At 44.2% G+C, this 506,547-nt stretch overlaps 3 protein-coding genes, 4 long non-coding RNA genes and 1 pseudogene across 12 annotated transcripts; 3 read left to right on the plus strand and 5 right to left on the minus strand.

The window, feature by feature from the left end:
* Positions 1–7,326: 7,326 nt before the first annotated feature.
* On the minus strand, positions 7,327–19,928 carry LOC144372111 (uncharacterized). Of its 3 annotated transcripts, XR_013432161.1 has the most exons (5): positions 19,835–19,928; positions 14,143–14,309; positions 11,138–11,351; positions 9,046–9,214; positions 7,327–8,401 (listed from the first exon to the last, which is right to left on the minus strand). It is a non-coding gene; the product is annotated as an uncharacterized LOC144372111 (long non-coding RNA). The 3 variants fall into 3 exon arrangements; XR_013432160.1 differs by lacking the exon at positions 14,143–14,309 and having other exon boundaries at positions 9,046–9,171; XR_013432159.1 differs by lacking the exon at positions 14,143–14,309.
* A 14,174-nt stretch (positions 19,929–34,102) lies between these two features.
* On the minus strand, positions 34,103–105,641 carry LOC144372113 (uncharacterized). 4 transcript variants are annotated; one of them, XR_013432164.1, is made up of 7 exons: positions 105,538–105,641; positions 99,082–99,157; positions 95,219–95,283; positions 81,304–81,393; positions 37,248–37,374; positions 35,704–35,828; positions 34,104–34,278 (listed from the first exon to the last, which is right to left on the minus strand). It is a non-coding gene; the product is annotated as an uncharacterized LOC144372113 (long non-coding RNA). The 4 variants fall into 4 exon arrangements; XR_013432163.1 differs by having other exon boundaries at positions 105,295–105,553; XR_013432165.1 differs by lacking the exons at positions 99,082–99,157; positions 105,538–105,641 and adding an exon at positions 36,789–36,920 and having other exon boundaries at positions 34,103–34,278; positions 95,219–95,423.
* On the plus strand, positions 93,993–95,505 carry LOC144372114 (uncharacterized). The gene is made up of 3 exons (XR_013432166.1): positions 93,993–94,163; positions 94,654–94,797; positions 95,238–95,505. It is a non-coding gene; the product is annotated as an uncharacterized LOC144372114 (long non-coding RNA).
* LOC144372112 (isoamyl acetate-hydrolyzing esterase 1 homolog pseudogene) lies at positions 103,693–104,326 on the minus strand (annotated as a pseudogene).
* Positions 105,642–112,980: 7,339 nt separating the features above from the next.
* Positions 112,981–137,231, minus strand: LOC144371893 (interleukin-20 receptor subunit beta-like). Its single transcript, XM_078035197.1, has 7 exons — positions 137,176–137,231; positions 129,821–129,970; positions 128,093–128,283; positions 124,083–124,207; positions 121,892–122,033; positions 118,164–118,303; positions 112,981–113,778 (listed from the first exon to the last, which is right to left on the minus strand). Exons 1-7 carry the CDS (start codon positions 137,229–137,231, stop codon positions 113,671–113,673), a joined length of 912 nt encoding a protein of 303 aa, XP_077891323.1. The 3' UTR covers positions 112,981–113,670.
* A 38,763-nt stretch (positions 137,232–175,994) lies between these two features.
* LOC144372115 (mitotic checkpoint serine/threonine-protein kinase BUB1-like) lies at positions 175,995–220,098 on the minus strand. The gene is made up of 24 exons (XM_078035532.1): positions 220,024–220,098; positions 219,782–219,920; positions 218,348–218,544; positions 217,406–217,449; positions 216,707–216,807; positions 215,999–216,051; positions 215,724–215,911; positions 214,381–214,532; positions 207,354–207,586; positions 205,882–205,940; positions 204,508–204,636; positions 204,304–204,414; positions 203,452–203,548; positions 202,467–202,548; positions 198,660–198,834; positions 197,488–197,575; positions 194,616–194,854; positions 193,530–193,673; positions 184,333–184,448; positions 183,931–184,092; positions 183,598–183,755; positions 183,328–183,502; positions 177,578–177,684; positions 175,995–176,238 (listed from the first exon to the last, which is right to left on the minus strand). Exons 1-24 carry the CDS (start codon positions 220,080–220,082, stop codon positions 176,043–176,045), a joined length of 3,204 nt encoding a protein of 1,067 aa, XP_077891658.1. The 5' UTR covers positions 220,083–220,098; the 3' UTR covers positions 175,995–176,042.
* Positions 220,099–225,291: 5,193 nt separating this feature from the next.
* On the plus strand, positions 225,292–230,427 carry LOC144372116 (uncharacterized). Its single transcript, XR_013432167.1, has 2 exons — positions 225,292–225,383; positions 230,226–230,427. It is a non-coding gene; the product is annotated as an uncharacterized LOC144372116 (long non-coding RNA).
* An 18,655-nt stretch (positions 230,428–249,082) lies between these two features.
* On the plus strand, positions 249,083–484,276 carry LOC144371894 (acyl-coenzyme A oxidase-like protein). The gene is made up of 18 exons (XM_078035198.1): positions 249,083–249,322; positions 276,831–276,927; positions 292,104–292,187; positions 299,049–299,135; positions 299,571–299,669; positions 304,164–304,278; positions 304,579–304,665; positions 306,380–306,452; positions 310,050–310,182; positions 311,077–311,199; positions 311,349–311,450; positions 311,492–311,613; positions 403,914–404,030; positions 419,427–419,580; positions 451,116–451,205; positions 474,390–474,499; positions 484,096–484,207; positions 484,265–484,276. The coding sequence occupies exons 1-18, from the start codon at positions 249,198–249,200 to the stop codon at positions 484,274–484,276; spliced, it is 1,842 nt and encodes a 613-aa protein (XP_077891324.1). The 5' UTR covers positions 249,083–249,197.
* Positions 484,277–506,547: the final 22,271 nt, after the last annotated feature.

A 506,547-nucleotide genomic window follows, 5' to 3' on the forward strand; every position in this document is an offset into this window, starting at 1 on the left:
GACAAGGGAATAAGGACCAAAAGGCACACTCTAGTCCCCACAGATGGGAGGAATGGTCCAGTGGACTTCCATATCCCTGCTCTGGTCTGGGATGCAGCTGCATTTTTGTGTGGACAAGGCACAAACCCTAGGTGCTTTGGTCTTGACACCCAGGCACAACACACACACGGACTCTTTAATGATAGGCATGGAAGCTGCTGGGCTCAAGAGTGTCAGTGCTTGCTGGGGTGTCAGGAGTTTTGGACCCAGCAGGTGCAGTGGTTCAACATGGCTCCCCTGGAGGTGGTCACCAGAGTCTCATGATGGATACTCCACACCCAGGAAGATCCTGCAGAGAGACCTGCTAAATCTCTATTCACATACATGCAAACTAGGACACTAATGGGCCCCTCCAAGGCCCCCAGTTGTCTGTGACCCACACCTACCCACCCTAATCATTCTACAATGGCTCCCTTCCCTTCAACCAGCAACATATCCCCTCCCACACACAAGAAAATGACTGCCAACTCCTCTGCTTCAATATACTCCTCCTCAATACCACGGTTCAATATACTCCTCCTCAATACCAAGGTCAGTAGAGGATGGTCTGTACCCTCGATATTTCTCTGACCTCCTCTGAACCCAGCACTCACTCCTGCACTTCTGACCTGCACACCCCAAAACACGCAGGCCCACTCGCACCCAGACCTGGCATGCTGTTGCTCTCCCGCCTCTCTCTTCCTCACTTTCTGCTCTCCTTCCTGACCTTCCAGAAGCTCCAGTTCAAGAAGACAGGCCTAGTCCAAAGTGTTTGCTGTGGACTCGGTCTTCCCCACTGTGGGCTCCCAGGAGACTCCCCTGCTCGAAGACTCACCAGGATGCTCCTATACTGTGTTGTCCTTTCATTTTCCAGGTAGATGCGAATGACGCACCTGCCTCTCATCGGATTGGTATATTTGGGCCGTGGGGAGTATTGAGTGGAGACCCCTGATGTCCTGGACTCCGGCTCTGCCCCTTCCCTGGGAGAAGGCTCTGGCTCTGGGGTTGGCTGAGGAGCCGTGACAGGAACTGAGCTTGTAGCTAGAGGAGAAAAGATGCCAACATGACTGCCTTGCCCTGACCTTCGCACAGACAGACAATACCCCTTCTGCCAGGAAGAACTCAGGCCCTTAGCCCACACAGGACCTCTTTGCAAACTAGGGTCACTTCCTGAATGGACAAAGGCTTATCCTAATTTCCAACCCAACACCAGGCATACAGACTCCCTGCAGTGGAACAACAGTCAGACCTTTCCTCATATACCCTTAGGTACTCACCACAGTCCACCTGGCTCTCAGGCTCTGCCTGGCTTGATATGCCATCTTCAGTTGGGGCCAGCAGGTGGTGTGCTTGGTGCTCCAGGTTAAAGCCACTCAGGAGGAGCCACACGTATGGCAGCAGCTGCTGCAGACTCAGAGAGCCTGGAGGCTGATGGGAAGCCTCGGTGTGGAAGTTCACCCAGGTCCCCAGGAAAGAAGATGAGGCACTGTGGGGAGGCAGGTGTGGAGTCAGCAAAACCCTGGCCTTGCCTTCGCCATGGCCTCCAGAGCAAACCTCTGACCCTACCCTCCTGAACCGTCCCTGGTTCTGAACACACCAGTCCACCTCAGGAAAGACACAGTGGCTGTACAGGCAGGGACAGGACAGGTCGCTAGGCAAAGAACCTTCAACGAAGGAGCGTTAGATTCATGGTATGACCAGCTCTCCCCTCCTCTGGGCAGGCCTGACACTCTTCTTCCTCTTGGCTACCTGCTCTCCAACCTGGAATGCACCTTCCAGGAGTGTCTGTCCTCCTGCCCACTCTTCTCAGGGCTCAAGAGACACCTCCTCCCCTGGCGAGGGCTGCAATGCTACCTCATTCTCTGTGAGCTCTCACTGAGTCCCCCTGAGTAGCGGTGGACCTCTCTTTTCCCATGAGTGCAGACCACATCTCTGTGGCCCTGACGGAGGACAGGGAGGTGTAGAGTAGGGGATCCATTATCCCAGGGCCTTCCCCAGAGGACCATGACTACCTACAACTCCCTGCCTTACCCCTCCTACTGTTGAAGCCCCACACCTTACACTGCAGGCAGAAAACTGAATTGGGGAGAGCAGTCTTTCCTCAGCCTTCCCAAGTCAAATCACCTTGCAGGTCCCTACTCTAGAAACAGGAGCCCACCCTCTTGACCCCAAGCCCATTCCATGTTGAAGTTGATCCAAGTGTCTACCATAGTCACTGAAGAGGACAACGTGCAGTTATGCCCCATGGAGTCAGGGATGCAGTCACATGTAGGATATGTACTCATGGCACCTGCGGTTTGAGGCTGACCCCCATGAAAAGGGACACAATGGCAGTCATTTGCACCCCATTTTTCACTGAATTATGAAACGTGACTGGAAACGTGTCTTCACACAGTGGGTGCTTTCTCCATGTTCATCAGTGAATGAGCCCAAACTGCTGATTCCCACATATCTCTGGGTGTGGGAGCTGCCATGTCCAAAGCCCCTGTCCAGCTATGTCCCAGCTAGGATGCTCTGTCCCACTATGGAAACTAACATGTCTTTATTAACCCAAAAGTGCTTTTCCAAGGCCCGAGTTTTGAGACGCCTCTGGCACAGATCTACGTTCTTCACAAAGCCAACATCACACCAGAAAGACCACCTGGCCTTGCTGAGTCCACCTGGGAATGAGCTCAGTGCACAACATTGAGCTGTGGTGCCCAGTGTGTGGGGACTGCTCCACGGACCTCTGTGGATCAGCTGGAGTCAGAATGGTTTCTCTGCCTGAGAGGGGAAGTTCACTCCCCTTGCAAGGCTGTGGCAGGCACCTCCAGGACTCGTCCCATTCGGGGCTGACATTCCACTATGAGTGTGGTCCTCTATCTCACTAGGTATCACAAACCTTTGGGTCCCTGAGAGGTACATGGCAGCCCCAAGACCCAGGCATGAGGGGGCTACACACTTGGGCTTGGTGGTCTGGTGCTTACCTTGGGAACAAGAGATCCAGCGCCTGCTGGGTGGGGATGAAATCCCAGGAGATTAACCCCATGTTGCTGCTGAAATGTAGGTTTCTCCCACAAATGACAGGCAGGAGCTCATTCCTAAGCTGGTCCTGCCTGTAAGGTTCAAGGCTCTGTACCCTGAAGGGCTCCTCCGTGTTCTCATCATTTTCACCCTGGGTTGGGACCAAGAATGGTGGGTTCAAAATGGAAATGGTGACAAACAGAAAAATGACTTGTGCCAATACACTAGAGTCAAAGCACAATGGGACAGTTCCCAAGAGTACAAACACACACACACACACACACACACACACACACACACACATACAGAGTCAGAATAGGAGTCCTGGGCCATTCATCAGGGATTAGACTAGAGGGCCTGCTGGGCTCACCTGCCCTGTGCTACTTACAGTTACTCTTGAGCTCCTCTGCGACAATCTCCAGAGGCTCTGGCGTCTAAGATGAAGCCTCACCCAGTGCATCCACAAAAGTGCTAGTTGGCCCCCCTGAGATTCCTGGGAGCCTGAGGCTCGGCATTGTTTGCAACCACAGGAGAACATCTTTCTCACTCCAGTTTCTCCAACCAAATGAGCTCGGATGGCTTGGTCAGTGAAGTGGGTGCCTGGATACCAGGGTTCCATGTTATGTTTGATCCATTGTCAAGGCAATGATGTCATTTCCTGTGTCTATACCTGAGCCTCTTTTCACATAAGACCACTTTCAAAAGCCCTATGGGCTGCTGATTTCTTCTCCATGCCTACCCATCTCAGGTACGCAGGTGTTCACCAACAACTACCCAAACATCCCCACCAAAATCTGCCATGCTTGGTGCCACTAGAGTTCCAGCTTGGAGCCTTCAAAAATGCATTCACAACTAGTCCTTCCCTCTCAGCAGCTTTTGGACCCTGGTCCCATTAATGTGCAACTCATGCTGTGCCCAGTCTTTTCTGGAAAGTAGGGTAGCATCTAATCTCTAGGGTTTATTGTGTCTATTGGCCCATAACACCCTCTATTCTCTCTGAAACCAGAGATGGGACTCACAGGTGGCTAAAGCACAAATGTAGAGATGGGACAATCACAAGAAGGGCAGAGACAAAGAATGCACCCCAACTCAATCAGGCCTGTGTCCCACACAGGAATGTGGCTAATGTCCGTCCCATCGTGGCTGCAGTTCCCTCTCTACACCATGGCAAGTTGGAGGGGACTGAGATGCAGAGGCTGCTCCCCTCTGCCATTCAACTTCCCAAGGCTTCTCCTAAGATTTCAAAAGGGCCAAGTGTGTCTAGTGTTGGGGTCTCACAGAGACTCCGAGGTACCACAGCATCCTGCTGCCCAGAACCGGTTCACCCCTCACCTCAAGGGGGCTCAGCCTCTGGATTCATGGGAATTGAAGTGGGTACAGGTGATGGGATATCACCTCCAAGACTGAGTTATGCCAAGTCCATGACCCCTGTCTGCATCCCTGTCTCCAGCACCACTCCCCTCTCTCTCTTTCCTCCTCAGAGCAAACAAATCCATTTAGCAAGTGTGTCCTGTGATAAAGACATGACGGTCACCCATCCTCTCATTACAAAACACTGAGGCTCAGCCAACATGGATCCTACCAGGAACACAGGCATAAACTCAGAGTCCGATCCTCCCAGCCGAGCCTCAGTGGAGCCTGGACTCCCAGCCTCCTGAGTCAAGGAAACAGAGGTGCCTAGCCAAGCCACCTTGGATGCAGCCACACAAAAACTGAACTCATCAATGCTCCTTGCTCTCAGTTTTGAGTAAGAGGGGAGGTGGTGTTTCACAACCCTGGACATCAAGTGCAGTCTCCAGGCTTTGGGGTGTACCCTGACCTCTCTATCTGCCCAAGCCCTCCAACTCACACTGGCCTTTTACCCAACCTCCTCCTAGGGCCAAACTCAATCCTGCCTCTCAATTTCTGCTGCCTTCGCCAACACACTGCTCCCCAAAATGAGCAGGGCTGGCTCTCTGTTATCATGCTGGTGCGAGCAGCAATGCCACCCCACTGACATAATTCTGAGTCCCAACCTAGGCACTCCAGCTGTCTTTGCCACACCTGGCCTGTTTGGGCTCTGGCTCTTGCTCTTTTCTTTCATGTGCATGTGTTTTGAGGTTTTGAGTTTCTCCCACTGCAGAACTGCAGCTGTAGCAGGGTAGAGCTCATGAGGGTGACATTCTGAGACACATCCAATTCCATCAGGACTGTTAACTGGGGTTATGCTGGAACAGAGTGATGAGTGAACACATGGGAGGTGGTTGGACCCACCTTGCCTCTGAGTGGCTTCCTTTCAGGACAGGAATGTAGGGATGGGAGCCCCTGGCGTGGGATGCTTTGCACAAGGCGTGACCATGGGCTCTCTTTCCTGGCAAAAATGGCTCCAATCAGCATGGAGAGCACTGTCATTCCTGGTGGCTAACAACAGCCCTGGACCCCAGAAAGGAACCCACACTCAAGATTAACGTCCGAGTGTGCGTGTCCTCGAAAAAATGAGGTCTCCTGATCCCATGTGCAAAGGGGTAAGTCCTCTAACTCCAGGGGCCATGAAGGGACATCTGAGTTTCCCTTGTCCTTCTTTCCCTCTCTGAACCCATGGTGTCCTCACACTAACCACAGTTAGGACCCTGGCCTCATTCCCCAGTTGGGATCATTAGACTCCATAAAGGACAGTCTCTAAGATGCTCAGTAAACCACCACCCTCTGCACAACCCATAACCCTATTCACCCAAGAGGCAAGAAGATTTCTATTCAGGAAAACCAGGAAAGGGAGAGCCTTTCTCAAGGACACAAGGACATTAGTGAGTGAGGGAGTGATTAATGGATGGAGAACTATTTCCAACACCAACTTCCAGGAGCATATATGGCCCTTTGGGCACAGGTACGGACCCTTTTTTTCCAATCAAGTTTTTCAGAGAAGTGAGGCTGCCTTCTAGATGGCACCTCCACACTAAGGGGGTCTCCTACTTCTTCCACATGTATATATTGCAACGGGCCTCCCACTGTGCATCTGAGAACACTCTGTGGGCATCTGTAGCCTTTCAAGACCCCAGAAACCATGCGGGCACCCCAGCACCAGCAGAGCATTTGTGCACATCACAACAATCACCCCGGGTGAGAACTCTCCATTCCACTCTGTACTATGCCCTGCCATCTGTACTGATCAGTCCAACCCCTCTCCTTCCTGTTTCTTGATTATACTACCATGGTTCCCACACATGGATGCCAGGGTGCTTGTGGACCCCCAACCATTTGGGTTCCAGGAACAAATGCCACAGTGGAATGTGTTTGCGAACTTCTGGATGACGGGAAGTCCCACCCTCCAGGTTTTCATCTTCAATGTAATGAGTGCAGAGGGAGCCAGGAGGGCTCTGTCAGGTCGAGAGGTGGGAGCTGATGGAGCCTCAACTAAGTGCCCAGGACTCTGGGTTCAGAGCTGGTGTTATGTGGAATTGTTGAGAGATGTGAAGAAAACCCAGCTCACTATATGCAGAGACAGCAGATGCCCTCACGTGGTCAGACTGCTGTGCTTCTCAGAGCCCCAAGATGTTCCACAGGTGTGGAGGTGGGGAACCCACGTGGCAGCCCAGGCTGCTCCTGAGCACCTCTACCTGGATTTGAAGCACGTGACTCTGCATCAGAGTCATCACATCAATGTATCCAGGCCCCCCACCCCAAAAGTTCTCTCAGAGACACTGAAGTTCAACTGGCTCTGGATTTGACCTTTTCTCTGGGATTCTGGGGGCCCATTAATTAGGAGGTCACAACAATTCTCAGCACACAGGCTGAGCCTACTGAGATCCCAGGAGTATCCAGGCATTGCTTCTATTTATAGTCCATCATGACCCACGACACTATGGACACGTATTGCACTCACTAAAGAAACCACCAGGCCCAGGGCCTTCGTGCCACTGGCCTGCAGAGATCTGGAGGAGCAGGCAACCTATAGGCTGCGTGGAACCAAAGACCCTAGATCCTGAGATCTGAGCTGGACACACAGCTCATGTGCACACAGTCACCACTGTCACTGAGAGTGCAATTGAAACACCCGCAGAGTTAGCAGTGGACCTGGTATGCCCACGAGTGAGGGTGATCTGCATTTCTTGAAAATGATCGTGTCCAGAGAAAGGCAAATTTTGTAGGATTTCACTTATCTCAGATTCTCAATTATCAGGTTCATAAAAAGTAAATACCATGTTCTTTTCCTAGGCCTCAAGGGCACTATAATTCAGCATTGATGGCAAGAGTATGTCCACGTGAGTTCTGGAGATGCATGGTGGTGACGCCTATACACCAACATGAACATGCTTAATGCCACTCAACTGTGTACTCCAAAATGGTTTAATTACAAAACGGATGTTTGGTGTCAATTACCACAATGTAAACACTTGGGAGACTGCTGATTGACTTATCTTAGCATAGTTTGTGTTGTATTGGCACTGGGTAATTCATAGCACAGATTTTATTTCTCAAACTTGGGAGGCTGGAAGACCAAGACCGGGGGTCAACTTGTAAGAACGTTCTTGTTGTGTCCTCCTGGGGAAGCAGGTGAAAGAGGGACAAGGGCTGATTTGAGAAGCCCTTTCCCAGGGAAGGAGAATCCATGGCCTAAGCACGTCTTCAAGTTCCCACCCACTAACACTTCATAATGCAGAGACAGAATAGAATGACAGCCCATGCTCCCCAGAACATCCCAACTTTTGGCATGAGTCCATTTCTGCAACATTTCACAAGTCATGATTTTGGATAAGACAAGAGTTAAGCTGAACACATGGGGAGCGGGCTCCCTTCTTGTCTGCTGCTTGCAGTGTTGCAGGTGGCCTTACAAGCCATCACTGAGGTTCTGCACAACAGCTCCGACTGCCCCCCATCACATCCCCATGAGGCTGACTCACACACAAGTCCTGAACACTCCCAAGCCCAGAAACCAGAAATGTTACAAGAAATCCAAGGGAAATTTGTTCAAAGTCAGCCCAAAACACCAGTCCACACAGGCTCAAGTCTCTTACAAAAGTGCCCGAGTATTTGCATTTAAACCCTGCATATCTTCTTCCTGTAGCACTTCCATTATCTACAGATGACTTCTGACACCTAATACAATGAAAGGGCAGTGTGATTCTCTGTAACACTGTAAGATCCAGGAAACAATGAGGAGAGAAGTATCAGTCCAGAGAGACACAACTCCTTTCCTAATAGTTTAGATTTCCAGCTGGTGGGGATCATGGATGCAGAAGAATGGGTGCAGGGCCAACTGCACTTTCTTGCTTTGCATTGAGGGGAGGAAACACTGCAGCCAGGATGAGGGCTTCTAGGAGCTGATATCCTTCAATTCAACATCTGGACACATCTGACCTTCAGGCTGGAAGACTTTCTAGCAGGGGATCCAAGGACTTGCCTACTGTGGAAGGAATCCAAAAGAATAACTTACTTTAAAGGACATCAAAGAGGTTCAGGAGGGAGGGAGCCAACCCAATTGTCTAGACCACTTTTAGAGGTCAGGGGGTAGGTTCCAATGCAAAACACCACAGTCCCATGGAGAATTCTGCAGTGTGTTGGTGATTAAGGAGAATGTGTGAATCCAGGGGTCACTAGGTCCTCTCAGCCATAAGGAGGGAACCTGCCATAAAGGAACTAGGACAAGGGTGCGAGGAATGCTCACTGGGGGGAGATCTGAAGGAAGGAAAGTGTACTCATTAGAAAAGTGTCCCCTGAAAATTCTTAGCCAGCCAAAAGTCGTGCGAACTTGTGTGGAAAAAGAGTCTTTGCACAGTGATGAAGCTAAGAGCTCACATGATGGAACACGGCATCAACTGGGACCAAATCCAATTTCTGATATTCTTGTAGGAAGAGGAGAGTCTGGACCCAGAGACCAGGGAGACTTGGGGATACAGCCTAAGTGAGGATGGAGTCAGGAGGGGATGCCCATATGGGAACCACAGATCGTGGGCAGCAGTAGGAGAGTGGGAAGGGCTGGGAGAGTTGGGGGGACAGTCCCCTTGAAACTTGGGAGGGGTTATGGACCTGGGACAGCCCAACACCTACTGTGATGAGCCTCTGGAGCTCAACGGAAGACACATCCTCTGTTGTCGGCCACCCAGTTGACAGAGTTTGGTTGCAGCAGCCTAGGACCCAGCTGAAGGTCTGAGTTGTTGGCCATGCAGGTTGGATCTGGACCACAGATACACTCATCAGAGACTGTAGGGTCTCAGCCCTGAGGCAAGACAAGCACCAAGTCAGGCCAGGTGGGGAAACGGCTAGGCACACACTCTGGGGGCTGGTGCCTGTGTTACTGGGAGCACTTCTGATCCCAATTCCCTGATCTGCTGCCAACACAGGCTACAGAGGAGGGTACAGGGACACAGACCACGGATCTGCCCCACTCAGTGGGCCCAGGCCAACACCACACCCAGCAGCCTCGTGCCATACCCAGTGAGTCTCGAAGCGGCCCCCTCTTCCCATCCTGAGAGCTCTTCCCTTCCTCATGTGCCACTAGCTCCCTACTGTCTCTGGCAATATCTACTCTGTGAGATGACAACATCCATGGGTACTGCTCTCTCATCCCAGGACAGTGTGGTCCCACACACCCTGGTGAAATGGGCCGCCTGGAAGCTGGACCTGGAGGTTGTTGAGGCTGAATGGCAGGTATGGTCCTCTGGCACTTTATTATTTAAGTTAAAAACACAAAAACAAAAACAAAAAACGGGTCTTGGTGCTCAAAAATGTTTGACTTGCATATTCTCATCCCCTAACCCCAATATTTTCATTATTTCCTCACATATGAAATCTTACTAGGAGAAAGTTAATTTCGTATTATACAAAGTTGATTGAAATAACATTGGTATAAATAATCAATCACCATACTTTCAATTTTTGTTCCGCTTTCCTCTTAGAAACCACATGGATACAAGAGAACAGAGGACAGACTCATGGAAATGCTTGAAATGACAAGAAGCTCCCACTCAAGCTCAGCATTTAGTCCTGGACAGGGTAAGACCAGGCCACTTTGACATCTGTTCCAAAGAGTCTACCAGACAGAATCCTCTGACTGATCCCTGACTGAGCCATAGGAACTGGCTAGAAAAGCCTTGACATTCTCAATACATTCTTCACTTCAGAATACTTGACAACCATTGATATCCATCTCTCGTTACCTTGTTCCCCAGCCACCATTCTTCAACAAATTCAAAAGAGCAACTCATGCAAGCACACAGAGAGAGGTGTTCACTACACACATCCATGTGTGAAAAAGACAACTGGTATTTCTTGTTTGGGCTATTTCAAATGAAATCCCTTATGCATGACCTCCACAAACCAAAAGAAAATATTTGTGAAATTCCCACATAGAAGAGAAGATACACTTGCCAAGGAGGCAGTGCCAAGAATTTTGACACTCCAAATGTAGAGTGTGTGTTTAGGAAGCAGTCACAGTTTCCATGAGAGAGTCCCATGAAATCAATTGGGAAGATCCATGCTCTAGCCCTACCATGCACGTGATGTGACTTGAAAGAGTCATTTAGTCTTAGTAACCATCATCACTAACCACTAAGTCAATGAATAAAGGTCCTCAGGTGTCAAGCGACAAAATGTGGGATGAGCATGGATGAGGATGGGTGGGAGAATCCTCCCCCTCTAACACAATTAGGGAAGGATGTGCTGCCCTCAAGTGGCTGGGGGACCTGGGATCCTGCCACAGAGGGGGATTCCAAACCTCACATCCCCTGACCCAGGCCAGAAGACCAGGTAGAGTCCAAGGACCCTGGGGTGGCCCAATGGCAATAAAGGTCAAAAGGAACTAGGGATCTGCCTGGACCCTCAATCCCCTACTCTGAGCAGGGCTGCATGACGAGGCCAGAGGCCATCCACAGCAATCTGCCTTTATAGGAAAACAGGGACTGCAGGCTGCCTCTGGCTCACTGAATCAGGGTGGTATTTTCATAAAGCAAGACCACTTCCTCACATTTGACCAGCAGCTCATGCGCTGACAGCACAATGGCTGGCTTGACTCAGGCCCTGAGAAATAAAATAGAAAATTCATAGCAAACACATCTGTAGCACTTCCACATCATCAGGGGGTGCAATTCATTTCCGTCAACAAAGGGGTCTGATATGGTGTCTAAACATGCTGGGGACTCACCTCTGTGTGAAACTCTTCAGGAAAAAGGGGATCAAATCTCATGAAGCAACTCTTCTCCCTTCTAGCCCATGGGCAATGCAAGGAACCTGCATGATACCAGAGGCTCACTTCTCTCTTCTGATGTCTTCTGGAAATGAATCATTAATGCTTCCTTCAAGGTGAAGCAGAAGCCTGCATTCCCAGCTGCACAGAAGTGTCTGAGGGCACTGTCTCCCTTAAAACCGAAGAAGAAAAACAGGTCATTAAAGAGGCATATGGATTAGAGTACATGTTCAATGATCCATCCTCCCTGGAGCCTTCCACACGCCCATCTTCCACATTCACAGAGCAATGCTTGGCCATTCTCAAAGACCAGGAGACCATGATGCTCATCACCAGGAAGTCATTAAAGGACTCGAACAGAGCAGCATGGGTTGCAGAAGGTGGCACACCAAGGATCTTCAGCTCTGCTGCTACAACACAAGACCTTAACTTCAGTATTGACTTTCTGCCACCTACCAAGTACGATATTAGTGTCAAGCACAACATGCAGACATGCAAGTAGCAGGTGACACCCCACATCCATTTACAGAAGTGGGCAACATCTGCATTGGAACAAGAAAGTATCTTATCCTTACTGATAAAAATCATAAGAAACAAAGAATAAAATGGATGCAAGATTTCTCATTTCACTATTACGTAGCTGTTGGAATTCCCTATTAAAAAATACCTCCTCCAAAATAAAAAGTATCTCAGACATGTGTCAACTATTCAATGGATGACATTTTAAAACTATGGCCTTTACTTAATATTTATGTATGCTATAGCCCTGCCTAATGCTCTTTGAGAAAGGAGCACATAGAATTGGATCTTTGAAAACCTCACATTTGCTGATAAATATTACTGCTTATGTCAGGCATGGTGAAGTGAAAAGTGGGACTTTGGATACTCAAAGAACACAATGTTGTGGGATTGGTGTCCCTGATTCATAGACAGTATGTGGTTTCCATGAAAGCCAGTGAGGGAGCAGGAGTAAGGAAGCTCATTGAACAGATGACCTCAGGGGATACTGGCAAGTAGGCCAAATTGAAGAACATGTTCCAGCTAACAATGGTATTTGGGCTCCTGAGCCCAGACTGGTTGTTAAAAAAGGTGCAGACAGGCAGTGTTCATGTACAAAATGTCTACCATTTAAAGGTGGGTAATTTAAATGGCATCTAGTTACACATCTGAAAAAATGGTCTGCCAACTTATGAATTTCATTTTAACAACAACAAGAAAAAAAAAAAAAACAGACAATTGTGGGAGGCCATCCTCGCACGTGATTTGACTTACTTCCCTGGCTGGGTGAGAGGCGCTCAGACATAGTTGTGTCAGAGCCATTCCCCACTCTTTTCCAGGTCCGAGGGCTTGTCCATGCAGAGGCGTGCCTGGCCACTGACCTGAAGACCCAATCGTTGCCCTTGACCTTGGGATGCTGCCCCCCTTAACGTTCACTGGATGGGATTTTCCCTTGAATGTTTTATTCCCCAATAAAAGCTTACTCCCTGCATGCTCTCCCTCTCTCCCTAGTCTCTTGTGTAAACCTCGCCACCACATTAGGTGGCTAGAAGTGGGAGCTAGAAGAAGCCATCTCAGAGCTGTGTGAAAGGTAATGAGAGTCTTGTGTCTTTAATTTAAAACTCACTAGCAAATTTCTTATGAACTGAACCTTCTTTCATGAAGCTCGAGCTGGTCGCAAGGCAGAAACAATGAGACATATAAAGATAAAACCTTGTCTTCACCAGGACGCCTAGAAATAGGTTTTATTTGGCTCATGCAAATAGCTTTCAATAGAAATTCTGATTTCTGAATGAACCCATTTAATTTTATAATGCACAGATCACAAGGCTTTCTTTACAGAATATTCTCTTCTTCCTCTTAAAGCCTCACATAGAAAATGTCTCACAGGACATCTGAGGGGAATGACCCAAAGGATGAGAGAATGGCTGGAACCGTTCTCAAATGTGCCCATATAGCCTAAAGTGTAAAGGCATCTAATTGTTATCTAAAACAATTATGAACCTATTTGATCCATTATTAATAAATATCACCACTTTATCACTTGAAGCAAATCACAGAAAATTGGAAACAGATGATCATTGGCTTTGATACCTTTACTTCCATTTCATTACCCAGAGATGATCAACTCTATACTTCAAATGATGCAAATTTATTACAGAATGCCTAAGATCCTGAGGATATATTTTGGCTCAGCTCATGGTATTGCTTCATTATTTTATTATTTTGTAAGTAATAAAATGTAACTTCATGTTGGATAATATATTCAAGTCATGAAAATATCATCCAACATCATTCTTCCCATTAGCCCAATTTCTCTGCATGCTCACTTACTCTTTAGGAATTTTACTAATTATTTGAAGGTTCTAGAGGACCTGTTAGACTCGTAATGGACAAACAATCCAACATACTTCAGGGTATGTAAGGGTGCCATAAGAAAATAAGGTCAGCCTACAGCAATGGGCAGCTGCCTGCCCCAGGGTGGGAGGAGCCCTGGCCATGGCACCAGGGCTGCTGGGCAGCAGAAGCCTCCACAGCCCTGCAGGGAGCCTGGAGCACAGCTCTGCAGAACCATGCCTAGCCCTGGACAGATGCACATGAGTTCCCATCACAGGCTAGAGTGACAGTCCCAGGTGCATGCCTGTCATGCCAGCCACCAGGGAGGCTGAGGAAGAGGAACCTTCGAGGTCAGCCTTGGCAACTTGACCCTGTGGCAGAGGGGAAAAAGTTTACAGGGGTCTCTGAGGGTGTAGCTCACGTAGGTCACTTGCCTAACAGGCTCAAGGACCTGGTTTCAATCCCCAGAACCACACATACACCAAAAAGTGACCTTGGAACATGGTTTAAAATGATGGGTCAGGTACACAGAAGGAACAGGAGAGGGTTTTTAAAGCGAGGACTTAAAACAAAATCCACAGGTGCGACAGGAAGACAAAAGGACACAGAGTCAGTGAGACCTGAAATACCTGGGCGGGTCTGTCTTTTAACCCGCCTCCTGCCCCCAGGTAACACTGGGCTCCTCCATCGGCCCTCCCCTCTCCAGGGGGCCTGTGGATGGATCAGGCCACCTCTTCTCCTCTGAGGTCCAAGGCGCAGGCCACACTGCTGAGGCCACCGCATCCTGAACAGGACCCTGCAAATCAAAACCCACCAGCTGTGACCAGCAGCTCCGCTGAGGAAAGCCCTTAGGTGAGAACCAGGACAGCGGGGTCGGGCGGTGGGCGCTGTGGGGACCGCCCTGGGCTCCAGGGGACAGGCAACCCGGGGCTGAGGTTCCAGGGCGGTGTCAGAGTCCTCCTGGGGTCCCAACCTCCTGTGGGCGTCTAGACCTGGGCCGCTCCAGGCCAGCTCACCTTCTCCGCTCCTGGATCCCGGGAGCTGGACCCACCACACCCGGAGCTACAGCCCCGCCTCCAGGGCACTACTTCCAGGCTCCTCTCACACCGAGCTGTGGGGGACCAGGCTCCAAGTTCCCGCCCTGGCATAGGCCCCGCCCCCATCTCCCTGGGGAAGGTGGGGCCCTTGGAGCCCTGCCAGAGGAGCTGTCACCTCAGCTGGTGAGCTAAGGCGGGACAGCAACTAACTAGAGTCCTCACCTGTCCCCGGCTTCCTAGGAGTGAGGCCTGTGGCTGCAAAAACGAGATCCAACTATATGCTTTCCTATAAGAGACTCACTTTTACACTCAGAAGTTATAAAAGAAATCTTAATTTTATAAATTAATCCTCTATCTTAATTAACTCCAGAGTTTTAGAACAATTATCCTAGGGGCCACATTCAGGCTTCCAGCTGGCTGGAAGGAAACGGTGATCCTGACCCTGGGCTGGCCTGAGCGAGGGGATCCCCGTTCCTGAGCTTCCTGGGAACTGGAGCAGCACCTTGCCCACTGTCCAGAAGCATCAAGGCATGGTGCAGGCCAATTTCCCCCACCTCCAGGGGGGAGCAGCCTCAGCCCTCTTTGAAGCCACTCAGGTTCTCATGTCTACTCCTGACCTAGGAGCCGAAGACTGGCAGCCTCAGTGCCCCATGTGCACCCAGCAGTCATGCTGCGACTCCAGAGGCTGTTCTGCCCCAGGCCCCCATGGCCTGTGTTCCAGCTGCTGCTGAGTAACAGTGGTCGCTGTGCTGCGCAGGGGAAGGCTGAGCCCTCCTTCCTTCTTTCCTTCTCACCCCTCCTTTGCTGTTTGCTGCCCACCTCCCTGTTCATCTGTCTGGCAGGCTGGGCACTCCCACAGTGGGCACGCCTTTCCTTCTGGCACCTTCCCACTCCATGAGGCAATGCTGCTTACCTGTTTTTTTTTTAAATTCCTTTAGAGAAACCTCCTGATTTTTCCAAACCTAAGATGGCCAGAAAGTTCTGTGTCACCAAAGGTTACCTGAGTTGAATAAGTAAGAACATATCCTCTTGACCTCACACGGGGACCAGCAGTATCTGGTGGCAGAGGTGCTGTGATTGGGGTGAATGGGCCTCAGGTAGGCCATATCCTATTTATTTTTAGCAATAATATAACAGCATTAAAAGAGAGGAAAAGAATGCATCAAGGAGAGTAACTAAGAACAGAGTAGGGACAAAGAGCATGAGAAGAAGATTAACATTAAACAGGGATGAGAGGTGGGAGGGAAAGGGAGAGAGAAGGGAAATTGCATGGAAATGGAAGGAGACCCTCAGGGTTATACAAAATTACATACAAGAGGAAGTGAGGGGAAAGGGAAAAATAATACAAGGGGGAGAAATGAATTACAGTAGAGGGGGTAGAGAGAGAAGAGGGGAGGGGAGGGGAGGGGAGGGGGGATAGTAGAGGATAGGAAAGGCAGCAGAATACAACAGACACGAGTATGGCAATATGTAAATCAATGGAAGTGTAACTGATGTGATTCTGCAATCTGTATACGGGGTAAAAATGGGAGTTCATAACCCACTTGAATCAAAGTGTGAAATATGATATATCAAGAACTATGTAATGTTTTGAACAACCAACAATAAAAATAAAAAAAAGAAAAAAGAATGCATCAAAAAGGCAAAGGGAAGTCCATATCTAGCACCGCCACACACACGTGCACGTAGCTTCCTTCTACAGGCCAGCGCTTCTTGGTGCTCAGAACTCAGAGTTAAAATTTGGAGCTTCCCCTCCCCTAAGGGGCTGAGAACCTGATCACTGCAAATTGAACCCTTTGTACAAGAGCTCCAGAACGAGAGAGGTAATTCCTATTTAACCCTGAGAGAAGGCTAAACAATATAGAGCACTAAGTTAGATCTGAAACAGCTCCAGAGTCAGAAAGCCAAGCCTTGGGGAGCCTGAGACACCTGTGTGCTCCCTGCCACGATGACAGCGCCCCCTAGCCTGTCCCAGCCCAGCCAGCTCGCTGAACAGTCTGCTGGGCCCCTGTGCAGGACCCTGGAGCTCTCTCCAGGGAGCAGGGGTCTGCCCAGCTTCATCCGCATTTTCAAGGTCTCTTGACACCCACAGGCTACACTCATGTAAGGCTGTGGGCTGGGGCAGCTAGGGCCCTAGGGGACAAAGGGCTCTGAGACAAATACTGGGCTTCCTGCTCTTGGCGCTGCTGCTCCACTGTTCTGTGCTCGCTGGCATCCTGGAAAGACCCCTCGTGTCTCCTGGAAGCAGAGACATGGCTGAGCCAAGGTGGAGCTGGTAGGCAGGGCAGGTGGGGCTGGAGGTGGATGCTCCTTGGAAAGAGAGGAGAGGGCTGCAGGTGCCACACTCGTTCCCTTCTCTCTGTAGGTAGCAGGATGGGTGGCGAGGATGCCCAGTTGGGTCAGTCCTGCCTTTGCCCCTCCAGGTGCTCAGGCAGGGCAGCAACATCCTAAAGTTCACATCTGGCCCCTGACCTTGACCTATGTACACCATAGCCCATGGTCCACGGCTTTGGAAAGGCCTAGGGCCTCTGGTTTCACTGCCATGGCCTGCTGTCGGTGAGCCAGCCTGTCCCTGGGTCACAACAGCAGGGTGCCCAAACCCACCCTTAGCATCACCAGGGACGCACACGGCAGGATCCCGCCATGTGCAGAGGCAATGCCAGGACAGCCCAAGTCTGGGTAAGGGGCAGGGGCGGCAGCAGCAGGGCGCCTGAGAGGCATGCTCTGATACCAAAGGTCTGGGTGCCCGTGTGCACTACACTCAAGTGAGAGCCTCAGTCCCTGAGGTTGGGGACAAGGATCCAGGGCCCTTCTTAGTAACTCAACACACAGAAGAGTGCTCCTAGTTTCATCCACCCCCTGCACCACAGTCAAACCTGACCTTGAGATGGTGAAGGGACTTAAAAGCTAGTATCTGGAGCCACAGAAACTGCCAGAAGTGCTGTGCTGACAGGGCTGCGGGGGTGCCCTGGGCTCCTGGAGGAGCGGCTGGCAGCAGCAGCAAGAGGGAGAACTAGGCCCCATGGGATCCGGCTGGCCCTGACAAAGACCGCTACTGTGCTGCTTCTCCTCACACTGGGAAAAAAAACCACAATTTTCTGAGAAAAGATTTGCAAAAAAAGGGCCACGAACATCCAGGAAAGAAAAAAGAGGCGGGGCAGGTAAAGAGAGATTACTCCCCAGGAGCACGTTATTAACAGTTACTGAAAGACTCAACACCCGTGTGTGATGACAAGCACCTGTCAGCTCTGGAGAAGGAACAGGGGATATTTAAAGCAAGGCCCTGACCCAGGGGCAGAAGCCACCACTCAGTCAGCTTCCCCTGCTGCTCCCCAACCTGCATCAGGCTCACCGTCTCCTGTCCCCTGTGTGACCTGGAGGAAGGCCCTCTCATCCCTCCAATCGGTTAACATCTGTTTTAAATTCCTCAATCCTCTTCATTTGAACAAATTTCAGGAAATGGCAGCATGTATCTACCTGGTGTGCACTGACATTTATTTGGATATAAAATAATTATGATATAGACAATTATAGCCAACACCATTGTGTTTCCCTATAGCCAGGGACTATAAATATGGACTAAGTGTTTTATATACTTGCTTTCAATTAAACCTCATTACAGCTGGAGGGAATTGACATTGCTATTATCCCCATTTTAAAGAGGCAGCCACTGAAACCCCGAGAGAAGGTTACATGACTACAGGGGATCCAGTGAGAACTGGAAGCTCTGGGATCTCCCCAGGAAAAGGCAAATGAAACCATGGTGAGAAACTGCTGTTCCCTTTTTAAACTGGTCTAAACAAAAAATCATATCATATGGTGCCAAGAACACGAAATCACTGAAACCTGTGCACAGTGAGGGTGAGAGGGTCAATGGCACAGGCGTTCAGGGAAGCAGCCAGACCAACACCAGATTTAACAGCAAACCCTCTGCTAGGCAGTCCTACTTGAGATGTAGGTAGCCTCACATCCACACACGCAGAAACGTGTATGCAAATATTTAGAGCAGGTTTATTTATAGTTACCCAAACCTAGAAAAACCCAAATGACCACCAACTAGAGGATGATAAACACATGGTGGCATGTCCATCAAATGCAGCAGTAACCATTTAGAATGAACAGGAACAAATCACTAACAAAGGCAACAGCGCAGACGAGCCTCGGATGTATGATGGTCCAAGACACCAGACTCAGAGGCTGCAGGCCGCAGGCCACATGAATCCACCTACGGCATCTGGGAAAGGCCAAAGTGCTGGGGAAAAAAACTGAGGAGTGCTTCCCCAAGTCCAGAGCTGGGAGCTGACAACAGAGGGACACAAAAGAACCTTTGAGAGCAAAGGGAATATTCTTTGGATTGTGGTGATTGTCACGTGATCGGTACATTTGTCAAAACTCCAGGAACTGCAACCCCCAAATCATAAATTTTACTGCATGCAAGTAAAACCTAAATAAACCTAACATAAAAAAAAAAGTTCATACTGTAGTAACTTGGCCACATCAGTGTTTATAGCAGCTCAATTCACAGTAGCCAAGCTACGGAACCAACCTAGGTGCCCTTCAACAGATGAATGGATGAAGAAAATGTGGTATCTATACACACAAGAGAGCATTACTTAGCCTAAAGAAGAAGGAAACTAGCATTTGCCAATAAATGGATGAAACTGGAGATTATCATGCTAAGTAAAATATGCTAGTCAGTCCCCAAAAACCAAAGGCCAAATGTTCTCTCTGATATGCAGATGCTAACGCACAATAAGGGAAGAGGAGGGGAGAGAAGAAGAAAAGTTCATTGGATTAGACAAAGAGTGTGAGGGGGAGGGAGAGGGGCTGGAAATAGGAAAGACAGCAGAATGAGTGGGACGTCACTTTCCTGTGTTCATATATGAACCCACGACCAGTGGAACTCCACATTATGTACAACCACAAGAATGGGAAGTCCCACACCATGTATGTAGGATATGTCAAAATACATTCTCCTGTCCTATAAAACCAAAAAGAACAAGTAAAAAAAGATTTCCCTGAAGATAGGCCCAGGCATTGGTAAGTCTCATTTGTTCAAAAGTAGCTGAAAGATTTATTACCAAGTCTGTCACTTGAGCTTAGTGTTAAAGAAGAGTAAATGATGCTAAGCTTTATTATTTTTCTATTTCTCTTCTGCTCTTTGGCAAAAATAATTAATGGGGGGAAAAGTAACTGACAAGAGACAGCCAAGCAAGGGGAACCCAAGGCAGATGCGACCTGGGGCCGAGTGCCCCGCGGTCACTGCCCGGGAAGCGGGACGCACCTGAGCATGCTCCATGACCTTTGGGTGAGAGACCTCAGTTTCACCAGGAGTTGAGGCTGCCTCCGCATGGTCATCATCTGCTAGAAAACACTGCCTTGCGCTATCAAACAGAAACAGACCCATAGCTGTCAGCGCTCGGAACGGGTAAGACTATTTGTTAAGACTATTAAGTGACAGGTCAGCACAACTGGTGGTTATAGCAGGCAGGAGGCGCCCACATCCCTCCGGCTGTCAGAAGAGACCTGGCGGTGACAGCAATCTGGGGCCTCCCTACAGCACCCCTGGCCACTAGGGCAGATGGCCGCAGCAGCACGCAGGGAAAGGGGGAAGGGCACATGCGGCCACAGAAAGAAGCACCTACACCCCAAACCCCAACTCCTTCCTGTTCCAAGGAGGAGAGAGCCTGGCACTGGGGCAGCAGCCAGGGTTGGTGTCCTGGACCACACAAGGACGGGAGGGCTGAGGCGTGCGAGGGGGCTCCAGCCGTCAGCCCACAGCTCCCCGAGGGAGGGCCCATCTGTGCTGCCCTCCACTCCCTTCCCTGGTGTCCCCTGGCCAACAGACATACTGACGGGTGCTCCATCTTCCTGGAGGGTGGCTGGAGGGTGAGGTGGCATGCATGTCACGATTTCAATGCCTACACGCCCTGACCCTGAAATGGGCCATCTCTGAGGAAGCCGGCTTCACTCACTCTGTACCTGCCACAGCATCAGCTCAGCGTTCAGCGACACAACTAACGCAGGGCCCCATTTCTCACGATTTTCAACATTATAGTCTTACATGTGCTACCAAAATAACAATCACTGAGATAAAAATGACTAAGATCACATCACCAAATGGCACATCTTAAAACATGGGAATCCAAGTAGAAACTGTCATGCTTACTGGAATATGGCTGCCTTCTCTGAAGCCTCTGCCATTTGTTTCATCTTTAAGGAAAAGGAGGTGCCACGGTTTGGATCTGAGGTGTTCCCCAAAGGCCCACAAATTAAAGGCCTGGTCACCAGCCTGTGGCACTGAGGGAGAAGGTGTGGGACCTTTAAGAGATGGGGCCTTATGGGAGGAGGCTAGGACACTGGTCAGTTGAAGATACTGGACCCCAACCCTTCCTCTGAGTCCTGGCAACCATGAGATGAACCGGCCTCCTCTGCCATGTGCTCCCACCATGATGTCACAGGCTCAAAGAAATGGCCAAGCAATCATGGACGGAAACCCGTGAAGCAAAATAAACCTCTTTCTTCTGAAGTTGATTATCTCAGGTACGTTGTCACAGTGACGGAAAGCTGACAGAAGGCAGCGCACCACTGCAGTACCTCTTCTGGACACTGAAGGGTCCACTTCAACACCTTTTTCCTAAGGAGTGCCACCATTCAAGAAGAGCTCGTAAGTCCTGTGAAGGAATAACATACTATGATGGCTGCGCATGGCGGGCATTCCGGAGACACCTGAACCAGAAGTGAAACATTTTTAGCACAAATGTATTCATTCTAATTATGTCTCATTGATGGATGAGAATGACAGTGTTGACCCTTCCATGGGGTGTCATCTCAGCAAAGAGACTCTGTCCCAAGCATCAACACAGGAAATGTACTTATATGAAAATGAGAAAGATTTCTGTTATTAAGATGGGCCTGAGGCTGTAGCTCAGTGGTAGAGCACTTGCCTTGCACACGTGAGGCACTGGGTTCGGTCCTCAGCACCAATAAAAATAAACAAATAAAAATAAAGATATTTTGACTTGAATGACTTGTTAATAGCAAGTAATTACTGTTTTTAAATGTGTTGAATCAATATTTAAAATTAAGCCATTATGAATTTATATGATTTTTAAAATAAAACAGTAACATAGATCGTTGTAAAATGTTGGAATGGGGGCTGGGGTTGTGGCTTGGAGGTAGAACACTTTGCGTAGCATGCGTGAGGCACTGGGTTCGATGCTCAGCACCACATAAAATAAAAAATAAAAATATTGTGTCTACCGATAACTAGAAAATAAATATTTAAGAAAAATGTTGGAATGGCATAGACAGGACACGTAAAAAGTGAAAAATTCCTCTGTCCTTCCCCCTACTTCAGTAAGTCTCCTGCCCTGTCTGTCACCCACCCTGTGACTCCCTGTGCCTCACAATACACATCAGAATGCTTCCCTATCGACCGAGCTCCACCTTCTAGGAAATAACTGGGACCTCACTTTGCCAAGGTGGAATTTTGGATGTTTCCTTATTTTTTTCTTCTAAGTATAAGTGAAAACCCTGAACATATTTTTTAAAGAATCATAAGAAACTTGAGTTTCTGTATTCACTCCTGATAATGGGGCGCCCCTCCTGCTCCGGCTAGGATGAAATTAGAAACTAGGGTTCAGTGGTAAGGAGGCTGTGCAGGGCATGTTATCCAAGTTAATCCTCACCAGGAGCTTGTGGGGTAGAAATTATTTCCCCAGATTAAAGGTGGGGGAATTTGGACACTATGGCGCATACCTCCTGTTATACAGGCAGTGTGGGACCCAGCACCCTGAGTTTCCGTAATGACAAATTTAGAATCTTGATCACCATCCTCCCTACTGCTTGTCCATCTGTAGCCCTCTGTGAATGTCCTGTTTATATCCTAGACTTAGATCTTTATTTTCCCCATTTAAAAATTCAGATGAGCTGGGTGAGGAGGCACATGCCTATGATCCCAGTGACTTGGGAGGCTGAGGCAGATGGATCACAAGTCAAAGCCAGCCTCAGTAACTTAGTGAGGTCCTAAGTAACTCAGCGAGACTCTGTCTCAAAATAAAAAATAAAAAGGACTGGAGATGTGGCTCAGTGGTTAAGCACCCCTGGGTTCAATCACTGGAACCAATAAATAAATAAATACAAATTCAGATGATCTTTTACTTATTAGTTTTCAAGGGCTCTTTTTACGTTAGGGCTAACAACATTGCAACTTTGTGGTATGCATGAGGATATTTGCTTCTAGCTTGCACTGTGCTTTTAAAGTTTAAATTTGCTTACAGGAGGGCTGGGGCTGAGGTAGAGCACTTGCCTAGCAAGTGCGGGGCCCTGGGTTCAGTCCTCAGTACCACATAAAAATAAATAAATAAAGGTATTGTGTCCAACTACAACTAAAAAATAAATATTAAAAAAACTGCTATAATTTCAATGTCCTACACAGATTCACAGAGGACCTGGGGACCCTGGACTTAGCTTTTGCACTGTTTTCAGCATGGTGGAATGTGCCAGTACTTCAGGGAACAGTCCCAGCAGGCAGACAGTGCAAGCATATTCTAGAACATGTCCTATGTGTCCTTCTCCCTCTCTGGGTGAGGGTGTGTGTGTTGCTTTCATACACTACTTTATACAACACTAAAATCAACATTAAAAGCCCTCGCCCCAAAAGCTGTTGACATGCCAACAGAACAAACCTGAGTTCCTTGATCCTGAAAAAAGAACTTCTACAAAATCACACAACTTCTAGGAATTCGCAGAGCACTTACTTTGCTGGTATTGGAACGCCACTGGCATCAAAGAGCCTGAGAAACACCCAGCCGCAACTCAACTCTCCTCTCTCACCCACTGACTAGGAAATAAAACAAGTCTGAGAAACAACATCTGAACGAGTCAAATTATAAGCACATGCAAGCCCCTGAAAGGAACAAGGCCAGTATCCCCGCTTAGGGCTAAGCAGTTCTGCCCCAGAAAATCAAATGAAACGTGGTGGGTCCCGGGTACAGCAGAGGTGGCACTTTAAGTGACCCATCATTAACTACCAGTCCAACATATAGCCACACCTGTAGATAGGCCTTTGTACTAGTGGGGGGGGGGGTGAGGTTCTTTGCCTCACCTCTGTTGGCCCCCAAATTTTAGCTAAACGACCATCACAGGGAGGAGGATACACCAGCTCCTTTTGGAAAAATTGTACCACCAATAACACCATCAGCAAAAATACCCCGGCACTGCCACAAGTTGCTGCACCAACAGATAGTTCACAATGCATAAATGTGATACATAGTCGAGGCAAGTTCTGTAAGCAGTTCAGTGATAGCTATTGTAACAATAGCAACAGAGTCTTGGGGTAGTGACAGAGGGGCTGTGGAAGCAAGGGGGACACAGGAGTACCCTGTACTTGCTGGGAACTTAAACTACACTAAAAATCAAAGTCTTAAAATATTCCCGTGTGGAATATGTGGAGAGGCCTGTCTTTGCTGCACGACACCAACTATTGCCATTAGAGTCTAAATTCTGCCCATATCATTGAGGCTGTTATCATGGTCACCTGCTGGAGCTGAGCTGAAGGAAAGAGTCAGGGTGCAGAGGAGCCCCCTGGATCCTTCCACAAACCCTCCCCGTGGCCCTGGGAACCTGGCTGCCTCTGAGGCAACAGGAGGAGCAGCTGGGGCAGCCCAGCCTCACACTTCTGCTCCCTGGGAGGTTTTTGTCATGGCCTGTGTCACTGTGGGAGGATAACTGCTACCTTGTTGACAGTAATAAGTGGCAACATCTTCAGGTTCCAGGCTGCTGATGGTGAGAGTGAAATCTGTCCCAGATCCACTGCCACTGAACCTCGAGGAGACCCCAGATTCCAAACTGGTTGCATAATAGATGAGGAGCTTAGGAGCTCAGACTGGTTTCTGCTGGTACCAGTATAAATAATTGCTAATGCCCTGACTGTCCCTGCAGGTGAGGGTGACGCTGTCTCCAGGAGACACAGGCAAGGAGGATGGAGACTGGGTCATCATGATGTCACATCTAACACCTGCCATTAAAAACATAAAAAGAAATATCTTTGCAAGTAGTGATGTTGCAAGAGGACTTTCCTGAGTAGCCAGGAAGCACTGACCACACTGTGATTAGTAAATCCCCAGTACTGTCCCCCCTTACCTGGGAGGCAGAGCAGCAGGAGCCCCAGGAGCTGAGCAGGGAACCTCATGGCCATGCTGTGTCCTGACTGGGACTGACTCCTGCACAGGGTGTGAGCAGCCTCTTAAGAAGTCCTCAGGGCAGTGGGCTGTGCTGTGGGCACATGCAAATCAGCAGGGCTGGGCAGGCTGGGCACAGCTGCAGGGCGGGCTCCTCCTGGTCAATCAACACAGGCTCAGTGTGTCCAGGTGTCCCAGGTCAGACCAGGGCAGCTCAGATTTGCTTGGGGGGAACATAGTTCCCTGGGGCCACAGGACACAGTCAGCCCCCTGAGCTGTGAGTGGTGATCTGTAGTCACTTTCTGGTTGAGGACAGGCTGTCCTTGTGCCTTAAGCACAGTTCTGTGTTGGTGACCCTTGGAGGAGGAGGGGACATTACAGAAGCAAGGGGATAGTTTATGCTTTGGAGGTAAAAACAGAAATAAAGACAGAAAGAGAGGAAGATGTGTAAACTCACTGAGGTGTTTGGGGTTTCTGGACATTGGCACAGCATGGGTAAGAGGCAGGGAGGAGGGACCCACCCATGGACCCAGCCCTCTCTGCCTCAGAGCCCCACAGAGCACACTCACACCTATCATGGTGCCCATCTTCCCCAGACCAGCAGGTCTAAGGCCAGTCAGGCTCTTCCTCTTAACTATGTCTTAGGAGAAGTAAGAATAATTTTACAAACTAGTGAAAGTACTTTAGAGATTGAAGTTTGGAGAATATAGGTCATGTTTAGCATCTTAGTAAACTCAGTAAAGATCCAGATTCCATATATAATTCTGCTTTACCAGTATTACCACATGTGTTTTTAAGTCTTAGTAATACCTCATGACCTCAAGAGGGCTGCAGTGTTTCTAAACATCATGTCCTCCTTCAGGTCCTCTTGTAAATTTTTCAGAAATAAAGCAGGACAAAGTTCTTCACCCCTGCTCTTCTAAGAGTTATCAAAAAACCTTCTAAATAACTGTCTGTCGCGACCCCCCTTGCCCACAAGGAAGACGCGACTCAGGAATCTTCTTTCAGCAGTTTATTCAGGCCCTTGATATTCTTCTAATAATTCTTCTACTACTACTTCTACTAAACTTCGGATGCCCCTCCCAGCCTTAATAAAGTACCGCAAACCCCAATGCAAAGCTGCCACGTGTACCCTTCTCACAGGGTGCTAGAAAATGACACCCCAACTTTCTCTGATAAGGAGTTGACAATACGCCAACTCTCTCTGATAAGGAGTTGTCCTTCACAGACCACAGCGGAGCCAGCGCCATCATGTAATGGCGACCACAGTCTGCAGGAACGGCTCACCATAACTGTCCACAATCTTTTTTTCTTTTCTTTTCTTTCTATTTTTACTTTTCTCTTTCTTTCTTTCTTTTCCTTTAATTTTCCCCTTCGGTGCTGATGACTGAAACTAAGGCCATGTGCATGCTGCACAGTTCTCCACCTCTGAGTCAGAGGTCTAGGGAGGTGTTTCACCATGCTCAGCTGCCCACACACTCAGAGGCTGCTGCAGAAAGGGACATGGTTCCTGGAGTCTTGGCTGCTTATCAAGATGGTGACAGTCCTTGGGGTCAGCATGTCATGCTGCTTCTACAGGAATGCAGGGTGCTGAAGTTCAGGGTTTGTGGAGGCTTCCACTGATATTTAGAAGGATGTCTGCCCTCCCTGGGGGCTGGTGCTGTGGTGCTGAACCTGCAGAACCTGGAGAGCATCCTGCTCAGGAGAGTGGGTGGCAGCTCCAGGACACCCACAGGGCATATATAGGTGACATCCATACAATCAACACAAAGTGGAAACACCCAGAGTCTGTCCATGGACTGGGAGGTCAGAGGGGAGTCTTATGCCCTTCGTGCAGGTGGAGGAGGTCATGGGGGTCTCTTCATAGGAACATGGTCTTTTGGGGGCAGGTATCTTGTTCTGCATGTGAGATACTGAGCTTGTGACTTCTAAAGTTCCTTGGCCAGGACAGCTGGCATTGTCTTGCATTTTCACTGATGAAAAAACCATAGCAAAGTGTCCTTGAGTGGATTCTGGAGGTTTTACCAGACAACTTCCTCAGTGGTTGGTTATTAAAGAAAGTCATGTCCAGGTGTGTTGAGCTAGAACTGGATTCACACTCTTTCCCATTCAGGGTCAGACACCAGGAGGCAGGAATGTGACAGGATTTTTTTCTTTTGAAAGGTAGGACAGGTCACTCAGATGTCAGCTCCATGGGATAGTCCTGGGAAAGCCACCTTCCACAAATCCCCACCTCCTGGGAACCCTGGGCCCTCCATCTGTGGAGAAGCAGGAATGGCAGAAAGAGCCTCCTTGTGCTGCACACAAAGCAAAAAAGCTGTGGTTGCATCCACATCCCAGGGTCAGAATGTGGGAGATCCTCCCTCTTACCCTGGCTTCAATATGAACAGGACCTGGGAGCAATTTCTGGAACCCTTTGACAGTGTCTGTGCTTGGACAGATCTAACCCCATACTGTTGAGGTCAAAATGAGGAGGATATAAATGTCTGGGAATCAAACTGCACTGAGGGATTCACCTTTAACTGCCTGTGCTTGGGATCTCATGGCTCTTCCAGAGACTCCATCCTCATCTGGTAAATAGGAAAATAACACCAAGTGTCCCCATCCTCTCTAATCACTCACATTTCTTCCAGGGAAGCAAAGAGGGCCCAGGAGACCATGCATCTTTCAGACCTGAATGAACCTTGGTTTCCACTCACACAACGTTTCCAGGAGCAGTGGGAAGAGAAAAATGCAAACGATCTGACTGGCGGCCTCTGGGGGAAGCTGCTGTACCCCAGGGGGAGGGTGGCAGAGGAGGCTGTGAGGTTTCTGACAGGGATGGAACCACTGTGGTAACCTGCATGGCCTTGCAGACAGTCCCACACTGCAGCCTCCCCAGGCTCCTGGCTGTGATGGGAGGGTGAAGGCTGTCCCTGACCCACTGCCACTGAACTGGACTGGGATGCCACTGGCCCTGCTGGATGCACCCTAGATGAGGCATCTGGGAGCCTTCCCAGGCCTCTGATGGTACCAGAAAAAGGAGCTGCCAACAATCTGATTGGCCCTGCAGGTGAGGGTGGCTCTTTCCCCTGGAAACAAAGCCATGAGCGTGTAGTCTGTGTCAGCACAGTTTCTCCTGTGGTCCCTGAGATGTAAAGAGAACAGAAAGGTCACCTGTGCAGTGTAGGTCATACCCCAGTCTCCACAGTAGAGCCAGGACCCTGCAGGAACCAGAGCTTGAATCAGTGGGCTTGCTACACAGAGGTGCCAGGACACAGGACCCAAGCACAATGAAAGAGTTTTCACAGGTGTGTAGAACCATCCCATGATCCCATGATCCCTCACCTGGGAGCCAGAGTAACAGGAGGCAGAGGAGCTGACTGGGGGCTGCCATGGCTCCCTCTGGGTCCCATCGGAGGCAAAACTTCCCAGAGCCCTGGTCACCATGTCCCAGCAACATGAAGTCATCCACGTTCCTGAGATTTACTAAATGAGCAACTTTAGCTACCAGGGAAAACTTGTAAAGGACACTATATGTACATCTATTGAAAGGAAAGGGGAGTGTATCTGTGAAAATGTTTTCCCAATTTGAAAAGTGACAGATGGCCCAGATGACAATGTCATGAAGTGACCTGGTTCAACTCTGCTTGGGTGGGAGAGGCTTCAAGTACCAGCTGTGCCTTCAAAGCTCAGAAACAGAGAATGGTGTAACCAAGTGTCTCTGTCAGGACAGATACAGGGACCAGCTACAGGGCCCAGTCACAGAGCTGACACTACCTGCCACAGATCTCTGGCTGAACTTGTAGTGTTCTGGAGTCCACTGAAGCTCAGGCCTCAGACCTGAGCTCAGGCAAAGATAACTCTCTTGTTCTAGGTCAAATAACTCTCTTGTTCTAGCCTGAAGTAACTGTGGTCATGTGGACACCAGGCAGCACTGCCCCATGTGACTCTGCATGGATGGCCTCATGTTGCTCGGACATGATGAGCAGGAAATGGCAAGAACTCTGGTGTCCAGAGAAAACCATGCTCTTCAGAGGTGGGCTGCAGACCTACAGCAACTGATGGGCCTGTCACATTGAAAAGATGTTGGGGCCCAGATATCTTATGGCTGCTGCTTCCTCTCCTTCAGAAGAAGGACAAGGCATTGCTCCTTGCTCCTCTAATCACTGAGAAGAAAGATCAGTGCTGGCTGGGCTCTGTGCAGAGCTGAGATGGCACCCTCCATGCTAGGTGAGCTGCACCAACCACTCATCAGCTACCTGGGAAGCCTGTCTGTGCTGAGGGGTCCAGAGCAGAACACTCTGTAGCAGGCTTGTGCTGTGACCCAGGAGCCCTGCTGTGTGGCCATGGGGCCCAGCACATTGCTAGGGGTAGGGGTGTTTGTACTAGATGAGGACAGTGTGTGTGTCTCTGACAAGTCCCAAATAAGAGTTACAGCACAGACCTGCAGAGCACTAGAGAAGAGCAGGCCAATCCCAAGAAATAAAACAGAAGCAAAGAAAAAAAGGAAGGAAGGAAGGAAGGAAAAAGGGAGGGAGTAAGAATGACTACTGACTGTTCTAAAAGCAGCTCCAAGGCATCCCTGAGCCCTGGCACCATGCCCTGGGCACTGAGTGACTGAGCTGCTCACCACAGGGGAGTGTGGGACTCAGCACAGGGCAGCACCAACTGGGCCCAGCTCTGCTTACATTAAGATGGAAGTGGTACATTGAGATTGGACTTGAGGAGATGCAGAGGCTCCACTTAACACACACACAGTGTCCCAGGGTCCCAAGAGCCTTCCCTTTCCTTATAGCATAACTTGACCCCTGTGACCTCATTGATGTTACACATATGTTTATGCCAGAGGGAAAGAAGCTAGACTGTATTCAAATGGCACAAAGAAGGTGCACTGCCTTCCCGGTGCAGCCATGGTAATGGGGACAACTGACTTATTACTTGAGGTTAGCAGATGTCTGAGCAGAGCACATGGTCATAACCTTGATGTGGACAGAGGAGTGATCTGAGCCCAAGATGTGAGCATTGTTTTCTGGGGTCTGTGCAAGGCTGGTGAGCATGGCCCCTGTTAAGAGCAACAATACTCCAGAGCTCCAGAGGCTGCAGCTTGTGCTAAACCCACCTGCCTGCAGAAGCCAGGAAACTCCAGTTTCAAAACTATTGCAGTGACGGTCTCCTGCTTCTTACTAAATGGCTCATAGAAGTTCACATGGGAGTGTATCAGGACCCAGGAAACTTGATGGACACGTGTCAAAAGCAGATGATAAGTTGCCACCAGAGAAGGTAAGGTAAGATTGGGAGCCCTCAGAGGATGAGTAGGTAGAACTGTTGTGGGTCCTGCCCAGGCCAAGGTACCACAGAGAAGAGGCACTGGCACCTGCTATGGGATGCCTGGGGAAGAGGAGGGTTCAAGGATAAACCAGCACAGTGAGCTGATATTGCTGTTGCTGTAGGCACCAGAGATTGGTCCCAGGGGCACTTAACCACTGACCCACACCCCAGCCAGCACCTTTTCTGTTTTCTATGCTGCATGTGGGAATCACAACAGTTGTGTGCACATTATTGTCTGTGCTGTAGTTTGGGTGAGTGTCCCTGAGGAGCTCCTGGGCTAGTGCCGAAATCCACAGGCTCCACCTTCCCTCAGAGGAGCTGTGGTTTTTGAAAGTTGTGACTTAGACTGTAATTCCATATATTTCAAATCTGAGGAAGGAATCCAAACTGACACAGAGAGCTGGATCCTCCTGTAAAGTGACAGTCACTCACTAAACCTGGAGGAAATGGTCATGTCTCACCTGTTGGGGCTGAGAAGGAAAGAGGGTGGGGTGCAGAGGACCCTCCCTGGCCCTTCCTACCACAGTCTACTAGAGACCTCCAGAGCCTGGTGCCCCTGAGCAGTGCCCTCAGCAGGTGGAGGCAGCAGGAGGAGCAGCTGGGGCAGCCCAGCCTCACACTTCTGCTCCCTGGGAGGTTTTTGTCATGGCCTGTGTCACTGTGGGAGGGGAACTGTAGCCTTGTACACAGTAATAAGTGGCAGTATCTTCAGGTTCCAGGCTGCTGATGGTGAGAGTGTAATCTGTCCCAGATCCACTGCCACTGAACCTCGAGGGGACCCCAGGTTGCAGATTGGATGCCTTATATATCAGGGGTTTAGGAGCTTGCCCTGGCTTCTGTTGATGCCAAGCTAACCAACTGTTAATATTCTGACTGGCCCTGCAGGTGATGGTGACTCTGTCTCCTGGAGATGCAGACAGGGAAGATGGAGACTGGGTCATCATGATGTCACATCTGGCCCCTGACATTGGAAACATAAAAATAATTATCCTTAATTAATCATGTTTCAGGAGGACTTCCCTGAAGAGCGAGGCAGCACTGACCACTGGGCTGAGCACACCCCCCAGAGTTGTCCCCCCTTACCTGGGAGGCAGAGCAGCAGGAGCCCCAGGAGCTGAGCAGGGGCCCTCATGGCCATGCTGTGTCCTGACTGGGACTGACTCCTTCACAGGGTGTGAGCAGCCTCTTAAGAAGTCCTCAGGGCAGTGGGCTGTGCTGTGGGCACATGCAAATCAGCAGGGCTGGGCAGGGCTGGGCAGGGCTCGGCACAGCTGCAGGGCTGGCTTTTCTCAGTCACTCATCACTGGCCGAGCATCCCCAGTGATCTCAGCTGAGACCAGTACAGCACAAATGGGTATGCAGAGAGCTTGTTTCTCCCTGGGGTCATTTTGTAACAAAAGATATTTTAGAGACTATTTTCAAAATGAGAAATGCACGGAAAGGTTTCTATAAATTAAGCATTTCATGGTGGTTTTTAAATGGTGATGGAGAATTTATTTTTTTGTAGAGAACACACAGTACAGTCTTGGCAGAGAGCTGGTGGGGCTTTAACTTACTCCAAAATGACCCTGATTGGTAAGAACTCTGTGTTGTCTGTGCATATCTGTGACTTTAAAGTGGTTTCTTCTCTTTAAATTAGATAATTTTTCAGAAACATGTTCAGTGCATTAAAAGCTATTTGAAATAGCTGTCATTCATTATGAGGGCCAGTGAAAAGTCCAGCAGATGCTCAAACATGACTCTTGGTGAGTGTGTCACTCGCCGTCCCTGTCACCTGTAGCTGCAGATCTCTTTGGAGCTCAGGGGCTGAATGGCTGCAGCTCATCCTTGACTTGGGCTCTCCCCTATTCTGTCCCTTTCTGACATGTGGCATTGCTTCCCAGATCACCATCACAAAGGGCTGGTTATTGAGGCCAGGCCTGGTAACTAAGTGACAGCCACTGCTACCCAGTGCATTTCCCTGATATGCACCATGGATGCCCCCTTCTGCTCTTCCCTGCAGCAGTGAGGGGCAGCTCATCCTGACTCAGGCTCCACCTCCTGTGGGCCTCTCCAGGAGATTCTCAGCCTCCTGTGCAGCAAGCACAGATGCCCATGGAGGAGAAATTGGACCCAGGTGAACTTGGGCACAGATTCAAACAGCTCCTGTGTCACCTCTGTGCCTTTGCTTTAGACGTCCATCCCAGTTCAGCAGCAGGGGAAGTGGAGCCAGCTGTGTCTTCAGCATCCACACCCTGGCAGCTGGGGACCAGGGGTCTCCCTGCTGAATACAGGCTGAGGGGTCTGGCTGCAGTAACATGGGCTGAGAACACACCTGCTGCCTTTCCAGGGGCCTGAACTACAGGGAGCCTTGCTAGAAAGCAGCCCAGGCAGAGCCAATTCCAACAAGCTCTGTTCAAGTTTGAAAGTCTTTCCCCATTTTTCTGACTTTATTGGCAGTCCTTGCTGGTGCATTGTCCTTTGATGCCACACTGTGTTTGTGCTGATTCCCTAGAGACACCTATGCTCAGTCTGCTCTCTGAGGCTCAGGAGGCAGCTGTGCTGCACACAAGGCAGACACAGGGCCTGGGCTGACCACTCCCAGGACAGTTCCAGAGGGCAATGGCAGGAGAGGCACACATCCCAGCCCCTCAGCTCAGCTGGCGTCACCAGGGGCATTTTCTCTGTTTCCATGTGGGCTTGAGCTGCCACCATCCTCAGCAGTGTGGCTCATAATGGAGTGACTGCATAGTCCTCTCTGTCCTGGGACTCAACCTAGGAGAGAAACAGATCCTATTCCTGCAGGGCATCCCTGGTCTGAGATCTCACCTCTCCTCCTCTATTATTAAAAAAAATTCCAGAAATATTTATTTTCCTTTGCCAATGTCTCCTAGATTGGATTTATGGAGTGATTCCTTTCTGTTTGTCCAAGATCAAGGCAGCCTTTATCAAATATCTGTGCAACATGAGGGCCAATGTAATCAAATCACCAGCTTTTAAATCCTCAAGCCAGAGGACCCCGAGTCACATTTTATTCTAGTCTCTTTATAGATTGGCCTTGTGACAGTCAACTCAGAAGGGGAAGTGACAATGAGGAGGATGGTGCCGTGATGGAGGAAGGGGCAAGGATCAGGGATTGGGAGCATCTTGGAGGAGGAAAAGCAGACTAAGATTCTCTCCTCGGGAAACTCCAGATGGAACACCGTCTGAGAGAGCCTGTGACCTCCAGAACCGTGGGCTCCATGTGTGCTGTGTGGAGCCCGAGAGGTCCTGGGATATGTTGCACCAGCTGCAGGCAACTCAGGAGGAGAGAGAGGGCCTTGCCAACCCTGAGTGGGTGGCTGTCCTCTCTGCTCCCAGTATTCCCATGTTTTTGTCACCTGGTGTTGGTTTTGACAAGAGACAGATACAGTTTCACTGAAGAAGAGCTATCCCCAAAGTTTTTCTTAGGAAGACAATCTTATGGGCAAAGCCCCTTGATTACACTAAAGGGGAACCCACAGCACTTGAGCAAGGAGGAGACTCTTGTCTATGTGCTTGGGTTTCTTGGTATTTTGTATTGAAAGTAGGGTTAAGACTCACAGGACCCCATCTGAGGGCACATCACTCAGTGGCGCCTCCTCTGAATTCACGAGGCAAGTCACCCTCACTGCACACAGGGCTGCACAGTCCTCAGAGCTGTGGCCCTGCCCTCTCACACATCCAGGCCCACTGCTGACCCTTAGTTCTGACCCCATCCATGAGTCCTCAGGGAACTCTCATCATTGCCAGGTTGTGGTCATTGCAGATCACAAAGTGAAATTAAAAATGCTCATAAATTGCTGATGGGGAGACTTGGCCCAGTGAGTACAGAGCCCCAGCAGTCCTGGGCCTGAGCTGGGCACAGCTCCCAAGATTGAGGGTCCCTCCTGGGCAGGACATAGATACTTCATCAGGGCTTCTGAGATCTGGCCTCTGGGCTTTATTTTAAAAGTCAAGTTTGTTGGCATTCTCATGGCAGGTAGATGTCACAACAACGTGTGGGATTTTGGGTCTGTGGACCCAGTGTCTTGACTGTGGATTCATTCTTTCACATTTTTAAAAATACTTTTATTTGTGGCTAGACACGATATCTTTATTTTATCTTTATGTGGTGCTGAGGATCGAACTCAGTGCCTTCCACATTCAAGGTGAGCGTTCTTCTTTTGAGCCACATCCCCAGCTCTCTTTCACATTCCTGAAGATGATCTTCTTCCATCTGTCACTGGGCAGGATTCTGTAGGAAATGCAAATGATTTGTGGAACAAGTTAAGGAGAGAAGACTAACATTTCACAAGAAATTCATACAGATACCCTTACACAATTTTTAAACCTAATGGATATGAACCATTAGGATTTTAAATGGACTTGCCATGATCCAAACTCTTGATATAAAATCATTTCAAATATACTTTCTGTCCCCAATGGGAAGCAGGATCTTAGGTTTCTATCGCTGCATTCTGTGTATCACACTGTGTTCTGACATGTGACTGAAATGACCCATTGTTACATCAGATGTAAATTTGGAGCACTTCTTCAAATAGACCTGTTGAAAGTAAACCATCTGTATCCATTTACAAGTAAAATAAAATCAAATTCAATTCCATATAATGATGATGTCATGAAAATAATCCACTTTTATATTTTCTTTTAGCAAAAGATTAAAATTCTCATCTTGAAAAATGTTGAAGATATTTATAAAATTCCTAAAATTTGAGGTAAAAAATAAAAACCTCTATTTTTCCTGTGCTACATGGTGTATACTTGTTCTTCATTATTCAGTTTCTGCCCTTTATTTTCAAAACTCACAATAAGAATGGGGTGAACTGCCTTTTCAATCAGTGAACAGTAACTGGGGCAAATAAAATATGTTGGATTAGGATCTATATCTGCCTTGATTGTGCTCAAAAGGCAAACATTGCTATAAATAATCCACTTCTTCCTTCTCTAAGGGTTGGTATATCATATGATTTCCTAAACATGTTCATCAAAAGGGTAGATGGTAAAGTTGATGTGAGAAATTAGGTCAGTGAGAAAATGGAATTTCTGAATATTACTAAATATGTGAAAAATAACAGCCCACCATTCATTTCCAGCAGGTACTGGACTCCTGTTCCATTGATGTGCACAAATGACCTGCTTGTCATGTGGAGTAATTTCTCAACAACTGTGGGCAAATGAGGAAGAAGCCTGAATATGTGAATCATGAGCTGTCAGCCTGTTCCCTGAGTTCCTCAGCATCTTCCTCTCACGCAGACTCAAAAAAAACCTGTTGTTAGACAAGCAGCACATATAGCTTTCAACAGATCTGTTTAAAGTAGTGTTCCAAATTTGCATCTGATATAATACGGGGCCATATCAGTCACATGTCAGAACACAGTGTGATAGAAAGAACGCAGTAATAGAAACCTCAGATCTTGCTTCCTGTTGGGGACATAAAGTATATTTGCTGAGTCACCATAGCAAAGAGATTTTTGTTTGGGGCTGCACACTGTGGGAGGAGCTTGTGTACCTTGCCTGCAGTAATACACTCCAGCGTCCTCAGCCTCCTCCCTGCTGATTCTCAGTGCAAAATCTGTCCCTGACCCACTAACGCTGAACTCATCTGGGACCCTAGAGAATTGGTTGGAAACTTTGTAGATGAGAAGCTTTGGAGACTTGCCTGGCTTCTGAAGAAACTAACACAAATAGGTGTTTCCATTACTATGTAGGAGATGGCAGGGGGCTGTCCAGGGGTGACAGGCTTGGAGACAGGAGTCTGGGTCATAACAACATTGCCACTGGATCCTGAAAAGATGACAGAAAAGCAAGGTTACGTACCAATACTGTGATCAATATTCATTATTTTCAGTCTGCTACTTATTTCAATATTTTCTGATGCATGCCATGAAAAAATAAACCTACAAAAATAATTTGCTATTTTATATATAAGTCACAAAGTGCTATTTGTTATTCATGATTTTCATTAGAACACTGGTTATTGTTGAGTGGATGCTAATGCTAAAAATATCAAATAATTTTCTGATTCATACCAAGAAAACATAAACCTGTAAGAAATAATTTGCTATTTTATATATAAGTCACAATGTGTTCTGTGTTATCCAAGATCTCCATTAGGGCATTGGTCATTGTTAAGTGGATCCTAATTCTAAAAGGAAAAGTATGAAATACCATTCCATGGAACACAAAATACTTGCCTCTACTGCAAGGAAAGAATAAATATGACAAGAAATGGGACCCTTCTACCCCATTCTCCTTTCCTAAATCCCTCAGCCTCAGCAGGGACCCAGAGCATCAGCAGCCCCAGGAGCTGAGCAGGGCACAGCAGAAGGTTAAGTTGAGCAGCCCTGGTGAGCCAAGGCCAGATTAGAGCTGAGCGTTTTCTCAGATTTGTAAGAAAGAGCCTTCCCATGGGACAGTATGCAAATCCCATGGTGGGTGCAGTGGGGTGAGACAACCTGCTGGATGAAGTGGGAGGAGACAGCAGGACAGGCCCTCCTCTGTGTACAAGGTGACATAAAACATCTCTTGCTGGTACATAGATACAGATTAAGTCAGTTTGTTTGAGGAAATATGGAAGAACCATGTGATAGCACCTGGTTAGAACATGGTCACATGATTTGGGAGCTGCCACTCTAAGACAGCAAGTCCCAGACAGTGCAGGGTGTCTAGGATTAATCTGAGAGCTGAATGCTGTCCAGCTTGTTTTGCTCCCAGGTAATGTGGAAAAGGACACAGCTCTCATACCCACAAGTCTGATGGGGGAAGCCTCTAGATGCAAAGGTGGTCTTGAGCCAGTTGAAGATTCTTTCATCTGCATCCCAGCTACAGTGCTGGAGAATGTTAGATGCAGGTTTTGGAAGCTGCTTTCCATGGGACCTAAAATCCACAAAAGCATTCTTTTGAAGGTCATGAAAAGGTTAAAAGCATGAGTCTGTCTCTTGCACATCGAAAGCTGAAAGCCCCATTTACGTAAAAGGAAAAGAAGATATAATTCCATGCCTTAGGTAATAGATATGAAATTCCTTGTGGTGAGTTGTTACAATTTGATGTATTTCCCATCATAACTTCCTTAACAAATAACAGATAACCCACAGGTGTTTATTAGTAAAAGAACTTCTCAATTTACTGGTACAGAATAAAAAATCAAAGAAAAAAAGTTTTTTAAATAAGTGGTGTTAAGAAAAACTCTGGTAACAGTCTTACATTCTATCTGGTCCTGCAGAACCAGGTCCTTCAGGATTCTGCTCCTTGTCACTGTGTGAGGTCACTCATCTCTCCTCTGGCCTGTCTGGGGAGCAACAGCCTTAAATCAAGATGCAAGGGAGATTCCCTGTAAGAAAAGAACAACAATTGCATCTTAGGCAGTAGTGTCTTGGGGCACCCTGTGCCAGCACTGACATTTTCCTAGGCCTTCATTTAAAAACGGTGCCTTCTCAGGGATCATTCTACCATGTGGCTAGTCACCTCAATAGGGAAGCAACTTTACCTTTTATCATTTGTTATCGATACACTTAATATTGAATTCAACAGGTCATGGAAAATGGCTTCTACATAAAAAGGGGAGTCACAATCCTGGAAGAAAAAAACAAATCCTGGGAAATGGAAAGATGAGTTAGAACCACAAAGTAATCTTAGATAATTTAACCCAAAGTCATATTCAATCGCTAAAACAAACAAACAAATGAAATTGTACACATGATTTCACAAAAATGAAGATTGTTTTTAATATATTTTGGGAAAATGTACCAAACTAAGACTCTTTAACAAGGCTCGAACAGATAATTGACAAAAAATAATATTTACCTTTAAGGTTAGACATCATGGGAAGAATATGGATTTTCTTCTGTAGATATTAATCTCTCTGCTAAGCCTAGCTCACCCACACCAAACTGCAGTGAAGCAATATTCCATTTACTACCTAATTATTCAGTGTCTTACAAGTTCTCTTCCTGGTCTCCTAAGATTCCATGTCAGTTTACATTTTTGAGGACACAGGCCTCTGTCCTCCAAAGAAGGTTTCTATAAATATGGTTCACTTGTGAGATGAGGAATAGAGAACCCAAAAAGATTTTGAAGACTGTGAATTTCAATGTTTTAAACTGTACTTAAAGCTTCTTTTAAGTTTTCCTCATAAAAATTTATAGAATATGCCAAGAAGATACAAGAAAAAGGTTTTGCTTTTTTATTTTAGATAAGACATTGAGACTGTAACATGAACAGTTTCATACTTATTCCTTCTCCTTTCATACTGAAGTCCAAGAATCTACAAAAGAGTTGTATGAATTTTCAATAAGGGAAATTCAAGATACTCAGAAAACTTAAGATAAAATTCATCCATTTAATATTATTTGTCAATCAAATGTTTCCTTCCTTTTTTTCCATAGTAAGAAAAAAACAAAAATTAAGAGCAAGAAAGATACAAGAAATGAATGAATTATTTAGTGCCTAATTTTTGTCTTATGACAACAATCAATGCAGCACAACTGCTGGAGGGTGGCCCTCCGCCTTAAGGAAGCAGACCTCACAGTAGTGAACTTCACTTTCCCTTGTGTTTTCTGTTCAAGAGCTAAGAATAACCCAGTGTTGAAATGCATTTCAAAGTGTCAACTACCTTCAACCTTCAGAGAATCTAGATATTTGAACACTGGCTCATCAAAACACCTCCAAGCAAAATAATTATGAAGAATCAGCAATACATATAAAATAACATATGCAGGCATGCTCCTAGAGAAAGCATGTGGGAAATCTCTATCATGTTGGTATTAGTAATAATTGTTTTTTATGTCACATCAAAAGCTAAAATAACAAAATCAAAAATAAGCAAATGAGGGGCTGGGGATGTGGCTCAAGTGGTAGTGTGCTCGCCTGGCATGCGTTCGGCCTGGGTTCGATCCTCAGCACCACACACAAACGAGGATGCGTCTGCCGAAAACAAAAAAAAAATAAATATTAAAAAATTCTCTCTCTCTCTCTCTCTGTCTCTCTCTCTCTCCCTCCAAAATATAACCAAATGGGACTGCAGCAACCTAGGATGCTTCATCACAGAAAAGAAGCTATTGACAGAATAAAAGGACAGCCCATAGAATGGTAGAAAATATTTGTAAACCATATAACTAATAATGGGTTAATATCCAAAATATATGAGGAACTAACACAACTACATAGACAACAAAAAAGAAAGCAAAACAAAAATCATTAATCCAACTGAAAATTATGAAAATGACCAAAAAATATACTTGTAAATTATACATCAATCAAACAAATTAAAAATTAAAAGATTCCATCTTCACAGTATTGGCATAAACACAGACACCCAGCTGTGAGCTCCAGAGTTCACAAAGAAAACTTCACATTTAAGGTTTAATGATGCTCAGCCAGGGACACAGTTGAATGGGAGAGAGGACAATCTTTTCAGTAAAGTGTGTAGGGAAAATCAGATACTAAAAATGAATTAAGTTGAATACTTAACTTGATCCATGAATAAACAAATAACTCAAAATCATACAAAGAAATAATTGACCTAAGAGTAAGAGCAAAAACTGAAAAAGAAAATACAGGGAAATGTTTCATGACATTGGATTTGGCAGTTATTTCTTGGATTGACACTAAAACCAGCATCATTAAGAGTAAAAATTAGTTAAAAACATACGTGCATCAGAGAGTCTCAAAAACTCTTATCAACAGAGTGAAAAGGCAACCCACTGAATGGGAGAAAGTATTTGTAAGTCACATGTATGAAATTGCTAATTCTTTTAGTTCCTTTTGACTCACTTCTCCTTAGCATTCTCAATATCCTCTCCATGTGTCAATCTCATACCTTGTAGAATTTTCATAATTCTATCAAGTCTTGAACTTTTTAATGATTTTTTTCATGTTGTATTTCACCTCATTCTGATAGGTCTCCAGCTTTCTGCTCCAGCTAAACAGTCTTCCACTATTTAGAGCAACTGTTGTGTCTTCTTCAACAGATATTTCAAACATTGCATATCTCCTGTTATAGTCTCTTATATTTATACATATAATTTATACATACATCTTATATTTATACTTCTAATTATTTGAAATATAGTTTTACTGAACTATTTCCTCTCCCAGTTTTCAAGGCTTTTAGCATTTTTCTGGGTACATTTTATGCTTCTTTAAAAGTAGTATGTCTGTAAATATGCCACCTTTAGTAGATGTTCATATAACATAAGGGCATAGTTTGGTCTTCAAACACAGAAAAGGCACACTGTATAAATTGAAGAAATATGAATTGTACAAACAAGCATTTTTTGTATATTCATCTTTCAGATCAAGATATAGAGCTCTCCAAACTTCCTTTGTATGTCTTCCAAGTCAACATTTGTCTCTAACCTCTAGCAAGGAAATTGTTACCCTGCAGATTGTCAAATAGTTTTCTTGTTCCTGGATTGGAACATCATGTACACTGAAGTAAGCATACTTTCGTTTCTAGCATCTTTGCCTTATCTTTCTGTTTGAGATACAGTGGATTCCTGCTGCAAAATAGTAAATGTTATAGTTGTTATAAACAGTTGTTCTGTGAATATTCCACAATCCATAATTTGTAGTTAAGTCAGTTAGATTGTATCCAAAAATCGGCCATAAAGTTAGATCTTTTATGCACAGTCATCTACGTATCTCTTTGTGGACATATTCACTTGTATATCTTGGTTATAATCCTTGGAATTTACTGATGCTCTTATAAAACTTGGGCATAGCGAACACTTTTCATGATATTTTTTTTCCAATGTACACAACCACATGCAATTTATGAGCACATCAGATTTAAATCTTCACAGATTTAAATTATCCTGTGCACTGTACATTCATAGTGTCAAACTTCTGTTACATTAAATTGGTAATTACGGATTCACTTACAAGAGATTTCCTTACCTACCTAACATCACATAATGCCTGTTTTCTAAAACTACTAGGTCCTTTAATTCCAATCACATCCCCTTTTTGTTAATTTCTCTCACATTGCTCTTATGTATGCACCTCAAATTACATGATATTGCTCTGGCTCTTACATGCAGCCAAGGCTAATCCTCATTTATACATATGTGTCCTCTTTCCAGCTTCATATTTCTATCCAGGATTACATTCTATTTATTTTAAACCCTTCGGATGATTACTAATTATTTTGGTTTTTCAAACAACATGTGTTTGAATGTTCTTTCTGCCCAATTTTTTCTGCTCTCTCTTTCTGGAACTCCAAATATTCTTTTTATATCATTAGTTGTTCAAGACATTACAATGATCTTGACATATCATACATTTGATTCAAATAAGTTATGAATTCTCAATTTTCCACATATACAAATTGCAGGATCACACCGGTTACACATCTATGTGTATACATACAGCAATCTTAGTGTCAGTTGTATTCTGCTGTCCTCCCTATCCCCCCTCCCCTCCCCTCCCATCACCTTTCTCTACCCATTCTACTATGACACTTATCTCTCTCTTTTTATTTTCTTCCCTTCCCCCTCACACTAGCGTATATGTATTTTGTGTAACCATGAAGGTCTCCTTCCATCTTCCATGCAATTCCCCTTCTCCCTCCCATTCCCTACCACCTCTTTTCCTTATTTCATGGTAATCTTCTTCTCATGGTCTTCCTCCCTACTCTGTTTTGAGCCACCTCCCTCATATCAGAGAAGACATTCGGCATTATTTTTTAGGGATTGGCTAACTTTGTTTAACATAATCTGCTCTAATGCCATCCATTTCCCTGCAAATTCCATGATTTGTTATTTTTTAGTGCTGAGTAATATTCCATTGTGTATAAATGCCACATTTTTTTATCCATTCATCTGTTGAAGGGCATCTAGGTTGGTTCCACAATCTATCTATTGTGAATTGTGCTGCTATGAACATTGATGTACCTATGTCCCTGTAGTATGCTCTTTTTAGGCCTTTTGGGTATAGTCTGAGAAGGGGAATAGCTGGGTCAAATGGTGGTTGCATTCCCAGCTTTCCAGGGAATCTCCATACTGCCCTCCAAATTGGCTGCACCAATTTTCAGTCCAACCGGTAATGTACAATTGTACCCTTTTCCCCACATCCTCACCAGCACTTGTTGTTGTTTAACTTCATAATGGCTGCCATTCTTACTGGAGTGAGATGGTATCTTAGAGTGGTTTTAATTTGCATTTCTCTGACTGCTAGAGATGGTGACCACTTTTTCGTGTATTTGTTGATTGATTGTATATCCTCCTTTGTGAAGTGTCTGTTTAGATCATTGGCCCATTTGTTGATTTGGTTATGTTTTTTGTTTGTTTGTTTGTTTTATAACTTTTTGAGTTCTTTGTATATTCTGGAGATTAGTGCTCTATCTGAAGTGTGAGGGGTAAAAATTTGTTCCCAGGTGTAGGCTCCCTATTTACCTCACTTATTCTCTTGCTGAGAAAAAAGCTTTTTAGTTTGAATACATCCCATTTGTTGATTCTTAATTTTAACTCTTGTGCTATAGGTGTCCTATGAAGGAATTTGGAGCCCGACCCCACGAGATGGAGACTAGGGCCAACTTTTTCTTCTGTTAGATGCAGAGTCTCTTGTTTCATTTCTAGCTCCTTGATCCATTTTGAGTTAATTTTTGTGCATGGTGAGAGAAAGGGATTCAATTTCATTTTGTTGCATATGGATTTCCAGTTTTCCCTGCACCATTTGTTGAAGATGCTATCCTTCCTCCATTGCATGCTTTTAGCCCCTTTATCAAATATAAGAAAGTTGTAATTTTGTCGATTGGTCTCTGTGTCCTCTATTCTGTACCATTGGTCCACCCGCCTGTTTTGGTACCAGTACCATGCTGTTTTTGTTACTATTGCTCTGTAGTACAGTTTGAAATATGGTATCGCTATACCTCCTGATTCACACTTCCTGCTTAGAATTGCTTTAGCTATTCTGGGTCTTTTATTTCTCCATATGAATTTCATGATTGCTTTTTCTATTTCTGTGAGGAATGCCGTGGTCTTTTGATTGGCATTGCATTAAACCTATAGGGTACTTTTGGTAATGTGGCCATTTTAATGATATTAATTCTGTCTATCCATGAAAAGGTATGTCTTTCCATCTTCTAAGGTCTTCTTCTATTTCTCTCTTTAGGGTTCTGTAGTTTTCATTGTAAAGGTCTTTCACCTCTTTTGTTAGGTTGATTCCTAAGTATTTTTTTGGGGGGGGAATATTGTGAAGGGGGTGGTTGTCCTGATTTCCCTTTCAGAGGGTTTGTCACTGATATACAGGAATGCCTTAGACTTATGAGTGTTGATTTTATATCCTGCCACTTTGCTAAATTCATTTACTAGTTCTAGAAGTTTCTTGGTAGAACATTTTGGGTCCATTAGGTATAGGATCATGTCATCCACAAATGGTGCTAATTTCAGTTCTTCTTCTCCTGTTTTTATGCCTTTAATTTCTATCGTCTGTCTTATTGCTCTGGCCAGTGTTTCGAGAACTATGTTGAATAGGAGTGTGAGAGAGGGCATCCCTCTCTTGTTCCAGATTTTAGAGGGAATGTCTTCATTTTTTCTCCATTTAGAATGATGCTAGCCTGAGATTTAGCATAAATAGCTTTTACAATGTTGAGGTAAGTTCTTGTTATCTCTAGTTTTTCTAATGTTTTGAACATAAAGGGATGCTGTATTTTGTCGAATGCTTTTTCAGCATCTCTTGAGATGTTCATATGGTTCTTATCTTTAAGTCTATTGATGTGGTGGATTACATTTTTTGATTTCCGTATATTGAACCAGCCTTGCATCCCAGGTATGAATCCTACTTGATCATGGTGCACAATCTTTTTGATGTTTTTGTATCCGATTTGCCAGAATTTTATTGAGGATTTTTGCATCTATGTTCATTAGAGATATTGGTCTGTAGTTTTCTTTCTTTGAAGTGTGTTTATCTGGTTTAGGAATCAGGGTGATGTTGGCCTAGTAGAATGAATTTGGAAGTACTCCCTCTTTTTCTGTTTTGTGAAATAGCTTTAAAAGTATTGGTATTAGTTCTTCTTTAAAGGTTTTGTAAAACTCTGCTGTATACCCATCCAGTCCTGGGCTTTTCTTGATTGGTAATCTTTTGATGGCTTCTTCTATTTCCTCAATTGATATTATTCTGTTTAACTTGTGTATATCCTCCTGACTCAATCTGGGCAGATCATATGACTTAAGAAATTTATTGATGCCTTCACTATATTCTATTTTATTGGCATATAAGATTTTAAAATAATTTCTAGTTATTATCTGTGTATTGTGATATTGCCTTTTTCATCCTGTATGCTAGTAATTTGAGTTCCCTCTCTTCTTCTCTTTGTTAGCATGGCTAAGGGTCTGTAAATCTTATTTATTTTTGAAAAAATAACTTTTAGTTTTGTCAATTTTTTCAGTTGTTTCTTTTGTTTCAATTGCATTGATTTCAGCTGTGATTTTAATTATTTCTTGCCTTCTACTACATTTGCTGTTACTTTGCTCTTCATTTTCAAGTGCTTTGAGATGAAGTGTGAGATAATTTATTTGTTGGTTTTTCCTTTTTCTGAGGAATGAACTACAAGCAATGAATTTTCCTCTTACAACTGCTTTCATTGTGTCCCATAGATTCTGATATGTTGTGTCTGTGTTTTCATTTGTCTCTATGAATTTTTTAATTTCCTCCTTGATGTCTTCTGTAACCCAGTGATCATTCAGTAACATATTGTTCAATCTCCAAGGGATGAAGGATTTTTCCCTCCTTCTTTTATTGTTGATTTCCAATTTCATTCCATTATGATCAGAAAAGATGCATGGTATTATCTCTACTCCTTTATAATTGCTAAAAGTTACCCTATGGCATAATATATGGTCTATTTTTGAGAAGTATCCATGTGCTGCTGAGAAAAAAAAGTATATCTGCTTGCTGATGGTTGATATATTCTATATAAGTCAGTTAAGTCTAGGTTATTAATTGTGTAATTGAGTTCTATAGTTTCTTTATTCAACTTTTGTTTGGAATATCTGTCCAGTGGTGAGAGAGGTGTGTTGAAGTCACCCATAATTATTGTGTTGTAGTCAATTTGTCTCTTGAACTTGAGGAGAGTTTGTTTTATGAACATAGCAGCACCATTGTTTGGAGCATATAAATTGATAATTGTTATGTCTTATTGGTGAATGGTTCCCTTTAACAATATATAGTGTCCTTCTTTATCCCTTTTGATTAATTTAGACTTGAAGTCAATTTTATTTGATATGAGTATAGCCACACCTGCTTGCTTCCAAGGTCCATGTGTGTGATATGATTTTTCCCAACCCTTCACCTTCAGCCTGTGTATGTCTTTTTCTATCAGATGAGTCTCCTGAAGGCAGCATATTGTTGGATCTGCTTTTTTATTCCAGGTTACTAGCCTATGTTGCTTAATTGGTGAATTTAAGCCATTAACTTTTAGGGTTACTATTGAATATGCTTTGTACTTCCAATCATGTTTGTTTATTTATTTAATTATTTTTTAAAATTTGGCTTGTTTTTTTCTCTTTGATTAGTTTTTTATCCCCCACCTCTTTACTGAGGTACTTCCCACTGTTGGTTTTTGTTGTTGTTTTTCATTTCCTCTTCGTGTAGTGTTTTGCTCAAAATGCTTTGCAGTGCTGGTTTTCTGGCTGTGAATTCTTTTAACTTTTGTTTATCATTGAAGATTTTTATTTCATTGTCAAACCTGAAGCTTAGTTTTGCTGGATACAATATTCTTGGTTGGCACCCATTATCTTTCAGTGTTTGAAAAATGTTGTTACAGGATATTCCAGGTGAAATGATGGGATTATGAAAGTTTTATCCCAGTCAGTGAATGAATCCACCAATGCAGATTAAATGATGGCAACTGTAGGTAGACAAGGTGTAACTGAAGGAGGTAGGTCACTGAGGGTGTCTCTTTGGGTTTACATTTTGTCCCTGGTTGGAGGAACTCTCTCTGCTTGCTTGTTGCCATGTCCTGAGCTGCTTTCCTCCTCTATGTCTTTCCACCATGATGTCCTCAGTGCTATGGAGTCAGCCATCTGTAGTCAGAGACATCTGAATCCATGAGCCAAAAAATACTTTTCCTCCTCTGTGTTTTCTTCTCTGGTATTCTGAAAAAGTTGACTAAAACAAAAATTCATACCAAGAAGTACCGTGGTTGCTGTAACTAACCTAACCACATGTTTCAGATTCTTTTTGGAACTTGTGGGCACAATTTTGAAAAGATTAGGAATGCAAGTTGGAAAATCTTTAGGTTGTTGTGAGCAGAGTTTAATGGGTGATTCTGATGAAAACTCACAGACCAGAATGCCGATGGAACTGTGGACAGTAAAGACTGGGCTCATGAGTTTTCAGAGGAGGAAGTCTCTGTTCCAGGGATTGAATTCAGGGGCACTTAACCACAGAGCCACATCCCCACCCCTATTTTGATTTTATTTAGAGACAGGGTCTCATGAGTTGCTTAGCACCTCACTTTTGCTGAGGCTGTCTTTGAACTCCATCCTCCTGCCTCAACCTCCCTCCTGAACTGCTGGGATTACAGGCATGTGGTATGTGAATTGATACTTTCTATGACAGTGAATTTAAAGCTGATGGACTAATTAGTCTGATGTAGAAAATTTCATCCCTCATATGCTTTAAATCATCTCTTTATGTGGTTTTGTTCTACTATATTATTTAGAGAATAATGTCATGGAAAGAGTCTGTTATATTCAGTACAGATACATTTTTTTCTGAAATATGTTCAATTTATTATTGATTGAATCCAAAGATGCAGAACTCATGAATGCAAATTTTTGATTTGTTTTTCAAAAAATATATTAAAATTCAAAAACAGAAAGCAAATTGGCAAGATATCAACTTAGAGAAGATATTCCAATGCATATTTCTAGCTGTGATAGTCAATTTTGCTGTCACCTGGACTGGACTAAAGAATGTTAATTCTCTTTTATTGCTGAGTAATATTCCATTGTGTATACACACCACATTTTCTTTATCCATTTATCTACTGAAGGGCATCAAGATTGGTTCCACAATTTAGCTATTATGAATTGTGCTTCTATAAACATTGATGTGGCTGTGTCCCTGTGGTATGATGTTTTTAAGTTCTTTGGGTTTTATATATATCTTAGAAAGAATTTTTTATCAGTGTACAAGTTCTCCAGAGAAACAGAACACATACATATATACATGCACACAAGTACATGTCTATATACATATCTCTAATATTTAGGTATAGTAGAAAAATAGATTCAGTCACAAGGTCACATAGGCTGAAATGTTCACCAATGACTATTTTCACTCAGGAGAACCAAGAAAACTGGTAGTTACTCAGTACAAGAAGGTGGGGGTTGTGGGGTAGAAAATGCACCATATGCTCCCTGTTTGTATCCTTAGGTCTGAAAGTCCCTGAAGGTTCACTGGTGCAAGTTCACATTCAAAATCTAAGAAACCTAGTATTTGGCACTCACAGGGAACAGTGGTCAAGTGGGTCAGCGCACTTGGTCAAGTGGGGAAGTGGAGAGAGAAGAGATGGTGGTCTCTCCTACTATTTTGCTCACATTCAGGCTGAGTCTTTGACTCACTTCCTTCAACTTGCCAATAATTTCTTGAAATACCTTCACAGTCACACCCAGAAGTGTGCTGTGTTCCTAAGGGAAAATATAAAAATGGAGGAAAGCATAAAGGTGAGAATGATTTGATTTGATCACTAGCTGTTCCTAAGGGAAAATATCAAAATGCTCAATTTCATTGCTCATCAAATAAATACCATTTTAAGATGTACCAATATGGATACAATTTCACAAAGTTAACAATATCAAATATTATTCGGGAAGTTTTATAGCAACTAGTACCTTTCTGTATGGTACAGGTTGGTAGACTGCAAACATGCTCACTATTTTAGAAAACATCACTCTATTATTTTAGTGTTCACTGAAGCTAAACTGCACAGAAAAACTCTGACTCACCAGTTTCATACCTAGGAATATACTCAAGACAAGTGAATGCACACGTCTATAAAGGATGTTGCAAGAATGTCCCTAAAACATTAACAACAGTCTCAAACCTATGCCAACTTGTTAACATGAAGATTGACTGACATGTTCATATAATAGGAAATTATCCTTAATTAAAGGGAACAAACTTCTACCATACCCACCACACAGGTGAATTTTGAAGAACATGTTTATCAAAAAGAGCAAGATGTCAGATATAAAATTCTTGGATGGCATTAATTTTCTTTCAGAGCTTGAAATATATCATTCCAGGACTGCCTAGCTTTGAGGATCTGGTTTGAGAAATCAGTTGAGATCCAAATTAGTTTCTCCCTATATGAAATTTTAATTTTCCTCTCACAGCCTTTAAGATTTTATCTTTATTCTGTGTTAGTCACTCTCATTGTAATGTGTCTTGGTGTGGGTCTGCTATGATTTTGTATAGTTTGGGTCCTGTAAGCCTCTTGTATTTGATTTTTCATTCTATTATTTAGGTATGGGAAATTTTCTGCTATTATATCTTTGAAAAGATTGTGCATTCCTTTGGTTTGTATCTCTGCTCCTTCATCTATTCTGATACCTCTCTTAAATTTAGTCTTTTCATGTTATCCCATAATTCTTGGATGTTCTGTTCATGGCTTCTTACCAACTTTTCTGCACAGTCAACCCTACTTTCAAGATTATATATTTTGTCTTCATTGTCTGTGGTTCTGTGTTCTAAGTGGTCTAGTCTGTTGGTGATGCTCTCTATTGAATTTATAATTTGGTTTACTGATTCCTTCATTTTGAGGATTTCTGATTTTTTCCCCACAATCTCTAACTCTTTATTCATTTTTCACTTCCTGTATATTTTATTTGATTTCACTCCTTATACTATTCTTTACTTCACATGTCAATTTAACTGTGTACAATCTGAACTCCTTCTTAGACATTATTCTACTGTTTTATCAGTGGCATCTGTTGTTGAAGCATCTTGGTTTGTTTGGGACACTTTATTCCCCCTTTTATTTTTATATGTTGTTAGTGTGTTTTGCCATCTAGAAGTATGGATTTAAGGCAGCATAAATTTCTACCCTGTAGACCTGTAGTGATCCTGAAAGTTTCTAGTGCCTCACTTTTAATGATGAGACCAATATCAACAGCACCCCCAATGTAGATAATATATATCCTTAAACCTAATACTCCCACTAAGGTGTCTATTGCTTTCTAGCATTAAACCAAAATGATGAGTTCAATAACTATCTATAGTATAAATAGGAAATTTGTTAAAATGGTTTACAATTTCAAATGGTGAATGAGAGAACAGAGGTAAGTGTAGTACACAATATTTGAGAGAAAGGAAGAGAGAATCTAGAAGTAAAAATTCACAGGAAGAAAGGAAGAGGAGTTGATAGAGATTGGCTATTGGTTGGAGAAAAGTTAGAAAGAAAATAGACAAGAGAGTAGAAGAATAGGAACAAAGACAAAAAAATTAAAGACATAAGAATACAATGAAAATACAAGACACCTTTCATATATCATTGTCCTCCACACACTGGTGCTTAAAAAATCTGTTCTAAATATGGTAGAGATATTAATGAATCAAAAAATAAAATAAAATAAATTTTGCTGGAAAGTCTACCTGTCTCTGTCAGTGTTCAACAATGTCTCAGCCCTGTCTCTGACATCTCTCAAAATCACCAAACCACATCAGCCATTGAAAACCCAGTCACTATTCCACCAATCTGGGCTTCAGATACCTCAGGCTCAGTCACCTGCTTGCCCAATATCTCAGTGCTGCTCCTTTTTGCAGAGAGGCCACCAGGGATACACTCATGAAAAAGAGAAACCCTGAGATGCAGCAGCAAGGAAGGGCCACCACCACTCTTAGCAGGAAGACCCCAGGCTCCTCCAAACCCACAGGCACCCCCACATTGGACCTGCAGTCCCAACTGGAGTCCCAAGACAGAGGCTCTTGTGCTGGTAACACCTATATCCCAGGCCCTGGCTGGTGTCCCAAAATCACTGTAGCCTTGTGCAACCAAACCTGGAGTCTCCCTATAACAGTCCTCTAGGCCATTGTAGCAGCAGTAGGGTGGTGGTTGTTGTCAGCATCAGTGGTAGCTGCAACTGAAGCTTTGGGGTCAGCATCACCAGGCAATCTCTGGGGTCAGAAGCAGTGTCAGCTTCAGGTGAATCTGGGGCAGCAACAGGGGGTTGCAGCTGTAAGGGCAGCATCACCCAGAAAGAAGATATCCAGGTGACCTCAGGCTAGCAGCAGTAGAATCAAAGGCAGCAACAATGGAATAGTGGTGCAGGTGGAGTTTATTGACAGGATACCTTGGGTTCAGCAACAGTGACCACAGAGTAGCATCTGAGGTAGCCAAGAAGGTGCCCAGAGAAGAGACCTCCAGGTATGGCAGCAGCATTTGTGGCCAGCAAAATTAAGTTTCATATTTGAAGATGAAATGAAAACCTTCCATGATATATATATATATATATATATATATATATATATATATATATATATATATATATATATATATTAAAAGAATTCACAATAAGAAAGCCTACACTAGAGAGCATTCTCAACAAAATATTCAGTGAGGATGAAGTGAAGAAAAAAAGTGAAAACCAACAAAGGGAGGATCTACACTAAAGGGACATCCAAAGAAATGAGAAACTAAGACAAATCAAAAACCAGAAATAAATCAAAATGACAAAGCATACAAACCATATCTCAGTAATAACCTTGAATGTTAACAGCCTAAACTCATCAATCAAAAGACATAGACTAGTAGATTGGATTAGACACCTAGACCCAGCAATATCCTGTCTTCAAGAGACTCACCTCATGGCAAAGACATCCACAGGCTGAAGGTGAAAGGATGTGGAAAACTTATCACTTATATGGATTATGTCAACAAGCAGAGGTTTCCATCCTCATATCAGATAAAGCAGACTTCAAACCAAAGTTAATCAGAAGAGACAAAGGAGGACATTTCATACTTCTTAAGTGAAGTATATAAGCAGAACATAAAAGTTATAAATATTTATGCCCCAAACAATGGAACATCTATGTACATCAAACAAACCCTTCTCAATTTCAAGAACCAAATAAACCACAATACAATAATACTGGGTGACTTTAACACAGTTCTCTCACTACTGGACACATCTCCCAAACAAAAACTAAATAAGGAAGTTATAGAACTAAATGATACAATCAATAATTTAGACTTAACAGACATATATAGAATATTTTATCCATCAACCAGCAAATATACTTTCTTTACAGCAGCAAATGGCTCCTTTTCTAAAATAGGCCATATATTATGCCACAAAATAACTCTTGGTAAATACAAAACAACAGAGATAATACCCTGCATTCTATTAGAACACAATGAAATGAAATTAGAAATAAATAACAAAATAAAAAATACAAGCTATTGTAACAAATGGAGACTAAATAATACACTATTGAATGATAAATGGATGGTAGAAGAAATCAAGGATGAAATAAAAAATTCTTAGAGGTAAAAGAGAACACTGATACAGTATATTAAAATCTCTGAGACACTAAGAGGAAAGTTCATTGCGTGAAGTTCATTCTTTAAAAGAAAAAAGCCCTAGAAAATGAAGAACAAATCAACCCCAAAAGCAGTAGAAGACAGAAAATAATTAAATCAGAGCTGAAATTGAAAAAAAAGAAATAATTGAAAAAAATTGGCAAAAAAGTCGGTTCTTTGAAAAAAATATATTTAAGATAGGTAAACCCCTCACCATTCTAATGAAGAGAAAATTCAAATTATGAAAATACAAAATGAAAAAGAAAAATCACAATGAACATGTCTGAAATACAGAAGATATTTAGAAACTATTTTGAAAATTTATATTCCAATAAAATAAAACATATTGAAGACATTGACAAATTTCTAGAGACCTACCCAAACTGAATGAGGAGGTCATACATGATTTAAACAGATCAATTTTAAGTAATGAAATAGGAAATGCCATGAAAAGCCTACCAACCAAGAAAAACCCAGGACCAGTTGGATTCTCAGCTGAGTTCTACAATACTTTTAAAGTAGAATTAACATCAATACTTCTCAAAGTATTCCATTAAATAGAAAACTCATTCTATGAGGCTAATATGACCCTGATACCAAAACCAGACAAAGACACATCAAGGAAAGAAAACTTGAGATCAATATCCCTCATAAACATAGATGCAAAAATTCTCAACAAAATTCTGGCAAATCACATACAAAAACATTAAAAAGATAGTGCACCATGATCAAATGGGCTTCATCCCAGGGATGCAAGGTTGGTTCAACATATGGAAATGAATAAATGTAATTCATCATATTAATAGACTTAGAAACAAGGATCTTGTGATCATCTCAACAGATTTAGAAAAAGCATTTGACAAAATACAGCACAACTTCATGTTCAAAACACTTGAAAAACTAGGGATAGTAGGAACATAGCTCAACATTGTAAAAGCTATCTATGCTAAACCCAAGGCCAGCATTATTCAAAATGGAGAAAAATTGAAAGCATTCCCTCCTTGAAACTCCAGCCACAGCAATTAGACAAAAGAAAGAAATTAAAGGTGTACAGATAGGTAAAGAAGAACTCAAACTATCACTATTTTCTGGTGACCTGATTCTATATCTGAAGATATAAAAAATTCCACCAAAAAACTTCTAGAACGAAAAAATAAATTCAGCAAACTAGCTGGATATAAAATCAACACCTATTAATCAAATGCATTCCTATACATCAGCAATGAATCCACTGAAAGAGAAATTAGGAAAACTATCTCATTCAAAATAGCCTAAAAAAATTGGGAATCGATCTAACAAAAGAGGTGAAAGACTTCTACAACAAAAACTACAAAACACTAAAGAAAGTAACTGAAGAAAACCTCAGAAGATGGAAAGATCTCCCCTGCTCCTGGATAGGCAGAATTAATATTGTCAAAATGCCCATATTACCAAAAATGTTATACAGATTTCATACAATTCCTATTAAATTTGAATGGCATTCTTCATAGAAATAGAAAAAGCAATCATTAAATTTATTTGGAAAAATAAGAGCCTCAGAATAGCTAAAGCAATCCTTAGCAAAAAAAAAAAAAGTGAAGCAGGAGGTATCACAATACCAGACCTTAAACTATACTACACATTTACAGTAACAAAAATGGCATGTTATTGGCATCAAAATACACTTGTAGTGCAATGGTACAGAATAGAGGACCCAGAGACAAACCCACATAAAACGGTTATGTTATACTAGACAAAGGTGCCAAAAACATTCACTGGAGAAAAATGGCCTATTTACCAAATGGTACTGGCAAAACTGGAAATCCATATGTAGCAATATGAAATTAAACCTCTATCTCTCACCCTGCACAAAAATCAACTCAAAGTGGATCAAATTTACAGAATCTAGAACAGAGACCCTGTGCCTAATGGAAGAGAAATAGGCCCAAATCTTCACTATTTCACTCTAGGGTCTGACTTCCTTAACAAGACTCCTAAAGTGCAAGAAGTAAAATCAAGAATCAATAAATGATATTGATTCAAATTAGAAAACAACTTCTCAGCAAAGGAAATAATTAATAATGTGAGGAGAGAGACTACAGGTTGGGAGAAAATCTTTACCATATGCACCTCTGATAAAGCATTAATCTCTAGGATATATATAGTACTCAAAAAACTTAACCTCAAAAAACAAATAACCCAATAGATAAATGGGCTAAGGAATTGAACAGACACTTCACAGAAGAAGAAATACAATCAATCAACTAATATATGAAAAAGTATTCAACATCTCTAGCAATTACAGAAATGCAAATCAGAACTACTCTAATATTTCATCTCACTCCTGTCAGAATGGCAATCATCAAGAATATAGGCCATAATAAATGTTGGCGAGGATGTGGAGAGAAAGGTTCACTCATAAATTGCTGATGGGACTGCAAACTGGTGCAACCACTATGGAAAGCAGTATGGAGGTTCCTCAGAAAACTTGGAGTGGAACTACCATTTGACCCAGCTATCCCACTCCTCGATTTATATACAAAGGACTTAAAATCAGCATACTGCAGTGATGCAGCCACATCAATGTTTATAGTAGCTCAATTCACAATGGCTAAACTATGGAACCAAACTAGGTGTCCTTCCATAGATAAATGGATAAAGAAAATGTGCTATGTTTATATATATATATAACTGCATCCAATATGATTCTACAAAGTGCACATTCAGAAAAATGAGAAATTATATCCCATCTATATGTAGCAAAGTGCATAAATACATTCTAGTGTCATGTATAACTAATTGAAACAAATAAATGAATTAACTTTTTTAAAAGAGCAAGATGCCAAATGCAGTGTCCAGGAGGTCCACTGACAGAAAGTTCCAGGAGATCTGACCTATGTTGATGGGAAGCGGAGGTGGTGGGTGAGTGGGAGGAGCAGGAGGGCCTGTGAGGGGCTGGAACATCTGTATCCCCCATGGGGCAGTGGCTAAGGGGTGTAGGAAGTTCATGTTCACCCAGATGGTCACTTTACATTCACTTACTGGAACACGTGTGCTTTTCTGGATTTAATTGCATCTGGCTTTAAATGAAGGCATGAGTGGGAGTTATAGAGCCAGAGCCTCAGAGTCTGTTTCCATCTCCTCCTGCAGACACAGGAAGCAAGCTGAGCTCTGAGAACCTCCAAAGCCACATCTGTACAGGATTACTAGAGGCCAGTCACACCAGATACCTGAGCCCTTAGTGGGGTTTCAACACCCAGCAATCTCCAAATCTCAGTCCCTGGCCACTGGCTGTGGAGTGTGCGCTGCTGGTCAGTGTCCCTCGTGGTGGTGGTAATGGGACAGCCTGCTTTCAGAAGTCTGAAGTCCCTTTCAGGCCTTTACCATGAGCCCGGCCAGTGCTTCCCACCAGACCCAGTGCCTCTGAGTATGCCCCGTGGCAGAGAGCAGCTGGTGACACCATGTGACTCCCTGTACCATCCCTGGGAGGAGGGTTTGTGTACGGGGCTGTGACTGTGTGGGAGGGACTGCATAGTCCTGCTGGCAGTAATAGCTGGCAGCATCCTCAGCCTCTACCCTGCTGATTTTGAGAATGAATTCTGTCCCGGACTGTTTCCCAGAAAAACGGTCTGAGACGCCAGACCATAGATTATCAGTATCATAGATGAGAATCTTGGGAGCCTGGCCTGGTTTCTGCTGGTACCAGGTTAGATAGTCACTGATGCTCTCATTGGCAGTACAGGTGATGGAGGCGCTCTCTCCTCCAGACACAGTCAGGGAGTCTTGTGACTGTGTCAGCCCTGGGCTCCCACTCGCACCTGGGAAGAAAGAGACAGCATTCCTGTTTTAACTCCATTTCCCCCAGCAGACCTGGCTGTCCTGGTCCTGTAACCTGAGAGCACTGTGGGCCATTGACGCACAGAGCCCTCATATTAGAAGAGGCTATTCCTCAGGCTGTCCCCTGTGTTCCCTCCTCACCTGGACTCCAGAGCAGCAGAAGGCAGATGAGTGCAGCCAGGTCACCCATGCTCAGTCTGGCCCTGCCTGAGGCTCCTGCTGCCCAGGCTCACCAAGCAGCCTTTTCACGAGGACTCTGAGAAGCAGAAATTGGCTCTGGGGAAACATGCAAATCAGCAAGGGTGGGGCAGGCCTGGTCTGTTAGCTGCAGGGCCGACAGCCTGGGGGTCAGTTCCAGCTGACTTCCACATACAGTCCCAGAGGAGTTTCTTCTTGGCCAGTGAAATGAAAACACCTCTAATTTGTGTGGTCCTTCTTTGTCCTCAGGGTATGAGAGTTTGTAGTTAGAATAGGGCATCTTCCTTCTAAGACAGAGGGTGGGGGAACCTATCTGATCCCATAACTTAATTCTTAATATGAACATGTAATTGTCCTTCTAGAATTCCATGGAATATCCTCTTATATAGGTGGCTATGAAAAAAAAATGGCTCCGTAGTGTAGAGGAGATGCTAGGTGCCCTGGAGAGAGGATGTCCTAAAGCAAGTCCATGGCATACCAATTGGGGGCGCTGTGCACCAGAAGAGACTCAGATTATGGAACATCTTCCCATAGCCAGTGTGATCCTTTACTTTGGATATCATGCATTTTGCTTCTTAACTTTTTCTCATTTTCTATATTATTTCTCTATTTCTCTCACTTTCTCTTACTACACTGTCTTGGGGTAAGACTGTCTTCTTTGCCTGAGAGGGTTCCAGTGTAATTATTAACAGCTCTGCCTTTCTATCCTCACATAAAATTTTGTGACCACTATATATTCTGATTCTCCTTCTTCCAAGTACACTGAGATATTTCTTAACTGAAAGTCTTACATGTAAAATTAACAAATATTTTATATCATCTATTAATATTACTGATTTTCATCTTCTTCTGTTACCTATCATTATATTTGGTGACATTAATAAACATCCTGGACTCACTAGAGTTCCTGGGCATCATCATTACTATGGGTAAAAATGCAATTTCCAGTAGCTCCTTAAAAGAGTATCTCACCCAGGAAGCAGCTGAATTTCAAACCACCCTCCACTGCTAGTACAAGACACAGTAATAATTAATTTGAGTCTTGCTTTTTAAAACCTGGTTTGTGGGTATGTTTGTGAGGAGTGCATTTTTCCTGTTTTGTCTTTGTCTTTTTAAAATCTTTTTGAGTTGTTGATGGACTTTTATTTAATTTACTTTTATGTGGTTCTGAGAATCAAACCCAATGCTTCACACACACTAGGCAAGTGCTCTACCTTTCCTGTTTTTTCTTAACATCTAGACCTTCATGTGTCTCCCCTCCTTTTGGAAATCTCCTGGGATGCTCCTTAGTTCCCGGCAATTTCCAAGCAGGTGGCTGTCAGTCTTCCTGAGGTCCAGCCACAGTCTTCAGAGGAATTTTAATCACACTACACTGCAATAGTATTCTCATAGGACCAGCCTATGAGAAGTTCCTGTAATTACATTTTGCATAAGTGATGAGGACTATGTATGGATCTCAGCCTTCCCAAAGCACCCCCTGCACAGTTCCCAATACTCTATTGTTGCGACCCCTGGCCGGCAAAGGAGACGCAACACAGGATTCTTCTTTCAGCAGTTTATTCAGGCCTTTATTCAAAATGTATCTTCAAGCTTCTCCTCCTCCACCTGTGCCTCCTAGCCTTAATAAAGCATCCTAAGCCCCAATGCAAAGCTGCCACGTGGATCTTTCTCATAGGGTGTTATCTCAAAATGCGCCAACTCTCCCTAATAAGGAGTTGTTTATCACTGACCACAGTGGCAGCCAGCGCCATATTGTAATGGTGGCTATGGTCAGCAGAAACGGCTCACCACACTCTATCTCCAATTTCATGTCATATTGTATCAAACAGAAAGCACTTTTATTTACTATATATAAACTTCTTAGTACTGATGTGTTTTTGCATTCTTGCAAGTTCTTAATATTGCTGCAATTTACTATATTAAAATATATTGTCACATCATACTTTAATATATGGAAGAAATCTTAACATGCACTTTCTGTTTATGCATTTATAGTTCTGAATGAAATGGTTTGCATTTTCCTTTTATGCTATTTTTTCATATCTTAATATTAAAGTTAATGAACTTTTATAAAGATATAGAAAGATGATTCTGGGGCGGGAGGGGAGTGGATCCAAGATGGAGGGGAGTGGATCCAAGAGGGAGGCAGAATTCTGTGTTACTCTGTGACCTGGGTCTCAACTAGTGGGAATACTGCTTTTCTGAGAATGATAGAGGACCCCTCAGCAGCTGCTCCCTCACAGAAGTCATGGGCTGCCATGCCCACACAGGGCCCCAGGCCTCAGCTTTAGGAAAGGACTCCCAACTACTCATCCACACAGGTCTTGCAGGTGCCTTAAGGGACCACTGGCATCAGCACTGGTGCAGAATTTTCAGATGCTGCTCCCACACAGGGTTCTCAGCGGCTACCCATACTCAGAAACCCGGGCCACCACTCTCATGTGAACCTCCATCTACCATCATCTTGGCAGCCACTGCCAGAGTCCCCTACTCACAGTAGCTTGCCTGCACCTGGGTCATCTCAGGCTCTGAACACAGCTGAGAGCTGCAACAATGCATGCTACAGAGCTCATCTCTGAACGCATGGCACAAGGCCATCACCCAGCTCCCCCCACCTGACCTGACACCCCAGTGCTGAAAGCAGCTGCCTCCATCTTGGGTCACATCTATCATCATCTTTAGTCGGGGCAAAGACCAGTTTGGAGCACCAGATAGCCAGGTACCCATAGTTTTCTAATTCCCCCTAATCCCCAGCAGCTGCTAACTCGCCAGAATGACTGCTCAAATCAAAACAGCCCTCTGGGACAGGTGTGCAACCACCAGAGTGCAACACACAAGACCCCCGGAGAGCAAGGTTCCTGATTAGGAAGGAGAAAAGGAGAGAGTGAGGGAGACACACTTTACAGACTAATGCAGAGGCCAGGAACTGTGAGGTCTACAGGCGAGATGAGGAGATAAGATCAGGTGCCCACAACACAGGAGCAGACCCCAAAGGAGATCCTTGAGGTGCGGTCTCCCATCAGGACCAGGGGTGCCATACCACACTTCCAAGTGTCCTGCACCCAAGACCAACCCTCACACCCTGGTAAGCCCCACCATCCTGAGGGCGGAGATACCAACTAAGAACCAACAACCCCACCTATAGGAGAAGAAGAGAAGCGGAAAGACACTGATCTCCAACCAAAACAATTCATGTTTCTTCCTTCAAGATTTTTTTTTCTTTCTTCTCCCTCTTTATTCTCCCACCCTCCCATCGCCAATATATGTAACCAAGTGCTTTGCATAAATTAGGATATTTAGGACTGAGATGAATGAATAGTATATTATAGCTGCATTGTATATTCTTTTTTTCTCTGTTTTTTTATCTCCAATTTTTACTATTTTAACATTTTTATTTTTCTTAATATATATGTGTGTTTGTTTTATGTACTCTACTGTCTTCCCTCTTACTTATCTACCCAAAATTACTACCTCTCTATTCTCCTGCTACTAACTTTCTTCTTTAGGTTTCTCTTTCACACTTCCTAAGATATAATAACATTGTGTCCTCATCTCGTACCTCCTCATCATACCTTCCTACACCTCATTCCCGGTTCTTTGTCCACCATCAGAAACTGTAGATCATTTTACAAACCTACTGATTGTATTGTAGATAATAATTGAATTCACCATTTCTGCACATTGTGACCAAATTGTAAACATCTTAATAGCAACTATTTATTTTTAGATAAATAGATCCCAATATTTTTATATTGGGATCTATTTACATTGTCCTTCCCCTCAAAGGAGAGGTATTGGAATCCTACAGGGGCTCTACAAGTCTATAGGGTAAAATGATAATGCCTTGGATCCACAGAGCTAGAAAGGAAGACACACAAGCAACATGAAAAAACAAAGGAAGAAAGTGCCCAAAACAAATCAAGATATCACATTATTAGAATCCATGGCCAGCACAGCAGATAAAATGATTAAAGGATGACATAAGAGAGCAAATACAGGCAGCTAAAGATCATTTTGACAAAGAGATACATAAGCAAATACAGGAAGCAAAAGATTACTTCAATAGGGAGCTAGAGGTTCTAAAGAAAAACCAAACAGAAATCCTTGAAATGAAAGAAACAATAAACCAAATTGAAAGCATCACTAATAGGTTAGACCACTTGGAATACAGGACCTTGGACAATGAAGACAAAATATATAATCTTGAAAAAAATATAGACCACACAGTGAAAATGATAAGAAACCATAAGCAATCAGAACATTCAAGAAATGTGGGATAGCATAAAAAGACTAATTTTTTTGAGAGAGAGAGAGAATTTTTTAATATTTATTTTTCAGTTTTTTTTCAGCGGACACAACATCTTTGTTTGTATGTGGTGCTGAGGATCGAATCCGAGCCGCACGTATGCCAGGTGAGCGCGCTACCACTTGAGCCACATCCCCAGCCCCAAAAGACCAAATTTAAGATTTATTGGGATAGAAAAAAGCACAGAGTTCCAAACCAAAGGAGTGAACAATCTCTTCAATGAAATAATATCAGAAAATTTTCCAAACATGAAGAACAAATGGAAAACCAAATTCAAGAGGCTTACAGTTTACCAAATGTACAAAATCATAACAGATCCACACCAAAGCACATTATAATGAAAATGCCTAGCCTACAGCATAAGGAGAGAATTTTAAAAGCCACAAGAGAAGATTACATATAGGGGAAAAGAAATTAGATTCTGTGCAGATTTTCAACCCAGACCCTGAAATCTAGAAGATCCTGGAACAATATATATCAAGCTCTGAAAGAAAATGGATGCCAACCAAGAATCTTTTATCCAGCAAAATTAAGCTTTAGATTTGATGATGAAATAAAAGCCTTCCATGATAAACAAAAGTTAAAATAATTTACAGCTAAAAAAAAACCTACACTGTAGAACATCCTCAGCATAATATTCCATGAAGAGAAAATGAAAAATAACAATGAAAATCAACGGAGGGAGGTATTATACTAAAGAAAAAAACTAATCAAAGGAGAAACCAAGTCAAGTTAAACAACAAAAATGGATGGAATACAAATTATGTCTCAATAATAACTCTGAATGTTAATGGCCTAAACTCACCAATTAAAAGACATAAACTTACTGATTGGATCAAAAAAAAAAACAAAACCAACAATATGCTGCCTCCAAGAGACTCATCTCATAGAAAAAGACATCCACAGATTGAAGGTGAAAGGTTAGGGAAAATCATACCATTCACACGGACTGCAGAAGCAAGAAGGGGTTTCCATTCTTGTATCAGATAAAGTAAAATTTAAGATAAAGTTAATCAAAAGGAATAAAAAAGGACATTTCATACTGCTTAAGGGAACCATTCATCAAAAGACAGAACAATTATAAATATATAAGCCCCAAACAATGGTGCATCTATATTCATCAAACAAACTCTTCTCAAGTTCAAGTGTCAAATTGACCATAACACAATAATGCTGGGTGACTTTAACATGGCTCTTTCACCACTGGATAGATCTTCCAAACAAAATTGAACCAAGAAACTATAGAACTCAATACAATCAACAACTTAGACTGAATTGACATAAATAGAATATTTTATTCTTCAACAAGTGAATACACTTTCTTCTCAGCAGCACATGAAACTTTCTCTAAAGTAGACCATATATTATGCCACAAATCAACTCTTAACAAATGCAAAAAAGTAGATATATTACCCTGCATTCTACCAGATCTCTAATTTGAAATTAGAGATCAAGGATAAAATAAAAAATAAAAACTACTACAATACCTGAAGACTAAATAATATTCTACTGAATGAATAATGGAGTTGCAAAAGACATCAAGGAGGTGATTAAAAAATTCTTAGAGGTAAATGAGAACAAAAGCTCTGGGACACTATGAAGCAGTACTAAGAGGAAAGTTCATTGCATGGAGTTTATTCATTAAAAGAATAAAAAGTCAACAAAAAATGACCTAACATTACATCTCACAGCCCTAGAAAAAGAAGAACAAATCAACAATTAAAAGCAGTACGAGAGGAAATAATTAAAATCAGAGCTGAAATCAATGAAATTAAAACAATTGGGAAAATTGACAAAACAAAAAGTTGGCTCTTCAAAAAAATAAATAAAATTGATAAACCCTTAGCCATGCTAACAAGGAGTGATAAAACTTAAATGACTAGCATACATGATGAAAAGGAAATATCAAAATAGACACTACAGAAATACAGAAGATAACCAGAAATTATTTTGAAAACTTGTATTGCAATAAAATAGAGAATACTGAAGATATCAACAAATTTCTAGATTTATATGATTCACACAAATTGAATCAGGATGATATACACAATTTATATAGATTAATTTCAAGCAAGGAAATAAAAGAAGGCGTCAGAATCCTACCAACCAGGAAAAACTCAAGACCAGATGGATACACCGCTGAGTTCTACAAGACCTATAAAGAAGAACTAATGCTCATACTCTTCAAATTATTTCATTAAATAGTAAAAAAAAATGGAGCACTTCCAAACTCATTCTATGAGGCTAATATCACCTTGATTCCAAAACCAGGCAAAGACACATCAGAGAAATACAGCTTCAGACCAATATCGCTAATGAACACAGATGCAAAAGTTCTCAATAAAATTCTGGCAAATCAAATTAAAAAAAATATCAAAAATATAGTGCACCACAATCAAATGGGTTCATGCCAGGAAGGCAAGGTTAATTCAACATATGGAAATCAAAAAATGTAATTCATTGCCGCCCCCGACCTGCGTGGGCAGCTGAACTTAAGGTCGCTTGTGTGAATTTCCAGGGACACCAAATAAAACACAGACACACTTTACCTTTGAGCAAGCTTCAGGAGGGCTCCTCCGCTCTCAGCCTTAGGCTCTCCAAAAGGGAGAGCAAGAGAAAGTCACGAGAGTCTGGAGAGAGCAAGCAAGCACATTCAGAAGTGGGCTTTTATTGGGGAAACTCTTGTTCTTTAGAAAGTTCTATCCAAAAAAGGCCAGAAGGGGCAGGGTTACAAGGGATAGATGAGTGTAATTCAACCTCAGGCTGACACCTACATCTGAAGACACGTCTTATACTTCTAGAGCTGGGACAATGTCCACATCACCACAAAATGTAGTTATTTGGTCACAGCTTCTTGCTTCAGGACTGGAAGGCATGGGTCATTCAGAGTGGCTCCCCACAATTCATCACATCAGTAGACTCTTTTTTATTTTATTTTTTATTTTTTATTTTTTTTAGTTGCAGATGGACACCACATCTTATTTTATTTATTAATTTTTATGTGGTGTGGGGATTAAACCCAGTGCTTCATGTGTGCAAGGCAAGCCCTCTATCACTGAGCCACAACCCCAGCCCACATCAATAGACTTAAAGATAAGAATCATATGATCATCTCAATATATGCAGAAAAAGTATTCAACAAAATACAGCACCCACACATGTTCAAAACACTAGAAAAACTAGGGATAACAGGAACATATCTCAACATCATAAAAGCTATCTATGCTAAGCCCCAGGCCAAAATCATTATAAATGGAGAAAAATTGAAAGCATTCCCTCTAAAAACTGAAACAAGACTTAAATAGTGGCCAGAGCAATTAGACAAACTAAAGAAATTAAAGGGATATGGATAGGAAAAGAAGAACTCAAATTAGCACTATTTGCTGATGATTTGATTCTACACCTAGAAGACCCAAAAAATTTCACCCGAAAACTTCTAGAACTAGTAAATGAATTCAGCAAAGTAGCAGGATACAAAATCAACATCCATAAATCAAAGGCATGTCTGTATATTAGTGACAAATCCTCTAAAAGGGAAATGAGGAAAACTTTCCCTATCTGCAATAACCTTAAAAAAATAAAATAAAATACTTGAGAATCAACCTAACAAGAGATGTAAAAGACCTCTACGATGAAAAGTACAGATTTCTATAAGTCAGCCTCCTTATATCAGAAAAAAAAAACATTTGGTATTTGTTTTTTGGGGGAGGGAATTGGCTAACTTAGCATTATCTTCTCCAATGTCATCCATTCACCTGCAAATGCTATGATTTTGTTCTATTTTATTGCTGAATAAAATTCCATTGTGTATATATGCCACATTTTTTTTATCCATTCATCCACTGAAGTGCACCTAGTTTGGCTCCACAGTTTAGCTATTGTGAATTGTGCTGCTATAAAAATTGATGAGGCTATGTCCCTTCAGAATGCTGTTTTTAAGTCTTTTGGGTATAGAACGAGGAGAGTGATAGTTGGGTCAAATGGCCGTTGCATTCCCAGCTTTCCAAGGAATCTCCATATTGCTTTCCATATTGGCTGCACCAATTTACAGTCCCACTAGCAGTGTATGAGTGTATATTTTCCCCCACATCCTCGCTAACACTTATTGTTGTTTGTCTTCATAATAGCTGCCATTCTGACTGGAGTGAGATGATATTTTAGAGTAGTTTTGATTTGCATTTCTCTAATTGCTAAAGACGATAAACATTTTTTCATATATTTCTTGATTGATTGTATATCCTCTTTTGAGAAGTGACTATTCAGATCCTTGGCCCATTTGTTGATTGTTTTTATGTGTGTGTGTGTGTGTGTGTGTGTGTGTGTGTGTGTGTGTGTGCTTAGCTTTTTGAGTTCTTTATATACCCTAGACATTAGTGCTCTATCTGATGTGTGAGGGGTAAAAATTTCCTCCCAGGATGTAGGCTGTCTGTTCACTTCACAGATTTTTTTTTCATTTGCTGAGAAGAAACTTTTTAGTTTGATTCCATCCCATTTATTGATTCTTGGTTTTAATTCTTGCACTATAAGAATCTTATTAAGGAAGCTGGGGCCTAATCCCACAGGATGAAGATTAGGGCCTACTTTTTCTTCTATTAGACGCAGAGTATCTGGTTTAATTCATAGGCCCTTGATCCACTTCAAGTTGAGTTTTGCTCATGGTGAGAGAGAGGGGTTTAATTTAATTTTGTTGCTTATGGATTTCCAGTTTTCCCAGCACCATTTGTTGAAGAGGCTATCTTTTCTCCAATGCATGTTTTTGGCACTTTTTTCTAATATGAGATAATTGTAATTCTGTAAAATGAGATAATTGTAATTCTGTGTCCTCTATTCTGTAACACTGGTACAGTTTAAGGTCTGGTTTAGTGATGCCACTTGCTTCACTCTTCCTGCTAAGGATTGCTTTCGCTATTCTGGGTCTCTTATTTTTCCAGATGAATTTCATGATTGCTTTTTCTATTTCTATGAGGAATGCCATTGGGATTTTGATTAGAATTGCATTAAATCTGTATAGCACTTTTGGAAGTATGGTCATTTGTATAATATTAATTTTGCCCATCCAAAAGCAAGGTAGATCTTTCCATCTTCTAAGGTCTTCTTTGATTTCTTTCTTTATGGATTTCATTGTATAGATCATGGGAGGAATAGATGAATTCTAGATAGGGCAGAGGGGTGGGAGGGAAAGGGAGGGGGCAGGGGATTAGCAAGGATGATGGAATGTGATAGATATCATTATCCAAAGTACATGTATGAAGACACAACATACTTTATATACAAAAGAGATATGAAAAATTTGAGCTGTATACGTGTAATAAAAACTGCAATGCATTCAACAGTCATTTATTTTTATAAATAAATTTTTTAAAAAAGAAAAGTTCAAAATGCTAAAGAGATAATTTAAAGAAGAACTTAGAAGATAGAATGCTCTCCCTTGTTCTTGGATAGGCAAAATTAATATTGTCAAAATGACCATACTACCAAAAGTACTATACAGATTTAATGTAATTCCAATAAAATGAAATTATGGCATTCCTCATAGTAAAACAAAAAAGAGTCATAAAATTCATCTGGAAGAATAAGAGACCCAGAATAGCTAAAGCAATCCTTAGCATGCAAAGTGAAGCAGGTGGCATCACTATACCAGACTGAACTATACTACAGAGCAATAGTAACAAAAACAGCATGGTATTGGCACCAAAAACAGACTGGGAGACCAATGGTACAAAAACATGCATTGGAGAAAAGATAGCCTCTTCAACAAATGGTGCTGGGAAAACTGGAAATCCATATACAACAAAATGAAGTTATGGGGCTGGGGATGTGGCTCAAGCGGTAGCGCGCTCGCTTGGCATGTGTGTGGCCCGGGTTCGATCCTCAGCACCACATACCAACAAAGATGTTGTGTCTGCTGAAAACTAAAAAATTAATAAAAAAAAAATGAAGTTAAACCCCTATCTCTCACCATGCACAAAACTCAACTCAAAGTGAATCAAGGACCTAGGAATTAAATCAGAGACACTGTGTCTAATAGAAGAAAAAGTAGGCTCTAATCTTCATCATGTGGATTAGCCCCAACTTCCTTAATAAGACTCCTATAGCACAAGAATTAAAACCAAGAATTAATAAATTGAATGGATTCAAACTAAAAAGTTTCTTCTCAGCAAAAGAAACAATCTGTGAGGTGAACAGAGAGCCTACATCCTGGGAGGAAATTTTTACCCCTCACACATCAGATAGAGCACTAATCTCTAGGGTATATAAAGAATCAAAAAGCTAAACACCAAAAAAACAAATAGCCCAATCAATAAATGGGCCAAGACGTGAAAGACACTTCTCAGAAGAGGATATACATTCAAACAAATAATGAAAAACTGTTCAACATCTCTAGCAATTAGAGAAATGCAAATAAAAACTACTCTGATTCATCTCACTCCAGTCAGTTTGTTGTTTGTATTGAGAACACAAACAACAATAAATGTTGGCAAGGATGTAGAGGAAAAGGTATACTCATACATTGCTGGTGGGAATGCAAAATGGAGCAAACAATATGGAAAGTAGTATGGAGATTTCTTGGAAAGCTGGGAATGGATCCACCATTTAACCCAGCTATCCTCTCCTTAGTCTATACCCAAAGGACTTAAAACACTATACAACAGGGACACAGCCATATCGATGTTTATAGCAGTACAATTCACAATAGCTAAACTGTGGAACCAACCTAGATGCCCTTCAGTAGATGAATGGATAAAAAGAAAATGTGGTATATATACACAATGGGATATTACTGAGCTATAAAGAGAATAAAATCAAGGCATTTGCAGGTAAATGGATGGAGTTAGAGAAGATAAGTGAAGTTAGCCAATCCCCCCAAAACAAAATGCTGAATGACTTCTCTGATATAAGGAGGCTGATTCATAGTGGGTTTGATAGAGGGAGCATGGGAGGATTAGATAAACTCTAGATAGGGGAAGGGGTGAGAGGGGACATGAGGGAGCATGGGGGTCAAAAAGATGGTGGAATGAGATGGACATCATTACCTTAAGTACATGTATGAAGACATGAATAGTGTGAATTCACTTTATGTACAACCAGAGATATGAATAATTGTTCTCTATATGTGTAATATGAATGTAATGTATTCTGCAGTCACATATAACAAATTAGAATAAAAAATAAATTTTAAAAAAAAGGAAAGATAATTCTCACTGCATGATCTGGTCTAAAACAAAAAACCCACATGATGATTCAGTTCATGTTTTTAAAACCAACTTATTCAATACAAAATATTCTTATTCTTCTCTAATATACTGTTATAGTAAAAAAACTGTATCAAGGAATATGAAATATATTTTCACTCCCTTTGTGCTATTGCAGTTCTATACATTTTTTGTTAAATATATATATTTTAGAATTGTTAGTCGTCAATGGACCTTTATTTTATTTATTTATATGCTGTGCTAAGAATTGAACCCAGTGCCTCGCACATGGTAGGCAGGCGCTCTACAACTGAGCCACCACCCCAGCCCCTTGTTAGATATTTCTAATTTATTTGTTCATGAAATTTTCATGTAACTTTCAGAGTCAACTTGTTCTTAATAGCTTGCTATGATAATTATCATAATTATCATAACAATTATCAAAATTTTGTCTGAATGACAGATAACTTCTTTCACCTGCCCCCTTCTTCTTCCTGTCTGTTCCTACAGGGCTGCATAGGGTCTTTAGGAGCAAGGAACTGAACCAAGACCCCTTCCTTAAGGGTACAGTTGGGAGTTTCTAGTCTCTAAAGAGGGTCCTGGAATGGTGGCTTTACTAACCTGTTGGTGTTAATAATTAACCATGTCATTACCTGCACACTCTTGACTGGAAAGTACAATCTGTGGTCTAGACATTTAACTGCCAACACCAAGTGGCCACCATTGAGATGCAGAGTTGACCCATACACTAGGGCATGGATGAGTAGCCTGGTTTCTCTTGGCAGCATGTCAGGGGATTGCGGACTCTGTCACCAGTCTCTGTCCCGCAGGTTCTGCTGTAATGATTCTGACTGTTGATATGTATAAGGCAGTGTTCCTCTGGTGAGCAAGTTCCTGGAGGGTAACAGCCACCCTGTTATCCACATTTGGAATATTCTACAGTTAATCTCTGGAACTAGTAAGATGACTAATACATGCTCAATGCCTAGCTGCTATGGTAATGTCCTTCAAGAGGAGGCTCTATGCTAGTATCTTACCAGCCTCGGCCTTAATCTCAGACACTCAGTTCTGGAAATAAAGGAATTCTCTTAGACAACACCAATGTGTCACTGTGCCTAAACCTGCCCACGTAACAGTAACTTTATACAATGAGCAATATGTACCAATGATGTCAATGACCTAATGTAACTTATGGATATAAATAAAGCTGGCAGCTTAGATGAGAAGCCCCTTTTACTTTGCCCCTACATGATGCTCGCTTTTCTGTCTGTCTCTCTTTTTGTTTTTCTTTACATTCTGCTGATGGTGGTAATGGTCTCCCAAGGAGAGAAGCAGAAAGGGGAGAAGGAGACTTAGTCAAAACTTTGTCACCAAGAACATGATATCAATGTTAAAATTAGAGCTCAGGACCTTGGTGGTGTAGAATACTAGGAGCTTCGAGGTCACACTGTACCTCAGCACATGGAGAGATGAGCAGCCTGGGGCTTCAGCAACTCTTCAACCTGTCAGAGAAGCAAGGTCACAGAGCAACTGCCACCTCCAAACTTGGACAGATAGATGGGATTGTACAAACACACAAGTCACAGGGCAGAATCCCTGAGCAGACATGTCTGTGAGGATCAGTACAAGGTGAGAAAAACAAACTGTACCTGGCAACTTGCTGGTGGTTCAGCATGACCCAGTGTGAGAGTCAAACCCAGGAGAACCGAGTCCAGGGGCCCAGTCTGTGGGTTTCACTCTAGGAGTCCCAGCAGATCCTGACAGAATATGCCCATTTTGCTTCTAGCAGGAAACGGGAAAGTTAACCATTCTAACTTGTTCAGAGCATTCTGTTCCTGTTCACAAGGCCTGTCCTCGGGCGACAGGCGATTTCACCATGACCTTACCCTCCAGGATTTCTTCACTCTCCTGTCTGAGGGAAGAAAACACTCATCCCAGGTCTTTCAATAAGAAAGGGAGGTGCTCTCCTCAAGCTCCGTCTCTCCATCTTCTGTACCAACAGGGAAGGGGCTCCTGAGAGGCAGCCAGTAAGCATCACGGTCCACAGGTGCAGACTCAGGGTGGACTGAGAACTAATCATGTGGACAAAGAATGCACCATCTCCACACCCCTCCACTGCATTATCCAAGGCCGGTTTATGGGGTTTCCTTTTAACTAGGACATCATGTCCATTTTCAAGAAAAATATTAAACAATCTTACACCGCCCCTCCCCCCCCACACACACATAGTTTGAAGACACAAAACATGTATAAGAACTGAAGTCAGATAGGGAAAGACCTTTGGAATTATAAGACCAAGAATTTTAGAAAACTAGGATTAGCCTGCAAGTGATGTAATAGGGAAACTGTCACATAGGGGAACATGGTTTGTGTATTCTTTTACTTAAGTGAAATGGATGACCGCAATAATATGAAGAGCAGGAAGAAGAATTTAGAACTAATTTTATTACACATTCCTTATTATCCCTGAAGCAGTATAATTTTATTGAAAATGGACTTAGAAGTAGATGCAAATTTAGGGAAACCACTAAAAGAAGTAAATAAAAATATGTTATGTGCTAATAAGGGAAAGAAAAGACAATCATATAAAAAGTTTAATTAATATTACAAAAGGAAGAAATATGACAGAAAATAAATGAGCAAAAGCTAAGAGCACAAATAGAAAACAATGACAAATATCATAAAAATGCATTCCACTACATCAATAATCACTTTAGGTGTCAAATATCTAAATATATCAATTAAAAAACAGACTGTCAAAATGATTCAAGGAACAAGGCCCAACCGTGTGTTGTCTATTAGAAACCCAACGTAAATGTAAGAAGATATAGACTAAAAGTAAATGGATAGAGAAAGACAGACCTTGCTAGCTAAAAAACAAAGTTGTAAGGATTACATTAATTCCAAACAGAGCACATCTCAGAGAAAGAAAAATGGCCAGGGATAATGAATCATTACATAATTACACAGGAGTCAACTCTCAAAGAAAATATAATTCTCGATGCATGTGTATGCATGTATGTGTATGCACCTAATAGCAGAGAGTCAGAACAAGGCAAAAAACATAGGAAATGCAAGGTCAAGTAAATGAATCTACTATTAGAGCTGTAGACTCCAACAGTCCTCTATGAGAGATGGAGAGATTTAGCAGGTACATAGGAAAATGAGTAGACATAATTGAACTCAATATCACAATCCACCAATTGCATATGATTGGCATCTGTATACTGCTTCATGCAATAATCAGAGATTATAAGTTCTTCTTAAATGCACATGGGACATCCACCAACATATACCATATCCTGGGTCATAAAGCACATCTGAATAACTGATTGCATATATGACAATATCTAAAGTCATTAATATTCCACAATAGAAAAACTGGGGGGAAAAACAACTTATATCTAAAGTAAGCCAGATATAATGAAAATAATTTAAAGAATTAGACATCAGTGAAATTTAAAACAGGTAATCAATAGAAAATATCAACAAGACAAAAAACTGATTAAAATATCAATAAATATTTAAAATATCAATAAAATTGATTAGCCTATAGCCAGGATCACTAAAGAGAGAGAGAGACCAGACACTAACTGCTAATATCAGATGAAGGAGAGGACATCACTACAGATCCTAGGGACACTGATAGGACTGGAGCAGGGACAGGGATATTGCTGATGATGCTGATTGACCAGAGAAGGGTCTGGGGAACCACAGGTCGGCGAGTGACATGCCCAGAGCTCAGCCTGGGGCGATTCCTGTGCTTCCCTTCAGACAGAGAAGCATGAGTTTGAGTGGCTGTGTGATCACAGGACAAGCCACTCCACAGGTGCTGGCAGTCACCCCTCTGATGAAGTGACACAGGTGTCTCTTCTCAGCTTCCAGGTTCAAGTGGCTGCAGGGACTCTGTTAACTGTGGGCCAGACTGCCCCATGTGCGCTCCTGAATGCTGCTTTACTTTGTGGTTTCCAATGACCACAACCTACCATCTCTGAGCTTCCTGCAGTCCTCGTCATCATCATCATCATCATCATGGCCTGGCCTCCAGCTTCTAGTTCCCTTTGGCCACCACACTTCTCTCTCTCCCTCCCTTTGTATTTGGCTTTGGAAGAGCTGCCCACGCCCAGGACTCCCCTTCTTGGTACCCTCTTCCTCCTCAGTCAGTTAAGACCTGACTTCGGTCCTCATCACTCACCGAAGCTGCAAAACCAGCATCAGCAAATCAGCATGGCCAGCCATTGCCAGCGGCGTCCTGACTCTATCTCGGGGCTCTTCCGGGGGTGGACACTGCTGCCCACTTTCTTCTGAGAACGCTGCCCCTCCTGCGTGTCTCCTCTCTTAATTCTCCTCCGACTACCTCCTTTCTCTTCCTCTCTTTTACTGTGTGCGTTGTGTTACTGGCCCTTAAATATTAGAGACCCGGAATCCCTCTTCAGTCCCTCTCAGTTTTCTTTGTCCCTATAGCTGACATGTGTGACTTATGTCACTATGACCGCCAGGGGTGGTCCTGAGCTGGGTATACCTGTACAGGAACCCACCAGGGATCCCGGAATTAACCTCAGCTCTGCCATTCTCCAAGGAAACCGACCTGGGCAAAGGCCCCCGATACGACTTATTGTCATTTAATAGAAGCTCCCTCCTCAGAGGATCATTATTATTAATGTCATCATGATCATAACCCCTCCCGGGCTGACCATACCGGGAGAGGAGGTGCACAGAATACGCCTGACCTGCGGGCACCGCGGCTGAGCCCCACCTGCTCCAGCGCGCTGAGAGCCTTCCTGGTCTGCGCAGTAGGGCACAACCACGACAGGGGACAGTCCATACAGAAGCACTGGATGGCTCGTCTACACGCGAAGGGGAGTTGTATAGACATGATGAGATGAGAAAACGCAATCGCCAAAAAATACTGGCCAGGCAGTTAGGGAGTCTCCCCAGGTGACTCCCTAGCGGGGACCCGCTGATGCTGGCCCTGGAGAGTATCCCGCCGAAGCCTGGGAAAGATCAAAAGTCAAAATTGGAAGCAGATGCATTAAATTCATGTTCGTTCACACCACCACAATGTTTAACCCGTCATTCGAGAGCATTGTCTGTGAGGCAGAATCCATCTCTGTTGAGAATGACTGGGCTGAGCCGCACCTCCCTTGAGGTTTGAGGCTGGCCGGGAAGGAGCAGTGGTGGACCGCTGGCCTAGCCCTGAGAGACCTGGCCGGAGCAGCCCCTCCCAGCCCCGGTAAAGAGAGGCAATACGGATAGCCCCCATCTGCTCGCCCAGGGCGCTCCAGGTCAGCCTCCAGGGACAGACTCCCAGGCTGTGCAACACTCGCTTGCAGGCTAGGTGTGACCGCGCCAGTACAGCGGGAGGGACACTGAGCCAGGCTCATGCTGGGGCGGGTCGAGGAAAGGAAACCTGTGGTGCCATCTGAGGGTAGCAGCTTGTTCGTATGGAGCTCAGACTATCCAAGAGGAAGGACTCCTGGCGCCCACCTTCCTGCACACACATGCCCGCGGTCAGGGGAGGAGGCTCGGAGGGGAAACCAAGAGTTGCAGCATCCAGGCTAGATAGACCTGGCCTGCAGGAAACATCCAGCTTCAGGAAGCCAAGGATCTATTCTAGGCTGTTTGCAAAGCCTGGCTTTGAGCAAGTCACTTCCCTATTCTGAATGTAGGGTTTTTTTCCCCTTTCTTTTGCAAATGAAGAAACTGAACCTCGCCATCTCTGAGGCTCCACCTGTTTCTTCATTTCCTGAGACCTCAAGCGCATAGTGAGCAGCACTAGTCATTGGGACTGGAAACGCTGCATGTATCCACTTCAGCCACTAGAGGGGGACGTGAGATCGTTACATGGCTGCGATTGTAATTTATTTCTCTTGATTTAAATGTGGCAGCTAGAGGGCACTCCTACCCTGCACTTGCATCTGACCATGCCGTGCAAAGGAATCCTAGATTTCCCCTTTCTCCTGTCAGAGAAAGTCAATTAATCAAAAACTAAGGAGTAACGAATGCTGACTGCCTACCTCCTATAGAAAGTACTTAAGAACGAATCCTGTAAGTAGAACTAATCTCTTGAAACTTTGCATTAGCTAATTATGACTGCAACATTTTCTGATAGGGTTACTTATATGATATTTATTCAAAAATGATTAGAAGCTGACAGAATCTTTTCATCTCAGCATTACTTACTGTTTCAGTCAGCTTTTTTTTTTTTTTTTTTTTTTTTTTTTGCAGCTGTGACTAAAGGATTCAACCAGATCTACTTTAGAGGAGGAAAAGTTTGAGTGCTCATATTTTCAGAAGTCCTAGGCCATAGAAGATTGGCTCCATTTCTTGGGGCTCAAGGTGAGGCTGAACATCATGGCAGAGTGTGTGGCAGAGAGGGAAGCAGCTCACATCATGGTGATCAAGAAGCAGAGAAGGATTTCCACTTGCCAGACACACACACACACACACACACACACACACACACACACACCAAGCCCTAATTCCCCCCTCCTCCAGCCACACCCACCACTTCAGTTACCACTCAGTTGATCCCTATCAGGGGATGAATTCACTGATGGGGTTAAGACTCTCACAACCCAATCTTTTCTCCTCTGAACTTTCTTGAATTGTGTCACACGTGAGCCTTCACACTTACATAAAGGAAAAATTAGTAACCAAGGATCCAAAAGCAGGGCATCCTACTTTGGGTTGGCTCTGGTTTGGGCAACATTACTGGTTTGAAGCCACAGTCTTTCTCTTCTATCAATCAGTCAGTTCTGCCTCTGACACAGAGTCCAGGACAGACCTTCACAAGTCTGATCGTCTCTGTCCTGTTGGCTCTCTTCTCCAAGCTGAGTAGCCACAATTCCTTCAGTGGCTATTTATAGGCTATATCTTGCGTGAAGCCCTGAATTTCATCAATGAGCACAGCTGAGGATCTGCTGAAGGAACAAACGTATAGACCAGGCATTTGGAAACCCAGTGTGGTGAGGACACAGTAACCCAGAAATACATTTCAGTGAACTTGAAAGCTGAAGACTGCCCAGAGAAATAGCCCCTAAGCTGAGAATCAAGAGAAGCAAGGTAGGAAAGCAGTACAGGTGGTACTGCACAGGGGGACACTCGGGGGACCAGAGAGGGATGGGAGAGAGCTGGCCTTGAGTGAACGCTTTCCATGGTCTGACCCTCTGTGAACTCTGCCTTGTCAGGTCCCTCCATCCTGTGAGCTGCTTAGGACAGAGACTGTGTTACTAAAGTTTCTATTTCCTCCCTTCATCCGCACTAAACACATCCCCAGTACATGGAGCACAGTTAACCATAATAGATTTTTGCTTATGAGTGAACCCCTGAGCAGGATAACACTTGTGCAATGTGATGAGCACTGGGTAAAGAAGCTCAGCCCACAGTTGAAGTTCGTTTCTAACCAAGAGCCAAGACTGCTGACCTCATCCATCCTCGAGGTGCTTATACATACAGATGTTGTTTTTATGCATTGTGACATCATTGAAGCCCTTGGCTCATGATGCAATTTTTCGTTTTTCTCTTCTTCCATTCCAAGTAATGAGTGCCTTTGCCCCGAGGAAAGGAACACGAGCCGTACATCCTCAAGCCTCCCAGACCCCCAGCTCCTCTCTCACTGGCATTAGCCACAGTTTGTGGTTTCAGGAGCAGCTGCTTTGGTTGAGTGTGTTGTTCATGGTGTGAAGAGGTGGACGACTGGCCATGAGGACTCTGCCTTCGTGAGCGGGATGAAGTGCCCTCACCCAAGGGCCTGACAGGTAGAGCTTCGCCCTCTGCTTCCCACCTTCTGTCATAGGAGGACACAGAACTCTGGAGTCTGCAGAGTTCAAGGCTGTCTTGGAAACGCAGATGGGACTGTCCCCAGACACCAAGCCTGCGGATCTTGGACTTCCCAGGCTCCAAGACCATAAGAAAGGAATCCTTCTTCTTTACAAAGTCATTAGCATGTGGCTGTCCGCCACAGCAGCACACATGTGCTGAGACAGCATCCTCTGGAGAACTGGGAGCCCTCCCCAGTGCAGGCTGCGCTTCCTCCTACACGGCAGCAGGGGTCAGGCGTGCCCCACCAGAGTTCCAACTTCCTGAAGGGACTGCCCAGCTGTGGGTTCTGAGCGCACAGGGTGCCCCCAGCCCTGAGTTCAGCAGAGACAGAGGGCTCAGAAGGGAAGAGACAAGTAGGAGAGAGAGGAGGGTGGTCAGCGCTCACCCTGGTTCCTTTCTCAGGGCTGTAAGAGAGACAGAAAGGGCCTGAGACTTATGGGCCTGAGTGTTCTGCTCCTGAGCTCAGCATGGTCAAGGCCACTCCCCACAGGACCACTCTGTTCAGCTACCCAGGAGAAGGGGTAGGGGGTGGGCGTGGAAACAATAAAGAAAGTGTCTGTAGAGTTATTTCTTATTTGATCACAGGGCTAAGTTCTGCCATGATCATCCAGTACGGATCCTCCCAGAACTTACCACCCAGGGAACTAGGCTAATTAGAAGTATCCGACATTGGATATAAAAAAATTTAAATGTACCAGCATAAATAAGGAGAATCAGGTCCGTATTTTAACTACCACAAGCTTGTGTGAGCCAACAGTTGGCTGGTGGTGAGCAGAATTCCTAAACTCATGCCCCTGACGTCCCTGGTCACTGCAGTTCTAAGTGGCACACTATGGACCACGGGTCTCCACATAGAGTGTTTTTCTTGCTATGGAGAGGCCAGCGAGAGTCGCTGCAAGTGCTTAACCAAGAGAAGCCTAAGCTGAGACAGCCAGCTGGGGGCCGTTGGAGAAGGTGCACAGACATACCTAACATGGTGGTGGAGAACAGTTCAGAGGAGAACTGACTGGTCCTGTGGTTTGAATGTGTCCCCAGATCCACCTGTGGGAAACTTAATCCCTACTGCAGCCACATTGGGAGGCAGGGCCTCTGTGGCATCCAGGTCATGTGTCTTTGTGAATGAATTCATGCCCTGTGCAAAAGGCTTGTGGGAGTGGGTTCACCTGCCCACTGTTCTGTGAAGACACAGCATCAAGATGCCACCTTGGAAGCAAATAGGGGGCCCTTACCTGACTCAGAACCTGTGGCCCCTTGACCTTGAACTCCCAGCCTTCAGAACTGTGAGAACATAAATTTCTCCTTTATAAATCACCCAGCCTGTGGTATTCTGTTATAGCAGCACAAAGCAGACTAAGACACTGGGGAAACAATTTTGTTCAAGACAATGACAAATTCCTTTATAAATAGGGCTGCCCATTCACTGAGCAAAGGTCCCCATTGACATGGGACATTGAGTAGCATGGACATAAACTCTGAGGAATGACCACAGGTCACCACTGCAGTAAGCCCCAACTTACACACTAGGTGAAAGGAAGATGTCTTTGCCATGAATTTCTGGTATTTTTTATTTCCTTTATTCAACCAAGAGCCTGATTCTGTTTTAATACCTGGAAGAAGTATACATTAGCAGGGGGGAAAATGACGTTTGTTGCCAAAATGATCACCTGAAAAGAAAGGAGAGCTTGCAGGATCTCCAGAAAAGGTGGAGAAGAGGATTCCTCACCAAGTGTTTTAAGGGAGGAAGCTGGTGGGGGACGGAGACACCTTCTTTACCAGAAAGCGGCAAGACTGCAGAATTCCCATCCCCAGCGCTGACAAAATTAGAGAGCCAACATTTAAAACCAATAAAAACTTGACTCACAGCAATCAAAAAGGGAAAGGGATATAAATACACAAAAACGTCAAGAAACTGGGGACTCCAAGTGGAACAAACAGAGGGGCAGCGGTGCTGGGCGACTACCGGCTGGCAGAACCCCCTCCATGCCCACCCCAAGTCTGGAGGATTTTCCCTAGGGCACCGGACGTGGGCAGAGCAAATGGGCCCTGCAGGCCTCCCTGGGGTCCTCTCCTGGCTGATGCCTGGTGGAAAGGGACACTAGGGATGAGTGGAACAGATTGGAGAGGCTTTGGGGTGGACCTTCTCTGCCAGAGTCAGAGCCACACCTGGATTTAGGAAGGTGCGCCAAAGCCCCGGTGCCTTGGCTCACACCTGGCAGCCTGGAACCTGCACTCGGACCCCGCCCTGCTCCTTCCCCTGGGACTCACCGGCCCCCTGGGCTACCAGAACAGCGCAGTGCAAGTGGAGTGGGCAGGGGAACCCGGGGTCTCACTAAGAGCCGGAAAGGACAGGAGCCTCAGGACTGGGGGCCTATGAGAGTGTGGGAAGCAGGTGATCCTCGGCCGGGCATCCTCATAACCTGATTGGGGCTGGGGGGGGGCGGGGGGGGCGGGTGGAGCTGCAGTCGGAGGCGGAGCCCGTGTGGTGGTCTCTCCTGAGATCTGAGCTGGGCCTTCTTTCTCGGGGCCCCGCAGCCACCACGGAGTGGTCTTCCTTGGTCTTAGGTTTGGGCACAAAGCGGTCTCCTCCATTGTAGATGTTCTGGGGAATTGTCTGTCCGGCAGGAGGACTCGCAGGCCCCGGGTGGACGCCAGGCAGCCCAAGGCCAGGCCAGCTCAGCCATCAGCTGCCTGTTTCTCTGGGATCACAAAATGCCTGGTCTTCATCAGGTGGCTCAACAGATGCACTGGTGTGTGGGGGCAGGGAATCAAGAAGTCCAAATGTAAACAGAAAAGTCTATTTACTTTTAGCTTTTGGGACTACTAGCAAAAAGCTAAAAGTAAATAGATCAGTGGAGCAGAGGGAAGGGAAGAGGGGGGAGGGGAGGGGAGGGAAAGGGGGAAGAGGAGAGAGGAGGGGGAGGAGGGAGGGGGAGCGGAGGGGGGAGGGGGAGCAGAGGGGGGAGGGGGACATGAGGGGGGAGGGGGACAGGATGGGGGAGCGGGGAGAGGATGGGGGAGCGGGGAGAGGATGGGGGAGAGGAGAGAAGCAGGGACTGAGTTATAGCAAACTACCTTCTGAGCTTTTATAGTTACTCAAAATGAACCTTAATGTTATGTGTAACTAAAAAGAACCAATAAAAAGGGGAAATAGTTTAATTTCATCTTCTTTTTTTTTGGTACCTCGGATTGAACTCAGGGACACCCAACCACTAAGCCACATCCCCAGCCCTTTTTATAGTTTATTTTGAGACAGGGTCTGGCTGAGTAGCTTAGGCCTAAGTTTCTGAGGCTGGCTTTGAACTTGCTGTTCTGCCTCAGCCTCCTGAGGGGCTGGGAATACAGGAGACTGCCACCACACCCAGCTCATATTCCAATCTTTTATATTTACTGTACTCTATGTAAATACAATATTCTATGTATTGAAAAAAAATCCAAGACATCACCCATTTAATGACACAACATCCAGAAGCAATTTTAAAAGACGAATACATTCAATTGCATTAATGAAAAACAAAATAAAAAATTTTTCATGGCAAACAAACAAAAATGACTACAATCAATCAAAAAATGAGAAAGTGGGAAAGTATATTTGCAACCTATATTACAGAAAAGGACTACTGTCCCTAATATACAAATAACTCTTAGAAATTTAGGAGGAAACAGGCCAAGTAGCCATTGAGTAAATTTAAAAGATATATGCACAGAAAGTTCATAGGAAAATAATTGAGAAAAAACTTTGAATTGAGAAAAATTTTTCAATAGGGCTCAAAATGAGACAAGTAAAAATAAAAACTACACCATGATGGTATCACTTTCCTCCAAGTTCACTGGTGTATTCTGTTTGAAAACAGCACCACTTACACAATTCTGGAAGTGATATAGAAGCTTCTGCACCGCTTATACAATTCTGGAAGTGATATAGAAGCTTCTGCAGAGGAAGTTTGGCGACAACTAAAATGTTGCATATGTACTTTTTATTCTCCCTCTACTCTCTCTCTCCCTCCCTCCCTATAGTGAGCACATAGATTTCATATGGTTGGTTTATTTTAATCAATACTTCATTTTGTCTGTAATTCCAGCAAGTCAGGAGGCTGAGGCTGAGGCAAGTGTGAGATCGGCCTCAGCCACTTAGCAAGGCCCTAAGCAACTTAGCAAGACCCTGTCATAAAATAAAAAACAAAAGTTCCGGAGATGTAGCTCAGTGGTTAAGCACCCCTGGGTTCAATCTCTGGTACACAGAAAAACATTTTACATAGGTCTTTTCTGATGTTCCTTCTGTCTGCTGTGGTAAGACCCTATGTCCTTTCAACTCGAGTCCATACTCTGATAACTTCTAGCTTTCTGGCATGAAAGTTGTCTGGGCATTGTCCTGTGTACTTCCTGCCCCAGACCTGAACCGTCCCTTTAAGGAATCTCGGCTCCTCTCCTGGAGATGATTGCTCAGGGTGCCTGGGTTCCGGCACAGGCATGGCTGTTGGGTTATATTGCTTCTGTTTTCAGCAGAAAGAGGAAAACACTCAGGTTCATTGAACAGCAATAAAAGCAACCAGTTCACCAACTGCTTAATATGAAAGTCAGCAGTGTAAAGGAAAAAATAAGCATTTATCCTGATTTTTCTGTATGAAGCATCTGAACAAATCTTCCCAAGTGTTGAGGACACTGCTACAACAAGAATGAACAAAGTAGGAAAATCACGGTTTTCAAGACCAGACAAGAGCATTCTCCAGCAGCAAAGTTGAAGCATTTAATTATCATCCATCACCACCTGAATGTCTTTGCTGATCTTAGCGTCACTATAGTTGGGGCATCAGCCGTTAGGCACCTCTGTAATAACAAGACACAAAGCAATACGACCCTGCCTTTGACGCATCCTTACCCTGAACATTCAACATGCAGATATGAAGCCTGAACAACTAACTGCCCTAACAAGCTACGTAGAAAATGGAGAAAGAAGATAAATGCCACTACAAAGAATCAAACAGGTAGCTATAGACAACCAGAGTGGCTAGGCAACTAACATTTCTGCAAAAGGTCATCAGCGTCAGCGTGGGGCTCAGGGGAAGAAGGGGCACCCTAGAGACTCAACAGTCTTGCCAGCCAAGCACAAGGTGTTAACCCCACAAACCAGCTAGAAACGATAACTCCAACACAGCCAGGGACATTCAGTTAGGATCCAGGTGATAAGTGATACCAAGGAATTCATGTTAATTTGTTAAGTAAAATAATCAGGGTCACATTATGACTTTTGTGGTCACAGGGAATTTTTGTCTTTTTGAACTCCTTCCTACATAAAAATGTCCTTCCTCCATAAAAAATGGTGTTCAAAGTATATTTTATGATCTCATTGGCACAAATATTAATATAACACCAGTGTAGATTCAATGTCATATTTTTGGTATTATTTATTTTTCTGACTTTGAAAGAAATAAAAGCATTTCTTTTCTGGGCTCCTGTTGGTCCTGTGGGTCAAGGCAGAGTGCTCCAGGGGCGAATCATCCCTGATGATAATGCCACAAACAACTGAAGGAATGCCTTCAGAACCAGCTTACATGCTAAGGTAAATGAATAAGAACTTAGTTCATAGAGACAGGAGCTCAAAGATAAGCACATAAAACAGAATATGAAAATATGCCATTCTAAGGGGGAAACTTGAGAGCTCACATAACCAATGTAGAAATTAGAAACAGCAAGGAAGAGAATGGTCATCACTAAAAAAAGTGCTGGCAGCATTAACACATGGGTGACGATCACGTTGAACTCAGAAAACAAGGACTAAGGCTAAGGAATCAGTCTAAATAGCCTCAGTGCTATTGCTGATCCACAATGAAGTGGCGCTCCCATGGGTCAGAGCTGTGCTCTTCTGCATGAGCCATGCATGGCCTATGTCTCCCTAAAAAGAGCAAAGGGCAGACCGGGAGGGATGCTGTTTCCCAGTTACTGTCAGACCACTAGATGGTAGTGTACAGCCCTGGAGAGTCCTCATCTCCAATTAGTATAAGCCAATGGTGATCACTGTATATCTCGGTCCACGAAGGAAACAGACCTCGGGGGAATCTCAAGACAGGAGGCACTGCTATTTGGGAATTATGTATATAGAGTGGGAGCTGGCAATGCAGCACCTGGTGCCTAACTAGTACCGTAGCATTTCCATAGGGCGGACAACCAGGTAGTGCTTGGCCCAGGCACATGCCTTCCCATACAAAATCCCCATCCAAGCCTCTTTCCTAATTTCTATCCCTTACCCAACCTCTGTAGAAAGAGGTAAAAAGGCAGAATTCTCATCCAACAGATAAAATTACCATCTCTATGAGAGCATAACTGTACATGTGTGATAAAGAGACTTGGGAGCAAGTTCTCTGGTTCCTGCTAGAGTGGGGTGAAAGGTGCCAAGCATACCTTACTTCTCTGATCAACGATAAAATTGAACAAGATGCTAAAGCAACTCTTCTTCAGGCACCGGGCAGCAGACAATAGAGGAATGTGATCCTAGAAAGAAAGAAAGAAAAAAAAACACTCAATGTAAGTCTTCCATCCACCCCATGTTCCTGCTTAGGGTCGTTTTCCAAAAAGCAGCTCTAGGAGTTCAGCCCAGGGCATAGTGCTCTGTTTGAAAGGAGGAAGCAGATATGACAGATGGAACTGACCGAGAAATATCCCCAGAAAACTGCATTTTAATTCACCTTGAATCTTGGCCAAATTCTAAAATCCTGGCAGAGAATAGCTACCGGGGATGGGGACAGCATTGTGAGCTGGCCAGAGATCCCAGAGATCACACATTTTGGGAGAGTTTGATATTCTGACCATTTAGAAGGAAGAGATCTTGCTAATCATCCTGGGCATTTAATTTAGATCCCCCCAAAAGGCCATGATTTTAAGAGTAAGGTTTTCTCCAACTAGAGACTAAGAAAAATTCCAGACTTGCCCTGAAGTCTACAGTGAGATCCAGTCTACACACCAGTAAATTAATAAAGCCCACTACTCTCTAAAAGAAGACAACGAAATCTGGACTCCTCTGACGAGTGCTCTGGCTTGGGTAGGTGTCCACTCCAAAGGCCCACGAGTTGAGGCTTGGTCCTCTGGGCCCACTGTTGGAAGCAGCACTCTGTGGGCATGGTCACAACTGGGCCACCCTCTTTCAGAGCATGGGGCCCTAGGCCAGCAGCCACTGGACAGGAAGCCGGAGAGTAGCCAGCAGGAGGGGAGTGGCAGTGGCACCAGGGTCCCAGGCTCTGGTCTCCCTGCTCCCACACCTCGAGGTCTGGAGAGTGTGCCTTTGATGACACAAGGCCAGACTTCCCAACAGTCTGGATTCTCAAGTGGCTTATTTTAATTTGCATAATCATTCTTAGCAGTTACAGCTACACGAACTAGTAGATAACATTAAGAAAAAAATGTTTTTTCTATGTGGTGACTGCCTTTTTAAATGATGATAATTGCCTTTTTAAAACAAGTTAATATTCTCATAATACACTTTCTCTTTTGTTGGTTGGTCAAGCCAGACTATTTCAGTCATGCTTTTAAATAAAGAATCAAATCTTGGTTTCCATTCTTGGGCTCATATTTCTTTCTGTTTCCATTTTTTTACTCTTTTTTTTTTTTTACTGGTACAATTATTATTATTTTTTTGCAAGGGCTGACTGATTTGTTGATTTTCTAACCATTTTAATTACTTGGTTAGGTGTTCCATGTAGGATTGTATTTTTTTTTCTTTATTAATGCTACCTATTTTAGCCTTTCCTGCATGCTCTCTGGTTGCTAGTTTTATTTCTGGTCTATCTATCATCCCCAGAGAGTTTGATGCCTTGTTCCTTTAATTTGTGATGATGAAGTTATTTAACAACGCATTTTCTTTGTTTGCAGGTTCATTTGTGTGTGTGTGGCAGAACTTGATACTGCACTCTGACCACATCTGCAAAAGACCACCAAAAGCAATGCCCAGCTTCCGCCTCCAGGAGCTCTCAGCAGGACTCCCAGTGAGAGGCAGGGAGTCCTCAGCCCATCTGCATGAGACCCTGGAGTGTAACTCAAGAAGGTGTTCTGTGCTTACTGCAGAACTATTCACCACAGCCAGGATGTGGAATCAACCTAGGTGCTCACTGGCAGATGGACAGGTCAGGAAAGCATGTTGTACATACACAATATTAGCCACAAAAAGAAAGTCCTCTCATTTGCAGCAGAGTGGACGAACTGGAGGACATTAGGTGACGTAAGTAAAGTATGCAATACACATACCGCACATCTCTTTCACATATGGAAGCTGAAATGTTGGTCTTGGAGAAAAGAAGAGTGGGAGAGTGGTCACCAGAGTCTGGGTAGGAAGAGGGATGGAGACAGGGGGGCTGATGGCCACGGGGTGCTTCTGGAATATGCATGGGTAGGAGGAATAATTCCAGTGTTTGCAGCACAGTGGGGTAACTATGGTTGGCAACAATATACCGAATATTTCAAAACAGCTAGTGACCCAGGAATCACACTGTTATGTATTTTCCCAAGCGAACAAAAATATACTCTCATAAAACTTTGTGTGTGTGAATATTTTAGTCATAGATTTTTTGCAGTAGAAAAAAAAATGGAAATAACCTAAGTGACCATAAACTAGTAAATGGATAAATTAATATGTTCTATACACTCAGTGGAATACTACTTGCCAATAAGAGAGGACAAACTACAGGTGAATATAACATCAAAAAATCGCAAAAGCATGTTAATTGACAAAAGAGTTTACATTGTAAATTAACATTTGTATGAAAATCTAGCAGTTCAATTAGTGGTTGCCTGAGGTCAAGAACGAGGAAAGGGAACTGAACCTACATTGTAAAAATGTTACGCGATGATGAAGATATTTTATATAATTTTTTCCTACAAATCCTTCCTATGTTTATTTTAAAACATCAAGTCATATACTTTCAATGTATGAATTTTACTACTCCAATTCAAATATACCATCATGAAATTCAGAGTATGTGGTCAAGCTATCATCCAGCATTGTCTTTTGCTTATCTAACAAATGTTGACTGTTATAAATTGAATTCACCCTCTGACACTGTTTTCTTTCCTAGACTCTCAGATGCAAATACATTCTTAAATAGCTAAAACTCAAGAATTGCCAATCATATTAATCCACTCTCTTGGCAATGTGACGAATTTCTCTCTGGCTTTGTTTTGTTCCCTTTTTGTGGTACTGGAGTCCAGTGGCATTCTCCTACCAAGCTGCATCTTTAGGGCTTTTTCAGTTTTTAAATTTTGGGATAGGATCGTGCTAATTTTCTCAGGCTGCCTGTGAGTTTCTAGGATTACAGGTGCGCACCTCCACACCTGCTGCAAATTGACTGAGCTAAATATGTGCACATGTCTGGGGGGAAAAACAGCTAGTAAAGGAGAGTTTGAATGGTCCTAGGAAAAGTAAATGTCTGAGGTAATAGATATGCCAAGTACCCTGATCTGTTCTGTGCATATTTGTATGCATGTATTGAAGTACCCCATAAATATGTACAATGATTATGTATCAAATAAAAATGTCTTTAACTTTTTTTTAAGTACCTCTTCATTCAAAGTCCTGAGGAAACCTCAATATTCTTGAACTCTGGCAACTGTGAATTATAGAATAGGCCCTCTCACAGGGCCAGGAATGTTCTCAGCCCTCAGCGCACATCAGAATGACCTTGTGACTTTTTAAAGTTCACCACCTGGGTGCCCCCAGTGATCACAGGGATCCAGGGCCAGGTTTTCAGATGGCTCTTCCCAGCAGCAAGGCTGGGGGCCAACAAGTCAGGCAAGAAAAATGTTGAGTTAGAAGGTACAGTTGCTGGGGGAAGGGATCCTTCCTGATGCTGAGGGCCATGAGAGAGGCAGGGTCGCACCAGTGGAGAATAAACAGTGGGGAAAGATGTCTGTGGAGGCCCTTCTGAAGGGACAGACAGCGTGAGGAGGGCACTGGGCAAGGGCTAGGGTCCATCAGCCCCTCTGCCAGCTCTACTTGTGTCCTGTACTTCTTTCCCAACCTGAGACAAATTGGCAAGGACAGTAGCTTTACCCATGATTGTTTTGAAAAAGGTACTGCTTTTTATAAACGTAAGATTATATTCTCATTCGTTCTGTTTTTTCTTTCCCTTGGGAGCTCCTGTGCCTTGAGGGTTAGTTCTCCTCCACAAGCCTTCCAGGATGTCAGGGTGGTTGTGAAACTGCCCTGTTGCCTGCATTGTGGAAATGAAGTCACCTGCTTCCAGCTCCCTCTTTCTTCGATTCTGTAGGTCCATTTGCAGTCATCTTCGTTCTGCTGTTAATGACTTTTGCTTTCTATATGAGGTTCTAATTATATCACGTCCAAGAAACCAATTCTGTAAGCTTTTAGGTAGAAGAGGCACAATGTCCTGAGCTCACCGTGTGATCCTGGACAAGGTCCCGGCTGCCCGGGCCTCTTGCTCTTCCTCAGGTAATGAGGTGAGCATGACTTCGAGCCAAGCAGGCAGGTAGGAGGTGAGAAGGAGCCGGCTAAGTTTTTCCTGCTGTGATTGCCTTCTTCATTTTTTTTTTCTTTTGCAGGCCTTGGGGTGGAACCCCAGGGCCCCAAGCATGGTAGGCAAGTGCTCTGCTGCTGAGATCCACCCCAGCATGTCTTCAATTTTAAGCCATCTGGAAAGCCCATAATAGCAAACTTTCCTCATTTCCTGCTTCCCTGCTTGCTTGATTTCCCCTTCTCGCCTTTCTCTTTTTACTCTCTTCCCATCCTTCTTTCTGTCACTGTCTTTCCCCCCTCTCTTCCTTTTATATTTGGCTTGAAACTCAGAACTGAGGAGGCTCAATAAGGCGGCTTGTTCATGATGCTGTCTGATCCAAGTTGAAATCTCTCAATTTTTTCTTGATATTTGATCACAGATCTGGATTCACAAATATTAGCAGAAAAAAAAAGAATTCAGCATTTTTCTTTCCAATCTGAGCCCATTGATTCCAATCAGAGAGATTCCAGCAGTAAGGGCTTTATCAATAATGACAGCTTGAGCCCTTAATGATCAGCCCCGACTGGACATTCTTACAGCCATCCAGACCTGCCCAGCCCACGTCCGTGGTACTGTCACCTCCAGAAGCTGCTCCCTGCTCACGACCTTGAGTGCACTCTCATCTGGTGATTCTAGTTGCTGAGCCTTGCTTCCTCTTCTTGCTAGCTCAATAAAAACCCACCATTAGCCAGTCCAGTGCCGGCGCTCTCCATTGGTGTTCGCACCACATGGCCATCACTCTAGCCCTGGAGACAAAGATTTCTACTGTTTAGGACCAAGAGAAAGGTACTAGCTCAACTGTCTGCTTCAAGAGAATGAAGACAAGCCACAGATTGAGAAAACTTTGCAAAAGACATTTTAATAAAAGATTGCTACTCAGAATATGGAGAGAATTCTTAAAATGAACTTGGTAAGAAAACAAACCTTTTGGTGCAGCCTGTGGGTCAAAGGCCTGATCAGATAACTCACTAAAAATGGCAAACAAGCATATTAAAAGATGCTCCACATCAGATGTCATCAGAGAATTACAAATTAAAACAATAAAGAGACATCACTGGGCACCTATTAGAATGGTCAAAACCCAGAATGCTGACAGTACAAAGTACTGATGGAGCTGTGGAGCAGCCAGAACTCTCTTGTATTAATTCCTGGGGCAAACTGCAAACTAGTAGACAGGCGGTTGGGCAGTTTCTTACAAAACTAAACATATTCTTACTGTACAATCCAGCAATTGCACTCTTTGGTATTGACCTAGAGGGGTTAAAAATGTGTATCTACATAAAAACCTGAAAATGATGTTCGCAACTTTATTCATAATTGCCAAAACTTGAAAGCTAACAAGATGTCCTCAGGATAAGTAAACTGTGGTTCATCTAGACAATAAAATATTCCTTAGTACTAAAAAGAGGCCACAAAAAGAGGTGGATGAAGTTTAAGTGCACATTGTTAAGTGAATGAAGCAAATCTTAAGACTATATACTGCATTTCAACTAAAAGGCAAAACTGTGGAGACAGTTAAAAAAAAAAGTTCCAATGGTTGCCAGAGGGAAAGGGGAGAGCCCTCTGGAGGAACAGACAGGGTAAAGAGGGCACAGAGGATTTTGAGGGCAGTGGAAACCACTCTTTTGTGATACTATAATGGTGATGCCTGCCATCCTGGGTCTACCTAAGCCCTCAGAGTGCCACCGTCATGGGCCGTAATGCGAACCATGAACTTTGGGTGGTAACAATGCATCGCTGTAGGTTCATCAATCCTAACACACGTAACCTCCTGTGGGGGAGTTGGTGGGGCAGGGATCCTGTGGGAAGTCTGTACTCTTTGCTCAAATTTGCTGAATGTAAAACTGCTCTGGAAAAGAAAATCCATGTTGAAGGGGAAAAAAGAAATGTCTACAAATCACCTTTTACTCCTTGTCACTAGGATGGGCCTACCTTGGAGCAAGGACTCACCTGGAGGAGGAGGCTTCGCGGGGGAAGCAAGCGAGACAGCCAGGCATTTTCTAGTATGCGTGTCACTGGAGAAGTTGGGTCACCTTCACCCTACAACAAGCATCGTTGGCCGTCCCTCAACCAACCTGAGGCGGTGGCCACAGTGCTCCTCGAAATCTTCAAGCTCAACCCACAGCTACTCAAATCCACCAACGGGACAAGAAAGATGGTCAGCTCTGCGCTCTTCCTGGGTATGACGAGACCTCGCAGCGCATGTTGGCTGGCTTGGGTCACGCCAGCACCCTTGGCCCTCACTTGGGTGTTACAGTCCGTGATGACTGTCTTCTGGTGAACTGCTACTGTCTCTGGGTTGAGCTCTTCTCTTTGTATGACACCCCCACCACACCAGCCACTGCTCCCATTGGTCCAATGTGACTCTGGTTTGACCAATCAGAGCCCTGTATTCTCCTCCCACAGCGATTGGCTTCAGGAACTAGACCAACAGAAACCACACCCCTAAACTCTTCTGCCATTTGAGCCTATAAATTCCCTCCGACCTGAGCGGTTTGGGGTTGGATTTGCTGTGCAGATTCACCCACAGGAAGCCTGGCACCTGCCAGGGCGTGCCCATGGAAGGCAGCTGGCGAGTCGCAGGAGCCTCTCCCTTGGCCTCAGGGTGTAGGCAGCTGCTTCTCCTGGAAACTTCTGGAAGAGAGGTAGCTAAGAGTCCAGGTAGAGTGGGATGCCTGAAGGCAGGACAGGTCCATGAGGGGCCACCAGAGTGAGCCTCCCAAAGCTCCAGATCCGCCTCCGCAGATCAGGCCTCCACCTTGACTCCCCTCTGACCTTTTCTGTACCTCCTTTTCCTCCAAAGTAATAAAAATAGTTCTGTGTTCCTTCCCGTGTGTCGCTTTTCAAACCCAGCCAGCTCTTTCTCATAATACCCAGCACTTTGCAGTCTGCTTTCTCCTTCTCCCTTCACAGCCCACCAGAGCAAAAGTCAGCCCGCCCACCCCCAAATCAGCGCTCTCGTACTACCCCGGAATTTCTGGAACCCTCGCCCTGAGAGTCAGGCTCTCCCTGACCACCCTCAGCTGAGGCCACGTTTCCCACACGCTTGGCAGTCCTCAGCTCTGGTGGTGCACTAAATCACTCACAAATATTGGACCAAATACGAGTTCTGGACCCCGTCCACAATTAGGATTGAGTTGCTGAGGCACCAGGATTTCATAAATTCCCCAGGTGACCCAAACGTGCAGCTCCGCAGTGTGAGTGTTTAGTTTCTGGGGCTCTATCATCATGACTCCTTGCACCTGCATGAAGAATTTAGTGAAAAGTCCAGACACAAAGTCTCAAAGAACGTTTAAGACTAAAATCTTCCAGTGGATTCCACTGTACATGGAATGTTCTTGAAGGCTCTGCATGTCGTGACCGTCTCTCCTATTGTAGCCTAGGGGCTCCCTCCCATCCCCCCTGCTCCTGGGGACCTCCTATCTGGGGCCTGATTCCCACTCCTCGGTCAGTTCTGGGATTAAACACCCTTCTCAGGAGGCCTTCAGTGACACCTGGCTGAAGTGTTTCCTCAGCAGTTGCTCCAGTGAATTTTTTTGCTTTATTTGTGCTTCATGCTTTATTTTCATAACATTTAGCACTAGGTAAGGAAGTTATCTTGCCTTTTTCTGTGTGTAGGTACTTATTTTTCATATCACTTCCCACCCCCCCCCCCAGAATTTCACTTGTATCCCCAGCATATGGGATCCGGAAGTAGAACCTGTGTTCACTAAGTGAATAGAAAAGACCAGAAGATCTATTTCTCATCTAGAAAAATAAGAGACCCAGAATAGCTAAAGCAATCTTTAGCAAGAAGAGTGAAGTAGGTGCTATCACTATACCAGACCTTAAACTATGCTATAGAGCAATAGTAACAAAAACAAAATGGTATTGGCACCAAAACAGACTGGTAGAACAATGGTACAGAATAGAGAACACAGAAACAAGCTACACATAACTACAGTTATCTTATATTAGACAAAGGGGCCAAAAACATGCATTGGATAAAAGATAGCCTCTTCAACAAATAGTGCTGGGAGAACTGGAAATCCATGTGCAACAAAATGAAATTAAACCCCTATCTCTCACCATGCACAAAACTCAACTCAAAATGGATCAAGGACCTAGGAATTAAACTAGAGACACTGTGCCTTTTAGAATAAAAAGTAGGCCCAAATCTCCATCATGTCTGATTAGGCCCCAGCTTCCTTAATAAAACTTCTATAGCATAAGAATTAAAATCCAGAATCAATAAATGTGATGGATTCAAACTAAAAAGCTTCTTCAAAGAAACAATCAGTGAAGTGAATAGAGAGCCTAGATTTGGGGAGCAAAGTTTTCCCACATGCACATCAGATAAAGCACTAATCTCTAGGATATATTAAGAACTCAAAAATATTAACACCAAAAAAACAAATAACCCAATCAATAAATGGTCCAAGAAATTGAACTGACTCTTCTTAGAATATGATATACAATTAATCAACAAATATATGAAAAAATGTTCAACATCTCTAGCAATTAGAGAAATGCAAATCACAACTACTCTAAGAGTTCATCTCACTCCAGTCAGAATGGCAGCTATTATGAAGATATAACAATAAGTGTTGGTGAGGATGTGAGGAAAAAAGTACACTCATACATTGCTGGTGGGACTTGCAAATTGGTGCAGCCAAAATGGAAAGCAGCGTGGAGATTCTTTGGAAAACCTGGAATGGAACCACTATTTGACCCAGCTATCCCTCTCCTCGGTCCATACCCAAAGGACTTAAAAACAGCATACTACAGGGACGCAGCTATATCAACGTTTATAGCAGCACAATTTACAATAGCTAAACTGTAGGACCAACATAGATGTCCTTCAGTTGATGAACAGTTAAAGAAACTGTGATACATACATACACACACACACACACACACACACACACACACATACTATTCAGCATTAAAAGAGAATAAAATCATGGCATTTGCAGGTAAATGGATGGAGTTGAGAATATAATGGTAAGTGAAGTTAGCCAGTCCCCAAAAAACAAATGCTGAATGTTTTCTCTGACATAAGGATTTCTCTGATATAAGGATGCTGATTTATAATGGGGTTGGGTGAGTAGCTTGGGAGGATTAGACAAACTATAGGTAGGGAAAAGGGAAGGAGGGAGGGACAGGGAAATGAAATAGGAAAGATGGTGGAATGAGATGGACATCATTATCCTAACTACATGTATGAAGTCATGAATGGTGTGACTCTAATTTGTGTGCAACCAGAGGTATGAAAAATTGTGCTGTATATGTGTAATATGAATTGTAATGCATTCTGCTGTCATATATAACAAATTAGAATAAAATAATAATAATAATAATAATATTAAAAAGAACAGAAGATGCCAAGTTTCACCGGAAGGTGGCAGCATGTGCACAGTCAAAAGAGAGTTCCTCTGTCTGGGTCCCCACCAAAGAACAAGCAGAGGAACTGTCAGCCTGGAGGCATTTCCGGCTTCTCATCCTTCCATATCTACCTAAAGAATCTAAATGCAATGAAGTTCCCCTTCACACCACTGGAAAGGAGGGTAAGCTTTTAAATTGTCCCTACTGGGCCCAGGTGTTGCCTCTTTATAACAGACTCATCAGTAATCTCCTTAAATATTGGACATCATTTAAAAAACAGCTGCAAAATATTTTTTTTTAATTCCAAATGTTTGAAAAGTGAAGGGTATAGAAGACTTTTAAAGATGAGCTTAGATATTCTTGTTTTGAGAGGAAGTCAGCTAAGGCTGGGAGTCAAGACCTCATTTACAGATATTTTTTGATTAGCTACAATACTGTATGCCTAACCATGTTGCTAAGCCTAACGGGGTTTTTTAAAACAAATTTCACACAACTTGCCATAAATGGGTACTAATAGTAATAAATTGTAAGTGTAGAGTCCTTTCATAGATTTTTCCTGGGGGATGAGAAAAATGAATATTCATAACCTGCAGAAGTAACGTGCTGAAATTTGGTAGTCTGCATGTTAAAAAAAAATAAGGTGGCAGGGAGCTGGGACATATTTCAGTGGTAGAGTGTTTATCTAGCAGGCACGAGGCCCTGGTTCCATCCCCAGCAATAATAATAATAATAGTAATAATAATAATAATAATAATAATAATAATACAGTGCCTTGTGGATCGGGGAAAGGTACACAACTTGGGGAAGACCTGAGTTTGAGTGCAGCATAGAGACCTAGCCACTTAACCCCTGAGTCCCTTGTTTGGGTGCCCAACTGACCCCAAGCAGACCTTATTTTCACAGTATTTAATACTATCTGCTCCATGTAAGTTTGCAGAACAAGCTTGAATGATAACATTAATGCTATCAGTGTGGTGGGGAGGACTGAATGAGATAATGAACACAGACAGGCATTCTCTTCATAAAATGCTGCGAGATGGTGTATATTGTTATAGGCTAGTTGTGTAGTTAGCCAGAAGGGAGCCTGGAGCAGGAAGGGAGGGTCACTGTCCACTGAGACCCTGGCAAGGCTCCTTAGAGGTGAGAAGGGTTTGAAGCTCTGAAGCATCTTTCTCCATCACTACCAGCCAGGCTGAGTCCGGTGGATGTGTACCAGGCAGCAGGGGCCACTGTGCCCTCCATCATCTGAGGGGGACTTGTGCCCTAATCTGGGCCTGATTCTGTGCTCCAGAGCATGGAAACACATCCCTCTGGGCTAGGTCCTCTCTGCACGGTCAGGAGTGGTTTTCCAGCCAGTTGGGCCTCATCCTGCGTCTGCAGGACCCCTCCCATCCCCACCTCACACATATTAGCATCCTCAGAAAAAAGAGTCTCAATCCATTCAGAATCATGTTATTGCCACTATGATTATTATAGTTATGACTATGACAGTCATTGGGAGGAAGATCACCCAAATGCAGGAAGGCAGAGGAAGTGAGGCCTCTGTGTCTCTGGGCCAAGCTAGACAGCCAGCAAATAGAGGCGTCAGCGTGCCTTCTGCCAGGCTCCCCCAGGTGTGTGGGGAAGCAGCATGTGTCCAGGGCGTGGGGCAGCTGTGCTGCAGTGGGAGGAAGTCCTTTCTGTCTCCTCCACTGGAGACATGTGCAGTGACCTTCCTTATTGTCCCTGGTATGCCCCACATCCTCCTCACGCGCTCTGTGAGTGCCCCAGGCCAGCCCCTCATCACCTGTTGCCTGTATCTTTACCCCCTCATGCCCTCTTCTGGGTTCCCCCAGCCCCTCTGGTCCAGCCCTGTGAGGACCCTGTCTAGCACCAGGTGTCCAGTCATTTCCCTGTTCAAAATCAGCAGGAGCTTCTCCTTGCTCAGAGAAGATATGACGAAGTCTTCCCCGTGGCTTGAAAAACCTTCAAAGACAGGTGCCATCATCTGAATGTGCACCCCAAAATTTACATGTTGACATTCTAACCCCCAAGGCCTTGAAAGATGGTGCCTTTGGGGAGGTGATTAGGTCCAGAGGGTAGAGGCACTGTGATTGGCATGAATGCCCCGTAAAGAGACCCCACAGGACCCTCACCCTTCCATCACTCGAGGACACAGCAAAAAGGTGTTATCCAGAAAGTAGGTCCTCCCAAAGCCTCTAGAACAGTGAGAAATAAACATGTTGTTTATAAGCTGCCCTGTACATTTGGTTAAAGTGTCCCAAGCAGACTAAGACACTGGCCACCCCTCCTCAAATGCAACCCCAGAAAGACAGATGCCCCACCTGAACAGGCCCAACCCCTTCACTTCCCCACTCCTGCTCTGGAACCAGGTTATTCCCACAGTGCAATCTTCTAGAAGTACCTCATCACCCTGCCAATGGCCTCTCAAGGTCTTTCAAAGCCCATCTTCTCCAAATATTTGCCAGTGTTGGATTATTTCCTCCTTGACCTCTCCTGCCTGTCTGTATTCAAGATGCTGCCCTCAGCTCTGGGCCACTAAGCTCACACTTCTGGTTCCCTGAGCCTGCAGTCCCTGGAGTTCTGGGTCTGAGTTGTGATCCCCTTCAGTACTAAGCACCAGCAATGGTTGGAGCTGTACACATTTCTGGTGAGTTGAAAGTGGATTTCTCCACTTGCTTTGATTTGTTCTCACAGTGGCCCTGGCTGGAATGAGCACGGTGCTGTAAGGGGACATAAGAGGCCTAGCGACTTGGCCTGAGTCATGCACCAAGGTGACAGAAGCATGCACAGAGCCTTGTGCAGTCCAGAAGAAGCAAGGTGGGCCCACCAAGATGGCACTCTCTGTGAGCACGGTCCTGTAACATGGTAAGAATCCAGATCTTGAACCTGGATCCCGGTTTCATGATTTCCCTTCCACCTGTACAGTCCTGGGGACATTTCTTCACCTCTCTGAATGTCAGTCCCCTTATTTATAAAATAAATGTCATCATAGCTCCCTCATAAGAGTGCTGGGGCCTATTGTCGTGTGGAACAGCAGCATTGAATCAGGCACACACCGCCACAGAGGTAAAGCTTTGTGAGATGAGATCAGCACCAAAACCACTCAAAAACAACAGGTTCAGGCTTCTCTTTGTGCCTGGGAATAGTGGTGGGGTCCAAAGTACCATCCCAGGAATGGGGAGGAGGAGGAGAGGCTAGAAAAACATCCCCTGGTCGTCTGAGTACATTCCCAAGATACCAGGCCACCATCAGCAATTCCCAGGCCACAGTTGCTGTCCTTGCCTCCCCCAGGCCCTGGGAAAGTGCACAAATTGAGCTCATTCCACAAGCTGCTGTCTCCTGTTCTCAGGCCCAGTCATGACCCTCCGTGCTACTTGATACGCAGAGAGCCAGGTATGGGCCTAAGTTGGACGCGATCCTGTGGCCATTCCCGGGCTTGCCTGGAAAGAGTTGGAGTTGGCAACTGGAAGAGATGTCTCTGTGCTTCTCCAGATACGTTAACTGAAAGGGAATCCAGTTTCCCAGGTAGCAGCAAGGAGGCTGAGGAAGAGTTTCAACCTGGAGTCAGCCTGCAGGGTCCAAATTTCTGCCCATCCCCACCGAATTTCATGGCTCAATGAAGAGTACCGCTCACATGGGCACCATAGAATTCGAGGAGGATTAATAGCTACTTCCAGAAGAGCTTGCCCAGCACCACACACGGCAGATTCCCACTTGGCTGAGGGGGTTGTTGGTGGTGATGGCAGTGTGGACGGTAGTTGATGCTGACACAGGCCCAATGGATATTTCTACCCCCACTTCACAGTTCAAGATGCGAAGTGCCTTGCTCAAGGTCACGGCATGGGTCCATGGCAGACCTAACTCCGGTTACACTCTGTTTCAGGTGCCCTAAGAAGGAGGAGCTGGGCCCAGAATGGCAGTCTTCCCAGAGAATCAGTGACCTAGGAAGATCCAAACCCAAACCAAGCTGAGCTGAACAGCCAGGTGAAACACCCAGGGACTCCAGACCCTTTCTCGGAACCAGGAGGTAATGGCATCAACTGTTAGGAAGGTTGCTCTGCTGCCCAGACACGCCAGCCCAGCAGAGCTCACCACCAGCCCCGCCCCGTGCCTGACATTTAACTGGCTGCAAGCGGCGGGCGGGAGGGGTCTCCTAGAGGAGCCCCACCCACACCAGTGACTCTCAGCAGCAAAGGCAGGAGGCCCAGCCTTGCCTGGGCCACAGAACATGCCACCTGTCTAGGCCCCGTGGGCCATTGTTCTACTCCGGGGGGAGCCCACTCAAAAGCAGCATTTACCACCCACCAACTCAGGCCAGAGGTCAGGAACTGGGTCAGTGTTAGGACTAAAAGGAGGAGTGACCCCAAGAGTAACAAATGGCCTGGGGATTTACAGGCTAGGGCACCAACTGCGCTGTGGTTATTGTCCTCTGGTTGCTGGGAGCTCACCTTTGACTTGTCTTTGCAGAGGTCCAGGCACCTATACCATGGCATGGCAGGTGCTCCATAGACACCTGTTGGAAGAACAAACAGGAGTCATTATCATTGAAGGGAGCTTGTGGTGCCCTCTGGCAGCACTCTGTCTGGTCCTCCCAGCAGCTCTGAGGGTTGACCTCTGCGGGCCTTCCTGTCCACCCATCCACATGAGGCTCCTCCAGACCTCTCCACCGTAAGCATCAGCACTGAGGTTTCTGAGCACAGACCCCACAAAAGACCCCTGATGCTGCCCTGGAAGGTGGGCAGCTGCCTGCATGCTCTGAGATAGGGGCCAACTCCCTGCTTCTTTCTCCCCGTTCTCCTGCACTGGCTTTGGGGAGCCAGCCATTTGGGCTCCTCCTGGGCTGCCCCCCCGGCTGTGACTCTCTGGCTTCTCCGAACACCAAGAACCCGCTGAGGCATTTTCAAGAGTGATGGCTTTTGAACAGGATATCTGGGCTCCCTGCTGGCAATGGGTCCCTGGCAAGTCACAAAACACTTCTGTTCCTCGTTCCCCACACCTGTTCTCCAGGCTGTGGAGACGTAGATTAAATGAAATGGAAATGGGAAAGGTCCTCGGTTATCTGGTGCTAGAAAAATTATGAGAGATAAAGAGAAAATGCATTCCCCGCAGTTATGGTTAGGCCAGACCCACAGATACTGCAGCTGCAGTAACTGGCTCTGGCCAGGGCTAATCCCTGGGGCAGTATCTGTCTGCACCCTCACACCAGAGGCTCTCCCCCTGGCCACTCCTCCCTGGCTACCCCATGACCACCCACTGCCCTTTTACCCTCACCAGGCTCCCTCACCTCCAGGGCCTCCCAGTGCCCAGGGAACTGGACGTGATTCTCATCCAGACTAGATCCTGGCATCTGGCCCCCTCTACCATCCTCCCTGACCTGCTGACCCTTCTGGCCTGAGAAAAGCCCAAATGCCTGATGAGCACTGATACTGAGAGGAAAGAGCACAAGGCACATGTTAGGAAACCGGGACAGGTGGTGAGACTGGCAGGGCCGGCCTCCTAAGCAACAGGAAGCCTCAGTAGAGGCTGGGAGTGTTCTGGCTCATCACTTGCCCCAAGAGAGTGCAGCTGACAGCTTAAATTTCAAACAACAGAAATCCAAGGGAGGAGACTCAGTGCCCCACTCCCTCCCCTGGGCTCTCTCTTTCTCTATGGGTTCTTCTCCTGGCTGCACTAGGCTTTTGCTCTAATGGCCTCCTGTGCTCCACCTCCAGACTTGACCCCCTATAAACAGAGATCAGTTTTTAGAGTCCTAGACAGGAGTGGACACTGGAAGAGAGTCTTAGTCACTTCTCAGAGCTCAATCCAGACCACAGAGTTCTTCTCAGCCCAGAACTCTTTGTGTTCCCAGCTCTCCCCATCCCCCACCCTCTGCTGCTCCCATGCACAGCTGACTCTCCACCCACTGGTGAACCCTTAGTTATGTTGCTATGTTGCCTTCTCCAGAACATGGAGCATAAAATGATTCAGTCAAAAGCTCCTGCATCCCCCCCACACACACACCCACAAATCCCCTTCCTAGCCCTCTGCTGTTGGCAGCATAGTAAATGGTATCATGCAGACTGTGCCAGGGTGCCCATGTTTTGCTCTGGACCCAAATGACAATTCTTCTTCTCAACATAAGTTTAAAGACCTCTTCACTGTTGATTGTAGCAGCAAATAACACTAAGAAATCAGGACAAGGAACCCAACAAAAAGGCCCCCCAAACAGACTGAATGCTCCGGTTTAGAGAGGGCAAAGGATGAGAGGGAGAGATGGTGGGAGAAGGTGAAAGGGATGAACAAGAGCACCATCATCCGCCCACCTAGCCTGTCAAGCTGCCAGCCAGTTCTTCTACAGAGCACAGACAAAACACCCTGCATTTGTGAATTTAAAAACCGACATCAATTGCCTCCTATGTGCCTTTCCATAAAAATCAACAGATAAAGAACCAATGTTTAGAGATTTTTCTTTGAGCGTCTGCAAACACAAAGATAAACAGTTTACTGTAAGTAGGTCCAAAAGTGAGTCCAATAGCTAGTAAATTATATTGGCTGACTCTGTCAATGTGGTAAGGACAGCATGTCATCTTGGGACCCTTGGAGATCCTTATTAGTTATGCCAGTTAAGGCTACACATTTTATGTAAATATGTATATTTATATATTTCAGTAGATGATGCAGAGGCCCTCGGGGACATAGGTGAACAATCCCTTATCATTGATGCCCTGGAGGACTGTCACATGATTTTGTTGTGCTGTGAAGACATGTTCCTGCCCCGAGACTCCTAGAACTGCTGAGCTCAGAAAAGAGGTAGACAGTTTGCAGGGGCAGCTCAAGCCTTGCAGGAGTAACAAGTTTATTAAGATCCAGACTTGAGGATAGGAAAGCTGTCAGGATAGACAGGCCTGGAGGCAGGGAAGCCTAAGGTGGGGTGGGGACTCAGGCTGCAACAGAGTATCTGGGGTCTGAGGATTTGGGAGAATTAAATCTAACAGGGTGCTTGGCTGGGGCTTGTGCTGGGCTCTGAGAGTAATAGCTGCTTACATAACATCGATACTAGCTGACAATTCACTCTGCAGAGTACAAATATTTACCCATCCAAGACCAGACTTTGGCAGGGATCAGGATCAGCCCTTGTGGCAGTGACCACACTGGTGCCCAGGAGAGACCATCTGTGGTTTAGGAAGAGCACGGACAGGGTATGGAGGCCTTAAGAGGTGATTCTCCTGACCCAGTATTAAAAGCCCGTGGGTACTTGCACAGGTAAGGTAAACATCAAAGCAAAAGTTTGGAATTTTTATTCCAAACTTGCGATGTGATTCAAACGTTAGAATGCTGATTCTGAAAAATAAACCAAAAAAGGGGAGGGGGGGTTGTTTGTTTTTGTTTTTCCAGTCTAAATAGAGTGGACAGTTGGAGGACGTTTGGCAAAACTTGGGCGTGGGGGCGTGGGGGGGGGTGGAATGGCTCCTTAGGAGCCTCCTTCCAGCCTGCGGTCCTGGTCCCTGGAGGTCCCCACCTCACTCCTCTCTCCAACCTCGCATCCGCGCCGCCGTGCAGCGACATCTCTGTTGTGCCAGGTGTCGCAACCCACACAGGACTCCATACCCTCAGCAGCATGCCCAGCGAGAGTCACCTGGCCTGCATTGCCTCGCCATAATAATCTCATATATCAAAGCTGGGAGAGACCCGGATCTGCTCCACGCTGAATATCAGAAGTCTCTCGCTCCCTTGGCTTCATATGCAAACTCCTGAGCTCCCTGGAGAACTTCCAGAAGAAAGTGCCCTGCGCCACGGACATTTGTTATTTTGCGCAAGAGGACACCGAGGCTCCACGGGGACGAGCCAAGTCAACAATAGCCCGGAGCCGGCACCAACCCAGATTTCCACTGACACCTAGTGGACGCTCCGAGAACGACAGCTGATTCTGCGCTGGGAATAGTCAAACTCCCACTGGTCCAGAGGTTGCAAATATTCCAAAAGAGGAGAGAAGGGAGATAAATGTTGGGATTCACCAGCTCTTTAGGGCTAGACGAACCAATACTTTATGTTTAAGTATATGAACTTGGCAAGGGGAGAGAGAAATGAAGTCAAAACTCTTCAATTCGTCTCAGGATAAAGCCAGGGCATGAAGAAGAGGTAAGGAAGGAATAGAATCAAAAGCATAAGCTGGATTCAGCTTCCCAGCGCGCATGCCCCTGACCCAGGATTGAGTCCTACACATACTCACAAAGCTCTGAGACAGTCACTGCCGCAGTATTTGAAATAGCAAGAAAGAAAAAGCACTATATATTAATCTAGATAAAACATTGCCAGGTGTGGTGGTGCTCACCTGTAATCCCAAGGACTCTGAAGGCTGAGGCAGAAGATCACAAGTTCAAGGCCAGCCTGGACACCTTAGGGAAACCCTGTCTCAACATAAAAATAAAAAGAGCTGGCGTATAGCTCAGTGGTAGCCGTGCCCCTGGATTCAATCCCTAGTACTGACCCCCCAAAAAAAAGAAACCCACACTTTTCAAGCAATGTAACTCAGTTGTACATAATATAACTTTTTAAAAAATATTATTTAGTTGTAGTTGGACACAATAGCTTTATTTTGTTTATTTATATGTGGTGCTGAGGACTGAACCCAGGGACTCCCACATGCTAGGTGAGTGCTCTACTGCTGAGCCACAACCCCAGCCCCCATAATAAAAATTTTATTGTTCCGTAATTCAATTCTTCATCAGCTTATCCCCTAGGTCCATTTTTAAGTCTTAATACAAAGAGTATGGGGTGGGGGGGAGATCTGTCATTTCTCAGGGTTTGGAGGATATTACAGAGAGGGTTGGGGTGCATGCCCACTCCCCAGTCCTGGTCAGATGTCTTCCATTCATGTCTGAGACACTGCTGCGCTAGACAAGCAAGATGTGTGGCCTGGGCCCAGGTCTTCACAGTCTTCCCACAGAGTGGACAAGCCCATTTCTAAAGCACCAGCATTTCCCCTCCATCAATGGCTCTGGGAGGAATTTGTCAAGAGTGGTTTGGGCAGAAAGGCTCCCTCCCTGGCCTGACCTCCCTCCCCAGGAAAGCTGATACAGGACAAATTGGCTCAGTATCCTGAAAAGCCACAGTGCCAGGGCCCTCTTCAGACCCTCGCTCTCACAGCAAGAAACCTGAGCCAGGACTTTCAGATAAAAACATCAGGTGCAAACGCTGATGTCCCCCAGGCCAAACCCTCCTCCTACAGGCTCAGAAGGCCCTGGGCCTCAAACGTGCTGCTCACCAGCTCTTGTTCCCTCCTTTGGTTGCACCATCAGCCCAGACCCTGAAGCCCCAACAACCAATCAGGGGAGCAGGGGGCAGGAAGAGGAAAAATGGGGCGCCTAGACCCAGAGAGGCAACATGAATGCCTCGGGAAGTGTACTGCTTGACACAGGAGCAGCCCATGTAGCCACACCTCACAGGTCACCCCATGTGAAAGCAGAGCAGCTGGCCAATCAGCAGAAAGTTCCACCCATTGGAATCATCAAGTACAGACCATACACCAGCCACTGCACTAATCACTTTACATATATTATCTCATTTAACCTCTAGCCATTCTGATGTAGGAGGTATTATTATTAGTCCCATCTTCCAGATGAGGAATTAAAGCTCAGAGAGAGGTTAAATAACTTGCCCAAGATCACATAGCTTTTAATGGTAGAGTCAGAACTCAAAACACAGGAGTCTGAGCCCATAAGCAGAACTCTTAGTCCCTCTGCTCTGCTGCCTGTGGCTCTGTGACTCTCCAGGATCTTGAGCTGGTCCACCCTGTATTGGCTCCCATGAGAGGTGTCTGCTGTTCTGGGTGGGAAAGAGCCTGAGCATCTCTGGGCCACACCTCCCAGGCAGTGGGAGGAGTGGAGGAAGACCTGCAGCCCAGGAGAAAGAGACCCCCAACCCCAGAGTCCAAGCAGGAGGACCCTTCCATACACCTGGCCCAAGCTCCTCTGTTCCATGGGGCAAGAACCCGGTGTAAGACAAGGGACATTGAGGTGCCCACGTTCACACTGCAAAAATCCAGCTGCACCAGATGCATCTCTACACAGGAGCAGCCCTTTAGTGTTTTCATGCCCAGACAACACCTACTGTGAAGCTCAGAGCTGCTTCTTATTCCCTTTTTTCTAATGTCAGACTACCACACCTTCTAGCAGAGCCTTCCCCAAGCACTCGAAGTGTTTTTGGAGTGAAGTGTGGGCACCTGTCCTTCTTAACATTCCGAGGTGACTCTGCCATGCCATCTCATCTGCCCTTGACTTTCTCTTTGGTTCTTTCCTCCTGTACCTGTTTTGGAAGGAGTTATCTGTCACCCCCCACACACACACACCCCACTCCTCACTACCCCAGCCCTTCAGAGCTTCCTGCAGTGGACACTCAGCTGCCCTCCATTGGTTGGTACCACTCTCCTGGCAAACCCAGCACCCTGACAACCCCCAGTGTCCTCACACCCCTACTGCTGTCGCCTCTGGACACCCAGTACTGCAAAACCAAAACGCATCCCCAATCACATCCCAAAATGAACTCATCATCTTTGTCCCCACGACCCTGGGCTGCTCCAGCTCCTTCCCTGACATGTCAACCAAAAGCAGGACCAACTAGATAATTTGTGAGCCCCTCCATGCATGAGGTGGAAAAAGTGTCACCACAGGTCTGGAGAATGGTTTTCCCTTCCTTTTGTGGTCTTTTTCTAAGCTAGTCACCATGATTTTTATTTAATATTTTATAGTGTTCTAAGTGAAAAAGAGGAATTTTTTAGTTACTGGTAATAATTTTACTGCTCATCTTTACACTGTGCAGTTTCAATTTTGAAATCAAACATCAGAGCATTTAGCAGGTGTGCAGAACCATGGGAATCACACAATTCTTATTTCATGGCTTGTCCCTGTGGGGTGCTAGGAGCTGGCCAGAGGCAAAAAAAAAGGCAGAATCAGGAAGTATGGAAGGAGGAAGGGAGGATTCCCCCAAGCATGACTAGCAAGGGAGAATTCCCAGCCACAGGTACCTAAGGGCTCTGTCCTAATGCAGTCCAACCTGCCAGCCTGCTAGCCCACTCAACTCACCTGGGTGTGGGGTTAAGGAAAGTCAAACTAGGCATTTCCCCTTCTGGTGGACTAGGCCCCAACCCACAGCAGATGAATGATCTGACCTCTAAACCTCCATGTGGGAGGTCCTTGGTACCTGGATCATGGGTGGTAAGAGGTTCAGACACTTTATGGTAATGCCATTGTCATGCCCCAAGACACAAATGTGTGACCAGCAAACCCTTGCTAGGCCCATACCCAGAGGTCCCTGTGGAGATAACCATGGTGGTTCTGGGGTGAAGGAGGGAAAGGGAGGCCAGTTGGAAGAGGACAAGAGACAGGTTCGGGTGGAGCTGAGAACCTGTGCCAGGGAGGCAGCGCAGGGGGGACCCCACATGAGCTGAGGCTGCAGGCCCAGGCATGAGCATGAGGGACTTCTCTTAGAAAACACAATAAAAAGATAAAAGTGTTAAGAATATCAAAACAGCCACCAAAGAGCATTGAACTGCAGAGGGAAAGAAACCTCCTGACTCAGGTCCACACTGGCACATATCTGTGAAGGTGCCCCTGACCACACTCCTCCGGGACACCTTGCCTGGATGGTGGCAGCCACCGGACACTCTCCCTTCCTCGGGTCACCCCTCCAGTCCATGGCTCTGCTGCCAGCTGCATCTAGGGTAATCCTTGTCCTGGAATCTAAGGCCCTGCCTGATTGGGGCCACCCTGCCCATCCACCATGGGCTGCTGCTCAGCCTCCTGTCTGCTCCAGAGGACCAAGAGAGCACCGACACAGCTGAGAAGGGTCAGGACAAGTGGCTGCATCCTGCCCACTTTGTACTGCCTCCACTGGACCGTGGGGCTTGGGGCTCCCTGGGAGAGATACTTCCAGATTCCTCACCCCCTCTCATGGTGGAGCTGACCCTCATGCCTTGGTTACCCCACATGGTCCTACCTAAGCCAAATCCCCTTGACCCAGGATGGACACCCAACCCATGCACTGGCTCAGGCAGATTCTCTTTCAAAAGAATTTGAACCAAAGGACCCAGATCTGGAATTTGGTCATGGATGGTCCCTGGAACTGAGAAAGTCAGGAGCTAGGCTGGGAGGGGTCCGTGAAGGCCTTGGGAGGTGCTGAGAAAGAACAAAGAATCAGTCCTAGAGAGGGAAGAAGCAACAGAGAGGACAGGCCACAAGGACACAGAGAGAGGTCACAGCTGCTCTGGCTACCCAAGGCAGCAGGCAGGGCTGTCCCATGTCCTGTGAGAAGGGAAGTTGAAAAAGAATGCAGCAGGGTGTGGTGGCACATGTCTATAATCCCAGGGACTTGGGAGGCCAAGGTAGGAGGATAGAAAGTTCAAGGCCAGCCTCAGCAATTTAGCAAGACCTGTCTCAAAATAAAAAACAAAAAAGGCTGGGGATGTAGCTCAGTGGTAAGGCACCCCTGCAGCGGGGAGCGGGATCCAAATTTAGTTTCAAAAGTGAATATTTAGTTAGAAATACAAAAGTAAATCATAATGGTACAGATGCACTATTTGACACACCTCTGTAGTATCAGTTTTCTGATACCAGACAGCACTTTCTGATCTCTTCATATATGGACTCTGTAGTCACTGTTTTTAGATGAAAAGGTAATTTAATCTTCCCTCTAAACCTAGTTGATGAAAATTTGCCATTTGATACTGATAGCTTAGACAAGTTCCTCTTATTTCCACAGTAGACATTGGTTATATCATGTACACTTTTAGAATTGTTATCAAATTTGGAGGAAAAAAAAAACCTTTTTTTTTTCCCCTGAAGAATCTCAAAACTTTTATTATAAACATTAGTGGCAAAAATTGGTGTTTTGGTCCAGCATAGTGAGGAGGAATTTTAAGCTTGAGAAAAAAATATTCTGCACTCAATTGCCTTGGAATCTATGTGTTATAATCACCAACTTCAATCTATAAATTAACAACCAGACTTGCATTTCCTAGAATTGACTAATGGTCTCCATCTCCCAGTAGACTTAGTTCAGGTTGTGCTTCTGCTACATCCTTCCAGTAAGGAAGCAGCAAAGGCAGAGAAGAGACCTTCTTCTCTATCAGAGGCCAGAGGTGTAAAAACAAAAATTCATTTCCCTTTGGTGATAGATGTAGTCCATCAGAGGATAAGTAGGATGAGAAGTCCTCATTGTCTTTCTGCATCATGGTCCATAGGTCAAGAACATCAGTCCCACAGTCTTGGGCCACTTGTAAACACACACTGGCATATTCACCAACAACAGAGTTCAAGCGATTTATTTTCCATCCTTGCATGATGCACTCCTTTTCCCAGGCTGTTTCACAAAGCGGAGGTGGCGTGATGAGTATGACTCGATGCTCAGGGACATCCACTGATTTCAGGTACTGCACCATGCTTTTTAAGTTTGCAACATACTCTTCCAGGGGAATGTGCTGCTTGGGATTCTCATCTTTTAGTGCACTGTCATTGGCGCCAAAGAAAATTGTAACTACTACTGGGTTGTCCAAATTGTTCCCTTTCCTGATTAGTCTTGGAAGAATAATTTTGGCCCATCTGGTGTTGTAACCTGAAAATCCACGATTCAGAACATCACATCTTCTGAGTGATGGAGTCCCCAAAAAGCAACACTCGAGGCCAAGGCAGAGAGCTCCCGCCAGACATCCCCGCACAGGCCACCATACTACTAAAAAAAAAAAACCTTTAAAAAATTTCCTTTACAAGTCTACTGCAAGTATTCAAGGCACTTCGCATTCTGAGCATGTGTGTGTGCTCTGACTGAAGCTAAAGATTTAAACATTCTTTGAACTAATGACATTCATTACCCAGTTTGTCATTTTGTGGGACTTATTATGAGGTTTGTATTCACTTGTTTCTTGGGAGAAAACTTCTGTTTTGATCCATGGTGTGGACATGAGACAGACAAAAAATTGTTTTCAACAGAACTTTTGCTGATACTCATTGTCCTCCATATACAGAAAGAAGGACGGGGACTGATCTCCAGTCAGAAGCCAGGATCCATTGAACCTCAACTCCTAAGCATTAGTTTTATTTTTTTTAATATTTATTTTTTAGTTATAGGTGGACACAATGTCTTTTTTTTATATTTATGTGGTGCTGAGGTTTGAACCAAGTGCCTCAGGTATGCTAGGCAAGTGCTCTACCTCTGAGCCAAAATCCCAGCCCCTAACCATTAATTTTATGGGTTTTCTTAATGTACGAGTCTGATCAAATATATCCCAATTGAATTTTAATGTTTTATGAGGCATTGCTCTATCTTTCCCCACTCCATCCTCAGTGCTGGGGATGGAACCCAGGGCCTCACACATGCATGGCAAGTGTGAGCTCTACCACGGATCTCTATCCCCAACCCCACTGTCTGTCTCCAAGTCACAGCTTACAAAGTTGGTCCACTTATATTTCCCTTGTATTTGTGTTTCCAGTTTCTGTTTTATTCATTTATACAGTGGTTGAGTTTGTAATACCAATATTGATAAGAGACTCACCAAATACACCCCCACCTTCTCTTAGAATACTTGATGTCAACTTGCTCTCTTTCCATGCACCATTTTGGACTCATGACTTTTCAGATTTACCGTATGCTAGTTGACTTCAGCCAGTGCTTGATTTCTGACACTCAAGTTGTCTCGACTCTGGCCAGCAGGACCCCCTTTTAGACTGGCTCCTGTGCCCTGTGCATTTCACTAATTTATTGATTTTTAGCCTTCTTGTTCACTGTTCATGTTCACCTTTCACTTCCAGCTCATTATGTGGAAACTTCCATTTCTCCCAAGGTACTTCCAGTGGGAAAGAATGTCGAAGAAAAGAAGATGGGAGCCACAATGGATTGTGAGTGACACAGCTCCCTGGTCATGTCAATAGACAAAGAGGAAAAAAAAACCAATGTGCTTTTAATGCACTATTTTTGTTCTCTTAAAAGCATGAGTTCATATTGATTTTTCCAGTCCAGTTCTAAAAAAAAAAAAGAAAAAAAAAAAACTCAAACTCTTCATTCTACAATTGTAGTTCCTTTTCTCTTATGTTAAAAAATAATCTAGACTTCTAACCAAGTAATCATAATATTTATTTATCTTTATCATCTGAAAAGAAAATAGTTCTAAGATAGCATGATAACATCACCCAACAATCCAATAAATGTTCCAGTTATCAAATAAAGTTCAACTCTTCTAATTCTTATTTTTGTTGGTTTTCAGACTGCACTCTACTAAAGATTTGGAAAAACTCTCTTTGCCCTAGAGTCACTCATCATCTCTCATCTCTGGCTCTATGAGTCTTTGGTACCAAGATTTGGTTTAACTGTTTTCTGGTGATTGAAGTTTGAGGGCCCTGGCATCAGAATGGTTAGCCAACCAAAGCTCTTAGAAGGTGGACACTCTACCTACTGCAAGATAGTAGAGAAACCTCCAACAGAACAATGGCCAAAATTCTGCCATGGTGATTGAACTTCATTTGTCCATCATCAGGGGCTAATACACAGGGATAAGATCAGGATTGGCTCACACAATATCTAGCTGAATGAACAATTCTGCCCACTCCCCACCTAATCTATCTTTTCCTTTGTTACTTTCACATGTTGAGGGGGATGTCTTTTTTTTTTTAAGGACTGTTCTTATTTTCCAATTTTTTTAAATTTATCTTGCTTCTTTTGTAAACTATAAACTCTCCCACCAGTTGTAATATTCAACTTAATAAACCAGTACATTGTATTGTGCATGGTTACATCAAGGTCCATAGCGAAAAATTGAAAGGTTCTCCCAATTAGTAGCTTTGGGGGAGGGGGATTGCCAAAAATTAAACCCAGGGGCACTCAACTACTGAGCCACATCCCCAGCCCTATTTTGTATTTTATTTGAAGACAGGATCTCACTGAGTTGCTTAGTGCCTCACTTTTGCTGAGGCTGGCTTTGAACTCATGATCCTACTGTTTAGGCTTCCAAGCCACTGGGATTACAGGCATGCACCACTGCACCTAGGAGTAGTATCTTGAACCCAAAACTAGTCAAAGTTTTCAATTTTCTCATAGGGAGATCATATTCTTTATAATTAGCTCAAAAATGTACTTTAAGTGCAATATACTAAGATGTTTTTGTTATAAATCAAAATTCAGACTTAGCTTTATATATGTTTCATTTTGTCCTTATTTTGATCATAGAGATCAACAGTGTGCAGAATGTATATTCTCAGAAGTCTTTGGAAAGCACAATTACCAATCACCTTAATTTTATAGAAAATTCAAAGTTCCCAAAGCCAAATAAGAATGTCATAAAATATAACTAGTTACATTTAAAGTTTAAATGAAAAAATATATAACCAGATATATCAAATTATATCATGATGAATTTTTTCATCAACTGAAAAATGTATCAGATTATTTCACCTTTACATCATTTCAGAAAGTTAAAATGGAAGCTTTTCTATAGAATCCTACAACATCCAGATTATGTGAGTTCTAACAGAACCAGCTCATAAAAGACTCCAGTGTTTAAAATCATAGCACACACCATCAGACCACAGCTGTAGCTATTTAGTATTAGTGGAGAAATCCAAATACTTCCCTGGAATAAATTATGGCAGACCCCAAATTCCTGACTTAGCATTCTGTAGGAGCTGCATCTGTGATTTTAAAGAAAACCATAAAATCATCTTCTTTGAACTAGAAGCAAATTAATGTCATCTGGTTTTAATTATTCATATATCATGCCTTTTTAAAGTTTAAATTAGCATTTAGTTCCCCAAAAATCCCAATTTTGCAATAAATCGTTTAGGTGGGAAATGACTATTTAAATGAGTAATGAGGGGGCTGGGGATGTGGCTCAAGCGGTAGCACACTCGCCTGGCATGCGTGCGGCCTGGGTTCGATCCTCAGCACCACATACAAACAAAGATATTGTGTCCGCTAAAAACTAAAAATAAATAATTAAAATTAAAAATAAATTTAAAAATAAATGAGTCATTAGCCAAGAAAAGAGTGGGCCCCTCTTCCTCATGTCCCTCACCACCACTCCCCCAAAATTCAGCTTTTGATTTTCAGCAGCATGTTTAGAACCACACCTCAGGCCATCAGTTCTTCATTGTGAGGCTTCTTGTCAACTCAAAGTCAAACTCCTCCAGACTTCAAAACTCTTAAAAAAGGAAAAAAACTTGAGAGTAAAAGAAGAGAGGGATGGAGGGAGGTAGACAGGCAGGAGAGGAGGAGAGAAAAAAGAAAAGGCAGAGAATTACTTGTTTCAAAACAGTGCAATTTGTAGCCAGGAGTAGTGGTGCTCACCTGTAATCCCAGCAGCTGAGGAGGCTGAGGCAGAAGGAACACAAGTTCAAAGCCAGCCTCAGCTATTTAGTGAGGTCCTAAACAACTTAGTGAGACTTGTCTCAAAATAAAAAACTAAAAGATGTGGCTCAGTGGTTAAGCAACAATGGACAATCCCAGGTGCAGTTTGTATATGCTGTTTAATCCCACACAGACATGCACAATCAGTCTATAGGGCTAAAGAGCAATAATCCATAATCAATAAGGTAAACAAAAGCAAATTCAACACATTTCAGACTTTTTACACTTACAGCCTCACCGTTTGCTGGGAGGGCATATTTCCAAGCAGATGATTCCCTGATGTCTCTTAATATTACTTTTAATTTAGTAAATTTCAAGTGCTAAGAACCTGAAAATTTTTTGTAAGTAAAAAAATCCTTTTATCTGAAAAAGAGATTACCTCGTAAACTAAAGCTGAACTTAAAGTTATATTTATATTTAAATTTCAGCATTACTTGCTACCATATGCTAAATTAAAACTCTTCACGCATTAAAATACAATAATTGCACCAGGCTCAGTGGCCCAAGCCTATAATCCTAGTGACTTGGGAGGTTGAGGCAGGAAGGTGGCAAATTTGAGACCAGTCTCAGCAATTTAGTGTTGACCCAATCTCAAAATAAAATATATAAAAGACTGGGGATGTAGCTGGGTGGTAGAGCATCCCTGAGTTCATTCTCTGGTACAGCAAAATCTATTTATTTATTTATTTAATACCTTCATTATCCCCCCATAATCCGAAAGCCCTCAGGATGACGTAGTTGGTAGGTTGGAAGTAGGTGTCACCCCACAAGGGACCCCTTTCCGGGATGTGATCTCCTAAGGCTGGAGATCCGAGAGCATGTTTCCTAGGCTTAATCTTTTTTACTGTTGTTTTGGGTTGTTGTTGTTGGTGGTGGTTTGGTTTGGTTTGGTTTTGAGATGCCAGGCTTCTAACCAAGGCCTGCACATTGTTTGTGGGCGTCATCTTACACTGAGGCGATTTGATGAAAGACTCAGCTGGTGTCGCCAGTGGTATTTGGAGGCGCGTGGCCTCTTGGTGGATGAGCAGTCTTCAGTACAAGAGCAAAATGCAGGACCTAATGAGGTCTGCTGGGGCACTCGTTATTCCAAGGTTCCAGGTTTTTCAAAAGTCGTTTTAAAATTGTCCTCCATGGGGTGCAGTGGAGAGACCAGGAACCTCCTCCACAGCCTGGGGGCCTGGACTTCGCTCCTAGATGCGGGAGAGGGCAGCCTGCTCAGTTTTTCCAGCCTCTCACTGAAGGAGGCAGAGAGGAAGCGCTGTCCTCCAGTTGTGAGCCTCATTCTCCACCTCAGGCAGGCATGGGTTTTCCAGGCTCACTTGGTTTGTCCAGGATTTGAGGACCTGAAGGTCCCAGAAGCCAGAAAAAGAAGGCCATAGTTTGGGATCAGCTCTGATGTTTCTGGTCCCAATTTCACAGACTAGGTGTCACAGTGGCGCCCCCTAGTGATCCGTAGCCAGAGGAACACCCCCAAGAAAGTCAGCCTGGCCCAGGATGGTTGGAAATAGGACACATAGCAAGAAAGACATCAAAAGAAGTCTTTTTTTTTTTTCTTCTTCTTCTTCTTTTTTTAAGAAGTTGGGAATGGTCACAGTACAGAGGGTGAGCCAGGCACTCTGTGAAGCCACCAATGTGCCAGGGACAGATAGAACACAGACACAGAGGGAAAAGATAGGCCACTAACGTCTCAATTCCACAACTGACAATGGAAGTTTGTTAAAGGCAGAGCCCGTGGGAGTTTTCCAACTGAGTCCTCATTTGGAAAAATGGTCAGTCTTCCTTTATCCTGGAGGCCCAGGGAGTTTCACTGTGCTTGGGAACAGCAGAAGGAATTTTCTAGGACTCACCACAAAGTGGCACCAGACACCCATGGACGTCATGAGGTCCTCCCGTCCAGGTGGCCCCAGAAGCTGACGCTGGAAACTCAAAGAGATCAGCACTTACATAGTCAAAGGCCAAAGGATGAAATAAGGCATGGAGGAAATAAGAAAAGACACCCTTTTTAAAGAGATGGGGAGGAGTGGCAGAGAGTTTCTACAAAAGGAACTCAAAAGAACTTTGCCATAGAACCTCTTGGCAGGACACGATGTAGGCGTGGGCAGACTAGAGATGGCCTCTGCAGAGGCTGTACAGACCTTCAGGTGGAAGAGGGCAGTGACTGGGGCCAGAGATTGGTGGTGAAGGAGAAAACACGTTCTGAATTGTGCATTTACATTTACTAGTAGTTTTTATTGACACAATAAATGAGTTAATAAGCCCAACCCAACTGAAATACATTCTATTCAATTATTTTTTGAAAATTCATCTTGTCAGTTCTTGTTGGATATCATTAGGGACTGATGAATTCAAATGTATTGTACCAATTGATGCCAGCCAGCCCTCTCCTGATGTTCCCACTGCCAAACCTTTAGCTAGTAGGAGCATTTTGTATAGATGGGTTGTGGATAAGTTTGAATGACTCAATCATTTAAAGCTTTGTTTTATGATCCAACAAATTATAGGGGTTCTAGAATTACCTTGTACCTTTCAGCCCCAAGACTTGTAGAAAAATAGCATCGGAAACCAAAAATCTGGGAATCGGGGTGCATTTTGGCAGTGACATTTCTAACGGGCTGTTTCAGTGGGGAATAAAAAGCCAAAATATATTTGATTTACTGTTTTAAGCAAGCATGACTACATATTAACTTGTTTGATTCAGTCATAACCACATACAGTTCTTATTCAAACTGTGAGATCAACAACTGGCCCTCCTTTTCACTAATCCTGAAAGGTAGGTTCCCAACAAAATAAACAATTATTTCTTGCTCTTAACTGATAATTTAGGAGAATAACATTTTTAAATGAACTATCAATAATATTAACAATGCAAATACTGAACAACATTTTTGCATTAGTCTACATACCTCCAAACATTTGTTGCCAAATTGCTTTGTTATTGAATCACTGGTAATTTGTCACACTGTATGGCTATGAAAAAAACTTACCCAACAGATATCTTAGGTTCCATTGTTTGAGTTCACTTTCATTTTGAGAAAGCTTCAACCGGCTGCCAGGCCCCATTTTCTACTCTACCTTTCATTTTTCCATAAGCCTCATAAACTCCCAATATACTAATTCACTAAATAATATACTTCTTTATTATCGCATTATTAGTATTCTTCCCTTGTCCTGTTGGAACATAAGGCTCATGGAATAGGGTTTCTTCATTGGACACTGGGAGATGTTCCCTGAAGGCAAAATCAGGACAGCTGGGCTTGACTCTGGGGCATCCTAGGGACAGCTCCTAGGAGGGCAGTGGCAAAAGCTGCAAGAGACATCACTGAAACCAAAGAAGCCACCCTGGGCTACTCACAGACACCCAGTGCCCTCCAACTCTTCCCCAGAAGTCGGTAGGTCTCAATGACAGCTGTGAGAGGAAAGCCAGCATTAGTGCTGAGCCTGCTCCTGGACCTGGTAACTGAGCATCTGGAAGGCTAAAGCTTCCAGAAGAGGCATGAGGTCAGAGCTATGCCTTATAACTAGGGCGACCTCACTCCTGGCTCACCAGAGTAATCCCAGTTGATAGCTCTTGTCCTATTATCATTAAATGCACCCCACGTCCACTTATTAGAACGTCCTAACTTAAAGGACCAAGTGACAGGGATAAATTAGTTGAAGGGAGAGGCTCCAGGAGGGAGGAAATCTTCAGCTACAGAGGAGGCAGCCCCTCTATGATCAAGAACTAGTTCACTGCCTGGTGCATGGTTGGGGCTCAATAAACACATGTGTTGGGGACATGGGGAGACAACAAAGAATTGAGAGAAATTTCCATGTACCTATACAGACTAGCAAAATGGATGGAATCCTGTGAGAGATTCAAGCAGAGGAGGTCAGGGGTCATTTCTTGGTTCTGGGCTTGGTAAGGTGATGGAGGGACGATACAGATTAAAGAGACAGGGAAGAGGAAGGATCAAGTATGACCCATGTAGTCATGTGGTCTTTATTTTTTATAAAATGAACATGATTCCAGTTCAGGCACAGTATAAAATTCACACATACTCTCCATAAAGGAGTCGAACCAACAAGAAGAACATAAAGGCAAAGCACTTAGGATATCTCACTCTTGGACACAGCCCTCCCCAATCTACTTGAGACCCTGACAGGTGGAGAGAGGATGGTGGGGTGGTGGTGTTACAAAGGGAAAGACAACTAGTTGAGGCAGTTAGACTGTCCCCACCACAGGTTGGCTGGAAGGGCCAGGAAGTGGGGGTAGAGAGGAACCCACTCAGAGGCTCCAGACCTGGGAGGGAGTGCGGAATAAAAAGGTACAGGTCTTGATCAACAATCAATCCTTCACTCCTCAAGAAACTTCCTCCCTCCACTCCTTCTCTAGTCTTAGGCTCTATCACCTAGTTGGGGAGAGGAGAGAGTAGTGGCTTCCAGAGTTGAGAACAGGAAAAGCAGAGTAGAAGAGGCAGAATCTGGATCTCTGAGTGGAATGCCTAAAGGAAAAGGAAGTCCCCACATAAATCCTATGGAAAGGGGCCTCTGGGAAAAACCAAGAGCGCCCTGGTCAGGTGATCTTGTTGCCACCTGAGTCAGTTGGAGCTCTTGTGCAGCAGAAGCTGTCCCCAAAGCAGGCAGCCTGTGACTATGGGCTGAAGCATGAAGCCAGAATTGTGTGTATTTTACACTTCTCTGGACCCAAGGCTGGTGATGTAAATAAAACCCCAAAGCCTACTTTTTTTGCAGGAACCAAAAAGACCACCCCTTTTGATTTTTACTTCTGCACTTTGACAATGCCACAGGAAAAACAGACGCTGCAAACATTACACTTGGAACCGACCACCTCCTGCCCTTTCATCACACCACACACACATTTTACCCGCCGTCCTCAACATGTGCACTCAGTCCACACTTGATGGTGTTCTGTGGATCCCCAGCACTGGTGCACTGCCTATGTAGGGGGGCTGTGGCCTTCCAGGTCACCCACCATGGCTTGCTGAGCCCTCCACCTCTGCATAAGCATTTGGCTTGAAGTGAGATCAACACTTGCTCCCATCCTTCCTTTCCTCTTCCATTTCCTCTGAGAAAGCGGGGAGCCCAAGCCAACTCACGTATGGCCTTTGGTCCTTCTTACTCCACATTTATATCCTGCTCTCCAGGAGCACTGGCCTTTCCCGGCATGAATGCCACCCACAGACCTGCAAGGGCTGAATGTATTTACATACATAGAAAGAGAGACAGAGAGCAGAGACAGGTGCGTAGTTAATCCCCATTGCAAAAGAGAAACCTGAGAACCAGAGGGATGAAGTCACTTTTCCCAGGGTCACTCAGCTAGCAAATGTCAGCTCCGGGTCTGGAAGTCACATCTCCTGAACTCTCACTAGTGCCATTGGCACGACACTCAGCCTCTGACAGTTGCTCCCGTACATGGACACGGCAGGCTCTTCAGACTTCTCTTGTCCTTCATCCGTGGAGGAAAACAGGAACACAGCCTCACCCCTCAAGAGTCCTGTGTCCTGCAGGCCAGTCTGTGGGCCCTTCCTCAGGTCTAGATCCAGGCCTTGAAGAGTTCCTCAGAAGACAGCACAGTTGTGGCACAGACATCCACCTCTTCCCTTCTGCAGCTGATTAACTTCTCGGGTGAATTGGTTACTTTCTGAAAATTAATTTTCATTGATGATTATTAGATGTCACTAGTAGAAAGTAGTGAGAGTAAAGAGTGTCACAAAAATCCCAATTATTTGATGAAATTTCAAGCTGTTAAAAAAATCCCAAAGACAATTCCAACCCCTAGATCAGTGACTTCCAGCATTTGCTGAGGTCATCTCCCAGTTCACTGCCAAGCTATTCCCTCCAGGCCCTGATGCGTCAATGCTCCAAAATTCCAGAATTCGGGGGGCGGGGGTGGGGGGGAACTAACCATTTTCCAACAAGAGCTGAAGAACAAAGAAATAGTCTAAGATGCTTCATGAACAGCAACTATCACAGTGCCAAGTCCAGAGAAGGTGCTCATAAATGCAGTTTCTTTCTTACTCATGTTTTTTTTTTTTCCTGAGACCCTGGTGCATAATCATTGCTAGTTGCAAACATGCAGATACCCATTTATTCAAAGGGACTTCATTGCTAGTATGCTCACCTCCACAAATTCTCTGTGTTCTTCTATAGTTACCTCCCACTGACCTCCTGGTCATCACTCCTAAAGTACATGCACACAAATGAACAGGCATGATGGTTTCCACCACCTTGGTCTCCTGGACATCAGCATCATCCAGCCAATCACCTTTGATCCTGTTTCTAAAGAGGCAGCTTCAGGGATTTATTCTTGATGTCCAACTGACAATAAGAAAAGATATCACACAAGAAGGGCTCTCTGAGCAGGAGTGTTAGCCTGGAGCGGCCATCAATTCACTGCTGCTGGTCCTAGTCAGATTCTCAGGACCCTGACTGCCAAACCTGTAGTGGTTTGCTTGATTATTTTTAAATCCTAGAGCAGTGCTGTCCAGTGAAAGCAATGAGAGCCACATATGCAATTTTTAAAATCTAGCAGCACATTTTAAAAAGTAAAAAGAAATGGGTGGAGTTATTGTTAGTGATATACTTTATTTAACAGATACACCAAAATATTGTCATTTAACATGCAGTAAAAAATTACTAAAATTTTTCAAATCTTTTGTACTGTCCTCCCAATCTATCACACATGACTTTAAAGGACAGCACAATTCTAAAACATTTAAATTAAATAATCCCAGCAGCTCAGAAGCCTGAAGCAGGAGGATTGCGAGTTCAAGGCCAGCCTCAGCAAAAGCAGTGTGCTAAGCAACTCAGGGAGAATCTGACTCTAAATAAAATTCAAAATAGGGCTGGGGATGTGGCTCAGTGGTCAAGTGCCACTGAGTTCAGTCTCCGGTACCCCTCAAAAAAAAAATTAAACATTGTTGCACAATTAGAACTAACTTTCAAGCAAGGTTCCAATGATATTTTAAAAATATGTGTTATCATTTTTTTTAATTTAGTTGTAGTTTATTTATTTTATTTGTTTTTATTTTTATGTGGTGCCAGATCAAACCCAGTGCCTCATGCATGCTAGGCGAGTGCTCTACCACTGAGCCACAACCCAGGCCCCCCAAAATATGTTTTCAATATTTAAAAATCATGAGATTTCTCATAAGGATCTGGACTTCGAGGTTTCCTATTTACATCTTGGAGATCTCAGGCTGGGGTGTAGCTTGGTGGGAAAATGCATGTCTAGTTGGGTTTGATCGCCAGCACTGCAAAAAATAAATAAATGAATCTTGGAGGTCTGGCAGCACTGGCTCAGACCTTTGTGGCAACCTTCTGGAGCTAAAAAGCAGCTGCTTTCTTTAGATGGAATGATTTTCCCTGGGTCCATCACCTCTTCTTATTGAGTGATGGTCATTGTACTGCATTGACATTTTTTTCCAGTACCTATTTGATCCCCAAAAGCATCTGAACTCACAAATGCCACTTTCTGTGAAGCACACAAGGCCACATTTGGGGTGATCCAATGTTACTAACTTGGGGCCATCTCTATGCTTGCCACCCACCTTAGAGTAGAATAGGACAGCAAGAAAAGAAAGAATGAAGTCAGTCACAGAAAGGAAAGAAAGACCCTTTAGCACCAAAGCCCCATCCCTGGGAAGCAACTATGGATGAAAGACATGGGGAAAAATTATATTTTTAAATAGAAAATATACACTGGACCGAATTAACATGATTGTCCTTGCATGGGTACTTTTGCTTTGACTGTTACATGGTGATATAAACTTTAATGGAAAGGAATTCTTCATGGCACATTTCAGAGTGCAGCCATCCCAATTGTAAAATTGTAGATATAGACATATATCATTTCACCCACACAGATAAAATAAGCACAAACCTGGAAGGACATTTTGGAGAATTGCCAAGGATTTCCGATTGGTAATTTTCTACAGTTTAATTGGCAAGATGAGTGGATTTTGCAAGGCTGGCTGGAAATCGCTTTTTTTTTTTTTAAAGTTTGGAGGATTATGTATAAACAATGCAACTGTCGGAGAAGCTAGGCTCTGCTGAGAGAAGGGGGATGGTGGTAGTGACGCCCGGCTCCAGAATGTGTTTGGGATTTAATGGACACTAATGATCTATCTCTCACACAGCACCGTGGGGAAATGCATTGACTCAGAGAATTTGTCCACTTTAGAAATCCAGGGGAAAAAAAACAGAATAGAAGTTGGAATATCCAGGGAGGCATCTAGAGAGGTGGCCAGATGCACCGTGTGGGAACTGCTGGCTTCTGCTTCTCCCCACCATGGCACGGGCACATCCCCACCATGGCCCCAGGCACACTCACTCCTGTGCTCTGTGTTCCCTGGAGTAGAATAAGAATCCTAGGCTAGTGCAGAGCTAGGAACACCGGCAGAGACCCCTAGTCTTTGGGAGTCACTATGAAGTCCAAATTGCCCCCCATGATCCCACGCCATCCCCACCAAAGACAAAGCATAGTCCAGACTTCCCATGTTCCCACACATGCTCTTTACCCTGATGCCCTTGGCGGATCAGTTGAATATATTGAGTTGGAGTATGTTATTGAATGTAGCCACTGTTGGAACTGTAGAAAGGGACCAAGAAGGTTCAGCAGGACAGTTCAGAAGAGAAAAAATGTGTATGACTCCTGAAATGGCAAGCATCCTGGGCTGGGCAAACACCAGGTTGTGTTCATGCCAGGTCCTGGGAGAAAGCAGAGGTGGCCTCAGGGAGATGCCTATACCCTGGAGAAGGGAGATCTCTCCTAGACCCTCTGATTAGAAACTGCTGTGGTTTGAATATGTTCTCCCAAAAGCATGTATTGCAAACTGAATTCCCAAGGCAACAGCCTTAAGGTGGGACCTTTGAGAGATGATTAGCTGAGGGCTCTACTTTCACCAATGGATTGATGTAGATCGTAAAAGGACTTGAGAATGGGAAGAAAGAACCTACAGAATAGGAGAAAAACTGTGCTGCTTCTTCTGACAGAGGATTAATAGCCAGAATATATAAATAACTCAAAAAAATTCAGCATCAAAAAAACTCAGCCAGGCTCTGTGGTGCACGCCTATAATCCCAGCAGCTGGGAATGCTGAGGCAGAAGGATCCCAAGTTTAAAGCCAGCTCAGCAAAAGCATGGTGCGAAGCAACTCAGTGAGACCCTGTCTCTAAATAAAATGCAAAACAGGGCTGGGGATGTGGCTCAGTGGTTGAGTGTCCCTGTATTCAATCCCTGGTATTCCCCCCCAAAAAAACCCCTCAATTTATTAATGAGCAAATGAATTAAACAGATCTCTCAAAAGAAGAAATGCAAATGGCAAACAAATACATTAAAAAAAGGTTCAACATAATTAGCAATTGGAGAAATGCAAACCAAAACTAAAATGAGATTTCATCTCACTCCAGTTAGAATGGCAACATCAAGCACACAAACAATAATAAATGCTGAAGAGGACATGGAGAGAAAGGAACACTTCTATACTGTTAGTAGGATTGTATATTACTACAGCCACTACGGAAATCAGCATGGAGATTCCTCAAAAGACTAAGAATGAAACCACCATATGACCCAGCTATACCATTCCTCAGTATTTATCCTGAAGAATTAGTTGTTATACTATAGTAATCCATGCACACCCATGTTTATAGCAGCACAATTCACAACAGCCAAACTGTGGAACCAGCCTAGGTGTCCATCGATGGAAGAATGGATAAAGAAAATGTGGTATATATACACAATGGAGTTTCAGCCAGTCATAAAGAATGGAACTTAAGAATATTATGTTAAGCAAAATAAAGTCAAACCCAAAGGTAAAAGGTCATATTTTCCTCAGAACCAAATAAACTTCTATTGTTTATGAATTACCCAATCTGTGATATTCTATTCTAGCAATACAGACTGAGACAGTGCTCTTCTCTAAAAACCAAAAAACCCACAAAAATCATGCCATGCCCACCTAAGGCCTAAGGTACAGCCCTCTGATCAGCATCATGCTGCAAGGAAAGAGGAAGCTTATTTACCAAGGTGTCTGGGAGGACCACCACGGGGCAGCAGGAGTACTGGAGCAGCTGACCCATTTTCCAGATGGAGAACGGCACAATCACAAGGATCAGCATGAAGCCAAGGAAGGCAAACAGGGCCAGGGCCAGCGGGAGAGCCTCTTCTGGAGACAGAAAGACAAGAAGACGCTTAGAAACCACAATGAAGGGGAAGCCTCTAAACCCAGGCCTCCCCTGACCCCTGGAGTTGACGCCGAATGTCAATCAAGACGGCAGAAGCCAGAAACCTGAGATTTGATAATGTGCCCTGGTGACCAAAATTGCCGCCATTTTTCTAAAATCTAAATTTTAGATTTAATCTAGAAAATCTAGATTAAGGTATGCTTTCCAGAAAGCTCCAGAGAAGATTAAAATCTCTTTCTCAGGAAGGGGAAGGGAGGAGCATTGTGTGTGAAGGCAAGAGTGGTGTTAGCACATACCTGGCACAGCTGCCAGAGGAAGGCACCCGGCCAGGCCCCAGAACTGGCTGGTGGTAACCGAAAACAAAGTGTCTCGCAATTTGCTCTTAGCACTGATCCATCTTATGGAGGAGAATATTAAGTCCGGAAAACAGTCACATAATAACTATGATATATCAAGCCCCTGTTATGTGGCTCCTCCTTCCATCTCTATTCTGGGGGCTGGGTGGTAAACCCCTGTTCTTTGCAATGGGCATGAGTTTCTCTGCTTTTATAAGATGATGCTATGCTCAGAATGGTTAGGCAATTTACCCCAGGTCACACAGATAGGGTTAGCTCCAAAGCCCATAATTATTATAATTGTAAATGTAGCAGAAAGGACCAGACCTGGGCATCTGGAGATGCAGAAGGGGAATGCAGTATTTTCCCATCTCCGTTCTGTGTAACCTGGAGTAGCTCATTTAAGCCCCCCCTGGTCGGGTAGTTAGCTCACAATGTGAAGGATAACTTAGCCAGGGAGGTTGTGGAGAAGCTGGTAGTCACACAAGTGGCTGGGGCCATGCATATTATTTCAAAGATTTTGAAAATTATTTTAGCAGAGTACATTGAGAGATACACAAATGTTAATACCCTTTCAATCCACTCCTATGATTTCAATTCCAAAAAAATAATTCCAAGAAAGGAAACAATTATATGCATCGGTCTGTTCATGGAAACTTCTGGAATACAGCAACAGAACCCCCTTCTCTGCCCAGAGTGGTCCCTGCCCCTCCCACCCCTCCAGGCATGTTCTGGTACATTTTCCTCATGGAACCCACTGATACCATCCCATCTTTTGCTTGTTGGGAGTCTGTCTCCACTAGAGGGGAGGTTCTTGAGAGCAGGGATTTCCCTGCTGTATCCAAGTGCACAGGCCAGGATTTGGCACACAGTGAATACTCAGTAAATATTCATTTAATAAAAGAATGAATATCATCTTCAAAAGCAAATGAAAGCTGGGTGTGGTGGCGCCTGCCTGTAATCCCAGCGGATCGGGAGGCTGATGCAGAAGAATCACAAGTTCAAAGCCAGCCTCAGTAAAAGCAAGGTGCTAAGCAACTCAGTAAGACCCTGTCTCTAAGTAAAATGTAAAATAGGACTGGAGACATGACTCAGTGGCTGAGTGACCCTAAGTTCAATCCCTGGTACCTCCCCTCCCCCCAAAAGCAAACAGAAGTGATTCAAATACCCAATAAAGGGGATTCACCAGAATGGTAGGCTAGTCATTCAGCTATTAAAATGAGAATTGGGACAGATACACACTTGGTTACTACAGCATGGTTTATAGTGGCAAAAAACTAGAAAACACAAAATATTCTCATTAATAAGGAGATAGTAAATATACTGGTTTACTATGCAGCATTTAAAAAAACTGAGGTGGACCCAAAGATACCGACATAAAATGATGCTCATGATATATTGCCAAGTGAAGACGAGCCAGGCACAGAACACTAGGTATGGGATAGGCCCCTTTGTGTGTGTGAGCACTGGAATCACACAGACAGTACTGGGAGGATTAAATGCCAGACTCACCAAAGGAAACCTCCTGAGTGGTATATGGGGAAGAGTGGACAATATTTAACTCTGACCCTTTTTAAAATTTCTGTGTTGATTGGATTTTTTAAACAAGACATGATTTTTTATGAAAGTGAATAAAATAATAATCAGAAAATTTACAGGGGAACAGTTATAGATATGTTAGTTATTGGGGAAAAACAGAAAAATAGGCACAGTGTTTATATGCTATAGAACTCCGACGTGTAGGTAATGACTGAGGGCTACGCTCCTTTGGAGGGCAATTTGAAAACAGCAATCAAAATTAAAGGTCTATATCTTCAACCAAGTCAATCTACCTCGAATAATTTATCCTTCAAATAAATGTATATCAGAAAAATTATCTTTTTTTTTCTCACAATGTTGGGAGGGTCAAACTTAAGGTCTTGTGCATGCTAGACAAGCCCTCTACCACTGAGCTACACACTCATCCCTGGCAAAATAATCAATGTATTAGAGGAAATTAATTAGAGCATTGGCTATAATAGCAAAATATTTTGGGAAAAACTAAGTGCCCATTAATAGGGGACTAGTTAAATCAGTTATTTCATATACATATAATGAAATAGTATGTAGCAATAAAGAAGGATAAAGGAACTACTTCATTAATACGGCAAAATCTATAAGATACATAAAAAGAAAAAGACAAGATCCAGAAAAATAGATAGAACATGCCACCATTTTTGCTAGCCTCAGCAACAGAGAGATGCTAAGCAACTCAGACAGACCCCTGTCTCTAAATAAAATACAAAATAGGGCTAGGGATGAGGCTCAGGGGTCAAGTGCCCCTGAGTTAAATCCCTAGTACCCACCCCACAAAGAAAAGGAAAGGCAATATATGCAAACATATTCTCATTTACTTGTATATGCATTAAAAAGTCTTCAGAAGTGTATGCAAGAAGTCTGGATTTATGGTAGAGGGTATAGGAATTTTATGGGTGGGGAAAATGGATATGAAAAATAAAATTTCCATGTGTCTCTTATATTTTTTGCACCATATGAATGTACTATATATTCAAGGCTAAAAGATCACTCACTCACACACACAAGTGGTGATATTTGAATGGTAGGATCATAGGATGTAGAATTTTGTTGGGTTTATTTTTTCCAAAAGAGTTTTCAAGTTATTCAAGTTTTTAGACCATAACATTTCAAGGGGGGTATGGAGGTGTAGCTCAGTGGTAGAAAACTTGCCTTGCACCTGTGAGGCAATGAGTTCAATCCTTAGCACCACATAAAAAAAATTAATTAATTAATTAATTAAAGGTATTGTGTCCATCTACAACTAAAAAAAAAAAATTAATGTCAAGAGGGGAAAAAAAAAGAGGCTTCTGGAGACACTCCATAAAGCCCCTTCCAATACAAGAAACTGTGGCATTGTATGGTGTATGACCTCTTTCCCAGGCTCGCCAAGGAACCTGGTGGCCTCTCCTGCAGCCACCTCTAATCACAGGCAGTATTCATCAGCCTTGACACATCTGGCCCAGGGAGGAGGAAGCTCTCACGGGGAGAGTAACAGCTGCTTAAAGATTCCCACCCAGCACTAGGATGGCCTCCTGCACACATTCACCACCAGAACCCACCCAGGTCTGTGAAATCAAGGGAAGGCTCAGAATCAAAGGCACCTGAGCATGCACCAAGAGGGGCTGTCACCTCTGCGGGGGCCCAAGGGACAGGCAGATCTTCTTTACCTTGCACCTCCACACACTGCCTGGTTGAAGGCACTGTGCCTCCTGATGACCTTCACCAGAGACTGGGCCTTCACACAGTATGTGGCTCCTGGGTCCATGGTTTCCAGGTGCACAGGAACGCCCCTACTCCTCACCACTTTGGTCTGTTCCTTTGGGAGAATAGAAAACACAGTTATTCTCTGAGGGTAGCAGGACTGGAAAGGTTGAGGAGAGCCAGGAAGGGAACACTGCAGAAATTTCCTATCTGGGGTACGTACAGAATGTTTCCTGTTAACTCACGCATGTTTGCACTCACTTGCTCGTTTATCCACTCACGTTTATTAGGCACCTAATAAGTATCAGGCACTGTTCCAGGAACAGGGACAGAGCATATAACAAAGGAGGCAAAGTCTCTGCTGTTGTAGAGCTTTCGTGGGGAAGACCAACAATATATAAATACATGTCAGGTGGCCATAAAAGCTGTGCAGAGAAAAGGCAAGGGGCTAGAGAGTGACAGGGAGGCACTAGTTTAGACAATGTGGTTAGCGGAAACCTTTCTGAAAGGATGATACTTGAGCAGAGACTGGAAATTTGTAAATCTGACTGGGCAAGGATTTGGCATGGTCACTGCTGCCACAGAGATCAGTGCATAAAATCAGAGAGCTGGTGGGCCATGCCTCCCCACTTGCCCATCCATCCCTCTGTCTATGCACTCCGCTGTCCACCTTTCCACATCTACCGCCTGCCCCGGGCCTGTGCTCTGCATCTGAGCCTGCAGAGGCTTGTGTAGGCTGAGCCTAGGTGACTCAGGGCACATACTTCTCTTTGAGCACTGGCCCTGCCAGTTACAAGGGTGGGGAGCCACTCTGTCCCAAAGAATCTGAGGGAGCTGTGTGCTGCCTCCTGCCAGGTGCTGACCCTGTCCCCAGCATCACTCCACCTGTCTGGTTGGCAATGCCATGTCCTATCAGTTGGCTCTGACCTCATGGGGATAAGGGCTGGTATTATTGCCTGCCCTACCTGCCCCCACACACGTTCCAGGGGACACTTCCCAACCTAAAGCCCCTATTGAGTGTGTGGCAGGGCATATGCACTGAACTCAGACACCACTAAGTGATCTGGGATACCTCCGGTCTGAGAAGGGTCCTATCAGAGACCAACTAGCTCCTTGCAACCACTAAGCTTGGCCCGATAAACATGAACAATGGGATTCCTCTCCAAAGACTTTGGTCTTGGGAAACTGAATACCTAGATCTGGAAGTAGGGATAAAGGGTAGAGGATACTGTGAGAGGCCTCAGGCTCAGAGGCCTTGAGTGGCTAGGAAGGCACCATCATAGGCGTACGTTGGAAGGTGTGATGAAGGGCAGGGCCTGGGAGTAAGCTGGGTAGGGAGCCACAGGAAGAGGACTCAGCGGAAGGAAGCAAGGCCACCACAGGTAGGGGTCCCTGGAGAAAGGAGACTCTGCCAGCTCTGCTCAGGTATTCTGTTAGAGCCCATATTAATACTCTGAGAAAGCCCATTACTTCCTGGTGCTCATGGGAGCGGGCCTCTAGGCCCTGTCTCCCTCTCAGCTTGGACAGGGGCTCCAAGGATTTGAGTGTCCCCTCACTTTCCATTGGTGCCCCACCCCTTCTGCTGCTGCTGTTTTGTGAGGGCTGGACTCCACTCACCTGGACTACAGCAGCCTTCCCACGGGGAGGGGCAGCTCCCTCCCGGGCTTTCTGCATGGCCTACCTGCTCCTAATTAAATGGGCTTATTCATAAGCCAGCTCCTGGCTGGCTGCCCCCTTCTCTTCCCTGCCAAGATCCACACCCTCAAGAGGCTTGTACCAGCCTCGTAGGCTCTTGAAATCATCCAGTTGATCTGGAACACCCTGGCCTGCTTCCCTTAACTGGTTGAGATCAGCTGATGAGAGAGGGGAAAAGTCCATTCAAAAGATGTTTCAGGTTAATCTAGCTTAGTTTGGGGCATGAGGCTGTCCCCCAAACTTCAGCAGATCTGCCTGAAAATGTTCCCAGCCAAGACCAAAGTGGACTAAGGCATTTTTATTTTTTAAAGAGGCCCACAGAATGGTGAGCATCTAGTCATCTCTCCCTCCACAGGCTTCACCCATAGCTGCTCATTCTCAGGCTGCCCAGACAGTGAGCACTGCAGGACCTGGCTCTCCTCACCCACCCTCAGAGAGCTATGCCATCTCCCCGCAAAGCCCGACTCACCTTGGCACCAGGCTCCCTCCTCCAGTAGGCCACAAGGAACTCAAACTGTGGCCCCAGGTCTTCCAGTTCAATGACCAGGTGGAAGCCATCTTTGGACACCTCCATCCTGGGTGGGGTGAGGATGGCTGTTGGCAAGACAAGGGCAGAATCAAAGCCAGTCCCAGGCAGGACCACTTTTTTAATGATGAATGAATGAAACCCAAATGGCAAAGATTTACTATGATTCTGTTTTTTTTTTTTTTTGGCCTCTTAACTTTGATAAAGTCTTCTATTCTTTTCCAGAAATATATATACTCAAGAAAAGAGGAAAAGGGATTACATACTCAAGTAGACATTATTACTTTCCCTTCTAAAATTGTGTGCTCCAGGTTCCACTAACCTAATATTTTAGTAGACATTGCTCTTCACCTTGGCTCATCTAATGAGCAGATGCCATTTCTTAATGCTTGCCAAACACCTGCCTGAACTTGGATCTATGTGGAGCATAGCTGGGCCCCATCTTTTCCTCTTAGGAATGAACATACCTAGCAGGGCACGTGCATCCCTATAGTTCTCATAGACAGTGGCATGTACAGGCATCTGAATACTTTCAGACATCTGCAAACCACCAGAGGCCTGTGGATAGGTTAGCTATTCTGTTCTAGGCCTCATCTCACATCCTGACAGAGGGATATTATTGGCAAGTCAAAGGCTTTTTACAAATTTTAACATTGACTCTAGAAATTACAATTTAAATATAAATATCATCTTTTACATTACTTGGATCCCAAAGAGAGAGGAATCCCCACCAGCAGGCCAAGAACAGAAGGGGTCACAGAGGCAGCTCCCACCCCCTCTCTACTGATGATGAATCCATATGTGCCTTGCAGATCCAGGTCCTCTGACCTCCATCTTTATGGAGGATAGATATTATTAGAGAAAATGACCCGAAGTTCAGAGAAGAATTTTTTGACAGTGTTGGGCCAGGAACCTCTGTCCTAAGCATTCTGCATACTTGTCTCATTTAATCCACCCAGGAAACCTAAGAGGGTAAATATTATTCTGTTTGTATGGAAATGTTAAGGGACTTTCCCAGAATCACAGTTAATAACCAGAATTTGAGCCCATGTCTATGTTTCTAACTCCCCCATGAGGGGTGTTTATTCTTTGTACCAGGCAATCCCAAGTCCAGCTATAATTAAAATAACTAGAAAGAATTTTGAACTCCCAATGAACAGGATGCACACAAATCAGTCAAATCAGACCCTCCAGGAATGGACCCCAGGAGTGTGGTTCTCAAGCTCCTCCTCGACTCCAGCATGCAGTTGAGGCTAAGAACCTCTGCTCCCAACAAGGTTAAGGGCAGAAGATCCTCTATAGGGGAGCCTTAAAGAAGGATCTTTCACATTCCTGGGGAAAAGTCAGAGTGGGCCTTTTACATACAGAAAAGGACAGATGGAATGACTTTAAGAGATCACCAAGCTACCCAGCCCAGTTGCTGATTCCACTGTGCAGGGATAGCTCAAGAACACATCTTCAACCTTCTGATGCAATTACAGGCTCCTTTCTTTAGCTCCCCATGCAGCAAGACCTTTTCCTGTTTATTCTGGCCTTCTCAGCCCATGTTTGACAGCACAGCCCTGCCCACATAGTTTGGAAGGCACTCCCTTATCTATTTGACCCCAGTCTTCCTTCCAACAGCTGCCAATCCACAGCAATAGTCTTGGCATCTACCAGGTGCCAGAGGGAGGTGGTGCTGGGTGCTACCTGGGTACTGCAGGCAGAGGCAGAGCTGCAGTGCCCTCCCCCAGTGCCTAGAATCCTGCCATTTCCACTAAGTCCTCCCATTGCCTGGGAAGGAGGCCAGAGGGAGGAATCCATTTTTGGCACCACAATTCCTACTGGTATTTCATTCCAACAATCCTGTTCCTGCCCCAACCCTCCACTCCTCTGTTCTCTGGCTCTCGACTCCAGGCATCCCTAGAGCAAAAAGTGATAACACCTACCCACAGTTGAGTGCTATGGTAGGATAGCACTCCGCTGAGTAATTTACACATTTCTTCTCATGTGGTCCCTACAACTATCCAGTGAAGCAACCTGTTGCCCCTTTTACAGAGAAAAAGGCAGGGACCCAAGCATCAAGTGACTGAACTGAGATTTGAACCACATCCCTCAAGTTCCATGGAGCCAACTTCCCTTTCAAAGCTGTCTTCATCTTCCTCAGCCTCTTGCTTGGGCGCCCCCACCTTCTAAGGCCCCACCTTCTAAGGTCCACCCAATGTCACAAGCTCCTTAACCACCCTGACCTTGTCCCATTACTTCCTCTGCCCTCACTCACAGCAGAGAATCTTCTGCCACCTCTGAATAAAAGGCTACCAAAGGCCCTTGCCCTTGTTCTTCCTGCAGCTCCCAACTGTCTGCATTCTCACCCACACCTGCTTAGGGGAAGAGCTGCCCTATTGCTTCCCACCTCCATCAGTCTTCCATCCCGGCAACCACACTGTCATCCCCTCCATTCCATGAGGTCACTTTCCTGAGGACCCGTGCAGGGGCCTTCTTCAGCCTTTTCTCCCTCCATGACCTCCCAGCCCATCCATCTTCTCTCAAAAGACATGTTAAACCCTGAGGTTCCCCAAGACCCCAGGGTCCCTTTGTCTCCCATATCTTCTCCCTGGATAATCTTATACTCTCCCAAATCTTTAGCTACCAACTCTGGTGTTGTGTGTCTCTGGCTTTGACCTCTCTGAGGCCCAGATCCTGATGTCCAGCTGCCAGTCAGGCATCCATGGCATGCTATTCTGCTGGAATCTCCATCACAAAGGGCACAGAGACACAGATGTCTCTCATTGCTCAAGACCAGTTGCTTCTCCCAGTGTCTCTGCTTTGGATGGCATTCTCTCTGACTCTAATCAGAAGCTGGACACCATCACCATCTCTCCCAGCCCTATCCCCTAATAACTGGTCTCCAAGCCCCATCCTTTGTCCTTTCTAACTCATCATGTCTCTTGAATTCATCCTTTTCTCCTCCTCCTTCTCCTCCACGCTTGGGACTGGGCTCCATCTTGAATCAACTGGAGTGTTACAACCCTCTCCTCGCTCTTCCACTGCTCTGGACAGGCTTGCCCATTCCAGGTCACTTTCCACACAGCAGCCAGAAGGATTGTGCTTTGAGACAGACCTTGCCTAGACACTCTCTCTTCCATGGCTACCTTCTGTTGACTTGACAAGCTTCATATCAAAGCCACATGGATAGCTGTTTCTCTACCCCCTGCCATCCATCAAGTCCTGGCTTCTTCTACTGTTTTCCACCTCTGCACATCCTGTCATGCTCTGGCCATTGCTTGCACTCAGCTATATGTGAACACCTACCCGGATTCTTGTCTTCTTTTTCAATCATTTTCCAGGTACTATAGAAATTAGAAGAGTCATTTCCCAGCAACCACAGAAGGGTACTATTTCTCATGGCCATTAAAGAAACAGATCTTTTTAAACAACAAAGTTGCTGACAGTCAGTAAATATGGAATTCAGGAGGCACCAGAAGGGAGGCAGTATAAGATTTATGGAGGTACGAGTGGTGTAGTCAGAGGCAATCTTAGAGCTATCTCCCTATTTCCAGAATAGCCAGGTTCCCAATGCCAGGGTCTCCACCATCCACAAACCCTAACCAAGACAGTCAGCAATGACATCCAAAGTCAAAGAACCAAAGAGAGAGAAGTGATCAGCAATTTTAAAAATATATCAGCAAGCTGGGGGTTTAGCTCAGTGGTCGCGCGCTTGCCTAGCCCATGTGAGGCAATGGGTTTGATCCTCAGCACCTCATTAAATAAATCAACAAACAAATAAAAACAAAGGTATCATGTCCATCTATAACTAAAAATATTTTTCAAAAATGTATCAGTAAGAGTGGTTTACATCCACCATACTCTGGCTTTGCAAGATTATTTTGATGATAAAAAGGATCCTGAAAGTCTTGGTGAACATGAGAAGGGGAGCATGGTAGAGCAGAGAGTAAGGAAAAAAAGTGCCTTACTTGAGTTTTGATTAAAGGGGTGCTTCAGGGTGCTCCAGGCAGAAGTCTGGGAGCCCAATGTGGCCCTGACGTGGAGTTTGTAAGGGACTGTGGCAGTGATGTCATCCGTGACGTCACACTTGGGTTCTTCAATGACTGTGCACCAGCTGGTGGGGATCCAGATCCAGCTTATGTACAGGCTCTCGTACTCTCTGGCCAAAGAAAAGAAGATGCAGCGTCACACCAACTCCTTGACCCAGGCGCAAAGGTGATGGGAACTGTCTCCATTCTCCCACTCTTCATAGTCAGCATTTGCTCCCCACCCCCAGCTCCTCCACTCTCTTCCCTCACCAACCATCCAGTCTTCACTCCTTTTGTCACCAGCCAAGGGAAACCTAGGCATGAACCCCAATCTGTGTATTTCTCTCCATGTCCACAGTCAGCACACTTATCTCAGCCACCCTCATGTCCTGCCTTGCTGAGGTCTCCCAGCCTCCGCTCTTGCTGTTCTTCAAGCCATTCACCACCCTCAGCATACCATGACATTTCTGTCTTCCATGGCTTTTTACAGCACTTAGAATGGAATCCAAACTCATCCCCATTGCTATAAGATTCTGGTCTTCTCTCTCACCCTGCTCAGAAGAGAGATATTCTTGCCACACTGACCTCCTGGTCATTTCTCCCAGAATGCTGATCTCTTAATTCCAAAGGACCTTTGACCAGCTGTTCACTCTCTCAAATGATCTGTCCCTGCTGTTCACAGGGATGGTTCCTTGCAGATCTGATGTAAGGGTCACCACCTCAGAGAGGCCTTTCCAACCACCTATTATAAAGCAGCTGCAGAGTCAGCCCTTTTGCCTCAGCCTTACAGTTGTTCTAGCACAAATCACTCTCTGAAATTGCCTCAAGCATTGCTACCCAGTAGAACTTTCTTAATTGATGTAAATGTTCAGTACTGGTAGTGCTCAATATGGCAGCCACTAGCCACGTATGACCCTGGAGCATCCAAAATGTGACCGGTGTGACCGGGAAGCAGATATTTGAGTTTAATTTAAATTAATTTAAACTTAAATAACTCCCTGTAGCTAAAGGATACCATATTGAAAAAGAATGGACCTAGTATATTTTCTGCCCATCTCCTCCTTCATATATTAAGTTCCCTATATCCAGAAATGTTGTCAGCTGTGTCTTGAGCCTACAATACTTACACACTTTTAAATAATGTGATCAGTTTGCATTTACTGCCAATGAAATACATTGAGCACTTTCTCTGCTGCTGTCACTACTCAACAGTTGCAAATTCCTGGAGAAGACTAGAGCCTGGTAGGCCCCAGGGCCAGCTGATCTTTAGGGTGAATATTTGTTTTGACTTCTAAGTACAAGACTATATATAGTCAAGAAAACTGAGATCTCTCTCTCCTCCCAAAGGATCTGGGTCTCCAATGATTTGTCCATCTCAAGTCAGGGTCAAACTCTTTGGACAGCTGACTCACTGTTGAAAAGAAGCCACAACAAAATGTATGTCTATACATTCATGTTTCTAGAGAGTTCACTGTCAAAACCAAAGGGCAGTTCCTTGCTTCCTTGACTCTTTCAATGCCCACTCACACAGAGGGGGCAGATCATTGGAGATAATCCATCCCTGGGCTCACAAGGCCTCCTTGAGCCAAGAAGGAAGGGGCTGTGTCTCCAGGAACTAATTGCTGTCTGAGGGAGGAAAAATTATTCAAACAAAAACCAATCACTCACCCCTGATACTCAACAGAATAGTGTACTGTTTCTCCAGGCAGGATCACTGGGCTCCATGTCAAGAGATACTTCATGTTGATTGAGTTCACAGAGAGGTTCTGAGGGGCAGGCAGACTGGCCACTCCATCTGAGTGAAGGCAGAGAGGAAGGCTGAGGGGTGGCTGACATGGGGGAATGCCACAGCTTCAGACTGGTAGCATCCAGTGAAAAGCCACACAGGTTTATGAATGATGACAACTCCAATTTTATCATACTTGTGTTAATGCTAAGTTTTGGCTACCATAATTATAATTCTGCCTTTGTGATAAAAAGGCATATTAACAATAATAATGGGTAATCTTAAGCAAGATCTTATATTCTATTAAGCTATGTGCTAGATTGTTCCTTTAATCCTCATTACCCTACTGGGACTAAGGACCATTTGTTCATCCACTATACAAATAAGAAAACCAAACCCTATTATATAGGCATGATATGTATGTACTTATTTTAACAAACATATAAAAATTGTACATATTTATGGTACACCTACCACATGGTGCTTTGATAAACACACATATTGTGTAATGTTCAAATCACTATCTATCTCCTCAAACATGTATTATTGCTTTGTGGGGAAAAATCATCCAAAGTCCTTTCTTCCAACCTTTTAGAAATATCTAATACATTATCTATACTCACTCTACTGTGCAATATCAGAATTTTTTTTCACACCAATTCATGTCTTTATATAGTACAATTCTTATTACACATATATATACACAATTTTTCATATCTCTGTATATAAAGTATATTGACACCCAATTTGTGTCTTCATACATGTACTTTGGTTAATGATGTCCATCATTTCCACCATCCTTGCTAATCCCCTTCCCCCTCCCTTTTCTTTTCACCCCTCTTTCCTATATAGAATTCATCTATTCCTCCCATGCTCCTCCTCCCTACCCCATTATGAGTCAACCTCCTTATATCAGAGAAAACATTCGGCATTTTTTGGGGGGGAATTGGCTAATTTCACTTAGTATCATCTTCTCCAACACCATCCATTTACCTGCAAATACCATGATTTTATTCTCTCATATTGCTGAGTAAAATTCCATTGAGTATATATGCCACATTTTTTTTATATCCATTCATTCACTGAAGGACATCTAGGTTGGCTCCACAGTTTAGCTATTATGAATTGTGCTGCTATAAACATTGATGTGGCTGTGTCCCTGTAGTATGCTGTTTTTAAGTCCTTTGGGTATAGCCCGAGGAGAGAGATAGCTGGGTCAAATGGTGGTTCCATTCCTAGATTTCCAAGGAATCTCCATACTGCTTTCCATATTGGCTGCACCAATTTGCAGTCCCACCAGCAATGTATGAGTGTGCCTTTTCCCCTACATTCTCCCCTACACTTATGGTTGTTGTCTTCATAATAGCTGCCATTCAGAATATCAGAATTTCTCAAATCTAAATATAATTTAGTACCTTTTGGCCAAACTGTTCCCTCTTCTCTCCCTCTCTCCTACTCCCCCCATGCTCTGGTAATCACCACTCTGTTCTAAATCTCTATGAGATATACGTTTTGGGATCCCACATCTGAATGAGATCATGTAATATCTCTGATTCTGCCTGGTTTAATTTAATGTAATATCCTCCAGTTACATCCACGATGTTGCAAATAAAATAATTTCATTCTTTTTATGGACAAACAGTATTCCACTGTACATGTACCACAGTTTTGTCTTTTTATAAATTAATCATTTAGGTTATTTCCATCTTTGTCTATTGTGAATAGTGCTGCAATGAACACAGGGATGTAGATATCTCTTCAACATACTGATTTCATTTCCTTTGGATATATACCCAGTAGTATGATTGCTGGATCATATGGTAGTCTTATTTTTAAAATTTTTGAGAAAGCTCCAGTTTTCAATAGTCACTATATTAATTTATATTCCTAACAAGAGTGTGAAAATATTCCCATACTTGTCAGTACTTGTTATCTTTAATCTCTTTGATAATAGACATTTGTTTTTGTTCTGTCCTGGAAATTAAACCCAGAGTCTTAAACATGCTAGGCAAGCATTCTGCCATTGAGCTACAACCCAACCCTGATAACTCACTCTTACTGGGGTGAGGTGTTAAATCATTGTGGTTTTGATTTGCATTTACCTTATGATTAATGATATTGAACATTTTTCATATACTTGTTAGCCATTTGTATGTCTTTTTAAAAATAAATGTCTATTTAGATCTATTATCCATTTTTTCAATCAGATTATTTGGGTGTTTTGTTTGTTTTGCTATTTGAATTCCTTATATATGAAGGACATTGCTTATGACAGGCCCTTATTCCAGGCTTTGATGCAGTCCTGTGCTATGTCACCTTAAGCAACTTGAATTAACCCGAGCCTCCCACTGCTTTGTGGCAAACCCATGCAGGCTCTTGCCAGCTTCTTGTCATATTCCTCTCCTGCTCATGCCAACATTTGGTATGGAAGCACATTCCTTCATGACCTCTAACAGTGCAAAATGGGCTATCAGCTTCCAGGTGAGGAGTGCAGACTCAGGTCAGCTATAAGTGAGTCCAGTCATAAGAGGTGCTAAGCCAGCCTAGAGACTCCACCCCAGAGCAATTGCAAGGCCATGAGCCAATCTGGGACATAAGTATCTGCTCACATAGATGTGTGTGGTACACCCAGAATGGTTTGCTCAGAATGAAAGAAGCCTGTGAAGCTGAATCTACTTTCATAAGGACTTTGGGTACCCCAAAGCGTAACCTTGCAGGTAACCCCAGAGTGATCTTGACTCTCTACTGAAATCCTCTCTTCTCCATTTTACATGCTCCTATTTTAATGCCCAACACCTGCTTCTCTTTGCTGTTATAATCACAGTGATAACATCAACAGCACAGTGGAGTCAGGGGACAGCTGGGGCCCTCTGTGCCTATCTCCATATTGGCACCTGCTGTTTGTTATCAAGCCCTCTTACCACAAAGAAATGGGGACAGGGGGTTTCTGGGGACACCCCATCTGATTCCCTCGCCTCTTCTCTAATGTAGGACACTGGTGATACACCTTCATCTCACACGTACTAGCAACAGTCAGCCCTATGAGGAAACACCTGGGGCACCCACAAGGAGGCTTCCTGACCTCCCAATTCCTCACTTTGAAATCATCAAAGAGATGGAAAGGAAAAAGGCCATGTGGGGGTGGGGGTGGAACAGGAGGGTGAAGCATGGTCTCCTCTGACATCCTTCCTCTGGGAAAATTTAAAAAAAAACTATTTTGGAAATATGAAGCTGTATAAATGTAAGGCTACATTTCATATAATAAAAATTAAGTATTAATATAATTTATTCATTAATATACTTCAATTATATACTTTAAAAGCCCTCAAAAATTAAGTCTTCAGACCCAGATGGTTTCACTAGAGAATGCTACCAAACATTTACAGAAGAATTAACACAAACTTTACACACACTATTTCAATACATAGAAGAGAAAAGAAAACTTTCCAACTTATTTTATGAGGCTAGTATTACCCTGATGGCAAAACCAGACAAAGATAATTTATATTTTGTTTGTTTGTTTACAATGCTGGAGATTGAACACAGAGTCTTGTATGTGCTAGGCAAATTCTCTACCACTGAGATACAGCCCCAACCCAAACAAAAATAACTTGCATAAGTGTTTTTACGAACTTAGGTGCAAAAAAATCAATAAAATATTAGTAATCCAAATCTAATAATGTATAAAAATTATGACCAAGTAGGATTTTTTCCAGGTATGCAAGGGTGGTTCAACATTTAAAAATCAACTAGTGCAATACACCATGTCAATAAACTAAAGAAGAAAAACCACATCTTTTCAGTTGACACAGAAAAAGTATTTATAAAACCTAACACTCATACATGATTAAAACAAAACAAAGTCTCTCTTCAATTAAAAACAGCAAAGAGTTTATGTGAACTTGAGAAAGACCATCCACAAAAAGTCTACAGCTATGATTTTAGCAACATAGTAAGAGACTGAATTCTTCCCCACTAAGAACAAGAATAGGCAAGGATTTCCACTCTCACCACACTTATTCAACAGAATACTAGAAATTCTAGTCACTGTATTAAGGAATGCAAAAGAATAAAAAAATACAGATTAGAAAGGAAGGAGTAAAACTCCCTCAATTTACAGATGATATAATAGCGTATGTAGAAAATCCCATGGAATAAAACAAGAACAAAAACAATTCTTGATATTCCAAGTAAGTTCGAAAGACATAAGATAAACAAAAATTAATCATATTTCCATAGATTAGCAATGAAGATTTACACATAGAAATTAAAACTACAATCACTCAAAAAAACAGTGAAATGCATGAATGCAAATCCAACAAAATATATCAGAATTGATATGGAGAAAAGTTTTCAATGTTAATGTGAAAAACTAAAAAAGACTTAAATAAATGGAGAGACATATCATGTTCACGGATTGGAATATTCAAAATAGTTCAGATGGCAATTCTCCTCCAAACTGACACACAGGTTTCACACAATTCTATCAAAGGCCTGTCAAGATTGTGTTTGTAAATTTTATTTTAAAAGGCAAAGGAATTAGAATAACCAAAACTACTTTTTCTTCTCTCTCTCTGTGTGTGTGTGTGTGTGTGTGTATACACACACACTCAGCATGTGCTGAGCAGCTAACTAACCCAAACTAAAATAATTTTGCAAATAAAGCAGAGGAACTAATCTACTCAATTCCAAGAATTATAATAAAAATTGGAAGCACTCCCTCTAAAAACTGGAACAATACAGGGATGCTCTCTTTCACCACTCCTATTCAACATTGTCCTTAAATTCTAGCCAGAGCAATTAGACAGATGAAAGAAATTAAAGGAATATGAAAATAGGAAATAGGAAAAGAAGAACTCAAACTATCATTATTTGCTGACAACATGATTCTATAGAGGATCCAAGAAACTCCACCAGAAAACTTCTAGAATTAATAAATGAATTCAGCAAAGTAGCAGGATATAAAATCAATACCCATAAATCAAATGCATTTCTATACATCAGTGATGAATCTTCTGAAAAAGAAATTAGAAAAACTACTCCATTCACAATAACCTCAAAAAAAAAAAAAAACTTGGGAATCAACAAAAGAGGTGAAAGACCTGTACAATGAAAACTACAGAACACTAAAGAAAGAAATTGAAGAACACCTTAGAAGATGGAACAATCTCCATGCTCTTTGAAAGGCAAAATTAATATTGTCAAAATGGCCATACTACCCAAAGTGCTATTCAGATTCAATGTGATTCCAATTAAAATCCCATCATTCCTTATAGAAATAGAAAAAGCAATCATGACATTCATTTAAAAAAATAAGAGACCCAGAATAGCCAAAGCAATCCTTAGCAAGAAGAGTGAAGTAGGAGACAACACAATACCGGGCCTTAAACTATACTACAAAGCTATAGTAACAAAATATGGCATGGTATTACCACCAAAACAGACATGTAGGGCAATGGTACAGAATAGAAGACACAGAGACAAATCCACATCAAGACAGTTATTTCATACTAGACAAGAAGCCCACTCATTCCATCAGCACACTCTACCTTGTCACCCTGATGATCTCTTCATTGTCATCACCATTTTTTTCTAATTTTGTAGGGAAGTTTTAGGGTCACAGCAAAACTAAATGGAAAGTAAACAGGGTTCCCTGCCATGGACTGAATGAATGTCCTCCTCCTCCATTTTCTCTCTCCTGTGTGAGGACACAGTAAGAAGATATCCATTTGAAAAAGGGCCTTCATCAGGAACTGAATTGGCCAGCACTTTGATCTTAGTCCGACAAGCCTTCAAACCTGGGAAGGATAAGTTTCTGTTGGTTAAGCCGTCCAGTCTGTGGCATTTTGCTATGGCATCCCAAGATGGCTACCACACTGACATAGGCCCTTTCACATACACAAAACCCCCTTGCCATCAATATCGCACACATCAGAGCCTTGCACTTGTTGAAATCAATGAACCAATTGTGACACATCACATTTCTTTTGCAAATATTTTTTCCCAGTCTATGGCTTATCTCGTTCTCATGACAGTGTTTCATCATCTAACATTTTTATGTCTAATTATGTATGCACAAAGATTATCTAGTGCATGCCACAGCTTATGAATACATATTTGCAGGATACTGGAGGGTAAATATCCAGAATCAGAATTGTTGGGTCAGTGTGTTTGCATTAGTAATCAATGTTACCAAACTAACCTTCTTATAGGTTAAATCCATTTAATTCTCTTACCAGCAATGTAACTATACTCCCACTAGACACTCATTAAAACAGTGGACTGTTAAACTTTAGACTCCTAATGGACAAACCATCCAACATACTCCAGAGAATGTACGAGTGCCATAAGAAGAAAATAAGGTCAGCCTACAGCAATGGGCAGCTGATGCCCCAGGCTGGGAGGAGCCCTGGCCATGGCACCAGGGCTGCTGGCAGCAGAAGCCTCCACAGCCCTGCAGGGAGCCTGGAGCACAGCTCTGCAGAACCATGCTCAGCCCTGGACAGAGGCACATGAGTTCCCATCACAGGCTAGAGTGTGACAGTCCCAGGTGCATGCCTGTCATGCTAGCCACCAGGGAGGCTGAGGAAGAGGAACCTTTGAGGTCAGCCTTGGCAATTAGACCTTGTGGCCAAGGGGGAAAAATTACAAGGGTCTCTGAGGGTGGAGCTCAGGTAGGTCACTTGCCTAACAGGCTCAAGGACCTGGGTTCAATCCCCAGAACCACACATACACGAAAAAATGACCTTGGAAGATGGTTTAAAATGATGGGTCAGGTACACAGAAGGAACCAGGAGAGGGTTTTTAAAGCGAGGACTTAAAACAAAATCCACAGGTGCGACAGGAAAACAAAAGGACACAGAGTCAGTGGGACCTGAAATACCTGGGCGGGTCTGTCTTCTAAACCGCCTCCTGCCCCCAGGTCACCTGGGCTCCTCCGTCGCCCTCCCCTCTCCAGGGGGCCTGCGGGTCAGGCCACCTCTTCTCTGAGGTCCACGGCGCAGGCCACACTGCTGAGGCCACCGCATCCTGAACAGGACCCTGCAAATCAAAACCCACCTGCTGTGACCAGCAGCTCCGCCAAGGAGAGCCCTCAGGTGAGAACCGGGACAGCGGGGTCGGGCGGTGGGCGCTGTGGGGACCGCCCCGACGGCTCCAGGGGACAGGCAGCCCGGGACCGAGGCTCCAGTGCGGCGGCAGATTCCTCCCGGGTCCCACCCTCGTGTGGGCGCCTAGATAGGGGCCGCTCCAGGTCAGCTCACCTTCTCCGCTCCTGGATCCCGGGAGCCAAACCCACCACACCCGGAGCTGCAGCCCCGCCTCCAGGGCGCTACTTCCGGGATCCTCCCACATGGAGCCGTGCAAGGTGGTCCTTTAGCCAGGGATAGAAGGTAATATTAGCCCAAAGGCTTATTTGGGCTCATGGTTCTGGGGGATCCATCCCTAGACCTTGTGACTCCTCCACTACTTTAGGGCTTTGGAGTGCACAGTGGAACAAACTGCTGACATTATGAGCTGGGAAGCAAAGAAAAAGAGAGGATGGGCATGAGGTCCCAGAATGTACCTTGGGGTGCTCCCTCAGTGACCTAGCCCTACTTCCTAAAAATCTTTAGGACCTCCCCATAGCATCACCCTGCATGGACCTGTGGGATACACTCTTCCTTACCAAAGCAGTGTTGGAACTTAAGGGAGACTCTCTCTACCAGGTACCAAAGCACTGCAAGTGGAATATCCCTGCCTATTCTGGGCTCCTTGTGCTGCCAAACAACATGCACGGGGAGGGGTGCTATGTTGCCTATGCTAGTAGTCCCAATGGCCAAGGGAAGATCTGCTCTACAGTGTGGCAGGGAGAGCCAGGTCTGGAGTCTTGCAGGTGCATTGGACATCTCTTATTATATTTCCATGTCCCACTGTACAAGTTTATGGAAAAAACTATAGCAACCCAAGTAAGACGGGACTGCCAGTGGAGTTCCCGTAGGAGAAGAAGGTGGGATCACTCTGCCAGCTAAAGATCCCTGTTTAGCAAAGGCTGAGGGGATCATGGAGCAGGTGAAGGGATGTCATTACCCCGTAGGTCCTGGGACCAGCTACAGAAGCAGGGTTTCTGCAGTCATGCTGCTGTTACTTCATTGTTGCCTGCAGTCCCACTACTTTATATAGAGGATGTCGCTGGTGGCTCCCTTTCTGTTTCAGGTGGGAGTGTGACTGTAACAAACTACCATAGGTAGGGTAGCTTATAAACAATGGAAATTTATAAGGACACCAGTTGCATTCCTGAAAGCCCCACCCTCATGTCGCTGAGGCTTCACCTCTTAAGACCATCATATGGGGGGTTAGGGATCCACACATGAATCTGGGGGACACAATCATTCAGACCATACCAATGACCAAGCTGACATTAGCTTCCAGTTATATGGTAGCTCTTTCCCACCCATATTAAAGAGTGAATATTGAGGCGCGAAGGTGCAGACTGGGTGGGATTAGACTCTCCACATCGTTGGTCCTTCCATCGGCCCCAGGAGGCTGACCTCTGTGGATTCTGTTCCACTGGCAATCTTGCCTTCTGGCTGGCATCTGGGTTCTCCCATTGAAGAGACCCACCCAGAAATGGGGAGGAAAGTGAAGGTGGGGTCTTATTCCCTGACTGCCTTTCTAGGGTGTCATCTCCAGCTGGTCTTGTCCCTCTCCTCTCAGGGATGGCTTCATAGGTGTAGGACTGGCACAGCTACACAGGGTCCCACATTCAGAATGGCCCTGGCTCTGCAGTGGCCATCTGGAAATTCTTAATAATTTGCTTTGAGTTTGCATTTTAAAGGAAGTTCAATCGGAATAGCAGAGCATGTGCCAGGACCTGGAGCCTTGCCTCAGGAGAGGCCCATCTCCCAAGGTGGGCTCTCAGCCACCTGCTTTCCCACTGAGTGCCCTGGCTTCACATGGCCTTCCCTTCTCCCCTGGTGCAGCAACTGCTGCCATGCTACCCCCCAGGTAAGGTGTGGGTGCATGGGGGGTTAGGGTAGGGTGCCCACACCTGGGGCATGGCTGTGGCCGTCCTCCACCATCCCACAAGTCGGCAGCACCCTGGCCATTTCCATAGGCACCTCTTGAAGGGTTGAGCCTTTTCCCCAGCTCCTGCGGGTGCCTGGTGCATCCTGGGGTGAAGGTTTTAATTCCTGGGGGGTTGCTTTTCCTGCCATGTTGGCTGGGGTGGCAGCTCTTAGGAATGGAGGATGCCTGGCTTCACTTGCTTGCCTCCTGCTGGGGCGTGACACATCCACCCAGTCCTGTGGCTGGAGGCAGCAGAACCCTGCAGTGGGGAGGAAGGCTCTGCTAAGATCCAGAGCAGATGCCTGCGAGGGTCTGTAACCTCTCTGGAGGGAGTGCGACTCTAAATAGTCAATGAAAAGCAACATGACAGAGAGAGAGAAGGAGAACGGAAAACACGAGAGAGGAAGAGGAGAAAGAGGAGGAACCCCTGAAGACACTGTAATACCTCTCAGTGACCGTGCCTTCTGGACAGAGGGCTTTGCCTTTTTACTCTGCTCTGGCCCCTCTGAAAGCAGACATGTCTCCATCCTCCCTGCTCCTCCTCGAGGAAGCAGCAGCGTCTCCCTCTCCCTTTGACCTGGGGAGGGGGCTGAGGAGGGTGCCAGATCAGCCTGGTAGCCCTAAAGATTATTCTAGAGCCCCTGTCCTTTTATAAGTCATCCTTTAATTAAACCCGCCTCAGATCCTCCTGCCACAGCAGGTCCTTCGCCCCTGGGCCAATTCGCTGTGTCACGTGGACAGCCCAGCGCAACTGGGGCCTTCTGCCAGCCTGCTGGGGGCAGAGTCCCCTGGCGCGGCCCAGACACTGGAGCATCTGGTGCGCCACAGCGGGGATGCCCTGACCGGCCCAGCCGCGGGAGTGACTCGCTTATGTCTGGAGCCCCGCGATTAGCCTCTCGCCCAAAAGGTGAGGGACGCTGTCCCTGGTGCCCGATGGCGCCCGGATCCCAGCGCGTCCAGTCGCCCTCCCCGCGCCAGACGCCTCCCCAGAGAAAAGCCCCGGAAGAAAACGAACCAGCTAAAAGCCAGCACCGGCTGCTGCGAACCAGGGCCTCTGTGGGGACATGAGGCAGGGAGCCCCTCTGCGCCCAGAGAGCCCTGGCTGCTATGGAGAGCTGCGAAGCCAAGAAGCGCACAGTGGGCTGGAGGGTAGCCCTGCGAGTTGGGGGTCACTTGGAGCTGTCAAGCCTGTGCCACAGGAGAGGTCTCCCATCTGCAGGGACTGAGCTGGATTTCCTGGAGACCTGATTCCAGGTCTTGCTGGCCTGGCTCCAGAGCCTCACACTGCGCTGTGTACCACAAGGAAAACAACCAAGGGTCCCAGCGCAAAATGGGGTTTGCAGCCCTGGCTTTTCATGGGCCTATGAGACCCAGCTCCACAGTGGGCTCTGTGTGTTTGCTGTGACAGACAGGCTCCTCTGGATGACTTGGAGCTTCCAAGCAGCTGCTCTTAGGCTGCGTCCTTTGGAGGGATAAGAAACAGAGGGTGGAGAGAGAGGCAAGAACCCCTGTTTTAATGGAGCAGTTTTCAGATCTCGGGCTGGTCTCCTCCTTGAGCCTCTGTAAGGCGGGATTGGTAAATCACAGTCACTTTGTGGGATTACCACGCAGGTTGGGTCCAGCCCAGTGTCTGGCACACAGTGATGCTGGGCATTTCCTTCAGACCATGCAAGTGTGTAGGAGGTCAGAGTGTTTTAGTCCTGCTTCCCATCTTTCCTGGGCTGGCCCTGTCATTCAACTCTGGGCTGAATGGCATCCCCTGCTTCCTTGCTTCCCAGTGGGCTAGTAGCCTGCTGGAGAGAGTCCACAGGGCCCTTATGTGTGGGGTGGAACATTGGGCTTCCCATCTGGCCTGCTTTTCTCCCACAGAAGTCAGGCCCCTTCCATAAGGTGGATTCTACTAAGTCCTCTCTGTGAGTGAGTGGGTGAATGAATGAGTGATCAGGCAAAGGACAGGAGGAGGAGATGGTTTCTTGGTTCCCAGTCTTGCCCTTGGTCCCAGCATCTACAAAATGACAGGCTTTGTTGTGATCATAAGAGTCTTCAGTGGAGAGAAAATCATTTTAGCCAGAGATGCTCGATGCCCTCCCTCTGTGTGTTTCATATTTCTTTGTCTAAATAAGAGACACATGAAAATGACTAATACTTTGAGAGATCAAGAAATACAGCTGGGCATGGTGGCACTGGCCTGAAATCACAGTAGCTAGGGAGGCTGAGGCAGGAGGATCTCAAGTTCAAAGCCAGCCTCAGCAACTTAGCAAATAGAAGAACAGAAAATAAGTCAGAGTCCTGGCTGACTCCAATGTGAGCCGTTTTGTTTAATGCATGTCTACAGAAGCCAGAGATTTTGCGACTCCAGGTCTTTCAGAGACCTCCTCCAGGCAGCAGGCACTACGGGTAATGCACCTGGTACCAACAGACAGTCCTCAGCAGAGTCCCATATTTTCTGAGGCGGCAGAACATCTAGATCTGGGGAGGTGGGTGGCCAGTTGACTGGGTTAATCTTTTGTAAGTTAGCTTTGGGTCACATCAGGAAACTGCATAGTCCCTGAAAAATGCATCAGCATCCCTCACTTTCAGAGTTGAAATAGAAATATCCCAATGCTAGGGTTTCCCAACCTCACTGTTGGTCAGACTCATTGGGAAGTTTTTAGGAAGGTACTTTGTTCAGCTTTGCCCCTGAGATTCTGATTTTACTGGTCAGGATGTGGCTCATGCCACCAGTAACTTCAAGGCTACTGGGGGATTCTGAGGTGCAGCCATGGCTGAGAGCCTGTACCCCATGCTGTTTCTTGTCAACTGTCCTCTGTGGTCACCTCTTGATATTTTGTGTGCTTCTATTTGAATGTTCTCACTCTTCAACTTTTTCATGCAGGTCTGTGATTACTCTGGCTTCAAGCTCTTGGGTCCCTGGTGTTACCTTATAGCCATTTGCAGAAAAGTTTGTGTCAGGGGAAGATGGCAGTTACCAGAAGCCTGCAGAGGGCTGGCCAGGGCTCCCTGGGCTCACCAGAGACCAGTGTGGGTTTAATCTGCAGTGCCCTCCAGAGCACCATAAAACCAGCCAGCTAGGTGGGAATGATTCAGTGACAGAGGGGACAGGGCTTCTGATGATCTGGAAGGCATGTCCCTTGCCCTAAGAAAAGCACAGTCACCCACCTCCAGCTGTGTCATGGGTTTGATCATAGATTGCAAAAATGCTCACCAAGTCTTTTGATCCTTGAATGCAGGCCCCTTTGCAAGGTGACTTTGCCATTCCTTTCCATACAGTTAGGGTCCATTTCTGCAGCCCTTGAACCTGCAGTTGGCCATGGGACTTGCTTTGGCCAATGGGACATTAGCAGATGTCCACAAGCAGAGGTGTGCGAAGCCCATGAGTGTTGGTGCTTGCTCTCTGGATGCTCTGGATGCACACGGCCAAGAGATGTGAGCAAGATCCTCCTAGAACACCCAGTGCTCATGACCTTCAGGATCAGCTAAGTTGACTCCAAAAGGACTGCCCAGCTGACCTGCAGAACCCGGTAAAATATGAAGTTCAGGTGATGAAGTATTGGGGTGAACAGCAATAACTAACCATAACACAGCCCCACTTTGCCAGATGTTATCAATCTTTTAAATAGAAATCATAATTTCAAATTTTTGTGTAAGTTCCAGTTTTTTTTAAAAAAAAATTGAATTAGTAGCCAACATCCTAAACACATTCTACAGGCCAAACAAAACATACCTTTAGACTGCACTTGGCCTGTGGGTTGTTGGTTTGCAAGTGGCTATGCTGAGGGACACGAGGTGTTTGTCCTAATGCCTGTTTGCCGTCACTCACTCACCCTTCTTGCCAGAGTGGCCGGTGCCCTTCACCTGTGGCTGCTGTCTGTACGGGATGCGCACTGTGCGGGTAGTGCCCCAGCTTCTCCGGGTGGTCTTTCCATGTGGAAATGTGGGATCACTCGTCCTCCTGGAGAGACTGCAGTGTGAGATGGAGTCCAAGGAAGGACAGTGCAAGGGTAGCGCCTGAGCATGAGATCAGGCGTGGAGGGGGAGCCCGTAGAGGGCAGTGGACAAGGAATCCCATCTGTTTTTTCCAGAGAATGTTGTTCCTGGAGGGAAAGCCAGGGAGAGAACGTTGGAGAGAGGGGATTGTGGGGCCCCTAAAGGCCAAGCCAAGGATTTCCCACTTGGTTATCTGGGCAAAGGAGAGTAGCTCTAAGGGAAGAGAAGTCACTGGCAGCTTTCACACAGGGGGCCCTGGGAAACAGGCGCCTGCTCTGTTTATCCACGTGCAGGATGAGTTTATGGCAGGACTGGATTCAGGCAAGACAAGGGCAAGACTGTTTGTAGTGACAGAAGGAGTGTTGACATTGGGAGGAAAAACCCGAGTGGAAGAATGTAAGTTAAGACGTGTGGGGACTTCTCTTGACCTTGAGATAGGGCTAGTTTTGCTGATTTTCTTATCTATATCATCAAGACATGTTAGTGTGTTTTCAACTCACTTCCATCAGCAGCTTCAGATTCCCGGCTCCTGTCACCTGCCTGCCTGACGGAATCTGGGTCTCGCGGTGGTCACTCCTAGGGCAGGGGAGACTGAAGAGGGTGTCTTCTGGGCGTTTGGAAGGAACGTCCTTGATCTCCCCTGAGAACCTCTGGAATCATCTGTGCCTCCTTTCTGTGCTCTCCCCTCCCTTCTAAGGATTTCAAAGTTGGATCAGGAGGGGAGGGAGAAAACACAACTGTTTAAAATCCAGTTTTCAATCTCGAGGAGAAGAGGAAACGTCACAGCTATGAGAAGAGGAGACAAGGGAGTCGGGGAGGTGCATCCCTCACGGTGCAGTGAGAACCGACCTCAGGAGGAAAGCTGCAGGGAAAGGCCAGTGTAGACCCTGCTTCCCACTGTCACTGGACCGTCAAGTCACATTTGAATTTTAAAAAGCGGATCCCAGGTCCCGCCTCCTGTGGGGTCTGACATGGCTGGTGTGGGGTGTTCTTGGCACCAGGGTCTTTGAAAGCTCCCCAGGGAGTGGACCCCTGCCGTGGAGACTGAGAACCCCTGTGTCCACCAGGGCCCTCTGTGGGCTGGTGCAGCCTGTAGGAGGTGCCTCCAGGGGAACATCTGTATTTGGTGGTTGCCATTTTCATGGTAGATACTGACAGTGGTTCCCAAAGGCTATCATTTGGATCTAGAATGTTCCCCAAAGTCCCATATATTAAAGGCTCCATCCTCAGCCTGTGACTCTCTTGGGAGGTAGTGGAATGTTTAAGAGGTGGGGTCCAGTGGGGGATCTTAGGTCATTAAGGGTGTGCCTCTGAAGGGCATGTTGGGACCCTGGTCCCTTCCTGGCTTTTACTTTCTGCTTCCCAGTTGCCTTGAGGTGAGTGGGTAGCTCTGCCATGCATTGCCTGCCATACTGTGCTGCCTCACTACAGGTCTAAAGCAACAGGGTCAATCAAATGTGAACTGGATATGGAAACTGTGAGCCAAATAAACTTTTTCTCTTTATGAATGAGCAACCTCAGGTCTTACAGTGGCAGAAAGCCAACTAATACATCATATGAACTTGAAAAGTATAAAGTGTTGGAATGGGGTGTCTAAGATAGGTCACATTTTTGGGTTGGATGAAAAGAATTTGTTTTCTGGGAAGACACAAATGGCTTTAGTACAAGTAAGCATGCTTACTACAGTTCATCTGCTGAGAACAAGTGAAATGGGCAGGAGAAAGAAGTTGCACAGTAACGGGAAGGAGGGAAGTAGGCCCAGAAGGCAGAGTAGAGGAGATTGCAAGTGGAGACAGATGTCAGAAATGTGCCTCCTCTTGAGGCAGGGAAAGCCTCGAGAGCACTTCTGTGGGCTGTCCTGGAGCAGGCTTGGTGTTACAGAGCCTGAGCAGATCTTGACAACCAGGGGTGTCCGCATGGCCAGGGGCACTGGAGGGAAACCTGTGCTGGTCTCATTAAGGTCTGTGTCTGGGTGATGTCTCAGGGAGATAACCCCCTGGCCTGGCTCCCAGGGATGGTGGGAGTGGTTTTCCCATCCTCCCTCTGGAGGGCCTGTGAATGGTCTACCTCAAGCTTGTGAGTGTCAAAGGGCTCCTGTCTCAGGGTCCAGTCATAAGGATGTTAACAGCTTCATTTTTAAATTTTTTTTTCCTGGGTGTCAATCAAATCCAGGCTTTGTACACGCTGAGCACACACTCTACACCAAACCCTGCGTCATCTTCTCAAACCAGGAACAGCAGAACTTTAAAAAGATATTGCTGTAAATACTTTTTTAAAAAGTCAGAATTCTTTGCTGCCCCAGTATGATCTTTCTGAGGTTTAATAGGACTTTATTTTTTTAAACATATATTTATTTTTTTCTTTTTCTTCTTTAAGCATAAAAGACAGTAGAATCTATTTTAACATTTATATAAGGTAAAGAATTTTCTTAAAGTTGATGTGCATGCACTGAAAAATCTAGAAACAAATCAACTCTTATTGATACAAGATGTTTTTACCTAAAACAGAATTCTAAGAGTATACTGGGAAACTACTTATTGCTCAATATTAAAGATGCTTGATGGAAAAATAATTGATATTAATAGTTTTTTTATTAATATTTTATTAGATATGTTAAAGAAAAATGTATAATGTGTCAAAAACATATATAGTGCATCTTAGGTTTTGGTAATGTGCCCTGGTGAAGTGTCCTCCTGCCCTGGAATGCGTGAGACTCCCAAAGCGATCCTTTCTTACAGCAGTGAATCCATCTCTAAGGATATGGTTCTGCATCAACTTTTAATTCAAGCATTTCTTTTCTGTTTGGATAATTTTTAACAGCTTTATAGAACTATGATTGACCATCTGCATACAGTTGGGAATCTTTTGACCCTTTGAATACGTGATGCATTTTTACTGACCAGTAAGAGACACCCATTCAAAACAGGCAGGAAGATGGCTTCTGTTTACAGTGGATAGCTCAGGCAGTCAATTAGCTTATCAGACTATTTTTCTTTCTGAAGTCTATGGAAAGGGCTAAATAGCTGGTCAGTGTGTGTATGTTCTTATCTCATCGATGCAGAATCAGAATGTGAAACATCACACAGGGAGGCAGCAGTCCTGGTCCTAAGGAAAGGCAAACAAAGTCTCTAGAAGCCCCTTTGGCTGGTCGGTGTTAGACACTGTTTAAAATCACATCACCCTTAGTGACAAGCAGGAGAAGTGCACGCACGTGTGTATGTGTTTGGGCGCGTGCGCATGCTTACCTGCACAAGTCTTCTTTCCCATACCATTTGGAAGCCTGTGGGATATCTATGTCTTCTTTCATCAAGAAGTAATGCACTTTTTTAATCCTACAAAAACACTCATAGGGCTCCAAGATATTTATGTGTGCACGTGTGATATTCTTGTGTGTGTGTGTGTATAATATACAAAAGAATGTTGAGCTGAGCACATTGGCACACGCCTGTAATCCCAGCACTTGGAGGCTGGGGTAGGAGGATTGCAAGTTCAAAGCCAGCCTCAGCAACTTAGAAAGCCCCTGTCTCAAGGCGGGGGGTGGGGGGGTGGGGGGGTAGGGGGAAGGGGGACTGAGGATGTTGCTGAGTGGTTAAGCTCCCTGAGTTCTGTCGTACCCACCTCCATAAGAATATGTAATGCAACTATGTTTGAATAGAAAAAAAAATGAGTACTATCAGAATGATAAGTTGCTTGTTAAGAAGAATGCAACTCTGTGTCCTGACAGGGGGATAAAGTCCAGAATATATTGGCTGAAATGTGTCCACCATGAGTTACATGAAAGCCTTGTGACTGGTTTTCAGTTCCATGTATGTATAGAGATCTACCTTAAGTAGATTTGGAAGACATGGATAATTCACTTGTCAGATTTTGCCTCAAAAATCCCTTCAATCACCCACCAAAAAGCATAAATATAATTTGGGGTTTCTATACTTGGGTTTGTGTGCATATACTCATATGTATATTTGGACAGACGGAACCTTTATTTATGTGTAAATATGCCACGTAAGCCATGTACATATTCTGTTCAGTGCTTTCTTATTTTCCTTCCTCAAATGAGAACCTGTATTTGAGTTCTAGAAAATGCAGTGTGCACGTGGCCAGCTCTGCTGCAGGATCCTTGGTCCCAGGGCACCCACCAGGAAAGGCACCTATGGCTCTGCTGATGGTGGCAACCTCTAGGGAGCCGGGCTGGAGGTGGAGGGGCAGGGCTCCCCTCCGTGCCTGATGCATTCCAACAAGGAAAAAGCAGTTTAGTTCCTGTGCTGACATTTTCTCCCTTCCAGAACCTTCTCTTGGAGCTGCCTATGTTTCTGATGCCCAGTACAACAGGAACGTTCCATTCCAAACTTCCCCTCAGGCTATCAGGTAATTTAATCATCTAGCTGTCCACTTGTCCACCTTAAGTTTTAGAGGTTGAGACAAACCTGGAGGCATTCTTTCTACAGAAACTTTTCAGAGGGGTCTAGGTACGGCACATAATTTGGGTAAAACCCAAGAGTGTTTTGTTCTGCGGTGCTGGGAGCCGACCCAGAGACGGGCCTGTGCTAGGCAAGCGCTCCACCATGGAGCTGCAGCCCAGCCCCTGAGCCTGGTGGTTTGGGTTAAGTTCTAAGAGCACAGTGTCCCACGTGCAGGGAGCATCCGGTCAGTTAAGAGCAGATCAGGGGTAATGGACACCACCAGGGCCAGGAGATGGAGTGCCCAAGCTAGACGCACGTGGCCAGCTTTCTTCCTAGCCAGCGTTACCTGGAGTGCAAGGGAGGGCTTCTATTTTCCCTTCTGTCACCTCCTAATGCTACCCACACATTCACTCCTTTCCTGGGAATCCAGCCTTTTCTATCTCCCCCTAAAGTTTCAACTAAGACCAAGCCCTTGGCTAGAGTAAGGAAAAACCCTCTCTTACATCAGCGCTCGGTGTCAGGGTCTCCAAAAGCAACAAACACCTCATGTGCCCAGACTGCCAAGCAGGAGTGGGGGACTGTCCCACCCTGCAGGGATCTGGCGTGTGGCAGCCACATCTGTCCTGAGTATACCGCGTTGAGACGGGCTGTGCACATTTTCACATTGGACTCAGCCACGCCCACATGGCATTAGGTCACTGTAACTGAGGGTTCAACTTGTCAGTCTCTGGTTCAGAGTGTTCTCTTATTACTGTCACAACAACTCCGTGAAGAAGGTGCTAAAGCTGGCTCGAGACTGTCCACCAAGTGTGCTTTGAGATATGATCATCTTCTTGATGTTTTCTGTTAGTGTTCTATAGTTTGAGCTAAAGTGATATCACCCCTGCTCCTGAGAACCTAAAGGGCATGTGACCCATCACGAGTCTTATTTATTTATTTGTTTATTTACCCGTTTATTTGGCAGTGCTGGGGATGGAAACCAGGACCTGGTGCATGCTGGGTACTGCTCTACCACTGAGTTGCCGTGCCAGCCCCGACCCCTGTTCATCTTAGCACAGAAGTTTGAGTGTTATATAACTCCTGCTCAGTGGTTAGAACCACCTTTACTGTTTTTCCTCTCCAGACTTTACCATTTTCATAATCACTGGGCAATGCGGATGGCCACGTACTTCTTCATCTGTGTCAACCTCTCTCTTGCCCTGTTTGAGGAACAGGTGCTGTTTCTGCTACCATTCTTGGTAAGCATTAGATAAAAGATGTTCAACCAGACCTTGTCACCAGTGAGTGGGGCCCCTTGCTTCTCCCTTGTTTTCCTCAAATGTCAACAAATAGGAATTTGACTTTATTTTTTTCTTGCTGGGGCTTCAGAGAATTCTGCTTGTTGGCTAATGTGCCAATCATAAGGGATTTTGAGGGCAATGGAACTTCAGAATAAGCTGCTGAATTTGTAAAATGAATCAATTTTTAAATCCCGTCAATATGATGTCTCAGGGTAAGCTACAACAAATATATGTTTATTCAGTGCAACGTTGTTTGTTTCCTTCAAGAAAATGTTTCCTGATACATATAGGCCAGGAGCCAAAACCTGGAGACTTTCTCAGTTAAGAGAAGCCAGGAACTTTGTGTTTCATTGGAGAGTTTTTGCCTAAATCTCAGAAGCTAAACCTCAATGACACGATCTGATAGTGGGTTTATTGCAGAATGTCCCCCATTTCTAAAATGATAGTATGGACCATATCCCGCTAGGCCAAGGGTACTTTTGGCTTCTGCCTTCTATTTGATGATATTTTCCCCTCTCTGCTCCCTCCAGCTCACTCTTGAAAGGCCTTCTGTTCTGCCAGCCATAGTGACATCTGCTGGCGGACATGGGAAGTCACAAATCTGGGGGACCCTCTCAACCAAACCTTGTTAATGCTGCCATTTATCACAGGGGCAGGGGTGCGGGCTCTGGAGGGCTGGGCGTCCTGTCATTTCTCCCATACCCTCTTCCAAGATAGCAACCATGTCTCAAGCAGCCAGTTCCCACCTTCCACTCACAGAACTGAAAGTCAGGCAGATGCAAACCCCAATGCTAGCGTGGGCCCTGGAGAAGAAGCCACCACTCCAGGTGACAATAGACTTGACTGGATGCTTGGGGACTGAAGCAAGGCAGTTCTCACCCACTTCTGCACCCTCCTCATTTTCAGTAGGCCTCTGCCTGCGGCTAGGAGAGGAGTGGAGCTCTGTCCCCCACCTGGCCCCGCTGTCTCAGCGCTGCTGTAGGGGCAAACTTGCAACTAGGTGAGTTGAAAGGGGATTATTCCAACTCAGAGTTTCTTTTCTTCTGATCTAACACAGAAGATGTCCACTTTGCATTTCTGAGAAGTTCATGGTGTCCTAAGAACTCCACTTCACTTTGGCTACTCAAAGTGGGGTCGCTTGGTCAGCAGCACCAGCATCCCCACTCAGAGCTTGTCAGAAACGCTGCCACTCAGAGGTGCTGGAGTTTTGCACTGATAGAAGCCACCTTTGAAACAAGCCCCAAGGCCATACCTTTACACACCCAAGCTCATGTGCTTGTACTCTACACTGGGTTCCTCACCTGGGCGCCCTTGGCCCATCAGGCCATATCCTTCTTAGTCTGTAGAGGTCTTCCTCGTGCAGTGTAGACATTCAGCAGCACCCATGGCCTCTACCTGAGTTTTGCACCAGCACCCCTGACTTGTGATAACATAAAAGGTCTCCAGGCATTGTCAAATGACCCAAGGGGAGGGGGAAAGTCACCTGTGTTGAGACCCATCATCTTCAGGGTCACCTGAGACCTTGTTACAAACACACATTCTCAGACTCCGCACCAGATTGGCAAAACCAGGAACTCCAGTGGGGCCCAGGAAATTAGTTAACTCTCTTTGAGACACAGGAACTCTGAGGTGGAAGAGGACTCGGGAAAGGCCCTGCAATGAATCACTATTTGGTGACAGACCAGTCACAGGGGCCACAGCATGACCAAGAGGTTGCAGGCCGTGGGGGATAAAGCCAAACAATACAAGGTGTCCTTGCAAAAGTGGCAACTGGGCAAAAGTGAGCTTCTCCATCCGTGTGGATTAGACGGGACGTCAGGTAGATCTGCAGGCTGTTGTAAACAACAGCCAATCAACATACGCTTAGAAAATCATGGAAAGACTAAAGATGGGGGCGGGGTGCTTCACAGATGCTGTGTGTTTTCTTCCTCTACTTCTAGGATTCTCTCTACCCACCTCCTGAAGTCAGTCATACAACTATCCCCATTTCAGATATGCAAACACTGAGGTCCCAAGAGGTTACAGAACATGCCCAAGGTCATTGTCCAGTAAGAAGTGAAAGTGTTCTTCTCATGCTGGTCTCTGATTCCAAACCCACACCTGCCTTTCTTCCCAGGGCACTTCCTGGTCTGCACACAGGGATTACATGCCTTAAGATTGGGAGGACAATCCTAATTTCAAACCTTCTACCTCACGTTATGCTGAAGACAATCCTAAGCAGCAGAGCACGTGTCTTATTTGGTTTAAAAACTCCATCTCTGGTATTAATGAGATCTCTCTGCCACAGCCCCGCCAGACAGCCATTTGGGACCACAGGAGTGTGGAGAAAGAGTGACCACAGGAGTGTGGAAAAAGAGGACATAATTCAGGAAAGCGAAATACAAAGAAGCAAGAGCTGAATATACTAGAACAGACAGGACCAGCAGAGAGAGCCCAGCTGAGAGAGGCCTGGAGCAGGGCTGGGGCGAGCCAGCGCATTCCACGGGTATTGATGAAGTTCTGCTGTGTGCCTGGCACTATGTTGAGAAGTAGATGCTGCATTGAGTACAGTCTCTGACCTTGCCCTGCTAAAGATCCCAGTCTGGGGATTTAAAGCTGGATGACATTGTCCAGCACTATGCCATTTCTTCACACCCCAGCTGACCTAGAGCCCCCAGCACCATGGCCCATTTGCCTACAGTGAAGGCTAGCAGCAGAATCCTGCCATGGCTGGCAGGAGTGGGTGGAGAACCCCAGCTCTCTCACTCTGTAGGAGGGCTTCTATTAGTAGCATGATCTACATGGACCCCAGCACTCCTTAGCAAGACTGTGCTTAGTCACTCAGTGACAACAACTGACTGGTACACCCTGTCTTCCAGTTCCTAATCACTTCCTGTTCCCACCTGGAGTTTTCTAGCATCGCCTTCCAAGAAAACTACTTGCTAACAAATCTGGATCCCAGAGTCCCCACACTTTACCTCAGGGAAGCCAGAGCATGAAAGAAGGTTCTAGAAAGATGTACAGTGATCCAAGTCTATCTGGCCATTGTATGCCTGAATTTATAGTACTCCTTGGCTGCTCTGATTGCCCTGATAAGTTTAGGAGAAAAGACAAGCCATATTTTGGCATGTAAAATGCATTCAGGCCGAGTCACTTTCACACAACCTACCAAGTAGGGGTAGAATGAATTTTAAGTACAACAGAATGCCGAATGCCTACTCATTCCAGTGAAGACATGCTGCAAATAAGACTTAGAAGATGTGCTGCAAACAAGACTTAGAAAAGTGCCCTCAGAGAAGATTCTATCATTCTGCATTTGCTTCTGAAAGTTGAAGCACATAGTTCTAATGAGCCCAGGAAGACAAGGTTGATACCCAGTTGAGTTGGCATATGATGTGCCAGAGCTCAGGACTTCAGGGCTGCTGTCTGGTGGTTCCCGGGCTCTTCTCGTCCTCACCTTCAATGAGTGTCTTTTTGTTGGTGATGTCATTCAGCAATGGATTACTGGCCCAGAGACTTGTTCAGTATTGCTCAGCAGTAGTAAAACACTGTCACCAGTTGTAGGTAGCCAACTCCAGGTGAGAAACTTGATAGATGTTAATGCTCACGGCTTCAAACCGGCAAGCTGCCCCTCAGTGATCATGCTCTCTAAAATATACACCATGCTAAATTGTGTGGAAGAATTCTACATCTAGCCAAACCACAGGAGCTCTCAAAAGCCAGCCCAATAACATTTAGAGGATTCACTCTCCAAAGCAAGCTTGCCAATGCCTGAGTGTCCACACACTCTATTGGCGCCAACCTCACCTCCTTTTAGAATGCACACATCCAGCAAGATATCATCGCCTGTGGTGGTTGAGCGGCCTTTCCAATGGACAAGGTAGATGTGAATGTATCACGTGAATAAACCAGCATTTACCAACAACTGGAAGAAACAAATTCACTCTCTGTTATATGATGATGGAGCTGCTCTGTGATCTAGACCATCCCCCTCTCCTGCATCCTCTCTGTTTGCCTCTGCCTGGATGGACCTCCAACTCAGCCCAGAAGGATGTGTCCTTTCTAGTCAGAAGCCCTGTCATGGCTTCCAATTCCAGGCCCTGATTCCTGGTTAACTGCAGCCAGAGCTCACTTTCAAGGTAGTCTCTTCAGATTCCTTCCCTACCCTAACCACAGTGTGGGTTCTGGCCCCACCCTGACTCTCTACACCACCATTCCACATTATTGTCTTCTTCTCCCTCATTGTGACCCAGGACTACCCATGACCATGACCAACTGTTGAACCAGTGCCTCAGAGGGTAGAAATGACCAGAGATTGCTAACTTGAAGATTTCACACATAGTTAATGAGACATCCTGACTAGTCAAATGACATAAGAGGAAATCAATGAATTCTAATCTCAAGGGCAAATCCTACAGTACACTGACTGTCAAATTCAGCTACACACTGGAGCCACCTGGGAGCTGTGCATAGTACTGACCACTGGACCACCCACTGGCCCTGGGCTGATGGAATGGCTCTGGGCTAAGATGGGACAATGAGGTTTGTAAATTACCAGTTGAGTATAATATAAAGCAAACTTTGAGAACACTGCTTTTTCCCCACATGAAGAACTGTGTGCAAACAGATGCAGAATTACACAAATCTGCAGCATAAGTCTCCTTGAGATCCATAGATTAAATGCACTGCAGTGACCAGCACCCTGGCTAGGAACACCACCAGCCCCCTGGAAGCCTCCTATTTCCACCTTCCAGGTGATCACAGCCCTGCCATCCAAGCATGGAGGAGTCCTCCCTGCTGAGAGATCTCAGTGTGGAGAATGGAGAGCCCCTCTCTCCTAGAGTCCCTGCTTTGACAACAAGTGCACTGGAGAAGTTTGAATAAAGTGGGAGGCACATGGGCAGGCTCCCTAGATGAGGCCCTATTGAAGGGAATCTACATTTCCAATGGAACAGATGCTTCAGAGAGAAACTGAGAGTGCCGGCTCTGAGAAGCGGTTCCACTTCATGCAGCTTCCACCAGAAATAAACCTCAATGTGCTTACAGAGAACAAGATCGTTCCTTCAATTGGAAGCTGCCTGCACAAAATGCTTCTGTTCTGCACTTCCAAGCTTTTCTCAGCCAGCACGTTCAGACGACGTGAAAGTGCAAATTGTGCTACCCAGAGATCCCTTGGGACATCACCAATATTCAAGTGGAACATTGGACGGTTGACAAGATTAATGGCCCAGAGTTTCATTGAAATATTTTCCTCAAATTTTTTGAAAACTCACTGGAAACGAAGGTACCCATGAGCAACAAACTCTGCTTTATACAAGACACAGAAACTTCTAAGTAAATCCCGTAACTGCTGGCTCTAAGAAGGATTCCAATTCCTACTAGTTCAACCAAGCCCAAATCCCAATATGCTCTCTAGAAACACATTTACATCCTGCAATTGAAGCTGTTTGTATACCCTGCTTCTCTTCTGCACTTCACACTCTTCTCATTGAGCACATTCAGAGAACAGTTCAGGCTCAATATCCAAAGTGTGCTAGCAGGAGAGCCCTTGTACCTTGGAGCACTTGCTCAGAGAAGAAGTGTTAGGACTGATGGGTGGGTCAATACCTCAAAGATTCTTTGGAATCCATTCCTCAAACAGATTCTGAAAACTATCTTGAAGTTGCATGAGCCTGTCTGCAATGACCTCTGCTTAATATTGAGTGCATAGATGGTTCCAAGTGAAAGGGTGCCATCAGCTCTGACACGAGGTTCTGCTTCCTGCATGTTCAACCAAGGAAAACCCGCCACGTGTTCACTGAGAACAAATCTACTTTGTGCACAAACTTTTTCTGTTTGCCCCCTACAAATGCATCTCAGGATGCACATTCAGAACACATTTCCTGCAAAAAACATGAGAAAGTATCATTGCAAAAGTCCACTCTGGTCTAGCATCACCAACATTGATTAGGAAATGATTTGCACAAGTTTCATTTTATCCCCTTGGTCTCCTTCTTCTAAAAACTCATTGAAACTGCAGGTACCTGACAGTAACCAACTTGCCATTGACCAAGAGCATAGTTGCTTCCAATGGAAACTGGGCCTGTCAGCTCTCAGAAGCCATTGGATTTAAGGCTACTCCAGCCAGGTACAAAGCTCAATGGGCACGAAGAGAAAAAAGTCATTTCCTAATATGAAAGCTGCTTGCCAAAATTTTTCTGTTTTGCACTTCCAAAATATTTTCAGGAAGCACACTCAGAGCACAGTTTCAGCCCATATGCAAAGAGTGCTAGCAAGAGTGCCCTTGAACCTAGGTTCAGCAACTGGAGGAGAACTGTGGGCCCACTGGGAAGAGCAATTGCCCAAGGTTGATTGAAATCCATTGCTCAATTGTTTGTCACAGAATTCACTTGAAATCCAAGTGCCTGCCTGCATTGAACTCGCATTGACCAATTGTACAGATGGTTCAGAGGGAAACTGCCACCTCTGAGAAGCGGTGCTTCTTCACGCTAGTTTAAGTAGTGACAAACCCCAATGTGCTCACTGAGAACAAAATGAGCTCCTGAATGTTGAAGCTGCTGAGAGACTGCTTTACTTTTGCACTCCCAAACTACTCTCAGCAAGCACATTCAGAGCGGAGGTCAGGCCCAAAATACAATGTTGGCTGGCAAGAGAGTCCTTGCGCCCAGGATCACCAATTTTGAGAAGCCAATGAGGACTGCTGAAAAGATCAATTCCACGGAATTCCATGGAAATTCACTCATCAGACCTTTCTGAGAACACTTAAAAAGAAGGTTTCTGCATGCAAGGAACTCTTGGTGATAGATGGCAATGTTTGCCAAATGCAAACATGCCTACCAGCTCTGAGAAGCCATTCTCATTCACACTGCTTCATCCAGGGAAAAATCTCCATGTGCTCACTGAGAACAAGTTAGCTTGTGCTACTTGAAGCTGCTTCTGCAAACAGCTTCACTTCTGCACTTCTAAACTGTTCTCATCAAGCACATTCAGAGCACAGTTCAGGCATGAAACACAAAGTGTGACAGAAAGAGATCACCAACTTGCAGGAGGAAAGAGGACCAGCTGAGAAGGTCCGTTCTCCAAAGTCTCACTGACATCCATTTGTCACACTTGTTTACCACATACAGTTGAAGTGCAGGTGCCCACATGAGTGAACTGTTTTGGATCAACGGCACAAAAGCTTCAATGTGAAAGCATGCCTGTCACCTGTAAGAAGCAGTTTTGCTTTCTTCTAGCTCACACAGGAAAAACACCATGTGCCCACTTACAACAAAGTTAGTCCTGCAAGTTGAAACTGCTTGCAGCAAATGGCTTCCATTCCCCACTTGCAGCCATCAGTGGTTGACAGATGGCACAGAGGCTTCAATGTGAAACCGTGAATGCCAATCATTACAAGTGCTTCTGACACTCTAGTTCAACCAGGGACAGCCTAAAGTGCTCAACGAGAACACACTTTGTTCCTGCAAGTGGAAGCAGCATGCACGAACTGCTTCAGTTAGAAAATTCCAAGTTCTCAGCAACCACATTCAGAGCACAGTTCTGGCCCCATAGAAAATGGGTCCTACCAAGAGGATCCCGTACCTATGATCACCTTCATAAGGTAGCTTCCCAACTTCTGTGTGGAAGTGTGTTTCTCCTTGGCCCTTACACTGTTGTGGAGACCACTAGGAGTTCAGCTTTGTGCAGGATCATCTGACCTGGACTTTTTGCAAGACCTGTACAGCCATCACACTTGCTCAGATGCTACAGGACTTTTCAGACCAGTCCAGGCAACTTAGGCATCCATTCATTGTCTGCAGTCTATAGATTCCTAGATGCATGGCATTCATTACCATCAAATGCAGAATTTTCATCAAAAACTATATATATATATATCATTCCAATCTGAATCAAGAAAATCGGAAATATCCCCAAATCCAAAGAGTGGATCCCCATTGTGATGCTACCAGTGGAAAATTCCACAGCTGACCTCATGGGATGGTTCACAGTCAAAACACAGCTGCATGAAAAATATTACATGACATGACCTTCCTGCTATGTGAAAAGTGGCATGTGAAGAACACATGTATGTCTTCCTCAGACATGGGTTCATTTGCAAGACACCTTGTGCAATTGAAAATACCCCAAAATGGGAGAAATCAGAACCACGTCTCCAAAGTATTTCAGCAGGGACCAACTCCATCTGTCTATCTATCTCTCAGTGAGTGTGTGCGCTCTTGTGTGTGTTTGTGTGTCTTTGTGTTTGTACCATGATAGCTGATACTTCATTGCCCCCATTGGAAAACTGACTCAGATAATGCCATCTGCCAAACTCCTAAAAACAGAAGTTCTTGCTGATAGAATGAAACATTCCTTCCTGTTGGTTTGGATGTGTCCGTTAGGAAACACTGCTACATTTAGTATACTCAAATCATCAGAGTAGATCAGGTAACAAAAACATATATATTTTAAAATAATAATATATTAATGGAAACAACAAATACAGGATAGAGTAACAACTGTGTTACTAACAAGGTCAAAGACAATGGCAAACTATAGATTCAAACTTTGAAGCAAATAGTAATCAATGTAAATATTCCTGGGCTGCCTCAGCCCCGCCCAGGCACACAGCAGCAGATTTTTGCAAGCATCCTCAGGAGGGCTGGAGCCTTCTTTGCAGGACTAGAGGGAGGTTGAGGCTGGATCCATTCATCATTCTTTTGGGAGAGGCTCCTTTTCCTCAGCACGAAGTTGGATTTTTTGTGAGGATTCTTGGCATAAAATACGTTGGCCTGCGCTGGAATCCTCAGCTCTGGGGAGAGAGGGGTGTACAAAAAGAAGGTGGCACTCAGGAGGTGCTCCCTAGGACACCCCAACATCTGAGAGCCCGTGCCAGAAAAGGCCAGAGCCACACACCTGAGAGCTCTCCAATTCAGCACCAATACCAACAAAGACAGCCTCCACAGTCCTCCCTGAGGAAGAACTAGGCAGAACACTTCAACAGACCTAATGTCTGTTCCTACCAAAGGCTTTGGACTCCAGAACATCTCAGGTCCTCTTGCATCTGCCAAAGAACACCACTAGATTTACATCTGAAATCTCCCACAAAAGGCTCCTGTGCCAAAGATTCAGTCCCCACATGAGCCATCTTCATAGGTGGGTTTGGAGGGAAGCATTGGATGGTGAGTGCTCTGATGTCAACATAAAATTCTCATTCAAGATGAATACACTACTGGGAGGTGGGAGGGACTGGAAGAAAGGTTGAGCATGGTTGGAGGAAGACCTAAACAGGGGTGCGCCCTGGGCAACAGTACCTTGTTCCTGTTGGCTCCACTGAATCCTCATTCTCCAAGTAGAGGTTTTCTTCCTCCTCTCCATCTTTCTCTCTCTCCCTCTCCGCCACCCTCGTTCTCTCTCTCCCAGTCTATGCCTCTGTGGCAAGGGCTGAGGAGCTCTCCACTGCCACACACTAGAGCTTTATGGACAGCCTCAGTGCACAACCAAAGAGAAAGCTATGAAACCCAGAGAAAAGGCCTAGGATTCCTCCTCTGAGTTATTTTCCTCAAGTATGGCCACAGTGAGGACAGGCTGACCAGCACAGATACAACATTAGAGCCATGCTTCTGTGTTGGTGGAGCCTGCCTCCATGTGAACCAGGCTTCTGAGAATGGAGGCCACATTCCAAATGCTGCCCTACTGAGAACAATGGTTCCAAAGACCAGCAAAGGGACTGCTTCCCTCCAACATGGTGTATGGCCCAGTGGTGCCATGACCCTGAGTGGGGGAATACAATAGCCCACTTCTCCTTCCTCTGAACACCTGTTTCCTGTCACCCTCCTCTAACCGAGAGCCTGTTCTCCATCCCTTCTGGGTTGGATGTGGGGATCTCTGCTATGAATTTCTTAGGCTACCAAGGCCCCACACAGACTTCCTCTTCCATAGACTCTACTAACCTAACAGAAGGTTAAGATAGGAGACAAGTGATCCTAGAACTCATTGGGATGGTGGTCTTCAGTGTACATAGGCTGGGATAATGGCTGCTGTGGTGTTTGGCTCACAAAAACCAACCAACCAACCAATGAAAAAGCACTGGCATTATTATCAGATGAGCTCTGTGGCTACGTGCTCAGGAAGCCCTCATCTGACTTTAGTTAGGGATCACAACCTGGCTATTGTGATCAATCCTTGGCAAGTGGACTCAGGTGTGGAAGACCATGGAATTTAGGCAAAAACAAATGATTCAGGCTGTCTCCCAGGCTGTGTTTTCTTCCCAATTTCATCCTGTTACTGCTTGCTAGAATCCTGGCAATGCTCTGCCCAGGCAGTGGATTTCTGGTCACACAGAAGGCTTTCAAAAGTACTGCTTCAGTCCACAAAATGCCAGTTCCATCGATAGCCCATGCATTCCCACGTTTCTTTGAAACCACTCCTATCCCAGACCATGAAAGCATACTGCTCCTGGAAAGAGGCTTTCCTCCTCACTCCTCAATGATGTCAGCTTTGTATGCCTGTTCATGTCCTGGGCAGGGCACCTGGTGGGGAGCCGCAATATCCACTGGGGTACACTATTGGACCTCAAGAACTTCCACCAGCAGAAGTGCAGTTGTCTTTGTGCAAGAACCCAACACACCCTGTTGGAGTGTTCTTAGGGGTCAGAGACTACTCTTTGGTGCTAAGAGTTGACCTGAGTCCACATCCTGACCCTTGCTCTCTGCCATCTGATTGTCTCACTTACTCTGACGGTGAGAGATGATTTGGCCCAGCTCATAATCCTCCGGTTTCTCCTGAGTAAGCAAGTGTAGGTCGAGGGCGCTGCGGATGACGACAGGAGCCCTATCCTGGCAGGTCACCTGGAGCAGCATGGGAGACAGGCCTTCAGGAAATGGACCTTGAAGTGACTACTCAAGGACAGTGGGCAGGGGCATTCTGGAGGCACCTCCACTCTAAATACAAGGGCAACATCCATGACCCTACTACCTGAGGGTGACCTCCTGCGCATCGTGTAGGCTCTTCCCATAGGCTATTAGCCCAATCCTTGTACATAGGACTTCCTGGGCTTGCCATTGCTCTTTGTGGAGCTGCACTCCTCTCGAAGTGAAAGGACTCAACTACCTGCATATAGATGCAATCTCATCCCACAAGTTGGGAGGAATGGGACAATAGCCTCCAAGATCCCAGGTCTGCCCGAGGATGCAGGTGGCATTGGGAATGGCCTAGGCACAAAACCTAGAGGCTTTGGTCTGGATTGCCAGGGCCAAAAACAGACCCAGGAACATGACCACACACAGGAGTGCTGAAACATAGCCACCAGAGCTCCTGGCCTCCAGAGGCTCAGTGCTGGCTGGGATGTAGGAGGGCACCTCATCCGGCAAGGGTGGTCATTGGGTTACCTGGACATTTAGTGTGCTTGCTCCACATCCATATCGACTCTGCAGAGAGACTCTCTCAGCTCCTTGTTCAAGGAACATGCAGAACCTCACACTGCTGTCCTCCTCCATAGACGTCAGCATCCCATACAAGGGAACCTGCAACCTAGGTCCTATCCTATTCTCATCTGTCACCCATACCTGCCCCTGCCCTTCTGGACTGCATGCTGCCACCTGACACACAGACTCCCTCAGACATGGCAGTGGACAAGCTGCTGCTCTCCCTCATCTCAGCTCCAGCCCTTCACACTGACCTCTCCCTTCTTGATTCCCCTCTATCCTCCTGATCATCCAGAAGCTCCAAATTCAAGAGGGCATGAGTAGTCCATGGTATTGGACCAGTGTCTGCTCCCCACCCAGGTGTAAGCACCAGGGGACACCCCTGCTCCCAGGCTTACCAAAACAGTCTTGGCCATCTTTGGACTTTGTGTTTCTAAGTGGACACGAATTAAGCAGGTGTCTCCCACCTGCTTGTGGGAAAGCGGCCTGGAGGACTTGCAGGTTGATTCTGAGAACTGTGGGGGATGGAACATCAGCAAACCCAGAAACAGAAAGCCACCCCAGCCTGTCAGTTGGCTCTATGGGCTTCTAGCATATATGTCAAGGTGCTGAGGCTTCTTATTTCCCCAGGTGGGAGTGGAATGGCAGCACAAGTACAGCTTGAATAAGGTAGGTGTTTACCTCCTTTCCCTTGACCTGGGGGCGTTTCCTCACAATGAAATATTTTATTCCCGGATTCATGGACAGACACACCAGTGAGTGGTCAGAGACCTTGATTTCTGCAGAGCAAAGTGGAGAGAATTGTTAGGTGGCACTCAAGGATTATACCACAAAACACCCACACCCCCTGAGAGTCTCTGCCAGGCCCACCACACTTTGGTATTTTGGGGCCAAGGCCCACTTTCTCTTGGCTGTGAGTTATCCTGAGCCCACTGTCGATCATGTCTCCCCACTGTCTGATTGTCCTACTTACTCTCATCCTCAGACATCATACTCAGCAGCTCAAAGTTGTCCACATCCTCATGCTGCAACAAATTTTGGTCCAAGGCCCTGCGGATGAGGCTTGTCACTGTCTCCTGACATGTCACCTGGATCAGGGTGGGACAAATGTCATCAGAGAATGGCTTTTAGAGGAGCTACCCAGAAGACTGTGGTCAAACATTTAGGAGAAATCTCAGCTACATATTCAAGGGCACAATCTTGTTATCCTGCTACCCGAGTGTGTCCTCCATATACCCCCTGGGTTCTTGCAATGTGCTACTAGAACAATCCTGGTACAAATATCTGCCTGTACCTGCCATCTCCCCTCCCCCTGGGGAGCCACATTCCACTCAGGTCAAAGGACCAAAGTGCCTATGCACAGACACACTCTCATCACACTGAGATGAAAGCAATGGGCCATTGATCTGCGCACCAAGTGTGCTCTGGGATGCAGGCTTCTTTGTGGGTGGAAGAGGCAGATGCACTGAAAATTTTGGTCCTTACTGCCACTACACAAAACAGACTCAGATACAAGAGTGTGCACTTGAGTGCTTCATGACAGCTTTGAGAGGCCCTGGCCTCTGGAAGCTCGGTGGGGGTGTGGTTGTAACGATGTACTGGACTCAGCACTGGCAGTCACTGAACATGTCTCCTCTGCAGCTGGACACCTGCAGCATTAGCGTGTTTACTGCACATCCATAGAAATTCTGCCAAGAACCCCTTTAGCTCCATATTTACATACATGCAAAGGCTAACATTCCGAAGCTTTGGCATGACCCCCTAGGTGATCCCGACCCCAAATTCCTAAACCTAGTCATGCTAAGGAGGTTCTCTTCCCTGCCACCAGGAACACATCCCCTCCTACACATGTGACAAATCACTGCCACCTCCTCTGCTCCAACCTCACTCATTGAGAATACCAAGTTCTAGGCACTGCAGCCTACACCCTAGACATATCTCTGCCTTCATCTGTCCACAGCACTTCCGTCTGCACTTCTGGCCTGCAAATGCAAAACCCACAATACACAGGCCCACTCACCACTGGAGCTGGGCATGCTGATGCTCTCCCTCCTCAGGTCAAGCCCTTAAGACGGACCTCTCTCTTCTTTATTTTCCACCATAGCCCCAGGGTTGGCTGTGTCTCCTGCCTTCCACTGTGTGGACACCCAGGAGGCAGCCCTGCTGTCGGGCTTACCAGGATGCACTTTGTCTCCCTCAGACTCTGTCCCTCTAGGAGGACGTGAACAAAGTGGCTGTCTTCCACCTGCTCGCTGGAGTGAAGCAGTGAGGAGCTGCTACTGGTGACTTTTCTCATGCACCACTCATTGCTTTGGGTGGCCTGGGGCAATGATCCTGCAGCCACTGCAGAGCTGCTGCTCCCAGCTGCTGGGGTCCTGGATGCCACTGCCACAGAAGGCTCCAAGAACTGTGGGGGATGACAACATCAGCAAAGCCCAGCACCTGCACCCCACCCAGCCTGGCAGTTGGTTCTGTGGGCATTCTACAACATCCATCCAGAACCTGAGGTTCTTGTCCCCTTGGAGGATGTGGAGTGGCACCAGGAGTAAAGACTGAAGAAGGTGGCTGTTTACCTCCTTTGGCTTGACCTTCAACGACTTGCTGGCAGCTGTTTCCCGAAGAAGAAAGTTATAATCCACTCCTCCATCCAGGTCGTAATATACCTTCCCATCAGCAGGGATCCTCAGCTCTGGAGAGGCAGGGGCAGAGGCGTGGTAGGTGACAATCAAGGAATATACTATCCAACATCCCCCACAAATGAGAACCTCTGCCAGCTCAGGTCTCACACACAGACCTGAGAGCCCCTGAATCCAGATACTGTTCCACCAAAGACTCCCCACTGATTCCTCCCTGAGGACCCTCTATGCACAGGAGGTCCACTATAGGAACACCTTTCAAGGAAATAGCCCCTTGTACCCCAGAACCTCTTAGTTCACGTTGGACCCACCAAAGAGAAACAGCTAGACTTTGTATCTGGATTGGTCCCCAAAGACTCATGTGTTCAAGGTTTTCTCCCCACTGCAGCAATGATCACAGGTGGGTTTGGGGAAAAGCACTTGATGGTAGGTGCCTCCACCTTGCCAGTGGATTCATCCACTCATACAAAGCTACACTAATTTGAGGGTGTGGTTTGGAGGTGTGTTGAGCGTGGGTGGAGGATGTCCACAGCAGGGCTGTGCCATCCAGAGCAATATATTTCTCTTGAGTTCCCCACTTCTGCATTTCCTCCTCATTAGTATAATTCTCATTCACATTTTTAATCAATTTATTGTTATACTTCTTGTGCGGCTTGTGTTTCTCCTTCTTGTTCTTGATCTTCTTCATCTTCTCCTCATGCTTCTTCTAATAGTCATCTTGACCTTCTTATTCATGGTTTCTTCCTTCAACTTATTTTCATTTTTCTATTCCTCCTCATCCTCCTCCTCCTCCTCCTCTTCCTCCCCCTCCTCCTCCTCCTCCTCCTCCTTCTTCTTCCCTCCCTCCCTCCCCCCGTCTCTCTCTCCAAAAGGGTTTACAAGCTGTGAAGGGTTCTATTCTACCACATACTTCTCTCTAGAAATGGCCTCTGGTCCTAAGTGGACTCAGTTTGCAAGGAATAGAAAGATTGGAAGCCAGAAATGATTGTTCATTGAACTGCTTTTCTCATGTACTCATCTAGGTCAGGAAAGGCTGCCAAAGTAGGCACCCTGTGGTTGTCTGTCTTCTTTAACACAAGACAAAGAAGCCTGTGTTCTTGGCCCCTTGTGGATAATAGCTTTGCAATGCCTCCTCAGGCCAAGGAAAGAACACATGATAGGCAGGTCCACAGCCCCTGGAGAACATGAAGAACCTGCAGATTTATGCCCCATCATTACACTTTGTTTTGTGCACAAGTCCCACCATACTCTTCCTGGGCATTGGGTCAATGCACACTGTGTTTTGGCTCCCAGTTATCCTGAGCCCACTGTGACTCACTGCTCCCTACCCTCTGATGGTTCCACTTACTCTGATGGTTCGAGACAATTTGCAGAAGTTCGTAGATTTCTGGATCCTCCTGCTGGAGCAAGTGTGCATCTAAGGCCCTACGGATGATGACTGGAGTGCTGTCCTGGCAGGTCACCTGAGCAGGGTTGGAGAAAGCTCATCAGAGAGGGAATTTGGGAGTAGCTACCCAGAGGACAGTGCTCAAGGACAATCAGAGACAAGGGAGCTCTCAACACAAGGGCACAATCTTGATACCCTGCTACCTGAGGCCTTCATGTGATCATGTGGGGTCTTCCAATGAGCGTCTAGCCCAATCTTGGGACAAGAGTTTGCTTCAACCTGCTATGCCCTACAGGGACAAGGGAATAAGGACCAAAAGGCTTTGTACAGACACACTCTAGTCCCATCAAGATGGGAGGAATGGTCCAGTGGACTTCCATATCCCTGCTCTGGTCTGGGATGCAGCTGCATTTTTGTGTGGACCAGGCACAAACCCTAGGTGCTTTGGTTCTGACAGCCAGGGCACAACACACACTAGGACTCTTTAATGATAGGCATGGAAGCTGCTGGGCTCGAGAGTGTCAGTGCTTGCTAGGGTGTCAGGAGGTTCGGACTCAGCAGGTGCAGTGGTTCAACATGGCTCCCCTAGAGGTGGACACCAGAGTCTCATGATGTATACTCCACACCCAGGAAGATCCTGCAGAGAGAGCCGCTAAATCTCTATTCACATACATGCAAACTAGGACACTAATGGGCCCCTCCAAGGCCCCCAGTTGTCTGTGACCCACACCTACCCACCCTAATCATTCTACAATGGCTCCCTTCCCTTCAACCAGCAACATATCCCCTCCCACACACAAGAAAATGACTGCCAACTCCTGTGCTTCAACCTCCATGGTTCAATATACTCCTCCTCAATACCAAGGTCAGTAGAGGATGGCCTGTACCCTCGATATTTCTCTGACCTCCTCTGAACCCAGCACTCACTTGTGCACTTCTGACCTGCACACCCCAAAACACGCAGGCCCACTCGCACCCAGACCTGGCATGCTGCTGCTCTCCCGCCTCTCTCTTCCTCACTTTCTGCTCTCCTTCCTGACCTTCCAGAAGCTCTAGTTCAAGAAGACAGGCCTAGTTCAAGGTGTTTGCTGTGGACTCGGTCTTCTCCAGTGTGGGCTCCCAGGAGACTCCCCTGCTCGAAGACTCACCAGGATGCTCCTATACTGTGTTGTCATTTCATTTTCCAGGTAGACGTGAATGAGGCACCTGCCTCTCACCCGCCTGTTGTACTGGGGCCGTGGGGAGTACCGAGTGGAGACCCCTGATGTCCTGGACTCTGGCTCTTCCCCTTCCCAGGGAGAAGGCTCTGGCTCTGGGGTTGGCTGAGGAGCCGTGACAGGAACTGAGCTTGTAGCTAGAGGAGAAAAGATGCCAACATGACTGCCTTGCCCTGACCTTCACACAGACAGACAATACTCCTGCTGCCAGGAAGAACTCAGGACCTTAGCCCACACAGGACCTCTTTGCAGACTGGGGTCACTTCCTGAATGGACAAAGGCTTATCCTAATTTCCAGCCCAACACCAGGCATACAGACTCCCTGCAGTGGGACAAGAGTCAGACCTCTCCTCATATACCCTTAGGTACTCACCCCGGTCCGCCTGGCTCTCAGGCGCTGCCTGGCTGGATATGCCATCTTCAGTTGTGGCCAGGAGGTGGTATGCTTGATGCTCCAGGTACAAACCAACCAGCAAGAGCCCCATATATGGCAGCAGCTGCTGCAGACTCAGAGAGCCTGGAGGCTGATGGGAAGCCTCGGTGTAGAAGTTAATCCAGGTTCCCAGGAAGGAATGTGAGGCACTGTGGGGAGGCAGGTGTGGAGTCAGCAAAACCCTGGCCTTGCCTTCGCCATGGCCTCCAGAGAAAACCTCTGACCCTACACTTCTGAACCGTCCCTGGTTCTGAACACACCAGTCCACCTCAGACCAGACACAGTGGCTGTACAGGCAGGGACAGGACAGGTCGCCACAGGCAAAGAACCTTCAATGAAGGAACGTTAGATCCATGGTACGACCAGCTCTCCCCTCCTCTGGGCAGGCCTGACACTCTTCTTCCTCTTGGCTACCTGCTCTCCAACCTGGAATGCACCTTCCAGGAGTGTCTGTCCTCCTGCCCACTCTTTTCAGGGCTCAAGAGACACCTCCTCCCCTGGCGTGGGCTGCAATGCTACCTCATTCTCTGTGAGCTCTAACTGAGTCCCCCTGAGTAGCGGTGGACCTCTCTTTTCCCATGAGTGCAGACCACATCTCTGTGGCCCTGAGGGAGGACAGAGAGGTGTGGTGTGGGGGGATCCATTGTCCCAGGGGCTTCCCCAGTGGACCACGAGTACCTACAACTCCCCGCCTTACCCCTCCTACTGTTGAAGCCCCACACCTTACACTGCAGGCAGAGCACAGAATTGGGGAGAGCAGTCTTTCCTCAGCCTTCCCAAGTCAAATCACCTTGCAGGTCCCTATTCTGGAAACAGGAGCCCACCCTCTTGACCCCAAGCCCATTCTATGTTGAAGTTGGTCCAGGGGTCCACCATAGTCACTGAAGAGGACAACGTGCAGTTATGCCTCATGGAGTCAGGGATGCAGTCACATGTAGGATATGTACTCATGGCACCTGCGGTTTTAGGCTGACCCCCATGAAACGGGACACAATGGCAGTCATTTGCACCCCATTTTTCACTGAATTATGAAATGTGACTGGAAACGTGTCTTCACACAGTGGGTGCTTTCTCCATGTTCATCAGTGAATGAGCCCAAACTGTTGATTCCCACATCTCTCTGGGTGTGGGAGCTGCCATGTCCAAAGCCCCTGTCCAGCTATGTCCCAGCTAGGACGCTCTGTCCCACTATGTATACTAACATGTCTTTATTAACCCAAAAGTGCTTTTCCCAAGGCCCGAGTTTTGAGACTCCTCTGGCACAGATCTACGTTCTTCACGAAGCCAATATCACACCAGAAAGACCACCTGGCCTTGCTGAGTCCACCTGGGAATGAGCTCAGTGCACACCATTGAGCTGTGGTGCCCAGTGTGTGGGGACTGCTCCACGGACCTCTGTGGATCAGCTGGAGTCAGGATAGTTTCTCTGCCTGAGAGGGGAAGTTCACTCCCCTTGCAAGGCTGTGGCAGGCACCTCTAGGACTCGTCCCATTCGGGGCTGACATTCCACTATGAGTGTGGTCCTCTATCTCATTAGGTATCACAAACCTTTGGGTCCCTGAGAGGTACATGGCAGCCCCAAGACCCAGGCATGAGGGGGCTACACACTTGGGCTTGATGGTCTGGTGCTTACCTTGGGAACAAGAGATCCAGCACCTGCTGGGTGGGGATGGAATCCCAGGAGATTAACCCCATGTTGCTGCTTAAATGTAGGTTCCTCCCACAAATGACAGGCAGGAGCTCATTCCTAAGCTGGTCCTGCCTGTAAGGTTCAAGGCTCTGTACCCTGAAGGGCTCCTCCGTGTTCTGATTATTTTCACCCTGGGTTGGGACCAAGAATGGTGGGTTCAAAATGGAAATGGTGACAAACAGAAAAATGACTTGTGCCAATACACTAGAGTCAAAGCACAATGGGACAGTTCCCATCAGTACAAACACACACACACACACACACACAGAGTAAGAATAGGAGTCCTTTGCCGTTCATCAGGGATCAGACTAGAGGGCCTGCTGGGCTCACCTGGCCTGTGCTACTCACTGTTACTCTTGAGCTCCTCTGCGACAATTGCCAGAGGCTCTGGCGTCTAAGTTGAAGCCTCACCCAGTGCATCCACAAAAGGGCTAGTTGGCCCCTCTGAGATTCCTGGGAGCCTGTGGCTCGGCATTGTTTGCAAGGACAGGGGAACATCCTTCTCACTCCAGTGTCTCCATCCAAATGAGCTCGGATGGCTTGGTCAGTGAAGTGGGTGCCTGGATACCAGGGTTCCATGTTCTGTTTGATCCATTGTCAAGGCAATGATGTCATTTCCTGTGCCCATACCTGAGCCTCTTTTCACATAAGACCACTTTCAAAAGCCCTATGGGCTGCTGATTTCTCCTCCATGCCTACCCATCTCAGGTGCGCAGGTGTTCACCAACAACTACCCAAATACCCCCACCAGCATCTGCCCTGCTTGGTGCCACTAGAGTTCCAGCTTGGAGCCTTCAAAAATGCATTCACAACCAGTCCTTCCCTCTCAGCAGCCTTTGGACCCTGGTCCCATCATTGTGCAACTCATGGTGTGCCCAGTCTTTTCTGGAAAGTAGGGTAGCATCTAATCAGGGATTGGTGTCTCTGATTCATACATAGCATATGGTTTCTATTAATTCAGTGAGGGAGCAGGAGTAACGAAGCTGATTGCACAGATGACCTCAGGGAATACTGACAGGCCAAATGAAAAATAAGTTCCAGCTAACCATTGGTATTTGGGCTTCTCAGCCCAGTCCTGTTTTTAAAAAAGGTGCAGACAGGCAGTGTTCATTAAAAAAATGTCTACCATTTAAAAGTGGGTAATTTAAATGGCATCTAGTTACACATCTGCTAGAATGGTCTGGCAACATATGAATTTTATTCTAACAACAACAACAAAACATAGAAAAAAACATAGACATAAAGATAAAACCTTGTCTTCACCAGGATGCCTAGAAATAGGTTTTATTTGGCTCATGAAAATATCTTTCAATAGAACTTCTAATTTCTGAATGAACTCATTCAATTTTATAATGTCTGAAACCCTCTGTGAGCATGGGAAGCACGGCTGACAAGACACCTACAGGGGTGTCTCTTTGCTATCACCAAAGACCATTCCCCTCCCGGGGCAGCTGAGAGCAAGCTGGGCCTTGGAGCAAGGATTAGTGCTTAGGTATAGACTATGCAAGCAAGGGACAATGTCTTTAATAAAACTAAAATTAAAAAGTCACATTGAAAAATTTTTTAAAAAAAGAAGAAAATAAGGTCAAGTAGAGGAACGGGCAGAGGCATCCAGAGGAAGCCCATTTTCACAGGAGAAAATCCCCCAGTGAAAAGCATCAGAATAGATACCAAGAAAAATACCAACAAAAACAGTGTGCTCCCACTATGTATCTACTCCACATGCAAAAGTTAGAAAGCTAGATAATACAATCCTGGCCACAGGTAGAGCTATTCAGAAGAGCCACCTGGCAGTGCTTAGTCAAAGAAGGAAGCATGCACACTTTGACCTAGAAATTCCACCTGTGTGTAAACCAGGTGGTGCTTAAGCAGTTTCACAAGGGGATATGCACAGGGAAATTTATCTTTAGGTTCCTTATAGAGTTGTCTGTGCTTACAGAAGGTTGAAGGCTGTCAGGGTGCCCACAGCTGGGAAAGTCAAAAGCTAAAAACGAAATGGATGCCAACCTGGATATATTAATAGAAATCAATGAAAAACAATAGATTTACATGACAGTAAAATCCCTGAGTTCAAGTTCTTGCTAGCCTACCTACCAACAATCATGCTTGGTTAAGACACTGACATACTTCAAGGCAAAAAAAGGAGAAAATATAATGTCATTATTACTTTTCTTAAATGCAAAAAAGGAAATGGTAATATTTACCCAGCCATGACCTGTTATGCATAATATGTGAGATTATTGTGGACATGTTGGTAAATGATGATCTACTCAGATACGTTCCGTGACTCACCAAATGCAAAGGTCCATGAAGAATTACCGTCTCCACACATGAATTCATCGCCAAAAGCCTTGAGACAACAGGGGCTTCACAAAATGGCTTCTTGGCCAACTTGATGAGTGTGTCCTCGGACAATGCTTCCACCTGAAAGATGTCACCAACTTGTTCTCATTCACATTTCCACAGTGCCACAAAAAAGAAACAAAGTCTGATACTCTATTGAGTGAATCCTCAAGTGGACCAAACACTATACTTCCTTCCATATTTTAGAATTAACAAATGCAACTTCAACTCAATAACTTGCATTGGGCAACATGCAACCACAACCTCTTACACGTACTCTTTTACACACTCACGTGTCCTAGGTTCTGATCTAACTGTCCATTGAGCAGTCAGAACACGTGCTACTTCACATTCCTTATAGGCGACCATCCCATTCTCTGCCAAGCTGAATACAAATCCCTGGTCACGGGAGAATGGAAGCATATCTCCCACAACAACATGCATCAGGAAACATCGGGGTTTTCAATAAAAACTCTGGGGACACCCTTTTGAAAATCACTTAACCCCTGAAAAGGCGCCTGCCATTCTCCTTGCTGTGGGGGGTGGCATATTTGAGTCGATTTTCAAACACCTCTTCACAGTTGAGAACATCACTGCACACACACAAAATAACAACAATTATAATAATAATTATTATATTATTATTATTTTAATAAAATCACTGCAGAATGGCATGGAGTAGGGAAGCAGCTCAGGACAGGACACCCGGGAAGCTGAGAGAGTGCTCCCCTCACCAGGACAGAGTAGCAACCCCAGGGGCAGTCCCCAGAGACCCACCTCCTCCAGCCACACCCTACTGCCTACATTACCACCCAGTTAGTCCCCACCAAGGGACTAATGCACTAATTAGGTTAAGGCTCTCATAACTTGCACTGTATCACAGGGGAACTTTTGAGGGACAGTAACAGACCATCACATCTGTGAGCTGCAAACATCTGTACCCTCACCCTTTCTCATAGGATGTATTCCTGAGCTGTCAGCCTCAGGCCTTCTGTAGTTTCATGGATTGGAAATCTCACTTATAAATGGTGCATCCAACTGAACACACTGCTCTACAGGGAGTCAGGTATTTCTGGTCCTATATACACTGGACAGAGAGATGTTGAGGTCCTACTAGGTGTCAGGTACTGTTCAACATTCCGGGATACAGCACAGACCTGGCCTTGGCCTCCCAGAGTCTGTCATTTAGCTACTTGTTTATGTGTAGCCTGGGATTAAGCAAGCTTTGAGGGGAAGGTAGGTGTGTGTGTGTGTGTGTGTGTGTGTGTGTGTGTGTGTGTGAAGATTGTCACCATTCACAGATTACATTTAACTAATTAGTGTTGGGAGCATCAAAGGCAAATGAAACAAAACCTCTTCCCCAGGGCAAAAGAGGGGAGATAGGGTGCATACTCAAATTTTAGTAATTTTATAGGTTACTTCCGATACACTGTTATAATTTTCCTTGGGTCTCTATGGTTCTACCCCTCATAAAAGAAGTCTGTATTTGTTGTAGAGGGATCTTTAAATAATATATTATGGAAAACATCAAAAGAAAATGCCTTGCTTAAGAAAACAGCAGGCATATTAATGACCATTATAAAACATTGGGGTTTTTAAAGTCAGCATCCTGTTTTATACACAGCCTACTGCTAAGAATTACGCTTCACACCTGGTGTGGTGGTGCAAAAAATATGTGGTTGGCCATTATTTTTCACATCCAATGGACTGTTTTTTTTTTAGTGTATTGATGTTATATTTTTATGAACAAAACTTCAGTTTTCATGAAGTCCAATATTTCTATTTTTTTCTAGTTGCCTGTGCTTTTGGCATCTTATCAAAAAAAAAAAAATCATTGTCAACTCCGGTGTCCTGAATCGACTGCCCTATGTTTTCTTTTGTAGGTGTTAGGTAAGAGTTCAACTTCATTCTTTTGCATGTGTATGTCCAGTTTTCCCCAAAATGATGTGCTGAAAAGACTGTTCTTTTCCTCACTGGATGGTTTTGTGTCCCTAATCAAGAGTCATTTGACCACATACACCAGGGCTTACTTCTGGGCATTCTATTCTGTCCCTTTGGTCTCGGTTTGGCTTCCTGTCAACTCCGCCCAAGGAGCTGAGGCCACACAGTGGGCACTGCGGGCCAGCCTTGTGACTGGAGCATGATGTGGGCTCTGAGGCGCAGGCCAGCATTCTGTCAGGTTTCCACCCTTAACACACTGAGGAGACTGAAGTACTTTCTCATACAGCCTGTATTGCCAGAGGTATGTGAGGCCAGGCCACATCCTCTGAGTGGGGTCTCACAGGCGCCCATAAATGCATGGGCTGAGCCTTGCTCCTTCCTGGAGGCCTGGGGCTGCCCCTGCAGGTGGAGGTAACAGCTTTCCAACCTGCCCAGGGTCCTTGATGGGCTTGGAGCGGTTCACCTTCCCTTCCGTCCTCTGCTGACATTAAGAGCCCTTGGGATTCCATGGGGCCAACCCAGGTCATCTAGGGTGACCTCCCTATTTTTAAAGTCACTTGATTAGGAACCTGAATTACATTTGTAAACTCCTCATTTGTCTGAAAAGAAATAGATTATACACTTCCAGGGATAAGGGATAGAATCCTTGGGGCTGTAATTCTGCCCATCTTTCTCTCTCTGACCTTGACCTTGCCAACCATCAGGACCTAGCAGATTCCTGCTGAACCATCCAGAAGGACAGTATGTGCCTACAAACCAACCAGCAGACAGACAGACAGACAAAGCAGCTGTCTCCTGACAGAGCATCGCTCAGAGAGGGAAAAGACGGACTTGCTGTTTAATCATATTTATTGTACAAGCATTGAAGGATATAAAATTTGACAGTAATGGTAGCCTAAATTTAGATGGGTTCTTTTAAAATGGAAAGCTACGAGAGGTATTTCTAGATATTCTGCTCTTAAGTATTGAAACCCACTTTCTATTCTGGAATCTTCTCTGAGTCTTGATTTAAGGGCCTGCTCTGTCTTTGGGGGGGAGCCGTGGTGGGTTCTCCCAAGCACGCTTGTCGTCATTTGGCCGCAGGAAACAGGAGAGGCAGGTGAACAGCAGTTGGCATCGCCGTACACTCCACGTGCCAGTTCTCCGTCTGTGTGGATGCTGCAGGGGAGGAAAACCTGTGTTTCTTTCTGGCGTCCTGTTTGTTATGGATCTGCCTGGTTCCTGGGGCTGAAGTGATTGAGCCAATGCTGCTCTGAGCAGAAAGCCCTTCCAGAGTGCGGGCAGGGCTCTCCCTGCACAAGTCCCTGAAGTGCTTGTGGAAGGGGAAGGCATCTGTCATGGAGTGATGGGCAGGACCCTCAGTGTGGCTCTCGTTCCTTCTGGGGCTGGCCCTGGTGAAAACATAAGCCAGGGAAGTCCCTGTCCTGCTGTGTTCTCGTGGGTCTTTTCTTCCAGCCCTCCAATCCCTCCTGTAGGAAATCCAGTTTCCATGGAAGTGGTTTAACTATCGCATCTCCTCCTGGCCAGTCAGTCACGGTGCCCCTTTCATTCTTGCTGAAGTCGGTGGAATCTATCTGCGCCTCCCGCCATGCAGCGTGACCACGCTTCTGATTCCCTCCATCACTCGGGCCAGGTGGCTCTCCTCCTAGGTCTCCATAACTGCATGCGAGGGAGAGAGTTGGACAGCGACATGGCTCAGGTCCTGTCCATGTTGAATGCTGGCGCCTTCCTAAGGCACTGAGAATGTCAAAAGGGCAGGTTTGGAGCGAGCTTCAGCATTAGGGACAGGGATGGCTCTGAGGACCCTTCGCAGCCCACAGGGGAGAGGAAAAGTGGGCAGGTTTTCCAGGGCCTGTGGGAGGGGGGATGTCACCTGAGGCCAGCCTGATAGGCCACAGAAGCAGGATGGGCACCTGGGAAACATGACCAAATCCTCCTAGGATGCCTGCCTACACCTTGCATTGGTTGTACCCTTCGTACTTCATGGCCTGCATCATCATCAACAGCCACATCTTCATGTCCATCTTCCTGGCCATGGTCTACAACAACGACCAGAAGCACCTGCAGGTAAGTGCCTGAACCTGGAGCTGGGGACCGGGAGGTGGGAGCCCTCTGCTGACCCTTTGGAGGCGTCCCCTATTGTTTACTTGGGTGGAGCTGAGCGCTCCTTTGACGTCTTGCTCCTTTCTGCTCCACGGAAGTCTCTTACCAGTCTTCCTGGTGGGGCTCAGGATGTATCCAAGGAGATCCAAAGGACAGTGGTTAGCCAGGAAACCCACCCTTGTGTGGCAAAGCTCTTGGCTCTGCTTGTTGCTTTTAATGCCTCCCGAAGCTCATGGCTCTTTGCAGTGTGCATGTGCAATGGGACTGGGGATGTTCTCCAAGCTTCCACCCTTTCCCCCTCAAACGGAAGGGAACACTCTAAGAGCCAGCCCTGTGTGCTCTGCTTGTGACCACTGGCCTCCTGGGGGCAGAGGCTGAGCAGAGGTTTCTGAGTGCCCGGGTGGTAGGGAGCTGCATTTGCCTGGAGCTGCCCAACGCCCAACTGTCCCACTCCCTCGCTGCACGGACCTTCTTTTACTGTAAAACTTACTGCACAGAGAAACCTTTCCTGAAAGGTCAGTTTTCCTTCTGGCTCTTGACATTTTGGTCCTGTTTTGAATTTCCTGTTGCTGAGGGGTGTCCCCACTGGGGGCAGGTAGAAAGCTGGGGAGAAGGACAGGGCTTGCATTAGAGGGCAAGAGAGCAGTGGAACTGAGTCTCAGAGCTGGACTTTGAAGACTTTTGGCTCTATCAGGGTCCCAAGGAACCTCGGGGCCTCCTGGTGCCAAGGCCAGGCCTCCCCTGGTGGAAGAGGCTGCTCCTCAAGGTCTGGGTCTCTCTTCTCTTGAACTGCTGGACAAACAGTTGATGTGCCTCCTACACCTCGAAACCAGCCTTCCTTGACATGCATCATCCAGCACACATGTCTTAGATGTGCTTTTTGTGCCTGGAACCACCCAAGGTTCTCCGGAATCCACAGTGACTGAGACCCTTTAAGCTGGTACCGTCCAGCTGTGGGAGCCCATCACCTGGTTGCCGTGTTGCGGGACAGCCTCAGGGAGCAGTAGGACTGAGCGCGGAAGCTGGACAGCTGGTTCTAACCTGAGGGGCGTTGTTGAGTTTCCTCCCCTTCTGGAAAGTTTCCTGTGGTCAGACCAGATGGCAGCTGTAGGAGTCCAGCTCCCACAGGGAGTGAGGATAGTGAGGAGTCGTCGAAAGGGGGTGGAGAAACAACACAGACACCAAGATGAAGGTGCTGAACCCAATCTTTACTTGTGAAGTTCATCATATATACTTTTCATTTTGGCAGGCTCACAGTACTTTGTGGTTACAGAACAGAAATCATTATTCAAAGAAACCAAGTATTACATAGCTACAATTAGAATAGAAGAATGTATCTTGGCTTATGCATAAGAAAGCATTTTTACTTTCAGTTTACTTTGCTTTGAGCTGTTTCCACTTAGTTTTTAATAATAGTTAGAAATGTCCCAGACTACTGGCCTATACCTTGACTATTCTTTCTTGACTAGAATTGGTGCCACAGTTATGGCAAGCGGTTAACTTGAAAAGAGAGGCTACTAATTTTAATCAAACAAGAGCAAGAGAACAAACCATTGTGCACAGGAACAAGAACAAGTTGCCCAGTACTAAGCACTAATCTGTCTTCTTAACATTAATTCTTCTAATTAATTAATTTTTCCACTAAAAAGTATGAGGCCATTCTACAGTTACGTTCCTAATCAGATATTAAGTGAAAAAAAGCAAAATGATGCTAGTTCTATTAAAAAAAATGCAGTTTATAGAACCAATTTTAGAGATTCACACATACAAAAAATGGGCCATGGTTGCCTCTGGAGTCGGGGACATGGGAGCTGAGAAGGGTGGGAGGAAGCAATTCCCCTGTGCTCCTGGATGGTGTCATCTCAGATTTGTTTTTCATGGTGCTAAGGACACAAAGGGAGGGTGGAGGAAGCCCAGCGGGGTTACAGGCCCTCCCAGGTCCTTGCCAGGAAAGGCTAAGTTGGTCCAGTGGTCTATACAGCTCATGAGAATTCTTTTCAAGATCTGAGATTTTTTCCATTGATGGTACTTTGAAGTAATAGGATTAGAATGCATAATTCATAGATAGCAAACAAAAATGCACCATAAAGGACATGAATGTCTGTCTGCCAAGAGGGCCGGCAGGTCTGCCCCATAGGGCTTGCCACTTTGTCTATTCTGCTGGATAATTTAATAAAAATTAAGTCACATGGATGTATTTCGTGAACTTTATTTTTAACAAACATTTATATCAACAATACATCTGGAATAACATCAAGGTTCAAAGAAAGAGAATAGTATTTACAAAATGATTTCTGGGAAAGTGTCCACAGTTAATTTTATTTTCTCAAACGCTTATATTCCAAGAGCAGCACAATGAGCCTGTTTCGCAGGGTCTTGATTTTGTTGGAATAGTGCTGTTGAAACAGACTCTTCAGCTTTTGCCTTAGCAAATCCAAAGGTGGAAGGTGATGGCAGTCTGGGATATTCAACATGGTGTGAAAAAACTCATCCCACACGTCCAGATGAGGAAGCCTGCAGAGAGAAAGTACCGGCCATGGATGGAACGCAGCCTGCTCTGGCCCCGACTGCTGCAGGTGGGTAGTGAAACAGAACTCTCACCTAAGAGCACTTGGCCATCAGGAGTGGACACATCCAATCTATCCCACATTAGAGAAATTAAAGTTCCAATTAATTGTCTCAACACACCTGGCTCCCAAAACAGGATTTAAGATAAGCAGTCTTAGCAATAACTCTTCAGTGAAAAAAAAATCTATTTTATTTTTTAAAGGAAATCTATCTGTGCTGGGTGTTGGGAGTGCATGGAACCCCAGGGGCTGGGAAGCCTAAGGCAAGAGGATCATGAGTTAGAGGGTGGTCTGGGTAACATAGTGCTACCTCTCCTCATTAAAAAAAAGATCCATTTGCTTTTGGCTCCTGTGTCTACCATACTATCAGCATCTTGTGATCTGGACACGTAGTTCTAAGGAGCCCAACTGCACATGTGCCAGACCAGGTGGACAGGCCGTCCTACTCAGGAGAGAGCTGACTGAAGAGCTCCGGCTACTCTAGTGGTTAAAGTCAACTAGAGGAGCTACAGAGCACAGAAAGATGGCAGCAGGGCCATGCATAGGGCTGGATTTAGGCTTTCCTTTACACAAGCGGCCAGAGGTGGAGACCTTCTGGATGACCATCTGGTCCTTCCATTATGAGCAAGAGGAAGCATAAAACACTTGTCAGATATAATGGCTCATTATGCAGAATAAGACATAACAGTTACCAAGTTATCTCCAGGGACTGAACCTAAGCTTCACTATGTATGGCACAGGCATTTTATAAAATTACTGCCAATTTTCTTTTTCTGCTTTGGAAGTAAGTAGGGAAGGCCAGGGGAATCGAAGTTGAAATTATTCCCAGAAGGTATATATGCACAGAAGATTCCATTTGGCTGCGCACAGAAGATAAGTTCACTTTTCTGTATGTTTTAAATATACCTCAAAAAAGTTAAGAGAAGAAAGTGTAACTGGACAAGGAACAAGCATGTAACCAATACTTCCTACACATTTCCTTGGCTTCTTACAGGAAAGATCTGAGGAAGGCAGGATGAGTATTATTTGCATCTCCACACACAAGAAAACAAGCAAGCACAGCCCTGAGGCTCTGGGACACCTGCCTGGGCGGGATGCCTGTCACCACCCAGGAGCTCCCAGGGGTTCTGTGGGCTACTGGCTAAGTGGGAAACCCTGTGACCACTCCCTGCCCTGGGCCAGCCTTGTGCTGTGCCCACACTGCCTAAAGGATCCCCTTCTGCCAGATGGAACCTGTTACTACCCTAGTTATTCTCTTCCCGCTGTAGCCCGATGCCGATACCTACCTTCTGAAAAGACCTTCAGGCTTCCAGACTCCTCCCTCGTTCTTCACCCTCATGTAGGTCCCCAGCAGCATGCAGTACACCGTGGCTGCCACTCCAAAGTAATCCACCTGGCAAAAAAGTGAGGTCCCATGACTCATGGCAATGCACACGTGATCCCATCACCATGTGCTAACATAGGCAGCAAGCTAAGTCACAGGAGTTTATCTTTGAAGAATTCTGGAAGTTGATTTCTGGTGGCTGGGGATTCAAGCAGCAGGAATGCTGCTTCTCAGTGAGGTGAGCAAGAGGGATTTCACTAAAATTCAATGCCAGACAGTCCTAGTGACTAAGAGACTCAGAAATTCAGGTACACGGAACAGAGACAGCACTGGAGCTGAGCTGGTTGCAGCAGTGGTGATGGTTCACCAGATGGAGGGAGAACACAGAGAAATACAACAGGAAGGTGTGCTGTGAGAAAACCTGAAATCAGAAAAGCAGCCTGCACTGAGCTGATGCGGAGATGATAGAAAGTGCTCTGTGTTTCTCAAATAGCCACGGGGAGCTGAGGCGGGGAGCCTTGAGCCTCCAGCTGCAGTTCCCGCTGCTGAACAGGGAGAGCAGCGCCAACACTGCCACGCTCTCAGGTGAGCGCCCACCTAGGGTCTAGGCCTAGGGTCTTCCTAGCAGAACGTGAGGGAAATGGATACCAGGATTGTACCCAGGGGGATCCACATCAGAAAAGCGAAGGAGAGCTGAACTCATCTTCTCTGTGCGTCTGGTGCTCACATGACCAGCTGAGGAGGGTCGGGACTCGGAACGGGTGTATGTGAAGACGCCTAGGGATTAAGCCTGGGCAGGCACGTTCACGGGCGAGAAAGAGAAGAGAGAGAGAGAGAGAGAGAGAGAGAGAGAGAGAGAGAGAGAGAGAGAGAATGAGAATGTGTGTGTGTGGGGGGTCTGTATGTGGGGTGTGTGTGTGGAGGAGGGGTGGCTCCCCTTCCTCAAGGGTAGGATTTTTGTGAGGCTCCTGAGATTCAGATCCCTTGACAGAGCTGGGCAACTGCCATGCATTAGCAAATACTATCAAACAAAGTCCCCGAGGCCCTGTTAGATCTAAGCCACTGGGTCCCTCATAGAACTGTGCGGCAGCACCCCTAGAGTACTGGGCCTGTGCAGACAGACTCCAGCTGGGGAGAAGGGAGCTGAGAACGGCTTCAGCCAGCTTTAGTCTAGGCCACTCCAACCAGCCACTCAGGAGCAACACCAAAGGTGTAAGGAGTTAACAATCCCAGGCGCTGCTGGCCCCCTGTGTCATAGCCCAAGAAGAAACAAACACGGGTAGGCACAGCAGTGACCACACATTCTTGTTGACTATTTTGATCATCTCAGTGGAGATGATTCCTTCTTCTTCTTCTTTTTTTTTTAATTAAGAATCTTTTCTCTTTTTGGGGAGTGTGTGGGAGAGTTCTTGATGTGAGAGAGTTCTGATTGGTTCATGGACATACACACATATTTCTTTATTTCTGTTTTCTTCTCATTTTTAGCATGTTTTAAATGTTATTTTTCCTTGCCTTTTGAGGATTAGGGCTTGGGGTTCGTATATTTTGGTTTTGTTTTCTTTTCATTGGTTTCTTTCTCTCTTCTGCTGACAGTCAAATTCTCTTGTTTTCTTTCTCTTCCTTCCTTAAAACCATCACCTGCTACATCTCGTCTTCTTCCTGTGTTCACTTTTTTGAATTATAAACACTTTGACCTTCCTATCATGTTTTCTTTTCTCTTAATTAACTGTATTTTACCAAATTTAGCACTAATTGGTTATATAACTCCTTTCCCACCATTAATGCTGTTGTAATGATTACTGCTGTGGATGACATAATTGGCACCTGTTGTTTGCTTTATTGCCAGATATAGTTCATGGCTACTTATTTGTTTGGCAATAGATCACACCATTGTTTTTTGTGGTAATTGACATTAAATGTCATAGTAGATATTTATTTTAACAGAAACAGATATCTACTTTAATGCTGTCTGTTGTTTGCATCAGTTGTTACTATTGTTTGTTTTACCCTATTCTGAGAGATGCTGGGAATCTACAAGGCACTACAAGTTCACAGGGTGGAGATTCTGCTGCTGAACTCAACTCGGTGACAAGACAGCACATCTTGCTCCATGCACATGACAAACATCAGCTATACTTTAACACAAAGAATAGAAGAAATAAAAACTCAAACTAATGATCAGGCTCCGAATAGAAATGGCTAGGGGTTGTCCTTCAGGTCCCACTACAGACATCCACTGTTATACCAAAAAAGAGAATAATCACAGAGTCTGTGGATACCACATCTACAAGGGTGTCTCAGTCTAGATAACTTGAGGACACTTTGGCAAGTAAAGACTAAGCCCTAAAAAGGCCTACATGTAAGAGTGGCAGAGAAATCCACCCCAACATATGTAAAAAACCCAACTCAGAAATACAAGAAAAATGAAAAAAACAAGATAACATGATACATCCTAAAGTTCATAATTCACCAGCAACTTACTCCAAAGATACTGAAGTGGATGAAATATCAGATAAAGAATTCAAAAGAATGATTATAAAAATGACCAATGACTTCCAAGAGAACACAGAAAACACAGAATGAATTAAGGAAATCAGTACAGGATATGAATGAGAAATTCAACAAAGAGAGATAATAAAAAAGAATTAAACAGAAATCTTAGAAATAAAGACATAATAAATCAAATAAACTGTCCAGCTAAAAATCTCTCTAACAGAGTAGAAAATTCTAAGGATAGACTCTTAGAGCTGGAAGACAAAGTGGCTAGTCTTGAACATTCAGATAGTGTTAAAGAAAATACATACTGACATTCAGAATAGACAACATTAAGAGACCAAATTTAAGAATCACTGGAATTGAAGAGGGTTGTGAGATTCAGGCTAATAGGATGGATAATCTTTTCAGGGAAATCATTATATTATTATTAATATAATAATTTGGAAATTATTATAACAGAAAAATTTCCAAACCTTGAGAATGAGATGGACATCCAGATATAGGAGGCATTCAGAACCCAAATAGACATGACTGAAAAAGAACCTATCCATGCCATAATATAATTAAAATGACTAACACAGAGAACAAGGATAAAATTGTAAAAGTCTCAAGAAAAAAAAATCAGGTCACATTTAGAGGTAAGCCAATCAGAATCACTTCTAATTTTTTAACAAACTCTAAAAGCCATAAGGTCTTGGAATGATGTGGTCTAAGTTCTGAAAGAAATTAAATGTCAACAAGATTGCTAGAACCAGCAATACTATCCCTCAAAATTGAAAGAGAAATAAAAACCTTCCAAGATAAGCAGAAACTAGAAGAATTCAATACTACTAAACCGGTAATACAAATACTCCACAGAATAACCAAACCCCAGAGCTCACAATTAAACAAATCTCACTGGAAGGGTAGCTCTAAGCAAATGAGAAACAGGATCAAATTAAACATTATAAACAAATCAAAATGGCAGGAATTAATAAACATCTCTTTATAATAATATTGAATGTAAATGGTTTTAACTCTTCAGTTAAAAGACATAGCTGGCAGAATGGATTAAAAAGCAAGACTCAATTATATGTTGTTTGGAAGAGACACACCTTATAGGCAAAGACAGGCTGAAAGTAAACAACGAAATTGATATACCATGTGCATGGAGCCTGAAAATAAATAGGAATAGCTACTCTATATCTGACAAAGCAGACTTCAAACCAAAATTAATCAGAAGAGACAAAGAAGGTTCATATTGGTAAAGGGACAATTCAGTAAGAAGATATAACAGTAACAAATATTTATGCTCCAAATTGGGTGCAACTAATTATATAAAGAGATACTACTCAAAGCCTTAGTAAGACCCCAGTACAGTAACACTGGGTGATCTCAACACAATTCTCTCACCATTAGATAGGTCATCAAGACATAGACTCAGTATAGACTCTTAGGACCTGAAAGATTATAAATCAAATGGACTGAACAGAGATCTATAGAGTATTTCATCCAACATCAGATGAATATTTTTGACCATGGTTCATGGAACCTCCTCCAAAGTAGATCATATTTTAGGTCACAAAGCACCTCTTAGAAAATACCAAAAAAAAAAAAATTAAAAATTCTTAAATAAGAATAGTGATAAAACAACAACCTGTGGAATACTATGAAGGCAGTTCTAAGAGGAAAATTTAAAACCAGCCTAATGATATATCTTAAAGCCCTTGAAAAATAAGAATGAACCAATTCCAAAATGTGTAGGAGAAAACAATTAAAATCAGAGCCAAATCAATTAACTTGAGAATTAAAAAAAAAATTTAGAAAGGATCCATGAAACAAAAATTTGGTCCTTTGAAAAGATAAACGAAATTGATAAGCCCTTAGCCAAATGAACCAAAAGAAAAAAGAGAGAGGACACAAATTTACAAAATTAAAGATAAAAAAAGAGAAATCACCACACATGTCAAGAAATCCAGTGGATCATTAGGGACTATTTTGAAAACTTCTACTTCGATAAATTGTAAAACCTAGAAGAAATGGATACATTTCTAGACAAATATGATCTGCTAAAACTGAATCAAGAGAATATAGAAAACCCAAACCCGCCAATAACTTGTGATGACAAAGAGCAGTAATAAAGTCTTTCAACAAATAAAAGTCCAGGACCAGACAGATTCTCAGCTCAATTCTACCAGACCTTTAAAGAACTAATGCCAATGCTCCTCAAATTATTCTATGAAACAGAAAGGGACAGAACGTTTCCAAATTCATTCTATAAAGCCAGTATCACACTCATACCAAAACCAGATAAAGACACATCAAGGAAAGAAAAGTGCTAATCCTTCCATGGGGAGTCCGTGTCTACTCTCTGAATATACTGTAAGACCTTTGGATGGCTGAAAAGAACAGACTGAACTCCTCCCCTTCCCCTGCACTCCAGGAGATGCCAGAACAGCATGTGGTCTGATATACTAGACCTGACTCCCGACCTTTCCCCTCTATCATGGGCTTCTGGAAGCCACAGTCCTCACTTGGTAACCAGGTATCTGATTTTATTAATCCAGGTTCAAAAGTTTACATTTATCCTATTAAGTATTCTTTATATTTGTCATCTGTATCCTAATTTGGTGAAATTTCTGAAGCCTTTTAGGATAATAATGATCCATTTCTAACACTGTTTGAATCAGGTCCTGCACCTGAGTTTCTGTGCCACTCTCACTGTCAGAACCACCTGCCCACTTGCAAGACATGCGGCTGATTCCCCTGGGGGCAGTGGGATGGGTCTCTCTATTAACCATGGCCATAAAGAAAACCATTTGCTCTGTTTTTATCTCCCAATCCAAGCTGGCTTCATGTGGCAGACTTTCGTTCTGAAGGGTTCACAGATCATTAAATACCTTTCCTAAGGTCAAACTCAGAACATATCTGCTTTCCTTCTTGTGAATAATAAGAAAAGTGTACTCTTCAGGAACAGAATTTCATCCCTCCCTTCCCCTGAGCCTTAAGTCCCATCTCTCCTTTACTATCTTCTCTCTCTTTGAATGCTACAGAGTCAACCCAGGATCTCATGCTTACTGGGCAAGTGCCCTACTTCTAAGCCACGTTCCTGGCCCCCATCTCTGTTCAACTGTGTCCAAGAGACCAGTTCAAACTAACGAGATTCCAAATTCATTTTGAAAATCTGGTAGGTTCAACAGAGGAAAATTTTCCAAACCTCTTACTTTAGGTCCGTACCTGGTCGTTCCATGGTTTGTTACTGAGCATCTCAGTACACTGGAAGCCAGATGTTTGACATTTTGCTGTAAAGGCAGTTCCTTTTGGAAAAAGTTTCATATCTATACTCTGACCCAGGTCAACAAGTGCCAAACCGGTAGACAAATCGCCATCTTCATCGTTCTGTTCCAAAAACCTAGATTAAATACAATTCAGGACAGGAAATGAGCACAAATGACAAAGGGCTGCTAGATGTTCAGGAAAGAACCCTGTTCAGAGGTCCACACTTGCCTGTTTCCCAGTATGAAATTGTCTGGCTTAATGTCTCCGTGAATGATCTCACAGCTGTGGACGTGTTCAATCATGTAGAGCATCCTGATAGCGAAAGAGATGACGAGAGCCTGGGGCATCACTTTTTCGGGGGTATTTTTGTAGAGGTTAATGGCATTCTAGAAACAATGCAAATGGTATCCTGAGTTGGATGAGGATTAATGAAATTTCAAGTCAAGGACTTTGCCCCTGTTTAGCACCCCAACTAAAGCTCTAAGCAGAAAATATATGGGTAAGGCACAAACCAGAAATGCACTTAAATTCATATCCATATTATAAAAACAGAACACTTACTAATAGTGTCCCATAGCTGTAGAGATCTCCTACCAAGATGCTCCCATTCTGGAATAAGTGGGCAGAATAGAATTTGATAAACATGTGGTGCACAGCTGGCTTTAGTCTCTCCATCAGCTGGGTACCAATGTAGAATTCCCAGAGGTTGGCAGACTTCTGGACCTACAAGCAAAACCAGGTATGTGTTATTTATATCCAGAGTCACATTCTGGAAAATAGTATCCTAATAAGGGACATGAGAAAGCAATGACATTATGATTTGTTCTGCAGAAAGCAATTCCAGATCCTCATAGTATTGTTGTATTTCTTAATTGCTCAATAAAAACATCACTGTCTTAAAGAAAAAAAAAAGAGGCTGAAAATCATTTCTCTACAGTTCAAAAATGTATTTGCACCATTTACCTTTAAGACACATTTCTGTTTATTTTTGGTCTCATTCACATCTCCCTGGGTAGCTTCATAGACTTGGGCGAAGGCCCCTTCTCCAACAAGGTGATTGACGTAGACCAGTGAAGAATCTGGGAAGAGATAAATGTGTCAAAATGACAAATGGGCTCAAAATATTAAGGACTTTATCCAAATGAAGAATTTGTAAAATTTTCTTTGTACTTGAATTGCTTTCATAAATAAAAATGGCCACAGTTGCATGGGAAATGTTTTACAGGCTCAGATGAAAGGAAGTAAATACCTGCAACAAGAGCCCCCTTACCAAGTTCAGGGCAGCCTTCGGGGGTCACTAAGGTGCATGGGTTTGGGCCCTCAGTGCCTCCCCATCAAGGTTCTCGCATTTTAAAATGAGCAGCACCTGTACTGCCCATCTTGCAGGCAGATGACAGGAGAAATCCTCCCTGAAGTGATACATAAAGCTTTTTGAAATAAACACGTTTTACAATAGGATAAAAATAAAAAAGACATCTTGACGAGGCTCCAATAGCTGGTGCTGCTCTCCAGGCTTTGCAACGCTAGTCAAGGGTGACAAGAAGAAGAGAGATCCCGAAGGTCAGCCAAGAAAGGCAAGGGCCCAGTGAACAAATCTGGGGCAATGCTGAAAAGAAGTGGTCCGAAGGCAAAGATCAGGGCAAGCTCAACATCTAGTCTTGTCTGACAAAGCTACTTATGACAAACTCTGTAAGGACGTTCCCAACTCCGAGCTTCTAAGCACAGCTGGGGTCTTCGAGGGATAAGGACTTGCGGTTCCTTGGCCAGGGCAGCCCTTCAGGAGCTCCTCAGTAAAGGACTTTTCAAACTGGTGTCAAAGCACAGAGCTCAAGTAATTTACACCAGAAATACTGAGATGGAGATGCCCCTGTTGCTGTGCAGATGCACTAGCAGGTCCAAGCAACTGTGCATTTGGAAAAATAAAACTTTATTAAAACAAAACAAAAAAATTAAAATAAAAAGGGCAAAATAAAACTATAGCAACATTTGTAATAGACAATTTAAAATACTTAATTCAACTTTTAATTTTACATAGTTTTTGATTGATAGAAAAGTGGCCAAGAAAGCAGAGTTTCTGCATCCCCTAGCCCACATGGCTCTTATGTCACAGACAAGGAACCAACCGAGGAGTGCTGCTGCTGACTGAAATCCACACTCTCAGACTCACTAGTTTTTCTTGTTTCAGGATACATTATATTTAGTCATTCTATCTCCATGGCTACTCCTAGCCTGTGACATGTCTCAGACTTTTCTTGTCTTTTTTTTTTAATTGACCTTGATAGTTCCAAAGAATACTAGTCAGATGTCCTTCAAATTGGGCTTGTTTATATTTTCCTTGTGGTTACACTGGGGTTATTGATTTTGGAGAAAAAGACCATGGTGATGTTGCATTTGATTCTTAAAAATTCTAAAAATAATCCTCCCATTCAAAATCAAATATATATTTAAAAAAAAAAAAAGATCTGTGATTTCCAGTCTAGCACATAAGCAGCTTGAAAGCTGTCACTCCACTTTTATGGCAAGAAAGTAACTGGACAACTGAAATTCAACAGCTCTTCTTGAACTATTAAAAAACTGAGATCAGAGGGAAAACTGCTGCACCCAAAGTGGGGAGACGGAGAGGAAGACACAGAGATTCACAGCAGACACCACGCTGGAATTAGCAATGGGAAGGGCAGTACTCCTCAGATTATCTAAGAAGATGACTCTCGGTTGTTTGGTGCACGCCTGCAATCTCAGCGACTAAGGAGGCAACTTAGTGAGACCCTGTCTCAAAATAAAAAATTAAAAGGACTGGGATGTGCTCAGTGATAAAATGCCCCTGAGTTTAATCCCTAGTATAAAAAGAAAGTCTCTAGGGAACCTTAAAGGCAACAGGGAAGACAACACAGCTTAACTTCTAGCCAGATAAAGGTTACACCAAAGCCTAACTATCTCAGTTCCACTTACACAGTCCATCAGGTCTGGCCAGCAACAAAATTGACAAGGCATATTAAAAGACAAAACACAGCTTGAGGAGGCAGAGCAAGCACTGGAAATGGGCAGAGATTTCAGCATTATCAGACCAGGATAGTTTTTAAAATTGTTATCAATGTGCTAAGGATTCTAACAGAAAAAGGAGACAATTTTCAAGAACAAATCGGTCAAATAAGCAGAAAGAAGCAAAAAGAAATGCTAGAAATAAAAAACCCACTCGGTGACAGAAACCAAGAATGTCTTTTAGTAGACTGTACACGGCCAGGGAAAGAATCAGTGAGCTCCAGGACACCCTAAGAGGAAAACTAAAATGTAAAATGAAAACAAAAAGTGTGAGTTTTCAAAAATTCAAGACCAACACCAAACCACAGATCCTGGAATCTCAGAGAATACCAGGCAGGACAGATAGAAAAACCTACACCTAGGCACATCACAAAGAAAATGCAGAAAATCAAAGACAAAGAAAATTTTGAAAAATGCTACAAAATAGAAATAGCTATAAAAGGAGCTTACTTCTGGAAGAACAAGGATAAGTACATCAGATTTCTCCTTAGAAACCACACAAGCAAGAGTGTGCAGTACAACATTTAAAGGGTTGAAAGAGAAAAACCCCCAGCTAGAATACTCTACTTCATGAAACTATCCTTCAAAAGTGAAGGATAAAGACTTTCTTACACAAAAATGGAGGGAATCTGTCACTGGTAAACATGCACTGTTCTTCAGAGAGAAGGAAGATAATATAGGCCAGAAACTTAGACTCAAAGAGTGTTAAGTAAAATACTTGATGTTTCTTATTCTAAATTATCTAACAAAAACCCATTTGTTCAAAACAATAGTGTCCACCTAGTGGTGGCATACCAGTGGATAAGTGAAACCAACGGCAGCAATGACAGAAGAGGTGGGCAGGAGGGAGGGAGTGACACCCCTGCCGCATGGTGTGGGCCCTGCTGTGAGGGGGTGACGTGCTATCGGAAAGTGGAATTGGACTGGCTCTGAGTGCATATATACTGCACACTCTGCAGAATCCACTTGCAAATGTGACAAAGATAATATTATTGATATGCTGAGAGAGGAGACGCAACAGAATATGAAATAATTCAAAGCCAAAGAAGGCAGAGAGTGGGGGAAAAAAAACCACAAAGAACAAGTGTAATGACTAGAAAACTAACAAATGAAATATGAGTCCAGCTATATCAATAATCACTCAGAACACCAATGATCTTCACCCACCAATGAAAACACACACATTGAAAGTATAACGACAAATGCAGATTAACAGTTAATAAGATAGAGGATGCTAACAGTTATCTCAAGAAAACAGAAATAGCTGTATTAATTCCATACAGCAGATTTCAGATCAAGGAAAATTAACAGGCATAAAAGGGGGCATTACAGAATGAAAAAGGGGTTAATTCTCCAACAGGACATGCTGTGTATACATCTCATGAAAGAATGTGAAAATATATGAGGCATGCATTGATGAAATGCAAGCAAAATGGGTGACTTCACTATTACACTTGGAGATTCCTATATCCTTCCATCAGAAATGGACCATTAAGGGGCTCAGGATGTGGCTCAACTGGTAGAGGGCTTGCCTGGCATGCGTGAGGCACTGGGTTCAATCCTCAGCACCACATAAAAATAAAAAAATAAATATATTGTGTAAAATATAAATATATTGTCCACCTAAAACTAAAAAATAAACATAAAAAAAAGAAATGGACCATTAAACAGAAAATTGGATCTGAATGACATTTACAGAATATATGACATTCTCACACTGACTTGGAACATTCACCAAGACAGACCACATTCTGTGCTGTAATATACACCCTCACAAATTTAAAAGAATAGAAATCATATAATGTCTGCTCTCAGACCACAGTGGAATTAAACTGGGGATCCATTAACGCAGACAGCTGGAAAGCCCCTACATCTTGGGAGATTAAACACACTTCTGAATAACACATGGATTGAAGAAGTCTCATGAAGGACTTAGAAAAAAAGAAAGAGTATATAACGAAAAATAACACATTTTAAAAAAGAATTGTTTACAAAAAAAGTAAGAATAAAAATAACAAAAAGAAAAGATATAAAATTAATGATTTAAGGTTCCACCTTAGGAACTTAAGAAAAAAGAACTAATTAAATGTTAACAAAAGAAAATATTATGAAAGAAATCAATAGAGAAAAATAAGAAAACCCCAAAAATTGTGTTTTTGAGAAGATTAATAAAATTGATAAACATCAAGTCAGGTAAGCTAAGAAAAAAAAAGACACAAATAATGAGAAATGAAAGGCTCATGGACGCTAAAGACATAATAAGAGAGTATTCAGAACATAATGTTCACAAGTGAGAAAAACTTAGATGAAATGAACCAATTCCTTGAAAGACAAAATCTATCAAAGCTCATAAAGAGAACTAGATAACTGGAATAGTTCTGCATCTATTAAGGAAATTGCATTAATAACTAATAACCTTCTAAAGCCCAAAGCACCAGGTTCAGATGCACTCACTGACAGATTCTATCAAATCTGTAAGGAAGAAATTATAGAAATTCTCTATAATCTCTACCAGAAAATAGTGGTAGAGTATACTTCCTAATTCATTCTATGAGGTCAGCATTTCCAGGTTACCAAAACCAGATGGAGATATTATAAGAAACACTACAGACAAATACTTCTCATGAGTGTAAAAATCTTAACAAAACATTAGCAAGTAAAATCCAACAATGTATACAGTAAGTTATATACCACGACTCTCTTAGTCTGATTTCTGCTGCTATAACAAAATATTATGAACTGGATAAATTATAAAGAAAAGAGATTTATTTGGCTCATAGTTCCAAAAGCTGACAAGTCCAAGATTGAGGGGCTAGAACTGGGGAGGATCTTCATGGTCCATCCTAAAATGGTAGGAGCATCACATGGTGAGGGTGAGGCGGGAGATGGCCTGCCAGAACCCCCATTACAACTAACCCACCCAGCAACAATGGCCTCAGTTCAATCGTAAGGGTATGCCTACAGGCTTAATCAACTCTTAAAGATCCCACCTCTTAAACTGTGACAATGGCAATTAAATTTAAACATGACATCTGAAGGGGACATTCAAACCATAGCAATGATCCAAGAAACACAAGGATAGTTCAACATCTGAAAATCAGTTAACCTGACCCATCATACCAACAGGCTAAGAATAATCACATAATATAATCACATGATCATATTCACATATGCAGGAAAAACATTTGATAAAATCCAACATCCGTTCATAACAATTCTGAGCAAACTAGCAACAGAGAAACTTCAACTTGATAAAGAACATGTACAAAACCTATAGCCAGCATCAGACCTGATGGTGATACACTACATAGATGCAGCCCGAAGGTCAGGAATGAGGTGAGGATGTCTCTTATCATTTCTATTCAGCATTGTACTAGAATTCCCACCTAGTGCAATAAGACATTTATTTATTTAATTTTTTTTAAAAAAAGAAAGAGTGTGGGCTGGGGATGTGGCTCAGCGGTAGAGCGCTCGCCTGGCATGCGTGCGGCCCGGGTTTGATCCTCAGCACCACATACCAACAAAGATGTTGTGTCCGCCGAGAACTAAAAAATAAATATTAAAAAAATTCTCTCTCTCTCTCTCTCCTCTCTCAATCTCTCTTAAAAAAAAAAAAAAGAAAGAGTGTGAAAGTGAGAGACAGAGAGAGAATTTTTAATATTTATTTATTTTTTTTAGTTTTTCGGTGGACACAACATCTTTGTTTATATGTGGTGCTGAGGATTGAACCCGGGTCGCACACATGCCAGGTGAGCACGCTACCGCTTGAGCCACATCCCCAGCCCAGCAATAAGACATTTTAAAAAAATAAGTATACAGATTGGAAAAGGAAGAAATAAAACTATCTTTCTTTATAGATGACAGGACTATCTAAAGAATCAACACTTAAAAAATCTCCTGGAACTATTAGTGGATACAGAAAGCTTATAGGACACAAAGAAGATATGTAAAATACAATTACTTCCCTATGTTCCTGAAATACACAATTAGAATGAGAAATTAAAAAAAACAAAGAATACTTAGGTAATAATATATATTATGTACCAGATCTATATGAGAAAACCTAACTCTGATGAAAGATCAAAGGAGATTTAATTGGAGAGATTTCCATGTACAGGGATAAGATTCAATTTTGTCAAGATGTCATCTCTTCCCAACTTGACTAAATGCAATCTCAATAAAAATCTAGAAGTTATTTTGTGAACACCAACAAACTGATTCTAAAGTTTATATGGAAAGGCAAAAGACCCAGAAAGTCAACACAATATTGAGATGAAAGAAGGAAGTAAAGGGCTGACTTCATCCCACTCTGAGACTGACCATAACCCTGTGGTGCTGGCAAGAGACAAGCAAACCCATGGAAAAGAGCTGAGTCCAGAACAGAACCACACAGACTTAGAACTGCTCTTGGGCAAAGGATCAAACATGAGAAACAGTGTCTTCAGTAAGTGGTGCCAAGCATTCAGACATGCACAAGTGACAATGAACCTAGACACACACCTTATACCTTGCACAAAGGTTAACTCAAAATGGAGCATAGACCGAAACGGAAAAAATAAAACTATAAAACTTCTAGAAAAGAATACAGAAGACTATTTAAGTTTCCACTGGTGCAATGAGTTTTTCGATGTAACACCAAAAGCATGACCTGTAGGGGGAAAAAAACCTGATAAACTGGACTTCATTAATATTAAAACTTCTGTGCTTTAAAAGACACAATTTAAAAAAAAAATAGAAAGACAAACCAGCCTGGGAGAAAATCTTTGCAAAACAAGTATCTAATAAAGAACTGCTATCTAAACTATTTGAGAAATTCTTGATATTTAACAATATGACAATTAAAAAATGGGCAAAAGATCTGAACACATAGCTCATTAAAAGTATGCAGACAGCAAGTAAACACATGAAAAAATGTTCACTCTCACTGGTGAACATCACTGTTGTCACCCTGAAATAGTGAGACACTATTGCACACCTACCAGAAGGGTAAAAACAACAGCAAAAGCTGCGAGGGTGTAGCAGGGAGTTCTTGCTCGCTCACTGCTGATAAAGACACAGATGGTATGGCCACACTAGCAGAGCTTGGAACTTTCTCATATAAGCAAACACTCAGCCCTCTGTATATGAGGATCCAAATCTATAAACTTTTTTTTTTTTAAAGAGAGAGAGAATTTTTTTTAATATTTATTTTTTTAGTTTTTGGCAGACACAACATCTTTGTTTATATGTGGTGCTGAGGATTGAACCCGGGCCGCATGCGTGCCAGGCGAGCGCGCTACCGCTTGAGCCACATCCCCAGCCCCCAAATCTATAAACTTAACCAACTATAGATTGAATATGTACAAATATTTTTAAATCATTATTCCTTAAATAATAGAGCATACCAACTACTGACTCTGTACAAAGTATTGTAAGTAACCTCAAAATTATTTAAAGTATATGTTAAGTTATATGCACGGCTACCCATTTTATATGAGAAACTTGAGCATCATGGACTTTGGCACCCACTGGGTTCCTAGAGCTAGCCTGTGCAGACCTGAGGGATGAGTGTATATTCATGCCTCGAAATCCAACAATCACACTCCTTGGTATTTACTTCAATGGGTTAAAAATACGTCCATAGAAAAACCTACATACAACGTTTAAAGCAACTTTATTCATAATTGCCAAAAGTTGGAAGCAATGAGGTGGCCTTTAGTAGGTAAATGAGCTGTGGGGTACAGGGCCATCCAGATGGTGGGGACTATTCAGTGATTCAAAAAAAGCTAGCAAGCCATGAAAAGGCAAAGAGGAGCCTTAAATTCTGTTGCTAAGTGTCAGGAAATGGCCCGATGGGCTACAAACCGTAATTTCAAACACATGACATTCTAGAAAAGGCCAACTGTGGAATAAAGGGCCCAGTCAGTGTCTGCCAGGGCTTCTGGGGTGCAGAGGAAGGAGAGAAGGGGAAAGCACAGGAGACTCAAGGCAGGCCAATTATTCTGAAGTGTCCTCCAGCGAGGAGATCTGCCAAGCGTTCCAAACCCCAGAACGCACAGTACAGGGAACCTTGAAGGAAATCGTGGACTTTGGCCACATACCAGTACTGGCTCATCACTGTCACAATCAGCAGGCACACTTATTTAAGATGCTAACAGAGAATCTGGGAGGGGCAGGGAGGTAGGCATGGGGAACTCTGATGGCCCCTCAATTGTTCTGAAGGCCTACGGTGGCTCTATGTGTGAAAAGCCTTGCTCTCGCGTTATCCACAACCACCCACTTTCCCACTCCCACTAAGCCAACCATTTTAGTTTTGAGTATTCTTCAAGAGTTTTCCAGAAATACTATCAAATGAGTATATAATACTATCCCTCTTCTTAAGAAACATGTAACACACACTGTCCATACAGAATTAGTTTCCATTCTGCCAGGTGTGGTGGTGCATGTTGTAATCCCAGCTACTTAGGAGGCTGAGGCAGGGGGAATCACAAGTTTGACACTGGATTGAGCAATGTAGGGAGACGTTGTCTCAAGATAAAATAAAAAAGGCCAAAGATGTACCTCAGTAGTAGTCCTTGCATAGCACGTGTGAGGTCCTGGGTTCAAGCACCAGTACTAAAAAAATAAATAAATAAATAAATAAGTTTCCATTTGGATGATAAAAACTTATAATAAGATGGTGGTGACAGTTGCACATGTGCTTGTTATCAACGTCCTTAGTGCCTCAGTATATTGAAAAGTGGTCAGAATGGAAAAAAAAACCTAATTTTGTTATCAATGCCTGTTTTTGACTATAAAATCTGCAAGAAATTCTTAAATAGTCTAACTGCATTTTTAAAATTTTGCAGTTCTGGAGATCAAACCCGCAGCCTCACACATGCCAGGTTAGTGCTCTGCTGCTGAGCTTCCCCAGCCTAAACACGTGCATTTTTACTTTGATAGAGATCTCTGAGTTAAATGGGTTCCAGCCCAACAGCACTCATGGTTCTATAGCCATGGATTAACAAGATTTCTCAATACTGTAGCTGTAACTCTTTACTGGGGCTGGGGGACAGGAGGAGAATCTCACATACACATGAATCACCATCAACGTTCCATGGATGAACAAGAATTCAAAGCTATATCACCCATAAAGTTCTTACCCAATTGAAATTCAGTCTTGGGCTTGATGGACGGAAGTTTACACTGCCACTCAAAAGTATTTGGATAGGAACTCACTGGTTTAGGAAGCCCAGACAGAAGTTTGAGAATCAACTTATCATCCCACGGATTCTCAATAGTGAAGTCTTAAAGGAACAGGAATAAGAAAAGAAACATGAGTTCAGTATTCAAAGATTTTACTAATAAATTTTAGATAAAGCAAGTGGAGACATTCATTCATTAATTAAGCTTTCAAAAGTCTCATCCTTTAGAGAGCATTGATTCAAGTAATAGAGAATTGTTTCCAAAAGTCAAAACTGGGAGTTGTGCAGTTGACCATCTGCCATTTTGGATTTGAAAGTTTAAATCAACATTCAGGGTGACAAAGGGATATCATCTGCATCTCACTCCGCTCACCTAAAATGCTAGGTCCTGCCTTTAGCAGTGATGGCTGCACATTTAAGGCACACATGGGGTTGGTTAGTGACCTCAAATGTGCTCAGACAGATACACGGTCTTTAACTGCTTTCCCACTTACACCCACAAAACACAATTTGCACATGAGTTGTACTTTGGTCCAAGATAGAAAACAATTTCTAAAGGGAAGATGAAGGTTTCTCTCCAACTTAGAATAATAACGTATTCTTATTAGTGGCAATTATGAAAGGACTGCTAGGGTAGAACCTAGCCTTGTCCCCTAGCCACTCCATCTCTGGTCCATATTCTCTACCAGTAGGTGAGACTGTCTGGGTGACAAGGGGTGGTAGGAGGGATCTCTTTAATCTTGACCCTCTGTTGACTTTTCTGTAAAGTGGGGAAAACAGCATTAGATTAAATGCCTGATACACAGTAGGCCCTTGAATTCCAATTCCCTCTTCCAACAGTACTTAACTTGAAATCTAAAATTAAAATGGATCGATTTGCCCTTCAAGTACATTCCTGCTGGACTGCACTTCAGTACAGTGAGAAGTGTCTGACTGTAGGTTCTACTCAGTGGCACACCGGTCCCCCTCTGAGTTCTTCCACAGAACAGCTCTTCCTATGCTGTGGTCCTAATGGCATGACTAAGCCTGAGCCTCTGTGCACACCTGGAGCACTGACATCCCCATGGGGACCTGTCTGCATCCAGTCTTCTTGGGGCCTGGCACTGGCATCGGACGGGTCCTCCACAACGGCACGGTCAGTGTCTGTGAGTTTACAAGCTTCAAGGCCCCGTACAGCTTCCTGGGTGAGTGCAGCACCCGGGGCAGGCTGGCTGAAATGGTGCAAGGATGCCAAAGAGAGGTCTCTGGGGCATGTGCCTTCTGGGCTCTTCTCTTGAATTGAACTGGATGTGGAGAAAATTATAGAGAAAATAAAAACACCCTATTATTAGAAGCCTAATGGACTTGATCATACAAAAGTTCTGCAACAGAGTTTCCTTTTCATTCTAGGAATGTCACTTCAAATATGCTGCACAGCCTGAGTTGATTAAATCATTTTCTTACACAACTATAGGCAAATACAAAGCTAGTCCAATATTAATAGAAATAAAAATCAAAGACATGATGATATACTAGATAAATGGGGGTGGTGATACACTTGGTATTATTTAGCAGGGAATGTCGGGAGAAAGGGTATCTCAGCAGCACTGCTATGATCAAGACTGGATACCTAACTTCTTTCTAAAAATGACTTCTTTTATAACATTCAGACAACAAAAAATGTCAACCACAATCTAACAAAATCCTACACATTTCCATACATATGGGTGTGTGTATATACATGCATACACAGCTGATTCCCATTCATAGGTTTCAGATTTGTGAATGCACCTATGTGTTAAAATTTACGTAAACATCCAGATCAACATTCATATAATTTTCAGTCATTTGCAGACTTTAGAGAAATGAAAAATCTGGGTGCGTGTTCCCAGGCCAGGTGGAGCAAGGTGAAGCCTACAGCTTATGCTCCTCACTGCCCTGCTTGGAGTCTAATGCCATGGTTTTTGTATTTCTGTGCTTTTTGTTGGGATTTCAGGTGTTTTGCTGAAGTGTGTCTATTGTTCCTAAGCATAGAAGGCTCTGAGATGCCTTACAGTGAAAACAGGTAAGCCTCATCCAGGTACAAGTGCAATGTAAGTCATGAGTAATATGTGTTAAATAAGGTGACTTTAAACAAACATGGCAACAGAGGCCCACAGGATAAGCATATATTTCCCCTAGACAAGTGTCCAGTATACACTACAAGGAACAATGAGAATCAATCGTGTATATCTCTACACCCACATTTAACCCTTACATCTATACATATACATCACAAATAAATATGTTCCTTTCTCAACTGCAAATATTTCCTAGTGTTCCCTAGTTTCCCAAGACCATGATAGTTCAAATAGTACTGGCCACTATTTAGCTTCTCAAATAGACACTAGGGGTACCTTACCTGTACACTGAAAAATTGTTTCCATACCTCATACTACCGATACTAGTAACATGGGTATCCAAATTACTGTCAATGCATAAATGATTAACAAAATCTTTCTCTCTTGTCCATAAGAATCTGAGTCTGTTAACTGTTAGCTCTTTTCCCCTAAAAACTTACTCTGTCACCATTGGTTATGGTTAAAAATAACCCTCACTGGTTAACTGTATCTTGAGTAGAATTACAAATATCTGCTAGGAACCCATAGTTTCAGTTATTCATTTTTCTGAAAAAAAAATGAATTAGCATAAGCATGTAGAAAATGATTAACTCACCAATAATAAAATAATGCAAATTCAATAAATTTTGGTTTTTAATTGAAATTGTGCCCAGTGGGTTTTCTCATGGGCACCCTGGGACCTGATGGAGGTGTTGCATAAGGCTCTTAAGCGAGGCTCCTGCACTTGGTTCATGTGAGCCTTGCTTCCTTGCAACTGAACTGTCACATGGGGCCAAAGACAACAGTTCCTTGGGTAGGATGCACCCAGCCAGCAACTGGGATTTCTGCCCTATGTACTTCTAAGTTAATCTTACATCAAGGATGGCTTATGGCATTCTTGTGAGTCAAAGTTCTGGCTGGGCTTAGCCACTCCTGATGGCTCTTGTTATCAAAAACCTCATTCAACTGTGACCCAAAAAAACAAATGATTGGATAAAAGATGTGAACAGAAATTACTTAAGAAAAAAAATAAATGAACCTAAACATATATAAAGTGATTAACATCAATAATAAAATTAATGCAAATTCAATATATTTTTGCTTTTTAATTGAACTTGTGCCTTGTGGGTTTCTAATAAGAGGCAGTGAGAAGAAGGGGTCAGCACTCAGAAATACAGGTTCACACTCCAATTCTGTAAATTTGCAGCCTTATGACTTTAAGTCAATAATTTATCTGATACTCAATTTCCTTATCTATAATGGAAAAAGAAAGAATAGTCCCCACAACTCAGTTATTATAAGGACTAACTGAAAGACAGAGTCCAGGAAAAGCGTAAGTACTGTGTCTAGAATAAAATAGTTACCCAGAAGATGGCAGCCTTGGTTAGGATCTCTGAGGTTTACAGCCTGCGCAGACATGGTGGGGTTTACGGTGCCGAGTCTGCCTTTACTGCTTATTCCTTAGGAGGCTTAAGTACCCTCTCTTCTCTTAAAAGGAAGTCATCAATTTTCTCAATTTTACTGGGTATGAAAAGCAGTTCTGTTTGCCCAGTTCTGCAACAGTCTTCACATGGCAGGGTCTCTTTTTGGTAAAAGGCTTTCCAGTTCTAATCCCCAAATGAGTACAAGTCAGTTGCAGACTCTGTCACCCTAGCTGCTTCTCTCACTGTCCTGATACCAAGAGCGGGGCTCATTACTGGACTTAGAGGATCTTCTGACTACAAGCTGCCAGTTGTTAAGCACTTTATGAGTTGTTTAGGATGGGATTAGGCATTCTCTTACATCTGGAAAAGGAAAGCTCAAGTGGAAATGCAGAGAAGGGCACAACTGCAAGTTACCTGAACTTTCTGTCTCTCAAGGGCTCCACCACATTCTCAACACAAGAACTCAACGGCACATGGGTGCACTGCATTGCTATCATGTTTTCTGAAATACACAAAAAACGAGAGACACAAACATTACATGTATGTATATGCACGCGCATACCATTTGACATGGTTAGAATTCTAGAATTCCTTTATATGATGACTTTCATTATAATTTCAAAAGAGTGTTCTATGGCAAAGTGCGATAAGATGTGGAAAATCAAACTCACTCAACCCTCTCGTACAGGGGAGCACTTCAGTTTTGACATCTGATCTATAATGATCCTTCAAGAACAAAGAGTCCAGAGAGCAGCAGGTCCACTCCAGACAGGATGACCACACAGGTGGTCACTGGCATGGGTGACAGGTCACAGCCAGGTTCAGGAGATTAGTGAAGTGAAATTCCTTGGCAGTTATTTCATTATTGCTTTTAAGAAGTACCAGCAGTGACAGAGTTTGGCTGGTAAATTGGTAGTCACTGAAATGGTACCGAAGTCCCAGATCTCATAGTATTTATACTGTAGGTTGGTAATAAAAAACTAATAATTATCTGTGCTCAATGTAATGCCACATATCAGGGTTCAATTCAGAGATATATATCTCTTTTATATAGGGTGCTATATTTGGGATGCAATAGAAATAAAAGACTATTTGTGAGTTTTGTCATTATTCCCTTGAAGCAAAACACTAAAAAACAAAATTATTTTATGTGTAATGTATCCTTGGCTGCATGTCTGAAATAATAAAAATTTATAGAAATGTATCAAGGACCAAAATTGGCTATTTTTTTATTCATTAAAAACCATGTTTAGTATTTTTAGCATTCAAATAATTATCTGCAGTGCTCCCCTCTTGACTTTTGAAAAACATAATCATACTCCTGTACAAATGGTTTGGACTTTGTATATTTGCCTTTATATGCTTCTATAAGTTTCCCCCATTTCTACCTATGATCTGTTATTAAATTTTCTAAATATGTGGACTTTATGAAGTTAGTATGCCAAAGAAAAAAACAATTAATGGATTCCAAGCCCCTTTATGGTTTTCGAACGTCCCCCTTAGAATTTTCAAGAACACTATAATACTAATGAACCAACTAATACTAATGTTTGTAGAAGACAGACACTGAAAAGTATATCGCATACCTTTATCTTCCAGATTGTTCACTGCGTCTGCTGGAAGCTTGTGGAAGGGGGTAGATGCAAGCTGGGCAGCAGAGGTGAAGTCCCCTGTGCTCTTAGGACTGGGTGCCAGGGTTCTGTTGCAGCGAATACCCCAGATGGTTGAATCATCCAAAAACTCTTCAGAATGAGGCACTTCCTACAACAAAGAAGGAGCTGAAAAATAATCGCCATCTTCTTGTTTTGTCTGTGAAATTTAAGACATTAAGACTTCAAGCTGGATGCAGTGGTACCGAATGTATCCCTGCCATTCAGGAGGCTGAAGTGAGAGGATTACGTGAAGTTTGAGACCAGTCTGAGCACCACAGAGAGATTTTGTCCCCAAAAAACATTTTACCCCTCATCTTTAATACATCTCAGTGGAACTACAACACAAGGGTCACGTTTTTTATTTTAATTCTACATTTTTCTTTAAATTTGAAAAAAAATTCCAGGTTTATAGAAAGATTACAAAGGTAGCACAGTCTCATATAACCTTCATTAAGCTCCCACTAGTGTCAATTTCTTCTAGATCCTGGCACATTTCAAAAAGCTAAACACCACTTGTAGCTATCAGTCCTTATCTGGATTTCACAAGTCCCCTCCAATATCCCTTGGCTGTCCTGGATCCAGTCCAGGATGGCATGTGTGTGCCACTGTCCTGTTGACTTTGTCTCCTCTAGTTTATGACCATCTATCAGTCCTTCCTACTCTTTCCTTGCACTGAAATTTGTGAACACTAGTCAGGAACTGTGCAGAATGTCCCCCTAATTTGGGCTCGTTTTCTCACACGTAGACTAGAATTATAGGTTTTGGGGAAAACTTGGGGTAAATGACCTTCTCATTATACAGTGGGGATGCATGCTAGCTAGCCACAAGGCTTGTTCCTGGTGAGGTTAAACCCAATCACTGAGAAGGCATTTGTGAGGTTTCCTCACGGGAAACCATTTTTCCCATTCTCTATTTGTTAGAGAATGGGAAAAAATGTCTTACCCAAACTCAAGGGAGGTAAATTAAACTCCACCTTCTAGGATGTCATTAAAGCATTTGTGGACAAATGTTAAACCACCGCAGAATCAACAGTGGTGAGATATTTGGAAGCTCCAGAAGTACCTGTTTCTTCCTGAAGTTTTACTCACCAATGTCTGTTCCTTAGTGGATCTTGCCTATAGCATTTATTTTATTGGGACTCTAATGATGCCTTCCACATCACTTGGAATTCTTCTCTAAGGAAGAATCATCCTTTGCTCCCTTTTATTTATATCAATATCTGTTTTATTTCTTGGGTGATAATTCAATATTACTTTATTCTACTTATTGTTCAAATTTTTCTAGGTTTAGCCATTGGCTCATTCAGGTTGGCATCTATATTCTTTTGATATGCCACATCTTTCTTGGTTTTCTTATAGGAAAAAACAAAACCCAAATTTCTTCCTTAATTTTCTAGCACAATATGCTCCGGACTTATCTTGTATTTTTCTTGCCCCAGCCCCTAGAATCAGGCACTTCTCCAAGAACAAAATTACGGGTCAAGTTTTTTAGAGTCTGTAGGGAAAGACAAATTGCTGAGTCAGGTCCATAGCTCATGACCCCCTTTGGTTGCCCTTACAATGCCACCCATGGTTTTAATTTTTTTTAATTTGTTTAGATACGCATGACAGTAGACCGTATTTTGACATATTATACATACATGGTGTATAACGTGGGATTCTATTCCTGTGGTTGTTCATGATGTGGAGTTATACTGGTTGTGTATTCATATATGAACATAGAAAAGTTATGTCGGATTCATTCTGTTGTCTTCCCTATTTCCATCCCTTCCCTTCATTCCTTTGTCTAATCCAATGAACTTCTGTTTGCCCCCCACCTTTATTGTGTATTAGCATCCACATATCAGAGAGAATATTTGGCCTTGGTTTTTTGGGATTGGCTTATTTCACTTAACATGATAGTTTCCAGTTCCATCCATTTACCAGCAAATGCCATAATTTCATTCTTCTTTATACCCGAGTAATGTTTCATTGTGTAAATATACCACATTTTCTTTATCCATTCACCCATTGAAGGGCACTTAGGTTGGTTCCATAGCCTAGCTATTGTGAACAGATGTGGCTGTGTCACTGTAGTACTGTTTTTAAGTCCTTTGGGTATAAACTAAGGAATGGGATAACTGGGCCAAATGGTAGTTTAATTCAAAGTTTTCTAAGGGATCTCCACATTGCTTTCCAGAGTGGTTGCACCAATTTGCAGTCCCATAAGGAATGGATGTAGGCCTTTTCCCTCACATCCTTGTCAACATTTATTGTTACTTGTATTCTTGATAATTGCTATTCTGACTGAAGTGAGATGGAATCTCAGTGTAGTTTTAATTTGCATTTATCTAATTGCTGCAGATGTTGAGCATTTTTCCATATATGATTTGACCTTTCATATTTCTTCTTCAGTGAAGTACCTGTTGTGTTCCTTTAACTATTTACTGATTGGGTTATTTCATTTTTTGGTGTTATGTTTTTTGGGTTTTCTTTGCATATGCTGGAGAAATGCTCTACCTGAGTGGCAGATGAAGAAGATTTTCTCTCATTTTTAGGGGAGAAAATTCTCCCTCTCTCCATGTTTTCAATTGTTTCCTTTGCTAAACTTCTTAGTTTGGCACCATCTCATTTATTGATTCTTGATTTTGCTTCATGCATTTTAGTTGGTTCCTAAGAGAACATGATGAAGAGTTGGGCCTACATTTTCTTCTAGTAGATATAAGTTCAATTTCATTCTGCTCTAGATGGATTTTCAGTTTTCCCAGCACCATTTGTTAAGAGGCTATCTTTTCTTCAATGTAGGCTTATGGTGCCTTTATCTAGTATGAGATAACTGTACTTATGTGGGTTTGGTTTTCACACATAATTTTTATATCTTCTGCATTGTCTTCAAAAAATCCACCATCTCTTCCAATGGAGACGAAACTGGCAGATTGCTTCTTCAGATGATACACAATAAAGTACTGGCTTATGTTTAGCATCAGGATATGTGGAAAATGCATTGTGGGTTTGGTAAAAGTAATAGTTCAGCAAAATGTACCTTTAAAGTGATGGCGCTATGTCTGCAATTCACTTCATTATTTGTGAAAATTTTAAGCTCAATAGATCATCAGAGGAATTAGGGAGCCAGGCAATAGTTCATCCAAACAACCCCCCAAGGGACTACAAATAGGAGCCAGGACTTGGTGTCTTAGTGAGGTGCTTGGTGAGCCAGTGGCTCTCAATGGTGCCTCACTGCCATGGGGTCAGGCAGGGGCTGGGGATGGAGCACACTGTGGGGTATACTTAGGACCAGGGTGGAAGTCAATGAGGACGGACACAAAGGCCACCGTAGTGGAATACAGTGGGCTTCTGGGCAGTGAAGGGTGCCTGCTGAGCTGTGCTGAGGATGGTCCATCTCAGCTGGATTCAGATTTGCTGGGTTTCTCACTGATATTCCACTTAGGCCTCACTTCCTCCATCTAGAAAAAACAAATATCCCCAGGTGGCTTGTTCTTACTACAGGGAAGGCTCTTTGAGGGCAAGGATCATATCAAATACATTTTTATTTCCTATACATATTAGATATCTGGCACATCACAGGTATTCAAATAATTGTCAAACAATATTCTAGCAATATTAGAACAATAACAAGTATTCTAATAAGTAGAATAACGATTTTCTACTTCGCACAATATATTGTGGTTTTATAGACATCACACCATTTGAGTGGCATAATCACTTGGCAGATCTGTGTCAGATGAAGTAGAGATTGGCTTACGTTTGGTTTTGAAGGAAGTCTGTTGCTAGAGCGTTCTCCAAAGGTCCTGGCTCCTGTGGGCTTGTTTTTAGGCTGTGGTAACCTAAGGAAAAGATTTATAAAAACAAAAACAGCAAAATATGGTGATGAAATAAATGCTACCACTTGATCTAATGTTAGAAAGATTCTCCCCTCATTTATTAAGGGGTTTCTTACTATTACACTTCCAGAAAAAGTGAACTGACTATGTAAATATAAGTTGACTAACAGTTACCAAAGAGAGGGTAGAAAATGCAATTTTTGTTAGTTTTTAAATTGTTACAATTTTTTTTTAGGAACAAAAGAACAATTAGAAGCATGGCCAATAAAATACCTTGGATGCCTTGAAACACCTTAGCTCTTTTCCCAGTGCCTGGCTGAGATAGGGAACTTCTCTCTGCATGCTGGTCATGCTTTCTCCATTCTGCCTGGGTGTGAATTTTCTCCATACCAAGACACTTGTAATTCACCCAGATATCTCTTTTTCCATAGTTTAAACTATTAACCACTCTCTAGTATCATGTGACTCTGCCTTAAAACATTCTCTCTGCAGCGTTACCCAGTGTAAGCTGCCTCCTTTCCCACTTATCAATCCTGCAAATGTAAACAGCACAGTACGGACACCTGCACTGATTCCTCTACATTCTGAAACAATTTCAAACCAGAGAATCCTGTTCTTTGACAAATTCTTATGCTTTCCTTTTTCTACTGTGCTTTCACTTGGAGCTCTGCCCTCCTGGAACTCATGCACAGCACTGTGGCTCTGCAGAACACTGGCAACAAGCTCCCAGCTGTTGGTGGAAAGGCTTATCAGTGCAGAGCTGGGCCAGAACCAGACCATCCTGGCAGACAGTCCAAATTCACTCCCTGCTGCCTCACCATCTTGAGTCCTGCAGGCACCTCCAGGCATCCTGTGGCAGTATGACATGTGTCCCCCCAGTGATATATTAACTTGATGTTTCTTTACCCATAATTTTCTTTGTTTCCATCTTCAAAAATAGGAAAAGCAGATGTCAAAGTGACAACTTTATTGACTCCCCAAGCCCCAGAAGAATTTGCATTTTCTGCAAGAGAATAAAAAATGTATTTCATGACTGTTCTAGGAAAAACATGACCCTTTACACTAAAACTTCAACTACAAATGAAGTGGGAGGTAGAGGGGAGAAGCTTATAGAAAAGAACTGGCATCAGTTTTTAAATACTAGGTAGTAAGGCAAGTCACTTTGTAGTGGGATGAAGTGATTTAACTATAATCACTGGGCAGCCTCAGGTCCCAAATTACTGCCACACATCAAGAACACAGCTCATCATTCTCCTATGCCACTTCTATTATCACCTGACTCATTCAATAAAAGCTCTCAGTGGTTTTAGTTTTCATTTGCTTTAAGAAAAATCTCTTCTCCCAACTCCAAATGGATCCTACTGATCTTTATTACAATCTCTGGCTCCCAGCATGAATCCCCTGGCCCTAGGTAAGAGGGCTAGTTGCTGGCCTCCAACCACCATCTGGCCACTTTTCTACCAAGAAGGCCTCAAATCACTCCTGGACTACTCAGCTCTTCCGGATGTACCTCCCCATGGGGATTTTATCCTCCTTTAGATATCACTGTTATAGCAACCCAACCCACCTAACCCAACCCAACAAACAGCAAACCCCAACTCTACCACACACATCGAAACCTTGTCCAACTCTGCCACACTTCTATTTCATGCACTTTCTGTGATGACCAAGGCAGGGCCACATCTTAGGTAATCCCTGACAATGCCTGGGCTCCGCCCACAGTACAATGAACCAATTAGCTTTCAAATAAATTATTACTTTGAAACTGGGCTTCAAATGCGTCTTCATTTTGGTCTAGAGATGGCCATTCATCTTTGTCATCAGAAACATCAGGAAGTGTAGGAGCCTGGAACATATTCATGATGAAACCTAAAAACCAGAAAAAATATCCATCAACAGATTGCAAAAGAGTTTACATTTTTTATAGTTTAAGGTGCTACACATTCAAACAAAAGGGTTTACCCAGTGCTTCCTTGGTGTGCACTGTGGGTGAGGGCTGGGCTCTGGAGGGTGTTGCCTGAACCATTCCCAGTGACGTGTTTGGAGTCGCATGGAAAGAACTTGCGCTGGCCACCTTGTGCGTTTCATACACTGGCAAAGGAACAGGACCAAGAGCAGGATCATCAGGTCATTTAAAACGTGTTAGAAGGCACACAACTGCAATAACTTACTACAATTAGACCAGGTTACCGTGGTAACTGTGATTGTCAATAATCATCACTCCAGACCCACATACTTATCTTTGTAAGAATACATAAAGTAGGTGAGGCAGGAATCATAGTTTCACACAAAATAAAGTGAAGGCTCAAAGACACCGGGTGTTTGGCCTAAGATCAAACCAATTAGAGTTTTGTCACAGGTAGCATCCTGAGCTCCACCATGTCTCAAGTACTGTCTGCTTGTGATCGGAGTGTAACCCCCACCCCCCACTGTCAGTCCTAGACCACTTTCCATCCCACTCAGCTTGAGCCAGTGGTGTACAAGGCCGGCACAGCCTGGGCCCTGCTTGCCCAGGTATCAGTGTATTCCTCTTTGCCCTGCTAGCCCTGAAGCTCTGGCCTCTTTACTGTGCTTAGAACACCAGGGATAGTCCTGCCTGGGGGCTCTGCATCTGCAGTTCCTCTGCTTGAAAACTGGTTCTCTGAGGTGGCTGCATGAGTAGCTCCCTCCCTATTCCTCTATGCAGGCATTACCCTCACCAGCATCTTCCCTGTTCACCTTCTCTGAAATCTAACCCCTTACTTCAATATTAGCCCTTTCATTCCTGGAGGGATTTTCATTGTTTTGTCAAGATTCCATCTCTAATGATGTAGAATGGTTGGTGCCCAGCATCCAGCAAGCAGGCACCAAGTCTCAGTTGAATAGAATGAGTCTCCAGCTGTTTCAGAGGGCCTACCCTCATTAATAGTCAATGGAAAGAATGCCACAGCCACCTGCAGGGGGAAGGGAACACCCACACTGTCCCAGGTAATTTAATAAACTATGCACACACTTCCAGTGTGGTGCCAGACAGGAGAACAGTATTTGTAGTTAAACTTTGAATCACCTTTCTTACTCGACCCAACTAACATGACACATTTTAGATTAGTGTACTGAGAAAGTTAATAGAAAAACTTGCATAAATTAATCTTTCAAGGAACTCTGAACTGATAAGATATTTACAATTAATACCATTGTTTTCAATAGTCTGGGGCTGAAATAACCCCTGGATTCTAAGAAGAGGATTCCTAACGCTTAGGTTTAGTAAGGTCAGAAGGCTTCCTGTCCCATAGCCCCAGTACAGCCCAAGGAGTGTGCCCCAGCAGGCCAGGATGAAGAGACCCCCATGAAGCTCACCTTCTTTGGTCTCTGCTCCACTCTGTGGCTGGAATCCATGAGCACTCTGACTCATACATCTGGAAGAGAAAACCCTGAGACACACAAGAATCAACATGTCTTACAAGAGAGTTTTTCATTAACTCTCAAGAAATAATAGTAAAAGAAGCTGGTCAACAATCACAGCCTGTTGCTGAAACACAGATGGAGCTGCTTAGATCCACGGTGTAAATAAATGAAATGTTTTGTCTCTTCAGTTCTTTTTGAGGAAAACACTCTTACAGATAAAGGCCAGGAATGGAACACTAGTATGTCGTGTCACTTCTGTGTCTCGGCACCATAACAACCAGCCCTCCTTGTGGCAGGACAGGACAATGGCTTCCTAGTTCCAATGGGCTCATTTGCTGTACAGCATAAGGGGCTGACTGGGCACTGATGCCCAACAAGGTGGAGGCACTGATGTGCTTCAGCTGAGCGAATACCTTTCTGATGAGCCCACAGCCTCAGGCTAACATCCAGATTTTAAAACAATAGCTACCAACAAAGATAATAAAGCTATGCAAACCACTTGCATTAAAGCTGTGGTTAAGTACACTAGGGGCAGGGGCCTCGCCTCATACTGCCCAGGATTCCCTTAAGGAATGTCATTAAAATGTGAAGTAAAAAGCACAAAGCACTTTTAATTAAACAATATCGTATCAAATCACAAGTTGCAAGACAGTCAAAGTGACTGAAGATAAAAACAAACACAACAAGTGATGTGACATTAATTCTAATATCTGAAGACCAAAAAACTCTCAAAATTGGGGAAAAAACTTTCACAATAGTGTGGAGGTGGCTTGTGACATGGAGTCACAAACGTCAATCCCATACTGCTCCGTGGGAGGACAAAAGGAGTACGAGGGCATGCCAGCCACTGCCTGGAGTAATGTCCCCTGCAGGCCTTGGCCACAGCCAGGAGGCAAAAGGCAATTCCAACTATAGGTGTTTATTCTTCAAATACAGAGCGACTTGCGTTTCAAGAAATTTTAATTTATAATTCAGAAGAAAAGTAAGAAGACAAACAAATCTAAAATCTAGAAGAAGGATAGATCCCTCTAAAGAAGTATAAAATATACAAGTTTGAAAATTTTGGGCTCAATGTTTTAATAATTTTTTTCAACAACATATTCATATAAATCATTTTAGCTGGGTATGGTGGCACACACCTGTAATCCCAGCTATTCAAGAGGCTGAGCCAAGAGAAGCCCACGTTTGAGGCCAGCCTCAGCAGCTTAGTACATACTCTCAGGAACAACAAAACCAAAAAAGAGATGAGGATATTGCTCAGCGATAAAGCACCCTCAGGTTCAATTTCCAGTACTGCAAGAAAAACATTTTTTAATAGAGATACCCCATCTCTTACATAATGCTCTTGATACTGCAGGTCATAAAAAAGAACCTGACAGATGCCATTTATACCACTCTCATCTCCAGGACTGGCTTTGACTTACCTGGACTCTGTCACTGGCTGGGCTGTCAAAGGAGTAGGAGGAGCTATGCTCTGGCACACTGCTGGGGACACCAAAGCAGGAGGAACAGCATCTGCCGAAGGAGGAACAACAGGAGGCACCTCTCCGGGCTTCTCGCCCAAGTTCTTTGGGGTTTGCTGATTGAGTGACGGAAGACATGGAGCACCAAGTTCCCATTGAGCACCTGTGCCTAGCCCCACACATGCTGAATCTACCTTTCATGCCAGACAAAGGAACAAAAATAAACCACAAAGACCAGAATGTTATTATCAGGTATTAGAGCTTTCAAAGCATGTGACCCTTTTCCTTCCAGGTGCTTTAAAACACCTGGAAATTTTCAACAGTGACGAAAAAGACCACTCTAAAACATAATGAATGCTATGTTGCTTCCAACCCCGGCTGTGAATGCCACTCACACATCTAATCATTGGAAAATAACCAGCCTCTGCAGTTATATTAGTATTTAAGAAGTGTCTTGTTTCTCTTTATTAAACTGAGGGAATAAAAACAATAAATCAATGTTACCAAACGCTCACAATGGTGTTCTCTTAAACTACCCTTGATAGGCAGCGTCCTCTTCCTGTATATATGAACTGCCTCAGAAACAGGGTTCATGGTAGGAAGGATTAGACTAAAGGTCTTTGTTTTTCTGATCACAAGTACATAGATTAGAACTAATGTTACCAACTTAAAAGACAGAAGGGTTAATTCCTTGCCCAAAAAGTATCCTTACAAATTGTTAGGAAAAACATCAAATGTCTAGAATATTGTTTTAAACAATAACACTAGTTATCAAAGAATATAACTTAAAATGACCTACACCATTTCCTTACCTACTAAATTAGTACAGATCAAAAATAATTGTACACCCCAACTGGAGGAGGAGACAGCCTCCCGCCCGCACGGTAGGCAGACCACGAGGCCCGGAGAGGGGGCCCAGCTGCCCACCAGCGAGGTAGACAGACCACCCCAACTGGAGGAGGGGCCCAGCCACCTGCCCATACAGTCACCTGACCGAGCTCTGGACAAACATAGGTCTCCCCTACCTCATCAAACACCTTATGAGAAAAACTGATGGAACTCATCTTGGAAAATCCCACCAACCCTTAAAACCCAACAACCGGTGGGCGTGGCTACCAGTTGGGTTCTTCAGTGGATCAGGCACCTGGTTTATATCTCAGAGAATAAGAGTAGAGAGGCCACAGGTGGAAGCTCAAGTCCTCTCATACTGACTACCACCACCACCCTGAACCCAGAGACTCAAGCTAGGAATTGACAATGCCACCAACTGGAAGAAAAGAAAACAGAGTTCTGAGAGACATTTTATTTCTTTCTTTTTTTATCTTCTCTCTCTCTTTTCATCCATTCATCCAGTCTCCTCTACCCTTCCCACTCTGGTCCTCAAAACCTCAACATATGTGAAACCAAGAATTGTGCATGAAAAAGGTCTTTAAAAACTGAGTCACCAGAATAATATAATATAGAGGAATTCCATATGCCCCACCTCCCTCCCCCCTTTTATTTTTTTTCTCTTATTTTCTTTTTCGCTCTCTCTTTTTTCTCTTTCTTTCCTTGTTATTTGTTTTTCTCTTTCTTACTCCCTCTATCCCAACAGACACAACATAATCTATGGAACACAATGAAAGCAGTTCTAAGAGGAAAATTCATTGCTTGGAGTTCATTCCTTAAAAAAAGTAAAAAACAACAAATAAATGATCTCGCACTTCATCTCAAAACCCTAGAAAAAGAAGAGCAAAACAACAGCAAAAGTAGTAGAAGGCAAGAAATAATTAAAATCAGAGCTGAAATCAATGAAACTGAAACAAAAGAAACAATTGAAAAAAATGATAAAACTAAAAGTTGGTTCTTTGAAAAAATAAATCAGATCGACAGACCCTTAGCCATGCTAATGAAGAGAAGAAGAGAGAGAACTCAGATTACTAGCATACGGGATGAAAAAGGCAATATCACAACAGACACTACAGAAATACAGAAGATAATTAGAAATTATTTTGAATCCTTATACTCCAATAAAATAGAAGATAGTGAAGGCATCGATAAATTTCTTAAGTTATATGATCTGCCCAGATTGAGTCCGGGGGATATACACAACCTAAACAGACCAATATCAATTGAGGAAGACAGGGATGCCCTCTCTCACCACTTCTGTTCAAGAAGCCATCAAAAGACTACCAACTAAGAAAAGCCCAGAACCAGATGGGTATACAGCAGAGTTTTACAAAACCTTTAAAGAAGAACTAATACCAATACTTTTCAAGCTATTTCAGGAAATAGAAAAAGAGGGAGAACTTCCAAATTCATTCTACGAGGCCAACATCACCCTGATTCCTAAACCAGATAAAGACACTTCAAAGAAAGAAAACTACAGACCAATATCTAATGAACCTAGATGCAAAAATCCTCAATAAAATTATGGCAAATCGGATACAAAAACATATCAAAAAGATCGTGCATCATGATCAAGTAAGATTCATCCCTGGGATGCAAGGCTGGTTCAATATATGGAAATCAATAAATGTTTTTCACCACATCAACAGACTTAAAGATAAAAACCATATGATCATCTCGATAGATGCAGAAAAAGCATTCGATAAAGTACAGCATCCCTTTATGTTCAAAACACTAGAAAAACTAGGGATAACAGGAACATACTTCAATATTATAAAAGCTATCTATGCTAAGCCTCAGGCTAGCATCATTCTGACCGGAGAAAAATTGAAGGCATTCTCTAAAATCTGGAACAAGACAGGGATGCCCTCTCTCACCACTTCTGTTCAACATAGTTCTCAAAATACTGGCCAGAGCAATTAGACAGACGAAAGAAATTAAAGGCATAAAAATAGGAAAAGAAGAACTTAAATTATCACTATTTGCAGTTGACATGATTCTATACCTAGCAGACCCAAAGGGTCTACAAAGAAACTACTAGAGTTAATAAATGAATTCAGCAAAGTGGCAGGATATAAAATCAACATACATAAATCAAAGGTATTCCTGTATATCAGCGACAAATCTTCTGAAATGGAAAAGAGGACAACCACCCCATTCACAATATCCTCAAAAAAAATAAAATACTTGGGAATCAACCTAACAAAAGAGGTGAAAGATTTATACAATGAAAACTACAGAACCCTAAATAGAGAAACAGAAGAAGATCTTAGAAGATGAAAAAATATATCCTGTTCATGGATAAGCAGAACTAACATCATCAAAATGGCGATATTACCCAAAGTTCTCTATAGGTTTAATGCAATGCCAATCAAAATCCCAACAGCATTTCTTGTAGAAATAGTCAAAGCAATCATGAAATTCATATGGAAAAATAAAAGACCCAGAACAGCAAAAGCAATTCTAAGCAGGAAGAGTGAATCAGGCGGTATAGCGATACCAGACTTCAAACTATACTACAGAGCAATAGTAACAAAAACAGCATGGTACTGGTACCAAAACAGGCGGGTGGACCAATGGTACAGAATAGAGGACACAGAGACCAATCCACAAAATTACAACTATCTTATATTTGACAAAGGGGCTAAAAGCATGCAATGGAGGAAGGATAGCATCTTCAACAAATGCTGGGAAAATTGGAAATCCATATGCAACAAAATGAAACTGAATCCCTTTCTCTCGCCATGCACAAAAGTTAACTCAAAAGGGATCAAGGAGCTTGATATCAAATCAGAGACTCTGTGTCTGATAGAAGAAAAAGTAAGCTCCAATCTACATATTCCCTAAAGACCTTAAAAGAGCGCATTATAGGGATACTGCTACATCAATGTTCATAGCAGCACAATTCACAATAGCTAGACTGTGGAACCAACCTAGATGTCCTTCAATAGATGAATGGATAAAAAAATGTGGCATTTATACACAATGGAGTATTACTCTGCACTAAAAAATGATAAAAGCATGGCATTTGCAGGGAAATGGATGGCATTAGAGCAGATTATGCTAAGTGAAGCTAGCCAATCCCTAAAAAACAAATGCCAAATGTCTTCTTTGATATAAGGAGAGCAACTAAGAACAGAGCAGGGAGGAAGAGCATGAGAAGAAGATTAATATTAAACAGGGATGAGAGGTAGGAGGGAAAGGGATAGAGAAGGGAAATTGCATGGAAATGGAAGGAGACCCTCATTGTTATACAAAATTACATATAAGAGGAAGTGAGGGGAAAGGGTAAAAAAAAAACAAGGGAGAGAAATGAATTACAGTAGATGGGGTAGAGAGAGAAGATGGGAGGGGAGGGGGGATAGTAGAGGATAGGAAAGGCAACAGAATACAACAGACACTAGTATGGCAATATGTAAAAACATGGATGTGTAACCAATGAGATTCTGCAATCTGTATACGGGGTAAAAATGGGAGTTCATAACCCACTTGAATCAAATGTACAAAATATGATATGTCAAGAACTATGTAATGTTATGAACAACTAATAATAAAAAATAAAAATAAAAAATAAATAGAAGAACAGAAAAAAAATAATTGTAATATAGGTTTACTTACATATTGCTTATATAATCTGCTTGGAATTAGAAATGTGTCAGGTTTCAAAATTTTTCAGATTTTGGGAATATTTTCATAGACTAGTTAAGCATGTATCCCTTATTCAAAAATTTGCAATCTGAAATGCTCTCAGATCCACAACTTTCTGAGAATGGGACATGACACTAAAAAAGTTTCAGATTTGGGAGCTTTCCAGATTTCAGAGATCCTTGACCAATATTCAGTTCTGAAGAAAATATTTTAAAAAGAATAATCAGAGACTTTCTCTACCAGATAGCAAAATAGGAAAGCTATAGCATATATACAATATGGAAAGATCAAGAAGAGATATACTCTCACTCCTCTTCTCTATCCAGAATTCACCTAATCCTCCCATGCTCCCCTTCCCTACCCCACTATAAGTCAGCCTCCTCATTTGATATTTTGGCAATTGGAGAAAGGGAGGGGGCAGGGGATTAGCAAGGGAGGTGGAATATGATGGACATCATTATCCAAAGTACATGTATGAAGACACGAATTGGGTGTCAACATACTTTATATATAAACATTTATGAATAATTGTGGTATATATGTGTAACAAGAACTGTAATGCAAAAAAAGGTACATATATAAAGGCATGAATTGGCGTGAACATACTCTATATACAAAGATAAGAAAAATTGTATTCTATATGTGTAATAAGAATTGTAATGCATTCTGCAGTCATGTATTTAAAAAAAATAAATAAAAGAGTAAATATATATATATATATATATATATATATATGTATAAAGAAGAGAGATAGTGACTAAAACAAATATTAGAAATGGATTTTGTAATATAAAAACTTAGTATGTGATAAAGATATTTCGAATAAAGGGGCCAAGCTGGTCAATAAATGATTTATGGACAACTGGCAATTCATTTTGGAAAGTACATCTTCATGCCACCTCTACACAGGAAAATCCTATAAAGGGACCTGGAGGACCAGACCCTTAGGGTACTGAGTATGATGGAGGGACAGAGCTGTGCATCACATTTCTTTTGTTACAACACGATTCCCAAGAACAACAGGGGTTACACTTGTAAAACCGAGAGTCAGAATGATCCAGGACTTTCCAATACCAATGGTAGAAGCCAAAAGGCAACGGGCAATGCCTTTGAAAACTCTAAGGGAGGCTGAGGCAAGAGGATTGCCAGGTCAAGGCCAGCCTGGACAACTTAACAGACCCTGTTCCAAGATCAAAAGCAAACCAACAGAAAATGCACTGAGACTATAGCTCAGTGGTAAAGTAACCCTGGGTTCAATCTCTAGTACTGCATAAAATCCAAAATGACTTGAGGGAAAATGATTTCCTTCTTAGAACAGTTCTAGTCAAATCATCAACCAGTGTGAGGGTAGAACAAAGACACCATTAGACAAGCAAGAGATCTCAAAAACTTAACCCAATACATGCTTTTTAAAAAAGTTATGAGAGATTGTGTACCTTTAAAATGGGGACCTTAAGGAAAAGCAATGGCATGTGAATCAGGGATATACCACCAGAGAGAAGCAGGAAGAACCACTCCTCAGAGGCTCTCGGAGACATCTGGCCAAGAAAAGGGAATGGGAGTGCATCTGATGTATTGGATGTGATTGATGAATATTTTAAGTTTCTTCAGAATTTGGGGGATAGATGACTGATAAGTAGCAAGAAAATACATAAAAACAAAACAATGTGACAATTATTTTAACAATTGCTTATATCTATCAAGGGAAAACACTGGTCGAAGCCTCTCGGCTCCAGGATGGAAGGTGCAAATCATTCAGAGTGGCTCCCCATAATTAATTGGGTATACATACTTATATCTAGTGAATGTTCTGGCATAGATTTTGTATATATATATATATATATATATATATATATATATATATATATATATATATATATATATATATATAAACACACACACACACACACCTTTCATTCAATATTAAAAAAAAATCATTGCAGTCATGAATTTTCTATCATTTTAAAAACATGCATTTAAATAAGCTATACCTTTAAAGTATCCTATGTCATAGACAGACATATACAATGTGGAAGATTAAGCAAATGTAATATAGCTTAAATTATTCCCAATCTCTCCCATTCATAAATAATTTCAAGAAAATATGTGGCTGTAATATTCATCCCTATTTCTTCTTCCCACACAAGACAATGGCAAACAGAAATATGTCTAGATGACAAATTATTGGAAGTCTATAGTCATTGTATGAAAGCCAGAAAAAGGACGCTAAGTGCTAATGTGTGAATATATAAGCATGGACACACACATACATGAAACATCAGCCCTCTATTCTCTAAATTCCTTTGTTCATTCTTCATTTGAATGTCTTTCTGAATCCCACAATTTTAAATTTTGGAAAGTTACTAGCTAGAATTAACTCTAAAACAGGGCCTAGAGAGCCAACAATCCCCACCGCTGGGCACAGGACGCCCAGGTCAGAGCATGTCTGTACCTTAGGCTTTTCCTGGACACTGGGCAGGTCCTCCTGGGACAGCTCCACCACTTGATGCAACTTCTTATGAAGCTCATCCATTTTCTGCTTTAATAGCTGCTCTTCAAAAGCATTTGCTTCTTTCTTTTTCATATAATGTCTGTCTTCATTTACTTAAGGGGAAAAAAAAGGTTTATATGCAAAGCTTAAATTCAGTTCATCAGAGGAATACATAACAAATGGATAAAGTCCAATTTTAAGATGGCAAGTCCTATTTTAAGATGGCAACATTTTTTAGTCTTTTCCATATTTACAATCTTTATATGCCCTTAGCACAGTAACTATTAAATTCAGAGTATAAGTTACAAAAATTTATGATGATCAAGTCTATCTGGTAATAGCACAGTATCTTATTAAATGCTTCTCATAAAACAATTGGGGTTGTGCTAATCATTTGAAAATAATTGATCATTTCAGTTTTTAAAAAAGATACGATTCTCTAGGAGGTAAAAGTAAAAGAGCTGGGGCATCAAGCATGCTGTCAGTCACACAGCCCAAAATTGGCTCATGAGACAAAGTAGACTCTGGCTGGACACTTTCAGGCTGTGGCATGTGAAGGAAAAAATTATCCAGGCATAACTCAAAATGGATCCTCCAAGAATACTGACTGACTTTTTGTTGTTGACCAAATATGAAAAATAATGAGAAAAAAAAAAAAGGCTCACGGAGTGCATATGGTCCAACACTATAGACAGTATAAAAGTCCCGAGTGGAGCAAGGGTCCATCTTCCACATGGTTATAGCAAGAGCCAAGTGCAAACGCTGGTATTAAGGCACACCCTGTTCCCTGTAGGGAGCAAATCTCAGTCTACTCTGCAGTCTCTATGACTAACCCTAACCCTAACCCTAACCCCTAAGACAACACTTTGATCAGGGGTCTCCTTCAGCATGTTTTGTTTGTAGTAGGTACAGAACTTGGAAAATCTCTTCTGAACTTCAGTTCCTTTCACAGTACAAATGACTTACAGCTTTAGAATAACTGTATACAGAAGTTCAACTCCATACAGATAATATTGAAAACATTTAAAATACTATTTCACTAAGGCTAAGGTGACACTGGCATGAATATCTAGCTCAGGGCTGGTTCAGCCATGGGCTCGGCTGTCAATACGTGAATACAAGTCTTGAACAAACATAGCTGCTACGCTGGTGTTTAACAGAGACCGCTAGGCTTCTGACAGGACGAGCTAGAGACATTTTTTGAAGTCTTTCAGCATAGTCAATTATTTGACCAAAAATGTAATTACTCATTATTTTAATTGACCTAAAAACAACTCAAAATATAAGACTATAAGACCAAATACCCCATTGTTCATGCTTCCTCCGTTGATTGTATTTCTGGGCTCTCAGTTCTTCAAAGGAAAATTCTGATTCTCCATGAATAAGCTTTTCCTTCCAATACATAACGACCTGTTGAACATCAGCTCTGGCTGCTGAAGATGAGGGCACAGAGCACTCTGATTTAGAAATCACAATCACCCTTTGTTCCCTACAGGGGAAAACACATCACTTACAACAGTGTATGGAAATAATTCTGGAAGGAAACTAAGTAATAGAACTATGCAATGATTGTACTTGCATATTTGACTCTTTATCACAAGCTGAAGGTATTGCTCCAGACACTTCTGAACCCTAAAATACAGAAAACAAACAGAAGCATTAACTTACTGAAAAGAAAACTTCACACAAATTACCTCATAAATCAATATGACAATATATGAGTAGAAAGGCTTCTTAATCTCCAGTAGATTTCTACATGTTCTTGGTAAAATTTCAGTTAATAGCTAAAGCTTTAGTTTGCATCATCATTGGTAGTATAATTTTTGCAACAAAAAGAGCCCATAAACCTTTAAAAAAAAATCCATTAAAAATTTCTTCTGGTATTACTGAGGTTGTGGATGCCAACAGCTGAAGCTCTGGGTTTTTAAACTGGCTCCAGTTGGGTATGAATCAAGGTAGGAATCCTGGGCCTATGAAAGAGGGAAGCAGAACAAGGAGGAAGAGGATCTTGGTAGGAGAAAAACTGCTGGGGAGGAAGTGAACAGGAGAGATTTATGGAGGGGGCCCTTAGGTCCCATAACAAGTTATATTTGTGAGTTGAGTATAAATTTAGGTTAGATAGCCACGGGCCCAGAAAGCTGACATGGGAACGGGCAGCTGACATGGATGTTAAGTCACAGGAAACAAGGTTATAGAAAAGAGATGCCAAGGTGGATACAGAAAGGAGCCAGGAGGACCGTTCAATACCACTCCTAGTTTCTGTACAACCTATAATAGTCACAATTACCTGATTCTTAGAGATAGAGGATGAGTTCTTTCCTTGACTCGATTTTGATGGTACCATTTGGTTTAAAATTGAAGCATTATGCAGAGGTTCTGAGGGCCTAGCTATAAGGGAAAACAGGATAAAATAAGGAGAAATAAGAGAAAAATCACAGTAACCAAAATTATCACACAATACACCCCCTTGATCTTTCAGTAAGCAGCACAAGAAATAAATCAATTCAATCACACTGCCTCAGAAAATGGAACTAAAATATTTTGTAATTAAGTATTTTAGAGACAATTTCTGACCAAATCAAAATGTTCAAGAAGTACCCCAAATAACTGTAAAACTGGTTATTTAATCAGGATAGGATAGTCAATGCAAATTGCTGAAATGTGGTATTTATTTCTAAGGGAAATAAAGCCCTGCCATGTTTCCTAAAATTGCCATCAAATACATTTGATTCAATTCAGAACAGATGGAGTTTAGAGTATCTCTTTTTGATTTTGTTTTTAAATCCCCAAAATAGAGTGAAATCATCAAGTAGATTTGTCTCCTTTAAAGTGCATTATTACCAAAGTGTCTTCCCCATTACCTGAGACAGTATAGTTTGGTTTTCATTAAATACTAGAAGGATTTGCTTTTTAAAGGGAAAAGAAATCAGCAAAAATTAGCAACTAAATTACCAACAATCTGACCCTGCAGAAAGTATTATTTTACCTTGAGCTGGCAAATGGGTTTCAGTGAGACGTGTCTGAAATAACCTAAATGATAGAAAAGGCATTAGTATAGATTTTAAGTTTACAGTCAATTATATACTGTATTAAAGTAGAAATTAAAGGTAACAGCTTACTATATGTTAATAAAGACCAAGGTTGAAGTAATATAGTCAGACAAAATGCTAGGAATATTTTCATATCTGATGTACATATATTAAAAAAATTCCTCAAGTCTATAAATGTTATAATAGTGTTTGGACTCCTACTTTGGTTATTTTACCCATTTGGAACAAAATGAATATTAATATTTGGGAGAAAGAAGTGAAAATACAAAGCTTAGACCACTTATTCAAAAGGTATCTTGATCCATTACTGCCCATGCTCTGTGAGGACATCTCAAACGGGCCACTTCACAGCATTTTTACACATCAACTCTGTGGAATTATATGCAATTCCTAAGCCTGACATTGGTGAGTAATGCAAGCAAGAGTGCATACTAAAAAGAGAAGAGATCCACAACCAAATGCTAGACCTTATTTTGCTCTTAATTCAAACAAACTAATGGTAGCAAAACCATTTTACATGATGGGGAAAGACTGAAAATTAGGTGATCCTGAAGAATTACTTTTAATTTCATAGGTGAGATCATCTACTAAGATTCTGTAAGAAATAATCTTTTGGAGAACTTATAGTAATAATTGGGATAAACTATTTAGCTAATTCGAATCTCCTATAAATGTCTTTAGCACAGAAAAAACACGATCAAATGTAATAATTATGGAAAGTAGGTAACGGTAACATTTCTGAGCAGTTTCTTTCCTTTACTCTGTAGTGACCAAATTTTCTACAAGGTTTCCCCATAAAATAGATAACAATACAATGTAAAAGCAAACATTTCCTCTCCAAGTAGGAAATGCCAGGAGGAGCTGTACGTAGAAGCTACCTGTACTGCTGTTGCAAGAGCTCTTGAGGTTCAGCCTGGTTTTGAATTCCTCTCCAAAACACAGCACTGGCCTGCTGCAACTCCCCCTGGGCTTCCAGATGCCCTGCCCAGGAAATGCACAGAGGAGATGACTGGATTCCAATCTCCTGGTTGTACAGAAACTCAAAAAACTGATGTGGGTCACTGTTGTATTCAGCCTACGGGAACCCAGAAGAAAAGCACAGAATAACAATGAGGCAAGGGTGGAGGAAAGATGTTAAGAGCTGGGCTGGGGCTGTGGCTCAGAGGTAGAGCGCTTGCCTAGCATGTGTGAGGCCCTGGGCTCCATCCTCAGCACTAAATAAAGACATTGTGTCCACCAATAACTAAAAAATAAATATTAAAAAAAAAGATGTTAAGAGCTACAGGGGTGAAGTTGGATAAGAAGAATAATTTCTAATGTTTTAGAGCATAGTAGGGTAACTATGGTTGGCAAATAATATTTCAAAATAGAGGGGTGCATGCAGGAGACAGAGCCAAACTGGCATTTATGAATGAATGTTCCCAACACAAAGAAATGATAAATATATGATGTGATGGATACTGTATCCCATAAATGTGAACAATTATTATGTGTCAACTAAAAATTTTAAAAATATATAAATACCAAAATAAATTAAAAAACAAAAAAAAAAATAAAACACAGAACTGCTAATCTGGGTCAGCCCAGAATCTAGCTGGCCCTCCACCTTTCTATATTTGTGGAGGCTTGAGGATATACTATGTAGGCGAAGGTGTGTATGGTTCTCTGGTCACAAGCCTAACTTAGGATCATTCCTTTCCTTGACATTCAATATCCCCAAAATTACCCAAACTATTTTTCCTTAGATAGTAAGTCTATAAAAACCCATCACATGAAGTATTACTTGTGTCTTGCTCTGAGCTTGCTCAAGGTCCATAGGTGCCTCAAACCAGTACTCTGTAATTCAGTGAACGAATTCATGTTTGCCTTATCCACTCCACTCGTGATTTTTTATATCTCCAAACCTTTAACTTCCAGGTCGAAGAGATGCAATCTTCAGGCCTGAGCCTTCATTCTCCCCTTAGTACTAAGTGTAGTTTCTGAGAGCCAGAATGCTCCCCACTGTTTACTCCCTGGAGCTCTCCTGGCACCTGGGAGTTTCCTACCCAACAAACCCTCTTTTACTTTTTTGGTTTCTATTCCATGTTGGAACATGTACAAACTTGAAATAAAGGAGAATTTAAAAACTGAATCAATGATTCACTATACAGAGCCAAGGCTATACACATCTCTAGTAATCCAACTTTTAAAAAGTTATGACTGGAAACAAGGAATTAAAATAAAAGGAAGTCTAAAAGATCTTAAAATATAGGTCAAAAAACAAAAGTTCAACATGATTACAGATTTGATTATTGATATGAAAGTATACTCACAAATTTTAAACAATAATTGATGAATCTTGGGTCATTGTGGTATCTCTTCGTAACTAAAAATTCCTTCATTAAATGTTCTAGTAGCATTATGAAGTAGTCTTTATTATCAGGAAAATTCTCTTCTACCCACTGCATATAGCTAGAAAAATATGGATAATGTTAATTTTCCATAGTACAACATATAGTTGGTTTAAAGGAAAAAACAAAAACAATGCCCCTACCCCTCAAATCCAAATGCTAACCTTTCCCATTCACCAAGTGGGTCATTTCCTTTGTAGCTCTGCATATGGGCTTCAAACATTCTAGAACAAATAAAAGAATGCACATGAAAATTATGGATAATTTATAAGAGCAAAATATTTAATTATATATGATTTATATCATATATTATGTTTATATTAAATATTTATCATATATCTATATATTGTATTATATTATATAATATATATGTGATTTATATACCTTAAAATAGAAACCTTAAATACCAACCTAAAAGCTATATAAAATTTAAAAGAGCTCTCAGAGGTGGCCAAAAAACTCAAAACAGTCAGTATTTTTTCAGAGAAAAGTTCATCCCTAGCTCTATCCCAGGGTCTCCTGCTTCTGTCCCTAGTCCCCAGGGTTGTTAACCACCCTGAGGGTCAGTGCCTGGAAACTTGCTTCCCCTTCTCCTAACAGTGGGATATAAGCTAGACCCTGCTGAGATCCCTTCTCTTGCTTTCCAGGAGTACAGCGGAGACTGAGTTGGAATAAGATCCAATAAGGGCTTGCCAGCAGGTGGATAAACAAGATTCCACAACTGGACACTCTAGATAGAGTTCATTTCCTGGGCCCCAATGTAACACAAAGTTCCTGAGGAAGAAAAGGTGATTGGCAGTTTTCATGAATCAGTCACTAGAATTCCCATAGAACTGTTTCCCTGACTTCCAAATACCCAAACACATCTTTATTTATTTTTTTTTAATTTATTTATTTTTTTTATTGTTGGTCGTTCAAAACCTTACACAGTTCTTAATACATCATATTTCACAGTTTGATTCAAGCGGGTTATGAACTCCCAACTTAACCCCGTATACAGATTGCTGTATCACATCAGTTACCCTTCCATTGATTGACATATTGCCTTTCTAGTGTCTGATGTATTCTGCTGTCAGTCCTATTCTCTACTATCCCCCCTCCCCTCCCCTACCCTCCCCTTTTCTCTCTCTACCCCTTCTACTGTAAATCATTTCTTCCATTTGTATTATCTTGTCTTACCCCTCCATTACATAGTTCTTGATATATCATATTTCACATTTTGATTCAAGTGGGTTATGCACTCCCATATTGCCCCTTATACAGTTTGCAGAATCACATCAGTTTCACTTCCATTGCTTTACATATTGCCATCCTAGTGTCTGTTGTATTCTGCTGCCTTTCCTATCCTCTACTATCCCCCCTCCCCTCCCCTCCCCTCCCCTCTTCTCTCTCTACCCCCCCTACTGTAATTCATTCCTCCCCCTTGTATTATTTTTCCCTTTCCCCTCACTTCCTCTTGTATGTAATTTTGTATAAACCTGAGGGTCTCATAGAATTTGGAGGGAAATGGATGGCATTAGAGCATTTTATGCTAAGCGAAGCTAGCCAAGCCCTAAAAAACAAATGCCAAATGTCTTCTTTGATATAAGGAGAGTAATTAAGAACAGACTAGGGAAGAAGAGCACAAGAAGAAGACCATCATTAAACAGGGTTGAGAGGTGATAGGGAAAGGGAGAGAGAAGGGAAATAGCATGGAAATGGAACCAAACACATCTTTTAAAAAAAAATCAACCAAGCAAAGCAAAACTCTTGTGGCAGTTCAGGTGCTCGTGGGGCAAACAAGCAAAAAGAAATCAAATAGTGTCAGGTTACATTAAGTCCCAAGAAGAAAAAACAAACCAAATAGAAGGGGTAAAAGTTACTATTTTCAGGAAAGGTGGTCAGGGAAGGCCTGCCTCTGAGGGCACTGACGGGATACCACCAGAAAGCCACAGAGCTATCTTGGGAGAAAACCGTCAAGGCTGAGAGAACTTCAGGAACCAGCCTCTTCCAGGAACAGAAAGTGAGCCAGTGTGGCTTTAGTGTGATAAGCTGGGTAAGTTCTAATTTGCATTTTAAAAGTCTTCCTTCCTCCATGTGAAGATGGTAGGGATAGGAAGCTACTGAAACACCCTGGTGACTGGTGGTGAGTTGGACTACATGTGGGGAATCTGGCACCTCTCTTAGGGCGAGGAAAGGACTTCCTGATGGGACTGTGTTCTGGGTATGAGTCAAGATGAGAAGGTCTCCTAGGTTTGCTATCTGAGAAATCATTAGATTTTTTTTTGAAAAAGGGATTTTAAAGCAATACTTTGGTAAGAGACAAGAACACCCACCTCAAAATACTTCTTTGGCATATTTCAAGGTGGATAGTCAGAGAATTGCAGGCAGAAATGGCTCTGAAAAACTATTCTAAGAAAAACTTGCATGAATTCATATTAGCAAGATAAACAGATTGATTTTCTCTAAGTCCACCTTAACTCCTCATTTCCCTTCTGTTTTTTATTTTGATGCTCCCAGGGTCTTGCACAGGATAAAATCTGTATACCTTTCCCCTTATTAATCTATTTATTGTCAATTTATTCCACACACTCAATTAAGGACCCTCAGAAAGTAGAGAATCTTAAACTATACTTTATTCTAGCTATCACCTCCACAGACAAATGAAATCATTGTGTCTTAAGGCTAAAAATCCAGAAGCCATGATAGGAAAAGCCAGAAAAGTTCAACTATATAGTAATGAAATGCTTCTACATGTCAAATAAACAAATTTTTTTAAAACTTTCCAAGTCCAAAGAGAAATGATAAACTGGAAAAACAAAAGGACTTCTAAAAATTGAGAAGCAAAGTTATAAACCCAATTTTTTAAATGAGCAAAGGGATTAAAAAGCATTTCACAAAGAAATACAAATGGCTCTTAAACTTGAAAAGATGTTAAACCTCTCTCATAAGAGAAATTCACTGTCAATAAGATACAACTTAATCAATAGATTTTGCAAAACAAAAATTTTAAACACAACAAAAGTATACAGGTAAGAAATGGAAGCAGGCACACTCAAATCTTGCTTGTAGGTATCTTACCAATATCTCAGATGGATTTGCTCTTCATCCAGGAAAAACACTTTCAGGAATCTAGAAAACTGATACATCTGGGTATATGCAAAATACCATTGCCATATGTACATTTTTTTTTAACTACAACACTGTTTGTAACAGCAAGATATTGTCAACAACCCAAGTGTCTGTCACTGAGGATTTTTGGATCAATTATGGTATATGCAATATTAAACAGTTGTCTAAAAAATTTTTAAAAAACGAGTGCTATGTATTGATAGAAATCTCCAAGGATATCTTAGGCAAAAAAAGAACGGAATTGCTCTGCTACATTTCATGTGAGATGAAGGCAGGAAATGTACACATACAGACACATACATATACATACATATACATACACTTTAATAACGTTAAGTATTTATAGGTCTAAGAAGAATCACTTGAAAAAAAACTAATAAATAAATAAACAAAGGATACATATGATAGGGTGAGAGTAGACAGGTACAGGAATTGTCAGTGAATACTTTCCAAATCTTTCTAAAACCATACAAATATATTATCTATTTTTAAACCTTAAAAATGATTATTTGTAAATTTGAATCTTTCTCATGCCTCATAACAGAGGAACAAATCCCTATAATGCCAGGACTCTTCCTCCAAAATGTGTAATAAACATAACATTTGCCCAAAGTAATTCATGTTCACACCAACCACATTCTCCAGGAAAATGGCTTAAATGCACTAATAATAAATCAACCCGTTCATTAGAGCAAATTAGTCTTTAGAAAGTCAAAATAAGGGCTGAAATACAGATTTCCCTTTAAAAATTGGGGTAGAGGGATAGGACTTCCAAAGAAAAAGTCTTAAAAGATATTTGTTTTGAGTCTATTGACAACCTCGGTCTTGTGATCCCCAAATATCTGGTAAAACTAACCAGTTTTACTTCTGCCACATATGATTTAACCGTATCAAATTTTTTTTTTAATCACCGGCTGGGCAAGTCACACAGGCCATGGGAACTTGTCAACCGTTGGCGGGACGGAATAGATCAGTTTAAGTGCTGTGTACTAAAGACTTTTTAAAAGAGCAGTAGGATTATGAGTAAGAGAGCTATTGTATATTCTCTCCCTCTGTCGTATAATTTTTAAATGAGTGACTTAAGACACGCAGGGCGGGGTTTTGGTGGACTGGACACTCTCCTCCCACAGCGGCGCCCCAAGCCCACGGATAGGTTTCCTTAAGGAACAGCAAGACCTCCAAGGGCCTCCCAAGCTGCCGCAATGCCCCTAAACGGTCGGCATGGCCGCAGATCTCGAGTCGCCAGGGTCTCAGTGGGACCACCCTCTACTCGGTGACTCGGAAGTGGCCCGCAGCCTTAAGGCGAGGGGGGCCCAGACCAGGAACGCAGGCAGGTCCGTGCCGAGGGCCCAGGGGCGGAGGGCCAGAGCCCTAACTGTCCCAGCCCCCTCAGGGGCGCAGAGTCGGGGATCATGAGCTCGCAGCGCCCACACCCCACTAGCCGGACACTCACTGAAAGACATTTTCCGGGTTATCTATGGCGAGAGAACGCAGGCCGGCTGCTGGACCACAGACAACGAAAGCTAGTAGCACCGCCCATTTGAATCTCCCGCGCAGCCGCAGTCGCGGTGCCGAGCGTTGGCAAAGCGCCTGGCCATTGGCTGTGGCAGCAGACGGTCTGGCCAATCGCCGAGGCCGTTGCCGGGACAACAAGTTTCGCCCCCTGCGCGCTGGCGGCCCCTTCCCACTTCCGGCCGGCTGAAGCGAGAAGAGAGTGTGCGGCCGCTGGGCGGCCAGGGAAAGCCAGTGTGGCTCCCGTGTAGGGATTTCTTTTTCTTTTTTCTTTTCTTTCTTTTCTTTTCTTTTCTTTTCTTCTTTCCTTCCTCCATCCCTCCCTCCTTCCTTCTTTCTTTCCTTCTTTCTTTCTCTCTTTTCTCTCTCTCTCTCTCTCTCTCTCTCTCTCTCTCTCTCTCTCTCTCTCTCTCCCCCTCCCTCTCTCCTCTCTCCTCTCTCTCTCTCTCTCTCTTCTTTCTTGCTAACTTTCCAAGTTGGAACTGGTTTACATAATGTCACGACGAAGACATCTTTCGAAGGAAGACCTCGCAGGACTGCAGGTCCCTGAGAGGAAACACTACGCAGCCCTGGAGTCCTGAGAGCCACGACTCCCTGTCCCCTTTGCTTAAACTGCAGTCCTTGTGCCCTGTACGTGGAGCGAGGAAAAGCGGTTCCACCCGCTCCAGGCCGCTGCGCGGGGAAACGCCCGCCTGAGGATTAGGAAGGAGGAAAGGAAGCCGTCGTGGTGGAGGCCTCTCCTCGTAGGGGCGACTTTCCATCCCGCGTCCCAGGCTGTCAGGAAAGCACCAAATGACTCAGCCAATGAAGGCCTCCTCACGGATCCTAAAGTGCTGTGCACTGGAAAAACCTGAGTGGTCTTGGTTTACTAACTGTAGCATAAGGGCACGCATGCTTTTAGGTAATTTTCTGGTTGGCAGCGTTAATTATGCATGGCATGTGAAGGTGGTGGTTTGGGACCCTTGAGACCTCTGGACTTGGCTGATGTAAAAGACTGGGTGCCCAGGAGAGAACAAGGGCTTTGGAGAGGTTACAGAATGCCAGGGAGGAAGTTTTCAGCTTTTTTTTTTTTTTTGGTTAGGTCTAGGCATTCTGGAGACCGAGTTCTCAGGTATTATAAAATCCTATGATCAGTGTCCAGGTATCCAAGAAGAAATAGAAAATATGTGATGTTCCTTAATTGAGAGTGAGTGGAAAAAAGTTAATCTTCTCTGCCCCTTGGTCTTTAATAACTTACCACTCTACCTCTCAAGGTTGTTCAAAGACTACTTGACAATGTAAGTGGAATATAAAGTACTGTTCATGTGATTACCTTCCTTTAAGAAAGAGGTCTTGTGAATGTTCTAGCTCCCTTAGGCTTCTCAAGTTAAATTCCAAAAACAAAAAATATATATATGGCAGCTTCTGGAAATCCAGGTACTGAGTCTGGAATTTCTTCCAGCAGACCCATTACTTTGGAGCTATAAAGTGTCTGACTGACGGAGTTTATTACTCAGAGAATGCTCACTTTGAAGTCTTTAAACAAGTGCTAGTTTCTACTAACCATCACTAGAACTGAGACATTTTTCATTCTACCAACTCAAGCATCTGATAGTGGCTCAGTAATCAGGAAATGCTGATATTCACCATCTGTCGTGAAGTAGGTGCCATTAGACTTATACCTAATTACAACCTTAGAACTTGAAATTAAGGAACTAGTGATTTTTATCTGGGACATGAAGATACAAAGAAAATGTCTAAAAGTGGAGTATGTGTATATTAAGAGCCAGGTGAGAATTCAGACCGTATCTGCCAGGGGAGGTCAGAGAAGTGGGGAGGTAATGAGACCTTCATTCATGTAAGTCTTCACCTGGGAGGTAGGGCTTAAATGGGCCTTGGATATAGGTAGGTAGGAGAGAGTCCAGGAGAGGTAATTCCAGGTGTAAATCTGGATTAGAGGGAGATCACTCTTGAGGACTCATGTTAATGCGTAAGAAGTCCTATCTCAGGTTTGATATTTTGATGTCAAGTCGAGTGCTAGAATAAGGAGTTCATATTTGATCACATTAGTAACAGGTCTTTCTGGAACAACATGTGTTGTGGTTGTTAAGGGCCTTATGATTAGTTATAGTTAGCTCTACCTGTTTTCTGCAAGCTGTGGAGATTGTCTGCCCTCCTTTTCTTCTGCTACCAGGAGTTCCTCTTACACTAAGCTTGTGCATGTGTAAGGTATTCTGCATATGCTTCCACACTACCCTTTATGAAGGCACATTGACTCTCTTTTTGTGTTTTATTTATTCTAATTTGTTATGTACAACAGCAGAATGCAATTCAATTCATAGTACACATATATAGCACAATTTTTCATGTCTCTGGTTGTACACAAAGTAGAGTCACACCATTCGTGTCTTCATACATGTACTTAGGGTAATGATGTCCATCTCATTCCACTGTCTTTTCTAACCCCAACTCCCTGTCTTCCTCTCCCTCCCTTTTGCCCTATCTAAAGTTCCTCCATTCTTCCCATGCTCCACCCCCCCACACACCTTCCCATTGTGAATCAGCATCCTTATATCAGAGAAAACATTCGGCATTTGGTTTTGGGATTGGCTTCCTTCACTTAGCATTATATTCTTCAACTCCATCCATTTACCTGCAAATGCCATGATTTTTTTCTCTTAATGCTGAGTAATATTCTATTGTGTATATATACCACATTTTCTTTATCTGTTCATCCATAATGCCAATTTTCATGAGTGTATCTACAAGTAATAGTAATAAAATATGAGGGTTGTCAGTGGTGATTAGAAACTGACATTTTTTTTCTACGAGTGACATCTTGGCTTAATTGGTCTCTTCCTTTTGTCCATACCTAGGGAAGTTGCCCTCTGCCATTATTCTGAGGAAGAATGAAAATTATTCTCCTCACAGTGTGTTCATCTCGATATCCCCCTAGGTTAATTAACCCTGTGGTGTCTGGGATTTTGGGGGGGATAATGGGAAGAATGGGAAGTATAGGCAGAAGACAGTGGTTTGCAGATTTTTTTTTTTTTTGTACCAAGGATTTACTCAGGGGCACTTAACATCCTCATCCCTTTTTATTTTTTATTTTAAGACAGGGTCTTACCAAGTTGTGTAGGGCTTTTCTAAATTGCTGAGACTAGCTTTGAACTTGTGATCCTCCTGCCTCAGCCTCCCAAGCCACGGGAATTATAGGCATGTATTATTGTGACTAGCTAATTTTCAGATTTTAAATTGGTATTGAGACTAATGGAATGTAAAGAGGGGAATCAGATTTTATGAAAGTAGAGTTCTGAGAACACAATGATGGTTTTGATAACTAAAAAGAGAAAATAATAAAAAGTCATTTGGGAGGCCTAGAAGAATTGACGGAAACAGTCTATTGGATCCAGAGAAAGCTGTAACTTTGATTGGAGATGTGTTGAATAGGATGGATGTGAGGTTAATCCTGGTTGTCGACCTGACTGGATTGAGCAATACCTAAAGAACTGGTAAAGCACACTTCTAGTGTGTCTGCGAGGGTGTTTGCAGAGACAGTTGGTACAAGGATCTGCAAGAGGGGAAAGACCTGCCTGAATGTGGGCCATATCGTCCAATATGCTGGGGATCCGCATGGAACAAAAAGCAGAAGTGGAAAGTTTGCACATGCACCTATTTGAGTCTTCTTGAATGGGTACTGCCATCACCTGCAAATATTAGACCAGATTCTTTAGCTTCTGAATGTGGACTTGGAATCTCCAGAGGACTTCATGTCTTCAGCCTTGGACTGGGGTTGCATTATTGGTCCTTCTGGTTCTAAGGCTTCTAGTAGCAGCAGCAGCTTCTTCTTCTTCTTCTTCTTCTTCTTCTTCTTCTTCTTCTTCTTCTTCTTCTTCTTCTTCTTCTAAGTTGTAGATGGACACAATACCTTTGTTTTATTTATTTACTTGTATGTGGTGCTGAGGATCGAACTCTGTGCCTCACATAGACTAGGCAAGTGCTCTGCCACTGAGCTACAACCCTGCCCAGCTTCTAGCTTCCTGGACTGAGCAACTGCTGATCTTCCGAGCTCTCAAGCCTGTAGACAGCCTTTGTGGGGCTCTTTGACCTATCCAGCCTCTGACTGTGTAAGCCAGCCTGATAGATGTCCTTGTAGTTACATATACCTTCCATTCTCCATTCTTCTGGAGAATGCTGGTTGATACAGGATCACCAAGCATTTTTCCTTCTATAAAATATACAGTAGAAGAAAGAGACAGACATGGTTCACTGCCTTCTGGAGCTTATTGAAAGGAGTTTCACATGCTGCTTTCTGAAGCTAGAATATATATATATATTGCCTAAGAGTCTTATCTCTACAAACCAGGAATAAATGAAGAACCTAAGAATAGCTTTAATACTTCAATGAAAAAAATCTATAAACTCTTAAATACTAACATTTTACAAAAATGAATGCAAGAAAAAAATACCAAAGAACTAGTAAATGTGCTGCTCACTTTAAAAAAAAAAATCTCTACTTGGAACCTTGTGTCATGGACAGGACTCCAACATCCATCTCATCTAACAATTGTCTTTAATCTCCCTCTGCTCTTTTTTCTCAAGCCTGAGGTGAGAGTGCAACAATTCTTGTGGTATATTGAGTCTGTTAAATAATAATCCTCATTTCATTAATCCACCCTTTGTGTTATTTTTGGCATTGCCATTGCTTCAGTGTTTGTCACTTTATGTCCCCAAACCTACCCTTGAGGGGAGAGGACAGGTTTTGTTTGAACTGTGTGAGAGCACAGATCTGCTGTGTCTAATCCATGCCTTTCCTGAGTCAGATGTGGAAATGCTAGCTCTTCCTTTCAAACTCTATTCACCTTATAAGCTGATTTTAATATTAAAATTCCGTCCATCTAAAATATCTCTTAGATTTGTCTAATTTTCTTAGGGAGGCCAATAAGGAAATCATTTTTATTTGTATGTGGACTTTTGGTGACTTTGCATTCTACATAATTTCCAAACTTTTTGGAAAAGAAAACTCAGGTCACAGGGTAATAAGCCTCACCCTTGATTTTCCCAAGACACAGCAAGTAAGCAAATGACCTAAACTCACAATCTGTGTGACAGTTTGCTCATCTGCAAATGAAAAACAAAACCTATATCCTTTTCATCATGTTTCTTCGACTTTCTGTGTCCTTTAATCTCATAAGATTTTCCACTTAATCCCTGATTTGTCTTGGGAAGTCACATGATGTCAAAGTGCAGTGTTTAGAGAAGATTGGAGTAGTTGTAGGGCTGGGGTTGTGGCTCAGAGATAGAGCACTTGCCTAGCATGTGTGAGGTACTGGTTTCAATCCTCAGCACCAAATAAAAATAAAGATACTGTATCCACCTATAATTTTTAAAAATAAATAAATAAATAAGAAGATTGGAGTAGTTGTAGAAAGCTAAAGAGTAACTTAAGCGACTACCAAATACTAAGATTAAAAAAAAAAAAAAGATAGCTCCATCTTGGAATTTTTTTCCCACCTGAGATGTGTTATGACTTTGAAAGATGTCTATGAGATTAAGGCCCAGTATCTTCTCTGTCACAGCAGCCTGGGAACAAGAACGGAGTCGCCAGGAGCAGGGGACTGAAACCGAGCTTCCTGTCCCCAACCAACCTTGAAAGGAATCTTTGGTAGAATGTGCAGTCCAGCATTCATGCTCATATTTGTGTGAAGTACTCAAGTGAATACCAAGTTGTTTCCCTTTTAGTCCCTCTTCTTTCTCGTTGCAGGTGGCTTGTTCCTCCTAAGCGCTCTCTTGCACCCCTGACACGTGGCTGCTCATCTTCCCTCCACACTGGCTACTTGACTCTGCTTCTACAGAAGGCCTCTCCCTTGTCAGCATGGAGCTCCTCCTTTAGCGGCTGCTTCTGAACACTGGGTTGGATCCTCCCCTTGTTGTACATGTTATACTAATATAGTTTCTGGGGCAAACTGTCCTGTTCATTCTTAGAAACAAAACACATACTTGAAACTTTCCCTCCGTAAGGGCATTTTTCTGAATTCGTATCACTCAGTCCCCCCCCCCTCAACTAGGCCCCTTAAAACTGAGTTGCTATAGTTTGGATCTGGAATGTCTGCAAAGATTCAAGTATCCCCAGCTCAGGGTTATTGGGAGGTGGTAGGAAACTTTGAGATGAGACTTGCTGAGAGGCTTTCTGATCATTGGAAGAATAATCAGAGTAAGTATTGAAAATAATAATTTGGCCTTTTTATTTGGGTGAACCCAAATGTGAGACACTTGGAGGCTGCTATGTTTGGGGTAGGTATCCCCCAAAGGTCCACATATTAAACTCTTGGTCCTCAGAGTGATGGCATTAGAACTGTTAAGAGTCAGGGTCGAGTGGAAGATCCTTAGGGGGGCTGTAAAACCCCAGTCCTTTCCTCCCCTTCAGTTTTACACCACAAGATGCTCCTACTATGATGTACTGCTTCACCACAGGCCTAAAGCAATGGGGCCAATAGATCATGGACTGGAACCTTCAAATCTGTGAGCCAAAATAAACCTCTTCTCTTTATGAGTTTATAATCTCAGGCAGTTCATTATAGCAATGGAAAGCTGACTAGGGCCAAAAGAAATAAGAGATGGAAAAATCAATTCTCCAAGAAGTAGTAGACCCCCTTTATGATCATTTCTTGTATTTGCATTAAGTTTTCCTGTGGTATCCTCTTAAATACTTCAAGCTTTCATTCTGTTCTGCTCTTATCATTATTTTCTCAGTCTAGCTGCATGTATATCACTGAATAAACATTTTCCTATTCAGACCCAGTTGGCTTGGTGAAGGTCTGGATGATATTAAAATTTGAAATCACTGAGAACCCACAGAGATCAGTTTTCCCCATTTTGTTAGCCTCTTTGGTTTTTCTAAAATCTACGGTGCATTTTTATCAATATCCCTCAACTTTTTCATTAATTTATGTCATGATACAGTAATTGGTACATATTTGGAAGAACACCAGTGGCATTTCAAAAACTGATAAATCTTTCCAGATATTTTAGTTGCAAGGAACAAGAAACCTAGCTTGAGATAATTTATTCACCATAAAGTAAACTTACTTAATAACACAATAAACTTACTTAATAACACAATAATTCTGACTGGTGGGTGGGCTTCAGGTAGTTTGATCAGGACTCTTAACTCCCTTTCTCTTTAGTTTTCTCAGTTCTATTTCCTCTGTATTGGTTTTGTCCTCAGGCTGACTTTCTTCGTGGCAGCAAAACAAAAACTACTTACTGCACAGTCCCAAATGCCCCAAATGTCACTCCTAACTAGTTAGATTACTTTCCTTCCCATGAAGCCTCCTCAGAAATAGTTATATGCCCTCGGAAAATCTGGGGCTTTGGGAACTGAAATGGGAAACTTGTGCTGGGGAGGCCCTTTCAGGTATACAGCAGTCTCCTTATAATCACAGTTCTCCTTTATGGGGAGGTGGCCCGTGCCTTGTTAGGGGGCCCTTCTTCCTGCCAAGGAGGGTATCCACTATCTAAGAAATAGAAATCTAGAGTAATTATTGAAGAACAAAAGACAAAGTTGGAAAGACAGTTTCAAAAAGATGGAGCCTTGATAGGTCCAGTCCACACAGGAGCTGGAGCTAAACAGCTAGAAGGTGGCTCCTGTGGTTTATTTAAGGGGCACATCAAAGGCAGGGATAAGGTTTCAGGGATGGAGTCTTGCCTTGTGATGTGATGTCTTGTAGTCAGCAGCTTGATTGGCATCTTGTCAGGTCCCACCCATTTCAGAGGGCTGTGCAGCTATAGCAGGGCACCCCATCTCTGGTGCTGAGTGGGACCTTGGGCAGAGCTGAAGTTCACCTGCATCAGGAGGTCTCTACCTGTAGAGGTGCCATGGGAAGTTCCAAGTTCCAGACCTGTCCCCTCACTGGGCTGTGATGCTCCTCACTGGCTGTGGTGCCCATTGTCCACATACAGACCAAAGATGGATCTTGACACTGTGTCACGTTGAAGAAGAAATTTTAAAACCACTGGAAATAAATGGGTAACTCTGGCTAACTGCAAACTACTGACCCACAGTTGCTTTGGTCATTAGTGGGTGACTGCTCTTCATTTTCTTCCGAAGACAGCCTTGACCATCACATTGCTATGAGACCGTCACATTGCTAATGAGGTGCCAAAAAACCACAGGGCCTGCTTACAAGCCCAGTAGAGGGCAAGCTGGGGGGCTGGAAGATGGTGTCCACCTGTCCTGTGTTCTCTGGACTTCCATGGCATTTGGAAAAGAAAAAGAGATTTCAGAAAACACAATGCCCTGTTCTATTTGGATTAGCTTTTCTTGTAGACCCTCTTTTAGAGAAAATTGTGTCCCTCCTCTGAAACTGAAATATAGAAGTTCTAGCCCCAGCACCTCAAAATGTACCTCTTTTAATATGCTATCTTATAAGAAGGGAAAATTTGAACAAGGACACCTGAAAGGGAGGACAGTATGGAGAAGCAGGGAGAAGGTGGTCATATGCCAGCCTGGGACAGAGACCTGGAACAGATCCTTAGTGGTCCCTGGAAGGAACCAACCCTGCTAATACCTTGGTCTTGGACTTCGAGCCTCCAGAGCTATAAGAAAATAAATTACTATTGTTTAAGCCACCCAGGCTAGGGTGCTTTGTTAGGGTAGTTTGCTCCAGCAAACTAATACTGACCTCCAGCGTATGTCCCAATCTGGCCCGTTTCCCTTCCCTCTAAATGCCAGTTGAACCAGCAGAGGTAGGGGGTGAGGTCTGACAGGTAGGACATCTGATGGAAGTTAACAGCTGTCAAATCACCTTCAGCAGGAGGAAGAGAAAGCAGCTCCTGGCAAGCCAGAGTTGGCCTGGCACCAGCCGCTGACCTGGGCTGTTGTGCTGAACATGAGCAACTGCACTGAATGTTCTCAGCAGAACACTCACTGGATTGTACCTGCTCTTGGCAGCACCCAATCCTTGAACCCCACATCCCTGCCCACATAATCACCAAACACAAGACCAGATCTTGTAAGTTCTTCTGACACTTTCTTTAGGAGATATGTTCCCCTTAGCAAACTGTCTCCCTTGTGGCAATGAACTAATAAACCTAACATGCTTTCTAGTTGTCTTTGATAGACAAGAGTTTCAGAACCATTCTGACTTTGTTTTATATACACCTGAGTCATTGGGTACCTCCGCCCTACTCTACCCCACCCAACCAGGTCATTTTATAGAGTTTAATGCCATTATACAACACTAACATGTTTTTACTATCTTTACATTAATAGCTTTTGTACTGATTTTATTATTGAATTTTTCCCTTTGTTTCAGGTGGAATTTTTAAAAAAATATTTAGTTGTAGACAGACACAATACCTTTATTTTATTTATTTTTATATGGTGCAGAGGATTGAACCCAGTGCCTGATGTGTGCCAGGCAAGCGCTCTGCCACTGAGCCCCAACCCCAGTCCTAGGTTGGATTTTCTTAATATAGAATGTAGTGTAGGAGGAGGGATCCATTTTAGATTTATAATTGTGATAATTTTTTTAAAACTCTTTATAATTAGAGTTTCATTTTAACTTTTAAGTTTTTGAGTTTAGTCAGCTGCCTACAAGAATAGAATAAACATAATCCTCTTGTCTACAAACATAAGAGGTCAGGGATGAGCTCTTATAAATAACCCTTATTCCCAAGGTAACTTTTGTATGTGTTGGTTTAAATATCATTCTTGATGCTTTTTAGGGTTTTATGTGAGCTCCTAATGGGCTAGCATTTTTATCCATTTTTATCAGGCCCCATCAGCCTGAGTGCTGCAAAACTAGGGTCCCCCATGGGGAAAATGGCCCTCTCAAGTCATCCCTTGCCAGTGGAATTGACAATGATTACAGTTCTTTTGGGAAGTGCTATCAATATCTATCAATGACAAGCCTACCCAGCTCACTCCCAGGAAGAGAAGCCATGGAGTAAAGCACAGTTGGGGATAAGGGGTGTGTATAGGACACCCAGTGCCTAGTGCTCAGCAGCCCAAAGCTGGAGTGAGGCGTGTGCTCAGACACGGGACGGCAGTGTGAGCTGTAAAGCAGTCAACCTGGAATCTTACACACACTAGAAGGATCGAGTCTGGTTTGCAGCGATGATCTTATGCTCAGTTCTGCCCAAAAAGCAAGAGGCAGAGGCAGGAAAATAATTCCAATATTGTAAAACAAAGATGAAAAATGCATATTTCCACATGATTATATAACAGAGGTACAGATAAGAAAGGATATTGTTGTTAGTTTTATAAATAGTTGGTTTACTAGGAAAAGGACAGAGGTGTGTAAAGAAGGAAATAGAAATAGGGAGGGGAAAATGGAAATTTTCAACACTTACTAAACTTTCTGAGTAAGTGCAGCATTAGAAAGAAGCCAGAGGAAGAGCAAAACAAGTACGGGTGGGGGTGGAGAGTAATAAAGGCAGCAGTAATAAAGTTCCCAAAAGCAAGCAAGAGAAGGTCCCCCAGAATAACTCCTTGAACTACCTTAGCATCAGCATCCCCGGGAAGAAGTGGAAATGATGCAACAGAGCCCACTCATTGTGTTCATTATGCTTGGCTGCACTGAAATTTGTGGAACAGCCCATATCATCAAGAAAACTCAGACATGGTGGGATGTTTCTCTGGTTTTACCCTGTTATAGTTTTTGAAACCTTGCCTCCCTTCAGTGTTTCCCTCTTCCTAAATACAGCTGGGAACCCCTAAGCTAGAAGAGGGGCTGGGTTATGGAAGAGACTCTTACCCTCTGCCTCCCCACCCACCCCTATGTCTGGGCCTGTTGATGTCCCCCATGCCTCTGCATTTACTTACTTCAGGAAATGCATGGTACAAACTGAGCTGGAGGAGAGGGTCCAAGTCAAAGAACTTGCCAAGGAGCTGAGACTATGAAGTAAGGAACAAAGCTTCAATTGTGCAAGACAGGATGGAACCAGGAGCCAGCAAAGAGGCAAAACGTGACCTGAAGCAAGTGATTTGGGAATCAAGATGAGAAAGTCCTGCTGAGCCCCATTAACAGAATAGGGCTCACAGCTCAATGGTGCCCTGGCCAGAGGGTGTGTTAGGTCACCTTAGAGATGCACAGCTCACATGGAGAAACATGTATTTCCATGCAACCTAAGTGGTTACTGCACATAATTTCCCAAGTGCTTCTGCTCTCAGAGTGAGTGTTTCCTGTTGCTCATCTGAACTGGAGCCACCTGTACTATATGCAATTTGAAATTCCCCACTGGACTCCTGCTTTGGTCTTCATGGCATATTTCAGCATAAGCATGGAACCCTTTCTTGCTCTTAGAAGCCTACCTTTCTGAGCCCAGGATTCTATTCTAGTCCCTGCAGGTGAACTTGCAGCTGCCACACTTTACAGGTACTCTTCCCTGGATTCCTCATGCTGGGCCTTGGTGCACCTGCTAGTCTGAGCTTCTGACACCAGTCCCACAAATGGGGTTATTTTCTAGGGAATAGGGTCAAACCCCAGCACCATTTGTTGAAAGACTCATCTTTCTCAATTTAATTTCCCTTTTGAAAATCAGTTAACAACAAATATGTAGGCTTATTTCTGGACTCTCATTCCATGATCTACATGTCTATCTTTATGCCAATACCACACTGTTTTAGTTACTGTAGCATTGGAGTAGATTTTGAGATCAGGGTGTGAGTCCTCCAACTTTGTTCTTTTTCAAGGTTGCTTTGGCTATTTTGCTTCTCCTCTAATACCACATGAATTATGGATCAGCTTGTCCACTTCTCCAAACAAACAAACAAAGTCATTGTTTTGATCGTGACTGCATTGAATATATACAACAAGTTGAGGAATATTCCCATCTTATCAATACTGGTCTCCAAACAAGAACACAGAGTATCTATATTCAGGTCTTTAATTTCTTTCAATAATATTTTATAGTTTTCAGTAAACAAGTCTTGTTACTTAGCTATATTTATTTCTAAGGATCATATTCTTTTTGATGCTATTGTAAATGGAATTGCATTCTTAATTTCATTTCTTGATCAGTCATTGCTAGTGTGTAGAAATACAATTGATTTTTATATATTGATCATGTAACCTGAAACTTGACTGAATTTATCAGCTCTTAATAGTTTTGTGGTTGACTCGTCAATGTTTCCTATATGTGAGGTCATGTCATCTAAAAATAGTAAGTTTTACTACTTCTGTTCCAAGTTGGGTGCCTTTCATTTCTTTTTCTTGTCTAATTGCTCTGAATAGAAATTCCAGTGCAGTTTTAAATAGCAGTAGTGAGAGCAGACTCTTTGTCTTGTTCCTAATTTTAGGAGAAAAGCTTTCAGTCTTTCATTATTAAGTGTGATGATAGATATCCCTTTATTGGATTGAGAAAATTTCCTAGTTTGCTTAGTATTTTGTTTAGATTTTTATCATGAAAGGTAAGTTCTCTTTCTGTATGGATTGGGATAATCATGTGTTTCTTCCACATTCTATTAAAACAATGTATTGCATGAGCTGCTGTTGTGTATTCATTCACTCTCTCTTGCATTCATGGGATAATTTCAGTTAGTGATGGTGTATAGTCCTTTTACTATGAGGCTCAGTTCAGTTTTCTGGTATTTTGTTGAAGATTTTTGTCTGTATATTCTCTAGAGCTATTAGTTGGTAGTTTTTATTTTTGTGATGTGTTTATCTGGCTTTGGTATCAGGGAATACTGGCATCATAGAATGAGTTGGGAAGTACTCTTTTCTGAATGTCGGAGAGTTTAAGGATTGGCATAATTCTTCTTTAAATGTTTGGTAGAATTCTGCTGTGAAGCAATCTAGTCTTGGGTATTTCTTTGTTGAAAAGTTTTTAAAAATTATTGATTGAATCCTTTTACTTGTAAGTTTATTCAGATTGTTTATTTTTTTTTCTTGAGTCAGCCTTGCTAGTTGGTTTCTAGGCATTTGTCCATTTTATCCATGTGACCGATCGTGTTGGTGTATAGTTGTTCAGAGAGCTCTCTTATGATCCTTCTAATTTCACTAGAGATGGTAGTAACACCTCCACTTTCATTCCTGATTCCCTGCACCCACTTTTTCAGACTTGTTAAAAGTTCGTCTCTTTTTTTGAGCTTTTCAAAGATTTACCTTTTGATTTTACTGATTCTCTCTACTGTTTTTCTGTCCTCTGCTCTAGTCTGTTTGCCCTTCTGCCTGCTTTGGGTTTAGTTTCTTTCTTTTTCTAGTCCCTTGAAATTGGAGGCTGGTCACTGACGTGAGATCTTTCTTTTACGTAGGCAGTTACAGTGCATTTTCCTCCGCCCGATGTTTTCGCTGCAGTTCACGGTTTTTGGTGTGTTGTTTTATTTCTCAAAGTATCATCTAATTTTTCTTATTATTTCTTTTTTACCCATTAGTTGTTTAAGAGTGTGCTTTTTAATTTCTACATACTTGTGAATTTTCTAAAATTCCTGTGTTACTGATTTCTAACTTTATTACATTGTTTTGGAGAATACACCTGGCATAATTTCATTTGTTTTACTTTACTGAGGCTTATTTTTTAAATATTTATTCTTTATCTTTAGGTGGACACAGTATCTTTATTTTATTTTTATGTGGTGCTGAGGATCTAACCCAGTGCCTCATGCATGCTAGGTGAGTGCTCTACCACTGAGCCACATCCCCAGCCCCACTGAGGCTCATTTTGTGGACCCCCTGTGGTCTATCCTGGAGAATTTTCCATGAGCCACTTAAAAACAACATTGATTTGGCTGCTGTTTGGTATAATGTTCTACATATGTCTATTAAGTCTAGTTTCAAGGGTTCTTCAAGTTTCTACATCCTTGTTTGTCTTTTTTAAAAAAATATTTATTTTTTAGTTGTAGTTGGATACAATACCTTTATTTTGTTTACTTATTTTTATGTGGTACTGAGAATCGAACCCAGGGCCTTGCACATGTTAGGCGAGCGCTCTACCGCTGAGCCATAACCCCAGCCTCCTTGTTTGTCTTTTATTGAGTTGTGCCATCCATTATTGACAGCAGAGCATTGAATTTCCCAACTATTCTTGTTGAGCTGTCCCGGCTGTGGGCTGGAGGCCTCAGTTCCTCCCCACATGGACCACTGCCCCAGGACTCTTGCATATCCTCATGGCAGGTAGCTTTCCCCAGAGTGAGGGATCCAAAAGAGCATGGCAGAAGCCTCAATCTGTTAGTATTCCTTCATATATTTTGGATCTCTGTTACCAGGCACATACATTATATATTCTTCATGAATTGATCCTGTTGTGAATGTATAATGTCCTCCCTATGCGTTGTAACGATTTTTGTCTTATAGTCTGTTTTGTCTGACGTTAGTAGCCACTCATTCTCTTTGGGTAAATGTTTCAGGGAATATCTTTTTCCATCTCTCTAATTTCAACTTATTTGTGACTTTAAAACTAAAGTGAGTCTTTTATAGATAGTACCTGACTGGGGGATGTTTATCTATTCTGCCAATATCTGTCTTTAATTGGAGAGTTTAATCTATTTACATTTAATGCAGTTACTAATAATTCTGCATTTTTTATAAGTGTCTTGTATCATTTTATTCCTCAATTCCTCTATTACTCCCTTCTTTTGTGTTAGTTGTTTTCTTGGACACCATTTTGATTGCCTTCTCTTTTCCTCTGATGATTATAATTAACATAATCAAAAATTTTGAATTTAATTTTACTCATTAATTTCTTTTTGAGACAAGGACTTTCTATGTTGCCCAAGCTGGTCTTGAACTCAGAGGCTCAAATGATCCTCCAGCTTCAGCCTCCTGAGTAGCAGATGTGCTCCACCACTCCCAGCTAGTTAGCATCATTTAGAACAATTTAGCTCAAACCAATGCCAACTTATTCTCAATAATATACCAAAAATATTGCTCCTATGTATTTCTGACTCCTCTTATTTTATTTCTCTGGGAGGAAGTGGAATTAGGTTGTTTTCCTTTTTGGATGTCTCCAAAACATCAGTGATCAGCATCAGCATATATGTCATTGTTATTAAGAGGCAAAGAATTGGAAAGAGAATTAATAGACTCAGAGAGTTAAAGGTTTCTATGATGGTTTTCTCAGATCAGCAAAGCTAGAGTGAGGTATTCAAGCTATTCAATAGCTCATATCTAGGATTTTGCTCAACTCCAAGTAATTAGAAATTTTATTGTTAAAATTAGGTGTGTTCCGGGGTTCCATATCTATTCACTGGTTTAGTAATTCATTAGAAGAAGTCACATGACTCACTTATAAAATTATATAATTATAAAATTATACTTACAGCAAAGTGTATTGCAAAGGATTCAGTGCCAGAATGGTAGATAAAACATAGTCATGGGTGAAGACTGAAGAACTCAGGCAAAGGCTTTCTTCCCTCTGCACAGGTTATACAGACATACTTTTTTTTTTTCCAGATTTGAAATGACAAAGACACATGAAAAATGTCTCTTCCCAGGGAAGCTAACTTGAGTTCTTAAACAAAGCTGATCACCTGGACATATCCCTGGTACATATCTGCTCTGTGACCCATGCCATAGACCTCAAACCAGGCAGTGGGTGCATAAAATAAAGGCCATGTTAACTAAAAATGATCCTGATTATCTACTACACCTTGCCTTAGTGCTCTGGGCACACAGGATAATGTAGCTTGTGAACATTCCAAGGGTTACCTCTTAGATCTTGACTCCAGACATCCTCAGAGAAAAACTAGGAGTGCGTGAAAGGGGCCTTACTGCATTAGCATTTTCCTTATGAGATGTTACCATACAAATAGAAGGTTGGGTGCTTGCTTTAAGTAAGTTCACGATTGTGCAGAATTTATGAGTGCCGTAGAGGAAGAGTGTACAAATATGACTAAACAAATATTCCTCAAGACCAAGAACACTGAAATGGAGTCATCTATGCACATGCGTAGGTTTAGCCATTGAATTTCCCAGGCATCAAACAACTCACGCCAGCTGTTCATTACCAATATTACAGATTCCTTCGTGGTAGCAAAGCTGAGCTTTCTACCCACTGCTTGCCTTTTGGGGAGAGTTAAATGAGTGGAAAGGCAAAGAAGAACCCAGACTCCAAAGGAATCTCCTGAGGTTGAGTGGTACAGGACAGTGATGGCAGTGGTACAGGACAGGTCCACTCTGAAGCTCCTTTGGCACTTTCCTGCATCTCTAGCTTGAACCAGGTGCAGCTGGTTCAAGACAAGCACAGCTGCACATGCCAGGCACATGCCATCTCTGCCTCCCTGTCAACAACACTGCCCTCATGCCTGGGCCACATGCCTCACTCAGGGGAAAGCCCCTTTTTATTCTTCAGGGGCAGTGCTGCTGTGACTGTTCTCCCATCCACTCTGAGAGCTGGGCTGGGTCCATCACAGGGTCCCTGCATCCGGCCTCTGCTGGATGGCAAGAACAAAGTCAAAGCTCTTCATCTGTCACGAGGAGTCTGTCTCTACCACCTTGCCTCTCTCTCCAAGAATCCATGCAGTACCTGGGATGGATTATGTCCCCTCTTCTACCCTGGAAGCATCATGCTTGAGGGACCCTCACTTCAATTTTTAAGATAGGAAAGCAGAACTTTAGGGAGCTTAAGTGTCTTGACTCCGGCCATAGCCATGAACTGTGAATGTAGGCAGCCTCCTCAGGAGCTCCCTTAACTCAGATCTAGTGGGGCCTGGACACACATCCTTTTGAAAGCCCCTGCTTGATTTTCTTTGGGCTGGGTCTGCTATCTCTCCAGCAAAATCAACCAGTTCTTCAGCCTCATGTCTTGGAGTAGAGTCCATGGTTCTCCCAGGGGCATTCTCTATCTCTTCAGTGGAGCAAGTTCCCTCTTGGGGAAAAAGGGCCCTTTAACTTGCCTGGTGTGGCAAATGGCTCACTCTGACCACAATATGGTCATAGGACATACTGTGTGCTCTGATACCATTCTACCCAGATGGGGGGAGGTGTTGGTGATATGGTTTCAGGGGTTGGCTGCGATGCTTCCTGTATTTCCCAGCTGTTCTTGTAGCATCACACCCCTGTGTGTGGTGGGGCGGGGGCTGCTGCGATTGACAGTTCAGATACCCAAAATAGTTGTCTCCCCAACCCATGCTACACTGCTCAGATGTGCCTACAGGATCTTCAGTGGCTTCATTGCCTCCTGGCCTTGGAACACTCTCGTCTGAAGGACTCCAGACCTTCCTAGGTGGAGGGACTAAAATCTACCTAGAAAATCAGCTGCACAGAAATGCCGAGAGGAGACATGACAAGATGGAGTCAGCACTGTGCAGGGCACCTACGTCAGGTCTGGGGCCAGTGAGTAGTTCAGTTTGATTGTCTGCTTTCGTATCCCCTCCTGCTGCCTCCTGCAGGTGCTGGTGAGACTCTTCCTCCTGGGCTCCCTTGCTCTTATTCTTTTGTTATTTGGGGTGTAGTTCTTTCTGGAATTCTCTCTCATTTTTTAAAAAAAGTTTTTATGTAATCTTATTTGCCTTATTGCTTATGTAAGGGTGCTAAAGTAGGACAGGAGTTGCGACATGGAGAGAGACAGATTTTGTAAGCTTTGAAAAGTGTTTGAGGCCAGGGGCTGGGGCTGGGGCTCAGTGATAGAGCGCTTGCCTAGCACAAGTGAGGCCCTGGGTTCATCCTCAGCACCACATAAAGATAAATAAATAAAATAAAGGTATTGTGTCCATCTACAACTACAAAAAAATACTTTAAAAAAGTGTTTGTATCTTTTATTTGGATTAAAACTTGATATAACATTTGCCCCTGTTCCATCACTTGGCCATTATTAAGTCAACAAATCTCCCGAGAACCTAACACCCAGATTTCTTTATGACTTTTCTGTTTTGTTTTTAAATTAAAAAGCTCTTTTGGGAGGGACTTATTTTGTGTTTTCTCAGTTTTCTGGTCCTTTTTGTTCCAAAGGAGATCTGTGGCAGCCTTTCCCAAGGAGACTCTCCTATAAATCCATTTGACTGACTTCAAGAAGCTGACTAAATTATTTAGCATCGAATCAGTTTTCCTGGAGTGTCCAGCATTATCTAAAGGACCAAGTTTCTATCCTGATTCATACATATTTTCAATGACACTTATAGGTTTTTTTTCTTTGAGAAAATTATACTGGAACCATGGGCAGTTTCCCCAAATGTTTTCTTTCTAGCTGCATTAAGAGTTGTGAATGCAGTCTACCAAGATTTGCAACCATATACCTCGACCATGGTACCATTGAACTGTCAGATTAAAATGGCAGGAGGGAAGCTTCCTATCCTCTTGGCAACCATGGGGTGGGGTGCAGGTGAGAAACAGGGAGGCTACGGGCACCTGCCCTTTCATTTTCTAGGTGTCCTGGAATAAAAATAAAAAAATAAATAAAGATTTGTGTCCATTTACAACTAAAAATATTTTTTAAAAATTCTCTTTCCTTTTCCTTATGCCCATTTTGTTGTTGTTGAAATACTTGACCATTTGCTATGCATTTTTAGCTTTTAGCTAAGTTCATCTTTATGGGATCTCTTAACATGACTTTTTTTCCCTTGTATTTCTTAATATGTATGTATGTATGTATATGTATATGTATATATATATATATTTGTAGTTGGACATAATCTCTTTATTTTATCTATTTGTTCTTATGTGGTGCTGAGGATTGAACCCAGGGCCTCTCACATGCTAGGTGAGTGCTCTACTGCTGAGCTACAACACTGGTCCCTCCCTTGTATTTCTGATATATCATTTGCCTGACCTAGAGGCTTGATTAGATTTGTGTTCAACTTTTTTCCCCTCAGAAAAGTTAAATAGGTGGAGTCCTGTGCTTTCCATTGTGTCACCAGAGGAGCCAGAGTGTCTGGTTGTGTCATGGCTAGGGAGCTTGGTGTTAGCAGTTTAATCTGATTGTTACCACATACTTGCCAACCTGTCATTAGCCAGTGTTAGTAGCCCTGATGATCACTACCTATCCACCTCCATCATCTCCTGGAAATTGCCAGATAATGATTTCAAAAGTTTTATTCTTTCACACTTATTTACTGAAATATATTCATAAAATATACATCACATATTCCAGGTGAGAATTGTGACAGATGGGAAAGGGCTGCTCTGCTGTGTCAGAATGATCTGGTTGACCCAGGTCTCTGGCCTCATGTTTCCCTGGGCTGAGGAATTTTGCAAGCTATTTTCAATTTCGTGTGTGTGTGAGTGTGTGTGTGTGTGTGTGTGTGTGTGTGTGTGTGTGTGTGTGTGTGTGAGATTTAAATCCTTTCTTAAGCTGCTTATGTTTTTCTTGTTGCTCAAATTGGGCATTTTGGCTGGTGAAGGACTCCTGTGTCCCTTTGACAAAACTTCCAGGATGACATCCTTGCTTTATGGCACTGCAGAGACACTCAAGTTTCATCTCAGACATTCCTGCCTTGCCCTGGAATCAGCCTTTCTCCAGGAGCTCTGGTTCCCTAGTAGGGAATGGAATTTAGAGATCTGAATCTGGGTGCTGGGTGCTCACTGCTGTGGGGTAGGTATTGCTTCTGGATTTTTTTCATGAGCAGAAGTAGCTCATGCAAGTCAGTGAAAAATAAACAGTGAAGTCATACTATTTCCAACTCAAATTTAAGATAAATCCAGAACTGGCTGGACTTTCTCTGTGGAGTCAGGACCAGAACCGTCACAGTTCACAGCCTAATTGTTTCCAAGAACGGAGTGCTTGGGAACCCTTGATGCTAGCCTGCCTGCTGGGAACTTTAAGGAGCAAAGCATGTATTCCCAGCAGGAGGCCACTTGTGCCTGTGGGCCTCATGGAGGCCAGAGTGAGTCCATCAGAGTCCACTTGTGGGAAGGCTCTCATCCTGGGGAGAAGAAGAGGCTGTTGTATCAGGGGTGATTTCATAATGAAGCAATGGCTGTTTGGAGGCGAGCTCATTCCTGAGGACAACATGGTGGCTGTTTCAGGAATCTGTCCCTTCCCTCTCCCGGAATTCCTGTCTAGCACTTGGCATAAGTGAGAACAGTAAGTAAAAGGCTTACTTACATAAAAACACTGGGGAAGACCAGTTTTCCCATTGCAAATGTTGTCCCTTGTGATGACATGAAGGAAAGCTGTGTTTCCTGGTTCTTTTCCCCACCCAGTACATTCTATCCCAGCCCAGGGCTGCATGTGGGGTGGGGAGGTGCAGAGGTGCTCATGATCTATAGGAAAAGCCTCTCAAGGTTCCTGGAGAAGAAGGATGGAAGGGCTTGGTCAGGGGCTAAGCTCTGCATAGGCAGGAGCCAGGTAAATCTGAGTAGTAAAATACCTTTACTAGAACTCCAGAAGTACTCTAGCTGGGCAGTATTGGGAATTAGGCAGACATTACGATATCCACATTTTTCTCTCTTCAAACCTCAGTGCAGTGGCCAGATGACCCATAAGATGCCACACTCTCATCTGAAAAGAAGGTCTAGTTGGACAAGCCCCAGGGGTTGGAACTCTTAACATTTTTTTAGTTGTAGTTGGACACAATATCTTTATTTATTTATTTTTATGTGGTGCTGATGATCAAACCTAGCACTCTCACATGGTAGGCGAGTGCTATACCGCTGAGCCACAACCCCAGCCCCCAACTCTTAACATTTTATGGCTCCATGACCTCTACAAATCATACTGAAGTGCCCCTGGGAACAGGCTGCTTCTGACCACAGAACCCTGAGTCCTAAAGGTAGTGTGTAGTGTTTGTGCCCTAAACCTCCATAAGACAAGCATCCAGAACGTTTACTGAGGCCCCTCAGGTTAGAGCAGTGTGACATAGGGCATGACTTTGAGTTGCATGAGCCCTGGATAGGGTGCTTGGGAGGCCACCAAGAGCTGTGTGCCCTTGGGCAAGTCAGTCAGCACTCCTGGTCGTTCATCTATGGGTACAGCTTAAAAGAAACCTGCCCACCAGATCCACATCAAGACCCACTTAGCTGCTACATGAAGGCTCCTCTGTAAATGCCCAGCTGAGGGCCCTGCCTTGCCTCAGGGCCCAGAAGCACCAAAGAGCAAAGCCCAAGGCAACATTATGACCTCGGGCTTGTACTATCAGGCAGCCCCTAGGGATATCATCCAGATATCAGCCTCTGTGGATGAGTCCATCCTCAGCACAAGCCCACTGACTTCCTTTGTTCCCGGGTTCTTACTTCCACCTTTCTCCCCAGGTCTTCCCCAGCATTGAGGATCTCGGAGCCTGGCCAAGGGAAGCAGGCCCATCTGCCTGTTGTCCTTTGACCGCTCATATGCTACTGACCGCCTAGAAGGAGAATTATTAGCAGAATGCTTTTTTGGATATTTCTGTGTAGAGCAGCTGGGTGGATGGTGGAGTGGGCAACACTTCCCACCAGACTCACCAGCCATAGCAGGGTAGCCATGTCCTCATATAGTTGCTTGGGACACTCCTCTCCTCCAGCAGCTGGCTGATCAGTGCAGTACCCGACCCACACTGAGTCAATCAAAGTCAAATTATCACAGTTGGAGATGAGTAAGAAACGAAAGTATTTCTGATGTCGAAAGCAGAGGAATGTGGGGCTGGGAAACTGTGAGCCTCTATTATCTATCTGCTGGGGACTTAGGTCTCCCCAGAGACCAGCCTGATTTAGGGGAGGGGGGACAAGAGAGGGAGAGAGATCCAGAGACGGAGAGTGAGACTGATAGAGTTGAGGCTCCTGGTCTCAGTATGACCTTCTGACCTTCCCCAAGTATGATGTCCAAGTTTTTCTGGAGTTTTATGAGCCAATATATTTCCATCTTGCTGAAGACAATTCAAATTGCTTTATAACTGAGAAAGTTCTGGTTAATATGTTAGTTTAGAGAAGCCATATTTGATTTTTCCTCTCTCTCCATATACACTTGTGTACAAATGTGCATCCCCCCACTCACTTTTCTTCTGACTCCTTTAGAGAAATTTACCCTGTTACCTCTTAACACTTCAATTTGCTCCTAAAAACAATAACATTCATTTAAAGACCCATAGTACAATGATCAAAATCAGAAACCAACACTGGCTCGGTGATATTATGTAATCCATCTTGTTTAAATTTTACCCATTGTTCTAACAGTGTAGGACTCCACTATGCAGCAGGGTTGAGAATCAGAGTCTGAACCAATGTCTCAGCCCTGGCTACCCAATAGAATCACTGGGGATGAAGAAGAACTTTTAAAAAAATTCAGATGTCTAGGACCTATCTCTAGAAATTAGATTTACTGGTTGGGGTATATGGGTTTTGCCACTTACTGAGCATTTAAAAAAAATTGCAGGCTACTCTGATGCATGGTTGATGCAGAAACAAACCCAAGTTCTAAGCCAATTATGGTTTTTTTTCTTCCCTTGTTGGTCAGTGATTAATTTGAGGTGGGTATACTAGGTTGAATAGTGTTACCGAAAAAAGTTAACGTCAACGTGGAATTTCAGAATGTGGCCTAAAAATTTGGAAATACAGTTTTACAGATGTGATTAACTTGAAGTTGGACTGGTGTACATCTTAGAAGAAGTAGACTTAAAGACACACAGACCGCAGGGACAAGGGCCTGTAAAGATGGAGAGAGAGATCAGAGAGATGAGCTAACGCCAAGGAATGGCCAAGATTGCCAGGAGCCACCAGAATCTGGGCAGAGGTGAGAAGGTTCTTCCCTGGAATTAAAGCACTGCTGACACTTTCTTTTCAGACTTCTGGCCTCCATGTCCGTGAGAGAATAGATTTCTGCCGTTTACCGCAACTGGTTTGTGCTCATTTGTATGGCAACCCTACAAAACTAACCCAGTGGCCATGGGAACTAGATAAGCCAAGGCAACCTGAGGGTTTCTACTGAATCATTTATTTGACCACTTTTCCTTGCTATTATTATTACAAAACATTCACAGGACAGGTGGTAGTCTTAGGACACACTGATTCTTCTAGTATCTTCTGGATAGGCCAGAATAAGCTTCTTGCTTCGGGGTGCCCTTTATCAGCTAGTGGGGGATCTGACCCATTCTCTTGTACTTTGATGTAGCAGCCTGTGATCCTTTAGATGGGGGTTGCTCAGATAGACAGGGCCTGGGAGTGAAGAGGTGGCTTGCTGGGCATCCCTGAAGTCCATCAACAAGGGTTGATGTCAGACGTTTGATTCTATTCTTACCACAGGGGCAAGTGTGTAGAGTTTGAGAGTCTTAAGGTGTTTTTTTTTAATATTTTTTAGTTGTAGATGGACACAATACCTTTATTTACTTCTCTTTATATGGTGCTGAGGATCCAACCCAGGGCCTCACACATGCTAGGCAGCTCTATCCTTGAACTCACAACCCCAGCCCCAGGGTCTTGAGTTTTAATTGGTCTTTATTGCCACAAATATGGTTCTGAGGTTTAATCTTTGTTGCTAGTAGTTGGGAAACAGTTGCCTCTTCCAATCCTGAAAATCCCTGCACTTTCCATTCCTGCTTGCAAACTGACGATGTCTCTCTTCTAAGCTGGTGACAAAGCTTATAATGCCTTGTCAGACACAGCCAATGGCAATATTCACCTTGTGCTTTCAGTGTCTCCTGGAGCCATGAGCTCTTTAGCCATGAGTGGTGACAGTTTTGTTAAATGTCAAATATAATATGAAGCTCCTTCCATCCCAGGTTCAAAGCCAGTGTTTTGGAACCTGGTAATGTGTTGGTTTATATGGCAATAATGATGTTGCTGCTCTTAAGGACATTGAGACAGGAAGGCTATCTTGGATTACCTGGGTGGGACCAATGTAAATGGGTCCTTATCAGAGGGAGGCAGGAAGATCAGAGTCAAAAGAAGATGGACCATGCAGGCAAAGGTTGAAGTGATGCATATTAAAGACAAGAAGGGTCCTGGAGCCAAGAATGCAGACAGCCTCTAGAAGCTGGAGAAGACATGGAAACTGATTTTCCTGTGAAGCTCCCAGAGGGTGACCAGCCCTGCTAACACCTTGATTTGAATAGCCTTGGAAGACCCATTTTGAACTTCTGGCCTCCAGAACTGCCAGAGAATATACTTGTGTTGTCTGAAGGAAATTGGTTTGTGGTAATTTGTTACAGCAGCCAAAGCAAACTCATACAGATGGCATCCCCTAACCTAAGGACAGCAGACCACACCCACAGTGGTCATCTGGCCAGCAAACTAGTGTTTAGAAGAAGGGGAACAGCTAATGTTTCCTGTGTATTTAAATGCAGAGTCAATAAAGCATATGAGAGTCAGAAGATAGGAAGGAAGGTTTTCCATTTAAGTTAGAACTTATTTGTCACTGGCCATGACAACGACAGAAAGGGAGGTTTCTGGAAGAGGAGGTGAGCATTCCAGTTGCAGCCCCCAGCTCCTGGATGGTGGTCCTGTCGCCTTGGGTCCCCTCCTAATCATGGAAACATAATACCCGGCTGGTGGTGGCAAGGATTGGAGCCACGGTGCAGCTGAGCTGGGCCCAGAGCCATGGATCTTGGGAGCCATTCATTGGGGGAGATGGCTCAGACCAGCACCCCTCCTAAGACTCACATATTGTTTCTTGTGACCTACAAACCTGGAGGAACAACTGACCAGCCCAGCACAAGGGGATAGAGAGCAATGCAGGAGCACCTAGGAAAGTTCTTTGTTTTGCACCCAAGGAGGGGCTCCGCGCAGGGCGATGCGGGGGAGGGAGGGAGCAGTCATCGGGTATGCGGGTGAGCAGCGAGAGGACAAGTGCGCGGGCGGAGAGGGGCCTGGTGAGGTGAGACGCAGAGGGCGTGCCCTCCAGTTCCCACACCCGGGAGCTCCTAGGAAGCCCGGAGCCAGACGCCAGCGGGATGGAGCCGGCACAGGACCTGGGACTTGGGGACTCCTCTCTGCACCGCTACCTGGATGGCGAGTTCTGGAGCCTCAAGAACGAGCTGCGCAGGCTTCTGGGCGGCTGCCCGCTCTTCCGGCACAGGTACTGCCCGTGATCGCAGCCCCTGTGATCGCAGCCCCTGTCAGCGCCATGTCCCCTCAGTCCCCAGGGCGTCCCAGTGGGAAGTTCCGCGCCAGGGCGGCGTGAAGTGTGCCTGTGAGGAGAGACAGACCTGATCGTCACCTCTGCAGATGAGGGGCTTTTCTTCCCCACGTGTCAGGGAAGAGTGGGGGCGAAAGGTGGGCGCCGCGCGCCACAGTGACGGGCGCTCCGCTGAGTGGAGGGAAAGATTGGCCTAAAGGATTCTAAACCTGCTTCTGAGTCCCCACCCCGCGTGTCCTACCCCTGGTGAGCACAAGGGGTAAGAAAAGGAGATGGTGTGGGCCACAGGGATGGACTGACCCTGCCAGGGCGTGCCTTGGGTCAAGGGCTGAGGACTCCCAGTGCCCCCTGGAGTACTGTGTGCAGAGGGGGCAGCTGGACAGCAGCAGGTGTACTCTGGTTATAAGGTTAGGTTCTACAATGTCATTTGATGCCATCACAGCCCCGAGAGGTGGGCAGGAAGTTTGGTGCAATTCATTTTGGGTGGAGAAAATGGCTCAGTTACTGGCAAGTTCTGGTCTGGACCAGAACTCTGCACTGCCTCCTGTGGGCTCTATTTTCTCCTGAGTCCTTTGGGGCGAGGGGGCTGGCTCCTTTCAGGGGTCTGAAAAGACCAGCTAGAGCCATTTCAGAATTTTAGCATAACAAATGGCACTATGAGGGTGAAGAGTGAAACTAGGGGTGGAAATGGAGTGAATTATATTCCACGCATGTAGGAATATGTGAAATGCACGCTACTGGGCAGCTCTAACTGACCCAAACTGGACAGGTCGCTGTGTTGGCCCATGTACAGGTTCTCTCTTAAGTGAAAGGGTAAAGTTTCTAAGCTGGAAAGCTTGAATTAAAATGTAAAAGATTAGGTATTATTAAGTTCCTCTGTTACACCCAGAACCTGAAATTCCTGAGATAGTTAAAACAACACCCTACTGGCCATTTAGCCTAGGGCCCTGTGCAGTTTGTCACAGGGCCGGAACCAATCAGTTTGAATGTGTACCCTGCTTAGGAGTAACCCCCCCCTCCTGTTCCTGCCAATGAATGTGCTAATCACGTCTCAATTATCCTGGCCTCTTGATGATTTGTTCTGATGTATGCAAAGCCCCCCCCTCCCCAAAAAGTGTACTTAAGCTCTGCTTGACCTCTGCTCTGGGCTCTGGGCCCTTCTCCCTTCCTGAGTGAGCCTTGAGCCTCAGTGCGCTGAATTAGGATCCTCTTCAATAAACTCCCTACTGCCCATTGCACGAAGCTGGTCTCTTGTGGTCTCTTTCTCCAACGATTCACCGGATCCTTACATTAGAAAGTGCTGGGCTGAGAGGGAAGGAGATGGCTTCAGTACAAGTCAACGTGTCCCTGGAGAGGAATATGTGTTCCTGCATGAGGGTCACCCAGAAGGAAGGTGGGAGTTTCAGGGAGTTGAAAGTGGGAGGTGTGGGGTGAGTATGTCCTTGAGGGTCTCCCCACACATAGTTTTTTTTTTTTTAGAGTAGAAATTAGAAGTTTATTAAAGGACAGCAGAAAAGACTTCTCCCTGAGGAAGAAGGGGACCCAAGAGGTGGAATCCATGGAAGTGCGGTTGTTTCCCCTTTTTATAGTTTTGGTGATGGAATGTAGGTGGGAAGGGTTAGGACACAGGTGGGCCAAATGGGCAGGAAGGACTTTTGGGATGGGCTTATCACTTCTCTGGGATGGGCTATCTCCAAATCTGTTGGGGGCTGTTCATTAACGTTTCTTTGAGGTGGACTTTGGCCTAGGGTCTTTCTGGGACTTCATTAACATTCCATGAGTTGTCCTGTTTTCCCTGAGTCATTCTCAGCATGGCCTCCATTTTAGATTTCACTCCGTATTAGACCCAATTTACCTAAGTACACTGACTACCTAACTTTAAATCTGGCTTCATTCCCCCCTCTAATTTGGGAACTCCTTACTGCTGTAAGGAAGGGGGGCGAAGAAGATCTTTCTGGCTTCTTCAGGCTGAAAAGGGACAATGTGTTGGGCAAGCAGTTTGGAGTCCCCTTTAAAAATTGGGTCTATCGAGTGGTCCATGATAGGCTGGAGGGCCATTTGAGTGATGGGTGGTCTATAAGAGAAACAAGAATTCATTAGTACTGGAACCATATTGATGTAGCAATAAATCCCATAGCACAGGAATATGCCAATGAGTATGATGGCAAAGACAAAAACTAACAATGTTTACCACCAGGAAGTACCAAGAACCAGGAGCTAAGATATTGTTTCCATGACAAGGTTGTTGAGGACATGGCTTCTATCTGAGCATGTAAATCTTTAAGGATATTTGTCACATTGCCAGAAATGTCAGGGATGTAAACACAACATTTAACTTTTAGGGTTACAGATGCCCTTCCCTTAAGGTACAGTTTAATAATTTAATATCATCTGATCTTGCAAAATCCTTTTACTAGTATGACCTGTGTCTAATAGAGAAAACTTTAATTCTGTTACTTAGTGCTGGATAACCATACTAGCAAACATTAAGCCTACCTGTGTTGGTTAGAAATAAAGACCTTAAGCTAAAAACTGCTCTGGCAGTTCCTTTTGATAATTATCAGGCATTCCTGTCTGAGAATCTCTTTTGTAGCCTCCAGTTTACTTATTTATGGAAGTTACATTTAACTATTATTATTAAAATGTACAGGAACAGCTGTGTTTTGGCTTTGACTGTCTTTGCTAAGTGTTTAAGATGAAGCAAGTCAAACTGACTTTTGTTTCCATCTATTGTTAACAGTCAGCTGAGTTACCCTGGAAGTCCTCGGGAACTTCACAGCAGCTTCTCAGTTCTGCTAGTGCCATTTGCGCTAGGATGGGTCCAGGCCTTGCTTGACCATGTGGCTTCCCTCGGAAGCATCAGGGATGTCTCCCTTCTTTGATAACCCTCCTCTTCACAGCAAATGCACTGATTGGCATTCTGTCCTCCACTGGTCTCATTAATCTCCCTGATCAGGAGGTTATGTGGCCTAGAGTTGCAGAGCTCTTTGGAGAAGTCCCCTATTCCCTGATTCAGACTGACTCAGAGGGCAAGAGCCAAATATTGGTTTTCTTGGCCCTTTTGATTTAACTTTAATTTTAAAACTTAATCTTAAACATCTAGCAAATAAGTTAACAGCCTTATATTAAGGGTACTGGGCTTTAGTACCTATTTCTCTATCCTGTAGGTGATGACTTATTATAACTTATTATCTTAAATTAACCCAGGTTGTGTGTTCTTAAATCAGTACCTCTGCAAAACATTAACAGGCAATCTTTAAGCCATTTATGAGAAAACTACAAAACGAAACTAACTAGGGTAAAAACATTTATCTGCCTTAGGTCTTGAAGGGGGAAGGGAGTATGTACTTTGATCGGCCCAAATTTTTCTCTTGATTCTTTTTCCTGAGTGAGTCCAAGATTTTTTCTCTTTATGGCAGATATCATAGCTAAGTCTACTTTACACTGTTGGCATAATTTAGGATTTTCCCTTAGAGCAAAGAAAATCTGAACATACAGCACCTCACACCATTTCCTTTTTTGTAAATTTTATCAAACTGTAAAATTGTATTAAAATTGATATTTTCCTCTGGTGGCCAGGTTTCTCCATCAGAGAGTTTTATTGAGGCCAGGCCAAGAAAATGAGTCGCCTTTTCTTGAGCGTCGGAGGTTCAGATTTATCCCAATTTTTCAATACGCAGGCTAGTGGTCCACCTGGCATATTGGAGAGAGAGAAGCTCCTGTCTGACTGAGAAGAAAACAGGATTCAGGCGCCCCCACCTGAAGGGGGCTCAAGAGAAAGGAACCTTAAGAATCGTCTGAGAGTAGCCCAGACCAGAATTCCGCAGTTGTTCCAAACTCCTTCCTCCACCTCCACACATCCGAGGCAGACCGGGATTCAGGACACTGTGTACTCACGCCAATTGCTCTCCTGGCCCAGACAGAAAAGTTGGAAGCGGCTTTGGCAGAACCCAACATGCCTGCTCTGTATTGAACAGGTGATTGAGAGCTGCCTAGGCTGAGAAACCTCTCACCCAAGTCTTGAAGAGTGGCGGCTGCACTAATTGCGTTTAAGTAGCCGTCAGGTGCCCACCTTACCCTCCAGAAAGAAAGAGAAAGATGCACCTCAAACAGACATGGGGTGCGTACACTTACCTTGGTGTAGAATCTCGGTCTGGGACCTCCAATATGTTACTGCTGTTGACCGGTGGCGAGTCCTTGCTTCCCTGATGTTGAAGAATAACACCAAAGAAGCACGCCGAGGCAAGGTCAGAGTAGAAATTAGAAGTTTATTAAAGGACAGCAGAAAAGACTTCTCCCGGAGGAAGAAGGGGACCCAAGAGGTGGAATCCCTCCACACATAGATTTTAAAGTCATGGTTCTCAAAGTGCGTTGCTAGTTTCCACCGGGTACACAAGACCCTTTAAGAAGGTTCACCAAGTTCAAAGTTATTTTTACATTTGTTACTGGCTTTTTTCAGTTTCATTCTTAAACTATTGTACAGTGGCAGCTTCCAGAGACTACATGATGTATAGTTTTCCAGCAAATTAAACACAGGAGCAGAGACTGAGACCCCCATCTGCCTCTGTTAAGACAGACATTAAAGGGAAATATATCTTATTTTTGTTTTGCTTTGGAAAATAGTTATTTTCAGACACACTTAATGGACCTATTGTTACTTACAAATGATTTAAATATTTGAAAAACTTTGTAATGATTTCGAAGCTCTTTGGGGACTAAATTTGAAGGGTGTGAAAGCCCTCTCTGCCTATCTGCTTCTACACTCCTTAATGTGTTCCTGGGCTATTGCCTCTTTGCCCTTTCAATTTAAATAACTGCAGTTTAAAATATGGGACTGAAGTCAAAGATCCAAGATACTGATTTTGGCCAAGTAGAAGGCACTTCCTAGTGACCTATACCACCTCAGTGCAGGGACCCAGAGAAAGCCAGCCCAGCATGCAAAACCTGGTTGCTGAGCCTGTGTGTCTACCACTGGCCACTGGGGGACTTCCCCCTCACTGGGCTTGGCTGCTGGGTGTGGCTCTGTGGTAGAGCACTTGCCTAGCCTGCAGGAGACAGAGGGTTCCAGTCCCCCGCACCTCAGAATGAGGAGAGTATCTGTCTTGATAGGTCGTCTTAAGCGTAGACGAGGAACTGTTGAGGAGACACACTGGCTGCATATGATAAGGGAAAAAAAGAAAAAAGAAAAAAGACATCTTGTTACCTTAACAAACACTTTGCCATTCTTTCTATGTCTCGTTTACTCACTTCATGATTTCAGAGTTGTAGTAATAGCATAGACATTTCATATTCTTTTTTCCCCAAATGGTTAAAGATTCTGATATCTATTTGATGTCAGAAAAACTTTGTCATGAAAGTTTGAAAGTTCATATTGTACCTCAGGTTCCTCTCCAGATTAGAAGATAGTGATCTTACCTCTGGATGTATTAACGTCCTGCTAGTGTAAATGTCCACAGAAGGCCAGAAATAAACTGGACCACTCCCCAGACTAGGGAAGGCCTTCTGTGGTTAGTCCCCCCATACCCCAACGGGCCTTTGAAGTTAAGAGGGTGTTGGGGTGTGGTGTGGCGGTGTGTATATAGTGGAAATCTTGAACAGGGTCAGCCACTCTCAGGACATGAGAGCCCAGGAAACAGTTTCCTTCTCAAAGAAAAGAGGTGGTGAAATTTCTTTTGCATACCTGCCCTCCTTCCTTCCAGCAAGGGTTTGTTCCTAGGTTGCTCCCAGAAACTCTGTGGTCACAGCCCAGGCCCCCCTCTTGGGATTGTTCTCCCCTTTCTCAAAGATTAGCTTACCCTCAGTTTTTTTCTGTTAGCGTGTCCCCCAGACTCTGGGACTGTCCCAGCTTGCTGAGGGCCATCCTACCCTATAATGCATACAGTGAGAGTGTTCTATTTGCCCCAACAACAGGAGGATTTTGGATAACTTAAGGCTTGCTATGGTTTGGATGTGGTTTCTCTCCCCATGGACTTATGTATTGGAAGCTCAGTCCCTAGCTGAGAGGTGGTGGGGGTCTTAAAGAATACTTGAAAAACTTTGTTATGATTTTCAATGGGATAGATATCAATAGATATAACACACCAACTAAAAGCTCTTTGAGGACCTAGTGGGCGGTCACAAGACTGGCCCCTTCCCATTCTCTGATTTCCTTCTTTCCATGGGATCTCTTCTCCCATTGTGACACCATCCACCATGAGATCTTCTCCAGACCTGAGCAGAAGCCCATGCCAGGCCTTGAGTTCCAGAACTATGAGCCAAATCTCTTTTCTTTTACAAAGTTCCCAGCTTCAGTGATTTCATTATAGTAACAGAAAATGGCCTGATACAATGCTCCCATCAGGATTTGTAGGGAATATGAAAGCCAACATCACAAGTTTGGCTTTTTGAAACATTTTTTACCTTTTTTGTTGAACAGAAGTTCTCATAAGGCTGGTGAGTGGGCATGCTCGGGTATGGGCATGCTTGGGTACAGGCATGCTCATATACTGGAGTGGTACACATCCCTCAGTGGAACAACTTAAAGAGCCCCTTTAATGTTTCCCTTCCCTGAGATCTTTCCATGCCCTTCCTTGAGATTCCCCTCCCCTTCTCCTGGCAGCTCCCTCTCCCCTTCTTTCTCCTCATTCCCTTCTCTTTCCTTCCCAAGAGCATTTGAACTTATCTTTTAACTTTTCCTGTTTAGTTTATTCCTTTAGTCTTATTTATCCATGCAAGTGTTTCATGAACACATTCTCACTATGAAGAGTCAAATAACAGGGAAAATTTGAAAGTTTCCTAAAATGTTCCCTCCTCCAACTCTTTTTTTTTTGTTGTTCTTGTGGTGGTGGTAAAATACACATAACTTAAAATTTACCATCTTCACCATTTTTAAGGGCACAGTTTAGTGGCATTAAGTACATTCATAGTGCTGGGCAGCCATCACCACCATCTCCAGGACTTCCCAAATGGAAGCTCTGTACCATGAAACAAGGGCTTCCTGTTGCCTCTTTCCCAGCCCCTGGCAACTGTAATATTACTTTCTTTCTCTCTTAATCTGACCATTCTAGGTCCCTCCTCTCTAGGAATCATACAGAACTTGTCCATTTGTAGAAGGTTTGCTTTACTTTCCATAATGTCCTCAAGTTTCATCCATATTGTAGCATGTCAGAAATCCTCCCTCTTTGAGGCCAAATAATATTCCATTGTGTGTACATGTCTCATTTTGCTTGTGTGTTCATCTATTGGTAGATATTTGGTTCCCAAACCACTTCTAATCCATTTGCATATTTGTAGGAACTTTTTAACTTCTTTTTCTATGAGTTCTGATACACATGTGGACATTATTTTGTTATACTAAACAGGGTCTTACTATGTGTCCTTTCTTCATTGATGTAATGTGTGAACATACCTAATAAATTATACTGAGTTTGTAATGAAAATACCCTTCACCTGCCAGACCCCTCTCTATTTCATTTCCTTTCCTCTCGGGTAACCATTTTAATTCTTTCCTATTATTCCTATGTTCTTTAATTCCATATTCCTAAGTAATTGCTTGGATGGGCACTTTAGAAAATATTTTTGGTGCCAGGACTTGAACCCAGGGCCTCAAGGCTACTAAGCACATAGTCAACTATTAAGCTAAACCCCTGTGCCTGCCTCTTTTTGATTATAAACTGTGTTTCTGTCACAGAAAATGAAGATTTCTCACTATAACTTATTCTCTGAAGATCAGTGTACTGCTATTTTTACTTACATCATACCCAGACTTAGATTGTTATGACCATAGAAATATTATTCCTAGCCAGTCCCTGGAACACCATGTTTCATTCCTTTCTGTCATAACTTTATCATTTCTTTCCCCGGAGATAGCCATCATGCCCTTTACCCATTTGCTTAGTTTTCTATACATGCCTCACTTACTGACCCCCACACTAGACACTTCTGTCACAATTGCACTCCCCTCGGTGTGGTCAGACCTGTCAGGTAATCCCTGTCCTGCTCCTTCCAGCCCCCTGTGGACTCATGCATTCTGGAGCCCCCCTTCCATGGCCTTCAGTCTGGTCTGGCTGTTTCTGTGTCTTTCACATTGCCTTCCCAACTGCCTTTGCCTCTCCTCTGTTTCCCCAGGCTTTCTCTTTCCTAGTTACTCTTTGGGGAAGATTAGAGAGGTCTAAAGATTCTTTAACACTACTACTCTTGAGAGGTGTGATTTGTCCTTTCTTCTTGAATAGGTCACGGCTGTGCCAACAGAATGTAGCTAAAGTGAGAGTGCACCAGTTTCCAGGCTCAGATACCTCTCATTTCCTGTTTCTTGAGGCTGTCCCTGAGCCATCATGCTGTGAGGAAGCCCAAGCTGGTTCATCTCTCACTTCCTGTCTCTAGAGGTTGGCCCTGAGCTGCCACACTGTGAGGAAGCCTAAGCTAGTCCTTGTAGACAGGACACATGGAGAGAGGTAAAGAGATGCTAACATTCCCATCTGCTCCAACCCCTCTTATTTTCTGTTCAGGTTCCTCATAGGAAAAGTAGTAAACTAAAATAACAACTCATTGTTGTTTTAAGCCATTAAGCTTTAAGGTACATTCCTACACAGTCAAAAATAACCAGAACAACTCTCATCAATTAACTTAAGGAGAAAGGTATACCTAGGAATTATTATTTTTTTTGAGACTTTTGAGATTTTTATGTCTGAAAATGTTTACTATTCAATCAACTGAAAGTTTATCTGGGTATAGGATTCTAGTCTGGAAATAAAATTTCCTTCAGAATTTGAAAGGCATCATGCCATTGCTTTCTAGTATCCAAAATTACTATTAAAAAATCTGACTCCTTCTGGTCTGTGACTTGTAACTATAAAATGTTTTTTTTTCCTCTTCCTTCTGGAAGCTTCTTTTTAGCAATGGTGTTATGGAATTTCATGAGGAGATGGTTTGACCCCTCTTTCTCTCTTCATTGTGTTGAGCATGCTGTGGTCACTTTTAATAAGAAAACTCATGTTCCTGACCTATCTACATTGTTCTCTTATCTAGGGCTACTTTTACTCAAAGGTTGGGACCCCTGGGCTTGTTCTCTAATTTTCTTATCTCCTCTTGCTTATTGTCCATCTCTTTATCTTTCACTCTACTTCCTGGGAGATTTTCTCAACTGTATCTTCCAACTCCTCCTCCTCCTCCTCCTCTTCTTCCTCCTCCTCCTTCTTCTTCTTCTTTCTTTTTTCCCTTAGTATTAGAGATTGAACTCAGGGGCACTCCACCACTGAGCCACATCCCCTATCCTATTTTGTACTTTATTTAGAGACAGGGTCTCACTGAATTGCTTAGCACCTTGTTGTTGCTGAGGCTGGCTTTGAACTCACGATCCTCCTGCCTCGGTGTGTGGCACCATGCCTGGCTTCCAACTCTTATGTTTTAGTGTCTACTATCATATTTTTAATTTTCAAAAGTGTTTTTAAAGTTCTTTGTTCCCCTTTTAAATAGCATCTATTCTTGTTTTCTGGTTATAAAGTATCTTTTTTTTTTTTTGAGAATAGTTGATGATAATGTTTTAAATTTGTTCTTTTTTTTTTTTTTTAAACACATGGCCATAGAATGTTCAATGCTAATTTTTGAGGTCTTCCCTCTTATTCTTCACTTTGCCTCTGGTTCCTTTGAGTTCCTTTTCCCTATTGTTGTTTTCCCCTCTGTATTTTGTTGGGGCTTTCATTGAATGTCTAGTCAACATTGAATATTTGTTCATGACTTGAGAAACATGAATAAAATGAATCCAATGCTGACTGCTGACCACAGACTTTCTTGACCCAGAGGAACCTCATTTGGTGGATCAGGATTAGTGCTTCCTTTTGGACAGGGCTAATTTCTCCAGTGGTGAATCCGCTGGTCTCCTGAGAGACTGTGAGTAGATGACAAGGGACAAGCCCTAATCCTGGAGCCTGGGATCTTGGAGATGAGCAAGAGAAAGGATAGTGTGTAGGCTCCTCCATTCATGACTTCAGGCTGGTCAGAAAACCGTGCTCCCTTCTTGAGACACTGGGTTTCTTTTCTGGGCTGTGAGGGAAGCATCTACTCCATGCCTTTCTCTGGCTTGTAGATGGCCATCACCCTGTCCCCTACCCCTGTGTCTTCATGACATCTTCCTTTGTGCCTATGTGTTCTCACATCTCCCTTTCTAGAAGGATACAGTCACATTGAGTTGGGGCTCACCCTAATGAACTCACTTCAACTTGTTTACTTCTGTAAAGACTGTCTCCAGATCCAGTCATGTCCTGAGGGACCAGGGGCTCGGGCCTCACAGCATATGAACTTGGGGCATGGGACACACTCAAACCCATAACAGGTGGTAAGTATTGCAGACAAAGAACAAGAACTTGTGTGTGTGTGTGTGTGTGTGTGTGTGTATGTGTGTGTGTGTGTCTGTCTGTCTGTCTGCTTGGGTAAAATGCAGTTTTATAAATTTAAGTAGAAACCCCTTACCTTTGACCTCAACTGGAAAGCCATTTCTTTAGAAATGCTGGATCCCCAGCCTAGCCCTGGCTGCCATCAAACAGGGTTTCAAAGAATGCCTGTTGAGTCAGTGAGTAGGGCTGGGGCCAGAAGGGATGCCTAAGGAGCCACCTCACACCAGCCTCACATAGATCGCTCTATAGATCTCCCTCTATGCTGCTGTGTGCAGTGCCCTGAAGCATGGTGAGGGCGTAGGGGGCTGGGGGTATTCCATGCTCTGCTACCAGGGGTAAGAAAGGAGGGCGCACAAGGATTCCTGAACACTTTCTTGTTAGTTCGTTTCATGAGCCTGCAAAGGACAGTGTTTTTCCAGGTCCTTCTCAGACTCTGTGACTCCTGCCTGTGTATCAGAGATACATTGGCTTCTTCTCCTTCTCCTTCTCCATCTTCTTCTTATTTTTGGTACCTGGGATTGACTCAGGGGCACTTGGCCACTGAGCCACATCCCCAGCCCTATTTTGTATTTTTTTTTTTAGAGACAGGGTCTCACTGAGTTGCTTAGGGCCTGGCTAAGTTTCTGAGGCTGGCTTTGAACTCACCATCCTCCTACCTCTGCCTCCTGAGCCACTGGGATTACAGGTGTACACCACCACACCCGGCTTAGCTGGACTTTTGATCCTGGAAGGAAACAGTACAGGGGGTGGGGCGGGGAGAGGGTCTTAGGATTGGGAACAGCTGCTTCTGTCTTCTCTAGGGTGTATATCCATCCACTAAAATGGTGATACATAGGTTAAAAAGAAGTCACACAAGAACAAAGCATGTTTTTGATATGGGAAATTCCATTTGGCTCTTCAAATATCTGGAAGCAGCTCCTCCCTGGTCCAGGTACAAACAGTCACAGGACTGCTGTATGCTTTCTTCACCACGTGACTTACTGAAGAGCACTGCCAGCCTCTTATACCTCTACCTTCAACCTTAAAATAATTGCTTGCTAGAAAAAGTGTTGCTAACTGTGCAAATGGACCATTTTCTTTGCCTCCCCTCCTCCTGGACCAGAAGTTTTAGGTCTGCTGGAGGAGGAGAAAGTCCCCACGCCCCTCAATGTCTTGGGACCTGTTGTTCCTTAGTGGCAGAGCTCCTGGAAGGCCTTCTTACTCCATCCACTTCTAGAATGTGGGCATTGAGAAGGAAAGAAGACAGGTCATGGGGAAAGCTCCTAGTTTTCTTTTGTATCATATTGAAGCTTGGGGCTTCCCCATCTTCTCAGTAAGAATAACACATACAAAGATCCACTCAAAAAATGGATTGGAATTCATGTGTAAGACTTGAAATTGTAACTACTAGAAGAAAGCAGGGGAAAGGCTTCTTCATGTTGGTTTTTTAGTACAATCCCCAAAACACAGGCAGCAAACCCAAGAATAAACACTTGGAATTGCTTCAAACTAACTGTGAACCACACTCCTGGGAAGGGGGTTAGTACTGAAATTGTGTAAGAAACTCAAATAACTCAATTGTAAGAAAACAGACAACCCAGTTCAAGCCGAGACAAAGATCCTGACCAGGTATTTCTCAAAAGAAGACCCACAAATGGCAAGCAGTCTTGAAAATATTGCTCAACTTCATTAAAAATCAGAGACATGCAAATTAAAACCATAATGAAATTTAATCTCACACCTGCTAGAAGGGCTACTGCAAAACAGACAAAAGTGTTGATTGGAATCTCTCCGCCACATGTTTGGTGGGAATATAATGGCTGTGCAAACAGTATGGGGGTTTCTCAATACATTCAATATAGAACTACCAGCAATTTCACTTCTGGGCATATAGCCAAAGAAAATGAAATCAGTATGTTCCAGAAATATCTGCACTTCCACGTCCATTGCAACATTATTCATAATAGTCAAGATGTGGAATCAACAGAAGAGACATTGATGGATGAATGGATAAAGAAAATGTTTGTCTATATACACACACACACACACATACACACTGAAATACTATTAAGCCTTTAAATAGAGGGAAATCTGTTGTTCATAATGACATGGCTGACCTTGGAGGACATTGATAATAAACAGGTACAAAAAGACAAATAGTTCATGATCTCACTTACAGTGGAATCTAAATAAAGTTAGCCTCACTGGAAGCAGAGAGCAGAGTGGTGTACCAATAGCTTGGGTGGTGGTGTGCTGAGAGCCATAGCCTAGTAGGAATGACGCATGGCATTTTTGGTTGAGAGGTGCCACCAGCAAGCTATTGAGATGATAATGGTTATGTTAAGATGTGTATTCAATTGGATATTAGACCCCTGCTGTCCACCTTCCCAGAGAGTTCCCCTTGGTTGGGGAAGTGTGAGAGGAGAGATTTCCAGAGGAGGGATTTCCGGTTGGTGTGGTGTATCCCAGGAGAAGGCCTCATGCGTGGCATTCACGGGAGTTTTGGAAATAAAGTTTGAAAATAAAGTTTGGAAATAAAGCAGGAGCTTGAGTGGCTCATGATTTTGTGCCCAGCCAGACTGCGGCAGTGGTGGGCCGAGGATTGGGGAGATGTTAATCAAAGGATACAAAAGCTCAGTTAGACTGCATAAATAGTTCAGGAAGTCTATTGTACAACAGAAAGGGACTATATTAAAGAATTATAGACCATATATAGTTTATTGTATACAGTTGTGTGTTGTTTACAATAAATTGCAAAAGGAGCAAATTTAAATGCTCTCACTATAAAAAAGTAATAAGTATGTGGGGAATGATGTGTTCATCAGCTCAATTTGGCCATTTCATAATGTGTATGTGTATATTAAAACATCCTATTGCATACCATAAATATATAGCATTTTTTATGTGAATTAAAAAATGTATCAAGCATCTAGTCTGTGCCAGCGGAGAGAGATCAGCATCCCTTCCTAACAGTGCCTTTAGGGAACAGGTGCAAATCTGCATCCTGACACTGTCTGTGGACTTGGTGTGGCAGGCGTCACTGGAGAGACCAAAGGTCTCAGCTTGCTCTCCCACTCCCTCCTGGGAGCCATGAGGGAATACTTGGCTTAACCTCTTTGTGGCCCTTCAGAGATCCCAGGCCATGACGTCCAGGTTGTAGCTGGCTCTTGAGGTGATTGCTGTGTCCATCTTCCTACCTCCCACATAACTGTAAATGGAGAAGTAAGTGGACAAGTGACTCTGAATTTCCAGCAGGGGGCCCTGGCTCCTGAGCACGTTGCCTACCTCATGTGAGTGGATTGGTTGTTGAAGATGATGAGTTTCTTGGTCTATTTTCTGTTGCCATAACAGAATCTATGAGATGAGGTAATTTATGAAGAACAGAATTTTATTTGGCTCACAGTCTGGATCCTGGGAGTTTCAAGGGCATGGAGCCAGCATCTAGCGGGGGCTTTTTCACTGTGTTATAACACTGGGAGGTGGGACAAGTGTGAAGCTACGGTCTCTCTCCTCTCCTCACAAAGCTACGAATGCCACCCGGCCCCCACCTGACCTTCTCTAATCCCAAAGTTCTTCCCTCCAAATGCGTTTATGGAAAATTATGATATATGTTTTTGGGGATTAAGTTTCCAACACAGAAACTTTGGGGGATATGTCTGAACCACAGCAATGAGTTTGCGCCGTGGACAGCAGCAGAATTGTGTATAGTCCTATTCCATCAAGACGTCCTTTGAGTAACTGTCACATTTACAGTACAACCGGCAACAGGGAGCGCACTCACCAGCAGACTTAGCCTTCCCATGAGCAGAGAAGAGCCTCAGATAGGAGCTGAGGCCTGGCTCTAGCCATGGACCCTAGGACCAGGTGTCTCTCCGACACATTAACTGGTGTGCCACACATCCACTTCTGGCTGTTTTTGTTTATTTTTTGGTACAGGGGATTGCACCCAGGGGTGTTTCACCACTGATCTCCATCCCAGACCTCTCTATTTTATTTTGAGGCAATGTCTCACTAAGTTGTGGACACTGGCCTTGAACTTGTGAACCTCCTGCTGCAGCCTCTTGAGTTGCTGGGATTGCAGGTGTGCACCCCACATCTGGCTTCCTCTTGTTTTCACAACTAACCCCTTACTGACATTCCAGCCTCAATGCTTCCTAAAGGCATCCTAAAACAAAACCAAGCAAAAATTAAAATACAAAACAAAGCAAAACCAAACAAAAACCCCTCTCCTGTTTCAAGGATCAGCCTCCTTTCTGAATCCAACATTGCCCTGGAGGTGAGGACCTGTGTGATGCCCTGGACTGATCAGGAGCTGCCCCTGCAGCTGGCCGTGGAGCCATATCATCATGTCACGGGAGCAAGTCTCCCCAGCAGCATGGGCAGTAACAGATCTCTGCCCACTGAAGAAATATTTTTTGCACTGTTGACAGTTTGTATTTTTGTTGTAGGAGATTGTGTCGTATGTAGTTTCTGCTGATTTGGTCATATTTTTCCCTGTGCTTCCTGCCTGCTCCCTTCCAATCTTTTCTATCATTTCCCCACACCCCATTCCTCCATCCAAGGGACTTCCTCTTTCTGCCCATGACACCTCATTTTTGTGTTTTCTTTTTTTCATTATGGAGGATTGAACCCAGTGCCTCCTGTGGGCTAGGTGAGTCTTGAACTACGGAGCTACATTTCCAGCCCTTTTAAAATTTTGTTTGGGGCAGCATCTCATGAAGTTGTACTGGCTGCCTGGACCTTGTGAGCCCCCTGCCTCAGCCTTGAGTAGCTGAGATCATAGGTGTTGCAGGCAGGGCCACTGCAGCAGGCCAGAACTTCACTTATTAGAATGTCATTGGGCTGAGTGCATTGATTCTCACTCTGCTCTCTGGCTACCCCTGCAGCTCATCCTGACAGAACCAGGTAAAAGTAGTTGCTAGACCAAAGGCTTAGAAACCACAGAAATCAACCTTGCCCTCCCCCAGAGGCAGCCACAGCCCTGGTCACTGATGACTTACTGAGAGTGTGTAAAATTTTCTCTGTGTCACACTGAATGGGCACCCACCTCTCACTCCTCTGACTCCCATGCAACGTCCGAGCCCTCAGAGGACAGAAATAGCCCAACTTGAGTTTCTAGTGCTCAGCATGGTGCAGGGGCTTAGTGAGAGCTCAAGGATGGCACAAGAGAACAGGACGGGTCCAGCAAGGAAGGCTGGGAGGGGACCTCCCTTCTTCCATGTGCTCCTGAGGGCCAGGAGCTCTGGGCACAGGGCTGTGGGCTGGAAGTGCCTCCTGTCGGGATCCTTCCCCGGTAGTCCTCTTTTCTTTCCTTTCCTGCTCTCTCTCTGGTCTCTTCTCCTGCTGCCCTTGTAGACTTTGGCAGTTAACAAGTATACAGCTCCCTGGTTGAGTCTTTTCACAACTGAAATTAAACCACAGGCCTTAGAAACCCTCCTTCGCGTTTTCTCAGCCACCCTTGATGTCTTTGACAGTCACCACAAGGTGATTCAGCAGTTTCTGTTTCTGTTCTCAGTTCTCTGGGCCTGTGCCTGTGGCTCACCGGGTAGGCTGGGCCCAGGTAGGAGGCTCTGGGACAGGAGGTTGAGTTCTGGTGGTGGCTGTGGTGTTACTAGAAGGCAGATGACTTCTTTGCTCTCTGCTTTTGGGGAATCGTTCTTCATAGCCACCTTTAATTTGCACCTCACTTTGTGATGGAGACTTTTCCCACTGTTTGGTGCTGGATTGGACACAGGGCCTCTGCACAGCATGTGCTCCACCACTGAGCTACACTCCCAGCCCTGGAACATCCTCGATTCTTGCTGTTGTCAATAAGAAGAGATTGATGTGGGAGTTATCATGGGCTGATTTGGAGGAATCACCTGAAGCAAAATTGCAAAAGGTACCAGGCAAAAGGGACAGATTCTTAGAGCAAGGTTGTGCCAGGAATCAGGTTGATCTGGGAGTTTTTGCTAATGTTTCACTTCAGAACTTTAGAACGACTTGATGTCTGGAATCACAGGTGGCCAAGGGCTAGGCACCAAGGGTGTTCCTTGTCACAAGAGCATTTAAAGTTGGTGCCTGAAGGTTTGTTTTCCACTAGTCCAAAATTGATTTTTTTTGCTTAGATTTTTAGAAACCAAATGAACACGGTTTTTAAGGGTTTCTAGTTTTTTTTATTTTATTTTAATGCACAAAGTTATTTTTGTTGTTGCTGTTGTGTCTTCTAAAATGGACTTTTTTTAGTTTTTAATTTATGGGAAAGTTGCAAAGATAGTTCTGGGAGTTTCCATGTACCTCTCTCCTTTCATTAACATCTTACATAAGCCCCAGACCATTCGTCAGAAGTAAGAGTGCAGAACTGATCCGATACTACTAATCAACCTCCAGACTTTATGGGTTTCCCTCTTCCTGGCCAGGATCCCACTCAGAACATCAGCTGTGCTGTTGTCACCTCCCTTTTGGTCCTCTGGTTTGTGACAGCTCGTCACTCTTGTCATGCTCTTCACGACTTGATTCTTCTGAAGGTCAAGTATTTTCTTGGCTGTCCCTCATTTGGGTTGCTTGTGTTTTCCTCATGTCTAAGACTGGCATTGTGGGTTTGGGAAGAAGACCAAGAGGGGAAGTGTCCTCTGGTCCCCCATGGTCTATCACCTGGCTGGTCAGCTGTGAAGTTAACCTGGGCCACTAGGCTATGGTGGTGCTTGTCAGGTTTCTCCATTGTAAAATTACAACCCCCTTCAGGAGGCTCTTAGTCTATTTTATGTTGCTATTAGTGCTGTGGACTGGGATATTTATAAAAAAAATAAATCCATTTCTCATGTTTGGAGGTTGGGAGGTCCAGAATGGAGGGGCTGCATCTCTTGGTGGGGACTCTATGGAGTCTCAGAACACTGACGGGAGAGACAGAGTAGCTGTGCTGCTGTGGTTTTGATATGGCCCGAGTGTCTCCTGGGTCCATGTGTTAGAGGCCAGGTCCCCAGGTTGGTGATATTGGGAGCTGCTGTAGAACACAGACAATGTGCGGCCTAGTGGGAAGTTCTTAGGTCACTGGCTGCCCTCACAATGGGATTAAGAAGGTCCTCATGCAACCTCTTGGTAGTTCTCCAGAGAGGTTTGTTGTAAGGCCTGAGTCTGGCCCCACCCAGCCAGTACATCTCGTTCCAGATGTGATTGCTTACTGCCACCCCTGCAGTCTGCCATGAGATGACCCATGGAGGGGAAAGCAGGAGGTAGGTAGGTGTCAGAGTCTATGCTATGCTGGCTGGAATTTGAGCCCCCAAAACTGTGAGCCAAATAAACTTTTTTTTCTTCATAAATAGGTAGCCTCAGGTGTTTCATTATAGTGAAAAAAAACCTGACTAATATACTTGCTAGCTTGGAAGTATATTATATTTATAAAGTCCCTAATGCAATCATGATGGTCCCTCTCTTTTTACCTCATCTAATCCTAATTACTTCCAAATGCCATCAACATATAACTTCGGGGATTAAGTTCAGGGAGTCAGGTCACCTGGTGTCTCTTATGCTAGATGCCCATTGCCCACACCTCTCTGAGGGAAGGCAAAACTGGTGCTTTGGTTTCAGTGCTTGCTGGTGTCTTGCTTTAGTGCAGAGACCCTCAAACTTGTTCTTAGTAATGAGATTGTTTTTGTCAAGAAGAATCCTGAACAGAACAGCAGTGGCTAAGTCAGTGGTGGTGGATCTGCTGTGGGTAGCCCTGGGCCCTCCTGTGCTTCACCATGTCCCCATAGTTGTGCCAAAGATGTCCCCTGGCATGGAAGCCTGGACACCTTATCCTGGAACTAATATCATTAATCCTGGGACTTCACAAGTTGTCACTTAATTCTGTGGGTCCTCTGTAAACTGAGGCACGGGGATGGTATTTACCATATTTCCATCTTCTACATATCTTCTCTCAAGGAAAGAGAGATTATAGATGTGAAATACCCAAATTATTAAGTATTATTTGTATGTCATTATTATACAATTAGTATCTAAAATAATCACCCAAGGTTGCTGGGTGTGGAGGTTCATATTTAAAGACAGAAATTATATAATCAACTATACATGTTGCTTAGTCATTCAGAGCTCTTGGGAGTTTTGCTGAAACTCTGATTTTTTCCACTGCAGAGATTTTTTGATATCTTTTTTCCTTGAAAAATATTAGAACTTTAGATATTTAGAAATTTAGAAATGTTCAAGTTTTCAGGAAGAGTTTCTAAGAGACTTTTCTTGGTCCCGGTGTCTGTTCAAATGAAGAACAATCCCCCTCTAGTGGTTGATTTGAACTGTACAATTTTAAGTACATTTCAAGCATCATTTTATTGAATAGGTATTATTTTAACAGGGTTCAACGTTAGAAGTGTAAAAAGGTAGAGTACTTTTCCCCATCTGCCCGATTTCCTCACCTCCATTCCATGTACACAAAAGGCAAATACCATTATTCATAAGTAAGTAAGTAAATATATTTATCTACTTTTTTTGGACATATAGTATACCAGTAAAAAAATAATATATTTAATTGTTTTTATCTTTGTTTTCATTTATAAACACTCATCTTGACAATTTTCTCATATTGGTATGTAAAGAGATTTTTTTCTTTTTACTTACCATTGCAGGGATTTTTATATTTATCATTGCAGGGATTTTTTACATTTTATGAATTCACTACTATATTAATGGACTTTTAAACATTCACGTGTTGTGCTATTGCAAATAACTATTTATATCCAAATAACATTATGCTCATCTTTAGGACAGCATTTGGGAGTGGGGGTGGGAAGAATAGGTCTGTAATTAAAGTGCCTCACATATCTCTGATGAGAAACTCATTTAATGTACAGAACTTGGCTGTGAGTGGTGGAGAAATGTTTAGTAACAATGCAGTTTTCTTGAGATCTGTTTATCTTACAGTTTTAAAATATTTTCTTTGAATTTTAAAATAATACAAATATAGTTTTTAATACTTTTCAATATGATTTTTGGATCCCTTGGCCAGTGTGTGTAAATCTGCACATTAATGGTCAGACCTTATGTCTTACTTTTCTTCATAGCTTAACAGAATTATTACTAGAATTTGACCCGTATGAAAAGTTTGGTTTTATTATGAGCAGGAAGCTTAACAATGTGAGAATAGATGTGAATTTGGTGTTTTAAAACAGGTGAATAACACCATGCCACATTAGAGCTACTGACTGGGAAATGCAGAGGACATAACTAAGGATTTATATTTCAGAATCTTGCCTATGACACAGGTCCTAGAGGCTCTTCTCTCTAGTCCTCACAGGCTGGCATTTCTCTTGATTCTCATTCCTCTTGTTGCTTACAGAATGCACAGGTAACAAGGAGTGCAGATTGCATATGTGAAAAGACTCCAGCTTCTGTTATTCTATAGCTCAGTTCAGTTGTAATTCTACAGCTTACACAAGCTCCTCACATGTGTGAGGCCACTTTGGAGGATAAGTTCCTGGAGGAGGAATTGCTGAGTCAAAGGCAGGTTCTTCTGTAACTTGGATGACAGTATTGTCTAGTTGCCATACACACAGGACCAGTGCCGCTCTATACTCTCACCCCACCCCTCCCTCCCCAGGTTGGCACAAGAGGGCAGTCCCTCCTCACATCCTGGTGACACGGTGTGTTAGCAGACTGTCTGCATTTTGTTCATGTGAAACGTGAAAATTAACAGCTTGGTACAGTTGTAAATTGTGCTTCTCTTATTGCATAAAAGAGCAGGGATTTATATATATATATGTGTGTGTGTGTGTGTGTGTGTGTGTGTGTGTGTACACACACACACATACAGGTTGTGTTTTCTATTTTGTGGATCATCTGTTCAAATCATTTGTTCACTTAGTGGTCTGTTTTTAATGAATCATAGGAAGTCTTTGATTAGAAAAATGGGCCCCTTTGCGATGACATCAGTATCTTTTTTTTTTTTTTCTCAGTTTGTCATTTGTCTTGACTGTTCTTCTGGTATGTTTGTCATTCATAAAATTTCTGTTATTAGTCAAACTTAACCATCTTTTCTTTGTGGCTCACAAATATTGTGCCACATTTAGAAAGGACTTTTGGATTAAGTTATAAAATAATTCTTCATGTTGTATTTTAACACTTAGTGGTTTTGTTTTCTCCCAGGTAAGTCATTAATCTATTTGGAATTTATTCTGACATTTGATGTGAAATAGGAATCTGACTTTCTTTCTTTTTCCAGTTGGCTACCCAAATGGAACATCTCAATAATGTTCTGTTTGTCCATGATTTGATTTACCAGATTTGTCTTGCACATATTAAGTTTCATATATTTTTACTTCTGTTTCTCAACCTTTTAATCATATTCCATTGGTCTATCTGCCTATTTCTTCACCATATGAATTTCTGAGAACTTACCACATGTCTTATTATCTGATAGAAATCATAACTCCTTGGTTTTGGAGTTTTCTTGATTATTTTTGTTTCTTTTTTAAATATAATTTAAAATTCCTTATTGGCATCTTAATTTGGATCATCTTCAATGTATAGAGTGACTTAGGGAGAATTTTTTTTATGTTATTGTTTAAAAAAAAGTGGTGCGCATTCCTATTTGTTTTAGTTTTCTCTTGTGTCCTTCAGCATGATTTGAAAGTTTTCTTTATGTAAGTTCTGTAAGTTTTATTTTTATTCCTAGGTGTTTATTCTTTTGTTTTATTACTTTGGGAAGTGGGGTCTTTTCTTTCCTGTATTTTTCTAACTGCTTGCTTAGATATCTAAATGAATGCTGTTGGTTGCTCTGGTTGAGTGTGTATCCTGCCAGCCCTTCTTGTCTGTAGTGGGGTTTAGTTGGTTGTTTAGGAGGATTCTGGGTATACCAGCATATTAGATAAGTAAGCCAAGATGCAAAATTTAGAGGCTCAAAACAACTGCTGTTTGTTTTTTTCTTACATCAGTTACGCATGTGTGGGTGACTGGGAGGATCTGCTGGTTTTTACTGGGCTCACTCACACGTGGCAGTCAACTGCAGGTTGCATGGGCAGCTCCGTTGACCTTGCTGGACTCTTTCTCATGGTTAGGGCTGCCTAATGATAGGCAGGCTGATCTAGATCACCTTGACTGGGACAAGTCAGCTCTTCTCATGTGTTTTGTACTTATGACCCCACCCCTGTCCCCCCAGGCTAGCCTGGGCATGTTCTTAGATCATCTTAAGCATATTTTCCTGAGTATTGAGCAGGAGCTAGAGAGAAACAGAAATATACAAGCACTTTTTCAAGCTTTTGCTTCTTTCAAGTCTACCCATATTTTTGCCACCCAAGAAAGTTACAAGTCCAAGTGCAGATTCAAGGGCTGGGGACATAGACTGTGCCTCTTCTATAAGAACTACAGTGTCCAAGGGCAGGATCAAGGGAAAGCACTGGGGACGAGGGAAAGGGAGGGTAGAACAGGCTGAGCACAGGCAATTTTTAGGGTGAAACAATTTCTGGTTTTGTGGTTCTCATAGTTTCCATTAGAAGAATCTGATAGAAGAGCAGCAGATGGGAACAAGATTCTTTATTCTTATGCTTGAGCATAAGGTCGGCAGCCCATGGGGGACGGAAATCCCAGGCTTCCTCAAACAGAGGACAAAGGTGGGCAGGATGTTGCCTCCTGATGTCATCACATGTGCAGGTGGGCTCTTAGTGCATCTGCGCTCTTCCTCTTTATGCTGCAGGTGTCTTGTTACCATCTGAAGTCTCCACCTGAGGGTGTGATTAGTACTGTGCCAATACTGTAAAGGTGACTGCAGGCTAGAACAGTGACTCCGGTTTGTGTGTGTTTGTTCATACAACCTGGAACCTGCCTCTTATCCTCTAGGAGAGTCCCTAGTGTCTTTTTCAGAAGGCACATACACTATTGTCCTGTATCAGTGGATTTAAAGTTTAACGACTTTGTTTTCCGTGGCTCTGGCCTCTTGGGATCTCTGCTGACCACGTGGTCTTTGCAGGCTGAGCAGGCATCCCAACCTATCACCTCCAGGTGTGTTATCTTAATTACATGGCTTTGAAGACCGGTTCATTTTTTTTATTTATTATTAACTCTTGATTTTCTGGTTAACCCTATAACACCAAGGCTGTCTCATTTTCTCCTGAGAGGTTTCACTCCTTTAACCTCAAGGCTTCTGTTTTTCAGGGGGGTTCCAACCCTTTCAAAATAATTCTCATGATATCATAATGGGGATGCAGGTCAATAGAAATGTTTCCAAACCTCTAGAATGCATAAGAATAAACTCTAATATAAATCCTGAATTTTGGTTGACAATGATGTGTCGATGTGTATTCCTCCTTGTAACAAATGTGCCACTCTGGTGCAGGAGAGTGGTAATGGGTGAGGGTATGTATATGTGAGCGTAGGGAATATGTGGGAAATATCTCTGTCTTTTCTGCTCACCTTTGCTGTGACTAAAAAGTCTATTTTTAAAAACATCATGAGAATTCTTTTTTTCTTTAAATATTTATTTTAGTTGTAATTGAACACAATATCTCTATTTTATTTATTTATGTGGTGCTGAGGATGGAACCCAGGGCCTCTCACTTGCAAGGTGAAGGCTCTACCGCTGAGCCACAACCCCAGCCCCATGAGAATTCTTATCTAGTATATTTGCCTTTATTTTTACCGATTCTTGTATTTTTTCCTTTCTGAAGGTCCCAGCCTTCTTCTGTTGAGAGCCACAACCAAGTCAAGATGGTGCCTGGCATTTTGCCAGAAGGAGTGGTTGGGAGGTGACACCAGCAAGCCATTGGGATGATGATAATTAAGTTTAGCTGTGTATAATTATTAAGATAATGACTGATTGCTGTAACTGGATGATGCTAAATTGAAACAAGCTGTGTATTCAGTTGTGTATATAAACCTCTGCTGTCTGGCAATAAGGGGGCTCCTGCTACCTCAGGTGCCTGCTACTTTTGAGTTCTCGCAGAGTTCCCGTTGGTTCTCACAGAGTTTTGGGGGAGTTCTAGAGAGTTCCCATGGGGTTCGGGCAATAAAGGAGTTCCTGTTTGCACCTACAAGTGGCTCGTGACCTCCGGGTTATTTTTGTGCCCAGCCAGACTGTGGCACTGTTACATTTCCTTTTTGTTTAGAGAACTATCTTTCATAATTTTTAAGGGTAAGTTTTGCTAGAAAAATTGCTAGTGAAATGATTTTCATTGGTCTGAGAATGTCTTTATTATGCTTTGTCATTCCTGAAAGATATTCTTGCTGGATAAACCAGTGCTCTTGGCAGTTTTTTTGCTCCAGTACTAGAAAAGGGTCATGCCACTTCCTTTAGTCTTCCATGTTTTCCAATGAGAAGTCCACTGTCATTTCAGTTGGTATTTTCTGCAGGTAATGTATCATTTCTCTTCAGCTGCCTTCAAGATCTATTTTTTTTTGTGTTAGTTTTCACAATTTGGTTGTGGTATGTCTTGGCATGGGTTTCTTGCAAATGTATGCAATTAGTTATTTATCCAGTTTCCAGAATCTGTAGATTCATAATATTTTCTTCTGCACTTGGAAGTATTTTTTAAAAATATATTTTTAGTTGTTGATGAGCCTTTATTTTACTTATTTATTTATATGCAATGCTGAGAATAGAACCTAGTACCTCACACACGCTAGGCAAGTGCTCTACCACTGAGCCACAACCCCAGCCCTACTTGGAAGTGTTTTTGCATTATATTTTATAATACTTTTCCAGTCCTACCCTCACCTCTCTCTCTCTCTCTCTCTCTCTCTCTCTCTCTCTCTATCTATCTATCTATCTATCTATCTATCTGTAGTTGTAGATACATATTTTATTTGTTTATTTTTATTTGGTGCTAAGGATTGAAACCAGTGCCTCACACATGCTAGGCAAGAGCCCTGCACTGAGCTACAGCCCCAGACGCACTTTTTTTTCTCTTTTTGAAATCTTGAAAATACAGATAGATATTGGCTCTGTTGTTTTTGAGAAATATTTGTCTTATTTTTTAGTCCATATTCTCTTTGTTGCTCAAATAAGATAAATTCTACTGATCCGCATCTTAGTCTCTTCAGGCTGCTGTAACAAAATGTTTTAGAATGGTAAGCCTGTAAAAGACAGAAATTTCTTTCTCATAGTTCTGGAGGCTAGAAATCCAAGATCAAGGTTCTGGCAGACCTCATACCTACTGAGGTCTGTCCCTCACAGTCCCTTCTCAGTAAGTGCTTACATAACAGCTCTCTGGGGCTTCTTTCCAAAGTGCATGTGGGCCATTCAGGGAGGCTGTACCCTATGATCTAATCATTCCCCCAAAGCCCTACCTTCTAATATCATCACCTTAGTGATTAGGATTCAACAAATGAATTTGGAGAGAACACAAATATTCACACCAGAACAACCTATTATCAAGTTCAATAGTTTATTCTCTGTTACCTACACCCCACTATTAAGTTCATCAGTGAAATTTTTAATTTGGGTTACAATTTCCATTTTGTGCTTTTTAAATAACCTGTGTTTTTTCCCAGAGATATAGTTTTGTTGTTGTTGTTTTTAGGGGAGCAGGGGCACACTTAAGGGAGTGAAGCTTCTGGGGTAAAACAGAGAACACACATTTATGGGAGAATGTGGACTACTAGCAGAGGGACAGCCAGATATATATATATATATATATTTTTTTTGGGGGGGGTGTGATTTTTTTTCCTATTTATTTCAAGGGGATTTGTGATTGCTTACTGAATCATTGTTAAGATGGTTGTCTGACAGAGACTAATCCATAAAGTTACAACTATCTTATATTTGATAAAGGGGCTAAAAACATGCAATGGAGGAAGGATAGCATCTTCAACAAATGGTGCTGGGAATACTGGAAATCCATATGCAACAAAATGAAATTGAATCCCTTTCTCTTGCCATCCACAAAAGTTAACTCAAAATGGATCAAGGAGCTAGATATCAAATCAGAGACACTGCGTCTGATAGAAGAAAAAGTTGGCTACGATCTACATATTGTGGGGTCGGGCTCCAAATTCCTTAATAGGACGCCCATAGCCTAAGAGTTAATAACAAGAATAAACAAATGGGACTTACTTAAACTAAAAAGTTTTTTCTCAGCAAGAGAAACAATAAAAGAGATAAATAGAGAGCCTACATCCTGGGAACAAATTTTTACCCCCCACACCTCAGATAGAGCCCTAATATCCAGAATGTACAAAGAACTCAAAAAAATTAAACAATAAGATAACAAATAACCCAATCAACAAATGGGCCAAGGACCTGAACAGACACTTCTCAGAGGAGGACATACAATCAATCAACAAGTACATGAAAAAATGCTCACCATCTCTAGCAATCAGAGAAATGCAAATCAAAACCACCCTAAGATACCATCTCACTCCAGTAAGATTGGCAGCCATTATGAAGTCAAACAACAATAAGTATTGTCGAGGATGTGGGGAAAAGGGTACACTTGCACACTGCTGGTGGGACTGCAAAATGGTGAGGCCAATTTGGAAAGCAGTATGGAGATTCCTGGGAAAGCTGGGAATGGATCCACCATTTGACCTAGCTATCGCCCTTCTCGGACTATTCCCTGAGGACCTTAAAAGAGCGCACTATAGGGATACGGCCACATCAATGATTATAGCGGCACAATTCACAATAGCTAGACTGTGGAACCAACCTAGATGCCCTTCAGTAGATGAATGGATAAAAAAAATGTGGCATCTATACACAATGGAGTATTATGCAGCACTAAGAAATGACAAAATCATGGAATTTGCAGAGAAATGGATGGCATTAGAGCAGATTATGCTAAGTGAAGCTAGCCAAGCCCTAAAAAAACAAATGCCAAATGTCTTCTTTGATATAAAGAGAGCCACTAAGAACAGAACAGGAAGGAAGAGCATGAGGAAAAGACTAACAGTAAACAAAGACGAATGGGAGGAGAGAAAGGGAGCATATGGAAATGGTAGGAGACCTTCAATGATACACAAAATTATAAGAGGTTATGAGGGGCAAGGGGGAGGGAAAAACGGGAGAGAATTGGACAACAGCAGAGGAGGTAGAGAGGGAAGATGGGAGGAGAGGGGAGGGGAGGGGGGATAGTAGGGGATAGGAAAGGTAGCAGAAAACAACAGTCACTAATATGCCATTATGTAAAAATGTGAGTATGTAACAGAGGTGATTCTGCAATCTGTATTTGAGGTAAAAATGGGAGTTCAAAACCCAATTGAGTCAAATGTATGAAAGATGATATATCATGAGCTCTGTAATGTTTTGAACAATCAATTAAAAAAAAAGATGGTTGTCTGAGAATCTTGGTCAGAATATTCAAATGTCTAATTATTCTCAGTATGAGCATCACACAATTAGTGACAGAGCCAGTACTCACACTGGAGTGAGGTTCTTCCAGGCTTGGAGTCTGCTTTGGATGGAAACATTTTAGATGGCAGAGATGGGACATCTCCTCCCTGGTGAATTTAGGTTCATTGAAAAGTAGACATCCATGTGTGCGAGAGACTTATGGGGGAAAACACTTGTCAGGGGTGAAGGGGAGGGACTGGATGGGTGGGGAGAGGCTCCAGGTTGCAGACAGCAGAGTGGTGGCTGTGAAGGGAGTGACAGGGACCAGGTGGAGCTGGGACAGCCTCAGTACAACACAGCCCAAGCCTTTACCACCGTTATGACGAGGTCTCCCTGGACCAGCGGGCGTCCTGAGCAGGGCTTGCCTGCTGGGCAGAGGTGGATGACTGAGAGCATTGCCCCGTGGTCATCTGGGAGCAGCAAGAGACAAGAGGAGCCTCAGGGGTACTCTGGAGTTAGTTCCATGGTGTGGCGGTCCAGGAGGGTCTTTCTAAGTCTGCACTGAGCAACTTTCCTTATGGCAACCACAGCAGATCACCCACATCCCCATCTTCACAAACGCTGCTCTTGGGCCATCACAGACTTATCATGTGTCTGAAATCTTTAAAGGCCTGCAGAGGGGAGGAGCTGCAGACTTATTTTGAGATGGTCGTGTCAGGAAATGCTCCCTTTTCCTTTTCCAGTTGATGCCATTTGCTGACTCTACAGTCTGCATCACACACACAGTGTACACAGCGTCCAACAGGGGATACTGCAGGCTCTGCTCAGCAGTGCCATGTCCTAACCACGTGGTTTCTGTTCTGCATAGGTATGGTTTGAGTTTGGATGAGATGAGAGCTCTGACAGTTCAGAGAGTGAAGTTTATCCTGGGTCATCCACTGATAAAACGTGCATTTCAGGAACAGGTGAGTGTCCTTGTTAATTTTCTGTGGTGGTGTGGCGTGCGCGCTTGTGTGTGTGTGTGTGTGTGTGTGTGTGTGTGTGTGTGTGTGTGTGTGAAAGAGAGAGATTTTATTTGGTTTGCTTTTGCGATGTATGCAAGCTCATTTACCTTGTTCTGGGGCATGCTGACAGACCAGGCCACTGGGTAGGGGGCAACTTCTTCAGACCCCTTCTCTTCCCTGCTCCCTATGAACCTCACTTACCCCTTCCCTAGGTCCCCATGTCCACTTCTTTAAGCTCACAGGCTGGGGAACAGGAGAATCAGCAGAAGTAATGAAATATTTGTTCACAAAATCCATGTCATTTTAGGCATAAAGTCTAAATAGCTGATAAATAGAAATAATCATTTTAGAGGCTTTTAATTGGAAGTGTCCAAAGTTTGTCTAAAAATTGCATTCTAAATTCAGTGATATTATTTTAGCTAATTTTAGCCTCAGGATAAAGAAAGAAGGAAAGAAGATGCTGATTGAAGGTTTCCTTTATGAGGCTCTAGGAGCCATCTATTTTAGTGAGGTTTTAAGTCCATTTCCATTTTATTCCGTTTTGCGGCTTCCTCCACATACCCCTTTTCATAAGGAGAAAGTACTGAAGCTCCTGGGGCAGCGTCTCATTGGGAGGGGCCAGAATGAGGGTGGACTGTGGCATAGATGATGTCCCGGAGCCACCGCCATCCATCAGTGACCCAGGCCCCTTCATGCCAGGTGGAGGGAGAGTCAGAGGATCAAGGGTGGCTCCTCCCCATTCTGGTGTTCCCAGGAGACCCTTCTTTGTGGAGTGTAGATCAGAGTTGGGCGGGGGAGGGGGGTGTCTGGGATCCACCTGAGAATAGACCCCCTAATGAGCCTGCTCTTGAAATGTCCTAGCCACCTTGAGGCTGGCAGGGGACTATGGCATCACCCCTGAAAAGCCTACAAGGACGTCCACCTGGCAGAAGAGCCCCCCACATGACAAGAGTAAGGCAAGCTTGCAGAGCCTAAAATATCCTTTCACACCAAGCAGATTGGCAAAGATTTTCAAGCCACCTAATCACCTCTTGCAGGAATGTACACATGTAGCTGTGAATGAAACCGAGACTAGAAGGAAAAATCCGGCCCTCTCTGCTTCCAGCACGTTCTCTGAGTCCAGCCTGCCCAGGCGTTGGGAGCCGGGCTGGTGGGTGAGCTCTTGGCACAAGGCCAGGCTCCTGCTTCTTTAACCAGCCCTACATGTCCGCGGCTCAAGTTCATGTCAGCACTCAGAGCCGGGACCCCTTAATGAGGCTTGCTATTTGCTGCAAGCCTGACCTGCCTAATATGGACGATTAGTTTTTGTAATCCCGCCCCTGAAGCGTGTTGAGCCCTGAAGCCAATTATCCTCCTGTTTTCATGGCTCCCCTAGTGGTCTAAGCGGCCTGGATCATTTCTGTCCTCAGCGATTGGGCACAGTTCCTTGAGCAGGCGCAGGATGGGCTCTAGGTGGCCCTCCGGTCCCCTTCTGTTAGTTACCTCGCAGATTTGGCACCTTTCTCCATGCGAATTCTCAAGAGCCAGTGAACCCGAAGGAACTCCACCGGCCGTCAGCACAGCAGGCTCGTCGCATCGTGAGGATGTCAGAGAACTCAGCAGCACATCTGTGTTCGAAGGCTCTCAAATTCCACCCCATTAACAGCTGGAGGAGCTGTCCACGTCCAGTAATTCTAGAAGTGTTCCATGATTCATCCCGCCTCTTAATAAAACCATGGAGTCATAGCTGTCCAGAGAGAGAGCCAGGCCCTCCCCTCTCTCCCTGGCCCCCGTTTCAAATTAATTTTTGTGGGTGAGCCGATGCGCTCCGAGGCGGAGGCGCCGTGTGATGTAGGAGGATGACGTTCTCAGGCACAGATGAGGAGGGAGCTTCATTTGTTCCAGGTCTCTATGGACAGTTCACAGGCCAAGAATAAGCCATTAAAATATTTCCACTCTGTGTTCTCCCCTCTGACCATCTGTAATGGATTTGGGATGTTCCAATAAACATAAAGAGAAAAACACGTGCGCACTCAGACACGTATGCACGACACGCACGCAGTGTGAACAGCCGGTGCACTCCATCCGGCTCCTCCTGCACCTGTTTGTAGTGACCTCACCTTTGTGCACATCAGCCAAGAGCTCTCTCGTTCCCCTCAGGATTCCAAGATTGGGTCTTGGGGGCGGGAAGGGGGCAGAGTTGTGATTCCCGGTGTCCAGATAAGGAGATAGACTAGGTTGGTTGTCCGCTTTGTGTGACAGTGCTGGGGCAGGAGCTGGGACTCCTGCCTGGAGAGCCTTGTGTGGGCAGTATTCCCAGGAATACCTGTCCCTGGAAGCTGAAAGAGGCTGAGATCTACCTCAGTCATCACTGTAACCATCATCCTGAAGCTTACTGAGCACCTACATTGTGCCAGTCGCAGTGCTAAGAGCTTTAAAGGGATGATTTCTGTGACTACACCACATCCCTCATAGTATTCCTGTTTTACAGGTAGGTAACCAGAGCTGAACGGCTGGCCCCAGCTTGGTTATATAACTAGTGGGTTGTATATGTAACTAATAGAGCCCAGGTTCAAGCCCAGGTAGTCTGCTTTCTGAGCCAGCTTCTGTCTGGTGGAGTTCACCCCTTGCTGTGTGTTGGAGACCCCTGGGGAGCTTTTGCATATCCTGTTGTATGTAGGCTTTTGCTCAGGCCAATCAAATCAGCATTTTCATCTGCCAGATGATCCAGTATGTATTGGGGGTTGAGTACTGCTGTGCTTTGTTTCTGTTTTATTCAGCTTTGTGCTGCTAAGACTAACATACCTGACATGAAAAATTGAGAGGAGGAAAAGATTCTTTTGGCTCATGGTTTTAGAGATTCAGTCCATGGTAGGCTGACTCCATACCTTTGGGTTGAGGTGGGAAGGTTGGCAGAAGGTTGTGGTAGAGGAAAGTCACTCAGTTTGAGACAGGCAGGACATAGAAAGAGCTTTTAGTGCAAGGGTCCAGGGACAATATAATCCCCAAGGTCATGCCCCCATTGACCTACTTCCTCCAGTCACAACCTGTCTGCCTATAGTCACCACCCAATAATCCATTAATCCATCGATTAGATCACCAGTCTCATGATCTAATCATTTCACCTCTGAACATTCCTGCATAGTCTCACACAGGAGCTTTTGGAGGACATGTCAACATTTCTTTCCAGTCAAGGGACCCAGTTGAGGTCAGCTTGCTCTTGGCCAAGTGTAGAAAGAGTTAGGAAGAGATATGTGAGCAGTGAAGTCCCCACCCCCACAACCATCTCCTCTCCTTTTCTGAGTGCTGATCTTCCACACACCCATGAGCCACATGGCTGGGGGCATGATATCGTTACCTAAACCAGTGATTCTCAAAGTATAGTCTGAGGGCCCTGGGTGTCCTTTCTTGAAAAGTAGATGTCTAGCTGGGCATGGTGCATGCCTGTAATCCAAGAGACTCTGGAGGCTGAGGGAGGAGGATAGTAAGTTTGAAGCCAACTTGAACAAAATAAAAAAATAAAAAGGACTGTGGATATAGCTCAGTGGTAAAGTTTTTCTGGGTTAAATTCCCAGTGCCAAAGAAAAAAAAAAGAAAGAAAGAAAGAAAGAAAAGTAGATGTCCAAATACAGTATACGTATGTGACACTGTATTTTTATCATAAACTTCAAACAAAGCAACATATCACAAGAAACTGAGTGCAAAAGCAGATATGAGAGTCTAGCTATCTTATTTTGGGTTGGATCTTTAAAAAATTAGCAAAAAATGTAAAATGCTACCATCCTTTCATTGAGTCTTTTTTGAAATTATGGTTATTTTTTATAAAAATTATGCCATTTATATTAACATATAATTGATTTATTGTTAGTTTAAAAATTAATAAATAAGTTAAAAATTCTCAGTTTTAATTACTAATTTGGTAAATTGCTAAATATAATCTGCAAAAAAAAAAGTCCCATTGGAATTTTCAGTAGTTTTTAAGTGTAAAGGGATCCAAGGACCATAAAATGTGAGCACTGTTGATCTAAATCATCTGCATTTTCCTCAGGAAGTTCAGTCTCAACAACTTGGAGGGGAATTAGCAGAAGATTGGTGTGTGTGTGTGTGTGTGTGTATTATACTTATTGTAATTATCTATATTTGAACAGAATTTTATATAATCTCAGAATTTTTTTTAATACTTAGATATTTAAAGAGGCATCAGGTAGGTGATCAGATCAAAGGTGGAATAATATTCTAAGGTCAGCTTACCACCAAAAGCTTTCCTGATTAATCTCTGAGAAAAGAAATAACTTTTCCCAGGAACCATTTAAATTTGAGCTTTCGTTGTATTGCAGAAATTTAGCTGATCAGGAAACATGCCACGAGTCTGAGGACACCTGTCTGTCACTGGTCATTCATGGCAGCCTGTCCCACCAGCCCCCACCCTATTGCTCACAGATACCAGCGCTAGCCCCCGCTGACCCTGCAGACCTGGCCATGCACACCTCCTCCCAACCTGAGCCCCGTTCTGGTCTTGACCTGCTTACTCAGCTCTTGGCTCTGTCGCCCTGGCCTTGGCTTCCTCCTTGGCCCTCTGGCTTCTGTTTGTCCTGGAACCCAGACTTTTCCTAGTGGGCTGTGACAGGCTGCCCTAGATCTTGGTCCTATTTGCTGCCTTTGGCAGGAGTCTCTGTCCCAGCTCCAGCTCTAAAAACTTGGACATTGGCCACTTGGCCATGACTCTGGCCAGGCCAGCCCTGTCCCCATGGGATACTTGAAGGATTTGAGTGGAGATGACAGGATGGAGTGGCCTGTTTATAGAAGTCCCTCTGTGTAGATTGGCAACCAAACTGTGTTGTCATGTGTGATGGCCAAAGAGATTACTTAAAAGGGCACACCAAGGAGTGAGGAGTGATTTAGGACCTTCCCAAAGACTCCAGTGCAGCTGGAATCGTGGTGTTATTTATTCTTTGACACTGCAATTATTCTGCACAATTAAATATTTTATTTTTAAGGCTTAATTATCACTCTTGCAGTGAAATATTATGTCAATAATATCATTTGCTTATCATCCTCTATGTCCTTTCTATGTGCCAGGTGAAGCGATTCATTAATTTTACAAATATTTATTGAGCTCTTACATGAGTCAGGCATTGTTCAAAGGACACTGAAAAATGCAGGCAAATATACCTGTCCTTGTGGAACTTACATTTTTGTGGGGGAAGAGACAGACAATAAACTAATAAACAATACATTTATGGCATATCAGTGATATATACTGTAGATAAAAATCAAATATAATAAATTAGAAAGAATAAAGTAAGTTTTCTCTGTTGTCAGATGATATATGTTCTTATATATAGAAGAGCCCAATAATTCAAAAAAAAGACCCTTCTAGAACTAATAAATGAATTCATGAAACGCGCAGGATAAAAATCAACATACAGAAATAAGTTGAATTTCTATGTACTAATGATGAACTATTGAAAGGAAACTGAAAACAATTATATTTATAGTAGCTCAAAAAGAATAAAATACCGAGGGACAAACTTAACAAACGAGAAGAAAGCCTTATATATTGAGAACTATAAAATATTGGTGAAGTAATTGAACAAGACACAAACAAATAGAGAGGCATCCCATGTTCATAGATTAGAAGATACTATTGTTAAGATGTCTGTAAACAACAGAGTCAGTGCAATATTTTTTTTCCAGAAATAGAAAAATCCATCCTAAATTCTAAAATTCTTCTGGAATCTTAAGGGACCCTGAAGAAACAAAACAGTCCTCAAAAAGAAAAACAATTTAGAGGTTCCACACTTCAAATAGTGGAACCTCCAAAACTTACTACAAAGCTATAGTAATTGAAACAATAAGGTACTGACACAAACACAAAAATATAGAACAATGGAATAGTTAAAGAACACCAGAAAGAAAGCCTTACATATGTGGTTGATCACTTCTGAGAAGGGTGCCAAGACCATTCAATAAAGAAAGGAAATATTATCAACAAATGGTGCTGGGACAATTGTAATGGTGTATGCTCCATATATGAAAATTAACTTAAAATAGATTAAAGATTTGGGCTGGGGCTGGGGCTCAGAGATGGAGTGCTTGCCTAGCATTCGTGAGGCACTGGGTTTGATCTTCAGCAACACATAGAATAAAAATAAAGATATTGTGTTCACCTATAACTAAAAAGTAAATATTTAAAAAATAGATTATGTGGGCTAAGGTTGTGGTTCAGTGGTAGCACACTTGCCTAGCATATGTGAGGCACTGGGTTCGATTCTCAACATCACATATAAATAAATAAAAATAAAGGTCCATTGACAACCAAAACAAAAAATAATATATTAAAGACTTAAATGTTAGACTAAAGCTAATAAATTATTACAAAAAAACCCATTGGGTGTGGCAGTGGTTTCTTTGATAGAAACAAAAACATGTTTTTAAAGATAAACTTATTTTAAACAATTTTAGAAAAAATTTAATAAACATTTGTCTAAAAAATGAATTGGACTACCTTATAGTTAGAAACTTGTGTGTCAAAGGGGCCGTGGTTTGAATGTATCCTCAAAGTTCATGTGTTGGAAACTTAAGCCCCAGCATAATGCTTAAGTGGGTTAAGGCAGTCAGTGGGTTCTGGATAAAATGAGTTTGGCTACCTCCACATCCCACGTGCTCTTTTGTCCTTCTGCCTTCCACCTTCCACCATGGGATGATACAGCAAGAAGATGTTTTCTTGATGTGAACCCTTGAACTTTGGGCCTCCCAGTCTCCAGTACGGTAATAACTAAGTCTCTGTTCTTAATGAATTACCCAGGCTCCGGTATTGTGTGATAGTCACACAAAACAGTCTAACAGAGTGAAAAGACAATGTTTGCAAATCAGACATCCCATAAAGGATTGATGTCTGGAGTATATTGAAGAACCACTACAACTCAACAAGGGCAACAACAATAAATAACCAGATTTAAAAACAGTCAAAGGACTTGAAGAGAGATTCCTGCAGGGCAGATGTACAAACGACCAATAAACACACGAAACAGTGCTCAACATCACAGATCATTAGGGAAATAGAAATGATGACCACGAGGAGATACCACCCACCCCCATTAGGACGGTAGTGTAAGGAAGCAATAGCAGCAGCAGCAGCGGCCAGCAAGGGTTGGAGAGGATGTGGCTAACTGGCACCCTGGCACATTGCCAGTGCCTTGGTGGAACTATAAACAGTGTAGCCTCTGGGCAAGACAATGTGGCATTTCCTTAAACAATTAAACGCAGAATTGCTGATGACCTAGACATTCCATTTATTGGTACATATCCCAAAGAATAAAATTAGGGACTCAAACAGATATTTGTATTACCATGTTAACAGTAGCATTATTCACAATGGCCCAAAGATGGAAACAACAGAATTGTCTATCAACAGATGCATGGATGAACTGAATATGGTGTATATACAGACCTACAGTGGACATTGTTTGGCCTAAAGAAGAAGAAAAATTTGATGCCTGCTACAACATGGATGAATCTTGAAGACCATATACTAAGGGCAATAAGCTAGTCACAAGAGGACGAATGCTGTAGGATTCTATCTGTTTGAAATATCTACAGTCGTCAAATTCATGGGATAGAAAACAGAGAGGCCATTTCCAGGTTCTGAGGGGAAATGAGAATGGAGAGTTATTGTTTAATGGGTGCAGAGTTTCAGTGTGGGAAGATGAAAAAGTTCATGGTGTACTTAGCACCACAGAACTGTATGCTCAAAATGGTTGAAATAAGTGGAGTGTGGTACACACCTGTAATCCCAACTACTCAGGAGGCTAAGGCAGGAGGATTGCATGTTGAAGGCCAGTCTCAACAACTTAGCAAGACCCTGTCTTTAAAAAAAAAAAAAGGGCTGGGGTCGTAGCTCAGTGGTAGAATTCTGTCCCTTCTGGGTTTAATTCCTGGAACTGAAAACAATAGATGGAAATAATAAATTTTATGTTATGTATATGTTGAAAACATTTTTAAAAAATCAAGAATCTAGAGGTGCTGGGAGAGTTGGAGAGACGGAGGTGCTCCATGGTTAGGTGAAGATGCCTAAGGGGATGGGGAGTGAACTAGGTGGGTGTCATGGGAATAGCATCCAGGCGGAGGGAACAACAGATACGAGGGCCTGAGGGCAGGCGGGAGGGTCCTGGGCTTGTTAATGGAGCAACAGGGCACTGTGGTGGGAGCAGAGTAGGGGGTGATGGACCTGGGAGGTGGTGGGGAGCTGGAACTTGAGGTGCTTTATAAGAGGTTTCTTTGAAGTGGCTGAAATGGGAGGCTTGGAGGGACCCGGTGGAGCAGGATATGATTTGACATTTCTCCAGGATCCCCTGGCTTCTGCTGACTCTATGAGAGCAGGTCTGCACACAAAGATGAGTTGAGAGGGTTTTTCAGTCACCTAGGACCAAGGTGGTACTGGCTGGGACCAGACTGGCCAGTCAGGGTGATGGACGTGGCTGAGTTAGAGGCTGCTGAAGGAAAAGCAGTGGGATCTGTTGAGTGATGGATGTGAGAGAGTGGGAGAGAAGAACGGCACGCTGGTTCTGTGGTGTTTTGTCAGAGCAACTAGAAGGAGAGGGTATTGTCCACCAAAGTGGGGCCATCTGTTGAGAGCCACAACCAAGTCAAGATGGTGCCTGGCATTTTGCCAGAAGGAGTGGTTGAGGGGTAGCACCAGCGAGCCATTAAGATGATGATAATTAAGTTAAGCTGTGTATAATTATTAAGATAATGATTGATTGCTGTAACTGATGATGCTAAATTGAAACAAGCTGTGTATTCAGTTGTGTATATAAACCTCTGCTGTCCGGCAATAAAGCGGCTCCTGCTACCTGGGGTGTCCGCTACTTTTGAGTTCTCATGGAGTTCCCATTGAGTTCTCACGGAATCCCCGTTGAGTTCCCGTTGAGTTCTCGAATAAAGTTAGTTCCTGTTTGAACCTACAAGTGGCTGGTGACCTCCCGGTTATTTGTGCCCAGCCAGACTACGGCAGCCATCCAAGCAGATCTGAGGTTAAGTCAGGAGTTAGCTTTGGGATGTGACCAACAAACAGCTTGAGGAGCGTGGGAGGTCAAGGGCATAGAGGTGAGTTAGAGCTGTGAGGCTGGGTGGGTCCCCAAGGCATGTGTGGTGATGGAGGAGAGGAGGCTTGAGGACTGAGCTTGTCTGGTGGTGAGAAGGACCAGAGAGGAGACTGGGAAGGAGCCAGAGAAGTAAAACAGGGATGGCAGGCATTTGGCACCCAGTATCTCACTAAATCCCCTGGTAAATCCACAAGTAAATGTGACCCTCCAGTTTCCAGGCCCAGGTAGTGCCTAGAGAGAGAAGTAGCTCAAGAGCAAGAGCTAAAGAGCAAGGGAGTAGGGCAGGATTCAAACCAGATCTGCGCAGACCTGGGTGGCCAAGATCTACCCTGCCTGGCCTTCTGTTGAGGTGCAGAAAGAGCAGAGGCCTCCAACTTGAGATAAATAGGATACCATCCCTGTTTCCAAGGGTCTAGGATTTGCTATGCCAGGGCTGGTACAAATCTGCCACAGGGTGATGGCCAAGGAAAGGTCAAAGACAGCCTAGCGAGGCCAGTCAGGTGGACACTGAGCACAGCAGGCTGCTCAGAGCTCAGTGGCGACCTCGTGTGTGTGATGGAGGAGGTTGCCCTAATCATGGTACCTGGGGAGAGGCCAGTCTGACTTCAAGGGTGAGGACAAGGTGTTGTCATTTATGGCCATCCAAACATGGCATGTGGATACCATTGGTGGTTCCCAGTGGCTCCCTCCCTGCCAAAGGATAAAGCTTGGGCACGGGCACCTGACCTGAGAACCTCCCACCAGGGCCACTGAACAGGCAGGGAGAATCAGGCATAGAGAAGCAGGTACGAGTCCTGGGCCTCCGGCCCTGAAGCACTTCAGTGCTATTTCCCCCAGTTCCTGGCAATGGAACCAGCTTGGTTCTTACCTGTTACCAAGTCTGTTTCTCTGCCTCCCACTGATGCCATGAGATTTGGAGAAGTGTCAGTTACAGATGGACACAATACCAAGATTAGCAAATCCTCACTGGGAGAAATGCTGAAAAATTCCTCATTATCAAGGTGATACCTGTTCACTACAGGAAAGTCAAAACTACATATAGGCAAACACACACACACACACACACACCAAATGTAACTGGTAGCAGGATTGCATATGCAATCTGTTTTCTCACCCAAATGGAGTGGTCACAGAATAATTTTCTCACCATTTTGTGATGGTTTCTGGTTTCTGATTTGGGAATCAGTTGGACAAGGGCTTATGTCTGGCTCCTTCACTGAGAGGCTGTGTCCTGAGGCACATTTCTCACTTCTCCAGTTCTCAGTTTCTTCCTCTGTGAATTGTGTATGCTGACAGCACTTAGCTTGAAGTGCTGAGGATAGGCGTGAAGGCACGTCACAAGTGAATGTTCAGACTGTGCTTGGGCACATATGAGTGCTGGGTGACTCCCGGTGACATCGCCTGACCAAACAGTTCTTAAATAGCCATAATTCATCTTTCACAAAGGGAAATAATAACTGGGACAACATTTTCTCATGGCATTAAAATTAATAGAAAATGCTGTAAGTTTCACACTAACAGAAAACTAAACTCACACATCAAACTGGTTATGTCAATAGGATATATTCACTATTAGATGCTGTCAATATAATAATGACTTTATATGCTTTTCAAATCAATCCTGTGATTACACTAATAATTAGAAAAGTTTCCCAAGTAGTTAGGTATTTTGTAGGAAGCATATGTTGCTAAGAAAAGAGATATTAAATTTGAGATGAGAATTTGGAAAATGCTATATGTCAGCTCTGCTGACATATAGCATTTTCCAAATGTTGTTACAAAATGTAAAGGACCCTTAGAGCCACAGGAACGCCACCTCTTACTAGTCTTGTACTGGGTTTTCCTGGAATAGTCACAAGCCCCTCAGGAGAAGAACATGGCTACTGCCTTTGCTTCCAAATGCTCCCAGAACTCTGTTCATGGAGACACTCTACCTGTGACGCCCAGAATCCACCAGAGGACAAGGGCTAGATGTGGAGGCCACGCTGACAGGCTTAGATTTCTTGCAATGGCAAATGAGGTCAGTGGAGATTTTCATCATGGAGGATGGAGGGAGGAAAGAGACACACCATGATGCTGATTTTAAAACGACTATAATGCCATCATCAGAATTTACAGATTTTTCCAACAACCTGTGGAAATGCAAAGGACCTAGGATATTTGAACTAATTCTGACACAGGACAAAGTTGGAAGACTCTCATTACATGATTTCAAAACCTAATACAAAGAGACTCAAAAGTATATGGTATTGATTTGGATAGACAAAGAGATCAAGGGAACAGACATGGAGAGTCCTTGAAAGTAACTCAAATATTTATGATTAGTTTATGGGGTAACTAATGTCTCTATGAGGTAAGAAATGTCTTTGTAATAAATGGTATTGGAACAACTAGTTAAGCATATAGAAAAAATGTAGCAGAAAGATACCCTTTATCCCTTCCTCACACTATACACAATAGTACTTGGGGTGTATTATCTGCCTAAGCACAAATTCCAAAATTACAATATTTGTAGAAGAACAAAGGAAAATGTCATTGTGACTTTAGGACAGGCTAGGTCCATTAGAGAAGACTCCTTCTGTGAAAAACATCAAATATGCACAAGCCAAAAAGTAACAAATTGACTTTCATTAAGAATTAAAAGCTGATACCCATCAAAAGAAATCATTAAAGAAATAAAAAGACAACTGCAATATAGGAAAAATATCAGCAGTTTATTTATTTAGCAAGGCTTGTATCTAGATGAAAATTTTACAATAACAACAACAACAATAATGAAAGATCCTAGTGCCTGATATTTGGGGCAGGGTGGGGGCAGAGTCCAGCTGGGAGGCTGTTATAATAGTCCAGGCACAAGATGGCCATGAGGAGACGAGGCTTAGAATCTTGTGGAGGGTTAGAGATGATGAGCTCAGAAAGCAAGAGCCTCCCGTGAATCCTGAAACCCACTAATCTGTGCATTTTACTCTTTTTCCTCTTTATAAAATCATTTGAGGATCATTCTCACAAAGGACATAGATTCAGTAAGACTAAAGCTATAACTAAAAATTGAAACAGAAATTAGGAGAAGCAAGTACGCCAGTTTGGAGACTCATATTAGAAAATGAAGATAAGAAAACTCTGCTCAGGACTCTTGGCTGGGCACTTAACCCAGGCTGCCCACCCAAAGGGATCCACGGGGACTTCTGACATCAGAGGAAGGCAGCTCAGATCACCACACCCAACCAGTTCCGAATCACATTGGTTTTCACTGAGGAAGTATATATGTCTTTTAGGGACACGGGGGGTTTAGCAAACCAAAATTTTTGCAGATTTTGTAACAGAATACTAAATCACAGAGTTCTGCTACATTGAGTGCTCTGAAGAGCAGTACTTAAGGAAAAACTTGATCTTCCTTCTGTTCGAGTCTGAATTTATTAAGCAAAAGTATAAATAGCATGGGCTGTAATTTTGGATGAAATATAAGCTTGAGTAGTCTACCCATATATTTATAGAATTATTATCATTTAAAATTGCTACCAATTTACATGATGACATGGAGATTGGGTTTGGACTGAATGTAGCAAGTGTAAATGAAGGCAGCATTGATACAAAAGAAATGCTTCAAGAATGGATGCAGACAAAAACAGGTTGATTATTGATTGATTATGACAAGTATAAGTAATTCAGTTAGTGGTGCCAGTTCAATGAGAGAGAAACTTGTCAATATTGAACATTCTTTAATTATGAACAACTAGCCAATCAGAAATGAAAGAAGAAAAGAGAGAAATTATGTATGGAGATGATTTAAAAAAATCTATACCAGTCAGGCAGTCTGTCAAATGAAGCCTAGTCTCAGGTTTGGAACACTGGTTTGACTTCTTGAAAATGGACCAGTCCAAATGCATGCTTAGGTCAACATCACAGAATTAACAGTCCACTCCTGTTGGCATTTCCCATCAGTAATCAGCATAAACAATTTATGATGCTCAAAGATGGCCAAGTTTGGGCTGATTCTTCAGCAAATGTGTTTGCAATTTATTTCATACTGGTGAGTAAAAATGACCACAGTTTTGAATACCACTGATGACAAAATTATACTTCGACAATTGACAGTATACATTAGGAGAATGAAATATGAAGAAAACTGTGAACTCTTGGCGATTCTGAGAGACTTAGACAGTCAATTCTGAGAGACTTAGACACTCCTGAGGGTTTAAGTTTGAGCAGAGTAGGTGGCTTAAGGCAAAGGAAAGTCTGCTGCAGAGGACGACCCTCAGGAAGTTATCTAGGACACCCAGCAGGTTGACCTTAGGTGCTCTCTGGGTACAGGGTTGGTGGTGCAAAATTGGAGTTGATTTGTGAGGAGGCCCAGCCACCTGGAGTACTTAATGATGAGGACAGTGAGGGGTGGGGAGGAATCTGGATGAGGAACCTGGTCAGTCTGGTTTCTGATCCTGGCTCTGTCACCTGCCAGGTGCCACTGGTTAGACAAGTCACTTGCTTCCTTGAGCCTGACCTTTTCCATCTCCTACCTGGGGTTAGGACTGCCATAAGGATCTGTGAAACAAAGGATACTTGGGCCCTCTGAGAAATCTGCAGATATCTGCAATGGTTATTTTGTATTATTTACTAGTAACCGAATCTCCAGTGTGAGCCCAAGCTGGAATCGTGCAATGGTATATGCTGCAGCCTGGAGTTATTTTAGGAAATAATCAATACAAGATGCATTGGGTCAGAGCCATGATAAGAGTCATAAATCTTGACAGTTGCTGTTTGATAAAATTAATAACGCTTGAGAGAAACATAAAAACCAACGGGAGGGGAAATATAGAGTGCATTTAGGGAGAGAGCTTATGCCAATGTGGAGACAAAGCCATCCAGGGAGGCTGGCTGTTATCCTGATAGTAGAGAGTCACTGTGCACACAGGCACATGTGCACACCCAGGAACAGACACACACATTCACAGTTGTCTCCACAGGCACACACATACATAGGTGTACATGTTTACAACACACGCACAGGTAGGCATGCATGCTTATGTAAATGTGGATGCACAACATATGTGTATGCACACATGTGCATGACTATAGTAGACGTACATACACACAGGTATGGTGTTGTGGCTGGGTCTCAGAGGGACTAGTCAATGAGGACAAAGGGCATTCATTCCAACAATGGGCAGTTAGAGTTTGTCCATTCATGGCATCTCCCCCTTCTCAGGAAGTGCTGGTTGCCTCTGAATTGTTAAAATGTACCAGCAATGGGGGCTTGGCCCCTCTCATTTCCTGCTGGCAGAGGAGCAAGCTCACCCACTGTGCAAGAGAAGAGGGCAGTGAAGCGGGACCAGGACCTCATGGTTTTAATGCCTCAAAGCCCAGAAATGGCCTCTGGTTAGGAAAGCAAAGAATATTGCTTTACCTTAGTCCAGAATGTTCCCCAGCCTTTTCAGTCCTCTGTTTCCATATGGACATAGTCACCTGGGTGTGCATCCTGGGGTGCCTGCTCTGCTGAGGGAACTCTGGCAGGCCAGGCCAGGGCTGAGCCTGGCTAAGGCCAAGCAAAGCCCAAGCAAAGCCCAAGTAAGGGGTGTCTGTTACCAGTGCAGGCGCGGTGGACTTGCTTCTATGGAAGAAAAGAGTGTGTGAGCCCTACATACTTGTTCTCAGAAACTAATGGTTCCATGGAAACAAGAGGAAAATGTTTGCTGCAGTGGAGTGTGGGGTTGCTTCTTAAACAATGACTTTTATTGTGTTTTATTGCAAAAGTAACATGCAGGCCAGGTGCGGTGGCACAGGCCAGTAGTCCCAGAGCCTTGGGAGGTGGAGGCAGGAAGAGCCTGAGTTCAAAGCCAGCCTCAGCAACAGCAAGATGCTAAGCAACTCAGTGATACTCTGCCTCTAAACAAAACACAGAATTGGGCTGGGGATGTGTCTCAGTGATGGAGGGCCCCCGAGTTCAATCCCCAGAACGCACCCCCTCCCCCAATGTAACATGCACATATTATAATAATGGGGATTTCAAGGTCAAACTACAAGGAAACCTTGACATTGGTTCTATCATGTTTGCAGGCAGAGAAGACGAAGAATTTTGTCAGTCGGGGCCTCGTCATCGGGGAGGTGCTCTCCACAGCCGACCTGGCCACCAGTGTGAAGGTGAGCTCTCAGGACCAGCAGCCTGCCTTCCCCTTTAGCCAGCGCGCCCGATCTGGTTTCCTCTGCTTTTCTTTTCCTATCACTTTATCCTGGTTGTAGCAATGAGTTATTTTCATGGATCTTAATTTTATGAAAACAGTCTCATCACCTTTTGTGATTTTCTCTCTTCACTTAGGTATCATTGCTAAGGTCCATCCCAATGTTGCAACTCACTGTTCTTCTTAAGTAAAAAAAAAAAAAACAATTAAATATTTTATTTTGAAAATTAAAACTGTATTTTGAAATTATAATATTTATAGAAAGTCATAAAATTAGTAGATCATGTGAAACCCGTCTCCCCCAATGGTGACATCTGGTTAGCCATAATACAAACATAAAACTGGTAAATTGACATTGGTACAATTCTGTTTAATGAGGATACAGACCTTAGTTTTCACATACACATTTGTGTGTGTGTAAGTCTGTGTGTGTGTGTGTGTGTGTGTGTGTGTGTGTAGTTCTATGCAACTTGACACCATAAATAGATTCAGTAACCACTAGTGTCAGGAATGCCTGACACTAGAGGCCATGTCAGTATTATTGCATCAACTCAACCTTGTGTGTAGTTCTATGCAACTTGACACCATAAATAGATTCTGTAACCACTCTGCAATCAATCTATAGAGCTTTCTCATCATTACAAAGAATCTTGGTGGTGCTACCCCTTCGTAGCTGTATCCATCCCCTACCTCACCGCTGACCTTTAGCCATAACAAATCTGTTCTCCATCTTTTAGTTTAATCACTGGGGGAATGACATAGAGAGGGTAGTTTGTTCATTTTTACTGCTACATAATATTCCTTTGCATGAATATATCATAGCACTTATCCATTCACTTTCTCATGTTGCTTGCAGGAATTTGCTAATGTGAAAAATGCCACCGTGAATACTCTTGTGCATGTCTGGCGTTGAACATTGGCACAGGCTTCCTTTAGCTATTTAACTAGGCTTGGACTTGCTAGTTAGAGGAATGCCTGACACTAGAGGCCATGTCAGTATTATTGCATCAACTCAGCCCTGTCAAGAGCATACACTCCAATCCCAGGGTCCACATCCTCTCCACACCTGGAATCCTCAGGCTTCTCCTTTTTTGCCAATCCCATGGCCAAAAAATGACATCTCACTGCTTTGTGAGGAGCTCACCAAGGGTGGTGAATGGACTAGCTCAGGTAGAGGGACCTCCGTAGCCCTGCGTGGCTCCCTGAATCCCAACAGAGGCTTAATTCCAGGCTTAATCCCATGGCCCCAGCTTTCCCATCTGGCCACTGTTGGGTCTGAAAACAAATTCCCTTGTCCAGACACCTGGTCCTTTTGTCTCCAGGGGAAAGATTTGTCTCCTGACAAAGAACCTGAAGATAGATGATGGGGCAGGAAGCCAGGTTGCTTGGTGGTGAGTCCAAGATGGCGGTTATTTCAGTTCCACATGGGCATTTTCTAGGGGTGAGAATGGAAAACAAAGAAATCTGTGCATGCTGATCTGTGGGGAGGGGTCCACCATCAGCCCTTTTGGGGAGAGGCTGGCCTCCCTGTGATTCTTCCCTCCTGGATGGAACGGCTGTGGCTTTCAGAGAGAAGGGCAGTCGACCAAGAGACAACAAACAGCTCCTCCTCTCAAAAATGCTGAGGATCCCAGTCCAGGCTCATGGTCTCATCCTGGGGCTTCCTGTGCTACCCACCCCACTACCCCTCCCGACCCCCTTATGGTCTTGCAGTGAGCTCAGGGACAGAGTTGTACAGGGATTATTGGAATGAGTAGGGGTCAGACCTGAGACCTTGCAACAAAGGGCTGCCTGTGGCCCCTGCTTAGATCCTGGCTCAAGCGGCAAACTGCAAAGGAATAGCACGCGTCAGCTGGGAAAGTTTGAGGAGTGCACTTCAGGTGATGTCAGAGGACCTGTGTGATATTTTTAGGAGGGATAATGGTTTTAGAGCTGTTTTTAAAAAGTCTTTATCTTTTACAGATGCATAAAAAACATTTAGTGATGAAATGATAGGATAAACTTCCCCATAATCCTGGGTGTGGGAAGGGAATGCCATGGTGGAGGGAGATGAAGTGACATGGACCTCGAAGCTGGGGAGTTACTGCTGTTTGGGTCCAGAGTTTCCTTCTGGGATGATGAGAAGTTCTGGAAATGTAATGGTTGCACAGCATTTCGAAGGGACTCAATGTCACTGAACTGTACACTAAAAGTGGCTAAAAGCTTTACAGTATTTTATCACCATAAAGATGACTTAGTTAGCAATAGTTACTATCAACTCCACTGATTCCCCACACATCAGTCACTGTGGGAGATCACTTCCTGAACTTGGAGTACTAGATAGTGGGAGAAACCTGTGCATCCTGCCCTGAGTCTGGCCTGGAAGTAGAGGCTCTGTTCTGTTCCTGCAGGTGGCAGAGAGCTTGCCCAGGAGGGCCTGTACTGGGCTGGGAACAGCTTTCGTGAGCTCTGGGTGGATCAGGGGTTCCCACCAGCCCAAGAGCAGCTGGCAGCCCTTGCTTTTCATACGAGCTGGCTGTCAACCTGGTGTCACCATCAACTCACAAAAGTCATCTGCACTCCTGGAGCTGGGCCTCGCCCAGTCTGTGTTCCTGCAGAGGCTCTGTGTTGCCCTGAGCACTCTGGACAAACACAGTTCTGCTCACGCATCCCAGTGCTGGCAGGGCTGGGGCTGGCTCAGAGCCACCCAGAGCAAAGGGCTAGGAAGGCCAGAGAGGTGCCAGGGACAATGGCTGTCTTCACGGGGGGCTCTGCATTCCCTGTGCCAGCTCAGGAGCCGCTCCATGGCCCTCCACCAAACACGTGGATGTACCCGGGGCCTCTGAGGCCCGAAGGAGCCTAATGCTTCCTCCCTGGCTGCAGGTCGGCTCTCCTCTGCTCTCTACTCTCCATCGCCCAGCTCTCTGTCAGTCTGCTGGGCTGCCCTAACAAGGTGCCATGAACCAGGGCTTAAGCCACAAGACATGTTTTCTCACATTTCTGGAAAGCCCAAGACCAGGCTGCTGCATGGCGTGTCCTGGTTAGGGCTCTTGTGGTGCGCAGGGTGCCCTCCTCCTTCTGTGTGTGCATGATGAGGAGACAGGCTCTGGTCTCTCTTCCTCTTCTCACACGGGCACTAGCCCCCGTGAGGGTTAGACTTTGTCTATCACTAAGGTCCCAAGTACCATAGCACTGGGGGCAACGATCCAAAATAGGAATTTGGGGGCACATTATTGGTCCAAACACTATCCTTTCTGGGGTCACTGTTGTCTCAAAAGCCATTTTCTGTGCTTCAGTGCATCCCACATGAGACGAAAAGTCCCTGAAGGCTCCAGAGGCCCTCCAGGAGACCCGCTGTCATGATGCTGGGTAGGAGGGGCCTGGCCTGTCACAGCCCTGGCACGGCAAGCTTCCTGATCATATGATGGACCTCCAGGGCTCCCTGTGGCAAGGGAGCAGCCAGACAACAAGGGTGCATGCCCTGTGTCTAGGACTTGCTGGTCATGGTCCAGGCCTTCCTACTGTGCATGTACCTTAGCTGTCCTTCTGTAAAGATGGTGCCACTGTGGCCCATCCACAGGCTTCTTACAGATCTAAATCAATAACGCTACCAGGCTGGCCTGTCACAGGAGCTTGATGAGTGGTGGGGACTGTGACCCCTGAGATGTGGCTGGCAGCCTCCCCAGCAGTGGTCCTGGGAGGAACTCTGTGATTGGACTGAGGAGGAACCCACACCTGTCTCTGCTCTGACTGGTTCCAGTTTCCTTCTGGTCCCCACCTGGGGGTCAGAGGCCTGCTAGGCCCACCCCTTGGCCTCTTGGTCGTGTCCTCCTGCAGCTCTCAGTGCTTAGGTGGCTCCACTGTGTCCTTCAGAGGCTCCTGCCAGCCCTTGCTGGACACTCTGTGGTCATCACCCAACCCCCGGCACCATATGCAGAGTCCTTTCCTTCTCCAGGTTTGAGAGGACCGAGTGAGGGCATTCAGAACAGGCCCTCTGGGCACATGTAGGGACTAGGGCCTTTGTTAGGCACCTCTTAATCTCCTTGCTATTGCTTGCCCCAGTCTCTCTCAGAGGAGATGCACCTCTCAGCATCCTGTCCCTTGAGGTCTGCTGGGGCAGGACACCAGGCGGTGATGGCAGCGCGGACACACTTCCACTTAGGGGCACTTTGGATGGATGCCGGCCTCAAAATCTCCTCCCAGCTCCTCCAGGCTCCTCCTCTAAGCCGCCCACTGCAGTTGGTGGGCCTCCACCCCCTGGTGACTCTGGCTAAAGACCAGGGATCTCCCAGAGTCCTGTCTTTCCTATTCCCACCAAACACTGCCCTCAGCTTTGTCTCCTGTGTCTGTCCTGATCCCTCTGGTTCTCTCCCTAGGGACCCCCTGCCACCTTCCTACTGGCTCAGCTGGCTGGCCATGTCTCTCCCCTCCCCCACAGCTCCTGCGGGAGGCTGGGAGGCAGGAATCACCTTTTAGACCCCACCAGGGGATCCAAGCTTGGTCTGGTTGCCCGCCATTCACAGAATGTACCTTTTGTGAAGGAGAACCCCACACTCGGATCCATAGTGTGGATGGGGTCTCTCAGATGCCTCCTCTGTTTACTGGTGTTGTTCTCTGAAAACTGACAGCCGGGGCTCCTCCTATAGCTAGAGAATGGAAGCTTTCAACATGCAGCGGCAACATTGTGATTCTCCTTCCTCAAGACGAGGAAGGATTAAACCTAGAAGATGAATAACACTGTGAAAACTGGGTCAGCTACCATCCAGATTTAGGGGTGGAAGATTAAACTTCTTGTTGTTTGAGTAAAATATATTTTGTAAAACTTTACTTCTAAGATGGCTTAGGGAAAAATACTTGCAACCCTTGATGTCATTTCCCTAAGCTGGCAACAGCAGGGTCATGCCGAGTGCCCTCCGTGATCCTGTAGGGAAGTGTGTTGAGCGGCCAGGGCAATAAGCCTCTTCCCAGGACACTGGGGTTTTCCAGATGAAGGGCACTTTCTACATCGAATGGGATTTGTGAAGTTTGCTGTCCCAGTGTCAAGAGTGTTTTAGCTGGTGTTGGCTTAGAGTTGATGAAGTCACATCCCATAGAGCTGAGATTAGTGTCACTGTCATAGAGCTGATGGTGTTCATCCAGGCTGCCCATGTGTGTGGGCTGCAGGCAGCTCATCCAGTGCCAAGGATCCCAGACTATCACCCACTCTAGACTTGCCTGAACAAAGAGGGCCTTGCTGGGCCCTGGGGGCAGCTGGCTTCAGGCGGGGTGCACGGGACCTCTGGGCCACCTCCTCCCTCTCCTCATCCCCTGTGTGTTGGCCAGCTCACGGCAACCTGGCCACCAGCAGCACCAGGACTCTGTCCCAGGTAACATCTCCTTTCCCCCAGGGGAACCTTGGATGGACCCATCCAGGTCATAGGGCCATCCCTGAGGCCATCCTTATTGCCAGGGGCATGATCCACCATCAGCCAGTCCTGAGCTACAGACTCTTCCTAAAGCTGGGGATGGGGTCAGCATCACCCACAAACCATTTGGATTTATTCCAGGGGAGAAGGGCCCCCTAGAGGATCACTGGGGCATGTGGCTAGGAGGGGCCAGAATGCTGACCCTCAGCCAGCCAGCTTCTGTGCCCATAAGTCCTCTGTCCTTGCAGTCAGCGGCCAGCTCCCTCCAAGTGGTCCTGCTGCACAAGCCTCTTCTTCCCCCTCCTTCTCTCTTTCCCCTCTTTTCTCCCCCTCCTCTTCCTCGTCAGCAGCACTTTTCCAGGGCTCATGAAGACTGGGCCAGGTGCCTGGCATTGGCTGTCACTGAAGGCACTCCTTATGACAGTGCTGAGGCCAGGTCATGGTGACATTATGAAGCCCTACTAGGCATTAGGCGGCTTCCGTTTGAACTGCAGCTTCCGCTCTGACCCTCTGCATCCTCCTCTGTGAGGTGTTGTGAGCCTCAGGGAGCTTGCGTGTGTGAGCTCCATTTGTCACATCAGGCTCCACATCACTCATCTAGATTTCACAGCACTGAGTACTAAACTGGAGCAGAGCCCAGGCTGACTTGTCCCAAGCTGTTGACTTGCTCTGTTGACTCGCTCTCCCATCAGCCTGTTTGCTGACATCTTGTGGCAGGGCTCACCTCTGCAGATGGTGGTCAACATCTGGCGTCATTGCTCCAGATACTTTTCTACATACCAGAAGCCGGTTTCCCAGGAAACACCTTCAGAAGGGTGACCACCTTCTGATGGGGTGAACCAGGCTGCCCTGAGAAGGAGAATTGAGTCTCTGTAGAGTTGGGGGGCAGCTGCAAAGAGCCACAGCCAAGTGATATGATGCATGGCATTTTTGGTTAAAAGGTGACCCAGCTAGCCATTGAGATGATATGATTATGTTAAGATTTGCATTCATATGGATATTGGACTCCTGCTGTTCACCTGGGCCTGCTACGAGTCTCCTGGAGAGTTCCCATTGGTTGGGGAAGTGCAGTAGGAGGGAATTCCCGGGGAGGAACTTCCTCTGGGGTTCCAGGAGAACACCGAGTGAGTGGTCGGCAATCTTCCCAGGCGCATATGGGGCATTAGTGGCAGTTTCAAAAAATAAAGTTTGTTCCTTCTTGAGTGGCTCATGATTTTGTGCCCAGCCAGACTGCGGCAGGCAGCCTTTCTAAGAGAGGGACCCACAGGCAGAGAGCCACTGGAGCTTGCCAGGCAGTGAAGGGGAAGGGCACGGAGACTACTCACCTGTGGGATCTAGGTCAAGTTCAAGGTTCCTGGGATGGAGTTTGCCTAGTGGGTTTGATTGTCATTAAACTTCCTACCCTTGCTAACAATGCTTTGCATTTTCCTTGTTTCTAGTGTGGAATCATTTATTGGCTATTTGGTGGTGCTGTGAGGAATCTTGGAAGCCCCAGACATGTCACTCAATGGCTGCAGCCACTCAAGGTATGGCGTGCACCTGAGCAGGGAGCTTCTTCTATGAAGAGCCTCCAATATCTATAGTAGTTAGATATGTGTGAGTGTCTTAAGAAAAAGAAAATAAAAGAACATTTGTGTCAGCAAAATTCTTGTTCCAAATGGGAATTTCAAGAGTATCTTCTTTTTTAAAAAATAAATTTTTAGTTGTCAATAGACCTTTATTTTATTTATTTATATGCAATGCTGAGAATTGAACCCAGTGCCTTACACGTTAGGCAAGTGCTCTGCCTCTGTGTTACCACCCCTGCACTCTTATCTTAAATACTGTGCTGATTCTGCCATCTTGGTAAGCTCACGTTAGGTGTCATTACCTCTCCCTTTGTCACCAACATTCTGATGGTCTGAGGTCTGCAGCTGAGGCTCTGACCAGCTAGTCACCTTCTCACATCTGCTGAACTGCAGGAGCAACAATACACCGGGATGTTTGCAATGACCGAGAGGGGCCACGGGAGCAATGTGAGAGGGATCCAGACGGAGGCCACCTTTGACCTTGTGGCTCAGGTGAAGAGTCTGTACCATGTTCCATGGTTCAGGGCAGCGGGTGACCTGAGCCCAACTTTATGGTGTGAAGAGACTAGTTCTGAAGAGTCGTCGGATGGGTGAACTGGGCAGGCCTGAGGACACAGGACTGAGTCTGTGGAGTTGGGGGGCCTCTGCAGGAGACAGACCTTGCACAGAGAGCTTGCCAGGTAGCTAAGGGAAGGGCATGGAGACTCGTCACACTTGGGACCCTGCTCTGTGGCTGAGGAACTCGGATTCAGAACAAGCATCTATGTGTTTAGGTGGAGGTGGACACAAGCTCAGCCTCCCTGATCCTGATGCCATGCGACACCACGCACCTCGCTCGCACTCACCGGCTACCCGGTGGAACAGCTCCACAGGGACAGCCCTACAGCTTCTCTGCCCTTCCCAGCAGCTTCAGGTGGAGATCGCTCAGAGCCGTGTGTGTTTGCTACTCTCTAATGCTGGAGCATCCTCAGTGCCGGGCTTCCTTACCAGGAGTCAAGTCCTCCAGGATGGCACAGTGGTTCTCAGTGCCTGTGAGGGGTCCAGGAACCCCCGTGGATGCCCAAATCCATGGATGCTCGAGTCCCTTAGAGAAATGGTATTGCGGAGAACCCATGCACATGTTCCCGTGTAGTTTGAGTCATCCCTAGGGTACTCATGATACCTAATACCATGCAAATGTTGTGCAGAGTTGCTAAAATGCATTGCTTAGGGAACATTAGTAAGAAAAATGTCCATGGATGTTCAGAATAGACACAATTAAAAATATTTTCAAGCCAGAGTCGGTAGAACCGAAGGATTTGGAGGGCCAACTGTATCAAGCAATGTTCTCACGGTCACCTGTGGCCACAGGAGGCTGCACAAAACAGTCTTTTCTACTTTTACTGAACGTGAAGAACTTTGATATTTTCCCTTCTGCTTGTTTCTCCTCTCCCTTTCTTGTTTTTTTTTTTTTTTTTGTTATTCTGTCTTTCCCTTTTCTTCTTAATAGTGAAATGAATATTTTCGTGAAGACTCTCTATATCAATCTGTCTCTCCATCCTGGGTCACAGCCTGCAGTGTGAGTCCCCACTTTGTAGAGGCCCCCTCTTTAGCAACTGCTCCCCCTGAATAAAGAAAACAACTATTTACTTATTTCACCCATTTTTATAGTTTCTTATTTGATATTGGGTATCCTGAAGGACTACTTGAAGGGAGCATTACATCTTGAAGTTCTTTCTACAAGTGAGCCTTTGTAAACCTGCGTGTGTAGGCCTGTGTGTGAGCACAGTGTGGGCGTGGCACAGGTGTCCATCTCTCAGCCTGTTCCTTTTTTCCCTAAGCATGTCTTTCTGAACCTGAACTTTTGTCTGCAGAGTTTTCTTGACCACAAATGCTACTTGGTTCTTCTCTTTTGTTTTGGTTTGGTGCTGGGGATTGAACATCCACAGCCTGTTTTATTTCTTATTTAGGGACAGGGTCTCACTAAGTTGCTTAGGGCCTTGCTAAGTTGCTGAGGCTGGCCATGAACTTGTGATCCTCCTGCCTCAGCCTCCCAAGCCCCTGAGATGACAGGTGTGCACCACAGTGCCTGGCCCACAAGTGCTGCTTGGAAGTGGCCACCATGTAGGATGATATCCAGGCGATAGCTGTATGGAGGGTGCTCTGCTTTCCCTCCCCCTGAAGTTCATTCTTTGCAGTAGCCAGTGATGTCCAAGGTCATGGGAAGAGCAGGAGCGAGTGCTGCTATTCAGAGAGCACCTGGCTTTGCAGTGCTGTGTCCAGCTGCCTGTGCAGGGTGCTCTGTGTTCTGTCCAGCACCCGTCCCTCAGTCATGACGTTCAGAGGCTCCCGTCCATGGAGCATGCATGTGCTAAGGTGACTCTAAGCACTCTGTGTCTCATTGTGTCGAATGTCCTACAATCATATAGAAAGGTAGTGTTGTCCCTGTCTCACAGATGGGGAAACTGAGGCTCAGGGGGCTTCAGGAACTGACTAGGGTCATGCAGTTAACAAGAGAGTCTCAGATGCTGGCTGGACTGCACTTCACAGTGTGGCTTCTGCTGGTGACGGCTCATTGACCTACATCTTTTTGGTTTTGGCCAATTTCTTCCTTCCCCAAGCAGCAGTATCCAGGTCACCTTGCTGTCATTAATGGGGGAGGAAAACCACCCACAATTGTTATTTATTTGTTTCTCTTTACAATTATTTTTTCCCCAAAAAAACAATTTCCTGCATTGGTCCCATTTTCCCAACGCAGCATAAATGACCTTGCTACCTGGTGACTTCAGCAGCTGCCACTTTGTGACAGGGGAATTTTGGAGTCGCAGTTATGACGTGGAGATTCTGGTGTGCGCTCATTTCCATGGGATGAGAACAGCCCGTCTCAGACGCACCCCACTGGCAGCTGGTGTGGCAGAGGGTGGCTTTCGCCCTTCGTTGGGTCTCGTTCCTCCTTCGTTTCCCTTCTGAAATGCCAGGCCACGCCAGGAGCCGCCATCCCTCCAGGACCGGGGAAGCTCTCACGTTCTGGTGACTCACTCCTATGAGTTGGTTCTTCTGTTTGTTTATTTATTTATTTAGTTTGTGGGGGTGTGTGTGGATGGGCTAGTGGTATGGACAGTTAAGAGGTAAGAGGGAATTTTATTTTTACTGGCAAAAATAAATGAGGTTATGAGCTCTCTGCCCAAAGCAGTTATTTATTTTTTATTTTTAATACTTTTAGTGCTTGGCCATTTTGCTGGCCTTCAACAAATAGTTACACTAGCAACCGGCACACATGGTGCGTGTTATTTAGACCCAGTTTTAACGCCAGCATTTTGGCTGATGTAAATTTTCCACATCAAGCATCTTGCCAGAAGTGACAAACCTCCTTCCCGGGGTGTGCCAGATGTTTATGGGGACGGTGGCCTCCTGCCCTCTTCCCCGTCCCACCAGACCTTCTCTGCCAGGCCAGGGTTTCCTCTGCTCCTTCCCTTACTCCCCCACGGGCAGGTACCCCCACCACACAGGTTGCTTTGCCGATCTTCCCACTGCACCCGGCCTTGCACCTCTTCTTTGTGAGGACTCCTGGCTGGCCAGATAAGACAAGGGCAGCCTCCAGAGACTTTTCTTGAAAAGACTCAGCTTGTCCATTTATGTTTCTGAAAAGCTCTTGCACATGTTAGAAGTTTCCCCGTACAAACCGATGTCAGAGAGTGTTTTCTTAGGCCTCAAGACTGTGTTTCTTGGCCTGAGGCAAAGTGCAGTCTATATACTTAATAATCTGAAATCTGAGATCATCTTTGCGTGATCAATAGCTTGTCAGTTTAGTTTAGTCCTCTTCAGTATTGTCAGCTCCAATTATATGTGCAGTTTCCCCCTCTGTCACTTCCCCTGGGCTCCCTGACCCATCGCAGGAGCTCTGTGCCCAAAGCTGACAGTGTGGCCCTCTCCTTGGCGAGAGATTGGAAGGTGACCCATGTGGCGAGCAAGGCTGGGGAAGGCCAGGGGCGAAGGGTGGCATTTCCACGGGGATCCCTGTTTAGGCTTCCAGAGTTGGAAACAGAAGACTGAGTTCTGTGCAGAAGTTGAAAACAAAATGCCTGCGTTTCTTCCCTGCCTCGTCCCAGTGACACTGGTGCTAGAATCGTGGCCAGGTCATGGTGGCAGACTGCATGGCACGTTCTAAGATCCTTTTCCTCATAATGTGGAGAGAGACCCATTGATGGGTGCTTCTGTTTTAAGGTCTTGGGTGTGAGAAGCTTTTGGGCAACATTTGCTTATGTTATTCATAGGCCAGAAAAATGGCTGAGCAGGTTCTGGACCCATCTATCCAAAGGTTTTAATGATTTCTTTTTCATAAAAATAAAATTGTTCAGGCTGCTATTCTAAGCAATGGAGGGACTAGGTCAAGGTTGCCTGTGTATCTGGTCTGCACCCAGGCACAGTGTTGGCCTCCGGTTAGCTGGTTGGGTGCTGTTCAAACAAAGGCCCATGCGAGGGATGCAGAGACAGCCCAGGCCTGTGAACAGTAGAGGGCAGAGAACCAAGAGCCTTGCCCAGAAGGGATAGGACAAGATGAAACACGCAGATGTGGGGCTTGGAACAACCCATCCAGGGCCCCGATCATTGGATGTTTCCTTCTTTCATCGGGACCTCCCAGGTGGGGTGTTGGATTATTTTATTCAAAAGTCAAAACCTCAGTAGGAAGTAGTATAGAGAGAGAGAGATGCTGATCACTGAGGAAGGATAAACCATACTTTAAAACCAGGCAGGCTCGGCTTGATGGTATCAGAAAGAGAGATCAGGAAGGGTGAGGGATAAAACCTGGGCACTTGCTGTGCTGGGGGGGTCATGCCCTGAAAACTCACCTTGCTGAGTCTGAGCGCTGGCACAGCTGATGGCCTTGGCTTCACCAGGTGGAAGTGTCCGAGTGGGTCTGTTGTCATAGTGTTCTCTGTGTTGAGCCCAGGGGCTAAAACGGGCCATGTGAGGGAACACTCCGTGGCTTCCTCTCTCTCTCTGCAGGAGTTCGTAATCCACACACCGTGTGAAAACGCCCAGAAGATGTACATCGGGAACGCCATGTGTGGGAACTACGCAGCCGTCTTTGCCCAGCTCATCATCAATGGAAGTTCACAAGGTTTGTCACTGACATGGGAGCCAGAGGATTTACTGTACTGTCTCTCTTTCCCAGTGAGTACTTTACATGGAACACCACTTTGCAGGGCTGTTTCTATCTTCAGGACCAACATCATCTCCTGAGTGGAAATGATGATGAATTTATCCTTATGTTCTGATGTTATTCCCTTCTGCATGCAGTGCACAGTGCAGAACTGAAGGAATTCTGGGATCAAAAGAATTTCACTCCATCCCAGGAAGTGCGTCAAACTTTACTCACATCTTTTGGGAGTTTCCTAAGGGTCTCTGTTGCCTCCCTCAGGGCCCCACTGTTTCATCGTTCCCATCCGGGATGAGAATGGAAGCTTGTACCCAGGAGTGACAGCTATTGATATGATGCACAAGGAAGGTGAGTCCCAGAGAAGGCAGACCAAACCAGCCTCATCCCTCCCAGCTTCTTGAATTTCCTAGTAGCAAGGCAGCTACTGGACACTGTCCATCTTCTCTGTCCCTTTTAGACTTGGGCACTCGGAGGGCAGGCTCTGTGCTCTCTCTCTCTCCCTCTTAGCCCACTGTGGCGTTCATGCCCACAGGCCCTTGATGACGTCTGAGACTGGTACAGAGCATTAGTCTGCTAAGGCTAAGCAGGGGCTTCAGCACCAGCAATTTAGCATCTCACGGTCCTAGAGACCAGAGGCCTAAGATCAAGGGCAGTGAGGGAAGGGTGTGACCCAGGATTCTTCTTGGCTGGGAAATGATCATCTTCATGCTAACATCCCTGTGCATGTGCCTGTCTCTGAATTTCCCCTTCTTATAAGGACAACACTGTTTACATTAGGGCCACCCTGTTGACCTCTTTTTAACCTGGTTGCCTCTGTATGAACTCTCTCCACTAAGGTCACGTTTATAGGGCTTAGGGCTTCATAATATGGATGGGGGAGCACAGTTCAACCTTAACACTCAGTGAGACCATACTGCGGCCGTGGCCATCTTTGGCCAAGGACCAGCCAAAGCCAAAGAAAGAAGTGTGAGGGGCTTGGTTGTGGCTCAGTGGTAGAGTGCTTGCCTAGCACGTGTGAGGCACTGGTTCAATATCGGCACCATGTAAAATAGAACTAATAAAGTAAAAGTATTGTGTTCACCTACAACTAAAAAAATTTAAAAAAGAAAGGAGTATGAGAGTGAAAAAAAAAAAAACAAGAGAAGAGAGTGGGGAGAGAAGAGGGAGAAGGACATCCCTGGGGGAAGGACAGAGTTTCATCTCCAAGGGAGCAAAACTAACCATTCCCACAGAGGCAGGGCTGGGCTGCAGGTGGGTTTGCTAGGTTGAATTTGCTGGGTGACCGGGCCCTGGCTGGCCCTGGCCCCTGGAAAGGACCTTGTGCATCATGTGTTGCTGAGAACAGAGAGTGGGCCGAGCTCTTAAAAGGTCTCTCCAGACATTGAAAACACTGGCAACTGCGGAAGGTCAGCCTGGTTTCCTTGTAAGCTCCAAAATGTACCGTGTCCTTGTCAAGGGGTGAGGTTCGAATAAAATCTTTTATGAAAGAAGGCATTTTTGCCTCTGGATTAAATCTCCCTAAGATTTTTTTTGAGCAACACATAGACCCTAGCGTCTGACCACAGGTGCCATTAGGAAGTAGGTCTGGCAGACTGTAGGACACTGCCCCCCCTCCCATGTCCTTGTGGCCATTTTCCTTGTCTTGTGGCATTTGCTTTCATCAGTTCCCCCTGCATGCTGAAGATGAAGCCCTGGAGGCAGGAGCCCTGTGGTTCTGCTCTCCTGGGAGAGCAAGCTGGCCCGCCATCTTGCCTTCCTGTCCTTTCCTTGCCTAGAACTCTCCCTTTGAGAACCACTGTTACTTCTGGAAGGTTCTGGTGGGGACCTGCCCGCAGCCTAAGCCTTGGAGCTGGCAGGCTGCGCAGAAGGAAGAGCACACTCACTGTCCTCTGTACTTGTGGGGGAGTGGGCTGAGTGGGCTCAGGAGACAGACAGACCACATCCTCACCCCTCAGCCCCAACCCAGAGCATCAACAGTTCTAGAGCAAAGGCTTGGGAAAGGGCAGGGCCAACATGGCTGATGCCTGGATTCCCTGCAGCTACGTTCATTTCTGTTCTCCAGGTCTGCACGGTGTGGATAACGGGATCTTAATCTTCAACAAGGTCCGGGTACCTAGGGAGAACCTGCTGGATAAGTGAGTGGTTTTCTTCTCAGCAACTCTGCAGATGCTTGCTTTTCTCCCAAGCGAGGCCTGTCTTCCCCCAGCCTCCCTGCCAAGCTATCGATCACTCACTGGAAAAGGCAAAGAAACAAATAGAAATAAATGAAAATGATCCAACTTGCCGTTGCCCAGATTCAATGATTGTCCCACTCCAATGTGTCTCTCTGGACTTTCTAACACGTCAACAGATCTAGAGAGATATGTCAGATTTTACCAAATGAAATTTTTACCAAATGAGGATGCTGTCTTTTTTTAAGACTTATAGTTTTCATTTAACATTATTTTACAAATATTTTAATGTAACAATAAACACACTTAGGCATTATCATTTTTAACAACACTATGCAGTCTGTTAAATAAATGGTCTGTAAGTTTTGTCATCGAATCCCTTATTGTTGGGCACTTAGATTGTTCCATTCCCCCCTTCGCGCACTGATTGTTGCTGTCCCATCCTTTGTGGGTTGTGAGCGTTCAGGCACGGTCCTTCCGCTTGGGAGGCTGTTAAGACCACTGCTTCCTGGAGGGATGAGTTCAAGGTGCTCAATTCTCAGTACCTCACAGTGAGGTCAAGGTGAATTCAACAGTGAGCTGAAGGCTGCTTTTTCAGGTGCATTCTAGGGATGAAGGTTCAGGGGTTGGTTAATGATGCTTCCCCCACCCCCAGAGGCTGGAAGCACCAATTACTTTTAACTTTCTCAGCAGAATTTTCCTTATCCTATGAAAGTCCTGTGCCACCCTCATATTTGGGTCTCTGACAAAGCCAACAGTCGGTGTGTGGATAAGCAGCTGTCTCCCTGGCTGCCTGTGGATTTTCTTTGAACACTTTACTCCTTTTTGCTGCCTGCTAGTTCTTGTCAGCAGATAAATATGGTATAGATGCCAAAAGTTTAAGAAAATTGTGTGGGAAACAAACTTAGAAGAAGCAAATTTTGTTTGCTCTCTGCCATGAACTGGGAGAAAATAGAATGGAGACAACTAAAGAATCATTGCAGTTATACTGGTGGATACCTAAGACCCCCAGATCCTCTCAGGGGCCACCAGTGCCCATGACAGCAGGTCTAAGGACCACCAGCATCCCCAGGAGGTGTCTGTACATCTCCAGGCCCCTGTCAGCACCACCCCACATTGGAGGACGGGGAGGAGGGAAGATCCCTGTGTCCCACCACTCTGATGAGATCTTGGTGGCTTGGCCCATCCTCCAGAGGCCAGGCAGTGCCTTAGAAATCAGAAAGGCTAACTTCATAAGAAAGAAAAATGATCATGAGCTACAGTATTTGTAGAAGATATGAGGATTTATAGTCTTTCTTTGATAAGCAATATTTGAATTTAACATAATTTTATAGGTATTTAAAATGCCCCTAAATGCTGTAGGACAGCGTGTGGCAAGAGTTTGAGTTTTGAGGAGGAGACCCACATTTGGGTTCTTGGTTTATCACTTGATAAAAAGTGGGCCAGTAAATAGATGTATGGAATCAGTACAATCCCTATCAAAATCCCAGATTTGTTTTGCAGGAATTGAAAAATTGATTCTAAAATTTGTAAGAAAATATAAGAAGTCCAGAATAGTCAAAACAATCTTGATCAGTCAAAAATAGGAGGACTCACTTATGATGGGAAAACAGTACAGTGCCATTGTCATCAAGACTGGTATTTTGAACAATGGAAGAAAGAGTCTTAAAATATGTCCTCACATTTATGGCCAATTAATATTCACGTAGGGTGCCAAAACCATTTAATGAGGAGAGAAAAGTCTTCAGCAACTGGTACTGGTACAACTGGATACCAGATGCAAATGCATGAGTTGAAGCCCTACCTCACACCATATCCAGAAGTTGACTCAAAATGGTCACATACCTAAATGTAAGAGTTAAAACTACACAACTCTTAAAAGAGATCACAGATGTGAATTTTTGTGACCTTGGTTCAGGGAATGACACTGGAAGGATAGCTCACCAAACAATAAGTAAATAAATTTATTAAAAATTAAAAAATAAATTAGACTTCATTAAAATTAAAAAAAGACTCTTGTATATCAAAGTGCACTATGAAGAAAGCAGAAAACAATCTAGAGAATAGGGGAGAATATTTGTAAAATATTTCATTAGGACATAGTATACAGAATATAAAAATAACTATTATAATTAAATAATAGAATGACAAAAAACCCAATTAAAAAGCATGCAAACATCTGAAAAGACATTTCTCCAAAAAATGCATGTAAAGTACTAATAATGGAAAAATGCTCAACATCATTGTCATCAGAAGAATGTGAATCAAAATCATGATGAAATACCATCCACAGCACTAGGATGGCTATGGTAAAAGAGAGATGACACTAAGTGTTGGTGAAGATTCGGGGAAGCAAAACCATCATGCCTGACTGGCAGTGATGTAATGTGTTGTCATAGGTTTGGAAAAATCATTTGGCAGCTCCTCAGTAGTTTCACAGTTATCAGATGACCCAGCAGTTCTATCTTTACATATGTATAAAAACATTGTTAGCATGATACTAAAAAAATAGATGTGTACACAAACATTCATAACATCATTATTCATAATAGCCCCAAAGTGGAAATAACCCAAATATCCATCAATTTCTGAATGGATAAACTAAATCTGATAAATGCTCACAATGAAATATTGTGCAGCCATAAAAAACAATGAAGGACTGATACATGCTACAACATAGATGAACCTTGGAAACATGCTAAGAAGCCAGACACAGAAACCACATGTTATATGAGTCTGTTTATGTGAAATCTTGAGAATAAGCAACTCCAGAGAGATATAAAGTCGATTAAGGGATACCAGGGACTGAAAGGTGGAGAGTTTGGAGACTGACTGCTATTGGTATGATGTTTCTTTTCTGGGGATAAAATGTTTTGGAACTGGATAGTAGTGCCGGTTGTACAGCTTTGTGAATACTCTGTTGAACACTTTAAAGGAATGAATTTTATGGGGTGTGAGTTATATCTCTTAAAAAAGTGGGCCAGGTTGTACACGCAGTCTCTGGTATGGTTAAATGATGGTGGTATCATGCCTCTTTTTCTCAGGGGCCATTGCTGGGCTGCAGGTTGGTGGTGGCTGAAGACCTGCCCTTGTCTCCATGGTCAGCCTTTCTCAGACTCTCCTGGGAGTCCCTCAGCGGTGGGGATTCACACAGATGGACTCATATAATGTGGGGTCTTTGTGTCTGGATTTTTTCAATCTTCACCTATATTGTAGCGCGTGTCAGTGCTCAATTTCTTTTTATGACCCCAAATATTTAGTGGTATGTCTACATCATATTTTGCTTGTCCTTTCAGCAGCTGATGGACACTTGGGTTGTTTCCACTTTGGGGCTATTATGCATGATTGTCCCATGAGTCCAGCCTTTCACGAACCTCCTGAGAAGGCCCGTCCCCCCACCCCAAGCTTACTCTGCTCTTGTTCTCATGAGGGAAGTTCTCATGCAAATCGGTGCACTTCCTGGGCATAAGGGAGCCACCCAACTGCAACTCTAGAGCTGCCAAGCCTTCTTCTTTTGTTAACCCACCTTTCTTGTCCATTCTGCTCTCCTCCTTCCCACAGGTTTGGTTCTGTGGCCCCAGATGGGCAGTACCACTCACCTATTAAGAACAAGAGTGCGAGATTCAATGCCATGTTGGCCACGCTGACCCCTTCGAGATTGGCAGTGACTTTCCAAGCTCTGAGCACCATGAAGGTAGTTGATTCTTTTTAATGGACCTCACTGTTCATTCTCTGCTTATTCTGGGGGATGCGTAACAGTGTCAGGAGCGGAGCTTCCTGAGCCCCAGTGGTGTCATGTAGCCGGGATGACTGGTCACACTCTAGAGGGAGTCAGTTGGCCACACAGGTCACGTTTTTGTGTGCTTCTCAAGACAGTGTCCCATCCATCCTGAGCTGCTAATCATGGTGGATGGAGCCTGGGCAGTGTGGCCACAGAGCCACAGAAGCTGACCCAAGGAGACTGGGTTGTTCAGGACGAACATACCTGTTTCAGTTTCCTGCAGGTGAAGGTCAGGGTGTCTTAGCTGAGTTCATGGGGCGTGTGGATCTCAGGGGCTCTTGGGGACATTCCCTGTCACGTGTCAGAGTCCATGAGGCCAGATCTCCAGAAGCCATCTCTGCCTTTCCTCCCCCGTATTCCTATGTATTGATTTGGAGAGAGCAGCAGGAGAGAAAAGTTCTGAAAGGTTCTTTCTCTCCTCCGCATGGGCCTACACTTCTGTGTTCTCCAGGCCCTTCCGTCTTCGCGTGAGGGAAAGCCCGCTGTGACCTCCCCTGAGCCTAGTGAAGCTGCAAGGAAGACAGATTCTGCAGGAATATGCCTTTGTGTCTTCAATCCAGCTTTCCCTCCAGAGGAGTGACATTCCTGTAATTCCAGGCCTGACTTCAGTCACACATGTCTGAACAACAGACAATCTCTCTTCATTGCTTCTCCTTCGCCTGCCCCGCCCCAGCTTCCCAAGCAGTGCTCCTCCTGCCATTGAATGGTGGAAGCACACATGCTAGGACGGCCCGCAGCCCGGCGCCCTCCTGTGGCCCCCTCCCGTGGCGCCCTCCCGTGGCGCCCATTCCTGTGTTTGTTTTGCAGTGGTTCTTGCAGTGGGCTCAGTTGGGTGTTCTAAAGTCCCCTGTCAGGAACCATCGGACAAACGAGGCCCCGGGAAAGCCTCACGAGGAGGCGTCCAAGAGCCAAGGGAAACTGGTTCTTCAGGTCTGTAATAGAAAGTAATAGAAATGCTTTCAGCCATGCTCAGGAAAGAGGGAAGGAGAGAAGGCAGAGGAGTCCAGAGTGGCATCAAAGAGGAGACGGAGGAAGAGCCTGACCCGGGCTTTCTGAAGTTGTCCCCAGCACCCCTGCAGCCCTCAGAGCACACCCTGAGCATCCTGAGGAGAGTACGGACACAGGACAGATGCATGCTGGTGGTGGCCGCAGAGGCTGCTGGGAGACCCTGTGCCCGACAGGTATGGAGTGGGTGACGGTGTGAGGGTGCTCCTGCTGCCAGAAGCCTGGTGGTTCCCTGAGCTCCGTGTGGGGTCACGTGGCCTATGGTGTGGGCAGTGAGGGCAAGGCAGGGGGCGACCTTCCAGGAGAGTCTTGGTTCTCTATGTCATCAGATCTGGCGCAGTGCGACGGGGATATCTCCGGGAGAGGAGACCAAGGGGTGATTCTGTGTTTTATTTTTGTGGTCCTGGGGATTGAACCCAGGGGTGCTCTATTGCTGAGTTACATCCCCAGTCCTTTTAAATTTTTTTTTAAATATTTGTTTTTTAGTTATAGGTGGACACAGTATCTTTATTTTATTCTTATGTGGTGCTGAGGACCAAACCCATTACCTCACACATGCTAGGCGAGCGCTCTACCTCTGAGCCCCAGCCCCAGCCCCTTTTTTTATTTTATATTTTAAGACAAAGTCTCGCTAAGTTGTCCACGCTGGCCTGGAACTTGCCATCCTTCTGCCTCAGCCTTAAGTCATTGAGATCACAGGCAGGTGAGGTTCTTGTTCTCTGTTCCTCTGGACATAATCAGGGGTCAGCACCTGTCCACCCCAAGAGCCATGTGCAGACTGATTCCTCGTTGGGTATTTGACGTGCGTGCTTTGTTCCTGGCAATGGATGGTCATGATCACCATCGTAGTCTCTGAAGTCAGAGATCCCTGGGCTCCAGCCTCGTCCCGCGTGTGACCAGCAGCAGGGCTGTGGGCAGGTTAGTGGTCCTCTCTGAGTCTCACTGTCCTTGTCTTCAGGCGGGCCTTGGGAAGATGGTGAGGCAGGACAAAGGGATGCATACGCATGCTCCACAGCTCGGAGCTGATGGAGACACGTTGGTTGTTGTTGCTCCTGCTGCTGCTGTTGGGAAGGTAGGCGTTGGCAGTGGGAAAGGAATAAATGGCTTTCCCATGAAACACATGCCTTCAATCCTGGCTTTGGTAAGGCATTCTGAAATGTTTTGCAAAGATGCCCAGAAAGAGGGAAGGAGAGAAGAATCCCTTTGATTCCTGGGTATCTAAAGCAGAACACGGTAATTCAGAATTGGCACCTTCTCTGCCCATATCAACCTTTCCACTCAAAGGAATTGAGTGGAAAGTGTTAGTCAACTTTCTGTTACAGTAACAAAATACCCAAGATAATCAACTTATGAAGAAAAAAGGTTTATTCTGGCTCACAATTTCAGAGCTTTCAGTTCATGGTCAGTTGGCCTATTGCTTTTGGACTTGTGGAAAGACAGCACATTGTGGGTGGAGAAGAGTCAGAGGAGTCTGATCAACTTGTCAGCCAGGGTGTAAAGAGAGAGACAGGAAGGGGAAGGGGTCCCAATATCCCTGTCAAGGACATGCCCACAATGGCTTAACTTCCTTCCACTAGGCCCCACCCACCAGAAGTGTCACAGGCTGGTGACCAAGCCTTTGATGTGTGGGCCTTTGTAGGCTATATAAGATCCAGACCACAGCATTGGGGTAAGGGGGAACCTGCCCAGAGCCTGGCAGGGATCAGACCCCGAGTGTTCCAGGCCCTGCCATGACGTCTGGCTGGACAGCAGCCCTGGCGGCTGTGATGTCACCATGCAAGTCTCCATTGAGGATGGGCTCAGAGGCCTCCTTGGCGGCAACTCCTCCTCCTGCGGCTCAAACAGGTCCCAGATGTTTTCCCAGCTGAAACCTAAGATGGTCCTGCTGGGTCTGCTCTTGCTAATGAGTGGAAAAACAGATCCCTCTGTCCTACATTCATTCTTGATGTATTAGAAAACTGTCACTGTGGCTCTCCACAGTGACATTCGCTCAAGGTCAAGCATGCCCTGCCTTTCAGGCCTTGCCCAGATGTCTTCTTTTCCACGATTGTCTCTCACCGCCGCGGCAGGCCTCCGTCCTCTTGGATTTTCCCTCAAAGGCTCACTGTAATCCCCGTCCTCTAATTTGTGTCCAAAATGCCAGGCCAGATTAAATGATTAGTGAGGACAGGAGGCCAGGGAAATGGAGATGATTGCCGGGAGGGAGGGGCTGGGGGGGAGGGAGCTGGTGCTGGGTGAGTGGGCAGGGTGGGGAGAAGGGGGAGTGGGAAGTGGAACCCAGGTCTGTCCCTTTGGATTGGTTCTGCATGGAGACAGCACTTTAGCTCATCTTGAGCTGGTCCCCACTTGTAAAGGAGTTTCCCTAAGGGATGCCCTTAGGAGCTGGGTCCCATCCTGGGAGTGTCTGACTTGGCAGCTCCGGGGTGGGGCTAGAGAATCTGCCTTTCTAGCAGGTTCCCAGGTGCCATTGAAGCTGTGGAGGGGTCCTGCCCACCCGTCTCTGGGAAAGGCCTCCAGACTTCCCCTCGACTGCGACTGCGGAGTCCTCCCAAGCCCCTCCCCTCCCCAGCAATCATCCCCGTTTTCTTGGACTCGTGTTCACCGAGAACTCTGCACACAACAAATGGGTGCAGTCGTAAGTGTCCGGCACCATCCCAGCCACCTCATCCCTAGGATCAAGTCCAAGCTCTCCCCCACCAGCCCCCTCTCCCCACTGACCTTCCCTCCTGCTGTTCCCTGCTTCCTCCACAGGTGGGCATGGCACGAGCTGCTCATTTTCAAATACATTTCAGAGCTCCTGCTGTCTCTTCTTAAAGGCCACAGCCTGCATGTGGTCCCTGTGTCACCTGTGCCCAAGGCGTCACAAACCTCTTGCAACCTTTACTTCAGTTACAACCAGCTGGTGTTTGTTAAAGTCACCTTGAGGATTAGGGCATCCCCATGAATTGGGGCGGGGCATGTCACAGTGCAGTCCATAACACTTGGCCACCCTCATGTGACTGTATTTGGAGACTGTGTATATAGAGAGGTAACTAAGATGCAATGAATAGGGGTAGGGTCCTGATTTGATAAGACTTGCATGGTGTCTGTGAAGAGGAGACACCAGAGATCTCAGTCCCCATGCACCCAGAGGAAAGGCCACACGAGGACAAAGTGAGAAGGTGGTCCTCTAAACGCCTGGAAGAGAGACCTCGTCAGAAACTAACCTGCTGGCACCTTGACCTTGGGTCTCTAACCTCCAGAACTGTGAGAAAATGAATTTCTGCGTTTTGAACACTTGGTCTGGATGGCCGCTGGAGCAGAATGACATACTGCAAAGTCCCGAACCGCCAGTATAAGCCAGGTTAGGAAAGACTCCCAGGGGGCGTTCAAGACAGCAGCCAGTGGAGCTGGGGTCCTCTTTCTCACCTCATTCCAGAGCCCAGGGCTGAGCCAGGCAGAGGAGTGCCCAGTAAAGCTGCCAGCTGAGTCCAGTGGAGTGGAGTTGGCCTGCATGGAAATAGTTGGCAAGTCCTACCCCCTCCAGACGCCATTGGGAGGCCACAGAGCGCCAGCCTCCCTGGGCTTGCACCTGCCTCTGTGAGACCTCCAAGAGCATCTCCACTTCTCTGGAAATAGAGCTGCTGTTAGACTGCAGGGACGTCATGTGAAGGGTTTGCAGGAGGGTCTGCGGGCACCAAGCCCTTGACGCCTGCCCTGCTGGGATCACAAGGCCTGCAGAAGCCTACCTACTCAAGCTCAGGCAGACCGCTGGCTAAAATCACCTCCGAGGTTCTGAGGGTGACAAATAGAATTTGTAACTCAGGCTCACCCCTTGGCAGAAGTTGCCTAGAGCTGAGGTGAGTTATGAGGCTGAGCAGGGTGTGGGGCAGCAGCCGTGGGTGAGCAGTGTTGGCCCTGAGTGGGGGCTGGGGACCGCAGGGCCCACACCACTTGGCCATCCTCCTGGGGTTCTGTGAAGGGCATGTGTCTTAGAGAAGGGTGGAGAGACTGATGGCAATCTTCAAGTCATACAAGGTTGCCATATGCAAGATGGCGGTGTTTCTGCAGCCTCCTGGAGCTGACGGGAGAGCAGAGGGAAGACTGGTTTCAGGAGGGACTCTTGGGACCTCTTGGAATGTGCCACAGGTGTACAGCCTGTCCTGAGCACTGCTGGGCATGAGTGCAGGGTCCGGGGAAAGTGCAAAGTCCACTTTTTCAGGGGGTCTCTGGCTCTCTGGGTAGGGATTTGACAGTACTCTGGAATGACTTTGCCAAGACTGTTTGACTGGATGCTAGTTCATAGTGGATCAGAACTGAAAGGAGGTCAGGTGTGCAGGGCTCCTGAGCCTGAGGTGGTTAGTCTCAGGCCAGGGAGGGCCTTGCAACCCCCAGGAGAGCACTGGAGCAATCACTCGGCTTGTGTCGCACTGGCAGGCACAGCAGGCGCTGATGCCATTCTAGGATGTCCCAGTGCCGATGTTCTCACTGTAGTGTCTGACTGCTGGCCACAGTGCTGTGTGCTGCAGTCACCAGCCAGGGATGAAGCTGGTCAGCTGGTATCAGAGTGTGGCATCCCATCTGTCCTGATGGCTGTGAATCAGGTGCTGTGATACGTTCCCCTGAGCCAAGGAGCACTCAGCTCCCTCAAATTAGTAATTACAGTTTTTATGACCACCATTACAAAACTTTCAGGGTTTTGTATGTTTTCTTCTTGCTGTGAGGCCATCTACTTCTATTTTTCCTGGAATCACTTTGTGTTCATTTCTTCTTGTAACTTAAATTGATCTCATTCTTACCATTACTAACAGGATATTCAGTGGGGCAAGGATTGTATCTTTTTATTCAGCCTCAGGGCAGGGTCTCTTAGAGCATGCTGCGGAAGTCTTTTTACTCCCTCTTCTACCCACCCACCCATCCATGCCTTCATCCATCCATCCATCCACCCACCCACTCGCCCATCCATGCATTCATCCATCCATGCACCCATCCATGCATCCATCCATCCATTCATCCACTCACCCATTCATCCATCTACCCTTTCATCCACTTACCCATCCATCCATACAGCCATCCACTCATCCATGCCTCCATCTACCCACCCATTCCACTACAAAGACTCTGAACACAAAGATCAATTAACATATGAGTTAGTAGTTAATGGAGGAAGCTGTGGAACATTTTAGAAAAGAGTAGTTACCTACAGACACCACAGTTTAGACACCTCCACCCATCAGGCCTGTATGTGGGACAGGCCAGAGACAAGCCCCATCCACCAGAGCCTGGTCTCTTCCAGTAGTAAAGGGCAGATTAAGCAGCATCTCTGAGGTCTTGCACACAGGAGGGCTCAGTGCAGGGACGGCCTCCAGCGGGCCAGCAGGAGTGGAAACTTTCCAACCATGAGCGTGTGTGGCTTGGCATGATGGAGCACAGAGTGGGGAGGCCATGGGTTCCTAGTGCACAGTCCAGAGAAGGCATGCTCCTACACCCGGTGTGAGTTTGGCTGAAGTTGCCAGGGCAGAGTTCAGTGGCACTCATTTGCTTGGCACTGTTGGCCTGGCGGGTCCCTGGCATGTGTCTTCACAGAGCTGTGTTGGAGAGTGGAGCTCAGGCCTGTCTCTGTCACGCTGAGTATGCTTTGAGGCAGGGCCGCTCTGTTCATCTCCTTCTGCTCAGGCCGCTGCTGCCCCTTCAGCGTCCTCACACAAACAAATGTGGGGAGCAGAAGATCCAGACTTGCTCAGCTGTTGGAAAGCTGGATGGAATGAGGCTCCCTCCTTGGCCGCTGGGAGTATGGAGTTTCCTTCTCTGTTGTGGAAACTTCCCAGAACTGACCACCAGGGGGCGGCAAATACCAACCTGCTGCCCACGTCTTTTGACATTTTGTATTTACTTTCCGTGTGTCAGAAGCTGCTGGGATTTTGCTGTTGCCAGTTTATTTAGCTCCTTATCAGTTACAAGTGCTGCTTTTTAAAAAGTGGACAATGAAAGAATGAGGTTCACCAGCTGAGTAATTGTTAGGCTCAAGACCAAGATGGTAAATAAGATGTGGAGTTATTTTGATGACTCTTCAGGGCAGAATTTGACTCATAAATGTCTCTTAAAAAAACATAAGCTTGCAGCATTTTGGGTGGATATGAAAATGGTTAAATATTTTTGTGGTGTCTCTATGGAAGCTGTTTACGTTTGTAACAACTGAAATTTAAACATTTGTCTTTTTAAAAGATTTATCTACTGCCCTCTCCCCCAAAGACCAAGGAGCAGAGATGAGTACAACCAGAGATAAGTAGCACATGGCATGAGGATTTGAAATAGATGCTTGGAAGGCTTCCATTTTGGACTTGTTTCAATTCTGAGTGCATGTTGACTGTCTTCCTCTTAGCACTGTGGAAGTGGGTGACCTGGAACAGGGGTGTGTCCTCCAGAGACAGGGGCGGATCCAGGTAACAGGAAACCACAGCTAGGTGGATCCAGGTAAGAGGAAGCCACAGCTAAGCGGGGAGGGCTCCAGGATCACACCTGCAGGAGGGGACAGGGTGGGGGGTAGGGAGGACACCCCACATGGAGAGACGTCATAAAGAGATATCAGGCAATATTTCTTGGTTGGAAGGGTCTTCAGAGATCAGGGTCCAGAGCATGTCTTTTTTTTGTGGGGGAAGCTAGGGGATGGAACCCAGGGCCTCACACTTGCAAGGCGCATGCTCTACCACTAAGCTCACCGCAGCCCCACTGTGTGTCTTACAGAAAGAGTTCTAAGTGAGATCGGTGGGTCTCTGCAGGGCAGCCTAGAGTTGGCATCTACCCTGTTCCTACTGAGTAGGGTATCTGGGTCACATTCACAGAGGGACAGCCTGGGAGCACAGGGTGGGTAGGGGTTTTCTGTGCTGAAGGAAAGGAAAGTCCTTGGGCATTCCTCCTTGTTTGATGTGGCCTGAGAACGTTAGATGCTTGTGACTGTGGCAACGTTTCAAGGAACGCCGCTCCCTTTGACTGAGTCAGCAGAGGCATTGGGACCCCAGCGTCCTGAGGCCCGGGTTGTAGGCAGGGTAGCTGGGAGGGAGGTTGTGCAGCTGCCTCTGAGTGCCCCGTGTGTCCTTCTTGGTAGGGGGCCGGCCTTCCTGGGCTCTAGCAGCTGGCTCGCCTGGAACGGGTAGAAAGGGGCCCGGGCTGCAGCTCAGAGGAGCTTCACTGCCCTTTGGCGGCCCAAGAGCTGCCTCTGGGGATCATGGTCTGCAAGGTCAGCTTGGATGGTTGATGGCTGGCCCATCGTCGTCCTCAGCAGCTTTCCTGCCTGAAATTTGATTTTCCACAGAGGATGTGTCCTGGTGAAGATCACCGTCCCTCTCCTTCACTCCATACCTTTGTCCCTTCCTTTAGTAGATCACATAAAGGGATCCACTCATTTGTATTGAGTGCTTCCTATTAAGGGACCATGGTCTGAGCATTTACACATAATTACCCATTTGATCGCCTCAGTGGTCCTGTGAGATGGGTGCTTTCTTGACTCCCACTTTGTAGATGAGGAAGCAGAGACCTAGGAAGATATAACAGTTGGCCCAGATCTGCAGGGCTCACACTCCAGCAGTCTGGCTCTGGGGCCCGGCCCATGCCCAACACCAGGATGGCTTCTGTGGTCCTCAAGCAGGAGGTCTTTGAGGGTCCTGTGCCAGTCCTGATCCCTGGTGCTCCTAGACCTCCTAGTATTTGCTTTGGTTAACTGAACCAAACCCAAAATTTAAAAATGTGGTGTCCACACTGGAAAACATGGAGTTTCCACCCAAACTGGGATTTGGCAGAAGCCAAATGGTGAGTGGCCGGGCTGGAATCCAGGCCTCCTTCCCCACTGGGACCTGGGACCTGATTTAGTTTTTAGTGGCACTGCCAACTTTGCCTGGCAGCTCTCGGTCCCTGTGGCCCTGAGCATCTCTGGGCTGGCAGCAGGATGGGGGGAGGCGGGTTGTTCCAGCCTTCATATTGATGTTCTTTATGGGAAAAAGACCATTATGATGGACGTTTATTGTAGCCAGGGGAATTTTATTTTATTTTTTTTGGCTCAAGCCAATGGAATGATTTTGAACATCTCTGCCTACTACAATGAAATTTAATAAGGCAAACAAAGTCTGTACTTGCTTAGATAAATTTTAAGAAGTAAAGTGGTCCATTTAAATTTACGTCCACAAAGCCCTTATATTCTCTGAGAAGCAAATGGTTGGTTGTTAAGTATGTGTTCTACATTTCTTGATTTATTAACTTTAGACATTTCTGCCTCTCTGCTGTGACAGATGAGAATCTAGGCACACAACATCCTGCCTTTACCTCTTGTTTCACTTTTTTCCCCTTCACAATTTTTGATGTTTACATTATTAATTTTAATTCTCCCAAGAACTAATGGGTTAGTTATAAATATCCTGGACCTCCATTTCTCATCCTAACCACTTCATATCTTGACTCCTTGCCTCTCCACTTCTGTCTGCGGAACCATTCATTTGTATGCTGTCAAGACTGAAGCATTTAAAAATATTTTCTAGGACCATCATCTAGCTTTTGGACCTTTGATTATAGTTCACGGTAGAGCCATGTAGTCTGTGAGGCTCATATTTCTACTCTGTATACCAAGTGTCAAAACACCGTTACAGTTTTGAAGAACAACACTATTCCTAGCTTCTAGGTCAAATGGAATCACTTTTCTCATACTCTGCAAATTACTGAAAATCCTGTCATGTTTTTGTTTGCTTGATATTTAGATAATTGTATTTTGTAATTGTATTTTTGTTTTTGATTTCTCCTGGAATTTTAAATTGCCTTTCTTTTTTCTTGTTAGGAGAAAAAAATATATGTCTTCAACACCATAACAATAGTGTCTTCTAGCTTCTGATTCTTTTTGCCTGTTATATGGAATCCATCCATTATTCTCATTGAAGATCTAATGGTGCCCACTGATTTTTTTATTTTAATCTTGACTAATTATATCTGATGTTATCTATAGCAATCATCATCTAAGTATTTTTCTTTTGCAAGATTTTTTGAAGTAAAAAAAACTTTTCCAAATCCTCTAGTATCTTTTTGGTTGGGTTTTCTCTGGTTTTATTGTGATATGTATAGAAGTAATATCTTGTGGAAGGGTGTGTGGATGATAATGTTTTGATTCCTTGTATGTCTGAAATGTTCTGCATTTTGCCTTCACATTTGATTGACATTTTAGCTGAGACTTTTAACTTGAAAATAATTTTCTTTAAGGGTGTTGCTCCATTATCTTCTTGCATTAGATCCACTCATGGAAAATCCTGTTTTCCTCTGTTGTTACCTGAAAGTTATCTCTGCAAGCTATTTGTTTGAATTTTTCTTTTTTTTCTTTCTTTCTTTCTTTTATTTTATTGGTTGTTCAAAACATTACAAAGATTGCAGAATCACATTGGTTATACATCCACATTTTTACATAATGCCATATTAGTAACTGTTGTATTCTGCTACCTTTCCTATCCTCTACTATCCCTCTTCCCCTCCCCTCACATCTTCTCTCTCTACCCCATCTACTGTAATTCATTTCTCTCCTTGTTTTTTTCCCCATTCCCCTCACAACCTCTTATATGTAATTTTGTATAACATTGAGGGTCTCCTTCCATTTCCATGCAATTTCCCTTTTCTCTCCCTTTCCCTCCCACCTCATGTCTCTGTTTAATGTTAATCTTTTCCTCCCGCTCTTCCTCCCTGCTCTGTTCTTAGTTGCTCTCATTATATCAAAGAAGACATTTGGCATTTGTTTTTTAGGGATTGGCTAGCTTCACTTAACATAATCTGCTCTAGTGCCATCCATTTCCCTGCAAATTCTATGGTTTTGTCATTTTTTAGTGCTGCATAGTACTCCATTGTGTATAAATGCCACATTTTTTTATCCATTCATCTATTGAAGGGCATCTGGGTTGGTTCCACAGTCTAGCTATTGTGAATTGTGCTGCTATGAACATTGATGTGGCAGTATCCCTGTAGTACGCTCTTTTAAGTTCTTCAGGGAATAGTTGGAGAAGGGCAATAGCTGTGTCAAATGGTGGTTCCATTCCCAGCTTTCCCAGGAATCTCCATACTGCTTTCCAAATTGGCTGCACCAATTTGCAGTCCCACCAGCAATGTACAAGTGTACCCTTTTCCTCACATCCTCGCCAGCACTTGTTGTTGTTTGACTTCAGAATGGCTGCCAATCTTACTGGAGTGAGATGGTATCTTAGGGTGGTTTTGATTTGTATTTCTCTGACTGCTAGATATGGTGAGCATTTTTTCATGTACTTGTTGATTGATTGTATGTCCTCCTCTGAGAAGTGTCTGTTCAGGTCTTTGGCCCATTTGTTGATTAGGTTATTTGTTTTCTTATTGTCTAATTTTTTGAGTTCTTTGTATACTCTGGATATTAGGGCTCTATCTGAAGTGTGAGGAGTAAAAAATTGTTCCCATGATGTAGTCTCCCTGTTTACCTCTCTTATTGTTTCTCTTGCTAAGAAAAAACTTTTTAGTTTAAGTAAGTCCCATTTGTTGATTCTTGTTATTAACTCTTGTGCTATGGGTGTCCTATTAAGGAATTTGGAGCCCAACCCCACAATATGTAGATCGGAGCCAACCTTTTCTTCTATCAGATGCATACTCTCTGATTTGGTATCAAGGTTCTTGATCCATTTTGAGTTAACCTTTGTGCATGGCGAGAGAAGGGGATTCAGTTTCATTTTGTTGCATATGGATTTCCAGTTTTCCCAGCACCATTTGTTGAAGATGCTATCCTTCCTCCATTGCATGCTTTTAGCCCCTTTATCGAATATAAGATAGTTGTAATTTTGTGGATTGGTTTCTGTATCCTCTATTCTATACCATTGGTCCACCTGCCTGTTTTGGTACCAGTACCATGCTGTTTTTGTTACTATTGCTCTGTAGTACAGTTTGAAATCTGGTGTTGCTACACCTCCTGATTCACACTTCCTGCTTAGAATTGCTTTTGCTATTCTGGGTCTTTTATTTTTCCATATGAATTTCATAATTGCTTTATCTATTTCTACAAGAAATGCTGGTGGGATTTTGATTGGCATTGCATTAAACCTATAGAGAACTTTTGGTAATATCGCCATTTTGATGATGTTAGTTCTGCCTATCCATGAACAGGGTATATTTTTTCATCTTCTAAGATCTTCTATTTCTCTGTTTAGGGTTATGTAGTTTTCATTGTATAAATCTTTCACCTCTTTTGTTAGGTTGATTCCCAAGTATTTTTGTTTTTTTGAGGATATTGTGAATGGGGTGGTTTTCCTCATTTCCAGTTCAGAAGATTTGTCGCTGATATACAGGAATGCCTTTGATTTATGCGTGTTGATTTTATATCCTGTCACTTTGCTGAATTCATTTATTAGCTCTAGTAGTTTCTTTGTAGACCCTTTTGTGTCTTCTAGGTATAGGATCATATCATCCGCAAATAGTGATAATTTAAGTTCTTCTTTTCCTATCTTAATGCCTTTAATTTCTTTTGTCTGTCTAATTGCTCTGGCCAATATTTTGAGAACTATATTGAATAGAAGTGGTGATAGAGGGAATCCCTGTCTTGTTCCAGATTTTAGAGGGAATGCCTTCAGTTTTTCTCCATTTAGAATGATGCTAGCCTGAGCCTTAGCATATATAGCTTTTATAATGTTGAGGTAAGTTCCTGTTATCCCTAGTTTTTCTAATGTTTTGAACATAAAGGGATTCTGTACTTTGTCGAATACTTTTTCTGCATCTATCGAGATGATCATATGGTTCTTATCTTTAAGTCTATTGATGTGGTAAATAATGTTTATTGATTTCCGTATATTGAACCAGCCTTGCATCCCAGGGATGAATCCTACTTGATCATGATGCATGATCTTTTTGATATGTTTTTGTACACAATTTGCCAGAATTTTATTGAGGATTTTTGCATCTAAATTCATTAGGGATATTGGTCTATAGTTTTCTTTCTTTGAGGTGTCTTTATCTGGTTTGGGGATCAGGGTGATATTGGCCTCATAGAATGAATTTGGAAGTTCTCCCTCTTTTTCTATCTCCTGAAATAGATTGTGGAGTATTGGTATTAGTTCTTCTTTAAAGTTCTTGTAAAACTCTGCTGTATATCCCATCCGGTCCTGGACTTTTCTTGGTTGCTAGTCTTTTGATGGCTTCTTCTATTTCCTCACTTGATATTGGTCTGTTTAGGTTGTTTATATCTTCCTGACTCAATCTGGGTAGTTCATATGTCTTAAGGAAATTATCAATGCCTTCACTATCTTCTATTTTATTAGAGTATAGGGTTTCAAAATAATTTCTAATTATCTTCTGTATTTCTGAATTGCCTGTTGTGATGTTGCCTTTTTCATCCCGTAAGCTAGTAATTTGGGTTCTCTCTCTTCTTCTCTTTGTTAGCGTGGCTAGTGGTCTATCAATCTTATTTATTTTTTCAAAGAACCAACTTTTAGTTTTATCAATTTTTTTATTGTTTCTTTTGTTTTGATTTCATTGATATCAGCTCTAATTTTAATTATTTTTTGCCTTCTACTGTATTTGCTGCTGATTTGTTCTTCTTTTTCTAAGGCTTCGAGGTGTAGTGTGAAGTCATTTATTTGTTGGCTTTTCCTTCTTTTAAGGAATGAACTCCATGAAATGAATTTTCCTCTTAGTACTGCTTTCTTAGTGTCCCAGAGATTTCGATATGTTATATCTGAGTTTTCATTTACTTCTAAGAATTTTTTAATTTCCTCTTTGATGTCTTCTGTAACCCTTTGTTCATTCAGTAGCATATTGTTTAATCTCCATGTGATGTAGGATTTTTCCTTTCTCATTTTATTATTGATTTCCAATTTCATTTCATTACAATCAGATAAAATGCATGGTAGTATCTCAACTCCTTTGTAATTGCTAAGACTTGCCCTGTGACATAATATATGGTCTATTTTTGAGAAGGATCCATGTGCTGCTGAGAAGAAAGTGTATCCGCTTGATGTCAGGTGGTATACTCTGTATATATCAATTAAGTCTAAATTATTAATTGTATTATTGAGCTCTATGGTTTCTTTATTCAACTTTTGTTTGGAAGATCTGTCCAGTGGTGAGAGAGGTGTGTTAAAATCTCCCATGATTGGATAGGCAGAACTAACATCATCAAAATGGCGATATTACCAAAAGTTCTCTATAGGTTTAATGCAATTCCAATCAAAATCCCAGCGGCATTTCTTGTAGAAATAGAGAAAGCAATCATGAAATTAATATGGAAAAATAAAAGACCCAGAATAGCAAAAACAATGCTAAGCAGGAAGTGTGAATCAGGCGGTATAGCAATACCAGACTTCAAACTATACTACAGAGAAGTAGTAACAAAAACAGCATGGTACTGGTACCAAAACAGGCCGGTGGACCAATTGTACAGAATAGAGGATACAGAAACCAATCCACAAAACTACAACTATCTTATATTTGATAAAGGGGCTAAAAGCATGCAATGGAGGAAGGATAGCATCTTCAACAAATGGTGCTGGGAAAACTGGAAATCCATATGCATCAAAATGAAACTGAATCCCTTTCTCTCGCCATGCACAAAAGTTAACTCAAATTGGATCAAGGAGCTTGATATCAAATCAGAGACACGGCATCTGATAGAAGAAAAAGTTGGCTACGATCTATATACTGTGGGGTCGGGCTCCAAATTCCTCAATAGGACACCCATAGCACAAGAGTTAATAACAAGAATCAACAAATGGGACTTATTCAAACTAAAAAGTTTTTTCTCAGCAAAAGAAACAATAAGAGAGGTAAATAGGGAGCCTACATCCTGGGAACAAATCTTTACTCCTCACACTTCAGATAGAGCCCTAATATCCAGAGTATACAAAGAACTCAAAAAATTAGACAATAAGATAACAAATAACCCAATCAACAAATGGGCCAAGGACCTGAACAGACACTTCTCAGAGGAGGACATACAATCAATCAACAAGTACATGAAAAAATGCTCACCATATCTAGCAGTCAGAGAAATGCAAATCAAAACCACCATAATATACCATCTCACTCCAGTAAGATTGGCAGCCATTCTGAAGTCAAACAACAACAAGTGCTGGCGAGGATGTGGGGAAAAGGGTACACTTGTACATTGTTGGTGGGACTGCAAATTGGTGCAGCCAATTTGGAAAGCAGTATGGAGATTTCTTGGAAAGCTGGGAATGGAACCACCATTTGACCCAGCTATTCCCCTTCTCGGTCTATTCCCTAAAGACCTAAAAAGAGCATGCTACAGGGACACTGCTACATCGATGTTCATAGCAGCACAATTCACAATAGCAAGACTGTGGAACCAACCCAGATGCCCTTCAATAGACAATGGATAAAAAAAATGTGGCATTTATACACAATGGAGTGTTACTCTGCATTAAAAAAATGACAAAACCATAGAATTTGGAGGGAAATGGATGGCATTAGCGCAGATTATGCTACGTGAAGCTAGCCAATCCCTGAAAAACAAATGCCAAAAGTCTTCTTTGATATAAGGAGAGTAACTAAGAACAGAGTAGGGACAAAGAGCATGAGAAGAAGATTAACATTAAACAGGGATGAGAGGTGGGAGGGAAAGGGAAAGAGAAGAGAAATTGCATGGAAATGGAAGGAGACCCTCATTGTTATACAAAATTACATACAAGAGGAAGTGAGGGGAAAGGGAAAAATAATACAAGGGGGAGAAATGAATTACAGTAGAGGGGGTAGAGAGAGAAGAGGGGAGGGGAGGGGAGGGAAGGGAGGATTGTAGAGGATAGGAAAGGCAGCAGAACACAACAGACACTAGTATGGCAATATGTAAATCAATGGAAGTATAACTGATGTGATTCTGAAATCTGTATACGGGGTAAAAATGGGAGTTCATAACCCACTTGAATCAAAGTGTGAAATATGATATATCAAGAACTATGTAATGTTTTGAACAACCAACAATAAAAAAAATCTCCCATAATTATTGTGTTGTGGTCTATTTGACTCTTGAACTTGAGAAGAGTTTGTTTGATGAACGTAGCTGCACCATTGTTTGGGGCATATATATTAATGATCGTCAAGTCTTGTTGGTGTATGGTTCCCTTGAGCAGTATGTAGTGTCCTTGTTTATCCCTTTTGATTAACTTTCGCTTGAAGTCTATTTTATTTGATATGAGTATGGACACCCTGCTTGCTTCCGGGGTCCATATGAGTGATATAATTTTTTGCAACCTTTCACCTTCAGTCTGTGTATGTCTTTTCCTATCAGATGAGTCTCCTGTAGGCAGCATATTGTTGGATCTTTTTTTTAATCCATTCTACTAGCCTATGTCTTTTGATTGTTTGAATTTTTCAATGATGTTCCCACGTCTCACTTTTTGCTTATCACAATTTATTATTATTATTGTTATTATTATTATTATAGCTTTATGGTTACACATAGTAGTGGGGCTCATCCCAACAAACTCATACATGCATGGAAATGGATTTCTGTTCATGATCCCCCCTTTCCCTCCTCCTTTTCCCTCCTGTTCTCCCTCCTGTCTCCCATTCTCTTTCTCTACCTAGACGTCCTTTCACTCATCTACTAATTTGTATTTGATTGGTTCTTTATGTTATCTAATCCTTCCCTCCCTCTTTATTTTACTCTAACTTCCACATATGAGAGAAAACATTCAACCTTTGAGTTTGAGTTCAGCTAATTTCACTAAGCATGAGATTCTCTATTTCAATGCATTTACCAGTGAATGCCATAATATATGTGTATATTACATATCTATATTATATAATGTATATATCATAATTTCTTAATCCATTCATCTATTGACAGGCACCTGGGTTGATTTCATAATTCACTTATTGTGAATTGTGTTGCTATAAACATTGATGTGGCTATGGCACTTTAGTATGCCAATTTTAAATATTTTGGAAAAATACCCAGGAGTGGGATAACTGAGTGATCTGGTGATTCCATCCCTAGTTTTTTGAGGAATCTCCACACTGCTTTCCAGAGTAGTTGTATTGCAGTCCCACCAACAATGTACAAGTTTTCTTTTCTTTCTACCTGCTTGACTCTCAATAGGATGCCTCAGTGTGGAAGTTTGTCTCTTGTTCTTCTGGAAACTTTTCTTCTAGTAGTTCTTCAGTAATTATTTTTTATCCCATTTTTCTGTTTTCTCAGAACTCTAATTGTTGGGAGGTTGAACTTTTAGCTTGAGTGCCTCTCTTGATTTTCCCCTCATATTTTCCTACAGGAGTTACTCTATATTCTGAACATTTTTCTGATCGCATAGTTTGTTTGCACAGTTATGTTTAACCTTGAAGAGCTTTTCCTCTTATTTATTCTTTTTCTATATTAGTATGTTATCTTCTGTATGTGCAATTGTGCTGTAATCTCTTTGCTGATACCAACTGGATATTGCTTTTCAGAGTTCTGTTTCCTGAGTTATCTTTCTGTCCCTCTAGAGTCAGTTGGGGTCAATTAGAGGCATGCAGAGGGTTAGGAAGCCGAAGGACTAGAAAATAGCACATACAATCAACATGAAATAAGTGCTTTCAAGGAGTTATGGGCAGGACCTGAGAAAACCACCAAGGTTAACTCAAGCCATTCAGAGAAGAGTTCCCCAAAGACAGTATGTTCTTCGTTTTTAAGGACAAGAATAAATTATTTCAGAAATAAAGAAAGGGAAGGACAATCCAGGAAGAGGGGAATGTATGAAGACACTGAAGGGTGAAGCAGTGTGGTCCAGTTGTGGGTGAACAGAGGGCTTAACATGACCCAAGTTTGCATGGCCTGCTCGAGAGGCTGTGGTGGGGATACACTGACTAAGGGGACAGGTGAGCCAGGGCCATAATGCACAAGCACTCATGATCTGTGGAGGGCCCGGAGAGGAAGACTCACCTGCAGGGGAAGGACCAGAGGTCTACTGACTATCCTAACAGGAACTCACAAGATGGAGGGGGTGAAGGATGGACAGTTGGGACTATGATGATAGTCTAAGCAAGAGAGGATATGCAGAAGTGTGGAAGGGGCAGGGGGACAGGATATAATGCATGGGCGGGGCCAGAACAGAGAGAGCAGGTGGGGTGACTGGATGTAAGGGGTCAAGGGTGATAGCAGGTCTGGCCTGATGGCTGTGTGACTTGAACAGGTCTAGGGAGTTGGGAAAGGTCACACCTCCTCCTCTCCCATCATTAGAGACAGTGTTTCCTTAAATACCCAACTCATTTGGGCTTTTGTAGACCTGTTCTGTCCCTCTTCCTCTTTCAGTTCCCCTTCTTCCTCCTCCCTCTGGGAGCAAGTACTGAATGCACCAGTGGTTTGGGCACCAGTGAAGGTCCTTCCAGGAGGATGCCTCCCTCTCTGTCTGTCACCTCCAGGGATGTGTGGGCATGTGTCTAAGGCTGGCTGCAGTGTCAGCAAGCCCTTCTAAGAAACCCTCCACCACTTCCTCCAGTCTGACTTGAGTCAATAAAAAAGGTGACGTTTTAATCTCTGTCTGCAATTCCTTTCTTTATTTCTCAATTTGTCCAAAGGTCATGTGGTGGTGGGGGGGGTGTTGCCCATATTCAAAATGTATGTATTACCATGTCCCAAATAAAGAGCACAGCTCTCCCACCTCTAGCTGCTCTTGGAGAATACACTGTAAGTTGAGCATGTGGAAATCCTGACTGCACTGTAGGGAATTCCCTCTGGATCATGCTTGACTCACTTTGGAGGGATTGTGGCTGGGGAAAAAGGAGGTCAATTGAGGAACAGGAGCTCCCTGCCTGCAAGGTTGGCCCTGACTGGGGGCTCCAAGAACTTCTGAGGAGCCACATTTATTTGCTGCTCAGCAGATTCAGGGGGAAGGAGGTCTTGCTTGGGGTACCTCACCTCCAAAGCTGGTAATTGGGAATGTGAACTTCAAGATGATAAGAGTGCCTCTCTTGATTTTCCCCTCATATCTCTTCTTGGTTACCGTCGATTCTCTGGTCTAGAATAGGTCCTGGCACCCAGTAAGCACTCAGGGAGCAAATAGTGAACAAACGGATGGATGAGTGGAAGGAAAAATGGATGGACAGATGGATGAGTGGATGGATATATAGTGACGAAGGGAAGATTTCCTTGGTGGAGAATAAATCAGCCCAGATCACAATGCTATGGGGATTGGGAGTGGGTCATTTGGTGACTTTTAATTCATTTATTCATTCTGACATGCTGAAGACTGGATCCAGGGGCTGTGCCTGCTGGGCAAGAGCTCTACCACTGGGCTACATCCCCAGCTCTTATTTGGTGGCATTTTAAATATATGAAGAGCCCTAGAATCCTGAGCTGAATCTCTTAAAGGAACAAAAGGAAACATTTTCCATTTCTCACACGTACATCCAGACCTTTGTTTTAAAGCTTTGGGACTCGTGCGCACCAGGGGATTTCGGTCTGGGCAGGCGTGCGCATGGGCAGGAACTACTCTGTTTTTATTTCCTCAGTGCTTGCTTTCTCCTTGGCCGCCCTTGCAGATTGTTCAAGGCTGAGCCTCCTGGGTCTGACGACATTGTCAGTGTGACTGGAGTGCTATTCTGGGCGAATGATGCACAGGTCCCGGAATGGTCTCTGTTCTCTAATGACAGCCGTGTAATAGGTTTAAAGCTTCAGAGAGCAGCCCTGGCCCCAAACTTTGGAGGAGCTGGGCTAGGGGGATTCTTCCTGGCGAGGGAAACTGATCTCAAACTCCAGCAACACAGACCCTGTTGCAGTTCCTCAGGGCCACGTGTCCTCACCTCTGGGCTCTGCACAGCTTGGCCCTTTGGCCGGCGACTCTGCCTGCTTCTCGCTGTTGTCCCCCCAGTCCTAAGTCTGTACACTGATCCCCAGGAGTCTCCCACCCGGCTCTACCTGTCTGCAAGAGCTCTCGTCGCTTCCGGCTCCTCCCAACTGTTAACCGCCTGCTTCTCCAACAGCTCCAGGATGTAGGGACCTCACTTGGCACCGAGTACCTGGGAGGCCCTCAGTGGGTATCTGTGAACTGAAGTCAACATGTGCCCAGCCCATCCCAAGCATCTTTGTTGTAATTTGAGCAAAGGTCCATGAGAAGCACAGGAGCTGCCCTGTACTAATCCTGTCTGCAATGGGCCAGGCTCTGGGCGCTCACTCAGTGTCCACTGCAGCCCCACCACGCTTCCTGTTGCACAGAGGGAAGATGGAGGCTCCTGGAGGTGAGGCAGCTTGGCAGGGGCAACCCCCTCACGTAGGGCACTTGTGTCCATCCCTGTCCCGAATGACTGGCAGGTCCCCACAAAATTCCTCTTGTCAATGACCCTTTGTTTTGAGGCTACATTAGAAAAGGAAGAAAGGATATACTGGGGCTCAAGTAGAGTGCCTTGGGTTTGTTTCTGGAAACTTCCATGCTCTTTACTTAGGTAGTGGTGATTCCTTTGACCTTGAGGTTGACCCACCCGATGTGACATTCCAAGGATTTCATCCTGCATACCTCCAAGGTTGTAAGAATGGTCGGGACTGGAATGTGGTTCTTTCCAGGGATCTTCTAGGTCAGGTGGTCAGGGTGATGGATGTGAGCTCTGGGGTGACCCTGCTGAGTCATGTTTTCTTTATTAACATTCATCTGGTGATAATATCGGAGCTAGTAGACTTTTTAAAAAATATTTGCATATCTCATTTCTTTGTCTAATTAGTGTGGTGAGAACAGTGTCCCAGTTTTCATGCTTGAATAAATAGCTGTCATGGTGGAAGGCGCTCAGGGGCTGGCTCACCACAGTGCTCTCTTCCTTATGTTTTCCATCTCAGCTAAGCTCTGCTGCAGTCCACGCTCCCAACTTGTCTTTAAAAAGAACTGATCTTGTCAGCCAAATGTGTGACATACCTCCTCAACTCAGAGGACACCTTTGTCAGAGCCGTGGCAGGAATCTGAGCATCCCGTCACTAGGGCTGCTTAGTACACAAAGCCTACTCTGTGTCTATGTTCCACTTTCAAAGTAGGCAGCATAGAACAGGGGGAAGGATTCAAGTATGGCCTTCCTCTGCATGACCCACCTTCATGACCTTGAGAATCCTGAAGTTGATTCTTTGCAGCCTGGCCAAAGGTGAAACGGTACTGTAAGTGCCAGGTGCCTCTTCTTCAAACCTAAAAGTAGTGTCCCCATCTCCTGAGGCTGTGGATGGGATTCTCTGAACCTCTGTATTATGGTCGTAGGGGCCTTTGTTCCTACCACAGAGCCCCCTCATAGACTTTAGTGTGGTCTTGGTTATTTCCAGATGTCACCTAGTTGGTAAGAGGTGGACCTGAGATTTGAACCCGTTACCTGTGTCCATGTCTTCAAGCCAAGGAGACCGCTGGGATAGGGGTGTGAATGCTTGTGGGGCTGAGGCAGGGTGTTTTAGAAGGAGGAGGATCTGACATGTTTTATTCCAGAGGGAAATGAGGAAACAGGAAGAGGTCAATGCTGCCAGAGAGAGGGAGATTGCCAGAAAGGAGTGTCGCAGGGAGACACAGGACATGACATGAAACACAGGTGTAAGGTTGGCCTTGGAACCAGAGACACGAGAGGCAGAGTCTGAAGAGAGAAAAAGCTTCAGAGAAGCGAGGACAGGCCAGGAGATGAGTTCTGTGCTCCCAGGAGTGAGGGACAAGTCAAGGCCTGGGGAGCAGGAGCCGGGTGTGTGTGGAAGCTTAGGAAGAAGAGGCTCATGTTAGCCGGATCACCACACTGTGACAAGCTTCCTGCAAAGGTCAAGTTGAAGGAGGAAAGGTTTATTTTGGCTCATGGTTTCAGGCCATGGTCAGTTGGCGGTCTTGCCTGGGCCTGTGGAAAGGCAGAACATCATGGAGGAAGTATACTGCTCACCTCATAGTGGCAGGAAAGCAAAGAGAGGGAGAAGGGGCCAGAGTCCCCATGTCCCCCTTGAGGGCACACCCCAATGACCTAACTTCTTTCCACTAACTCTACCTCCTGAAGGTTCCACACCCCCCCACCTCCGTGGCATCACAGGCTGGCAACCAAGCCTCAACACATGGCCTTTGAGGGACATTTGGAATAGCAGGGCCCAGTCTCCACAGTCATTCAGTGCAACAGAGTGGGGGGGGGCAGGTGGGCATGAAGAGGGCTGTGGGCTCCAGTGGAGCCGGGGTGCTTGGTCCTGCAATGTGGAGGTGTAGTTTGAACACAGAGGTAGGGAAATAGAATGGTTGGGTTAGCCCCGGTTAGGAAATTCACCAATTAGGTTACAGAATGACAGGGTGTCACTGTGAGGTGACATCTCCTGGGGAAGGTATGACTCGGGTAAGCCCAGGAGATGAGGGTGGGAGGGGGTGAAAGGAAGGGAGACTGTGGTCAAGGGAAACTTTCCCCCTTCCACCACTATTTGACACCAACTACCAGTGAGTGACATTGGCAGTCCATCTCTGTGTCTCAGTGCCCAACAAATATGAGGCATCTGTATGGAAAACTGGATGGCAAGACTGGCTGCCGTACCTGGATTTCACCCAACTGTGACTTGAAGTGCAATCCATTAAAGGTGGACTTTCACCTGGCCTCCTGTTCAGGTGCAGGGACGGTCCTGCCTTTCCTCAGTTCTTCATTCTGTCCTGAGTGTGGAGGGGGTGTAAGTGGGGGATTCCCAGGGGTGAAATCCCTCTGGAGGAACATTTAAGATCTTTGCCCCTTCTCTTTCTTGCCTGTTTGTGTGAGTTTCTATTCATCATGAAGTTGCCAGCAATCAGAGGATCTCGAAGCTTTGAGCATGAAGACTTCACAGGTTGCCTGGGCTCCGACCAGAGAATGGGTTGCTCAATGCTGCAGGTTCCGAGATGCCACCTCCCACCTGGGTGGAGAGGAACCTCTCCCCTGGATGTGGCTCAGACTCTGATGCCCTTGGAGCTAAGTGGGACCTTTGCCAAGACCTCTGGGGCCAGGCAGGCGCTGTCCGTCTCTTTACTGCCCCAGGTCAGGTGGCTGCCGAGTTAACACCGCCAAGGTAGTGTTACCAACTTTCTCAAGTTACTCCCCCACCTTGGTATGAGCACCCCGGCTTTGAATGTGAGCAATTACCCTGCCCCTCCTTAAGGGTGAAGAACCTACGTTATCTATTTAGAATTCTTTCTCCCATTTATTCATTTATTCAATTACTTCTTTATATGTAGTATAAATGTACTTTTGGACTTTTAATTTGCACTTTGGGTTATAATCGAATACTACTTCATTTATTTTGTTGTTTAAATAGTTTCAGCTTCAGCTTTTGAGAGCTCTTTTATTTGGCTCTTATTTCCCCGTGACATGCTAGTGTGTGTGTGTGTGTGTGTGTGTGTGTGTGTGTGTGTGTGTGTGTGTAGACTTTCTTTTCTTTATATTTAGTTATCTATTTTTATTATTTTCCCCACATTTTTATTGTGCACTACAGTTGTACATGATGGTGGGATTCGTTGTGACATATGCATACATGCACAAAATAGAACAATATCATTGGCTCCCCAACACTTCTCCCCTCCCTCCCAACCTCCCATCCCCTAGTCCTGTTCCTCTACTGATCTCCCTTTGATTCTCATGCGATCACTGTCCCTCTCCTTTCTTTCCCTTTTTCCTCTCTAGCTTCCACATGAGAGAAAACATACATCCCTTGTCCTTCGGGGTTTGACCTTATTTCACTTAACACAATGGCCTCTAGTTTCATCCATTTTCCAACAAATGACATAATTTCATTTTTCCTTATGGCTGAATAAAGCTCCATTGTGGATGTATACCACATTTTCTTTATCCATTCATCCGTTGATGGCACTTAGGCAGGCTCTATAGTTTGGCTATTGTGAACCATGCTGCTATCAACATGGTATGCGCGTGTCACTGTAGTAAGGTGACTTTAATTCTTCAGGATAAATACCAGTGAGTGGTGTAGCTGGGTCACATGATGATTCCATACCTAGTCTTTTGAGGAGCCTCCATACTGATTTCCATAGTGTTGTGCTAATTTACAGTCCCACCAACAGTGTTTCTCCCCATTCTCTCTAGCATTTATTATGAGTATTCTTTTTTTTTTTAAAGAGAGAGTGAGAGGAGAGGAGGGAGAGAGAGAGAGAGAATTTCCAACATTTTTTATTTCTTAGTTCTCGGCGGACACAACATCTTTGTTGGTATGTGGTGCTGGGGATCGAACCCGGGCCGCACGCATACCAGGCAAGCGCGCTACCGCTTGAGCCACATCCCCAGCCCTATTATGAGTATTCTTGATGCCTGCCATCAGACTGGAGTGAGATGGAACCTCACTGTTACCAACTTTCTCAAGTTACTCCCCCACCTTCATAGGAGCACCCCGGCTTTGAATGTGGGCAGTTACTCTGCCCCTCCTTAGGGGTAAAAAACATACATTATCTATTTGGAATTCTTCCCCCCTCCTTTATTCATTTATTCAATTACTTCTTTATATGTAGAATAAATGTACTTTTGGACTTGTAATTTGTACTTTGGGTTATAATCGAATATTACTTCATTTATTTTGTGGTTTAAATAGTTTGCAGTTCCCTAACTGCTAATTTGCAGAAAGCTAATTTGCAGGAAGCCCTTTCTTTCTTTCTGGCTTGCCAATGAGCTCCAGCTCATCTTGTGCTTTTCCTGCCCCAGTCCTAGGAGCCCTGGTATCTTCTATTGAAGAAAGCTTTGGGAAGACAAGATTTGGGTGCTGTGAGTTTTCTTGGCCACTGGAATGTTGTTACCTCTGGGCCTTCCCAGTTCACAGAGCAGGGAAGGTACCCGTATCTGTACATTTGCACTAGTGTGCATCTATGTTCAGTGAAACACGAATCCACCACATGGGTCACTCCAGGCTTCTGTCATTGTAGCTGCTCCTACAGTGAGAAGCCTGGCTCAGGCACCTGCTGTCCATGTGCTTGGCTGGTCAGCTGCAGTACATGCACTTGCTGGCCCCAGGGCTCTGGACTCACCCCTCAAGAAGTGACGCAATTGTGTGCAGGCCAGTGCTCATGTGCAGCTCATTCACTTCAGTCCACGTTCAGCTCCAAGATCACTTCATTGAGCACCTTGATCTCCCAGCTCCGCAGTCAGGCTCTTTTATCTCAGTCTGGATTCTGCCGTGTGATGTGTTTTAGTGGCTTGCATTAAGTTCCACTCTTCATGCTTAAATTCTATGGGTTTTGACAGATGCAGAGTTTGATGCATCTGCTACTTCATTGCCATGCACTTTTGCCACCCCCAGCAATCCCCTGTGCTTTACCTGTTGGGCCCTCCTGCTTCCCTAAACCTTGCCAGCCCCTGACCTATTTACCATGTGTCTGGTTTTGTCTCTTCCAGAATGTCCCATAAGTAGAATCATATAGCCAGTGGCCTCTCCAAGTGTCTTCCTGTACCTAGCGCTCTGTGTTCATGATCCCTCCTGGTTCTCTACTGTTGCTGAATGGTTTTCTTGGTGTGGATGTACTCCAGGCTGTTTACCAGGTACCCTTTGAGGAATATCTCGGTTGTTTCTAGTTTGGGGTGATTATGAATAGAGCTGCCATAGATTTGTGTGCAGGTTTTTGTGTGGATGTGATTCTTCATGATGTGAGAATACCATTGTTGGGTGATACTGTAAACTATCAGTAGCTTTCTAAGAAATTGTCTTTCAAAGCAACTCTATTATTTTTGTATTTTCACCAATGATTAATGAGCAAGATTTTGTTCTGGGTGTCAGATAGATGTACCCCTTCTGATAGGTGTGTAGCAGTATCTTATTGTTATTTTAATTTGCATTTCTCTGATGGCAAATGATGCTCAGCATCTTTTCATAGGGTCCTTTGCCCTTTATATTTTCTTTGGTGACTGTTCAGATCTTTTAGCCTATTTCTTTCTTTCTTTCTTTCTTTCTTTCTTTCTTTCTTTCTTTTTTTTTTGGTCCTGGGAATTGCACTTCACTACTGAGCCACATCCCTAGCCCCCTTTTTTGGTATTTTATTTAGAGACAGGGTCTCACTGAGTTGCTTAGTGCCTCACTGTTGCTGAGGCTGGCTTTGAACTTGATATCCTCCTGCCTCAGCCTCCCAATCCACTGGGATTACAGGTATGTGCCACCGTGCCGAACTCTTTTAACCTATTTTTAAAAATATTCATTAATTTTTAGATATATTTGGACACAGTGCCTTTATTTTATTTACTTATTTTTATGTGATGCTGAGGATCGAACCCAGTGCCTCACACATGTAAGGGAAGTGCTCTGCCACTGAGCCACAGTCCAAGACCTCGACCTCCATCTCCTCCTCCTCCTCCTCCTCCTCTTCCTCCTCCTCCTCTTCCTCCTCCTCCTCCTCTTCCTCCTCCTCCTCCTTCTCCTCTTCCTCCTCCTTTTTTTTGAGGGGGGGAATATGAATGTCCAGGTGCTGGGGCATCCTTTACCAGGGAGACTGTCCCATCTGATTGAATTGCTTTTCTGCCCTGTCAGAACTCAGTGGATTCTGTCTGTGTGGGGCTATTCCTGGGTCCTGTGTTGTGTGCCTTGACCTGGGTATCCACACTGTCTTTAAGACTAAGTTGCCTTCATGCTATAATTTTGGAATAAAATAGAGTGAGTTTTTTTTTTAAGCTTCATTGTTCTTCAATATTGTTTTGGTTATTCTAGATCTTTTGCTTTTTCCTATAAATTTCAGAATCAGCTTATCTATACCTATAAAATAGCTTGATTGTATTTTGATCATAAGAATTGATAACCTTAGTGGCACTGCATCTTCTAATTGATAAATAGGCTTCCTCTTCTTTTATAGACCATCTTCTGTTCCATTTTTAAAAATCTGTCTCGCCCGTTTAGATGGTTCATACTCATCTATCTTCAAGCTCACTGACTTTTTCCTTTATTCTCTCCATTCTACTGTCCAATCTGTCCAGGGAACTTTTGTTTTCAGAGGTACTGTTTTTCTTCCATGTTTCTTGTTTTTATCTTCAACTTCTCTGTGGAGCGTTTTTTTTTTTTTTATATTAAATAGATCATACATTCTTTGGCCTCATGGAGTATGGCAACAATATGTACTTTAAAGATCTTATCTGGTAATTCCAGCATCTGGATCATCTTAGAATAGGCATTTACTAGCTGTCTTTTCTCTTGGGAATGGGTCACATTTTCCCAGTTCTTTGTAAATGAGTAACTTTGGATTGTGTTCTGGACATCGTGATTATTTTGTTTTGAGGACTCTTGAGTGATGTTATATTCTTCTGAAGAAAGTCAATGTTTGTTTCAGCAGGCAGTTAACCCAGACTCAAGGCCTGACCTTGAACCTCATCCCTTCTTCTCTGTGTTCAAGTCTCAGTCCAAGTCCTTGAGCTTTTCTGCATGGCTTTGAATTTGCACGCGGTCTGGGGGTCAGCCAGAGACCCAGGCAGGGTTCAGGCGCAGACTTGGGATATCCCTCTCTTGCTCTTTCTTCTCTTGAGATTCCTCTTTTTGCTCCAGGGACTGTGGTTGCCTTGGCTGATTCCCTGGGTTCCTCCAAGAAAGACAACCATTTTAATCTCAGAGTTTTACCCACCCATGCTGTGTTGGTCCTTAACCATGGCCTGCTTTCAAGAGAAAAACTGGGAAAACCATAAGACAGCAAGAACAGTAAAACCCAGGAGCATTCCCAGCCCCAGGTGGTTTTTCCAGTGCCGACCGTCCACTTGTTCCACTCTTCCTGGGGCCCTGGTCCTGGGTGTGCCCAGCAGCAGGAAGGCACAGAGCGACATTGGACAATGAGCAGACTTGGCATCTCACCAGAACACTCAGCTTGGGTTTAGATGGCTTAGGCCAGGCTGATGCCAAAGGACGGTGATAGCCCCAGCAATTCCCACAAAGCGGGGTGACTTTATTTAATTGTCTGTTTCCAAATTGGTTATTTATCAGCAAGGGATGACAGACATTTTTGGACAGGAAGTTCTCTTTTTGCCTCTCTCCCCTCCTGTGTGTCTTAGGCAAGGGCCAAGGTGAACCTTTCAGAAGCACTGCCTTGTTCAGACAGCTTCAGCACCTCTCTGTTGTCTCAGGGTCAAGCTCCCACAAAACCCCATAGTCTGACCCCAGCCATCCCTGCATGTTCAGTCATCTTCTAGCTTGTGAGCTCAGGCAGGGAACACTTGCTGAACTTCTATCTCCCAATCCATAAAATGGGAATAGCATGGTTCCTGATCCAAGTTGTTGACAGGATTAGATGAAGTGCTATTTCTGCAGCACATGGCATCATATTTGACAGGCAGAAGATGCTCCTTCATACCACCCATGGGCACATTTCACTCCAACTTCCCACCTGGCTCAGATTCTAATCTGAACCTTATATTTCAGATGCATTGAAAGGTGTGTTTTCACACAGAGAGACACACCGCTCTTCCCACTTTGTTGGTGGTAACACTGGAGTGTAGCCATGGGATGGCCATATTGATGTTAGAGACATGTCACGTTCAGGTTTGAAGACACCAGGCTTTTGCCTGAGATTTGGGGAATTTATTTTGCTCTTTTCTGTTTTGACTCTTTTAAAAAGCAGTTAGGCTCTTTGCTGTGCAGTGCACCAGTCATCTCTTCTCCAGCTACTGGAAAACCTTTCTGCGCAGTCCGGTGCTCTGTGCAGATGGGGATCCTATTCATGGTGAGGAAGCTGCATGGGCAGCACAAGAACATGGAGTCCCCAGAGATGGCTGTCCTGTCAGCTCTCAGCATCTAGGAGGCAGATGCAAACTTCGTGGGACCTAGGGTGCCACATGGAAGTGGAGGTGATACAAATTCCATGATTTCAACACATACTCACAGAGCTCCACTGTGGGTCTGGCCCTGGACTAGATGCGGGGTGGGAGGTGAACCCCCATCCTCCAAGAGTGTGCAGGGCGGTGGGAGGAGGTCTGTGTGTAGCCAGCAGCCCCGACATGTTCCCTGCAGAAGTGGCCAGAGAGGGATGCACGAAAGCCAGGGTGGGGCGCGAGACCCCCAGGGGCTGTGGCATCTAGGGCTCTATGTGAATGAACTTTGAAAGGTGAAGGAGGTCCCTGAGGGCCGCCAAGATGCATGTGCAGGGTGGAACAGTGCTCTGCACTTTGAGGTCGGGGTGACGTGGTGTGCCGATGGAGTCAGCGGCCAGGTGGTCAGAGAGAGCCGGGGTCAGGGAGGTGGCTCTAGAGCCTGCCTTCATCTCCTGGCCACAGAGAGGACCAGAAGCCTTTTCAGCTCTGGCTTCCTGCTAGAGGGAGGAAGTCCCTTTAGAAGTTCCTGCTGTCCTTCCTGTGAGGGAAGAGGACACTCCAGAGCTGCTCAGCTGGAGGGATGCGCTGACCCCAGCCAGGGGCTGGGGGTGTGAGCTGTGCATAGTGGGTGGGGGAGGGACGCGTCTTCCTTTTTATGAGGTCATCCCTCAGTGTGGAAATGCCTGTCCCTCATGTTCTTGCTTCTTCAGACTACCTCCTAGCGAGTTCTCCTGTTGCTGTACCATCTTCTTCACTGTAATTTATGTTGGCAACAAACTATCGAGTGATGTGTAACTGATGGAATTCTTCTCCCATTAATTAGCAGTCTGCCTCTCCTCCGGGGCTGTAGTGTGTGTCTTTAGATTCCCCTTCTTTTAGAGTGTTTCCTTAGGGACAATCTAAGGTATCAAGACCTTCGTGACTCCTCCAGACATTTTGTCAAATTGCTTTCCAGAAGAGCTGGCTGACTCATGAAGCTGCCTGTGGTGTGTGAGTAGCTGCTTGCTCCTGCTACTGTCCCTGGGCTGTTCTTCCTACATCCGGTCCCTGCAGATGTCAGTGGCTAAGAGCAACCAAGCGTTCACATTGTGCGGAGGGCTTTGCACGCAGGTGGCTCAGCCTTTCCATCAAGTCTGTGAGTGAGGAACACTGTGGTCCCCAGGGAGGGAAGGGGAACCGAAGCACAGAGTGTGTCATGGCCCAGGTTATGGGGCTAAGAAATGGTGGGCTGGGCTGGGGTTAGGTAGACTCCTGGGGAGCCCTTGCTGCCCGAGGCTGTCCCCAGCTTGCCTCTTGCTGTTTACATGTCCATTTTGTTTGTTTATTTTGGCGAGGTTGAGGGTGTGCCCACGTGTTTGGTACTTGGAATTCTTTTTTTAGTGACTTTTCCTCTTATGTCTTTCATAATGTTTTATTTGCTGAACTCTTCACACCCCACTGCTCCCTGGTTTGGCGCCAGTGCATCCCAGTGTTGATGACATCTGCTTCTGGGGCGGGTCCTGTCCTGGTCTTGGCAGAGTCAAGGTGCCCTGGCCTCCTGCCTCCAAGCTCTGCAGGAGCTTTGGAGGAGAAGGTGGTGCCTGATTCAGGTTCCTAGGAGAGAGGCGTGAGGCCGAGTACGACTGGTGTCTCCAGACACCTGGGCCTGAGGACCTGAGGCCTGCTTCCCGAGGCTGGTTGGACAAGCACCACGTTGGTTTCAGTGTTGGCTCCACATTTGTTTCCACTAGTCCAGCAGCTTGTCTTTCACATTAGCCTTCAAAACTTTCAGATCTGGAGTACTAGGTTTCTGAAGAGTCTGGGAAGAGCCTATTTATTCCACACACACACATGCACACAATGTGTCCCCTTCTTTTCCTAAACTTAAGAACTTAAATATGCTTTTTTCCAGGGAAGAGTAACGTTGTGAAATAAACTCAGTAAGTGAAGAATGTGTGGTACTTCACTTGTTCGACCAATCTTGCTGTCTTTTTCCTCTTTTGGTGGGAATGACAGAAGGGGCTGCAGTCCACTGGGGCTGCCAGGCCTGCCCTTGGCCTCTGTGAAGCTGGGTGACCTCTTCTACCGTGGGACAGTGAGGAGGCCCCTCACTGTTGAGGATCGATGCCCATGAGAGATCCCCAGGCTGAGTGCAGGTTGCTGAAAAGCCATTAGGAGGGTGAAAAATGCAGGGTGCTTCCCTCTGAGCTGTCTCAAGAGTGCCACCGTCCCCTCCACCACTTCTGACAGCTAACACCAGCTTGGGTGGTGCCCAGCATGCTGCTAAGCTTTTTCCAAATGTCACTGGTACTTCTCAAACCTGATGCCTGGAGGAAAGCCTGACCCCAGAGTTTCTGATTCAGTGGGTCTGGGGGATGGGGCCTGGGGAACTTGCACTTCTCACCATTTTCCCCAGAGACCAAGGCTGCTGGTCCACGTGTGTGAGGTCTGAGTTCATCTGCCTGAATCGGCCCATGAGAGGGAGGCGTGCTCATTCCACAGCGAGGAGGCAGAGGTACAGGAGGTCAGGGGCCCTGACCACACAGCTCCCGGACGCTGGCCACCAGCATCTCTTAGTGAGTTAGCTTATCAGTGGAAACCATGAGAGCATAAGGAAGACCCCAGGCTGGGGGTGAGGGAGCTCTGGAGGGCATAAGGGGGCTTCTGAGTCAGGCACAGAGGGTCAGGGAGACCTGGGGTGGTGCGAGGGGAAGATGCTCTGGAGGGTGCCGTGCCGGTGGCATGGGGTGCCCTGGCTCAGCAGGAGGGTGAAGCAAGGACAGTAGGAAGGGGCTCAAGACCTCTGCTCTGTGGGGCTTTCTCCCTGTCCTCCTGACCTGGAGGTTGACATGTCCAGGTGCTGCTGTGTGGACTTTCCCTGTGCGGTGTCTCTATCCATGTCAGATTCTGTCTGCCATGTGGCTCTGAGCAGGGGACTCTGCTCCTCCGTGGATCTGCGTGGGAGACTGTCCCCGCTGTGGCTCTGCTCCCATGAGGCTCTGTCCACGCTATGGCCACAGTGAGTGCCGTCTTCTCTTCGTGCCATGCTCTGTCTGTGTGTCTTTCCACACGGTGGCTGTGTGTGCATGGCGTTCTCCTCACACTGGGGCTCTGTTTGGGGTGCACGCTGCATCTCCTCCCCTTCATGTTTGTTTTCTGTAAAAGGCAGGGAAGAAGCAGTTTAAGATGTGCAGAAAAAAATAAATAACAAAATTCCTTATTGTGTTTATTTTGGGATATTGTAATATTTAGACCCTTGAAAAGAAAAAAATAAAAGTATAAAAAAAAAAACTCCCATAAGGAGGAAAGGGAAAAGCCCTACAAGGAACATGGTGGCTCTTTCCAGATTTGTCACCAGCGAGTGAGTTCAGGATTGAGGCTCTGAACACCCTGGGGGTGAGGTGGGGGTGCATGGCTGCACAGAGACTCCTGGCAAGGTTGCCGACGGGTGGCCCCCTTGGCTGAATCCCACAGACATGTTTTGTTTGGCTCAAATGGTATTTGAAAAATATTCAAAGTAGTTTAAAATGTGGGAGTTTTTGTAATAATCCCCCTGGTTGCTAGCATTTCTTGAAGAACCGGGAGTGCCAGAGGAGAGTGGCTGGTTGGTGGCTGAGGAAGGACCTGGCTCTGGTCACAGCCCTGAAGCCCTTGCAGCATGGGTCCTGGGGCCCCGGTGTGCCACCCTGGTCTGGGGAGTTCTGGACTCAGAGCTGCACTTAGCAGCTGGTGACTGTGGGGCTGGCACTTCCTAGAGTCTCTCCCCTCACCTGATGGCTGGTCAGCCTGTGTGTGTGTGTGTGTGTGTGTGTGTGTGTGTGTGTGTGTGTGTGTATAACAGAGAGAGAGAGAATCTCGAGCATGCAGCCAGTGCCCAGCTGCACAGGGACCAGCAGTTGTTGTGGAAGAGGCGCTCAGTGGCCATCCATGGACATGAAAGGGAATTTCCTGGCTGCTTTCTGTGATCCTTTAAATCATTCCTTTCTTTAAGAAAAATTTATAATGTTTCAAAAATGTGTTTCTAAAAATTATTATTATTATTTTACAAGATCTGCATCGTCTGCATGGTGCTTTCTCAGTATCTGGCCCCAGCTGGAGCACTTCTGGGTGTTTTATGGCAAATTATTCTCAGATTACCCTTTAATGCAGGAAGGGCTGCCTGTTGTCTGAGCTCCCTGGGCCTTACCAAAACCCTCCGACTTGATACAAAACAGCTGCCTCGGCCAGCTGTTCCAGAAAAGGAGCATTTTCAGCCTGAAGCAGCAGGAAAAGGGGTTTTGTAGCTGGTGGAGATTTTGAGAAATGCTAAATTACTTTTTCTTTGCCATTAAACTGTGATTTAATTTTGTGACTAACAAATTGTGTAAATCTGAAAAAGAAGAACTCGGCGTTGCTGTTGGTTACGTGTGTTCTGGCAACACTTGCATAGGTCCTGAGGGGGCTTCCCCAGGGAGGGCAGCAACTCCGCTGACCTCCCGTCCCTGGGCCTCAGCCTGGCTGGGCTGGGGTCAGGGGTCAACCGCGGCCTCTCTTCCCTCTCCAGGGTCCCTGCTGAGACCAGCAACAAAGGGGTCAATTGTCTGAGGCCTCCCTTTGTCTGAGGGGCTGCAAGGGCAGCTCTGAATGCCACAGTATTTTTTTTTTTTTTGTGTGTGTGTGTATAAATGTCATACTTATGTATATGCCACAGTATTGAGGCATATGCATAAGCAAGTAAATGCACATCCTGTGAGTGTGTATGTGTGAACCTGTGTGCCCCGTGTGATGGTACCTGCCCATGTGAGCAAGAACATGCATGCACGTGTATGCATATGAACAAGCATGTTGCACATGTGCACTACAACAATATGCACATGTTCAAGTATGGAGGTGTGTATGTGTAAGTGTGCACCTGCGCACGAGTGTGTACAAGCAGATGTTGCACATGTGTGTGAACGTGCCTGTGAGTTTGTGTGCTAGACTTCAGGGTATTTCTGAGCTGCTGGTGCATCTTAGCAGGGTGAAGGGCCTCAGAGAGGCGGATGCTGTTCTGAATGCCGTGGGAACATCGTCTCTGATTCCTCTCTCAGCAGGTCTCGCAGTTGCCTTCCCCTGGGTTTGCCAAGGTCCAGAGCTCAGAGACCTCCCCTCTCCTTTTCCTCTGTGGGAATGAGACAGCAGGCTCAGGCTCCTCCTCTCACCATTCAGAGGACAGCACTGCCTCATCAGCCTGTTGGGTCTGTGATTTCAAAGCGAGACCCACAAGAACTTTTCTGTACTGTTCCAACCCTTTTCAGGGCTGTCTGGTTGGATTTCTATGTGTAGTTTCAGCCATGTTCAGAATGACCATTTAAAATCTCCTGTTCTGGCCCATGTGCAGTTGTTTCCAGTGTAGCCCCAGGGCCTTTTGCCTGTGCCCCACGGTCCTGATCCCTAGCATGGCCTGCACATACCGAGGGCTTCAGAGGCCTTCGGTTGGTCTGGCCTTGGGTGTGAACTGACCCTGTCCACTGGAGTTTCCATGATTCACAGTGCTGTCCGTATAAAGGCGTTCTTTTAAAAGCAACAATAAAATCAGATACGTTTGATTCAGAAGCCAGGAAAAGATGAATAAAAACGCTTCATTGAAATTCACCTTTACCAAAGACTTACCTCCCAGCCCCTTTCTGCAGCTCAGCTGCCCCTGGATCACTTTCTCTGCTTTTCTAATTCTTCCCCTCCCACCCTCATTTCCTCTCCCTGCTCCAGCACGGGCTTATCTTTCAACTGTGGAAAAGCCACCCATTAAACTGTACTCCAAAGCTTATCAAAATATTCAGTTAGTAAAATTATCTTATAATTAGCCCAACTGTAAGCCAGAACTTTCTAACCCCAGGAAATGTAAAGTGACGCAGCATGTAAAATCTGCAAATTGCTCATCCTGACCTCTCTGGCTACAGTTTCAGCTTTTCTTTCTTTCCCAAAGTAATTTCCTCCTCTTCTTCAGTCCCTGAGGCATCTTTCTCTTCTATTTGCTGAAATCTCAAAGAAAACCGATTCCTTGCATAATTGAGATAGATAATGGAATACATTCAGGCGAGTGTGCTATGAAATCAACTGGATGTGTTCTTCCAGGCTTTCACTTTTGCACATTATTTTTGTAAATTTAAGTGTGATTTCCTTGGTTCTCGGTGACTCACCTTGGTTGGTGCTTGCGTTTGGGTGCCTGCAATGGTAACACTCGGGGAGTCTTTATGGAGCTGAGCCAGGCCAACAACATCCGGGGACTCTGCCGTTTGTCCCACTGGACCATAACGTTGGACTTTCTTACCTCAACTTTTACTTTGTTCTCCCTCCTCTTCTCTCTGCCCTGCCTGTCCCAGCCGCCCCCTGCCTGGGGTCCCGCCTGACATCTTGCATCATTCAGTGCCATAAACATGCCCCTCCCACACACAGGGGGATATCAAGGACACCACAAATGATATTTGGGGATTTCAAGGTGCAACTTAGACCTTTTGCAAAGAAATGATATTATAGACAACCTTGGGCTCTTAATTGCTGTGAGCTTTAAGTTCCTAGTGCGACAGTTGGACAGGTCTGTGAGGCTTCTATGTGAATAAAGCTTGTTGGGCAGTGATGATCGCTTGTTCCATGGTGAAATACTTTCAAAGTTCTAAAAACAAGTGGAATAATTAAATTTTGAAACATTTTCATTGTTAGAATCTGTAAACAAGTCAGGATGGCGCCTGGCATTTTGCCAGAGGGAGTGGTTTGTGAAGCAACTCCAGGGAGCCATTAAGTGTGGAGATTCCTTATTGGTTGACTGCTGTATCTAGTTTATGTTAATTAAGATAAGCTGTGTGGAATGTATATATACCCCTCCTGTCCTACAATAAACAGCTCCCACTCCTGCTGTATCAACGTACACAAGTTGCTCGTCACCCCCTGGTTATTTTGCTGCAGCCGGACTGCGGCATTTCATAATTAAAGTTTTGCCTATATATTGTGCTAATAGCAATAGCTAAATAAATATTTGTAGAGTTTTCCTTATCTGTTGGGGATTGGCACACACACACACACACACACACACACACACACACACACACACACCAATGCAGAAAAGATGCTTCATGCTTACATTTCTTGTGAGAAGTTAATTATTTGGTCATTGTACAGATGGGGAAATTGAGGCTCAAAGTCTCAGAATCTATCGTCCACCTTGTGTGAGCTAGCTGTGGCCCAGGCTTTAGCATTTGACCCCCCACATTTGCTTAGGAGGTTTCCATGACCCTCCCTACAGAGAAAAGAGGAAGTCACAGCTTCACCTCAGCCTGCAGTTGCTGCTGTGTTCTGCAGTGGCCTGCACGGGCTCTTGACATCACCTGAGCATTTCAGGCTAAGTTTTTTTGTTGCGCCCAGGGATGGGTCTTGAGTTGGACCTTTCCCAGGGGGCCCATCTCCTTGGTGGCCTGGACCCCACTGATGTTCCTGGGGCTAGGAGGCAGTGAGGGGTCCCCTGGTGGCTTTGCTGTCCCAATGTAAACCTTGCAGTTAGCCACAGGCTGCCTCCAGTCCTTCCACTGCTGACGCAGAGCTGAAAGAGCCCCGTTCGGGACGTCTTTCCTGATGAAGGACACCTTCTCTTTAACCCATAAGGAAATATTTAAGGCTTCTTTAAGACCTTTTCAAAACACAATGATCACTTAAAAGCAACGTCGAAACTAAAGATCTATCATTAAATGTGCTACTTATGAAGTATTAGCAACAGAGCATTTTAGGAATCTTTTAAGAAATATTTGACTGTATTGAGTTAATTTTCTTGTGAATCAACCTGTCCTTGATATTAACTAATTTATGCTTCTTTCTCTTCTTCATTACAGCTTGGGTTGACCATCGCCATTCGCTATAGCTACAGGTAAAGCTTTATTTATTTATTTATTTATTTATTTATTTATTTATTTATTTATTTATTTATTTTTAAAGAACTGTGCTTACTAGTTTGGAGCTTTTAATTTGTTCCAGTCCTAGCGTTTATGAGTTTATTTTTGGTGGCTGCTCTTCCATGATGTTAATGGCACCGATGAAATTGTCCTAGGTGCTTAATTGGTAAGAGCAAATTGCTATTCAGAAGAATAAGGACTCTATGCAAAACTGGTGGTAGGTGGAACATTTCTGTTAAAACACAAAAATGGGAAGCTCCACAGCAGGGACACAGAAGTGGTTTCTGAGTAATGTCACCTGCCTAAGAGTAATAACCAAAATCAGAGGTGCCCTGCGTGTGAGGCCAGGCCAGGCCAGGCCAGGCGAGCCCCTGCCCCGTCCCCACGGGGCCTCTTCCTCTTGTCTTGCCACGTCTGGCAGTGGCAAAAAGCCTCCATTTTCATCTTGCTGCAGGATTTCTACTTTGGTCTCAACTGCATCAAGTTTATGAAAATGCTTGTACTATCTAATGCCCTCTCCTACCACAAACGGGCATCCTAGAATGAACTCTTTCCTGTTTGCAAGCATCAGCATGTATTATACACTGAATTAAAGTAAGAGCCAACCCCAGTGAAGGGCGACAGGCAGTGCTGACAAACTGTGTGCATGGCCTCCCCAAGAACCACCTTTGGGTAAAGGCTTAGGGCTCAAGGGACATTGTCACAAACTCTCCACAAACAACCCAGAGGGTTACAAGTTCACCTCCTAAAATGCCTGTAACAAACTGTATGCATGGTTTCAATTTAAATGTGGAATCAGATAATCACTAAGACCCAGAGAGACAGACCCTGGCTCTGTGCAGATATGAGAAGGCAGAGGGCCGGCCTGGCCTTGGACTCCTGGGATGAGTGCGTGGGAGGAAAAGTGTTCATGTCAGACATTTCCAGGGCCTGAGGAAGAAGCTGCCTCAGAGAAGCTCATGACTGTGCAGGGGCAAAGAAATGTCTTCCCCTACCCATCACTAGGCTCATGGCTGAGCCACACAATGGCAGACAGGTAATGGGAGGGGGCCTACCAGGTTACTTCATGGATGACGCAGGAGCCTTCATAAGGAAGTGGGGACAACGTTGGAAAGTGGGTGTGATCTGATGGTAATAACAGGGCACCTTGGCTTCCTGTTTGCTCAGTTTCTTCCCTGTTCCTGTGTCTTCAGACATCCAGATGCTCTGCCAGGTCCTAGCAGGGCCCCATCCAAGATGCTTTACCACCTGCTTCAGGGGAAGGGTGGGAACGTGAGAGCGACCTTCCTCTTCTGTTATTTTCTCCAAGGTGCCACCTCTTAGGGTAGTGTGTCCGGCGCCCTCAGTTACCTGTGTTTCTAGGTCTGCTGTGTGCACGATCCCTGCAACTGTGGGAGCACATTGTCCTGCAGAGGCCTGCCATTCCCTGTCACATAGCCAGGCTGCTGCGGGGAGAAGGTGCCTGAGCAAATGTGGCATGGACGCAGGACCCCAAAGCTGATGAGATACCTGGTGTGTCATTCTGGGGCGAGGGGTTGGAAGTGTTCTCTCAGCAACTGTCAAGAGGCTCTTTTTCTAGAGTGTTGTAAATGTGGACTGCTCCAGAATGAGAAAGGTGAGGGGGCGGGGAGAGGGAGAGGGCAGGAGAGGCTGATTTTTCTTGGGCTCCGTTTTTCTCAGTCACCTGCGTCCTGCAGGTCAAGGAAGGGAGCAGCCAGTTTCAAGGCAGGAGCCAAAGGTGCCCCTCCTCTAAGAAAGCCAAGATGGCGCTCGAGACCGGGCTCCTTCCCGAGATGCCTAGGGTTGCTTTCCTGTGGCTCTGTGGAGAGTCGTGGCTGTGTGGAAACACAGTCTATAGGTGGGTTGGGAATAAAGCCTTCTCGTTCGCACTTTGCCAGGCTGAAGGTCTTTGGTCCCTGCGGTTTAGGATTGGGTAAGGTGGCAGAGCAGGGCAAAGCTGGAGAGGGGCAGGCTGCCTGGGACCTTTGTCCCTGCTCTTGTCACGACTAGGCCAATGGCAGAGATTTGTCTCCCCTCCAGAACCCAGAGGGGAGGCCTGAAGTCATTCATGTTGCCACCAGCTCCCTGTGCGTGGTGGAGACGCCTGCCTGGGCTGAACCTGGTCTTCCCTCGGAAGGGAGACTGCCTCCTTGCCCTCCACTGGGCGTGGCTGCCTCTGCCTCCTCCTGGGGCTGGAGGTGCTGCTGAGTTCTGGAAGGAGCATGCTGCCCGGGGGTTGCCAAGTTGTCATGGACCTTCTGCTGTGGTTCCTCTTTCTCCAGAGCAGCATGACCTCATTGAGCAATGTGGTGGGGAGACAGTGGTCAGAAGGCTGCGCAGAGAAGTGGACATTGTGAGCCGTGGCCTGCAGGAGCCAAGAGTCGGCTCTTGTGAGCAGGGGAAGGTGTGCAGCCCTCAGGGCCCTGTGGGCACTTCCCTGCCCAACCTTGGGGTCCTGATGTTGCTTCAGACTTCAGACTTGGGAACACGGAGGAAAATTTCAATTCTGAGTCCTCAGGTTGGTCCCTGGTGTGTGCGTCAACCTCCCTGGTTTGAGGCATTTCCTTCATGACACTGTGTCAAGAAATCAGTTGGCCAATAGCCACTGGCTGTCAAGGGGGTCAGTATTACCCGGGTTCGCCCCGTGTGCTCTGCCTCTCACCAGCCGAGTGTTTTTGGACATTTGCCTGTCTGTCTCGTCTTAGGCTCTACAATCTGCTCTCCAGTTTGTCTTGGGCAAATTCCCTACCCTCTCTGATCCTCTCTTACTTCTTACCTGGATGTACCTATCCTGGGGGCTGTGGTGGAAAGTGTATATTATAGAAAAAGCTCTGAGGCTGTGTCAGGCTCCCGGAAGGCCTGAATGCAGGTGGTATGACTCTGAAAGTGTTGGCCATCTTAGTGGCAGGCATGGGAGGACAGTGGCCCCGAGGCCCACCATGTCAAGCCTCTGCCTTATAGTGAAGGAGCTGGTGACAGCTGACAAGCCATTTTTCAGAGAGCTTAGGGCTTTGGAATTGCTCCTCTTGTGGCTAAAGTCATGGAGCCTGCTCCTGTCGCTGTGACTGCCTGGTCACTAAGCTTGTGTCATGCTCATGTGCTCTGTGGCCCAAGGTCTGACGCACCCTAGAGGTGGCTCACCCCGCTTCACAGTCTGGAGCCTCTGCTGGAGGCTGGAGGGCGGAGAACCCTGTTATCCAAAGTCTGGTTCACTCACGTGCCTGGTGGGAGACGCTGGCTGTGGCTGGGCCTCTGCTGCTCTCCACATGGGCTGGCCCGGCTTCCTCACGGCACAGTGGTTGACTGTCCCTGAGTGTCCCAGAAAGAGAGAGGGGCAGGTGGAAGCTGCTTCCTTTCTGTGACCCAGTCTGAGAAGTCACAAAGCATCACCTTATTGCATTGGTTGGAGCTGTAGCCCCTGCCCCCCACTGCCTGTATTCTAAGAGAGGAAGTGGAGACCATTCCTCTTAGCTCAGGGAGCCGATGACTTTGGAGCATGTGGGGCAGGAGGGACCAGTGGCCCCTGTGGAAGGTGCAGTCTGCCACCCAGGCTGAACGAATGCCAGAGGCTATCTGGAGCACTGGTGAGAACTTGAGACACCGTTCTTGCTGCAAGCTGCTTATTCGTTAGGGAAGCAGAGCAGGCACACGGGAGGACTCGAGAGGACACATGGGAGGTAAATGAGCCAAGGCTCCTTAGAGGAAGTGGTCTCCAACCACCCTCTTCCTCTAGAGTGAGCAGTCACAAAGGCAGCTGTGTCACCTGCATGAGTCGGAGGGCTTTGGGAAGAGAAAAAAATGAGTAGAAAGTGATTGTAGTAGCTCAGAGATGACTGTGGAGCTTGGCTGGGCTTCTGTCAAAGCAAAGCTGTCTGACGCACACAAGCCATGATGCGGAGAGCTACTGAGCCCTTGACCTGTCTGAGGACTGACATCCTCAATACTATGGAGACATGGAGGGCATTCATTACCAAAGGATGTGTTCTCCGAAAATTGTTTCTGAAGTAGAAAGAATTCTTATTTTAAAACTCCAGGAAGTCCTGAAGCATCTGTGAGTTTGTGGTGGGGAGGAAACCCACCTTTGGGAACACCTCAATTGCCAGGAATTGATGTCACTTGTGGAGGTGTCCCTGAAGAGCCATCTGTGGGTCAGGCCTGTGCCATCTGCCCTTCCTTCTCCATGTCCTTTGTCCCACCTTTTCTTTGTGGGTATAGGAGGAATTGGCCTTTTCTCTCAGAAGCCTGCAGGCCACTGTTGCCTGGTAGTGGCTCTTCTGGCCCTCTGATGTGAGCCTGCCACCTACTTCTCCCCTCATTCAGGAAGAAGAAGATGAAGGATGAGAGTTTCTAGTTAAGTCCCTTCTTTTCAAGTCTCCTTCACTTTTTTGTAGTAACTGAAACTTCTCTCCTTTTGTTTGTTTTTCGCAAAATAAGCTTAACATTTGTCTTAGTCTGTTTATGCTGCTATAGCAAAATGCTATAGATTGGGTAATTTATAAAGAGAAAAGTATTTCCCACAGTTCTGGGGAAGCCAAGGTTAAGGTTCAGGCAGATTCAGAGTGTACTGAGGGCTCCTTACTTCCAAGATGGCAGACTTCCAAGATGGCAGACTTCCAAGATGGCACATTCTCTGGAGAGAGCAACATGGTGTCCTCACAACATGGTGTCCTCACAGAAGGAGGAAGAACAAGATAGCCCAACACTAGTGCAAGTTTTTTTAATAAGGTCCTTTATTCCATTCATATGGAGGAACCCTCATGGGCTAATCACCTCTTAAAGACCCTGCCTCTTAATACTAACATTGGCCATTAAGTTTCAACATCCGAATCTTGAAAGGGGCACATTGAAACCATAGCATAATTTTAACCATTTTTAAGTATTATACTTCAGTGGCAAAAAAGTACATTCACATTTTTGTGTAATCAACACCATTATTCATTTCCAGAATTTTTTTTTTTGTCGTACCAAACTATAATTCAATATCCCCTTTCCCTTTTCTTTGTCTTCTCATTCCCTGCCACCATATTCTACTTTCTGTCTCTGTGAATTCACCTACCCTAGGCACCTCACATGGATGGAATCATAAGTATTTGTCCAAGTTCGTTAGCTTGTTTCAGTTAGCATAGTGTCTTCAAGACCTGACCGTGTCGTAGCATGTGTGAGAATCTCCTTCCTTTTGAAGGTGAGTGAATTCCATTGTACGTATGTACCGTGTTGGTTTTCTCATTCATCCATCAGTGGGTGCTTGGGTTATTCCTGCCATTTGGCCACTGTGAACATGGGTGTGGAAATACCTGTTTGAGTCCCACTTTTCACTGATACCAGAGTGGGATTCGGGATCCTAGGGTAATTCTAAGTTTAGTCTTTTGAGGAGTAGCCACGCTGTTTTCCTTTTGATTACTTCTTAAAATGGCATTGTGCCTCATGCTTACAGAGTTCCAGGTCACTCAAAGGTTCATGCTTGCTATTGAGAAATGGTTCCCATTTCCTTGTCATGTTTACCCAGAGTCCAGATGCTGAGATTGAGAGCTTCCTAGGTCTTCTTCATGTGAGGAAGGTTACTTCTGGAAGACAGGTTTGGGACTTGGGGTTTGAATCGCCAGATCTGTTTTCAAAGTTCTAACTGAAGGGCCAGGGCCAAGAGTAATGATGGAGACAACCCCAATTGACCTCTAGAATAGATGGAGGTGGAGGTGGGGAAAAGGGAGGAGGCAAATGTGGTTCTAGAATGACAGAACTAACTTTTGCAGAGGAGTGGATTTGGGGGTCTTAAAGGAGCTGAGTGTGACAGGAGGAGAAAGAGTCTCCAGAATCTTGATCTTGATCTTGATGAGCAGGCAGCACCCTCAGGCTGCTACAGACGTAGGGTGGAGTGGGGGCAGAGCTACCCCAGAGCAAGAGGGGCCCTTGCGTGGCAGCCCCAGGGCTGCCTTGTGCATGCCTGTGCATGTGCAGGGGTGCGATCTTCCTTGTTAAAGTGAACAGTGTTCAGGGTAGGAACCCCTGCACACATTTGCACACATACCTCCTCCCACTTCTGCCCCAGAAACCGGCAACTCCTGCTAGACCAGCTATTCCAGTTCTGTCTGCCTGGTTCAGCAGTGTGTGTGTGTGTGTGTGTGTGTGTGTGTGTGTGTGAGAGAGAGAGAGAGAGAGAGAGAGAGAGAGAGAGAGAGAGAGAGGTGTGTGTGTGTGGGGGTGATATCGTGTGAGTGTCATTGAGACCCTGAGACCTGGTGCAGGTAGGGTGCTGAGGGGTCTGGAAGTGAGGCCACCATGGTCATATTCAGACAGCATAAACACAGGAAGCAAGAAGAGCGTCAGCTGTGACTGACAGTGAATTTCATACCAGATCCCACTGTGCGCCATTTATTATCCTGCCTTTTAAATTTATTTTTGTGAAGTCAAGTCATTTTCGCAGAGTGGAAAATTGCCTCTTGATGCTCATTCCCCACTGTTTGGCTTGAGGTTTTCGGGTGGAATCCACACAGTGGTGACAGCTGGGTAACCCCCAGAAGTGCCCTTTGCAGATAACAGCTCTTGGGGCCCCACCGCCCACACAGTGGGGAACAATTTCCCCACTGTGTGGGTGTTTTTTGTTTTGTTTTGTTTTTTTCTTTTTCTACAAGATTGAAAGAGTTAACTGTTCTTCCTGCCTGAGGAAACACAGTCCCTCCTGGTGGTACCCCTGGGGTGATAAGGAACGAGGAAATGGGCCAGAGGGGGCATCTCCCCTTAGCTCTCCTTCTCTGGCCACGTAAACCAGCAGTGTGGAATTTTTGCACCTGCTGCTTATGCCCATATTTCTTAGAAAAGCTCATGAAATTCGGGGACAAGATGAGAGAACTACCCATAACAGGATGCTTCTGTTCGTTGTCTTTCTTTAGTGAATGAGGAAGGAAGCAGATTTTCCATTCGGTGGCTTTAGTTCAATGGAAGTCCGCAGGGTGTGACTAGTGGACAGCACCCAGCAGTGGTCCTTGCTGGTTTCTCACAGGTCCTAAGAAAATCCCATTTGGTCTCCACTGAGGTCTGTCCAAACCTGACACTGAAGTCATAGGTGCCACCTCCCTGTGAGGCTTCCAGTGCCCCAGGAGCTGTAGGGGGAGGGAGAACTGGGGACCCCGAGAGAAGCGGGAGTGTGTCTATGTGCAGTTTGGCGGTCCCCGACTGGTACTGTTGTGGCCACGTCCTCATGAGGAACTTGAGGACCTGTGATTAAGCTGTCACCCCAAGACCACGTGTGTGTGTGTTCTGAATGAGCCCAGATGGCCCAGGAAGAACGGAAGGGGTCGTGGACTCTTGTGTTCTGACTTGGATTAGAAGTGGAGTTTGAAGTTTGCAAATGAATCAGAGAGCTTACTGAAGGGACAGGCGGCATCAAGAAACAAAGGGAATTGTCATCCTGAAACCTAAAGGGAGGGAAAGACAGAAGCAGGGCCATGGGGCCTATTGGAGTTTGAGGTCAAGTGTTGGCAGATACCTAGCGACTCCCATTTGCAGCTGGTTTGATCTTGTGGAGACAGCTGGGGGAGACTCTTGTTCTCCAAATTTTGTAAAAATAAACAAAAATGTCTTTCTGCCCTTTTTTCCCCTTCCAGGGAATAGATGTCTCTGTCACTGGCGCTCTGGCTGACTGTTCCATCTGTCTCTCTTCCAAACTTAACAATGAGGCTCTGACCAGATTTGTACAGAGTTGCCAAGAAATTATTAACCTTAAATAATCTTAGAAGCAAAGCCGTCTTTTGGAAGGTTGCATTTTAAAGATAAATATTGCCCCCAAATGGCAGACCATAAATACTCAGAGTGTCCAGGTCCCATGGTCTTACTTAATGAGACCCTTGAAGGCTGAGGTTACATTGCTGTGTGTGTCACTTTGGACCTTGGCATGGGGCTGTGGGTGTGCCTGCAGAGTACAGGTGCTCTTCAGGGCCTGGGGGAGTGAGGGAGTAGATGGATGTGTCTCTCTGTGCCCCTCTGGTCTTCCTGTAACCCCTTGTCTCTTACCAGGAGAGTGGCCTTGTCCTTTAGGAACTTTCTGGTCTGACCACTCAAGCTTGCTCACTGTCATACCCACAGGGTGAGCTCCAGGGGATCTTTGGCCTGCCAAGAAGGGGGACTTTCTCAGATCTGATCATTTCCTTCCACTCTGAAGCCCCACAGCTTCCACACCCAGAGGTCAGAGTCCTGGGCTTTCGCCTGGCATTCGAGTCCCCATTCCCACCTCATACCAAGCTTCCTGTCCCCACCACCTGATCTTGCTATTGCCTTTGGAAAATGTACTTCCCTCCTCTCTTCCACGTCAGTGAACTCCCACTCACCCTCCTGTGGACCCTGGGATGTCACCTCCTTTCCCAAGATTGATTGGGAACCCCCTCCTTTTCCTTGTCAGGTGTCAGAGTCAGATCTGACTCCACCTCTTCTTTACTGCAGGCAGCAGGGGGAAAGGCCGACTGCAGGGCCCGCTCCACACAGGCCCCTGCACATCAGCAGGTGGCTGCAGCTAAGGCCACTTACGTGAATGTTGTGGGCCTGGGAGGGTCGTGGAGGAGGTCTTTCTTTTATGATATCTTCCTGAAAGAATGACCCGTTTACTTTTAGAAGAATAAGGTGCTCAAATCAAATTGATCTCGAGATTCAACACCATTCAAATTTAGATCCTAGTGCAGACATTGACAAGTCAGTTAAAACATTTGTCAAGGCAAAAGTACTAGACCAGCCAAAGCAATCTCGAAAAGGAAAAGAACTAGATGTACAGGACCTATTTTCGAGACCTGCTATAAAGCTACAGTAAACAATTCAGTGCTGTATTGGGGAAAGGAGAGACATACAGGTCAATGAGACATTTATGTACGTAAGACCCTTACCAAGTTTTTAAGAACTTGTATAGCAATGGACACGCAGGGATCAGGGCCTAAACTTAAAACCTAAAACTGAAAACCTTCTAGAAAAAAAACCTAAGAAAGAGTCTTGATGAACTTGGGTAAGGCAAAGGTTCCTTCAGACACAGAAAGCACCAACTATAAAGGAAAAAGTTAGTAAAAATGTTATTTTATCCAAATTAAAAACATCTGCTCTTTGAGAAACACTGCTAAGCAATGACAGGACAAGCCACAAATTGGGGGAAAATAGTTGCACAATACAGATCTGATAAAAGAGTTGTATCCATAATGTATATAACTCTCATAGCCGTACCAGGAAAACAAGACAGCCCAACTTAATAAATGGGCAGAAATGCCTCAGCTGATACTTCATTAAATAAGATATATGGATCATAAATAAAAACATGAAGAGATGCTCCAATATTATGAATCATTAAGGAAATGCAAATTAAGGTGATTATGCACACTGTATATTAGAATGGCTTAAAGACTAATATTCTCCCTACCAAGAAACACCTCCAGACCACAACCAGCCAACAGACAATGTGAAGTGCTGAGTGACTGCCACCCTGACCTGTTGCTGGTGGGAAGGCAAAATGCCACTGCCACTGTGGGAAGACGTTTGGGTAGTTTCTGACAATAGGGGTCACACTTCTAAATGCTTCCACAGGAGAAATGAAAGCATTTGTCCACGCAAAAACCTGTATGCAAACGCTGATTGCACCTCTGTCCATAACAGCCTCACACTGATAACACTCCCAAGTGTCCTTCAACTGGGAGGTGACCCACTGGTACACCCACATCATCAGACACCACCAGCAATAAAAGGCACGAGGCTAAGAGAAGCCAGACTCCGAGGGGGAGGGGCACACACCACGTGACTCCATTTGTAGGACAATTAGGGAAAATGACAGAGGAGAAGAGATGCAGGTGGAGGGCCTGACCAGACATGGCCTGAGGACTTCGGGTGACATTTGAAGCCTTGATTGTGATGCTTACAGTACTACCTGCATTTCCCCCAAACTCATCCAACTCTGACACCCGAAAAGGGCAAATTTGCTGTAATGACATGACGTCAGTGAACTGGAACCCAGGAGAGCTGAGGTAGGAGCCCCAGCTCCACTTTTCAAGGTGCAGCCACCTTGTCTGAGGACGTGCTTCTGGTTCTGTCTTCCAAGGGCCTCTGTGTCTGGGGCAGGCTCTGCATCTGGAATGATGCCCGTCTCATGGGCCCCGGGTGAGGCCTCAAGTTCATGTTTCTGCCCACTTTATCACTTTCAGCAAGGGCAAGCTGTTGGCTTTCCACGTAAACACAGGTGCAGTCCCGTCTTATGTCAGCTGTGGACATTGCAGATGGAATTGGGCTTCAGGGAGGCCCTCTCACTGGGGCGGTGCAGCCCCAGGCGGTCAGATTTGACCTTGTCCTTCACCTACAGGCTGCCAGGCAAAGAGCATGCAAGGGGCCGCCAGAGTCGGCTCTCCAGTCTGGGGTCCCCTGAGCCCTCGGGGGTGCTGGGAGGACGTGACAGGCTTGGCTTCTGTTCCTCTGTGGGGCGGGAGCAGGTGCCCGAGGTCACATTCCAGGAGGCGCTGCTCATCTCATCCATCTGGAAAACTCTTCGCTGCTGACCTCTCCCCAGAGACGGGGAATGGGGTGCAGCTGTTCACACCTCTCGCCAGTGAGAAAGCTGCCCCGCGTTCTGGCTGGGTGATCGCAGCAGGTGTTACCCCGACTCCCGCTTGGTTGACTGCCGCTGACCAAGTGGCCAAGGGCAGAGGGAGATGAGGCTGGACGAAGCCCAACAGCAAGGCTCATTACCGTGCTGAAAGGGGCTGCCATGCTGTCAGGGTCAGGGTGGCGGCCAGGCCAGCTCTGTTCAGGGCAGTGGTCAGGGCAGCCCGGCCAGGCAGGGGGAAGCCCGGGTAGACTCCAGCGGTGTTTGAACCAACTGCTCCTGCCTTCCCCAGGTCCCCTGGGCTGGCTGCACTGCAGGCCCAGTGGGTGGCAAGCCTGTGAGTCTGCAGTTGGTCGGGCAGGGAGCTCATCCAGTTCATCCAGCACCTGCTTGAGCTTCTGTCTGGAGGGACGCTGACGTGCTGCGGACCTGGCTCACAGGCTGACAGTCCATGACATTGCCGTAAACCTGGCTTCTGATCTGGACTCCCTCCTGCAGGGCCTCTCTGGAGTTGTGATGCATAATTAGATTGGCAAGGAGGAACTGGAGGCTCTGGTAAACTAGCCACAGAAAGTTCTAGATTTGCCTCCTTCCAGTCACTACATGCCTTACTTGTTGGCAACTTGCTGTATGAAATCCACTTGGTCTCACATGTGGCTGAAAGGTCCTGCTGATCAAGAACATGCTACAGCCTTTACATGACACACAGGGCGGAGCCTGTGGGGGTGCAGGGCATCTCTGAAGGGGCAGCCTCTGCGTCACCTGCAGTGAGCCCAATGCCGAACTGTGCTGAGACAGCTCTTTTCATATTCCCTGAGGTGGCTTATCACTTAGGTTTTGCTTCCTGTTGAGGTTGGTAGAGCCTCCAGGGCCACCCAGAGAGGCACTCCCTGCTCTGTTCCCGCCCACGCCCTGTGTCCCCGGGTGCTCACTACATCCAGTGTGCTGGGTCTCCTGCAACGGTGCCTCCTCTTGGTATTTATGTTCCTTCCTCCTAGGCCAGTGGTTTTGTGTCGGGGTCATTCTGTCTCTAAGGGACATCTGGTGATATATTTGTTGTCCTGACTGGAAGCACATTACTATTGGCATCTATCTAGTGAGTAGGTCAAGGATAGTCAGCGTCCTGCAATGCGTGGGACAGCCACTTAGAGCACCAGCCATCCAGCCCACAGCGAATAGTGCCTGGGGGCGGGGGGGCACACGGCTGGACTGAGAGCTCACGGGGTCAGCACAGTGTTTACTCCTCTTTTGATCTTTGGGGCTTGGCAGCACACACACACAATGTGCTCAGTCAGCATAGGCCCAATCAAACCTTTTATTTAGAAGCTCACATGCTGTGTTGGTTTTTGTGTTGATAAAATATTTTTCAGTATTCCCTAAAAATGTTTTTTGTTCTATTTGTTGGCTCGGGGGAGGGGATGGTGCTGGTGGTGTTTCATGGGTATAAATAAGAATCAAACCTGTTTGATTAATCATTCGAATGGATGGGGAGGGGTAGCCCCTCCAAAATGAAAGCTCCCCCAGAATCCCTTTATGGTTGCTCGTGCAATGATACAGAGATATAAACTGGCAAGAGGACAGCCCGCCCTCTGGAGCCAGCCCTCCAATCTCCCTGTTTGGCTTTCATTGGAGGCTCACAGGAAAGTCCTGCCCTGTTAATCAGCCACTAGCTGCAACGGAGCTGGAAGGTCATTGGTTATTTCACCTTGACTCCTATTTCCATTCTCCCTTTCCTCTTTTCAATCTTAAAAGAAGAAAGAAATGCAATCCTGGAAAAATATTTAAAGAAAAATTCAATTGAGATTTTGAATTGGCTAAATTGACTATAGATCAATTTGTTCATTCAACCCATACTCGCTGAGAACTCATTGAGGAAGGCAAAACATATCACGCCCGCCTCAGTGGCCCTGATGAAGGTGGCACCCAATATTCTAAGGCTGGGGGGTGCTTGTATGGGGAGGGTACCTCAGCCATGAGGGACTCCACGGTATGGGCTGGAGCAACTTCTGGATGAGGAAGAGGAGTTGGCAGACAGACACTGGGTAGAAGTATCGTTGGTACTGTTAACCTGAATAACGTTTAGCCTAAAACCACCTCCATACCTAGCTTAGGTGTGCTTAGCGTTTTTCTGTGGACAGCGTACTTAACCTAACTCGATGCGTAAGCAGACTGTAACCTAACTGGAAGCAAACTCTCCAAACAAGTAGCTGAGTCTCAACCAACCACAGCGGCCAAACCTCCAGCCAATCAGGGGCTGAGAGCTGCCCAGGTACCATCATATAAGGCAAATGCTGACAACTATCAATCAGGGTGTTCCTGTAGGTCACTTCTTCCCTGGGTGTAAAGCGCATGTGGGGCACTGAGTGTTCTGAAAGATTCGAGGTGCAGAGTTATCATGAATTTTTTTCTTTACTGAAATGAAGTTGGCTAAATTTAATTTGTCTAAAGTTTTCCTTTTAAGAGTACACATTCCAGACCCCACTTCTGTCGTTAGCTCCTTGTTTTCCACCAGGCAGAGCCCTAACACCTCTCCATCAAGGTATACATGACCCAGGTGGGATTTGAACTCAGGCATTTGACCTTGACCCTCTTGTGCTTATTTGTTGGCAAGCAGCAAGGCCATTAAGTGATGTCCGTAGAGCACCCGAGCCGGGAGGGTAGGTGATGTCCATAGACATTTACTCTGAAACGTGGTATTGTAAGCAACAACTGAGTAGCTACAGAAGGGTGGTGAGGCAATGCACAGTGCGGGTTGAGGGGTAGAGACCACAGAGGCTGACCACCTGGCTAAGTCTGTAAAGCCCCTGCTCAGTCTCAGGAAAGTGTGGCCCCGCCTCAAGTGATCTCAGAGGGACCCTGGCTTTCTGAGCCTCTGTTTCCCTCTCTGTGGTCCCTGACCTTCAGGTATGGGTCAGGAGTCAGAGGTCAGGTATGTCCCTGCTCAGCCTGCTCCCTGGGATCTGCCACTCCCATGGCCAGGAGTTGGGGTTCAGGTGAGAAAGTCACCAACCTGTGCTCCAGGACACTCACTTCCAGTGGAGTTAATTGACCCCAAGGAATCTGTTTTTCCTGAAAGGAAACCTTCTAGAATATGTTTTTAATCATATATCTTCTGTCATGAAAGAAGTTAGGGAAAAAGGAAATACTAGGTGTTGGAGAGAAAATTCCTCACAAAAGAGCATCTGCTTTTTTCTTTTATACTTGTTATTTAAAAAAAGAAAAAAAAAATCTGAAAGCAATGGAAAAAGAAAGTGATTCTTCCCCTCACCACCAGCTGCCCTGACCTTGAAGCAAGTCTTGATGTGAAAAGAGAGCCAGCGCATGTGGGGCACTGAGTGTTCTCTCTAGGTAACGAGTGGCCGGAGCCGTCCTGGTTTCACTGCCACAGGCCCACGAGGAGGGCGGACTCTGTTGGAGACAAGGGCGTGGAGGAATCGTCCCGGGCACACAGCTGCCTAATGAAGACCTTGCCACAGCCCACCGTTGTCACAGCGGCCTTCACCCGGCATAGCCATGCACACAAGACCACTGGAGAAGATGCTCCTAGCCTGCCAAAGAGCAGCTTTACAAGAGAAGACACAGGCTGTACCCGACGGCTTGCCAACTCAGCAAGGTATCAAGTATGTGCTGTGGGATAAAAGACAAGACCCTGGTTCTAAGGGAACACAGGATGGACATCTCAACCCAGAGGACTCGGCAGACTTTACAGCTGCTCTTATCAGGACTCTGATGATGCAGCAAAGAGCACTTAGTGACCACCTGAGCCTCAGGGCTCTTCACTCTCTCCTCCCTTTGTCCGGGGGTCTTTTGGCGTTAGGTGGGAGGCCTTGAGTTCTAGCAGGAAGCCCCGGCTGGCTCTTGTAAGCAGCAGGAGAACTGTTTTCTCACTTACCGATTCCTGAAGTGAGGCAGTGCAGAGTGGTCATTTGGGGACTCAGGGACATCCTTAACAACCAGACTTGCTTTGATCTTTCCTCTCTGCAAATTGCAGCCCTCTCAGCCTGTCAGTCTTGTCTGGCTGACTCCCTCGTGGTCACAAAATGGCCGTTGAGGGTCTTTCTATCACATGCAGGTGTAATAAGACTTAGTGGAAGAGGTAGATCCATCTTTTCCTATATGCTACTTTGTTACTTTTTATCAGTATGGAAACTGTAGTTTTAGGAACCCTTCAAGAGATTTCCCCATTTCTCATTGTTCAGAGAAAACCGGCTGGGCATTTTTAAGGCCATAACTGGTGAGGGGAATTGGAATCCTAATTGGGTGAGTGAAGCCTGGTAGATCTGTGGAGGAGGGTGGATTACGTGAATCATGCTGGGGTTCTGTTGCAAAGGAGGAAGGGAGGGGAAGTGCGAATGACTGGAAATGCTACTACATGTTTAAAAAGATCTTTTTAATGGAATATTTCCAACAAATAAAATATAATAAAGTGGATTCCCAATGACTTTTCTCCCAGTGTCTGCAATTATCAACATTTTGACAGTGTCCATTCATCTCTCTCCTCCTCGTCCTCTCCCGCTGGAGTGTTGTGAAGCACATTCCAGGCACACATTGTTTCTGAGTGTGCTCTTTACACATGTCAAATGCTTCCTAAATACCTGGTCACTGACCCCCCAAGAAAGCTGTTTCAGAGGCAAGAAATTAGGGAAGCCTGAACTGGTATTAACTACTTTTTTGCTACAAGAGAAAAGACAAAATTCCTTGAATGGCAGGAAAAGGCAGTATTCGGACGTTTCTCCAAAGCCTTTGTTCTGGCTGCATCTGGAGCCCTGGGGTTGTGGGGAACAGGTGTCCTGAGACATTGAAGCGGGGAGCACAGGATCCTCCTGAGCCCCTGACCAGACATGGAAGGCAGGTGCAAGTTCAGCATGGAGTTTGCCACTTGCAACCTCAGGCTGGGGAGGCGAATGCTTTCTAAGAGTAGCTTTTGGTTGGTGACACCTGTTTCTCTGTGTTAATAGATTTCTGGGTGAGGTAGAGCCGGTGATGTCACCTGCAGGTGTGCGAGCCTGTGGTGGCAGTCCACTTCCTGGCATTGGTTTTGCAAGGCGTGCTAGCCACATCTGTCCTCAGCTGTGAGGGTCTGAACACTTGCAGGCTCAAGAGAGAGATGTTTTTAACCAGAACAGAAAGTCAGAGATAATGAGTCAACTGCGGGCTCCGTGCAAACATATGTACATTCCCTATGGCTTTGGCTGATTTCATTCAGTGATGGAACAAAATACAAATGTTGTTTCTTTAAAATATCACGGTGGCAGTCAGGGTTTGTTTCCACGCACCCTTTTCTGAGTTTCTTAAGCCCACCTGTTGCATTGCACATTTGAACGACTCCTCTTCCTCCATCCATCTCAAACAGGAAGTGTGCCTCCTTCTTTCCCCCCAGTTTTTAAACATCTCTTCCTTTGAAGAGAGTGTGCCTGCTTCATGCGGGGTGACACCTTTGTTTCCAACATAAAAAAAAAAATCTCACCATTTCTCTAAGTGCCAGCTTCTCCATTTCTACTCGACAATGAAAGGTCACGATGCAAAGAGCTCTGTGTTCAGGACACGTTCAACCCGGGCTGATTTTATCTGCGTGGGCTTTGTCAAATGTTTGTGTTTGCACAGGGAGTTTAAAAACAGAAGTCTTTTGCATAACTATATTTGAAAAAGCTAAAGAGGAGGGGGAGAGAGAGAATGGAGTAATTGTGTGGACCGATGCCGGTGGGCTCCACGTTTGGGTAGTGGGCGGCTGGCGTGGCAGTTCGCAGAGCCTTCGGTAGCTTTCTGGAATGCTTATCTTGTGGCCAGGGGTCCTTTGTTACGTGCTGCATTTCAGCGCGATGTGAGAATCCATTCGACCCCAATACATTGTATCTGACATGCACAGCTGGGTTGCTGGAGGATAGTCCAGGCCATTAAGAAGAAGGCAAAGAAAACACAGACGATCTATTCATCAGGACACCGTGAAGGAGAGACTTGCTGGGTCAGAAGCACACCTGGAGGGAGGAGAGACAACTGGGCGCAGGGCGGAGGGATCGCAGCTGCTGTTGACTGCTGCTGTGTACAAAGAGCTTGCCAGTGGTGGAAACTGATTCCGTGTCCGACGTGTGCTATCTTGCTTTAGGGCCCCCTGCCATCAGGGGGGTGGGATGGTGATATGAGTCTAACTTGCTGAGGGTCTGAGCCCACTAAGTACAGGGGCATCGGGACTATGGGGTGTGTGATGTTCACCTTGCATTTTGGCACAGGCCTTGAGGTTCCTGGCCTGTGAGTTCCTGCTAGGACTTCCCAGGTACCCCTCAGTCTCATCAAAGCCTGGAATCCTTGAGAGTCAGTCCCATGCCCTTCCTCAGCTTCAGAGAGGCCAGGGGACATCAGCCAGTTCACCCAGCCTGCCTTCTCCAACCCTGTCTGCCTCTTTCTACTTACTAGTTGTGATTTTGCAACTATAGTTTTGTGCTCTGTTCTTACAGCCAGGAAAGAAGCTTTCTGCTGGGGTGTGTGTTGGGGGGGGAGGTTGGGGATGTCAGGGGTTTACCACCTGAACAGCCATTTTGCTGTCCTGTGTGGAGACCTAGGAGAGATCTCTGGGTGCTCAGCTGCAGGAAGGAGCCAGGTCTTCTGTGCATCACTTTGCCACTTGGATCTTTCCAGAGTGAGAACAGCCTGGGCTGAGACACGCAGTTCAAGGTCCCCAGTGTGCTCACAGGTCCTTTGGAGAGAATCAGTGTTACTTCACTCACTCTGATGATCTTGGTGTAGAAGATGGAGTGCTGGGGTGCCCAGGACGCTCCTTTATGGCCAGGGTGCCAGCCTGCTCTGCAGGGCAGGGATCATGAGCTTTGGAGAGACAGACACGGATTTGGGGTCACGTTTGGGTGCTTCTGCGCATGTCGAACACTTCACAGAGACCCCGCGAAGGAGCATCCAGAAAGCGGCATCTTGGGGATCACAGATGGAGAGGGTTCGTTGAAGTGTCCTCCTGGGTCCACAGAGTTCTGTGTCCTCCAGGAGCCTCCCACAGGAAGTGGGAGTAACTACTGATCCAAAGTGGACAATGACTCTCACCAGGGCGTCCTGGAGGGATACCAAGTTTTGTTTGGTTAAACTATGTTTTCAGTATTGATTTCTCCAGATGTTCCTGCTCCCAACCAAACCAAGTTCCAGCCGTATCAGGCATTTCCAGAAGACTTTTACTTTCTTTTTTTGGTTGTGGATGGGGCTCCCTGAGATTTCCCTGGCATATTCAAAGTACAAAACCCAAACCAAAATAAAACCTTGCCAAATGAGGCTCGACAAGACTGACTTCAAAACAAACATCACAAAATCCCCAAAGCAAGTGGCTGCCCCTGCTGGGCAGAGTGGAGGTGTCATTGGGTTTGCTGAGCTCTGGGAGGGACCACAGGGAGAAGGGCTCTCTGGCTGCTTTTAGGGCTGTATTTGTCCCACTCTCCCCTTGTCTCCCCCACATACATTTTGCTTCTTGACCTGGAACAGAGACACTCAGAGTCTAACCCTGGCTACATGATTAAATGTCCAACTTTTAAATTCACACAGAGTGGTTGATGGGAATTTCAAAACACAGGGTTAAATTCTGCTGTTACAAAGATGGAACAAAAGCTCTCTGTCTTTCGGAGGTCACTAATTCGGTGTTTGCACCTTATTGTCACTACGTAATGTCTGAAAAACTTGGAATTATTTCCAATTAGCGGGTCTCAGTGGGTCTTGCTCTCTGTGCCATTGACCCCTAGTGTTTGTTTAGCAGGATTTTCTCGCCGGCCTTCACCTTGCTGAGCATTGTTTTGCTGTCAGGGTCCCTGAACCACTCCAATGACCCCCGCAGAAATGTCCGTGTGGCGAGACGGGGGAGCTGTTGTGAATCTTGCGATGACAGATGGCAGGGGCTATATAAAAGAAACCTCCGTGAGCTTTGTGAAGGGGATTTGCACGCTCGGGCTCTTTTTTTTTCTCTTTCCATCCTGGGGCCACTTCTGTGACTGCTGTCAGAGCAGTGTTGGTGCCCATTAGGCACTGCGAGGCCTCCCGAATCCACACACACTGGCTGCCAATGCATGGGGTCCTTCCTCGTCCCCACAGTCAAGCCCCAAGCAGCCCAGAGGTCTCAGCCACACGCAGTAATGGGAAGCAGGTGCATCCCTGCAGAGTGGCACCTGGAGCCCTGGGGTTTGGATGAGAATTTTACCTGATTTCTGGAGAGATTAGTGGACCAGCTTTACCAGGAAGGAGAGCGACAGGGGTGCCTTTGGTCCTGCTTATAAAATGGGTGTGTGTAATGAGCTACCTTCCAGGCAGGAGCTGGGAGTAGAGACCCACAGAGATGTCGTTCATGTATTTGAGCAAAAGTCCAGAGAAAGAAGGACTAGCAGAATTTTGGAACTGATGCAAACTGTGAAATCCTGTTTTGGTCTCACTGAGTCATCCCCTGGACTCCTCTTGTAGCCCCACCCTAGCACCATGGTGAGGGCCATCCTTGTGCCAGGAAGGAAGAGCCCCCTATGAATGGGCTGTGGCCAGCCTGGAAGGGCAGGAGGACCTCCTTTTGCCAACTTTTATACATTAGTAGAAAGCCTGGGTTTCTAGCTTCTTTGGAAAACTGGGCAGTCCAGCAGCACCCTGGCTCTGTGGCATAGGGCAGCCACCAGCAGGTGCACTTCAACAGGGTCACACAGCTTTCTTTAGTTTTTGACGTTTTCTTACACCTAGCCCACTGTCCTCATTTCCCTTCCTAATTCAAGTGGGCATTTGAGTTTGCAAATCTGATTTATTATGATTCTCTTAGAGAAACTGAAATATAAATACAAAACAAGACTATTAGAATCTACCCTAAAAAAATAGCCCAAGATTGCATAAAACATATTGGAGCAAAGGTGTTTCTCTGTATTATTCATGACATACAAAATTGAAAACAACAATATGATCACTAAATTATGATGTGTTCCTACAATGGAATATTATATGGCCATGAAAGTATTGTTCAGGCAGGGTTTGTAATAACATGGAAAAAATGCTCATGATATAGTGTTGAGGTTTTTTTTTTTTTAATTTGACACAAAATTGTGTTTGTGTTTGCAGCACATTACAACTATTTTCCAGAATGTAAAAGCAATATGCCTTGAATAATCCTGGGAGGAAATTTGCCAGAATATAACAGTGCTTGCTTTTCAGTAATGAAATTAACTGTGATTATTTTACTCTTTTATTTTTTCCAGCTTTTTCTAATTTTCTGCAATGAATGTATATAGTTTTTGTATTCAGAAAAAAGAAACATTATCAGAAGCTTACAGATATTAAAAATACAAACAACAATAAGTGTTGGCGAGGATGTGGGGGAAAAGGCACCCTCATACATTACTGGTGGGACTGCGAATTGGTGCAGCCAATCTGGAAAGCAGAATGGAGATGCCTTGGAAAACTGGGAAGGGAATCACCACTTGACCCAGCTATCAGTCTCCTAAGTGTGTACCCAAAGGACTTAAAAATAGCATACTACAGGGACACAGCATATCAATGTTTACAGCAGCACAATTCACAATAGCTAAATTATGGAACCAATCTCAATGCCCTTCAGTAGATGAATGGATAGGGAAACTTTGGTATATATATATACATATATGCAATGGAACATTACTCAGCATTAAAAGAGAATAAAATCATGGCATTTGCAGGTAAATGGATGAAGTTAGAGAATATAATGCTAAGTGAAGTCAGCCAATCCCAAAAAACCAAAGGCCGAATATTTTCTTTGATATGAGGATGCTGACACATAATGGCCATTGTAGGGGAGTGTGGGGGAAATGGAGGAACTTTAGATAGGGCAAAGGGGAGAGAGGGGAAATGAGGGGACAAGGGGGTAGGAATGATGGTGGAATGAGTTGGACATCATTACCCTAAGTGCACATATAAGACACGAATGGTGTGAAAATACTCTGTGTACAATCAGTGTCTTGAAAAATGGTGCTCTGTATGTGTAATATGAGATGAATTGCATTCTTCTGTCGTGTATAACAAATCAGGAAAAAACTTAAAATAAAATAAATTATACTTTCCTCTCCAAAAGAAAAAGTGGTAAATAGAAGAAAAATATAATTAGAAGCCCTCAATATTAGGAGATTTCCCTGTGAGTCTCCCAGCTAGTTGTTGGCAGGGCAGGTCCTCAACCCGAGTGAGTTAGTCAGGTTTCCTTTGCTGTGAAAAAACCTGACAAAGGCAACTTAAAGGAGGGAAGGGTTATTTGGGCTCGTGGTTCCGAGGCCTTAGTTCATGGTTGTCTGACTTGGGTTCTCTGGTCTGAGTGGAGGCAGAACATCATGCTGGGAGGGGGGGGGGAGTGAAGCTGCTCAGCTCCTGGCTGCTGGGAAGGAGAGGGGCAGGAAGAGAAAGAGAAGAAGGACTAGGAGTGGATGTCACAGAAGGGAGGAGGCTGGAAGCAAGATACAGTCCCCAATGGTGCATTCCCAAGGAGCCCCTCCCTTCAACTAGGCCCTCCTCCTGCCTTCCCCCCACCTCCTGAGTCCATTCACATTATTAATCCATCAAGTGGATTAACCCACTGGTAAGGTCAGAGCCTCGTGATCCAATTACTTTCCAAAAGCCACCTTTGAACACCACTGTATTAGGGGCCCCTGAACATGCTGTATTAGGGGCCCCTGAACACTCCTGTATTAGGGACCTCTGAACATGCTGTATTAGGGACCCCTGAACATGCTGTATTAGGGACCTCTGAACATGATGTATTAGGGGCCCCTGAACACTCCTGTATTAGGGACCTCTGAACATGCTGTATTAGGAACCCCTGAACATGCTGTATTAGGGACCTCTGAACATGATGTATTAGGGGCCCCTGAACAGTCCTGTATTAGGGACCTCTGAACATGCTGTATTAGGGACCTCTGAACATGCTGTATTAGGGACCTCTGAACATGCTGTATTAGGGACCTCTGAACAAGTCTCTACACATGGACTTTGGGGGACATTCCAAAGTTAAACCAGAACTCCGAGTCCCTGGTTCCAGATGTAGATGGACTCGTTCCATTCCTTAAGCCTGGGCTGCACTCGGCTGTGACCTGGGGTATGGCCTCCAGTGCTCCCACTCAGAACCTGTGTGGTCTCTGTGGTGAGCCTGTTTCTGTGGAGCCTTCCCTGTGCCTTCCATCTGGCTGTGAGGAACAATCTGTAAGAACAAGGCAGCTGTGACCCTGGAGTAGATATCAGAGCAAACTCAGGCACTGGCCTGTGCTGCCCTGGGCTTGCTGATGGTATGACTTGTGGGTGCACCAAGGCCAGTTATTTCCAGTTTCTGCTCTTCTTCCCTTTTCTGCCTTTCCCACTGTGGCGCAGGGACAAGTCGAAGCTACTCAACTCCCTTCACTGGAACAGAGAAGTGATGCTTTCATTTGGATAAGCCCCTGAGGAAACCCGTTGACCTAACACCCCAAATCATAGATGATCAAGTGCCTGGAGATCCCCAGTCTCCTTCCTAGCTCCTGTCAGTGACCGCTCTGCTGACTGTGGTCAAATCTGTATTTTCTCAGAGCATTTTTTCACCATGTCCAGTGGGAAGGGGAGCATTTCCTGTTGGATGATTTTCCATTGGGCACATGGGGTGGGTCTGGTGAGATGGAGACCCTCAGTAAAGGTTTCCAGGGTCCCCAAGGAGGAGGAGGAGGAAGAGGCAGCCCCAGAACTAAGCACAGAACATCTCCACCTCTCAAGACCAAGGTTTCACCAAGCTCATGGGAATCCAAACCCATTCCTTCCTCTACGGCAAGACACTCAACTGCCCAGGGATCCACCCACCAGGACATTCTCTCTAGAAACGTCTTTAGGAGGCCAATCTTTTCTAGGCTTGGTGACTTTCAGGATCTTTAGAAGTGCCCTTCAACTAAGAGACCCCAAGGCTCTCTTACCCGCACAGAGTAGCTGGCTCACTTTAGCTGAGACTGGCTCTGCCAACATCCGTCCCCACGTTCAGCCTCTCTAGAGCTCACCAGGTCCCACCAACTGCAACGCAGTCTGACCCCTGCCCCTGTGCCTGCAGAGCCAGCCAGCCACCCCCCCCCGGAGCTCTGGGGTGGGGAGGACTGCCAGGTCCGTCCTGAGCCACCTTGTGTCCAGGTTCCCAGGCTGGCGTCTCGTCAGAGCCTGGTTGCCAATGCATCTCACTCCCATCAGGCACCTGTTGGCTCAGGGTTTCCTGTGAGGGGATGGGGTGTGTGCAGATGGGGACCCCGGGGGGCAGGCAAAGTGGCCTGGCAGGCAGCTGCCTTCCTGTTTGGTGGACAGATGGCTTGATTTCTTACATATTTCTCTTTGGTGCCATTTTCTGCATTTCTGAGCTTCTGAAAGGACTTAAAACTTAGGGCCTTCAGGAGAATTTCTGGGGCTGTGAACATCAAAACAAACTGGAAAGACAGGAATCTGTTTCCCAAGCCCAAGTTTCCTGTTTCCAAAATAGAATTGTGTGTCTCCAGTTGTAAACGCTGAGGGAAGGGAAGGGGTGAGTTTGGGGTCCCTGCCACCAGGCCAGCGAGGCTTGGAGGGGAGCACATGGCTGTGTGTGCAGGAGGAGGGTTGGGCTGGAACTCGCCCCAAGGCTTGTGTCCTCAGATGCCCCTCTCGAACCCTTTCTTTTTTACTTTAACTTTGCATTTCTCAACCATTGAACTGTGGCCTGATTTCACATTCTGAAACTAAGTGTGTCTCAACTCGGTGAAAGAAAGGCTGTTTCAGAGGACCATGACTCATCCTCTATTTTGAGCCCCATGAGAGGCAGCCAGCCCGAGAGACACTGAAGAGATGAGCAGGGCTGATATTTTCAAGGTAGTTATGTCTGGTTTTTTAAATTTTATTTTTTAATATATAAGTGATACAAGGAATATATTCTATTCTAAATCCCAAGTTCTCCTTCACCCCACCTGACCTTCCCAGAGGTCAGCGCTGTGGGTCTTTCCAGATGTGTTGAATTCATTTATGTGTATGTGTGCATAGAGAGGGATATATGATTTTATTTGTGCATATGTGGGGTTTTGCATATAAATGATAGCATAATCTATAGATTGCCCTACAACTAATTTTTTTCTCCACAGAACCATATGTCTTGGAGACCATTCTGCATAGTTAAATAAAGCTCTGCCTTATTTTGAACTGCTAATGTTGCATCTTGGGGTGGGTTTATTTAACACATCCCTCTGGATAGGTAGAAAAGAATGGACATTTTCTGGCCTTGAAGGATGAGCCGAGCTTTGCCGAGTGGAGAAGGGCAGGGGCAGGCCTTGCTGGGAAGGGTGCAGATCCAGGGCACAGAGGTGTGGTGTGGGGAGTGTCCTGGGGTGGTGGGGAGTGTAGTGGGCCTAGAGAGTCACGCTCAGGGCAGGGAGAGGAGGGAGGTGAGAAGACGGCATGGAATCAGGAGAGGCCTTCAGTATGTGGCCTGGGAGTGTCTTCCGTGGCTGTCCGTGAATGCCAGCCCTGCTCTCTCTCTGGAGCCAGGGGCCTGTCTGGAGAGGAGAGGCTGGGGGCCGGGGGCCGAGAGCCTTCAGAGTGCGGCTCCTTGGCATCTCTGTGTGCCAGTCCATCCACCCACCTACCTTCAGGGTTTCTGAGTTTCAGTTTTTCAGAATGATCTGTGTCTACCTTACCCATTCTTTTAACTTGGATTTTGGAAAGTGTTGGCCTGTGGATATTGGGGGCTGGGAGTGGGGAGACAGACTGCTTGTTAGTGGATCTGAAGCCCCCTGCCACATCGCACCGTGTCCCTTACTCAGTTCCACAGAAATATCTCTAAGGAAAGGAGGGAGAAGTGCCCCACAGGACAGGGGATAGTGTAAGTTTGTCCACTCTCCTAGGAAAAACTTGTGCAGATTTCTAGTTTGCTCTCTCTGCCCTGCCTTTGTGTGAATGTAAAGGGAATGCGTCACAAATCCCCTGAGTCCTGTGGGTGGGTGTGCATGCTCCTAGGGCACACACAATCACTTGCCATCCCAGGCCACCTTCCTTCCCCACACAGGGTGGCAAGGCTGAGGAGGCTCTTGTTCTGAAATTATTTTGTCCATGCCAGGGGTTGCTGGAGGTGGCATTCACCCAGGGTCCTGCCCATGGTTACAAGGAGGACCCCTGGGTGGCAAGCACTGAGGCAGGCCAGCATTGGGTGATAGGCGTCCAGTGTAGGCCGAGGAGAGAGTCAGTGGACATTGGCACCAGGAGGTGTGGCCACAGCACAGAATCACACTCTGCACAGGGCAGGCAGTGGGGCAGGTCAGGTGCACAGGGTGTCATGAATCCCAGGTGGCAGGGGTGAGACTCTCCTTAGAGGCTTCTCCAAGCACCATCTTATCTATGCCTCTTGACAACCTTACCGCAGAGGGACTAGATTTATCCTTGTCTCTTTTTAGGATCTATAGGTGGATGGCTGGTGGGTGAGTGAGGGGCCAGGCTTTGACCAGGCAGCCCTTCAACCACCGCCCCGGTCTGTCTCCAGCACAGATCAGGTAGTGTCAGAGGAGTGGTGAGCTCCTCTGCTTAGCCTTCTGGTGGCCCTGGCTCCTGCCATGGCAAGGAGGGAGTGGGCCTCCTCCCGTGTAGAGTGGGAGGGGTGCAGACCTCCCAGTGTGAGCTGCTCAAATCCCACATCTGTCCAACAGGTCAGTTGTATGCACAGGGACATCCTCTAGAGAAATGACTGGGTCACCCCAAGTTTGGGGATGTCATTGAGGAAGGTCATGAGCCTTCTCTTATCTAAAGTTGAGGCTGAGGACAGGGCATGAGGTGGCTCTGTGGTGCTGGCACCCTCCATGTGGTACTAACCATTCCTAGGGCCTGTGCATGCCCTGACCAGGCTCGGTGCAGGGCCTGATGCTTGGAGCACTGAGCTGCTGGGGGAGAGGCTGTCAGGCTGGGGGACATAACCCCATGTCAGAGCAGGAGGGGTGGAGGGTGCTCACATGAGCAGAGGACTGCTTGCCTCAGGTAAAAAGACTGCAAGAGACAGACCTCACCCCAGGCCACCTGTGGGGCTCTTTGGGGGCAACAGGAGGCATTGGAAGCAGACACAGAGCTAAGAGGGGGTAAGGGGGCTGCCCACAGCAGGGTGGGTGGGCATGACATTTGCATGCTCTGTGTTGATAGGTATCACCAAGACAAGAGAGTTCTTTGTTCTCTGGCTTCAGGGTCTCTGCAAAGTGCCTTTTTCTCACCCTGGCCCCAACCCTGGTGTCCTCTTCAGGTGGCACCTGATGTCCCCCAGTCAGTGCTGGGTAGAGGCCCTGGGGGCACAGCAAGGCCTTGTTGTCTGTGGCATCTTCTGAGTTACAGAGCAGTGTTGAGTTGTAGAGACAGAGCCCCTCTGACCTTCAAAACCTGAAAGATTTACATTTAGCTTTGGCAGAAAAAAGTTTGCCAGCCCCTGAACTAGAAAGTACCAGGAGGAAGCATTTCCTCTGTTATGTATTTATTTCCCATTGTGTGATGACATAACATGGCGGCCTGCGTGCTTTATGATGACCCAGGCAGCCTGTGTCCAGAGGAAAAGGAAACCCTGTGTGTCTGAGCTGCATCAGCCTCGTGGTTACCTCCAAAGTGTGGAGTTCTGTCTGTCTTCAGCTAAGTCTGTAGTGTTCAGATAAGAGCCACCTGATACAATCCATTTGTGCAGATCCCTTAGAAGGGTGATTTCTTACCAAACTAACATAAAAACAAGGACAAAAGCTATAGATCTTTCTATAAACATCTAGAAAACAAGCACAAGGTCTTGGCAGAAGCCTGGCCTGCTGTGAGTGACCCCAGGCCTGCTGAGGAGTCAAGGGCAGTTTGCACAAGACGTGGAGATGTTGTGCTGACTGCAAGGCCAAGGTTGGATAAAGCTCCGCCTCTGCCAGCTTCATCCTGCTTGGCAGCCTGACTATTCTGACACCCAGGAGAGGACAGGGACAGGAGAGGACCACACCTCCCACTGCGGGCCATGCCCAGGTCAGGAAGGCCCACTGCAGCAAGCAGCTAAACGCACCTGGTCTTTCTGTCTCACTCACCTGTCACCTACCAGGCACCTGAGTTCTGTGATGTGGAGGACCATGGGGACATCCAAAATCATTGCCCAGACTATTACTGGTCTCAGGTGGCAGTGAGGGGCCACCAAAACACAGAAGAAGAGCCACAGAGATAAAAAAAAAAAGCTCCAGCTCAATTCTTCAGTAAGCAAAGAAAATGAGTAGGAGAAATCCCACCTGGTCCTGTTGCGTGGGACAGAAGTGCACACTGCCAGAGAGGAGCCGTGGATTTCCCCTTACAGGAGGGCAAGTGGACTGGAGACGCCTCCCGCTACCACACCTTGTGTGTTGCCCCACTCCCCACCACTGTGACAGCATATCTGAGATAGACAGCTCATGAGGGCTGATAGCTTACTTTGGCTCACGGTGTCAATTTCCGGTTTGGGGCCTCTGGTGAGGCAGCAGGCAGAACCATGTGGCAAAGGAAACTGCTCGCCCCGTGGCGGCCAGTGGGCAGACAGAGGCAGAGGGGGTGGAGGGATCCCCTTCACAGATATGTGCCCAATGACCTCACTTCTTTCCACCCTTCCACCTCCTATATGGTTGCCACCTCAACGCACCACAGCTTCTCGATTAAGCCCTGGACACCTGGGGCTTCAGGGAACGTTCAGGATCCAGAAGACAGCAGAACTCAAGCCTCAGAGCTCTGGGGGAGGTGGGTGTGGAGGTTCAAGCCCCAGCGTTCCCATCTGACCCGTCCGAAGGGAACTTCATGAGGTTCAATATGGATGCTGAAATTCCTATGGTGGCTCACAAGAAGAATAAAAATAAAGTATGTATTTCCAAATGAGTAGAGGGAAAAACCAGAATGAGAGGAAAAAAGAATACATACTTTGAAAGATAAAGGCAATCTAGAATAAAGTGAAAAGTGACACTCCCTTTGTCCCCTCCCTGTCCCTGCCCATCTTTCCATAATCTCAGGGAACAAGTATTCTCATATAGGGAAGCATATATCTGCATTCAAATATTTATGTATTCACATATTTATGTGGAAATATAAATATATATATTCTGTTACTTGCTTTCTTTTAACACTGCAGAATGTCTTTGAAATCTTTCAGTAAAACTTATGTTATTGTTCTATAGTTTAGATGCACTAGAGTTTATTTAACTACATGTTTATTGAGACATTTCTGTTTTTATGCTTTTATTTCTTTTGTTTCTCCTCCTCCTCCTTTTTTCCTCTTCCCTTCCCTCTCTCTTCCCTCCTCCTCTTCCTCCTCCTCCTCCTCTTCCTCCTCCTCCTCCTTTTCCTCCTCCTCCTCCTTTTCCTCCTACTCCTCCTCTTCCTCCTCCTCCTCCTCTTCCTCCTCCTCCTCCTCTTCCTCCTCCTCCTCCTTTTCCTCCTCCTCCTCCTCTTCCTCCTCCTCCTCCTCTTCCTCCTCCTCCTCCTCTTCCTCCTCCTCCTCCTTTTCCTCCTCCTCCTCCTCTTCCTCCTCCTCCTCCTTTTCCTCCTCCTCCTCCTCTTCCTCCTCCTCCTCCTTTTCCTCCTCCTCCTCCTCTTCCTCCTCCTCCTCCTTTTCCTCCTCCTCCTCCTCTTCCTCCTCCTCCTCCCACTTTTCCTCCTACTCCTCCTCTTCCTCCTCCTCCTCCTTTTCCTCCTCCTCCTCCTCTTCCTCCTCCTTTTCCTCCTACTCCTCCTCTTCCTCCTCCTCCTCCCCTTCCTCCTCTTCCTCCTCCGGGGATTGAACCAGGGGTGCTGAACCACTGAGCTACATCTCCAGGCTTTTAAATTTTGTCTTAACACGGGTTCTTGTCAGGTTGCTGAGGCTGGGTTAGAACTCGGCGATTCTTCTCCTGGGTTGAGGGGGTTATAGGCGTGCACCACTGTATGAGGCTCCTAAGCTTTTATTTCACCATTACACAAACATGCTGTGGCGAACAAGCTCATATATGTGTGCTTGTGCCCATGGGTGATTGTCCCTGTAAAGTGGGTTCCTGGAACTAGAGTTGCTGCATACAGTGAATGACTTGAACCCTGCCAAGCTGCTCTAAAAAGACTCTAGCAATGAGCCCTCTGAGGCTGTCAGAGGCGTCTTCTTCTGCAGTCACTAACACTAGGTCTTGCCAATCTTGTTAGCTTTGTTTCCTTATCAGTTTTGGATTTCTTGAATTCCTTACGAAGAGCTTCTTCATGTTGGACCATAAAATTTTTCTAGATTTTTCTTCCAAAAATTTTATACTTTTCCCTGTGTTTGGCTTTTTAGCTCATCAGAGAGTTATCTTGTAAGTTTGTAAGAGATAGGAAGCTGGTATATTTTTTTCTAAGTGGAGTTCCAGCTTTATCTACACTGGTTATCGAGTAGTTCATGCATACAGGAAGTTGTTGCAGGACTTTCCATAGATCTGGAACTTTCCATGGATCTATGTGCCATAGATCTGGGACTCTTCCTGGAACACATAAGGTGTCAGTCAACTTTCTGTTGCTATAATAAATACCAGAGGCCAATCGACTTCTAAGGAGGAAAGGTTTATTTTGGGCTTACCATTTTGCAGGCTCCATTCCTGGTCTGTTGGCACGTTGCTTTGGGGTCAGTGGTGAGGCAGCACATGGTGTCAGAGAGTGTGTGGTGGAGAAGCTGCTCCCCTCAGGGCAGCCAGGAAGTGAGAAAGCAAAGGGGGGGGCTGGGTCCCAACACCCCACTGACCTTGTCTCTACTCTTCTTGAAAATCTCTGCCAAAGAAGTTTCCTGCCCTCCCCATCATTCTTAAGATTCATCCCTAAAGTTGGGGTGCACGCTTGTCCACCGTGCCTAGGATAGTCTTGCTTTGCTTCTGGGACTCAGGGTAATTTTCAATAGCCTCTCTTCAGTCAAGTGCCCTCATGGGATGGTACACTTCCTTGGTGGGAGGCCTTTTGTGATCTGGCCTCACCTGCTGCCCTGCCCCAGTATCCTCTTGGGTCCCTCTGCTTTCCATTCGAGTCAGACTTTAAAAAATTCTCTCTCTTTCCTGCCTCTGGGCCTTTGCACATGTAGCCCCTTTCCTTGAATGCTGTGCTGTCACAGCTCCTATGAGAACCCCTCCTTAACCCTCTGCCATCTTTCCTAGAGCTCCTTTCTTGTGACCTCTTGTGACTGAAGTGGCCCACCAGCCATTATGGGGCATCACGGTGGTTTGTCTTTCATGACTTCGTTTCAACCTGAACCATTGCTGGTTACCATGCATCTTGTCCTCCTCCCTTTGGTGTTTCACTGCTGTCTCCTCAGCTCTAGGAAGTCATGGCACTTAGTGAGCTCTCAAGAAACACTGTTGGCAGAGTAAAAGATTGAGTGGTAAATCTAGTTTGTTTTTTTTTTCTCCCCACTAATGAGGCCAAAGGTAGAAAGACTTACATGAAAGTTCTCACATCTCCAGTGTCAGAAGGTTTCTCTGCTAATGGACCTCTGCATTTTTATGTCTCTGGGAGGGACAGCTCCCAGACCTGGTCGGTCCTCCTCCCCACCCCTGCCTTCTGCAGCTGGAGCATGGTGTGGTCCTCCCAGAGAGGAGAGAGGATGCTCATCGGCTCAGGGTGCCTTCGCAAGCCCTGGTCTGGGGCAGGTCAAGATCCCTGTGAACCCATTAGAACTTCTAACTTTCTATTAGAACTTCCCACTTTAGTGGCATTTACTTCATGTCTGTTATGGATGGAATGTGAGTGAGGTATGAGACAATGCAAGAAGGTTCAGAGGAGAAACGACTGGGCTGTGAGAGTCTTCACCCCATCATTGAATTAACCCCTGATAGGGATGAACTCAGCGGTAACTGAAGTGGGGGGTGTGGCAAGATGAGGTGGGCACTGGGCGTGGCTTTGGGGTATATATTTGTATCTGGCGAGTGGACTCTCTCTGCTTCTTGATCACCACGTGAGCTGCTTCCTCTGCCACGCTCGTCTGCCATGATGTCCAGCCTCACCTTGAGCCCCAAGGAATGGAGCCGACTTTCTATGGACTAAGACCTCTGAAACAAGAGCCATTAAATAAACTTTTCCTCCTCTACAGTTGTTCTGGATGGTCCTTTTAGTCACAGCAGCTCAATAGCTGACTAAAACAATGTCCAAAGTGCCTTGTGCTTTTCTCTGACCCCTCCCCAGTCCATGGAAGACCTCTGGCCCCAGTGCCCTCCTGCATCTATAAGAAAGGCAGGGGCACCTGCCCCGTGACACTGCTTCTAAGGAAACCATGGAGGTCACTTAGAACCTAGCCACCCAGAAGCACGTTGAAACTCTCCGCTGCCCTGCCAGAAGTGCCTTTCCCAGGAGCCCTGGAGTCCCGCTGGCTGCTCGTGTAGACCCAGGGGAGAGGGCCTAGTCCTTGTCCCACGAAGCCTCCCACACTGTGTGCCGCAGCATGATGGAAATGCAATCTGAAAAAAAGTGGATTTGATCCTCCAGTAACTGAGGAAGGCTCTGACTCAGCAGGTGCCGGACCGCAGTAAGGTCAATGTGCTGTAGCTGTGTTAGGACTCTCGTGAGGACGAGCAGTATCTAGCCTGTCCCAGCCTTGTATGACAACTGTATTTGTGAGTGTCTCCAGGGCTAGAGCTCCTGCTGGACTCTGGGCTTCACTGAGTTGGGTTTAGAAGATCCTTATGGAAAAAAAAAATGGTTCAGAGTAGCTTCCTTTAGTTTTTCTTTCAACAAGTAACTAGACTTTAGAGCCAGATGTTTCTGAGCCTCCCTCAGCTCGTGGCAAGACCTCAATGGCAGATAGCAAATATTCACCTTTCAATTCTCTAGACCAAGTGCCCAGTCTAGCCCTCCGCCTGTTTCCTATAATCAGAGATTTACTGGAACATGGCTCTCATCCTTTGTTCCTGCTGCTTTCCTGCGGTGGCAGAGCTGAGTAGTTGTAGTAGAAACCCATGACCCACAAAGCCCCAAATAGCTGGTTCTTTACAAAAATTGTTTCCAAACTCATCAGAGGTGGATCTAGAATCAAAACCAGGATTATCTTATGCCTGTTAAAGCTCATTAGGGTGCAGCAGTTATACCAGAAGAGACCACCCGTGTGACTGAGGATGGCCAGGTCTCTATCATGAGCAAATGCAAACGGGGACCAGCATGGGCCCCATGAAGTGAACACTCAGGGGACCCTGTTGGCCTTGGGGACAGGCTGTGCAATGCCCACTTTCCTGCTTCCTGTAGTTTTCCTAAGCACTCTCTGTTGGTAAGGGATGAAGAGTTCTTCCAGTTTGATTTTAGTATTATTGTTATTGCAATAACTTTCTGTCTTTCATATTTATCAAAATCATTAATGCATGCTTCCTTTGTACCAGAAATTTCTCTTCTAGAAATGTACTTCAGCATATACTTCACCCTTTATATAAGAGGAAATATGTGGATTTAAGAATAGCATTGATTTAACAGGACACAATGGCACATGCCTGTAATCCCAATGACTTAGAGACTGAGGCAAGAGGATTGCAAGTTCAGGTCCAGCCTAAGAAACTTAGTGAGGCCCTAAGCAACTTAGCGAGACCCTGTCTCAAGATAAAAAATTAAAAAGAGCTGGGGGTGTGGCTCAGTGGTTAAGCACCCCCTGGGGTACCAAAAAAAAAAAAGAATAGCATTATTTGTTATCTAAACATAATATAAGCCCTTAAGGATCTATTGGGAAGGTCGATTAAATAAAAAGCAGTTAATTCATATAGTGGAATATCATGTGGCTTTTAGGAAGAAAGAGGTAGGGGAGGCAAAATTTTCCCCTGCCCTCTTAGAGCATTTGGCTGTGCCCAAGTATCGAACTGATATAAAGCAGACCAACAGGAGTGAAGCACACACATTTATATAAGGGTTCCGTGACATGGGAGCCCTTATAAGGAAGCAAGGACCCAGAGAAGTGGCAAAACCCAGATGCTCTGGTGCTAGGGCGAGCAATGAGAGGCAAGGGTGGAAATCAGGCTATGTGGGAGCTAAAGGAGATAAGAGTCGTTTTAATGACGTTGTATGTATAGAATTCCCTTGGCTGTGAGTTGGAGAATGATTTCTTTCTTTTGTACAGGGAGGGCATCTTTCACAGGGGAATGTTTATCTCTGTTTTGAGGAAGAGGAGATTGGGTAGCCCTTGTTGCATCTGCTGTTTTTTTCAAGTGTCTTTTGTTCAAAATAATTCTTTTACCAAGGTATTATATTTTGGGGTTGCATATGATGCCACCTTTCAGTACTGCCATAAAAAGAGCTCCACAAGGTGTCAGTAAGTAAAATAAATAGATAAAATAAGGCACAGAATAGTGGGGACTGTTTGTGTGAAGAAAAAGATGGGTAGATACATGTGCACAGGTGCACGCACATGCATGCACACAGAGGGGGCACATGGGCTATCTGGTAAGACACAAAAGAGACTGGCACCTGTGGTTATCTGTACAGTAGGCTCTGTGTGGGAGGAGGATATCGTTTCTTTTGATAGGAATTTAAAACCATTTGCATAAATTTTACTTTAATACTAAAAACAATTTTTAACCACGATTGGCCACATTGGACTGCCATTTTCTCTCACGGCCCCTCCCTGTGATTCATAGCACCCTTCCCCACGGCCTGCGCTTCCCCTGAGATCCTTCTTAAGGCCAGGTTTCAGCACTGGATTGGAGGGAGCCTTGCAGAAGAACTCTGTTGCCATCTCAGATTACTGTCCCCTCTCTGGGCCCAGAGTCATCCCTTTCCTTTGCTGTTCAGCTTTCAGTGATATTTATTGAGCCCCTGCTGCAGCCCAGACCCATTTCCCGAAGACTGCTTTTTGGCTACTATTTCTTACACTTGTTCCTGAAATTTGCCAGTTCCTGTGCTGGCTTCCCCTCTGACATATCCATATGGCCTGCCAGTGCACTGCCCCAGAATTTTTTTCAGTGATTCCTGACCCACAGTCCTAAGGATACTCTTTTGTGAGAGGTGTGTAAGACGCAGCGCTGGTGGGTGTTCATAGGTTCTGTTTATGTCTCCCCTGGCAGGTGATCTGCCCCCACCTATTTCAGATGATCTGGGGTAGGTAAACTTTGGTCCCAAAGAGAAACTGTTGAATTCATTAGAATGCTTTGAATTTTCAGATCTTATTGTTGTGAGGAGTAGAAATTGGCTTTTAAAAAAAAAAATCTAAATGCTTTTGTGTAGGATGAGTCCAATGTGGCCAATCATGGTTAAAAATGCAACATTATTTTTTTGCATTAAAGTAAAGCATGGAAATGGTTTAAAATTCATATCAAAAACCACAGGGCACTGGCTTTCAGGTCATCTGCATCCTGTGATCAGGTTTCCACCTGTCCATGAAAAAGGAGTAAAAAAAAAACCTCAACTCTCGCCCCAGACTTGTGCCCACCTCCCAGGGAAGGGAGCCTCAGTGAGACGTAGTCGCTCTGCATTATGGGATGGCCAGGGACATTTCTAGTATTACAATCTGGAGAAATGATTTACAGTGACTTTCAAAGTGTGAGTGGCCTTTCTAGTCTGGGTAGGAAGCCCAGTATCCTCCTTTTGGATAGTATCCAAAATTTTCTCTTTCCTTCTTTTTCATAATGAGAAGCTTTGCTCCCTTGCTTGCTGACAGAGGAGGGTGTGTATTTACCTCTCCTTATAGGCACACAGAATTCCCAATGTTCATTTGAAGAGAAAGACAATTATTTGAATAATCTGAATAAATAAATATTTTAAGTGATTCCTACAAGACTTTACCTGCTGATAAATATTTAGTGTACTTTTAATGATTAGGCTGCATCTGTTTTCTCTCTTTTGTAGTCTGGGATTTTATAGTCAATAAAGTCTTAGACATTTGCTTCCTGTCAGAGATAATGGCCTCATGGCTGACCCACCTCCAACCCCTGTCCCCCTCCCTGGGAATTTGCCAGCGGGTCCGATATCACCACACGGTCACTCAGCAGAGGGCTAGAGGGGATGGGATGTGTTGAGGACCAAGTTCCAGCATGATGGTGGCTTATCTTGGGAGCTCCAGCAAATGAGTTAGGTTGGCTGGGGTTTGGTTTCTTCCAGAAATCTGAGTTTACTAATACCTCCCTGGAAGGATGATTTTACAGATTAGTGTCCATGACTGGTGTGAATACACAATTATATAGTCAATCCATAAAGTCTCATTTTCTTTCTTTACCCCACATACACTTACACCTAAGAGCCCAATAATAAGCAGAACCTCCAACACCCCTCCTTTCCCAGACTCCAAGAAAAAAATTCAAGAACCACAGACTAATGGGGCCAAGGTTTCATAAGGCCCCACAACAAAGTCCTCCTGACTTATTGGCCTTCTTTGTCCTCATGGTAGAGCCAGAAGTTGTTCTGATTTGGGCAAACCTTCAATCCTTCTTCCTCCTCATTTTCTTGGTTGGTGATTAGCGACAGTCACCACCACACCTGCAGGACAGGGAGGAAGCGCCATGATCTCATCTGAACTTAAGTTCCTTTTGTGGTTTGCTTATGAGGAGCAAATTATAGATTCAAATTATAATGGAACTTGAAGGAAGTTTTTAGTATCTGGGGGAAAACTGTGACAGAAGGTGCCATTTAAAACTTATGAATAATGTACAAGCAAAAGGAGATTCAGAGTTACAAGAACAAACCTGTCTATCTAAAGAGAATTGCAGCAAAGCCCAAAGATGCCAGCCCGGTAGCTTTCGTTCAACAAATTAGCTTAATACCAAAGCTAAATTTAGAATACCTTCTGCATGGAGTGCTTCTGAAGCGGGTTATGTCTTCCATTTCAGAAGTCTTCTATTTTATCATCAAAATGAACATCTGGGGACATTTTAATTGCTATTTTGCACTCGATTCTATAGAATCTTCAAGCAGCCTGTGCTTTTGCCACCTGGCTGCACAGACTGTCTACATGTCTAGGCAGAGATATGGACGTGCTTATCAGCTCAGCGAGCTTCCTCTGTGGAGACCAAAAGCCCAAGAGGAAGTAAAACTGCCCCAACTAATTATTTTTCCTTTCCTTTTTTTTTTTTTGACCCAGGGACTGAACCCAAGGACACTCAACCACTGAGCCACATCCCCAGCTCTATTTTTTAATTATGAGACAGGGTCTCTCCAAGTTGCTTAGGACCTTGCTAAGTTGCTGTGGCTGGCTTTGAACTTGTGATCCTCCTGCCTCAGCCTCCTGTCAACTGTTTTTTAAATAAGATGTTTTGAGATGTGAGCACATGCTATAACATTTGCCCACATAATGTCTGCAATGCATTACAGTATATATTTTAATATATTCAGCAAGTCTTGTCACTACTACCACTGTGATCTAATTTTACAATACTTTTGTCAAGCCCCAAAGAAACTCCAAACCCATTAGTAGTCACTGCAATTGCCTCTCTTCTTCAGCCTTATGCAAGAACTGATTTTTCTGTTTGTATAAATTTGCTGATTCAGGCATTTTGTTGTAAAAATCATGTAATATATGGCCCTTTTGTGACTGATGTCATTCACTCAGCCTACCATCTTCCAGATTCATGCATGATTTAGTATGCATTACACCCTCATTCCCTTTTATGTTCCAAATAATATTCTTTGTATGGATATACTACATTTTATTTATCCATTCATCATTGAGGGGTATTGGATTGCTTCCACTTTTTGGCTATGGTGAGTGATGTTCCCATAAATAGTCATCAGGTTTTTGTATGATGTATGTTTTTTGTTCTTCTATCTTGTAGTGACGTGGCTGGGTTGTATGGTAACTGTGTGTTCAATATATTTTGAGGAACAACCAAACTGTTTTACAGCTAATTGTATTTCCCTAACGATCATTGGACATTTATCAATATATCACTGAATAATGATATATTGAACATTTTATGGGCTTATTAACCATTTGCATATCTTTTTTTGGATAAATTGCTACTCATATCCCTTACTTGTTTAAAAAATTGGGCATCGTTTTTTAGTGAATTACATGAGTTCTTTATATGCTCTGGATACTATTCCCTTATCAGAGATACTATTTGCAAATATTTCTTCTTATTCTGTGTGTCATCTTTGACTCTGTTTGATGGTGTACTTTTGAAGCACAAAATTCTTAATTTGATGTGGTCCATTTTATTTCTTAAGAATCTACTCCCTCAACCAGAATCATGATTTACTCCTGTGCTTTTTTTTTTTTCCTAAGAGTGCTGTAATTTCAGCTCTTAGATTTAGATCTATGATCCATTTTAAGTTGATTGGTGTGAGGGAAGGCTCCGACTTCATTCTTTTGCATGTGGATATTCAGTTGTCCCAGCACCATTAATTGAAAAGATTGTTCTTTTGCTATTGATTTGTCTTGGCACCATTTTTGGAAGAATTGATGAGCCATAAGTGTAAAGATTTACTACTTCTGGACTCTTAATTCTATTCCATTGATCTATATGTCTATCCCATGCCAGTACCACACTGGCTTGATTACTACTGCTATATAGTTAGTTTTCAGATTGGGAAGCATGAGTTTTCCAACACTATTCTTCTTTTTAAAGATTGTTTGGCTATTCTGGGTCCCTCCTATTTTATGTTAATTTGGAACATCTTGTCAGTTTCTGAAAAATAAGGCATCTTGGGTTCTGATAGGGATTGCATTGAATCTGTAGGTTAGCCTGGGCAGTGTTTCTGTTTTTTTGTTTTTTTTTAATCTTCCAACTCACAAACATGAGATGCCTTTCCACTTATTTAGATCTTCTTCAATTTCTTTCAATAATATTTTATAGTTTTTAGTGAACAAGTCATGCACTTGTTTTGTTCAATTTATTCTTGTGTGTTTTATTCTTTGATGATGTTATAAGTGGATTTATTTTTTTTATTTCACTTTGTAGTTGTTCATTTTCAGCATAAAATTAATTATGCTGAAATTTTTCTATATTGATCTGATATCATGCAACCTTGCTAAATTTGTCTATTCATTCTAACAGTCTTATAGTGGATCCCTTGGAATTTTCTATATATAAGATCACATTATCTGAAAATAGAGTCAGCTTTCTGAATACCTAAATAATAATTATAGAATGCTCCTTTTTATCTCTAGTAACTTTTTTGTCTCTAAGTCTATTTTATCTGATACTAGTATATTCACTCTTGATCCCGTGGTTGCTGTTTATAAGATACATCTTTTCCCATCATTTTACTACTAATTTATTTGTATCTTTGAATCCAAGTCTGGGTGGTATAGAGAGAATACAGTTGAATCTTGTTTTAAAATCTGCTATGGCAGCGGGGCACAGTGGTGCATGCCTGTAATTCCTGCAGCTCAGGAGGCTGAGGTGGGAAGATTGTGAGTTCAAAGCCAGCTCCAGCAACCTAGCAAGATCCTAAGCAACTCAGTGAGACCCTGTCTCTAAATAAAATACAAAATAGGGCTGGGGATGTGGCTAAGTGGTCAAGTGCCCTGAGTTCAATCCCTGGTATTCAAAAAAAAAAAATTAGTATGACAATCGCTGCCTTTTTATTGGATGCTTAATTCATTCAATTTTCATTTTATTCCTGATGAAGTTGGATTTACATTTTCCTTTTTGTTTGTACATCATATGTAGATTTTGTTCTTCTGTTTCTTTGGCTGCTTTCTTTTGTATTTTCCAGCATAACACTTCGATTCTTTTAAATTATTTTAAAGCTATATTTTTTGTTTTATTAGAGGTTGTTCTAAGGCATATGGTATTCATATTAACTTATTAGAGTCTACTTTGCATTTACACTAACTAAATCCCAATCAAATATAGAAACTCAACTGTTCCCTCCCCCTCTATCTCTGTCCACTCTTTCCATTTTTGTACTATTATTTTTACACATATTCCATATTACATCTATAGGTATTGCATACATGACAATATATTTTATAATTATTACTTTATGTAATTTCATCTCTTTTTAGAAGAGGAGAAATGATAGCAAGTATATATTTATAGGCTTTTAAAAAATAACCTCTTATTTACCATTTCTGATTCTCCTAATTTCTTCCTGTGGACTTGCATTACAAACTGGTGGCAGTCATTTCCTTGCTCACATGTAGCTTTGTTCCTACCCACTTTTGAGCAGTTATTGTCAAATATGTTACATTTTTTATGTTATAGGCCCCGCAATACAATTATAATTATATTATTCTATGCAAATAATTTTATGTTAAAAATCAGAAGAAGAAAGGAATGTACAATCATACTATCTTATGTAATTGCTGACATAATTATTTTACTGGTGCTCTGTTTTTTGTACACTTCAATTGCTATAATAGTTTGCTTTCAGTCTAAAGAACTTCCTGTTGTATGTTCGATGAGTCTGCTATTAATTATGCAATTAATATCTTGTTTCTGTTTACTTGAGAATATCATTATTTTTAAATTTTGAAATGCAGTCCTGTTGTCTGCTTGCTTTTCCAGCACTCTCCTGTATTGGGCTGATTCTGATGAAAACTCAGTCGTCCGTCTTACTGGTATTCCCTTGTCTGGGATAAGTTCTTTCTCTCTTACTGTGTCCAGATTTTCTCTTTGTCTTTGGAATCAGCCTTTCTCCTGTGTCTGGGTATGGATTTCTTTATGCTTATCTCACTTGAGATCACTGACCTTCTTGGATGTTTTTCATCAGACTTGTGAAATTTTTCAGTCATTATTTTTTTTTTCCATTTTTTGCTCCTCCTTCTCCTTCGGTTCTTTTTGGTATTCCTGGTTTTGAACATGGGTAGGCTTCCTGGGTCTCATTACTCTGAGACTCTGTTCACTTTTCTTCTTTCTGTTTTTCTCTCTCTTTTTCAGATTGCATTAACCTCTACTGATTTATGTTCAAATTCACTCATTTCTTCTAGCAGTTCTAATCTATCAGAATTTTTTCATTTAGTTTTTATTTTTCAACTTCAGAATTTCCATTTGTTTATAATTATAATCTGCTTATTGGCACTATTTATTTGATTAAACATTGGCATCAGACATACTTTACCTCTTTAAACACACATTCCTTTAATTTTTTAATAACTTTTAATAAATGCCTTATTTTTGCTTACTAAGTCCACTATTTGAATTGCCTCAATGATAATTTTTATTGCTGGCTTTTTTTTTTCCTGTGTATGGCTCACACTTACCTATTTCTTGGAATTTTTTAATATATTTTTTAAACTGGCTGTTTTAGATAGTACAGTAGAAACTCTGGATACGATCCTCCCTTTTGGGCTTGTTACTGTTTGCTTGCTTATTTGTTTAGAGACTTGTGTGGACTATTTCAATTAGATCTTTTGTCCTGTAGTGGGGTGTGCTATGATGCCACTTCTGAGAGGATGCAGCCTTATACCAGGGACAGTCTCCCTGAGGGCCTGGGACGACTGGTTTTCTCTGAGCTTTGTTGGATGGTTCTTCCCATCCTCTTCCCATGAGCTTCTGTATGGCCTGCCTCTCTTGCTAGCACACCAGTTGCTAGGCCCTATGAATCATGAGGTGATTGTTTTCACAGTCTGTTCCTCTTACAGTGAGGTCCTATGGAAAGAGTAGGGTGTGGCCAACTTTTGCAGCTGCTCAGACCCCAGAGAGCTCTTAGCTATCTCTTTTCTAGTTCTTTCCATTAAACTTCTTCCTGATTGATCTACCATTTTGTTACACTATCCTCTTTCAGTCTGCTACTAAGAGAATAATAAGTTTCCAGAAGCTCTTAATTGTGCCTGACCAAGATTGTCATTGTAACAGCACTCGTAGGCTTAGTCTTTCCCATGCTTTGTTCCAAAGACTGGGTCTCCTTAAGCAAACCACAAAACCTCCTGTTCTTATGGTCTTCCTCTCTTCTGGCTCTGACTTGGTACCAGGACATTAGAACTACGGGTGGGACAGTGTCTTGCTTTCCCTGAGTGACACCTCTGCTTTACAAGCAAGGTTTTGAGCAGGAATGATAGCTACAGGTTTTCTCAGTCTATCCTTCCTGTGTGAGGCCTCCACCCCAGAGGTAAGCTGGAGCAGGATGTTCGGATCTAGTATTTGTGACCTGCTGGGTCTGCAGTGGAGTTTCTGCACCATGAGTAGGAAGTTGGGTGGAGCAGAGGAGCCCCAGTCCTCTCAGATATACCTCCTGGAATAGAGCTTCTGTGACATGGACCTGGGAGTGGGGGGGGTAGGTGGAATAAGAGATGCTAGTACTGCTTCCTCTAAGGTAAAGCCACAGCCCTAGGCTAAGAGCCAGGGTGGAGGGAGCCCATTTGGCCACAGCTGCCTGGAATAGGGCTTCTGTCAACCTGAGCTGTTGGTGAAGGGAAGGTACAGATGAGTGGATCATGACTCCAGTACTATAGGCTCTCACTCTTTTTACTGAATTTTACTTTTTCACTCGCAGTATCCCCTAGGACAGTTTCCAGAGGCCTTACGTGTTGTTTTAAAATAATTTTAAGCAATTAAATGAAAAGTGTGTTGGTATCGGTACTGTTGCACGCAGGCCAGCAAAAGTAGTGGAGTCCAGCCAGAGATGAAAGTTGGGTTTCCTTTTTGAGTGAAGTCCAAAGCGCGCTGCTATCTCACTTCCAGTCCATGAGAGAGGTGTGTGAGGACCTGGCCTCCTGACTCCTGGCAGGCTCTGTGGCCCAGCCTCCCTAGCCCCGTGAACCTTTCTGGAAGGCATTTGGTGGGCTGTCATCTTGAGTTTCATTCTTTGGCATCCTGTGATTTGGATAATTTCCAGTATCCTAAGATCTTACACAAAAACTCAGAATACCTTGTAAAAGTTTATTTGCTGACTGTATCCTTGCAGAGCAAATGAATTATTTTTGTCACAGGCATAATACATTGTTACTTTTGGAAATGCTTCTTGTAAAGTAAACAATAGTCAGTTTATTTTCTTTTTAATTTTCAATTATATGCAAGGATACATCAGTACAAAAAAAATAAAATGGGCTTGTCACAATCCAGATGACAGCACTGCGCTTTGGTATGGCCCAGGAGATGACTGGGGCCAGGAACAGGTCAGTCAAGGGAGGGTGGTAGCCAGATGTGGGTTGCTAAGGAGGAAGGTCCTGAAGTGGTGTTCTGGGAATGTGTTGTGTATTAGGTACCAGGCGAGTGCACCTGTGGCAGTGGGCAGCATCCAGGGGTCCGCCCTTTGGCTGGACTCCAGCTGAGGGGACTTTTCGTTGCTGTGTCGTAGACCTTGACCACAGATGTGTTCATCCAACACCAGATACTGAACATAGGTCGGGGTAACTGGGTGGCTAGAAACCTTTAAATGGAGGATGAAGTGTTTGTTTTTTGCTGAGTTGGGTGGTTACTACAATGGAGATCCACTCCAAGAAATTTTTTGCCCTTCGAGAAATATTCCCTGAAATCATATTCTGTTGCCAACAGAATGGCGATGTTTGTTGTTACTTATTATTTCAATTGTAGAATCAGAGATGGACAGAGATGCCTGGAAAAGGCCATGGTCTTGGAGGCTCAGGACTTGTATTTGTTTCCTGGCAGATTAGAGAATACAGTGGGAGGAAGGTTAAAACAAGGACTCATCTGCCAAACCATTGGAAGGAAGAGGGTCTAGGGAATTGTCAGGACCTGGGAATGGCTATTTTAAGCAGATAAAACAAGAGTCTGTTCACCTTCAGAGAGCCTTCTGGGGTCAGCCCAGTGGCACTCTCCAGAGGTAACTAGGTTGGTAGATTTATTCCTGTATTCCACTGGGGTAGACTTACATCTCTCACCCCTGTTCATCTCTGAAAGTTAGAATCAGCCACAAAATAACAACAGGTGAAATTTTTAAAAAGTCACCTATCCTTTCTTAGAGTTTGAAAAATATGACTAATGGGGAAAAAATCCCAAAGTGAAAAAGTTAGGTTATATTGATTACATAAAAATAAGAAATATACAGACTCCAAAAATCAAAACTAAAAACATGACATAGTGGAGAAATATCCAAACAAATATGGCTGATATTGGTTTAATTTCTCTAATATATAAAGAGCTTCTAAAATAAATAAGAAAAACTCTAACCCCATAGTACGTAGACTAGGAAATGATATGAAAGATAATTTAAAGAAGATATGTATGGTTAATAAATATGTAAACAAATTAAATTATTAATAATGAAAGAAAGGCAAGTTAAATGAGGTAATAGTTGAATTAACAAAGATATTTGAAAGAACAACACTCAACTTTGCCAGGAATGTATTAAGATAGGTATGGTTATATACTGGTAGAAAGAATAGATTGATAAAACCTTTCTGGAAAGTGAGTTGATGATATATGTCAAGAGATTTAAAAAAAAAAACTTACATTCTATGATTCAGTAGTATTTTTTCTAGAAATTTAAGGAAATAATCATTAAAATTATAATTTCAAGTATATTTAGTGATATGCATAGAATGAAATCTTAGGTAAACAGAAAAGCAGAACACAGAACTTGCATAATGTTCCTGATCAAGCATGTTAGTATATGTTAAAGAGTCATTATCCCTTGATTATAACAAACTGTTTCACTTTTTCTGACACTGGGGTCACTATAATTTTGCACACATTTTCCATGTAATATTTTGTTGTTCCTAGTACATTATTATTAGGTCAATATACATCTTTAAGATGTGGCACATCTTTTAAGAAGGAGAGCATGGGGCATATGTATTCCAAATTAGTATCTACACATGATTTTTTCTCTTCTGCCTCCCTTTATTCATATGAAAGCTAGACAAATCTAATAGTGTTGCTTTCCACACTTATACCAGTTGAACAAAGGTAGACTTTCTAAAGTTCAAATCTATGTATTTTATGTTTAGAAACTTGAAATGGGACTTGAGCTTGTAGGAAGATCAAGTAAATATATGATTCTTCCCCTAAGGACAACTACAAAGTCTGGATTGTTACATATGAACAAACCTGACAAGACTCAGAAAGGTAGAGACAGGAAGGCAGAGCAGCTGGGACCCCCAGGTCTGAGGAATGGTCCTGTGGGGATTTCCCTGGTTTCTTCCTGTCTTATGAATCTCAAGCCAGGACTAGGTTCTAGTGGAACCGAAACACCAATGGAAATACAAAGACATGTACGTGCCCCAACAAAACCTGTTTTTTCCTCCTCAAAGACCAGAAAAGAGACCACAAGACAGGAAAATTTCAGATAAATACTTCCCTCCTTTAGTCTAACACCACAGAGAGCTGAGACTCCGTACACACCCATGCCCACAAAAGCCAAGAGGGGAGGTTAGACTGTCACCCTCTGCAGGTGCAGAGTTCTGACATCTTCTGGTGTCAGAAGGCCAAGTCAGAAGCTGGGATTTTCATCCTTGCCAGAAGGTAACAGTCCTTACCCCTGTGGTCTTGAGAGATACCAGTAGGGAACCTGCCTTGCAGCTCCTCCACCTCCTGCTGTGGTGGGAGGGAGCAGGCTGAGGGGAGTTAGAGCCTTCTGGAACCCAGCAGAAATGATGCATGTTCACTGATGTGCAAAGGGGACTGTCCAAGGAGCCAGAATGCCCACCCCTCTCCTGCTGTGTGGAGGAGCCTAACAGAATCAGATTGGGGAGCCTGGATTTCTGCTTCTGCCTGTCAGAGTGACTCCTTTCCCTACCTCAGCAGTGCCAGAGGAAGCCAGAGGCTTACATAAGATCCAGAGTGGCCCCGGATAGTGTTAAAATGTACGAGTTTCAGTGGAAAATCACCGCTCATACCATGAACCAGGAAGTCCTCAAATGGAATAAAAATGACAACCGAGAGATGCCAACATCGAGAGGGCAGAGAGAGTAATTTGAAAAATATTCACCTGAAACATAAAAACATAGAAAATTTTCTCAAAAAATAGAAAGCAAGTTAATATAAAGGATGCGTCTGGGGTTGGGGCTGGGGCTGGGGCTCAGCGGTAGCACACTTCCTGGCATGTGGGAAGCACTGGGTTCGATTCTCAGCACTGCATATAAATAAATAAAGTAAAGGTCTATCAACAACTAAAAAAGATATTTTAAAAAAGTAATATAAAGGTAAACCAGACAGGCATTTTAGAATTAAAAAAAAAAAACCTAAATAAAAATTATCAGTGAGCCAGGTGCAGTGGCGCCTGCCTATAATCCCAGCAACTCGGGGGGCTGAGGCAGGAGGATCACAAGGTCAGGACCAGCCTCTCCTGGGTTCAATCCCCAGTGCCCAAAAAACCCCCCAAATAAACAACAACAACAACAAACTAAACCCAACCAAAATAGTGACAACGACAAAACCCCATCAGTGTATGTGCTCAGAAGCACAATGGAGAAGACCCAGGGAAGAACTATGAACTGAGAGACAGAGCAGTGGGCATCCCCAGATCTGCATAACACACTGGTCCTGGGCTAGGAGGAAGGACGGAGCTTGAGCAACCTACGAATTAACAAAAGACCTAGCGCTGTGTCTTCAGAGTCCCAGAAGGAAATGAGAAAGAGCAGTGCTGAGAAAATGCTCAGAGACAATAGCCAAGAACTCCCCAAATGTGCAAGGGGCATAACCCACAGATTCAAAAAGCTGAGCAAACCCCATAAAAGGTGATCTCAGAAGGCTGTGGGCTGTAGCTGGGTTGGTCCTCAGCACCACATTTAAATAAATAAATAAATAAATAAAAGTATCATGTCCATCTATAATTTTTTAAAAAAAGATATCCGCATAACATATATCACAGTGAAACTTTAGGAAACTAAAGGCAAAGGAAAACCTTGCAGCAGAGGGAAAGGATTGGAACCACAGCAGATGTCTCATCAGAAACCCATGGAGGCCAGAGGAAGTGGCCTGACATTTTGCAAATGCTAAAAAACTATGACACCAGAATTCTACATTCAGTAAAAATGACATTTAAGAATGAGAAGGAAATCAAGACATTTTCAGATGAAGGAAAACTGAGCTTATCACTAGCACACTTATCCCAAATGAATAGCCAAAGGAAGTTCCTTAGACAGAAAGGAAAAAGCAGAAGAAGTAAGCTTGGCTCATCAGGAAGGAAGAAACAACAAGGTAAGCAAAAAGACACACACACACAATAGATTTTCCTTCTTGAGTTCTCTAAATTATATTTGACAGTTGGAGCAAAAATTATGACACTGTCTGTTGTGGTTCTAACTGTAAAAAGAGGAAGTATTTAAGACAAGCATAACCAGGAGAAGGAGATGGAATTTCACTTTAACTGGTGAAATGACCCAATTTTGTAGTGCTAATTTATGTATATGTAATGTTATATCTAGCATAACCACTAAAAAATGCTATCCAGAGGTACACTCCTGGACACAATAATGCATCAAATGGAATTTAAAAAGATGTTCTTGTAAGCTAAAAGAAGGCAATAAAAATAAATCCAAGAAATGAAAAACAGAATACAAATTAAGAAGGGAAGACTTTATCCTTAACATATTAGTAATTACATTAAATGTAAATAGTCTAAATAATTTAGGTAAAAAAAAAAAAAAAACAGGTTGGGCCTGGGGATGTGGCTCAAGCAGTAGTGTGCTCACCTGGCATGCGTGCGGCCTGGGTTCAGTCCTCAGCACCACATACAAACAAGGATGTTGTGTCTGCCGATAACTAAAAAATAAATATTAAAAATTCTCTCTCTCTCTCTCTTAAAAAAAAAAAAAACAGGTTGCCAGAGTGGATTAAGAAACGTAACTAATCTCTTTGCTGCCTTTAAAACATTCACTTCAAATATAACAACAGAGGCAGGTTTAATGTGAAAGAATAGAAAATGATATTTTATTCAAAGATTAGCCAAAGTAAAAACAGGAGTGGCTCTATTTATTTCATGTAAAGTAGACTTCAGGGAAAGAAATTACCGTAGACAAGGAAGGATATTGAATAATGATAAAAGACTCAATCCATCGAGGAAATGTAGCAATCCTAAATATGTCTGTAAAACATAACAGTCTGCATTATATGAACCAAAACTAGTAGCACTGAAGGAAAACTACACCAACCTACTTTTGTGCATCTGTATGGCTCTCAGGATGGAACCCAGGGTCTCATGTCTGTCAGGCAAGTGCTGTACCACTGAGCTGTGTCTCCAGCCCACCCACCCTCATTTTAATTGACACCTTCAATATCTTCTTTCAATAATTGATAGATAACTACATAGAAAGTCAGCAATCACATAGAAAAACTCAACAATGTGATCAACCAATAAGATCTAATCAGCATCTATGGAACAGTTCATGCAACAAAAGCAGAGAACACATTCACTTCAAGTACCCTCCTGGAATCACCAAAATAACATATCTTGTGCTCCGTGTGTGTGTGTGTGTGTGTGTGTGTGTGTGTGTGTGTGTGTGTGTGTGTGATTTTATTTTGGTTTTTCAGTTACTGGTGATCAAACCCAGGGCCTCATGCATACCAGGCAGGCACTCTACCACTGAGCTATAGCCCCTTCCCCAAGAGGGAAGTTTATAACAATGAATGCATACAAACATTAGTAAAGAGGAAAAGTCTCACCTCAATATCTAAGCTCCCAACTCAAGAACCTAGAAAAAGAAGAAAATAAACTAAAAGGAAACAATAAGTGAAATAATAAGGACTGAAATAATAAGGATGAGAGCAGAAATCAATGAAGTTGAAAATAGAGAATAATAGTAATAAAGCAAAGAGCTGATTCTTTGAAGCAATAAATTAGATAAATCTCTAACAATACTGTCAGAATGGGGGTGTGTGTAGAGGGAGAGAGGAGACAAATTATTATAAGAAATTAAAACAAAAAAATAAAAAAAATTATTATCAGGAGCCGGGTGCTGTGGCACACCTGTAATCCCAGCAGCTCAGGAGGCTGAAGCAGGAGGATTGCGAGTTCATAGCCAACCTCAGCAAAAGTGAGGTGCTAAGCAACTCAATGAGACCCTGTCTCTAAGTAAAATACAAAATAGGACTGGGGGTGTGGCTCAGTGGTATAGTACCCTTGAGTTCAATCCCCAGTATCAAAAAACAAAACAAACAAACAAAAAACACCAAAAGTTACTATCAGGAATGATCCAGGGGTGATTATTAAAGGCACACAGAACATCAAAAGAATAATAAGGGAATGCTCAGAACAATTCTGTAAGCATAAATCTGAAATTCTTAGAAGAAGTGTACTAATTCTTCAAAACCATAAAATACCATAACTCAGTGTGTAAAACAACTAGAATAACCCTATAACTACAAAATAAATAGAAGTCATAATAAAACTCCTAAATAAATAAATCTCCAGCATAGATGATTTCACTGTAAAATTCTACCATGCTCTTATTTATTTATTTGGTACTGGAGATTGATCCTGGGGGTGCATAACCACTGATCCATATCCCCAACTGCTTTTAAAATTATTTATTTTGAAACAGGGTATCACTAAGTTGCTTAGGGCCTCGATAAGTTGCCAAGGCTGGTTTTGAAATTGTGATCCTCCTGCCTCAGCCTCCCAATGGGATTACAGGTGTACACCACTACACACAGCTTCTACCAAGCATTTTTTTTTTAAATTAGCAACATTGAGAAAATAGAAAAAGTAGGAACATAGTCCAATTCATTTTATACAGCTGGTCATATCATGATTCCTGAACCAAATAAAGATAATATAATAAACAGAAATTACAGAACAATGTCTCTTATGAATGAAGACACAAAAATATTTTTTTTAAATCAGAAAATAGAAGTTAGCAATATAACAAAAGAATTATACATTATGATCAAGTGGGACTTATTCCAGGGCTGCAAAGTTTTTTAATATTAAAGAATTAATCAAGATACCCTACCATATCAACAATCTAAAAAAGAATTCTATCAATTGATACTTAAAAGTCATTTGGAAACTTCAACATATTTTCATGGTAAAAAAAAAACTCATTTAAATAGAAGAGAGGAATAATTTCATCTTGATGAAGAGAATCTACAAAAAAATATACAGCCAATATTATACTTTGTGGTGAAACACTGAGTGTTGTCCTCTAACATAAAGAATATGGCAAGTATATACACTCTTGCCAATACTATTCAATATATTGGTAAAAGTTATAGCCGGTGCTCTAAGACAAGAAAAGGAAATTAAAAGCATATAGTTTTGGAAACAAGTAATAACACAGTACTTAGAATGATATGATTATTTACATAGAAAGTACTGTCATGTGTAACTAATGAAAACAAATAAAAAATTGAAAAAAATGACCAATGTGATTCTGCAACCTGTACACTCAGAAAAATGAGAAATTATATCCCATCTGGTTCAAATGTATGCTACGTCAAGGTCATTGTACTGTCATGTGTAACTAATTAACACAAATTTTAAAATATTAAAGAAAAAAGAAAATTTCAAAATTTTTATTAAAAAGTCCTAGAACTAAGAAGTGAGTTCAGCAAGGTCAGAAGATACAAAATACACATACAAAGATCAATTTTAATTCTGTACACTACAGTAAACACATGGATACTGGGATTAAAATATAATACCATATACAGACATGCACTGCTTAATAGGGGCCCAGTCTGAGAAATGTATCATTAAGCAATTTTGCCTCTATGAAAATATCACAGCGTGTACTTATAAAAGCTAAGCTATGACATCACTAGGCAATGGAATCTTTTGGGATCACCATGAGATATGACCTAGACCTTATTATATGGTATTTGACTTAAAAATTGCTCATAAAATTGAAATACTTGGGTGCAAATTGAACCAAACGCATGTGGGGTTTACATGCTGGAAACTACCAAAAACGTCAAAAAAGACCTCAATAAATAGAGAAGTATCTCATGTTCGTGGATCTGAAAACCTTGCTATTGCTTCTGGAGCCTCTGGATCCTCGTTAGTTACCTTGAAATTTGGAGATGAGAAGGGTTAGTGGGGGCACCAGCTAGCCTTCCAGCATCTCAGGACATCCTCGATGTCAAGAATAACCTCAAGCCAGGCAGAAGCATGGGGACAAGCACACACTCTGCAGTGCTTCATTACGTGGCCGTCATCTCCTGGTGCTCAGTATCGGTGAAGGGAGACCTGGAGATGTTGGGGTGCAGCCTTTGTTGCCTGCCTCCCACTGTCCACACTCAGGTCAGGCTTGCTCTCTTTAGGATGGTAGCAGGCTCTAGCCACCGACTGGGCACCCAGGATGTACCAGGCATTGCCCCTGCCATGGGATGTCAGAGAAAGAGAACACACATCCCGGAGCCCCCAGGGTTGACCCTCTGGCTTCCTCACTCTCATGGCTGAGGTGCTCCTGCAAGATCCCTGACGGACGGCGTCTCTGTCCATATGTAATTTTTTTTAAGATGTGAAAATAACTCAACAGTGAAATCATTAGCCCACCCCAGGCAGCCTCAGCTATAATTTATGGCTCCCCGTCTCCCGCTGTTGTAATTTTGTATTCATTAGGACGCAATTTTTTTTTCAAGAAAAACTTCAAAGAATCACAGTTCTGTTGATTAACATTAGCCATTATGTCACTCACAGAAATTGCTAAGTCTGTAATTCTGAAAAGTAAAGTAATTTCTCTTGTGTGGGAACCAATTGAATGGCATTCAGGCCCCTCTCTGGGTTCCGCTGATGGCTCTAGAAAAATCCTGCTGCTTCTGTGGGAGACTCTGACCACAGCACCTTCTTTGGCTGTGTTTTGCCCATCCTGTCTGCACCAGGAATTTGGGGAGAAGATCAGCTGGTGTTTCCGGGTACCTAATAGGGCAGGTGTTGTCAGAGAGCTTTCCAGTACACAGGGATATGGGGGTGTGTGGGTATGCACTCAGTGCATGCATATGCGGCACTTTTAACACACAGACAGCTTCTTCTCTGAGCCATTTTATTATCTTTAAGTTGTGGGATTTAAATTGAAGGACTTTTCTCTTCACCTCAAATCTCTTTACAGCAGTTTTAGTGAGGCAGAGTAAGTTAGTGGTTTGTTTGAGTTAAAGAGAAGAAAAAGACTGCTTTGGGAAAAATTTACAGAGGTTTTTCTTGATCAAGAATGAGTGGAATAGCGGGTGATCTTAGAGCCTCAGGGGCCATGGTGCTGACTGTGGTGATAACATCTGCTGTGCCTGGGACACCTGCTACCTGTCAGCGTGGTGCCACCTCACTTAGCACACACTGATGATCAGCCCCAGTTTAGGGTTAAGGATCCTGAGGCTCAGAGAGTTCATGTAACTTGCCTAAGACAGCACATTGGCAGGTGCCAAAGCCTGGCGAACAGACATGTCTGATCCCAAGCCTGGGCTTCTCACCACTCTGTCTTCTGCCTCCTCTCCTGGGCTGCCTGTGGGGACACAGCCACTTGATCTCTGGATGTGCTCCCATGGACAGCACAAGGCACCATAACAGGACAAGAACAAACTCAGCAGCCAGACAGCCAGGTTCCTGGGGTGTTTGTTTTCAAGAGGTTTGAACCAAAACATGATGGATCAGACCCACTCTTGATTGTAGAGCTGAATCCTCAGAGAAGAACCTGGAATTGGCCAATCTCAGAAGCAGGGTGACCCTTCTGGTCCTCGCCAGCCAGTATTATAACATCAGTCAGAAACGACCTGCTCAGAAGAAACGTGGCCCCAGTGTGCAGATTTCTCCTGCCTGAAGGGCCTCTAGCGTCTCCATTGGGGTCATCTCTCAGCTGGTGGGAGGAAGAGGCCTGACCCTGACCAGCTGTTATCTGCAGCCTGCTCCAGCTTGCTCTGCTCTTCCAGTGCTGGTGGGTGCAGAAGTTGGTCTTGGATAATGGAGGGTCAGTTGCTGCCAGATACTGGCCACAACTTCAGACCCATGGGTTTCTGGTTGGGGAGCATCTTTTGTTCCTGGGATTTTGATCTGATGTGATCTTTGGGAAAGGAAAGAAAAGAGTGAATGGTGGGCAAAGAGGTGCCCTCGGGCCAGGACAGTGTGGTCTCCATGTCTGTGTTTGCAGGCTTGTGGACACCAACATCACACCAATGGACCTTCATTTCTTTCTGTATCTGAATTAGTCACATGTTTAAAAAAATTGTCACTGTCATTGATCTCATCATAATCATCTCTTCTAGTATTTGCTGGCTTTATTATTGGTAGACTGTTAGGGTTGGGAGAAAAAGTACTCAAAAGGAGTGAATGCTATTTGCTGGCATTTTGAGAACTCTCTTCTTTGGAGTCAGTTTGCATGTTTAGTCACATCAAGACCACCATGAGACAGGGTTTATCTATATCCCCCTTACTCGCACACATGCACAGCTTTCACCTCCTCTACAGACAGACCCAGAGTTGCCCCCTGGAAGAGTGACAGCTACAGACTGGTGGGGACAGCCTGCTGAACCTGATGTCTTAGGGCAGGTCGGCTCAGAGCCCAATGGGCACATCCCGAAACACTGTGCCGTAAATGCACAAACATAAAAGCATGACTTTTGTGCGCAGTATCTCTTTCACAATCCCAAGGTTGACCCCAAGGTAGGATAAATTGGGGTGACAAGTGATGGGGCTGAGAGTTGGGATGTCTGGCTTGTACACATTTTTAATAATAAGAAGCCAGGAATTTTTACACCCTGACTGGCCATTTGGATCCAATCTGCTGGGTCCAGTCAGTGGCATTAAAGTGTCCTGCTTTGTAAAATATTTGCCCTTGGAGTTTCTATGTCCAGGAGTGCCTAAGAGGAGGAGGAAAAACAGGAAAAGATGGGTTGTGGCCTCACTGAGAGGTTGAAGCCTCTCTGTGAAGCCTGTGGGGAGGGGTTCAGGGCTCAGCCTGGGCCTTCAAGGTTCCCCTGAACCTAGTCTGCATCTGGGTCATTAGGAATGGAAGGTGGCCATAAAGAATGTGGCCTGGGCCCAGGAAGGAGCTCAGCTTTTGTCGGAAGGGCTCAGCACCTTGACAGTGAAGGGGGATCCCAGGATTACCTGAGACCAGCCTGAGCACCTCAAGACGTCTCAGGGCCAAGGGCAGAGGCCACATGCCTCTCCTTCCACGTGACGGGATGCCGTTCGCAGCAGCCTGATGCAATGATGCCGCAGAGCGGGAAACATGGGAAGCAATTATCTTTTTAGTAGGACACTGGCTTCCTTTGGGAGAAGAGACCAGAGGGAAAGCTGGGAAGGTGGGCACTGTTGTCCCCCAGAGGCTGTGCCTGCAGTAGCTGTCTTGGTGATTAACAGCCGTGTCACTTTCCACGAATGTTGCTTTAAGCAGCCGAGTTCAAAATTGAGTGGGAATGAAATAAAACAACCCAAAATAAATGCTTCCTCTATTCCTTAGGAGTTGCTGGAACCCAGAAATAGCTCTTTAAATCTGTAATTTTAAATGGCACCGTGCACAGCACTCTCTAAGCTCCGGGTTTATTTTCGCAGAGATATCATTACGTGTACAATGTCCTGTTTTTTGTTTTTAAAGACCATGAAAAAAAATGAGCTGAGTGACTCTGGGCTCTTTCAGGAGTGGGTGCAGGGAATGTGTTGGGTACTGAAGTAAAAATTATGTTTACAGAGAAAAATATAGCCTTTACATGTATTTTTAAAGAAAAAATAGTAACCCAGTGGAGGAAAGACCAGGAAGAATATTGTGTCCGTCTAGATCATAAACTGGAACAATAAAAAACTCTGGCAGGCAGTAATTGCTGGCCAGCTGCAGGGGTACAGCTGTGCCCAGGGCAGCATGCCAGGTGCTGGCAACCAGAGGATGGGCCTGGCTGGCATGGCACCCAGCTCAGCCAACGGGTCCCGAGAGCATCCATGAGAGGTGGCCGCAGAGTGGCAGGGCAGGTTCCTTCACAGGCCAGGCCCTCTGAGTCTTGAAGTCCTCTCTCTCTGCCTCTTCTGCTGCAGCCAGGCTGCAGCTTGGAGACTGACAGTGGCAGTCACAGGGCTGAACCTCTGGCTGCATCTCCAGGTGGGAAAAGGGTCATCAGCCTTTAGTGTCCCATTTCCCCCTGGAGAAGCCAGACAGAGAGGCATAGAAACTACTCAGTGCTTTGGGGACTGGCAGCATCTTAGGCCGGAGGGAGGGAGGAGTGAGTGAGTGAGTGAGTTAGGTGCTGCTTTCTTCTGCCCATCACTTCTTTCTTTCTGGTCCCTGGCAAGAAAGGCAGCAGTGAGGTGGGCTGCTGGCATTAGGCGAGGCTCCTTTTCTGCCTTCGTCTATCCCTGCCCTATATGCATGCTGGTATTTACCCAGCACGTCAGATGTTATTTATTTATTTTTTCAAAACATCTAGTAACATTCCAGGGGGAGGAGGGGTGGTGGGAGGAGGGGTGGGCGTGGACTGTGAGAAGGCAGGATAGTCAACCTGCCCTCTCGCTTCCCATCTTTCCTGAGTGCTTACCCCCATGCCTGAAGGTGAGCAGGCCTGCCATCGGTGAGCTGTATGTTTTAAAATGTGAGTTTGCTATTGTCGAGACACGGTGAGGTCACCAGCTCAGAAAAGGAGTGCTGCGGGGAAGACAGCTCTCTGCTCACACTTCAAGAGGAGGGGTTGCACCATGCCTCGCAGGGCCTCCTGGGGAGCTGAAGGACTCAGGGAAGACAGGCCTGAGCCTTTACGGTGGTTCCTGCAGTGAGCAGTGGGCCAGGTGGGCCGAGCAGGGGAGGACTGCCCACTTTGGATCATGTTAGTGGGTTCTGAGGCCTAGGCTGCCTGCAGTTGCCTGGCATCTGGCCCTGGGTGATGAGAGCAGGGCCACAGTAGCTTCGTGTGGGAACCTTATAAAGGAGGTGGTTAGGTGTGGGCTCTGGGTTCCTGAGCTTGCGTTTGAGAGATGTGCCCATAGAGCATCATTTGCTGCCTTTGGATTAGCTAGCTGTGACCCTTCCCTGGGAACTCCACAGAGGTGTAGTGTAGCTCCCTGTCAGCACTATACAAGTCACGAAAGGCCTGCCTCGTGGCCCCTCTGTGGGGGAAGTCTCTTTCTGCTCTTTCACCCCAGTGGAAGTGCAGGGGTTAAAGAGAAATGGGAACATGACAAGGTCCACCTGCGAGGTCCAGGGCAGGTCCAGGTCCTGCGACGACCAGACAAGGCTCGTTGTTAGAGAAGTACCCGTTTATTGAGGAACGGCTTTGCACATTTATAGAGCTGGGGGCGGTTCAATAGAGCAGGGTATTGGCACGGGGCACTTTCCGATTGGTGGGTAAGGATCATGAGGGTCAGCAGGGCTCACCATTGGGCGGCACAGCAGGCAGGTGAGGCCTGGCATCTGAGGTCTTGAGGGGGACACTGTGCCATGCTTCGTCTGCATTTCTTCATTCTCAAGGTTCATTCATTCCTCCTTTTTTCTGCTATTGAGTGCCTACTTCGTGCCATGCCAAGGCAGATTTCACAGGCAAAAACTGAAAATTTGGTGGATGCTATTTAAAACTGTATGTTTGAAATGGCTTTTAAGCAAATCCAAACCTAAAAGGTGTGATGATTGATCACTTCTTTTGCTGTCTCCATGTGATTAGAGTGCCCTGAAATGATCTTTTGGCTGCACACAGAAAATACTGGTGATTGACAGAGGCTGGGAGATTAGGCCATGTTCAAGGCTCTTGCGGCACATGCCACCTTGTCTGAGTCTTCTCTGTATCCTGGGCTGTGAGCTCAGTGGCTAGTGCTTGACCACCTAGACCCTGATAGATGCTAGCTTCTAGTACACTGCTGGACATGATAGACGCCAGCCCCTAGTATACTGCTGGACACAGAGCAGATACATAGATGTCCCCTGATAAAATTTTAGACACATCATTGATAAAGCCACTGTATAATCATAGCATTTAAAAGTAAAAGTTCAGACAGTGAGGAAAAATGTAATTTGTAAAATGACTGTATCAGATCATTCCAGCTTCCGTAGCAAAACAATAGACATGTTTTTCTGGTTCTGGAGGTTGGAAGCCTGAGATCAGATCTGGTGTCTTGGTTATGTTTCTCTTTCTGGCTTCTAGATGGTGCCTTCTTGTTCTGTCCTCACATGACCTTCCCTCAGTGCATAAGTGAGAAAGAGAGAGCTCTCCTCCTCTTCATATAAGGCCACCGATCCTATTGGATTAGCACCACACCCCATGACTTCATTTAACCTTAATTACCTCCTAAAAATCCTATCTCCAAATAGTCACTTGGGGGTTAGGGCTTCAACATGTGAATTTTGTGGGGACCCAAATTAAGTCCACAGCAATAACCTAGTATTATGATGGCACCATTATTGGATCTGTGATTTTTGTCTCTTTTCTGGTCTCACTGTGATCCAGAACCAGCTGAGAGCTTCCTTATGGCCTGTCCAGCCTCTCATTTGGAGCCACGCCCTGCCATGGTTGGGCGTATACAGGGACAGAGGGAAGGACATGGACCGGGGGCAGGGTGGGGTGGTATTCCTGGGACAGTCATCTGTGGGTGGTTAGATTGTGGAAAAAAATCCGGTGCTCACAGTGTTTGCCAGTGGCTGCCCAGCGCATGCTTGCCATTTGTCCTCACCACCTCCCTCCCCGGGACATGGCCTCTTGTTACTTCTAGATGCCTTCCGTGTGAGAGACATTAGGGTGCCTTTGTTTTGATTACAAATAAAGATGATATCAAAATATAAGATTATGTTTAAGAAAGCCTTTATGAAATAGAAAAGTTTTAGAAAAAAATTGGTCTTTCCCTTTTCTTTTTGAGTGATTGATAGACATCCCCGGTCTAAGGGTGTCTGCAGCACAGGTGTGCTCTGGGCATTTGACAGTGGGCACTGTGTATGTGTGTGTGCCCGTGTGTGTATATGTGCATGTATTGTGTCAAATGTCATTCTTTAAGAAATCAACATCAGCAAGACGTGGTGGTGCATGCCTGTAATTCCAGCAGCTCAGGAGGCTGAGGCAGGAGGATCGCAAGTTCAAAGCCAGCCTCAGCAGTTTAGCCAGGCTCTAAACAACTCAGCGAGACCCTTTCTCTAAATAAAATATAAAAAAGGGTTGGGATGTGGTTCAGTGTTTGAGTGCCCCTGGGTTCAATCCCTGGTACACACACACACACACACACACACACACACACACACTCAACATTAAACTCTGAACTGCTTGAAGTCGGAATGCTGCCAGACTCAGGACCATAGAGCACTGGCCTGCAAAGGGAGACTGTGCAGCAGGCCTTGGCTCTTTTCCCGAAGTCTGCAGCCTCGGGCTTCTGCAAGGCTTGCCCCTGGCCATTGCCTGTGGGGACCATCCCAAGCCATCTTGTATGCTCCTCTGAGGAGAGCTTTGGTCCCCTGGACATAGCTGCCTCAGGTGCAATGCAGCCTCTGTCCTCAAGGCACATAGACCCGCAGGGGGGGTGCTGAGGCACTGGGAATAATGATCCACCGTGAAACTGATGGGAGCATGGGGTTAACGTCACCCTCTGTTGAGGATGCCCTTTTGAAATATGCTCTGGGGTATGCCTCCTAGCCCATTAATGATACCACAAACATGGGAAAGCTGGATAATTAATGATCACAGGGCACGTGGAACTGCAAAATGTCATGTAAATGCTAAGGATAAAAATTACTGTGTATTAGATACATTCCTTTAAAATATTCCATGGTGGGAAGATTAATTTTCAAAGAGTCCAAGAGTTCCACCAGGCTTCCTTCAGAGTCTTGGGTGTCTTATTATTTGAACCCCTTTGAAGGAGACCCGGGTTTCTGTATTACGCACTGCTGGAAAACAAAGGGTGGGGAAGCAGATTTAGCTCGGAACATGAATTTGCCCACCACATTTTGGTAAAAATTTGTCATTGATTTTCTCTAGCTGGAGGCAGTTTGGGCCCAAAGCCAAGGAAGAGGTGAGGATCATCGAGCACCAAACACAGACGCTCCGGCTGATGCCTCACCTGGCCACAGTGCTGGCCCTGACCTTTACCAGCAGGTGAGATGGCCCTGGGGTCGTTTCTGTCCAGGCGAATGGGAGGCCCTGGTATTAATAAGCACTAAAAGGAGAGGCAGACACTGGGGTCATTTCCTAACCATGAGCTGGAAGGAACCTGTGGTACAAATCTGATGCCCAGGGTAAAGGTGGGGGAACAGCGGGGCACAGTGGCGCTGCCTGTAATTCGAGCAGCTCAGGAGGATGAGGCAGGAGGATCACAAGTTCAAAGTCACCTCATATACTTAGTGAGGCCCTAAGCAATTTGGTGAGACCTTGTTTCAAAATAAAAAATAAAAACCAAAATGGGCTGGAGATATGGCTCAGTGGTTAAGCACCCCTGGATTCAATCCCCAGTAACAAAAAATAACAATTAAATAGATAAATAAAATAAAAAATAAAAGGGAAAAAACAACTGTCAGTTATCTATCAGACAAATGGAATCCAAGTGAATTTGAGAAAACCCGAATCCAATGCTTCTTGCCAGTTTCTAAACATAACAGACTTGAACAGTTAAAATAGCTCTATGTTCTGATAAAAGTTCTAAACCAACAGTCAAGTTTTCTAAAGTAGGTCAAGGTGTGTGTGTTGGGGTGGGGCGGAGAGGCAGGGTACCGAGGACAAGGGCAGCCATCGATGGTGCCTTCAGGGTGCAGGGCAATTCACATTTCACCCCAGGCTCTCCCCAGGAGCTTCTCAGCAGCTCCTCCTCAGAGCTGGGATGCTGTGGGGTGTCTGTGTGAGTATTGTCACTCCTGCACTGAAGGCTAGGAAATCCGGGCTCTGCCTACGATCACAGGGCCCAGGAGTAGGTGGACTGGGAACAGGTCTCCAAACCTGGGTCCTTCCTCCTGTGTTCCTCTTCTCTACATTTGCAATGCCGCGCTAGTCATTCTGTGGATCCCTTAGAGTTGGCATGTGTTTGAAATTTACACACTGAGGAGTGACAGGTCCTGGGGTCTGTAAGGTGGTGAAGGGAGGGATCTGCCATATCAGCATGCTGCTGACTGGAGGGGTGGGGATGGGGGGGGCTGCCCTCTGTTCCTGTTGCACAAGGCTGGAGCAGATGCCAGCCCTGCAGGGTGTCCCAACAGCAAATCCTACAGACCTAGCTTCAGGGAGCAACAGGAAGGTGGAGCCACGCTACCTGGAAAAAATTTAAATTACTTGCATCCAACATCTGTTATTTAAAATATTTGGAGAGTTTTTGAAATTTGCATATAGTAAAATGCATGGTTTTTAGTGTATAGTTCAGTAAGTTTTGATAAAAATACATATTTATGTAGCAAACATTTCAATGTCACAAATAAAAACCTTTGTTGCAAATATGCCACAATGGAACCCATTATTCTATATAATAAAAATGCATTTGGGCTGGGGATGTGGCTCAAGCGGTAGCTCGATCACCTGACATGCGTTCGGCCCAGGTTCGATCCTCAGCACCACATACAAAAAACAAAAATGTTGTGTCCACCGAAAAACTAAAAAATAAATATTAAAATTCTCTCTCTCTCTTTAAAAAAATGTATTAATAAAAAGAAATTATGATACACACAGTGGAATATTACCGAGCCATAAAGAATGAAATCAGCCAGGCATGGTGGTGCATGCCTATAATTCCAGCATCTTGGGAGACTGAGGCAGGAGGATCGAGAGTTCAAAGCCAGCCTTAGCAATGTAGAAAGGCCCTAAGCAACATAGTGAGGCCCTGTCTCTAAAAAAAATATAAAAAGGTCTGGGAATGTGGCTCAGTGGTTGAGCACCCCTGTGTGCAATTCCCAGTACCAAAAGAAGGAAGAGGAGGAAGTGGAAGGGTGGGGGAAGAGGGGAAAAAGATAAGGGGGAGGGGGAGAGGGGAGGGGGAGGGGAAGGAGGAGGAGGGGGAGGGGGAGAAGGGGGAGGGGGAGGAGGAGATGATGATCATCCTGTCACTTGCAGGCAAAGGGATGGAACTGGAGGATATCATATTAAGCTAAATAAGCCAGACACAGAAAGACAAATATCACGTGTTCTCTCTCATATGGGAACCTAAAAAAAAGGATGTCAAAGTAGGATCGTGTATATGAGGGACTGGGAAGGGTTCCGGGGCAGGTGGGAGGAGGATGGAAGAAGGGTCAGATGGATACCAACAGTGCAGGCTGCATGCACGCAAATATCACAGTGAATCCCATTAATGTGCAAAATTAATATGCATTAATAAAAATAGATATAAGTAGAAAAGCATCAACATTTCCCTGGGAAAGCTCCTCAGGCCCCTCATAGCCAGCTTCCACCTCAACACCAGCAGAAACAGCCAGCTTTCTTTCTTTCTTTCTTTCTTTCTTTCTTTCTTTCTTTCTTTCTTTCTTTCTTTCTTTCTTTCTTTCTTTCTTTCTTTCTTTCTTTCTTTCTTTCTTTCTTTCTTTCTTTCTTTCTTTTCTTTCTTTCTTTCTTTCTTTCTTTTTTTTGGTGGTGGTGGGGTACTGGGGATTGAACTCAGGGGCAATCGGCCATTGAGCCACATCCCGGCCCTATTTTGTATTTTATTTAGAGACAGAGTCTCACTGTGTTGCTTAGCACCTTGCTTTTGCCAAGGCAAGACAAACAGCTTTCAGATTGCTCTCCCCCTAGCTTGGTTGGGCTCCTCTAGCAAAGCAGGTAAGTGGAATCATAGACCATATGCATTTCCTTCAACGTATCGTTTTGGTGTCCCTCAATGTTCTTGATGGTTGGCTAATTTTTATTACTGAATAGGAACATTAAATGGACAAACTCCAAGTGGCTTATCTATTCTCCCCCTGATGGACCTGGGAGTGGCTTCCAGGATTTTTATCCAGGATGAATAAGACACAGTGAATACTCTTGCACAATACTCTTTCATTTTTCTAAGGGTAAATACCTAGAGAGGACTTTCTGGGCAAATGGATAAGTATACGTCCAACATTCTAAGAAATTGCTAGTTTTTCAGAAAGGTAGTACACATTTTTGGTCCCTTTACCCATTTCTAAATTGGGTTGTTTGTTTTCTTGTTGATGAACATGTAAGTTTTTCATATATCCAGCATAGAGTTTCCAGTATAAATTTTCTAATAAATTTATTCAAATTGTTGCTTTTTAAAATTTAATTTCCAATTGTTTGTGGACAGTGTATTAAAAAACAAACTATTTTATATATTGACCTTATATCCTATATTCTAACTAAATTCACTTGTTATATTTAGCAGTTTCTTTGTGAACTCTAGGATTTTCTATATACACAATACATACGTAGGAATAAAGAGTTTCCTTCTTCCTGCCACTACTGATGCCTGTGAGTTTCTCCTTGCCTTAGTGGCCTGGCTAGCCCCCTGCACAGCACTGGAGAGCCATGGTGAGGGCAGACGAGCCTCCCCTGGGATTGATTCTGGGGCCGCAGGCAGTATTTCTCCATCCGTAGTGAGGGCTCACTGCAGGAGGTTTTTAGATGCCCTTTAGTAGATGGAGCAATCCCCCTTCTAGTTGGATGAACATTTCAATCATGAATCTTGACAGCAGAATTTGTAAAAACAAAATGAAACAAATAAAAAAAAAAAAACCTAACCTGACTTGCCTTGACATTGGGTTCTGTGGGTCTTCCGACTTTGCTCTTTTGCAGAACTGTTTTGCCTATTACAGTGCTTTCTGCCTTCACTTCTTGAGTGGTTTATTTATTTCACCTAACTGTTGAATCTATGGCCAGAGTGCTGGGTGGCATTTTCCCGATCATCTTTTTACCATCTCTGGGGTCAGTAGTGACTTTCCCTCTTTCAGTCCTGATACTTTGTGTCCCTCCCTCATCAGTTTGGATAGAGGTTTATTGATTTTGTTGGTTTTTCAGTATTGAAGTGATTGTCGTTGGTCTGGTTTAAATTTAATTGATACCTACTCCACTCTTTATGAAGTCCCTTCTGCTTGCTGTAACTTTGCTCCCCCCCGCCCCGCCCCCTGCCCTGTGAAAGTTTACATTACTGTGTTGAGACCTTTCTTCTTGCCTAATATAATCATTTAAGACTAAAACTTCCCTCTAAGCATTGCAGCTGCAGCCTGTTTTGATACGTTGTGTTTTCATTTAGTTAAAAATAGTTAAAAATTTTCCTTGAAACCTCCCCTTTGACCCATGGATTATTTAGAAGTGCTTTCATAGTCCAAGAACATCCTTGGTATGAGTTCTGTTCTTTGAAATTTATTGCGCTGTGTATATTTGTGGTGTGTGTGTGTGTGTGTGTGTGTGTGTAAAGTGTTCCACGTACACGTGAGAACAATGTGTGTTCTGTGGTCAAGAGAAGCATCTCGTTGAGTCTGCCAGTTCCAGCTAGTGAACTGGGCTCTGCAGATTGAACGTCCTTTCCGATTTTCTGCCCACTTGTTCTCGGTGAGCGAGAAGGCAGCTGACTTTGCCAACCAGGGTAAACTTGCCTGTTTCTCCTTTCAGTTTTACCAGTTTTAACTCCAATTATTTTGGAGGTTGTTTTTAAAAAGAAGTTCTAGGTGCATGCACATGTAGGATTGTCATTCCTTCTTGGAATAGTGACTGTTTGTCCTGATGTGATTTCTTTCTTCAGCCCCCAAAACATTCCTTGTCCTGAGGTCCGTTTTTGCATACAGCGTAGCCACCCAGGGTGGTTTCTGGTTTAATGTGTTCAGGGCACTTTTTTCTTTACACTGTAGTTTAGCCGACCCTGTTTTTAAAGCAGTTTTCTTGTTAACAGCATATAATTGGGTCTTGCTTTTTTATCCAATTTGTCAATCTCCAGCTTTTGACTGGTGTGTTTAGACCAATTGTACCCAAAGTGATTACTGATATGTTTGGATTCAAGTCTGTCCTACTATAATTGATGCTTATTTTTTCCATCTGTGTTTTTTATTTTTATTTTCTGCCTGCTCTTGGGTGAACAGAATGTTGTTTATTATTCCATTGTGTCATTTTTATTGACATATTATTTATACTTTTTAAAAGCATATTTTAATTGTTGGCCCAGGATTTACAATATACATCTTTAATGAATCAGAGGCCATCTTCAAAAAATACACGAATTCTCCTGTTGAGTAGGGCCCTTAAACAATGTATTCCCAAATCTCCTCCCGTCCTTCGTGCCATTGTTACCCCAGAACACATTGTTCCCCTTGGATACCCTACAAACTCTCAGTATGCTGCTCTTCTTTTTCTTTTTGATAATGGTGTCTTAAAGCAATTAAAACTAAGGGAAATTTTATTTTATTTCTTTCTTATTCCACTTCCAACACTGTTACTTCCTTTGCATAGACAAAGGTTCTAACTGATATCTGGTTTGCCTTTTGACTTTTCTGTTAGCTTCTAACACGGAAAGGTCAACTGCCGTGAATCCCTTCACTTACATTTTTTGAGACGTCTGTTTCCCCCTTCCCTCCATCCCTCCATCCCTCCATTCTTTCCTCTCCTCTTCCTCTTTCTTTCTATCGTTGAAGGACATGGCCAATGACACAAAATTCTGTACTGACTCTCTTTCCTTGAGCACTTTAAAGCCTCTACTCTTCTCCTCCTTGATTCCTTGGTCCCTAAGAGAACAGCCATCTTTCTTCCAGCAGCTTCCTTAGATGTAATTTTTTTTCCCACTCAAGCTGCTTTTAAGATTTTTCTTTCTTTTTTTTTAATTTTTAAAGCTTGCTTATGATGGTGTAGGTGTGGGTTTTTGTGTCTATAATGTTTGATGTTTGTTGAGCACTTACAATTGAAGAGTTGAAATTTTCATAAAATTTAGACATTTTTTTCTCCATTATTTCATTAAGATTTTTCTCCCCATTTCTTTCTTTTCTTTCTTTTGGGTATGTGAGCATGCAAATGCTAAACTGACTCGCACTGCCCCACAGCTTACTGGAATTATGTTCTTGTTTTTCTGTCTCTCTTTTTAAAATCTCTCTCTATGCATTAATTTGGACAATGTTCATGTCTCCCTCCTTGGGTTCTCTGTTCCTTCCTTATGCAATGTCCAATCTACTAAAACGTGTTCATCACTCTTTGGAATGCAGTTTTCCAAGTCTTCCTGAAGTCTTCACTGTGTGACAACTCCATAGGAAAATGATTTTACTTCATGCATTTTTTAGTGATATTATCATTGGAGAAAAATACCTCTGGTATCCTTCTGTATCAGAAACCTGTGACATTTCTTCTGACCTCATCCACTCCACCTGAAGTTGTCATTAACTCTGAACAAGGCCTGCCTCCTCCTCTGTACCCCTTTGACCTCACCCTCCCAGCTCTGCTTCATCTGAGCCAGAGCTGACACATAGGTGTTTGTGAGGTTTTTTGTTTTGTTGTTTTGGTTTTTCATTTCAGCAGTTCTCATGGATCTTATTCAATTCATATTGAATCCATCTGATGTGCTTTCCACAAAATAAAGACTCTTGTCACTCTTTCCCACTGGTTCTCATTCATCTGGGGTGGCCTCAGGAGTTGGGAGTGGGCATGTTTAAGTCCCACTGCTATGATTCTCCTACAGCCAGAGCTGAAAGCCACGGGGTCGTTTTAAGGAGTTGCCTCACGTGACCTGTAAATTTTACAAACAGCAAAGAAGTGCACTACTGAATTGTGATGAAAGTATAAGATGAATCCAAACAAACCTGAATTTTGAAATCAGAGAAATTTTTACATCCATAGAAAACAAAATTCCTTGATTTTTGCCCAGTACAATTTGACACTATTAAGAAGAGGAAATAGCTCTTCACTTCTCAATTGAATATCTACAAACCTGTGACAGTTGTTCCTAGATCCCATTACAATGGGTCCCCTACACACGCCACATTTATAAATTAATTTGTATATCTTCATCTTTATGCATAACTGAAGTATCAACTGCTTATATCAACATGTTTCCTTTTTCTGCATCTGTTTTTAATTTTTTTAGCTAGATTTAAGCTTGATATTTCTTGATTTTATAAGAGATACATTATTATTGTTATGAAATGAAAGTTTCTCTTGATTTTAGGGAGATGCCCTCTCCCCACAATTCCAAAATCAGACTGACAGAGAGAGAACACATTTGTAGCTTTAGATTTCAAGGAGAGAAAATAGAAGCACCTAATAGAAACTGATACAGATACCCCAGGGGCCCTTGATGTGTTGTGCATAGGCCACCCTGTTGAACAGGACATCAAGCCAATTGCTCCTGGACCTTCCTGGGTTCCATCTTATGGTTTGGATGTGAGATGTCCCCCAAAAGCTCACATGTAAGACAATGCAAGAAGGTTTGGAGGAGAAATAATTGGATCAGTTAATCCCTGATGGGATTAACTGAGTGGTAGCTGGATATGCATGGGGTGTGGCTGGAGGAGGTGGGCACTGGGGGCGTGGCTATGGATCTGGTGAGCCAGTCTCTCTCTGCCTCTGATCATCATGTGAGCAGCTTCCCTCTGCCACCTCTTCTGCCATGATGTCCAGCCTCACCTTGAGCCCCAAGGGATGGAACCAGACTTCTATGGATGAGACCTCTGAAACTGAGTCCCTAAACAAACCTTTCCTGCTTCCCAGTCGTTCTGATCAGGTCCTTTAGTCACAGCAGTGAAAAAGCTGACTAAAACATGTCTCCTTTCACCCCCTGCTCTCTGGCGAGCTTGGGGTTCCCTTGGTGACTCCTTTCCCTCCATCCCCGCATCACAGCAGGGGTTCACTGCACGGAAGATCTGGTCACAGGCCCCCAGGAAGGACGGCCCAGACCTAAGTGGGGGAGGAAGGATGAGGGAAAGGATGTCTGTGTGTTAAATCAAAGTGAAGTTTATGCTGATCACCCTGAGCCGATGGTGCCAGTGTGACAATGAATCAAGGGCGCCACGTTGTGCCTTGTGAGTGTGTGGAACTATTGTATCAACCCAAATAATAATAATATAACCACAAAAGTCCAGGGATAAGCTGGCTCTTCCTGCTACATAGGCTTTCTTGTTTTTTCTAGTTTACTGCCCCTGCTGCCCCTCTTCCAGTTGTGAGGAAGGAGCTTAATCAAATTAGTTGTAACATGACAAAAAAAAATGTGCCAACTTCCTCTCCTCCTGCACACGCCTTTTCTTTCTCTTTCTCCACAAAGGTTAGCAAACACCGGCCCTGGTGCCATCTCCTTCTTGGCCGTCCGTGGATGCATGCCTCCAGTCAGTTGGCTTCAGGTCTCAGTGTCTGGGAAACTTGAGGCTGACCAGTGAGAGGGTCCTTTGGTGTTTTGAGCCCTAATGAAGCACGGGTACTTCAGATCTTTGAGAGCATAAATCTGCAGTTAGGAAACAGACCTCCAGCCAGGTTGGCAACGGGCCCTGCTTCATCTCCCGTCTCCTGTGACAATGACAGGAGTGGTTCCACTCCACAGTGGAAAGGCAGGTGACAGAGTGAGGTGGGATGGCTTCCATAAATGCACATGTGATGATGCGTGTCCAGCTGCTGTGTGGTGCACTGCTGGTTGGTTACTGGGTAAAATCTAGACACCCAATTCAATTTCAATTGCAGATAACTAATGCAGCATGTTTTAGTCTAAGCACCGTATGTTTACACTAAAATTTATGCCTTGTTTACCTGAGATTCCAATTCCCCGGCATCCTCTGCTGCTGTGTGGGGCCTGGCAGCTCACTTCCTAAGCCCTGCACATGCCCTGTGTGGGGGCCGGAGCTGGGAGGCCTGGCTGGGTTAAGTCCCTCCCTGCAGGCCACTTATCTGCTCCCATCTTCTGGCCCTCAGTGAGAATCTCCAACACTCTCTTGTCTTCAATCAAAGAGGATGGAAACTGCATTCGTCCCCTTTTTATTATTATAATGAAATACCCGAGTCAGTTTACTTTACAAAAAAAAAAAAAAGGTTTCATTGAACTCACAGTTAGTTAGAAGGCTGGAAGTTCAAATGGCACATTGCAGGTCCTGCCAGGGCCCATGGCTATGTCACACCATGGCAGGAATGCCCGGGCATCTCTGTGTCCATGTGGCCTTTCCCTGCCCTCACAAAGCCACCAGGAGTCAATCATGGGGGCTCCACCCTAATGCCTAATCTCACCTACTCATTTCCCAAATGTCTACCTCTGAACACCACTTGCCGCTGAAGTTTCTAGTTTCTTAATTTTATTAACATAAGATTTGGGGGGATAAAACCCTTGCATGATTTTGGGGGTGGGGGTGCATATTCAAGTGATGGCAGGACCTGATGTCTTTTGGATCCTGCTGGCCTGGGGAGAGGAGCCCCCTTTGTGCTCAGCGCTGGGCAAGGCCTGCTGGGTGAGGGGAGGTCAGCTCTGCAGGGAGCCCTGCAGCACTCCCCTGCCAGCCTCCTCAAGCTGCTGCACCTCTCCCTCCATCAGATCACCTGTGTAGCAGGTGCCTCTGCAGACCTGGAGGTTTGGGCAGCCACTGCCAGGTAACAGCCCCACCTGGGTGACAGGGAAGCCAGCTAGGACTCCTGTTTCCTGCCTTTGGCGTGGGTGTCTGTGCTTGGGTCAGCTTCTCAAGCTCCCTTCATGGGGCCTTTGATAATCAGGGACTGCTCCTCACTGCTGAGCCCTGGCTGTGCCCTGCCAACCTCCTGCCCTAGTGCCTTGGCAGCAGACACTGCCATGTGGGTCTCACTGGGCATGCGTGCTACACCAACCATGAGGCCATCTGTATTCTACCAACGAGCAGTCACCTTCCTCGAGCTTGTCTTTCTGGGACACCTCCTCAAGATGGATGACACATTTCCCACCCCTGGTCCTTTTCTTGGCCTCAGGACCTGACATGTGCACCTCTCAGCTCAGCACCACCTGCTGTGCACGTTATGCAGCCTCCCAGGAGCCCTGCCACCTCAGCAGCCGATTCCACTTCTTCATGGTCCCCCCAGACTACTCATCCCTTGGCTCTCTGAATCCTTCCAGGCCACGGATCCTGAGTGGGGCCTCATGGAGGAGACAGAAGTGAAGTCACTGAGGGACAGGAGTGGCCGGGCTGTCCTGGTCGACATCCCAGCCCTGGTACTCACAGCCGCGTGGGCAACCACTGAAATTCTCTGGATGTGAAGTCGCTCGTTAGAAACGGAGTGAAGATATCAGTACCTACTTCTGGGTGTTGGGGGGCTGCAGAGTTAACACACGAACGTGCTTAGGACAGGGCCTGGCACAGCCTCAGATATTCCAGGCGATGCAGCAGAGCCTCTGGGACTCTACGCTTGAGGCCTCAACCTTGATCCCTTCATTTGCTAATCGTGCAATGATGGGAAAGTGACTAACATTCTGTGGCTCATTTCCCCGTCTCTAAAATGGGAAGAATAACACCAGGTTATTAGAAAGATGAAATTTGATATTTGGAGTTGATATTTGGACATGCTCAGAATAGGGTACACCATGCTCAATAAATATGAATTGTTCTTATGGCCATTGGCCCCAAGACTTCTCCAACTTTCTATCATTTCTACATTCTGGTGATTTTACCTCCCTCTTCTGTCATGTCACTGGGACACGTCCTAGCTCAACTCCCCTAACCCCATCCTCCTGAAACAAAATCTGAATTCTCACTGGGACCCTCCTTTATCCCCACCCCCGCAGCATCTTCTGTCCTTAGTGAAACTCAATCTCCTTCCCACGGCCTCGGAGCCTCTTCCCCCTGCCTGGCACCTGCCATTCCCCCACCTCTCTCCTCTGCTGATTTCCACCACAGGCTCTGTGCTGGGTTCTTGAGCTGATATTTTTCCTGCCTGTGCCCTTGCTGGGGGACCGTCCCCCGCCCCCAGCACTCACCTCACACCCTTGCTCCACCTGGTAACTCAGCCATCCTCTGAGACACAGCTCAGGGGGTCACTGCTCCGAAGCCAGCTTCCCTCCTAGGGGAAGGCCCAGATAAGCTCCTTGGGTCAGCAACCTGGGCCCCTCTTACTGTCCCACTACTACTCTTGGTTTGAGGTGGAGACCTCTGGTCCTCAATTTGGCATGTTCACATCTAGTAGGGCCTAGCTCTCTGCACACATTGTTTCAAGAAAAGCAGTGAGACGACCTTGCAGTGACATCACACTTGGCCACCGCGCTGGTTGGAGTTTTGCACGTTGACTATTCTTTCCTGTTGTAAAGGAGTCTGGAAGTAGCTGTCCAGGAAATTTGCTACAGAAATGAAATTCCTAGTTTAGAAAATGATTAACAACTTTTTAAAACATTGATTTTGTAGTGCATCAGTCCAAAAGATTATTTTAGGTCTGCGTTTTATTTATTCCTAGCCACATGGGCAGCTTAGGCAGTCCAGGCTGGGTTCCAGGCCAGGAGGGCCACAGCGCCATCTGTACCTCTGAGATTCAGCTGGATTTAGTCATACCCTAGGCATTCTTCCTACCCAATACCTGTAACGATAACATTAAGATAGTAGCTGACACATATTCAAGTGTTTGCCACGTAATAGGCCCTGTGCTACCATTTTATATGTAGTAACTCATTAATGTCTCAAGGCAACTCAACGGGCAGAGATTTCTGTTTCATTGTTTTGCGTTTTTTTTTTGGGGGGGGAGGAAGTTTACTGGGGATTAGGGGTGTTTAACCACTGAGCCATATCCCCAGTCTTTTTTATTTTGAATTTTTAGAATTCTTGGGGCATACTGAGGATTATACTCAGGGACACTTGGCCACTGGGCCACATCCCCAGCCTTTTTTAAAATCTTATTTAGAGACAGGGTCTCACTGAGTTGCCTAGCACCTGCCTTTTTGCTGGGGCTGGTTTTGAACTCATGATCCTCCTGCCTCAGCCTCTCAAGCCACTGGGATTATAGACATGTGCTACCGTGCCTGGCTCTCTGCTTTTAATTGATGTTTTTACAGTACCTAGATAGATGTGTGCCTTGCACAAAGTGAGGACTCATTGGCATTTGTTAAATTAATGAACAGGTGGAATGACACTCCTCAGTCTGCAGAAACCTCACCTGTGCTCTGTCCTCATAGGTAAATGGAATCAGGGTAGCTGAGCACCTTAGACACCCTTCATCCCCCTGTGCTGCCAGGACCACACTGCACTGTTAAGAATGCAATTCCCATGCATCACTGCCAAGAAATCGTATCTGATCTTTTTATGCAAAATAACTTGTAAATTAAATCCAACCCTCTCATTGACTTTGTGGCTTCTGAGTGACTGTCTGCCTTCCTCCTGTACCCTTGTGTGGTGGGGGATCTGCACTTATTTTCTCTTCACCTGTTGTTTGAGTGGATGTTGATGAGGACCACAACCAAGTTAAGATGGCGCCTGGCATTTTGCCAGAGGGAGTAGTTTATGAAGTAATGCCAGCAAGCCATTAAGTGTGGAGATTCCTTAATGACTGATTGCTGTATCTAGTTTATGTTAATTAAGTTAAACTGTGTATAATTATTAAGATGATGAGGATTCCTTATTGGTTGCTGTATCTAGTTTATGTTAATTAAGTTAAGATTTGTGTAATTAGTTGGGTATATATGCTTCTATGTCCCATAATAAAGCGGCTCCTGCTACTACTGTATCAACCTTCACAAGTTGCTCATCACCCCCTGGTTATTTTGCCTAGCCAGACTGCGGCAGATGTAACTTCTAAACAGGTACTTGGCATGTCTAAAGATCTCACCTATTCAATAGATGGGCTTACTAAAGAGGAGTAAACTTGCCACAGGGATCCTTATTTCCTAATTTACCTTCTGGACCAGTCTGAGCCTCCTATTGCAGATTTCTTCAGACACTCCTCCTGGACCCTGACACCCTGTCTGTCTGGCAGAGGGCTTCTGTAGCAGGACATTTTCCTGGCAGATTAAGTCAAGTTACAGCCCAAGGCAAGAGTAGTGATAGCATAGCATAGATTAAACTGCATGAACTTGATTGAGGCCACTGACAGGCATGTTGTTTAGAATGAAAAGATCATGTTATTTATTTTATTTATTTATATGTGGTGCTGAGAATCCAACCCAGTGCCTCACACAGCTAGGCAAGTGCTCTACCACTGAGCTACAGCCCTACCCCCAAAGAGCACGTTATTTAGGACAAGAGAGCACACTGGGTTAAAATCCTCTCTCTGCCCTAATACATGTTAAGTATATAACCTAGGTTGTATTTAGGCTTTTCCCTTGTATGTAAAATGGTGTTGTGATTTCCTATTTCATAGGACTGTTGTAAGGACCAAACTAAATGACAATACATAAGCCCTTTTTCAGTTGCTTAATGCATTAAATGTTTTTTTATTTATTTACTCATTTATTTCATACATGACATTAGTGGAATGCATTACATTCATAATTATCCATTCACAGCACAATTTTTCATAACTGTGTATATAAAGTATGTTCACGACAAATTATGCCATTATACATGAGCTCTCTTATTGATTTTTTTTTGCATCACAATTCTTAATGCACCTTTATACCACAACTTATGATATCTCTATTTGTATATAAGGTATGTTGACACCAAATTCACATCTTCATACATGTATTTTGTATAATGATGACCGTCTCCTTCCATCATCCATACTATTCCCCTTCTTTCTCCCTTTCCCTCCCACTTTTCATCCAAGTGCTGGTTAACAGAATCCAACCCTCTTGTTGACTTCATGACTTTAGAGAGATTCTGTCTGTCTTCATCATGCACCCGAAAATGCATCTTGTCAGTTTGCTCTAGTTTGATTTCTGTGTTCTGTGGTTGGAGCACAGAAGCCTTTGCTTTTTGCTGTAGGACTTGGCTCCATGTAGTATCTTTTGCTGTGTAGGTTTCATTTGGAGAAACAAGATGTTCAGACCCTAGAAAATTTTGGATGGATGAAGGTCAATACTTTGAGCCCAAATTGACTTCTGTCTTTAAGGAAATAAAAAGGCAAGCCACAGATGGGAGAAAATGTTTGCAATACATACATCCACCAATGGATTGCTAGCCAGAACATACAAAGAGGATAGTCAATTAAAAATAGAATGAGCCGGGTGCAGTGGCACATGCCTGTCTCCCAGTGGCTCCAGAGGCTGAGACAGGAGGATTGCGAGTTCAAAGCCAACCTCAGCAAAAGCAAGGCCCTAAACAACTCAGTGAGACCCTGTCTGTACATAAAATACAAAATAGGGATGGGGATGGGGCTCAGTGGTTGAGTGCCCCTGAGTTCAATCCCTGGTTAAAAAAAAAGAAAAGAAAAAGAATGAGCAAGCCAATAGGAATTAAGCAGACAGGAAAGGAAGACAAATGAATGATCAGGCGCAGACACAGGAGAAGTTGGTCATGATCATTAATCATCAGGGAAATGCAACTTCAAAACCAAGGCAATACAATTTTGTACTGCTAGAAGGACTAACACTAAAAAGACACAAAGCAAACCATTGTCAGGGATGGGAGCAATTGGGATTCTCATGAGCTGCAGGTGGGAAGGAAAAATCACACAGCTGATATGATCAATGGTGTGGCAGTTTCTTCAAAAGTTAAAATGCAGCTGCCATATGACCTGCCTATTTCACTTCTACATGTTTACTCCAGAGAAATGGCAGGAAGCCGAGGCAGGAGGATCCCAAGTTCAAAGCCAGCCTCAGCCACTTAGCAAGGCCCTAAGCAACGTCGCCCTCTACACACAAAGTGTCACAAGTTGTTCATGATTCTCATGTTTTAATTCTGCTTCTGCTGGGAGTTCTGAAATGGACTGTGTGCTAGCCAGAATGATGGCCCCAAAGATGTCCACATCCGAAGCCCTACAACCTGTGAATATGGCACCTCACAGGGCAAAACAGACCTGGAGATACAATTGAATTGGGGACCTTGATGGGTTATAGAGGTGGGTCCCGTGTAGTCACAGGGCTCCTTGTACATGAGAGGAGGCTAAGAAGGAGTGACAAGGCTGGGGGTTCCTCACCTCATCTCCTCACCTAGTGGAAAAGAGGCAGCATGGGAGGGCAGGTGGGTGTAGTTACCTCAAAGATAGAAGGAGGAGGAAAGTCACAGAAGGTGGCCACCCGGAGCTAAGGTAGGTAACGAAGGGATTCTGCCCAGAGCTTTCAGAAGGAAGGCAGCCCTTAAAATAAGTGCCAGGGAGTGGTACAGCTTGGTCACGTGCGATTCCATTCCTAGCTTTTTGAGGAACCTCCTTACAGCTCTCCAAAGCGGTTGTACCAATGTGTGCACTGTGTGGCGGGCAGGAGAGAGTGACCTGGAGTGCGACCATGTGTTCATAGACTCAAAGAAGAAGAGAAGCAGCATCAGGCTGGGACAGGGGCCCCTGTGCGAAAGGAGGCCTGTGACTGGCCTGGTGGCAAAGCAGCTGGGCAGGGCATGGAGGAGACATTTTCCAAGGGAGAATGGTGTGTGGGAGACTCCTGGCTGCAGCTTTGCTGTGGTACATGGGTACCTCTGAAGGGCATGGGAAGCCTTGGGTGGTGACCCTGGGGTTCTGATGTCCCTGGATGCGCTCTTTCCCATGGCTGGCGGTACCAGGACGTTCATCACACCTCTCTGCTCTATCTGGCAGGTACGCGGGGGCCCTTCTGGATGAGGACATTTTCCAAGGGAAGGAGCTGGTCAGCAGCTGCGCGCTGCAGGTGCTGATGGCGGGGCTGAAGGCCTACAGCACCTGGGAGAACGTCGGCTGCCTGCAGGACTGCCACGAGAGCACGGGAGGCATGGTGAGCGCATGCGGTCCGGGGCCCCAGGAGTGCGCGTGTGCAGGGCAGCCCTGGGCTGGGCAGAGTTGGCTCTGAGCCCCCTGGAATTCTGACTCTGGGTACTTACCTGCGCGTGTCCCCCTCGTGCGATGCTGCCAGGACCCATGCAAACCCATCCGCAAAGTGCTTGGCCCGCGTGCCTGGCCCATGAAGCCCGCGCTACATGCCAATCAATTTGGTGGTGGTCAACAGGCCACGGAGCGTTCAGACAACCAAAGCCGGGCTCCTGCCTTTCAGTCCCTTGCTGAGAAATAGGAAATGACCCCCAAGGGTTTCTTGCCCTAGAAGGAGGCAGAAGGCAGAGAATTTTGACACTGCCCCGTGTGTCCCCAGCCCCAGGCTTCAGACTGGATCTTGCAATGAGGGGTGAGAAAGCCCAGCGTGAGTCTCTGGGAATGGACAGGGCTCCAAGAACAGGTGGGATCGGTGTCTTGTTTTGCGAAATTCTGAACAGAGGTACTTGTAGGGTCCAGGGCCCACCAGGTTGAGCCCAGAGCTGGTGGGAAAGTGGACCCAAAGTGATTCTGTGTGCACTGGACTGCAGGCTTGGGGTTGGGGACCTGTGACTGGAGGCCAGCAGGACTGCAGGCATCAGCTCGGCAGGACTGGGGCTCCGCCCAGATGGCAAGCCCCTATCAGTCACCCCGGGTGACATCCTTTCGTCTGAACCTGGCTGGATGCAGAAGCCCCTCCCAGAGGGGGAGGGACTCAGGGAGGTCCCTGCTGGGCTTTCCTCTGAGCTGGGTGCTGAGCACGGTTGAACATGGCCTAGACACAAGCTCCAGGTGTCAAAAGAGGAGGAGAGTTTTAGCCTCAGTAGAGGAGAGGCCAAGGGCAGCTGTGGAACATGAAGGGCAAGGAAGGGTTTCTGGAAAGCTCCACACCCTGCTCAGTGCATCAGAGTTGGGCCCACGAGGGGCAGAGCTCTGTGGGAGCCCGAGGGCTTCTCTCTGGGGACAGTGGTGTTGGCTCATCTGAATGGCGGCAGGGCCGTTCCTCAGAACATGGCCAAGTGAAGACGTGCCCCTGCCTTGTTCCCATGGGATGTCCCATGGGCGTTCATGTGGCAAAGAAGGAGGATGTAGAATAAAGTGGCCCTTGGCACTGAGGTGCAGCTGGCCCCTCAGTGGGCTGCCAGACCTCCCTTAATGACGGGTGTCCACCTGCAGTCTGGGAGCCGGCTGTCCCTTCAAACATAGGCTGGCAGCAGATGGGGACAGAACCCAGGGGTTCTGGGGTAGAATGAGCTTATGTTGGCAGGAGGGAGGTGAAAGCTGAAGTGACCCCCCAGGCAGGGGCAGTCCTCATGGGGAGGGTCAGGACACTGGGGGGCAGTGAACAGGTCCCTCAACAGGGTCTGACTGGTGCCTCCTGTAATCTTCTGGTTGTGTAGTCCTGCTCCCTGGGTCCTCCTGTCTGCTATGGAATGTGGTTTGTCCCCACCCAAACTCATGGGGCTTGATTCCCCGTTGTAATGGTGTTGAGGCGATGGGGACAATAAGAGGCATTAGAGGTCATGAGGAATCTACCCTCGTGTGCATAGATTCATGGTTTTTGTTTTGTTTTGTTTTTAGTTTTAGTTGGATACAACACCTTTATTTCACTTACTTATTTTTACTTGGTGCTGAGGATCGAACCCAGGGCCATGAATGTGCCAGGCGAGGGCTCTACCACTGAGCCCCAGCCCCAGGCCCAGATTCCTGGGTTTTAAGAGCCCTGTTAGTTCTCGGAGACTGGACATGCAGTCGGCTGTTGCCTCACTGTAACCAACATGCCTGACATGAACAGCTTACAGGAGGGAGAGTTTATTTTGGCTCCTGGTTTGAGAGGTTCATGGTCAGCCAGCTCCACAGCTCTGGGCTGGAGGGGAGGCAGGACACCGTGGCAGAAGGGCATGGAGGAGGAAGGCAGCTCTGGACACGGCAACCAGGAGCCCCAGAGCTCTGCTCACCAGGGACAAAATGCAAACCTGAAAGGCACAGCCCCACAACTCCCTCCAGCTGCATCCTACCAACCTACAGTTACCCCCAGTTATCCGTATCAGTAGATTGGCCCACTGATGAGGTTTCCCCTCTCGTAATTTGATCAGTTCACCTCTGAACACTTTTTCATTGTCTCACACGTGAGCTTTGGGGGGACATCTTATCTAAATCTAACACTGGAACAGGTCTTGCAGGACTGGATTGGTTACTGCAAGAGCATTTGTTATAAAGCAAATTTGGTTTCCTCAGCTCCCTGCAATACTTCCTCTCTTACCATGTGACACTTTTCCACCTGTGGTACTCAGTCATCTTGTGCACACTTATGCTATGGCGTAAGTGTCATGTTGAACATAGACAGAAGGCCCTCACCAGAGGTGCAACAGATGAAGCCACTAGCTTTCAGATTTTCAACCTCCCAAACTGTGATCTAAATAAACCTCTTTTCCTTATAAAATTCCCAGCCTCTGTTATTTTATGATAGCAACAGAAAATGGTTCAAGAATTTGCTGCATCAACTCACAGTACTCAGAAAAATGCATTTGCCTATTTATTATAAAGGATTTGACAAAGGATACAGATGAGGAGGTACATAAAATGATGTCTGGATGGCTCCTGGACACAGAAGTTTCTGTCCCTGTGGCTTTGGGGGTGCACCAGCCTCCCACTATGTGGATGAGTTTGATGGCCTGGAAACTCTCTGAACCACAATTTTAGTGGTTCTTATGGAGGTCTGACCACATAGGCATGATTAATTATTCAAAATCTCCAGCCCTGTCCCCTTCCTAGAGGATGGGAGGGAGGGAAGAGAGTTCTAAGCTTCTAATCCTGGCTTGGACTTTCTAGTGACCAGACCCACCCCATAGCTGTCCAGGAGCCCAGTAGAAGTTGCCTCCTTTGGACAAAAGATGCTTTTAATACTCAGGAATTCTCCAGGGGATTTAGGAGCTCTTAGGTCTTTCCAGGGTTACATACGAAACATTAAAACCAAAGGTGCTCCTCAGCCCTGTCACTCAGGAAATCCCCAGGGACTTCGGAGTCGTGGCAGAAACTGGAGAAGAACCAATGTGTATTTATTGTGCTAAATTAGGCACTCTGTGCCAGGACCAGGGATGGGGACCAATTGTACCTTCTTTGTGACACACAGGCATGGACACCTGCACACAGGAGGGGTGTGGCCCATCAAGGGACACCGGGACAGGCACAAGCTAAGCCCAGGAGAGGTACAGGGGAGGTCAGGGCTGAGGACCCTGGAGAGGGAATGGACAATGTCTGCACAGTCGCCTGTGACAGGTGCTCGGGGGACCTGGACCCAGGGCCACGGCAACAGCTGATGGTGTCCATTGAGACGAAGAAGCCAGCAGCAGCAGCCAGGCCCACGGCAGGTGCCAACCATCTCAGCTGTGCTCACCACGCCCTTTCCTAATGAGGAAACCGAGGCTGAATTGAGGGCAGCAATTCATCCTCCCTCATCCTTGGCTGCCCCAGCCTTGGGCTCACTGCAGTGGGGAGGCTTCAGCCCACTGAGGACTGAGTGGCAGATGGCCAGGTGCAGGGACAGAATGACGGAGTGAATGAATACCCAGGTAGCCAGACCCCTCAGCCCTGGAACTCGGCATCCATCCACAGACCTGTCCATCTGCTCTTCTCTTATTTTATTATTATTATTATTATTATTCATCCTGAACTCCGTGTGGCCAGGACTTCATTGTTACTTTTTAGAGAGAAAGAACACATGGTAGTGCCCATTGGCCCTTCATCTCCAGAGACAGGGTGCCCACCTTGACAGCTCTTGGCTGGGAACAATTTTTGTTTGTTTATTTATTTTATTGTTTCTTCTGAGTTATTCATGACAGTAGAATCCACTTTGATAAAATTATACAAGCATGGAATATATCTTATTCTAATTAGGACCCCATTGTTGGGGTTGGGCACAGTGATGGGGTTCACTTAGGTATTTTCATATGTGTACATAGGAAAATTATTAGATATATTTATTCTTGAGCTGGGGATATAGCTGAGTTGGTAGGGTGCTTGCCTCACATGCACAAGGCCCTGGATTCTATCCCCAGAACCACAAAACAAACAAACAAACAAACAAAAAAAGGAAACCCATTCAAATGTATTTATTCTACTGTGTTTTCTATTCCTACCCGTCTTCCCTTTCTTTCATTCCCCTTTGTCTAATCTGCTGATCTTCTCTTCTTCCTCCTCCTTATTGTGAATCAGCAACAGCACATCAGAGAGAACATTTGGCCTTTGGTTTGGGGAGACTGGCTTATTTCACTTAGCATGATACTCTCCAGTTCTAGCAAATGCCATGATTTCATTCTTCTTTATGGCTGAGTAATATTCCATTGTGTGTATATACCACTTTTTCTTTATCCATTCATCTGTTGAAATGCATCTAGGTTGGTTCTGTATCTCGGCTATTGTGAATTGAGCTGCTATGAACATTGAGGTGGCTGTGTCACTGTAGTGGGGACAAAATTTTATGTCCTGTGTCTAGTGTAGGAGCTGGGCTTGAGGAAGAGGAGAGGATGGGAAACTGTTGTACAATTTACCTCAATCTGAATGCATCTGGCACCTACATTTTGCCTCTACTCTCACCATTCAGCCCTGTGCAGTCCTGCCTCTCCCACCTGCTGACTTTAATAGTTTGTTGCTGCTGTCCAATGTGAACACCACAGGGAAGGGCAGCTTCTATCCTGAATAAAGCATATTTTAAAATCACAATTATTATATTATTTTTTATAAAAAGAATATACTAGGTGTGATGGTGCTCACCTGTAATATCAATGACTCAGGAGGCTGAGGCAGGAGGACAACAAGTTTGAGGCCAGACTCAGCAATATAGTGAGTCCTTAAACAACTTAGAGAGACCCTGTCTTAAGATTAAAAAAAAAAATAGGGCTGAGGACATGGCTCAGTGGTTAAGCACCCCAGGGTTCAGTCTCTGGTACCAAAAGCAAACAAACAAAAAACCCAAAATACCTATTATAGAAATTTTTTAAACATAGAAAAGCACAAGGAGGAGAGCAGAGATATCCCTCAGAGGCAACAGACTGTTCCTCACACCATGTTCTTTCCATGCACTGCACATGTGTGTTTTTAAATGTTTATAATCTCTCCTTTTCATCTCAGAGTTGATGAGGATGATCCTTCAGGTGAAGTTTTAAGAACTGGTACCACTTATCACGTGGATGTACCATAATTCATTCAACCAGTCCCTCAGGTTATGCCCCAGTTTTATTGTTATGCTAAATGACACCATAGAACATATTCTAGTACCTAACTTTTTGCTTGTTTGCATACCTCTGATTGTTTTCTTGGAATCAAGTATTTAAAGGGCATTGGCATTGTAAACAAAGGGGATGCCATGTCTACTCCTGACAGCAGTCAAAGAGAATGCTCAAGTTTCTGGGCCAGTGCACTTCAGATTCTTTGACCATGACCAGAGGTATAGGCACACTTTTCATTCCAACCAGGGCCTCACAAGCATACATACATGAAATTGGACAAAGAAGCTTTGTGGACAGCACTGGCTTCACTATTGTGAGGTGCTCTTAGGTTTTCAGTGGGTGTCGTTTTAAGAAAAGCCAGTCCTGGTGCATTAAATCAATTCCGTGACCACTAGTGTGTCACGGCCCGCTGTTTGCACAACATCCCTGGGACTCACTTATCCAACAGCAGTGGGCTGGCTGCATGTGTCTGCGGCGGCCACCAGAAGCCCGAGTGTCAGGGGAGTACATTTTCTGGGCCAGGTTATGGGGTGGCTTCTCCAAGGCCAGAGTCTCTGTAATCCTATTCTCACTGGAATGTTCCCAGTTTGGCCCTTTGGTACTTAGGAGTCTGCATCTGGAAATGGGAAGGAGATAAAGCCTTTCATTGGCTCCTCAGCACCAGAACACACAAAGTGGCCCTCTCTCCCTCCTGCGTGGCCTCCCTTGGATCTGGGGGTGGATGGGCGCCCAGCCCTCCCAGCTGGGTCTAGGTGAGTTCATGGTCCCTGCACGGTTGCTCTTGAACTACTCTGCGGAAACCTCTGGATTCTCAGGTTGTTTCCTCCACAGACTGATGTTCCCATAATGCTCGGTGGCTGATTTGAATGCCATTACTTCTCTGTGTCGGGGGGTCATGACAGAGTCTCAGGCAGGCTGTTTCTATAGGACTTTTGGCAGTTCTTGCTTTCTTTGGGCGTCAGGCTGAATGTTTTGAAAGTAATGTTTTTATGGTTAAAGAACTTTCTTAGCAGTGAAGTGGATAATGCAGGGTCCAAATAGAGTGGGACTTTGCGATTCAATCATATTTTAATCTTTTTTACTCCTTTTTCTCTCTCTCTGCCTGGGATAAAGGAGGTTTCATACAAAAAGAAAAATTTTTAGACGCTGATCATTAAGTGAGCCGCATGGCTGGAGTTTCCGTGGTCCTTGTTCCCACAAGCACATCACAGCCCTGATGACTGCTGGTTAGGGTCACTGTGGAGGGTGGTCAGTTCTTTGTCTGTGTGGGACAGGGTGCTAGGCACATGTTCTGGGTCCTGAAGGCCAGGGAGTCTGAGGGGGGCATGGTGCCCTGTGCCTGGAATTGGGAGGCCCTGAGGTTCCAGCCGCTCTGGCCTTGGGGGACTTCTGACCAAGTTGGAGTAACACACGGCAGCTATGCCCTCCTGATCCAGACACCAAAACCAGGTCAGCAGACACGCACCGAGGAGTTTGTAAGGCATGGACACCAGGCAAGGAAGGATGGGAACCTTTCAGAAGGAGGAGACAAACCACCCTGCTGTGCCCCTGTGGTTACCATGAGAGAGTTTCCAGGCCATGCCTGAGGAGGGGGACTGAGGCAAGTCGACAGCAGCGTCCTGAGGGTCGGAAACCTTCATTTCAGAAGCTGCTCCCAATGTGGGGGCTACTATTGAAGGACAGAAATATACATACCCAAGAACCATCTAGGGGTGATCCACAGCAGGGCCCAGAGAGTTCCCCAGGTGGAAGGCGTGGAGCTGAGGGGCCAACGGGAACAAAGCACGTAGAGTTCACAGGATGGAGTAGTGGATGGGAGAGAACTGGACCAGGGAGAGCTCAGAGGTCAGCAGCAGCTCTTCCCACCGCCCCATCCCCGAATATCCAGCTGGTACTGACTAGCGCAGGCCTGTGAGATGGCTCAGGGCTGAGGACAGAATCACCCAGCAGGATTAGAGCAGCAGTGCTTACACAGCACGGGAATAGTGCCTCTCCCACCAGCCTGTCTGAGGAGCTTAAGGAAGAAGTGTTCTGTATAAAAGAGCAGATAGAAGGATGACAGTTGATCTCTCATGTGGAACTCATCACCTTGGAAGGCAATGGAACAACATCTTTAAAGTAACGAAAGGGGAAAAGTCAGTCTAAAATTCTGTATCCAACAAAATTATGTTTAAGAAACAATATAAAAACACCTTTAGACTCGTAAAAGTTCACAGGATTCATCACTCACGAGCTTTTCCCATGGGGAGTACTAAAGGGAATTCTTCAGGCAGAAGGAAGTGATACCAGATAGAGAGAGGGATTTACACAAAGCAATGAAAAGCATCAAAAATACAGATAAAATGATCAGATTTTAGTCTCAGTATTTAAATCTTTTTAAAGGTTAATTGGTGCGGAGTGTGGTGGCTCAGACCTATAATCCCAGTGGCTCAACAGGCTGAGGCAGGGGAATCGCAAGTTCAAAGCCAGCCTCAGCAACTTAGTGAGTTCCTAAGCAACTCAGCAAGATCCTGTCTCTAAATAAAATATAAAAAAGGACTGGGGATGTGGCTCAGCAATTAAGTGCCCCTGGGTTCAGTCCCTAGTACCATTAAAAAAAAAAGTTAACTGGCTTTTCTTTTTTCTTTTTGCTACAGAGATTGAACCCAGGTGCTTTACCACCAAGCCACATCCCCACCCCTTTTTGTTTTTACTTTGATTCAGGGTCTGAGGCTGAGGCTGGCCTTGAACTTAGAATCCTCCTGCCTCAGCCTCCCAAATTACTGGGATTACAGCCTTGCACAATTGTGCCTGAATTTAGTTTACTTTTTAAATGAAAATAACAACCATGTAGAGTGAGGTTTACAACATATGTAAGAGTAAAGTGAGCAATAATAGCAGAAATGCCAGGAGGGAAGAAAAAGCACACCATTGCAAGGCTGTCACACCATATGTGCTGTAGGATGATGTCACCTGAAAGTGGACCATCATGGCTAACGATACATGCAGATCATTTTCTTCATCTGGAGCGCTGAGGGCCAGAAGCGTTTCAGGTTTCAGAGTTTCTTGGATTTTGGAATATTTCCATAGACTTGGCTGGATTGAAATGCTAAGTACTGTGAAATCTGAAACTGGAAGCATTTTGGATTTCCACCTTCAGATTAGGGAACCTCCACCCATACTATGAACTCTGAGGCTACCACTAAAATAAAAAGCCGTCTAGCTAAGAAGTGGTTAAAATGGAATTATAAGAATACCAAATTAATCTAAAAGGCGGCAGGAAAACAGGAAGGAAACTTAGGCCAGAGAGATGAAATAACTTGCCCAAGGTTAAGAACGAAAAGGCAGCAGAGCCAAGCTTCGAACCCAGAGAGTCCCTCCAAGCCCCTGACCCACGGCACTGCGCCATATGCAACTTGTATTGTTGTAGCCAAAGCTTCGTCCCGGGGTTTCATAAACTCACTTCCAGACCACTCGTGCATAATCGAATCAAGCCTTTATTGAAGCTCACTGGCGACTGACCAGAACATAAAGCTGTTCCCCTGATCAGCCCCGAGCAATTGCAAGGGCACTCCTGATAAGCCTGAAAACCCCAAAAGGGACATTCGGGGGTCCAGCCAATGCAAGCAAGCCGGGTTACAGAAGTGGGAGAGTGCAGTCAAGCGGCAGGAACCCTAACCAATCACAGTTAGCCCAGTCACCCCAGTTACAGAAACAGAGCCCCGTTCCCCTAGTTACAGAAACAATGCCCCATTAGGTAGTTCCGTGTTCTTAAAGGTTTCTATAGCAAAAGGAAAAGAACACCTTGCCCCAGTCATGACCCTTCTACTTGGCATGGTTGCTTTACAGGATGGAGTCACAAAACAAAATGGAGTCACATTTGCTCCTATTATCACAGTGTCTTACTGGTTTTGCCCACTCGATCCGAGAAAATAGCTAAGTTCTCCCTCTAGGACAAGCATGGTTTAAATAGAACCGGTGACTTCACAACCATGTTAAAGCTTGGCAAGGCCCCTCATGTGCCTGAGCTGGTTCCCAGTGTCATGGTTGGGTCTTGCTGGTTGCTCTGTGGTTAACACTAGTTGAACTAGACTTTCCCCTAGTAGGGGAGGGCCACCAACAGGACCAGACCGTTCTTTTCCTGAGATGACTCCCTGCTGTTTTGCCTGTGGTACAGCCCAGGGAAGTGAAGTGGGATTTAGTTAAACTACTCACCCCAAAGTCTCTGTGTTGAGCCAGGGAGGGGCTGGCACGGGAGCCGGCAGACTGGCCCAGCCTGCTCTTGGCACCCAGCTGCGAGAGCCCCAGTGGCCAGTTCTCTGTTCCCACACATGTTCTGCATTTCGGCTTCTAATCTCAGTATGTGGAAGGAGAGTCAAACAGGCTCCATTTAGACGTGATGAAAACCCTTCACCTGCTGACCGCACGTCTCTCAGTTGGCTGCGGAGACCCAGCTCTGCCTCTGGTTGGACGTGTGCGTCAGGCCCCTGCTGCTTCTCTTCCCCCCACCTTCCTTCTTTAAGGGTTGGTGGGGTCAACCAACTTCTAGAGCCTGTTGGTACTTGACTCTACTTACACATTGCCCCTTCCCCAGTGTTGGAGCAACCTAGAGAGGATTTCCTAAAATCACCTGAGAAGGGAGCGGGAGAAACAGCCTTGGACCTTGCATTTCTTAGATGAGCATTTCTGATGGGAGAGGTGCCTTGTCATGGGAAGGGGGCCACCAGGGTTGGGGTGGTGGAATCGCATGTTCAGGGCCCTTGGACCTCCCCACTAAGAGCTTCAGTATCCCTCTCTCTTGGTGCCTATTCCATGTAAGCACTCAATAAATCCAATCATCCACCCTCTGTATCCACATATTCACCCATGGATTCAACCAACTATAGGTTGAAAATATTCAGAAAAAAACTGGATCTGTCCTGAACCCATACAGACCTCTTTTTCCTTGTATTGTTCTCTAAACAATACAGCGTAACCACTGCTCACACAGCATTTACGTTGTGTTTGGTATGATAAGCCATCTGGAGATGACTTCAAGTAGACTATGCCACTTCATCTAAGGGACTTGAGCGTCTGAAGATTTGGGTATCTGCAGGGGTCCCATTGCTGAAAGCTTAGTCCTTGTCCCTGATGCCAACCCAATCATGAAGACACAATTTTGGAAAAAAGGAAAAGGAAATTTTATTGCCTTGCTAGCAAAGGAGGAACACAAGGGACTCCTGTCCCAGAGGCTGTGATTCTGCTCATCAGCAGGAACAGGGGGATTTTAAAGAGGTGATTCAAAGGTTGAATTCCACCTTTTCTCTGGAGTTGAAATTCACTTGTTTACTCGGGAGATAGTCATTGCTGAGAACTTCCGGTGCCATCCTCAAACTCTGGATGACTTTATTCCTATGGTAGATGTGTGCTCAGGGAGTTATCTAACTCTGCCTAGGATGGGGAAGAAAGGTGATCCACTTGTGACTGAGATTAGGGAGGGGAACAGATTAGGGAGGAGCAGGGAGAGAGGAAGAGAAAGAAACTTGTCCATTTTGAAAATCAGTTGCGGTGGCAGAGCAAAAAGGGCTACATTCAAAGCATACAGTGGACACTGTTACGATCCTACAACCAATCCCCCATGGATACTGGGAGAAGGTGGTACCTCCCTCTTTTCCCCTTTGTGGATGCAGTAACAGGCTACACTGAAGGATCTCAACTCTGTTCCCTTCCTTTCTTCCCTGTCCCCCACCATAAAGCACTAGACTTCTGTGGGAGCTGCCTGGTTGGGGTTCCTCAGAGTACTGCTTTGACGTGTGGAGGGAGGCTCAGCCTCCACAGGATTGTAGGCTCTACCCCAGCAGGGGAAGGCTTCTCACCTCTGCCCCACCTCTCTTGCTCCTCCTGTGCTCCCCCACCCCACCTACGGGAGCTTAACAGGCTGAAGCTGGGCATGCTCACCAAATGCTGACTCCGAAGCCTCAGTGTCCACCAAAACAGGCCTGCAGCCTGGATACACATGTGGGTTCCACTCTCCCTTTCAGCAGGGCGGATCAGTGACCCCCAGTCCTAGTTGCTGGCCTTGGCCCTGCAGAGCCAAACCTTCATGAGGACCTTCTACAGTATCCCTCAGCTTGAGATGGTGCCTGCAGCAGGATACCCATAGCCACGTCTTGTGCCATTCACGTTGCCCCCTGATACCAACACCAGATATCAGCCCTGGGTTCACAGGGTGCTCACAGTCAGTCTCCATAGCAGGACTTCGTGTCCCACCCCCAGCAGTGGAGGGTCTTTGCAACACCGCCCTGCTGCACCGGTTCTCTCCTAGGTGTCCCGCCGTCCCACATAGAAGAGTGGAACTGACCAAGCAAATAAAGAAATATCTGAACAGAACTGCAACAGGGTGGAGTCTCAGGAGGGAGCTGAGATCCAGAATGATAATCTTATCAGCAAAGGGCCTTGATCCTCCATTTCATGTTAGCTGTGGAGCTGCTGTTTGCAAATATACTCCAGCTGGAAGAGGCCCCAATGATTACATTTAATGATTGCACCAGAAAACACTGAAACAATTGCAAATGCTCATAAATTTGATACAGAGTCTCTTTCTTATTCAGTAGACTTGGCCATGACTCATTCCTCAGGGAGATTTAACACCTCATTTTTCTGGCATCCACTAACCCTTAGAATAGAGCAAAGTCCTGAAGTCAACAAAATGAATCTTGGGAATCCCAAAGAGATGCCGCCATGCCTGCGTGCTGAGGCTGGAGACCTCCTGCACTCCTGGAGGAGCCTGCCAGCTTCCACTGCAGGAGGAGCCTGCCAGCCTCCACTGGGAGTTGCTGTCGCTGGTTCACATGGCCAGCCGGTCCTGTGTGCTGACAATAGGTGTGGAGGTCCTTTGAATGCAGACAGAGAGGAGCAGTCAGGAGTGTCTGCTGGGGACCCAAGTGGATGCAGAACTGTAAACAAATCTAAGAACTCAATGGGGCCCTGCCCAGCCCTGCAGGGGAACACAGAGCCCCCCCCCCGCCCAAGGCAATGCAGGCAGGCAACCTGGCCCAAGGGCAGAGGATCCTTTGAGGGTCTCCAGTCTGTCCAAGAGCAGCTGATGCAGTAACTCCTGGGATAAAATAAATGGCATTGATTTCAATCCTTAACTCTTCACAGCCGTCCTCTGGATAGATGCCTTTCACAACACACAAGGGGGTCAGACCCACTCAGATCTGCCAAGGCGGAGGCTATCTGGCTCTCCATCCAACTTCTGGAGAAGAAATGCAAACAAGAATAACCCTGGCTGAGGCCTGGGTCATGTGTAGCTAGCTAGTGGTGCTGGTGGAGGATTCTGGCTCTGAAGGTCAAGGGTGCCACTGGCTGTGACTGCACATGTGTGAGGGGTGAGGGTTGGCTGGCCTCTCCGCGGTGCCAAGTAACAGGGTGGCAGATGGGAGGAGTTTGGACACTGCCCACACTCAGAGAGGCTCAAAGCTGGAGCTGGTGAACCTCCAAGAAAGGTCTGTCTCGGGTCCAAGTGTTGTTGTGGCCTCGCGGTAGAAGGGTCCTCTACCAGAAGGGGCCATGTGGGTACTCTAGTTGCCAAGACTGTTAGCACAAAAGGACCAGGCCCGATGCAAACTTCATGGGTCAGTATAGTTTTTTATTCAGGAACCGGGTGACACCTCTGATGGACCCACTTTCCTGGTGAAAAATGAGCCACTGGCCAGAGGAGGAGTGTGGGCTTATATAGGTTCAAATGAGAGGTGACTGAATTAATAAGCGTGTCAGTGTGGGCACTCAGGAATTGGGCATCTGTTTTACTGGGCAAGATGGGAGGGGGTCTGGTGTCAGTGGTCAGACCCCCTGGGATTTATCTTTTTCTGGGCCAGATAGAGGATCTGGGGTCCCTGGTCGGTACCTGGGAAAGGATTTGTGTGGGGAACGATCGATGCTCTGGCCTCTCCCAGAGGCTGTCTGTCAGACTTGGTGGATACCTCCTCCCTGGGGCCTGTCTTGTCACTGGGAAAGGATAGTGTGTCGCCTTCTCCCTCACTCCCTCTCCTGAGCCACACTGTTTTGGGGTGTGTCATTTTCCATATCCAACAGTGATGACTCTGTTAGCCAAGCTCTTTGCTCAGCTTCCTTCTCATTTCTCTAGAGAACCCAATGTCTCCTGGCCAACTCATCCCTCTTCTATTTCACAGGCCAGAGACCCCTTCTCTGGCAGTGATGAGGGCCTTCAAGATGAATCCCACCATTCCAGGGCTCCTGGATATAAACTCTAAGCCTTTCCTCACCCTCTGCTGCCATTTTCTGAGTATAACACAGAAGATAGTTGCCTTGAACTTGAGATGCTGCAGATTCAGCTTCTGAAGATACTCTGATCTGTAGAGATTTATAAAAGTCACCAATTCTCAACATTCAAAGAATCTTCTCTAAGATTAGTGGAATCAACCCTTATTTTTCAAGAGAAGGGTTCATTTTTGACTCCCTGACATTCTTCCAGTCCTTGCTAGGTACAGCAGCCTGTAGAGATGTTGCCACCCATAATCCTCCAGTAGCCCCAGGGGTAGGAGTCATTCTAATGGATTTATGGTTTTCCCATGGATGGAAGAACATGAGGTGAGATGTTTTCTCCAGATCTCATGTGGGGGGGGGGGGCTGGGGTTCTCTTTGTTTAGGACTTTGACTTTTTTTTTTTTCTCAGAGTAGGAGGTGACCACAACTTTGTTCCCCGACCCTCTGGGTCCTAGGTTAATCATTGTTTTACTCTTAATCCTCATTTAACATAGTCCATAGCTTTTAAACAGGCTTCTTTGTCTTTTGATGTTAATCTGGAATCCTGAGGAAGATTGCCCTGAGGTGTCCATCTTCTCAGTGAGAGTCATGATTCCTAGATCCTATCTTGTCAGGCAAATTACAGGGGGAGAGTAACAGACAGCAGAATGGTTCCTTACCCATTCTGAAGAGAAAGTGCTGAATGACCCAAGAATAACCCATTGGTATTGGTAACAGTCCTTTGAAGGTATCAACCCAAGTTTCCTAAGGGAATAAACAAGGTGATTATAAAATTTATACAGCATTCAGACATGTGATAGGATAAGGGGGTGGACTGGCATTGATCCTGCGCCAGTTTGCCAATTTGGAATCTACTATATGTTGTCATCTTTCTTGCTTTATTGTCCTTTGAGATGGTTTCATACGCAGTAAATCCTTCTCCAAAAGGATTTACTGCGTATGAAGTTTCCCAAGTTGATTAAAATTCTTTTGAATACAAGTAAGAGAATCATTACAAACTTGCTTAAGTGAAAAAGAAGACTGCACCTTAGGAGAAGAGTTGGGGAGGTGGGTTCTGGAATCCAGGTCTTGTGAGGACCAAGAACTGGGAAGGGTCTGGAGTCCAGGCATGCCTGTTTCAGGCCTCTCCGTCATTCCAGACCCATTGCCCAGCCTTTGCCTCTCTTGGTTGCCACTTCTCCCCAACTCTTCTTTGTATTCAGCTATTGCATCTACAGGCTGAGCATTCTCAATCCCAAATCCAAAAATTTTGAGTGCCAACACACCAATGCGATTGGAAGTTGCACACTGTACCTCATGTGGCAGGTAAAAATGCAGGCACACTAAACGTGCTGTATAAAATTACCTATGAATTATGTGTGTCCAGCCACACTCCAGATGGTCTCTTGCACATCCAATGCTGAATCCTTATCTCCGTTTGAGTTAAACCCTTTCCAACTCTACCATTTTTGGAATGTTCATGTATCATGAATGTGCCTGTTGATACCCCACCTCTGTGAGTTCTGTGGTTAGAGAACAGTGCTGATCAGATCTCAATTATGATATCTATGATAGCTCTCAAAACATATTCTAACTAACCCTTCATTCCTGGCATACAGAAATTGAGTTTAATTTTGTATGTTGATCTTATATCCAGCAATCTTGCTCAATTGTCATAATAATTCTAATGATAGGTTTATAGTTTGGGAAGTTTTTTATGAAGATAATTATGTTGCCTGTCAGGGAAAAATTGTAGCTTTGTTTCTTCCTTTACTATCAATTATTTACATTAATTTTTTGTCTTCTGTCATTGAAATGGCAAGGACTTCCCGTGCAATGGTTTACAGAATTGATGGATAACAGACACCTGCATTTTATTCTTGACTTTAAAGGGAACGTGCTTAATGTTTTGTCATCAAGGATATTATTTAGTATTTAGATTTTCTTTATCATGTGTAGGAAGGTCTGTTTTAACCTTAGTTTAGGTCGAGGTATGTATATGTATGTGGGTTGGGGGTGTTGGCTTTTAAATTCAAATGTGTTTGAATTTTATGAAATTATTCTTTATCTTCCTTTAATCTGTTTGTGTGGTGAATGTCTATTGACAGATTTTTCTAATGTTAACAAATCTGGGTTTGGGGATACACACCACTTAGCTGTGGTATGCACGTGTGTATATTTAAAAAACTACTGATTTTGTTTGCTAATGTTTGTTCAGGTTTTTCCATCTGTGATGGAGTGATTAGCCTGTGTATTCCTTTCTAGTAATTTCATTACCTAGTTTGAATATCAAAGTTTACACCCCCACTAAATGCCCTAAGGGTGTCCCTTCTCCTGTTATCTTGGAAGGGTTTGCTTGGAACCGAATCATCTGTCCCTTGCACTTTTGGCATAAATAGCTACAAGTCCGTTCAGGCCTTTGTGGTTTCCTTCTGAGAACATTTTCAATGATTGATTCTGTTTCTTTAATGATCATAAGCTATTCAGGTTTCCTATTTCGTCCTGTGTCTGTTTTGGTAATTTATATTTTTCTGGTGATTTGTCCCTTTCTTCTTGGTTTTAAGCTATATTGGCCTTAATTCCTGCTGCATCTGGGATTTATGCCTCCTTTCCATTTCAAAAAGTGTTTATTTTTCCCATTACTTTACTCTCTGAATCTATTTTTGTGTTGTTGGTTTTTTTTTTTTTTTCAAATAATTGACTTTGGCTTTGTGATCCTCTTTGTTGCGTCTGGTTTTTCTATTCCATTGATTTTTATCTTAATTATTTATTTCCTTCTATTTTCTTTGGTTTTATTTTCCTGCTCATATTCTAATATCCTAATTTGGATGTTATTAATCTTCTCTATTTCTTTTTTTGGATAATAATAACATTTAAAGCTGTTATCTTTTAAAATACTGTTTTGGCTCTTTCAATCATGGTTTGATATATAAGATTTTCTGTCTGTTGATTCTGAGTATATTTTAGTTTCTATCGTGACTTACTTGACTCTTACATTCAGTGAATATGTCTATCAATTATGTCCCCGGCATTCCTTATTTGAGACCTGGACATAGCATTTACCCAGGACCACACATGGCAGAGCAATGTCCCAGCCAAGGCTAAGAATCACAGCCCCTGCAAGGACAGCCTTCTCAGTCACTGCTCTTGTCATTGTTGGTACAATATTTTATACTAGGTGTTCTTTTACCATTTTTGTGGAGGGGGGACGGTATGGGATTGAACCCAGGGGTTCAAACTGAACCACATCCTCATGTTTTGAGACAGGGTCTCTAATTACATAGTGCCTTGCTAAGTTGTTGAGGCTGACTTTGAACTTGTCATCCTCCTGCCTCAGCCTCCTGAGCCGCTGGGATCAGGTGTGCACCACCGCGCCCAACAAATACTGGGTTTTCCACCTAATTCCACTATCCTCAGAGAAGAGGGCCAGTGTAATACAGAGTTTTCAAAATCTATTATGATACTGGCCTTGTCGACTACCTGTCAGCTGTACAGTGAGTCTCCTTCTCTGTGGTCAATTGCTTCAGTACCCCATTTTCTAATCCCACCAAGGACCGTCTGTGCATGACTTTATGGAAACCCTTTTTCTCCCTCCTCTCACCACCTTTTTGGCCCCTAGTTCCTTCCTGCATCTTTGCAGTCATGACCCCTGCTCTGCACTGCTCTCTGGTGTGGGTCTGGGTTCCATCTGGACATGTCCTCCTTCCTGCTGGTCTTGAAAGGCTAAGCGTGAAGTGTAGAGCGTACCTGGACAGTGGCTTCTCTCAGTGCGGAAGTTCCTCTCTTTGTCTTGATTCCTTTTCACTGTTGAGGAATCAGCCATCTAACTAATGGTAACTTCATGGCCATCTACTTTTCTCCCGTTTCTTCTAAGAATTCTATGTGTTTTGGTGTTTATGGGAAATGCATGATTACGAATCTGTTTTCACTTCTCCTATTTGGGTTCATTTGAACTTGCTGAACATGTGGCATGAAATTGTGTCACTCAACAATCTCAGAAAATTTTAGGCATTTTGAAGAAGGGCTATTCCTTCTTCGTGGTGTTTATATTGTCTCCTTCTAGGTGTATAAGCTAATACTGGTATCTGCTGCCTCTGTGGTTTGGTTCGGTTGACTGCCACTTCTTCTGGTTGTCCTTTATTTCTCTTACACTTTGTGATTGGGGTGGGGAACTTTGGTCACTGGAACTTTATTTTGGTAGCTTTTTCAGGCCAGAGAGGGTCTGTGTGTGTCTCTGTCAGGTGCCTGGAGACCATGACCCAGGCCCACTTTAAACCACCCTCGCTGCTTGGGGCTTGAGTGCCTCCTAGGAAGTCTAGATGCAGGCCCTTGAGCCCTGTGAAGGCCACCATGGTTGGGAGTTCTAAAGAGAGAGATTTTCCCCTCCATCCACATCCAGAGCTGAACCAACATATCTGCTCGAGTCTTCTTGAGTGGGCGGTGGCTTACAGCACTTTTCAGAGGACTAGGTTTGAATGGTCTCATCATATAACTGCTCACCTGGCCTCCAACATCTGGTACTGACCCTCTTCGCAGTCATATCTTTTGTTGTGAGGATTGAATCCCGGGGCTCTTTACCACTGAGCTACATTCTAATCCTTTTAATTCTTAAGTTTTGAGACAGAGTCTGACTCAGTTGCTGAGGATCTTGCTAAATTACTGAGGCTGGCCTTGAACTTGCAATATTCCTGCCTCAGCCTTAAAAGTCGATGGGATTACAGGAGTGCACCACCCTGCCTGGCTAAGCTACTCATCTTTTAAGAAATAATTTCACAAGCATATTTTTGATGGTTTCTATTGGAGAAGATTATAAATAATATCTAGACTGCCATATTGCCAGAGACATGACCCAAGCAAATCTGGCTTCCCCACTTCTGCTACCCGAACTATTTTTAAGTCACCACAGATTCCCAGTGGCTTGTTCAAAGGGCCCTTCTTGGTCTTCCTGCCTGAGCTCTGGGTAGACTCAGGAGGGTAGATTTCCTCGCTGGATGTGCCTTTCCTCTCAACACCAGGGTGCCACACTCACTGGCTTTCTTCCTAGCCTCTTCTGCTGGTTTCCCTTCACCTGGCCTCTTGAGCTTGGTATTTTCCAGAAATGGCCTTGGGTCCTCCCCTCTCTGTGCACTCACCCCATTGATGATTCTGTACCTTCCCAAGATTTTTAAATGCAGCCTACATGGCGAGACACTAGACGTCTTTTTTACATCTCCAGATTCTTGTGTTTTGTGTTCATTTCCACCAGTCCCCTGGGATGTCACCCATTCTCACACCTAATGTATATGAATGTTTGCTCCTTCCCACAGACATAGGCCTCCTCCAGGCTTCTCCACTCAGTGGACCGCACACCTCCACCTACTTGTTCCTGCAGCAATCTGTGTTTCTCACACACATCAGTCCCTCTCCGAGCCATGCACCATCTATCTGTCCCGTTCTTCCTGGGTTGCCCATCTTCACACCACCAGCTGGTCAAACTCTCTCCTTCTCTCCTGCTTCCTATGGTCTCTTCCATTCAGCAGCTGGAGTCATCTTTGAAAACCACAAGCCATCTTCTTCCAAAGCTTAGCATTTATTTTTGACTTTACACTGCACATAAGCTAACGTAAAAGAAATCCCCAAGATGGCGCCTGAGGCCCAGCTGATCTGGCCCCTGTCTGCCTCCCCAGCCTTATCCTAGGCCACTGTCTCTCTAGTCCTAGGCATTCTGCAGTCCTCCATGGCCTCAGGGTGTCACACCTGCTTCTCTGTCTCCTGAGTGTTCTCCACTGCTCGACTGACATCTCTCCTCCGAGGTTCCGGATGACATAGCCCTTCGGAAACCCTCTCTGGCATCCAAATCAGAGAAGGTCTCTTTCTCTATGTTTCTCACAGACAACTCCCACTTTCCCTTTCTAGACTTTGGCACACATTTTAAATTACCCATTTTATTCGTCTACCTCACAAATACCCGTCTCTCTCACGAGGACAGGACCATGTCTGTGGTCATGTCTGTGGTTCACCATGAGTAGCCTGGGACACAGGGAGCTTTGGTATGTGTTTGGTGACAGGAGCCAGGAAGGAACTCCCTCTCACCACTCTCTCCAGTTTATTTGTTCTGAAAGTCACCTCAGAGCATGCCGGGCAGGGTGGGGCAGTGGTCGGCCCTTTTGCTGACTGCATTTTGCTCTCAGCCCAGGCCTGAGCTGTCATAGGGAGGGTGGCAGGTGCCTTCCTACACCTACCTGTTCTCAAAGATGGGCTCCCGTGACGGGGATGGTGCAGGTGCTGAGGCATGTCACCAAAACAGCTCTAAGGCACAGTCCCTGTGCATGGCAGGTCAGCCTCTTATGTTTTTAGTTGGCTCTCCCCTAATGAATAAATGAGATTGATTTCATCTGTTTCTCCTTCTTCAAATTAACAAAATTTACCCTCAATTTGTTTAAAGAGGGGAAAGAGAACCTGTTTCTAATTTGTTCTGATACATTTATTAAATGCAATCATCCATTAAAAAAAACTTAAAGATGCTAAAAACAGCAGGAAAACATTAAACTTTCAGCGGATGAAGTTTGAATCATAAAGTATGTGTCACGGGGCTCCCTCTGAAATGAGACGCAACCTTGGTGACACTTGCAATTAGTCATAAGGGGCTAGATGGAACCCAGAAGGTGGGCAGGGTGGGCGTTGCCAGGGCTCTCTCTTCCAGGAGTCAGGATTCGGGCGGATAACCTCCTGAGGACTCAGGTGGCTTTTGGGACATGGGTTTAGAGTTCCCTCTGTCTGTCCCACGTTTCCTTCTTTCTTCCTTTCTTATTTTATTAAGAGGGAAGGAAGCTAGTGGAAAAATGTTACTCACTTTTTTGGAGGATGAAACCTTTTTATTCCCTGAATCCCTTCTCCTTCCCACCCTCCCCTGCCAATCCCACCATGAATAAGCAAATGTCCCCAGCCAGGAGCCCGGTGTACAGAGGGAAAGGTCCCTCTCTAATGAAGAGGATGGGACCAAAGTGTGAGTAGGGCTGGTTTCTTTGGAGACAGCTCTCCCGGGCTTGTAGACTGCTCTTTTCACTGGGGGTCTCCACACGGTCACCCTGTGTAGGTGTCTGTGTCCAAACAGGCTCTTCCTATAAGGACTCTAGTCACATTCGCTGAGCATCACCCTACCTCTTTAAAGACCCTTTCTCCAAACACAGTCACATCCTGAGGTACTGGGGTTAGGACTCCAGCACATGGACTATAGGAGGGAGATAGGTTAGTCCATGTGTGCGCGTGCACACCACACACACACACACACACACACACACACACACTTGTGTATGGATTTCCTGTGCTGTTTTTGTGGGTGTACCCAAAGTATATTTTCACTTATAACTTTAGATATGCCCAGGGCAATATTTTCAGGCCTTGCACTGGAAAGATTCTCAACAGAGACACAGGGCGAGAGCCCACTCCCAAGAAGCCTTCTACATCAGGCCCTGGAGACAGTGAGCAGAGTCCATCAGAGCCGAAGCAGCCATGACTCTCTGGAGTCCCTCGTGCCACAGAGAGCACAGCCTCAGCTGAGAGGGGCTCTGGGAGACCCCAGCCCTCCAGCTCGCATTCATCAGCGGCTCCAAGGGCACATGGGGGCTGAGAACCTGGCTGACATGGCGGCCTCCCTGCCGCATGGGCGTGTGTGTGTGTGTGTGTGTGTGTGTGCGCGCGCACTGCAGTCTGGCTGAGCACAAATAACCTAGCCACCACAAAGCCTTGTAGGTTCAAACAGCAACTCTTTATTTCCGAACTCTCACCGGCACTCTACACACACTTCCCAGGAACACACTCCCTCCACCAGGCTCTGTGTGCCGGAACCCCTGGGAGAACTCAATGGGAACTCCAAAGTAGCGGGCGCCCGAGGCAGCAGGATCTGCTTTATTCCCGCCCCCCCCAGGATCCGCCCTAATCCAGGAGCTGCCCTAATCCTGGAGCTGGGTCACCTTTCAACCATTCCCTCTAGCAAAATGCCAGGCGTCATTCAGATTAAACTGTGGCTCTCAACATCTCCCCACTTCTGTTTAATTAAACACCAAGCATGTGGCTTAGGGACCGTGCCTGTCTTAGGTTGTCCAATACTACATATGGTCCTTACCCATCATCAGATGAGCTGACCTCAAGGCGTCGGCCTCCTGTCTTAGGTTGGTACCATTGCAGTTGGATCTTACCCATCACTGACTACCAGTCCAGCATACAGCCATACTTGTGGATAGGCCTTTGCACCAGTAGGGGGGTGAGGTTCTTAGCCTCACCTCTGTGGGCACCCAAATTTGGCCTTTGCACCAGTGTGTGGGGGGGTGAAGTTCTTTGCCTCACCTCTGTTGGCGCCCAAATTTCAGACCATCACAAGCAGAAAGGGAGGAGGTGCCCAGCCCTGCATGGGCCTTTTGTCACTCCAGTTAAAGTGAGATAATTAGGAGACTTATAAAAATTAGAACCCCCAGTGGGAAGTGAGGGAGGCTCACAGATGGAGGAAAAATCCTACCCCAGGACAGAAGTAGGATGGGGCACATGAGATACTTTTCTGGAAAGTACCATGGAAAGAGCATGCCCTTTGGCATTCTGGAACACACCTGAGAGGAGAAAACATGGCACTGGGCATCATGGAGGGGTCATCAGCTCTGTGCAGGACTGAACCTGCCCTGCCCTGGGGCTAATGGGTCTCTTCCACCTGCAGTAAGAATGGACTTGGTCTTGTACTCTCCCCACAGTGGGACTACCCTGGCCAATGTGGCCTTCTTTGGGCAAATGAGACTCTTGCTGTAGTCTATTCCCACCAAAACTCATGTTGAAGTTTAATCCTCAGAGTGGGACATTGAAAGAGAATAGAAACTTAATCCCTTGTGGGGTCTTTGCAAGGTAATTAAACAAGGCCATATGGGTGGGGCCAATGGGATATTGTAAGAGGAGGAGGGACTTGAGAAAGCCTGCTATGTGTGACCATGTGATGCGCTGAGCCTTCTTGGGACTCTGCAGAGAGTTCCTACCAGCCAGAAGGACCTCACCAGACATGGCTACCCAATCTTGGACTTCTCAGCCTTCAGAACTATGAGCTAAATAATTTTTTCTCCTTATAAATTATCTAGCCTGTGGTATTCAGTCATAGCCACAGAAAACAGATGAAGTCACTCCTGAGTAAAGTGCAGGTCTCTGGCAGAAAGGGTTTCAGGAAAGAGCTGGGCAAATCTCCAACACTTGCTTGAAGGAACAAGGACAGTACCTTTGGTCTGACTTGAGGCTTCAGACATGGTTTCAGCCCTTTCTCTTCTGAGCCAGAGACTCTAGCCCTACAGTACACTCTTGCTTTCTCCTCTTCTCCCTTCCTCCACCCTCCTCTAGAAAGACTGATTGCTGCTTGTGGCTTTTGGTCCTTGGGAGTAATGGCCCTTCCCATGTGGGCTAAGAAGAGGTTCACTTCCTGGAGGTTCACTTCCAGGTGGTGGAGCAAGATGGCAACTGTCTTTGTAGGCAGATACCCTCATAGGAGCTGTGGAAGCCAGGTGAAGAATCAGAGCACTTGGTTCTGACATAACAAGAAAGGATAAATGAGGGGGTAGGAAAAGAGAAGTTTTGTGTTGCTCAATCACCCTTCTCCCAACCTTAGGAAGCATAGTGTGGAGAGAGACAAGTGAGCCTGGGACATGGCCTTGGAATCCACACCATGCCTGCCACAGGAGCACTCGGCCCCGAGAAGAACCTCAGCCCTGTTCCCAGGCCAGAACCAGAATGGAGGCTCCAGATCCACTCTGGTGACAGAGAGGAACCCCCAATCCCAGAGAGGTGGGCTCCGGTTCTAGCCTACACCACTCCTGGCTGATCATAGTGACCTCAGGCCCTGCATAAACTTCAGCAGCAGAAGTTGCATGCATGTGTCCCGGGAAGACCACGTCCCACCTCACTGACATCGGTGGCTCTGGGTTTAGGTAGGACCCAGTGCCACCCTCTCCTTGGCAATCATGGGTTTCCAGCTGCAGTGTTCTCAGTTTAGGGCACTTCCGAGTGCTACGATAGCTGAAGTGGTCACAGGCTTAGGGACTCTGCTAGTGACCTGCTCTGAATATCTGGACAGGCTTTATTATTGAAATACACTTCCTAACAAAGCCGGACTGCAAAGATTGAACTCAATGTGCAAATGCTGACTAGTGGTCACAGGATTAAGATCAATCACGATCCAACACTTGGAAAGCTGAGGCAGGAAGATCTTGTCTTCGTCAGCTTTTCATTGCTGTGACAAAAATACCTGAAAAGACAACTTAGAGCCAGACATGATGGTGCACGCCTGTAATTCCAGCAACTCGGGGAGCTGAGGCAGGAGGATCATGAGTTCAAAGCCAGCTTTAGCAACTTAGTGAGACCCTGTTTTAAAATAAAAAATAAAAAAGGGCTGGGAATGTTGCTCAGTGGTTAAACACCCCTGGGTTCAATCCCTGGTTAAAAGAAGAAGAAGAAGTTGGAGGAGGAAGTTTATTTTGGTCTCAGTGGTTTGCTCTGGGCCCAAGGTGAGGCAGAACATCATAGCATAAGGGTGTGGCAGAAGAAAGCCACACAGCTCAGGACAACAAGGAAGCAGAGAGAAGGAGAGCACAAAGAGCCAGGGACAGGGACAGGATATATAATCCCCAAGGGCATGCCCCCAGTGACCTCTTCCTCCAGCCACACCCCACCTGCCCACAGTTATCACTTAGCACAGTAATCCATTAAATGGATTAATCCACTGACTAGGTTATGGATTACATCATCTAATCATTTCATCTCTGATCACTGCTCCATTGTCTCCTGAGCTTTTGGGGGACATTGCATTTTCAGATCACTTGACTCCATGAGTTTAAGATCAGCCTGGGCAGCATAGTGAGGCCCTATCTAGGAAGACAGAGAGGAAGGAGGGCTCTCCTCCATAACTAGAAAACAACCCACAAAATGGCATTAGCAAACACATATACTGTGTAAACAGATAAGTAAATGTATTTATGTGTGAGTGTTTATATAGATACATATATGTGTGTTAGTGTAGCTATGGAGCTGTAGTAACCCCAACAGCATGCTACTGGCATCAAAGTAGATATGAAGACCAGCGAAATAGAAGGAGGACACAGGGACAAGGCCACATACTTACAACAATCCATTAATTGACACAGGTACCAAAAATATTATGTTGAAGAAAAGATCAATGTTGCTGAGAAAACTGGATATCCATATATAAAAGAATTAGATCTTTTTCACCCTACATAAAAGCCAAATCAAAACGGATCAGACTTAGGAATTAGACTAGAAACTATGCAACTGCTAAAAGAAAACATGAAGTCAATATTTCATCATATTGGTATAGGCATCACTTCCTCAACAAGACTCCCAAAACCCAAGAAAAAAAACCCAAGAATCAATAAGTGGGATGGCATCAAATTAAAAGGCTTCTGCCTGGCCAAGGAAGCAATTAGGAGTGTAAAAAGAAGAGCCTACAGATAAAAAAACAAACAAATAAACAAATCAGAGATGAAGAAGGAAACATTGTGACTAATAGAATACAACGATCACAAGAGATTATTATGAACAGTTAAGTGTCAGCAAATTAGAAAAACCTAAAAGAAATGGATGAACTCCTAAGCACATACAACCTCACAAAACAGAGCCATGAAGAAACAGAAAACCTACACAGACTGATAAGGAGTAAGGAGACTGCGTTGGTAATCAAATGTCTCCCATAAAGAAAAGCCCAGGATTTGATAGCTTCACCGCTGGATTTGTCCAGACAATTAAAGAAGAAGAAATGCCAATTGCTTTTTAAAATTTTCCAAGAAGAAAAAAAATAAATAAATAAAAATAAAAAAGGAAAGAAATTGTTTCAAACTTATTCTAGGGAGCCAACATAATCCCAACACTAAAACCAGACAAGACCCTGCGCATGCACATGTGTGCACACACACACACCCACCCACAGACACACACACACACACAGAATTACAAGTCAATGTACCTGATGTATTAGGATGCAAAAACCCTTAACAAAATGCTACTAAACCAACTTTAACAGCACATTTAAAACATTATTCACCATGACCAAGTGTAATTCATGACAGGGACACAGGAATAGTTCAATATAGGCAAACAATGTGGCACATCACATTATAATTCTGTTAAAATAATAAAAAATATAATCATTGCTCTAGTCGCAGAAAAATATTTGCCAAAATTTAACATCTCTTCTCAACAAAAACTCAACGAATAAGTACAGAAAGAATGTATCAACACAATAAAGGCCATATGACAAACCCACAGTTAACATTACACTGAATGGGAAAAGTTGAAAAGTTTTCCTCTAAAATCTTCCAAGATGCCCATTTTTACCACTTCTATTCAGCATAGACGAGAAGCCTTAGCCAGAGCAATTGGCAAGACAAAGAAATAAAGGGCATGCAAATTGGGAAGAAGGAAGTTAAATTGTTCCTGTTTGTAGATGACATGTTCTTACATGTAGAAAATCCTTAAGACTTCACTAAAAAAAAAAACTATTATAATTCATAAATGAGCTCAGTAGAGTTACAGGAGACAAAATCAGCATACAAAACCAGTATCATTTCCATATGTTAAAAGTGAACTATCTGAAAAAGAAAATTTCATTTACAATAGTTTAAAAAATCCCTAAAAATAAATTGAACCAAAGAGATGAAAAGCTTCTGTGATGAAAACTGTAAAGCATTGATGAAAGCAATTGAGGAAGATTCCAAAAGATGGAAAGATATCTTGTGTTCTGGAGTTGAAAGAATTAATATTGTTAAAATGATCATACACTTCCCAAAGGGATCTACAGATTAAATGCAATATGTATCAGAATTCCAACATCATTCTTCACAGAAATAGACAAAGCAATCTGAAATTCGTATGGAACTGCAAAAGACCTTGACTAGTCAGAACAATCTTAGCCAAAAGAAGTAACACTGGATACATGTCAGTACAGGACTTGAAACGACATTGCAAATCTATAATGACCAAAACAGCAGGATTCTGACATAAAAACAGACATGGACCAGTGACTTGGAACAGAGAGTCCAGAAGTAAATCCACACACTTACAGCCAACTGATTTTCAACAAAGGTGCCAAAAGCACACATTTGAGAAAACACAATCTACTCAGTAAATGGTAGTGGGAAAGCTGAGTGTTCACATTCAGAACAATAAAATTAGACCCTTATCTCTCACCATGTAAAAATTGGTTACAATTGATTAAAAACTTAAAGCTACAAGAAGAAAGTGAGAAATACATTAATATCTTGATCCACAATGGCCTGCCAGGCTGTCCCTTCTCTGGGCTCCTTCTGCAGTGCTGGTTTGTGAACCCTTGTGGAGGTCTCCTCTGACTGTATCTCTATGCTCTGTCATGTCCTCCTCCTCCTGGAACAGTCTATGGCTCCCTTCCACTCAGAGCTGCTCAGTTGTTTCTGCTCCATCCCCTTCTTCCTCCTCAACCCTGACAACTCCTGTTTCCATCTTGTACTTCCAATTTCTAACCTAAGCCCTTTTGTTGGGGTTATTCTTTCTTAGGCAATCATTTACCTCTACACTGTGAGGTTGGATGCTGATTTATTTATTTTCCTTTCGTTTTTGTTTTCTAGGATTTTTTTGGACACTGCTTATGTATTGTTATTTTTAGAAATAATAATTTTTTAAAACCTTCCTGTTTAATTAAAAAATGACAGCCTGGCATGGTGGCCCATACCTATAATCCCAGCAATTCAGGAGGCTGAGGCAGGAGGATCACAAGTTCAAGGGCAAACTCAGCAATTTAGTGAGGCCCTAAGCAATATAGCAAGACCCTGTCTCAAATCAAAAAATAAAAAGGGCTGGGGATTTGGTTCAGTGCCTCTGGGTTTAATCCCTAGTACCCTACCCCAAATGACAGATTCTCTCTCTCTCTCTCTCTCTCTCTCTCTCTCTCTCTCTCTCTCTCTCTCTCTCTCTCTCTCTCACACACACACACACCACACACACACACTTTTTATAGTCACTTGTCCCCAAAGAATGTGAGGCTCAGAATTAGAATTGAAGTCTCTCGGGAAGAGGGTTACGAGTCCCCATTCAGGAGCTTCTCACAGCCTCGAGCTTCCTCTAAATTCTTACACACACTCACCCAAACCACAGAGTCCTGGACTTTCTGAGCCTGGTTAGTTTCTAAAGGAGTCACCACATATGTCCCAGGATTTAGACTTCAGTGAGGCTGGGCCTTCTGGGCCTATTCTTTTTTGGGGAGAGGGCAATACTCAGGATTGGACCTAGGGATTCTTAACAACTGAGCCACCTCCCCAGTCCTTTTTATTTTTGATTTCTATTAGATCTCACCAAGGTGCTGAGGGCCTCCCTAAGTTGCTGAGGCTGGCTTTGAACTTGCAACCCTCCTGCCTTAGCACTCTGAGATGCTGGGATGACAGGCATGCACCACCATGCCTGGCTTTCTGGGCCTATTTTAAGGAAATTAGATGGTAAACACATCCTTGGCAATTTTGGGAGATTGAAGCCACGTGCCACCCACTGCCACTGCTGCCTCACACATATGGGAGTTTGGTTTTCTCTGCTAGCTATTGCATTTCCATTTGCCTGAAAGCTCTCTGAGGGTCTTCATCCTGTTGCCTCAGCTCCCAAGAGCCACAGAGTCCAGAATCTTCCCCCAGTCTTTCTTGACCTTTGAACTAGTCAAGGGTTTCACAGTGGAGTTCTGTTGAGGGGGAAAAATAAACTATGTGGCATTGAAGACCTGGTAGGAGACAAACTGTGCCCCAGGCTGTCAGGGCCGGTCTTCTTCTAGCCTGTGGGTGGGGGCTGGTTCTGCCGTCCTTTGACGAGAGTGTTCCTTCAGTCATTTTGAAACCCTGGTCACCTGGTTTCCTGGGCAGTGACAGATAATGACCAGAAGAACCTGCTGCCCTTTCCTGCATGGGGGACAGAGGAGCAACACCCATTGTTTCTTCAACATTATGATGTGGAGTGTTAGCAGCTGTGATTCTTAGTGTAACTACCACTTCTCGGCTCTGAGGTGTTGGACTTAGTGCTCCTCTTTTTCCACAGGGGAACTTGAAAGATGATTCTAGAACATTCCAGCACCTCTTCTGAACCTTACTTTCTTCATCTGGAAAGTGGGGGTGACATCCCTTTCACAGGGCTGCTTTGAGGATGGAGAGGAGGAGATGAAGTGAATGAGCCCCCCACCCTGCATGGGATGTGAGGGGACTCTGGCCTTGGGGTGGGCACAGGAGGGAGGAGGATGTGCAGTTGGAACCTGATTTCTTGTGGTTTCCTGGTGAGGGGAGGAGCCCTTGGCTGTGGAGGGCAGGTAGGGAGGGGGAGGTAGAGCTTCTCCAGGTTGGAGTCTTACTGATTATTTATAGAATCGGCTTAACCTCATGAAAACAATGAAGAATTCTGGTGGCCTTCTGAAGACTCCTCTGCTTCTGTCACTACAGGTGGTTTATACTGTCCAGTTGTGATGCTGAGGAGCATAAAGGAAGGGCCAGGCCCTAGAGGGTTTTCCTCATGGCAGGCAGCAGGGCTGATCCTCACAGATTTTCAGAGATCTGAGGGCAGCAGGACCCTGGAAGTTCAGGCTTCCGTAACTCCTGTGCCCATTTTCAGCAACAAAGCAGGTCCCCCAGGCAGTAGGTCCCTGAGGCTCAGATATATGAACTGCCCTGTGAGCACCCGTCTGTGAGTTTCTGTATCCTCTGTGGCTGGACAATTTTAATAGGGGTGAAATTTGACATTCTTTTTTTTTTTTTTGCTTTTATTTTATTTTATTTTTTATTGGTTGTTCAGAACATTATAAAGCTCTTGACATATCATATTTCATACATTTGATTCAAGTGAGTTATGAACTCCCCTTTTTACCCCATATACAGATTGCAGAATCACATCGGTTACACATCCACGTTTTTACATATTGCCATACTAGTGACTGTTGCATTCTGCTATCTTTCCTATCCTCTACTATCCCCCCTCCCCTCCCCTCCCATCTTCTCTCTCTACCCTATCTACTGTAATTAATTTCTCTCCCTTGTTTTTTTCCCTTTTCCCTCACTTCCTCTTATATGTAATTTTGTATAACAATGAGGGTCTCCTTCCATTTCCATGCAATTTCCCTGCTCTCTCCCTTTCCCTCCCACCTCTCCTCCCTGTTTAATGTTAATCTTTTTCTCATGCTCTTCTTCCCTGCTCTGTTCTTATTGCTCTCCTTATATCAAAGAAGACATTTGGCATTTGTTTTTTAGGGATTGGCTAGCTTCACTTAGCATAATCTGCTCTAATGCCATCCATTTCCCTGCAAATGCCATGATTTTGTAATTTTTTTAGTGCTGAGTAATACTCCATTGTGTATAAATGCCACATTTTTTAATCCATTCATCTATTGAAGGGCATCTAGGTTGGTTCCACAGTCTTGCTATTGTGAATTGTGCTGCTATTAACATTGATGTAGCAGTGTCCCTGTAGCATGCTCTTTTTAGGTCTTCAGGGAATAGACCGAGAAGGGGAATAGCTGGGTCAAATGGTGGTTCCATTCCCAGCTTTCCAAGAAATCTCCATACTGCTTTCCAAATTGGCTGCACCAATTTGCAGTCCCACCAACAATGAACAAGTGTACCCTTTTCCCCACATCCTCGCCAGCACTAGTTGTTGTTTGACTTCAGAATGGCTGCCAATCTTACTGGAGTGAGATGGTATCTTAGGGTGGTTTTGATTTGCATTTCTCTGACTGGTAGAGATGGTGAGCATTTTTTCATGTACTTGTTGATGGATTGTATGTCCTCCTCTGAGAAGTGTCTGTTCAGGTCCTTGGCCCATTTGTTGATAGGGTTATTTGTTTCCTTATTTAATTTTTTGGGTTCTTTGTATACTCTGCATATTAGGGCTCTATCTGAAGTGTGAGGAGTAAAGATTTGTTGCCATGATGTAGGCTCCCTATTTACCTCTCTTATTGTTTCTCTTGCTGAGAAAAAACTTTTTAGTTTGAGTAATTCAGAGCCACTGTGCTACCTGAAGATAGATGCTCCTGGGAGAAGTAACGGGACAATCACTGCTGATCTGATGGTGTTTTATGGAAGCAGATCTGGACATTGGGCAAGGCTCTGGAGATTTTGGGTGGGAGAACACCAAGCTAAAGGAGAGTGGAGAGGCTGGGAGGGGGGCAGAGACAAGCTTGGCTTCCTTCACCATTCGCCTGGGCCTAACCCTGTGTTCTCTTGAGTGGGCAGTTCTTTGTGTGAGGAAACACTTAATACTTTGAAAATGAGCAGTGGGCTGCTGCCATTGCAGTAAGGATCTCAGGAAGTTAAAAAAGAACAACTAGCCACAGTGCAAGTTTATGGTGCAGAATAGTTTAATGATGTCACCATGCAGAGTGGCAATTTAAGATTTTTATGTGGCCTCCCAAGAATTTTTGTTGGTCTATTTGCCAACTTTTAGAAAGTTGTATGTCACATGTGGGGGGTGCTATTTGCCTGTATATGGTAGGGTATAATTACTGATACCTTGCTATGTATTAGAATTCATAGTATTTGGAAGAGAGAGAAATATCAGTATCCCTTATTGAGATTCTTTTGAAAAATATGACATGATAATTTTAAAATGTTTTTTACTATAGATGAAGACAATATGCAAAATAGTATTTGTGAATCAAAAGTTAATGTGATGGATCAAAATTCTTACAGTGATTATCATGATTAGAAAAAATATGGCTATTTTATTACTTTCAACTTTCTTCATTTTTCCCCCCAAAGGAGATCAGTAGAGTGGAGGAAGGGGACAAGGGGGAGGCAGGAGGGAAGGGAGAGAGGGAGGAAATGCTGGGGATAATGTTAGTCAAATCACGTTGTTATATTGTGTGCGTGTGCAAATGTGTGACAATGAATCCCACTGTTATGTAAAACTATAATGCACCAATAAAAATATAGAAAAATTAATTTTCTGCATTTTTAATTTCAAAGAAAGTGTTAATCCTGTATAATTATGGGATTGCAAATTTAAAATGTGTTTCTTATTTTCTTTATTTCTTCTGCAATAGGGCTACATGATGGAAAACCGAATCTCAGACTTGAAGTGTGATGCAGATGTGTTTGTAACTTTCGAAGGCGACAATGTTATCATGCTTCAGGTAAGGTTCAGGTAATGTTTATTCATTTTAAACAGCATAATTTTGAAGTTCAAGAGTTATCCAGCAATCTGTAGTGCTTCACATGTTTTATCTTCATCTGATGTCTTTATTTAATTGGCAGGTGTTTTCCTGTTAGGTACTTTATGTTTGCAGTAGCTGAACAGTGGATTAGATCATTGCTCTCAGCTTATCTTCAATGTTGAATTATATTTTTTGGTTTCAGAGAACTACTCATATGTATTAAGTCAGATTTTTCTACTAAGAAGGCTCTTCCAAAGGAATATGGAAGCCCTCAAAGATGAACAGGAAAAGGACATAAGATATCAAATTACAAAAGGAGGGGACCGAACAGCCTCACTAGTGATGAAAGAAATGTATCTTAGGAAAAATTGCAACACTGTTTTCTTTTCTCTGTCATATTGACTCATCCTCAAAAGCATATTGAAGCCCCATTGTTGGTGAGAGCACAAGGGGTCTCCTTGCATGTTGCTATTGGGCTGGGTATAATTTTACTCCTGGGACTCCACCCTAAAGTAATAATCCTAAATACAGCAAGACTTTAGGTACATTCTCACCAGTACATTATTTATGACAGCAATAATGTTAGAATCCGAATTTTCAACAATAGCAAAGTGATTTTATAAATCATGTTTCTGACCACTCAGTGGGGAGTTCTATAGCCTTTAAAATTGAACTGTTTGTAACAGAAATTAAAAACTTATGGTACATAAAATGATATAAAATAGTACATGGAATGTGATCAAAACTTTGTGTTTTTAAACAAGAAGAATGGGGACTTCTGGTCCACCAAGATGGACTAGCCCCATCCCTCGCATCTTCCCTCTCAACCATTAGAAGATCTGCATGTAAAACAGCAAACCAGCAGGGAGACTGAAAGGGAACAGGGAGACAGCAGCTTCCAGGGTACTTCAGAATCTGAGGAATGGAGAGATAATAATTGATTTGGGTTTCCTTGTTGCCTCCCATATATCCCAATCAGGGTACATATCTCCTGGATTTTTAACAAGTGCCAACAAAATATACTCTAAGAGGAAGCCTGCTCCCCCTAGCTGAAGGACCAGGAAGATGGAGGCCTACTAGAAAATCATGTTGGCAATATCCACTGGACATCAGTTAGATAGAAGAAAAAACCTAACTACTTTCCCAATCCTACCCTTCCAACAATTTCAGCAGGTCCAGCTGGGAGCTGATCTTCTGTCTCACCCCCGACCCAACAAAGTCAGCAGAACCAGGTGGTAGCAATCCTGTTTCTCCACCCGGTGGTGTTGGTGGGTCTGAGTAGGGAGCTAATCTTCCTTCTTGCTCCTGGTGGCAGCAGGAAATGTTCAGCCTCTACCATCATGGAGTATCAGCAGGACTTTCTGGTGAACCAAGTTTTTACATCCACCATTCAGGCGATATAAGGTGGAACTAGTCACCATTATGCTTCAACTGCCCACCCTGGTATCAGGCAGGGTCCAGTGGAGAGCAGAGTCCCAACCTCTACCTGACATCTTAGACTGAACCAGGAATAATAGGGGGTAGTTGACAGTTTATATTCTCTCCCTCCCTGGTGGTAGTTGGCCCACCAAGGAGCTGACACCCCATAAAATACAGCAATAAGAATCCAAACAAGGTAGTGTGACCAGAGTTGGTGGATATTGTCATCTCTTCCCTCTCATCCTTCCCAGGCCCCAAAGGGGTCACATGAGAAGCTGAGCCACAATCTCACTTGACATCGATAGAATGAAGTGATTTTCTTTCCCCTCCGGGCTTCAGCAGAAGCCTCTCTCCTCACCCAGCCTTAACAAGGCATAATGGGGTGGTGGGAGATGGCAGTAACTGGCATTCTGACTCCTCCCTCCCACCCACCTGTATCATCAGGGCCAAGTGTGGGCTGAATTGTCAGCTACATGCAGACAGGGCGAGTTCCTGCTCTGCTTTTGCCAGGGCGCTGTTGGAGAGAGACAGTAGAAAGATGGACATTCTACTAACCCAAGATTGAATAGAATTTCATAATGCAGTATGCAAAGAGCCTGATGTAATTTTAAAAACTCACCTGTCATTACAAATAATCAGGAAATTTACAACTTAAATGAGAAAACCAACAGATACTGACATGGAGAAAAATCAGATCTTGGAATTATAAGACAAGAATTTTAAAGTCCCTATGATAGAAGTGCTCAGGTGATAATAACATATGCATCCGAAACAAATAGAAACAACAGAAAAATATCAACAGAAATATAGGATAGTTGAAAGGGGGGCCAAATACAAATTATAGAATTGAAAAATAAAATAACTGAAATAATAAGTTTGTAGAATGACCCCAGAAATAGAGTAGAGAAGACAGAGAATGGAATCCATGAACTTGAGAGAAGATCAATAGAATTTACCCAATCCAAATAACAGAGAACTTAGAAATGAACAGGGTCTTAGGGACCTGTATAACTATAGCAAAAGAACTAGCATTTGGTGGTTCCATTCTCAATCTTTTGAGGTATCTCCATGCTGCTTTCCAAAGCAATTGTACCAATCTGCAATCCCACCAGCAATGTTTAAGTGTACCTTTTCCCCCAAATCCTCACCAACATTTATTATTATTTGTATTCTTTACGATCATCATTCTGACTTGAGTGAGATAAAATCTCAGTATAGTTTCAATTTGCATTTCCCTGATTGCTAAAGATGTTAAACATTTTTTTTCATATACTTGTTGGCCATTTGTATTTCTTCTTTTCAGAAATGTCTGTTTAAATATTTTACCCAATTAGTGATTGGATTTTCTGTGTTTTTTGTTTGTTTGTTTGTTTATTGTTAAAGTTTTTGAGTTCTTTATATATTCTGAATATCAATCCTCTGTCAGAAGAGTAGCTGACAAAACTTTCTCTTATTCTCTAGGCTCTTTTCCACACTCTTAGTTGTTTTCTTTGTGTTACAGAAGCTTTTTGATTTTATGCCATTCCACCAGCTCTCCCACTCCTTGGTATTTATCCAAAAGAACTAAAATCAGCACACTACAATGATACATGTATATCAGGGTTTATGGTAATGCAATAGTCAAGTTATGGAACCAGCCTTGATGTCTGTCCACAGGCAAATGAGCAAAGAAAATATAGTATATATGTTCAATGAAGTTTTATTCAGCCATAAAGAGGAATGAAATTAGTCATTTTCAGGTAAATAGATGAAACTAGAAAACATCAAACTAAGTGAAATAAGCCAGCTTCAGAAAGTCAAAAGTCAAATATTTTGTTTCATATGTGGAAACTGGAGAGAAAGAGAATTTTAAAATGGGAATCTCAAGAAAATAGAAGATAAATCAATAAAGTAAAGGAAGAGGATCAAGAAGGAGAGAGGAGGGGCTGGATTAGCTCAGTGGTAAAGCAAAAGGCCCTGGGTTCGATCCTTAGCACGACATAAAGATAAACAATTAAAAATAAAGTTTTTTTTTTTAAAAGAAGGAGGATGGAGGAGTATTGGGAAATTAAACTTCCAAATGATGCTATATCTGTGTATAAGCATACTATAATGGATCCATATATAAATATACACTACCTAAAATAATAGAAGAGAAATCAGTAGAGTATAGGAAGCAGATCTGGAGGAGGAAAGAGAGATGGGAAAGGGAAGGCACTGGGGAAGGAGATCGATTCAGTTATGTGCATGTATGAATCACACTGTTATGGATAAGAATAATGCACCAATAAAAAAGAGAACTAGTGTTTGTAGCATCAATCTCAGAGAAGAAAGAAGGACCAAGAATGAACAAGAACTCAAGGAAATAAAGCCCTAAAACATCCCAAATTTGTTGAAATATATACAACTGCAGAACCAAGCAATAAATGGACCCCAAAAAGATCAAACCTAAGAAATTCACTCCAAGACATGTCATAATTAAACTCATTTAAACTCAAAACCAAAGTTTGAGTTTCTATTCAAAAGTAGATAAAAAGAAATGATGCATTATAGGGGACATCAATTCAAGTGGCAGCAGATTTCTCATATGAAACCATGGAGGCCATAAGAAAGTGGCACAACATTTTCAATTTCTGCAAAAAAAAAAAAAAGAACCATCAGTGAAAAGTTCTGTATGAGGAAAATATATTTCCAGATTGAAGGAGAGATAAAGACATTGTCATATTAAGGAATGCAAAGAGAATTTGTTGCTGGCAAATCTGCACTTAAAAATGTAGCTAATGGAGATAAGCATGTAGCTCTGTGGTAAAATGATTACCTAGCACAAGAGAGGTCCTGAGTTCCAGCACCACATATGCATGCACACACACACACACACACACACACACACACACACACACACACACACAGTAGTCAAAGAAAGTTCTCTAGAGAAAAAAGGAAATGATAATGGAAGAAGGCTTAGAACTTCCAAAAGAATAGAAGAGCAGTGAAATGGATAGGGGTAAATATAATATACTGTCCCTTCTTGTAATTAGGTTTATAAATTATATTTGATGTTTGAGACAATAATTATAACACCTTTTGATATATTGTTCAATGTATATAGAGAAAATACTTCTGAAAATCATATTTTAAAAGTGAGAGTGTAAAGAACCCTAAGTGGAAATAAAATTTCTGAGGGGAAAAGAGAATGTAACCAATGATTGAAGACTTCAACATATCACTCTCAGCAGCTGACAGAACTACCAGATAGAAAATCAGAAAAGAGGTGGATAAACTGAACACATTTGAGCAACAGGACTTAATTAACATGGAAAGAACAGTTCACCTAACAAGAGCAGAATGGGTGTTTTGCAAGCACTCAAGGAACATTCACCAAGATAAACTATATCCTGAGCTATGAAATAAACCTTAAAAAATTAAAAAAAATTATGTGGAATATATTTTCTGACCATAATAGAATGAAACTAAAATTAATAACCAAAAGATAAAAGAAATGTTTCCAAATACATAGAAATGAAGAAAAACATTTTTAAAAATCCTGAGGTCAAACAGAAAGTCTCAAAGGAACTTTAAAAATACATATAAGTGAGTAAAAATTATGACACAACATAATCAAAATATGTGGGATACAGATAAAGCTGTGTTGAGAGGGAAGTTCATAGCACCAAAGGCTTACTTTAGAGAATAGGAAAGCCAGCCATCTGAGTTTCTACTTCAAGAAAATAGTGAATAAAGAACAAAATAAGTACAAACTAAGAGCATGAAAGGGTATAATATATATAGAAGCATAGATTCATGAAATTGAAAGCAGGGGACTAGTAGGGGAAATGTATGAAACAAAACAGGTTCTTTCAGAGGAAAAAAATCAATAGAGTTGATAGCACTCTAAAAAGAATGGTAAAGATAAAAAGTTTCAAATCACCAATGTCAGAAGTGTAATAGTATATATTGTTAGAGTTCATATAGTCATTAAAAGAATAATGAGAGAATATTAGACAGTAACACTTGTAAATTGGATAACTTAGAAGAAATGGACTGAGATTCCTCAAAAGCCACCAACCACTCAAACTTAACAATGTTGAAATCAGCAACCTGAACAGGTCTGTAATATTAAAGTAATTCAATTTTAATAATAACAGAAAAGCTCCTGAAGAAATCCTCAGACCTAGGTTTAGTTGGAGAATTCTAGCCAACATTTAAGATATTTTAAACAATCTCCTCCAGAAAATAGGAAAGAACACTTCTGAGGTCATTTTAGGGGCTGGAATTGCCCTTGATCCTAAAACTAGACAGACAGTACGAAAAAGGCAAAACTATATACCAATATCTCTCATAAACTTAGATACAGAAATCCTCAACAACACATTAGCAAGTTGAATCTGGCAGTGTATAAAATGAAATATATACACTATAACCTGGGAAAATTTATTTCTGATATGCAAAGTTGCCTCAATAAATGCAATTTATTCTATCAATAGATTAAAAAAGAAAAAATTATATGATAGCTCTATACAGAAAAAAATTTGACAAAACCCAACAATCTTTCATGATTAAAAACTCTTAGTAAACTAGGAAGCAAGGGAATTTCCTCAATCTAATAAAATTATGTATAAAACTTATAACTAATATCATGGTTAGTAGTAGAACACTGAATAATTGACTTCCAAAGTCAGGAAAAAGGCTCAAAAGTTGACTATTACCATTGTCATTCAACATAGTGCTGGAAGTCTTAGTTGCAATAAGGCGGGAAAAATAAAATACAAAATTAGAAAGGAAGAAAAATTTTTAAAAATCCCTATTTGCCAATTACACAGTTGTCTACATGGAAAATCCCAAAGAATGTTCAAAAAGACTACCAGAACTTACTGAGTTCAGCAAGATTCAGAATAAAGATTGATATACAAAAATTAATTGCTTTTCTATATACTAAACATGAACATATGGAAAATGAAATTTAAAATACAATACCATTTACAATTGTTCCAAAGAAAATGAAATGCCTAAGTATAAATCTAACACAACAAGTATAAGATTTATATGCTGAAAATCACAACACCTGCTAAATGATGTCAAAGAAGACCTAAATAGATGGAAAGACATACTATGTTCATGGATTAGAAAACTCTGCATGGGAAAGATGTCAGTACTCTTCATATCTATAGATTTAATGTAATTTCTGTCAAACTTACAAAATAAGATTATTGTGGACAAGTTTATTCTAAAATTTACATGGAAAAGCACAAGACCTAAAATAGCTAAAATAAAATTCTGAAAAATAAGAATCAAGTAGGATGAATTACTCTATCAAACACTGAGACTCATTAGATAACTATAGCAATCCATATGGTATATGGTGAAGAGAAAAACACACAGATAAATGGAAGAGAAATTTCTGGGCCCCCAGAAATGGGCCCATAAAAATGAGACTTATTGATTTTTTTAAAATGAGAAGCAATTCAATAGAAGAAAGACAGTATTTTCAACAAGTAATACTGAATTAATTGGATACCCTGAGACAATAAAATGAATCTCAATCTAAGTCTCACACATTATTAAAAATTAACTCAAAGTGGATTATTGACCTAAATGTAACTTGTGAAATTATAGAACTTTTTAAAAAAATGTAGAAAAGAATTCTTGAGACCAGGAGCTTTAAAAAAGCTATTTTAAACCTGACATTGGAAATATAGTTCACAACTAGAAAAATTGATAAACTGAACTTCATCAAAACTTAAACTTTTGTCCTGTGAAAGACTCTACGATCTTTCTACTGTTGAATTTTGAGAGTTCTTTATATATGCTAGACCCAAGTCCTCTGTTGGACATGTCATTGGCAAATATGTTCTCCCTGCCTTACTTTTCTTTGATTAATTTCTAGAGAGTCGAAAGCATGGAATACAATTGATTGATGAATTCAGGGGGATGTAGCTGGAGGTAAAGTTATTTCTCTTGGCCTTTATCTGAAAAGATGTTGGACCCAGGAACTGCCCAATAGAAGGTCTGCAGTTTGCCACATCCAAGCACCTGACTACAGGAAGTGCATCTGCCACAGCTCCTGACACCTGCTGTGGGCAGAACACTCAAGCCCAGGGAGGGCTTAGGCACCTCGAAACCAAGATCCCTAGGTGCATTCACTTAGAGATGGGGGGGGTGAATCAGCCTGTTGCTTGTCATCAGTGGACACACACTGTATGCCCTGCTGTGCTCCCAAAGTTTTCAAGCCACTTGGCATCCAGAATCAATGCCAGTACCATGGCAGGGCTGTATCATGCCACAGCCTGCACCATTCAGCTGCCCTTATTCTTATATATTGGGATCCATTCACCCTAGAGAGGCTGCCGTTCTCTGTCCTGGATTCTGCTTTGGCTCTCCTAGCTGAAGTCAAGAGGGGAAATTGAGAAGACTAAAGGCAGAAAGTAGCGAGCGAATTTCACAGTATTCTGGTATTACCTACAGGGCTTGCACATCGTACCCTGAAGTGAAACTCTTGCAGTCCTAGAGTTCCTAGCGATGTTGGGGTTGCTGGTCCAAGATGGGGAAGATGTGTTTTCCATTTCCTGCAGGCTTTCTTTTAAGCCAAATAGAAGGTTTTCTGACCCTTCCATTATTTCCCAGGGCAGAGGCTGTAAGCCTTTGGTGAAATTTAATTACATCCTCCACCAAATCCAATTATGACCTACACCCATGAAATCCCATTATAAATTTATTTTGCTTCATTAGAGATACATCAAGACAGGTCCTCTCCTAATCCTTTCTGGCAGATCTCCTAAAGAATGTTACTCAGAGGCTTTGCACATATTGTTCATCACCCTGCAGTGCACATAAGCAAAAATGCAAATGACCTACTGTTAACTTACTTAATGACCAAGCGGGGGCACTTCTTGCTGCCTGGTCAGAGTGCTTGTGTTGTAGACTTGTGTCTCAGAGCTGCTGATATCAAGTATGTGTGCTTCCTGGCTGGAAGCTTGGCAGAGGTGCTACTAAGCCTGACGTCCTGAAAGCAAAGAGTATTTCTCCAAGCAAGTGAGCGCTGGGTCATTCCAGTGCCAGATATAACAGGCAGCCATGAGAACAAAACCTCTTGTACTTTTTCCATGTTTAAAACTCCAGATCTTAAACTCAGCCAAGATGTAGTGTTAGGACAGGCCTTGATGCAGGGGCTGAGGAGGTCAGCCTTCTTTGCTGGCCTGAGCTGTGCTATTGCAGCAGGCCCACAGAAGCTATCAAGTAGTAGTGGAGTGTTAGCCATTGATCTTTTGTAGTTTCATTTAAACTTAAACTGAAGGGGAGGGGGGAAAAGACCAAATTGTTATCAGATTTTCTATTTTAAAAAAAAAGCAGATTATATAGGGATCTTAAAACCCTGATGGTATTTTTTTAAAGATATTCAGAGAATGAACAATCAATCATCATCAGATACATTTTTTTCCTTATTTGCAATGTTTACAATGAAAAAATTCTAACAAATTTCAAGAGAAAGTTGGGAGACTAGTATAACAATCCAACAAAAAGTTGGGAGGCTAGTACAATCAAAATCTGGGCCCACCTGTTTTCATCATAGATCAACAGTGTTGTCATATTAAAATTTCAACTTTCTTAAAATCTATGCACGAGTGTAAGTGTGAGTGTGGGTGTGGGTGTGTGGGTATGTGCATGTGCATGCACACACAAAGCCATTTAGAAGTATATTGTAGACATCAAGACACTTCATCCCTAACAATTTTAACATTTGTGTTCTAAAATTAAGGGCCTTTTCTTATAAAACATCATCACACTTAAAAAATAAACATAATTCCATATCATCTAATAAATTCATCAGACATGACGAATCATCAACAGCATGAAAAAGAAAGTGCCAAATAGACAAAGAGAACAACTGGAACTAGAGGAAGAAAAGCAGCTGCACGAATCACTGCCTGTAGAGATGTGTGATGCTATTGAACAAGAACAGCCTGCTATGAAAAAGGGCATTCAGAGAATCCTAAAATGCCTTGCAAATTAGAAGCACACAATTGCAAAACAGACACAGACAAAAACAAAATCTAATCTGAGGGTTAAAGGACCAATTTGAGAAAAGTTCTCGATTTGAAGACCAGGAAGAACAAGGGAAAAGGAGTGAAAGGGCAAGAGATATGAATGATGGGTCCAGGGGATCTGTGACATTCACGAGAGAGGGAGCCAAGAATATAGCCAGGCCGGCAAAACCAGAGATCTAAATAAAGAGTGTCCCAGATCTGAAGACAGGCACAAGCCTCAGGCATGGTGGAACCCACTGGAAAAGATCGGAGCCTTCAAAGAGCCTGGAGAATTTTACAACATCTAGTAAGGACAAAGAAGGGCCCCAAGCCTCAGGCCAAGTCATGTTAGATCACTTACTTAAAAGGGAGAGTCAGATTGACCTCAGGCCTCCCAGCAGCAGTACCAAGGATGCATCAGCCCTTCTCAGCTCTAATGTACCCTGGGGATCTTGTTCAAGTTCAGATTTTGGGGTGGGGAACAGTGCGTTGCCAACAAGCACCTCAGTGATGCCCCATGACTGCTGGCCTATGGACCACACTTTGGAGGCAAGGGTCTGGAGTAACATTTAGAGTCCTGAGGGAAGTTATATCAAATGCAAAATTTCATAGCTGGTTGAATTACCAATGAAATATGAGGCAAAATAAAGACAGATTTTCAAATGCTCAAGAAGTTTACCTGCCATGAATTTGCTGAAAAAATATTACTTGTGAATGAATTGCAGAAAAGCAGAAAAGGAAACAAGAATTTATATATTTATTTGAAATTGTTATATTTTCATTAACATATGTAATTGTACATATTAATGGACTTCAGTAGGATATTTCAATATATGCATACAGCATGCACTGATTAAATCCAGCTTCCCTTTATCCACCCACCTTCCCAACCTCTAGTGATCACTTTTCTACATTCCTATCATCCTTTTTTTTAGCTTCTATGTATGAGACAGAATACGTACCTTTACCTTTCTGTGTCTGGCTTATTTCATTGAATATAATGCTCTTTAGTCCCATCCATTTTGTTACAAATGATAGTTTTCATCTTCTTTAATGATGAAAATTATTCCTGTGTATGTGTGTGTGTATGTGTGTATGTGTGTGTGTGTGTGTGTGTGTGTGTGTGTGTGTGCTTGCACGCTGGCATACACAATCCATTTATCCATTGATGGGCACATAGACTGATTCCATATTTTAGTTATGAACAGTGCAGCCATAAGTATGGGTGTACAGTTATGTTTTTGGTATGCTGATTTCATGTCCTTTGGATATGTACCCAGAAGAGGGACATTGGATCATATGGTAGATACATTCTTAAACTTTTAAAGAACCTTCATACTGTTCTCTGTAGTGGGTGATCTCATTTACATCCTCACCAGCAGTGTGAGAGCGTTCTTTTTTCTCCATATCCATATATTTTTTAAATTTTTTGATAGCAGCCATTCTAGCTGGGTGAGATGGTATCTCACGGCAGTTTTGATTTGCATTCCTGGAGGCTCATGACATTGAGCATTTTTCATGTATTTGCTGGCCATTTTTATTTCTTTCTTTGAGAAGTGTTTATTCAGATGTTTTGTCCATTTTTAATCATGGCTATTACTCCTTGTTCTGATGAATAGAAATTATTTCTCTGGCTCTATAGGTTGTTTCTACACTTTGTTGGCTGTTACTTTCGCTGCACAGAAGGTATCTAATTTGACGTAATCCCATTTCTCTATTTTTCCTTTTGATTCCTCTGCTTTTAGGGTTACATTAAAAAAATATCATTGCCTATACCAATGTCTTGAAGTCTTTCCCCTATGTTTTCATATAGTAGTTTTAGGACTTGCAGTTAGGTTTTTGATCCATTTTGAGTTGATTTTTATACAGAGTGAGAGATGGGGGTCAAATTATCTCTGTAGATGATATGATTCTATACATAGAAAAAAAAAACTAAAGGCTTCACCAGAAGATTATTAGAATTAATAAATAAATTCAGCAAAGTTGAATAAGTAGCATTTGATACACTAATAATGCAATTGCTGAGAAAGAAATCTTGAAAGCAATTTCATTCACTATATGAAAATTCCAAAACACTGATGAAAGAAAATGAAGAAGAAACACACAGAAAAGAAAAATCTTCCCACATTCATGGATTAGCAAAATTAATATTGTTAAAATGTCCATGCTATTCAAAAAAATTCACAGACTTAGTGAAATCTGCATCAAAATATCAATAAAGTTTTTCACAGAACTAGAAAAAAAAACAATGCTTCAATTCATATGGAAGCCCAACCCAAGCCATCGTGAACAAAAGTGCAAAGGTGAAGGCCTCACAGCACCTGATGAGGTCAGTACATCCACAGAGCACAGCAGCTAAAGCAGCATGGGAATAGGATAAAAATGACACACAGGCCCTGGAACAGCATAGAGATACCAAAATAACCCCCACATCTTCAGCCAACTGATCCTCAGCAAAGGTGGCCAAACCAGACCCTGGAGAAGGGACAGTCTCTTTGATAAATGGTTCTGGGAAAATTGGACATCCATGTGCAGAAGGAATGAAGAATTTAAGAGACAAGATACTTTCTGGAGCTGACCCAAGAAGAGTCTGCATAAAGAAACACCTGGATGGTGGGCACAGGGCAGCAGAAAACGGTGAGTCCAAATTAGACCCGGAAGGCTCAGAGGTCAGGAGCATGGCCTGAGGAGGAAGTGGTTTCCATTCAGCACTTAGCATGATTAGGAAACAGGAAGATGGTGGTGGGGTGATGGAAAAAATGCATGTCTCTTCTTGAAATAAAAGAAAGAAAAGCCCACCAGGACTCCAGGAAAAACAGAAGCTCTCAAAAACAGCTGCTCCACCGTGTAACCCAGCTGTCCCCCTCCTTGGTCTATACCCAAAGGACTTAAAAACAGATACTACAGTGACACAGCCACATCAATGTTCACTAAACTGGAACCAACCTATAATGCCCTTCAATAAATAAAGAAACTGTGGTGTGTATACTCAATGGAATATTACTTAGCAATAAAAGAGAATAAAATTATGGCATTGCAGGTAAATGGATGGAGTTAGAGAATATTATGCTAAGCAAAGTAAACCAGTCCCCAAAAACCAAAGGCCAAATGATTTCTCTGATAAATGGATGCTCATCCATAATGGGGTGGGGGGGCATGGGATGAATGGGACAAAGGGGAGGTGGGACGGGGATAAAGGGTAGGAAAGATGGTGGAATGAGACATTTATCACCCTAGGTACATGTATGATTGCACAAATGTTGTGACCTTACTTTGGATACAACCAGAAGTCAAAAATTGTGCTCCGTTTGTGTACAATGAATCGAATAGCACTGTCACGTATAACTGATTAGAACAAATAAATAAATTTTAAAAACCCAACTGCTGCAACCACAGAGCAAACTAAAACAGGGTGCAGGAACCTTGACCCTCTGCTGCTTCTAGGAGAACACCTACTGAAAACTGGAAGGGGTGCTGGAGGCAAGGGGCTGGCCAGGACGCTTTTTACTTGTGACCCACCATTTAATTTGGTTTTGAGTTTTTAAAATCAGTGGATTTGAAGCCATTAAAACATAGCTTCTTTCTTAATATGAAGTAGGGGAGGGAGAAGGAATGAAGAGTAACAAAGAAGAGAAATCCTGTCCCAGAGGACAAAGTAATGCAACACACACATACACCACACACACCACACCACACAACCCACACACACCACACAACACACACATACACACCACATACCACACAAGACACACACACCACACAACAGACACATACACACAACACACACACACACACACACGCACACACACTTGTCTTCCAGTCTAAACACTCCACCACTGGGGAGTGCCAAAGTTCTCCCATGACAAGCAGGACACTGGCACCTGGAATGAGCCCCAGGACTAGTCTGGTGATGGCAATAAATGAGGCAGGACGTTGAGCTGGAGGACTCAGGTTCCCTCTGCAGCAGGAAGGGGCCCGCACAGCAGTTCTGAGAGAACATTCTCTGCAGCCCTCTGGCTGCAGGTGAGCCTCAGTGATCAGCAGGTGGAGATGTTGAGATGCCAGAGGGAAGGCTGTGCAGGTGCCTGGGACCACAGAGGGGCATGAAGGTCAGGGCACCCAGATGCCTGGCCAGGGAGCCTGCTCAGCTCCTCAGGGTGGAGCTTCAGAGGGCCATGGGGCTGGGGGACAGCTCTGCACCCTGGAAGATCAGCAGCCTCCCTCGTCCCCAGGCCTTCTGGAGGCCTGAGGACCTGCCTAAGCCAGCAGAGCCAGAGAAGAGTTCAAGGGACCTTCCCTAGGACCTGGGTGGGAAGTGACACCCTGAAGTACCTGTAGTGATAGCAGGAAAAAATTAGGCGGAGGCCAGAGGTGTGTGGAAGGAGGCTCAAGGGCAGACAGAGCCCTGGGTGGTGATGAGGTTGACGCAGGGTACGGAAGGGGACAGGGCAGCCACAAGCACTAGGGACTGAGGTCTAGCTGTCCGAGAGCGGTGGTGCCCAGCCAGGGCAGTGGCATGGCAAATGCGGGAAGAGGGGGCTTGAAAATCTGTTTGGGGGAGAGAATTGATTGAAAGCATTTCTACAATGTGAACATTCAATTTGGGAATTTGGGTGGACTTTGGGATTGTCTTTAAAAAGCTGACCAAGGTGGTTTGAGCAGACATTCTGTTTTTCTGAATCCATTGACCCCTATGCAGAGCTGACACTAAGTTTTTTCAAAACCAGATGTGGCTGCATCTAAATATTTAAAGCTCCCTTCAGGGCCTCCATGTGTGAGCTTTCGGAAAAAGGGAACCTTCTGAATCTGGGCCACTTGTTTATCTTTACTTCTCCTAGCTTCTCAGAGCGATGCCTTACTTTTCTGTACAAATTCTGAGTTTGGCCACGAGATTAAATGAGATTGCATTGCTGTGAAAACTGGCAAACACGAGTTCTTGACAAAAATGCATTAATTGTGTGTTTTAATTCTGATGCTGATCTAAGCAGAAATTGTCTAAAAGGGGGTTTTCATTGGGATAAGAGCCTAGTAACCAGGACCTCGGAGGGGCTTCCAGCCTTGGTCTTTGTACAGTTGTCCCCCTTTATCCAAGGGGCTGCCTTCCAAGACCCCCAGCCGGTGCCTGAACCACGCGCAGTGCTAATCCTGGGTATACTTGCTTGTTCTCCTACGTACACACCTATGAGAAAGCTTCATTTATATGTTAGGCCCAGTAACAGCAATAATAATAACTAAAAATAATGAAATGATAGAAATACTTTAATAGAAGTTATTTAATTGGAACTGTTTATTACTAGAATTTTCCATCTGATGTTTTTAGACCGTAGCTCACCACGGGGAACTGAAGCTTGGGAAGTGAGACTGTGCATAAGGGGGACTATGTCTCTATAAGCTGTTGGCACCAAATAACATCACCTTGATCACCTGGAGCCAAAGAGGGGGGAAATATAGATTTTATAGAACCATAAAAAAGTGTGCCCAGTGAAGGGCACTGGATGGTAGGATGTGCTGCTGGAGGGCGGGTGGCAAGGCCACGGAGAGGAGTGGTGGAGGGAGTCGTGTCCCCAGCACAGAGCCAGCACCACCCCAGGGACCCACAAAGAGCAGGCTGGGCCTGGTGTGGGGCAGCCTGCCATCCGCTATTAGGACTGTTAATCTGAATCTCACTTGGTTTGTAGTTTCACTTGTATTTAATTTCATAGTTTATAGTTGAACAAGAGTTATAAACACAAGGTGTTTATATCTGGGTTTGTATTTGAACATGTTTAAGTAACATTAATTTGAAACAACTTCAGTCAACACGGGGGAGGGTTTTCCTCCTTGGGGAGGGCTTTCTGAGTTACTCAAGTTGCAGAAAACTTCATAGGATTTATTTTTTAATGTGTTCCTCATTGCCATTTATTTATTTTGTTGTAGATTTAAAATTTTAGTTACTTTTTCTTTTCAATAATAACTTTTTTTAAAGTGCTCTAGGAACATCTATTCCAACTGCCCTAAGCAGTTAGATGGTGTTGTGACCGCCGCGGCCAGGGCGTGGGAGCCAGGAGGGGACTGGTACTTCATGCACCCCAGGGAACTTGCTGGAAGTGAGGGAGAGTGGGGAGGGAAGGAGCAGGGGGGAGAGGGGGGTGGGTGGGGGTTGGGAAACCACCTGCACACATCAGTCTTGGGAGTTCAGTGGGGACCTGTGGTCAGTGTGTAACGTCCCAGTAACATGGATAAAACCACCAGAACACCTGTGGTCCTCCATGGCCCTCCATGGTGACCCCAGTCAGTCAAGCTCGGTGGCCCATCTGTCCTTCAGGCCCAAGCTTCTTTTCAGAGGTCAATTCCACTGAACTGACCCTGGAGTGCTTTTTGGATCTGTGTCTCAGAGTAGATGCTGCAAGCCCTGGGGAAAGACGGGGCTTCAGGGAAGACCTTGGGGTCATTTAAGAGATTTCTGGTGCCAACTGTGTAGGCGGCTGGGTGAGTGCCACACATTTTCCATATCTTGGGTGGGAGGTTGGAGGGTAGCTGTGCTCTGGAGCAGCCCCTGTGCTGGGCTCGGGCCATTCATCAGGGTAGGTGATGGCGAGGGGCAGGGCTGGGGCAGGGGCTCACTCCAGGCTTCTCTTAGCGGCTGTATGGGACCTTGGAAGAGGCCCACACCAGGGCCACCAAATCACTTGCCTCCTGGGCTAGGCAGGGCCCTAGATTACTGTCGCAGTCCTAGGAGGCTCAGAGAACAGAGAGTACCTGAACAAACAGAGAGTCCTCACCCCCTCCAGCTCCACCAGCAGCTGCCTTGAGGGAAATGGGTTCAGATTCCCAGAATTTCCATTTTTCCAAGAGAAGGCGAGCACACTATTTTTAATGGGAAATAGCTAAGGGTCCAGAGGGAGCCTGGAGATCAAACAGAACTCATCTGTGGGGAGGGATGAGTCTCGCACCCAGCAGGTACATGCCCTTTACCGACTGCTAACTCTTCTCAGTGTTCCTACTCTGAACAACTTGGCCCAAGAAGCCTGTGGAGGGTTTGGTGCCCCCTGGGGAGAGGCAAGGACCACGAGTGGGCTCACAAGTTTCCATCCTTCCTCAGGTCCAGAGCACGCATGGGGGATTGCTTCTAATAACTGGCAGTCCCCAGGCTGGTCCCTCCAGGAGGCTGCAGAGGTGCTGGAGGAAGGAAGTGGGGTCACCCACACTGACTAACCTTGAAGTCCCGGGCAAGGCTAGCCTCTGAGGGCAACAGCCTGCATCTGCAAGATGGGGGCATCATTGCGCCTCCCAGGGTTTCAGTAATTATTACCAAAAGTTTGCTCTTTGTTCCTGATGCCACTCTAATAACAAGGACACGTGACAGGGGTTCACTTGATACTATATGACTATGGCTTTGAAACTTATACTTTTTTTTTTTCGTTTTCCCAAACCTCCTCTCTGATCTTCTTTTCCCTAAACTTTTCCTTCCTGATCTCCTCCCTGATCATCTCTGATATTCTTTTCTCTAAAATTCTCCTCCCTGATCTTCATTTCCCTGATCTTCTCCTCCCTAATCTTATTTTCTCCAAATCACCTCTGTAAAAGCCCCTGTTCCTGCTGATGGGCAGAATCACAGGCTTTGGGACAGGAGTCCCCTGTGTTTCTCCTTTGCTGGCAAATCAATAAACCTTCTTTTTCCTTTTTTCTCAAAACCTGTTTTCATTACTGGATTGGCATCAGTTACGGATGCAGTTTTAAGAAAAAGGCAAAGAACTTTTCTTGCTTTGCTAGCAAGGGAGAACCACAGGGTGCTCCTGCCCCAGAGGCTATGATTCTGCCCTTCCACCAGGGGGAGCAGGGGGCTTTAAAAGAGGTGACTCAAAGGCTACATTCCAGTGTTTTCTGTTGGAGTGTAATTCACTTGTTAGTTTGGGAGAGAGCCATTTCTGAGATTTCTGGTGCCATCCCTGAATTACTTGGGTTCCTGTGGTGAGTGTGTGCTCAAGGACAGATCACTCTGCCTAGGATGGAGAAGAAAGCTGATCCTATTTCTTCCAGAAATCAGGGAGTGAAAGATAGGGAGGGAGGGAGAGAGAGAAGAAGAGAAAGAAACGTGTCCATTTTAAAAATAAGTCGCAGTGCCAGAGCAGCGAGGGCTATATTCCAAGCATAAAGTGGACCCCTGTATCATAATCACTCCCATAGCATGCTTAGCACATAGTAGGGGCACAATTAAGGCTGTTTGTGGCACTAGATTACTAGTTCTTTCCTCCACACCAAACGCAGCTTTAGCTTCTGCTAGACACCAGGGCTCAAGCCCCTGTGCCCCATGAACTAGCCGGGTCAAGTTCTAAGCAGGGGAGCCAAGTGCTACGCGGCCATGCTGAGGGAGAGAGCCCGGCTGTGGCAGGAGGACTGCTGAATGGGGTCCAGGTGTGTGGATGGGGAACGGAGGGAAGAAGAGACCCAAGGAAGGGACAAGGAGCTGGAAGAACGTCTGTCCCCATGGTCTGCTGCTACCAGCCTCTCCTCCGGACCTAGAGACATGAAGCCACGACCACTTTGTGGTGTGTACAGATTCTGTAGGTCAAAAGCTATAACTAACAAGGGTCAACAAACCCCACCCTCACGCACAACTGCAATGCACCAATAAAATATGGGTGGGGGAGAGCTTCGTGGGTGCTAGCCATGGGCTCCTTGCAACCACTTAAGTCTGCCCCGCAGCAGGAAAGCAGCCATCACCCAGTGAAATGAGCAGGCCCGGTGGTGTGGTGTTCCCTAAAACTTCGTTATGACAGGAAAAAAAATAAAAAGTAACTCTAACAAGAGACAGCAGAGGTGGCCCATCTAGTAGCCTCCCGCCCTCCATGTCAGCCTCTGTGCCTTTCAAGGTCAGCCCTGAAGGCAGGTCCTCCCCTCGCTGCCCCTGCTCAGGTGCAGAGCTGCCCCTCTGTGCCTGCTGCACTTTGGCTTTACCTGTTACTGTGGCACGAACATGTGGAGCTCTCTATTCCTGCCTGTCTGCCCAGCCGCTGTCTGTCCCTGCCTTCTCTTCATACCCCAGTGCCCAGTACCGAGCCTGGCATATAGTAGGTGCAGTTTAGGTGTAGGATTATTAAGAGCATGGACTCTGGGTTTAAGTCCCAGCCCTTCCACTTCTTGGCTGTGCGGATCCTGCTTAACTTCTAGCCCTGAGCTGTCTCTTGTGGGCCACAGGGTGACTCTATTAGCTCCCCAAAGTTGTCACAGGGTTAAATTAGTTATTCCATCTAAAGAGTTGGAACACAGCTCAGCCTTAGTACATGCTCAAGAGTGCCTATACACAGTAGGTGCTTCATAAATGTAGCAAAACAAAGGAAGAAAACCCCCAAAGAAAACACTTTCATTGTCCAATTGGGAATAAAAATTGAAAAGATAAGTTAAATTGGGTCCAGATTTAACTAAAAATAGCAACAAAAAACTAACCACTCTTAAATTCAGTTGAACTATGTATAAATTTTTCTGGGCCTAAACATTTTTTTCCTTTGTTTAAAAATGAAATCTGTTTAAGGCCCAGCGATTACTCGGAGCATCATACATATTGGTTTATAAGTTAAAGTAGTCTTTCTTCTCTTCTCCTGGGCTCTTTTCTCTCCCCTCCTCCCCCTCCCCCTTCCTCTTCCTCTTCTTCCTCACCCCTTCTCTTGAACCTTCTTGCTATGGAATTTTTAAATATTCTCTTCTATGAACTGTTTCCTTGGGATACCCAGCATCTAAGAGAAATTAACTCTAAATTGGGTTCTGGAGAATCATGCCTCTTGGTCTTTTTTTGATCTTTGCATCCCTGGATGGCCCCTGGCCTGCCTTCATTGTTCCAGATACTGCAAATAAAAATATAGATACCCGAAGACATTCTTATTGCAGGTAAACAACAAATAATTTATTAGTGTATGTCCTGTTCAATATTTGGCTGCCCAAATATTACTAGGGTGTCCTGTGTTTACTGTGGCAATCTCATTGGAGCCCCCAGGACAGGGCTAGCCTTGTGCCGCCGCTCAGGCCCCTGCTCAGTTGACTGTTCTGTCCTCACAGTCTGGAAATGCTCAATCATTTTTTTTAACAAAAGGCTCCCCATTTTAATTTTGTATGGGGTCCCCAATTATGTAGCTGGTCCTGTTTCAGCCTTGGAAGAAAACTCTCCTTGTTGGACTTTTTTTGGGGGGGGGTGGTACTGGGGATTGAACTCAGGGGCACTTGACCACTGAGTCACTTTCCCAGCTCTATTTTGTGTTTTATTTAGAGACAGCGTCTCACAGTTGCTTAGTGCCTTGCTTTTGCTGAGGCTGCCTTTGAACTTGCAATCTTCCTGTCTCAGCCTCCCCAGCTACTGGGATTACAGGTGTGCACCACCGTGCCCAGCCCTTGTTGGACTTCTTAATCCAAGTCTCACTGTACCTGGCATAAATCAGGGGAATATTTAGTGTAGAAATGCTGGTTGCCTCCTAGATGTCTTGAAAAGTGATTTGACTTAAAACCACTTTTATTGGTGTTACACAGTCCGTGCTGCATGATGAATGTGACATTGATTATGAACGTGGGCTTCTGATGTCATGGTTCTGCACAGTTGCCACACTCATCGCTTCCAAATGTCAGCTACAGATGAACTTGATTTCTCCTGCAGATGGGGCCTTCCTTACAAGAGAAGGTGGTGGCTGTTCTTGTTGCTCAGGTGGCCTCTCGTTCTCTTAAGGAAAGGGTTCCATCAGGCTGAGGTTGTGGCTCAGAGGTAAAGCACTCACCTACCATGCGTAAGGCATTGGGTTCAATCCTCAGCACCACATAAAAATAAATAAAGATAATGTATCCACCTATAAGTAAAAATAAATAAATAAATAAAATTTAAAAGAAAAGAAAGGGCTTCTGAGCAGATAGACCAGAAAAGGAAGAGTTCAGGACCAGAAAACCATAGAAACAGCTGCAGAGGCATCCCCCAAACCGCACGCCCCCACGAGAGAAAGCACATCCCAGGTCGTCTCAAGGAAATCCGGCATGCCCTAGACCCCTGACTTTGCTCAGGATGTAATCACTGCAAAAAAACTAACGTTTCATTTTTAAAAAGGACTTACTCAGAGGTTCATTTTAACTCATGAAATCTTGACTACAACTAAAAGATCCCATGAATAAAAATGGTAGTGAGTTTCCTGGTTTTGACAATCACTTTTGTTATATAGGAGATCACTTTTGGTGGAATCTAGGTGGTGGTGGCTAGAGAGAATATCTCTGTAATATTTTAATTTTGCAACTTCTGGTAAATCTGATTATTTAAAATAGAAAGTTAACATACACACACATATGTGTTTGTATGTATGTATGTGTGTGTGTGTGTATATATACATATATATATATACACATACACATATATACATACATATGTGTGTGTGTGTACAACCAGTATGCTATGATGCTATATTCAGTAATATATCTAAAAGGTTAAAAACAAATGCCTCTTCATTGCAAGCTCTGTCTAGATGCTCCCTGATCTATCTTTGCCTCCTCCTTGTAGTTTGTCAAAGTCCTGGGTCTAGAGATGGCAACCCACAAACCTCATGGTAACTGATGGTTTCAGTCACTTACCTTTTATGATGGGGCCTCGACAGCAGAAAACACCTCTTCTTAAAAATTACGTTGGCTTGTCTCATGACCTAAAAAAGAAGCAAGCACCCCCAATGGATTATCTTGTCATGTAGGCCAGGACCCAGCTTCTCTCAAATTTAGCACCTGAACTTGATTGTTATGTCATTCTAATTTTAACACTAGTTGGAGTGAGCTAATTTTCCCAATTTAAGTTGCTTAAATCAGAAAGGTGGAAATGACCACGAGGGAGATTTTAAGGGAGGGAATGTACTAGATGAGATTCTGAAAACAGCAAGCAGACTCCTCAGCTCCCAACTCTGTGGTGCCTGTCTGGGGATACAAGGAGGGACACTTGGCCCTCTCAGTGCTTAGCTTCTGGGTGGCAGGTAGACCACACACCAGCAAAGAAGTGGTGCTGTGTCCTCAGGTAGCAGCAATTGCTACCAAGAAAAATGGAATGAGAGAAAACTATGGAGGATAGAAATCAGAGAAAGCCATTGCTCAATGCTTGGAATGAGGTTGCTTTTATGGAGGTTTTTTTAATAGAGAGAGAAGCGTTGGAGCATTATACACCTAATAGATTAGCAGGAACAAAGAAGTGGACGTGTCAATCCTGGTGAGAAATTAGTGAAGCTGAACTTGACTGCCAAATCACGTTAATTTCAGCCCTAGTTAAAGTTTGTTCCTTTTCTTACTTTCCCCACTGTTGGCAGTGTTTGATTTTCACACTTATTTTGTATAGCAACAACCATAAAAATGTTCCTATTCTTTGATGCGTAATTCAGTGACGAGCAATCCCATGGGATCTAATGCATTACCAGAGATACCTAGTAACACTCCCTTTACTATCCTGAAATGAAATCATGGATCATAAAATCCATCTAGAGACATAATTTTCAGAATTCGAGGCAATACTTCAAAGAAATCAAAGAGACATAATTTATAATAAAGCAAAAAGAAAAATCACGGTAAGACATTCCCGTGCCTGCCTCCATACACAGGATTACCAAGGCAACCTCAAATGCAGACCAAAGCCCAGGCCTAAGGACCCTTGGCAGCAGGGACGTTGCAGGTTTCCATGGAAACGCGAAAGGAGAGAATAGCCAGAAACACCTGTATCTTCATGGGGAGGGGAGTTAATCCTTCCATGGCCCTGGGACTGGAGAGCCTGACAGCCTCTGTGTCACTGCGTCAGGCCTGGGCTCTCACTAGCCTGCTGTTTATCTGGATATATTGATGTCAAGGTTATTGACAGTGTAAAATTGGAAAGAACCTAAGTGTCTTACTGAATGGGAAATGTTTAATTAGCATGATTTATTCAAACAAAGAACACTATATAGCTATTAAACAGCTAAGTAGAATCCTATATAGCAATGCAAAATACCCCCAAAATATCACATGATATACTATTAAATGATAGCATATATAAAATTTTATATAATTTCTGTAAAACCATTTATACAGTGAATAAGGGAAATTCTAAAAATAATAACCAAAAGAGAACGAACTAGCACTCTACTGATTAGTTAATAAATCACCCCAAACTTAGTACTTTGAGACAACAGTTTGTTAGCGCATAGTTACAGAACACCAGCAGTTTGGGCTGGGCTCGCTGTTGGGGAGGCTGGTTGCAGGCAGCTGGGTCAAGGTAGCCTCACTTGTGTCAATCTGTCAGTGAGTGAGCCACAGACATCTTTGAACAAAATCCATGCAGTATTTTAGGCCCGAATTATATCTTTAAAGCTGCTGATGGGGCGGGGGTGGTAGAGATGGCTTAATTTGGACATTTTAATATTATTCTCTAAAGGCCTAATTAACCAGAGAATGTCAAAGGCAAAGAAGAGAATAGACTGGCCATCTGATCTGCAGAAGGCAGGCAGCTTTCATCCGACATGTCAGTGAAAGTATTCGGTTCCAGGACCAATGTTGAGGCTGAGGCAGACAGGAGGCCGAGCTAGTTAGAAATCAGCCGTGGGGGGAATCGGAGTGGTGGGTAAACACAAGGCATTTGCCATGGGCACTGGAGGTCCCTGGAAGGAAGGGGTCTTGCTCTTGATTCCTTCCAAGGAGGTGCTCATAGGGAAACTGCCTTATCCAGCGGCAGTATTTATAGGTGCTCTGGCCTCTCTACCTTTCTGAGCATGGCTGATGAGGACTGAACTCTGCACAGGTGGTGGCCCGGGAACTGCTGGCTCAATACACCAAACAGCACAAAGACCAACCACTCGATGGCCTGCTCTGGAGCTGGGTGACGTCTGTGAGTGACAAGCTGAGGACCAGGTATGTATATCACTCAGGGTGTCCTTGTCACCTGCCTTCAATATCTTATTATCCAACCTAAGTTTGCAAAATCTTGACATGCCCAACTTACACTGGTTTGAAATTTTTTACTATCTAATGTACACAAAAATGTGAATATGTAAATTGAATGCTTTTGCAACCTCTGACCACCATAAGAATTCAGACAATGCTGATTTTCTTCTTTCTCCTCATGCACCTTCTTTCTTATACACCCACTGCTCCTAACGCATTATAGGTTTTAACCCTCAAGCCGCATTAAGTAGGTTTTTATTTCCATTTCATCAATGAGGAAACTGAGGCACGGAGATTAAGTATTTGCTCATGGTTGCATGGCTAATGAATGGCAGAGCTGGAATTTGACGCCACACGCAGGATACATGATTTCAGGATGTTTTTATCATTTTAATCAGTTTTTTTGTCTTAGCATTGTCTGTAAGCTCTGAAGATAAGGCATAATATATGCTATATCAGGGACTTCCTGTTTTCACTCAATATTTTGTTTCTATGGTTTATCCAAGTTGTTATATGTGGCCAAGAAGTGTCATATCATACCCAAATAGTCCATCATATGTATATACCGTAATTGGCTAATCCATTCTAATCTCCAGTATTTGCGGACCTTTAGGTGTAAGCAACATTTTGATATTTTGCACAAAGTTGTTACAAAAAAATCTTTCTCATGTTTTCTGGGGAACCCACAAGAGTTTGTACAGGGCTTTCAAACGTAGTTGACATGATCTAGAGTCAAAAATGCATTTCAATCATCACAACACCCAGAGCCCTCCACTCCAGACAACTGAAGCAAACTTTCCAGGAAACAGTGCCTGTCCTGCTACTCATGTCTGGTGTTTTTAAATTTTATTTTTTAGAACACTGGATATCAATCTTTTAAATGGATTTCATGGCCCATCCGTGATTTGCAACCTGTTGTTTGAAAAACATTCCTCTAGGGTAGATATCACCCAGAAGTGGGCTTGCTATTGTGGAATATGCCAATCTTCAACTTTACTAGACAGTGACAAGGTATTTTTCAAAGTGGTTCTACAAGTCTACCCTCCTGCCCGAAGCACACATTCTGTAGAGCCACAGCTGATTCTCCTCAGCACTTGATCTTAACAGATTTCCTAAGTTTTCTCAATGCAACATAAAAAATGATATCCTATCAGGATTTTAAATCGCATTTTCCTTATTACTTCTAAGGCATACCGTGTTTTCCCCCTCTTCATTTTCCTTATGTTTTTCTTCTTTGGTGAAATGCCTCTTCATGTTTTTATCCTTTTTTTTTCTATTTTGTGTGTGTATGTCTCATCTTAATGATTCTGAGGGGTTCTTTTTTTCTATGTCACTATAGATGCTACAACCCAGTTAGTGGCTTTTCTTATACTTTCTTTGTGGTATCATGTTTAATTCCTGAATTCATTGGAAAATTTTGTATGTGCTTTGAGGAAGGGATCTAATTCCATTTTTTTCTCAATTTTCGGAGTTGTTTGTTGTTCCAGTACCATTTAATAAACTAACGATCCTATCCTAGTTATTGGCAATACAAACTTGCTAAAATTTTCCTTGAAATGTATTCAATCTATGGATTTGCAGAAAATTTAACATGTCAATACTTTTCTTACTTTGGCATTTGTTAAATTTCCACACATGTGGGAGTCCATTTGGGGGTTATTTTGTTCCTAGAGGGAGTTTGTATATTTTTGACCCAACAAACAGGTTATAATTACCCTGTCTTTATGATAAAATATTACTCCATTATTATAGCTGAAATACAACTTAGAATTATGTATTGCCCTATAGGCAGGCACACACACACACACACACACACACACACACACACACACACACACACACATATAAATTACGTATTTAGAATTTTGTATTTCCCTATAGCTATTGATATCAGTTTGTCAAATTCCTCCAAAAGAAAACAACAACAGTCTTATATACTAAAGGCAGTGTTGTAAGACTGAATGTATATTATCATGATTGGATGTAAGGTGTCCCCCAGAAGCTCATGTGTGAGACAAAGCAAAGTTTAGAGGATAAATGGTTGTGTTATGGGAGCCTTAACCCAATCAGTAAATGAATGCCCTGACAGGATGAACTAAGTGGTACCTGAATGTAGTAGGATGTAGCTGGAGGAGGGAGTATCGGAGTGTGCCTTTGGGTATATATTTTGTATCTGGCAAGTGGAATCTACCCCCCCCCCATTTCTGATTATCATGTGAGCTGCTTCCCTCCACCACACCCTTCTGCCATGAGGTTCACCTTGAGCCCTGAGGAATTGAGACAGCTGCCTATGGATTCAGACCCCTGAAACTGTGAGCCCCTAAATGAACTTTTCCTCCTCCACAATTGTTCTGGTCAGGTCTGTTTGTCACAGCAGCAAAAAAGATGACTAAAACATGTATGAAGTACCCAGAGTACTCAAATTAACAAAGACAGAAAATTGATTATAGGAGCTAAGAGAGATGCATAGCCATTATTTAATGGATCCAGGTTTCAGTTTAGAGTGACGAAGTCCTAGAAAGGAATGAAGGATCCACCAAAATGATTAACATGACAAATGCTTCCACATGTTTATTTTACCACAGTTTTGAAAACTTGCTAAAATTTTCCTTGAAATGTATTCAATCTATGGATTTGCAGAAAATTTGACATGTAAATACTTTTCTTATTTATTTTGTAAATAAAACAGATATTTTTTCTCAAAGATTTTAATCTTCTAAGAATCTTCTAGGGCTGTACAATTTTACCCATACATAGTATATCCTCTGATAGATTTTTTTAAATATTTATCTTTAAAATTTTTTTTTCAGTTGTAGATAGACACAATACCTTTATTTTGTTTGTTTTTATGTGGTGCTGGGATCAAACCCAGTGCCTCATGCATGCTCGGCAAGTGCTCTACCACTGAGCCACAACCCCAGCCCCCTTTTGATAGACTTATCATTGTTTTGTTGTTGTTAACAGAATTTTTTAAATTCTATTTTTGCTCTTGCAGTTGGCTTTTCTTTCATTCTTCTTCTCCTCCTTCTCCTCCTCCTCCTCTTTCTCTCTCTCTCTCTCTCTCTCTCTCTCTCTCTCTCTCTCTCTCTCTCTCTCTCTCTCTCTCTCTTTGGTACCCTGGATTGAATCCAGGGGCACTTATCCACTGAGCCACATCCCCAGCCCTTTTTATTTGTTTAGTTTTTATTTTGACATAGGGCCTTTCCAAGTTGCTAAGGCTGGCTTTGAATTTGTAATCTTCCTGCCTCAGCCTCCAGAGCTACTGGGATTATAGGCAAGTTCTACCATGACTGTCTGCAGCTGGCTTTTCTAAATAAATCTGACTGTAAAAATTTTCTTCTAAATGTATCTAGATTCTTTGTTTCCCCCCCACACACAGGCAATCATATCATTTGCAAATCATGATTTTCTATTTCTTCCTTTTCAGTTGTTTTTCTTTTATCCTTTTCACATCTTACTGCAAGGCCAGGAACTTTGGTGCAATTGGATTAGAAGTAGACAGAGAAAGTATTTGTTTGTCTAGTTCCTGGTTTAAAAAGATGAGTTTCACTGTTAAAAATGTTGGCTGGAGCTTTTGCTAGACACACTTGTTATCCTAAAGAAGCTCCATTTCTTATTTTTAACACATTTGCATTATTACTAGATGATGAATTTTTCAAATGAGTTTGCATCTATTGAAATGAACCTACCTTTCTGTATTCTGTTAATTTGATAAATGACCTGTCAGTCTCCTGGTGCTGAACTACTCTGACATTCTGGGGAGATCCTTGGCTTTCTCAGGCTGGGTTATCATCTTCACGTTCCTGGGGCTTGGTTTATTCTAATGGGAGCGGTTTTATACTTATTGGCTCATAATTTTCCGTTCTTCAACGTCCCTGGTTTAGATTTGTGTCAAGGTTTTACTAGTCTCCTGGAGCTAGTTTGGGAGTGGTTTCTCATTCTGTGGAAGAATTCAATTATTTGAAAATGATCTGCACTTGGGGGAATATTTTAAACTATCAATTTAATTCATTTCATTATTTTAGAACTGTTTAGGCTTTTCCTCTTGTGTAAGTTTTAATAATTGTACTTTACTGGGGAATTTATCCACTTGGTGCAAGGGTTTTCATACTATTCTGATTATCCTTTGAACTTGTGCTGGATCTGTGGCTACGTCCCCTTTGTCCTCCATAGAATTATCTCCTGTACCTTCTCCCTTCTCTGCTGGTGCTTCTCAGTATCACCAGATGAGTGTTGGTTTATTGTTACAATTATTATTATTTTTCACACCACCAACTGTTCCCTTTGTCGATCTTCTCTGTTGTACCTTGTTGTCTATTTCATCTTTTTACATCTATAAATATGTCATCTCTTTTATTCTACTTTTGGAGAGCTTACTGTGTTTCTTTTGTGTATTTTTAAAAATATATTATTTTTTATTTGGAAGCAAATAAAAAATGATTACTCTCTCAATCCCAATGTATTGAGCTAATTTCCAGAGGATCTATTCATGAGACAATACCATAATGCAGTCCTGATTAAAAACATGGAAAATACAATAAATGTTTATATGGGACTTTTTGTAACCATGGGGGTGAAGTGAAATTTAGAAATCCGTAGTCCCTTCTCTTCTTTCTATTTAAAAAGTTGCTGCTCAGGTTTCTGTTTATTCCAACCATGGTTTATCTTAAAGCTTGAAAACACGAGTTCCCACATCCCTGGACTATTTTGCTGAAGTTTCTGTTAGCTTTATGTCTCAATTGGTTCTCGCACACTGAAGCAACTTGGTGCATCTTTTTAAATATGTCTAGCCCTGAGTGGGCATTGTATAGCACCGATGGTTTTCTCTCCAACTTATTAGGTTGAAAATTTTCCAGTGTAGGAGGAGTCAAAGGACTCGCACAGTTCTCCAGCAGAGTCGGTTTCTTCCTTTCAGGAAACTTGTTCCCCAACTGGTCACAAATCATCTGCTCTTTCATTTCTTTTCCAGAGAACAGAGAAGGGCTTGTTTCCATTATTTGGAAAGCATGACATACTCTCACACATATGCAAATCTATATTCCTAGCAAATTTTTCCAGGACAGATTTGAGATGTGCCAAAGGCAGTATTCCAATTGTAAATATTTGGAAAGTTCTAGCCCATTTATTTTTGTCTCAGTTATTAACCTCCAAAACAGTACACATGGCTCCCCCACACATCCGGTTCCTGCTCATTCACTCCCCCTGTGCTTATCTACTTAAATCCCCACACTTTACTTACCCTGATTTTTACGTGAAGGAAGGAATTGTCATGGACACTTTTCCAGCTCTCTCTGCCACTGGCCACTGCCCCACACTTGGACACAGCAGGACCTGGGCTCTCAGCTTCCCCGGAGTGTGCACCCCCATAGAGCAGCAGGATATCCATCACAGTGACAAAGCACAGGAGAAGTGCCCATGTGCCATGAGAATGAAGAAAGGTGGCCGAGAGCTTCTGTACTCTGAAACCTCTCCAAGTGAGCAGCCCTTTGCAGGGCCACCCAGAGGCTACCCCTCATTTGGGCTGTGAGGGGATTAGTCGTTGTCCTAGAAAGGCCCCATGAGACCAGGTGCTGCTTGGCACCTGTGAGGGGCAGTCTCTGACTCTGCAGACAGTGCCACTCCACCCCTGCTCATCCCAGGGAGTGCGGCCTCCCTCTGTCCCCAGGGAGCCTGCCACTGTCCTCCTCACTGCTCTCACCAGCCCAGGGATCCCAAAGAGGTGGTGAGTGTTGAGCAAAGTCAAGATCCTGTCCTGCACTCCTGGGCCTTTCTATATTATGAATATTTTCAAATATTCAGCAAAGTTGAAAGGCTTTTACAATGTGTCTTTCACTGGGTGTTGGGGGGAACCTGTCTCGGAGAGGCTACTGTGAGTACACTACTGTTCTTGCCAAACCACCATCACACATACACAGTCACGTGCCACTTGATGACAAGGACGTGCACTGAGAAACACGGCAGCTGGCAGCCTTGCTGTAGTGTGAGCATAGCAGGGCACTGTGTGAACCTTTTGGTAGGTCTGGACCCAGCAGTGGCCTTGGGGCAGCGAGAGGCAGGAGGCCCCTGCTGGTGGGACTTTCCATGGTGCACCCAGACAGCCATGAGATCATAGGAGAGCAGCAAGTCCATAAGCCAGGACCAGAGGTTTCCCACCAGGATCCAGGATTGGGTACTGCACATGGTAACACGTGCTTTCAAAGGACTGGGAAGCGGCACATGTGTTTACACCAGTGTCCCCACACAAGTGAGTGATGTGCTGCAGCCTTATGATGGCTGTGGTGTCACTAGGCCACAGGAATCAGCTCCACTGATGCTGTGGGATCATCAGCTAGGCAGTCCGTCATTGACTGAAATGTCCTCATGCAGCACATGACTATCTCTCCATGCATCAGTCCCTGGCTCCTGTGTCCATTCTCCTTCTCCTTTTGACACATTTCAAGGTAAACTGCAGGCATGGCCAGATCTCTAAATAATCCAGCAGGAACATCATTCACTCCAGTTCAACATTTGGCTGTGGTTCTCTTTGTTCTTCTGCAGAAAATTTACATGCAATGAAATGTACATCTGTTCTGCATTCACTGAATTTTGATAAATGCACACCTCTCTATAACCAACACACCTGTTAAGGGCTAGTCCATCACTGATCACTCCAGAAAGTTTTCTCTGTACCTCTCGGTCAATGACCACCACTCCAAATGAAGTTATCACTCTGATATTTTCCCATCGCACGTGAGATTTTCCTGTCCTAGAAGTTCACATAAGAGGAACATAGAGTCTGACCTCCTTTGCGGTGGGCTCAGGAACCCCGCAAGATCCTTTTGGAGATTCTCTATGGTATCACGTGTTTTTGTTCCTTTTTGTTGCTGAGGAGTGAAATTTTACTTCATGATTCTCTGGGATTTGTTTCCTATTCTCTCATGATGAGTAGACACCTGAAATGTTTCCACTAGGTGTTCCAGTACAGTAAGTAGAACGGCCATGGATATTCTCCAATAAGCCTCTGTGAACACTTGTTTTGTCTCTCTTGGGCAAATAGGTGTGGAATCACTAGTTCATAGCATAGGTATTTGTTTAGCTGTATGAGAAATGGAGAGACAATTTCTCTTGAAGGGCTTTACCATGGCAGAGGTGTGAGGCTCCAGTCTCTCTACATCCCTAGCGACATTGGACATCTGTGTCATTAGTCATCCTGGTATATGTATATTGTGACCTCACTGTGGCTTTCATTTGCATTTCCCTCATGACCCATAATATGCATTTGCATATAATCTAAATTTTATTTAAATATAGAGTCATTTCACCTCCTTATAAAACACAGGTTGCCTTTAGCTATATTCCTATTTTTCACACTAGATGAGTTCCTAGGGCTGCATGTGTGGTTGGGCCTGACACGGGACTCTGAGGGCCCGGTAGGCGAGAGCCTGTCGCACAGCAGTTTGTAACCTCAGGTCGGCAAATGCTGGCGTGCAGCGAGCATCCCAAGACACAAAGGCAGTCCTAACAACAGCACTGACAGCCTCCAGGTCTCATAGTGACATTCCCAGAAAGACTAAAGCCTGCTTTTCAATTAACTAAAAGTTCTTTCTGCCTTCTGAGAAATAGACAAGCAGAAACTCAACCGTCTGAAGCCCAGATTCAAAATAAGCATTCACAAACAGTAATTTGAATTTCCTGATAACTGCACATAAATAACTTCTACTTGCCTTCCCTGTCTAAATGGGTGATTATTAATTCAGGATTTGGCATTCTCCTAAGCACTATATCAAAAGTGTCTCAGAAGTGCTTCTTGAAGTTTCTCTCCTGCCTCTGATTGTCAACAACAGCTACTTGAGTCTTTAATTTTTAATGACTGGAAACCTAAGTTATTTGGGTACTATAATAATAATTACTTCCCCAGGATGTGGGAGAAAGGAGGGCCAGATGTGGCTGTGCTCTGGGGATCCTACGTGGACTAACCCCTTACCTTTCTATAGACGTTACCTGAAAGGTTCAGGGGGAGAGCCACAAAATTAGCCCAAAAGGCAGAGTTGATGGGCAAAAGGTCATGGGGTGACAGTTTTGAGTCTGTTTGTGGTTAAACCTTTTAACTCCCTGTGACTCAGTTTCTTAATTTGCCAAATGGGGAGAGTGGAAATTACTACCTGATGAAGATAGTAACATCATTCTTCTTTATTTCTTTTTTTGGTTTCAGAGATTGAACCAAGGAGTGCTCAATCAGAGCTCCACAGCCCCACAGCCCCACAGCCCAGCTCTTTTTTATATTTTATTTTGAGACAGGGTCCTTTGCTAAGTTGCTTAGGGCCTCACTAAGTTGCTGAAGCTGGCTTTGAACTTGCATTCCTCCTGCCTCAGCCTCCTGAGTTGCTGGTATTACAGGCATGTGCCACCATGCCCTGCTGACAGTCACACCATGAATCCTTAACTTGCCCTTGCCCAAGCCCTGGAGGGCTCCTCTCCCTCAAATACTGGTGCTCCCCAGGACAGAGCCGAGCTTGATGGTGTCCTGCGTCTGTGCTCCCAGCAGGTTACTCCATGTTTCTGAGCCTCCTTTTCTTGAGATATGTTCTAGTCAGCTTTTTTTCTTCTTTTTTTTTTTCTGCTGTGAACAAAAGACCTGACAAGGACAATTTTAAGGAGGAAAAGTTTATTTGAGGGCTTACGGTTTAGAGGTCTCAGTCTGTAGATGGCCGACTCCATCCTTGGGGCTGGAGGTAAGGTAGGACATCAAGTTGGAAGAGCATGTTGGAGGAACATGGCACCAGGAAACAGAGAGAGAGAGAGAGAGAGAGAGAGAGAGAGAGAGAGAGAGAGAGAGAGAGAGAGAGAGCTCTCCTTGCTACAACAAAATATATACCTCAAAGGCACATCCCAGTGACCCACCTCCTCCCCCACACCCCACCTGCCCACAGTTACCACCCAGTAATCCCTATCAGGGGATTAACTCACTGATTCGGTTAAGGGTCTCGTAACCCAATTATTTCTCTTCTAAACCTTCTTGCATTGTCTCACACAGGAGCTTTTGGGGGCCACCTCATATCCAAACCATAACAAGCTGTAAGTTGATAATAATTTCCACATCTGAGAATTTTTATACTATCAAAAAATTAGCAGCCAATACTTATCACAGATCCTGATATGTAATGTATTTTATAAATGTTATGCTTTGTGGCCTATACATATATATTTGATTGTTCATATTCATTTTCGATATTTACTTATCAATAATTGAATATATTATCACCTGATATAAATTATGTAGCTGTTAATATAGACTATACCAAGTATTGAACATTACTTATAACACATAGTTAATAGTAAGAAAAGAAAACCAAATAACCTCTATACCACAAAACAAAAATGTAGAATAAACTAGAACCAACCATTTACAGAAAAATACTAAAAAAAGTGCATGTACAGTCAGTGAGAGAAGGGACGGGAGAGGATGTGTGTTTACACTGCTTTCTCCGCGGGGAAGAAAAAAAAATGGAAAACACGATTTCTTTCAAATGAAATTCTTTGGTGAAACCAAAATAATAACGATGGCCATTGTATTTCTCTTCCAGTTTCCTGGCATTTAACACCGACGCGATTGGTAACCTCACTTTTCTGTTGAAGGCTGTGAATTTCCGCGAGAGGGTTCTTCAGCGGTGTTTGGTGGCCAGAATTTATTACAAGGTAAAGATCAGTCATGTTGCATTTCTTCCTTTTGACTCGTGTTTGAGGCCCTCCTAGCTGGTGAGCTAGCTGCTAAATTTAGCAGAGGTTGAGTCAGCTTAATTACAGGCTTGGAAAGGGCCAGTGGGCAGCCTGGGCTTTGGAGCCAGCGCCCCTGTTTAACCCCTGCGTGTCTTTTACGGTCCATCTACCAGCCTCATTCGGCTGCCCTGGGAGGTGGCGAGTGGGGTGATTTTTAAAACCCTTATTGAATTGAAAACTCATTGTTCCACACGAATGACAAATATATTGCTCTCTGGAGGGAAAGGTTTATCAGTTAACGTAAAGATTAGCATCGTCTTAGTTTCACGCACCCTTTTTCCTATGAATCTGAGAAGCATCGTCCTTTGTATAAGCGCTGGTGGGAATCCAGAGGGAATATCCACCATGTGCAGTACTGGCAGGGTTGGCCTGAGGAAAGGTAACCCCACCCAGCAATGTCCAGTTGTCCTCTGCCCCAGCATAAATAGCCAGGAGATCCTAGGAGAAGGCTTTGCTCACCCGACATCTGTCTTGGCTCTGTGTCCAGGGCTTAGCATGCTGTAGCCAGAATCAGGCTGCTGCTCTCCCTTGGCACAGGAATCAGGTACCCAGGGGTCAGAATTGGGTGCCAGCAACTCTCCTGCTCTGGTTCCTCTCTTTTTATATCAATTACACTGTCTGTTTTCCAAGCACAGAGAGGGTAGGAAGGAGAGGGTAGGCGATGCCTGGGGACGGGTGTGCTCTCAGAAAATACTCTAGAGGCAGAAGAGTCCTGGAAGCAGCCATGGTTCCTAGGGGAACAGAGTCACACTGGGTGAGAACCTGCTGGAAGCAGGGCTTTGGGATTGTAAATCAGTTCGCCCTCCAGGCATCCATTTGAGCTGAGGCTCTGCCAGACCACAAGGGCACAATCAGATGGGTGCAAGTGGGTGCATGTCCCCTGGCCTTATCACACATGGAACCAGCCAAATATTAGAGAAGATTTTAATCAAAGCAAAAATGCTGTACTTGGAGAAGTACATGGAAGACAAATCAAAGAAGATGAATAAGTGGCAGAAGTTCATATAACAATGGAGAAAGGGCAAGGGTAGCTGGGTATGGTGGAGCAGACCTGTAATCCCAGCTCTGGAGGCCGAGGCAGGAGGATTGCAAATTCAAAGCCAGCCTCAGCAACTTACCGAGGACCTAAGAAACTTAGTGAGACCCTGTCTGTAAATAAAAAATAAAAACAGGCTTGAGATGTGGCTCAGTGGTTAAATACCCCTAGATTCAGTCTCTGGTATCAAAAAAAAAAAAGAAGAAAAAAAAATAAAGAAAAAGAAAGAATGAAAGAAAAAAGAAAAGGCAATATGTAAATACAGCTTCCCAAGACTGTAGGAGAGCCAGAGCTAAAACAGCAAGAGAAGAAAATAGACGCAGAGTGAAACTGCGGCAGAGCCTGCCTAGGGGTGGCACGTACCCTGAAATGTCCAGACGAAGGGAGCAGAGACGGTCATCACAGCCATAATGGAAAATATTTCCTTAGTGTATAAACATCCCAGATGTTAATGGAAAAACCCTGAAATCCAGAACAGAGAATATCATATAAGCAACAGACTGAGAGTGATAATTTACTCAAAAAGAGTGATCAGACGCAGTTTCATTCACATGGCTTTTCTAGAAAATTACTCAAAAACCTACTCCATAGGACATTTAAAAGAATCAAAATCAAATCAATAATAAGTTTCAATATATGTGTTTTTTTAAATAATGACAAAATTAGTATAGATGCTAAAGAATTTTTTTTAAATAATGAATTAAAAAAAACTTGAGTAACTGGTTGTGCAATAGATTGGATCTATCCTATTTTTAAAGGTAAGAGGAAAAGTAAAGTGAAGACATGCTGAATTTCTTATTTTAATCACAGGGTAGTTGAAAGGTCTTGTTTTATTCTGACTGTGATATTAGAGGAACTCAGATTAAAGTACATATTTCATTAAATTGAAAACTAACATGAATACTGAACACAGGATACTCATTTTTCAAATCACCATGGAAGACGAAGCAAAGAAGATAAATAAGTGGCCAGAAGTTCGTATAATCAGAGGGGTTGCAAAAAACAGCCCAGAAAGCGCGTCCTCAGAGCTGCTTCAGGAGTTCCCACTGCTGATCCTTGGCTGGAGAACTTCTCCAGGATTGATTCCCAATCTGCTTCCCATTAATTGTGCCTTTGTCTCTAATTTGGCTCAGTATAGTAGCCCACTCCCTGTCCCTGGAAGATTAGTGCTTTGATCTGGGACTGCATTGATCTGGTAATTCCTTGAAAACTACACTTCATTACAACATGATCTCTGGGTTCAGTCCACAGTAAACCATGGAGAGGAAGCTTTGATGCATTTCCATCCTGGAAAGGCAGAAATCCCTCCAGCTCCCACCCTTGGAAGGTAGGGATTAGGTTTAGAATGGGTTACAATGTGAAATAAAAGAGGTGTCAATCCTCTCAGTAAAAGTGCCTACTGTCAGAGAATAGAAACAAATCTAAGTACAGACATTCTGAATAGAAGCAAATATAATGGCTGTATATACATTGGCATATATATATCACAAGAATAATTTTCAAATATACTTTTGAAAAGAAGATGAGTAAATACATATTGGGTAATAACAAGATATTTTCAGAAAGTTGGTGTCTCAGTCAGGTCAGGCTGCCTTAGCAAAGTGCCACAGGCTGACGGCCTTAAACACTGGAAATTTATTTTCTCACAGTTCTGGGAGCTGGAAGTCCAGGATTGAGGTCCAGAGTTGGTTTCCCTGAGGCCTATCTCCTTGACTTGCAGGTTGCTGTCCTGTTGTTACCCCTCATGACTGTCCCTTTGTGCATTTGCACCCCTGGTGTCTCTTCTTATGAGGACACCACAGTCATATTGAATCAGGGCCTACCCTAATTAACTTGATGCCATAGGAAAAGACCCTATTGCCAAGAAGGTCACATTTACAGGTAGTGGGAATTAGTACTTCAAAATGACTTTTTGGAAGATACAATTTAACCAATAGCAACAATATTCATTTTTTAAATGGCTTCAAAGCAAAAATATAATCTAGGGCATTCCCAGAAATGTATGGTCTAAAGATAAAGCCCAGGTGTGAGTGTAAAATCTTCTAAAAAACTGAGAAGCATCAAAGGTAGGTCTTCAGCCAGGCAAAAGGCCCTTTGAAGAGGTTAAAGATATGCTTCACAGACCCTCTCCAACTATAGAGCTTCTAGGAAAATTAAGATCACTGTCTGAAGCCTTATTCATACTCCAGTGGTGTAATGTCAAAGAGATTTGTGATGTGACTCTTGCCTAATTGACTGAACCTCCACAAAGATTCATAGGAGATGCACAAAGTTTTTAAGAGAATTATATTAGCCAAGCCTCTTTCAGCTCGTGCTGGAAAGTGCTGAGACAGTACAAAATGAATACAGCCTGTGAGCCACTAAGCCTCCACCATCAGGAAGCAGACTAAGAAAAGCATCCAGCATGAATACACGCTGCCTTACATGAAAAAGGAAGGATGCCTCAGAAAGAGGAACCAAGAGCCCAGGGATGGAGCCAAGAGCCATGGATAATAAATTTCCCCCAAGTAGGAGTGAGACCTAACTAGGGAAAGTTGCCTGGCTGAGTTCAGATTGTTTTAATTTAAAAAAAAAAAACTTATTTATTTATTTTTTGTCAACAGATAAAATCCCACTGATTCTTAATTAGACAGACTCATTTAATGCCTGCTGTGAAAACTCTGTTGATTGCCCAGAAGTTCTATGACCTGAGAGGCTAGCCCTCTTCTTCCCCCACCTAGTGAAACTCCATACACTGTTTTCATCGTAGATGTGCTTTCTGCATTTCTCAGCACAGGAGTCATGTTTATGCTATTTGCTGTCCATTTTGATTGGAGCAGAGATGATCAGCCTGGGCCAATCAGATCCTCTTTTCTGTAACTAGGGAATTGGGACAAAACCTTCAGTTATGTTTTGTGGCCATTGGCATCCTAAGATGTCCCCCAATCTCCATTTTGTTGGATATAATGCTAATTTAGTTATTTTGGAAAAGTGCTGGCTGATGCTACTATTAATACTTTCTGAGGAATGGACAATAATCTGGTCCTTTGCAAAAAGACCATTATGACTTTTGAGTTCTTTTATGATTTCAGAATTTCTATAGACCACTAATGCCTATGTTCCTTCTTTTTGAACAAGAGCAGTTATCCTGTCCTGTCCCTCCACTATATGTTGGCCATGTGGAGGACAAGTAACTTGCCTCTTTAGTTCAAAGCAAGAGGAACCCTATGTGAGGAATGGCACTTGACTGGGTTTAGATGATGATATTCTGGAATTTGAGCTAACTCTATAGTGGTATAAAACCCTCGTGGGAAGGTGTGAATGTGTTTTTGGAGGAATGTGAATCATGGTGGGCCAGGATGGCCAGGATCCAAGATGGCCTTCAGAGATCTTTCCTCCTGATAGTCAAACCCTTGTATCGTCCCCACATTGTACACAGGTTGGTCTGTGGGAGTAATAGAGCACACAGATGAGAGGGTATCTGCTGAAAGCAGGTTATAAAAGATACTGTGGCTTGTGCCTTAGTTTCTCTATCTCTGTCTCTCTTCCTCCTCTTCTCTTCCTCTTCCTCTCTCTCTGTCTTCCTCTTACCTTTCTTTTTATATTTCTCTCTACCTCTTCCTCTCTCCCTCTCTCTTCCATAGTTCATCCTGGGGAAAACCATGTCATGAGCAGCCCATGTAGCAGGGAACTGAAACTTCTTACCCAAGTTCTGTGAATGATCCTGTGAGAGTGTCCTCTAGCCCTAGTCAATTCTTCAGAGCCCACAAGGACTGGGACAGTCAACAACTTGACTACAGCTCACGTGACAGCCTGAGCCAAAAGCACCCAGCCAGGCCTGGGTTCTTGACCCTCTGAGACACAATGTGTGACATAATGAGTCTTTTTTTTTTTATTTTAAGATGCTGAATTTGGAAATAATTTGTTGCATAGACATAGATAACAAATACAGCATCCCAAATAAAAAATGATTCAAGATTAGTATTAAGATATACATTTTTTCAAAACAAACTATATATATATATTTTTTTTCTAAACCAATATTTCCACTTAATAATATAGTGTAATGCTCCTTTATGCCAAAAGAACATGACTGCATTGGATTCCGACACCTCTTGTTTTTCAGTAATTATGGACTGTGCCATACTGAATCCTCAACAGCACAGTGTTTAGACTTTATATACTGCCAAATTGTTCTCTACAAATGTTGAACCAAATTGTACTTTCCCAGCACCATATCAGGGTTTAAATCTCTCCATGCTTATTTTGCTAAAACATTCTCCAACACTCTATATTCAGGAATCTATCATATTCTTTTCATATGTTCATGTTATCCATACTAGAAAAATAGATCCACTGTAAAATATCTGCTTTAATTCTATTTCAGCATAGTATTGGATGCTTATTGGAACTAATGAAATATTCAGAAGTCTATTTTCTACCTATAGTTTTTCCCTACCAGAGGAGTTGTTTATTTTTTCCTAAGTGTCTGTTTTGTAGTTTGGAGAGAAAAAAACTTTCACACACACATGGATGTTTTCTGAGTATAAAATAAACATCAGGCATGTAGTGTGGTGGGGAAAAAATGAGGGTTTTAGAATCAATGAGGATTTCCCTTTTCTGAGCTGTAGCTTCTCCTTTATAATTTGGGATAAGAAAAATGAGGGTAATACAAACTTGATGCATGGATGTAATGAGATGAAACATGTAAAAAACTATTTTAAAAAGCTATAAGTCTTATGGTCATGTTAATTCTTTTAGTTACTGCCATTGATGTAACCATTTTTATGGTCAATGCAATTAAGTATCATTGAGCTGGATTTTCTAGGGCTAGGGGTGTGGGAAGACTGCAGACATTGTTAAGCAAGGCTCCTGCCTGAGCTAGGTCACATCTAGTTTTAGCCCAAGGCAAAATGAAATAGGTACTAAGAGAAAACCTGCAAAGTTAGAGAAAGAATGTGCACTTCTATATTCTAGTGTATATTTCTGGACCAGATTTTTGCTCAGCTAGCTATAGACTGGCATCTGTCCACCTGTATTATTTTGGAGTATCATGAAATAAAATGATTCTGTTTAGCATTTGAACATCTGGCCCAGAGTCTGGACAATAGTCTTTGGGTGCTGTCCAAGGAACGGTGATTTCATTGGAATTCCACATTCCCCTAAAAATAACCCTGTGATTCGGTTCAGAATCTTTAAATAAAAGAGGCAAAAAATATGAATGGGCTTCAGAAATATGCTTTTCTCCTCAGCTCTTCAGTAATCCTCTGGAATTTTCTTCAAAAGCACATTTCACTTTAGAGAAGTTGGGTCAGCCTTCAAAGAACATTCTAGAACCCAACTTATTCTGGAGGAACTACCTGGTCCCCACCAAAGAATATGAGCATGCACTCCTCTGAGAATGCATTTCCCCTTGGGGTTGCTGGTGGCCATGGAGCGAGCCCTCCCTGGACTCCCTGGAAGCTCGCATCTCCAGTTTTCCAAAATTGTCTGCAAACCCCCTCTCATCAAGGCTGCTGCATCACTTTCCCTTTGGTGGGGGAGAGGGAACAATGACCCATGGCTCATCACATTGAGAACACCCTAGTAGAGACCTTCTGTCATTTTACAGAGAAAATCTGTCCAGAAAATACGTTTAGCCAGTGATTTTATTTTCAAATATGCATGACAGAATCAGACAGAGGATGAGGCAGCGGATGGCTGAAAACAGCCAGTCAACCAGGGGCAGAGTCGTGTCTGTTTCATCTCCTGGAACATCCTCCCACTCTCTGTCTACTCACTTCGTGTGTGTGAGTCCCCTGGGAAGGGTCTCTTACAGCCACCTAAAGCAGGATACCCTCAGCACCCTGCCAGGCTAAATCACAAGGCAAGGGAAAGGAAAGGGGCTTTTCAACGAACACCACAAATGATCATGGAAATCCAGGGCAGTGTGCTGGCTTGCTTGCTACTACCCAGGGGCTTGTTCCTTATTCAGGGTTCTAGATGTGAAAGGGGATTTGGTGGAGACTGGCAATAAGATGATCAGAAATGGAACATTCTGCCTTCTATTTAGAAAAATTCCTGTCACCTACAGTTGTTCTTGTTGTGGCCAGTGGACGACCTGACTACTCTTTGAGTGTGCATGACTTTAAAGCTCTTGATTTAGATTTTTAAAACATAATTAAAACCACAGTCTTTGTAGCAACAGTATCTTCACTTAGCTCATCTGGCTGGGCTTGGGAGTTCATCTAAGTTCTCATTTATGGAATATGCAAGATGTCTGTTCTATGTTGATAGCTGGAGGCACGTTTATGGTGCTTGTGGAGGAAAAAAGGCCATTGGAACATCCTTCAGTCAGTCCTTAAGAGCCTTGGTCAGGGGGTAGCTGGTAGGCTCAGAGGGAGCTGAGACATTCCTTTGTGGGTGAACCCGGAGAAAGTCCAGAGCTGATTTGCTCGTATTCCATGAAGAATTTAAGGGTAGGTGTGGGGGACAGAGTGGTAGTAGCCAGTTATTAGAAAGTTACATTTTCAATAATCTGCATTTGTTCAATTTCTAAAATCCAATACAAAAACCTGAATGGCAGGTATTTTACAAAAAAAAAAATTTCATGGCACAGAAATGTCAAGAACTTTGTTCCAGATTCTGATCATCAAAGACAGGAGAAAGGATTAGAACCCAAATCCCTGAGCTCACAGTTTGCATTGAGCTTGATGCATCTTCTCATTCCCTAGGCAGAGCGGGGCAGGGAAGCCTGAGGGAAGGGACCTTTTTGTGTCTCCAGAGCACATCAGCTGCCTATGCAGAGGCCGCTTTGTGCAGAACTGAGGCTTCCTCTCTGCTGACTGGTGCTTGAAGGTCCTGGATGTGGAACGTGTTCCTTTTGCTCAGTGAGCCATCAGATTCAAATCCTGACCCTCCTGAGACGGGGAAAGGGTGATGTCCTGGTTAGCTACATGGTGGCCCAGGAAGGAGTAGGTCATGGTCTTTGCCCAGGAGAGGACAAGAGGGAGACCCAAGGCAGGCTGAGGCCCCTGTTGGTTCCCAGGGCTCCCCTCACTTCCAACTTTCTCCATTTTTCTCTCACAGAGAAAGCCCTAAATCCTCTTTCTAGAGAAATTTTGAGAAGGGAATGGAAGAGAAAGGAGGAAATTGAGGTAAAGGTAAGGGACAGAGAAAGAAGCCACAGTCCTGATCATGACATGGGAGGTACAGGGTTCCCATGGGAGTGTGGGGCTGGAAGGGCCCCTCGGGTCATTGAGTCAGGCCTACCTTCAGATTGAGGAGGGCTTCCTCCCGGATCACAGTCACCCAGGGCAAAGGTGGGACAGGGCTCTGACTAGGCAGATGGCAAATATCTATTTTTCCTCAAACTCCCACCCATTATTTTCAGCAGCCATCAGTGGATCTTTCTGGGTCAATCCCCCTCGTGTTCACCCACCAAGAATTTTCTGTTTTCCTCCTTCCTACCACATTTATTAACTGGAACCAAGAGGTGTTCTTTCTCCCCCAGTTATTTATGTATTCCATTATTATTTGCATCAATATGTATCCATAGATATTCATCTTGCACTTTGTGTTCTAATTTAATAGTATGGAGGGGCCCCTGCCTTTTTTGATCATTTGCTCACCTGGGGGCTCTTTATGCAGCATTCCTGCCAGCCCTGTAATCCATCGTGTCTCCAGGGAGCCCTGGGTCCTTCTCTTGGAGAATGGTATTTAAAAACCAATGTCTGGTCACAGCACTGTCACTGCTGGGGACTGTCCAAAGCTGGGAAGTCAACCTGTGTGTCTGTGAAGTCACATGCATTGGAATCATGAGCTGTGCTCATGGCTCTGTGTCCAGGGCAAAGGGCTCATCACCTACCTCCTGTCCTCTCTGTGACCTCTTTCTCTGGGACAGTGGAAACCTGGCTTTTACTGTCTATTCCCCTCTTTCTTATCTGCTCATCCTGGCATGCACGTGAAGCAGTTTCAGAATCATGGGCTCATGCCCCTGTGAGACACGTTTGCTAACTGGAATACAGTATTTTCCACTGTGACTCTATCCTTCCAAGCAGCATTGCCAAAGTATCTTTAATTATTTTTTTCTTCCCCCTGTCAGCATGATTATGCTATTTATTTTATATTTATTTTTTAGTTGTAGTTGGACACAATATCTTTATGTTATTTATTTATTTTTTATGTGGTGCCGAGGATCGAACTCAGGGCCTCGCATCTGGTAGGCAAGCACTCTACCACTGAGCCACAGCCCTAGCCCTATGCTATTTATTTGTAACACGCATTCCTATTGGTGTATTCCACTTTGAGTTCCTCTACATCCACTTGAGTTTTCTTGGCTATGTGAAACATCGCTAAGTTTGCTATACAGAGAGTACCTTCAGGGACCTAGAGGTCCTTTCTCACCCTAGCCACTCCATTTCCATCTCTTTCCTTTTTTTCTTAGCTAAGTGGCAAGTTTCTTTAGTTTCTGATTTATCCCTCCTGGATTTCTTGCCCATAAATGAGCAGACGCATGTAAGTCTCCTCACATTTCCTTCTTTCTCCTATGGAGGATAGAACACTGTGTTACTCCTTGTATTTATTTTTCCACTTAACAGTATGTCCTGCAAATCACTCTAATAAGTTTATAGTGATCAACCTTATTTATTTTTAAAAACTGCAGAGCAATGAAGTGTGTGGATATAATTTGGCTTGCTCAAAGTCCTATGTATTCAATTATGTGTTCAGTCCCCCCCCTCAATTTTGTAACTATAAATAATGTTACAATGAAAAACTTTATAGATATAAATTTTGACATCGTTGGAATTGTAAGTTTTAGGCAGGTTTCTAGAGATGTAATTGCTGGGTCTAAAGGTAAGTGCATTTGTAGTTTGGATAGACATTGCCAAATTCCCCCTCAGAGTAATGTGAGGCTCCCTCCCTCTGAATGCTGCTTGAAATTCCTGTAACGGGGAACCTTTTCCCCTTTCTCAGTGAGAGATAAAGATTGAAACCCTGGAACTCCAGCAAGAGGGAAAGGGTAGCAATGGCAATGTCTATTTGTCAGTCTCCTCAGCAGAATCCATTCTTGTGCCTTTTGAGTTCTGGGTTTGGCAGGTGAGAAGTGGTGTCTCCGCATTGCTCTAAACAGAGTGACTACAAGCGGTTTTCCAGCTGTGAGGGGGTCACTGTAACATATAGTTCAAGTATTGCTGGTTCTTGTCATTTTCCCTTTTCTCCACAGGGTTTTGGTATATTTTGTCAATCAAGTTTTTAGAGTACTTTCTACGGGAAGGATCATTTTGTCATAATGCAAAAGTTTTCCGTCAATTTGAAGTTTGTCTTTTGACTTTATTTATGGTGCTTTTTAGCCATGCAGAAATGCTTTTTATAGTCTTTGGGTTTTTAGCTCACAGTTAGAAACCCTTTCCTATCCTTGGGAAAGATGAATTCCCCTCATGGGAGCTTCAATATTAATTACCTAGAGAGTCAGCGGATCGAGTTTGGAATTGCCAAAGCAACTGAAAATTGAGGAGGAACATCCAAAAACAGGAAGAAGTCACAAAGGGAACCTTCAGACTATGGGTATGCACACCATTTAGATCCTTGACCAATTCTTGAAATACCCGTGGAAAGGCAGGGACGATGACAAGGAGCTCAGGGAGTTTTAAGCTGGAAAAGCTTAAAGAAATTCAGCCCCTCATGCAGAAGTCAAGTTTGTAATTGGAATCCTGACAAATTAGAGAAGTGCAGTACACTCAGCGGGATTTCCATGGAAATGCCAGAAGGGTCACAGCTTAGAAGTAAAATGATGTCCCAGGAAAAGGGATTTGCCTAAGGATTAATGCTAAAACTAAAAGAAACCAAAGCAAACCAAAGTAGACTCTTCCTGACAAGGCAGAAAACCAAGCCTCCACAAGTTGAAGTTTACCTGCTAGCAGTTTAACTGCATGCTAGAATAAAACCAACACTCTTTAGGGGAAGATATCAAGATTCCAAGTCAGTCTTACCACAGCATCCACTTGACAATGAAATAAAAGACATGTAAAGAAATGGGAACATGTGCTTCATAGTCAAGGGAAAAATCAGTCAATAGTAAAAGACCTAAAGGTTGAAACAAATGACCCAGATGTTGGATGTAGCAGACAAGGATCTTTTAAAAAATATGAGTAAATATATTAAAAATTGGTCAGGAAGATATGGATGCAATGAAGGAAGAGAGGGTGTTTCAGAAGACTTTGGAAACTAAAAGTATTAAGTGGGAAATATAGAACTGAAAAATCCTCTAAATACAAAATTAATTGGATGATATTAACAGCAGACTGCACACAACAGAGACTGCACATATCTGTGAACCTGAAGATGGGTCAACAGAAATTATTTGAACTAATGTTCAAAGAGGAAAAAAATGGATAAAATGAACAGAGCATTGATGGCCTGAGAGACAGGATTGCACACCCTGGTATACGTGCAATCAGAGTCTTAGAAGGAGAGAGAGGCAGAATGAGAGAATTTTAAAAATTTTTAAATGTTATCAAAATAGCAGTACACAAATTCAGAAAGCTTAGCAACATTGTAGCAGGAAAGGATTAAAAACAAATATAGACATGGAACACCTTATAGTACAACTTCTAAAAATCAAAGACCAAGTTCAGTCTCAAAAGTAACTGGAGAAAAATGCCACTAGGTGCAGACAGCAATGATGAGCAAGATGACAATCAACTTCCCATTAGAAATTGCAGAGCCAGAGGACAGTTGGGAGATATCTTTATAGTGTTGCTGAAAGAAAAAAAATCTATCTAGAGTTCTCAATCCAAACATATGCAAGACCTGAGCTCCAAGAAATGCTAAGGAAAAACTATATAAACTATATAAACAAATGGATCTAAATGAAAATTCAGATCTAAACTAAAGACCACTTAAATTGCTAAGTGTGCAGGATTTCTTAGAATTTAATTGGTTGTTTAAAGCAAGAATAATTATTTAGGGTTTATGACATATTTAAAAGTGAAATATATGGCAACAGTGTCATGAAGTATGGACTGTTGTATAAATGAAATCGTTCTATTCTAAGGTCCCTGCATTACACATGAAGTATGGCGTTGATTCAGCCAGTGTGGCTCAAGAAAGTACCCAGACTTGGGTGGCCAGCGAAGGCAGCAGAGGCAGCAGTAACACCTCTGAGCTGGCTCTGCAGTCTTCCCTCATTCTCATCCTAATTGATTCTCCTTATTCTGTGACTTCCAGAACTTCGTTAATGTCAACCACGAAGCTCAGTATATTCTTCAGTGTCTTTTTTTTTACTCATCTGAATTCTAATAAGTTTTTTGAAAGCTCAATTTTAGGAAAAAGTTGTATGGACATATGTTCTTGGGTATATCTTAGAAACAGACACAGCAAAATAAGGTGACTTCAATTGTGAGGGAGGAATTATCTCTGTCTGTACTCAATGACACCAGAACCACACTGAATCACTATACAACTATAATTTGACACTTTAACCTTTATTGGAGATTTTACATATTGGATTTCCTTAAGCTCATGACACCATAGTCATCTTCTTCCTCACCCTAAAATTCCCTGTTAACTGAAGCTCTAGTCCTCAGTCCTAAAAGCTTTAAACTAGCCTTACTTAGATGCCCATTGATCCCCTTCAACCAGAAAATGATCATGCTGGGCCATTCTGCTTTCTTCACCATGCATCAGCCCTTCTTTTCTCCTCTTTCCCTCTCCATAGCGCCTTCATGGTACGGGGACACAGGCTGCTCACCTGGTCTCTGAGGGCTTCCTTGACACTCACATCCCTTCTCTAGTGCACACGTCACATAATTTCCCAGGTCAACTTTCTGTAAATACTCACTGTAAACCTTGCTCTTCTGCTCACAGAAACCCATTAGCACTATCTCCCACTTAATTAAGATAAAACCCTTTGTCACTTGTCCAGAGATTCTCTATTATGAGGATCCAGGTGTCATACCTGAGAACCCTCCAGAAGCAGATTCTGATAGATCTCTGCTGATTTCATTTCATGCTTTTGTTTATTTTTGTTTTAGAATTAAAAATGCTCGAAGAATAAAAAAATAAATCAGTCCGTGTTGCATTTCTACTCACCTAAATAATTTCCATTCTCTGAGACTGTTTTTTCTTGACTTGAAATATCTTCCAATCTCCAGGTACTATGAAATATATCCCTTACCTCAAGGCTGTACATCAGTGGATCATCCATCACTTCCTTCTCTGAATGCATTTATCACTGACAATTTATGTAGCTCAATTAAATATTTAAATATTAAAAAGAAGAAAGTATCCTGGGGCAAAAATAAAAACTTGTCAATACAAAGGAAAACATGGACGAAGGAACAGAAATTCAAGGAGACAGACTACAAGTAGCCATGTGGTAGACTTACACCCAACAGAATCATTAATTATATTAAGTGTAAATGGCATAAGTATTCTAATTAAAAGGCAGATGTTGTCATAGGATGTTAAAATAAGGTCAAATGTTTTAAATGTAAAGACAATAACAGGAAAAGATATAGCATGAAACTACTGAGCTCAATAATATCAAAGAGCTCATACTGATATCAGTTAAAGCAAAATTTAAGACTAAAGTATAGCCAGGGAGAAAGAGAGTCATTTCATGACTATTAAAGAGCCACTTGAAAAGACAGAATAATCCTAAATAGCTATATACCATAACAGAGATTGAAAAGACATGAAGCAGAAATTGACAAACATGGGAGAAATGGATGAATCCAGTAACCAATGAAATAAGTAGGTAAGACTTCAGCATGGCTATAGAAGATGTGAACAACACTATTCTTCAGTGCAGCCTTCTTGACATTTATAGGTTTTTGTTGAAAAGTACATGCAGAGACATCATGTTGGCTATAAAATATCTTAATAACTTTGTAAGAATTAAAATAGTATAGAGTGGTTTTCTATTGACAATGGAATTGAATTAGAGATCAATGACAAAATGATATCTTAAAAATCTCCCAAACATTTGGCAATTAGGCAATACATCTTAAAATAAACTGTGAATCAAAGAAGGAATCACAAATGGAATTAGGAAATATTTTAAACTGAGTGACAATGAAAATACAACATGCCAAATTTTGTGAAGTGAAGGAGTCCTTAGAGGAAAATATAGAGCTTAAAATGCTTATTGTAGAAAATGAGAAGTTTGTAAATAAATAATATAAGTTCTCACCTTAAAAAGTTAGAAAAAGAAGAGCAAACTAAATACAATAAAGGTTAAAAATAAACATTAGAAAGAAACTAATGAATTAGAAAACAAATTAGAGAAAATTGATGGACCTGAAAGTTTGTTCTTTGAAATGATTAAAAAATTGATCCTTAGCTGTACTGGTCAAGAAAAATAGAGATGGTAGAAATGAACAGCATTAAGGATGGAAGAGGGGACATCATGACATGCTAACACACACTACAAACATTGCAATATGCTAAGATAATAACCCACCCTAAATAAATTTAAGAACTTAGAATAAATTTCTGGAAAAATACAATTCTCAAAAGCCAATAAAAATAAAAGATCTAAGATGTCTATTAAATGAGTTTAACTTGTCAAGAAACATTCCTGCAAAGAAAGTTCCATGTTTATATCATTGTATTGTTGAATCTCATAGTCATTTAAAGACAAAATATATATGCCACATTTTCTTAATCCATTCATGTGTTGATGGACACCCAGGCTGGTTCCCTAGTTTGGCTATTTTTAATTATGCTGCAATATACACGGGTTTGCATGTATTGTTGTAGATAAAGATGACTTTAATTCTTCAAGATAAATTCTGAGAAATGGTATTGCTGAGTCATGTGGTGGGTTCTGTGAATTGTCTATTGAGGAGTCTCTATATTGATTTCTACTGTGGTTATACTAATTTATGGTCCTACAACAGTGCAAAAGTGTTCCTTTTCTCCATATCCTCTCTAGTATTTATCATTATTTATGTTCTTGATGGCTGCCACTGACTAGTGTGAGATGAAATCTCAGCATCGTTTTGATTTGCATTTTCCTAATTACTAAAAATATTGAACATTTTTTCATATATTTGTTGTCAAGTTCCTTATCAGAAACTTTGTTGTTGGATAAGGGTGAAATTCTTGACCTAACACAGTGGACTTTACTAAGTCCTACTGTGCACTAGGATAAAGTCACAGGAAGCCAGACTCTGGTCTCCAAAGGCTGCCATCTAGTTCAGAATACCTACCTTCACATTTTTGACTCTACACAGGGTAGAACCCACATTCACTCCTCATCTGGTTTATAAACCTTCTATAAAGTAGCTTGGGATCCTGTTACTGATGGAAAAATCAAAGACCAACAGAAATGAATTACATCAGAGATAACATTTCAGCAAAAACTAAAATATTTAAACTAGACTTTTTTGTAACATGTATTCAACTCATCAAAAACTTTTATTTTACCAATTAAGTGTGTCCAAAGACTACCAGTGACATTTCCTAAAGGAAAGTAAATCAGGCTCATAATCTACACAGGTAAATTGCTTCAGGAAAATATTTATAACAAGCCTTTTATTTTCTTTTATTCTATTAAATCAATTTGACAGGGAATATCTAAATAACATTCCTTTCTATACTCATTCTGAAAGTGTACATATTCAGTCTTCATCTCTCAGAGCAGAGCCAGGAAATGGATCCTAGAGATCATCTAGTCCAACATGTCATTTTATAGCAAATAACTGAAGTCAAGGGAAGTTGTCACTTATTAGAGGAAACATAATGTGTATTTCCATGTCTCTATTCAATATATTTATTAACTATCATGTCCAGTACTGCATTTCAATAAAGTAAGCATGGATATTTTGGGAAAGATGCCCAGCTAGGTGATATCAATAAACAGAGAACCAACACAGAAGAAATCTGGAAGAACTCACCATACTTAGCCTAGACCTGAGAAGCCCAGAGGATATGAGATCCCTAAGTAGACGTGCTCTGGAACAGAGGTGCCAGCTGGACCATATACCGCAGTTATAGCAAATCATGGGACATGTTATCTCTTGAGCCAAATGAAAGAACAAGACCCTTCACAGAGCAGCACCTCATGAAGGTCTTTCCTCTTAAAGGAGAGCTTAGAAATGAAGACATGGGAACAGAGGTAAAGAACACAAGGACTGTAACGCTGCTGCAGAGGATTGGACCAGTTGATCCTTGAAGTCTCAAGCAGCTCCAGAGGACTTTGTATGATTTATTTTTATGTTTGTATTTATGTTCTGTCAACAACCTTCATAAGCTTTGGGATTGCTTTAATGAACAAATGATAAGTTTAAAAATGATAATGGTGCCATCAGGAGCAGAAACCAGTGCTGGTTTATAACTATGTCTTAATCTGTGCTGCAGAGTTGGACACAAAGGGCAAGTTCTCTCATTCTGATTTGTCATGGCCAGTGAATGTGGGAGCCCTTCACCTCGGGTGAGGCTGGCTTCATTAGTCACATTGGGTCAGACAGTCAAATCTCTTACATTCTTATTTGACTCCTTTTAGAAATTTGCATCATACAAATTATGGGTCTCTTGGGCAAGCATATTGTAGGTGCAGCAAGAAAATTATTGGCACAGGACGTGAACCCATGCCAAATATCTTGAAATAATCCCAGTTATGTCTCTAAATTTTTAAGAACAAAATTAGATTCAAACTCATCCGCAGGAAATGAATACTAACAAGACAATGAGTTAACAGGAACAAAAATTCACTTAATTTTCAAAGGGTGATTTCAGCTGTGATGCTAAACTCAATTATGCTAACAACACTGACTAGTCACAATGAACCCCATTTGTCAGAAAAGTTATTTGTTATCAATTCCCTTCCCTGAACCAATAATTTCATTATTGCACCTACTATGCTCTTACTGAAAAGACACGCAGTTTTTGTGATATAGAAACTCTTTTGGGGGGTGGGGCACACTCCCAGCCCTATTTTGTATTTTATTTAGAGGCAGGGTCCCTCTGAGTTGCTTAGCAACTCGCTTTTGTGGAGGCTGGCTTTAAACTCGCAATCTTTCTGCCTCAGCCTCCCGAGCTGCTAGAATTACAGGTGTGTGCCACCATGCCTGGCCAGAAACTCTTTGGAAGGTGGCAAATAAGACACTTGGCAGTGCTGACCCAACGTATCTAATCAGTAGTTGGCAAGATATGGTACCTAAAAATGATAATGGAAAATTTCTGTTTTGAGTGTCCTCCAAATTGTTCCTGGTTAAGTCATAAAATCAAAAAGAGGGAAACTCACTATTTAAACCCACAATTGTGACTTTGGTTTGAAAAAGAGGAAAAAACTAATTTAAACTCTTGTAAGAAATCTTGAGATTAAGTATGAGTGCAACTTCATAAGTCTTCTCAAGGTGATACTCTGATATCTTGTAAATTTTAAAGCTTTTATAGGCCAATGGTTACCTTTTGCCCACAGTATAAATTAATCTGGATATTTGTGCTAAATTGAACCATTATTCTTATTGCAAGCAAGTCAAAGAAGTAGATGGCATGTTTTGCAAGGTCTTTTCATCTTCCTTATAGTCTGCTGAAGGAGGAGAGCTAGACAAAAGGCTGATATCAAATAATATATGCAGGTAGTAGTTAAGAATCAGACACACACAGAGAAGTCAGAATGTGGTGGAGGCTGGGGAAAACTTACAACAAAGTTTCACCATGTCAATAATCCAATTAATTTTTAAACCAAAATTAATTGGATTATTGGAGTTCAAATATGGCTTGGTTCTGTGGCTCAAATAATCACTAAGATCTCTCCCTCTCCCTTCCTCACCCCTGCCTCTTGGCTCTGTACCTGGGTTCCATTTCAAAATGTTTTTTCTCTCTATGATGGCAAAATGATAACAACTTCATACGTTCTAGTCAAGTAGGAAAAAAAATCAGCAGACCTATAAGGGTTCACTGAGTCCCCTGGGCTCTGATTGGGTCATGTGCCCATCCCTGAACCAATCACTGTGGCCAGGGAAAGGCAATGCATTAATTGGCTGAGGCTATACCAAGGGTCCCCTTGAACCGGGCTGAGAGCAGGGAATGGGAAAGCTTCCCAAGGAAAAATCCAGGTGTTGTTATCAGGAGAGGGATACATGTATAGTAGGCTGCAAAACAAAATAAACAAATAAATAAAATAAAATTTTAAAAAGTACACCCCCATTATATCAAGTCTTATCTACCAGATTCTAAGTTCAGTGGGGACCAAGATCATGTCCTATATTTCTTTGGGTCATCCACAATACCTAGCTTACAAATAACAGGTATTTAATCAGCATACATGGGTTGATTCATTGATAAATTCAGTAAATCTGGGAAGTCTAACATTAGAACTCACTCTGGATTTTACTCAAACCCTTTCTGCTAACTAGAAAATGGCCATACTCCATTCCAGATAGCTGGAATTTCCAATATTGTCTTCATTCATAGACCTGCTTTATTTTCGATAGAGGAACTATGATTTGAGTCTGCATTAACAATAACAATCTTGAACAGGACCATTCTAGGATTGTGCATAATATCTCACACAAACCTCATGAAAATCCTGTGAGGAGAGGGTAATCATGATCCCTATTTTACTAAGAAGGAAAACGAGGCTCAAAAAAGTCCAATGACCTATCCAAGGTAACACACCTAATAAATGGCAGAACTAGGATCTGAGCCCAGGTCAGTCCTCCCACTGTCTCTGCTTAGCCAAGTCAGATTGTTCTGTAAAGCCCAGGGGTAGATGCCACCAGCTTCTAGAACATCCCGGCTCGAAGCAGCCAACACTGCTACACTTCTTGGTACATCTCCCACACCCCTTATTTTGTTCTGATGTGGATAACTGTTTACAAAATTGTCTCTCCCATTCGATTCTGATATTATCCGTTGTGCCCTCAAGAACAGGAGACAGCAGAAGCCAGAAAGGTAGCAGCATGATATAGGGGAAAAAATAGGAAGATGGACAGGAGCAACAGGAGGGTGCTTTTGGACCACTAGCTGCCCTAGCTCCTAGGCCTCCTGCTGCCCTTCTGCAGAAGCAGAGGCAGGCTCTGAGTTCAAACTGGTCTTCCCAGATCAGAATTCCAAAATGGGGCTTTCATCCTGCATTCCCCAAGTCAAACTTTTCAGTAAAACTATATTCATAAAAAGCCTGGCTCAACTTTGTCAATTTGATCTTTAAAATATTTAATTAATGTTTGTTTACCTTGACTACTGAGTGCTTTGACAGGGCCTCATATCTTGCACACGATGCAGATGTCCCCTTTCCTTCACCCTGGTGGTGACCCTGTTCGGGCGTTCTGTGCTACCTCTAGAACAAAGCCTGAATAAACTCACATGAAATTACCTTCTTCCATTTGCTCTTCCAACTTGGTCTTCTGTCTCTTCTCCAACAATCTGTCCCTTTCGCTTTCCTCTCTCTGTTCAATTTGTCCCCCGACCCCGCAAGATTTAATATACTCCTTCCTTTAAAGGCCTAATCTATGACTGGCTCCTTTTTCTTGAATCAGATCCCACATTGCCTCCCCACTGGCCCAGGCCCTGCAGGCCTGCCCGGGCTCACCCACTATACTGGACACTCCTCGACATCAGGGGCTGCCTTAAAGCCATTGTTTCTTCACCCTCTCTGCCACTCCTTACTCCAATATCTCCCAGTAAGCTACTGAGTTAATGCTCAGTAAATCAATTTCTGTGTTGGATACTTTGGCAAACTCCAGTTTATTCCCACCTGACAGCCAACTTTTTCTTTAATGCATGATAAATAGAGGCAGCAGCCTGGGAAGTGAGCCAGGAAGTCCTCTTACTGGATTTCATGTGAAAACTTCAGAGAAGACAAGAAGATGAGCTTGGGAGGTGGCAGAACCAGAGGGACATCCTGGGGCTCAGGGGCCTGCAGGAAGTGGCAGTTCTAGGACTTGAACTTATTCTGATTTTGCCTTTAATATGACCTTGAGTCCTAGAGACTACTCACCCCCAACCGGAGCCCAAAACTGTTCTGATTTCAGCTCAGTATAGAAAAAAAATAAAATATTTTTATAGGAAGTCTTAGCTTTTTCAGAATGGAAAACAATTTTCTTAAAACATAGTAGATATTAGGACCTAAAAAGAATCATCCAAGTATTAATGGTTAAAGAGGTTTACTTTAAAATGTGGGACCAAAACTGGAAATGGATACCTTTGTGGGGAAATATTGATTGCCAAATTTAGTTTCACTTATTCATCCATTCAATGAATATTTATTCCCTTTACTGTGGGCTAAGAGTGATGGCCAAGATAGGTGTCGTTTCTAGCCTTGTGGAAATTTTACCACATATATTTTAAGTCACTTCTGAGAACTCTTACAAATTATACTAAATCAACCAATAATTAGATAGTAGAATAAATTATACATAACTTTCCTGGGTTCATATATGAATGCACAACCCATGTAACTCCACCTCATACACAACCACAAGAATGGGAAGTTGTACTCCACATGTCAAAATACATTCTATTATGCATAAGAACAAATTTTAAAAGTTTAAAAAAATAACAATTATTGAGCTTATAATTGGTGCCTGGTCTAGATTCTTGAGATGTATTAGTGAACAAAATAGAGATCCCTGTCCTCAGGGAGTTTATAGTCTAGTTGAGCACAGTAGACGATAAGCATGATCAGTAAGTACTTTAAACCCTTTAGAAGAAGAAATAAGTGTGTTGGCTAAAAGAGAAAATAAAGCAAGATGGGAGTACGTATAGAGCTTTTGAGAAAAACTAAGGAAGCCAGAGTGGTTGGGGTGGAGACAGGGAGAGCAGGTGGACACAAGGCCAGAGAAGTGATAGGGCAGATTATGTAGCTGTGTGGTCACTGATAAGACTTTGGCCTTTACACCAAGTGGAAAAGAAGCTACCGACGGCTTTGAACAGAGGGATGATATGACGTGACTCTATTATAAACACATCCCTCTGCTTGCTGTTCTGAGAATAATAAACCAGGCAGAGGGGTGGAGCTGGGGTAGAGGAAGGAAGCTAGTTAGGGATCCCTTAGCTCAGGATCCCAGTGAGAGAAGGCAGTGGCTTGAACCAGCATGTGCTGATGCCAGGAAAGGGTCAGATTTCTGTCACTAACCTGTAGTTATTAGGAAAGTGGCTTGTACTACCATACAATGGAAAGTTACAAACACCTTCATTTTGATGTCTTGTCTGTCTTCTTCTAGTTAAAATCTTTATTCCTAGTTGAACATTTTCTGGTAGACAGTAGGCACTCTATAATAGAGGTTTAGTTGAATTAAACCGCCATGACAGTAAAATACTATTGTTGGGAAGCTATTGCTGACCTTGAACTTATCAAATGGTAAGATATCTGGCTTCGTTGTATGAAAAAAAAAGTTAAAATCTAAGGATATCATTTGTCTTTAAACTTTTCAGAAATGTCATAATGCATTCTGTGAAAATGAAATCATTTTCTGCTTTTTAATTTATGAGAATTTAGATACTCTTTACCCAACTTCATTCCATTTGCTCCGTTCACACTTAGCTGGCCCCACCCTGATGCCACTGAATACTCACTGCTGAGTGTCCTGTTGTGCCAATATCTTTGGTATGTCCCCCAGAAGCCCACTGAAGAAAAAGGGACCCCCAGGGCAGCGCTGTTTACCATTTGATCTTTTCCCTCTCAGCAGGTATTATTTACTTGTGCTATTGTTCCCAACAGTAGTGCTCCACCCTGGTTGCTCATTAGAATCACCCAAAAAGCTTTTTTTAAAAAATGCTTCTGCCCTGTCTTATTCTCATATTTTATAGAATTTTTTTTAATTGTAGCTGGGCAATTTATTTATTTATTTATTTTTATGTGGTGCTGATCAAACCCAATGCCTCACACATGTTGGGCAAGTGCTCTACCACTGAGCCATAAGCCAGCCCTTATCCTCAGAATTTTTTATCTTGTTAGTCTAGTGTTGAACACATGACAATAGTAGGTTTAAAAATCTGACCAAGTGATTCTCTTCTGCAGCCAACCTCTGCTTCATAGGATTTAATCAATTCAATCAATTTGTTTTAGTTGTATGCATTCCCATCTCCATTATTTTTGTTTCCAAAAGTGTGCCCCAAATCATCTATTTATAGTACTGGAGGAGCCTGCAAAAGGCATCTGTGATTTCAACGTTTTTGTGTGTATTCACATTCACGTTCCTCCAGGGAGCCCATGCCAACAACCTGGCATCTAAATATCTGCATATCTAAAGACCAGAGTTCTCCCAGACATAATATTGCTTTTTTACATGAAATTCAAGAGCAACTTCAC

Source organism: Ictidomys tridecemlineatus, chromosome Y (assembly GCF_052094955.1).
Source record: "Ictidomys tridecemlineatus isolate mIctTri1 chromosome Y, mIctTri1.hap1, whole genome shotgun sequence".
Lineage (NCBI taxonomy): Eukaryota > Metazoa > Chordata > Mammalia > Rodentia > Sciuridae > Ictidomys > Ictidomys tridecemlineatus.

What these genes read in the sequence shown, in the direction of transcription:
- LOC144372115 (XM_078035532.1), bottom strand. Translation starts at nt 220,082, where the DNA reads ATGTTTGAAGCCCATATGCAGAGCTACAAAGGAAATGACCCACTTGGT. An exon ending in GAACAATCTGGAAGATAAAG is followed by an intron (nt 197,576 to 198,659) that starts GTATGCGATATA and finishes TGTGTATTTCAG; the next exon opens with AAAACATGATAGCAATGCAG. An exon ending in ACAAACCATGGAACGACCAG is followed by an intron (nt 177,685 to 183,327) that starts GTACGGACCTAA and finishes CTTTTTTGCCAG; the next exon opens with GTGGATTACTTTGGAGTGGC.
- LOC144371893 (XM_078035197.1), bottom strand. Translation starts at nt 137,231, where the DNA reads ATGTGGGAGGATCCCGGAAGTAGCGCCCTGGAGGCGGGGCTGCAGCTC. An exon ending in GGGCTGCAGCTCCGGGTGTG is followed by an intron (nt 129,971 to 137,175) that starts GTGGGTTTGGCT and finishes GCCACCCCTCAG; the next exon opens with CCTTCCTCTCTGCCTTCACT. An exon ending in CCCCTTTAATCAAAACTCAA is followed by an intron (nt 124,208 to 128,092) that starts GTAAGGCACTTT and finishes TCTTGCCAACAG; the next exon opens with CCATCCTCACCCCACCCAGG.
- LOC144371894 (XM_078035198.1), top strand. Translation starts at nt 249,198, where the DNA reads ATGGAGCCGGCACAGGACCTGGGACTTGGGGACTCCTCTCTGCACCGC. An exon ending in ACCTGGCCACCAGTGTGAAG is followed by an intron (nt 292,188 to 299,048) that starts GTGAGCTCTCAG and finishes CCTTGTTTCTAG; the next exon opens with TGTGGAATCATTTATTGGCT. An exon ending in GCCCTGACCTTTACCAGCAG is followed by an intron (nt 404,031 to 419,426) that starts GTGAGATGGCCC and finishes TCTATCTGGCAG; the next exon opens with GTACGCGGGGGCCCTTCTGG.